Below are 576,716 nucleotides of genomic sequence, written 5' to 3'. Positions count from 1 at the left end.
ATACATCAACACCAACACCTAGGTCAGTACTGTAATACATCAACACCTAGGTCAGTACTGTAATACATCAACACCTAGGTCAGTACTGAAATACATCAACACCAACACCTAGGTCAGTACTGTAATACACCAACACCTAGGTCAGTACCGTAATATATCAACACCAACACCTAGGTCCGTACCGTAATATATCAACACCAACACCTAGGTCAGTACTGTAATACATCAACACCTAGGTCAGTACTGTAATACACCAACACCTAGGTCAGTACTGTAATACATCAACACCTAGGTCAGTACTGTAATACACCAACACCTAGGTGAGTACTGTAATAAATCAACACCAACACCTAGGTGAGTACTGTAATACATCAACACCAACACCTAGGTGAGTACTGTAATACAGCAACACCAACACCTAGGTGAGTACTGTCATGCATCAGCACCTAGGTGAGTACTGTAATACATCAACACCAACACCTAGGTCAGGACCATAATACCTCAACACCAACACCTTGGTGAGTACTGTAATACATCAGCACCTAGGTGAGTACTGTAATACATCAACACCAGCACCAAGGTGAGTACTGTAATACACCAACACCTAGGTGAGTACTGTAATACATCAACACCAGCACCTAGGTGAGTACTGTAATACATCAACACCTAGGTGAGTACTGTAATACATCAACACCAACACCTAGGTCAGGACCATAATACCTCAACACCAACACCTTGGTGAGTACTGTAATACATCAGCACCTAGGTGAGTACTGTAATACATCAACACCAGCACCAAGGTGAGTACTGTAATACACCAACACCTAGGTGAGTACTGTAATACATCAACACCAGCACCTAGGTGAGTACTGTAATACACCAGCACCTAGGTGAGTACTGTAATACATCAACACCAACACCTAGGTGAGTACTGTAATACATCAACACCAACACCTAGGTGAGTACCGTAATACATCAACACCTAGGTCAGTACCGTAATACACCAACATCTAGGTGAGTACTGAAATACATCAACACCTAGGTCAGTACTGAAATACATCAACACCTAGGTCAGTACTGTAATACATCAACACCTAGGTGAGTACTGTAATACATCAACACCAACACCTAGGTCAGTACTGTAATACATCAACACCAACACCTAGGTCAGTACTGTAATACATCAACACCTAGGTCAGTACTGTAATACATCAACACCTAGGTCAGTACTGAAATACATCAACACCAACACCTAGGTCAGTACTGTAATACACCAACACCTAGGTGAGTACCATAATACACCAACACCTAGGTGAGTACTGTAATACACTAACACTTAGGTCAGTACTGTAATACATCAACACCAACACCTAGGTCAGTACTGTAATACACCAACACCTAGGTCCGTACCGTAATACATCAACACCTAGGTCAGTACCGTAATACACCAACACCTAGGTGAGTACTGTAATACACTAACACTTAGGTGAGTACTGTAATACATCAACACCAACACCTAGGTCAGTACTGTAATACATCAACACCAACACCTAGGTCAGTACTGTAATACATCAACACCAACACCTAGGTGAGTACTGTAATACATCAACACCTAGGTCAGTACTGTAATACATCAACACCAACACCTAGGTGAGTACTGTAATACATCAACACCAACACCTAGGTGAGTACTGTAATACATCAGCACCTAGGTGAGTACTATAATACATCAACACCAACACCTAGGTCAGTACCGTAATACCTCAACACCAACACCTAGGTGAGTACTGTAATACATCAGCACCTAGGTGAGTACTGTAATACATCAACACCAGCACCTAGGTGAGTACTGTAATACACCAACACCTAGGTGACTACTGTAATACATCAACACCAGCACCTAGGTGAGGACTGTAATACATCAACACCTAGGTGAGTACCGTAATACATCAACAGCAACACTTTGGTGAGTCCTGTAATACACCAACACCTAGGTGAGTACTGTAATACATCAACACCTAGGTGAGTACTGTAATACATCAACACCAACACCAAGGTGAGTACCGTAATACATCAATACCAACACCTAGGTCAGTACCGTAATACACCAACATCTAGGTGAGTACTGAAATACATCAACACCTAGGTCAGTACTGAAATACATCAACACCTAGGTCAGTACTGTAATACATCAACACCTAGGTGAGTACTGTAATACATCAACACCAACACCTAGGTCAGTAATGTAATACATCAACACCAACACCTAGGTCAGTACTGTAATACATCAACACCAACACCTAGGTCAGTACTGTAATACATCAACACCTAGGTCAGTACTGAAATACATCAACACCAACACCTAGGTCAGTACTGTAATACACCAACACCTAGGTCAGTACCGTAATATATCAACACCAACACCTAGGTCCGTACCGTAATATATCAACACCAACACCTAGGTCAGTACTGTAATACACCAACACCTAGGTCAGTACCGTAATACACCAACACCTAGGTGAGTACTGTAATACACTAACACTTAGGTCAGTACTGTAATACATCAACACCAACACCTAGGTCAGTACTGTAATACACCAACACCTAGGTCCGTACCGTAATACATCAACACCTAGGTCAGTACCGTAATACACCAACACCTAGGTGAGTACTGTAATACACTAACACTTAGGTCAGTACTGTAATACATCAACACCAACACCTAGGTCAGTACTGTAATACATCAACACCAACACCTAGGTGAGTACTGTAATACATCAACACCAACACCTAGGTCAGCACTGTAATACATCAACACCAACACCTAGGTGAGTACTGTAATACATCAACACCAACACCTAGGTGAGTACTGTAATACATCAGCACCTAGGTGAGTACTATAATACATCAACACCAACACCAAGGTCAGTACTGTAATACCTCAACACCAACACCTAGGTGAGTACTGTAATACATCAGCACCTAGGTGAGTACTGTAATACATCAACACCAGCACCTAGGTGAGTACTGTAATACACCAACACCTAGGTGAGTACTGTAATACATCAACACCAGCACCTAGGTCAGTACTGTAATACATCAAGACCTAGGTGAGTACAGTAATACATCAACAGCAACACCTAGGTGAGTACTGTAATACACCAACACCTAGGTGAGTACTGTAATACATCAACACCTAGGTGACTACTGTAATACATCAACACCAACACCTAGGTGAGTACCGTAATACATCAACACCAACACCTAGGTCAGTACTGTAATACACCAACATCTATGTGAGTACTGAAATACATCAACACCTAGGTCAGTACTGAAACACATCAACACCTAGGTCAGTACTGTAATACATCATCACCTAGGTGAGTACTGTAATACATCAACACCAACACCTAGGTCAGTACTGTAATACATCAACACCAACACCTAGGTCAGTACTGTAATACATCAACACCAACACCTAGGTCAGTACTGTAATACATCAACACCTAGGTCAGTACTGAAATACATCAACACCTAGGTCAGTACTGTAATACACCAACACCTAGGTGAGTACTGTAATACATCAACACCAACACCTAGGTCAGTACTGTAATACATCAACACCAACACCTAGGTCAGTACTGTAATACATCAACACCAACACCTAGGTCAGTACTGTAATACATCAACACCTAGGTCAGTACTGAAATACATCAACACCAACACCTAGGTCAGTACTGTAATACACCAACACCTAGGTCAGTACCGTAATATATCAACACCAACACCTAGGTCCGTACCGTAATATATCAACACCAACACCTAGGTCCGTACCGTAATATATCAACACCAACACCTAGGTCAGTACTGTAATACATCAACACCTAGGTCAGTACCATAATACACCAACACCTAGGTGAGTACTGTAATACACTAACACTTAGGTCAGTACTGTAATACATCAACACCAACACCTAGGTCAGTACTGTAATACACCAACACCTAGGTCCGTACCGTAATACATCAACACCTAGGTGAGTACTGTAATACACTAACACTTAGGTCAGTACTGTAATACATCAACACCAACACCTAGGTCAGTACTGTAATACACTAACACTTAGGTCAGTACTGTAATACATCAACACCAACACCTAGGTCAGTACCGTAATACACCAACACCTAGGTGAGTACTGTAATACACTAACACTTAGGTGAGTACTGTAATACATCAACACCAACACCTAGGTCAGTACTGTAATACATCAACACCAACACCTAGGTCAGTACTGAAATACATCAACACCAACACCTAGGTCAGTATTGTAATACACCAACACCTAGGTCAGTACCGTAATATATCAACACCAACACCTAGGTCCGTACCGTAATATATCAACACCAACACCTAGGTCAGTACTGTAATACATCAACACCTAGGTCAGTACTGTAATACACCAACACCTAGGTGAGTACTGTAATACATCAACACCAATGTCAGTACTGTAATACATCAAGACCTAGGTCAGTACCATAATACACCAACACCTAGGTGAGTACTGTAATACACTAACACTTAGGTCAGTACTGTAATACATCAACACCAACACCTAGGTCAGTACTGTAATACACCAACACCTAGGTCCGTACCGTAATACATCAACACCTAGGTCAGTACCGTAATACACCAACATCTAGGTGAGTACTGTAATACACTAACACTTAGGTGAGTACTGTAATACATCAACACCAACACCTAGGTCAGTACTGTAACACATCAACACCAACACCTAGGTCAGTACTGTAATACATCAACACCAACACCTAGGTGAGTACTGTAATACATCAACACCAACACCTAGGTCAGTACTGTAATACATCAACACCAACACCTAGGTGAGTACTGTAATACATCAACACCAACACCTAGGTGAGTACTGTAATACATCAGCACCTAGGTGAGTACTATAATACATCAACACCAACACCTAGGTCAGTACCGTAATACCTCAACACCAACACCTAGGTGAGTACTGTAATACATCAGCATCTAGGTGAGTACTGTAATACATCAACACCAGCACCTAGGTGAGTACTGTAATACACCAACACCTAGGTGAGTACTGTAATACATCAACACCAGCACCTAGGTGAGTACTGTAATACATCAACACCTAGGTGAGTACCGTAATACATCAACAGCAACACCTAGGTGAGTACTGTAATACACCAACACCTAGGTGAGTACTGTAATACATCAACACCAACACCTAGGTGAGTACCGTAATACATCAACACCAACACCTAGGTGAGTACTGTAATACATCAACACCTAGGTGAGTACCGTAATACATCAACAGCAACACCTAGGTGAGTACTGTAATACACCAACACCTAGGTGAGTACTGAAATACATCAACACCTAGGTCAGTACTGAAATACATCAACACCTAGGTCAGTACTGTAATACATCAACACCTAGGTGAGTACTGTAATACATCAACACCAACACCTAGGTCAGTACTGTAATACATCAACACCAACACCTAGGTCAGTACTGTAATACATCAACACCAACACCTAGGTCAGTACTGTAATACATCAACACCTAGGTCAGTACTGAAATACATCAACACCAACACCTAGGTCAGTACTGTAATACACCAACACCTAGGTCAGTACCGTAATATATCAACACCAACACCTAGGTCCGTACCGTAATATATCAACACCAACACCTAGGTCAGTACTGTAATACACCAACACCTAGGTCAGTACTGTAATACACCAACACCTAGGTCCGTAACGTAATACATCAACACCTAGATCAGTACTGTAAGACATCAACACCTAGGTCAGTACCGTAATACACCAACACCTAGGTGAGTACTGTAATACACTAACACTTAGGTCAGTACTGTAATACATCAACACCAACACCTAGGTCAGTACTGTAATACACCAACACCTAGGTCCGTACCGTAATACATCAACACCCAGGTCAGTACCGTAATACACCAACACCTAGGTGAGTACTGTAATACACTAACACTTAGGTCAGTACTGTAATACATCAACACCAACACCTAGGTCAGTACTGTAATACATCAACACCAACACCTAGGTGAGTACTGTAATACATCAACACCAACACCTAGGTCAGTACTGTAATACATCAACACCAACACCTAGGTGAGTACTGTAATACATCAACACCAACACCTAGGTGAGTACTGTAATACATCAGCACCTAGCTGAGTACTGTAATACATCAACACCAGCACCTAGGTGAGTACTGTAATACACCAACACCTAGGTGAGTACTGTAATACATCAACACCAGCACCTAGGTCAGTACTGTAATACATCAACACCTAGGTGAGTACCGTAATACATCAACAGCAACACCTAGGTGAGTACTGTAATACACCAACAACTAGGTGAGTACTGTAATACATCAACACCTAGGTGACTACTGTAATACATCAACACCAACACCTAGGTCAGTACTGTAATACATCAACACCAACACCTAGGTCAGTACTGTAATACATCAACACCTAGGTCAGTACTGAAATACATCAACACCTAGGTCAGTACTGTAATACACCAACTCCTAGGTGAGTACTGTAATACATCAACACCAACACCTAGGTCAGTACTGTAATACATCAACACCAACACCTAGGTCAGTACAGTAATACATCAACACCAACACCTAGGTCAGTACTGTAATACATCAACACCTAGGTCAGTACTGAAATACATCAACACCAACACCTAGGTCAGTACTGTAATACACCAACACCTAGGTCAGTACCATAATATATCAACACCAACACCTAGGTCCGTACCGTAATATATCAACACCAACACCTAGGTCCGTACCGTAATATATCAACACCAACACCTAGGTCAGTACTGTAATACATCAACACCTAGGTCAGTACCATAATACACCAACACCTAGGTGAGTACTGTAATACACTAACACTTAGGTCAGTACTGTAATACATCAACACCAACACCTAGGTCAGTACTGTAATACACCAACACCTAGGTCCGTACCGTAATACATCAACACCTAGGTGAATACTGTAATACACTAACACTTAGGTCAGTACTGTAATACATCAACACCAACACCTAGGTCAGTACTGTAATACACTAACACTTAGGTCAGTACTGTAATACATCAACACCAACACCTAGGTCAGTACTGTAATACACCAACACCTAGGTGAGTACTGTAATACACTAACACTTAGGTGAGTACTGTAATACATCAACACCAACACCTAGGTCAGTACTGTAATACATCAACACCAGCACCTAGGTGAGTACTGTAATACATCAACACCTAGGTGAGTACCGTAATACATCAACAGCAACACCTAGGTGAGTACTGTAATACACCAACACCTAGGTGAGTACTGTAATACATCAACACCTAGGTGACTACTGTAATACATCAACACCAACACCTAGGTGAGTACCGTAATACATCAACACCAACACCTAGGTCAGTACTGTAATACACCAACACCTAGGTCCGTACCGTAATACATCAACACTTAGGTCAGTACTGTAATACATCAACACCAACACCTAGGTCAGTATTGTAATACACCAACACCTAGGTCCGTACCGTAATACATCAACACCTAGGTCAGCACCGTAATACACCAACACCTAGGTGAGTACTATAATACACGAACACTTAGGTCAGTACTGTAATACATCAACACCAACACCTAGGTCAGTACTGTAATACATCAACACCAACACCTAGGTGAGTACTGTAATACATCAACACCAACACCTAGGTCAGTACTGTAATACATCAACACCAACACCTAGGTGAGTACTGTAATACATCAACACCAACACCTAGGTGAGTACTGTAATACATCAGCACCTAGGTGAGTACTATAATACATCAACACCAACACCTAGGTCAGTACCGTAATACCTCAACACCAACACCTAGGCGAGTACTGTAATACATCAGCACCTAGGTGAGTACTGTAATACATCAACACCAGCACCTAGGTGAGTACTGTAATACACCAACACCTAGGTGAGTACTGTAATACATCAACACCAGCACCTAGGTGAGTACTGTAATACATCAACACCTAGGTGAGTACCGTAATACATCAACAGCAACACCTAGGTGAGTACTGTAATACACCAACACCTAGGTGAGTACTGTAATACATCAACACCTAGGTGAGTACTGTAATACATCAACATCAACACCTAGGTGAGTACCGTAATACATCAACACCAACACCTAGGTCAGTACCGTAATACACCAACACCAACATCTAGGTGAGTACTGAAATACATCAACACCTAGGTCAGTACTGAAACACATCAACACCTAGGTCAGTACTGTAATACATCAACACCTAGGTGAGTACTGTAATACATCAACACCAACACCTAGGTCAGTACTGTAATACATCAACACCAACACCTAGGTCAGTACTGTAATACATCAACACCAACACCTAGGTCAGTACTGTAATACATCAACACCTAGGTCAGTACTGAAATACATCAACACCAACACCTAGGTCAGTACTGTAATACACCAACACCTAGGTGAGTACTGTAATACATCAACACCAACACCTAGGTCAGTACTGTAATACATCAACACCAACACCTAGGTCAGTACTGTAATACATCAACAGCAACACCTAGGTCAGTACTGTAATACATCAACACCTAGGTCAGTACTGAAATACATCAACACCAACACCTAGGTCAGTACTGTAATACACCAACACCTAGGTCAGTACCGTAATATATCAACACCAACACCTAGGTCAGTACTGTAATACATCAACACCTAGGTCAGTACTGTAATACACCAACACCTAGGTGAGTACTGTAATACATCAACTCCTAGGTCAGTACTGTAATACATCAACACCTAAGTCAGTACCATAATACACCAACACTTAGGTCAGTACTGTAATACATCAACACCAACACCTAGGTCAGTACTGTAATACACCAACACCTAGGTCCGTACCGTAATACATCAAAACCTAGGTGAGTACTGTAATACACTAACACTTAGGTCAGTACTGTAATACATCAACACCAACACCTAGGTCAGTACTGTAATACACTAACACTTAGGTCAGTACTGTAATACATCAACACCAACACCTAGGTCAGTACCGTAATACACCAACACCTAGATGAGTACTGTAATACACTAACACTTAGGTGAGTACTGTAATACATCAACACCAACACCTAGGTCAGTACTGTAATACATCAACACCAACACCTAGGTCAGTACTGTAATACATCAACACCAACACCTAGGTCAGTACTGTAATACATCAACACCTAGGTCAGTACTGAAATACATCAACACCAACACCTAGGTCAGTACTGTAATACACCAACACCTAGGTCAGTACCGTAATATATCAACACCAACACCTAGGTCCGTACCGTAATATATCAACACCAACACCTAGGTCAGTACTGTAATACATCAACACCTAGGTCAGTACTGTAATACACCAACACCTAGGTGGGTACTGTAATACATCAACACCTAGGTCAGTACTGTAATACATCAACACCTAGGTCAGTACTGTAATACACCAACACCTAGGTGAGTACTGTAATACACTAACACTTAGGTCAGTACTGTAATACATCAACACCAACACCTAGGTCAGTACTGTAATACACCAACACCTAGGTCCATACCATAATACATCAACACCTAGGTCAGTACCGTAATACACCAACACCTAGGTGAGTACTGTAATACACTATCACTTAGGTGAGTACTGTAATACATCAACACCAACACCTAGGTCAGTACTGTAATACATCAACACCAACACCTAGGTCAGTACTGTAATACATCAACACCTAGGTCAGTACTGAAATACATCAACACCTAGGTCAGTACTGTAATACACCAACTCCTAGGTGAGTACTGTAATACATCAACACCAACACCTAGGTCAGTACTGTAATACATCAACACCAACACCTAGGTCAGTACAGTAATACATCAACACCAACACCTAGGTCAGTACTGTAATACATCAACACCTAGGTCAGTACTGAAATACATCAACACCAACACCTAGGTCAGTACTGTAATACACCAACACCTAGGTCAGTACCATAATATATCAACACCAACACCTAGGTCCGTACCGTAATATATCAACACCAACACCTAGGTCCGTACCGTAATATATCAACACCAACACCTAGGTCAGTACTGTAATACATCAACACCTAGGTCAGTACCATAATACACCAACACCTAGGTGAGTACTGTAATACACTAACACTTAGGTCAGTACTGTAATACATCAACACCAACACCTAGGTCAGTACTGTAATACACCAACACCTAGGTCCGTACCGTAATACATCAACACCTAGGTGAATACTGTAATACACTAACACTTAGGTCAGTACTGTAATACATCAACACCAACACCTAGGTCAGTACTGTAATACACTAACACTTAGGTCAGTACTGTAATACATCAACACCAACACCTAGGTCAGTACTGTAATACATCAACACCAACACCTAGGCCAGTACTGTAATACATCAACACCAACACCTAAGTCAGTACTGTAATACATCAACACCAACACCTAGGTGAGTACTGTAATACATCAACACCAACACCTAGGTCAGTACTGTAATACATCAACACCAACACCTAGGTGAGTACTGTAATACATCAACACCAACACCTAGGTGAGTACTGTAATACATCAGCACCTAGGTGAGTACTATAATACATCAACACCAACACCTAGGTCAGTACCGTAATATCTCAACACCAACACCTAGGTGAGTACTGTAATACATCAGCACCTAGGTGAGTACTGTAATACATCAACACCAGCACCTAGGTGAGTACTGTATTACACCAACACCTAGGTGAGTACTGTAATACATCAACACCAGCACCTAGGTGAGTACTGTAATACATCAACACCTAGGTGAGTACCGTAATACATAAACAGCAACACCTAGGTGAGTACTGTAATACACCAACACCTAGGTGAGTACTGTAATACATCAACACCTAGGTGAGTACTGTAATACATCAACACCAACACCTAGGTGAGTACCGTAATACATCAACACCAACACCTAGGTCAATACCGTAATACACCAACATCTAGGTGAGTACTGAAATACATCAACACCTAGGTCAGTACTGAAATACATCAACACCTAGGTCAGTACTGTAATACATCAACACCTAGGTGAGTACTGTAATACATCAACACCAACACCTAGGTCAGTACTGTAATACTTCAAAACCAACACCTAGGTCAGTACTGTAATACATCAACACCAACACCTAGGTCAGTACTGTAATACATCAACACCTATGTCAGTACTGAAATACATCAACACCAACACCTAGGTCAGTACTGTAATAAACAACACCTAGGTCAGTACCGTAATATATCAACACCAACACCTAGGTCCGTACCGTAATATATCAACACCAACACCTAGGTCAGTACTGTAATACACCAACACCTAGGTCAGTACTGTAATACACCAACACCTAGGTCGTACCGTAATACATCAACACCTAGGTCAGTACTGTAATACATCAACACCTAGGTCAGTACCGTAATACACCAACACCTAGGTGAGTACTGTAATACACTAACACTTAGGTCAGTACTGTAATACATCAACACCAACACCTAGGTCAGTACTGTAATACACCAACACCTAGGTCCATACCGTAATACATCAACACCTAGGTCAGTACCGTAATACACCAACACCTAGGTGAGTACTGTAATACACTAACACTTAGGTCAGTACTGTAATACATCAACACCAACACCTAGGTCAGTACTGTAATACATCAACACCAACACCTAGGTGAGTACTGTAATACATCAACACCAACACCTAGGTCAGTACTGTAATACATCAACACCAACACCTAGGTGAGTACTGTAATACATCAACACCAACACCTAGGTGAGTACTGTAATACATCAGCACCTAGCTGAGTACTGTAATACATCAACACCAGCACCTAGGTGAGTACTGTAATACACCAACACCTAGGTGAGTACTGTAATACATCAACACCAGCACCTAGGTCAGTACTGTAATACATCAACACCTAGGTGAGTACCGTAATACATCAACAGCAACACCTAGGTCAGTACTGTAATACACCAACACCTAGGTCCGTAACGTAATACATCAACACCTAGATCAGTACTGTAAGACATCAACACCTAGGTCAGTACCGTAATACACCAACACCTAGGTGAGTACTGTAATACACTAACACTTAGGTCAGTACTGTAATACATCAACACCAACACCTAGGTCAGTACTGTAATACACCAACACCTAGGTCCGTACCGTAATACATCAACACCCAGGTCAGTACCGTAATACACCAACACCTAGGTGAGTACTGTAATACACTAACACTTAGGTCAGTACTGTAATACATCAACACCAACACCTAGGTCAGTACTGTAATACATCAACACCAACACCTAGGTGAGTACTGTAATACATCAACACCAACACCTAGGTCAGTACTGTAATACATCAACACCAACACCTAGGTGAGTACTGTAATACATCAACACCAACACCTAGGTGAGTACTGTAATACATCAGCACCTAGCTGAGTACTGTAATACATCAACACCAGCACCTAGGTGAGTACTGTAATACACCAACACCTAGGTGAGTACTGTAATACATCAACACCAGCACCTAGGTCAGTACTGTAATACATCAACACCTAGGTGAGTACCGTAATACATCAACAGCAACACCTAGGTGAGTACTGTAATACACCAACAACTAGGTGAGTACTGTAATACATCAACACCTAGGTGACTACTGTAATACATCAACACCAACACCTAGGTCAGTACTGTAATACATCAACACCAACACCTAGGTCAGTACTGTAATACATCAACACCTAGGTCAGTACTGAAATACATCAACACCTAGGTCAGTACTGTAATACACCAACTCCTAGGTGAGTACTGTAATACATCAACACCAACACCTAGGTCAGTACTGTAATACATCAACACCAACACCTAGGTCAGTACAGTAATACATCAACACCAACACCTAGGTCAGTACTGTAATACATCAACACCTAGGTCAGTACTGAAATACATCAACACCAACACCTAGGTCAGTACTGTAATACACCAACACCTAGGTCAGTACCATAATATATCAACACCAACACCTAGGTCCGTACCGTAATATATCAACACCAACACCTAGGTCCGTACCGTAATATATCAACACCAACACCTAGGTCAGTACTGTAATACATCAACACCTAGGTCAGTACCATAATACACCAACACCTAGGTGAGTACTGTAATACACTAACACTTAGGTCAGTACTGTAATACATCAACACCAACACCTAGGTCAGTACTGTAATACACCAACACCTAGGTCCGTACCGTAATACATCAACACCTAGGTGAATACTGTAATACACTAACACTTAGGTCAGTACTGTAATACATCAACACCAACACCTAGGTCAGTACTGTAATACACTAACACTTAGGTCAGTACTGTAATACATCAACACCAACACCTAGGTCAGTACTGTAATACACCAACACCTAGGTGAGTACTGTAATACACTAACACTTAGGTGAGTACTGTAATACATCAACACCAACACCTAGGTCAGTACTGTAATACATCAACACCAGCACCTAGGTGAGTACTGTAATACATCAACACCTAGGTGAGTACCGTAATACATCAACAGCAACACCTAGGTGAGTACTGTAATACACCAACACCTAGGTGAGTACTGTAATACATCAACACCTAGGTGACTACTGTAATACATCAACACCAACACCTAGGTGAGTACCGTAATACATCAACACCAACACCTAGGTCAGTACTGTAATACACCAACACCTAGGTCCGTACCGTAATACATCAACACTTAGGTCAGTACTGTAATACATCAACACCAACACCTAGGTCAGTATTGTAATACACCAACACCTAGGTCCGTACCGTAATACATCAACACCTAGGTCAGCACCGTAATACACCAACACCTAGGTGAGTACTATAATACACGAACACTTAGGTCAGTACTGTAATACATCAACACCAACACCTAGGTCAGTACTGTAATACATCAACACCAACACCTAGGTGAGTACTGTAATACATCAACACCAACACCTAGGTCAGTACTGTAATACATCAACACCAACACCTAGGTGAGTACTGTAATACATCAACACCAACACCTAGGTGAGTACTGTAATACATCAGCACCTAGGTGAGTACTATAATACATCAACACCAACACCTAGGTCAGTACCGTAATACCTCAACACCAACACCTAGGCGAGTACTGTAATACATCAGCACCTAGGTGAGTACTGTAATACATCAACACCAGCACCTAGGTGAGTACTGTAATACACCAACACCTAGGTGAGTACTGTAATACATCAACACCAGCACCTAGGTGAGTACTGTAATACATCAACACCTAGGTGAGTACCGTAATACATCAACAGCAACACCTAGGTGAGTACTGTAATACACCAACACCTAGGTGAGTACTGTAATACATCAACACCTAGGTGAGTACTGTAATACATCAACATCAACACCTAGGTGAGTACCGTAATACATCAACACCAACACCTAGGTCAGTACCGTAATACACCAACACCAACATCTAGGTGAGTACTGAAATACATCAACACCTAGGTCAGTACTGAAACACATCAACACCTAGGTCAGTACTGTAATACATCAACACCTAGGTGAGTACTGTAATACATCAACACCAACACCTAGGTCAGTACTGTAATACATCAACACCAACACCTAGGTCAGTACTGTAATACATCAACACCAACACCTAGGTCAGTACTGTAATACATCAACACCTAGGTCAGTACTGAAATACATCAACACCAACACCTAGGTCAGTACTGTAATACACCAACACCTAGGTGAGTACTGTAATACATCAACACCAACACCTAGGTCAGTACTGTAATACATCAACACCAACACCTAGGTCAGTACTGTAATACATCAACAGCAACACCTAGGTCAGTACTGTAATACATCAACACCTAGGTCAGTACTGAAATACATCAACACCAACACCTAGGTCAGTACTGTAATACACCAACACCTAGGTCAGTACCGTAATATATCAACACCAACACCTAGGTCAGTACTGTAATACATCAACACCTAGGTCAGTACTGTAATACACCAACACCTAGGTGAGTACTGTAATACATCAACTCCTAGGTCAGTACTGTAATACATCAACACCTAAGTCAGTACCATAATACACCAACACTTAGGTCAGTACTGTAATACATCAACACCAACACCTAGGTCAGTACTGTAATACACCAACACCTAGGTCCGTACCGTAATACATCAAAACCTAGGTGAGTACTGTAATACACTAACACTTAGGTCAGTACTGTAATACATCAACACCAACACCTAGGTCAGTACTGTAATACACTAACACTTAGGTCAGTACTGTAATACATCAACACCAACACCTAGGTCAGTACCGTAATACACCAACACCTAGGTGAGTACTGTAATACACTAACACTTAGGTGAGTACTGTAATACATCAACACCAACACCTAGGTCAGTACTGTAATACATCAACACCAACACCTAGGTCAGTACTGTAATACATCAACACCAACACCTAGGTCAGTACTGTAATACATCAACACCTAGGTCAGTACTGAAATACATCAACACCAACACCTAGGTCAGTACTGTAATACACCAACACCTAGGTCAGTACCGTAATATATCAACACCAACACCTAGGTCCGTACCGTAATATATCAACACCAACACCTAGGTCAGTACTGTAATACATCAACACCTAGGTCAGTACTGTAATACACCAACACCTAGGTGGGTACTGTAATACATCAACACCTAGGTCAGTACTGTAATACATCAACACCTAGGTCAGTACTGTAATACACCAACACCTAGGTGAGTACTGTAATACACTAACACTTAGGTCAGTACTGTAATACATCAACACCAACACCTAGGTCAGTACTGTAATACACCAACACCTAGGTCCATACCATAATACATCAACACCTAGGTCAGTACCGTAATACACCAACACCTAGGTGAGTACTGTAATACACTATCACTTAGGTGAGTACTGTAATACATCAACACCAACACCTAGGTCAGTACTGTAATACATCAACACCAACACCTAGGTCAGTACTGTAATACATCAACACCTAGGTCAGTACTGAAATACATCAACACCTAGGTCAGTACTGTAATACACCAACTCCTAGGTGAGTACTGTAATACATCAACACCAACACCTAGGTCAGTACTGTAATACATCAACACCAACACCTAGGTCAGTACAGTAATACATCAACACCAACACCTAGGTCAGTACTGTAATACATCAACACCTAGGTCAGTACTGAAATACATCAACACCAACACCTAGGTCAGTACTGTAATACACCAACACCTAGGTCAGTACCATAATATATCAACACCAACACCTAGGTCCGTACCGTAATATATCAACACCAACACCTAGGTCCGTACCGTAATATATCAACACCAACACCTAGGTCAGTACTGTAATACATCAACACCTAGGTCAGTACCATAATACACCAACACCTAGGTGAGTACTGTAATACACTAACACTTAGGTCAGTACTGTAATACATCAACACCAACACCTAGGTCAGTACTGTAATACACCAACACCTAGGTCCGTACCGTAATACATCAACACCTAGGTGAATACTGTAATACACTAACACTTAGGTCAGTACTGTAATACATCAACACCAACACCTAGGTCAGTACTGTAATACACTAACACTTAGGTCAGTACTGTAATACATCAACACCAACACCTAGGTCAGTACTGTAATACATCAACACCAACACCTAGGCCAGTACTGTAATACATCAACACCAACACCTAAGTCAGTACTGTAATACATCAACACCAACACCTAGGTGAGTACTGTAATACATCAACACCAACACCTAGGTCAGTACTGTAATACATCAACACCAACACCTAGGTGAGTACTGTAATACATCAACACCAACACCTAGGTGAGTACTGTAATACATCAGCACCTAGGTGAGTACTATAATACATCAACACCAACACCTAGGTCAGTACCGTAATATCTCAACACCAACACCTAGGTGAGTACTGTAATACATCAGCACCTAGGTGAGTACTGTAATACATCAACACCAGCACCTAGGTGAGTACTGTATTACACCAACACCTAGGTGAGTACTGTAATACATCAACACCAGCACCTAGGTGAGTACTGTAATACATCAACACCTAGGTGAGTACCGTAATACATAAACAGCAACACCTAGGTGAGTACTGTAATACACCAACACCTAGGTGAGTACTGTAATACATCAACACCTAGGTGAGTACTGTAATACATCAACACCAACACCTAGGTGAGTACCGTAATACATCAACACCAACACCTAGGTCAATACCGTAATACACCAACATCTAGGTGAGTACTGAAATACATCAACACCTAGGTCAGTACTGAAATACATCAACACCTAGGTCAGTACTGTAATACATCAACACCTAGGTGAGTACTGTAATACATCAACACCAACACCTAGGTCAGTACTGTAATACTTCAAAACCAACACCTAGGTCAGTACTGTAATACATCAACACCAACACCTAGGTCAGTACTGTAATACATCAACACCTATGTCAGTACTGAAATACATCAACACCAACACCTAGGTCAGTACTGTAATAAACAACACCTAGGTCAGTACCGTAATATATCAACACCAACACCTAGGTCCGTACCGTAATATATCAACACCAACACCTAGGTCAGTACTGTAATACACCAACACCTAGGTCAGTACTGTAATACACCAACACCTAGGTCGTACCGTAATACATCAACACCTAGGTCAGTACTGTAATACATCAACACCTAGGTCAGTACCGTAATACACCAACACCTAGGTGAGTACTGTAATACACTAACACTTAGGTCAGTACTGTAATACATCAACACCAACACCTAGGTCAGTACTGTAATACACCAACACCTAGGTCCATACCGTAATACATCAACACCTAGGTCAGTACCGTAATACACCAACACCTAGGTGAGTACTGTAATACACTAACACTTAGGTCAGTACTGTAATACATCAACACCAACACCTAGGTCAGTACTGTAATACATCAACACCAACACCTAGGTGAGTACTGTAATACATCAACACCAACACCTAGGTCAGTACTGTAATACATCAACACCAACACCTAGGTGAGTACTGTAATACATCAACACCAACACCTAGGTGAGTACTGTAATACATCAGCACCTAGGTGAGTACTATAATACATCAACACCAACACCTAGGTCAGTACCGTAATACCTCAACACCAACACCTAGGCGAGTACTGTAATACATCAGCACCTAGGTGAGTACTGTAATACATCAACACCAGCACCTAGGTGAGTACTGTAATACACCAACACCTAGGTGAGTACTGTAATACATCAACACCAGCACCTAGGTGAGTACTGTAATACATCAACACCTAGGTGAGTACCGTAATACATCAACAGCAACACCTAGGTGAGTACTGTAATACACCAACACCTAGGTGAGTACTGTAATACATCAACACCTAGGTGAGTACTGTAATACATCAACACCAACACCTAGGTGAGTACCGTAATACATCAACACCAACACCTAGGTCAGTACCATTATACACCAAAGCCAACATCTAGGTGAGTACTGAAATACATCAACACCTAGGTCAGTACTGAAACACATCAACACCTAGGTCAGTACTGTAATACATCAACACCTAGGTGAGTACTGTAATACATCAACACCAACACCTAGGTCAGTACTGTAATACATCAACACCAACACCTAGGTCAGTACTGTAATACATCAACACCAACACCTAGGTCAGTACTGTAATACATCAACACCTAGGTCAGTACTGAAATACATCAACACCAACACCTAGGTCAGTACTGTAATACACCAACACCTAGGTGAGTACTGTAATACATCAACACCAACACCTAGGTCATTACTGTAATACATCAACACCAACACCTAGGTCAGTACTGTAATACATCAACACCAACACCTAGGTCAGTACTGTAATACATCAACACCTAGGTCAGTACTGAAATACATCAACACCAACACCTAGGTCAGTACTGTAATACACCAACACCTAGGTCAGTACGTAATATATCAACACCAACACCTAGGTCAGTACTGTAATACACCAACACCTAGGTGAGTACTGTAATACATCAACTCCTAGGTCAGTACTGTAATACATCAACACCTAAGTCAGTACCATAATACACCAACACTTAGGTCAGTACTGTAATACATCAACACTAACACCTAGGTCAGTACTGTAATACACCAACACCTAGGTCCGTACCGTAATACATCAAAACCTAGGTGAGTACTGTAATACACTAACACTTAGGTCAGTACTGTAATACATCAACACCAACACCTAGGTCAGTACTGTAATACACTAACACTTAGGTCAGTACTGTAATACATCAACACCAACACCTAGGTCAGTACCGTAATACACCAACACCTAGGTGAGTACTGTAATACACTAACACTTAGGTGAGTACTGTAATACATCAACACCAACACCTAGGTCAGTACTGTAATACATCAACACCAGCACCTAGGTGAGTACTGTAATACATCAACACCTAGGTGAGTACCGTAATACATCAACAGCAACACCTAGGTGAGTACTGTAATACACCAACACCTAGGTGAGTACTGTAATACATCAACACCTAGGTGACTACTGTAATACATCAACACCAACACCTAGGTGAGTACCGTAATACATCAACACCAACACCTAGGTCAGTACTGTAATACACCAACACCTAGGTCCGTACCGTAATACATCAACACTTAGGTCAGTACTGTAATACATCAACACCAACACCTAGGTCAGTATTGTAATACACCAACACCTAGGTCCGTACCGTAATACATCAACACCTAGGTCAGTACCGTAATACACCAACACCTAGGTGAGTACTGTAATACACGAACACTTAGGTCAGTACTGTAATACATCAACACCAACACCTAGGTCAGTACTGTAATACATCAACACCAATACCTAGGTGAGTACTGTAATACATCAACACCAACACCTAGGTCAGTACTGTAATACATCAACACCAACACCTAGGTGAGTACTGTAATACATCAACACCAACACCTAGGTGAGTACTGTAATACATCAGCACCTAGGTGAGTACTATAATACATCAACACCAACACCTAGGTCAGTACCGTAATACCTCAACACCAACACCTAGGCGAGTACTGTAATACGTCAGCACCTAGGTGAGTACTGTAATACATCAACACCAGCACCTAGGTGAGTACTGTAATACACCAACACCTAGGTGAGTACTGTAATACATCAACACCAGCACCTAGGTGAGTACTGTAATACATCAACACCTAGGTGAGTACCGTAATACATCAACAGCAACACCTAGGTGAGTACTGTAATACACCAACACCTAGGTGAGTACTGTAATACATCAACACCTAGGTGAGTACTGTAATACATCAACATCAACACCTAGGTGAGTACCGTAATACATCAACACCAACACCTAGGTCAGTACCGTAATACACCAACACCAACATCTAGGTGAGTACTGAAATACATCAACACCTAGGTCAGTACTGAAACACATCAACACCTAGGTCAGTACTGTAATACATCAACACCTAGGTGAGTACTGTAATACATCAACACCAACACCTAGGTCAGTACTGTAATACATCAACACCAACACCTAGGTCAGTACTGTAATACATCAACACCAACACCTAGGTCAGTACTGTAATACATCAACACCTAGGTCAGTACTGAAATACATCAACACCAACACCTAGGTCAGTACTGTAATACACCAACACCTAGGTGAGTACTGTAATACATCAACACCAACACCTAGGTCAGTACTGTAATACATCAACACCAACACCTAGGTCAGTACTGTAATACATCAACACCAACACCTAGGTCAGTACTGTAATGCATCAACACCTAGGTCAGTACTGAAATACATCAACACCAACACCTAGGTCAGTACTGTAATACACCAACACCTAGGTCAGTACCGTAATATATCAACACCAACACCTAGGTCAGTACTGTAATACATCAACACCTAGGTCAGTACTGTAATACACAAACACCTAGGTGAGTACTGTAATACATCAACTCCTAGGTCAGTACTGTAATACATCAACACCTAAGTCAGTACCATAATACACCAACACTTAGGTCAGTACTGTAATACATCAACACCAACACCTAGGTCAGTACTGTAATACACCAACACCTAGGTCCGTACCGTAATACATCAAAACCTAGGTGAGTACTGTAATACACTAACACTTAGGTCAGTACTGTAATACATCAACACCAACACCTAGGTCAGTACTGTAATACACTAACACTTAGGTCAGTACTGTAATACATCAACACCAACACCTAGGTCAGTACCGTAATACACCAACACCTAGGTGAGTACTGTAATACACTAACACTTAGGTGAGTACTGTAATACATCAACACCAACACCTAGGTCAGTACTGTAATACATCAACACCAACACCTAGGTCAGTACTGTAATACATCAACACCAACACCTAGGTCAGTACTGTAATACATCAACACCTAGGTCAGTACTGAAATACATCAACACCAACACCTAGGTCAGTACTGTAATACACCAACACCTAGGTCAGTACCGTAATATATCAACACCAACACCTAGGTCCGTACCGTAATATATCAACACCAACACCTAGGTCAGTACTGTAATACATCAACACCTAGGTCAGTACTGTAATACACCAACACCTAGGTGGGTACTGTAATACATCAACACCTAGGTCAGTACTGTAATACATCAACACCTAGGTCAGTACTGTAATACACCAACACCTAGGTGAGTACTGTAATACACTAACACTTAGGTCAGTACTGTAATACATCAACACCAACACCTAGGTCAGTACTGTAATACACAAACACCTAGGTCCATACCATAATACATCAACACCTAGGTCAGTACCGTAATACACCAACACCTAGGTGAGTACTGTAATACACTATCACTTAGGTGAGTACTGTAATACATCAACACCAACACCTAGGTCAGTACTGTAATACATCAACACCAACACCTAGGTCAGTACTGTAATACATCAACACCTAGGTCAGTACTGAAATACATCAACACCTAGGTCAGTACTGTAATACACCAACTCCTAGGTGAGTACTGTAATACATCAACACCAACACCTAGGTCAGTACTGTAATACATCAACACCAACACCTAGGTCAGTACAGTAATACATCAACACCAACACCTAGGTCAGTACTGTAATACATCAACACCTAGGTCAGTACTGAAATACATCAACACCAACACCTAGGTCAGTACTGTAATACACCAACACCTAGGTCAGTACCATAATATATCAACACCAACACCTTGGTCCGTACCGTAATATATCAACACCAACACCTAGGTCCGTACCGTAATATATCAACACCAACACCTAGGTCAGTACTGTAATACATCAACACCTAGGTCAGTACCATAATACACCAACACCTAGGTGAGTACTGTAATACACTAACACTTAGGTCAGTACTGTAATACATCAACACCAACACCTAGGTCAGTACTGTAATACACCAACACCTAGGTCCGTACCGTAATACATCAACACCTAGGTGAATACTGTAATACACTAACACTTAGGTCAGTACTGTAATACATCAACACCAACACCTAGGTCAGTACTGTAATACACTAACACTTAGGTCAGTACTGTAATACATCAACACCAACACCTAGGTCAGTACTGTAATACATCAACACCAACACCTAGGCCAGTACTGTAATACATCAACACCAACACCTAAGTCAGTACTGTAATACATCAACACCAACACCTAGGTGAGTACTGTAATACATCAACACCAACACCTAGGTCAGTACTGTAATACATCAACACCAACACCTAGGTGAGTACTGTAATACATCAACACCAACACCTAGGTGAGTACTGTAATACATCAGCACCTAGGTGAGTACTATAATACATCAACACCAACACCTAGGTCAGTACCGTAATATCTCAACACCAACACCTAGGTGAGTACTGTAATACATCAGCACCTAGGTGAGTACTGTAATACATCAACACCAGCACCTAGGTGAGTACTGTATTACACCAACACCTAGGTGAGTACTGTAATACATCAACACCAGCACCTAGGTGAGTACTGTAATACATCAACACCTAGGTGAGTACCGTAATACATAAACAGCAACACCTAGGTGAGTACTGTAATACACCAACACCTAGGTGAGTACTGTAATACATCAACACCTAGGTGAGTACTGTAATACATCAACACCAACACCTAGGTGAGTACCGTAATACATCAACACCAACACCTAGGTCAATACCGTAATACACCAACATCTAGGTGAGTACTGAAATACATCAACACCTAGGTCAGTACTGAAATACATCAACACCTAGGTCAGTACTGTAATACATCAACACCTAGGTGAGTACTGTAATACATCAACACCAACACCTAGGTCAGTACTGTAATACTTCAAAACCAACACCTAGGTCAGTACTGTAATACATCAACACCAACACCTAGGTCAGTACTGTAATACATCAACACCTATGTCAGTACTGAAATACATCAACACCAACACCTAGGTCAGTACTGTAATAAACAACACCTAGGTCAGTACCGTAATATATCAACACCAACACCTAGGTCCGTACCGTAATATATCAACACCAACACCTAGGTCAGTACTGTAATACACCAACACCTAGGTCAGTACTGTAATACACCAACACCTAGGTCGTACCGTAATACATCAACACCTAGGTCAGTACTGTAATACATCAACACCTAGGTCAGTACCGTAATACACCAACACCTAGGTGAGTACTGTAATACACTAACACTTAGGTCAGTACTGTAATACATCAACACCAACACCTAGGTCAGTACTGTAATACACCAACACCTAGGTCCATACCGTAATACATCAACACCTAGGTCAGTACCGTAATACACCAACACCTAGGTGAGTACTGTAATACACTAACACTTAGGTCAGTACTGTAATACATCAACACCAACACCTAGGTCAGTACTGTAATACATCAACACCAACACCTAGGTGAGTACTGTAATACATCAACACCAACACCTAGGTCAGTACTGTAATACATCAACACCAACACCTAGGTGAGTACTGTAATACATCAACACCAACACCTAGGTGAGTACTGTAATACATCAGCACCTAGGTGAGTACTATAATACATCAACACCAACACCTAGGTCAGTACCGTAATACCTCAACACCAACACCTAGGCGAGTACTGTAATACATCAGCACCTAGGTGAGTACTGTAATACATCAACACCAGCACCTAGGTGAGTACTGTAATACACCAACACCTAGGTGAGTACTGTAATACATCAACACCAGCACCTAGGTGAGTACTGTAATACATCAACACCTAGGTGAGTACCGTAATACATCAACAGCAACACCTAGGTGAGTACTGTAATACACCAACACCTAGGTGAGTACTGTAATACATCAACACCTAGGTGAGTACTGTAATACATCAACACCAACACCTAGGTGAGTACCGTAATACATCAACACCAACACCTAGGTCAGTACCATTATACACCAAAGCCAACATCTAGGTGAGTACTGAAATACATCAACACCTAGGTCAGTACTGAAACACATCAACACCTAGGTCAGTACTGTAATACATCAACACCTAGGTGAGTACTGTAATACATCAACACCAACACCTAGGTCAGTACTGTAATACATCAACACCAACACCTAGGTCAGTACTGTAATACATCAACACCTAGGTCAGTACTGTAATACATCAACACCTAGGTCAGTACTGAAATACATCAACACCAACACCTAGGTCAGTACTGTAATACACCAACACCTAGGTGAGTACTGTAATACATCAACACCAACACCTAGGTCATTACTGTAATACATCAACACCAACACCTAGGTCAGTACTGTAATACATCAACACCAACACCTAGGTCAGTACTGTAATACATCAACACCTAGGTCAGTACTGAAATACATCAACACCAACACCTAGGTCAGTACTGTAATACACCAACACCTAGGTCAGTACGTAATATATCAACACCAACACCTAGGTCAGTACTGTAATACACCAACACCTAGGTGAGTACTGTAATACATCAACTCCTAGGTCAGTACTGTAATACATCAACACCTAAGTCAGTACCATAATACACCAACACTTAGGTCAGTACTGTAATACATCAACACTAACACCTAGGTCAGTACTGTAATACACCAACACCTAGGTCCGTACCGTAATACATCAAAACCTAGGTGAGTACTGTAATACACTAACACTTAGGTCAGTACTGTAATACATCAACACCAACACCTAGGTCAGTACTGTAATACACTAACACTTAGGTCAGTACTGTAATACATCAACACCAACACCTAGGTCAGTACCGTAATACACCAACACCTAGGTGAGTACTGTAATACACTAACACTTAGGTGAGTACTGTAATACATCAACACCAACACCTAGGTCAGTACTGTAATACATCAACACCAGCACCTAGGTGAGTACTGTAATACATCAACACCTAGGTGAGTACCGTAATACATCAACAGCAACACCTAGGTGAGTACTGTAATACACCAACACCTAGGTGAGTACTGTAATACATCAACACCTAGGTGACTACTGTAATACATCAACACCAACACCTAGGTGAGTACCGTAATACATCAACACCAACACCTAGGTCAGTACTGTAATACACCAACACCTAGGTCCGTACCGTAATACATCAACACTTAGGTCAGTACTGTAATACATCAACACCAACACCTAGGTCAGTATTGTAATACACCAACACCTAGGTCCGTACCGTAATACATCAACACCTAGGTCAGTACCGTAATACACCAACACCTAGGTGAGTACTGTAATACACGAACACTTAGGTCAGTACTGTAATACATCAACACCAACACCTAGGTCAGTACTGTAATACATCAACACCAATACCTAGGTGAGTACTGTAATACATCAACACCAACACCTAGGTCAGTACTGTAATACATCAACACCAACACCTAGGTGAGTACTGTAATACATCAACACCAACACCTAGGTGAGTACTGTAATACATCAGCACCTAGGTGAGTACTATAATACATCAACACCAACACCTAGGTCAGTACCGTAATACCTCAACACCAACACCTAGGCGAGTACTGTAATACGTCAGCACCTAGGTGAGTACTGTAATACATCAACACCAGCAACTAGGTGAGTACTGTAATACACCAACACCTAGGTGAGTACTGTAATACATCAACACCAGCACCTAGGTGAGTACTGTAATACATCAACACCTAGGTGAGTACCGTAATACATCAACAGCAACACCTAGGTGAGTACTGTAATACACCAACACCTAGGTGAGTACTGTAATACATCAACACCTAGGTGAGTACTGTAATACATCAACATCAACACCTAGGTGAGTACCGTAATACATCAACACCAACACCTAGGTCAGTACCGTAATACACCAACACCAACATCTAGGTGAGTACTGAAATACATCAACACCTAGGTCAGTACTGAAACACATCAACACCTAGGTCAGTACTGTAATACATCAACACCTAGGTGAGTACTGTAATACATCAACACCAACACCTAGGTCAGTACTGTAATACATCAACACCAACACCTAGGTCAGTACTGTAATACATCAACACCAACACCTAGGTCAGTAATGTAATACATCAACACCTAGGTCAGTACTGAAATACATCAACACCAACACCTAGGTCAGTACTGTAATACACCAACACCTAGGTGAGTACTGTAATACATCAACACCAACACCTAGGTCAGTACTGTAATACATCAACACCAACACCTAGGTCAGTACTGTAATACATCAACACCAACACCTAGGTCAGTACTGTAATGCATCAACACCTAGGTCAGTACTGAAATACATCAACACCAACACCTAGGTCAGTACTGTAATACACCAACACCTAGGTCAGTACCGTAATATATCAACACCAACACCTAGGTCAGTACTGTAATACATCAACACCTAGGTCAGTACTGTAATACACAAACACCTAGGTGAGTACTGTAATACATCAACTCCTAGGTCAGTACTGTAATACATCAACACCTAAGTCAGTACCATAATACACCAACACTTAGGTCAGTACTGTAATACATCAACACCAACACCTAGGTCAGTACTGTAATACACCAACACCTAGGTCCGTACCGTAATACATCAAAACCTAGGTGAGTACTGTAATACACTAACACTTAGGTCAGTACTGTAATACATCAACACCAACACCTAGGTCAGTACTGTAATACACTAACACTTAGGTCAGTACTGTAATACATCAACACCAACACCTAGGTCAGTACCGTAATACACCAACACCTAGGTGAGTACTGTAATACACTAACACTTAGGTGAGTACTGTAATACATCAACACCAACACCTAGGTCAGTACTGTAATACATCAACACCAACACCTAGGTCAGTACTGTAATACATCAACACCAACACCTAGGTCAGTACTGTAATACATCAACACCTAGGTCAGTACTGAAATACATCAACACCAACACCTAGGTCAGTACTGTAATACACCAACACCTAGGTCAGTACCGTAATATATCAACACCAACACCTAGGTCCGTACCGTAATATATCAACACCAACACCTAGGTCAGTACTGTAATACATCAACACCTAGGTCAGTACTGTAATACACCAACACCTAGGTGGGTACTGTAATACATCAACACCTAGGTCAGTACTGTAATACATCAACACCTAGGTCAGTACTGTAATACACCAACACCTAGGTGAGTACTGTAATACACTAACACTTAGGTCAGTACTGTAATACATCAACACCAACACCTAGGTCAGTACTGTAATACACAAACACCTAGGTCCATACCATAATACATCAACACCTAGGTCAGTACCGTAATACACCAACACCTAGGTGAGTACTGTAATACACTATCACTTAGGTGAGTACTGTAATACATCAACACCAACACCTAGGTCAGTACTGTAATACATCAACACCAACACCTAGGTCAGTACTGTAATACATCAACACCTAGGTCAGTACTGAAATACATCAACACCTAGGTCAGTACTGTAATACACCAACTCCTAGGTGAGTACTGTAATACATCAACACCAACACCTAGGTCAGTACTGTAATACATCAACACCAACACCTAGGTCAGTACAGTAATACATCAACACCAACACCTAGGTCAGTACTGTAATACATCAACACCTAGGTCAGTACTGAAATACATCAACACCAACACCTAGGTCAGTACTGTAATACACCAACACCTAGGTCAGTACCATAATATATCAACACCAACACCTTGGTCCGTACCGTAATATATCAACACCAACACCTAGGTCCGTACCGTAATATATCAACACCAACACCTAGGTCAGTACTGTAATACATCAACACCTAGGTCAGTACCATAATACACCAACACCTAGGTGAGTACTGTAATACACTAACACTTAGGTCAGTACTGTAATACATCAACACCAACACCTAGGTCAGTACTGTAATACACCAACACCTAGGTCCGTACCGTAATACATCAACACCTAGGTGAATACTGTAATACACTAACACTTAGGTCAGTACTGTAATACATCAACACCAACACCTAGGTCAGTACTGTAATACACTAACACTTAGGTCAGTACTGTAATACATCAACACCAACACCTAGGTCAGTACTGTAATACATCAACACCAACACCTAGGCCAGTACTGTAATACATCAACACCAACACCTAAGTCAGTACTGTAATACATCAACACCAACACCTAGGTGAGTACTGTAATACATCAACACCAACACCTAGGTCAGTACTGTAATACATCAACACCAACACCTAGGTGAGTACTGTAATACATCAACACCAACACCTAGGTGAGTACTGTAATACATCAGCACCTAGGTGAGTACTATAATACATCAACACCAACACCTAGGTCAGTACCGTAATATCTCAACACCAACACCTAGGTGAGTACTGTAATACATCAGCACCTAGGTGAGTACTGTAATACATCAACACCAGCACCTAGGTGAGTACTGTATTACACCAACACCTAGGTGAGTACTGTAATACATCAACACCAGCACCTAGGTGAGTACTGTAATACATCAACACCTAGGTGAGTACCGTAATACATAAACAGCAACACCTAGGTGAGTACTGTAATACACCAACACCTAGGTGAGTACTGTAATACATCAACACCTAGGTGAGTACTGTAATACATCAACACCAACACCTAGGTGAGTACCGTAATACATCAACACCAACACCTAGGTCAATACCGTAATACACCAACATCTAGGTGAGTACTGAAATACATCAACACCTAGGTCAGTACTGAAATACATCAACACCTAGGTCAGTACTGTAATACATCAACACCTAGGTGAGTACTGTAATACATCAACACCAACACCTAGGTCAGTACTGTAATACTTCAAAACCAACACCTAGGTCAGTACTGTAATACATCAACACCAACACCTAGGTCAGTACTGTAATACATCAACACCTATGTCAGTACTGAAATACATCAACACCAACACCTAGGTCAGTACTGTAATAAACAACACCTAGGTCAGTACCGTAATATATCAACACCAACACCTAGGTCCGTACCGTAATATATCAACACCAACACCTAGGTCAGTACTGTAATACACCAACACCTAGGTCAGTACTGTAATACACCAACACCTAGGTCGTACCGTAATACATCAACACCTAGGTCAGTACTGTAATACATCAACACCTAGGTCAGTACCGTAATACACCAACACCTAGGTGAGTACTGTAATACACTAACACTTAGGTCAGTACTGTAATACATCAACACCAACACCTAGGTCAGTACTGTAATACACCAACACCTAGGTCCATACCGTAATACATCAACACCTAGGTCAGTACCGTAATACACCAACACCTAGGTGAGTACTGTAATACACTAACACTTAGGTCAGTACTGTAATACATCAACACCAACACCTAGGTCAGTACTGTAATACATCAACACCAACACCTAGGTGAGTACTGTAATACATCAACACCAACACCTAGGTCAGTACTGTAATACATCAACACCAACACCTAGGTGAGTACTGTAATACATCAACACCAACACCTAGGTGAGTACTGTAATACATCAGCACCTAGGTGAGTACTATAATACATCAACACCAACACCTAGGTCAGTACCGTAATACCTCAACACCAACACCTAGGCGAGTACTGTAATACATCAGCACCTAGGTGAGTACTGTAATACATCAACACCAGCACCTAGGTGAGTACTGTAATACACCAACACCTAGGTGAGTACTGTAATACATCAACACCAGCACCTAGGTGAGTACTGTAATACATCAACACCTAGGTGAGTACCGTAATACATCAACAGCAACACCTAGGTGAGTACTGTAATACACCAACACCTAGGTGAGTACTGTAATACATCAACACCTAGGTGAGTACTGTAATACATCAACACCAACACCTAGGTGAGTACCGTAATACATCAACACCAACACCTAGGTCAGTACCATTATACACCAAAGCCAACATCTAGGTGAGTACTGAAATACATCAACACCTAGGTCAGTACTGAAACACATCAACACCTAGGTCAGTACTGTAATACATCAACACCTAGGTGAGTACTGTAATACATCAACACCAACACCTAGGTCAGTACTGTAATACATCAACACCAACACCTAGGTCAGTACTGTAATACATCAACACCTAGGTCAGTACTGTAATACATCAACACCTAGGTCAGTACTGAAATACATCAACACCAACACCTAGGTCAGTACTGTAATACACCAACACCTAGGTGAGTACTGTAATACATCAACACCAACACCTAGGTCATTACTGTAATACATCAACACCAACACCTAGGTCAGTACTGTAATACATCAACACCAACACCTAGGTCAGTACTGTAATACATCAACACCTAGGTCAGTACTGAAATACATCAACACCAACACCTAGGTCAGTACTGTAATACACCAACACCTAGGTCAGTACCGTAATACATCAAAACCTAGGTGAGTACTGTAATACACTAACACCTAGGTGAGTACTGTAATACATCAACACCTAGGTGAGTACTGTAATACATCAACACCAACACCTAGGTGAGTACCGTAATACATCAACACCAACACCTAGGTCAATACCGTAATACACCAACATCTAGGTGAGTACTGAAATACATCAACACCTAGGTCAGTACTGAAATACATCAACACCTAGGTCAGTACTGTAATACATCAACACCTAGGTGAGTACTGTAATACATCAACACCAACACCTAGGTCAGTACTGTAATACTTCAAAACCAACACCTAGGTCAGTACTGTAATACATCAACACCAACACCTAGGTCAGTACTGTAATACATCAACACCTATGTCAGTACTGAAATACATCAACACCAACACCTAGGTCAGTACTGTAATAAACAACACCTAGATCAGTACCGTAATATATCAACACCAACACCTAGGTCCGTACCGTAATATATCAACACCAACACCTAGGTCAGTACTGTAATACACCAACACCTAGGTCAGTACTGTAATACACCAACACCTAGGTCGTACCGTAATACATCAACACCTAGGTCAGTACTGTAATACATCAACACCTAGGTCAGTACCGTAATACACCAACACCTAGGTGAGTACTGTAATACACTAACACTTAGGTCAGTACTGTAATACATCAACACCAACACCTAGGTCAGTACTGTAATACACCAACACCTAGGTCCATACCGTAATACATCAACACCTAGGTCAGTACCGTAATACACCAACACCTAGGTGAGTACTGTAATACACTAACACTTAGGTCAGTACTGTAATACATCAACACCAACACCTAGGTCAGTACTGTAATACATCAACACCAACACCTAGGTGAGTACTGTAATACATCAACACCAACACCTAGGTCAGTACTGTAATACATCAACACCAACACCTAGGTGAGTACTGTAATACATCAACACCAACACCTAGGTGAGTACTGTAATACATCAGCACCTAGGTGAGTACTATAATACATCAACACCAACACCTAGGTCAGTACCGTAATACCTCAACACCAACACCTAGGCGAGTACTGTAATACATCAGCACCTAGGTGAGTACTGTAATACATCAACACCAGCACCTAGGTGAGTACTGTAATACACCAACACCTAGGTGAGTACTGTAATACATCAACACCAGCACCTAGGTGAGTACTGTAATACATCAACACCTAGGTGAGTACCGTAATACATCAACAGCAACACCTAGGTGAGTACTGTAATACACCAACACCTAGGTGAGTACTGTAATACATCAACACCTAGGTGAGTACTGTAATACATCAACACCAACACCTAGGTGAGTACCGTAATACATCAACACCAACACCTAGGTCAGTACCATTATACACCAAAGCCAACATCTAGGTGAGTACTGAAATACATCAACACCTAGGTCAGTACTGAAACACATCAACACCTAGGTCAGTACTGTAATACATCAACACCTAGGTGAGTACTGTAATACATCAACACCAACACCTAGGTCAGTACTGTAATACATCAACACCAACACCTAGGTCAGTACTGTAATACATCAACACCTAGGTCAGTACTGTAATACATCAACACCTAGGTCAGTACTGAAATACATCAACACCAACACCTAGGTCAGTACTGTAATACACCAACACCTAGGTGAGTACTGTAATACATCAACACCAACACCTAGGTCATTACTGTAATACATCAACACCAACACCTAGGTCAGTACTGTAATACATCAACACCAACACCTAGGTCAGTACTGTAATACATCAACACCTAGGTCAGTACTGAAATACATCAACACCAACACCTAGGTCAGTACTGTAATACACCAACACCTAGGTCAGTACGTAATATATCAACACCAACACCTAGGTCAGTACTGTAATACACCAACACCTAGGTGAGTACTGTAATACATCAACTCCTAGGTCAGTACTGTAATACATCAACACCTAAGTCAGTACCATAATACACCAACACTTAGGTCAGTACTGTAATACATCAACACTAACACCTAGGTCAGTACTGTAATACACCAACACCTAGGTCCGTACCGTAATACATCAAAACCTAGGTGAGTACTGTAATACACTAACACTTAGGTCAGTACTGTAATACATCAACACCAACACCTAGGTCAGTACTGTAATACACTAACACTTAGGTCAGTACTGTAATACATCAACACCAACACCTAGGTCAGTACCGTAATACACCAACACCTAGGTGAGTACTGTAATACACTAACACTTAGGTGAGTACTGTAATACATCAACACCAACACCTAGGTCAGTACTGTAATACATCAACACCAGCACCTAGGTGAGTACTGTAATACATCAACACCTAGGTGAGTACCGTAATACATCAACAGCAACACCTAGGTGAGTACTGTAATACACCAACACCTAGGTGAGTACTGTAATACATCAACACCTAGGTGACTACTGTAATACATCAACACCAACACCTAGGTGAGTACCGTAATACATCAACACCAACACCTAGGTCAGTACTGTAATACACCAACACCTAGGTCCGTACCGTAATACATCAACACTTAGGTCAGTACTGTAATACATCAACACCAACACCTAGGTCAGTATTGTAATACACCAACACCTAGGTCCGTACCGTAATACATCAACACCTAGGTCAGTACCGTAATACACCAACACCTAGGTGAGTACTGTAATACACGAACACTTAGGTCAGTACTGTAATACATCAACACCAACACCTAGGTCAGTACTGTAATACATCAACACCAATACCTAGGTGAGTACTGTAATACATCAACACCAACACCTAGGTCAGTACTGTAATACATCAACACCAACACCTAGGTGAGTACTGTAATACATCAACACCAACACCTAGGTGAGTACTGTAATACATCAGCACCTAGGTGAGTACTATAATACATCAACACCAACACCTAGGTCAGTACCGTAATACCTCAACACCAACACCTAGGCGAGTACTGTAATACGTCAGCACCTAGGTGAGTACTGTAATACATCAACACCAGCACCTAGGTGAGTACTGTAATACACCAACACCTAGGTGAGTACTGTAATACATCAACACCAGCACCTAGGTGAGTACTGTAATACATCAACACCTAGGTGAGTACCGTAATACATCAACAGCAACACCTAGGTGAGTACTGTAATACACCAACACCTAGGTGAGTACTGTAATACATCAACACCTAGGTGAGTACTGTAATACATCAACATCAACACCTAGGTGAGTACCGTAATACATCAACACCAACACCTAGGTCAGTACCGTAATACACCAACACCAACATCTAGGTGAGTACTGAAATACATCAACACCTAGGTCAGTACTGAAACACATCAACACCTAGGTCAGTACTGTAATACATCAACACCTAGGTGAGTACTGTAATACATCAACACCAACACCTAGGTCAGTACTGTAATACATCAACACCAACACCTAGGTCAGTACTGTAATACATCAACACCAACACCTAGGTCAGTACTGTAATACATCAACACCTAGGTCAGTACTGAAATACATCAACACCAACACCTAGGTCAGTACTGTAATACACCAACACCTAGGTGAGTACTGTAATACATCAACACCAACACCTAGGTCAGTACTGTAATACATCAACACCAACACCTAGGTCAGTACTGTAATACATCAACACCAACACCTAGGTCAGTACTGTAATGCATCAACACCTAGGTCAGTACTGAAATACATCAACACCAACACCTAGGTCAGTACTGTAATACACCAACACCTAGGTCAGTACCGTAATATATCAACACCAACACCTAGGTCAGTACTGTAATACATCAACACCTAGGTCAGTACTGTAATACACAAACACCTAGGTGAGTACTGTAATACATCAACTCCTAGGTCAGTACTGTAATACATCAACACCTAAGTCAGTACCATAATACACCAACACTTAGGTCAGTACTGTAATACATCAACACCAACACCTAGGTCAGTACTGTAATACACCAACACCTAGGTCCGTACCGTAATACATCAAAACCTAGGTGAGTACTGTAATACACTAACACTTAGGTCAGTACTGTAATACATCAACACCAACACCTAGGTCAGTACTGTAATACACTAACACTTAGGTCAGTACTGTAATACATCAACACCAACACCTAGGTCAGTACCGTAATACACCAACACCTAGGTGAGTACTGTAATACACTAACACTTAGGTGAGTACTGTAATACATCAACACCAACACCTAGGTCAGTACTGTAATACATCAACACCAACACCTAGGTCAGTACTGTAATACATCAACACCAACACCTAGGTCAGTACTGTAATACATCAACACCTAGGTCAGTACTGAAATACATCAACACCAACACCTAGGTCAGTACTGTAATACACCAACACCTAGGTCAGTACCGTAATATATCAACACCAACACCTAGGTCCGTACCGTAATATATCAACACCAACACCTAGGTCAGTACTGTAATACATCAACACCTAGGTCAGTACTGTAATACACCAACACCTAGGTGGGTACTGTAATACATCAACACCTAGGTCAGTACTGTAATACATCAACACCTAGGTCAGTACTGTAATACACCAACACCTAGGTGAGTACTGTAATACACTAACACTTAGGTCAGTACTGTAATACATCAACACCAACACCTAGGTCAGTACTGTAATACACCAACACCTAGGTCCATACCATAATACATCAACACCTAGGTCAGTACCGTAATACACCAACACCTAGGTGAGTACTGTAATACACTATCACTTAGGTGAGTACTGTAATACATCAACACCAACACCTAGGTCAGTACTGTAATACATCAACACCAACACCTAGGTCAGTACTGTAATACATCAACACCAACACCTAGGTGAGTACTGTAATACATCAATACCAACACCTAGGTCAGTACTGTAATACATCAACACCAACACCTAGGTGAGTACTGTAATACATCAACACCAACACCTAGGTGAGTACTGTAATACATCAGCACCTAGGTGAGTACTATAATACATCAACACATACACCTAGGTCAGTACCGTAATACCTCAACACCAACACCTAGGTGAGTACTGTAATACATCAGCACCTAGGTGAGTACTGTAATACATCAACACCAGCACCTAGGTGAGTACTGTAATACACCAACACCTAGGTGAGTACTGTAATACATCAACACCAGCACCTAGGTGAGTACTGTAATACATCAACACCTAGGTGAGTACCGTAATACATCAACAGCAACACCTAGGTGAGTACTGTAATACACCAACACCTAGGTCCGTACCGTAATACATCAACACTTAGGTCAGTACTGTAATACATCAACACCAACACCTAGGTCAGTATTGTAATACACCAACACCTAGGTCCGTACCGTAATACATCAACACCTAGGTCAGTACCGTAATACACGAACACCTAGGTGAGTACTGTAATACACTAACACTTAGGTCAGTACTGTAATACATCAACACCTAGGTCAGTACTGTAATACATCAACACCAACACCTAGGTGAGTACTGTAATACATCAACACCAACACCTAGGTCAGTACTGTAATACATCAACACCAACACCTAGGTGAGTACTGTAATACATCAACACCAACACCTAGGTGAGTACTGTAATACATCAGCACCTAAGTGAGTACTATAATACATCAACACCAACACCTAGGTCAGTACCGTAATACCTCAACACCAACACCTAGGCGAGTACTGTAATACATCAGCACCTAGGTGAGTACTGTAATACATCAACACCAGCACCTAGGTGAGTACTGTAATACACCAACACCTAGGTGAGTACTGTAATACATCAACACCAGCACCTAGGTGAGTACTGTAATACATCAACACCTAGGTGAGTACCGTAATACATCAACAGCAACACCTAGGTGAGTACTGTAATACACCAACACCTAGGTGAGTACTGTAATACATCAACACCAACACCTAGGTGAGTACCATAATACATCAACACCAACACCTAGGTCAGTACCGTAATACACCAACACCAACATCTAGGTGAGTACTGAAATACATCAACACCTAGGTCAGTACTGAAACACATCAACACCTAGGTCATTACTGTAATACATCAACACCTAGGTGAGTACTGTAATACATCAACACCAACACCTAGGTCAGTACTGTAATACATCAACACCAACACCTAGGTCAGTACTGTAATACATCAACACCAACACCTAGGTCAGTACTGTAATACATCAACACCTAGGTCAGTACTGAAATACATCAACACCAACACCTAGGTCAGTACTGTAATACACCAACACCTAGGTGAGTGCTGTAATACATCAACACCAACACCTAGGTCAGTACTGTAATACATCAACACCAACACCTAGGTCAGTACTGTAATACATCAACACCTAGGTCAGTACTGAAATACATCAACACCAACACCTAGGTCAGTACTGTAATACACCAACACCTAGGTCAGTACCGTAATATATCAACACCAACACCTAGGTCAGTACTGTAATACATCAACACCTAGGTCAGTACTGTAATACACCAACACCTAGGTGAGTACTGTAATACATCAACACCTAGGTCAGTACTGTAATACATCAACACCTAAGTCAGTACCATAATACACCAACACCTAGGTGAGTACTGTAATACACTAACACTTAGGTCAGTACTGTAATACATCAACACCAACACCTAGGTCAGTACTGTAATACACCAACACCTAGGTCCGTACCGTAATACATCAAAACCTAGGTGAGTACTGTAATACACTAACACTTAGGTCAGTACTGTAATACATCAACACCAACACCTAGGTCAGTACTGTAATACACCAACACTTAGGTCAGTACTGTAATACATCAACACCAACACCTAGGTCAGTACCGTAATACACCAACACCTAGGTGAGTACTGTAATACACTAACACTTAGGTGAGTACTGTAATACATCAACACCAACACCTAGGTCAGTACTGTAATACATCAACACCAACACCTAGGTCAGTACTGTAATACATCAACACCAACACCTAGGTCAGTACTGTAATACATCAACACCTAGGTCAGGACTGAAATACATCAACACCAACACCTAGGTCAGTACTGTAATACACCAACACCTAGGTCAGTACCGTAATATATCAACACCAACACCTAGGTCAGTACAGTAATACATCAACACCTAGGTCAGTACTGTAATACACCAACACCTAGGTGGGTACTGTAATACATCAACACCTAGGTCAGTACTGTAATACATCAACACCTAGGTCAGTACTGTAATACACCAACACCTAGGTGAGTACTGTAATACACTAACACTTAGGTCAGTACTGTAATACATCAACACCAACACCTAGGTCAGTACTGTAATACACCAACACCTAGGTCCATACCATAATACATCAACACCTAGGTCAGTACCGTAATACACCAACACCTAGGTGAGTACTGTAATACACTATCACTTAGGTGAGTACTGTAATACATCAACACCAACACCTAGGTCAGTATTGTAATACATCAACAACAACACCTAGGTCAGTACTGTAATACATCAACACCAACACCTAGGTGAGTACTGTAATACATAAACACCAACACCTAGGTCAGTACTGTAATACATCAACACCAACACCTAGGTGAGTACTGTAATACATCAACACCAACACCTAGGTGAGTACTGTAATACATCAGCACCTAGGTGAGTACTATAATACATCAACACCAACACCTAGGTCAGTACCGTAATACCTCAACACCAACACCTAGGTGAGTACTGTAATACATCAGCACCTAGGTGAGTACTGTAATACATCAACACCAGCACCTAGGTGAGTACTGTAATACACCAACACCTAGGTGAGTACTGTAATACATCAACACCAGCACCTAGGTGAGTACTGTAATACATCAACACCTAGGTGAGTACCGTAATACATCAACAGCAACACCTAGGTGAGTACTGTAATACACCAACACCTAGGTGAGTACTGTAATACATCAACACCTAGATGACTACTGTAATACATCAACACCTAGGTGAGTACCGTAATACATCAACACCAACACCTAGGTCAGTACCGTAATACACCAACACCAACATCTAGGTGAGTACTGAAATACATCAAAACCTAGGTCAGTACTGAAACACATCAACACCTAGGTCAGTACTGTAATACATCAACACCTAGGTGAGTACTGTAATACATCAACACCAACACCTAGGTCAGTACTGTAATACATCAACACCAACACCTAGGTCAGTACTGTAATACATCAACACCAACACCTAGGTCAGTACTGTAATACATCAACACCTAGGTCAGTACTGAAATACATCAACACCAACACCTAGGTCAGTACTGTAATACACCAACACCTAGGTCAGTACCATAATACACCAACACCTAGGTGAGTACTGTAATACACTAACACTTAGGTCAGTACTGTAATACATCAACACCAACACCTAGGTCAGTAGTGTAATACATCAACACCTAGGTCAGTACCATAATACACCAACACCTAGGTGAGTACTGTAATACACTAACACTTAGGTCAGTACTGTAATACATCAACACCAACACCTAGGTCAGTACTGTAATACACCAACACCTAGGTCCGTACCGTAATACATCAACACCTAGGTGAGTACTGTAATACACTAACACTTAGGTCAGTACTGTAATACATCAACACCAACACCTAGGTCAGTACTGTAATACACTAACACTTAGGTCAGTACTGTAATACATCAACACCAACACCTAGGTCAGTACCGTAATACACCAACACCTAGGTGAGTACTGTAATACACTAACACTTAGGTGAGTACTGTAATACATCAACACCAACACCTAGGTCAGTACTGTAATACATCAACACCAACACCTAGGTCAGTACTGTAATACATCAACACCTAGGTGAGTACTGTAATACATCAACACCAACACCTAGGTAAGTACTGTAATACATCAACACCAACACCTAGGTCAGTACTGTAATACATCAACACCAACACCTAGGTCAGTACTGTAATACATCAACACCTAGGTCAGTACTGAAATACATCAACACCAACACCTAGGTCAGTACTGTAATACACCAACACCTAGGTCAGTACCGTAATATATCAACACCAACACCAAGGTCCGTACCGTAATATATCAACACCAACACCTAGGTCAGTACTGTAATACATCAACACCTAGGTCAGTAATGTAATACACCAACACCTAGGTGAGTACTGTAATACATCAACACCTAGGTCAGTACTGTAATACATCAACACCTAGGTCAGTACCATAATACACCAACACCTAGGTGAGTACTGTAATACACTAACACTTAGGTCAGTACTGTAATACATCAACACCAACACCTAGGTCAGTACTGTAATACACCAACACCTAGGTCCGTACCGTAATACATCAACACCTAGGTGAGTACTGTAATACACTAACACTTAGGTCAGTACTGTAATACATCAACACCAACACCTAGGACAGTACTATAATACACTAACACTTAGGTCAGTACTGTAATACATCAACACCAACACCTAGGTCAGTACCGTAATACACCAACACCTAGGTGAGTACTGTAATACACTAACACTTAGGTGAGTACTGTAATACATCAACACCAACACCTAGGTCAGTACTGTAATACATCAACACCAACACCTAGGTCAGTACTGTAATACATCAACACCTAGGTGAGTACTGTAAAACACCAACACCTAGGTGAGTACTGTAATACATCAACACCTAGGTGACTACTGTAATACATCAACACCAACACCTAGGTGAGTACCGTAATACATCAACACCAACACCTAGGTCAGTACCGTAATACACCAACACCAACATCTAGGTGAGTACTGAAATACATCAAAACCTAGGTCAGTACTGAAACACATCAACACCTAGGTCAGTACTGTAATACATCAACACCTAGGTGAGTACTGTAATACATCAACACCAACACCTAGGTCAGTACTGTAATACATCAACACCAACACCTAGGTCAGTACTGTAATACATCAACACCAACACCTAGGTCAGTACTGTAATACATCAACACCTAGGTCAGTACTGAAATACATCAACACCAACACCTAGGTCAGTACTGTAATACACCAACACCTAGGTCAGTACCATAATACACCAACACCTAGGTGAGTACTGTAATACACTAACACTTAGGTCAGTACTGTAATACATCAACACCAACACCTAGGTCAGTACTGTAATACATCAACACCTAGGTCAGTACCATAATACACCAACACCTAGGTGAGTACTGTAATACACTAACACTTAGGTCAGTACTGTAATACATCAACACCAACACCTAGGTCAGTACTGTAATACACCAACACCTAGGTCCGTACCGTAATACATCAACACCTAGGTGAGTACTGTAATACACTAACACTTAGGTCAGTACTGTAATACATCAACACCAACACCTAGGTCAGTACTGTAATACACTAACACTTAGGTCAGTACTGTAATACATCAACACCAACACCTAGGTCAGTACCGTAATACACCAACACCTAGGTGAGTACTGTAATACACTAACACTTAGGTGAGTACTGTAATACATCAACACCAACACCTAGGTCAGTACTGTAATACATCAACACCAACACCTAGGTCAGTACTGTAATACATCAACACCTAGGTGAGTACTGTAACACATCAACACCAACACCTAGGTAAGTACTGTAATACATCAACACCAACACCTAGGTCAGTACTGTAATACATCAACACCTAGGTCAGTACTGTAATACATCAACACCTAGGTCAGTACTGAAATACATCAACACCAACACCTAGGTCAGTACTGTAATACACCAACACCTAGGTCAGTACCGTAATATATCAACACCAACACCAAGGTCCGTACCGTAATATATCAACACCAACACCTAGGTCAGTACTGTAATACATCAACACCTAGGTCAGTACTGTAATACACCAACACCTAGGTGAGTACTGTAATACATCAACACCTAGGTCAGTACTGTAATACTTCAACACCTAGGTCAGTACCATAATACACCAACACCTAGGTGAGTACTGTAATACACTAACACTTAGGTCAGTACTGTAATACATCAACACCAACACCTAGGTCAGTACTGTAATACACCAACACCTAGGTCCGTACCGTAATACATCAACACCTAGGTGAGTACTGTAATACACTAACACTTAGGTCAGTACTGTAATACATCAACACCAACACCTAGGTCAGTACTATAATACACTAACACTTAGGTCAGTACTGTAATACATCAACACCAACACCTAGGTCAGTACCGTAATACACCAACACCTAGGTGAGTACTGTAATACACTAACACTTAGGTGAGTACTGTAATACATCAACACCAACACCTAGGTCAGTACTGTAATACATCAACACCAACACCTAGGTCAGTACTGTAATACATCAACACCTAGGTGAGTACTGTAACACATCAACACCAACACCTAGGTAAGTACTGTAATACATCAACACCAACACCTAGGTCAGTACTGTAATACATCAACACCAACACCTAGGTCAGTACTGTAATACATCAACACCTAGGTCAGTACTGAAATACATCAACACCAACACCTAGGTCAGTACTGTAATACACCAACACCTAGGTCAGTACCGTAATATATCAACACCAACACCAAGGTCCGTACCGTAATATATCAACACCAACACCTAGGTCAGTACTGTAATACATCAACACCTAGGTCAGTACTGTAATACACCAACACCTAGGTGAGTACTGTAATACATCAACACCTAGGTCAGTACTGTAATACATCAACACCTAGGTCAGTACCATAATACACCAACACCTAGGTGAGTACTGTAATACACTAACACTTAGGTCAGTACTGTAATACATCAACACCAACACCTAGGTCAGTACTGTAATACACCAACACCTAGGTCCGTACCATAATACATCAACACCTAGGTGAGTACTGTAATACACTAACACTTAGGTCAGTACTGTAATACATCAACACCAACACCTAGGTCAGTACTATAATACACTAACACTTAGGTCAGTACTGTAATACATCAACACCAACACCTAGGTCAGTACCGTAATACACCAACACCTAGGTGAGTACTGTAATACACTAACACTTAGGTGAGTACTGTAATACATCAACACCAACACCTAGGTCAGTACTGTAATACATCAACACCAACACCTAGGTCAGTACTGTAATACATCAACACCTAGGTGAGTACTGTAATACATCAACACCAACACCTAGGTCAGTACTGTAATACATCAACACCAACACCTAGGTGAGTACTGTAATACATCAACACCAACACCTAGGTGAGTACTGTAATACATCAGCACCTAGGTGAGTACTATAATACATCAACACCAACACCTAGGTCAGTACCGTAATACGTCAACACCAACACCTAGGTGAGTACTGTAATACATCAACACCAGCACCTAGGTGAGTACTGTAATACATCAACACCTAGGTGAGTACTGTAATACATCAACACCAACACCTAGGTGAGTACTGTAATACATCAACACCTAGGTGAGTACTGTAATACATCAACACCTAGGTCAGTACTGTAATACACCAACACCTAGGTGAGTACTGTAATACATCAACACCAACACCTAGGTGAGTACTGTAATACATCAACACCTAGGTGAGTACTGTAATACGTCAACACCTAGGTGAGTACTGTAATACATCAACACCAACACCTAGGTGAGTACTGTAATACATCAACACTTAGGTGAGTACTGTAATACATCAACACCAACACCTAGGTGAGTACTGTAATACATCAACACCTAGGTGAGTACTGTAATACATCAACACCAATACCTAGGTCAGTACTGTAATACATCAACACCAACACCTAGGTGAGTACTGTAATACACCAACACCAACACTTAGGTGAATACTGTAATACATCAACACCTAGGTGAGTACTGTATTACATCAACACCTAAGTGAGTACTGTAATACATCACCAACATCTGGTTTGTGTTCAGTAGGGAGAAAATGTTTTGAAACTGTGAGGTGCTGCTGTAGCTGAACTTGTCCCGTAAGAAAACAAATGTTCAATTCTCCATTGCAAAACATTTTCCTATGATGTGAGTCACACATCACATCACCTAACTCAATGCCACAGTCTAAACCATAGCTACCACATTCTGTAACACCTGTGAGACCTGCTTAAAATGTATGTAATGTCTGTCTTCAACTGAAGCAGTTTAATATGTGTTTTAACTGTCATCAAATTAATCATCACTATGCACCTATCCTCGCTACCCTCACTTTTCGCTTCTTCCCTCTCTCCCCCTCTCTTGATTCCTGACTCTCCTTTAACAGACCTGTGACAGGATCAAGCAGTCAGCAGCAGGCACCAAGCGTCGTGTGTTCATCATTGAGACCATGGGAGGGTACTGTGGTTACCTGGCTACCATGGCTGGTCTGGCTGCAGGGGCTGATGCTGCATACATCTATGAGGACAAGTTTGGAATCAGGGACCTCGAGGTGAGATGATGAATACTCTCTCTCTATCGCTCTTGCTGTCTCTCTCTTTCTACTTCTCTCTCTCTCTCTCTCCCTCTCTCGCTCTCTCTCTCTTTCTACTTCTCTCTCTCTCTCTCTCTCTCTCTCTCTCTCTCTTGCTCTCCCTCTCCCATGACATTGAGAGCTTTAGACACAGTGTACATATACAACACTACAGTCTGCCAGCTTGTGAAAATCTTTCGGACAGTTTCCCGGACACAGATTAAGTTAAGTCCTGGACTATCCCACATAAACAAACTATGTGGGATAGACAGTGTACTATTCACTGTAGTGCTTTTGCAGACTTGACTGTAGTTTTCAGTGCAGTATACTGTAGTATGTACAGTTAAATATAGTAGAGGGGGGGGGGGGGGGGGAATATGCAGGGTATATACAAATTAAATACTGTAGTATTTACTATAGTTTTTAAAAAGTGTTGTGTTTTTGCGGACATTACTGTAGTATTTACTACAGTGTTTTTTGCATATAATACTTTAGTGTTTACTATAATATTCTACAGTATACTACAACATGATATAGTAAGTACTACAAATGATCGTGGGATACTACAGTGTGTAACACAGGTTGTTGGTGGCACCTTTAAAAAAATGTATAAATATTATTTTCAAATATTTTTTTTAGGAGGTAAATTAGCTTTAATATTGCAGATAGATTGTGTCTTCCATCAAAGTAATTGTCTGCATCATTTCCAATCCCCATATATATTTTTTGTAAATATACAGCACCAGCCAAAAGTTTAGACAAAAGACTCATTCAAGACATCAAAACCATGAAATAACGCATATGAAATCATGTAGTAACCAAAAAAGTGTTAAACAAATCAAAATATATTTTAGATTCTTCAAAGTAGTCACCCTTTGCCTTGATGACAGCTTTGCACACCTGTTTTTGCCATAAATCTTTAAACTGTGCTGTGATACTTCACAAAAGTTCGGAACTTTTCTATTCTCATGGTTTCTACAGATTGTACATTAAATATTTGAAAAATGTGCCAAAATTAGTGTTATTATATTATTGATCGATTGACTATGACTTTTCAGATCACCCAGTATTGCTATCTGCAGAGTTAGCTCCAGGTAAATGTTGCAATTCTTCAGCAATTCCTGGACCTGTGACCAAAAACAAGCTACATATGGACATTGCCTAAATAAATTATCTAATGACTCTGTCTCTTTGCAGCAGAATCTGCAGAGCTGGGAAGGTTGTATCCCCCATATATATAACATTCTATTGGTTGCAAGAATTTTGTATAATAATTTAAATTGAACAATACTAGGTTTTGAATCCGGCGTCGTTTTGCATATCAGCTCATAAACCATGTGCCATGGAATCAGTACATCGAAAATCTCTTCCCAACTATTTTGCAATCTATATGGCACAGCTGCCAATTTTTTGGTCCTTAAATGAAACTGGTATATTTTTTTATTTATCACCATTTTCTTTAACCAATTTTGGTCTTTAAATGTGGAAGACACATTTCAGTTGAAGGCATTCAGTTGTACAACTGACTAGGTATCCCCCCTTCCCTTTCCCTAATTGCATCTAGAAGTTCCTCTTCTGTAATTCTTCCTTCACATGAGTCTTTCTGTACAGCTTTTAATTTTACATTATTAATACAAAAAAATCCATACAATTATCTTCGGTTAGTGGAGATGGAGGATACTGAAAGAAAAACATATGCTTAAAGTACTTTACTTCCTCTTTAAAATTATTGTTTTTTGAAACATGGGTGACTGTGACAAGTTTCAGTCAATTATATTTGGTAGCATTTCTATTTTGAAGATTAAAAAATTATTTGGTGCATTTTTCCCCATATTCCATCCAGTTCACTTTATTTTTATAATATATTACGCTGGATCTTTCTTGAATAAGTTCCTCCATTTCTTTTTGTTTTTCCTATTAACTTATTCTGAGCCTCTATGGTACAGTTCTTATTAAATCTTATTATTATATTATTATATATCTTATTATTATTAGTGTTCCGGAACTCCAATTTGAGCAGCAGCAGCTGAAAAATGAGCTCCTACAAATATTGAAATTTACATGGTTTTTAGAGTGAAGTACATCGGAAAAAAGCAAAAGAAAACTGCAAGACTGAATAGGAGAAAAAACAAGCAACAAACAAAGAAGATAGGCTTTTGAAAAATAACTATTTTTCATAAAATTGTAGTTATCTTAGCTAGCTGAATTGTTTACCAGTTGCTAAGCAGTTGCTAGGGACTCTTTTGGAAGAAGCTAGCTAGCTAACGAAGAACAACAAAGAATATCTAGTTAACAGAAGAAAAGAAAGAGAAAATCAGGACAGAAGAAAAAGGATATCAAAGTGAAACAGTTCTCTAAAGACACAAGAGACAATAATACAAGAAACAACACTTCTGTAGCTTGTCAACTATGTGTCTGTCTATCCCTGTACTCTCCCCTCTGCACAGGCCATATAAACGCTTCACACCGCGTGGCTGCTGCCACTCTAACCTGGTGGTCCCAGCGCGCACGACCCACGTGGAGTTCCAGGTCTCCGGCAGCCTCTGGAACTGCCGGTCTGCAGCCAACAAGGCTGAGTTCATCTCAGCCTATGCTACCCTCCAGTCCCTAGACTTCCTGGCGCTGACGGAAACATGGATTACCACAGATAACACTGCTACTCCTACTGCTCTCTCTTCGTCTGCCCACGTGTTCTCGCATACCCCTAGAGCATCGAGCCAGCGGGGTGGTGGCACTGGAATCCTCATCTCTCCCAAGTGGACATTCTCTCTTTCTCCCCTGACCCATCTGTCTATCTCCTCATTTGAATTCCATGCTGTCACAGTTACCAGCCCTTTCAAGCTTAACATCCTTATCATTTATCGCCCTCCAGGTTCCCTTGGAGAGTTCATCAATGAGCTTGACGCCTTGATAAGTTCCTTTCCTGAGGATGGCTCACCTCTCACAGTTCTGGGTGACTTTAACCTCCCCACGTCTACCTTTGACTCGTTCCTCTCTGCCTCCTTCTTTCCACTCCTCTCCTCTTTTGACCTCACCCTCTCACCTTCCCCCCCTACTCACAAGGCAGGCAATACGCTTGACCTCATCTTTACTAGATGCTGTTCTTCCACTAATCTCATTGCAACTCCCCTCCAAATCTCCGACCACTACCTTGTATCCTTTTCCCTCTTGCTCTCATCCAACACTTCTCACTCTGCCCCTACTCGGATGGTATTGCGCCGTCCCAACCTTCGCTCTCTCTCTCCCGCTACTCTCTCCTCTTCCATCCTATCATCTCTTCCCTCTGCTCAAACCTTCTCCAACCTATCTCCTGATTCTGCCTCCTCAACCCTCCTCTCCTCCCTTTCTGCATCCTTTGATTTTCTCTGTCCCCTATCCTCCAGGCCGGCTCGGTCCTCCCCTCCTGCTCCGTGGCTCGACGACTCACTACGAGCTCACAGAACAGGGCTCCGGGCAGCCGAGCGGAAATGGAGGAAAACTCGCCTCCCTGCGGACCTGGCATCCTTTCACTCCCTCCTCTCTACATTCTCCTCTTCTGTCTCTGCTGCTAAAGCCACTTTCTACCACTCTAAATTCCAAGCATCTGCCTCTAACCCTAGGAAGCTCTTTGCTACCTTCTCCTCCCTCCTGAATCCTCCTCCCCCTCCCCCCCCCTCCTCCCTCTCTGCGGATGACTTCGTCAACCATTTTGAAAAGAAGGTTGACGATATCCGATCCTCGTTTGCTAAGTCAAACGACACCGCTGGTCCTGCTCACACTGCCCTACCCTGTGCTTTGACCTCTTTCTCCCCTCTCTCTCCAGATGAAATCTCGCGTCTTGTGACGGCCGGCCGCCCAACAACCTGCCCACTTGACCCTATCCCCTCCTCACTTCTCCAGACCATTTCCGGAGACCTTCTCCCCTTCCTCACCTCGCTCATCAACTCATCCTTGACCGCTGGCTACGTCCCTTCCGTCTTCAAGAGAGCGAGAGTTGCACCCCTTCTGAAAAAACCTACACTCGATCCCTCCGATGTCAACAACTACAGACCAGTATCCCTTCTTTCTTTTCTCTCCAAAACTCTTGAACGTGCCGATCTTGGCCTGCTCTCCTGCTATCTCTCTCAGAATGACCTTCTTGATCCTAATCAGTCAGGTTTCAAGACTGGGCATTCAACTGAGACTGCTCTTCTCTGTGTCACGGAGGCTCTCCGCACTGCTAAAGCTAACTCTCTCTCCTCTGCTCTCATCCTTCTAGACCTATCTGCTGCCTTTGATACTGTGAACCATCAGACCCTCCTCTCCACCCTCTCCGAGTTGGGCATCTCCGGCGCGGCCCACGCTTGTATTGCGTCCTACCTGACAGGTCGCTCCTACCAGGTGGCGTGGCGAGAATTTGTCTCCGCACTATGCGCTCTCACCACTGGTGTCCCCCAGGGCTCTGTTCTAGGCCCTCTCCTATTCTCGCTATACACCAAGTCACTTGGCTCTGTCATATCCTCACATGGTCTCTCCTATCATTGCTATGCAGACGACACACAATTAATCTTCTCCTTTCCCCCTTCTGATAACCAGGCGGCGAATCGCATCTCTGCATGTCTGTCAGACATATCAGTGTGGATGACGGATCACCAGCTCAAGCTGAACCTCGGCAAGACGGAGCTGCTCTTCCTCCCGGGGAAGGACTGCCCGTTCCATGATCTCGCCATCACGGTTGACAACTCCCTTGTGTCCTCCTCCCAGAGTGCTAAGAACCTTGGCGTGATCCTGGACAACACCCTGTCGTTCTCCACTGACATCAAGGCGGTGACCCGATCCTGTAGGTTCATGCTCTACAACATTCGCAGAGTACGACCCTGCCTCACACAGGAAGCGGCGCAGGTCCTAATCCAGGCACTTGTCATCTCCCGTCTGGATTACTGCAACTCGCTGTTGGCTGGGCTCCCTGCCTGTGCCATTAAACCCCTACAACTCATCCAGAACGCCGCAGCCCGTCTGGTGTTCAACCTTCCCAAGTTCTCTCACGTCACCCCGCTCCTCCGCTCTCTCCACTGGCTTCCAGTTGAAGCTCGCATCCGCTACAAGACCATGGTGATTGCCTACGGAGCTGTGAAGGGAACGGCACCTCCATACCTTCAGGCTCTGATCAGGCCCTACACCCAAACAAGGGCACTGCGTTCATCCACCTCTGGCCTGCTGGCCCCCCTACCTCTGAGGAAGCACAGTTCCCGCTCAGCCCAGTCAAAACTGTTCGCTGCTCTGACACCCCAATGGTGGAACAAGCTCCCTCACGACACCATGACAGCGGAGTCAATCACCACCTTCCGGAGACACCTGAAACCCCACCTCTTTAAGGAATACCTAGGGTAGGATAAAGTAATCCTTCTGACCCCCCCCCCCCCCCCCCTAAAAGATTTAGATGCACTATTGTAAAGTGGTTGTTCCACTGGATATCATAAGGTGAATGCACCAATTTGTAAGTCGCTCTGGATAAGAGCGTCTGCTAAATGACTTAAATGTAATGTAATGTAATGTAAAAAAATCGTTCTTGACATTGTTATGAACTGTCCTCCCCTCCAGCAGCCTCCACTGGCATGTAGTATAGTTTCTACAGTATACTACAGTTTACTATATCATTCTATAGTAAGTTCTGTAGTATTCTATAGTAAAATGTAGTATTTTTTCATGTGAGCACTATCAATAAATGTTAATTGAACATGATTTCTAAGGCTTAATCTGTGTCTGGGTTTTATGGTTTTCCTATATATAATTATTGACGATAGAAACAGGCCTCTATATAAAAGTAAACATTATATAAATATTTGTAGGTTTCCTCTAAATCAAAATAAAATAAAATTGTATCTGTCACATGCGCCGAATACACCCCCCCCCCCACCATGAAATGCTTACTTACAAGCCCTTAACCAACAATGCAGTTTAAAAAAAAAAATGAGTTAATAAAATATGAACTAAATAAACTAAAGTAAAAAAATGACATTAAATTAAAAGTAACACAATAAAATAACTATAATGAGGCTATATACAGGGGGTACCGGCACTGAGTCAATGTGCGGGGGTACAGGTTAGTCAAGGTTATTTATACATGTAGGTAGGAGTAAAGTGACTATGCATAGATAATAAACAGAGAGTAGCAGCAGTGTAAAAACAAAGGGGGGTTGGGTGTCAATACAAATAGTCCGGGTGGCCATTTGATGAATTGTTCAGCAGTCTAATGGCTTGGGGCTAGAAGCTGTTAAGGAGCCTTTGAGACCTAGACTTGGCACTCCGGTACCGCTTGCCGTGCGGTAGCAGAGAGAACAGTCTATGACTTGGGTGACTGGGATCTTTGACAATTTTTTTGGGCCTTCCTCTGACACCGTCTAGTATATAGGTCCTGGATGGCAGGAAGCTTGGCCCCAGTGATGTACTGGGCTGTACGCACTACCCTCTGTAGCGCCTTATGGTCGGATGCCGAGCAGTTGCCATACCAGGCGGTGATGCAACCGGTCAGGATGCTCTCAATGATGCAGGTGTATAACTTTTTGAGCATCTGAGGACCCATGCCAAATCTTTTCAGTCTCCTGAGGGGCAAAAGGCGTTGTCATTCGCTCTTCACAACTGTCTTGGACCATGTTAGTTTGTTGGTGATGTGGACACCAAGGAACTTGAAACTCTCAACCTGCTCCACTACAGCCCCGTCAATGTGAATGGGGGCGTTCGACCCTCCTTTTCCTGTAGTCCACGATCATCTCCTTTGTTTTGCTCACGTTGAGGGAGAGGTTGTTGTCCTCCCACCACACTGCCAGGTCCTGACCTCCTCCCAATAGGCTGTCTTATCGTTGTCGGTGATCAGGCCAACAGTACCACCGTAGTGTCGTCAGCAAACTTAATGATGGTGTTGGAGTCGTTCTTGGCCACACAGTCATGGGTGAACAGGGAGTATAGGAGGGGACTAAGTATACATTATAGAAATGTTTATAGGATTCCCCTATATAAAAGTATACATGATATGAATGTTTAGAGGATTCCTCTATATAAAAGTATACATGATAGAAATGTTTATAGGATTCCTCTATATAAAAGTATACATGATATGAATGTTTAGAGGATTCCTCTATATAAAAGTATACATTATATAAATGTTTATAGGATTCCTCTATATAAAAGTATACATGATATGAATGTTTAGAGGATTCCTCTATATAAAAGTATATATTATAGAAATGTTTAGAGGATTCCTCTATATAAAAGTATACATGATATGAATGTTTAGAGGATTCCTCTATATAAAAGTATACATGATATGAATGTTTAGAGGATTCCTCTATATAAAAGTATACATGATATGAATGTTTAGAGGATTCCTCTATTTAAAAGTATACATTATATAAATGTGTCCTGACTGACTGGCTCCGGTTTGCAGATGAACGTAGAGCATCTTGTGCAGAAGATGAAGACAGATGTGAAGAGAGGTTTAATTCTCAGGTGGGTTTCATTCATTCATTCCTTTATTTATTTATTCAGTCATCCATTTATTCATTCATTCATTCATTTATTTATTCATGTATTTATTTATTCATTCATTCATTCATCTAGATCTCAATCTGCCATACTTGTACTTTTCCAAAACTCTCCCTCTCCCTGTTTCTGTCCCTCTCATTTACATGTTACATTTTTGTCATTTAGCAGATGCTCTTATCCAGAGTCATTTCCTTAGTGGGCCCATAAAAAGTTAAATGGGATTCCATTGCATTTTCAACTCTAAAAATTCTTGTCACAAAAACTGTTGTGTTATATAGCAAATGTGTCCACTCTGGTTGTAAATGCGCTCTAGCCACAGCCCGCAAATACAGGCTATCCTACTGTACATGGTGAGATTATTAGGGATAAGAGCTAGATTCATTTTATTTGTCAAACGGCAGCCAAGCATCGATCATCATGTCACCAGAATATTATATATTTATTGGAAAGGACCATCAAGTTCATCACGTGCACTTTCACCACCCTGTGAAGTTCATCACGTGCACTTTCACCACCCTGTGAAATTTTCCATGGGATTGAGGTCAGGGCTTTGTGATGGCCACTCCAATACCTTGACATTGTTGTCCTTAAGCCATTTTGCCACAACTTTGGAAGTATGCTTGGGGTCATTGTCCATTTGGATGACCCATTTGCGACCAAGCTTTAACTTCCTGACTGATGTCTTGAGATGTTGCTTCAATATATCCACATAATTTTCCTCCGTCATGATGCCATCTATTCTGTGAAGTGCACCAGTCCCTCTTGCAGCAAAGCACCCCCACAACATGATGCTGCCACGCCCGTGCTTCACGGTTGGGATGATGTTCTTCGGCTTGCAAGCCTCCCCGTTTTTCCTCCAAACATAACGATAGTCATTATGGCCAAACAGTTCTATTTTTGTTTCATCAGACCAGAGGACATTTCTCCAAAAAGTACGATCTTTGTCCCCATGTGCAGTTGCAAACCGTAGTCTGGCTTTTTTTTATGGCAGTTTTGGAGCAGTGGCTTCTTCCTTGCTGAGTGGCCTTTCAGGTTATGTCGATATAGGACTCGTTTTACTGTGGATATAGATGCTTTTGTAGCTGTTTCCTCCAACATCTTCACAAGGTCCTTTGCTGTTGTTCTGGGATTGATTTGCACTTTTCACACCAAAGTACGTTCATCTCCAGGAAACAGAATGCGTCTCCTTCCTGAGCGGTATGATGGCTGCGTGGTCCCATGGTGTTTATACTTGTGTACTATTGTTTGTACAGATGAATGTGGTACCTTCAGGCATTTGGAAATTACTTCCAAGGATGAACCAGATTTGTGGAGGTCTACAATTTTTTTTCTGAGGTCTTGGCTGATTTCTTTTGATTTTTCCATGATGTCAAGCAAAGAGGCACTGAGTTTGAAGGTAGACCTTGAAATACAGCCAGAGGTACACCTCAAATTGACTCAAATGATGTCAATTAGCCTATCAGAAGCTTCTAAAGCCATGACATCATTTTCTGGAATTTTCCAAGATGTTTAAAGGCACAGTCATCTTAGTGTATGTAAACTTCTGACCCACTGCATTGTGATGCAGTGAATTATAAGTGAAATAATCTGTCTGTAAACAATTGTTGGAAAAATTACTTGTGTCATGCACAATGTAGATGTCCTAACCAACTTGCCAAAACTATAGTTTGTTAACAAGAAATTTGTGGAGTGGTTGAAAAACGAGTTTTAATGACTCCAACCTAAGTGTATGTAAACTTACGACTTTAACTGTATATCAGTGACCCCAAGTTTACTTCAGTATAATGGTTATTATATGAAAATTTGCGCATAAAGGTGTTTCCACCTCAATTTCACACATAATACATTTTACCGACACAAAAAGATCCCACCGTCTCTTTGCCCAAACGAGAAAACCCTGGAGTGTCAGGCCCACCTCCATAGCCATCTTTCATCGAGGATACATTTACATTTTAGTCATTTAGCAGACGCTCTTATCCAGAGCGACTTACAGTAGAGCGCATACGTTTTATTACATTTTAAATACTGGTCCCCCGTGGGAATCGAACCCACAACCCTGGCGTTGCAAGCGTCATGCTCTACCAACTGAGCTACAGTGGGATAGTCATGTGTATCCTACCAGAGTCCTTAGCAGAATAGTTTTAACGCCCTTTAATGCTTAGATGGAAACCTGGTTATAGTAAGCAAATAATTCCTCAATAAAGCAGCTATCAGCAAAGTCAGTGCTCGTGCTCTGTATCCTCTTTGTGGTCAGGAATGAGAACTGCAATGCCATGCCAATTCAACTGTAAATAAACAGTATATTCATGTTTTGATCTCATCTATACTCCTTTCCTCTGTGTCTCAGGAATGAGAACTGCAATGCCATGCCAATTCAACTGTAAATATACAGTATATTCATGTTTTCCTCTGTCTCAGGAATGAGAAATGCAATGCCAACTACACTACAGACTTCATCTTCGCCCTCTACTCTGAGGAGGGCAAGGGTGTCTTCGACTGCCGCAAGAACATCCTGGGACACATGCAACAGGTCTGTTAACAGTCTGCTCACAAATGGCACCCTATTCCCTTTATAGTGCACTACTTTTGACCAGGGCCGTGTTCAAAAAAGTGCTCTATGTGCCATTTAGGATGTAACCACAGTTTCAATTAATTACAAGAGTACTCCTAATTGGGGTTAATTCCATTTCAAGTAATTCAATTGAGAAAGTAATCTGAAATTCCAATTCCAATTTTCCCTTTCCCAATTACTTATAAAGCTTAACCAGAACATGAAGTACGTAGACTTTAGTTGAGTAATCCAACCTCAACTCTCCATCTCTCCCCTCTAACTCTCCACTCCCCTGTACTCCCCTCTCCCCCTCCATCTCTCCCCTCCCCTGTCCTCCACTCTCCCCATCTAACTCCCCTCTCCCCCACTAACTCTCCCTTCTTTCCTCCCCTCTCTTCTCCCCCCCACCTTTGTCCTATTCCCTCTCCCCAGGGCGGAACCCCGACACCTTTCGACAGGAACTTTGGTACAAAGATGGGCTCCAAGGCTGTTCTGTGGCTCACAGAGAAACTCAAGGAGGTGTACAGACATGGTAAGACAGGCTGTGGGGTGTCACCATGAACAGATACTAAGATAAAGGAATGAGCGGCATATTGCTGCACCCAAATACACATCGTTTTGAATTCACTCTTAGGAAAAACGGTTCCAAAAGGGTTCTTCGGCTGTCCTCATAGGAGAACCCTTTTTGGTTCCAGGTAGAACTATTTGGGGTTCCATGTAGAACCCTCTGTGAAAAGGGTTTTACATGGAACCCAAAAGGGTTCTACCTGGAACCTAAAAGGGTTACTCAAAGGGTTCTACAATGGGGACTGCCGAATAACTGTTTTAGGTTCTAGATAGAACCCTTTTTGGTTCCATGTAAAACCCTTTTCACAGAAGGTTCTACGTGGAACCCAAAATATTTCTACCTGGAACCAAAAAGGGTTCTTCAAAGGGTTCTACTATGGGGACAGCCAAATAACTGTTTTAGGTTCTAGATAGAACCTTTTCTTCTAAGAGTCTAGTTTTTACCTGCTGATACCAGTTGTTTGTTTGTCTCATTGAGTATAACGCTATATGACTCCATCTGTCACACTGCCTTCTCTCTCCTCCAGGTCGTATCTTCGCTAACACCCCAGACTCTGCTTGTGTGCTGGGCATGAGGAAGAGAGCACTGACCTTCCAGCCGTTGGCTGAGCTTAATGAACAGACAGACTTCGAGTAAGATCCTTTCATCCTCAGAGATTTCTTCTTAGAAACTCCAGGCACTATGACGCTAAAACACGAGAGTGGCAGTTGCTGACTGTTGCTCACTCTCCTCAACATTAATTGAGTCATACTTTAACACACTGTTCATACTGATCCACAGTTCAAGTGGATATTGTGAGTGCATATCCCTCAACTAATATCCGTTTTGAAAAGGAACATTCCCTCTTCTCTTTCTGACTACATCGCTGTTTTCACATTATGTATGTAGACATAATGGTATGTAATGAATAAAAGGTCAAAAAGTGGTGAAGTGTCCCTTTAACATCCCTCTACCCCCCTCTGCTGTCCTGTCCAGGCACCGCATCCCCAAAACATCGTGGTGGCTGAAGCTGAGGCCAATCATGAAGATCTTGGCTAAATACAACATCAGCCTGGACACATCTGAGCATGCCCACATGGAACATGTGATCAAGAAGAGGGTGTCGATGCCCGCACCACTGATGAAGAAGCACAAGGAGGAGGTAGAGGAGGAAGAAGAATAGGGGGAAGAGGAGGAGCAGGAAGAAGAGGAGGAGGAGGAAGAAAAGTCATTTATTTTTGTTACATGTATGTGTGTTTTACATGTATGTTTCTAGATTAATTAATCATCTGAACCAGTTACATTATTTTGTGCCCGTTGTTTCCTTTCTGATCTTGGTCTTCTCAATAATTTTTCCTCACGCACTCTTTCTTCGCATCTCAATCAGTTAACTCGGTGGGCTGCCCTGCTCTGGGAGCCAGTTTTGCCTTTCTTCAAGAATTAAACACTTGTTACTATTTTGACTCTTGTGATTTATTTTTCCATGGTTTACAGTATTTTAATGCTTTTCCTCTCCAATAAAACAATAGTGCAATATAATGACATTAGAATCATAACATAATCTTAAAAAAGAGGTTCAATGTTTTATGTGGAGTACTGGCTGGTGGCCGCCTTGCAAAATAGAGAACTCACTCAGCATTCAGATGCTAAACGTGATCATATGCAAAGGAGGGACCCACCCAAAGTTTCATGTGTTCTCACATCTCACCCAAACTTGTCAAAGAGGGACCTTTCCATCAGACAGACAACCTAAACTCAGGATTCCTTCTCCATGCCCTCCTACTTCTACTGTCACCTTGGTAATGTATCTTTACATTCATTACCTTTAGAAAAACTGATATTTGAACTGATATTTGAAAATAAAATAAACCTTAACCTGACACAACAAATAAGATTTTGGCAAAACAAACTAACAGTTAAAAATAAGTAAATAAATTAACATATTGTTAGGACCTTGCCTCAATGTTCACTTCACCTGGGACGTCCCTGATATCCCCAGCCTGTCTTGCAGAAGGAGATTCCAGAACTGAGAGACAGAGAAGTGGATGTGTTGGTGCCATCCAGGTTTGTCAGTAATTTTTACGACTTAAAGTGCAACTCAAGTCCGAATCCAGCCGACTAAAAGTCACAAGGACACTACTGTAACCCGACTCTTTATCATCGAACTCATGAAAGCTCGCATATTCGTATTCATTCCTTTACACTTGTGTATATATGGTAGTTGTTGTGAAATTGTTAGGTTGTATTACTTGTTAGATATTACTGCATGGTCGGAACTAGAAGCACAAGCATTTCGCTACACTTCCATTAACACCTGCTAACCATGTGTATATGACAAAAATTTGATTTGATTTCTAACATGTCTGTCAAACTTTTCAATTGTTCTTAGCTGAAGAAAACTTGGGCTCACTGGTCAAATCGTGTTGGTTAGGAGTAGGAAACAATATAACTGGCTGCTTTGTAAATATATTGCTAACACTAAAGAGTGTCTTTGGGACTGTTTTCATATATTTTTGAAAAGTGTAAATTTTATGAAAAAGTACGTAAAACAAACTCATGCTGAGTAGCATTGATCACTCATCTGAAACAGTGTGTTGACCCTATCTCTGTGAAGAAGAACTGAAACTACAATAACAAGAGTGTAAAAGGCAGCACCTCTCTCTGTCTCTCTCTCTCTACCTCTCTCTCGCTCTATCTCTACCTCTCTCTCTGTCAGTCTCTCTCTCTCAATTCAATTCAAGGGGCTTTATTTTACATGGGAAACATATGTTTACATTGCCAAAGCAAGTCAAATATATAATAAATACAAAATGAACAGTAAACATTACACACACAAGATCCAAAAGAATAAAGACATTTCAAATGTCATATTATGGATATATACAGTGTTGTAACGATGTGCAAATAGTTAACGTACAAAGGGGAAAATAAATAAACATATATATGGGTTGTATTTACAATAGGGTTTGTTATTCACTGGTTGCCCTTTTCTTGTGGTAACAGGTTACAAATCTTGCTGCTGTGATTGCACACTGTGGTATTTCACCCAGTAGATATGGGAGTTTATCAAATTTGGATTTGTTTTCTAATTCTTTGTGGCTCTGTGTAATCTGAGGGAAATACAGTGCATTCGGAAAGTATTCAGACTCTTTCCATTTTCCCACATTTAAAAAAAATTGATTATATATTTTTTCCCTCATTAACCTACACACGACACCCCATCATGAGGATGTGAAAACAGGTTTTCAGACCAGAGCCCAGACCTCACAACCATCAAGGGCAATGGGTTCTAGAACTGATACAAGGATTTTTTGGTCAGATCCTAATTGGTATGTCGAATTTTATGTTCCTTTTGACGGCGTAGAATGCCCTTCCTGCCTTGTCTCTCAGATCGTTCACAGCCTTGTGGAAGTTACCTGTGGCGCTGATGTTTAGCCCAAGGTATGTATAGTTTTTTGTGTGCTCTAGGGCAACGGTGTCTAGATGGGATTTGTATTTGTGGTTCTGACAACCTGACCTTTTTTGGAACACCATTATTTATGTCATACTGAGATTTACTGTCAGGGCCCAGGTCTGACAGAATCTGTGCAGAAGATCTAGGTGCTGCTGCAGGCCCTCCTAGGTTGGGGACAGAAGAACCAGATCATCAGCAAACAGCAGACATTTGACTTCAGATTCTAGTAGGGTGAGGCCGGGTGCTGCAGACAGATGCCAAATTGAGTCAAAAGCTTTTTTGACATCAACAAAGGATGAGAAGACTTTGCCGTTGTTTTGGTTTGTTTGTCAATTAGGGTGTGCAGGGTCAATATGTGGTCTGTTGTATGGTAATTTGGTAAAAAGCCAATTTGACATCAATCAATCAAATTAATTTCTAAAGCCCTTTTTACATCGGCCGATGTCACGGAGTGCAATACCAAAACCCAGCCTAAAACCCCGAACAGCAAGCAATGCAGATGTATAAGCATTTTCACTGAGGAAATGTACGAGTCTGCAGAGGATTTTCCCAAGATTGCTGTTGACGCATATCCCACAGTAGTTATTGGGGCCAAATTTGTCTCCACTTTTGTGGATTGGGGTGATCAGTCCTTGGTTCCAAATATTGGGAAAGATGCCAGAGTTGAGGATGATGTTAAACAGTTTAAGTATATCCAATTGAATTTGTGGTATGTATATTTTATTATTTCATTTAGGATACCATCAACACCACAGGCCTTTTTGGGTTGGAGGGTTTGTAGTTTGTCCTGTAGTTCATTCAATGTAATTGGAGAATCCAGTGGGTTCTGATAGTCTTTAATAGTTGATTCTAATATTTGTATTTGATCATGTATATGTATATGTTTTTGTTCTTTGTTATAGAGCCAAAAAGATTTTAGAAAAGAACTTTAACTCTTCACGTTATAGTTTAGTGTTGCCATTTTCTCTCGCTCCCTCGCTCTGTCTCTACCTCTCTCTGTCTCTTTTTCAATTCAATTTCAATTTAATGGGCTTTGATGGCTTAGGAAACATATTTTTACATTGCCAAAGCAAGTGAAATAGATAATAAAATGCCTCTCTCTCTCTGTGGGCAGACAATGAGAAAGTTGTGGCTGACTGTGGTGGTTCTTCTGATACACTTCACTTCACTGAGAGGATCTATGGGTAAGTGGCGATGCACATAGCTAACGAAGAACCCATCCTCTGAAAGGGTGTGTTTTTCACAGACAGACTGCATGCCTCTGTGTCCATGTGTGTATGCTCTCTAGTCCTGGATGGAAGATGCCTGTCTAAGCCCACCTGTACTGAGTGTCTGAGAAGCCTTGGCTGTGCCTGGTGTAAACAGAAGGTATCTCAATCTGTTATTGTTTTTTACATTTGTTGAGAACATTCTACCAGGCTTTGAATTACTTTGGTGTAGGTTACACTCAAAACAAACCTCCATAGCAATAACATACTTATATACAGTATGTATCAACAATATTCATATTAGTCCACAGATCCTTTACACGCCTCTCTATTCAAGCAGAAACTTTCAAGCCGTCTGTCAAAGTTGTGTTCTGTTGACCTCTGACCTGCAGGGTTTCCTGGCGCAAGGGGAGCCAGACGAGCGTCGCTGTGACAGGGAGGAGGCTCTGAGAAACAGACACTGCTCTGACGGACAGATCCTGAACCCCCAGCCTGCAATACGGAGCAGGGCAGAGGAGCCAATGGGGACCGTGGTCCAGCTAGAGCCACAGAACCTCCACCTTAAGCTAAGAGTCGGTGAGGCCTTAGGACTTACACGTATGGACGCACGGAAGCCGGGAAGGCACACTCTTAGAGTCGGTACACACATTCCAAAATGGTTATGCGGCTGTCCCCATAGGAGAACCCTCTTTGGTTCCAGGTAGAACTATTTTAGGTTCCATGTAGAACCCTCCATGGAAAGGTTTATACAAGGAACCCAAATAGGTTCTACCTGGAACCAAAAGGGGTTCTTCAAAGGGTTCTGCTATGGGGACAGCTGAAGAACTCTTTTTGGTTCTAGATAGCAATTTTTTTTCTAAGAGTGTAGGGACTGAGGACTCACACACATGCAGGCACACACACACACACACACACACACACACACACACACACACACACACACACACACACACACACACACACACACACACACACACACACACACACACACACACACACACACACACACACACACACACACACACACACCCTGAGTCGATGAAGACTGTAGACAGCGGACAAAACAGGTTGAAAAGAGGTCATTACAACAAGAGAACAACCAGTTCTGGTGAGGATTTAAACTTCTACACATTATCCCCACTGATTGGTCCACTGATTATTATAGGGAAATCAGAGGACATTTTAGTATATCTTATCTTAGGCTAATATTACTATCTCATACAATATGATATTGATTGTTGATAGCCCAAAGCCTAAGTAAGTATAAAATATGTATAATCACATGCACATTTGATGGTTGATGAATAAATCAATTATTCTCATCACTTTTCCTCTTATCACCCCTTATCACCCTCTTCTGTTTAAATCCCAGGCATGCCCCAGTCATTCGAGGTGAGGTTCAGGCGTTCAGAGGGTTATCCCATAGACCTGTACTACCTGATGGACCTGTCTTACTCCATGAAAGATGACCTGGAGAACATTAGGAACCTAGGACTGGAGGTGGTCACTGCCATGAAGAACATCACCAGTGCTGTCAGGATAGGTGAGTGTCACTGTTATGGGGCTATGGAAGGTGTTGCTCTCAAACTTCTTGTGTCTGTGCATCTCAGCTCCATCACTCCATCACATCAACCGGTAAGATTATATGACCCTTGAACAGAGCATACAATTCGCCCATCAGCCCAACTCAACCAATTCATGCAGAGGAAAGTTTGCCCACTTTACCGTTTTGATTTGGACTGAAAGTTCATGCCTGATCCGATCGGAACCTGTTGACAATCCCTGTCAGGTTCAGGCTAATCTCATCCATCAGCCAGCTGCAGCAGTTGAGCCTGGGGATGAGGTTCACACTTGGGGTCAAAACTCTAGCGCTCATAGTGTTCCTCTATCCCCCTCAGGCTTTGGTTCCTTTGTGGATAAGGTGGTGGACCCCTACGTCAGTACAGTGGAGGCCAAACTGGCCAACCCATGCATCGAGGGGGGCAAAGGCCCCTGCCAGCCTGCCTTCAGCTTCAAACATGTACTGAAGCTCACTGAGGACGTTGAAGAGTTTGAGAGGAAGGTGAGCCAGCAGAGTTACTTACGACTTTGAATTCCTCGTAGAACATCACTTCCAACTCCAGTCTTCTTCTTCTTCTTTTTGTCTTGTTTTCCTTCTTCTTCTTCTTCTGTCCTGCACCATTGGTTCAAGGTATTGCCATGTCAGTCCTTTATTAATTTCCTGTTCTGTGTCACGCCTTTAGGTGAGCAAGCAGAGCATCTCCAGTAACCTAGATGGCCCAGAGTCAGGCTTTGACGCCATCATGCAGGTGGCTGTCTGTCAGGTAAGAACAAATGGCTGACTGGTGTTTCAATAGAACTCAGAACTGTATTTTGAAAATAGAGTGAGAGAGAAAACCGTGGAAAAGAACAGCAAATAAGAAGCTCATTGAGCCTTTATGCACTGGCCTGGCCTAAGTATATCTAATCACATAGAACAGCATACTGTACATATCAAATCATCTCATTTTATTTGTCACATGCGCCGAATACAACAGGTGTAGACCTTACAGTGAAATGCTTACTTACAAGCCCTTAACCAACAATGCAGTTTTAAGAAAAACTTTTTAAAAAGTAAGAGATAAGAAAAACAAGTAATTAAAGAGCATCCGTAAATAACAATAGCGGGGCTGTATACACGGGGTACCGGTACAGAGTCAATGTGTCAATGTGCGGGGGCACCGGTTAGTTGAGGTAATTGTGGTAATTATGTACATGCAGGTAGGGTTATTAAAGTGGCTATGCATAGATAATAACAGACAGTAGCAGCAGCGTATGGGGGGGGGGGGGGGGGGGGTGCAAATAGTCTGGGTAGCCATTTGATTAGCTGTTCAGGAGTCTTATGGCTTGGGGGTAGAAGCTGTTTAGAAGCCTCTTGGACCTAGTCTTAGCGCTCCGGTACCGCTCGCCGTGTGGTAGCAGAGAGAACAATCTGACTAGGGTGGCTGGAGTCTTTTACAATTTTTAGGGTCTTCCTCTGACACCACCTGGTATAGAGGTCCTGGATGGCAGGAAGCTTGGCCCCGGTGATGTACTGGGCCATATGCACTACCCTCTGTAAAGCCTTGCGGTCGGAGGCCGAGCAGTTGCGATACCAGGCAGTGATGCAACCCGTCAGGATGCTCTCGATGGTGCAGCTGTAAAACCTTTTGAGGATCTGAGGACCCATGCCAAATCTTTTCAGTCTCCTGAGGGGGAATAGGTTTTGTCGTGCCCTCTTCACAACTGTCTTGGTGTGCTTGGACCATTTTAGTTTGTTGGTGATGTGGACGCCAAGGAACTTGAAGCTCTCAACCTGCTCCACTTCAGCCCCGTCAATGAGAATGGGGGCATGCTCGGTCCTCCTTTTCCTGTAGTCCACGATCATCTCCTTAGTCTTGATTACGTTGAAGGAGAGGTTGTTGTTGTCCTTGCACCACACGGTCCCTACCACACGGTCCTCCCTATAAGCTGTCTCATCATTGTCGGTGATCAGGCCTACCACTGTTGTGTCATCAGCAAACTTAATAATGGTGTTGGAGTTGTGCCTGGCCGTTCAGTCATGAGTGAACAGGGAGTACAGGAGGGGACTGAACACGCACCCCTGAGGGGCCCCCTTGTTGAGGATCAGCGTGGGGGATGTGTTTCCTACCCTTACCTCCTGGGGGGCGGCCCGTCAATCCTAGTCAGCACAATATCTAAGTCATTGTTTCTATATACTGTAATATTGTATGTACTGTATATGTAGTTTAAAACCCTCGACCCAACCCGTCTGTAGGATGACATTGGCTGGGGTAATGTAACTCGGATCCTGGTCTACACTTCAGATGATACCTTCCACCTGGCAGGTGATGGGAAGCTTGCTGGGATCTACCAACCAAACGACGGGAAATGCCACCTGAATAGCAATGGGCTCTATAATAAGGACACCGTTTATGTGAGTGAACCCTATGTCCGTCCCTAGGAAGCTATCTCTTCTCACAAACTAACCTCCACACAAATGTATTTTAGGACTATCCCTCAGTTGGACACCTATCTCAGGTCCTATCAGCCAATAACATCAGGCTGATCTTTGCAGTGACAGACCAGAACATTGAAAACTATGAGGTAAGGAATTCAGTTACTGAAGACTTGAGTTCGCTCCCTTAGCCAATGTCTAAAACTTTTGGTTACGGTGTGCCCTAATGAACATGACCCTGAAACTCCTTTTCTGAACCCCCATCCCAGGCACTCAGTGAGATGATCCCCCAGTCGGTGGTGGGCCTCCTGGAGGATGACTCCAACAATGTTGTTCAGCTCATCTCTGAGGCCTGCAACGTGAGTCTATTTATACCTACTGCACAAACCCAACTATGGCATTTCAGTTGTACTGAAAGGTTAATGATTACCTCCTCCACTGATGTCCTCCTCAGAACCTATCGTCTTCCATCCTCCTGGAGCACCGTGACGTCCCACCAGGCCTGGGGGTCTCCTACAGCTCCCACTGTGGTGATGACAGGCTAGCTCAGGGGCAGGACAGAGGGGAGTGCAGTGATGTCAGAATCAATCAACAGGTAAAGCAACTGGCAGGTTAAATACTGTGGCAGTAGCAACGTCCTCTAATAATGCCCGGTGAACTGTATACTCAAAAAGCACCGTCATCACACTGACTCAGAAAAGCCAAGGTATAATTCTAGGTTTGCACTTAGTCATCCACTACAGTTAACAAAAATGTGTTTACAGCATGTGGTGACCCAGGGGACCCATAACCAGACAAATAAAAAACTGCTTTTATGACCCCTATTTATCATTCTACTGTATAGGTCAATTTCACAGTTACTGTGACCAGCTCGAGCTGTCTGTCCAAGACAGAGTCTTTCATCATCAAAGTGCAGGGTATCAATGAAGAGCTGAGGGTTACCGTTGAGACGCTGTGTGATTGTGACTGTCAGGACTCCGAGGAACAGTCATCCCAGTGTCATGGCAATGGAACATTCCACTGTGGTATCTGTAGGTAGGTAGTGGCACCCAACTTACAGCCGTGTTGATTTTCACTATCTTCAGCATCAAGTTGTGTACTGAAGAGTGACATTTCATCATCTTGCTGCTGTATGTTGGTTGAAATTTATGTGATGCAGACATCAGTGCTTTGTTGAAACCAATAACCTTGCTCTTTGGGTCTAGGCCGGGTTACCGCATAGGTCTTTGTGACAACTGCTGATGTAAAAAGGGCTTTGAGAATACATTTGACTTATAGAATCACTGTGTGAAGGCCAAAAGCTGAAATGCGTTGGATCTATTTTTAACAGTAAAGAAGCTTTTTTTATTTAATTCCATTGTCCTCCAAGAGTTGCTGAATCTCCTCTCTACTTGACCTTGGTTGTTTTACAGCTGTGATTCAGGACACACAGGCCAGCGTTGTGAGTGTGAAACACAGCCGGACAAAGACACCAGTCTGGCCGTAGAGGCCCTGTGTTCACCTGCACAGACAAACAGCACAGGCACACCACTGTGCAGCGGCCGTGGGAGCTGTGTGTGTGGCCAATGTATCTGCTGGGGCCAACACAGGGGCCAACACTGCCAGTGTGACGACATTAGCTGCAACCGTCACAACAACATGATCTGTGGCGGTAAGGGGAAGTTAGGTTTAGAATGGGGGTGTTTAAAATGTCCTTTAGAATGTGTTTTTCACCTGGTTTCACTGCTTTTTCTTCTCAACCACTTTAGTTTAATATGCTGAAAATGATTATCCTATCCGGCTCGAAAGAGCTGAAGAGGGATTTTAGTACAGTCTGTATTGAGATTATTAATGCCCCTGTATGTGTTCTGTCTGTGTATATGTGTGTTCTGCAGGTAATGGGAAGTGTGACTGTGGTAACTGTGAGTGTTTCCATAACTACACAGGCCCTGCATGTGAATGCTCTACCCTCACAGATCAGTGCCAGACCAGTAACGATGGAATCTGCTCTCACCGAGGACAATGTGAATGTAATGAATGCCATTGTCACCCTGGTTTCTTTGGCAGGCACTGCACCAAGCCCCTGGCACCATGTGACACATACCGGTGAGATAAACCTGATGTACTATATATGCCACATAGCAGATGCTTTTATCCAAAGCAACTTGTATGTAATCCCAGAGGGAATTGACCCCACAACCTTTGCACTCTTACCAATAGAGCCATACAGGACATTGTATCTTCCAAATATTAGTCCATGATCATTTCAACAAGAGCAACGTATTACTTCAACTACAGTTTTGTTTCCACGCAATTACTATTAGTTGGTTGCTATATACTGTATATTTGAGTACGATGGACTAAATAAAACATTTTCCTTGGTGCGTGTTTTAGGGCCTGTGTTGATTGCATGTTACATGAGTCAGCCATAAACATGTGTCACCGTCGCTGTGGCTCTGCCAAGCCTATCCGCATCAATGGGACTCAATCATTCACCTGTCAGGATGATACTGTACGCTTTAATGTGGAACTCATAAATACTGGTGACATTTTTGTCTACTACACAGATACTTCAAGTAAGTTTTATATTGTCAAACTGTAAATAATAGAATAACTTTCTTTTCCCCATAGAGAACTTCCGTACATTATCTGAAGCCAATCCTAAGCAACACCCATTGGTAATAAATCGTGTCTATTTTGTCTCTTGTCTTGTGGTGTCTTCCTCAATTCCTGAAAGGAGGGATTGACCCATGGATTATAAACATGGGGAAGGCAGTGGTAGGAATCGTTTTACCGGGTGTCATCATGATAATAATCTACCGGCTGATGTTAGAAGTGTCCTACCAGCGGGAGCGTAGAAGGTTCCTGAAGGATAAGGAGAATATCTGTTGGGAAGACGTGAGTACAAGAAAAGAGAGAAAGGGACAATTATAATATGCACCATCCAAAAACACAGTCAAAAGTAGAAAAAGGCAACACGAGTGTGATTCAAAGTTTTGGGAGACATTTGCTGACCCTTTGAAGGACAAAAACTATGTTGACAGGTTGCTAGGTTGAAAAGTGGTTTTTCCTACATTTTTTTATTTATTTATTACAGACTCAAAATCCACTGTTCCAAGAGGCCTTGACAACATTCACCAACCCCATGCATGTGTTGGAGCCAGATGCAGATTGTGCTACATCAACCTTTGGGAAAATAAAACAAATGTGATGTGGTCTATTATGGCTCAGCTGAATTGCTGTAGGAGATATGATACTTGGTGGGATTTTTATGTGGCTGAAGATTTTTTGTTGTTAAATGTACATGTGAAAGAACCCAAGGAAAGTGGTGTTCTACTTTGTGTTTGAATAGTAGCTTTCATAATCCTGCCAAAATGTAGAACATCACATCACACTCTATCCAGTGATCCTCTGAGATGAAATAAATGGTTTAGAAACGTTATAGCTACTCCCCTAAAAATGTGTTGCCATTCTTTGATAAAACGTACAAATGTATCGTAGCCTACAATAAAAGTACAGTATTTCAAGAAAGAAAAGACGCTACTTGTTTGTTTATCCGTTTGTCAACCGGAAACAGAAAATACGAGCGATCCAAAGGTCATTTCCAGCTCGCAGTGTGAGTCGGGACGGTGGCGCCCTTTACCAATGTCTGCCTGCTCTTAGGAAAGGTGCGTGTCCGCTTCGGTCGCCCGGCTAGGAATGCGCCTTTCGGCTTTTACGATTGTTACATTTTTGGGGGAAGTAACATTAGTGACAAAGGTGGTTGGTAAAAGTGGAGGCACGCTCTGGCATAGTTTTCGTCTGTAGTATTTGGTCGTGCGAACTTGATTCACCAACGTTGATTAATATCTAGCTGACTAGCTAGCTAAGTAGGATAGCTTACTTGCTAGCCCTGGCTGTTTAGCTAGCTATCTTTTGGTGTTGGCTAAACAAGTCTAGCAGGAGATAACCCGATTGATTGTAGACAGCAACCTGTACTTTGAGAGACGAGGGGGTGGAACACGGGCCGGGGGGTTGGGAGGAAAACGACGGGGGAGACGTGAGCCAAGAGCGGCCGATGAGTTCGGACCAGGGCGGAGAGCCGCGGCTGCTGCAGGAGGAGGCTGATCCGGGGCCGAAGACCTGTGGGGAGGGAGAGACACCACTTGGGATCGGGGTAGGATCAGGCGGCATGGTGAGTTGCGGCCTCTACGCCTACTAGCTAAGCTAACGTTAGCTAGTCTACACACAACACACCATCCCCCTGCCATTGCCAACTCGTCCCACCAACTTGATTTGTCGCCTGCCGTCATTGCCCTTCTCTAAATAGGGTCATGCTCCAGTCATAGGCTGAGGCCAAGGATATTACCTAATGTTATTGCCATATTTTCTGCTAACTACCAATCTGATTCACATCGAGAAATTGACTGAGATGACTTATGGCTAACGTTACCATATGTTTTGCTGAATGATTGCTTTGCTGTCGTTGGATACACTATGTAACGACTAACTAGCTAAATTGGCTAGCTAAAAGCATGAATATATTGTTTGACGCGTTCTTAACTATGTCATTTGAAATTAGAGTAATGAGTAGTCCCCCAATAACTTAAATTGCCAGCTAAGCTAAATAGCCAAACTGTAACGTTTTTCTGCCAGTTTAGTTTAGTCAGCTAACGTTAGCTACTTTGGCAGCGATTGAATTTGCTAGCTTAGCAGCCAAGCTAGGAAATGTAGAAATTTGTTGAGTAATCATTATGCAGTGACATAAGTGTCAATATTTATTATACTATCGATTGGAGATGGCGGGCACGGATATCGCCCAGCTAGCTATGCAACCTAACCAGTAAGCACATTTACCAAATTAAAACTAGCCTAATCTCGCCAGACTCTAACTAACATGCATTGGAAATACCCGGCCTATGCAGCACAGCAAATATCAGCCGACTTTAAAAACTGGGGCTAACGAGATACAACCAGCAGTAAGCTAGCTATCTAGTTAGCACTGCACATTTGTCCAGATTAATCCGAGTTGTTTCGCTAGACAGAGACTGCTTTCACGGAATTCATGTGTGTAATGTTTGTTCCATATCACATGATTTTGAAACCACTCGATCATGAACAGGATATATTGAGATGTGACAGCGGCTCTTGCTAGTAGACTACGAGAAGGGTAGATCGATTTTGTAGCAGGTGGTCACTAGGAACGACTCCCAGTGTAAGGTTGCCTTATTATTATTTATTTCTTTACACGTGCCACTACCTACCTACAGTGAAACAAGATCAAATTAAACGTTGACACCCCCTGGCTACGACCTATTGTCTCACACCCACTCAACATAATTGACAGCTCAACAAGAGATTTCTACGCCTTGTTGGGATTTTATAAAAATCCACCCAATCCTTTAAAAGTGTGTCGTCTGGGGATCCGCCCGTGCTCTCGGATAGAATACTAATTCCCGAATTTTCTATCGATTCTAGAACACTGGGAGGAAGTGGCACGTGCCTCAAGTATCATCAGAAATGTTGAGGTGCTCACCAGCAGGGGTAGCAGGAGCAACAGACTCCTTCTATTTGGTCGGGTTTGAGATTGACAAAGCTGTCTGCCAACAGCCGTTGTGCATTTTGAGTTGGCGGTAAGCGTGCGGAAGAGAGCGCGCTCTCTGTAGAGACATGTGGAGAAGAGCCGCATGTTCAACTTTAAACTACAAAGTAAAGCATCTCAAGTTCTGCTTTTCTCTGTTGCTCGCATTATATTATATGCGTCTTACATATTAGTTATCAAGGAAGTCAAATAAAATGATTTTATTTCTTGAGGTAAGCATCTTTTATTGTGTTAAATGTAGGCCGAACAACACTCGCGAGTCGCCAGTGACTGATAGTGGTTTAGTGATAATATTTATCACTCTGTGGTTGGAATGAAAAACATGTATGGGAATCGACCACGATTTCAATTGGTTTCCAATGCCTTACGTTATTTATGCGTCTTTCGGGGTCTGTGTGTTGTGCCAATGCTTACATCACGGAAACAAATGTAGCAGTTTTTTTAGGCGTTTGATACATATCCAATTCGGTTGACATTTGTTTTATTGATGTATTGTATTTCAGTAAATGCTGAGACTGTAATCCCGAATAAATGTGATTAGTTACATGATGGTTATTTTTTTTATTTTACCTCTATAACTAGGCAAGTCAGTTAAGAACAAATTCTTATTTTCAATGACAGCCTAGGAACCCTTGTTCAGGGTCAGAACGACAGATTTTTACCTTTTCAGATCGGGGATTCGATCTAGCAACCTTTCGGTTACCAGTCCAAAGCTCTAACCACTAGGCTACCTGCCGGCTACATTCCGCTGCCAATGTTACAGTGATACATAATTGCATAGTACAACTGTTAAACCAATTTGCAGCATGCACAATTTCAATGCTTTTCTAATAAACTCTGTTGACTCGGTTCTCAGTAAATCTAAAACATAAATTCAATCGGATTTGGGTTGTTTTGTTTTCTGTATGTGTAAATGCTAATGGGGTCATGTGTATTTCCCTTGTTGGGATGGGACCAATCAGAGGACACCCCGTAAAGAGAACATCCTGCTTGTATCAGTATGTGTATGTATCACTGTGTATGGTGTAATGAACAGTAACATCATGTAAATCTATTTCATGTTGACTTGGATCGGAGCAGCTTTATATATGCATTTTTCTATCCATATGTTATCATTCTCTGTTATCATTGTCCCTGTTCCAAGGTCACCTCCAAGGGCGCAGGTCTGAACCCCAATGCCAAGGTGTGGCAGGCCCCTGCCGACGGCCCCGATGGAGCACAGTGGTCCCCAGCTGACATCACTGAAGGTGAGAAATAACATAGAATTCTATATACCGTTTAATAACATATAATATTACTGTTTATACCATTTAGCAGGCTCTTTTAGCCAAACTAACTTATAGTTGTGTGTAAAGCACGTATAAAATAAAAACTATATATTTTGCTCCAGTAGGAATTGAACCCACAACCCTGTCGTTGCTGGCACCCTACCTAAGAATCATAAGCATAATTGATTGGATTTATGTAATGCTTTTCCAAATGTTCAAAGTGCTTTTACATTGTAAGGAAATGTCATCTTATCCACCAAATCAATTCAATAAACTTTATTAGTCCACGATAAGCTATTATTGCTGACAACAGGAAGCACCTACCAATACATATACTGTACCATACATGATATCAATGCCACATGTACTGAAATCTCTAGGCCTGTTTTTATTGAGAACATCATCTCTCTTTATTGAAAAGGGCCGAGAGGGTGCAGCAGGAGACATATAGGAAGTCAATCATGGGGAACCCTGTTGCACCCCCTTTCCGTCCCAGTGCAGGCCTACAGACCCCTTTCCGTCCCAGTGCAGGCCTACAGACCCCTTTCCGTCCCAGTGCAGGCCTACAGATCCCTTTCCGTCCCAGTGCAGGCCTACAGACCCCTTTCCGTCCCAGTGCAGGCCTACAGACCCCTTTCCGTCCCAGTGCAGGCCTACAGACCCCTTTCCGTCCCAGTGCAGGCCTACAGACCCCTTTCCGTCCCAGTGCAGGCCTACAGACCCCTTTCCGTCCCAGTGCAGGCCTACAGACCCCTTTCCGTCCCAGTGCAGGCCTACAGATCCCTTTCCGTCCCAGTGCAGGCCTACAGACCCCTTTCCGTCCCAGTGCAGGCCTACAGACCCCTTTCCGTCCCAGTGCAGGCCTACAGACCCCTTTCCGTCCCAGTGCAGGCCTACAGACCCCTTTCCGTCCCAGTGCAGGCCTACAGACCCCTTTCCGTCCCAGTGCAGGCCTACAGATCCCTTTCCGTCCCAGTGCAGGCCTACAGACCCCTTTCCGTCCCAGTGCAGGCCTACAGACCCCTTTCCGTCCCAGTGCAGGCCTACAGACCCCTTTCCGTCCCAGTGCAGGCCTACAGACCCCTTTCCGTCCCAGTGCAGGCCTACAGACCCCTTTCCGCCCCAGTGCAGGCCTACAGACCCCTTTCCGTCCCAGTGCAGGCAGTTAGGATCTCAAATGGGCGACTAAATATTCTTAACATTTTTACACAATTATTCTCTTAACTACTAAATGTAATAATAATGGCACCCCTGTTGCTCCCACTCTCTCCCATCCAGGTTATTCAGAGTCTGTGCCCTCCACCGGTTGTAAACCGTACAGCGTAGGCTTCACCACCCTGGAGGACAGCGGCTCCGCAGCAGCAGCCACAGCTGAGATCACTGTGAACGGCATGGATCCTCCAGACCTGGCCTACACCCCTGCTGAGACCACAACTGGGACCTTGGGTTAGTTATAAAGCATGGTGGACTAAACTACAGCATCCATAATCCACCATAAGATTAAGACTCTTATAATTAGTCGATCATAGCCTTGACACAAGGTTTCTCACTGACAAATTACAAGACGGTTACAAATGCATTATCTGGGCAGACCTCTTACAGATGTCTTTTCGGACCTCATGTAATTATCTGACAATATTACATACTCACTGAACACATGTTGGTTTGAAGGGGAGACCAAGCTGACAGAGGAACAACCCCTCTCATCAGAGAACCTGACAGAGTCCCTCAAGAAAGAGCTGGAGTTCTACTTCTCTCGGTGAGGACACGTGTTTTAGGTTAGGTGTTCTACATCTAGGTTCCTATGTTTGAAACAGGAGATATTACCTGAAGTTATCCAATAAAAACTGCTTGTATTTTTTTTAGTTGCAAAACATTTTACTACATTATGCCCTACTGAATGACCCAGTGTCTTGTGGTTTTTGGATAAGTAATTGTAATAAGTGTATTCCTTCGAATACGTGTGCGTGGTTGATGGCATGCGTCTTTTATGATTTGACGTTTGTCCCTCGTTTGTTGTGTAGGGAGAACCTGTCCAAGGACCTATACCTGATGTCCCAGATGGACAGTGACCAGTTTGTCCCCATATGGACCATAGCCAGCATGGAGAGCATCAAGGCCCTCACTACTGACATGGAGCTCATCCTGGACGTGCTCCGATGTAAGGGGACTAAACCTTTTTGTTTTATTTGTATTTTTTCCTACATTTTTGGAACCATGTAACTTGGTCCCAAATCAGTTTTTGTCCTTTCTTGCCAACTCCTATGGTAATACCGTGACCATAGGAGTTGTCAAGACTGCACAAACAGTTCTGGGACCACGTGGGCTTGTGACGCACCTAGGGCACTACGTTTAGGGCAGTGTAGAAGAGGGATGGACCCCCCCACTACGATGCTAGTTACTGTATGTGGATCGATAATGGTGTCATTTGAGTCCCTGAGCCTGATATGCTTGTGGTTCTCAGCCTCTCCAATGGTTCAGGTGGATGAGCAAGGAGAGAAGGTGCGTCCTGATCACAAACGCTGCATTATCATACTGAGGGAGGTTCCTGAGACAACACCTGTAGAGGTAAGACAACCATGTTAGTCATGTTATAATCAATATACAACCATGTTACAGACAATGTCTTATTATTGAAAAAGGTGAATTGGTGTAAGTACGCCTCCGTCTGTCACAACGCTGGCACATTTGCTGTATTTAATCTTATTTGCTGTATTTAATTACATTTTTCTTCTTTGTTCCCTAAGGAAGTGGAGGCTCTCTTTAAAAGTGACGACTGTCCGAAAGTGATTAGTGTAGAGTTTGCGCACAACAACAACTGGTACATCACATTCCAATCTGACACTGATGCTCAACAGGTAAGCTGGATCTGATTGGTTTATAAAGCAGTGTTAAGGCTTCTGATTGGTGTAATGGGCATTAAGCTGTTATCAGTCCCAATTTTGTTGAAAAGAGTTATGGAATTACTGCCTGTCTGAGTCTTTCTGACCTTTTCAGGCACACAGATATCTAAGAGAAGAGGTGAAAACATTTCAGGGAAAACCTATCATGGTGAGTTGCATTATGACACTATCAATCACTTGCGAGTTAAGTCTGCAATTTCCCTCAACTAGCACGTCCCTTTATTGATCTCTCTTCCCTTCCCAATCATGTTGTGAAGCCAAAGACGCATTTCACAATGTTCTTTTTTCTTCATTTTACTTCTTCCTTCCAGGCGAGGATAAAAGCCATCAACACGTTCTTTGCTAAGAATGGCTACCGTAGCATGGACAGCAGCCTGTACACAGCCCAGCAGTCTGCCCCGACCCAGACCCAGTACAACCCTAACCTGTACATGCAGCACGTCTACAGCCCTCAGCAGCAGTACCCTCTCTACGGCATTGTACCACAGACCTGGACAACCTCTCCTACACCCTACTTCGAGACTCCGCTGGTGAGCATCGTAGACTTTATCCTTTTAAATGGTGTTATAAATAATATTGAAAATATTTGATGAGATGCAGAACGCTATAAACTAATCCTAGTAAATTGTGTTAACAATAACTTCATTCATTTATATAGGTTAGTCTTATTGATGTCATCTCATGTACAAGAGAAGTCATTTACAATGAAAAAATATTTTATTAAGTTATTGCTTGTTCAACATTGATCTGTATAAAGGGGATTGCTGACCCTGTGCTTCCAACCCCTCTGTGTGTGTCATGAGGTTAGGCTGATCAGACAAAAAGGAGAATCTGTGTAAGAAGAAGAAGAAGAAGAAATATATATATTCTTCCTTTTCCCATCTCTCCAGGCACCATTTCCCAATAGTGGCTTTGTGAATGGATTCACTTCTCCTGGACACTACAAGACTGGCAACAACTCCCTCCACGTAACTCGCCCCTTCAACAGAAACCGGTACGTTGAATGTTGGTCTAGTATGTCTGCCGTTAACGTATGCTGCTCGTCCAAAAAGGGTTGACTTGGGTTAAACTTTTGACAGACCGTTGATGAATGCGTATATAAATTAATTCATGTTCATGGGTCTGTGGCCGTAAGATATATACAGTGCCTTCGGAAAGTGTTCAGGCCCCTTGACTTTTTCCACATTTTGTTACATTTACAACCTTATTCTAAACTGTATTAAATAAACATTTCTCATCAATCTACACACAGTACCCCATAATGACAAAGAAAAAACAGGTTTGTAGAAGCTTTTGCTAAATGATTAAACATATAAAAAAAACAGGGCCTCCCGAGTGGTGCAGTGCTAGCTGTGTCACTACAGATCCTGGTTCGATTCCAAGCTGTGTCGCAGCCGGGCGTGACCTGGAGACCCATGAGGCGGTGCACAACAGTCCCATTGTGCTCTATCGACTCCTGTGGCGGGCCGGGCACATGCACGCTGACACGGTCACTAGCTGTATGGTGTTTTATTCTGACACGTTGGTGTGGCTGGCTGCCGGGTTAAGCGGGCATTGTGTCAAGAAGCAGTGCAGCTTGGCGCGGTAGTGTTTCTGAGGACACGCGGCTCTCGACCTTTGCGTCTCCCGAGTCCGTACGGGAGTTCCAGCGATGGGACAAGACTGTAACTACCAATTGGAGATCAAGGGCAAAAAATGTAAAACAGGTAACGTATTTACATATGTATTTAGACCCTTTGCTATGAGACTCAATTGAGCTCAGGTGCATCATGTTTCCATTGATCATCCTTGATATGTTTCTACAACTTGATTGGAGTCCACCTGTGGTAAATTCAATTGATTGGACATGATTTGGAAAGGCACACACCTGTCTATATACTGTAAGGTCCCACAGTTGACCGGGCACGTCAGAGCAAAAACAAAGCCATGAGGTCGAAGGAAATGTCCGTAGAGCTCCGAGACAGGATTGTGTCGAGTCACAGGTCTGAGGAAGGGTACTAAAACAATTATGCAGCATTGAAGGTCCCCAAGAACACAGTGGCCTCTGGCATTCTTAAATGGAAGAAGTTTGGAACCATCGAGACTCTTCCTTGAGCTGGCCGCCCGGCCAAACTGAGCAATCAGGGGAGAGGGGCCTTGTTCAGGGAGGCGACCAAGAACATGGTCACTCTGACAGAGTTCTTAGACTCTCAAAACATGAGAAACATGATTCTCTGGTCAGATGAAACCAATATTGAACTCATTGGCCTGAATGCCAAGCGTCATGTCTGGAGGAAACCTGGCACCACCACTGCAGTGAAGCATGGTGGTGGCAGCATCATGCTGTGGGGATGTTTTTCAGTGGCAGGTACTGGGAGACTAGTCAGGTTCGAGGGAAATATGAACAGAGAGATCCTTGATGAAAACCTGCTCCAGAGCGCTCAGGACCTCAGTGGGGTGACGGTTCACCTTCCAACAGGACAACGACCCAAAGCACACAGACAAGACAATGCAGGAGTGGCTTCGAGACAAGTCTCTGAAATGTCATTGAGTGGCCCAGCCAGAGCCCAGACTTGAACCCGATCGAACATCTCTGGAGAGACCTGAAAATGGCTGTGCAGCAACGCTCCCCATCCAAGCTGACAGAGCTTGAAAGTATTTGCAGATAATAGGAGAAACGCCCCAAATGCACGTGTGCCAAGCTTGTAGCGTTATACCCAAGAAGAATCGTGACTAATCGCTGCCAAAGGTGCTAAAACAAAGTACTGAGTAAAGGGTCTGAATATTTATTTAAATGTGATATTTTATATAAAACAATATCTAAACCTGTTTTTGCTTTGCCATTATGGGGTATTGTGTGTAGATTGATGAGGGGGGGGAAAAATGATTGAATACATTTTAGAATAAGGCTGTAACATAACAATGTGGACTAAGTCAAGGGGTCTGAATACTTTATGAATGCAGTGTATACGCCATTTAGGCTTCCATAAAACCAGAGAGGATGCATTTCCATATGAATAGTTTATGGGTATTACTGACTGAACCACTCCCTGTTCTCTTACGGTCTGTCCCCACAGTGTCCCCCTCTATTCAAGAAAGAAAGTAATAAATACCTTCAGGTACAGCCATTATACTGTCTAGAATCAGCTTCATCGCTTTGTCAGTTCATAACAGTTCAGTTTTAATCCATCTCTTACCATACCAGTCTACAACCTAATGGCTAAATCTAGAACTGGGCCCAAGCCTTGGCTCTATGTAAGTTCATAACATCTCATTACCTTTAGCATTATCAATGTTAAGATACAGTATGTTCTTGCATAATGGACAGCTAGGATTTGTTAATTCATTTGACGTAACTTGTGTTTAGATGCTGTTTATATGGGCCAGATCATAGTTAGGTTAAGTGACCTAGCTAGCCCTCCATTTAGTCAACTGTTTCTCTCATCATCCTGACCATCCATCCGTCGGGTTTCTTTTCATTTATCTCTTAAGTTTAATTTAGACGTTTCATTATTACAGCTGTACTTTGGTAATGTAGTCATGTTACCAAATACATACAGTGAGGGGGGAAAAGTATTTGATCCCCTGCTGATTTTGTACGTTTGCCCACTGACGAAGAAATGATCAGTCTATAATTTTAATGGTAGGTTTATTTGAACAATGAGACAGAATAACAACCAAAAAATCCAGAAAAACCCATGTCAAAAATGTTATAAATTGATTTGCATTTTAATGAGGGAAATAAGTATTTGACCCCTCTGCAAAACATGACTTAGTACTTGGTGGCAAAACCCTTGTTGGCAATCACAGACGTTTCTTGTAGTTGGCCACCAGGTTTGCGCACATCTCAGGAGGGATTTTGTCCCACTCCTCTTTGCAGATCTTCTCCAAGTCATTAAGGTTTCGAGGCTGACGTTTGGCAACTCGAACCTTCAGCTCCCTCCACAGATTTTCTATGGGATTAAGGTCTGGAGACTGGCTAGGCCACTCCAGGACCTTAATGTGCTTCTTCTTGAGCCACTCCTTTGTTGCCTTGGCCGTGTGTTTTGGGTCATGCTGGAATACCCATCCACGACCCATTTTCAATGCCCTGGCTGAGGAAGGAGGTTCTCACCCAAGATTTGACGGTACATGGCCCAGTCCATCGTCCCTTTGATGCGGTGAAGTTGTCCTGTCCCCTTAGCAGAAAAACACCCCCAAAGCATAATGTTTCCACCTCCATGTTTGACGGTGGGGATGGTGTTCTTGGGGTCATAGGCAGCATTCCTCCTCCTCCAAACACTGCGACTTGAGTTGATGCCAAAGAGCTCCATTTTGGTCTCATCTGACCACAACACTTTCACCCAGTTGTCCTCTGAATCATTCAGATGTTCAATGGCAAACTTCAGACGGGCATGTATATGTATTCTTGAGCAGGGTGACCTTGCGGGCGCTGCAGGATTTCAGTCCTTCACGGCGTCGTGTGTTACCAATAGTTTTCTTGGTGACTATGGTCCCAGCTGTCTTGAGATCATTGACAAGATCCTCCCGTGTAGTTCTGGGCTGATTCCTCACCGTTCTCATGATCAATGCAACTCCACGAGGGGAGATCTTGCATGGAGCCCCAGGCCAAGGGAGATTGGCAGTTATTTTGTGTTTCTTCCATTTGCGAATAATCGCACCAACTGTTGTCACCTTCTCACCAAGCTGCTTGGCGATGGTCTTGTAGCCCATTCCAGCCTTGTGTAGGTCTACAATCTTGTCCCTGACATCCTTGGAGAGCTCTTTGGTCTTGGCCATGGTGGAGAGTTTGGAATCTGATTGATTGCTTCTGTGGACAGGTGTCTTTTATACAGGTAACAAACTGAGATTAGGAATACTATCTTTAAGAGGGTGCTCCTAATCTCAGCTCGTTACCTTTATAAAAGACACCTGGGAGCCAGAAATCTTTCTGCTTGAGAGGGGGTCAAATACTTATTTCCCTCATTTAAAATGCAAATCAATTTATAACATTTTTGACATGCGTTTTTCTGGATTTTGTTGTTATTCTGTCTCTCACTGTTCAAATAAACCTACCATTAAAATTATAGACTGATACTTTCTTTATCAGTGGGCAAATGTACAAAATCAGCAGGGGATCAAATGCTTTTTTCTCACTGTATGTCCTTTACTAAGAAGTGAGTGAGATCCTATGACATCTGATTCATATGATGACTGTATAAATAAGACCACTAGCTGCTGTAGCCAGGGGAATTGAGATTTGGTCAGTCCAAAATATTTGTCTGGTACATTTTCATTTGTCAACTGCCATTTCAACCTGAATTTAAAAGTAATCTAATTTGAGCTGGAGAACTGGTACAGGAAACCACTTTTTAATATTGTTTGGTGGTTTACATTGAGAAATGCATCCACTGCTTTTTAACAAATAAACTCAGCAAAAAAAGAAATGTCCTCTCACTGTGAACTGCTTTTATTTTCAGCAAACTTAACATATGTAAATATTTGTATGAACATAAGAATCAACAACTGAGACATAAGCTGAACAAGTTCCACAGATGTGAATAACAGAAATGGAATAATGTATCTCTGAACAAAGGGGGGGGTCAAAATCAAAAGTAACAGTCAGTATCTGATGTGGCCACCAGCTGCATTAAGTACGGCAGTGCATCTCCTCCTCATGGACTGCACCAGATTTGCCAGTTCTTGCTGTGAGATGTTACCCCACTTTTCCACCAAGGCATCTGCAAGTTCCCGGACATTTCTGGGGGGAATGGCCCTAGCCCTCACCCTCCGATCCAACAGGTCCCAGACGTGCTCAATGGGATTGAGATCCGGGCTCTTCGCTGGCCATGGCAGAACACTGACTGCCGTCTTGCCAGAAATCACGCACAGAACGAGCAGTATGACTGGTGGCATTGTCATGCTGGAGGGTCATGTCAGGATGAGCCTGCAGGAAGGGTACCACATGAAGGAGGAGGATGTCTTCCCTGTAAAGCACAGCGTTTGAGATTGCCTGCCTGCAATGTCAACAGGCTCAGTTTGTTGATGCTGTGACACCGCCCCAGACCATGACGGACCCTCCACCTCCAAATTGATCCCGCTCCAGAGTACAGGCCTCGATGTAACGCTCATTCCTTCAACGATAAACGCGAATCCGACCATCACCCCAGGTGAGACAAAACCGCGACTCGTCAGTGAAGAGCACTTTTTGCCAGTCCTGTCTGGTCCAGCGACGGTGGGTTTGTGCCCATAGGCGACGTTGTTGCCGGTGATGTCTGGTGAGGACCTGCCTTACAACAGGCCTACAAGACCTCAGTCCAGCCCCTGTCCGCAATAGGCTGAGAATCTGAGCACTGATGGAGGGATTGTGAGTTCATGGTGTAACTCAGGCAGTTGTCATCCTGTACCTGTCCTACAGGTGTGATATTCGGATGGACCGATCATGTGCAGGTGTTGCTACACGTGGTCTGCCACTGCGAGGACGATCAGCTCTCCGTCCTGTCTCCCTGTAGCGCTGTCTTAGGCGTCTCACAGGACGGACATTGCAATTTATTTCCCTGGCCACATCTGCAGTCCTCATGCCTCCTTGCAGCATGCCTAAGACACGTTCACGCAGATGAGCAGGGACCCTGGGTATCTTTTGTGTTTTTCAGAGTCAGTAGAAAGTCCTCTTTAGTGTCCTAAGTTTTCATAACTGTGACCTTAATTGCCTACCGTCTGTAAGCTGTTAGTGTCTTAACGACTGTTCTACAGGTGCATGTTTATTAATTGTTTATGGTTGTTTGAACAAGCATGGGAAACGGTGTTTAAACCCTTTACAATGAAAAGCTTGGAAGTTATTTGGATTTTTATGAATTATCTTTGAAAGACAGGGTCCTGAAAAAGGGCCATTTCTTTTTTTTGCTGAGTTTACATTTGTAAGAATCCGACCATAGCAGGAACACACAATGAAAGTGTCACGTTCTATTGTACTTTTATGCAAACACTGGTTGGACCTTAAGATGAAATAATTGATGTTCATAGAGGAAGTGCAGGCTGTAGAGATTAGGTCTGGTGCGCTCCTCTCCCTCTCATTGAATTTATTTATCTATATCTGTCCCAATGAGTGCTAAGATTGAAATCTGAAGGTCTTCAAGTATGGATTGGAAAAAACGAACCAATGGAAGGAAGGGGAAAAGAGGAAGTATTGTAATACTCTCTTACCAAGTTCATCTTTTTGTGGTTTTCTTTGCTTGCCTCTGTATTTGTCATCAGGAGTTGGCCAACATATTGCATGCTATTTATTTTATTGCCCACCACATATTCCCGTCCCAGTTGTGCCAAGATTAGCCTCTAACTCTGGGTCGTATTCATTAGGGCACACCGTAGTAAAACATTTTGCAACAATTACATTTTTCTTTTTGGTTTAGTACTGGAAGTCCCTCCCTGTTTGTCAGTTTTCTGTTTGGGGCCTATTGAATACGACCCAGATGTATCTAAACCTGGTCGGATCTGTTATCACATCTCCTTCGTCCTCCAGGAACCATGTGAAACCCCAGGTGGGGAGACCAGGTGAAGTGACCCCTACATCTGTGGCCCCTGTCCCCCTGGAGAGCTTGACTGGCCTGAGGAGCCCTCAGCCCCCCACCACCAACCCTGGGCCCCTGCAGACCCAGACACCTCCGGACCCGATCTCAACCTTCCCCCACCTCTCCTCCACCTCCTCGGACCCCAACGATGACGGAAGCATGTCTGTACGCGGAAGGTGAGGCTGACACTATTATTAACCTTGGTGTTTTAACTGGTAAACATTCTCTGGACCAGATGTTATGACGTAACACACAGTGAGGTGTTGTCCCCCCATTGGAACAATGAAGTTGGGTTTTTGAAGTGGTGAATTCCTTTGAGTCATCTCAGACCTAGTGATGACAACTTGATGCACAGGAGGGAAATCAGGCTGTGGAGTGAGAAGGGCTTTGGGATTCTTTCTCTACCTCTGCTCCCCCTCTCTACCTCTGCTCCCCCTCTCTACCTCTGCTCCTCCTCTCTACCTCTGCTCCTCCTCTCTACCTCTGCTCCTCCTCTCCCTGAAGCTATTATCTTCTGCACCTGTCCCGATGAGCGCTAAGATTATGAGATCTGAAGGTCTGAGATGGAGAATGTAAATAAAACCAACCAGTTTACAGAGAACCAAGTGTACAAATTTCAGCACCATCTCTAAAAGAGAAGCATGTCTTCTGTCCTCCATTACAGAAGGACGACATACAGAGGCACGCGAAGGAGGAGAGAGGACGAGCGGATCACGGTAACGTTACAAAATGAACTACAGTAATAATGTAGAGTTAGCTTTTGAATAACGTATTTAATTAGGACCAAACCGGTTATCTACTTCCTGGTGCATGTCTGTTGTTTTTAAGCTTATGGTTTAATGTCTGTTACATTGTGTGGCTGTACATTGAGTTTTATGGTGCGTAATGAATTTCCTCATTGAGGGCATTAACATGTTTATAATGTTCTCTCTTGGTCCTTCCAGAGACCCATCCCTCTGGCTGAGGTAAAGGTGGCGCCCCCTAAGTTTGACCTGGCTACTACTAGTTTCCCCCCGCTGCCGGGCTGTGTGGCCAGTACCCAGGGAGAGCCCCTACTGGAGAACAGGATGTCTGATGTGGTGCGAGGACTGAACAGGGACAAGGTAAACACTGGATCCATGTGGTTGTTCATCCCTTAATACTGAGATGGATACACATTGACACATGAATGAAAAATGGGAGTTACACATGCAGATCAAGTCATATGCTCACGTCAGTGTGCCCTCCTCTCTGTAGACAACGGAACTAGCCAACAAGGAAGTGAGTGCCGGCCCAGCCCCAGGACATGAGGAGGCAGTGTCTGTGTCTAGTCTTGTTCAGCCTACAGCCAAACTTGCTGTACACCCTCACGCACCCCCCACCCCTGTCCCAGCCCCCAGGTAAGGAAACAGGCTGAAGTCAGCTCATTTTTTTGAGGGTCACAGTTGTCCTGTCATTTCACGTACTCCTTTGTTTAGAAACTAATTGAAGTCCTACGAGTGGAAGGTATTCTACTTAGGCCTATCAGCTGGTCATTCTGCTCCTTAGCATTTTCATGTAAAGGTTGAATTGACTACAATCATAATATGTAGAGGTCAAATAGGGAGGTACAGGTCTGCCTCAGTCCTAATGGAGTTTTTAATTTTCTTCTGTAGTGTACCACATCAGGAGAAGAAGTGGGATAGGGTGGCAGAGCCCTCAGCCCCCAAAGTCACCCCACATAGACCTGCTACCTCTGGGGCCAACCCAACCGGACCCCCCTCCACACAGCCAGCTGTGCCTGGCCCCAAGCCCCAACCCAGCACAGTGTCCTCTACACCAGCTACCCCGAGCACCCTGGCCTCCACCACTACTACCCCTGCACCACTGGTAAGACGCCATGGATCATACTGGACCTCTACTCTAGCCATTTACACATGATGGATCTGTGTTACATAAGGATTGCTTCTTTGTCTTATGAAATGTAATTGATTTCCCTTCTCTAACCTTAGCCCAAACATCTACATCTGTTAACTCATTTGTATTTTTTCTGTCTCGTTCAGGAGCCCCGCAAGCTCAGCTATGCCGAGGTGTGCCAGCGAGCCCCCCCTCCAGGCCCCCCAGCCTCCTCCACACCAGCCCAGCCGCTGCGTGAGCAGCGCGTCAACAAGGCAGAGGAGCCAGGATCCAGCTCCACCGCCAGCCCAGAAGACCACACCAGGGGAGACCGGCAGGACAAGGCCCAGGAGAGAGAGAGGGATGGGGGCTGGGAGTGCAAGGAGAGCCGACCACGTGATCGTGACCATCGAGACCGTGACTCTCGGGATGGACGGTACTACCGCAACAATGGACCCCCCAGACAGGGGGGCTCTGGGGGCCTCAAGTTCCATGAACAGAGACGGGGTCCCCAACTGGCCCGACGCAGCTCCCCCCAAGGAGGCCCCCGACACACTGGCAAAGAGCAGAACATCCCCCCGGTATCGCCAAAGTAAAACTTCTGATATGACTGACAAAAACAAACAAACAAGTGTGACATACATATATATATATATATATAAAGAAAATCAGTGCATATAAAAGCAACAACCTTAGTGGTAACCCACCCCACCGCCCACCTCCTGGAACATTGTCCCAGAGAAAGAAAGAAATGTAATTAGTTAATGAAGTTAAAATGGAAGACTGGGGACATCCAGGAGAAAGAACCAACATCTAAACAAGTATCATCTATCTTTCGGAGTGATTTGGAAAAAGGAAAAATATATAATTTAGGCCTCGTAAACAAATCTATTAGCAGAATTTTTCAAATCAGTGATTTATTTGGAGTTAGTTTCCTTTGCTACTCTGCCTGGGGAGAGGTTGCACACTGGGCCCTGTATTAAGGCCCTTTAGATTTTAAACAATAGATGTTGGTCTACAAGGAACATATGCACTAAAGAACTTAACATACATGCATATGTTGTGTACATAACAAAGATATCACTAACAACGACAATATCTTATTTTTTTCTTTTGTGTACGTTCGGCAAAGATGAATGACTGACTGAAATAAGATGTGATTGATTGAGATATCTGTTTTATGCGTCGATTGTTGCTAAGCAAACCGATTGGGACAGTGCTACGGTTCAGTTCACTGGTTTTCATGGAACAAATGAACAGCTCATTGGGATTCAAGAATCAACTACCTGAAATTGGCCAGTTAGACATGATCCTCTTAATGTTTATTCATGAAAAATGTTAAAGATGATTTGAGCGTTGTTTAATGATTGGCTCACCTATGTTATCAGTAAAGAATTCAACCAAAATAATTGGTAATAATCAAGTTACAGTTTTATGCTTGTTTTCCTCCCCCCCTTGAGCTGTCTGTGGCATATACAGGTAACTGCCAAAATAAAGGAAATCCCCAACATAAAGTATCTCTTAATGGGACATTAGGCCACCATGATCTGCCAGGAAAGACTGAGTGCACATTGGCATTGATTCTACAAGTGTCTGGAACTGTATTGGAAGGATGTGACACCATTATTCCACAATAAATTCCTAATTTGGTGTTTGGTTGGTGGTGGAAAACACTGTCTCAGGCACCACTCCAGAATCTACCATAAGTGTTTAATTTGGTTGAGATCTGGTGACTGACAGCCATGGCATATGGTTTACATTGACAGTGCTCTATGGATGGGGGCATTGTCATCCTATATTGGCATAGCCATGGTAGCCAAAATAATGGCCTGGCCAGCATTTATTTACTCAACCTTAAGCGTGATGGGAGGTTAATTGCTTAATTAACTCAGGAACCACACTGGTGTTGATCTCATTTACTCAAATGTTTCCATTATTTTGTCAGTTAACTGTATGTGACTCTGCTTTGTTGTTGCAAACTGAGGTCCACTTGGGGTAAGAGCACTCCTCAGCCTGTTTAGATAGCAGTTTCCTGGTCCAAACCTGTTCATTTTCAAGTTCTTTCATCTCTTTTATCTTCATTTCCTGATATGTTTGTATTTGGAAACTTAGGAAATATATGTTGATGGATGCCAGTCTGTTTCTGCCTTTACTTATGGAATTGTCATGTTTGGCTTGACATTGACAACAGTGGGGTTGGTAAGAGCACAAATAGATCTGGGACCAGGCTGAAAGGTTGATGTGGTCAAACCTGACTACTTGGGTTGGCCTGAATGGTCTTGGTGAGATCTGTTTGGTTTCTCCCTACATCAATGCAGAATATTCAGGTTTAGCAACACATTTTTGTGTATTGTAAAAAATAAATTTAAAAAAGATGGTTTAGAAGTATGATTGAAGTAGGGGTAGTGCAGTGTTTCCCAAACTCAGTCCTGCCCCCCCCCCCCCCCCCGGTGCACGTTTTGGTTTTTATCCTAACACCACACATCTGATTTCAAATCATCAAAGCTTGATGATGAGTCATTTAAATTGGCTGTGTAGTGCTAGGGCAAAAAACTGGATGTGCACCCGGGACCACGTTTGGGAACCCTGGGCTAAAGAGTGCTGTTAACAGAGATGGATTTAGCTAGCCTATATAGTAGATTTGGCAGCCAAGTAAAGGGTTAAACAATCAGACCATTTTCATGTGCTATGTGCCAGCTGCCTATAGTTCTAGTTGACGTGGTAGGGTAAGCTTCTATGTCCCAAATGGCATCCTAGTCCCTATATAGTGCCATAACTTTTGACCAGGGCCCTCGTCAATAGTATTGCACTATATAGGGACCAGGATGCCATTTGGGATGAACACTGAGTTGAAAGGTCGGCTTAGTAATGTAGTCCTTCAGGGGGGAAACTCTTTGTCCCAGTTGAACTGAAGAGATGTAGTATCCTATGCTGTATGGTATTATTATTATTATTATTATTAACCCTTTGCTAGAGCCCTGTGTGGAAGAATGTATTGGTTCTAATGCTGAACATCCAGAGGAAGGGAGGCTGGCTTTTGTCAAAGATGGGTATCTACCACCATATTGTTTAGTTTTTTTTTGTGTTTTTAGGGTGAGTTTGCAGTTCTAAAATTGGATAAAAACAGACAGAAATTTGACATGAGGATTTTCAGTTTGGACTGTACAACATTATTTACTTCTTAAATTTTATTTATTTTAATCCTACTGTTGGTTGGCTGGTTTCCCCAAGGTGTGTGTGTGTGTGTGTGTGTGTGGAGAGAGAGGTAGAGCGAATTGACAAAGAAGCACGCAGATGATGACATTTTGTATATTGTTTGAGATTTCAGCTGAGAGAAATACTTGATGCATTGACTTTGGGTTTAGTAATGCCATTTATAATTGAGTTAATCGCTCAGAGGCTGTTTATTCATGAATGAGTTGTGAGCAGCTAGTAATGTAGTGTGGTGATGCACTAACTTGTTTTTAAAAAGAATCTTACTGTTCAAGTAATGTGAAAGAATTTTAGAAGCATATGGTAATGATATTAATGTTGACAAGCTTGAAAATCTACAGGAATAGTTTTTTTTTTTTTTTTTTGACTCCATAATGTTTTCAGTAGAATTCTTCTGTAAATTTTGGGTTTGGGGTGGCAACAAGCAAATATAGCAACGGATCGATTTTTAAGTGTTTGAGACACTAAATTCTAGAATTCTGTATGAAATGTCACCCAAAAAAATAAATTATTTTGATTTGGCCTTTGAGTTTTTTTTTTTTGTGTGATTTATCAAAGTATGTTGTGTTCCTAGTCCAGGCACTATACGTCTGGAATAACCCAGATTTATCGCACGTCTAGATTACAGTAACTCTGCTGGCTGGGCTCCTAGCTCCAGTGTCATCATACCCCTGAAACTCAACCAGAACGCCACAGCGTGCCTGGTGTCAAGTCGTCCCCCCCCGCATTCACCGCTGGCTCCCAGTAGAAGCTTGCATCCAGTTTCAGACCCTGATGCTTGCCTACTGTGCAGCAAGGGTTATAGCCCCTACCTACCTTCAGTTTATGGTCAAAACCTACACCCCAATGAGAGCGCTCCATTTTGAGTCTCTCTGGGTAAGTGTGCTAAATGTTAATCATATGTTGTGCACTCACACGATTACAACATCGCTGATCAATTCTGACCACCTAAACTGAAAAAACACTGACAGTCTGCGAACTGTCCTAAATCATACATATTGTTTTAACTTGTGAATTTCTCATTGATAACATGGGTAGGTGTATTTGGCATGTGAGGGGAACATGTCCCACCCAATATTCCAGATGCCTATTCTGCTATAAACCGTTGTGACGGAGCAGTTTGTTTTCCTATTTGTCTTTAACTTTTGAATGGAGGAGCTTTCAGGACGTTCACAAACCGCACAGAATCAAATTCAATCAAATGTATTTATATAGCCCTTCTTACATCAGCTGATATCTCAAAGTGCTGTACAGAAACCCAGCCTAAAACCCCAAACAGCAAGCAATGCATGTGTAGAAGCACTGTGGCTAGGAAAAACTCCCTAGAAAGGCCAAAACCTAGGAAGAAACCTAGAGCGGAACCAGGCTATGAGGGGTGGCCAGTCCTCTTCTGGCTGTGCCGGGTGGAGATTATAACAGCACATGGCCTAGATGTTTAAATGTTCATAAATGACCAGCATTGTCAAATAATAATAATCATAGTAGTTGTCGAGGGTGCAACAAGTCAGCAACACAAGGGTAAGTGTCAGTTGGCTTTTTCATAGCCGATCTTTGAGAGTATCTCTACCGCTCCTGCTGTCTCTAGAGAGTTGAAAACAGCAGGTCTGGGACAGGTAGCACGTCCGGTGAACAGGTCAGGGTTCCATAGCTGCAGGCAGAACAGTTGGAACTGGAGCAGCAGCACGGCCAGGTGAACTGGGGACAGCAAGGAGTCATCAAGCCAGATAGTCCTGAGGCATGGTCCTAGGGCTCAGGTCCTCCGAGAGAGAGAAATAAAGAAGGAGAAAGAGAGAATTAGAGAGAGCACAGGACACGTTAGAAGGGAGCGTGACAAAATCGCATTTGCAAGCAATGTAGCTTTTCTATTCACACTTATTACCAGATATCAAAACCTTAGCTGCGTTTCAGTCAATACAAACCATTAATCCTTCAGATTTAAATGTGGGCTACCTGATTTGACATCTTTGTTATTTAAATCCTAAATCTGTAAACATGGGCACCCTCATAGATATTATTCTGACCAAATTTCCCTCCAAATACAACCCCCCTGCTGTTTTCAATCAGGATCTCAGCGATCATTGCCTGCATCCGCTATGGGTCCGAGGTCAAACGACCACCCCTCATCACTGTCATACGCTCCCTAAAACACTAATGCGAGCAGACCTTTCTAATCGACCTGGCCCGGGTATCCTGGAAGGATATTGACCTCATCCCGTCAGTCGAGGATGCCTGGTCGTTCTTTCAAAGTAATTTCCTCACCATCTTAAATAAGCATGCCCCTTTCAAAAAATGTAGAACTAAGAACAGATATAGCCCTTGGTTCACTCCAGACCTGACTGCCCTTGACCAGCACAAAAACATCCTGTGGCGGACTGCACTAGCATCAAATAGTCCCTGCGATATGCAACTTTTCAGGGAAGTCAGGAACCAATACAGTCAGGAAAGCAAAGGCTAGCTTTTCAAACAGAAATTTGCATCCTGTAGCTCTTAACTCCAAAAAGTTTTAGGACACTGTAAAGTCCATGGAGAATAAGAGCACCTCCTCCCAGCTGCCCACTGCACTGAGGCCAGGTAACACTGTCACCACCGATAAATCCACGATAATCGAGAATTTCAATAAGCTTTCTCTACAGCTGGCCATGCTTTCCTCCTGGCTACCCCAACCCCGGCCAACAGCTCCGCACCCCCCGCAGCTACTTGCCCAAACCTCCCCAGCTTCTCCTTCACCCACATCCAGATAGCAGATGTTCTGAAAGAGCTGCAGAACCTGTACCTGTACAAATTAGCTGGGCTAGACAATCTGGACCCTCGCTTTCTAAAATTATCCGCCGCCATTGTTGCAACCCCTATTACCAGTCTGTTCAACCTCTCTTTTGTATCGTCCGAGATCCCTAAAGATTGGAAAGCTGCCGCGGTCATCCCCCTCTTCAAAGGGGGTGACACTCTAGACCCAAACTGTTATAGACCTATATCCATCCTACCCTGCCTTTCTAAAGTCTTCGAAAGCCAAGTTAATAAACAGATCACTGACCATTTCGAATCCCACCGTACCTTCTCCACTGTGCAATCCGGTTTCCGAACTGGTCACGGGTGCACCTCAGCCACGCTCAAGGTACTAAACGATATAACTGCCATCGATTTAAAGATTGTACTGTGCAGCCGTCTTCATCGACTTTCGACTGTCATTCACCGTATTCTTATCGGCAGACTCAACAGCCTTGGTTTCTCAAATGACTGCCTCGCCTGGTTCACCAACTACTTCTCCGATAGAGTTCAGTGTGTCAAATCGGAGGGCCTGTTGTCCGGACCTCTGGCAGTCTCTATGGAGGTACCACAGGGTTCAATTCTCAGGCCAACTCTTTTCTCTGTATATATCAACGATGTTGCTCTTGCTGCGGGTGATTCCCTGATCCACCTCTACGCAGACGACACCATTCTGTATATATCTGGCCCTTGTTTAGACACTGTTAACTAACCTCCAAACAAGCTTCAATGCCATACAACACTCCTTCCCTGGCCTCCAACTGCTCTTAAACGCTAGTAAAACCAAATACATGCTTTTCAACCGTTCGCTGCCCGCACCCGCCTTCCCGACTAGCATCACTACTCTGGTTGGTTCTGACTTAGAATATGTGGACAACTACAAATACCTAGGTGTCTGGTTAGACTGTGAACTCTCCTTACAGACTCATATTAAACATCTCCAATCCAAAATTAAATCTAGAATCGGCTTCCTATTTCGCAATTAAGCCTCCTTCACTCACACTGCCAAACATACCCTCGTAAAACTGACTATCCTACCAATCCTCGACTTTAGCGATGTCATTTACAAAATAGCTTCCAACACTACTCAGACTGCATCCGGTTTGCTCTCACAGTGCCATCCGTTTTGTCACCAAATCCCCTTATACCACCCACCACTGCGACCTGTATGCTCTAGTTGGCTGGCCCTCGCTACATATTCGTCGCCAGACCCACTGGCTCCAGGTCAGCTATAAGTCTATGCTAGGTAAAGCTCTGCCTTATCTCAGCTCACTGGTCACGATAACAATACCCACCCGTAGCACGCGCTCCAGCAGGTATATCTCACTGGTCATCCCCAAAGCAAACACCTCCTTTGGTTGCATTTCGTTCCAGTTCTCTGCTGCCAATGACTGGAATGAATTGCAAAAATCGCTGAAGTTGGAGACCCATATCTCCCTCACTAACTTTAAGCATCAGCTATCTGAGCAGCTAATCGATCGCTGCAGCTGTACATAGCCCATCTGTAAATAGCCCACCCAATCTACCTACCTCATCCCCATCTTGTTTTTATTTACTTTTCTGCTCTTTTGCACACCAGTATTTCTACTTGCACATCATCATCTGCTCATCTATCACTCCAGTGTTAATTTGCTAAATTGTAATTACTTCACTACTATGGCCTATTTATTGCCTTACCTCCTCACGCCATTTGCACACACTGTATATAGACTTTATTTTTTCTATTGTGTTATTGACTGTTCGCTTGTTAATTCCATGTGTTGTTGTTTATGTCGCACTGCTTTGCTTTATCTTGGCCAGGTCGCAGTTGTAAATGAGAACTTGTTCTCAAACTAGCTTACCTGGTTAAATAAAATAAAAACACCAACATTTAGGGCATTTAACCTGTTATGGCTAGGGGGCAGTATTTTCACGGCCGGATAAAAAAATGTACCCGATTTAATCTGATTATTACTCCTGCCCAGAAACTAGAATATGCATATAATTATTAGCTTTGGATAGAAAACACTCCAAAGTTTCTAAAACTTTGAATGGTGTCTGTGAGTATAACAGAACTCATTTGGCAGGCAAAAACCTGAGAAGATTCCATGCAGGAAGTGCCCTGTCTGACAATTTCTTGGCCTTCTTGATTATCTCTATCCATTACAGGGGATCTCTGCTGTTACGTGACACTTCCTACGGCTCCCATGGGCTCTCAGAAGGCGGCAAAAAGCTGAATCGTGGCTTTGCAGGCTCTGGCTGAAAAAAAGTAGCGCGTTTGGATAGTGGCTGGTCACAGTACTGTGAGACTCAGGCGCGTGCACGAGTGGACTCCATGTTTTATCTTTGAACGAAAACCACCGCTCCCGGTTGGAATATTATCGCTTTTTTACGAGAAAAATGGCATAAAAATTGATTTTAAACAGCGGTTGACATGCTTCGAAGTACGGTAATGGAATATTTAGAAATCTTTTGTCACGAAATGCGCCATGCTCGTGACCCTTATTTACACTTCGGATAGTGTCTTGAACGCACGAACAAAACGCCGCTATTTGGATATAACAATGGATTATTTTGAACCAAACCAACATTTGTTATTGAAGTAGCAGTCCTGGGAGTGCATTCTGACGAAGAACACCAAAGGTAATCAAACTTTTCTAATAGTAAATCGGAGTTTGGTCAGGGCTAAACTTGGTGGGTGTCTAAATAGCTAGCCGTGATGGCTGGGCTATCTACTCAGAATATTGCAAAATGTGCTTTCACCGAAAAGCTATTTTAAAATGGGACACCTCGATTGCACAAAGGAGTTCTGTATCTATAATTCTTAAAATAATTGTTAGGTTTTTTGTGAACGTTTATCGTGAGTAATTTAGTAAATTCACCGGAGGTATGCTAGTTCTGAACGTCACATGCTAATGTAAAAAAGCTGGTTTTTGATATAAATATGAACTTGATTGAACAAAACATGCATGTATTGTATAACATAATGTCCTAGGTGTGTCATCTGATGAAGATCATCAAAGGTTAGTGCTGCATTTAGCTGTGGTTTTGTTTTTTGTGACATTATATGCTAGCTTGAAAAATGGGTGTCTGATTATTTCTGTCTGGGTACTCTGCTGTGTAATAAAGATAATCTAACGTTTTACCTAATGATATATAAGGAGGGCATTTGCACAACATGTTTCACAACAGCACACAACAAAATTCCAGAGACATATTGAGCAACCAACTGATACCAATCAAGACCACACCCAGAGACTGATGGCTGACTTAAGCACTCACACGAACATATCAAGACATGAAAGCGCCCTAGCCACACGAACTGACCACTGGTGTAAAAAACAACATTCCATGAATATCGCAACCACCCAGACACGAATTACCAGAAATACACACACACACACACACACTTAGGGGTGTTGGACTCCGAGGACAAAGGACACTGCCAAGGGCCAATGGGAAGTCGACACCACCTGGAGAGTGGACCGTCCCTCCACTCATCGACCAGTCAGGAGAGCGGACCTACTAGACTCAACCTACGTCAACACACTGTTATTTCATTGTATAAATTGGATGCACACTATGTTTCGGGGCTCTCTTCTGCTAGTTCCCTATGAGCTAAACGAAGGAGTCCGTGCACGCTTTGCCAAATATCTTTGTCTCATAATAAACTGCCTTACTATAAACTGAATCCACCCGGTCCAGCGTCTTGACTTGGTCTCCTTCTCAAGTAACTGATCATCAACAGCTGACATAATCTAATGTTTTGCTTTCACTGTAAAGCCTTTTTGAAATCGGACAGTGTGGTTACATAAAGGAGAGTCTTGTCTTTAAAATGCTGTCAAATAGTCATATGTTTGAAAAATTTAAGTTTTTGTATTTTTGAGGAATTTGTAATTCGCGCCACGCCTATCATTGGATATTGGAGCAGGTGTTCCGCTAGCGGAACGTCTAGATGTAAGAGGTTAATGATGTAATGGCAGTAAGGTCAAATCCATGTTTAATCAAATAATTTATACACTTGTTTCTGATAGTAATAACATGGACAATCAAGCTATTTTAAAACTTTGTTAGGGTAGTAGATCTAAAGAAAATATTTTTTTTCTTTTGAATAAAAAACATTTTTAGACTAGCAGTACCCAGAGGAAGGAGGTTATATCTCGCCGGTCCCTGGCACAAAAACGTTGAAAGGTTTCCTTACCTTAAAAGCAGTCAGCAGACAGAGGCCAGTTATGGACCTAAACTCAAACACTCATGAAAACATGAAGGTATTGTACAGTATACAGTGCATTTGGAAAGTATTAACACAAACTGAGCAATCTGGGGAAAAGGTCCTTGGTCAGGGAGGTGACCAAAAACCCAATGGTCACTGACAGAGCTCCAGAGTTTCTCTGGGGAGGTGGGAGGAACCTTTCAGAAGGACAACCATCTCTGCAGCACTCTACCAATCAGGCCTTTATGGTAGAGTGGCCAGACGGAAGCCACTCCTCAGTAAAAGGCACCTTGGAGTTTTCCAAAAGGCACCTAAAGACTGTCAGACTATGAGAAACAAGACTCTCTGGTCTGATGAACCCAAGATTGAACTCTTTGGCCTGAATGCCAAGCGTCAAGTCTGGAGGAAACCTGGCACCATCCCTACAGTGAAGCATGGTGGTGGCAGCATCATGCTGTGGGGATGTTTTTCAGCGGCAGGGACTGGGAGACTAGTCAGGATTGAGGGAAAGATAAACAGAGCAAAGTACAGAGAGATCCTTGATGAAAACCTGCTCCAGAACACTCAGGACCTCAGACTGGCGCGAAGGTTCACCTTCCAACAGGACAACGGCAATAAGCACACAGCCAAGACAACGCAGGAGTGGCTACAGGAAAAGAGTGGAGTGGCTTCGGGCAAGTTTATGTATATTTGTAAACAACAGCTTGTGCACGATATCTAAGTCTCGAGGTTTTGCTTGCCTGATGTAGAGTTTCTCATGAAAAGCTGTAGACCACACTATCTAACAAGAGAGTTTTCATCTATATTCTTTGTAGTGGTCTATTTACCACCACAAACCAATGCTGGCACTAAGACCGCACTCAATGAGCTGTATACGGCCATAAGCAAACAGGAAAACGCTCATCCAGAGGTGGTGCTCCTAGTGGCCGGGGACTTTAATGCAGGGAAACTTAAATATGTTTTACCTCTTCTCTACCAGCATGTTAAATGTGCAACCAGAGGGAAAACTCTAGACCACCAGTAGTCCACACACAGACGCGGACAAAGCTCTCCCTCACCCTCCATTTGGCAAATCTAACCATAATTCTATCCTCCTGACTCCTGCTTACAAGCGAAAATTAAAGCAGGAAGCAGCATTGACTCGGTCAATTAAAAAGTGGTCAGATGAAGCAGATGCTACGCTACAGGACTGTTTTTCTAGCACAGACTGGAATGTGTTCCGGGATTCTTCTGATGGCATTAATGAGTACACCACATCAGTCACTGGCTTCATCAATAACGTTATCCCCACAGTGACTGTACGTACATATCCCAACCAGAGCCATGGATTATAGGCAACATCCGCACTGAGCTAAAGGGTAGAGCTGCCGCTTTCAAGGAGCGGGACTCTAACCCGGAAGCTTATAAGAAATGCCGCTATGCCTTCCGACGAACCATCAAACAGGCAAATGGACAATACAGGACTAAGATCAAATTGTACTACATCGGCTCCGATGCTTGTCGGATGTGGCAGGGCTTGCAAACTATTACAGACTACAAAGGGAAACACAGACACGAGCTGCCCAGTGACACAAGCCTACCACACGAGCAAAATTACTTCTATGCTCGCTTCGAGGCAAGTAACACTGAAACATGCATGAGATCATTAGCTGTTCCAGACGACTGTGTGATCACGCTCTCCGCAGACGATGTGAGTAAGACCTTTAAACAGGTCAACATTCACAAGGCCGCAGGGCCAGAAGGATCATCAGGACCTGTACTCCACGCATACGCTGACCAACTGGCAAGTGTCTTCATTGACATTTTCAACCTCTCCCTGTCTGAGTCTGTAATACCAACATGTTTCAAGCAGACCACCATAGTCTCTGTGACCAGGAACACTAAGGCAACCTGCCTAAATGACTACAGACCCGCAGCACTCATCTGTATCCATGAAGTGCTTTGAAAGGCTGGTCATGGCTCATATCAACACCATTATCCCAGAAACCCTAGACCCACTCCATTTACATACCGCCCCAACAAATCCACAGATGATGCAATCTCTATTGCACTCCACACTGCCCTTTCCCACCTGGACAAAAGGAACACCTACAATTGAAGTCGGAAGTTCAATTCCACCTCAGCCAAATACATTTAAACTCAGTTTATTACAATTCCTGACATTTAATCGTTGTAAAAATTCCCTGTTTTAGGTCAGTTAGGATCACCACTTTCTTTTAAGAATGTGAAATGTTAGAAAAATAGTAGAGTGATTTTTTTTCAGCTTTTATTTCTTTCATCACATTCCCAGTGGGTCAGAAGTTTACATACACTCAATTAGTATTTGGTAGCATTGTCTTTATATTATTTAACTTGGGTCAAACGTTTCGGGGAGCCTTCCACAAGCTTCCCACAATAAGTTGGGGGAATTTTGGCCCATTCCTCCTGACAGAACTGGTGTAACTGAGTCAGGTTTGTAGGCCTCCTTGCTCGCACACGCTTCTTCAGTTCTGCCCACACATTTTCTATGGGATTGCGGTCAGGGCTTTTTGATGGCCACTCCAACACCTTGACTTTGTTGTCCTTAAGCTGTTTTGCCACAACTTTGGAAGTATGAGTGGGGTCATTGTCCATTTGGAAGACCCATTTGCGACCAAGCTTTAACTTCCTGACTGATGTCTTGAGATGTTGCTTCAATATATCCACATTATTGTCCTCCTCATGATGCCATCTATTCTGTGAAGTGCACCAGTCCCTCCTGCAGCAAAGCACCCCCACAACATGATGCTGCCACCCCCATGCTTCACGGTTGGGATGGTGTTTTTCGGCTTGCAAGCCTCCCCTTTTTCCTCCAAACATAACGATGGTCATTATGACCAAACAGTTCTATTTTTGTTTCATCAGACCAGAGGACATTTCTCCATAATGTACGATCTTTGTCCCCATGTGCAGTTGCAAACCGTGGTCTGTCTTTTTATGGCGTGTTTGGAGCAGTTGCTTCTTCCTTGCTGAGTGGCCATTCAGGTTATGTCGATATAGGACTGGTTTTAGTGTGGCTATAAATACTTTTGTACCTGTTTCCTCTAGCATCTTCACAAGGTCATTTGCTGTTGTTCTGGGATTGATTTGCACTTTTCGCACCAAAGTACGTTAATCTCTAGGAGACAGAACGCGTCTCTTTCCTGAGCGGTATGACAGCTGCGTGGTCCGACTAACCGGTGCCCCCCACACATTGACTCTGTACCGGTACCCCCTGTATATAGCCGCCACATTGACTCTGTACCGGTACCCCCTGTATATAGCCGCCACATTGACTCTGTACCGGTACCCCCTGTATATAGCCTCACCATTGACTCTGTACCGGTACCCCCTGTATATAGCCTCCACATGGACTCTGTACCGGTACCCCCTGTATATAGCCTCCACATGGACTCTGTACCGGTACCCCCTGTATATAGCCTCCACATTGACTCTGTACCGGTACCCCCTGTATGTAGCCTCCACATTGACTCTGTACCGGTACCCCCTGTATGTAGCCTCCACATTGACTCTGTACCGGTACCCCCTGTATATAGCCTCCACATTGACTCTGTACCGGTACCCCCTGTATATAGCCTCCACATTGACTCTGTACCGGTACCCTCTGTATATAGCCTCCACATTGACTTTGTACCGGTACCCCCTGTATATAGCCTCCACATTGACTCTGTACCCGTATCCTCTGTATATAGCCTCCACATTGACTCTGTACCGGTACCCCTAGGATAGGATAAAGTAATCCTTCTAACCCCCCCCCTAAAAGATTTAGATGCACTATTGTAAAGTGGTTGTTCCACTGGATATCATAAGGTGAATGCACCAATTTGTAAGTCGCTCTGGATAAGAGCGTCTGCTAAATGACTTAAATGTAAATGTACCCCCTGTATATAGCCTCCACATTGACTCTGTACCAGTACCCACTGTATATAGCCTCCACATTGACTCTGTACCGGTACCCCCTGTATATAGCCTCCACATTGACTCTGTACCGGTACCCCCTGTATATAGCCTCCACATTGACTCTGTACCGTAACACCCTGTATATAGCCTCCACATTGACTCTGTACCATAACACCCTGTATATAGCCTCCACATTGACTCTGTACCCGTACCCCCTGTATATAACCTCCACATTGACTGTACCGTAACACCCTGTATATAGCCTCCACATTGACTCTGTACCCATATCCCCTGTATATAGCCTCTACATTGACTCTGTACCGGTAGCCCCTGTATATAGCCTCCACATTGACTCTGTACCGGTACCCCCTGTATATAGCCTCCACATTGACTCTGTACCCGTACCCCCTGTATATAGTCTCCACATTGACTCTGTATCGTAACACCCTGTATATAGCCTCCACATTGACTCTGTACCGGTACCCCCTGTATATAACCTCCACATTGACTCTGTACCGTAACACCCTGTATATAGGCTCCACATTTTTATTTTACTGCTGCTCTTTCATTATTATTATAATTTTGGGTGGTATTTTTCTTAAAACTGCATTGTTGGTTAAGGACTTGTAAGTAACATTTCACTGTAAGGTCTACACCTGTTGTATTCGGCGCATGTGACAAATACAATTTGATTTGAATGTCCATGAGTTGCCCAGCCAGAGCCCGGACTTGAACCCGATCGAACATCTCTGGAGAGACCTGAAAATAGCTGTGCAGCGATGTTCCCATCCAACCTGACAGAGCTTGAGAGGATCTGCAGAGAAGATTGGGAGAAACTCCCCAAATACACATGTGCCAAGCTTGTAGAGTCATATCCAAGAAGACAAGAGGCTGTAATCGCTGCCAAAGGTGCTTCAATAAAGTGCTGAGTAAAGGGTCTGAATACTTATGTAAATGTGATGTTTCAGTTTAAACATTTTAAAGAATTGCAAAAAAATCTAAAAACCTGTTTTTGCTTTGTCCTTGTGGGGTATTGTGTGTAGATTGATAAGGGGAAAAAACGAATTAATCCATTTTAGAACAAGGCTGTAATGTAACAAAATGTGGAAAAAGTCAAGGGGTCTGAATACTTCCCGAATGCACTGTATATAAAAGAATGTCCTTTTGGCTATGTCAATGCTTTCATGTAAGTTATTGAAATGGATAGAAATATTTTACACCATTTGACATTTTGGAGAGATTTATTACACAAAGAACTCCTGGACCAACTCAGTGGCCTTGTGGGTGAAGTGTCTGCCAAGAGATTGGAAGGTTGGAGGTTATTCATGGTTGAGTTATATCAAAAACTAAAAACGGGACCTGATGCCTCTGCTTGGCACTCAGAATTAAAGCGATGTATTGTGCGTAAGGCCCGGTGACAGACTAGTGTCCTGTCCAGATAGGCTCCTGCCACTGTGGGCTGTTCTGGTTTGGACAAGGCTTATTTACGTAGTAGAGGACACCTGGGCCTTGTTATGGATAAAAACCTATACAGACAGATTGGTATAAGATATCTGCTCCATTTCTTTTGCACATGTTGACAAGACGATAAGGGGTCACCGAAGTGGAATATTGCCCAATAAAGCTTCTTTGAATAATCCTCTTCATGTACACCTGATAAAACAAACAAGAGGTTTTTATCTTCTGTGTTGTATATTAAAGTGTCTCAAACTTAAAAACATTTCAAGTCAATATCTGACATGGTACAGGTGTCTTCAATTTGAGCCAATAACCATGTGTGTGAGGTGTATACTTTTGATACCACAAAGATTTGTATAAGACTACCAAAAAACACCCTGTGTGACCCTGTTTTAGCACATTGTCACTCAGGAGGTGGACACTATTTGGCATGACATGAACCTGCCACATTTTCCAAAACTGTGGGTGGCAAGCCAACCTGAATAAAGACTCTTTCATTTTGAACGAATAGCTTGGTTATTGTTTATGGCTTGGAGTCTGAAATTAAATAGGTAAACATTTTCATACCCAGTCTTTCCTATATTTTCCTTAAAACACCTCTTCAACTTATCTTTCATTTCATACCATGTTTTCTACAAACCTTCCAGAAAGGCCAGGAGTAAATGAATAATGGCAAACCTTGTTAAAGGCCTTAAAGGTCCAGTGCAATATGACTAAGGTCATTTGAAATAAAACAGCCACACCAATGCATGGACCTGGTTTAGAAATGTTCCTTTTTTCATGCTGATTTCAGGCAGTGATACTTATTGATGTTATTTTAAGGAGGGTACCAAGACTGTTAAGTATTCTTCATTGTGTAAAGGTATAGGGTTAGGACAGCGGTCACCTGATATGAAAATGGGGTCGCAGGAGAATTTCCAAAATCCTGATAAAAATAAAATATTATAATATCGTCTTTGTCTCTCAAAATTATTGTAACTTTAAAAATCTAAATGAAAATAATTCAAATCTAAAAGTTTAAATAAAGGTTAAATAAAACAATAATAATAATTCAACCAAAGAGCACCCTTAGATCGTGGGAAAATGCCGCACTTGACAGTTGCACTGGAATCATTCCCATGGTGAATGGCTGAGCCTGCCTGCCTGCTGAGCCTGCCTGCCTGCTGAGCCTGCCTGCCTGCTGAGCCTGCCTGCCTGCTGAGCCTGCCTGCCTGCTGAGCCTGCCTGCCTGCCTGCTGAGCCTGCCTGCCTGCCTGCTGAGCCTGCCTGCCTGCTGAGCCTGCAACGCTATTGCAGAGATGTTGATATTACCGGTCGCATTTGATATGGTGAAAACAATGTGTGTGGAGGCAGAGACACAGAAACTCACAATAACTTTGTCAGATAACACTGTGAAACAAATAATTGATGCTATAGCTAGCAGTCAAGGGGAAACTGAACAACTCAAAAACTCCCCACCATATGCTCTCCAAATGGAAGTTAGCTGTGAGGGCCGACATGCCCATGCATTGACTTTTGTTCACTATATGTCGGCCCGGGGATGTTAGGACGAGGACAAAATGCTATTCACGAGGACAAATTGTTCTGTCTCAGTGATGTTCAGTGTGCTGCGTGGCTATATTGACGAAAAACAGATTCCATATGATCGAATGGTGGTCTTTTGCACAGATGGGGCTCCATCTAGCACGGGGCGGTGGGCAGGCCTCTGCACTCTAGTTATGAATGTGTCTCCCAATGCCATATGGACGCATTGTATGATACACCCGCTGAGCTATAATGAATACACCGAGCGCAACTGGCGGCAAAAGAGTTGAGCGCAGAACTCAGAGATACTCAGAAGGTAGATTTGTAAATTACATCGCGCACGCCTGTTCGCAAAACGATGTGGATATATGAGATCATAGCATGACAGTGTTCTATTTCACACCGAGGCTAGGTGGTTATCGAGGGAATATTTTTTCGAATTGAGAGAGGAACAGTTGTCATTCGCAATGGATGTAAAAAAAACAGAGTTTGTTGACTTTCTGTGAAATGGAAATAAAATGTGTATCCTTGCCTATGTAACTGACATATTTGGGAAACTGAACGAACTGAACGCAAGGATGCATGGGAAATACAAAAACATTATACAGATTAGTGACCGAATCAGCGAAACCCATTTGACTGTGATCCTTGCTCAGTTGACATGCAGGTAAGTGAAATCGAATGCTGCAGACAACGCATTCACGGATCACTATGAGGGAGTTTTGGATCCGGACTAAAACGGAATACTGTGCCGTTTCCCTCTGAACTTTACAACTCATGGTACTCTGATTCAGTGCTCTCGTCTGCATTAAAAAACTAATATCGATCCAGGTTGGATGTGACAGCAGAGATGAGGTGCGCACTGTCGATCACACCCCCTGACTTTGAGACATACATCCCAGTGTTGCCAACTCATTTTCAGGGTAAATTGCTATAGGCAGGTTGATTTGTTGTTAAAAGTTGCTAAATGACGTTGTGATGTCATTGCTTGATAACGTAAAACTGCGTCATTACGTAGAATACGCAATAACGTTACTCAAATTGACTGGCCATCTCGGCAAAAATAGGATTAGACATTTGTTCAGGTACAGACTCCCACCTTTTTCTGTACTTCTGGCTGTACAATTTTGATTGAGACATGTTGATTGATGTTGTAAGTTCTGTTCAAGATCAAACATTCGTGACCAACTATATTCATTGAGTTTGGCTCGTCGAACCCGTACTACTGCTGCTGCAGTCAGCTAACAATGATTTGCAATTTCTGAAATTGTTGCTGGCTGTGCACGAGCTGTGCGCCTGCTGGTGACGTCACTCACAATGTACTTTTGCAGCCAGGCACGTGTGTTGTAACATGAGTGTGTGACAGAGAAAATCGTTTTTGTGTCATTTAGAGGGAAAATGCATTTTAGCGTTTGAGTCACTTTTCAAAGTTGCTAAAAGTTCCAAATACATTTTTAAAAATAGCTAATTTTGTTGCTTGGTGCTGTTTGAAAAAAAAGTTGCCAGGGTAGTCTGAAGAGTTGCTAAATCAAGCAACAAAATTGCTAAATTGGCATCACTGCAAGACACACCCATCTCATTAGTGGTGGTGAGATAAGATACATTACGTCAGACTAATTTGTAATTGACTGTTATAGCCCCACATTAGAAGTATGTGATGGTGAGTTGAGAAAACATGTTTTTCAACTGACTGCCATAGCCCATAATAAAGAAGTAAACATTGCCTGTTAATTACAGAATTGTTTTTCACATGGTTGGGGTCGTGAGAATGTTAATATATCAAAATGGGGTCCACCTGTTTTTTCATACCAACACTCAGCATAGAATAGAAGAGGTTAACACACCATTTACTTTTAGCAGATGCTCTGATCCAGAGCGACTTACAGGAGCAATAAGGGTTAAGTGCCTTGCTCAAGGGCACATTGACAAATGTTTCACCTAGACAGCTCGGGGATTCAAACCAGCAACCTTTACTGTTACTGGCCCAACGCTCTTAACCACTAGGCTACCTGTCACCATGCAAATAATTTGCAACCATACAAACATCATTTTTCTGTCTTAAGTCTTTTTATTTTAATTTTCTGATGCAGTGCTTATTTATGCAATAAAACATGAATACAGTGTTTCAATAAAATAAAATATTAGCGAAATGCTCCATAACAAGCAGTAAACATTTAAATCAGTACAAAATTCAGAAGGTACGCAAAATCTACAATTAGCAAAGTCTTATGATAACTGACATGAACATAGGCTACAAATATAATCTAAGATTGTTGATAATAAACTAATTATCCAAAATGTGCCACTAGAACTTCTAGCTGCTTGACATTAGTCCCACGTTTAGTGCCATTGTATGTGTTTGGAAAAAAATTACTTTATAGTTTCCAAACGCTTTTATAAAGGCAAGTCTTTTACATGTCTTCGCATAAATCAATACATACAAATGTATGAAGTACTCCTTGATTGATTGTCATAGCAACACATAAGAGGTCACAATAACAAAGGCATAACAAAATAGAAGATTCCAAATAAAATATTTTTAAAATCCTGTTTAAAATGGCAAACACCCTTACTAGTTAATTGACCTTGACCAACTGCAAGAAGTGCAGAAGCTGTCTGAATTGAGGCCATTGACACAATTCACCTCATTGTTAAGTCACAGGTCCACACTGAGAAACTAAAGGAAAACTGGTATCACCAGATGTGGTGCTGGTGGTTAGGAACACCCCTGACTTTGTATTGTAACGGTTCGGCCTGTTGTAGAGAACCTGGCTAAAAACGATGGCGTTGTTGGGTGTGAGGAAGTTGTCGGTCAGCTAGACAGAGAAGGCGGAGAGCTGCTGGATGGCGTATGTTGCTGCTGGGCCCGGGGGGGTCCGGGGGAGGGGCTCACATCAGATCTAGAGAGGAATAGAGAAAAATAGGATGATGTCTGGAGAGAGGGTTGGATGGAGAGAGGGGCAGATGGAGAGAGGGGCAGAAGGGAAGAGGCGAGAGAGGGTGGAGGGGTGGATGGATTAAAAGACACCTTAACTGATATTGTAGTTCAATCTACTACCTCGTTGTCCTGGTCCGAATACTCCTGCTGCTTCTGATCGGTCGTAGAAACGCTCTCCTTCCAGGCACTAAGGTTTAATTGCTGGATGTTGTTGCACTTGATGGGTGTGTTCCCTCCCTCAGGGATGCGGAAGGGGTCACGTGACATGGCTGTAATGCCAGTGTTGTCACAGATGATCTGAGCCAGAGAGACATTTTTCAGGACCTTCCTCTGTGCCGAGGTGAAGACGCCTGGGTTTTCATACCAAAGCCTGGGGATCAACAAGCGATATGAGACACATACTATGACAGACAAACACACGCTGGACCTTTAAAAACAGCAAAAACTGCACTCTGGCAGTGCTATGTCAAATACCTTACATGATGCAGGTCAGTCAATGCCCACCAAGATGTGGGCATCTCTCTCTCTCTCTCTCACACACACACACACCTGTCTCCCTGGCGGATCCTCTGGAACTGGGTGGCGATGAGGCAGGCGAAGAGAGGCCCGACGCGGCCCCTGTGTACGAAGGGTTCAGCCACGCCCCCCATCCACACGTCAATGTTATCTGGGGTGCCGTAGAGCTGCAGCAGTCTGAAGGCCAGGTCTGTGTTGTTCAGAACAACGGCCAGCTCGCCCAGGTTACTAGGTGTTGAGAGCCCACAGAATTTACGCCAAGCGTTGTAGTCTAGGTTTGGGAAGAGAAAGGAAATAATAAGTGAATGGAGCTGACCAATACAGTACATGGGAGACGAGAGGAATGATTTTGGAACTGACCAATAGAGATACAGTATATGGAAGACGAGAGGAATTAGAAAGATGATTGATTTTGGATATGAGTTTAATGGTATAGATGTGTTTATCTGTGGTATCAGTGTAACTGAATAGATGTGTTATCTGTGGTATCAGTATAACAGTATAGATGTGTTTATCTGTGGTATCGGTCTAACAGTATAGATGTGTTTATCTGTGGTATCAGTCTAACAGTATAGATGTGTTTATCTGTGGTATCAGTCTAACAGTATAGATGTGTTTATCTGTGGTATCAGTGTAACTGAATAGATGTGTTATCTGTGGTATCAGTATAACAGTATAGATGTGTTTATCTGTGGTATCGGTCTAACAGTATAGATGTGTTTATCTGTGGTATCAGTCTAACAGTATAGATGTGTTTATCTGTGGTATCAGTGTAACTGAATAGATGTGGTATCAGTATAACAGTATAGAGGGAAAATGGAAGGTGTGTACCAGGCAGGCCATGGTCACGTCCACGCTGCATGTTGAGGGAGCCCAGGTCCAGAGCCAGATGGTTTATGAACTGGAAGAGTTTCTCCCTCAGAGCATCCACCATCATGTGGTTCTGGGTGTTCAGCTTAGCAGGGCGACCTACCAGACCACGGATAAGAGGGTCGATACCACCTAAAGAAGGACAGACAGAGAATAGGATGTTTTTTTTTACCTTTCATAGACTGTTATAAACTGGGTGGTTCAAGCCCTGAATGCTGATTGGCTGACAGCCATGGTATATCAGACCGTATACCACTGAAATGACAGAACATTTATTTTTACTGCTCTAATGACGTTGGTAACCAGTTTATAATAGCAATAAGGCACTTCGGGGGTTTGTGGTATATGGACAATATACCACGGCTAAGGGCTATATCCAGGCACTCCGCGTTGCATCGTGCATAAGAACATCCCTTAGCCGTGGTATATTGGCCATATACCACACCCCATCATCCCTTATTGCTTAGTTAATAATCCAGAGAGTGAATTAGTTTACAACTGGCAAAGGGGTCTGCAAAGCATTCCTATGTGACCCAACACCACTCACCCTCAAACACCAGCCTCCAGGGGGTGAAGAAGGCCTTGAAAAGGGGCACGCTGGGGAACATGGGATTCTCCTTGTTGTTGCTGTCCAGGCGGGACAGCGTGGGCTGGATGGCCAGGTGGGCAAAGCGGTACGCTGCTGTCGCAAACACGTTAGCAATGCTGGGATCAATCATCTCGTTGTAGCCAGGGTAACGGCCGAGCTGCCGGGCCATGGTGTCTGGGCCCACGATGTGCGGCAGGTAGTCCCTGAACACAAACACCTGGGAGGGAGTCTGTTACTGGTACCTGGGTGGTGATATCAGTCTGTTACTGATACCTGGGTGGTGATATCAGTCTGTTACTGGTACCTGGGTGGTGATATCAGTCTGTTACTGATACCTGGGTGGTGATATCAGTCTGTTACTGATACCTGGGTGGTGATATCAGTCTGTTACTGGTACCTGGGTGGTGATATCAGTCTGTTACTGGTACCTGGGTGGTGACATCAGTCTGTTACTGGTACCTGGGTGGTGATATCAGTCTGTTACTGGTACCTGGGTGGTGATATCAGTCTGTTACTGATACCTGGGTGGTGACATCAGTCTGTTACTGGTACCTGGGTGGTGATATCAGTCTGTTACTGGTACCTGGGTGGTGATATCAGTCTGTTACTGGTACCTGGGTGGTGATATCAGTCTGTTGCTGGTACCTGGGTGGCGATATCAGTCTGTTACTGATACCTGGGTGGTGTTATCAGTCTGTTACTGGTACCTGGGTGTTGATATCAGTCTGTTACTGATACCTGGGTGGTGATATCAGTCTGTTACTGGTACCTGGGTGGTGATATCAGTCTGTTACTGATACCTGGGTGGTGATATGAGTCTGTTACTGATACCTGGGTGGTGATATCAGTCTGTTACTGGTACCTGGGTGGTGATATCAGTCTGTTACTGGTACCTGGGTGGTGATATCAGTCTGTTACTGATACCTGGGTGGTGATATCAGTCTGTTACTGGTACCTGGGTGGTGATATCAGTCTGTTACTGATACCTGGGTGGTGATATCAGTCTGTTACTGGTACCTGGGTGGTGACATCAGTCTGTTACTGGTACCTGGGTGGTGATATCAGTCTGTTACTGATACCTGGGTGGTGATATGAGTCTGTTACTGATACCTGGGTGGTGATATGAGTCTGTTACTGATACCTGGGTGGTGATATGAGTCTGTTACTGATACCTGGGTGGTGATATCAGTCTGTTACTGATACCTGGGTGGTGATATCAGTCTGTTACTGATACCTGGGTGGTGATATCAGTCTGTTACTGGTACCTGGGTGGTGATATCAGTCTGTTACTGGTACCTGGGTGGTGACATCAGTCTGTTACTGGTACCTGGGTGGTGATATCAGTCTGTTACTGATACCTGGGTGGTGATATGAGTCTGTTACTGATACCTGGGTGGTGATATGAGTCTGTTACTGATACCTGGGTGGTGATATGAGTCTGTTACTGATACCTGGGTGGTGATATGAGTCTGTTACTGATACCTGGGTGGTGATATGAGTCTGTTACTGATACCTGGGTGGTGATATGAGTCTGTTACTGATACCTGGGTGGTGATATGAGTCTGTTACTGGTACCTGGGTGTAGGCACCCATGATCTTGCGAGCCTCCTGATAGAGTGTCTCACCGTCCCAATGTGGGTTGAGACGAAGCAGGGCACCGGCCAGACGGTTGTGCTCACGCAAGAACATTGTGTGAATGGATGTCAAAGCTATGTTCTCATCCACACGAACATCACCTGGCAGACAGAGACTTACAGGTGAGGCCAGAGACTTACAGGTGAGGGCAAATAGTGATTGAGATGAACATCATATACATTGTCTTTCTGTATCCGGACAACTATTGTACATGGAAAGTCAAAGAATTCCTCTAGTCAAAGTTCTATCGCTTTTTGTCATCATTCTGTCTTAGACTTTAACTTAAATATGCATTGGTCTACTCTTCGGACAAACAGAGTTGAAAGGCTAACCTGCAATGAAGCAGGGCACCTCCTTGGCGTTGGTGTCGTTGGTGATTCTCCTGCGGGTGGCACACATGTTCCCCTTCACGTCAGTGAAGGGAAGAAACTCACGTCCGTTGTCTGTGAACTCGTTGTTGATACGCAGCAGGCCTCCATCGTTGGTGAGATTACGTAGGTCACGCGCCAACCCCTCCTCAGAGCCGTACACCTGCCCCAAGTCCAGGAAGGCATTCAGGGCATTGATCTGCTCCCTCCTGTTGGCCATGTCACCGAAATTGAAAGCAGACTTTCCTGTGCCGCACACAGGCGCTGATCGGAAGACCGGGATGCAGCTGTCTGGGCCAGTGGGCAAGCGTGGGTCATTGAGAGGAATCTGGTCATGGAGGAAAAGACAAGACATAGGTAGAAGAACTAATAATCCATGGACCATGGATAGAAAAGGGCCAGATATCCAGGGGTGCCTGCTGTAAGTGTTAGGCTGTGGGATGTAATGTGAGAGCTGTGACTGACCTGGATGGGGAAACAGGGTTCGGAGCGTTCACAGCTCTCATCACAGTCCAGGCCGTTGCTGAAGGCGCGGATGCTGGGGGAGGAGGGAGTGAATGTCAGGTCATGGTCGTTCCACTGGCCAAAAGTAGTGACCATGTGTGTGAACTCGCGATCACTCTCTACACTGGCGTCATTGGTTGCCAGGATACGGTTAGAGACCTCCCTTACCTGCACACAGGGAGGGAAGCAGGGCAGAGGGAGAACAATGAAATGCAGTTATGTTACTTTATATCTAACTTGTGGTGAAATAGTAGCAGTTATTGCAACTATGTCTATTTATTGTCATCATACCAGAGGGAGCACAAAGTTGTTGAAGCTCCTGTTTGGGTCCCAGCTTTTGGGTCTAGAGACCCCATCGTCATACTGAGCAGGTAGCCAACGAGTGAAGGGGGTGTTTGAGGCTCCCAGACGAGGATACTTCCTAATAAGAAGGAAGAAAATACAAATAAGAATCGAGAAACCTCGCTTGAGAAACTCAAGGTACAGGTAACTGCCAAAATAACGGAAACACTTGAGTAAATGAGGGATACAAAGTATATTGAAAGCCGGTGCTTCCACACAGGTGTGGTTCCTGAGTTAATTAAGCAATTAAAATCCCATCATGCTTAGGGTCATGTATAAAAATGCTGGCCATGCCATTATTTTGGCAATTATTTTGGCACCCATGGCTATGCCAATATAGGATGACAATGCCCCCATCCATAGAGCACTGACTGGTTTGATAAGCATGAAAACGATGTAAACCAAAGCCATGGCTGTCAGTCACCAGATCTCAACCCAATTGAACCCTTATGGTAGATTCTGAAGTGGCGCCTGAGACAGAATTTTCAACCACCATCAACAAAACACCAAATGATGGGATTTCCCGTGGAAGAATGGTGTCACATCCCTCTAATAGAGTTCCAGACAATTGTAAAATATATGCCAAGGTGCATTGAAGCTGTTCTGGAAGATCATGGTGGCCCAACACCCTATTAAGACACTTTATGTTGGTGTTTCCTTTATTTTGGCAGTTACCTGTATAAAGCCACATCTCCTGCAGCCTATGACTGCATAGCCAGACCTCAGACCTACACTGATTGCACTTCCCTTTATATTCCACCCTATACAACTACTGTGCACAAGGCTTTCAAATTGTTGTGTCAAAGTATTATACCGCCATGCCCTGGTGCTCTTACAGATTGTTGCAGACGCTGGTGGCTGTGCGGTACTTGTTAACGTTGGGTGTGGTGCGGCAGGAGGGTGTGCTGACACGAGCTGCACAGCCGGTTACCCGGGCAATGGTGTTTAACTCCTGTGGTGTGAGGAGGTCTGAGAAACAAAAGATAAGGAATCATGTGAAATATGTGTTTGTGTGTGGATGGGTGTATGTGTGTGTGTCTGAGTGTATGTGTCTGAGTGTATGTGTGTTGGTGCGTATGTGCATATGTATATTTGTGTGCAACTGACCTGTTGCGTTGAGCGAGCGTTTGTGCAGCCTGTGGTTGCGGTGGACTTTCTCATGGATCAGTCTCAAGGTGTTCTCCAGGTAGTCTGCAGACCGGACAGCAGAGCGCGTGTCCCTGGCAGGCTGTTTCAGGAGACGCAGGATATCTGAGGGCCTGGTGGACTGTCCACGCACTCTCTCCAGACTCCTAAGATATGGACAAGCACAGTGGTGTAAAGTACTTAAGTAAAAATACTTTAAAGTACTCCATAAGTTGTTTTTTGGTAAATCTGTACATATCTTTACTATTTATATTTTTGATAACTTTTACTTTTACTTAAATTCAATCCAATAGAAAATATGTACTTTTTACTCCATACATTTTCCCTGACACCCAAAAGTACTTGTTACATTTTGAATGCTTAGCAGTACAGGAAAATGGTCCAATTCACACAGTTATCAAAAGAACATCCCTGGTCATCCCTACTGCCTCTGATCTGGCAGTCTCACTAAACAGAGAACATCCCTGGTCATTCCCTGGTCATCCCTACTGTCTCTGATCTGGCAGTCTCACTAAACAGAGAACATCCCTGGTCATCCCTACTGCCTCTGATCTGGCAGTCTCACTAAACAGAGAACATCCCTGGTCATTCCCTGGTCATCCCTACTGTCTCTGATCTGGCAGTCTCACTAAACAGAGAACATCCCTGGTCATCCCTACTGCCTCTGATCTGGCAGTCTCACTAAACAGAGAACATCCCTGGTCATTCCCTGGTCATCCCTACTGCCCTGATCTGGCAGTCTCACTAAACAGAGAACATCCCTGGTCATTCCCTGGTCATCCCTACTGTCTCTGATCTGGCAGTCTCACTAAACAGAGAACATCCCTGGTCATCCCTACTGCCTCTGATCTGGCAGTCTCACTAAACAGAGAACATCCCTGTTCATTCCCTGGTCATCCCTACTGCCCTGATCTGGCAGTCTCACTAAACAGAGAACATCCCTGGTCATCCCTACTGCCTCTGATCTGGCAGTCTCACTAAACAGAGAACATCCCTGGTCATTCCCTGGTCATCCCTACTGTCTCTGATCTGGCAGTCTCACTAAACAGAGAACATCCCTGGTCATCCCTACTGCCTCTGATCTGGCAGTCTCACTAAACAGAGAACATCCCTGGTCATTCCCTGGTCATCCCTACTGTCTCTGATCTGGCAGTCTCACTAAACAGAGAACATCCCTGGTCATCCCTACTGCCTCTGATCTGGCAGTCTCACTAAACAGAGAACATCCCTGGTCATTCCCTGGTCATCCCTACTGTCTCTGATCTGGCAGTCTCACTAAACAGAGAACATCCCTGGTCATCCCTACTGTCTCTGATCTGGCAGTCTCACTAAACAGAGAACATCCCTGGTCATTCCCTGGTCATCCCTACTGTCTCTGATCTGGCAGTCTCACTAAACAGAGAACATCCCTGGTCATCCCTACTGCCCTGATCTGGCTCACTAAACACAAATGCTTCGTTTCTAAATGATGTCTGAGTGTTGGAGTGTGCCCCTGGCTATCTGTAAATAAAAAAGAAAAGAAAATGGTGCTATCTGATTTGCTTAATGTAAGGAATCTACAATTATTTATCATTTTAATACTTAACTATATTTTAGAATTTACATTTACTTTTGATACTTAAGTATATATAAAACCAAATACTTTTCGACTTTTATTCAAGTAGTATTTTACTTGGTGACATAATTTTCTGTCAAGGTATCTTTATTTTTTACTCAAGTATGACAATTGGGTAGTTTTTCCACCACTGGACAAGCATATGACAGAGTTTTGAACAGAAACAAGCTCCTGCAGTTGAATTAAAATCTTTGTACAGAGGCAGATTTATTGTACTAATCATAAGAACTTATGAGAATTAGAAATGGTGAACCTATTCTTTTCTAAAGGAAATACAAAAGGTACAATTAAAGCAAATTTAAAAATTAGAAAGACTAAGCTAGTGCAAATGTGTTTCTTTGACTGAGTGAGACAATTGTGCTAGTTGCATACGGAGTAAGACACTAGTGCTGGTCATTCCATTTTACCCAATTTACAAAGACAGAGATGATCGACTACATCTGAAGAGATCAACTGTCAGGTTTACTCACTTTTCTCTGGAGTACTTGTAAGCTTCATCTACGAGTCTCTTTGCCTCCTCTATTGAACTGTGAATGAAAGGGCCACCTAAACTTTCCTGTGTAGACAGTGCTGGCTGGATGAACATCAGGCACAGCCCCAATTCTAGGAGGGAGGGAAACAGCTTCATCTCTAGAAAACAGAAAGGGAGGTTTATCAGTTTACCATCATTAAAAAAACACGCTGCTCTCTTCAATGTAATGAGCAAATATTTTGCTTCTAGCTGTTTTTCAAATTGTGAGAGAGAACTACAGAGACTTCTCAAAAAAATTCATGAAATCATTTTGCACACAATAATCATATTAAAAACTAGGGCTGTCAGAGTAAATCAGCTAACCCGAGTTAACTTTATATAATTTTATTGCACTTTTTTTATTGTGATTAACCGCATTGTCTGAAAGAGTTGAAAATGCACTGAAAACATCCGCAATACATAGTCTATACAGCTAAAAACAACAATACAATGTAAAAATAAGTTGACATTGAGGTTAACGAAAGTGTGCTTTCTAAATGTATCTCATTTTGCTAACTGTTACTTACAAAATCAAGACGTCAATATTCTTGTAATATTTTTTTGTATGAAAAAATACAGCTTAATTTGAGCAAATTCTGAATTTACAATTAATTGCGATTAATCACAGCAAATGCAGCGATTAAATCAATTCAATGTTTGAATCATTTGACATCCCTATTAATAACACATTCATGCATGGATCAGAATTACCATGGTTATCAGAAAAACGAACATATAACCTGATGATCAGACCAGACAACAGAAACATACAGCAAATGTATTTTATTCAATCTTACCTTTGTTTTACCAACTCTTGTTGTGAAGTCTTGTTGAGAAGTAAACTCGTCTGAAGATAGAGCCCTCTCTAACAGTTCTATTTATAGTCAATGTTGCAATGCCCCACCCCTATTATCTGCTATTTTATTTTTTATTGAACTAGGCAAGTTGTTATTTACAATACGGCCTACCAATGATAATAGTATGCAACTTCCTTCTTCCTTCTTGCCTTGACCAAATAGATCATGAACTGATAATATTACTTAATGTGCTTACTCTATATTCTAGCCAGCTTTTGTTTCCTGCTAGAACCCTTTTGCAGTATCATGAGCTAAATGATTGTGATGATTATGCCTGCATGGTCTATGGTCTGGGCTTACAAGAATGAATGAATTACTTTATTTTGAGCTGCTGTGTACTCAGAGCTTCTCGGTAATGGCGCACCTACAACCAGTACAATTTATACAAGTTCACCGCTCTTTTTTGCTTTGCATTTCTTCTGTGTAATGTGTTCACGAACACACTCTTGGAATATTTTTTAAAATATCTAGAACCTTAATTAAAGGGTTCTTTGCCTTTCCCCATGGGAGAACCCTTTAAATAAACCTTTTAGGTTCCATGTAAAACCCTTTCCACAGAGGGTTTTACATGGAACCCAGAAGCGTTCTACCTGAAACCCAAAATAGTTATTCAAAGGGTTCTGCTGTGGGGACAGCCAAGTAATCCTTTTGGAACCCTTTTTTCAAAGATTGCAGCTTCACAATATTTGACTTAGGGAAATTGACATCATGCAACAGACTTGTGCATTGTAATTTAAATATGTGCTTTAGGATTGTACCGTAAAGCACTGATTTCAAGTCACAAACTTTACTTTTGTCAAGTCAAATTGGTCCATTGGGTAGACCCCCAGAGCTAGCTATAGTCTGTTGAAATTACCTCCACAGGGAAGTTTCTGAGTAAAAAATTAAGGTCCTTAACTCCAAACATGACTAAGGTAATTTGAAATAAAGCAGATATTCACCATCATTCTTCCTTGTTGCAGGGAATGACACTTGACTAACTTCATTTGAGGGATGGTGCCAGATCATTTCCTTGTATGCACCACCGCATTTTTGTTCTTTGTGTAATGGTTCTTTGTGTAATGGTTAAAGGAACTCCCCGGGGAATATTTTACCTGTGATTATGGTGTGATCCGTGATTACCTATCTGATTATCAGGGTTTGTGCCTGGTAAGGGGATGACCATTCACTCATCTCAAACAATGATACTGCAATATGTTTCAGAACACAAGATATAGTTTTGTTTTACCTGGCTGATTACTACAGTTATTTTTTTCAGTCCCTTTGGTGCAATTGCATGTATGTGGTACATTTTCAGAACTCTATGCACAAACATCAAAATAGATGATCAAAATAGCCAATTTTAGCCTCAACACCTTAGGCAGTATTGCTTCCATGGCCTATCCTGCCATTTGGGGGACAAAACATATTTGGTTTCTTGCACCTATGCAAGCCAACACAGTGATATCAAGACTCAATGTACAGTTGAAGTCGAAAGTTTACATACACTTATGTTGGAGTCATTAAAACTCGTTTTTCAACCACTCCACAAATTACTTGTTAACAAACTATCGTTTTGGCAAGTCGTTTAGGACATCTACTTTGTGCATGACACAAGTAATTTTTCCAACAATTGTTTACAGACAGATTATTTCACTTATAATTCACTGTATCACAATTCCAGTAGGTCAGAAGTTTACATACACTAAGTTGACTGTGCCTTTAAACAGCTTGGAATATTCCAGAAAATGATGTCATGGCTTTAGAAGCTTCTGATAGGCTAATTGACATCATATGAGTCAATTGGAGGTGTACCTGTGGATGTATTTCAAGGCCTACCTTCAAACTCAGTGCCTCTTTGCTTGACATCATGGGAAAATTAAAAGAAATCAGCAAAGACCTCAGAAAAAAAATTGTAGACCTCCACAAGTCTGGTTCATTCTTGGGAGCAATTTCCAAACGCCTAAAGGTAGCACGTTCATCTGTACAAACAACAGTGTGCAACTATAAACACCATGGGACCACGCAGCCGTCATACTGCTCAGGAAGGAGACGTGTTCTGTCTCCTAGAGATGAACGTACTTTGGTGCGAAAAGTGCAAATCAATCGCAGAACAACAGCAAAGGACCCTGTGAAGATGCTGGAGTAAACAGGTACAAAAGTATCTATATCCACAGTAAAAACGAGTCCTATATCGACATAACCTGAAAGGCCACTCAGCAAGAAAGAAGCAACTGCTCCATAACCCGCCATAAAAAAGCCAGACTATGGTTTGCAACTGCACATGGGGACAAAGATTGTACTTTTTGGAGAAATGTCTTCTGGTCTGATTAAACAAAAATAGAACTGTTTGGCCATAATGACCATCGTTATGTTTTTTAGGGAAAAGAGGGACGCTTGCAAGCTGAAGAACACCATCCCAATCGTGAAGCACAGGGGTGGCAGCATCATGTTGTGGGGGTGCTTTGCTGCAGGAGGGACTGGTGCACTTCACAGAATAAATGGCATCATGAGGAAGGACAAATATGTGGATATATTGAAGCAACATCTCAAGACATCAGTCAGGAAGTTAAAGCTTGGTCGCAAATGGGTCTTCCAAATGGACAATGACCCCAAGCATACTTCCAAAGTTGTGGCAAAATGGCTTAAGGACAACAAAGTCAAGGTATTGGAGTGGCCATCACAAAGCCCTGACCTCAATCCCATAGAAAATCTGTCGACAGAACTGAAAAAGCTTGTGCGAGCAAAGGAGGCCTACAAACCTGACTCAGTTACACCAGCTCTGTCAGGAGGAATGGGCCAGAATTCACCCAACCTATTGTGGGAAGCTTGTGGAAGGCTACCCAAAATGTTTGACCCATGTTAAACAATTTAAAGGCAATGCTACCAAATACTCATTGAGAGTATGTAAACTTCTGACCCACTGGGAATGTGATGAAAGAAATAAAAGCTGAAATAAAGAATTCTCTCTACTATTATTCTGACATTTCACATTCTTAAAATAAAGTGGTGATCCTAACTGACCTAAAACAGGGATTTTATTTTATTTTTTCAATGTATTTGGCTGAGGTGAATGTAAACATCCGACTTCAACTGTATATACCGTGAACCCTATACTTAAGGTAGTATATGGCCCAAGAAGTGGGTCATTAGTGAGATAACAGTCATATTTCTTGGCTGCTTCTCTTTCATTATTTAATAATTTTATTTAGATAAGAGTGATTATAGCCCTCTCGCTTCGCCACTTCCTCTCTGCTGAAACTATGTCATCGAAACAGCGCCCCTCTGTATGTAACCCATGTTTCTGATGCTGTCTGGACAGAAATAGTATGACATTACATAGTCTTTTGGTCCAGACAGCATCAGATACATGGTCTACACCTACTGAGACAGAGAGGTGCTGTTTCACTGTCCAGACTGCATCAGAGACATGGTCTACACCTACTGAGACAGAGGGGTGCTGTTTCACTGTCCAGACTGCATCAGATACATGGTCTACACCTACTGAGACAGAGGGGGCGCTGTTTCGCTGTCCAGACTGCATCAGATACATGGTCTACACCTACTGAGACAGAGAGGTGCTGTTTCACTGTCCAGACTGCATCAGATACATGGTCTACACCTACTGAGACAGAGAGGCGCTGTGTCACTGTCCAGACTGCATCAGATACATGGTCTACACCTACTGAGACAGAGGGGGCGCTGTTTCACTGTCCAGACTGCATCAGATACATGGTCTACACCTACTGAGACAGAGAGGTGCTGTTTCACTGTCCAGACTGCATCAGATACATGGTCTACACCTACTGAGACAGAGAGTTGCTGTTTCACTGTCCAGACAGCATCAGATACATGGTCTACACCTGAGACAGAGAGGTGCTGTTTCACTGTCCAGACTGCATCAGATACATGGTCTACACCTACTGAGACAGAGAGGTGCTGTTTCACTGTCCAGACTGCATCAGATACATGGTCTACACCTACTGAGACAGAGAGGCGCTGTTTCACTGTCCAGACTGCATCAGATACATGGTCTACACCTACTGAGACAGAGAGGTGCTGTTTCACTGTCCAGACTGCATCAGATACATGGTCTACACCTACTGAGACAGAGAGGTGCTGTTTCACTGTCCAGACTGCATCAGATACATGGTCTACACATACTGAGACAGAGAGGCGCTGTTTCACTGTCCAGACTGCATCAGATACATGGTCTACACCTACTGAGACAGAGAGGTGCTGTTTCACTGTCCAGACTGCATCAGATACATGGTCTACACCTGAGACAGAGAGGTGCTGTTTCACTGTCCAGACTGCATCAGATACATGGTCTACACCTACTGAGACAGAGAGGTGCTGTTTCACTGTCCAGACTGCATCAGATACATGGTCTACACCTGAGACAGAGAGGTGCTGTTTCACTGTCCAGACAGCATCAGAGACATGGTCTACACCTACTGAGACAGAGAGGTGCTGTTTCACTGTCCAGACAGCATCAGATACATGGTCTACACCTACTGAGACAGAGGGGGCGCTGTTTCACTGTCCAGACTGCATCAGATACATGGTCTACACCTACTGAGACAGAGAGGTGCTGTTTCACTGTCCAGACTGCATCAGATACATGGTCTACACCTACTGAGACAGAGAGGTGCTGTTTCACTGTCCAGACTGCATCAGATACATGGTCTACACCTACTGAGACAGAGAGGTGCTGTTTCACTGTCCAGACAGAATCAGATACATGCTCTACACCTACTGAGACAGAGAGGTGCTGTTTCACTGTCCAGACTGCATCAGATACATGGTCTACACCTACTGAGACAGAGAGGTGCTGTTTCACTGTCCAGACAGCATCAGATACATGGTCTACACCTACTGAGACAGAGAGGTGCTGTTTCACTGTCCAGACAGCATCAGATACATGGTCTACACCTACTGAGACAGAGGGGCGCTGTTTCGCTTGCTTGGATGCTTTATCTGAGATTGATGCGTCTTTCTGTCGGCGCACGTCTCGGTCAAATAAATGATCATTATTTCAATATTATATTTGAACAGGCAAGGAGGTGCGGTAGCACGGGCCAGGCCCCCAAATCTGGCTACATCTGGCTACATCATGGCCTGGTAGAGAAACTGCTCTGTTCACGACCACAAGGCCCTTCAGTGGGCAGCCTGGAGCGGTGCTCCCACCCATACAGGACATCTCCTCAAAGCGGTGCTTGAGGAAGAACATCATCAAGGTCCCCACACAGCCCAGCCATGGATTGTTCACTCTCTTACCGTCGGGTAGATATATCGGAGCATCGGGTCTAAGACCACCTGGCTCATGGACAATTTCTATCTGCGCTGCCCAGCCAGCCACAAGCCATCAGACTGCTGAACACTTAAACTGGACTGATCATCTGCACAGACTCCACACCATAACATATATATACACACACACACACACACACACACACACACACACACACACACACACACACACACACACACACACACACACACACACACACACACACACACACACACACACACAATATTGAACTGTACATTTGTAATTCTAGGTTTTTATTCTATTCCATTGAGCTTTATTTGGATGTTTTATTATTATTATCAGTCCATAATGGAGGGAACCTTCATGTCAGCATTTCATTGTACCGTCTACAGTACACCATGTGTATCCTGTGGATATAACAAATAAACTTGATTTGCCAATGTGCACACATAGTCAATATCTGACTTTCAAAATGCAATATTCACATTTCTTGTCATTTGTTAAAAGTACATTTAACTATCACGTCTAATATTAAAGAAGTCTCGAGGTATTGCTTGCCTGAGGTAGAGTACCTTATGATAAGCTGTAGACCACACTATCTTCCAAGAGAGTTCTCATCTATATTATTCGTAGCCGTCTATTTACCACCACATAAAGAAGCCGGCACAAAGACCGCTCTCAACCAACTCTATAAGGTCATAAGCAAACAAAAAAATGCTCATCCAGAAGTGGCCAGGGACTTTAATGCAGGCAATCTTAAATCTGTTTTACCACATTTTTACCAGCATGTCACATGTGCAACCAGGAGAAAAAAAATCCTAGACCACGTTTACTCCACACACAGAGATGCATACAAAGCTCTCCCCCGCCCTCCATTTGGCAAATCTGACCATAATTCTATCCTCCTGACTCCTGCTTACCAGCAAAAACTAAAGCAGGAAGTACCAGTGACTCGCTCAATATGGAAGTGATCAAATGACGCGGATGCTACACTACAGGACTGTTTTGCTAGCACAGATTGGAATATGTTCCGGGATTCATTCAATGGCATTGAGGAATACACCACCTCAGTCATCGGCTTCATCAATAAGTGCTTCGATGACGTCATCCCCACAGTGACTGTACGTACATATCCCAACCAGAAGCCATGGATTACAGGCAACATCCACATCGAGCTAAAGGCTAGAGCTGCCACTTTCAAGGAACGGGAGACTAATCCGGACACTTATAAGAAATCCTGCTATGCCCTCAGATGAACCATCAAACAAGCAAAGTGTCAATACAGGTTAAGATTGAATCGTACTACACCGGCTCTGACGCTCGTCGGATGTAGCAGGGCTTGAAAACTATTACAGACTACAAAGGGAAACCCAGACACGAGCTGCCCAGTGACGCGAGCCTACCAGACGAGCTAAATGCCTTTTATGCTCGCTTGGAAGCAAGCAACACTGAAGCATGCACGAGAGCACCATCTGTTCTGGATGACTGTGTGATAATGCTCTCGGTAAATGATGTGAACAAAACCTTTAAACAGGTCAACATTCACAAAGCCGCTGGGCCAGACGGATTACCAGGATGTGTACTCAAAGCATGCGCGGACCAACTGGCAAGTGTCTTCACTGACATTTTCAACCTTGCCCTGACTGAGTCGGAGGAGGGGCGGTATGCAAACGGAGGAGGGAGGAGGTCAGAGAACTGGCAGTGTGGTGCAAGGATAACAACCTCTCCCTCAATGTGAGTAAGACAAAGGAGCTGATTGTGGACTACAGGAAAAGGCGGGCCAAACAGGCCCCCATTAACATCGATGCGGCTGTAGTGGAGCGGGCCGAGAGCTTCAAGTTCCTTGGCGTCCACATCACCAATGAACTATCATGGTCCAAACATACCAAGACAGTCGCGAAGAGGGCACGACAAAACCTTTTCCCCCTCAGGAGACTGAAAAGATTTGTCATGGGTCCTCAAAAGGTTCTACAGCTGCACCATCGAGAGCATCCTGACCGGTTGTATCACCACCTGGTATGGCAACTGCTCGGCATCTGACCGTAAGGCGCTACAGAGGGTAGTACGAACGGCCCAGTACATCACTGGGGCCAATCTTCCTGCCATCCAGGACCTATGTAATAGGCGGTGTCAGAGGAAAGCCCATAAAATTGTCAGAGACTCCAGTCACTCAAGTTATAGACTGTTTTCTCTGCTACCACACAGCAAGCGGTACCGGAGCGCCAAGTCTAGGACCAAAAGGATCCTCAACAGCTTCTAACCCCAAGCCATAAAACTTCTGAACAGTTCATAAACTCGCCACCGGACAATTTACATTGACCCCCCTCCTTCCCTTTTGTACACTGCTGCTACTCGCTGTTTGTTTGTTACCTATGCATAGTCATTTCGCCCCCACCTACATATTACCTCAACTAGCCTGTACCTCTGCACACTGTCTCGGTACCGGTGCCCCTGTATATAGCCTCGTTATGTTATTCTTATTGTGTTACTTTGTATTATTACTTTTTATTTGAGTCTACTAGGTAAATATTTTCTTCTTCTTGAACTGCACTGTTGGTTAAGGGCTTGTAAGTAAGCATTTCATAGTAAAGTCTACACTTGTTGTATTCGGCGCAAGTGACAAATAAAGTTTGATTTGATTTAACCAAACTGCTCAAAACTGATAACTACTTTGCACTATACAGATATAGTTATTTACATAGGTTGATAACTGCTGAACACTAAAATTCGATATTTTTAAAACACGAATGAATCATCTGACATCAATTTACATTGGAAGGTAAAACCAAATCATGTATGGATGTGGCTGTAAATACTACATCATCGTCCATCAGCCAGTGTGCTTCAACAGGACAAAGTAGAAAAACTGCCATATGCTACCATTATAGTGTAGTGTACAATGTACTGCTCAAATACAGGTTGTATATAACAATTTATAAACTGCGTGGTTCAAGCCCTGAATGCTGATTGGCTGACATACTGTGGTATATCAGACCCAGTTTATAATAGCAATAAGGCACCTCCGGGGTTTGTGGTGTATGGCCAATATACCACAGCTAAGGGCTGTGTCCAGGCACTCCACGTTGCACCTATGTCACGCCCTGACCTGAGAGAGCCTTTTTTATGTCTCTATTTAGGTTGGTCAGGGTGTGATTTGGGTGGGTATTCTATGTCCTTTTTTCTATGCTTTGTATTTCTTTGTTTTGGCCTGGTATGGCTCTCAATCAGGGACAGCTGTACATCGTTGTCGCTGATTGGGAGTCATACTTAGGCAGCCTGTTTTCCTTTGGGGTTGGTGGGTAGTTAATTTCTGTTTAGTGTTTTGTTATACCTGACAGAACTGTTTGGCTGTCATTTTCTTGTTTTGTTCAAAGTGTCTCGATTACTATTAAATATGAGCACTCAACACGCTGCGCCTTGGTCTACTTCTTCAGACAGCCGTTACAGCCTAAGAACATCCCTTAGCTGTGGTATATTGGCCATATACCACAACCCCTTGTGCCTTATTAATTAATATTCCAGTCATCTGAATTTAATTTATACACAGTAAGCCAATGAATTTTGGCAAGCAGAGAGACGTGATACTGTATCAGTTGACAAGTCACATAGAAAATGTGATAATTTACAATGTTGCATGGGGCAGAAATGGAATACACACATTGTGCTAGCTAGACCAATATGTTTGTACAGTATACTGTCTTTAAAATACTCCCATTTCTGATTATTTGTTATGAAATTAATACGGGGGCCTTACAAGTGCTATCTGTTTTGAGTTTTGTACTAAGAGCTTTGAAAATACACCACTTGCATGTGAAAAATGTGCCAGTGATTGAAAAAAAATCTAATTTCACCTTTGTTCTTGCACAACAAGGAAATGTACTAAGGTTATACAATGGGGAAGTTTATAGCCTTGAATGGAAATGAATGGAGAAGGCATGTAATGATTAACCAGCCAGCAAATACTACAGAGATACACTACATGACCAAAAGTATGTGGACACCTGTTCGTCAAACATCTCATTCCAAAATCATGGGCATTCATATTGAGTTGTTCCACCCTTTGCTGCCATAACAGCCTCCACTCTTCTGGGAAAACTTTACACTAGATGTCGGAACATTGTTGTGGGGACTTGCTTCCATTCAGCCACAAGAGCATTAGTGAGGTTGTGCACTGATGTTTGGCGATTGAGCCTGGCTCGCAGTCAACGTTCCAAATCATCCCAAAGGTGTTTGATGGGAATGAGGTCAGGGCTCTGTGCAGGCCAGTCAAGTTCTTCTACACCGATCTTGACAAACCATTTCTGTATGGACCTCGCTTTGTGCATGGGGCATTGTCATGCTGAAACAGGAAAGGCCTTCCCCAAACTGTTGCCACAAAGTTGGAAGCACAGAATCGTCAGTCCAACGGCGACAAGCTTTACGCCACTCCAGCCGACGCATTGCGCATGGTGATCTTAGGCTTGTGTGTTGCTGCTCGGCCATGGAAACCTATTTCATAAAGCTCCTGACGAACAGGTATTGCACTGACGTTGCTTCCAGAGGCAGTTTGGAACTCGGTATTGAGTGTTGCAACTGTGGACTGACAATTTTTACACGCTTCAGCACTCGGCGGTCCTATTTTGTATAACAGGGTGAAGTTGAATCTGGTAAAGAAAAGAGCCCGCCTTGCTTGGCTCGGGTTCAGTCGCCTCGCTGTCCGTATGAACTCCAGGTTCCGATGGTCGGTTCTGAAGAGAAACGGGTCCATGGAGCCCTCCAGCCAGTGTCTCCACTCCTCTAATGCTAACTTCACCACCAGGAGCTCCCGGTCGCCGACATCATAGTTCCTTTCTATAGGATGCTGCTTTTTAGAGCAATAATAAAATCAAGGCACGGCATTGGACAGGGAGAGCTCTGCAGTACTGATTTATGACATCTGAATGTGCAGCAATTTCATCAGGTAACATGAATACAAAGCCAGCGAGAGGTGGTTAGAATAGGATTTGAGGCCAAAAGTCTGTGTAACCAAAAGAGAGTCAGAATCCTGAGTGTGGGAACAAATATAGTCTGTCCCATGGTTGGGGAAAGAACGTTTGTAGTCAACAAAGTATGCAGGAGTCATGAGGCAAAACAGCAAAATAGTAAGTCATATTAAACCTGTCGCTTTGAGCTACACCGTCTGCAATCCCTGTTCTGTTCGCCACACGTAACCCACGCAGTATTTTAAAATACATTCTAAAAAACACTTAACAAGTCTAGGCCAACGAAAGAGGACATAGACATAACATTGAACATTTATACGTAACATTTAAAAACACTTAGCTTTTCCAGCTGAGGGGACCCCCCTCGCATGGGGTCTGTGCGTGTGCACCACCATTGGGCTGGTGGCATGGCTAGTGGCAGACCAGCAGTGGATATGTATCCACGGTGCACTGACTAGGCTACAAACTGGACAGGAACAACAACTAGGCAATGCTCGGATTCAGGTTGATCACTGTAGGTTTTAGCCTGATTCATTATGTAGAATAGAAAAGCATACTACACTCGATTTGTGCTCTGTTTACAAACACTGATAAAGCCAGTGGTGTGCTTCTACACCTGCATTGCTTGCTGTTTGGGGTTTTAGGCTGGGTTTCTGTACAGCACTTTGTGACATCAGCTGATGTAAGAAGGGCTTTATAAATACATTTGAATGATTGATTCATTAATTGATTGGTGTAAAGTACTTAAGTAAAAATACTTTAAAGTTCTACTAAAGTCGTTTTTTGTGGTATCTTTACTTGACTATTTATATGTTTGACTACTTTTACTTCACTACATTCCTTAAGAAAATATTGTACATTTTACTCCATTCATTGTTCTTGACACACAAAAGTACTCGTTACATTTTGAATGCTTCCCTGCTGGGAAGGAAAATAGTCAAATTCACGCACTTATCACTTCCCCCTATCTGAGATATCTACTGCAGCCCTCATTCTCCACATACAACACCCGTTCTGCCAGTCACATTCTGTTAAAGGTCACCAAAGCACACATCCCTGGGTCGCTCCTCTTTTCAGTTCGCTGCAGCTAGTGACTGGAAAGAGCTGCAACAAACACTCAAACTGGACAGTTTTATCTCAATCTCTTCATTCAAAGATTCAATCATGGACACTCTTACTGACAGTTGTGGCTGCTTTGTATGATGTATTGTTGTCTCTACCTTCTTGACCTTTGTGCTGTTGACTTTGCCCAATAATGTTTGTACCATGTTTTTGTGCTGCTACCATGTTGTTGTCATGTGTTGCTGCCTTGTTATGTTGTTGTCTTAGGTCTCTATTTATGTAGTGTTGTGTCTCTCTTGTTGTGATGTGTGTTTTGTCCTATATTTATATTGAATTTAAAAATAAAAATAAATGAGTCCCATGCCCGCGTCCCCGCAGGAGGCCTTTTGCCTTTTGGTAGGCCGTCATTGTAAATGAGAATTTGTTCTTAACTGACTTGCCTAGTTAAATAAAGGTTTAATGATCTGGAGGATTCACCAAATGCACATGCTTTGTTTGTAAATGATGTCTGAATGTTGGAGTTTGCCCGTGGCTTTCCAAAATAAAAAATGTTGCCATCTGGTTTGCTTAATTTAAGGAATTTTAAATGATTTATACTTTTACTTTTGATACTTAAGTACATTTAAAACCCAAATACTTTTAGAGTTTTACTCAAGTAGTATTTTACTGGGTGACTTTCACTTTTACTTGAGTCATTTTCTTTTAAGGTATCTTTATTATGTATGAAAATGTGGTCAGAGTAGATTTCTGTGTAGATGTTGTGGGCGTTGCCCAGTCACATGCTTTAGCAGCAAATGAAATGACTTTACCGTCTGTGTTTTTCAAGCTTGCATTGCACAGTGTTACTGCATTCCTTTAAACTGTGGACCCCAAAATATCGACATAACAATGCAACTTGAATTTTATATCGATCTATGGGAATCGTTTATACATTCGTCACAATCATTAAAATGTATGATAATTGTTATCTTATCTGCTATAGCGGTCAGCTAGAGTGGAAAACAGCTAACCAATTACGTTAGCTATCGGTTAGCTAGCTGCTGCCGAGGCCGTGACATTTAGTTTACCAAGCTTGTGTTTGGGTTAACTACTGAAAATATGTTTTAAGAATTTAGCTAGATAGCTATAGCTTAGCTATGTTATTTATTTATTGCTGGCTTAGCTAATGCAAGTAAGTTAGCTAACTAGTTTGCCACTAAGTATTAGTCAGCATTAATGTTAGCTTCTACTACTACTACTACTACTAGTCGACGAGTTCCAAAAGATGATAAACGGGCTAGCAAGTTGTTTTCTTGCAAGGTTTACCTAACAAGGTAGCTATCTAGTTAAGTTTCTACTTTTTGCCTAATGATGCACAGGTAAAGCTTGAAAAACGTTTGACAGGTTGGGAAATTATGCTTAGCTGTCTTGTACAGTAGTAGCCATTCAGTTGGTGGGGCGGGGTATCAAAACAGAAAGGTTACAAGGATAGTATGTCAATGTCAGTCAACATTACATTTACATATTGACCAGAGGGGGGATTGCACTACCCTTTTATGCATAGTTTGCATTCCCCTTTGATGCATAAAAGCCCACAAATTATTTTGCTAGAACATAATGTAGTTCTAGTTAAGTCTCAGAAATCCCAGACCGATAATGAGGATGGGCTCATTGTAATGGCTGGAATGGAATACATAGAATGGAGTCAAACATGCCATATGTTTGATTTGTTTAATACCTTTCAATTTATTCCATTCCAGCTATTACAATGAGCCCGTCCTCCGATATATCATCCCACCAGCCTCCTCCGGCTGGAACATTGGTACATTCTGGAAGGAAACCCGTCTGTCTAGACTAGAGAGACTAGTCCTAGCTCAAACCAAAAATGTCTCTTCTAAGTGAACACCTGTAATTCTTTACAATTATCAATACCAACACAGTTTTTTTTATTATTCAGATCTGAAACTCCAACTTTGCCAGCCAGGTGTTGTAGACTGTGGTGTGGTGCCAGTGCACCCCAGCCTGGGTACAATGTTCCTCAGCTCCGCATGAGTTCTACTATGTGGTCCATCATGCAATCTATTCAGAGTAAATATTCCCTGTCTGACCGGCTCATCCGCACCATCGCTGCAATTCGCTCTTTCCCACACGACGTAGTGTAGGTTGGCGTATCTTTGAACTGTAGAGATGAAAGGTTAATACTCACACCACTGTACTAATTTCATTGGTGGTGCCCTAGAGCTTACCTTATTGTAGAAAATATAACTCCCTCAACCCCACACATTATCTCTGCGCGTTGGTCATTTTGTCAACGCTTCTTAGTTCTATAGCTATCTTTCAACTCTGCCACAATTCTGATTGTCTGATGTTATTGAATATGACTTGTTGTTTATGGTGTCTGTTATCTGTTGACAATTACATAAATGCCTCTACTATCAGGGAGCTGACGTGAACCGTATGCATGGCACCCTAAAGCTCTTGCACTGTGCCTGTATGGTGGCTGATGCGGACTGTGTCGAGCTGTTGTTGGAGAAAGGAGCAGAGGTGTGTGTTTTTAACTCTCTCATCCATCTGAAATGAGCTAGCTACCAATTGAGCTCGTTTCTGTACTTTGTAATGTTTTGTTTTTGTTAATAAGTTAGATCCTGAAGTAATATCCTGGTATTTTTGTACATGCTGCAGGCCTCTGAAAATCTAACCTGCTCCTCCCACTTGGATCCCTCCTCGGAATTACAGCACATAATAGTGAATCTATTATCTGTGAACATAGCTCTTTAATAGCTGCTGTTTGTTACTATGTAATGCCTCCAATTGTAAAATAAACCATTCTCTCTGCCATTCTCTAAAGGACTAATAACGTTGTTTTATTCTACCTGTCTTCTTAGGTGAATGGCCTAGATGGCTACAAGTGCACGGCGTTGCACTACGCAGCAGAAAAGGACCAGGTTTGCTTGGAATTCCTCCTTGAGTACGGGGCCCAGCCCAACGTCTTGGACGGCATCAAGGACAACCCCGAGTGTGTCAGGGCTCTGCTGGAGAGCAGTGCTGGCCCCAACGCATGCGATTACAACAATGACACTCCGTTAAGCTGGGCTGCCATGATGGGCAATCTAGAGACTGTAAGGGTTCTGTTAGAATATGAAGCCCAGATCCATGTTACTGACCTAAAGGGCCAGACGCCCATCTCTCGCCTCGTGACCCTACTGGCCCGGGGCCTGGGGGTGGAGCAAGAGGAGGAGTGTCTGGAGGTTGGGGGCGGCAGGGAGGTTTGAGAGCCGCCAGGCCGACGGTACCTTGCCCAGGCAGCTCAGTAAGGATCCCCAGCTCACTTTTTGTTATACCACTCCACATTTTGTTGTGTTGCAGCCTGACTTGTTTTTTTTCTTATCATCCATTTACACACTACCCCGTAATGGGCTCCCTAGTGGCACAGCGGTCTAAGGCACTGCATCTCAATGCTTGAGGCGTCACTACAGACACCCTGGTTCGAATCCAGGCTGAAATATCGAATTTACTTAAGTATTCACACCCCTGAGTCAATACTTTGAAGAAGCACGTTTGGCAGCGATTACAGCTGTGAGTCTTTCTGAGTCTCTAAGAGCATTCCACACTTGAAAATTATTCAAGCTCTTTCAAGTTGGTTGCTGATCATTGCTAGACAACCATTTTCAGATCTTGCCATAGATTTTGAAGTCGATTTAAATCAAAACTGTAACTCAGCCACTCAGGAACATTCACTGTCTTCTTGGTAAGCAACTCCAGTGTCGATTTGGTCTTTTGATTTTGGTTATTGTCCTGCTGAAAGGTGAATTCATCTCCCAGTGTTTGGTGGAGAGCAGACTGTAGCAGGTTTTCCTCTAGGATTTTGCCTGTGCTTAGCTCTATTCCGTACATTTTTTATCCTGAAAAACTCACTTGTCCTTAAAACGATTACAAGCATACCCATGACATGATGCAGCTACCACTATGCTAGAAAATATGGAGAGTGGTACTCACTATTGTGTTGTATTTGCCCCAAACATAACACTTTCTATTCAGGACAAAAAGTGAATTGCTTGGCCACATTTGTTGCTGTATTACTTTAGTGCCTTATTGCATACAGGATGCATGTTTTGGAATATGTTTTATTCTATACAGGCTTCCTCCTTTTTACTATGTCAATTAGGTTAGTATTGTGGAGTAACTACAATGTTGTTGAACCATCCTCCGTTTTCTCCTATCCCAGCCATTCAACTCTGTAACTGTTTTAAAGTCTCAAGGTGGCCTCAAGGTGAAATCCCTGAGCAGTTTCCTTCCTCTCCAGCAACTGAGTTAGGAAGGACGCCTGTATCTTTGTAGTGACTGGGTGTATTGATACACCATTGTCAGGGCTTTCGGAAGGATCGGACCAATACACAGCGTGATCGTAGTTCCACATCTTTATTTCAGTCGTGAAACTAATGCAATAAACCATAAACTTGAAATACAAAAAACAAGAAAGCCGTGACGCAGAGCAGGCATACACTACTCACAAAAATAATCACCCACAAAACACCAGTGGGACAAACATCAACTTAAATATGGCCTCCAATTAGAGACAATGACAACCGGCTTCCTCTAATTGGAGGTCATGCCAAACAAAAACTAACCTAGAAATACAAAACTAGAAACTAAACATAGAAATACAAAAACGGACAAACACCCCCTGTCACGCCCTGACCTACTCTACCATAGAAAATAACAACTTACTATGGTCAGGACGTGACAACCATCCAAAGCGTAATTAATAACTTCACCATGCTCAAAGGGATATTCAATGTCTGCTTTTAACATTTTTACCCATCTACCAATAGTTTCCCTCCTTTGCGAGGCATTGGAAAACCTCCCTGGCCTTTGTGGTTGATTCTGTGTTTGAAATTCTTTGCTCGACTGAGGGAACTTACAATTATCTGTATGTGTGGGGTACAGAGATGAGGTAGTCATTAAACACTATTATTATCACACAGAGTCCATTCAACTTCTGTGATTATGTGATTGTTTTATTCCTGAACATATTTAGGCTTGCCATAACAAAGGGGTTGAATACTTATTGACGCAACACAAAAATGTAGAAAAACATAATTCCACTTTGACATTATGGGGTATTGTTTGTAGACCAGTGACAATAAATCTCAATTTAATCCATTTTAAAATCAGGCTGTAACACAACAAAATGTGGAAAAAGTCAAGGGGTGTGAATACTTTCTGAAGACATGGTATGTGTCTGTTATACAAAATCATCTGTATATACCACATCCTGTCAAGTTTCATAAGTGTGAAAATGTTGATTTGGTATTTGTGTGAGCTATACATGTTATTGAATGAAAATGGTACAGTTTACTCTCATATTTTAGTTGAAGTATGCTGATCTACAGCTAGCTAATTAAGAATAAATAGATATTTTGGTTTCCATAAAGACTAGGTCAACTTTCATTGTTTAAATTTTTACAAAAGAAATTTGCAAAGAAAAAGCCATCTCAGACTGGCCAATAAAAAGAAAAGATTAAGATACACTGGAAAGAGATATGCAATCTGTTACTCAAACTAGACACTCTAATGTACTTGTCCTCTTGCTCAGTTGTGCACCGGGGCCTCCCATTCCTCTTTCTATTCTGGTAAGAGCCAGTTTGCGCTGTTCTGTGAAGGGAGTAGTACATAGAGTTGTACGAGATCTTCAGTTTCTTGGCAATTTCTCGCATGGAATAGCCTTAATTTCTCAGAACAAGAATAGACTGACGAGTTTCAGAAGAAAGGTCTTTGTTTCTGGCCATTTTGAGCCTGTAATCGAACCCACAAATGCTGATGCTCCAGATACTCAACTAGTCCTAAAGTAGGCCAGTTATTTTGCTTTAATCAGGACAACAGTTTTCAGCTGTGCTAACATAATTGCAAAAGGGTTTTCTAATGATTAATTAGCCTTTTAAAATGATAAACTTGGATCAGCTTACACAACGTGCCATTGGAACACAGGAGTGATGGTTGCTGATAATGAGCCTCTGTACGCCTATGTAGATATTCCATAAAAAAATCTGCCGTTTCCAGCTACTGTAGTCATTTACAACATTAACAATGTCTACGCTGTATTTCTGATCAGTTTAATGTTATTTTAATGGACCAAAAATGTTCTTTTTTTCAAAAACTAGGACATTTCTAAGTGACCCCTAACTTTTGAACTGTAGTGTATATAACATTGATAGTTAATTTGTTTGTATCTTAACAATGTAAACCTACAAAGGCTGTGTTCATACAGGCTGCCCAACTGATCTTTTTACCCAATTATTGGTAAAAGAGCTATTGGTGAAAAAAAGTGTAAATGCAAAGTGCATTTTTCTGTCTAAATAATTTTAAAAAGAAAATGCCTTTCCTTATATTATACACTGGATATTTTTTTTTTTTTTGTTCGGTTGCGACAGTCTACGCCCCTTCGTCGGTCATTTGTCAACAGTACTACTCCTAGTAGGTGTGGGAACTAAGGATGGCATACTTGAATTAAGTGTTTGTCCTTCAACGAGAGACGACTTGTTTTCAGTTGAGAAATACTGCACCAAACATCTTAGTGAGATGCAAATTGCGTGACTAAGGCCTCTCAAAATTGCAAAGGTGCAATATGCAGAAAATGCTCCGCCATTTCTTGGTTGCTGATTCTAATAGTTCACCTAATTTCAGGTTATTTGACAAAACAAGCAATGTATAGTGTAGGGAATCATTGCTTCTTAGACTTGCTTTCAATGAGAATGACAGATCTATAACTCACATTTCAGCTAGCCCAAAAAAGTTACATACAGCAGCTTTAATTACAGATTTCTGGATTTATCTTAGATTCATTCAGACTATTTTGAGAAAGTGCATTGCTATGTTGTTGCTACGGTGTCTCGTGTGATAAACAATAATATTGCCGTTTTTTTAAGTGAAGTTCTTTTAAGGGAGTATGTGAGGCAAAAACATTTGCTTCGCTTTGCTGAGTTCTCCTAGGAGCAAACCGAAGCTAGTATGCGGGCACCTTGAGCCGCCATGTAGTTTCATCTCATGCAATTTTGTAATTGTCCAGAAGGGGTCTCTAGCCTTCAACACACAAATCAGTCTTTCCTTCAATAGCAGGAGAGACTGTTCCGGATAGATCTATGTATAGTCAATCAAGAGGTGAAAAATAGGTTAATAATCCTCAGTAATGTTTTGTTATTGAAAAAATATCAAGACAAGAAAGAAAGATTTGGTTTAACAAAGTCTTAAGAAGTACATACTGTACTCACAAAATTATTTTATACATTTTCTGTCCAAATAACACCCTATTTACAGAAGAATACAGTGTACTCTTGTTTATTTATTGACCCTTAATTTACCTGCTAAGATGACTGATAACATATTATCTTATACAGCAACGACGCAAGGCAATGCAATGTCCCCTTCACTGGCACGGGACATTGGATCTCCTTAGACCAGAGGGAAGAGGGCCCCCTACTGGACCTCCAACACCACTTCCAGCAGCATCTGGTCTCCCATTCATGGACTGACCTGTACTGACCCTACTTAGCTTCAGCAGTGGGATGCAGGGTAGTATGCATCTGGCTGTGAATAATGTACAGATGGGTCTTGTATGCCATTGTTGGTGTAGCACTACTGAAGACTGACGGTTCATATATTTGACTGTTTATCTTAGTGTTTACAGTGGCTGCCACTCTAATATTTAACTTTATTGTCACCGTGTGAAAACACAGCTATTTGGCCAATTTTAAAATCCCCTTTGTCTTAATTGGCTGCTTCCCCTTTGATTACATGTCAGCAGGTTCAAACGTACCACTCAATAATAATCCCTTGTTGAGTTACAAGTAGGTATTGTTTTTAGACATTTCCTATGCTTTATTTTAGCCCCATGTCTCGACACAGACAGGACGTTAGTTTCCCAGCGAGAGAAAACAAGGGGGAGAATTTCAGGAAGGAAAGTAAAGCAACACAGAAAAAAGGCCCCCTGTCAGCTCTCTCTCACACTACTTCCTTTTCTGGATCATACAGTAGTTTATACACTCCATCTGTTCAATGTCTGGATTTTCTTGACTTAAAATGAGTTATATTGTACATTTTCATTCCTACTGTACATTACTATTACTGTAGCCTACTCTAGTGTACATTTTTCAATCGTTCAATATATCAGGATTTTTACTCTTATCAGGCTTGAAAATGTTAAATGGATAAAAACAATGTATTGAAAAGTGTTAGAAGAAAATTATGTGATTTATTTTTTTACGAGAGCATTGTTGTAACAGCTCTCATCAGAGATGGTCTATAATGTTGTAACAAGTTTTAAATGTGACATTTATAACTATGACAGAAGATTGTGATAAGTTAACCACCCTCATCAAACCTCACAACAGTGCTCATCCATACATAGAAATAGAATAAGCATTCTAGTTCTGGATTCATTTTAGTTCTAGAATCATTCTAGTTCTGTGGCTCCACATGCCCAGGGTTGAAGGCAGGCCAGGACAGCAGTGCTTATGCAAGACATAATCTTAGGGACTGAATACATAATTAAAAAGACAGTCTGTTTTCCAAATGGCACCTTTTTCCCTTTAAAGTGCACTTTTGTGTACTTTTTTTGACCATGGCCCATAGTTTTATTTGTTCACAGGCTCCTAGCTTAGTCAGGATGCCGAATATGGGAACAACAGTTGGCTAACAAAGCAAATGGGTAGAGAATTTGACCTAGGCAATAATGATGAGCAACACACACTGCTGGTGGTTTCTAAAAAAGAGGGAAGCGTACAGTGTACTGACTAACCAGTCTGTTATTTTGCATCTTGAATTTTATATACCTGCTTCATGTGAAAGGTTCTGAATTAAGAATTTAAAACCCAGCCATTTTTTACAGCAACCAGCTTCTATTAATAATAATAAATAATAATAATAATAATAATAACAGTATTATATTTTTAAAGTGCATAAGGTAGGTAGAAAACAAAACACATTAAACTAATACATTATATAGACTTTAACCATATTCTTTTCTAGCTTTAACTTTAGATTTATTACAAACAACGTTTTACACTTTGCATTCTCTTCTCCAGAAACAGACAGCGTATATTTTTATTTATTTAACTAGGCAAGTCAGTTAAGAACAAACTCTTATTTACAATGATGGCCTACACCGGCCAAACCCGGACGACGCTGGGCCAATTGTGCACCGTCGTTTGGGACTCCCAATCACGGACAGTTGTGATACAGTCTGGAATTGAACCAGGGTGTTTGTAGTGACGCCTCTAGCACTGAGTTGCAGTGCCTTGCGCCGCTGCGCCACTCGGGAGCCCCATGTATATCTAGTTAATATTAGAAGGAGAAAGACAAAACTCATGTATTTCATCACCACATCCCAGAGACTGGTTAGTAAGGTAACCAAAACAGCTGCAAATGCAAAGGTGCCTTTTTGTTTGATTTGAAAGCTGTCAGAGGTTATGAGTATGAGCAATGTATGAACTCAGTATTGTGTGACACTCAAGGTACAGTACGAGTCAACATGGGAAAAATGTTTATACCATTTGTATGCACATCCTACTAAATGTCAAAATAACGAAGGTAGGCGTATGTAAAAAAAAAGGTTTTTTTATAATAACATGCCTACTGTATTTCTAATGTAAATTCCAGCGCCTTTTTAAATGAGATGGCACAGAGTTTCTAAACTCAGAGGCGCGATATCGCGAAACCTCCGGGAACGCTTGCGAAACAGACCAAGCAGACCAGGTCGTGGTTTAGGGTTTGAGAAGTGAAAAATGATTCCTTAGTTGTTCGTTTTCTCGAACTCTAAAGGCACAACCTAGATTCAAGCGAATGTCTTAAGTAGTTGAACATAGTATTATCCCAACCTCGTAAAAGTGGCAAACTGCACATTTTATTTTCGTCAAAAACAACTTTATATTGAAGGAGTACATTTGAGTTGACGGGTTGCACATGCGCAGTTTGGCGCAAGAGATTTTGCGCATGCGCTTAGCTGGCCAACGCCACCGTGAGTTATCGGGGATTTCTATTGGAGAAGCAGTTTCTGCCTATCTTCATACTGTACTGTCTTTGATATGAGTTTATGAAGACTGACGTAGGTAGAACCTCGCGATGATTCAGGGAGGAGGGGAGTGTCAAATTCCAGAAGAGAGGGAGAGGAGCGCAAAGGTGAGTTTATAAACAGTATATTATTGTGAAAATGTACAATCCATATGTAATTCCGTTGAAAATGTGACATAATTATTGAACGTCGTTAAGAGTTAGTGTGTTCGTTTTTCTAATGTTGTCGGCCATGAAATCTGAGTGGCCAATAAGTTGACAAAACTGTTGTGGTCTGTCTTTCTCGCTCGCACTCGAGTGCCAGCCTACCTACTTTAGCTTGCTCTAAGCTAACAAGTTGGTTAGCAGTTAGCAAAATAAAGTGTCAACTAATGATTTATTAGCACTGCACGGTTGTATGACGTGCTCCTGTTGTCATGCATGAAGTTCGTTGTTGTTGAGGTTTTATTACTGCACATTGCTTTTCCCTGACGGTGGTAGCGGCCTGTTCAAAGTTGGCACTGGGAAAGATGTAGTTTATGAAATCTCCCATATTATGAGGGGAATCATCATGAACCAATCACATTGTTCTATCAGAAGTGATTGACAGTTCACTGAGCGATAGGGTAACGAGTGGGTGCTGATTAACATGTCTCTACCCAATAATTGAAAAGAAAAGGCGGTTTCGTGCGGGAAAAGGCATGGCTTGTGCGCAAAAAGGGTTCTCCGGTCTCAGCTACCAGTCTGAAGGTTTCAACTTTTAGCAAAAGTAATCGGGATTCTGCTTCTTAAAAATACAAGTTCATACTTTTTTAACCAACTAGACGTTTTCTTAATCACAATCATAAGAAATCCATACAACATGTGTTTCTAGCTGAAATAATCACTTACAGTAAGTTTCAGTACACCAATGCAACACAATAGCTACCTGATTATAAATATATTTTCGAGGTGATTCAAATTCCTCAACATCTCCTTCATCCTATTGCCAGTTGGGACTTTAACGTCAGCTATATATTTATAATACGGTTCTTAAATGTAGTAAGTCACATTGATGGCTTGATTACAAGATAAAACTGTTGAAGGTAATATATTAAACGCTGTTGAATATGCCGTAAATAACATTGACAAATATAAATATGATTATAATGTACAACTATTACTTTGACATCTCATCCTCTAAGATAATGAGAATATTTATATATTAATACATATCGATTAATATTTACACATTAATAATATATATCTATTTTTCTGCCATCATTGAAGCTATTTCACAGTTGACTACTATAATTTGTTGTCATTACCTTGTGGGGTTCTGTGATGCCTACATTCACAAGTATTTGTTTGGTCGTCTACTAAGTTAGTAAAGAAATCAAATCTTATTTGTCAAATGCGCCAAATACAACAGGTGTAGACCTTACAGTGAAAAGTGTTAAGAAAGTATTTACTAAAAATAAACTGAAGAAAAAAAACAAAAAAGCTGTCAATAAAAGCAGATATCTGTAGTGTTGTAATGTGAGCTGGTGAATGTCCTTCTATGCATCTCCAAGCCTAGCTTTCATCACCAACATTATGTTTGGCTGGGGGGAAATCTCATCTTTACATGGGAATTTAGGTCATTAGCTTCTGATTTAAGATCCATTCCCGTTCGGGCAGCCACAAAGCGCATTCCACCAAATATGTGATCTCTGGTTAAAGATTGAGCTTGGACATTCGTTTGAATAACTCATGCCCGTCCCTAAGCGTTTAGGAATTAAACTACTAACACAATATGTAACATTTCATACATTATATACTTTTCTCTATTGGATTTATACTTATGTATTGATCCATGAAAGTGTGAAGAGGAATAAGAGACAGCAGTACATGGCAGGTGGGTTTCATGCTCTAGGGTTTGTACACCACTTTTAATGCTTCGTTTCACCATTGCTCCGATTCACCATTGTTTTCAATTGCTCCATTTGGATCCCACGCTAAGATTTCATGTTCTTTCCGTCCAGTCTACTCTATACTAGATACAGGGTGTTAAATCAACCTTAAAGTTCATAGGCCAAATGCAGCCTACCAGTTGTTCATAACACTGATATCAAATGTCTCGGTTATTGGCCTAGTCTGTATTGTTTAAACGTTGTAGTTATAGCATCAAAACAACTTGGGCCAGCCAACACATTGCCATCCTTGTAAAAGCCGATGATCCATCTTATAAATAGACATCAAGTGGTTCCAGTTTAATTGCAGAAAAACAGCACTGGATCCCTGTTGTCTATCTGCTCTGCCATGGATTTAGCTTAAAGACCTGGGCAGTTATGCAGACGCGCATACAGAATTTCATTTGATCCATTTTCCATTGACCAATACTCAGTTTCACTTGGGTTACAGACATGCATATTGGCACGTCATTGAAGCTTGTAAGTTTAACCCTCACAGGGTTTCACCTCAGGCAGCACCTCGCCTGTCCTGTGAGCTAAAGATGGCCTAAAGATGGCACTGTAGTGGATAGCTGCCTGACCAATTCTGCTATTTTGTGTTTTTTTACGCTGATCTTGATGGGTTTTTTTTTTTACATAATCTTTCTGCCATAATTTCCTATGATTGAAAACTGCTTCTGGACATCAGAACAGAGATCACTAACCTTGATTTGGATGAAGATTTCTACTTCATACTACTAAGTCTGAGCATCTAGACCGCCTTTGCCCTCTTTGTTGGCGAACGTACAATCTGTATAGAACAAACTGGTGATTTTTAATGCAGGAAAACTGAAATCTGTTTTAACTCATTTTTACAAGCATGTCACCTGTGAAACTGGAGGCAACACAACTCTAGATCACCTTTAGGCCTACTCAACACACAGAAACGCATACCAGGCTCTCCCTCGCCCTCCCTGTGGCAAATCTGATCATAACTCTATCCTCCTGATTCCTGCTTACAAGCAAAAACTCAAACAGGATCTACCCTTGACGCATTCAATACGGAAGTGGTCAGATGAAGCGGATGCTAAGTTACAGGATTGCTTCGCTAGCACAGACTGGAAATGTTCCGGGAATCATCCGATAGCTTTGAGGAGTTAATCACGTCAGTCACCGGCTTTATTAATAAGTGCATTGACGACACCGTCCACACAGTGACCGTACTTCCATATCCCAACCAAAAAACATAGATTACAGGCAACATCCACACTGAACTAAAGGCTTCCTCTTTCAAGAAGCAGGACACTAATGCAGACGTTTATAAGAAATCCTTTTACGACCCTCCGACGAGCCATCAAACAGGCATAGCATCAATACAGGACTAAGATCGAGTCGGATCTGGCAAGGCTTGCAAACTATCACAGATTACAAAGAAAAACTCAGCCGCGAGCTGTCCAGTGACGCAAGCCTACAAGACGAGCTAAATCCTTTCTATGCTCGCTTCGAGGCAAGTAACACTGAACCCTGCATGAGAGCATCAGCAGTTCTGCACGACTGTGTAATCTCGCTCTCCGTAGCCGATGTGAGTAGGACCTTTTAAACAGGTTAATATTCACAATCCCGCGGGGCCAGATGGATTACCTGGAGGTGTATTCAGAGCATGCGTTGACCAGCTGGCAGGTGTCTTCACTTACATTTTAAACTTCTCCCTGACCCAGTCTGTAATGCACTATAATGACCAAAAGTATGTGGACACCTACTCGTCGAACATCTCATTCCAAAATCATAGGCTTTAATATGGAGTTGGTCCCCACTTTGCTGCTATAACAGTCTCCACTCTTCTGGGAAGGCGTTCCACTAGATGGTGGAACATTGCTGAGGAAGACTTGCTTCCATTCAGCCACAAGAGCATTAGTGAGGTCGGGCACTGATGTTGGGCGATTAGGCCTGGCTCTCAGTCAGCGTTCCAATTCATCACAAAGGTGTTCGTTGGGGTCCGGGCTCTGTGCAGGCCAGTCAAGTTTTTCCACACCGATCTCGGAAAACCATTTCTGTATGGACCTCGCTTTGTGCAGGAGGGCATTGCCATGCTGAAACAGGAAAGGGCCTTCCCCAAACCTGCCACAAAGTTGGAAGCACAGAATTGTCTAGAATGTCATTGTATGCTGTAGCATTACAATTTCCATTCACTGGAACTAAGGGACCTAGCCCGAACCATGAAAAACCACCCCAGACCATTATTCTTCGTCCACCAAACTTACAGTTGGCACTATGCATTGGGGCAGGTAGCGTTCTCCTGGCATCCGCCAAACCCAGATTTGTCTGTCGGACTGCCAGATGGTGAAGTGTGATTCATCACTCCAGAGCACGCGTTTCCACTGCTCCAGTCCAATGGCAGCGAGCTTTACACCACTCCAGCCAACGCTTGGCATTTTGCATGGTGATTTTAGGCTTGTGTGCGACCGCTCGGCCATGGAAATCCATTTCATGAAGCTCCCGACGAACAGTTCTTGTGCTGACGTTGCTTCCAGAGGCAGTTTGGAACTCGGTAGTTATAGATCACATAGAACAGATCTACCGCTTCTTAGTGTTGCTTTCAATGAGAATGATCTCTGTGATCTATAAATCACATTTCCATGTGGATATGGTCAGGTTGCCCAAAAAGTTACGTATTGCAGCTTTAACCGGTTCCCATGCTTTTAAGACAATGGCTGTGTTCCGGAACAATATACATCATTTTCGTTCCCGGTTCTGATTATGTTCCTCTAAAGATTTTATTTTCCCATTTTCGTTTTTGTTCCTTGAACCGGTTCCAACCCCTGGTGCTTAGTCTCCTCCTGTGCTCCCTATTCACCAATGACTGCATGGATGCGCACGACTCCAAAACCATTAAGTTTGCTGACAAAAACATAGAAATAATACGTTTGCTGACGACACGATGGGGGTAGGCCTGATCACCGACGATGATGGGACCGCCTATAAAGAAGAGGCCAGTGACCTGGCGGTGTGGTCCCAGGACAACAACCTCTCCCTCAACGTCAGCTAGAAAGGAGCTGATCGTGCACTACAGGAAACAGAGGGCCAGGCATGCCACTATCCGCATCGAAGGGGCTGTAGTGGAGTGGGTCGAGAGCTACAAGTTCCTCCGTGTCCACATCACTAAGAAATTAACATGGTCCACACACAGACCAACACGACTACGCCTCTTCCTCCTCAGGAGGCTGAAAAGATTTGGCATGGGCCTTCAGATCCTCAAAGTTCTACAACTGCACCATTGAGAGCATCTTGACTGGCTGCATCACCACTTGGTCGGGCAACTGCTTGGCATCCAACCTCAAGGCGCTACAGAGGGTAGTGCGTACGGCCCAGTACATCACTGGGGCCGAGCTCCCTGCCATCCTCTGACACCACCTGGTATAGAGGTCTTGCAAGGCCTTCAAAATTGTCAGACTCGAGCCACCCAAGTCAGAGTGCTCTCTCTGCTACCACACGGCAAGTGGTACCGATGCACCAAGTGAGGTACCAACAGCACCCTGAACAGCTTCTACCCCCAAGCCATAAGACTACTAAATAGATCACTAAATAGCTACCCGGACTATCTGCATTGACCCTCTTTGCAATAACTCTTTTGACTCTTCACATGAAATACAGAAGTATCACACCCCCAAGTCAGTGCTTTGTAGTATCACCTTTGTTGGCCATTAGAAGTTTGAGTCGTCTTTGGTAGAGGTCGACCGATTTAATCGGCATGGCTGATTTTTAATTAGGGCCGATTTCAAGTTTTCATAACAATCGGTAATTTGCCTTTTTGGATGCCGATTACATTGCAATCCACGAGGAGACTGCGTGGCAGGCTGACCACCTGTTACGCAAGTGCAGCATCAAAAGGACCTTGTGGCAACAATGAGCCAAGGTAAGTTGCTGGCTAGCATTAAATTTATCTTTTATTAAAAAAAAAAAAATCAATCTTCACATAATCACTATTTAACTACACATGGTTGATGATATTACTAGGTTAACTAGCTTGTCCTCCGTTGCATATAATCAATGCGGTGCCTGTTAATTTATCATCGAATTACAGCCTACTTCAACAAACGGGTGATGATTTAACAAAAGCGCATTCGCGAAAAAAGCACAATCGATCGTTGCACAAATGTACCTAACCATAAACATCAATGCCTTTCTTAAAATCAATACACAAGTATATATTTTTTTAAACCTGCATATGTAGTTAAAAGAAATTCAGGCAATATTAACTAGGGACATTTGTCATTTCTCTTGCTGAACGCAAGAGTGCAAGCAGAGTTAGGGTATATGCAGCAGTTTGGGCCGCCTGGCTCGTTGCGAACTGTGTGAAGTCCATTTATTCCTAACAGAGACCGTAATTAATTTGCCAGAATTTTACATAATTATGACATAACATTGAAGGTTGTGCAATGTAACAGCAATATTTAGACTTATTTTTGCCACCCATTCCATAAAATACGGAACGGTTCCGTATTTCACTGAAAGAATAAACGTTTTGTTTTCGAAATGATAGTTTCTGGATTTGACCATATTAATGACCTAAGGCTTCTATTTCTCTGTGTTTATTATATTATAATTAAGTCTATGATTTGATAGAGCAGTCTGACTGAGCGGTGGTAGGCAGCAGCAGGCTCGTAAGCATTCATTCAAACAGCACTTTACTGCGTTTTCCAGCAGCTCTCATCAAAGTTTGATGCACAGCTCTGTTTGACTTCAAGCCTATCAACTCCCGAGATTAGGCTGGCAATACTGAAGTGCCTATAAGAACATCCAATAGTCAAAGGTATATGAAATACAAATGGTAGAGAGAGAAATAGTCGACGCGTCATAATAACTACAACCCAAAACGTCTTAACTGGGAATATTGAACCACAAGCTTTCATATGTTCTCATGTTCTGAGCAAGGAACTTAAACGTTAGCTTTTTTACATGGCACATATTGCACTTTTACTTTCTTCTCCAACACTGTTTTTGCATTATTTAAACCAAATTCAACATGTTTCATTATTTATTTATTATAGTTGATCATTTATTTATTTTAGACTACATTTATTTTATTTATGTATTATATTAAGTTAAAATAAGTGTTAATTCAGTATTGTTGTAATTGTAATTATTACATATTTTTTAATCGGTATCGGCTTTTTTGGTCCTCCAATAATCGGTATCGGCGTTGAAAAATCATAATCGGTCGACCTCTAGTCTTGGGTATGTCAGTATCAGCTTTGCACATCTGGATTTTGGGGATTTTCTCTCATTCTTCCTAACAGATTTTCTCAATCTGTGTTAAATTGGATAGGGAGCGAAGGTGAACAACATTCTTAAAACCTGTCCACAGATTGTCAATGGAATTCAAGTCGGCTTTGGCAGGGCCATTCAAGGACTTTCACATTCTTATTCCAGCATTGATTTGGCTGTATGCTTGGGGTCATTGTCCTTTTGGAATGTAAATCTTCGCCCTAGTCTAAGGTCGTTTGCACTCTGAAGCAGGTTTTCATCAAGGATTTGCCTGTATTTGGTTGCATTCCCTCCATCCTTACCAGTCTCCCAGTCCCTGCTGCTGAAAAGCATCCCCATAGCACGTTGCTGCCACCACCATGCTTCACGGTAGGGATGGTGTTAGATGGGTGACGAGCTGTGCCTGGTTTTCTCCAGACATAGCGCTTTGCATTCAGGCCAAAGAGTCTCTATCTACAGGCAGGGCCTTGTATTTCATGGTACTATTTCTGCTCTGACATGCACTGTTAACTGTGGGACCTAATATAGACCGGTATTTTTCATTCTTAATCATGTCCAAACAGTTGAATTCACCTCAGGTGGACTACAATCAAGTTGTAGTGACATCTCAAGGATGATCAAAGGAAATTGGATGCACCTGAGCTCAATTTGGAGTGTCATAGCAAAGAGGTGTGAATACTTATGTACATGTAATTATTTCATGTTCAATAAATTTGTTACAATTTCCAAAAACATATTTTCACTTTGTCATTATGGGGTATTGTGTGTAGATGGGTGAGAAAAACATATATTTAATCAATTTTAAATACAGGCTATGACGCAACGATGTGGAATAAGTAAACTGGTATGAATACTTTCTGAAGGTGCTGTTTTCTTACTCATTGTGTATTTATCCCTTTATACATTGTTTCCATATTTTTCTCACTGCATTGTTTTTGAAAGGCCTGTATGTCAGCATTTCACTGTTAGTCTAGACATGTTGTCGTCGAAGCATGTGACAAATACATTTTGATTTGAGCTACCAAATACACTTGATCTCACAGTAGGTCAGTGAGTCAACCAATACATGACCACCACACACACACACACACAACACCACCCCCAAGCTATCTCCATCGGACTCCACTCTGCCACTGTCAACTCCTAGCCCAGTAGATTCCTGAGTCCTCTGGCTCCCTGGCTGCAGGCAGAGAGAGGCTATTAATACAGTTTGTTTAGCTAGTTTCCTAGCAGGCCGCATCAAACACCGCGGCCCTCGGGCTGATTATAGCCCTCGACCTGCTCGCTCCCCTAGCTACACCTGCTGAGTCAGAGAAACCCAAGGTTCCATCCCAAATGGCACCCTCTTCCCTTATGTAGTACACTACTTCTGACCAGAAACCCTATGGGTTTCCTACAGGCCATGGTCAAAAGCAGTGCACTACCTAGGGAATAGGGTGCCATTTGGGACGCACACCAAGTTAACAGCGGCGGGGACATTGCCGGCAGGCTCAGAGAGAGTGACTGGAATAAGACCTACTGGCAGGCTGAGAGAGTGACTGGAATAGGGCCCACTGGCCCGGCAGGCTCAGAGAGAGTGACTGGAATAAGACCTACTGGCAGGCTGAGAGAGTGACTAGAATAGGGCCCACTGGCCCGGCAGGCTCAGAGAGAGTGACTGGAATAAGGCCTACTGGCCCGGCAGGCTCAGAGAGAGTGACTGGAATAAGGCCTACTGGCCCGGCAGGCTCAGAGAAAGTGACTGGAATAAGGCCCACTGGCCCGGCAGGCTCAGAGAGAGTGACTGGATTAGGGCCCACTGGCCCGGCAGGCTCAGAGAGAGTGACTAGAATAGGGCCCACTGGCCCGGCAGGCTCAGAGAGAGTGACTAGAATAGGGCCCACTGGCCCGGCAGGCTCAGAGAGAGTGACTGGATTAGGGCCCACTGGCCCGGCAGGCTCAGAGAGAGTGACTGGATTAGGGCCCACTGGCCCGGCAGGCTCAGAGAGAGTGACTGGATTAGGGCCCACTGGCCCGGCAGGCTCAGAGAGAGTGACTGGATTAGGGCCCACTGGCCCGGCAGGCTCAGAGAGAGTGACTGGATTAGGGCCCACTGGCCCGGCAGGCTCAGAGAGAGTGACTGGAATAAGGCCCACTGGCCCGGCAGGCTCAGAGAGAGTGACTGGAATAAGGCCCACTGGCCCGGCAGGCTCAGAGAGAGTGACTAGAATAGGGCCCACTGGCCCGGCAGGCTCAGAGAGAGTGACTGGATTAGGGCCCACTGGCCCGGCAGGCTCAGAGAGAGTGACTGGAATAAGGCCCACTGGCCCGGCAGGCTCAGAGAGAGTGACTGGAATAAGGCCCACTGGCCCGGCAGGCTCAGAGAGAGTGACTAGAATAGGGCCCACTGGCCCGGCAGGCTCAGAGAGAGTGACTGGAATAAGGCCCACTGGCCCGGCAGGCTCAGAGAGCGTGACTGGAATAAGGCCCACTGGCCCGGCAGGCTCAGAGAGCGTGACTGGAATAAGGCCCACTGGCCCGGCAGGCTCAGAGAGCGTGACTGGAATAAGGCCCACTGGCCCGGCAGGCTCAGAGAGCGTGACTGGAATAAGGCCCACTGGCCCGGCAGGCTCAGAGAGCGTGACTGGATTAGGGCCCACTGGCCCGGCAGGCTCAGAGAGAGTGACTGGAATAAGGCCCACTGGCCCGGCAGGCTCAGAGAGCGTGACTGGAATAAGGCCTACTTGCCTGGCAGATATTTCCATGTCACCTTGGATGAATGGAGGTTTAAAAAAATGGGTGGACTGACTGAGGTTCTCACATGGATGGATCCCCTGTCTGAAATGGATAGAATGAAATTGATCGATGTGTGTGTTAGGTTTTTGAATCCGACCATAATGTCAAATACATAGGCAAATGTGTCAAATACTTTTTCAAGTATTTGGGGTGTGCTTGATTTAGCTTGGGAGTTTGTCACTGTAACTGTTCCATTTGCTTCCATTGTACCAGGGCAAACTTGGCCTAAATCAAGTTAACCAGCTTCCTTTCTCTTGCTCCTTCCAGATGTTGCCTCCCCGCAGAGGATTTGCTCACACACACACACACACACACACACACACACACACACACACACACACACACACACACACACACACACACACACACACACACACACACACACACACACACACACACACACACACACACAGCCAGTTAGTCCACACCCTGACTATAACGAGTTGCTGGTGTATGTTGTGTGTCGATGGACTGAACTCGCACATCTCTGCCCAAATAGACCCAGAGGATTGTGTTTTAGTGTGAGCAGTGAGAGAGACCTGACACGGGCCTGTTGTATTGGCTCGTTGCTCTCTGCTCCACAGACAGGCTTCTGCAACACAAATGGCACCCTGTTCCCTACATAGTGTGCTACTTTTGATCAGAGCTGGCTGCGCAAAAGTAGTGCACTATATATGGAATAGGGTGCCATTTGGGACACAATCACAGCCTGTGGGGTCTGTTCAGAATGATTTTTGTATGTGTTCTGTTTCCTCCTTTGATCTCACTGAGAAGGGATGTGCCAGTCAACATGAAGCCATTCCTTTTTTTTCATTAGTAAATTAAGCAGAGAGCGTGAGAGGGAGAGAGAGACGGAAAGGAAGAGAGACACATAGTGGTTAATATTACACCCAGCCCTGACCGCATGATAGTCTGAGTCTGCCTTGAGCTTCTCTTGTGAGTGGACGGCAGGGCAGGGCAGGCTGCTGAAATCATGTTGGCTGCTTGGCTCAGGATGAGTAACTGGTGTCAGAGTTGGGAGAGAACATCGGACTAGGGGGAGAGGGAGAGATGAAACATGGACTGACTTCAATACTGGAAAGTGGCCCACCCATTGTAGGTTATTATCTGTCCCACTTGATCATAAGTGCTAATAAAACTAGTGGTCTATAAAAGGTTTTAAGACAGGTACTAGGCAATGTAGCAATGTGTACAGTTGGCTACACTGTGGTTACACTGCACTGTGGCATATACTGGTGTGTGTGTGTGTGTGTGTGTGTGTGTGTGTGTGTGTGTGTGTGTGTGTGTGTGTGTGTGTGTGTGTGTGTGTGTGTGTGTGTGTGTGTATATATATGTATATATATTTATTTATTTATATATTTATATATATATATATATATATATATATATATAATAACTGCTCATAAAGAATAAAGGGAACAATTAAACAACACATCCTAGATCTGAATGAAAAATAATCTTATTAAATACTTTTTTCTTTACATAGTTGAATGTGCTGACAACAAAATCACACAAAAATAATCAATCGAAATCCAATTTATCAACCCATGGAGGTCTGGATTTGGAGTCACACTCAAAATTAAAGTGGAAAACCACACTACAGGCTGATCCAACTTTGATGTAATGTCCTTAAAACAAGTCAAAATGAGGCTCAGTAGTGTGTGTGGCCTCCACGTGCCTGTATGACCTCCCTACAACGCCTGGGCATGCTCCTGATGAGGTGGGGGATGGTCTCCTGAGGGATCTCCTCCCTGACAGACACAGCAAACCTTCTTGCCACAGCTCGCATTGATGTGCCATCCTGGATGAGCTGCACTACCTGAGCCACTTGTGTGGGTTGTAGACTCCGTCTCATGCTACCACTAGAGTGAAAGCACCGCCAGCATTCAAAAGTGACCAAAACATCAGCCAGGAAGCATAGGAACTGAGAAGTGGTCTGTGGTCCCCACCTGCAGAACCACTCCTTTATTGGGGGTGTCTTGCTAATTGCCTATAATTTCCACCTATTGTCTATTCCATTTGCACAACAGCATGTGAAATGTATTGTCAATCAGTGTTGCTTCCTAAGTGGACAGTTTGATTTCACAGAAGTGTGATTGACTTGGAGTTACATTGTGTTGTTTAAGTGTTCCCTTTATTTTTTTAGCAATATATAGATAGATAGATAGATAGATAGATATAAAAATAGCTAGCAAGCATATACTGATATAGATTGATAGCTAGCATATACATGTATGTGTGATTATTTATATATTTATTTATATATATATATATATATGGAATATGCCATTATATGCTAGCTATCATATATATTTATGCATACATGTATATGCTAGCTATTTATGTAATGTAATGGTATGTATGTGTAGCTAGATAGCTGGGGGTGCTTTGCTGCAGGAGGGACTGGTGCACTTCACAAAATAGATGGCATCATGAGGAAGGACAATTATGTGGATATATTGAAGCAACATCTCAAGACATCAGTCAGGAAGTTAAAGCTTGGTCGCAAATGGGTCTTCCAAATGGACAATGACCCCAAGCATACTTCCAAAGTTGTGGCAAAATGGCTTAAGGACAACAAAGTCAAGGTATTGGAGTGGCCATCACAAAGTCCTGACCTCAATCCTATAGAACATTTGTGGTCAGAACTGAAAAAGTGTGTGCGAGCAAGGAGGCCTACAAACTTGACTCAGTTACACCAGCTCTGTCAGGAGGAATGGGCCAGAATTCAACCAACTTATTGTGGGAAGCTTGTGGAAAGCTACCTGAAATGTTTGACCCAAGTTAAACAATTTAAAGGCAATGCTACCAAATACTAATTGAGTGTATGTAAACTTCTGACCCACTGGGAATGTGATGAAAGAAATAAAAGCTGAAATAAAGAATTCTCTCTACTATTATTCTGACATTTCACATTCTTAAAATAAAGTGGTGATCCTATCTGACCTAAGACAGGTAATTTATACTAGGATTAAATGTCAGGAATTGTGAAAAACTGAGTTTAAATGTATTTGGCTAAGGTGTATGTAAACTTCTGACTTCAACTGTATATACTACATCTAGCCTACCAGCAGAACATCCTGGCTGCTCTGACTACATCTAGCCTACCAGCAGACCATCCTGGCTGCTCTGACTACAGCTAGCCTACCAGCAGAACATCCTGGCTGCTCTGACTACAGCTAGCCTACCAGCAGAACATCCTGGCTGCTCTGACTACAGCTAGCCTACCAGCAGAACATCCTGGCTGCTCTGACTACAGCTAGCCTACCAGCAGAACATCCTGGCTGCTCTGACTACAGCTAGCCTTCCAGCAGAACATCCTGGCTGCTCTGACTACAGCTAGCCTACCAGCAGAACATCCTGGCTGCTCTGACTACAGCTAGCCTACCAGCAGAACAGCAGTATCTCTGCTTTGTTGTTTTCTGGACTAGCCTACTGGAGGACCAACAGAACCGATTTGAGGGGAAAAAAATAAATGACAACAATGTTCTCTTCTCCTCTCCCACAGTTACATTGCAAGCTCTTTGCAAAGATGGGGGACGACCGGCCTTTTGTGTGCAACGCTCCCGGCTGTGGACAGGTAAGCCATCTACCTCTACCTTGTCTTGAGTTTCAGGTGTGTTCAGTGTCTGTTTCTGAGTTCGGTTTTACCTGTGTGCTAGTGTTTGTATGTTTTACTGTTTGTGGCAGTTAATCAGTGGAATTTCTATAGACTAGTGATTATCCTAATTTAGGTTGGATTTCAGTTGATTTCAGTCTGTGTGTGTTTTGCGGTTGTACTGTACTTGTTTGTGTATTTTGCTGTCTGGCAGTTGACTGGAATAACTCTCTATTTTGAGTCCGAGTCCTCCGTTGACTGGAATAACTCTCTATTTTGAGTCCGAGTCCTGCGTTGACTGGAATAACTCTCTATTTTGAGTCCGAGTCCTCCGTTGACTGGAAAGTTGAAACAGATGGTGTTGGTGGTACTGAACTCCAGTGTTTCCCCTATATTCATGAATAATAATTTGGGATGGTAAAACATTTTCAGTGTAAACTTAAATGACTAAAACCAGATATAAAGTATGTAGAAAAGATTATGGATTTGTTTATATTTTTCGACAACTAACAACCACCAGAAAAAAAAATAGACAGTCTGGGAGAATCTAAAATTCCCAAAATGTCATGACATGGGGCCCCTGTTGATTTTGTCATAATGTTTGAGTCACTCAGATAGCGTAAGAACACGGCATAAGCCATGGCAAAATGTGTAGAATTGCAGGAAATTAGCTTTAAAGTAACTGTCCAGTGTTTCCAGATTCCTATGAAATATGAGCTATAATTACTTAGAATATGAGGGAAATAGTTTTCCTTTCAAAAAATTATTAAGAAGCTTAATTCAGCTTGTCTGGTGTCGGCATAACCCAACAATAGAATGTGTGGGCGTATACCGGTAATTTAAAATATTAACACAAGTAGACCGTTGATTGGCCAGATCATCCTCAGGAGTATGACATCATACTTAATGAGGAAATAGCAAGCATTTTTGAAGATGCAAGTTTGAGCCCCCCCCCCCCAATTTATGCTTTGGCCACAAATAAGAGCATATGACGAGTCGTCAACATTATATAGGAATGAGTTAACGGAATATCAACTTTTTTTAAAGTCCGATTTTCACTGGACAGTTACTTTAAAACTGCATATTTTCTCTCAGCCCCATGGCAAAATTGATAGAATTGCAGGAAATTAGCTTTAGAACAGTAAAATTGTCTCTGCAGCTGAGAGGAGGGCCCCCCTCCCCTGCGCTAGTTTTGCCACCGCTGCTGAAAGAAATCCTAGGAGAAACACTGTACTCATACTGAAATGAAGGACATTTCCCATTACAGTGGAGTGGAACATCGGTAGAGAGTAGACACTCATTTAGCTCTGCTGCCACTGACAGTGTCCACATGGACAACATGTTTCTTTTGTCGGTCTGTTTGTTCTTTTGCCGACTCCTTGTGAAACTATCATGTTTGCAGTGACACTGAGTTGGCAAGAGAGTACAAACACATCTGTGATCACACTAGGTCTGTTCCACTTCTGTTATTGAGCGCACACATGGACAATAACACTGCAAACACTGATCACACTGTCTGATAGTGCAGCTAGCGCTGTTGTGAAACAATGCGGATGTATCTAATGCAATTCGTTTTCTTTGTAAGAGACCACATGGACAACGCAGCACACTGCCATCCAGGCCACCCACACACACACACACACTGATATATAGTGATGGCTAGCTAGTCAACATGGGTCTCTCTGAAGCTTCTGTTTCTCTATGAGAGCCCAGATGGCCAATACACTGATCACTGAGAAATACCTCTAGCCGAGCGGTGTTGTGATACAATGCTGGCAAGGTGTTGTCTCCCAGCCAGCCAGCCAGCCAGTGAGTCATAGGCAGCAGGCAGCACAGATGACACATTTTTCAACCTGTTTCTGTCTCACTTCTGCAGCCTGCAGAGGTTAGAGATCCATAGTGACTCAGCTTGGCACTAAATGTCTATTGCTGTACTCTGTCCAAAGGTGTTAGGATGGATTAGATGTTTTAAAGCCTGGTACAATGTTACATTACAGTACATTTACATTATAGTACAATCCCAGTGAAGACAATGAGTTAAATATGTATTTTCAACGTCCTTTTCAATATCTTTTGCTCATAGGGATATCTCTGCTTCTTCCCTGTTTGGCTACTGATGACATGACTTATAAGCCTCATTAGGAAACATTAAAAAGGTTTTAACATGCTTATAACAGCATCATAATTGTACCGGCAGGCTTTACCACGTGTTTTACTGCGGACAGCTTGAAGACGACAGATGAGTGTTGAGGAAATGTAATTCCAAATCAGTAAGGTTATTACCTCCTACCTTATTAAATAAAAGATCATTAGTGTTGTCCTCAGGCGTGGTTAGACAATTCAAGCGATTACCGCAGACACACGCAGACAACAACATGTGTCTGGAATGAAACATTTATCTCTTGTTGTTTGCCCATTAATCCTCTTAGAAACCTTCAGGGACTCGACTGTCAGTTACCATCACAGAGTTTAGATTAGACTGTCAGTTACCATAACAGAGTTTAGATTAGACTGTCAGTTACCATCACAGAGTTTAGATTAGACTGTCAGTTACCATCACAGAGTTTAGATTCTACTTGACTTGCTTACGTAAGGACAATGATGATATTACATATTTCATTTATTGACATTATTAATTTATTACTTAAGAGACAAGAAAGGAAAAAGGACAGTAAAATGGATGTTTAGATAAAAGTTACAGGATGTGTTTTGAGATTTGGTTGAATGAACACGATCTACTCTAGCCTCTCTAGCAGACTTGCCATTTTTAATAGTATTTTTTAATTGTGTGTATCATCAAAGCAACACAACAGACAGTTGTGTCTGCTTTGCGTGATGTATTGTTGTCTCTACCTTCTTGCCCTTTGTGCTGTTGTCTGTGCCCAGTAATGTTTGTGCTTCTACCATGTTGTGTTGCTGCCATGTTGTTGCTGCCATGTTGTTGCTGCCATGTTGTGCTGCTGCCATGTTGTGCTGCTGCCATGTTGTGCTGCTGCCATGTTGTGCTGCTGCCATGTTGTGCTGCTACCATGTTGTTGTTGTTGTCATGTGGTGTTGCCATGCTATGCTGTTGTTATAAGTCTCTCTCTTTATGTAGTGTTGTGGTCTCTCTCTTTATGTAGTGTTGTGGTGTCTCTCTTTATGTAGTATTGTGGTCTCTCTCTTTATGTAGTATTGTGGTGTCTCTCTTTATGTAGTGTTGTGGTGTCTCTCTTTATGTAGTGTTGTGGTGTCTCTCTTTATGTAGTGTTGTGATGTCTCTCTTTATGTAGTGTTGTGGTCTCTCTCTTTATGTAGTGTTGTGATGTCTCTCTTTATGTAGTGTTGTGATGTCTCTCTTTATGTAGTGTTGTGGAGTCTCTCTTTATGTAGTGTTGTGTTGTCTCTCTTTATGTAGTGTTGTGGTGTCTCTCTTTATGTAGTATTGTGATGTCTCTCTCTTTATGTAGTGTTGTGGTCTCTCTCTTTATGTAGTGTTGTGGTCTCTCTCTTTATGTAGTGTTGTGATGTCTCTCTTTATGTAGTGTTGTGGTGTCTCTCTTTATGTAGTGTTGTGGTGTCTCTCTTTATGTAGTATTGTGATGTCTCTCTCTTTATGTAGTGTTGTGGTCTCTCTCTTTATGTAGTGTTGTGGTCTCTCTCTTTATGTAGTGTTGTAGTCTCTCTCTTTATGTAGTATTGTGATGTCTCTCTCTTTATGTAGTGTTGTGGTCTCTCTCTTTATGTAGTGTTGTGATGTCTCTCTTTATGTAGTGTTGTGGTCTCTCTCTTTATGTAGTGTTGTGGTGTCTCTCTTTATGTAGTGTTGTGGTGTCTCTCTTTATGTAGTATTGTGCTCTCTCTCTTTATGTAGTGTTGTGATGTCTCTCTCTTTATGTAGTGTTGATGTCTCTCTCTTTATGTAGTATTGTGGTCTCTCTCTTTATGTAGTATTGTGGTGTCTCTCTTTATGTAGTGTTGTGGTGTCTCTCTTTATGTAGTGTTGTGGTGTCTCTCTTTATGTAGTGTTGTGGTGTCTCTTTATGTAGTGTTGTGGAGTCTCTCTTTATGTAGTGTTGTGGAGTCTCTCTTTATGTAGTGTTGTGGAGTCTCTCTTTATGTAGTGTTGTGGAGTCTCTCTTTATGTAGTGTTGTGGAGTCTCTCTTTATGTAGTGTTGTGGAGTCTCTCTTTATGTAGTGTTGTGGAGTCTCTCTTTATGTAGTGTTGTGATGTCTCTCTTTATGTAGTATTGTGGTCTCTCTCTTTATGTAGTGTTGTGGAGTCTCTCTTTATGTAGTGTTGTGATGTCTCTCTTTATGTAGTATTGTGGTCTCTCTCTTTATGTAGTGTTGTGGAGTCTCTTTATGTAGTGTTGTGGAGTCTCTTTATGTAGTGTTGTGGAGTCTCTTTATGTAGTGTTGTGGAGTCTCTTTATGTAGTGTTGTGGAGTCTCTCTTTATGTAGTGTTGTGGAGTCTCTATGTAGTGTTGTGGAGTCTCTCTTTATGTAGTGTTGTGGAGTCTCTCTTTATGTAGTGTTGTGGTCTCTCTCTTTATGTAGTGTTGTGGTGTCTCTCTTTATGTAGTGTTGTGGTGTCTCTCTTTATGTAGTATTGTGGTCTCTCTCTTTATGTAGTGTTGTGGTGTCTCTCTTTATGTAGTGTTGTGGTGTCTCTCTTTATGTAGTATTGTGGTGTCTCTCTCTTTATGTAGTGTTGTGGTGTCTCTCTTTATGTAGTGTTGTGGTGTCTCTCTTTATGTAGTGTTGTGGTCTCTCTCTTTATGTAGTGTTGTGATGTCTCTCTTTATGTAGTATTGTGGTTTCTCTCTTTATGTAGTGTTGTGATGTCTCTCTTTATGTAGTGTTGTGATGTCTCTCTTTATGTAGTGTTGTGGTCTCTCTCTTTATGTAGTGTTGTGGTGTCTCTCTTTATGTAGTATTGTGGTGTCTCTCTTTATGTAGTGTTGTGGTGTCTCTCTTCATGTAGTGTTGTGGTCTCTTTATGTAGTGTTGTGATGTCTCTCTTTATGTAGTGTTGTGATGTCTCTCTTTATGTAGTGTTGTGGTGTCTCTCTTCATGTAGTGTTGTGGTCTCTTTATGTAGTGTTGTGATGTCTCTCTTTATGTAGTGTTGTGATGTCTCTCTTTATGTAGTGTTGTGATGTCTCTCTTTATGTAGTGTTGTGGTCTCTTTATGTAGTGTTGTGATGTCTCTCTTTATGTAGTGTTGTGATGTCTCTCTTTATGTAGTGTTGTGATGTCTCTCTTTATGTAGTGTTGTGATGTCTCTCTTTATGTAGTGTTGTGATGTCTCTCTTTATGTAGTGTTGTGATGTCTCTCTTTATGTAGTGTTGTGGTGTCTCTCTTTATGTAGTATTGTGGTGTCTCTCTTTATGTAGTGTTGTGGTGTCTCTCTTTATGTAGTGTTGTGGTCTCTCTCTTTATGTAGTGTTGTGATGTCTCTCTTCATGTAGTGTCTCTCTTTATGTAGTGTTGTGGTCTCTCTTTATGTAGTGTTGTGATGTCTCTCTTTATGTAGTGTTGTGGTCTCTCTCTTTATGTAGTGTTGTGATGTCTCTCTTTATGTAGTGTTGTGGTCTCTCTCTTTATGTAGTGTTGTGATGTCTCTCTTTATGTAGTGTTGTGATGTCTCTCTTTATGTAGTGTTGTGATGTCTCTCTTTATGTAGTGTTGTGATGTCTCTCTTTATGTAGTGTTGTGATGTCTCTCTTTATGTAGTGTTGTGATGTCTCTCTTTATGTAGTGTTGTGATGTCTCTCTTTATGTAGTGTTGTGATGTCTCTCTCTTTATGTAGTGTTGTGATGTCTCTCTCTTTATGTAGTATTGTGGTCTCTCTCTTTATGTAGTATTGTGGTCTCTCTCTTTATGTAGTGTTGTGATGTCTCTCTTTATGTAGTGTTGTGATGTCTCTCTTTATGTAGTGTTGTAGTCTCTCTCTTTATGTAGTATTGTGGTGTCTCTCTTTATGTAGTGTTGTAGTCTCTCTTTATGTAGTCTCTCTTTATGTAGTGTTGTGGTCTCTCTCTTTATGTAGTATTGTGGTGTCTCTCTTTATGTAGTGTTGTGGTGTCTCTCTTTATGTAGTGTTGTAGTCTCTCTTTATGTAGTCTCTCTTTATGTAGTGTTGTGGTCTCTCTCTTTATGTAGTATTGTGGTGTCTCTCTTTATGTAGTGTTGTGGTGTCTCTCTTTATGTAGTGTTGTGGTCTCTCTCTTTATGTAGTATTGTGATGTCTCTCTCTTTATGTAGTGTTGTGATGTCTCTCTTTATGTAGTGTTGTGGTCTCTCTCTTTATGTAGTGTTGTGATGTCTCTCTTTATGTAGTGTTGTGATGTCTCTCTCTTTATGTAGTGTTGTGGTGTCTCTCTTTATGTAGTATTGTAGTCTCTCTCTTTATGTAGTGTTGTGGTGTCTCTCTTTATGTAGTGTTGTGGTGTCTTTCTTGTCGTGATGTGTGTTTTTGTCCTATATTTTTAATCCCCCGTCCCGCAGGAGGCCTTTTGCCTTTTGGTAGGACATCATTGTAAATAATAATTTGTTCTTAACTGGCTTGCCTAGTTAAATAAAGGGTTAAAAAAAACGCAGTGTGTGTTGGTGCTCTTTGGGTGTGTTGTGGTACCCTCACACTCCAACAGTTGTCCATTTCTAATGTGTGTGTAGACCATGTTGTTGTTCAGACAGAACAGAAGTGTGATTTTATTCAGGTCATGGCTCTCTGATGTCCAGACCTGGTCTTGTCTAGGCCTGTCTGTCATGCTATGGCATGTAGGCTATGCAATTGTGGGAAACCTGATGTGAGGCTGGCCTTTTCCCTTCATGTTTACAGTTAGCTATTTATTGTTAGATATGATAATCCTTGCTTCCAGTATCTCCTACATACGCATGTACTAGAGGTATTCACGGGTCCAAAAAGTTGGACCCATTCTGAAAAGGACCTGGGTCTTTCCCACCCGGATCCGATATGCATAAATGATTTGATTTAATATAGAGTCCCATTCCGAACAGACCCAAGGACAGCTAGACCCAAGGACAGCTAGACCCAAGGACAGCTAGACCCGTTCCTTAGAGAGCATTCAGAACATTAAGTAGCAGCCTACCTGTTGGTTCTTGGTCGTTGTAGCCTACCCTTCTCCTTTATCGTTTTTATTTCTTATTTTACCCTTTTTCACCCCAATTTCGTGGTATCCAATTGGTAGTAGTTACTGTCTTGTCTCATCGCACCGTAGGGTCTCAGGAGAGGCGAAGGTCGAGACCCATGCGTCCTCTGAAACACAACCCAACCAAGCTGCACTGCTTCTTGACACAACGCACATCCAACCCGGAAGCCAGCCACACCAATGTGTCGGGGGAAACACCGTACACCTAGCGACCTGGTCAGCGTGCACTGCGTCCGGCCCGCCACAGGAGTCGCTAGTGCAAGATGAGACAAGGATATCCCTGCCGGCCAAACCTCCTCTAACCCGGACGACGCTGGGCCAATTGTGTGCCGCCCCATGGGCTTCCCGGTCGCGGCCGGCTGCGACAGAGCCTGGGCTTGAATCCAGAATCTCTGGTGGCACAGCTAGCACTGCGATGCAGTGCCTTAGACCACTGCGCCACCGGGGAGGCCCCCTCTCCTTTATCTTATAATTCCATCTACCACTGATTAGATATCTCCTAACTTTGGCCACATGTGGAGGCTCTATGACTGACTGTAGACTATTGCTGCTTTGATAACTTATGATTGGCCAACAACAACTACAAGCTACAGACTCCACTCTGGTGAAAAGGAAGAGGAGCAGCATATATTATACAATTTCTCTCTCTACTGCAGGAGTCACGTTGGGATCTGTACGGGCCCTTCCTGACAGGTCCGTTAAAGTAACATATTCTCCAGACCCGTGACGTCATATCAGATCCGTGACAGTATTTAGAATTATGGTTCCGGACTTACTCGGGTCCCGGATCGGGACTGGGATAGTCGGGTACAGGTTGATTCGTGAAGACCTCTAGTAGATATGTACAATAAGGGAGATTGATTTGAGATTGTTTCCCCTAGCCCGACCCAGTCATCTTGGTCATAGGAAAGATACTATCAGCCCATGAGACTTGTATTGGTGATACTGCCGCTAGCTGGTACTGGCTACAAATATGCTCCTGACAGTGTTTTCACTTGGTGCTCTTCTCTCTCTCTCCCCCTCTGCTCTGCTCTCTCTCTTCCGCTCTAACTCTTTCTCTTTCTCTCTCTCCTCCCTCTCTTCTCCCTCTCTCTCTCGCGACTGAACGTATAACTGTGACACTGACACAGCCAGAAATAGACTTCATGCAGAAGAAGATGGAGGATCCTAAATCGCACCCTATATAGTGCAACGGCACTACTTTTGACCAGAAAAAAAGTAGTGCACTAAATATAGAATAGGGCACCATTTGGGTTGTATTCATCAGGATACAATGAAAGTTTTGCAATGGTTTGAGTTTTTTAAAATTTTTTATCTACTTCCGTAAACTAAAACTAAATTAAAGCAACTCCAAAAGGGAAGAGAACAAACAGAGGAAGACTATTGTAACAGCTTGGTGTGCTTGGCTGAAAGACTGACAGAGGAAGACTATTGTAACAGCTTGGTGTGCTTGGCTGAAAGACTGACAGAGGAAGACTATTGTAACAGCTTGGTGTGCTTGGCTGAAAGACTGACAGAGGAAGACTATTGTAACAGCTTGGTGTGCTTGGCTGAAAGACTGACAGAGGAAGACTATTGTAACAGCTTGGTGTGCTTGGCTGAAAGACTGACAGAGGAAGACTATTGTAACAGCTTGGTGTGCTTGGCTGAAAGACTGACAGAGGAAGACTATTGTAACAGCTTGGTGTGCTTGGCTGAAAGACTGACAGAGGAAGACTATTGTAACAGCTTGGTGTGCTTGGCTGAAAGACTGACAGAGGAAGACTATTGTAACAGCTTGGTGTGCTTGGCTGAAAGACTGACAGAGGAAGACTATTGTAACAGCTTGGTGTGCTTGGCTGAAAGACTGACAGAGGAAGACTATTGTAACAGCTTGGTGTGCTTGGCTGAAAGACTGGCAGAGGAAGACTATTGTAACAGCTTGGTGTGCTTGGCTGAAAGACTGAGAGAGGAAGACTATTGTAACAGCTTGGTGTGCTTGGCTGAAAGACTGACAGAGGAAGACTATTGTAACAGCTTGGTGTGCTTGGCTGAAAGACTGACAGAGGAAGACTATTGTAACAGCTTGGTGTGCTTGGCTGAAAGACTGACAGAGGAAGACTATTGTAACAGCTTGGTGTGCTTGGCTGAAAGACTGACAGAGGAAGACTATTGTAACAGCTTGGTGTGCTTGGCTGAAAGACTGACAGAGGAAGACTATTGTAACAGCTTGGTGTGCTTGGCTGAAAGACTGACAGAGGAAGACTATTGTAACAGCTTGGTGTGCTTGGCTGAAAGACTGACAGAGGAAGACTATTGTAACAGCTTGGTGTGCTTGGCTGAAAGACTGACAGAGGAAGACTATTGTAACAGCTTGGTGTGCTTGGCTGAAAGACTGACAGAGGAAGACTATTGTAACAGCTTGGTGTGCTTGGCTGAAAGACTGACAGAGGAAGACTATTGTAGCACCTTGGTGTGCTTGGCTGAAAGACTGACAGAGGAAGACTATTGTAACAGCTTGGTGTGCTTGGCTGAAAGACTGACAGAGGAAGACTATTGTAACAGCTTGGTGTGCTTGGCTGAAAGACTGACAGAGGAAGACTATTGTAACAGCTTGGTGTGAGTGGTTGGTTGGCATACTTCTGCAGATGTGTTGCAAGCAGAGAAGGACGAATCCCTTCGATAAACACATACTGGTGCACTAGGCTACTTGTTCAGTTGGCCATACGTCTTACAAATGATAGCCCTGACCTGCCATATCCCTAGCCTGCCACCTCCCTAGCCCTAGCCTGCCACCTCCCTAGCCCTAGATGAGGCCTCCCTAGCCTGCCACCTCCCTAGCCCTAGATGAGGCCTCCCTAGCCTGCCACCTCCCTAGCCCTAGATGAGGCCTCCCTAGCCTGCCACCTCCCTAGCCCTAGATGAGGCCTCCCTAGCCTGCCACCTCCCTAGCCCTAGATGAGGCCTCCCTAGCCTGCCACCTCCCTAGCCCTAGATGAGGCCTCCCTAACCTGCCACCTCCCTAGCCCTAGCCTGCCACCTCCCTAGCCCTAGATGAGGCCTCCCTAGCCTGCCACCTCCCTAGCCCTAGATGAGGCCTCCCTAGCCTGCCACCTCCCTAGCCCTAGATGAGGCCTCCCTAGCCTGCCACCTCCCTAGCCCTAGATGAGGCCTCCCTAGCCTGCCACCTCCCTAGCCCTAGATGAGGCCTCCCTAGCCTGCCACCTCCCTAGCCCTAGATGAGGCCTCCCTAGCCTGCCACCTCCCTAGCCCTAGATGAGGCCTCCCTAGCCCTAGCCTGCCACCTCCCTAGCCCTAGATGAGGCCTCCCTAACCTGCCACCTCCCTAGCCATAACCTGCCACCTCCCTAATCCTAGCCTGACACTTCCCTAGCCTGCCACTTCCTTAATCCTAGCCTGCCACTTCCCTAACCCTAATCCTAGCCTGCCACTTCCCTAACCCTAATCCTAGCCTGCCACTTCCCTAACCTTAATCCTAGCCTGCCACTTCCCTAACCCTAATCCTAGCCTGCCACTTCCCTAACCCTAATCCTAGCCTGCCACTTCCCTAACCCTAATCCTAGCCTGCCACTTCCCTAACCCTAACCCTAGCCTGCCACTTCCCTAACCCTAGCCTGCCACTTCCCTAACCCTAGCCTGCCACTTCCCTAACCCTAGCCTGCCACTTCCCTAACCCTAACCCTAGCCTGCCACTTCCCTAATCCTAATCTGCCTTCCCTAATCCTAGCCTGCCACTTTCCTAACCCTAACCTGCCACTTTCCTAACCCTAACCTGCCACCTCCCTAACTATGAGCATGGCAAGCTGTTGGCTCAATGTGTTTTCACACACTGTCACCATCCAGCATTTTGTGCCACTGTGTGTGTAGCGTCGGGTCGATAATGCCATTTCCTAGACATTTAGGCCTGTGTCGCTTACGGCTAAAAGAGTCTAAAAAGGGCTGCATTACACAAATCCTAGTGTATTGTATACATGGATATTCTTTGTCGTGCAACCCAAAATTATACAGTATGTGTTATCCATAAAATAGCCAGTCAAATGTATTGGATTCTGTGACATCTTCTATTGAGGTTAAGATGCTTTCTGGCCCTAATTGGTGTGTGTGTGACATTAACTCTCCTCTCTCCCCACCCCTCCCTCTCCTCCTTTCCCTCTTTTCTCCCTTTCTTTCTCTCCCTCCCACCCTCTCTCCAGAGGTTTACCAACGAGGACCACCTGGCTGTACACAAACACAAGCATGAGATGAGTCTAAAGTTTGGCCCTGCCAGGACAGACTCTGTCATTATCCAAGGTACTGGTTCTCCTAGTGAGTCTAAAATATTTCACTTTATTACTCTACTGTTCTGGCACCTCTTTAATTTGGTACTTTTGTCAGTTGTTGAGTACCCACATGTCAGTCGTAATTACCAGAACATTTTAGACAGATATAGGATCACTGATGTCCCCACCTGTTAAGTTTGACTTCTCTGAAGACCTTTAGTGGTTGACCTATTAGTAAACTCAGCAAAAAAAGAAACGTCCCTTTTTCAGGACCCTGTCTTTCAAAGATAATTCGTAAAAATCCGCAAAACTTGACAGATCTTCATTGTAAAGTGTTTGAACATTGTTTCCCATGCTTGTTCAAACAACCATAAACAATTAATGAACATGCACCTTTGGAACGGTCGTGAAGACACTAACAGCTTACAGACGGTAGGCAATTAAGGTCACAGTTATGAAAACTAAGGACACTAAAGAGGCCTTTCTACTGACGCTGAAAAACACCAAAAGAAAGATGCCCAGGGTCCCTGCTCATCTGTGTGAACGTGCCTTAGGCATGCTGCAAGGAGGCATGAGGACTGCAGATGTGGCCAGGGCAATAAATTGCAATGTCCGTCTAAGACAGCGCTACAGGGAGACAGGACGGACAGCTGATCGTCCTTGCAGTGGCAGACCACGTGTAACAACACCTGCACAGGATCGGTACATCCGAACATCACACCTACGGGACAGGTACAAGATGGCAACAACAACTGCCCGAGTTACACCATGAACGCACAATCCCTCCATCAGTGCTCAGAGTGTCCGCAATAGGCTGAGAGAGGCTGGACTGAGGGCTTGTAGGCCTGTTGTAAGACATCACCCGCAACAATGTCGCCAATGGGCACAATGCCACCGTCGCTGGACCAGACGGGACTGGCAAAAAGTGCTCTTCACTGACGAGTCGCAGTTTTGTCTCACCAGGGGTGATGGTTGGATTCGCGTTTATAGTTGAAGGAATGAGCGTTACAGTTGTAATTAGTTGTAATGGATACGTCCTATGGCATGTTACTGTGTTTTCCCTTACAAATGCAATCCCTACAACAAGTGTTCCCATTCAGTTCAGTAGGAGTATTTTCCCATGCATATATTATCAGACACTGAAACTCCTGTTGTAGCCGTCCGCTAAATAGAGATTGTTCTCTCAAACAACCACAGACTTGTTTGACTGTACTCTGGAGCGGGATCGATTTGGAGGTGGAGGGTCCGTCATGGTCTGGGGCGGTGTGTCACAGCATCATCGGACTGAGCTTGTTGTCATTGCAGGCAATCTCAATGCTGTGCGTTACAGGGAAGACATCCTCCTCCCTCATGTGGTACCCTTCCTGCAGGCTCATCCTGACATGACCCTCCAGCATGGCAATGCCACCAGTCATACTGCTCATTCTGTGTGTGATTTCCTGCAAGACAGGAATGTCAGTGTTCTGCCATGGCCAGCGAAGAGCCCGGATCTCCATCCCATTGAGTATGACTGGAACCTGTTGGATCGGAGGGTGAGGGCTAGGGCCATTCCCCCCAGAAATGTCCGGGAACATTATACTGACTGTTACTTTTGATTTTGACCCGCCCTTTGTTCAGGGACACATTATTCAATTTCTGTTAGTCATATGTCTGTGGAACTTGTTCAGTTTATGTCTGTTGTTGAATCTTGTTATGTTCATACAAATATTTACACATGTTAAGTTTGCTAAAAAATAAACGCAGTTGACAGTGAGAGGACGTTTCTTTTTTTGCTGAGATTAGTTGAATATTGGATTAATTTGATGTTTAAATCTCTATGCCAAAGTGTTGGAATAAAACATTAACCCAAGGACTTTGAAAAAAGGTGATATTTTCTAAAATAGACATTTCTCTCTGTGTTTCTCTTCCTCCTGTTCCAGACCAGACCCCAACTCCCACTCGCTTCCTGAAGAACTGTGAGGAGGTGGGGCTGTTCAACGAGCTGGCTAGCTCCTTCGCTGAGGAGTTCAGGAAGGCCCAGGAGGACGACGACAAGCGGGCCAAGAACCCTGTGAGTAGAAATCACTTGGTCCTCTTAGTTGGTAGAGCATGGGGTTTGCAACGTCAGGATAGTGGGTTTGATTCCCGGGACCACACATATGTAAAATGTATGCACACAAGACTGCTTTGGATAAAGCTTCTGCTAAATGGCATAATATTATCATATTGTAGAACTGAGGTGGTTCCACAGACCATGTTTGCCTGACTTAGGTTCTGTATCTGAGACCTGAAGACTGGCAGTAGGTCTAGGCTTTTGTTCAGAACGCAGTGGTGTTGCACGCAGAAGACCAGGATCGAAATCCAGTCGGTCACATGGCCCCTTCCTATCTCTGCTGTGCTTTATAGTGTCTGTCTCCTTTCCCTCCCTACCTCCCTCCCTCCCCTCCAGCTGCCTGCCCCCCACAGAGAGGTGGCCCTACACATGAGCCTGCAGACACCATCAGCAGAAGCCATGAAGGTGAAGGAGGAGGAGCCTGTGGAGGTTGACTCTTCCCCACCAGGAAGTCCTGATTCCTTCTCCAGCATGTCAGATAGCAGCAGGGATGCCATGGTGAGACGAGGAAAGGTAGGGGTCAAAACTTAGGGGACATGACTGACCAGCAAACCCATGTTGAATTACCAAGTTGGTTCTGGTTAGTTTAGGATTAGAGTTATGGGTTGACATGCCAGTCATGTCCCTACAGTCACACCGAAAGGTAGGGGACCGAGGAGGGCCAGAGGAACGGTAGGTGTGCGAGACCAGGATGGATGGGCACTGTGGTTTGTTGATGGGGAGCGTCTGACAGGATCGGCAAACAACTTGCTGTACTCCACCTTTACTATGTCTACGAGCTATCAAGAAACAATCCACAATGCATTGGGGCTGTATTAAACCTAGAATTGACCTTCTACTGTTGGATTCTAAACTTTGAACATTGGGATATTAAACACATGATAGATCAGAGCATAGTATATTAAGGAGTGAGATCTGTAGAAAGACAGAATGGCTGTGGAATGTGCTGGGTGGACGGAGGAGATCACAGGATTGCTATGGGGAAGCAGATGGACATCTGTGGACTAGGTGAAGGAGGGGTTGAGGTCAGGAGGTCAGGTCAGATCCCCTGAAGGGAGTTATAAGGGTTTAGTATCCTGTTACCCTCTTCCTGTTAACCTCTATGGGCTAGGTGGGACGCTAGCGTGCCACCCGTGGTGCACTCCATCAACAGCAGGTGCATTTCAAGAGCGGCAAATTTGAATCCAAATAAATGTCAAAATTCAAATTTTTCAAACATACAACTATTTTACACCCTTTGAAAGATAAACATCTCCTTAATCTAACCACGTTTTACGATTTCAAAAAGGTTTTACGGCGAAAGCATAAATTTAGAGTATGTTAGGACAGTACATTTACAAGAGTTGTGTGTAATGTTTTGTCAAGTCAAAGACAGGGTCACCAAAACCATAAAACCAGCTAAAATGATGCACTAACCTTTTACAATCTCCATCAGATGACACTCCTAGGACATTATGTTAGACAATGCATGCATTTTTAGTTCTATCAAGTTCATATTTATATCCAAAAACAGCGTTTTACTATGGCATTGATGTTGAGGAAATCGTTTCCCTCCAATAACCGGCAGTCAAGTCAGCGTCACAAATTAAATAATTAAAATTAGAAAACATTGGTAAAATATTATATTGTCATTTAAAGAATTATAGATTTACATCTCTTGAACGCAATCAACTTGCCAGATTTAAAAATAACCTTACTGGGAAATCACACTTTGCAATAATCTGAGCACTGCGCCCAGAAAAATACGCGTTGCGATACAGACTAGACGTCATGTTGGGGAGATCTAAAATCGAAAATACTATGTAAATAATCCATTACCTTTGATTCTCTTCATCAGATGTCACTTCCAGGTATCACAGGTCCATAACGAATGTAGTTTTGTTCAAAAAAGCTCATCATTTATGTCCAAAAATCTCCGTCTTGTTAGCACATGATCTAAGCCAGCCGGACTTCTCGTCATGAACGAGGGGAAAAAATATATTTACGTTCGTTCAAACATGTCAAACGTTGTATAGCATAAATCATTAGGGCCTTTTTTAACCAGAACATGAATAATATTCAAGGTGGACGAATGCATACTCTTTTATAACGTATTGGAACGAGGGTACCCAACATGAACTCGCGCGCCAGGTGTCTAATGGGCCATCATCGTTCCATGGCTCTTGTTCGGTCAGATCTCCCTCCAGAAGACTCAAAACACTTTGTAAAGGCTGGTGACATCTAGTGGAAGCAATAGGAAGTGCCAAAATATTCCTCAGCCCCTGTGTTTTTCAATGGGATAGGTTTAAAGGTAATACAACACATCAGGTATCCACTTCCTGTCAGAAAATGTCTCAGGGTTTTGCCTGCCAAATGAGTTCTGTTATACTCACAGACACCATTCAAACAGTTTTAGAAAATTTTGGGTGTTTTCTATCCATATGTAATAAGTATATGCATATTCTAGTTACTGGGTAGGAGTGGTAACCAGATTAAATCGGGTATGTTTTTTTATCCAGCCGTGTCAATACTGCCCCCTAGCCCTAACAGGTTAAACCATAAGATGTAAGGATTGGAGAGAAGGAAGAGTGTCTAAAGTGGGATATATATACACCTGTGATGTTGAGAAATGTTTTTTTTTGTCTGAATACAGCTGTAACAACCCTTTGGGAAGAATTAAACTTGGTTAAGCTTCTGTAGTGTCCGTGAGTTATTTACTCTGAAAAATAAGAATCTATCACTACTAAACATCTGTTGTTGAACTAAGAATCTCTCCTGTCTTCTCTCAGGACACTCCCCCGAGGTCAGTGCTGAGTTCGGCCCCCACCCCCACCATCGTGAGGCACGGTGCCCTCCCTATGCGTCCCAGACCAGGCTCTCTGCCCCTCCACTTGGGCTTTGATGCCCTGCAGCCCACCATGCCTTCACCCACCTCTGTCATCACACCCACCCCACCCTCCAACCGCACCCTGCTGGGGTGAGTGACTGGTCCTGCACAAGCCTGGTTCTAGATTTGAAGACTGCTCAGATCTGGACCCAGGCTAGTCCTCCATGGGGCCTGGAGCTCCAGTTAAAGATGGCTTTTATATGCTGAATCCTACATCAATCCTTTTTACAACCGTTTAGGCTAGAGACAAGCCATTTTCTTTGCTGTAAAGCTGCAAGCATGCCTGTCGTGGTTCTGAAGCACGTAAGTGCGCTTTTGAATTGGTGCCTTTTTCTAGACCATGTTGCTATGTGCATAATAGCAAAGTTAACCAGCATATTGGTGTTGAGAACAATGCGGTGAAGGCAGCAGCAGAGTTAGGAGACGAGAAAACAGCCCTTATCTTAATTAGGTCTATAATCAATAACCTAACTGTTAAATGTGCCTGGCTTTATAAATCAACCATATAAACTCAGCAAAAAAAGAAACGTCCTCTCACTGTCAACTGCGTTTTATTTTCAGCAAACTTAACATGTGTAAATATTTGTATTAAAGTAAGATTCAACAACTGAGACATAAACTGAACAAGTTTCCACAGACATGTAACTAGCAGAAATTGAATAATGTAATAGTCAGTATCTGGTGTGGCCACCAGCTGCATTAAGTACTGCAGTGCGTCCGTAGAGCTCTCTTAGGCGTCTCACAGTATGGACATTGCAATTTATTGCCATGGCCACATTTGCAGTCCTCATGCCTCCTTGCAGCATGCCTAAGGCACGTTCACACAGATGAGCAGGGACCCTGGGCATCTTTTGGTGTTTTTCAGAGTCAGTAGAAAGGCCTCTAGTGTCCTAAGTTTTCATAACTGTGACCTTAATTGCCTACCATCTGTAAGCTGTTAGTGTCTTAACAACCCTTCCACAGGTGCATGTTCATTAATTGTTCATGGTTCATTGAACAAGCATGGGAAACAGTGTTTAAACCCTTTACAATGAAGATCTGTGAAGTTATTTGGATTTTTACGAATTATCTTTGAAAGACAGGGTCCTGAAAAGGGAATTTTCTATTTTTGCTGTGTTTATATCTACTGAAATATGACAGTTCCTGCTTCTCTAACCTGTTTAAGTGTTTGTTTACTAGCCTACTGATACCGTGAGCATCAACCCTCACGCAACCACATGTTGGATAAACAATTTCACCAATTTGGGCTGTTTTTAATCTTTGCTTTGCTGTAATAAAGGCTTTACACTTTTTTTTGTTGTTAGACCAGCCTCTCTGGTATTATTTATTTATTGTTTACTCTGTTTTAAATTGTCAGGAAATATTATATTTATAATAACAATAACCCTCCTTTTTCCTTGATCTCCTTCTTATTATTATGATTACTATTATGATCATCATTATTATAATAATAAGTCATGTCATTATCTTTAGTAGGCAGGGTATAGCAGCCTTATATAACCACCATCGAGCTGCAGGCCTAAGAGCGCATCCTGTTTAGTCTTAATACCGTAACTTACTGAGGACTATATTTCAATACTTCTACAGGCTACTGTATCAATCTATCATTAATTCATTAATCTCATCACACAGCATACGAGTCATTCATGATCTGAAATGCAATCAAACATTTGTTTTAAAATAAAATAAAGTGGCTGTTGAAAAATTAGCATAAACAATAAATAGGCCTAAACCCTTCCGTTTCGGAAAATGTATTCACGAATGAATGTGACTTAGTCTTCGTTGTAATAAAGGCTTTACAAAAAAAATACATTACAACAGACTCTCTAGTACGCTTAAAATGTATTTAATGTTTACATTGTTCCAAACGGTCAGAAAAATGACATTAATCTAACAGCACCTGTTTGGCACACATAATATGCACACAGCGCTTGCTCCTTACCTTTTATTTTTCTTGATCTGCAGTATTTTCCACAACTAACTTCCCCTTTACCTCCTGAGCAACCAGTAAACATTCTCCCATTTCGAGTTTGTCACGTCCTCTGCATCCATTTTGTTGTCACATGATACATTGTTCAGAGTTTATGACCAATTTATTGATGTGATTTAAGGTCAGTGCATGCGATGCATACATGTCGCGTAAAGAGAGCAAGGGTTGAGGGAATAGGGAATGTTTTTCTCCTAAACAAATGAGGGATTTCAGTCAGAAATGGCTGTAATTATGTTCCATCTTCATTAACACGGACAGTGCTTTGCACATTGATGTTCTGTGGTGGTTGCTGCAGCAGGGAGGAGAGAGAGACAATGGGTGCTAGTCACACACACTCACTGTCTTTTTTTTTTTCAACACAGCAAGTCTGAGCCAGGCCTGGCACAATCAAATCTATTGCGGTCGGACTCCCTCTCCTCATTTGTGTGTCTTAATTATTTCATCAAACAGTGTGCTTAAAGCATCAGACAAGCTCGGTGCATATAGTTGATGTGATTAAAACACATAGGATGTGTCTATATATGGAAAAACATTTATTTAGATTAGTTGAAAGAACAGACGACTCTGTCCCCGACCTGTTGTTTTTTTTGTTCGTTTTTTGTCGGGGACAGCCCTAAACTGAGTTAGGAAGGACGTCTGTATCTTTGTAGTGACTGGGTGTATTGATACACCATCCAAAGTGTAATTAATCACTTCACCATGCTAAAAGGGATATTCAATGTCTGCTTTATTTATTTATTTTTACCCATCTACCAATAGGTGCCCTTCTTTGCGAGGCATTGGAAAACCTCACTGCTCGACTGAGGGACCTTGCAATTATCTGTATGTGTTGGTACAGAGATGAGGTAGTCATTCAAAAATCATGTTAAACAGTATTATTGCACACACAGTGAGTCCATGCAACATATTTTGTGATTTGTAAAGCACATTTTTACACCTGAACTTATTTCGGCTTGCCATATCAAAGGGGACATTTCATCTTTTCATTTTTAATCAATTTGTAAAAACATAATTCCACTTTGACATTATGGGGCATTGTGTGTGTGTGTGTGTGTGTAGGCCCATGACAAAGAAATCTACATTTGAATCAATTTTAAATTCAGGCTGTAACACAACAAAATGTGGAAAAAGTCAAGGGATGTGAATCATTTCTGAAGGCAATGTAGTTATGAGAGATCTAGTTGGATGTAACCCGTTTTTGCATTGAGGGCTTCCACCATATTAAAGTAGTCAGCTTTTGTGGGCATTCCTATGGGTTGGGAGGGATTCTAGTATTGGCTTCTCCTTCAAATTGGGTTACCTGGTTTGTAAATGGCTTTAAGCAGTATCACCGCCATGGCCACAATAAATGAATGACACACAGGATTTGGTTCAGGACTCCAGCACTGCAGGTGTCTGTAAATCACCATTATAAGCTTCCTGCTTTTTTCAAACACAAAATAAAATGGACTACCTCATAATGGAGATGGCTTCAATGGATCCACCAGTCCTGTCATAGTCGCCATTATGGGACAGATACAAAGAATAGATCTCTAACTAACTCTATACCTACCCCCTAGGCCACTTCTGTACATCTGAAAGGATTGGATAGGTGTGTCCAATATGGTGTCAATTCCACCTACCCTATCAGAGGGCAAGATGAAGCTTTTTAAATAGATGTTTTTCTTCCACCAGTAACCCTCTACCTCTTTTTTTCTGCAGCTCTCCCACTGGCCACTACCCTGTGATGATGCACCTTACCAACGGGCTCCTGCCTGGTCCTATGCAGATTCCCTCTGTCATTTCTGTAAGTGTCCTGCCTTCACCCATCTGTCTGTCCTGGTCTGGTTTGGGAATGGTGGTTGTTGCCAATTCTGATTGACGTGGAAGCTGACCTTCGCTAAGGGAGTAGTAACATCTGTCAAAGTCTAGGTTGATCCAGTTTTTTTTTAAATAATGAAATTGTATGCTTGCACTAGTTGTCTATAATGTGTATTGATTCACATAGAAGCATATATGGAGCACTTTGAAAATACTGACATTGAGGTAGTATCTCACTTTGCCAGACTGAGCTCCGACCTAGCTAGGTCGTTAAAGTGCGTGTGTGTTGTCTCCAGCTGGCCCGGCCCATGCACATGGTGCCCAACATTCCCGGCATCCCTGGTCCTCCTCTGGGAGGCGGCAGCAGCGGCTCCCACTCCGCGTACACCACACACTCTGAGGCCAAGATGGTGAGATCTCTCTCTCTATTTCTGTCTCTCTCTATTTCTGTCGCTCTGGCTTTCTTGCTCTTTCTCACTCGACATCTCTCTCTCTCGCTTTCTTGCTTTTCTCTGTCTCTGTCTTGCTCTGCCTTTCTCTGGGTTCACCTTTCCTTCTCTCTTTTTTCTTTCTTTCTTTTCTTCCCTATAGTGTTTGTTCCCTCCCACTCTCTGTTTGTTCATCACATGACAGAGACTGCAGTCCAATAATAGTTTTGATGAACATTCTGAGTGCTTGTATAGGAAAAGATCAGATACATAATCAGGTGTGTTTAAGCAGGTACATTGGGAGTGATAACATGAATGGACAGGTGTGTGTCTCTGTGTGTGGGGTTAATGTTAACATGGCCCTCCCTGGTTGTCTTGTCTCCTGTAGAGGCTGAAGGCAGCACTAGCACAGCAGAGTTTAGGGGGTCAGATGGGGGGTGTGGCCGGCAGCCCCATGCACCCCCAGAGGATGGAGCAAAGCCAACTATTGGTGCAGCACCCAGACGCACCCTCCCCCGCACAGCCACAGGTAGGACAACATAGAGACATGGACCCTCCCCTGCACAGCCATTTTAGTAATTTAGCAGACGCTCTTATCCAGAGCAACTTAGAGTGCATTCATCTTAAGATGGCTAGGTGGGACAACAACATTTCTTAAGTAATTATCAGCAAAGTCAGTGGATGGGGGGGGGGGTGGTTTCAGATGTTTTCAGAAGATGGACAGGGACTCTGTGTGAAGCCAGGACCGAGAGAAACTTTGACTGGACTGAGCGGGAGATTCCCTTCTGTAGGGGTTGGAGGGCCAAGAGACGAGATGCAGAACTTGGTAGTATTCAGGTTGGGATATCGGGTTTGAGCATAGTCTGAAGGTAGGGAGAGAATGGCAGTTCCTTTTGCTGCTCCGTAGGCATGGTCTTGTAATGGAAGCGCGCTTCGACTGGAAGCCAGTGGAGTGTGCGGAAGAGCAGGGTGACATGGGAGATCTTGGGAAGGTTGAACACCAGGTGGCCTGCGGCGTTCTGGATAAGTTGCAGGGATTTGATGGCACAAGCGGGGAGCCCAACCAACAGTGAGTTGCAGTAGTCCAGACGGGAGATGACAAGTGCCTGGATTAGGACCTGCGTCAGGTAGGGTTGTACTCTACGTATGTTGTAGCACATGAACCTGCAGGAGCAAGTCCCTGCTTTTTGTTTTTGCAGAGAATGACAGGTTTTTGTCCAGGGTCACGCCAAGTTTCTTTGCAGTCTGAGAGGGTGTAGAGGAGAATCTGATGGTTCATGGTGTCGATGGCAGCGTATAGATCTAGGAGGAGAGTGAGTCAGCTTTGGCAGTGCGTAGGGCCTCCGTGACACAGAAGAGAGCAGTCTCAGTTGAGTGACCCATCTTGAAGCCTGACTGGTTAGGGTCAAGAAGTTAGTTCTGAGAGAGATAGTGAAAGACTGCATGGTCAAGTGTTTTGGAAAGAAAAGAAAGAAGGGATACCGGTCATAGTTTTTGACATCAGAGAGTTCGAGTGTTGGTTTCTTGAGGAGGGGAGCCACTCTGGCCATTTTAAAGTCAAAGGGGAAACAGCCAGTGGTCAGGGATGTGTTGATGGTCTGGAGAAGGCATGAGGTCGAGCGGGCAGATTGTCAGGCGGCCGGACCTCACTAGTCTCAGGATTTCATCTGGAGAAAGAGGTCAAAGCTTAGGGTAGTTCTGTGTAAGTGGGATCAATGGACTCAATAGGTTGAGTGAATGAGAGGATGTCGTCAACCTTCTTTTCAAAGTGGTTGACAAAGTCATCTGCAAAGAGGGAGGGGGGAGCAGGTGGAGGATTAAGGTGGAAAACATGTTCCTAGCCCTGTCCTGTAAGCTCACAATGAGCCACTCAGCCACGGCGCCAGAGGGGAGGGCCGAGCCGACCGGGAGGAAAGGGGACAGTGCGAGGCGTAGGATGTGGAAAGGGAGGACAGTAGGTTCAAAGAGGCAGAATCAGGAGGGAGAAGAATTTAGCAGAAGGAAGAGATGATGGGATAGTGGGGGAGAGAGAGCGAAGATTGCAACGACACGTGACCATCTTTGTAGGGGCTAAGTGGGTAGGGTTGGAGGGAAGGGAGACCAAAAAGGAAGCAAAATAGTGATCAGAGACCTGGAGGGGGAAGATGAGCGTAATGCCTGCCGTGTGAGTGGGACTGGTGAGGTCAAATGAGGCAAGGAGGGGAAAGAAAGAGGTGGAAAGAAATTAATCGAAGGCAGACGTCGGGAGATTGAAGTTGCCCAGAATGATGAGTGGTGAGCCATCGTCAGGAAATTAGCTTACCAAGGTGTCAAGCTCATTGAGGAACTCTCTAAGGGAACCTGGTGGGTCATAGATGACAACAATGTTTGAGTGGACAAGTGACAGTGACATAATGGAATTCAAATGAGCACAGGTGAGGTAGAAAATATCTCCACTTAGGCGAAATGAGTATACGCGCACACACACACACACACACACACACACACACACACACCACACACACACACACACACACACACACACACACACACACGTATGTTAATTGTAAAGAGTACACATGGACACTTACTTTTGTGGCCACAAGACAATTATCAAAACCTTCTTGACTCGGATCTTCATGACTCGTGGTTCATTGACATCAGTAGAGGGGCTTTAAAATGTAAAATTATAATTTAGGCACTAAAAGCCTTTTTTTTTATCAGTCTTGTTCTGAGACTTCTAGTGTTGTGCTCAATCTGTCTAGCCCACTCCCCTCAGTCTCATCCCCTGTCTGCCTGCTGCTATGACTCAAACCCTCACTCTATGGCTCTATTCCCTCCAGGTGTCTCCGGCTCAGCCTACCGGTGGTCGGCGGCGCCGTGCAGCGGGGGACGACCCGGACAATAGACGACAGCGTTTCCTGGAGCGGAACCGGGCAGCCGCCTCGCGCTGCCGACAGAAACGCAAAGTCTGGGTCAACTCCCTGGAGAAGAAGGCCGAGGAGCTCTCCTCCATGAACGTCTCCCTGGCGGTGAGTGTGTGTGAGTGAATGTAAGGTCACACTACTCTGCTCTCATCTCTCCTTTCTTCAGCCACCCACTCATTGAGATATTTCTATTGACCAGTTTGACAAGTCTGTCTCAGCATTATCCTTGCCTTTCTCTATGATGTAAACAGTCATGTCAGAGGAAAAAAAGAAAAGCTCACACACAGTTTAATGCTGCTATTCAGTCCCCAATGCTTTATTACACACAGTTTAATGCTGCTATTCAGTCCCCAATGCTTTATTACACACAGTTTAATGCTGCTATTCAGTCCCCAATGCTTTATTACACACAGTTTAATGCTGCTATTCAGTCCCCAATGCTTTATTACACACAGTTTAATGCTGCTATTCAGTCCCCAATGCTTTATTACACACAGTTTAATGCTGCTATTCAGTCCCCAATGCTTTATTACACACAGTTTAATGCTGCTATTCAGTCCCCAATGCTTTATTACACACAGTTTAATGCTGCTATTCAGTCCCCAATGCTTTATTACACACAGTTTAATGCTGCTATTCAGTCCCCAATGCTTTATTACACACAGTTTAATGCTGCTATTCAGTCCCCAATGCTTTATTACACACAGTTTAATGCTGCTATTCAGTCCCCAATGCTTTATTACACACAGTTTAATGCTGCTATTCAGTCCCCAATGCTTTATTACACACAGTTTAATGCTGCTATTCAGTCCCCAATGCTTTATTACACACAGTTTAATGCTGCTATTCAGTCCCCAATGCTTTATTACACACAGTTTAATGCTGCTATTCAGTCCCCAATGCTTTATTACACACAGTTTAATGCTGCTATTCAGTCCCCAATGCTTTATTACACACAGTTTAATGCTGCTATTCAGTCCCCAATGCTTATTACACACAGTTTAATGCTGCTATTCAGTCCCCAATGCTTTATTACACACAGTTTAATGCTGCTATTCAGTCCCCAATGCTTTATTACACACAGTTTAATGCTGCTATTCAGTCCCCAATGCTTTATTCCTGCCCCATACGTTGGAGATGAGCATACCATGCCTCTTTCTTAAATGTTTTTATCCATCTGCCCAGGGACTACAGATGAAAACTAGCCAGCTTGCTAAATCTGGCACGTTTACAGCAATGTTAATTGATGTGCATTGTCCCAGTCCCCAAAAGAAAACATCAAATATATATCACTCTCGTTTGCTTCATCAACAGTGACTTCAGACCATTGTTACCCCCTCTCTGTTTGTGTATTGGTGTGAAAAAACATTATTATAATTATTAATAATAATAGTATTGACTCATTGTGTTACTGTGTCTCTTCAGAATGAGGTGTCTCTACTGAGGAACGAGGTGGCTCATCTCAAACAGCTGCTGCTGGCTCATAAGGACTGCCCTGTCACCACTCTACAGAAGAGCATGGGTGAGCCTGCTAGCTGCTGGCATCTAGAAAACACACTGAAACCGCTCATGCTGTTGGATGCAAGGCATTGTATAACGTTATATAGTCAGTGTGTTTTGGTTAGTTCAGATCACTACCGTGGCTTAGCCAGTGTCTAGTTCAGATCACTACCGTGGCTTAGCCAGTGGCTAGTTCCGATCACTACCGTGGCTTAGCCAGTGGCTAGTTCCGATCACTACCGTGGCTTAGCCAGTGGCTAGTTCCGATCACTACCGTGGCTTAGCCAGTGGCTAGTTCCGATCACTACCGTGGCTTAGCCAGTGGCTAGTTCCGATCACTACCGTGGCTTAGCCAGTGGCTAGTTCCGATCACTACCGTGGCTTAGCCAGTGGCTAGTTCCGATCACTACCGTGGCTTAGCCAGTGGCTAGTTCCGATCACTACCGTGGCTTAGCCAGTGGCTAGTTCCGATCACTACCGTGGCTTAGCCAGTGGCTAGTTCCGATCACTACCGTGGCTTAGCCAGTGGCTAGTTCCGATCACTACCGTGGCTTAGCCAGTGGCTAGTTCCGATCACTACCGTGGCTTAGCCAGTGGCTAGTTCAGATCTCTATATGACTTAGTCAGTGGCTCGGTCAGATCACTAGATCACCATGGTAGGAATAAGAAAAAGGCTTTGTTAGAACCAATGAGCCAGTAAGTACATATGCTAAATGTCTTCATTAATGGGGGTTAAGTGATTGAAATGGCTTGTTGTGGTTTCTGGTGCCTCTGTTCTTTCTACCATGTAAACTGGTAAAGTTATCCGTGGAACTCTTGTCTCTGTGCTGTAGGAGAAGACAGCATAATGAAAGATCTGTCGGAGCCCACCGGCTCCCCAGCACCTGTCATCCAGCACAGCACCCTGCCCAGTCCCTCTCCTTCCTCGGGCCCCAACGGCATAAGTACCCGGGCGGCTGCCGAGGCCATGTCTGTGCTGGCTAGGATGGGTCAACACCAGCAGCACCAGCAGAGGAGAGAAGAGAGGGATGGAGGGAGGGATGGACCCTCCTCCCACGTCATCATGGCCACACATTCGCACCACTCTGCCAGATGAGCGTATCACACACCAAGGCCCGGGACTCTACGGCTCACACAGCACCAGGCACCACCCTACACGGGCAGGAGGAGAGCACAGGAGAGGGTAGAGGAGGAAGAGAGCAACTCAAAAAAAAGTCACGCCTTCCTAGTCAAAGAAACCTTCTCAGGTGAGCAGAGGAGTAGTTGTTACATGATACAATCCTCCCTCCTCTACTCTCTGCCCGTGCTGTGGCGGCCATTTTGTGTCAGCCACTTTTGTGTCAGGCCTGGAGCCTTGCTGGAGCTCAGCAACAACAGCTTTCTGGGAATGGACTGGGACAATAGAAGAGGAAGAGCTTCTTGTTCTGTTCAATATGCCATATATAGACTACATACAGGGGCTGGACTCAACACCCTCGTATCCCCCTACAACCCTCTCGCCTTGCCTCACCCTCAAGCCACCCTCAAGCCCTTATGAACTTCACTGGACTGTAGGACTGCATAGCATCGTCCCGAGTGTCGTAACTGTCATTGTGATAAACTCGGACACTCAGACTCTAATACACGGTAACAGACACATACCAGACACATATACTCAGCTTAACATTGAATTGATTCATGTTTGTTGTTTATCAAGTGATATACCAAAGCCCTGATCACTGCAGGGGTCCATACTATTGTAACAGGGGGTTGTGGCCTTGCTCTCCTGCACATGTTGACACGTTTTATTCACACACAAAAATGGGTTATAGTTATTGAAGCTCCAACTCCATAGATGCAATAGTTTTGTATACTCTAAAATATTTTCAATTTGGTCTGTTGAATCCCTAGCAGTTTTGTAAGCGATTTCATTTCGAGGATCTGTCGCAGTTGTTCACGAAAAAGCTTGACCTCATTTTTAGCCCTTTATGATACATTTTATAAAGTGGGTGTGTGTGTATATGTATGTACATCAAGCAGTTTGTTGATTCAAGGTCTGATAAAACAAGATCTGGTTTGGTAGCATTTGACTTCTTTTTATATTAGCGTCTTTGTTGTATTCCTGTGCAGCTTTTTTTTACAACTTTATCGGCACATTACTATTTGTAGCTTGGGCCATAGAGAACCAAATGATCTTCTGTGTGACAGAAACGGAAAGCTAAAAAATAATATATTTAGTGTACACTCATTTACAAATGATTTATACACTTAAGTGTTTTTCAAAGAAAGGCTTTTCATCGGGACTGCATCTGACTAAACAAATCCAACCCCCTCCCCTCTGTCAAACCATTTCCTCTTTCCCAAGCAATTTTTGTATTTATTTGTTTCTAAATGTATGTCATTACCATCTTTTATGAAATCTTATCTGATAGAAAGCTTTTTCTAACTGGCCTTTGTCACCCTGGTCTGTTTTCTGAACCTTCTCGGGGTGGTACTGTTAGTGCTTCATCCTTGCTGCTTTCTGGAGCGTGATGGGCTGCTCTTAAGTCTCCCGGGTCGTGTTCATTAGGTACCAAACAGGACAAAACGGACTGAAACAACAAGGCACGTGCTCATTTTCATTTGCTGTTGCAAAACATTATGAAACGTTTTCCATTGAGTGCACTAATGAACACAAACCTGGCTGTTCTTTATTAATGACTCTATCCAAAACAAAGCCATGTTGCTCTTTAGCCGAGCGTGCATGTGTGTGTTTTTACAAACAGCACTGACACATCTGGACTCAGACTCAGACACACACACACAGACACACACTGTGTTTGAAAACGATTTTGCCTTAAAAAATCACTTCCATGTCTCCGACATCCTCCTCAGATTGGGTTGCATGAAAAAACCTTCTGGTTCTGCCTTAGGAAGAAAAGAAAACCTTCTGGTTCTGCCTTAGGAAGAAAAAAACCTTCTGGTTCTGCCTTAGGAAGAAAAAAAACCTTCTGGTTCTGCCTTAGGAAGAAAAAACCCTTCTGGTTCTGCCTTAGGAAGAAAAAACCCTTCTGGTTCTGCCTTAGGAAGAAAAAACCCTTCTGGTTCTGCCTTAGGAAGAAAAGAAAACCTTCTGGTTCTGCCTTAGGAAGAAAAGAAAACCTTCTGGTTCTGCCTTAGGAAGAAAAGAAAACCTTCTGGTTCTGCCTTAGGAAGAAAAGAAAACCTTCTGGTTCTGCCTTAGGAAGAAAAAAAACCTTCTGGTTCTGCCTTAGGAAGAAAAAAAAACCTTCTGGTTCTGCCTTAGGAAGAAAAGAAAACCTTCTGGTTCTGCCTTAGGAAGAAAAGAAAACCTTCTGGTTCTGCCTTAGGAAGAAAAAAAATGTTTCCGAAATGAAAAGCCATTAGCAATGGGTAACAACTGATTAGCTTTTTTACATGGTGAGAATGTTTCGTATTGTAGATGCCTTAAAAAATCAGGAGTAAAATGTCACCATGGCATCTCACCACATTACCATTGTTGTGCACTGCCATCTAGTGGAGTAATTTCACCTTCACCTTCTCTCATAAGGATGGGAAATGGAACATGGAACTTTGAGGAAAATTCTTTCAGAACTCCTATGGCAGTCTCAGAACAGTTTACATTTTTCAGGGATCTCCCCCCTATTTTAGTTTTAGACATTTTGTTTTTAGGAAAACAAACCACCTAAACAAGTGATTAATCTTGTTGTTTTGTATTTGTATAGAACTTCCCCCACCATCTATCTAATGTATGTGTAACCATTTGCAGTGTTTAATCCTGCAGAAATAACTAGGGTATCAGTTCCCAAAAACATAAACGCATGTCTAAATGCACTAAAATATGCAGGTTTATCATTCATTATTTGTTTTCTTTTTTAGTTTTTGTGTCAACTTTGGTTTGTCCTGAATACAGGTTCTCTTTCAGTAACATCAAAAGTTTGCTACTTCTTTTGTCTTGATAATGTATGTTATACATAATGGGATTGTTTCTGGATCCAGATTAAGCCTAGTTCTACACTAAAACACATGTTCAATGGAGATTCTCAATTGAAGGTACTTCTTAGTCCAGAGCTAGATTCAATCTGTGTTCAGCAAACCAGCCCAACAAGGATTGCTACTCAGTAACTACTGACATATCTCACATGACTGAACCGCTTTGTCATTCTACTACAGTCCCAATGGTAAACCCTATTCCCCATTTTATTACACTACTTTTGACCAGGGCTCTGTACTATATAGGGAATAGGGTGCGATTTGGTATGCTACCCTACAGTGACCGTACCAATGGTGACCCTGTCAGGCGTTGTGTAGTACTCTGAGCTGGCACTAGCTAGCTGTCCCTTTATAAATAGACGATTGTTCATATGAAATGGAAAAAACAAAACTTTATTTAGATTTCATGTCAGTTAATTGTCATTGGCACTTTGTTCTTCTCAACAACAAAAACATTTCCTCCAGTATTTTCTTAATTGCGTGCTATTGTCACGAGGACGATATACAAATACTCTGGCATGATAAACGCTTCTTCTGTTATATATTTTTGTGTTGTAATGATAAGATATAGAAATGTATTTGTTTTAGTACATCAATGTCGTCTTGTTATTTCCTATCAAAAAGACTTGCTGTTTGTATCAGTCGGACTATGCCGGAACCATAGAATTGGAATCCTGATTCTAATCCTATGGCTGGAAACTGCTCTGTCTGGACTGCCTGTTACTCACAAATCAACTTAACTTATTGTTACATTGTTTTCATGGAAATCATTTTTTTTTTTTTTACCCCTCTCAAAATATTAACAGTTGTTGTGAACAAATAACAGAATTGTATAAGAAATAACAATTTTACCTATGAGAAGACAATTGTAAAAGTTGCAATTTGCTTAGTATTTACATTTTTCTTCATTCACACTCCCATGAAAGAATTGTTGGACTGATCATTTTTGAAATTGTCCTTATTGTACTGTACATATCTGTACTAGGCTATATGAATATATTTTACTTTTCCATGCATGTCTAAGTGAAACTACGATGAACACTTACCGTGCTGCAGCTTTAATTAAACAAAATAACTTAATGGATATCAAACGTTTCTGTAATATTTGATTCAGACAATTTAACACAATAGATTCTCTCTCTCTCAATTCATTTCAATCTCAATTTAAGGGGCTTTATTGGCATGGGAAACATATGTTTACATTGCCAAAGCAAGTGAAATGGATAATAAACAAAAGTGAAATAAACAAAAATGACCAGTAAACATTACACTCAAGTTCAAAAGGTTTACAGATATTTTGAATGTCATTGTGTATATAGTGTTGTAATGATTTGCTAATAGTTGAAGTACAAAAGGGGAAAATAAATATGGGTTGTATTTACAATGGTGTCTGTTCTTCACTGGTTGACCTTTTCTTGTGGTAACAGGTCATACATCTTGCTGCTGTGATGGATCACTGGTATTTCACCCAATGGATGTGGGAGTTTATCAAGATTGGATTTGTTTGTGGGTCTGTAATCTAAGGGGAGTATGTGTCTAATATGGTCAAACATTTGGCTGGAGGTTAGGATGTGCAGCTCAGTGTGTGTGTGTGTGTTACATGGTCACTTAAATGATTTCTCAATTCTGCAGTAGCCTATCCCTCCCTGTACTGAAGATCTTTGGCCAACTAATCTGTGCAGTCCTTACCTTGTAATCACTAAATGCATGCTTGCCATGCGGTGCCATCTGTAACTGCATCAGCGATTTACTGAGGACAATAATGAGAGCGCCAATAGTCAACATGAAGGATAAGAGTTTTCCTGACTCAGAAACAGACTGTGGTTACTTGGCGTGGTCCGTCGTCGCGTCATTTAGCCTTCACCGCCACCTGAATGATCCTTCCAAATGTACCCCGACTAGCTAACTTCTGGAACACAATTGATTACGTTCCTAACAGAATAAGGGAGTCATTTTTTGGACAACTGTTTTCATATTTTCTCTAAGGTGACCCATGGAATCAGCAGGGTGGCCACCTTAAAATAGTCTAACGGAAACCCCCTGGTGTTGGAGGCATGCCCATTTTATACCACCCCATACTGACCCAATTCGATAGACCGTACATCTACACTACGATATCAAATCAAATGTATTTATGTACTTACATCAGCTGATATCTCAAAGTGCTGTACAGAAACCCAGCCTAAAACCCCAAACAGCAAGCAACGCAGGTGTAGAAGAACGTATCCTCTACTACTCTATCCTCTACTGTTCTATTCTCTACTCTACTGTTCTATTCTCTACTCTACTGTTCTATCCTCTAGTCTACTACTCTATCCTCTACTGTTCTATCCACTATTCTACTGTTCTATCCTCTACTCTACTACTCTATCCTCTAATCTACTGTTCTATCCTCTACTGTTCTATCCTCTACTACTCTATCCTCTACTCTACTGTTCTATCCTTTACTCTATCCTCTACTCTACTGTTCTATCCTCTACTGTTCTATCCTCTACTGTTCTATCCTCTACTACTCTATCCTCTACTCTACTGTTCTATCCTCTACTGTTCTATCCTCTACTCTACTGTTCTATCCTCTACTCTACTGTTCTATCCTCTACTGTTCTATTCTCTACTGCTCTACCCTCTAGTCTCCTGCTCTATCCTCTACTCTACTGCTCTATCCTCTACTCTACTACTCTATCCACTATTCTACTGTTCTATCCTCTACTCTACTGCTCTATCCTCTACTCTACTACTCTATCCACTATTCTACTGTTCTATCCTCTACTCTACTACTCTATCCTCTACTGTTCTATCCTATACTCTACTGCTCTATCCTCTACTCTACTGTTCTATCCTCTACTCTACTGCTCTATCCTCTACTCTACTGTTCTATCCTCTAGTCTACTACTCTATCCTCTACTCTACTGCTCTATCCTCTACTCTACTGTTCTATCCTCTACTCTACTGCTCTATCCTCTACTCTACTGCTCTACCCTCTACTGTTCTATCCTCTACTCTACTGTTCTATTCTCTACTCTACTGCTCTATCCTCTTCTCTACTGTTCTATCCTCTACTCTACTACTCTATCCTCTACTCTACTGTTCTATCCTCTACTGTTCTATCCTCTACTACTCTATCCTCTAGTCTACTGTTCTATCCTCTACTCTACTGTTCTATCCTCTACTCTACTGTTCTATTCTCTACTCTACTGTTCTATTCTCTACTGCTCTATCCTCTACTATACTGTTCTATCCTCTAATCTACTGCTCTACCCTCTAGTCTCCTGCTCTATCCTCTACTCTACTGCTCTATCCTCTATTCTACTGTTCTATCCTCTACTCTACTACTCTATCCTCTACTGTTCTATCCTCTACTGCTCTATCCTCTACTCTACTGCTCTATCCTCTACTCTACTACTCTGTCCTCTACTCTACTGTTCTATCCTCTACTCTACTGTTCTGTCCTCTACTCTACTGCTCTATCCTCTACTCTACTGCTCTATCCTCTACTGTTCTATCCTCTACTGTTCTATACTCTACTGTTCTATCCTCTACTCTACTGCTCTATCCTCTACTGCTCTATCCTCTACTGCTCTATCCTCTACTCTACTGCTCTATCCTTTACTCTACTGCTCTTTCCTCTACTCTACTGCTCTATCCTCTACTCTACTGCTCTATCCTCTACTCTACTGCTCTATCCTCTACTGCTCTATCCTCTACTGCTCTATCCTCTACTGCTCTATCCTCTACTGTTATATCCTCTACTCTACTGCTCTATCCTCTACTCTACTGCTCTATCCTCTACTCTACTGCTCTATCCTCTACTCTACTGCTCTATCCTCTACTGCTCTATCCTCTACTGCTCTATCCTCTACTGCTCTATCCTCTACTGCTCTATCCTCTACTGCTCTCTACTCTACTGTTCTATCCTCTACTCTACTGTTCTATCCTCTACTCTACTGTTCTATCCTCTACTCTACTGCTCTATCCTCTACTGTTCTATCCTCTACTGTTCTATGCTCTATCCTCTACTCTACTGTTCTATCCTCTACTGCTCTATACTCTACTGTTCTATCCTCTACTCTACTGTTCTATCCTCTACTCTACTGCTCTATCCTCTACTCTACTGCTCTATCCTCTACTCTACTGCTCTATCCTCTACTCTACTGCTCTATCCTCTACTCTACTGTTATATCCTCTACTCTACTGTTCTATCCTCTACTCTACTGTTATATCCTCTACTCTACTGTTCTATCCTCTACTCTACTGTTATATCCTCTACTCTACTGTTCTATCCTCTACTCTACTGTTCTATCCTCTACTCTACTGTTCTATCTTCTACTCTACTGTTCTATCCTCTACTCTACTGTTCTATCCTCTACTATACTGTTCTATCCTCTACTCTACTGTTCTATCCTCTACTCTACTAATCTATCCTCTACTCTACTGTTCTATCCTCTACTGCTCTATACTCTACTGTTCTATCCTCTACTGCTCTATACTCTACTGCTCTATCCTCTACTCTACTGTTCTATCCTCTACTGCTCTATCCTCTACTCTACTGTTCTATTCTCTACTGCTCTATCCTCTACTCTACTGTTCTATTCTCTACTGCTCTATCCTCTACTCTACTGTTCTATCCTCTACTGTTCTATCCTCTACTCTACTTCTCTATCCTCTACTTTACTGTTCTATCCTCTACTGCTCTATACTCTACTGCTCTATCCTCTACTCTACTGTTCTATCCTCTACTGCTCTATCCTCTACTCTACTGTTCTATCCTCTACTGCTCTATCCTCTACTCTACTGTTCTATCCTCTACTCTACTACTCTATCCTCTACTGTTCTATCCTCTACTGTTCTATCCTCTACTGCTCTATCCTCTACTGCTCTATCCTCTACTCTACTTTTCTATCCTGTACTCTACTTTTCTATCCTCTACTCTACTGTTATATCCTCTACTCTACTGCTCTATCCTCTACTCTACTGTTCTATCCTCTATTCTACTACTCTATCCTCTACTGCTCTATCCTTTACTCTACTGCTCTATCCTCTACTCTACTGCTCTATCCTCTACTCTACTGTTATAGCCTCTACTCTACTGTTATATCCTCTACTCTACTGCTCTATCCTTTACTCTACTGCTCTATCCTTTACTCTACTGCTCTATCCTTTACTCTACTGCTCTATCCTCTACTCTACTGTTATATCCTCTACTCTACTGCTCTATCCTCTACTCTACTGCTCTATCCTCTACTCTACTGCTCTATCCTCTACTCTACTGCTCTATCCTCTACTCTACTGATCTATCCTCTACTCTACTGCTCTATCCTCTACTCTACTGTTATATCCTCTACTCTGTTATATCCTTTACTCTACTGCTCTATCCTCTACTCTACTGCTCTATCCTCTACTGTTCTATCCTCTACTCTACTGTTCTATCCTCTACTCTACTGTTCTATTCTCTACTGCTCTATCCTCTACTCTACTGTTCTATCCTCTACTCTACTGCTCTATCCTCTACTCTACTGTTCTATCCTCTACTCTACTGCTCTATCCTCTACTCTACTGTTCTATCCTCTAATCTACTGCTCTACCCTCTAGTCTCCTGCTCTATCCTCTACTCTACTGCTCTATCCTCTACTACTCTATCCTCTATTCTACTGTTCTATCCTCTACTCTACTACTCTATCCTCTACTGTTCTATCCTCTACTGCTCTATCCTCTACTCTACTGTTCTATCCTCTACTCTACTGTTCTATCCTCTACTCTACTGCTCTATCCTCTACTCTACTGCTCTATCCTCTACTCTACTGCTCTATCCTCTACTCTACTGCTCTATCCTTTATTCTACTGCTCTATCCTCTAGTCTACTGCTCTATCCTCTACTCTACTGCTCTATCCTCTACTCTACTGCTCTATCCTCTACTCTACTGCTCTATCCTCTACTCGACTGCTCTATCCTCTACTGCTCTATCCTTTACTGCTCTATCCTTTACTGCTCTATCCTCTACTCTACTGTTCTATCCTCTACTCTACTGCTCTATCCTCTACTCTACTGCTCTATCCTCTACTCTACTGCTCTATCCTCTACTCTACTGCTCTATCCTCTACTCTACTGCTCTATCCTCTACTCTACTGCTCTATCCTCTACTCTACTGTTCTATCCTCTAGTCTACTGTTCTATCTTCTACTCTACTGTTCTATCCTCTACTCTACTGTTCTATCTTCTACTCTACTGTTCTATCTTCTACTCTACTGTTCTATCCTCTACTACTCTATCCTCTACTGTTCTATCCTCTACTGTTCTATCCTCTACTGCTCTATCCTCTACTCTACTTTTCTATCCTCTACTCTACTGTTATATCCTCTACTCTACTGTTCTATCCTCTATTCTACTACTCTATCCTCTACTGCTCTATCCTCTACTCTACTGCTCTATCCTCTACTCTACTGCTCTATCCTCTACTCTACTGCTCTACCCTCTACTCTACTGTTCTATCCTCTACTCTACTGTTCTATCCTCTACTGTTCTATCCTCTACTGTTCTATCCTCTACTCTACTGTTCTATCCTCTACCGTTCTATCCTCTACTCTACTTCTCTATCCTCTACTCTACTGTTCTATCCTCTACTGCTCTATCCTCTACTCTACTGTTCTATCCTCTACTGCTCTATCCTCTACTCTACTGTTCTATCCTCTACTCTACTACTCTATCCTCTACTGTTCTATCCTCTACTGTTCTATCCTCTACTGTTCTATCCTCTACTGCTCTATCCTGTACTCTACTTTTCTATCCTGTACTCTACTTTTCTATCCTGTACTCTACTTTTCTATCCTCTACTCTACTGTTATATCCTCTAATCTACTGCTCTATCCTCTACTCTACTGCTCTATCCTCTACTCTACTGCTCTATCCTCTACTCTACTACTCTATCCTCTACTGTTCTATCCTCTACTCTACTGTTCTATCCTCTACTCTACTGCTCTATCCTCTACTCTACTGCTCTATCCTCTACTGTTCTATCCTCTACTGTTCTATCCTCTACTGTTCTATCCTCTACTGTTCTATCCTCTACTCTACTGTTCTATCCTCTACTCTACTGCTCTATCCTCTACTCTACTGCTCTATCCTCTACTCTACTGCTCTATCCTCTACTCTACTGTTCTATCCTCTACTCTACTGCTCTATCCTCTACTCTACTGCTCTATCCTCTAGTCTACTGCTCTATCCTCTACTCTACTGCTCTATCCTCTACTCTACTGCTCTATCCTCTACTCTACTGCTCTATCCTCTACTCTACTGCTCTATCCTCTACTCTACTGCTCTATCCTCTACTCTACTGCTCTATCCTCTACTCTACTGCTCTATCCTCTACTCTACTGCTCTATCCTCTACTCTACTGCTCTATCCTCTACTCTACTCCTCTATCCTCTACTGCTCTATCCTCTACTCTACTGCTCTATCCTCTACTCTACTGCTCTATTCTCTACTCTACTGTTATATCCTCTACTCTACTGTTCTAACCTCTACTCTACTACTCTATCTTCTACTCTACTGTTCTATCCTCTACTCTACTGTTCTATCCTCTACTCTACTGTTCTATCCTCTACTCTACTGTTCTATCCTCTACTCTACTGCTCTATCCTCTACTCTACTGTTCTATCCTCTACTGTTCTATCCTCTACTCTACTTCTCTATCCTCTACTCTACTGTTCTATCCTCTACTGCTCTATACTCTACTGCTCTATCCTCTACTCTACTGTTCTATCCTCTACTGCTCTATCCTCTACTCTACTGTTCTATTCTCTACTGCTCTATCCTCTACTCTACTGTTCTATCCTCTACTGCTCTATCCTCTACTCTACTACTCTATCCTCTACTGTTCTATCCTCTACTGTTCTATCCTCTACTGCTCTATCCTCTACTGCTCTATCCTCTACTCTACTTTTCTATCCTGTACTCTACTTTTCTATCCTCTACTCTACTGTTATATCCTCTACTCTACTGCTCTATCCTCTACTCTACTGTTCTATCCTCTATTCTACTACTCTATCCTCTACTGCTCTATCCTTTACTCTACTGCTCTATCCTTTACTCTACTGCTCTATCCTCTTCTCTACTGCTCTATCCTCTTCTCTACTGTTCTATCCTCTAGTCTACTACTCTATCCTCTACTGTTCTATCCACTGTTCTATCCTCTACTCTACTGTTCTATCCTCTACTCTACTGTTCTATCCTCTACTACTCTATCCTCTACTCTACTGTTCTATCCTCTACTCTACTGTTCTATCCTCTACTCTACTGTTCTATTCTCTACTGCTCTATCCTCTACTCTACTGTTCTATCCTCTAATCTACTGCTCTACCCTTTAGTCTCCTGCTCTATCCTCTACTCTACTGCTCTATCCTCTACTACTCTATCCTCTATTCTACTGTTCTATCCTCTACTCTACTACTCTATCCTCTACTGTTCTATCCTCTACTGCTCTATCCTCTACTCTACTGCACTATCCTCTACTCTATTACTCTATCCTCTACTCTACTGTTCTATCCTCTAGTCTACTACTCTATCCTCTACTCTACTGCTCTATCCTCTACTCTACTGTTCTATCCTCTACTCTACTGTTCTATCCTCTACTCTACTGCTCTATCCTCTACTGTTCTATCCTCTACTGTTCTATCCTCTACTGTTCTATCCTCTACTGTTCTATCCTCTACTGTTCTATCCTCTACTCTACTGTTCTATCCTCTTCTCTACTGCTCTATCCTTTACTCTACTGCTCTATCCTCTAGTCTACTGCTCTATCCTCTACTCTACTGTTATATCCTCTACTCTGTTATATCCTTTACTCTACTGCTCTATCCTCTACTCTACTGTTCTATCCTCTTCTCTACTGCTCTATCCTTTACTCTACTGCTCTATCCTCTAGTCTACTGCTCTATCCTCTACTCTGTTATATCCTTTACTCTACTGCTCTATCCTCTACTACTCTATCCTCTATTCTACTGTTCTATCCTCTACTCTACTACTCTATCCTCTACTGTTCTATCCTCTACTGCTCTATCCTCTACTCTACTGCACTATCCTCTACTCTATTACTCTATCCTCTACTCTACTGTTCTATCCTCTAGTCTACTACTCTATCCTCTACTCTACTGCTCTATCCTCTACTCTACTGTTCTATCCTCTACTCTACTGTTCTATCCTCTACTCTACTGCTCTATCCTCTACTGTTCTATCCTCTACTGTTCTATCCTCTACTGTTCTATCCTCTACTGTTCTATCCTCTACTCTACTGTTCTATCCTCTTCTCTACTGCTCTATCCTTTACTCTACTGCTCTATCCTCTAGTCTACTGCTCTATCCTCTACTCTACTGTTATATCCTCTACTCTGTTATATCCTTTACTCTAGTGCTCTATCCTCTACTCTACTGCTCTATCCTCTACTGTTCTATCCTCTACTCTACTGTTCTATCCTCTACTCTACTGCTCTATCCTCTACTCTACTGCTCTATCCTCTACTGCTCTATCCTCTACTGTTCTATCCTCTACTCTACTGCTCTATCCTCTACTCTACTGCTCTATCCTCTACTCTACTACTCTATCCTCTACTGTTCTATCCTCTACTGCTCTATCCTTTACTCTACTGCTCTATCCTTTACTCTACTGCTCTATCCTCTACTCTACTGCTCTATCCTCTACTCTACTGCTCTATCCCTTACTCTACTGCTCTATCCTCTACTCTACTGCTCTATCCTCTACTCTACTGTTATATCCTTTACTCTACTGCTCTATCCTCTACTGTTCTATCCTCTACTCTACTGTTCTATCCTCTACTCTACTGTTCTATCCTCTACTGTTCTATCCTCTACTCTACTGCTCTATCCTCTACTCTACTGTTCTATCCTCTACTCTACTGCTCTATCCTCTACTCTACTGTTCTATCCTCTACTCTACTGTTCTATCCTCTACTGTTCTATCCTCTACTCTACTGTTCTATCCTCTACTGCTCTATCCTCTACTCTACTGCACTATCCTCTGCTCTATCCTCTACTCTACTGCTCTATCCTCTACTCTATTGTTCTATCAAATCAAATCAAATCAAATGTATTTATATAGCCCTTCTTACATCAGCTGATATCTCAAACTGCTGTACAGAAACCCAGCCTAAAACCCCAAACAGCAAGCAATGCAGGTGTAGAAGCACGTTGATTTGAACATTTTGACCAACTACTGGGTCAGGCGGCGCCCCACTGTCTGATTCATACCGCTTGATTTATGATGATATCGACTGATTGCAATGATATCGGGTGCTTATACAGTCTACTCTATGATGCACACCGAGAAGCATATGAGATGGTAGGCCAGCGAGGCCACACGTTGGTATAAGTATATGACTACTCACCCATGTTATCTTTAGTGTGTCATACCAATTACGTTTATAAATGAAACTGTACTGGTGCAAATGTAGGATTTACAACTGTACGATATAATCCGTTTTATTGTACACAGTTGTAACATCTCCAGATCAACACGAGAGGGAGGACAAGCTGTATGTGTCGACATAGAGCATGTTTCGGGTGCAGTAATTTGCCATGCCGCTAGTGAGATTAGAGTAAAGACGGTAGATCGCCTGACCGTTCATTATTTGTCATTGGTGAATTCTCCCTGTTACGGCGGAGGGAGCAGTCGTCGCGATGGATCGGCACTTCAATTCAAATACATATTTCGTGTTTTGAAGACAGCATTTTGAAATAGAAGAGATTTCGTTTTTACTTAAAGCACACTTTGTTGTATTGTTTTTACGTCATGGCGGACCGTGGCGTGGATTTCTCCGGTATACCAAAAGAGGTTCGAGACCATTTGGCGGAGTTGGAATTGGAGCTATCGGAAGGTAAGGAGGGTGATGAATCTAACGTAGGGGACTGAATTCAAATTCACACCATGTAGCTTGCTAGCTAACCCACACCGGTATCGATCAAATTAGCACTATGCATTATGTTTATCTTAGTGTACAAGGTGAATAGCAACATTTGAAGCTAATATAGACACACAATCATATTCAGCCAGTAATGTCTGGATGGCTAGCCAGCTAGCAACCCTTTTCTGTTAGCATTGCATTGACAGAAAGAGAATGGTTCGGCCGTGGGTTCTCTTGTCTGACGGTCTCCTACTAGTCTGTTTAATCATTCAAATCAATCAGTTCATAGCTGTTCTATATGTAAAGTCATTGATTAGTCTGTATTCTCTTACATATCCATGATTGAATATCAAAACCACACTTGTCAGAATCATCTGCTAAATTTGGTAATCATGTATCTTCTCATCTGCTAAATTTGGTAATCCATGTATCTTCCCATCTGCTAAATTTGGTAATCCATGCATCTTCTCATCTGCTAAATTTGGTAATCCATGTATCTTCTCATCTGCTAAATTTGGTAATCCATGCATCTTCTCATCTGCTAAATTTGGTAATCCATGCATCTTCTCATCTGCTAAATTTGGTAATCCATGCATCTTCTCATCTGCTAAATTTGGTAATCCATGCATCTTCTCATCTGCTAAATTTGGTAATCCATGCATCTTCTCATCTGCTAAATTTGGTAATCCATGCATCTTCTCATCTGCTAAATTTGGTAATCCATGCATCTTCTCATCTGCTAAATTTGGTAATCCATGCATCTTCTCATCTGCTAAATTTGGTAATCCATGCATCTTCTCATCTGCTAAATTTGGTAATCCATGCATCTTCTCATCTGCTAAATTTGGTAATCCATGCATCTTCTCATCTGCTAAATTTGGTAATCCATGCATCTTCTCATCTGCTAAATTTGGTAATCCATGCATCTTCTCATCTGCTAAATTTGGTAATCCATGCATCTTCTCATCTGCTAAATTTGGTAATCCATGCATCTTCTCATCTGCTAAATTTGGTAATCCATGCATCTTCTCATCTGCTAAATTTGGTAATCCATGCATCTTCTCATCTGCTAAATTTGGTAATCCATGCATCTTCTCATCTGCTAAATTTGGTAATCCATGCATCTTCTCATCTGCTAAATTTGGTAATCCATGCATCTTCTCATCTGCTAAATTTGGTAATCCATGCATCTTCTCATCTGCTAAATTTGGTAATCCATGCATCTTCTCATCTGCTAAATTTGGTAATCCATGCATCTTCTCATCTGCTAAATTTGGTAATCCATGCATCTTCTCATCTGCTAAATTTGGTAATCCATGCATCTTCTCATCTGCTAAATTTGGTAATCCATGCATCTTCTCATCTGCTAAATTTGGTAATCCATGCATCTTCTCATCTGCTAAATTTGGTAATCCATGCATCTTCTCATCTGCTAAATTTGGTAATCCATGCATCTTCTCATCTGCTAAATTTGGTAATCCATGCATCTTCTCATCTGCTAAATTTGGTAATCCATGCATCTTCTCATCTGCTAAATTTGGTAATCCATGCATCTTCTCATCTGCTAAATTTGGTAATCCATGCATCTTCTCATCTGCTAAATTTGGTAATCCATGCATCTTCTCATCTGCTAAATTTGGTAATCCATGCATCTTCTCATCTGCTAAATTTGGTAATCCATGCATCTTCTCATCTGCTAAATTTGGTAATCCATGCATCTTCTCATCTGCAAAATTTGGTAATCCATGCATCTTCTCATCTGCAAAATTTGGTAATCCATGCATCTTCTCATCTGCAAAATTTGGTAATCCATGCATCTTCTCATCTGCAAAATTTGGATAATCCATGCATCTTCTCATCTGCTAAATTTGGTAATCCATGCATCTTCTCATCTGCTAAATTTGGTAATCCATGCATCTTCTCATCTGCTAAATTTGGTAATCCATGCATCTTCTTGACCATCAACTCACGGTTGGTGTCTAGAACCAGTATGTTCCTGTGTCAACCTGAGACTGGCGGTAACATTACCAGTCAGTGGCTGTATTAACGGAATGTGGGGGTTTCAGTCGAGTAATTCTGCATTGCACAACCTGCTTCTTCTCACTGTGTGGGTTTGTGACTGCAGAATGGTAGATGACAGCCACATATGTATATATTCTTATTCCATTCCTTTACTTAGATTTGTGTGTATTAGGTAGTTGTTGTGGAATTGTTAAGATTACTTGTTAGATATTGCTGCACTGTCAGAACTAGGAGCACAAATCTTTCCTTTCCCTCGCAGTAACATCTGATAAACATGTGTATGTAACCAATATGACTTGATTTTGATTTGACAGTCATTGTGATGAAACGTCAGTACTGATACAAGTCACCATCATACAGTACATTCACCTGTTGTCTCTAGGATTTAAAATGTTGCTATGAGTCAATTTACCGTAGGACAGGATGTGATATCATTCGGCCCTCTGCACGGCTTGACCTGAGAGAGTAACCTTTTAACACCCCAATGATGTAGGCTTCTTCATTTGCTTAGGCACACTCAATATGAGCTTGAGCTGTGTGTGTTAGTTGTGGCGGGGAAGTGTTTGTTGTGTGTGGGGCCACATGTGGCACAGGCCCCCATCCCTCCCTCACTCTCCAACAGCTGCACTATAACATCATTGTTTGGCCCTGGGATGCGTTAAGTAGGATGGAGCGGTGTTAAGCGTTTAATGAAACAGTAACAGTACTGTCCTGAACGGCCAGTTGAAGAACGGTGTGATTATGCCTGCCTGTTGATTGATTGTTGTATGGTGTGCTGCAAATTATTTTTACAAATGTTATTTTTTTAAATGGCCACACTCACCAAATCAGAGGAAACGTACCTCAAAAGGCTTTTAAAGAATGGTGCGCACTGGGAAACGTGCCATTCAGAACAAACTGCCACACACAACATAACAAACGCACCCCTGGTGCCTATGTACCTGGACATGGAGCAGTGGTCACCTCAATATTGTTTACATACTGTTTTACCCACTTCATATGTATATACAGTATTCTAGTCAAGACCTATGTTCCATGTACCGAAAGGTCAATGTGTTTCCAGTGCATTTAACTCTACTGATTGTTCTGTTACAAAAACTGTTCTGTTAAATAGCAAATGTTTCTACTCTGGTCTTGTCATGTGATCTCTAGCCAACGTCTGGCAGATGTGGTGCAGAAAGACCGTGCGGATAGGCTAGTCTACATAATGGGATTATTATGGATAATAGTGAGAATAGGTTTATTTATCAAACAGCAGTCAAGCATTGATCATCATGTCACCAGAATAAGACCCTGGATATTTATTGGAAAGGACCATCAACTTTTACCACCCTGTGAGGTTCATCAGAACTTATTTCATCTGTAGCATAATAAACTGCATGCTTTCCCGAGTCGTGTGGGAGGACCACACACCATCACGTGACTTCAAGTTTACTTCGATATGATGGTTATTAAATCAATATTTGCTCATTAAAAGCATTTCCACTGCCATTTCTCACATAATTCATTTTACCAACACAAAAAGATCCTACCATGTTGAATGATTAAATGACCCGTCTGCATTTTATAAAATTGTACCCTAACTTCCTGTTTCTGTCACAGCTGGTGTGATTTTTAAAATACTGTATGACTTTGGATTGAAATGTGGTTACACAGAACCGTATTTTGTCCCCCAACCTGCCTGCCCTCGGTCATAACAAACACCTCCACCACCACCACAGAGCCGCACCAGAGCGGAAATGGCTGTTGGGTTGTTTAGAGGAGAACCGAGCCAAGCGTCCTCTTAAATAACAAGCCAGTTGTGTGTGTGTGTGTGTGTGTGTGTGAAGCCCCCAGTGACCAGTGAGGACAATGAGCCTCATTCAGCTGGTCACAGCCATGGTGGCAGTTAGTAGGCCATCAACTAGACTCTTTGGTTGTGTCCCAAAATGGCACCATATTCCCCTTTAGCCTATAGTGCTCTGCTTTTGACCAGGGTAATGCGCTATATAGGGTGCCATTTGTAACCTAGCCATGGTGTGCTGCAGTGGCATGAGCGGATCTTATAGGAAGGAAGGAAGGAAGGGAGGGAGGGAGGGGTCAGACATAGTTGGGAAGATTGTGTGTGTCTGTGTGTTCAAAGCCCCTGTGTTGTGTTTGTTAGTGTTTAACCAGGAATGACTAGGCGTGACTGACCTGGCCTAGCTAAGAGTTGTATCTCCTACTTGATGGTGGAGACATGTCCCAACTTTATTTCTCATGGTTTACAGAAGCATTAGGCTTATTTTCTGCTTGTTGAGGTATTTGCCTTCGTCAGCAAGGGTTCATTGAGTTGCCTCAGGAATGCTACTTTATTGTTGGTGTTTTGGGATGCTAAGGCAGGCCATGACAGAGGTCGGTTGATATTTGAATCTGGTGTTTGTCAGTTGCTGCTTTCATATTGTTCCATAGGAAACAGTTTTCTGCATTTTCTCTTTTTAACATCTTCTGAAACTAGAAGCACAGGAGCTCTGCTGCCATGTGTGTGGTGTCTGTGTCTGTGTGGTGTCTCTGTGGTGTCTCTGTGGTGTCTGTGTCTCTGTGTGGTGTCTGTGGTGTCTGTGTCTGTGTGGTGTCTGTGTGGTGTCTCTGTGGTGTCTGTGTCTCTGTGTGGTGTCTGTGTCTCTGTGTGGTGGCTGTGTCTCTGTGTGGTGTCTGTGTCTCTGTGTGTCTGTGTGGTGTCTGTGTCTCTGTGGTGTCTGTGTCTCTGTGTGGTGTCTGTGTGGTGTCTGTGTCTCTGTGTGGTGTCTGTGTCTGTGTGGTGTCTGTGTCTCTGTGTGGTGTCTGTGTGGTGTCTGTGTGGTGTCTGTGTCTCTGTGTGGTGTCTCTGTGGTGTCTGTGTCTCTGTATGGTGTCTGTGTCTCTGTGTGGTGTCTCTGTGTGGTGTCTCTGTGTGGTGTCTGTGTCTCTGTGTGGTGTCTGTGTCTCTGTGGTGTCTGTGTCTCTGTGTGGTGTCTGTGTGGTGTCTGTGTCTCTGTGTGGTGTCTGTGTCTCTGTGTGGTGTCTCTGTGGTGTCTGTGTCTCTGTGTGGTGTCTGTGTCTCTGTGTGGTGTCTGTGTCTCTGTGTGTCTGTGTGGTGTCTGTGTGGTGTCTGTGTCTCTGTGTGGTGTCTGTGTCTCTGTGTGGTGTCTGTGTGGTGTCTGTGTGTCTGTGTGGTGTCTGTGTCTCTGTGTGGTGTCTGTGTGGTCTCTGTGTGGTGTCTGTCTCTGTGTGGTGTCTGTGTGGTGTCTGTGTCTCTGTGTGGTGTCTGTGTGTCTGTGTGGTCTCTGTGTGGTGTCTGTGTGGTGTCTGTGTCTCTGTGTGGTGTCTGTGTGGTGGCTGTGTCTCTGTGTGGTGTCTGTGTGTCTGTGTGGTGTCTGTGTCTATGTGTGGTGTCTGTGTCTCTGTGTGGTGTCTGTGTCTCTGTGTGGTGTCTGTGTCTCTGTGTGGTGTCTGTGTCTCTGTGGTGTCTGTGTCTCTGTGTGGTGTCTGTGTGTCTGTGTCTCTGTGTGGTGTCTGTGTGGTGTCTGTGTCTCTGTGTGGTGTCTGTGTGGTGTCTGTGTCTCTGTGTGGTCTCTGTGTGGTGTCTGTGTCTCTGTGTGGTCTCTGTGTCTCTGTGTGGTGTCTGTGTGGTGTCTGTGTCTCTGTGTGGTGTCTGTGTGTCTGTGTGGTGTCTGTGTCTCTGTGTGGTGTCTGTGTCTCTGTGGTGTCTGTGTGGTGTCTGTGTCTCTGTGTGGTCTGTCTCTGTGTGGTGTCTGTGTGGTGTCTGTATGGTGTCTGTGTGGTGTCTGCGTGTCTGTGTCTCTATGTGGTGTCCGTGTGGTGTCCGTGTGGTGTCCGTGTGGTGTCTTTGTGTGTGTGTGTTTGTGAACAATACGATGAGGTCCTGCCTTACCTACTTACTGACTTCTTCAACTACTGCTGCGGTGGCCAGTCCAGATTATTGCCAGTTGCTTCCAATCTAGGCTGGCCAGCCAGGCAGTCAGGCAGTCAGGCAGCCAGGCAGGCAGGCAGGGGAGCTAGTGGATCTAGAGAAACACAGACAGAAACAGCCTCAGCCTCAGAGGCATTGAAATGGGGACAGTCTGAAAAATAAGGACATCAGCACATTGCTGTGCTACGCTATCATCCAGTTTTTAGTAGCAGTCTAGACCTACTTGTTTTTTTTTCTAATGCTTGGAGCTTTTGACCGAGCTCTCTTGCACAATGTAGCCTAACCAATGGAATAGTCTCCAAAGTGCAAATTCAAACCTCACCCCAATACCTCAAAGTATAATTTGAAAGAATTAAAATGCTATTTGAACCCAGGTGACGTCCAACTACAACCATTAGTGACAGCACTGTAGATAAGACATGATGGAGAACAAGAATAAAATGCTATTTGAACCCAGGTGACGTCCAACTACAACCATTAGTGACAGCACTGTAGATAAGACATGATGGAGAACAAGAATAAAATGCTATTTGAACCCAGGTGACGTCCAACTACAACCATTAGTGACAGCACTGTAGATAAGACATGATGGAGAACAAGAATAAAATGCTATTTGAACCCAGGTGACGTCCAACTACAACCATTAGTGACAGCACTGTAGATAAGACATGATGGAGAACAAGAATAAAATGCTATTTGAACCCAGGTGACGTCCAACTACAACCATTAGTGACAGCACTGTAGATAAGACATGATGGAGAACAAGAATAAAATGCTATTTGAACCCAGGTGACGTCCAACTACAACCATTAGTGACAGCACTGTAGATAAGACATGATGGAGAACAAGAATAAAATGCTATTTGAACCCAGGTGACGTCCAACTACAACCATTAGTGACAGCACTGTAGATAAGACATGATGGAGAACAAGAATAAAATGCTATTTGAACCCAGGTGACGTCCAACTACAACCATTAGTGACAGCACTGTAGATAAGACATGATGGAGAACAAGAATAAAATGCTATTTGAACCCAGGTGACGTCCAACTACAACCATTAGTGACAGCACTGTAGATAAGACATGATGGAGAACAAGAATAAGGAAGGTCCTTAACTTCCACTTCCTTCCCTTGGTCAAGTTGTCTGAACTGAACTGTGGACAACGTGGATGGGATTGAGCTTGCAGTACAGTAGCATGTTGTGTTTTCCTGCCAGCCAGAGCCTAGAGGGCTTTACTTGAGACAGATGACAGGCTTGTGACTGACAGACCGTTCCTTCCTCTAGTTTTCTAACAGCTGATGAGCCTTGTGCTTTGTTGCTGTATCAGACATGGGTTTAAATAAAAGTTGACGTCATGGCTTGCCTGGTTAAATGGACCCAAAATCTAGTCCCAAATCTGTAAACACAGCCCATTTGGGACTCCAGGCAAGCTAGCGCAAACACTTGAAGTATTTGAAAGGTTTGAAATAGTATTTGAACCCAGGTCTATGTGGTGTATATAGAGGTACGGTTAAAGTCTCTGGCCATAACTAGTAACAAGGACTTAAAAGCTGAGAGAGATGTATTATGTCCAGCTTGAAGCTAGGCCAAGCATCCCCCTACTCTCTCTAGGGGCTTTAGACTCAACTGGACATGATACTGTGGGCCTTGTTAACTCTTGTACCAGATGTTGGTTGGAACAAGCACTTTTTGTCAGTGTATTTTTACAGTAGAGCTTTTTGGAACAAGCACTTTTTGTGAGTGTATTTTTACAGTAGAGCTTTTTGGAACAAGCACTTGTTGTGAGTTCATAGGCTATACAGTAAAGCTTGCACCAATTCAGACCATATTGAAATGGGCTAGCTAGCCTATATCAAATTGACAAGCAGTTGTTGTATTCAGGCAAGAGTGCATCTTATGTGACTTGTTTTGTGCCAAGACTCAGGGTTTGATACGGCGACCATCATGATTTATTCAAACAGTAATGTAAATAAACCACCTTTCTTAAGAGGCAACAACGGCACAGGAATGCCTCCCTGTGTGTGTGTGTGTGTGTGTGTGTGTGTGTGTGTGTGTGTGTGTGTGTGTGTGTGTGTGTGTGTGTGTGTGTGTGTGTGTCAGGGTTCCACATACAGGGAGGTTTGGAAACCCTCCAGACCAGTCAATCATCCCCGTCAGTGGCCCGCTTCGGCCAATGAAAATAATATTTTAACAATGCCTTTTTAAACTTGGTTATATAATTGATGAAAAAAAGATTCCTGAAACTGAAGCCAATTTCTGAAGCCAATTTCACAAAAAGGAACTCAGTCGGGGTCTCAACTTACTGTTGACAGTAATAGAATACAGTAATAAAATACAGTAATAAAATACACAAGGTGCAATGTGGTTGTGCATCAGCAGTCACTCAATTAGCCCATGTCAGCAATTTATTTGGATTGGTAAGTTAGTCTAGCGGCCAGCTAGCTACATTGATAGTAAGCATGGTCAAATGACCCACCTGGGTTAGGCCCATTTCATCATCTGTTATGATATTAAAAACATTTTCCTCCACCCTCTGGTAAAATTGCAGGAAATGTGCTGTAAAACTGCATTTTCTTCATGCTGCCCCATGGCAAAATGTGTAGAATTGCAGCAAACTTGCTTGAAATGGCAACGTTATCACTACGCCACATGGCAAAATGTGCAGAATTGCAGGAAATGAACTTTAAAAGGTCATATTTGTCTCTTCGCTGTCACGAGTGGGGCCTCTAACAGATGGTTGTTGGGTGGAGGTAAGACCGACAGTGGTAAGAAACATGTTCCAAGTTATATCTACCAGTAAATGCTAAGAAAATAATGGCTATGCAAAACAGATATTTAAAAAGTTCAAAGTCTAGGTTGAATATTTACGATGCGCAATTCCGTCATCATGGAATAGCCTGCCTTGAAAATCAGACATTTCCTCTAGGCTATGGTCCTTGAAAATCAGACATTTCCTCTAGGCTATGGTCCTTGAAAATCAGACATTTCCTCTAGGCTATAGTCCTTGAAAATCAGACATTTCCTCTAGGCTATGGTCCTTGAAAATCAGACATTTCCTCTAGGCTATGGTCCTTGAAAATCAGACATTTCCTCTAGGCTATGGTCCTTGAAAATCAGACATTTCCTCTAGGCTATGGTCCTTGAAAATCAGACATTTCCTCTAGGCTATGGTCCTTGAAAATCAGACATTTCCTCTAGGCTATGGTCCTTGAAAATCAGACATTTCCTCTAGGCTATGGTCCTTGAAAATCAGACATTTCCTCTAGGCTATGGTCCTTGAAAAGTCTTGAAGTTCTACTGCTCCAATATAATTATTCTGTGATTTTCATTTCTGACCAGTTTTTTGAGAGATGTAGGTGCTTTCGTTTGTTTACTGCCATTTCCATTGAAGGGTATTGAAGGGTATTGCGTTAGTCGCGGTAAAACCATGTGTTGTCATCAACTTGGTTTCTCGTTTATAAACATGATACAGTAACCCTTCAATAACTCTTCAACATCTCAAATGGCGAGACTTACCAATGTCTGTATAAACCCTGTATAGGCTACTTGCTCGGCCTGCAAATGAAAGATGAAAATCACCTGCTATTGTAATGATGCACATATCAGTCGCTTTCCTGTCAGATCTTGACCCGGGCCAGTATTTTTTTCATTCGGGCCAGTAGCTTTCAGTTGGCACTGGCCCGGTGTGCCACTGGCAAATGTACCTGAATGTCAATCCCTTCTGTGTGCAGTACGCATAGGGCCAATGTGTCTACCACTTCATGTAGCCATTACAGCCTGTTTTTGGGTAGATGGAAAGGCCTGGTAGAATCATGATTATTTGTCTCAAGCCAGAAACTACTCTTCCCAAACACAAGATTTTAGATTTTTCCCAGACCATTGAAAATGGTCCCTGATGTGGTCTAAGCATTGTTGTAGACTTAGAGCATCCAATTTAGTTGTTTTTCTATACATTTTGAGAGGAAAACCTCAATCACAGTCCTATTTGGTATCAAGTATATCTTTTTAATTCTGCCTTCTAGAGGATTTTGCAGAAAATAGCACATGGCACTTTGAAATCTGCGATAAATACAATATATATGTTTTTGCTTTTACATAGTGCTGAGCGATTAGTGTTTTTTGTGGTTGTTTCGGTTTGATAAAAAATTAAAAATTGGTTTGGATAATAAGAAAAAAAACCATTAAATGCATTATGAAATGACATTAAAATGATTTTAGAGCTTTTTAATGGAAATTCCAAAGCCAAAAATAGTGAATATTAAATGGCCAAAACATTGAAGATATTCCATTGTCTCTGTCATGTCCCCATACTGTACTGTGTGTAGTCATCCTGTTTAGCTAGCCTGCCAACATATACTGCAGAGCTGTCTGACAATCATTTTACTAGTTCTTCAAAGTAGATGAGCCATACTTTCAGTAACTGTCTGTCCCTCTGGTCGTTGTATACATTCCGCTCTCATGCGATCTGTATGTATTTAACCTAACATAGCAGGCGTAAAAGTGTATCTGTCCAGAGATCTGTATATAATGACGATGTTCCTGTCCCTCCCTAAAGGTGGGAACGCAGGCGACAAGCTTAGACCCTCTTCCTCTCTGATGTCTGTCCCAGCCGGAAAAAACAGGTGCAATGGAGTTTAGATTTTCTTTTATACGTTATGACTTTACTTGCATAAACTGTGGATGGAAACACGGTCAATGTATACTGAACAAAAATATAAACACAACATATAAAGTGTTGGTTTCATGAGCTGAAATAAAAGATCCCAGATATTTTCCATACGAACAAGAAGCTTATTTCTCAAAAATGTTGGGCACAAATGTGTTCACCTCCGTGTTAGTGAACATTTTGTCCTTTTCTCTACTGTGAACAGTCAATGATGTTTCCCATGTTTCTCTTTAGGGTGGACAAAGGCCTGAATAAGTACTTAACCTTTATTTAACTACGCAAGTTGGTTAAGAACAAATTCTTATTTACAATGACGGCCTAGGAACTGCCTTGTTCAGGGGCAGATTTCTTACCTTGTCAGCTCGGGGGCACGGCTGTCACCACTCGTCTCTGTCCCAGGGGGCACGGCTGTCACCACTCGTCTCTGTCCCAGGAGGCAAGGCTGTCACCACTCGTCTCTGTCCCAGGGGGCACGGCTGTCACCACTCGTCTCTGTCCCAGGAGGCAAGGCTGTCACCACTCGACTCTGTCCCAGGAGGCACGGCTGTCACCACTCGACTCTGTCCCAGGGGGCAAGGCTGTCACCACTCGACTCTGTCCCAGGGGGCAAGGCTGTCACCACTCGTCTCTGTCCCAGGAGGCAAGGCTGTCACCACTCGTCTCTGTCCCAGGGGGCACGGCTGTCACCACTCGTCTCTGTCCCAGGGGGCAAGGCTGTCACCACTCGTCTCTGTCCCAGGAGGCAAGGCTGTCACCACTCGTCTCTGTCCCAGGGGGCACGGCTGTCACCACTCGACTCTGTCCCAGGAGGCACGGCTGTCACCACTCGACTCTGTCCCAGGGGGCACGGCTGTCACCACTCGTCTCTGTCCCAGGGGGCACGGCTGTCACCACTCGTCTCTGTCCCAGGGGGCAAGGCTGTCACCACTCGTCTCTGTCCCAGGGGGCAAGGCTGTCACCACTCGTCTCTGTCCCAGGGGGCAAGGCTGTCACCACTCGTCTCTGTCCCAGGGGGCACGGCTGTCACCACTCGTCTCTGTCCCAGGGGGCAAGGCTGTCACCACTCGTCTCTGTCCCAGGGGGCAAGGCTGTCACCACTCGTCTCTGTCCCAGGGGGCACGGCTGTCACCACTCGTCTCTGTCCCAGGGGGCACGGCTGTCACCACTCGTCTCTGTCCCAGGGGGCAAGGCTGTCACCACTCGTCTCTGTCCCAGGAGGCAAGGCTGTCACCACTCGTCTCTGTCCCAGGGGGCACGGCTGTCACCACTCGACTCTGTCCCAGGAGGCACGGCTGTCACCACTCGTCTCTGTCCCAGGAGGCACGGCTGTCACCACTCGTCTCTGTCCCAGGAGGCACGGCTGTCACCACTCGTCTCTGTCCCAGGAGGCACGGCTGTCACCACTTGATTCTGTCCCAGGAGGTGTGTGTGTGTGTGTGTGTGTGTCATCCTACCACACAGGTAGTTGTTGAGGTGTATGTGGCAACAACTTGGGTCATGTTGAGTCGACAGGGAATGGGTTCCTCCTGGAAGAGGCACTTGGGTCATGTTGAGTCGACAGGGAATGGGTTCCTCCTGGAAGAGGCACTTGGGTCATGTTGAGTCGACAGGGAATGGGTTCCTCCTGGAAGAAGCACTTGGGTCATGTTGAGTCGACAGGGAATGGGTTCCTCCTGGAAGAAGCACTTGGGTCATGTTGAGTTGACAGGGAATGGGTTCCTCCTGGAAGAAGCACTTGGGTCATGTTGAGTCGACAGGGAATGGGTTCCTCCTGGAAGAAGCACTTGGGTCATGTTGAGTCGACAGGGAATGGGTTCCTCCTGGAAGAAGCACTTGGGTCATGTTGAGTCGACAGGGAATGGGTTCCTCCTGGAAGAAGCACTTGGGTCATGTTGAGTCGACAGGGAATGGGTTCCTCCTGGAAGAAGCACTTGGGTCATGTTGAGTTGACAGGGAATGGGTTCCTCCTGGAAGAAGCACTTGGGTCATGTTGAGTCGACAGGGAATGGGTTCCTCCTGGAAGAAGCACTTGGGTCATGTTGAGTTGACAGGGAATGGGTTCCTCCTGGAAGAAGCACTTGGGTCATGTTGAGTTGACAGGGAATGGGTTCCTCCTGGAAGAAGCACTTGGGTCATGTTGAGTCGACAGGGAATGGGTAGGAGGAGGAGTTAACTCAGGTTGGATAAGTTCAGGTTGTCTTCAGTTGGCATGAAACAGTAGGCAGCGCACATTTTTTCCTTTCAAATTGATAACGACCAGCTTTTCTTGGATCCAAACCTTGATCGGTAGCTTGCAGATTCACACGCTTCAAAACGTCACTACAGAATATTGCTCTAGCCTCGTTGTTGTAACATGAGACAGAAGATATTCTCTCTTGGACTAGGTTAGATGAGATTGACAAAACATGACTTTCCACATGTTTAGAGACAGGGTAAATATTCTCACTGTTAAACCATGCATGAAGTTAGCATTAGGCCTAATCACTGCATTTAGGCTCAGCGCCTCCCCTTCAGGACAAAGCTAGGTCAGTCCCAGCAGAGTGACAAAACCTGTTCTCTGGCACTGTCACTGTGGAGCTGTTCACCTAAGTGAGTGAGTGAGTGGGATGCACCTGATTCACATGAATGTTTCATAGAGCTATGTCAGGTGATGAATTATGGGGAGGCATGAAGTTGGATTCACTCTGTCTTAAAGGGATACTGCGAGATTCTGTTCTATGTACCTGGAGTCAGATGAATTTGTGGATACCATGTTTGTATGAAGGAAGTTAGTGGTACTTTCGCGAGCCAGTGCTAACTAGCGTTAGCGCAATGACTGGAAGTCTACAGGTACGGTATCTCGGCTTGTTGTGTTGACTTGAGAGTAAACTAAACCGGGAGTGGGCAAAATACATCAGCCCATTCAATATTTTTGTTGTGGGCAAACAAAAAAACATTCCAGGCCTCTCTTGAACATCCAAAACTAGTAGTATGTTGTAATGAACCTATATCGAGTGGTGCGTGGTAATGGACCCATATCGAGTGGTGCGTGGTAATGGACCTATATCGAGTGGTGCGTGGTAATGGACCTATATCGAGTGGTGCGTGGTAATGGACCTATATCGAGTGGTGCGTGGTAATGGACCTATATCGAGTGGTGCGTGGTAATAGACCTATATCGACTGGTGCGTGGTAATGGACCTATATCGAGTGGTGTGTGGTAATCGACCTATATCGAGTGGTGCGTGGTAATGGACCTATATCGAGTGGTGCGTGGTAATTGACCTATATCGAGTGGTGCGTGGTAATGGACCTATATCGAGTGGTGCGTGGTAATGGACCTATATCGAGTGGTGCGTGGTAATGGACCTATATCGAGTGGTGCGTGGTAATGGACCCATATTGAGTGGTGCGTGGTAATGGACCCATATCGAGTGGTGCGTGGTAATGGACCTATATCGAGTGGTGCGTGGTAATGGACCTATATCGAGTGGTGCGTGGTAATGGACCCATATCGAGTGGTGCGTGGTAATGGACCCATATCGAGTGGTGCGTGGTAATGGACCCATATCGAGTGGTGCGTGGTAATGGACCCATATCGAGTGGTGCGTGGTAATGGACCTATATCGAGTGGTGCGTGGTAATGGACCTATATCGAGTGGTGCGTGGTAATGGACCCATATCGAGTGGTGCGTGGTAATGGACCTATATCGAGTGGTATGTTGTAATGGACCCATATCGAGTGGTGCGTGGTAATGGACCCATATCGAGTGGTGCGTGGTAATGGACCTATATCGAGTGGTATGTTGTAATGGACCCATAGCGAGTGGTGCGTGGTAATGGACCTATATCGAGTGGTGCGTGGTAATGGACCCATATCGAGTGGTGCGTGGTAATGGACCTATATCGATTGGTGCGTGGTAATGGACCTATATCGAGTAGTATGTTGTAATGGACCCATATCGATTGGTGCGTGGTAATGGACCTATATCGAGTAGTATGTTGTAATGGACCCATATCGAGTGGTGCGTGGTAATTGACCCATATCGAGTGGTGCGTGGTAATGGACCCATATCGAGTGGTGCGTGGTAATGGACCCATATCGAGTGGTGCGTGGTAATGGACCTATATCGAGTGGTATGTTGTAATGGACCCATATCGAGTGGTGCATGGTAATGGACCCATATCGAGTGGTATGTTGTAATGGACCCATATCGAGTGGTGCGTGGTAATGGACCTATATCGAGTGGTGCGTGGTAATGGACCCATATCGAGTGGTGCGTGGTAATGGACCTATATCGAGTGGTACGTGGTAATGGACCTATATCGAGTGGTGCGTGGTAATGGACCTATATCGAGTGGTGCGTGGTAATGGACCTATATCGAGTGGTGCGTGGTAATGGACCTATATCGAGTGGTGCGTGGTAATGGACCTATATTGAGTGGTGCGTGGTAATGGACCCATATCGAGTGGTGCGTGGTAATGGACCTATAGCGAGTGGTGCGTGGTAATGGACCTATATCGAGTGGTGCGTGGTAATGGACCTATATCGAGTGGTGCGTGGTAATGGACCTATATCGAGTGGTGCGTGGTAATGGACCTATATCGAGTGGTGCGTGGTAATGGAACTATATCGAGTGGTGCGTGGTTATGGACCTATATCGAGTGGTGCGTTGTAATTGATTTTGACAAACTAGTCGGTCCCAAAAAATTCAGTGACCTTCTGTTGAATTTCGAAATACTGATGTGGCCCTCGAGCCAAATCCTTTTCCCACCCCTGTGTTAAACTAAACTGCCTTGGAGTCAGTCAGAGGCCCAGCGGATTCCTATAGGCATGTGCTGACACCTACCACCACTATAACCACCACATGCCAGTCAGTCACTCACACCCAGATTTTACAAGTTACAAATCTATCATCACTGCAGAAAGGAGAGGCATTGTGTTACTAAAATGCAACTGCCACGTTCTCTGATTTACATGTATCAGACAGTAGGGAGGGTCAGTGTGACATTGAGTCCCATCAGGTAGTCTGAGTTCAGATGTGTCCATGTAAGCAGCATTATTATGGAAATCGTTCGTTTTGCAAAGCATGTAAACGTTTAAATCCAACTATAATATTAATCTGACTATTCCCAATCGGGGCAGGTAAAATTAGCAGCTGCCAAATGCGGGTAGATTTTGGCATTTATGGGTAAGATGTCTATTTCATCAGCCACGTTGGTGGGTGGTCAGGGCTCCACAGTGCGAGCATTTCACTCACATTTCTGAATACGAATAGTCAAGTATGATCACATTTATAGTCAAATAAATGCTGCAGTAGCTGTTTGCCGTTTTGTTTCATAGCTGATAAACTATAGCCAATTCCACCTTGCACTGCATCACTGCCTGGCTAGGGGCTAATTGGTCTAATTTACTTTAAACGAAAGTCTACTGAAGTGAGACTTGGTCCTTGTGTTTCTTGGCTATTTAAATAGTTTTGTTCCCAAGCTAGGTTGTTTTTCTGTGTTTGAGTTACAACTTTAAACATTACAAAGCATGCTCATCTGTTTTGGGGGGTTTTGTTGGTGTAATTTTTACAGCAATTTTTTTATATTTTGGCTGGTAAAATAATAATGCTTTTAAAATCTACCTGTCACTGTGGCTGGTGGACCAAAAAGTACATTTTATGCCACGTTCTCAAAAATCATATTATTGTGTGCATGTAGCCTTACTCAATGACTATCCCAAATACGACCTATTCCCTATAGTGCACTATTTTTGACCAGGGCCCTATGGCGCCATTTGGGGGTCACCCAATGGCTCTATAAACTACAGCCTTGTTGTCTTTGCCTGGGTTGTGTTCGTTAGGGCACGTACCGTAAACAAAACCTTTAAATCGGTGTGCATCAGAATGCAAAAACTAGACATAGTTGGTAGTCCATCCCTGTTTCAGTCCGTTTTGTTCTATTTGGTGCCTAATGAACACGACCCTGTTGTCAGAATGTGCCAACCGATAATGTTCTGGAATCTGGTTTAAACACGGGTTCCCATGCTTGTTCAATGAACCATAAACATTTTACATTTTAGTCATTTAGCAGATGCTCTTATCCAGAGCGACTTACAGTAGTGAATGCATAAATTTCATTAAAAAAAATGTTTCTCCATTCTGGTCCCCCGTGGGAATCGAACTCACAACCCTGGCGTTGCAAACACCATGCTCTACCAACTGAGCCACACGGGACCATAAACAATTAATGAACATGCACCTGTGGCACGGTCGTTAATTAAGACACTAACAGCTTACAGACGGTAGGCAATTAAGGTCACAGTTATGAAAACTTAGGACACTAAAGAGGCCTTTCTACTGGACTCTGAAAAACACCAAAAGAAAGATGGCCAGGGTCCCTGCTCATCTGTGTGAACATGCTGCAAGGAGGCATGAGGACTGTAGATGTGGCCAGGGCTATAAATTGCAATGTCTGTCCTGTGAGACGCCTAAGACAGCGCTACAGGGAGACAGGACGGACAGCTGATCGTCCTTGCAGTGGCAGACCATGTGTAACAACACCTGCACAGGATCGGTATATCCGAACATCACACCTGCGAGACAGGTACAGGATGGTAACAACAACTGCCCCAGGAACGCACAATCCCTTCATCGGTGCTCAGACTGTCCGCAATAAGCTGAGAGATGCTGGACTGAGGTCTTGTAGGCCTGTTGTAAGGAATGAACGTTACACCGAGGCCTGTACTCTGGAGCAGGATCGATTTGGAGGTGGAGGGTCCGTCATGGTCTGGGCGGTGTGTCACAGCATCATCGGACTGAGCTTGTTGTCATTGCAGGCAATCTCAATGCTGTGCGTTACAGGGAAGACATCCTCCTCCCTCATGTGGTACTCTTCCTGCAGGCTCATCTTGACATGACCCTCCAGCATGACAATGCCACCAGTCATACTGCTCGTTCTGTGCATGATTTCCTGCAAGACAGGAATGTCAGTGTTCTGCCATGGCCAGCGAAGAGCCCGGATCTCAATCCCATTGACTATGTCTGGGACCTGTTGGATCGGAGGGTGAGGGCTAGGGCCATTCCCCCCAGAAATGTCCGGGAACTTGCAGGTGCCTTGGTGGAAGAGTGAGGTAAACATCTCACAGCAAGAACTGGCAAATCTGGTGCAGTCCATGAGGAGGAGATGCACTGCAGTACTTAATGCAGCTGGTGGTCACACCAGATACCCCCCCCCCCCCTTTGTTCAGGGACACATTATTCAATTTCTGTTAATCATATGTCTGTGGAACTTGTTCATTTTATGTCTCAGTTGTTGAATCTTGTTATGTTCATACAAATATTTACACATGTTAACCTCTCTGGGGTATGTGGGACGCTGTCTCCCACACACACACAATAGCGGGACACGCAATTCAACAGCCAGTGAAATAGCAGGGCGGCAAATTCAAAACAACAAAAATCTCATAATTCAAATTTCTCAAACATACAACTATTATATCCCATTTTAAAGATACACTTCTCGTTAATCCAACCACATTGTCCGATTTCAAAAAGGCTTTACGGCGAAAGCATAACATTAGATTATTTTAGGACGGCGCTGAGACAAGAAAAACCACAGCCATTTTCCAAGCAAGGAGAGGCGTCACAAAAAACAGAAATACAGCTAATGAATCACTAACCTTTGACGATCTTCATCAGATGACACTTCCAGGACTCAATGTTACACAATACATGTATGTTTTGTTCGATAAAGTTCATATTTATATCCAAAAACCCCATTTTACATTGACGTGTGATGTTTAGAAAATGTTTTGCCTCCAAAACCTCCGGTGAATGAGCACATCAATTTACAAAAATACTCGTCATAAACGTTGAGAAAATTTACAACAGATATTGAAAGAATTATAGATACACTTCTCCTTAATGCAACCGCTGTGTCAGATTTCAAAATAGCTTTACGGCGAAAGCACATTGTTCAATATTCTGAGTACAGAGCTCAGCCATCAAAGCAAGCTATACAGTTACCCGCCAAGTTCTGGAGTCAACAAAACTCAGAAATAGTATTATAAATCTTCACTTACCTTTGCTGATCTTCGTCGGAATGCACTCCCAGGACTCCCACTTCCACAAGAAATGTTCGATAAACTCCATATTTATGTCCAAATACCTCCGTTTTGTTTGCGCGTTCAGATCACTATTCCAAATGCACAATGCGCGAGCGCAAATCCCTAGACGAAAAGTCAAAAAGTTCCACTACCGTTCGTAGAAACATATCAAATGATGTTTACAATCAATCCTTAGGGTCTTTTTATCATAAATATTCAATAATATTCCAACCGGACAATAGCGTGTTCATTACAGAGGAAAAAGAAGGAACGGCGCGCCTGTGTTACCGCGCAGTAAACAACTCATTTGCCTCAGGCAGTCCACTTGTTGAGTCGGCTCTTATTCTCTCCCCAGTAACAGTAGAAGCATGAAACAAGGTTCTAAAGACTGTTGACATCTAGTAGAAAGAAGCCTTAGGAAGTGCAAAGTGAACCCTAAGTGACTGTATACTGTATAGGCAATCACTTGAAAAACTACAAACCTCAGATTTCCACACTTCCTGGTTGGATTTTTCTCAGGTTTTTGCCTGCCATATGAGTTCTGTTATACTTACAGACATAATTCAAACAGTTTTAGAAACTTCAGAGTGTTTTCTATCCAAATCGACTAATAATATGCATATCCTACCTTCTGAGCCTGAGTAGCAGGCAGTTTACTACGGGCACGCCTTTCATCCGGACGTCAAAATACTGCCCCCTACCCTAGAGAAGTTAAGTTTGCTGAAAATAAACGCAGTTGACGTTGAGAGGACGTTTCTTTTTTTGCTGAGTTTAGTTGTGTGGAGTCCCTGTAACCCTAGATTCAGATCATTCAGGTGAGAAAAAACATCACCCAGGTAGGCCAGTCGTGTGAGAAACTTGTCATCATACAAGCTTTCAGACAATTGGAAATTATGGTCCGTAAAGAGAGCTTTAAGCTAGTCTCTCAATACATTTTGTCTTTTGTCAATACTTTTCCTCTTGATAACCAGTGCACTTCTGTATGTTGTAAAAGTGTTACATGGTTGCTACCCATATCATTGCGTAATGCAGAAAATATCCTGGACTTCAGGGGCCTTGCTTTAACAAAGTGAACCATTTTCACTGTAGTGTCCAAAACGTCTTTCAAGCTGTCAGGCATTCTCTTGGCAGCAAGAGCCTCTCGGTGGATGCTGCAGTGTAACCCAAGTGGTGTCGGGAGCAACTGCTTGCACGCGCGTTACCACTCTACTATGTCTCCCTGTCATGGCTTTTGCGCCATCAGTACAGATACACATCTTGACCACCAAAGTCCATTTATCACAGAGCTGTCCAGTACTTTAAAAATATCCTCTCATGTTGTCCTGGTTTCCAGTGGTTTGCAGAAGAGGATGTCTTCCTTAATTGACCCCCCCCATAAACGTAACAGACATATACCAGGAGCTGTGCCAGGCCCGCCACGTCTGTTGATGATGTGCAAGTAGAGATACTGGGGTGCAAGAGGGGAAGTAATAATATGGGGATGAGGTAGTTGGGTGTGCTATTTACAGACTGGCTGTGTACAAGTACAGTGATCGGTAAGCTGCTCTGACAGCTGATGCTTAAAGTTAGAGAGGGAGATATAAGACTCCAGCTTCAGAGATTTTTGCAATTCGATCCAGTCATTGGCAGCAGAGAACTGGAAGGAAAGGCGGCCAAATGAGGAGTTGGCTTTGGGGATGACCAATGAGATATACCTGCTTGAGCGCGTGCTACGGGTGGGTGTTGCTATGGTGACCAGTGAGCTGAGATAAGGCGGGGCTTTACCTAGCAAAGACTTATAGATGACCTGGAGCCAGTGGTTTTGGCGACGGATATATAGTGAGGGCCAGCCAACGAGATCATTCAGGTCGCAGTGCTGGGTAGTATATGGGGCTTTGGTGACAAAACAGATGGCACTGTGCTAGACTGCATCCAGTTTGCTGAGTAGGGTGTTGGGGGCTATTTTGTAAATGACATCGCTGAAGTCGAGGATTAGTAGGATGGTCAGTTTTACGAGGGTATGTTTGGTGGCATGAGTGAAGGAGACTTTGTTGCGAAATAATTAATTTTGGATTGGAGATGCTTAATGTGAGTCTGGAAGGAGCGTTTACAGTCTAACCAGACACCTAGGTATTTGTAGTTGTCCACATATTTTAGGTCAGAACTATCCAGAGTAGTGGTGCTAGTCGGGCTGGAGGGTGCGGCAGCAATCGGTTGAAAATCAGTTGGAGGCCACGGAAGGAATATTGCGTTGAAGCTTGTTTGGAGGTTTGTTAACACAGTGTCCAAAGAAGGGCCAGAAGTATACAGAATGGTGTCGTCTGCGTGGAGGTGGATCAGAGAATCACCAGCAGCATGTCTTATACATGTCTTACTGCTCGAAAGTCATCTTTATTCTCGCTCTAAAATCTCCTGTGGCTTATTTTTCAAATTGTCGTGTTTCGTTTCTAAATGTCTTCAAGTGTGAAGGTTTCCCGCGAGAGAGTAACGGTTAATGTGATTGGATGTTAATTATTTGACTAGGCTAGCTGTATTTGACATTGTGTTGTTATTTCACTGAACACTAGATTATTTAATTTATTTTTGGCAGTGAAACGAGGCTTCTAAGGCGAGGAAAAGCCCCGTTGGAATATATAAATGTTCTGTTTGAAAATAATGTTCTATTTTTTTTATTTGGCGTACCCTCGACGGCATGGCGGGTACCCCTGGGGTTTGGGAATACCTGCTCCAGGGCAACGGTGTCTAGATGGAATTTGTATTTGTGGTCCTGGCAACTAGACCTTTTTTGAACACCATTGTTTGTCTTACTGAGATTTACTGTCAGTGCTCAGGTCTGACAGAATCTGTGCAGAAGATCTAGGTGCTGCTGTAGGCTCTCCTTGGTTGGGGACAGAAGAACCAGATCATCAGCAAACAGTAGACATTTGACTTCTGATTCTAGTAGGGTGAGGCCGGGTGCTGCGGACTGTTCTTGTGCCCTCGCCAATTCGTTGATATACATGTTAAAGAGGGTGGGGCTTATGCTGCATCCCTGTCTCACCCCCCCTGGAAAGAAATGTGTTTGCCAATTTTAACCACACACTTGTTATTTGTGTACATGGATTTTATAATGTCTGATGTTTTTTCCCCGCAACACCACTTTTCAATAAATTTGTATAGCAGACCCTCAACAAAGCTCTTTCTGTGTGTGTCTGTCTCTCGCTCTCTCTCTCTCCCTCTGTCTCTCTCTCTCTTTCATTTCTCTCTGTGTGCGTGTGTGTGTGTGTGTGTGTCGCTCTCTCTCTCTCTCCTTTCTCTCTGTGTGTGTGTGTCTCGCTCTCTCTCGCGAGCTGTGTCTCTCGCACTCGCTGTCTTGCACGCTCGCTCTCTCTCCCTTTCTCATCCTCTTTCTTGCCCCTCCCTCTCTTGGTCTCGGTCTCTCAATCATCGGGCTAGGCTCCCTGGATGTGGTCATCAGTGTGAATTGTTTGAGAGGGTGTGGAGAGAGCACTGAGCATTTTCCCAGCAGTTGGTCACTTTCTAAATATGAAACCAGTGCGTATGTCGTGGGTTTTAGCCAGGTCTGAATGGGTGCTGGACAACACACTGGACTGTGTGCTTGTTAATATGTGTAAAGGAATCCTGTGGCTGATTTCAACAATGTTTTATCTCTCTCAATCCCTATTGACGTATGGTTCGTTACTGGTTTGTGAAATTTCATGTGTACTTCATGGGTTGTAGGGCTGATTTTGCTAGGTGGTGTTGTGCAGTGTCTCTACTTTCTCTGCTATGTGTAGCTTATGTCCCTAGGGAAAATCTTTAGGAATCTGTTGGTTGTGATTTCAACAATGTTGTTATCTTTCCACTGTAAGCCCCTTCCTTCCCTGGGGATACATTTTAGGAATTCACTTGTTGATTTCACCAACGTTATATCTGTGTAAATCTTTATGGACTGATGTTCCCTTACAGGGTTTGTGAAAATTCAGTCCTCGGCTCTGATCCTTATCCTTTATGTCGGCCTCAGAGGTGTGTGTGTGTGGTGTGTGTGTGTGTGCCCCCATAATTCACCTCTCCAGAGAACGAGGGAGAACAAAGGGAATGAAACCACTGAATGGATGTGGTTTAAAAAGTCAGGAAAAGTTCAGTAGGCTGTAGCATTGTACTGTACAACATATATGATTTGTTTTAGCCTTACATTAGTTTGAATAGGAGGGCTAATATTGTTTAGTAACATGTATAGCCTAAATTGTGTAACATTTTTAGTATGCCTAGAGGAAGTGTCTGATTACCATTAGAATCAGTAGTGACAATTAGTCCAGTCTTAGTTGCTTCCTGAATATCAGCTGAACTGGTCATGTTATTGTCAGCCAGTGGTAGTCTTAGTGCTGTTGTAGTGGGTTATGTTATGTAGTAGCCAGTGGTAGTCTTAGTGCTGTTGTAGTGGGTTATGTTATGAAGTAGCCAGTGGTAGTCTTAGTGCTGTTGCAGTGGGTTATGTTATGTAGTAGCCAGTGGTAGTCTTAGTGCTGTTGTAGTGGGTTATGTTATGTAGTAGCCAGTGGTAGTCTTAGTGCTGTTGTAGTGGGTTATGTTATGTTATGTAGTAGCCAGTGGTAGTCTTAGTGCTGTTGTAGTGGGTTATGTTATGTAGTAGCCAGTGGTAGTCTTAGTGCTGTTGTAGTGGGTTATGTTATGTAGTAGCCAGTGGTAGTCTTAGTGCTGTTGTAGTGGGTTATGTTATGTAGTAGCCAGTGGTAGTCTTAGTGCTGTTGTAGTGGGTTATGTTATGTAGTAGCCAGTGGTAGTCTTAGTGCTGTTGTAGTGGGTTATGTTATGTAGTAGCCAGTGGTAGTCTTAGTGCTGTTGTAGTGGGTTATGTTATGTAGTAGCCAGTGGTAGTCTTAGTGCTGTTGTAGTGGGTTATGTTATGTAGTAGCCAGTGGTAGTCTTAGTGCTGTTGTAGTGGGTTATGTTATGTAGTAGCCAGTGGTAGTCTTAGTGCTGTTGTAGTGGGTTATGTTATGTAGTAGCCAGTGGTAGTCTTAGTGCTGTTGTAGTGGGTTATGTTATGTAGTAGCCAGTGGTAGTCTTAGTGCTGTTGTAGTGGGTTATGTTATGTCGTAGCCAGTGGTAGTCTTAGTGCTGTTGTAGTGGGTTATGTTATGAAGTAGCCAGTGGTAGTCTTAGTGCTGTTGTAGTGGGTTATGTTATGTAGTAGCCAGTGGTAGTCTTAGTGCTGTTGCAGTGGGTTATGTTATGTAGTAGCCAGTGGTAGTCTTAGTGCTGTTGTAGTGGGTTGTTATGTAGTAGCCAGTGGTAGTCTTAGTGCTGTTGTAGTGGGTTATGTTATGTAGTAGCCAGTGGTAGTCTTAGTGCTGTTGTAGTGGGTTATGTTATGTAGTAGCCAGTGGTAGTCTTAGTGCTGTTGTAGTGGGTTATGTTATGTAGTAGCCAGTGGTAGTCTTAGTGCTGTTGTAGTGGGTTGTTATGTCGTAGCCAGTGGTAGTCTTAGTGCTGTTGTAGTGGGTTGTTATGTAGTAGCCAGTGGTAGTCTTAGTGCTGTTGTAGTGGGTTATGTTATGTAGTAGCCAGTGGTAGTCTTAGTGCTGTTGTAGTGGGTTATGTTATGTAGTAGCCAGTGGTAGTCTTAGTGCTGTTGTAGTGGGTTATGTTATGTCGTAGCCAGTGGTAGTCTTAGTGCTGTTGTAGTGGGTTATGTTATGTAGTAGCCAGTGGTAGTCTTAGTGCTGTTGTAGTGGGTTATGTTATGTAGTAGCCAGTGGTAGTCTTAGTGCTGTTGTAGTGGGTTATGTTATGTAGTAGCCAGTGGTAGTCTTAGTGCTGTTGTAGTGGGTTATGTTATGTAGTAGCCAGTGGTAGTCTTAGTGCTGTTGTAGTGGGTTATGTTATGTAGTAGCCAGTGGTAGTCTTAGTGCTGTTGTAGTGGGTTATGTTATGTAGTAGCCAGTGGTAGTCTTAGTGCTGTTGTAGTGGGTTATGTTATGTCGTAGCCAGTGGTAGTCTTAGTGCTGTTGTAGTGGGTTATGTTATGTAGTAGCCAGTGGTAGTCTTAGTGCTGTTGTAGTGGGTTATGTTATGTAGTAGCCAGTGGTAGTCTTAGTGCTGTTGTAGTGGGTTATGTTATGTAGTAGCCAGTGGTAGTCTTAGTGCTGTTGTAGTGGGTTATGTTATGTAGTAGCCAGTGGTAGTCTTAGTGCTGTTGTAGTGGGTTATGTTATGTTATGTAGTAGCCAGTGGTAGTCTTAGTGCTGTTGTAGTGGGTTATGTTATGTAGTAGCCAGTGGTAGTCTTAGTGCTGTTGTAGTGGGTTATGTTATGTAGTAGCCAGTGGTAGTCTTAGTGCTGTTGTAGTGGGTTATGTTATGTAGTAGCCAGTGGTAGTCTTAGTGCTGTTGTAGTGGGTTATGTTATGTAGTAGCCAGTGGTAGTCTTAGTGCTGTTGTAGTGGGTTATGTTATGTAGTAGCCAGTGGTAGTCTTAGTGCTGTTGTAGTGGGTTATGTTATGTAGTAGCCAGTGGTAGTCTTAGTGCTGTTGTAGTGGGTTATGTTATGTCGTAGCCAGTGGTAGTCTTAGTGCTGTTGTAGTGGGTTATGTTATGTAGTAGCCAGTGGTAGTCTTAGTGCTGTTGTAGTGGGTTATGTTATGTAGTAGCCAGTGGTAGTCTTAGTGCTGTTGTAGTGGGTTATGTTATGTAGTAGCCAGTGGTAGTCTTAGTGCTGTTGTAGTGGGTTATGTTATGTAGTAGCCAGTGGTAGTCTTAGTGCTGTTGTAGTGGGTTATGTTATGTAGTAGCCAGTGGTAGTCTTAGTGCTGTTGTAGTGGGTTATGTTATGTTATGTAGTAGCCAGTGGTAGTCTTAGTGCTGTTGTAGTGGGTTATGTTATGTAGTAGCCAGTGGTAGTCTTAGTGCTGTTGTAGTGGGTTATGTTATGTAGTAGCCAGTGGTAGTCTTAGTGCTGTTGCAGTGGGTTATGTTATGTAGTAGCCAGTGTGGTCCTTGATGACTGCAGGGGTAATGGTTGGCCTAATGGGGTGAACCTTGTCACAATGGGAGTAATGAGAGGAAGTCCAGAAGCAGGACTAGTAGTCAGTCTCTAACACTCGTATCTCTGTGAGTGTTGCTATCTGTATCTTCTAACACTCGTATCTCTGTGAGTGTTGCTATCTGTATCTTCTAACACTCGTATCTCTGTGAGTGTTGCTATCTGTATCTTCTAACACTCGTATCTCTGTGTGTGTTGCTATCTGTATCTTCTAACACTCGTATCTCTGTGTGTGTTGCTATCTGTATCTTCTAACACTCGTATCTCTGTGTGTGTTGCTATCTGTATCTTCTAACACTCGTATCTCTGTGTGTGTTGCTATCTGTATCTTCTAACACTCGTATCTCTGTGTGTGTTGCTATCTGTATCTTCTAACACTCGTATCTCTGTGTGTGTTGCTATCTGTATCTTCTAACACTCGTATCTCTGTGTGTGTTGCTATCTGTATCTTCTAACACTCGTATCTCTGTGTGTGTTGCTATCTGTATCTTCTAACACTCGTATCTCTGTGTGTGTTGCTATCTGTATCTTCTAACACTCGTATCTCTGTGTGTGTTGCTATCTGTATCTTCTAACACTCGTATCTCTGTGTGTGTTGCTATCTGTATCTTCTAACACTCGTATCTCTGTGTGTGTTGCTATCTGTATCTTCTAACACTCGTATCTCTGTGTGTGTTGCTATCTGTATCTTCTAACACTCGTATCTCTGTGTGTGTTGCTATCTGTATCTTCTAACACTCGTATCTCTGTGTGTGTTGCTATCTGTATCTTCTAACACTCGTATCTCTGTGTGTGTTGCTATCTGTATCTTCTAACACTCGTATCTCTGTGTGTGTTGCTATCTGTATCTTCTAACACTCGTATCTCTGTGTGTGTTGCTATCTGTATCTTCTAACACTCGTATCTCTGTGTGTGTTGCTATCTGTATCTTCTAACACTCGTATCTCTGTGTGTGTTGCTATCTGTATCTTCTAACACTCGTATCTCTGTGAGTGTTGCTATCTGTATCTTCTAACACGCTGATGACACACTGACACGCTGATGACACACTGTCTCCCACACACACTGACTCGCTGACGCACTGTCGAGGAGCTGTCTCCCTGACGCGCGGTCGAGGCGCTGTCTCCCTGACGCGTTATCCTATGTTCACCTCTAACTGCTCCTGCTCTCTCCCTCCTCAGAGACCTGGCATGCTCCTGCTCTCTCCCTCCTCAGAGACCTGGCATGCTCCTGCTCTCTCCCTCCTCAGAGACCTGGCATGCTCCTGCTCTCTCCCTCCTCAGAGACCTGGCATGCTCCTGCTCTCTCCCTCCTCAGAGACCTGGCATGCTCCTGCTCTCTCCCTCCTCATAGACCTGGCATGCTCCTGCTCTCTCCCTCCTCAGAGACCTGGCATGCTCCTGCTCTCTCCCTCCTCAGAGACCTGGCATGCTCCTGCTCTCTCCCTCCTCAGAGACCTGGCATGCTCCTGCTCTCTCCCTCCTCAGAGACCTGGCATGCTCCTGCTCTCTCCCTCCTCAGAGAGCTGGCATGCTCCTGCTCTCTCCCTCCTCAGAGACCTGGCATGCTCCTGCTCTCTCCCTCCTCAGAGACCTGGCATGCTCCTGCTCTCTCCCTCCTCAGAGACCTGGCATGCTCCTGCTCTCTCCCTCCTCAGAGACCTGGCATGCTCCTGCTCTCTCCCTCCTCAGAGACCTGGCATGCTCCTGCTCTCTCCCTCCTCAGAGACCTGGCATGCTCCTGCTCTCTCCCTCCTCAGAGACCTGGCATGCTCCTGCTCTCTCCCTCCTCAGAGACCTGGCATGCTCCTGCTCTCTCCCTCCTCAGAGACCTGGCATGCTCCTACTCTCTCCTGACCCGCTGTAACCAGCTCCAGAGCCCTAAAGAATGCAAGCTGTTTAAGAACCTGCTGCTGCCTGAATCAGGACAATCCTTTCATCAAATCATTAAATATGTCATACGTTCATGCCTGGATAAGAGCAAATTAAACAAGGCTTGTAGATATGTCATACGTTCATGCCTGGATAAGAGCCAATTAAACAAGGCTTGTAGATATGTCATACGTTCATGCCTGGATAAGAGCCAATTAAACAAGGCTTGTAGATATGTCATACGTTCATGCCTGGATAAGACCCAATTAAACAAGGCTTGTAGATATGTCGTAGTGGTCTGGCTGCCAGTTGCTCTGAAACCATGAATTCATGTTTACTGAGCCCACTCCAGATTAGGCCTGGTTTATGAGCAGTAGACCCCAGCTATGATGGGGCGTGAGAGAGAGGAGAGGCCTGCTTTGTTCTGCACCTGACTCTAGGCTGCAGTGACCTAGCCAGGCTATAGGAAGGGAGAAATTCCCTCCAATTCTCCTCCTCCCACTCCATCCTCAACCCCTGCAGTGCAGCACAGCAGATTCCCCGGCTCTCACTTCAGCAAATTCCACTCATCTATAGCTCAAGATGACTCCTCCACTCCGCCCTGCAACTTTCTACCAATCCTCCATAACTCCATTTGAATAGGAGTTTCCATCCCTCCACACTTTACTGTTCATCCTCCAGTCCCACTTTCCCACACTGTCAACACATTTCCTCAACACAAAAACCATTGATCATTGTTTTCTCAGATTCTTACAACATGACTACCCTGAGCCTTTTTCTGGATAATAATCCACTTCATTATTACTTCAGAAAGAGTTCTGAACTTGCAGCTCTTGTAAATTGCTGAGTCAGTCAGTGAAGGTTTAGAATGTAACTAAATGCGCCTTCTCACTTGCTGCAATACCGTTGGCTGACTGTTCGCCTACTAGCAGCTGGGTGAATAATGGTGATTTACTCTCATGATTAGAGGTCGACCAATTATGATTTTTCAACGCCGATACCGATTATTGGAGGACCAGAAAAAGCCGATACCGATTAATCGGACGATTTTATTAATATATATATATATATTTTTTATTTTTTGCAATTGTTTTATTTTGTACATAATTTTTTTTTTTTTTTTTAAATTTAATTTTTTTTTACATTTTATCTAATTTATTAATTATTATTAATGTTATTTTTTTATTATTATAATTATTTTTTATATATATATAAATAATATATATTTTTTAATTCAGTGGGTGTGGCTTATATTCAGGTGTCCTTAATAGTCCGGAAATTACGGTATATATATATATATATATATATATATATATATATATATATATATATATATATATATATATATATATATATTCCGGACTATTAAGCGCACCTGAATATAAGCCGCACCCACTGAATTAAAAAATATATATTATTTTGAACATAAATAAGCCGCACATGTCTATAAGCCGCAGGTGCCTACCGGTACATTGAAACAAATGAACTTTACACAGGCTTTAATGAAACACGGCTTGTAACAAAAATAAATAGGCTTTAACGAAACACGGCTTGTAACAAAAATAAATAGGCTTTAACGAAACACGGATTGTAACAAAAAATAAAAAAATTTGCAGTAAACAGTAGCCTACCAAGAAAGTCATTGGTCACTATCTTCCTCCTCCTGTGCACTGAAACCATCTCCTTCGGTGTCGGAGTTGAATAGCCTCAGAATTGCTTCATCCGATATTGGATCGTTTTCATTGTCGCTCTCATCACTTTCATCCGGAGGCAAATCCCCCGCTGAGCCCTCTTCAACACGCAGCAGTCCAGCCTTTCGAAACCCGTTGATGATAGTGGATTTTTTGACAATGCTCCACGCTGTCAGGTCCCACTGGCAGACTTGACCATAAGTTGCTCTTCGCATGCGGCCCGTTTTAGTGAAGGATTTCTCCCCACTTGTCATCCAAGCCTCCCACTGAACACGGAGCGTGTAGTGCAGGATAAAGAGACCTGTGTAACAGATGTGGAACTATGTAGCTGATCTGTGTATGGACCATAAAACGTTTGGTATAAATATTAGTTCAGAACAGTGGTTTTAATTGTTTTAGCTACAATGCTTCCACTGGAAAGGACTGAGTGACAGAAATGTGGCTGTTACATGTCAAACTGCTATGGAATGAAAGTCCTGCTTCAGTATTACTCCACAGAGGATGGCTACCCCCAGGTAGTGAAGGTAGGAAACAACACCTCCACTTCGCTGATCCTCAACACAGGGGCCCCACAAGGATGCTGTACTCCCTGTTCACCTATGACTGCGTGGCCACACACGCCTCCAACTCAATCATCACGTTTGCAGACGACACAACAGTAGTAGGCCTGATTACAAACAATGATGAGACGGTCTACAGGGAGGAGGTGAGGGCCCTGGTGGAGTGGTGCCAGGAAAATAACCTCTCCCTCAACGTCAACAAAATGAAGGAGCTGATGGTGGACTTCAGGAAATAGCAGAGGGAGCACGCCCCTATCCACATCGACAGGACCGCAGTGGAGAAGGTGGAAAGCTTAAAGTTCCTCTGCATACATATCACTGACAATCTGAAATGGTCCACCCATATAGTGTGGTGAAGAAGGGGCAACAGCGCCTCTTCAACCTCAGGGGCCAAGTCTAATTTCTTCAGCCTCCTAAGACAATTGAGAGCATCCTGTCGGGCTGTATCACCGCCTGGTACGGAAACTGCACCGCCCACAACCGCAGGGCTCTCCAGAGGGTGGTAGGATCTGCCCAACACATCACCGGGGACACACTGCCTGTTCTCCAGGACACCTACAGCACCCGATGTCACAGGAAGGCCAAAAAGATCATCAAGGTCATCAACCACATGAGCCACGGCCTGTTCACCCCGCTACCATCCAGAAGGCGAGGTCAGTACAGGTGCATCAAAGCTGGGACCGAGAGACTGAAAAACAGCTTCTATCTCAAGGCCATCAGACTGTTAAACAGCCATCACTAGCCGTCTACCACCCGGCTACTCAACCCTGCACCTTAGAAGCTGCTGCCCAATAGACATAGACATGGAATCACTGGCCACTTTAATAATGGAACACTAGTCACTTTAATAATGTTGACATACTGCTTTACTCATCCCATCTGTATATACTGTATTATATTCTATTGGATTTTATTCGTTTTTTTTAATCAAACCTTTATTTCACTAGGCACGTCAGTTAGGAACACATTTTTATTTTACTTTGACGGCCTACTCCGGCCAAACCCTCCCCTAACTCAGACGACGTTGGGCCAATTGAACGCCGCCCTATTGGTCTCCTGATCACGGCCGGTTGTGACATAGCCCGGGATTGAACCAGGGTCTGTAGTGACGCCTCTAGCACTGGGATGCGGTGCCTTAGACTGCTGCGCCACTCCGACATTCCTCGCCCTAATATTTATATAACTATAAATCTTTATAAAAAAAGAAACGTCCTCTCACTGTCAAATGCGTTTATTTTCAGCAAACTTAACATGTGTAAATATTTGTATGAACATATCAAGATTCAACAACTGACACATAAACTTAACAAGTTCCACAGACATGTGACTAACAGAAATTGAATAATGTGTCCCTGAACAAAGGGGGGGGGGGGGGGGGTTAAAATCACAAGTAACAGTCACTATCTGGTGTGGCCACCAGCTGCATTAAGTACTGCAGTGCATCTCCTCCTCATGGACTGCACCAGATTTGCCAGTTCTTGCTGTGAGATGTTTACCTCACTCTTCCACCAAGGCACCTGCAAGTTCCTGGACATTTCTGTGAGGAATGGCCCTAGTCCTCACCCTCCGATCCAACAGGTCCCAGACGTGCTCAGATCCAGGCTATTTGCTGGCCATGGCAGAACACTGACATTCCTGTCTTGCAGGAAATCACACACAGAACAAGCAGTTTGGCTGGTGGCATTGTCATGCTGGAGGGTCATGTCAGGATGAGCCTGCAGGAAGGGTACCACATGAGGGAGGAGGATGTCTCCCCTGTAACATACAGCGTTGAGATTTCCTGCAATGACAACAAGCTCAGTCTGATGATGCTGTGACACAACGCCCCAGACCATGACGGACCCTCCACCTCCAAATCAATCCCGCTCCAGAGTACAGGCCTCGATGTAACGCTCATTCCTTCCTCCGACCATCACCCTTGGTGAGACAAAACCGTGACTCATCAGTTAAGAGCACTTTTTGCCAGTCTTTTTAAGCTGCCAGTCCACATCTGCCAGTCCTGTCTGATCCAGCGACGGTGGGTTTGTGCTCATAGGCGACGTTGTTGCCGGTGATGTCTTGAGGACCTGCCTTACAACAGGCCTACAAACCCTCAGTCCAGCCTCTCTCAGCCTATTGCGGACAGTCTGAGCACTGATGGAGGGAATGTGCGTTCCTGGTGTAACTCGGGCAGTTGTTGTTGCCATCCTGTACCTACATTTACATTTTACATTTTTGTCATTTAGCAGACGCTCTTATCCAGAGCGACTTACAGTAGTGAATGCATACATTTCTTTCTTTTTTGTGCTGGCCCCCCGTGCTGGCCCCCCTGTCCCGCAGGTGTGATGGTCAGATGTACCGATCCTGTGCAGGTGCTGTTACACGTGGTCTGCCACAGCGAGGACGATCAGCTGTCCGTCCTGTCTCCCTGTAGCGCTGTCTTAGGCGTCTCACAGTACGGACATTGCAATTTATTGCCCTGGCCACATCTGCAGTCCTCATGCCTCCTTGCAGCATTCCTAAGGCAAGTTCACGCAGATGAGCAGGGACCCTGGGCATCTTGCTTTTGGTGTTTTTCAGAGTCAGTAGAAAGGTTTATTTAGTGTCCTAAGTTTTCATAACTGTGACCTTAATTGCCTACCGTCTGTAAGCTGTTAGTGTCTTAACGACCGTTCCACAGGTGCATGTTCATTAATTGTTTATGGTTCATTGAACAAGCATGGGAAACAGTGTTTAAACCATTTACAGTGAAGATCTGTGAAGTTAATTCATAAAAATCAAAATCAAATTATCTTTGAAAGACAGGCTCCTGAAAAATGGACGTTTCTTTTTTTGCTGAGTTTAGTATATTTGTTGGTTGGGAAATATAAGGAAAGATATTATTGCCGTCAGTACAGGCGTTGTGAAAAACACAAGGCTTGTCGTAAATGAATTACCGTTGTCCGTTTTCTGATGTGCGCGAGTGATGTAGTGATGTTCCATTTCATTGGCCTAATTTAGCTCTCCCTACCACCTAGTTGATCAGTTTGTGCCACTCCCCCACCGAGGGACAGTGGAAAACGAGGAGGAGGGCTGGGGATTGGGCCTGTTTCACTGTAGTCATGTTGTATTATTAATATAAAGTGATACAGGCCAGAGCTGAAGGCTATTTAAATCAGAACAACGAATTATCCTTTCTGTTAAGTTGAGCTCAACGTAACTACAAATAGGACAAATCTTCACACCACCACCCACTACCATCCAGGGAATGTGCCAAATGTACCATCCAGGGAATGTGCCAAATGTACCATCCAGGGAATGTGCCAAATGCCTGATTTGGTTTGGCAAAGATCTAGTCCTAGGCTCCCTCTTGATCTGTAAACATGTTGAAGATCTAGTCCTAGGCTCCCTCTTGATCTGTAAACATGTTGAAGATAATCTGTTTAAAGCCTGTTAAAGGTGAGGTGATACAAGTTCATCTACCATGTGGGTCTGTATGCCCCAGCCAGAGCTTCTATTAATGACCATCCAGGGACTGCTAGTGCTTCAAATGCCTAGTTGGCTTGGCAATAACGAACAATGATCTCTTGAGCTGAGAAAACAACATGTTGGCTTAGTCTGAATCTAATGATGATGGAAGTTCAACTGTCATTTCTCTATGCTGTAGCCAGAGATGAGCTAAAAATACCAATCTATGTGTGGCTAGTTCCTCTCGTCACCCCCTGTGTGTGTGTGTGTCTGTGTCATCTGTGTCATCTGTGTGTGTGTGTGTGTGTGTGTGTGTGTGTGTGTGTGTGTGTGTGTGTGTGTGTGTGTGTGTGTGTGTGTGTGTGTGTCAGGGTTTCCGTTAGCCGGCAATTGACAGCTTTTGGCCAAATAATATAAAAAATGAAAAGCTGATTTTATTAAAGCTGTTGCCGGTCAAAATGACAGGGAGAAAACAATCTAATTGGAAAAATCATGCTTTTTATTCATTGATGGAAATACCAGTCGATGTAAATACATTTGACCGTCATGCTTATCGGTCTACAGGTTAATTTGCATAATTGTGTGGAATTAAATTGTCCTGTGTTTATTTTCTTTAGTCATCACGTATCTCATTTATCCAACACAACTATCACATATGCGCAGCACACAGAGCCTCTTTTCAGAGGGATTTCTCCTGCTGCTCCTCAGCTGGTTGCTGCTGGAGTAAAACATGCTTTTAGAAGCCCATTCATTGCACAACAATTCTAAATACAATCGCGTCTTAAAACTGTTTTGGTGCACGATTTAAAAAGTAGCTAGTATTTTTATTTCTCAAATGGTAATTGAAGCGCACCTCCCATTCACAATTCAAATGCAGCCAACAGGCTATCAGTGCATCACCCACCACTTTACAGTGTGAGCTGGAGACTATATGCATTTTGAAAACATATGTATAACCTGAATGTTTTATTTCATATTATGAGGCATTTCTTACCTTGCTTCAAAGTAGCCTATAGGCAAAATCCGACCAATTCTTTTATAAAGACTTAGGCGGTGCAAAGCTTGCAATTTATCCTACCATTTCTACTGTTCTGCTTGCCTGTTAGGATTTTCATATGAGCATTTTCATGGAACAGTTTCATTTAAATAATATTTTTGTTTCTCAATCATTGTCACGTGGTTAAAATCTAAGTCATGCAAATCACTCTGCCACAAAGAACACATTGGTACACCGTCATCCATCGCTCTTTCACACCAAGGATTGGTGATTATCGAGAGGGAGATGTTGAAAAGATTTTAACTTGCTTACTGTGAGGAACTATAGTTTTACTATATTATCTGCAATAGATGTTAAAAAACACTTTCCTACATTTCTGCGCAGCAGGCCAGGTACTTCTAAGCATGCTCAGGCACACGCGTGCTCCTCAACATTATCAGGACAAAGAAACGAGACATGGAGCCATTCTGGAGAGAGACTCGCCTATATCTTTGCCACACACCCCTCCCCTTTTTGTCTCAACATTTGAAATTCTACTTGAGACACATCTTCACACACATTTTAGATGCTTTTCACTGACAGCCGCAACTCAATAATCAGCTAGGCCTATTGCCACGCTCGCTGGCCAAATTGCGGCTGTCCCAAACAGGTTTACGAGCTTGTGATCTGAAATAATCCATAGCCTTTTTTTTATATATATTTTTTTTTTTGAAAGAAGCTAATAATCCTTGATTCCTCATCCGGCTAAGTCATGCATTCTGATTAAGTTTTTTCTTTTTTAATTTTTTTTTTCTGTATAGACAGGAGTAATTTATCTAATTTTAGCAAATGTATTTCCATTTACAGTGCGTTCGGAAAGTATTCAAACCCCTTTTTCCAAATTTTGTTACGTTACAGCCTTACTCTAAATTGATGAGGAAACCAATTAATTTAATCAAACCTCACACAATACCCCATAATGACAAAGCAAAAACAGGTTTTTATAATATTTTTTTTTAATTAAAAATTAACCGGTACCTTATTTACATATGAGACTCAAATTGATCGTCCTTGATGTTTCTACAACTTGATTGGAGTCCACCTGTGGTAAATTCAATTGATTGGACATGATTTGGAAAGGTACACACCTGTCTATATATGTCTCACAGTTGACAGTGCATGTCAGAGCAAAAACCAAGCCATGAGGTTGAAGGAATTGTCCGTAGAGCTTCTAGATAGGATTGTGTCGAGGCACAGACCTGGGGAAGGGTACCAAAAAATATCTGCAGCATTGAAGGTCCCCAAGACATCCATTCTTCAACGGAAGAAGTTTGGAACCACCAAGACCGTTCCTAGAGCTGGCCACCCGGCCAAACTGAGCAATCAGGGAAGAAGGGCCTTGGTCAGGGAGGTGACCAAGAACCCAATGGTCACTCTGACAGAGCTCCAGAGTTCCTCTGTGGAGATGGGAGAACCTTCCAGAAGGACAACCGTCTGCAGCCCTCCACCAATCAGGCCTAGTCAGGATCGAGGGAAAGATGAATGGAGAAAAGTACAGCGAAATCCATAATGAAAACCTGCTCCAGAGCTCTCAGGACCTCAGACTGTGGCGAAGTTTCACCTTCCAACAGGACCATGACCCTAAGCACACAGACAAGACAACGCAGGAGTGGCTTTGGGACATGTCTCTGAAATGTGCTTGAGTGACTTGAACCCGACCGAACATCTCTGGAGAGACCTGAAAATAGCTGTGCAGCGACGCTCCCCATCCAACCTGACAGGTTTTGAGAGGAATCTGCAGAGAAGAATGGGAGAAACTCCCCAAATACAGTTGTCAAGCTTGTAGTGTCATACTCAAGGCTGTAATCGCTGCCAAAGGTGCTTTAACAAAGTACTGAGTAAAGAGTCTGAATACTTATGTAAATGTGATATTTCAGTTTATTTTTTAATACATTTGCAAAAATGTCTAAACCTGTTTTTGCTTTGTCATTATGGGGTATTGTGTTTAGATTGCTGAGGAAATTGTTTTATTTAATCCATTTTAGAATAAGGCTGTAACGTTACAAAATGTGGAGAAAGTCATGGGGTCTAAATACTTTATGAATGCACTGTACTTCCGTATTGGACCCACCGCAATGCCATTTATCTCCTGTTCTATTGGTTTTCCTACCAACTTTCTTTCGTTGTCCAGGAGCCAAAGGTACAATCCTAGTCGTCAAAGCAGCCCATCCCCATTTGTTGCATCTTTAGATTCTCCCTCTTTCTAAGTTTCTAACAGAGACGTTTATCTCTGTCACTTATGGAACTGCTATCAGGTGTGCTGTTTAGAATGGTGTTTTCCCAGGTGTGCTGTTTAGAATGGTGTTTTCACAGGTGTGCTGTTTAGAATGGTGTTTTCCCAGGTGTGCTGTTTAGAATGGTGTTTTCACAGGTGTGCTGTTTAGAATGGTGTTTTCACAGGTGTGCTGTTTAGAATGGTGTTTTCACAGGTGTGCTGTTTAGAATGGTGTTTTCACAGGTGTGCTGTTTAGAATGGTGTTTTCACAGGTGTGCTGTTTAGAATGGTGTTTTCCCAGGTGTGCTGTTTAGAATGGTGTTTTCACAGGTGTGCTGTTTAGAATGGTGTTTTCACAGGTGTGCTGTTTAGAATGGTGTTTTCACAGGTGTGCTGTTTAGAATGGTGTTTCCCAGGTGCATGACCGGGAAATCTTCCTGGTCACGTTGTCCAGCGCAACTTGTGTGTGTGTGTGTGTCACCCTGTTTGTTTATTGGTTTGTATTTCTGTCTGTGGGTGTTTTTGGCCTCTGTCCTCACACAACTAGCTGCAGTGTGGTCAGGGAGCACAGTGGGTGGGAGGACTGGCTGCTTTACATGATTGACATGGTGCTGAAGCAGGGTTCTGAACCAGGAAGTACAGTCAAATTACACTACTTGGCTACTAGCATATGAATACTGGCTGTATCTGAATACCCATACTTGCGTTTAGAGATGGTAGGCATTTTTGGTATACTAAAAGAAAAGACACGGACCAGTTTTAAAAAAGCAGATGACATCAGTTGTCACTTTCAACCACAACCTCACGAACAACACAGAGGATGCATTGTTAGATGCATTCCTGCTCTAAAATGAATAAAGATGCATTGTTACTAAACATGTATTGTTTACTCACATTTATACTGAACAAAAATATAAGCGCAACATGCAAATGAGTTACAGTTGTTCATATAAGGAAATCAGTCAATTGAAACAAATGAATGAGGCCCTAATCTATAGATTTCACATGACTGGGAATACTGATATACATCTGTTGGTCACAGTTACCTTTTAAAAAAACCCAGAAAAAGTAGGGCTGTGGATCAGAAAACTCCTAACCCTGTTCTGAACACCTCCAAAACAAAGGTCATGTGGTTTGGTAAGAAGAAGTCACCTTTCCCCACCAGTGAGATTACTACCTCTGATGGTTTAGAGATGGTTATGTTATGAGGGGTATGATAATCTTAGTTATGTTATGAGGGGTATGATAATCTTAGTTATGTTATGAGGGGTAGGATAATCTTGGTTATGTTATAAGGGGTATGATAATCTTAGTTATGTTATGAGGGGTATGATAATCTTAGTTATGTTATGAGGGGTATGATAATCTTAGTAATGTTATGAGGGGTAGGATAATCTTAGTTATGTTATGAGGGGTAGGATAATCTTAGTAATGTTATGAGGGGTAGGATAATCTTAGTTATGTTATGAGGGGTATGATAATCTTAGTTATGTTATGAGGGGTATGATAATGTTAGTTATGTTATGAGGGGTAGGATAATGTTAGTTATGTTATGAGGGGTATGATAATGTTAGTTATGTTATGAGGGGTATGATAATGTTAGTTATGTTATGAGGGGTAGGATAATCTTAGTTATGTTAGAGGGGTATGATCATCTTAGTTATGTTATGAGGGGTATGATAATCTTAGTTATGTTATGAGGGGTATGATCACAGTGTTAGGGGGTGGTATCGTTATGAGGGGGTAGGTCGATGGGGGGGCATCTTAGTTATGTTATGAGGGGTATGATCATCTTAGTTATGTTATGAGGGGTATGATAATCTTAGTTATGTTATGAGGGGTATGATAATCTTAGTTATGTTATGAGGGGTAGGATAATCTTAGTAATGTTATGAGGGGTAGGATATTCTTAGTTATGTTATGAGGGGTAGGATAATCTTAGTTATGTTATGAGGGGTAGGATATTCTTAGTTATGTTATTAGGGGTAGGATATTCTTAGTTATGTTATGAGGGGTAGGATAATCTTAGTTATGTTATGAGGGGTATGATAATCTTAGTTATGTTATGAGGGGTAGGATAATCTTAGTTATGTTATGAGGGGTAGGATATTCTTAGTTATGTTATGAGGGGTAGGATATTCTTAGTTATGTTATGAGGGGTAGGATATTCTTAGTTATGTTATGAGGGGTAGGATATTCTTAGTTATGTTATGAGGGGTAGGATAATCTTAGTAATGTTATGAGGGGTATGATATGATGGTGTTTTAATTGTGTAATTTACTCATTTTTAAGTAGTTTACCCATTGAGCCAGTTGGCCCAGTCAGTTAGGAGACTATTCTCCCATCAACACATTCCTCTAGTTTGTGTCTAAATTGCACCCTATTCCCTATATAGTGCACTACTTTTGACCTGAGCGTTATGGGCCCTGGTGAAAGTAGTGCACTATATGAGGCTGTGAATGAAGTTCCATTTGGAATGCATTCCTATAGTCTCAATACACTGGAAGCTGCTTGTGGCAGGGGAGACGCTCGTATCCTGCCTTTTGTACTCTAATACATACAAACTGCAGCAAGTGTTGTTCACAAACAGTTGGTCATTTCCCGCTCTGTCTTCCCAGGTCCAGGCCTGGATGTCGAGTGTGGTGCAGGCGGTGCTGTCTTCCCAGCTCCAGGCCTGGGTGTCTGGGGTGTGGTGCAGGCGGTGCTGTCTTCCCAGCTCCAGGCCTGGGTGTCTGGGGTGTGGTGCAGGCGGTGCTGTCTTCCCAGCTCCAGGCCTGGGTGTCTGGGGTGTGGTGCAGGCGGCGCTGTCTTTCCAGCTCCAGGCCTGGGTGTCGGGTGTGGTGCAGGCGGTGCTGTCTTCCCAGCTCCAGGCCTGGGTGTCTGTGGATGTGGTGCTGTGTGGCAGTGCCAGTCTTTACTTGTTGTTGTTTCACCCCAGTACCACAGTACAGACTCTCTCTCTGTCTCAGTTAATGACCCAACAGCACTGAGCTCCAGGCCTGGGTGTCTTATTTTACAATGACGGCCAAACACAGATGATGCTGGGCCAATTGTGCACCGCCCTATGGGACTCCAAATCACAGCCGGATGTGATACAGCCTGGATCCCACTGTCTGCCACAGTAGCTAGGTCCAAGAGGCTCCTCTAGGCCCAAGAGGCTCCTCTAGGCCCAAGAGGCTCCTCTAGGTCCAAGAGGCTCCTCTAGGTCCAAGAGGCTCCTCTAGGTCCAAGAGGCTCCTCTAGGTCCAAGAGGCTCCTCTAGGTCCAAGAGGCTCCTCTAGGTCCAAGAGGCTCCTCTAGGTCCAAGAGGCTTCTAAACAGCTTCTAACTAATAAACAAAAGTGAAATGAACAATAAAAATGTAACAGTAAACATTACACAAAGGAGAAAGACATTTCATATGTGCAAATGGTGAAAGTACAAAAGGGAGAATTAACATAAATATGGGTTGTATTTAAAATGGTTTGTTCTTCACTGGCTGACCTTTTCTTGTGGCAACAGGTCACAAATCTTGCTGCTGTGATGGCACACTGGTATTTCACCCAGTAGATATGGGAGTTGATCTGTGTAATCTGAGGGAAATGTGTGTCTCTAATATGGTCATACATTTGGCAGGAGGTTAGGAAGTGCAGCTCAGTTTCCACCTCACACTCACACACAGTCACTAATGTATTTCATTCTACTTCCTGCCCTTCCTCTCTTTTTTTATCTTTTAAAAGTTCACATCTCACAAAATGAATGTGTCACCTAAAATAACCCATTGCAGTAGTTCTGTGATAGTAGTTGTTGTTCCACTAAGGAATGTCAAACGGACCGAGGGAAAGAGCTGCTAGTGCCTTCAAGACAAAACACACAACACCCGTTGTTGAACTTTGGGTCTCCTCTTACTCTCTCCTTCTCTCTCTACTCTCTCTACTCTCTCTTCTCTCTCTACTCTCTCTACTCTCTCTCTACTCTCTCTACTCTCTCTACTCTCTCTTCTCTCTCTTCTCTCTCTACTCTCTCTCCTTCTCTCTCTACTCTCTCTACTCTCTCTCTCTCTCTCTACTCTCTCTCCTTCTCTCTCTACTCTCTCTTCTCTCTCTACTCTCTCTACTCTCTCTCTCTCTCTCTCTACTCTCTCACTCTCTCTCTCTCTCTCTCTCTCTCTCTCTCTCTCTCTCTCTCTCTCTCTACTCTCTCTACTCTCTCTTCTCTCTCTACTCTCTCTCTCTCTCTCCTCTCTCTCTCTCTCTCTCTCTCTCTCTCTCTCTTCTCTCTCTACTCTCTCTACTCTCTCTCTCTCTCTACTCTCTCTCTCTCTCTTCTCTCTCTACTCTCTCTCCTTCTCTCTCTACTCTCTCTACTCTCTCTACTCTCTCTTCTCTCTCTACTCTCTCTCCTTCTCTCTCTACTCTCTCTACTCTCTCTACTCTCTCTCCTTCTCTCTCTACTCTCTCTACTCTCTCTACTCTCTCTACTCTCTCTACTCTCTCTTCTCTCTCTTCTCTCTCTACTCTCTCTCCTTCTCTCTCTACTCTCTCTACTCTCTCTACTCTCTCTCTCTCTACTCTCTCTTCTCTCTCTACTCTCTCTACTCTCTCTTCTCTCTCTACTCCTCTCCTCTCTCTCTCTACTCTCCTACTCTCTCTCTCTCTCTTCTCTCTCTACTCTCTCTCTCTCTCTCTCTCTCTACCTCTCTCTACTCTCTCTACTCTCTCTACTCTCTCTACTCTCTCTACTCTCTCTACTCTCTCTCTCTCTCTCTCTCTCTCTACTCTCCTCTCTCTCACTCTCTCTCTACTCTCTCTACTCTCTCTACTCTCTCTACTCTCTCTACTCTCTCTACTCTCTCTCTACTCTCTCTTCTCTCTCTACTCTCTCTCCTTCTCTCTCTACTCTCTCTCTCTCTCTACTCTCTCTCCTCTCTCTCTACTCTCTCTACTCTCTCTACTCTCTCTTCTCTCTCTCTCTCCTACTCTCTCTACTCTCTCTCACTCTCTCTACTCTCTCTACTCTCTACTCTCTCTCTACTCTCTCTCTACTCTCTCTCTACTCTCTCACTCTCTCTACTCTCTCTACTCTCTCTCTACTCTCTCTCCTTCTCTCTCTACTCTCTCTACTCTCTCTACTCTCTCTTCTCTCTCTTCTCTCTCTACTCTCTCTCTACTCTCTCTCTACTCTCTCTACTCTCTCTACTCTCTCTACTCTCTCTCTACTCTCTCTCCTTCTCTCTCTACTCTCTCTACTCTCTCTACTCTCTCTTCTCTCTCTTCTCTCTCTACTCTCTCTACTCTCTCTCTACTCTCTCTACTCTCTCTACTCTCTCTACTCTCTCTCTACTCTCTCTCCTTCTCTCTCTACTCTCTCTACTCTCTCTCTCTCTCTTCTCTCTCTTCTCTCTCTACTCTCTCTACTCTCTCTACTCTCTCTACTCTCTCTACTCTCTCTCTACTCTCTCTACTCTCTCTACTCTCTCTCTACTCTCTCTTCTCTCTCTACTCTCTCTACTCTCTCCTCTCTCTCCTCTCTCTCGCTCTATTCAAGGGGATTTATTGGCATGGGAAACATACGTTTATGTGAAATAAACAATAAACAAAAGTGAGAAGAAACAAAAAAACAGCATCAGTAAAACCGATGTTCAGAACAGTAAACATTGCACTCAAAGGTTAAAAAAAATAGGCATTTCAAGTGTTATATTATGAGCTATGTACACTGTTTTAGTAATGTGCAAATAGTTGTAGTACGAATAGTAGGGGAAAATAAATAAGAAATATTGTTGGTTGTGCTCCACTGGTTTCCCTTTTCTTGTGGCAACAGGTCACAGATCTTGCTGCTGTGATGCACACTGTGGTATTTCATCTAACAGATATAAGAGTTTATCAATGTTGGATTTGTTTTCTAATTCTTTGTGGATCTGTGTAATCTGTGGGAATATGTGTCTCTAATATGGTCATACATTGGGCAGGAGGTTAGGAAGTGCAGCTCAGTTTCCACCTCATTTTGTGGGCAGTGTGCCCATAGCGTATCTTCTCTCAATAGCAAGGCTATGCTCACTGAGTCTGTACATAGTCAAAGCTTTCCTTGAGTTTGGGTCAGTCACAGTGGTCAGGTATTCTGCGACTGTACTCTCTGTTTAGGGCCAGACATTGTTCCAATTTGCTCCGTTTTTGGTTGATTCTTTCTAGGGCTGGGTGGTGTACCATATTTGACGATATACCGGTATTGATGCACAGTCCTTTTGGGATTTTTACTTTACCTTCTATAACGGTATTTGAACATTTGGTTTGTAGAATGTGATATGCCGTGGGTAATGTCCATTTTTATAGTTTACAACACTACTTGCGTCATCTCTTTCTGCTCTCTCTCCATGCTGCTTTCCACACAGACCTAGCCCCATCCCCTGTCACTCAAGGAGCGCGTTAGTTGTTCCTCAACCACCAGACCGGTGCGTTCTGTCTGCATGGTCATGCAGCACATGCAACAATGTTGATGACAACGATGTTTCCACTTTGCTTCTTAATATAAAACCTCAAGCGCTTTATAATTGCACTATTAGGTTGTGTTTCTTACATCAGCAAACAGCTGGTTTGTATTTTCATAACAAGTTTTAGCTAAATTGTGTTAGCTGCTAATCACTAGTTAGCTGGCTAGCTAGTGAATAAATGTACTGAGTCAAGGCAAACGTAGCTAGCTAATACAGCCTGATACCAGTGCTGGTGTAGGCCTACAGTAACAGTAAATTCTAAATCAAAGCGGAATAGGCGAAGCATGTATATGTTGGCTACATGAAGAAACAGATTATAGGGTCCCCTAGGAAACGCTGACCATCACTTTGGTTCCTACCCTGTCACAATAACTCCTCCCTGGCATTTCATTTGTTGTCATGTCAAACAACACTGTATTCAAAGTGCCCACTATTATTAATATTCTAACTATAGAATTAGAATAAACTTTCGCGTTCCATAATTCCAACAGTTCACCCAAGTGTTTTGATCTAAATCGCAAGTCTGACATTTGGTAAAAAATAAGGCCTTGTTTTCTTGTCCATATCGTGCAACCCTACGTGGCAGTGTGGAAATGATCTCAAATGAGTGCAGGAAACTATTTTTGGTTGAATTGATCAGCATTAAACTACCGGACGGGAGAAACCCACTTTGAAATCCCTTAGAATGTATGTGTTGCCTCTACTTTTATTATTCAACGATCATAAACTACCATTATACTGTCATACATCAACAGAAGAACAAATACAGTGATATGATATTTGGCCATATCGCCCAGCCCTAATTATTTCTAGTGTGTCCAATAGTTTTTTTTCTTTCTCAATTTCGTTGATCTAATTGTGTTGCTGTCCTGGGGCTCTGTGCTGGCTGAGGGGACTTTTTCTCTAGGTTCCTCTCTCTGTAGTCGAGGGCTTTGTGATGGAATTTGTAGGCATCGCTTCCTTTTTAGGTGGTTGTAGAATTTAACAGCTCTTTTCTGGATTTTGATAACTAGCACTCCCTTCCTTTCTCTCTCTCGCTCTCTCGCTCTCGCGCTCTCGCTCTCTCGCTCTCTCGCTCTCTCGCTCTCTCTCTTCAAGGGGCTTTATAGGCATGGGAAACATGTTAACATTGCCAAAGCAAGTGAAGTAGATACAAAAGTGAAATGAACAGTAAAAATTACACTCACAAAGTTCCAAAAGAATAAAGACAATACAAATGTCATTATGTGTGTTGTAACGATGTGCAAATGGTTAAAGTACAAAAGGGAAAATAAATAAACATAAATATGGGTTGTATTTACAATGGTGTCTGTTCTTCACTGGCTGACCTTTTCTTGTGGTAACAGGTCACAAATCTTGCTGCTGTGATGGCACACTGGTATTTCACCCAGTAGATATGGGAGTTTATCTTCTTTGTGGATCTGTGTAATCTGAGGGGAATATGTGTCTCTAATATGGTCATACATTTGGCAGGAGTTTAGGATGTGCAGCTCAGTTTCCACCTCATTTTGTGGGCAGTGTGCACATAGCCTGTCTTCTCCTGAGAGCCAGGTCTGCCTACAGCGGCCTTTCTCAAAAGCAAGGCTATGCTCACTGAGTCTGTACATAGTCAAAGCTTTCCTTAAGTTTGGGTCAGTCACGGTGGTCAGTGTTCTGCCACAGTGTACTCTCTGTTTAGGGCCAAATAGCATTCTAGTTTGCTCTGTTTTTTTTGTTGTTAATTCTTACCAATATGTCAAGTAATCTTTTTGTTTTCTTGTGATTTGGTTGGGTCTAATTGTGTTGCTGTCCTGGGGCTCTGTGGGGTGTGTTTGTGAACAGAGCCCCAGGACCAGCTTGCTTAGGGGACTCTTCTCCAGGTTCATCTCTCTGTAGGTGATGGCTTTGTTATGGAAGGTTTGGGAATTGCTTCCTTTTAGGTGGTTGTAGAATTTAACGGCTCTTTTCTGGATTTTGATAATTAGCGGGTATCAGTCTAATTTTGCTCTGCATCCATTATTTGGTGTTCTACGTTGTACAGTGAGGATATTTTTGCAGAATTCTGCATGCAGAGTCTCAATTTGGTGTTTGTCCCATTTTGTGAATTCTTGGTTGGTGAGCGGACCCCAGACCTCACAACCATAAAGGGCAATGGGTACTATAACTGATTCCAGTATTTTTTGCCAGATCACAATTTGTATGTCGAATTTTTTTGTTCCTTTTGATGGCATAGAATTCCATTCTTTCCTCGTCTCTCAGATCGTTCACAGCTTTGTGGAAGTTACCTGTGGTGCTGATGTTTTGGCCAAGGTATGTATAGTGTCTAGATGGAATTTGTATTTGTGGTCCTGGTGACTGGACCATTTTTGGAACACTAGTATTTTGGTCTTACTGAGATTTACTGTCAGGGCCCAGGTCTGGCAGAATCTGGGCAGAAGATCTAGGTGCTGCTAAGTACATTTTTTTCACTCAGGAAATGTATGAGTCTGCTGTTAATGATAATGTAGAGGATTTTCCCAAGGTTTCTGTTGACGTATATCTCACAGTAGTTATTGGGGTCAAATTTGTCTCCATTTTTGTGGATTGGGGTGATCAGTCCTTGGTTCCAAATATTGGGGAAGATGCCAGAGCGAAGGATGATGTTAAAGAGTTTTAGTATAGCCAAATGGAATTTATTGTTTGTATATTTTATAATTTCATTGAGGATACCATCAACACCACATGCCTTTTTGGGGGGGGAGGGTTTTTATTTGGAGAAGTCAGATTGGAGAAGTGGTTTACCCATACAACTCTGTTTTGGTTACATCATTCTTTGTTGTTTGTTTAGTGTTTTCCAATTTTCCCAGAAGTGGTTAGAGTCTGTGGATTCTTCAGTTACATTGAGCTGATATCTGACATTCTGTTCCTTCTTTTACAGTAGTATTCTTCTGTATTGTTTTAGTGATTCACCACAGTGAAGCCGTTGACTCAGGTTTTCTGGGTCTCTCTGTTTTTGGTTGGACAGGTTTCTCAATTTCTTTCTTAGGTTTTTACATTCTTCATCAAACCATTTGTCATTGTTGTTCATTTTCTTCTGTTTTCTGTTTGAAATGTTTAGATTTGATAGGGAAGCTGAGGGCAAATATACTGTTAAGATTTTCTACTACCAAGTTTATACCTTCACTATTACAGTGGAACGTTTTGTCCAGGAAGATGTCTAAAAGGGATTGAATTTGTTGTTGCCTAATTGTTCTTTGGTAGTTTTCTACACTACTTTCCTTCCATCTACAGCATTTCTTCATATTATTCAGTTCCTTTGGCTTTGATGCCTCATGATTGAGTATTGCTCTGTTCAAGTAGACTGTGATTTTGCTGTGATCTGATAGGGGTGTCAGTGGGCTGACTGTGAACGATCTGAGAGACTCTGGGTTGAGATCAGTGATAAAGTAGTCTACAGGACTACTGCCAAGAGATGAGCTATAGGTGTTCCTACCGTAGGAGTCCCCTCGAAGCCTACCATAGACTATGTACATATCCAGCGTGCGACAGAGCTGCAGGAGTTGTGACCCGTTTTTGTTTGTTATGTCGTAGTTGTGCCAAGGTGGGCATATGGGGGAGGGAATGCTGTCACCTCCAGGTAGGTGTTTGTCCCACTGTGTGCTGAGGGTGTCAGGTTCTAGTCCAGTTCTGGCATTTAGGTCGCCACAGACTAGTACATGTCCCTGGGCCTGGAAATGATTAATTTCCCCCTCCAGGATGGAGAAGCTGCCTTCATTAAAGTATGGGGATTCTAGTGGGGGGGATATAGGTAGCACACAGGAGGACATTTATCTCTGTTAAGATCATTTCCTTTTGAATATCTAGCCAAATGTAAAATGTTCCTGTTTTGATGAATTTAATGGAGTGAGTTTTATGTCTGCTCTACACCAAATTAGCATACCCCCTGAGTCCCTTCCTGTTTTACACCTGGTAGTTTAGTGGATGGCACTTCTAGCCCTCGTAACCTAGAGGGCAACCAGTGGGTCCATCTCCTCTATACCATGTAGTATGACAATGTCTTTATTTCCAATTTCTTTGATGAAGTCCAGGTTCCCGCTCTTTAGGCCAAAGGCAGATGACCTCAGGCCTTGGATATTCCAGGATGAGATAGTGAAGGCTTTGTGTTCCATAAAGTGTCCAATGTTGTTAGCCGTGTGGTTTGGCCTCAGGCCAGTAAGTGTGAGCAGAGCCTGCTGATCATCTGGTACATTCCATTGGCTTGGGCTAGTGTAAGAGTGGGGCTTGGGCCTGTTTGCCCGCTCACGGCCTGGCAGTATGTGTGACTTCCATGTTGAGGCCCTCTTTGCGGGGGTGGGATGCATGGGGTGGGCAGGAGGGGCGTAGGTCTGATCTGAGGGGGCCTAAATGGGGTGTGGTCATGGTTAACTTGGGGGTTGGGGGTGGGAATGTGGCTGTTGGTATTGTGGTCTGGATGTAGGTCCTCTTGGCGTGCGTCCTCTATGGGTAGGTCCTCTTGGCGTAGATCCTCTATGTGTAGGTCCTCTTGGCGTGGGTCCTCTATGTGTAGGTCCTCTTGGCGTGTGTCCTCTATGTGTAGGTCCTCTTGGCGTGGGTCCTCTATGTGTAGGTCCTCTTGGCGTGTGTCCTCTATGTGTAGGTCCTCTTGGCGTGGGTCCTCTATGTGTAGGTCCTCTTGGCGTGGGTCCTCTATGTGTAGGTCCTCTTGGCGTGGGTCCTCTATGTGTAGGTCCTCTTGGCGTGGGTCTTCTATGTGTAGGTCCTCTTGGCGTGGGTCCTCTATGTGTAGGCCCTCTTGGCGTGGGTCCTCTATGTGTAGGCCCTCTTGGTGTGGGTCCTCTATGTGTAGGCCCTCTTGGCGTGGGTCCTCTATGTGTAGGTCCTCTTGGCGTGGGTCCTCTATGTGTAGGTCCTCTTGGCGTGGGTCCTCTATGTGTAGGTCCTCTTGGCGTGGGTCCTCTATGTGTTGGTCCTCTTGGCGTGGGTCCTCTATGTGTAGGTCCTCTTGGCGTGGGTCCTCTATGTGTAGGTCCTCTTGGCGTGGGTCCTCTATGTGTAGGTCCTCTTGGCGTAGGTCCTCTATGTGTAGGTCCTCTTGGCGTGGATCCTCTATGTGTAGGTCCTCTTGGCGTGGGTCCTATGTGTTGGTCCTCTTGGCGTCGATCCTCTATGTGTAGGTCCTCTTGGCGTGGGTCCTCTATGTGTAGGTCCTCTTGGCGTGGGTCTTCTATGTGTAGGTCCTCTTGGCGTGTGTCCTCTATGTGTAGGTCCTCTTGGCGTGGGTCTTCTATGTGTAGGTCCTCTTGGCGTGGGTCCTCTATGTGTAGGTCCTCTTGGCGTGGGTCCTCTATGTGTAGGTCCTCTTGGCGTAAGTCCTCTATGTGTAGGTCCTCTTGGCGTGGATCCTCTATGTGTAGGTCCTCTTGGCGTGGGTCCTCTATGTGTTGGTCCTCTTGGCGTCGATCCTCTATGTGTAGGTCCTCTTGGCGTGGGTCCTCTATGTGTAGGTCCTCTTGGCGTGGGTCTTCTATGTGTAGGTCCTCTTGGCGTGGGTCCTCTATGTGTAGGTCCTCTTGGCGTGGGTCCTCTATGTGTAGGTCCTCTTGGCGTGGGTCCTCTATGTGTAGGTCCGTGGGGGGGAGAGGGTCTCGCTGGTCTGGGTGTCTATTGATCTGTTGCTCCTGCGTTTGAGAGCGATGTCCTTTAGAGTCCAGGCGAAGGTGGGCAGTGCTGCCTTGCATGGGTGGACCTAGGGCTGGGCGATAGGACGATATATATCGTGTGACGACAGAAAAACGTCTATCATTTATTTCGTTGTCGCAAATCACACTCTTTACGGCAATATTTTTAGTCAATTGGACAACGCTTTGCGTTCTTCCACACGTCTCGTGTGGAAGGAAATTTGCAACACAAACGAACATGGAGGAGAGTGAACGTGACACAGAGCACGGAGACACAGACCTCGTACCTAAAAGAGGGGCTGCTTCGGTCGCGTGGACGTGGTTTGGGTATGAAAAGTCTGACACGGACCAGAAAACCGTCCTCTGCAAAACATGTCGCAGGCCGGTCCCGACAACAGGCTCAAACATCACTAACCTCTTTTACCACCTACGCAAGAATCATGTGAAACAGTACGGAGAGAATCAATGGATGTGACCCAAAAAAGTACAGTCGAGTGCTCAAAACAAACCCCCGACTCAGACGTTGCAAGAGGCTTTTGCCTGCGGCACAGCATATGGCAAAGAATCACGAAGATGGAAGGAGATAACAGCTGCAGTTACAACTTACATCTGCAAAGACATGGCCCCGATTTACACGGTGGAGAAACGGGGGTTTCGTGACTTGGTGCTGACACTCGACCCAAGGTACCAAATGCAAATTACACGTATTAATGTCAAAATAACATGCGAAACAGGCAAGCCCAAAAAATATCTATATTTTAGGCCGATATTTATTTTGTTTGCAGCTATAGTTGAAGTGTTTTCCATTTACCATTTTAGATTTTGTTACATGCTTAATTGAACATTTGCACAGGTTCTAAATAAATAATAAAATATGAGTAAGTACCTTTTTTTATTTGTTGAGTATAATTCAAAATGTAATAAGAAATAGGCCTTTACATGTGGTCATTTTATAGCAACTATTTATTCATTGAATTTACAGAAAATGTGCTATATCGTGATATGTATCGTTATCGGGATATGACATTACCTATATTGGGATATGAGATTTTGGCCATATCGCCCAGTCCTAGGTGGACCTGGTCATAAAGGCTGTTCAAGTCCAGGGTGGAGTGGTGGGCCAGGTAAACATTTGGTTTTGAGGCACAGTCATGGGAAATACGTTTACCCACTGTATGGTAGCAGTCTTTGCGTGGTAGCAGGGTGGAGATAACCACTTGTGCATTGGGGAAAGGAGGAGAAGCTTTTTCAATCACTCCCTTGAGTGCTGTTGCCACCCTTTCCTGCTGTGTTCTCAGGTGGTTTGTGCCTGTGTGTATTATTATGTGGCTGGGTGACCCTAGTAGGTCCTCAGACAGAAGGTCTATAGCCAGCAGCATACCACCCTGCATCCCACTGCTGGCTTGCTTCTGAAGCTAAGCAGGGTTGGTCCTGGTCCATCCCTGGATGGGAGACCAGATGCTGCTGGAAGTTGTGTTGGAGGGCCAGTAGGAGGCACTCTTTTCTCTGGTCTAAATAATATCCCACTGCCCTGTGTAGGGTTCTGTCTTTCGGATGGGATGTTAAATGGGTCTCCTGACTCTCTGAGGTCATTAAAGATCCCGTGGCACTTATTGTAAGACTAGGGGTGTTAACCCCGGTGTCCTGGCTAAATTCCCAATCTGGCCACCTAATCATCTCCAGTTTACAATTGGCTCATTCATCCCCCTGCTCTCCCCTTGAAACTATTCCCCAGGTTGTTGCTGTAAATGAGAACGCGTTCTCAGTCAACTTACCTGGTAAAATAAAGGTCTAGGGCATGCTGGGTATTTGGACACCAGAGTTTAGACACACTGTGTTTGGGAAAATGTTTTTTCTTTTCTTTTTGTATACATTTCCCATTTTATTCCCGTTTTATGCCAGTACAATCTGTGTCTTGTGCATGTCCTCGGGGGGGGTGGGGGTGCTCAGAGGGGGTGAGATCCCTTGGGCTTGGGGTTCTTCATTTGTCTGTTCTGCTGTGATGTACGAGCAGTGGTCAGGGTCTGGGTGTGGACTGTTCTGCTGTGGTGTAGACGTGGTCAGGGTCTGGGGTGGACTGTTCTGCTGTGATGTAGACGTGGTCAGGGTCTGGGGACTATTCTGCTGTGATGTAGATGTGGTCAGGGTCTGGTGTGGACTGTTCTGCTGTGATGTAGACGTGGTCAGGGTCTGGGGACTGTTCTGCTGTGATGTAGATGTGGTCAGGGTCTGGGTGTGGACTGTTCTGCTGTGATGTAGACGTGGTCAGGGTCTGAGGACTGTTCTGCTGTGATGTAGATGTGGTCAGGGTCTGGGGTGGACTGTTCTGCTGTGATGTAGATGTGGTCAGGGTCTGAGGACTGTTCTGCTGTGATGTAGACGTGGTCAGGGTCTGAGGACTGTTCTGCTGTGATGTAGACATGGTCAGGGTCTGGGGGACTGTTCTGCTGTGATGTAGACGTGGTCAGGGTCTGAGGACTGTTCTGCTGTGATGTAGACGTGGTCAGGGTCTGAGGTGGACTGTTCTGCTGTGATGTAGACGTGGTCAGGGTCTGAGGACTGTTCTGCTGTGATGTAGACGTGGTCAGGGTCTGGGGTGGACTGTTCTGCTGTGATGTAGACGTGGTCAGGGTCTGAGGACTGTTCTGCTGTGGTGTAGACATGGTCAGGGTCTGAGGACTGTTCTGCTGTGGTGTAGACGTGGTCAGGGTCTGGGGACTGTTCTGCTGTGGTGTAGACGTGGTCAGGGTCTGGGGACTGTTCTGCTGTGATGTAGACGTGGTCAGGGTCTGGGGACTGTTCTGCTGTGATGTAGACGTGGTCAGGGTCTGGGGACTGTTCTGCTGTGATGTAGACGTGGTCAGGGTCTGGGGACTATTCTGCTGTGATGTAGACGTGGTCAGGGTCTGGGGACTGTTCTGCTGTGGTGTAGACGTGGTCAGGGTCTGAGGACTATTCTGCTGTGATGTAGACGTGGTCAGGGTCTGGGGACTGTTCTGCTGTGATGTAGACATGGTCAGGGTCTGAGGACTGTTCTGCTGTGATGTAGACGTGGTCAGGGTCTGGGGACTGTTCTGCTGTGATGTAGACGTGGTCAGGGTCTGAGGACTGTTCTGCTGTGATGTAGACATGGTCAGGGTCTGGGGTGGACTGTTCTGCTGTGATGTAGACGTGGTCAGGGTCTGAGGACTGTTCTGCTGTGATGTAGACGTGGTCAGGGTCTGGGGACTGTTCTGCTGTGATGTAGACGTGGTCAGGGTCTGGGGACTGTTCTGCTGTGGTGTAGACGTGGTCAGGGTCTGGGGACTGTTCTGCTGTGATGTAGACGTGGTCAGGGTCTGAGGACTGTTCTGCTGTGATGTAGACGTGGTCAGGGTCTGGGGTGGACTGTTCTGCTGTGATGTAGACGTGGTCAGGGTCTGAGGACTGTTCTGCTGTGGTGTAGACGTGGTCAGGGTCTGAGGACTGTTCTGCTGTGATGTAGACGTGGTCAGGGTCTGAGGACTGTTCTGCTGTGATGTAGACGTGGTCAGGGTCTGGGGACTGTTCTGCTGTGATGTAGACGTGGTCAGGGTCTGAGGACTGTTCTGCTGTGGTGTAGACATGGTCAGGGTCTGAGGACTGTTCTGCTGTGATGTAGACATGGTCAGGGTCTGAGGACTGTTCTGCTGTGATGTAGACGTGGTCAGGGTCTGGGGACTGTTCTGCTGTGGTGTAGACGTGGTCAGGGTCTGAGGACTGTTCTGCTGTGGTGTAGACGTGGTCAGGGTCTGAGGACTGTTCTGCTGTGATGTAGACGTGGTCAGGGTCTGAGGACTGTTCTGCTGTGATGTAGACATGGTCAGGGTCTGAGGACTGTTCTGCTGTGATGTAGACGTGGTCAGGGTCTGGGGACTGTTCTGCTGTGATGTAGACGTGGTCAGGGTCTGAGGACTGTTCTGCTGTGATGTAGACGTGGTCAGGGTCTGAGGACTGTTCTGCTGTGATGTAGACGTGGTCAGGGTCTGGGGACTGTTCTGCTGTGATGTAGACGTGGTCAGGGTCTGGGGACTGTTCTGCTGTGGTGTAGACGTGGTCAGGGTCTGAGGACTGTTCTGCTGTGATGTAGACGTGGTCAGGGTCTGAGCACTGTTCTGCTGTGATGTAGACGTGGTCAGGGTCTGAGGACTGTTCTGCTGTGATGTAGACGTGGTCAGGGTCTGAGGACTGTTCTGCTGTGGTGTAGACGTGGTCAGGGTCTGAGGACTGTTCTGCTGTGATGTAGACGTGGTCAGGGTCTGGGTTGGACTGTTCTGCTGTGATGTAGACGTGGTCCGGGTCTGGGGTGGACTGTTCTGCTGTGATGTAGACGTGGTCAGGGTCTGGGTTGGACTGTTCTGCTGTGATGTAGACGTGGTCCGGGTCTGGGGACTGTTCTGCTGTGATGTAGACGTGGTCCGGGTCTGAGGACTGTTCTGCTGTGATGTAGACGTGGTCAGGGTCTGAGGACTGTTCTGCTGTGATGTAGACGTGGTCAGGGTCTGGGGTGGACTGTTCTGCTGTGATGTAGACGTGGTCAGGGTCTGAGGACTGTTCTGCTGTGGTGTAGACGTGGTCCGGGTCTGGGGACTGTTCTGCTGTGATGTAGACGTGGTCCGGGTCTGAGGACTGTTCTGCTGTGATGTAGACGTGGTCAGGGTCTGAGGACTGTTCTGCTGTGATGTAGACGTGGTCAGGGTCTGGGGACTGTTCTACTGTGATGTAGGCGTGGTCAGGGTCTGAGAACTGTTCTGCTGTGATGTAGACGTGGTCAGGGTCTGAGGACTGTTCTGCTGTGGTGTAGACATGGTCAGGGTCTGAGGACTGTTCTGCTGTGATGTAGACGTGGTCAGAATATGGGGTGGACTGTTCTGCTGTGATGTAGACGTGGTCAGGGTCTGAGGACTGTTCTGCTGTGATGTAGACATGGTCAGGGTCTGAGGACTGTTCTGCTGTGATGTAGACGTGGTCAGGGTCTGGGGACTGTTCTGCTGTGATGTAGACATGGTCAGGGTCTGAGGACTGTTCTGCTGTGATGTAGACGTGGTCAGGGTCTGAGGACTGTTCTGCTGTGATGTAGATGTGGTCAGGGTCTGGGGACTGTTCTGCTGTGATGTAGACATGGTCAGGGTCTGAGGACTGTTCTGCTGTGATGTAGACATGGTCAGGGTCTGAGGACTGTTCTGCTGTGATGTAGACATGGTCAGGGTCTGAGGACTGTTCTGCTGTGATGTAGACATGGTCAGGGTCTGAGGACTGTTCTGCTGTGGTGTAGACGTGGTCAGGGTCTGAGGACTGTTCTGCTGTGATGTAGACGTGGTCAGGGTCTGGGGACTGTTCTGCTGTGATGTAGATGTGGTCAGGGTCTGGGGTGGACTGTTCTGCTGTGGTGTAGACGTGGTCAGGGTCTGAGGACTGTTCTGCTGTGATGTAGACGTGGTCAGGGTCTGAGGACTGTTCTGCTGTGGTGTAGACGTGGTCAGGGTCTGAGGACTGTTCTGCTGTGATGTAGACGTGGTCAGGGTCTGGGGGACTGTTCTGCTGTGATGTAGACGTGGTCAGGGTCTGGGGACTGTTCTGCTGTGATGTAGGCGTGGTCAGGGTCTGAGGACTGTTCTGCTGTGATGTAGACGTGGTCAGGGTCTGAGGACTGTTCTGCTGTGATGTAGACGTGGTCAGGGTCTGGGGACTGTTCTGCTGTGATGTAGACGTGGTCAGGGTCTGAGGACTGTTCTGCTGTGATGTAGACGTGGTCAGGGTCTGAGGACTGTTCTGCTGTGATGTAGACGTGGTCAGGGTCTGGGGGGACTGTTCTGCTGTGATGTAGACGTGGTCAGGGTCTGAGGACTGTTCTGCTGTGATGTAGACGTGGTCAGGGTCTGGGGACTGTTCTGCTGTGATGTAGACGTGGTCCGGGTCTGGGGACTGTTCTGCTGTGATGTAGACGTGGTCAGGGTCTGAGGACTGTTCTGCTGTGATGTAGACGTGGTCAGGGTCTGAGGACTGTTCTGCTGTGATGTAGACGTGGTCAGGGTCTGGGGACTGTTCTGCTGTGATGTAGACGTGGTCAGGGTCTGAGGACTGTTCTGCTGTGATGTAGACGTGGTCAGGGTCTGGGGACTGTTCTGCTGTGATGTAGACGTGGTCAGGGTCTGAGGACTGTTCTGCTGTGATGTAGACGTGGTCAGGGTCTGAGGACTGTTCTGCTGTGATGTAGACGTGGTCAGGGTCTGAGGACTGTTCTGCTGTGATGTAGACGTGGTCAGGGTCTGGGGACTGTTCTGCTGTGATGTAGACGTGGTCAGGGTCTGAGGACTGTTCTGCTGTGATGTAGACGTGGTCAGGGTCTGGGGACTGTTCTGCTGTGATGTAGACGTGGTCAGGGTCTGGGGACTGTTCTGCTGTGATGTAGACATGGTCAGGGTCTGAGGACTGTTCTGCTGTGATGTAGACATGGTCAGGGTCTGAGGACTGTTCTGCTGTGATGTAGACGTGGTCAGGGTCTGAGGACTGTTCTGCTGTGATGTAGACGTGGTCAGGGTCTGAGGACTGTTCTGCTGTGATGTAGACGTGGTCAGGGTCTGAGGACTGTTCTGCTGTGATGTAGACGTGGTCAGGGTCTGAGGACTGTTCTGCTGTGATGTAGACGTGGTCAGGGTCTGAGGACTGTTCTGCTGTGATGTAGACGTGGTCAGGGTCTGAGGACTGTTCTGCTGTGGTGTAGACGTGGTCAGGGTCTGGGGACTGTTCTGCTGTGATGTAGGCGTGGTCAGGGTCTGAGGACTGTTCTGCTGTGATGTAGACGTGGTCAGGCTCTGAGGACTGTTCTGCTGTGATGTAGACGTGGTCAGGGTCTGGGGACTATTCTGCTGTGGTGTAGACGTGGTCAGGGTCTGGTGTGGACTGTTCTGCTGTGATGTAGACATGGTCAGGGTCTGAGGACTGTTCTGCTGTGATGTAGACGTGGTCAGGGTCTGGGGACTATTCTGCTGTGGTGTAGACGTGGTCAGGGTCTGGTGTGGACTGTTCTGCTGTGATGTAGACGTGGTCAGGGTCTGAGGACTGTTCTGCTGTGATGTAGACGTGGTCAGGGTCTGAGGACTGTTCTGCTGTGATGTAGACATGGTCAGGGTCTGGGGACTGTTCTGCTGTGATGTAGGCGTGGTCAGGGTCTGGGGACTGTTCTGCTGTGATGTAGACGTGGTCAGGGTCTGGGGACTGTTCTGCTGTGATGTAGACGTGGTCAGGGTCTGGGGACTGTTCTGCTGTGATGTAGACGTGGTCAGGGTCTGGGGTGGACTGTTCTGCTGTGATGTAGACGTGGTCAGGGTCTGGGGTGGACTGTTCTGCTGTGATGTAGACATGGTCAGGGTCTGAGGACTGTTCTGCTGTGATGTAGACATGGTCAGGGTCTGGGGACTGTTCTGCTGTGATGTAGATGTGGTCAGGGTCTGGGGACTATTCTGCTGTGATGTAGATGTGGTCAGGGTCTGGGGACTGTTCTGCTGTGATGTAGATGTGGTCAGGGTCTGGGGTGGACTGTTCTGCTGTGATGTAGACGTGGTCAGGGTCTGAGGACTGTTCTGCTGTGGTGTAGACATGGTCAGGGTCTGGGGTGGACTGTTCTGCTGTGATGTAGACGTGGTCAGGGTCTGGGTTTGACTGTTCTGCTGTGATGTAGACGTGGTCAGGGTCTGAGGACTGTTCTGCTGTGATGTAGACATGGTCATGGTCTGGGGACTGTTCTGCTGTGATGTACACATGGTCAGGGTCTGGGGACTGTTCTGCTGTGATGTAGACATGGTCAGGGTCTGGGGACTGTTCTGCTGTGATGTAGACATGGTCAGGGTCTGAGGACTGTTCTGCTGTGATGTAGACGTGGTCAGGGTCTGGGGACTGTTCTGCTGTGATGTAGACGTGGTCAGGGTCTGGGGACTGTTCTGCTGTGGTGTAGACGTGGTCAGGATCTGGGGACTGTTCTGCTGTGATGTAGACATGGTCAGGGTCTGAGGACTGTTCTGCTGTGATGTAGACGTGGTCAGGGTCTGGGGACTGTTCTGCTGTGGTGTAGACGTGGTCAGGGTCTGAGGACTGTTCTGCTGTGATGTAGACGTGGTCAGGGTCTGGTGTGGACTGTTCTGCTGTGATGTAGACGTGGTCAGGGTCTGGGGACTGTTCTGCTGTGGTGTAGACATGGTCAGGGTCTGGGGACTGTTCTGCTGTGGTGTAGACATGGTCAGGGTCTGGGGACTGTTCTGCTGTGATGTAGACATGGTCAGGGTCTGGGGACTGTTCTGCTGTGATGTAGACGTGGTCAGGGTCTGAGGACTGTTCTGCTGTGATGTAGACATGGTCAGGGTCTGGGGACTGTTCTGCTGTGGTGTAGACGTGGTCAGGGTCTGGGGACTGTTCTGCTGTGGTGTAGACGTGGTCAGGGTCTGGGGACTGTTCTGCTGTGGTGTAGACATGGTCAGGGTCTGGGGACTGTTCTGCTGTGATGTAGACGTGGTCAGGGTCTGAGGACTGTTCTGCTGTGATGTAGACGTGGTCAGGGTCTGGTGTGGACTGTTCTGCTGTGGTGTGGACATGGTCAGGGTCTGAGGACTGTTCTGCTGTGATGTAGACGTGGTCAGGGTCTGAGGACTGTTCTGCTGTGATGTAGACGTGGTCAGGGTCTGAGGACTGTTCTGCTGTGATGTAGACGTGGTCAGGGTCTGAGGACTGTTCTGCTGTGATGTAGACGTGGTCAGGGTCTGAGGACTGTTCTGCTGTGGTGTAGACGTGGTCAGGGTCTGAGGACTGTTCTGCTGTGGTGTAGACGTGGTCAGGGTCTGAGGACTGTTCTGCTGTGGTGTAGACGTGGTCAGGGTCTGAGGACTGTTCTGCTGTGGTGTAGACGTGGTCAGGGTCTGGTGTGGACTGTTCTGCTGTGGTGTGGAGACTTTTGTCGGGAGCTGAGGTGGGCTGTTCTGCTGGCTTCTCTGTGGGGGTGGCCTCCTCTCTAGTGGGTCATTCTCTGTCACACGCCATCCCCCTCATCCTCTCCTCCAGCAGTCTGATCCTCTCCTCCATCCCCCTCACCCTCTCCTCCAGCAGTCTGATCCTCTCCTCCATCCCCCTCATCCTCTCCTCCAGCAGTCTGATCCTCTCCTCCATCCCCCTCACCCTCTCCTCCAGCAGTCTGATTCTCTCCTTCCATCCCCCTCACCCTCTCCTCCAGCAGTCTGATCCTCTCCTCCATCCCCCTCATCCTCTCCTCCAGCAGTCTGATCCTCTCCTCCATCCCCCTCACCCTCTCCTCCAGCAGTCTGATCCTCTCCTCCATCCCCCTCACCCTCTCCTCCAGCAGTCTGATCCTCTCCTCCATCCCCCTCACCCTCTCCTCCAGCAGTCTGATCCTCTCCTCCATCCCCCTCACCCTCTCCTCCAGCAGTCTGATCCTCTCCTTCCATCCCCCTCACCCTCTCCTCCAGCAGTCTGATCCTCTCCTCCATCCCCCTCACCCTCTCCTCCAGCAGTCTGATCCTCTCCTCCATCCCCCTCACCCTCTCCTCCAGCAGTCTGATCCTCTCCTCCATCCCCCTCACCCTCTCCTCCAGCAGTCTGATCCTCTCCTCCATCCCCCTCTCCTCCAGCAGTCTGATCCTCTCCTCCATCCCCCTCACTCTCTCCTCCAGCAGTCTGATCCTCTCCTCCATCCCCCTCACCCTCTCCTCCAGCAGTCTGATCCTCTCCTCCATCCCCCTCACCCTCTCCTCCAGCAGTCTGATCCTCTCCTCCATCCCCCTCACCCTCTCCTCCAGCAGTCTGATTCTCTCCTTCCATCCCCCTCACCCTCTCCTCCAGCAGTCTGATCCTCTCCTCCATCCCCCTCACCCTCTCCTCCAGCAGTCTGATCCTCTCCTCCATCCCCCTCACCCTCTCCTCCAGCAGTCTGATCCTCTCCTCCATCCCCCTCACCCTCTCCTCCAGCAGTCTGATCCTCTCCTCCATCCCCCTCACCCTCTCCTCCAGCAGTCTGATCCTCTCCTCCATCCCCCTCACCCTCTCCTCCAGCAGTCTGATTCTCTCCTTCCATCCCCCTCACCCTCTCCTCCAGCAGTCTGATCCTCTCCTCTAGTGCTCTGTTCTTCTCCACCTCCAGCTCTTTCTCCTGTTGAAGTTTTACATTTTACATTTTAGTCATTTAGCAGACGCTCTTATCCAGAGCGACTTACAGTAGTGAATGCATACATTTCTTTTTTTTTTTTTTGTGCTGGCCCCCCGTGGGAATCGAACCCACAACCCTGGCGTTGCACACACCATGCTCTACCAACTGAGCTACAAGTTGTCTCACTACAGTCCAGAGTACAGATATGTCTCTCTACCTCCAACTCTTTCTCCTGTTGAAGTTGTCTCACCACAGTCCAGAGTACAGATATGTCTCTCTCTACCTCCAGCTCTCCAGGTCTGGTTAAGGGGGTGTTGTTGTGTAATCACCTACTGTTTCAGCTCCACCTGCCTTACCTCCAGCTGGGTAAATGTATCTTTAATTTCAATGAGGGAGTAGTACTCTGTGCAGGGAGGTTGACTTTCTGCTTGGGGTTGCTGGTCTGTGGGGTTATATAATGAAGAGGTCTTGAGGTTGCTGGTCTGTGGGGTTATATGATGAAGAGCTCTGGGGGTTGCTGGTCTGTGGGGTTATATGATGAAGAGCTCTGGGGGTTGCTGGTCTGTGGGGTTATATAATGAAGAGGTCTGGGGGTTGCTGGTCTGTGGGGTTATATAATGAAGAGGTCTGGGGGTTGCTGGTCTGTGGGGTTATATAATGAAGAAGTCTGGGGGTTGCTGGTCTGTGGGGTTATACAATGAAGAGGTCTGGGGGTTGCTGGTCTGTGGGGTTATATAATGAAGAGGTCTGGGGGTTGCTGGTCTGTGGGGTTATATAATGAAGAGGTCTGGGGGTTGCTGGTCTGTGGGGTTATATAATGAAGAGGTCTGGGGGTTGCTGGTCTGTGGGGTTATATAATGAAGAGCTCTGGGGGTTGCTGGTCTGTGGGGTTATATAATGAAGAGGTCTGGGGGTTGCTGGTCTGTGGGGTTATATAATGAAGAGGTCTGGGGGTTGCTGGTCTGTGGGGTTATATAATGAAGAGGTCTGGGGGTTGCTGGTCTGTGGGGTTATATAATGAAGAGGTCTGGGGGTTGCTGGTCTGTGGGGTTATATAATGAAGAGGTCTGGGGGTTGCTGGTCTGTGGGGTTATATAATGAAGAGGTCTGGGGGTTGCTGGTCTGTGGGGTTATATAATGAAGAGGTCTGGGGGTTGCTGGTCTGTGGGGTTATATAATGAAGAGGTCTGGGGGTTGCTGGTCTGTGGGGTTATATAATGAAGAGGTCTGGGGGTTGCTGGTCTGTGGGGTTATATAATGAAGAGGTCTGGGGGTTGCTGGTCTGTGGGGTTATATAATGAAGAGGTCTTGAGGTTGCTGGTCTGTGGGGTTATATAATGAAGAGGTCTGGGGGTTGCTGGTCTGTGGGGTTATATAATGAAGAGGTCTGGGGGTTGCTGGTCTGTGGGGTTATATAATGAAGAGGTCTGGGGGTTGCTGGTCTGTGGGGTTATATAATGAAGAGGTCTGGAGGTTGCTGGTCTGTGGGGTTATATAATGAAGAGGTCTGGGGGTTGCTGGTCTGTGGGGTTATATAATGAAGAGGTCTGGGGGTTGCTGGTCTGTGGGGTTATATAATGAAGAGGTCTGGGGGTTGCTGGTCTGTGGGGTTATATAATGAAGAGGTCTGGGGGTTGCTGGTCTGTGGGGTTATATAATGAAGAGGTCTGACCCAGTGCTGTGTCATGCCAGGGGATGGTCTGGTTAATATAGCACTGTGCCAGGGGATGGTCTGCTTAATATAGCACTGTGCCAGGGGATGGTCTGGTTAATATAGCACTGTGCCATGCCAGGGGATGGTCTGGTTAATATTGCACTGTACCAGGGGATGGTCTGGTTAATATAGCACTGTGCCATGCCAGGGGATGGTCTGGTTAATATAGCACTGTGCCAGGGGATGGTCTGGTTAATATAGCACTGTGCCATGCCAGGGGATGGTCTGGTTAATATAGCACTGTACCAGGGGATGGTCTGGTTAATATAGCACTGTGCCATGCCAGGGGATGGTCTGGTTAATATAGCACTGTGCCAGGGGATGGTCTGGTTAATATAGCACTGTGCCATGCCAGGGGATGGTCTGGTTAATATAGCACTGTGCCATGCCAGGGGATGGTCTGGTTAATATAGCACTGTGCCATGCCAGGGGATGGTCTGGTTAATATAGCACTGTGCCATGCCAGGGGATGGTCTGGTTAATATAGCACTGTGCCAGGGGATGGTCTGGTTAATATAGCACTGTGCCAGGGGATGGTCTGGTTAATATAGCACTGTGCCATGCCAGGGGATGGTCTGGTTAATATAGCACTGTGCCATGCCAGGGGATGGTCTGGTTAATATAGCACTGTGCCAGGGGATGGTCTGGTTAATATAGCACTGTGCCAGGGGATGGTCTGGTTAATATAGCACTGTGCCATACCAGGGGATGGTCTGGTTAATATAGCACTGTGCCAGGGGATGGTCTGGTTAATATAGCACTGTGCCAGGGGATGGTCTGGTTAATATAGCACTGTGCCATGCCAGGGGATGGTCTGGTTAATATAGCACTGTGTCATGCCAGGGGATGGTCTGGTTAATATAGCACTGTGCCAGGGGATGGTCTGGTTAATATAACACTGTGCCATGCCAGGGGATGGTCTGGTTAATATTGCACTGTGCCATGCCAGGGGATGGTCTGGTTAATATAGCACTGTGCCAGGGGATGGTCTGGTTAATATAGCACTGTGCCATGCCAGGGGATGGTCTGGTTAATATAGCACTGTGCCAGGGGATGGTCTGGTTAATATAGCACTGTGCCAGGGGATGGTCTGGTTAATATAGCACTGTGCCATGCCAGGGGATGGTCTGGTTAATATAGCACTGTGCCATGCCAGGGGATGGTCTGGTTAATATAGCACTGTGCCAGGGGATGGTCTGGTTAATATAGCACTGTGCCATGCCAGGGGATGGTCTGGTTAATATAGCACTGTGCCATGCCAGGGATGGTCTGGTTAATATAGCACTGTGCCATGCCAGGGGATGGTCTGGTTAATATTGCACTGTGCCATGCCAGGGGATGGTCTGGTTAATATAGCACTGTGCCAGGGGATGGTCTGGTTAATATAGCACTGTGCCAGGGGATGGTCTGGTTAATATAGCACTGTGCCAGGGGATGGTCTGGTTAATATAGCACTGTGCCATACCAGGGGATGGTCTGGTTAATATAGCACTGTGCCATGCCAGGGGATGGTCTGGTTAATATAGCACTGTGCCATGCCAGGGGATGGTCTGGTTAATATAGCACTGTGCCATACCAGGGGATGGTCTGGTTAATATAGCACTGTGCCAGGGGATGGTCTGGTTAATATAGCACTGTGCCATGCCAGGGGATGGTCTGGTTAATATAGCACTGTGCCATGCCAGGGGATGGTCTGGTTAATATAGCACTGTGCCATGCCAGGGGATGGTCTGGTTAATATAGCACTGTACCATGCCAGGGGATGGTCTGGTTAATATAGCACTGTGCCATGCCAGGGGATGGTCTGGTTAATATAGCACTGTGCCATGCCAGGGGATGGTCTGGTTAATATAGCACTGTGCCATGCCAGGGGATGGTCTGGTTAATATAGCACTGTGCCATACCAGGGGATGGTCTGGTTAATATAGCACTGTGCCATGCCAGGGGATGGTCTGGTTAATATAGCACTGTGCCATGCCAGGGGATGGTCTGGTTAATATAGCACTGTGCCATGCCAGGGGATGGTCTGGTTAATATAGCACTGTGCCATGCCAGGGGATGGTCTGGTTAATATAGCACTGTGCCATGCCAGGGGATGGTCTGTGTTAATATAGCACTGTGCCAGGGGATGGTCTGGTTAATATAGCACTGTGCCAGGGGATGGTCTGGTTAATATAGCACTGTGCCATACCAGGGGATGGTCTGGTTAATATAGCACTGTGCCAGGGGATGGTCTGGTTAATATAGCACTGTGCCAGGGGATGGTCTGGTTAATATAGCACTGTGCCATGCCAGGGGATGGTCTGGTTAATATAGCACTGTGCCATACCAGGGGATGGTCTGGTTAATATAGCACTGTGCCAGGGGATGGTCTGGTTAATATAGCACTGTGCCAGGGGATGGTCTGGTTAATATAGCACTGTGCCAGGGGATGGTCTGGTTAATATAGCACTGTGCCATGCCAGGGGATGGTCTGGTTAATATAGCACTGTGCCAGGGGATGGTCTGGTTAATATAGCACTGTGCCAGGGGATGGTCTGGTTAATATAGCACTGTGCCAGGGGATGGTCTGGTTAATATAGCACTGTGCCAGGGGATGGTCTGGTTAATATAGCACTGTGCCAGGGGATGGTCTGGTTAATATAGCACTGTGCCAGGGGATGGTCTGGTTAATATAGCACTGTGTCATGCCAGGGGATGGTCTGGTTAATATAGCACTGTGCCAGGGGATGGTCTGGTTAATATAGCACTGTGCCAGGGGATGGTCTGGTTAATATAGCACTGTGCCAGGGGATGGTCTGGTTAATATTGCACTGTGCCAGGGGATGGTCTGGTTAATATAGCACTGTGCCAGGGGATGGTCTGGTTAATATAGCACTGTGCCAGGGGATGGTCTGGTTAATATTGCACTGTGCCAGGGGATGGTCTGGTTAATATAGCACTGTGCCATGCCAGGGGATGGTCTGGTTAATATAGCACTGTGCCAGGGGATGGTCTGGTTAATATAGCACTGTGCCAGGGGATGGTCTGTGTGGAAGATGAGGTTGCTGTTCTTCCCATTTTTATAATAGTCAACAAAAAGTCTCTTGATTTTCCATAAGAAGCTTCGTTTTGTGATCTTTCGTGTTTTATCATTCTTTACATACGCAGGCTACAGTATTTAATTACCTCTGAACAGCTGGAGGCAGTTTCTAAGGCCTCTTCATTTGGTTGGCGTAGACTGTTCCACTCTGACTCTCCCCCTCTCCTCCTCCCCCCTCTATCCTGTCCCTGTACTTCTCCCCCCCTCTCTCTCTCTCTCTCGCTCTCTCTCTCTCTCTCTCTCTCTCTCTCTCTCTCTCTCTCTCTCTCTCTCTCTCTCTCTCTCTCTCTCTCTCTCTCTCTCTCTCTCTCTCTCTCTCTCTCTCTCTCTCCATTGTTATTTGAAACACTGTGTTATGTTCTCTCTCACTTCCCTGACCAACAGGTCTCTCTCATCACATGTTTATCTTCCTCTATTCTGAGCTGCTTGACACAGGGGGGGGGGGGGGGGGGGGGGCACTTGTTCTCATGTGGGGGGGTGTTCGGTGCAATGTGTGCAAGCCTTTCGACTCACCCCACTCCTATCGCTCCCTGTGATGCTATCGCTGGTCACACAAGTGGATGTGTGTGTGCTTTTGGGGGGAGTTTAGGGAATGTGTGGATTTACTCTGCAGTAGTGGGAGTGTTGTTCAGGGCCAAACCCCCAAAGTTGACAGCACATCCCCTGTAAGGTTTCAGAAGTGTGTTATGATGCCTGAGTTTGGTTGAGTGGTTAAAGTCACTGCTCTAGGCACCTATGCAGTCCCCTGCCTACGTGGGATGGATTCCCAGTCCCTACGCGCGACGGATTCCCAGTCCCTACGCGGGACGGATTCCCAGTCCCTACGCGCGACGGATTCCCAGTCCCTACGCGGGACGGATTCCCAGTCCCTACGCGGGACGGATTCCCAGTCCCTACGCGCGACGGATTCCCAGTCCCTACGCGCGACGGATTCCCAGTCCCTACGCGGGACGGATTCCCAGTCCCTACGCGGGACGGATTCCCAGTCCCTACGCGGGACGGATTCCCAGTCCCTACGCGGGACGGATTCCCAGTCCCTACGCGCGACGGATTCCCAGTCCCTACGCGCGACGGATTCCCAGTCCCTACGCGGGACGGATTCCCAGTCCCTACGCGGGACGGATTCCCAGTCCCTACGCGGGACGGATTCCCAGTCCCTACGCGCGACGGATTCCCAGTCCCTACGCGCGACGGATTCCCAGTCCCTACGCGCGACGGATTCCCAGTCCCTACGCGCGACGGATTCCCAGCCCTTACGCGCGACGGATTCCCAGCCCTTACGCGGGACGGATTCCCAGCCCTTACGCGGGACGGATTCCCAGCCCTTACGCGGGACGGATTCCCAGCCCTTACGCGGGACGGATTCCCAGCCCTTACGCGGGACGGATTCCCAGCCCTTACGCGGGACGGATTCCCAGCCCTTACCCGGGACGGATTCCCAGCCCTTACGCGGGACGGATTCCCAGCCCTTACGCGGGACGGATTCCCAGCCCTTACGCGGGACGGATTCCCAGCCCCTACGCGGGACGGATTCCCAGCCCCAACACTTCTATACACGATGTCCTCTGTCTCCCTCCTCATTTCATGTCTATCCCTGTCAATGAACCAGGAACAATACAGGGGGGAAGTGTGATGACTGTAGACAGAGACTTTAGAGTTGGTGTTCTGTCTGGGTTGTCTCGAGGTCTTATGTCTTGATTGTTGGTAGTGTTGGTGTGGTGACTGACTGGTGACTGTGTGTCTTGTTGATTGATGGTAGTGTTGGTGTGGTGACTGACTGGTGACTGTGTGTCTTGTTGATTGATGGTAGTGTTGGTGTGGTGACTGACTGGTGACTGTGTGTCTTGTTGATTGATGGTAGTGCTGGTGTGGTGACTGACTGGTGACTGTGTGTCTTGTTGATTGTTGGTAGTGTTGGTGTGGTGACTGACTGGTGACTGTGTGTCTTGTTGATTGATGGTAGTGTTGGTGTGGTGACTGACTGGTGACTGTGTGTCGTTGTTGATTGATTGGTAGTGTCTGGTGTGGGTGACTGACTGGTGACTGTGTGTCTTGTTGATTGATGGTAGTGTTGGTGTGGTGACTGACTGGTGACTGTGTGTCTTGTTGATTGATGGTAGTGCTGGTGTGGTGACTGACTGGTGACTGTGTGTCTTGTTGATTGATGGTAGTGCTGGTGTGGTGACTGACTGGTGACTGTGTGTCTTGTTGATTGATGGTAGTGTTGGTGTGGTGACTGACTGGTGACTGTGTATCTTGTTGATTGTTGGTAGTGTTGGTGTGGTGACTGACTGGTGACTGTGTGTCTTGTTGATTGATGGTAGTGTTGGTGTGGTGACTGACTGGTGACTGTGTGTCTTGTTGATTGATGGTAGTGCTGGTGTGGTGACTGACTGGTGACTGTGTGTCTTGTTGATTGATGGTAGTGCTGGTGTGGTGACTGACTGGTGACTGTGTATCTTGTTGATTGATGGTAGTGTTGGTGTGGTGACTGACTGGTGACTGTGTGTCTTGTTGATTGTTGGTAGTGTTGGTGTGGTGACTGACTGGTGACTGTGTATCTTGTTGATTGATGGTAGTGTTGGTGTGGTGACTGACTGGTGACTGTGTGTCTTGTTGATTGATGGTAGTGTTGGTGTGGTGACTGACTGGTGACTGTGTGTCTTGTTGATTGATGGTAGTGCTGGTGTGGTGACTGACTGGTGACTGTGTGTCTTGTTGATTGATGGTAGTGTTGGTGTGGTGACTGACTGGTGACTGTGTGTCTTGTTGATTGATGGTAGTGCTGGTGTGGTGACTGACTGGTGACTGTGTGTCTTGTTGATTGATGGTAGTGCTGGTGTGGTGACTGACTGGTGACTGTGTGTCTTGTTGATTGATGGTAGTGCTGGTGTGGTGACTGACTGGTGACTGTGTATCTTGTTGATTGATGGTAGTGCTGGTGTGGTGACTGACTGGTGACTGTGTATCTTGTTGATTGATGGTAGTGCTGGTGTGGTGACTGACTGGTGACTGTGTGTCTTGTTGATTGATGGTAGTGCTGGTGTGGTGACTGACTGGTGACTGTGTATCTTGTTGATTGTTGGTAGTGTTGGTGTGATGACTGACTAATGTGTGTATCGTGTTCTCTTCTCTTCTTCTCTGCTAGGTGACATCACACAGAAGGGCTATGAGAAGAAACGAGCCAAGCTGCTGGGCCCCTTCCTCCCTCAGATCACCAGTAAGACACATTTCTTCCTCCTCTTCTTTCCCCTTTCATCTTCCTCCCTCAGATCACCAGTAAGACACATTTCTTCCTCCTCTTCTTTCTCCTTTCATCTTCCTCTTCCTCCCTCAGATCACCAGTAAGACACATTTCTTCCTCCTCTTCTTTCCCCTTTCATCTTCCTCTTCCTCCCTCAGATCACCAGTAAGACACATTTCTTCCTCCTCTTCTTTCTCCTTTCATCTTCATCTTCCTCCCTCAGATCACCAGTAAGACACATTTCTTCCTCCTCTTCTTTCTCCTTTCATCTTCCTCTTCCTCCCTCAGATCACCAGTAAGACACATTTCTTCCTCCTCTTCTTTCTCCTTTCATCTTCCTCTTCCTCCCTCAGATCACCAGTAAGACACATTTCTTCTTTCTCCTTTCATCTTCCTCTTCCTCCGTCAGATCACCAGTAAGACACATTTCTTCCTCCTCTTCTTTCTCCTTTCATCTTCCTCTTCCTCCCTCAGATCATCAGTTCGTAGTTTATCTATCTCTTATACTTTCTCTCTTATTCCTTCCCCTTCCCCTTCTCATCTTTCATTTCCTTTTTCTCCTCTTCTTTCTCCTCTTCCTTCTTCTCTCTACTTCTTTCTACTCTCTCTTCCTTCTATTCCTCTTCCTTCTCATATTCCCTCTTCCTTTTCATATTCCCTCTTCCTTCTCCTATTCCCTCTTCCTTCTCCTATTCCCTCTTCCTTCTCCTCTGTCATCCTCATAAACCTCTTCTACTCTGACTCATCTTGACATAACCCCAGACTCCAACACCCCTAACCCCAGACTCCAACACCCCTAACCCCAGACTCCAACACCCCTAACCCCAGACTCCAACACCCCTAACCCCAGACTCCAACACCCCTAACCCCAGACTCCAACCCCCCTAACCCCAGACTCCAACACCCCTAACCCCAGACTCCAACCCCCCTAACCCCAGACTCCAACACCCCTAACCCCAGACTCCAACCCCCCTAACCCCAGACTCCAACCCCCCTAACCCCAGACTCCAACACCCCTAACCCCAGACTCCAACACCCCTAACCCCAGACTCCAACACCCCTAACCCCAGACTCCAACCCCCCTAACCCCAGACTCCAACCCCCCTAACCCCAGACTCCAACACCCCTAACCCCAGACTCCAACCCCCCTAACCCCAGACTCCAACACCCCTAATCCCAGACTCCAACCCCCCTAACCCCAGACTCCAACCCCCCTAACCCCAGACTCCAACCCCCCTAACCCAGACTCCAACCCCCCTAACCCCAGACTCCAACCCCCCTAACCCAGACTCCAACCCCCCTAACCCAGACTCCAACACCCCTAACCCCAGACTCCAACCCCCCTAACCCAGACTCCAACCCCCCTAACCCAGACTCCAACACCCCTAACCCCAGACTCCAACACCCCTAACCCCAGACTCCAACCCCCCTAACCCCAGACTCCAACACCCCTAACCCCAGACTCCAACCCCCCTAACCCCAGACTCCAACACCCCTAACCCCAGACTCCAACACCCCTAACCCCAGACTCCAACACCCCTAACCCCAGACTCCAACACCCCTAACCCCAGACTCCAACACCCCTAACCCCAGACTCCAACACCCCTAACCCCAGACTCCAACACCCCAGACTCCAACACCCCTAACCCCAGACTCCAACCCCCCTAACCCCAGACTCCAACACCCCTAACCCCAGACTCCAACACCCCTAACCCCAGACTCCAACACCCCTAACCCCAGACTCCAACACCCCTTACCCCAGACTCCAACACCCCTAACCCCAGACTCCAACACCCCAGACTCCAACACCCCTAACCCCAGACTCCAACACCCCTTACCCCAGACTCCAACACCCCTAACCCCAGACTCCAATACCCCAGACTCCAACACCCCTAACCCCAGACTCCAACACCCCAGACTCCAACACCCCTAACCCCAGACTCCAACACCCCAGACTCCAACACCCCTAACCCCAGACTCCAACACCCCTTACCCCAGACTCCAACACCCCTAACCCCAGACTCCAACACCCCTAACCCCAGACTCCAACACCCCTAACCCCAGACTCCAACACCCCAGACTCCAACACCCCTAACCCCAGACTCCAACACCCCTTACCCCAGACTCCAACACCCCTAACCCCAGACTCCAACACCCCTAACCCCAGACTCCAACACCCCTAACCCCAGACTCCAACACCCCAGACTCCAACACCCCTAACCCCAGACTCCAACACCCCAGACTCCAACACCCCTAACCCCAGACTCCAACACCCCAGACTCCAACACCCCAGACTCCAACACCCAGACTCCAACACCCCAGACTCCAACACCCCTAACCCCAGACTCCAACACCCCTAACCCCAGACTCCAAACCACCCCAGACTCCAACACCCCTAACCCCAGACTCCAACACCCCAGACTCCAACACCCAGACTCCAACACCCCTAACCCCAGACTCCAACACCCTAACCCCAGACTCCAACACCCCTAACCCCAGACTCCAACACCCCAGACTCCAACACCCCAGACTCCAACACCCCTAACCCAGACTCCAACACCCCTAACCCCAGACTCCAACACCCCTAACCCCAGACTCCAACACCCCTAACCCCAGACTCCAACACCCCTAACCCCAGACTCCAACACCCCTAACCCCAGACTCCAACCCCCCTAACCCCAGACTCCAACACCCCTAACCCCAGACTCCAACACCCTAACCCAGACTCCAACACCCCTAACCCCAGACTCCAACACCCCAGACTCCAACACCCCAGACTCCAACACCCCAGACTCCAACACCCCAGACTCCAACACCCCAGACTCCAACACCCCAGACTCCAACACATGCCTTTTCAATTCAACTGACGGCAATGACCAAGCTCATCAACTATGTCAGTTTTGCACCAACAAGTCAAATCAAATCAAATGTATTTATATAGCCCTTCTTAGATCAGCTGATATCTCAAAGTGCTGTACAGATGCCCAGCCTAAAACCCCAAACACCAAGCAATGTAGGTGTTGAAGCACGGTGGCTAGGAAAAACTCCCTAGAAAGGCAGGAACCTAGGAAGAAACCTAGAGAGGAACCAGGCTATGAGGGGTGGCCAGTCCTCTTCTGGCTGTGCCGGGTGGAGATTATAACAGAACATGGTCAAGATGTTCAAATGTTCATAGATGACCAGCAGGGTCATATAATAATAATCACAGTGGTTGTCGAGGGTGCAAAAGGTCAGCACCTCCGGAGTAAATGTCAGTTGGCTTTTCATAGCCGATCATTGAGAGTATCTCTACCGCTCCTGCTGTTTCTAGAGAGTTGAAAACAGCAGGTCTGGGACAGGTAGCACATCCAGTGAACAGGTCAGGGTTCCATAGCCGCAGGCAGAATAGTTGAAACTGTAGCAGCAGCACAACCAGGAGGACTGGGGACAGCAAGGAGTCATCAGGCCAGGTTGTCCTGAGGCATGGTCCTAGGGCTCAGGTCCTCCGAGAAAGAAAGAATTAGAGAGAGCATACTTAAATTCACACAGGACACCGGATAAGACAGGAGAAATACTCCAGACATAACAGACTGACCCTAGCCCCCCGACACATAAACTATTGCAGCATAAATACTGGAGGCTGAGACAGGAGGGGTCAGGAGACACTGTGGCCCCATCCGATGATACCCCCGGACAGGGCCAAACAGGCAGGATATAACCCCACCCACTTTGCCAAAGCACAGCCCCCACACCACTAGAGGGATATCTTCAACCACCAACTTACCATCCTGAGACAAGGCCGAGTATAGCCCATAAAGATCTCCGCCATGGCACAACCCAGGGGGGGCACCAACCCAGACAGGAAGACCACGTCAGTGACTCAACCCACTCAAGTGACGCACCCCTCTTAGGGACGGCATGGAAGAGCACCAGTAAGTAATAGGGTTAGAGGCAGAGAATCCCAGTGGAGAAAGGGGAACCGGCCAGGCAGAGACAGCAAGGGTGGTTCGTTGCTCCAGTGCCTTTCCGTTCACCTTCACACTCCTGGGCCAGACTACACTCAATCATAGGACCTCCTGAAGAGATGAGTCTTCAGTAAAGACTTAAAAGTCATTTTTATGGGGAAAGAATGCACAGAGAAACCAAAACTGTTCCACAAATAGTAGGTAGGCCTAACTGTATTGACCCCCCCCAATCCATTAAGGTGACAGTGGACATGATTGTTTTCCCAAATCTTTTTGACCTCCCTGTCTGTTCCAGTGGTGATGAGAGTTCATGGCTCTCTGCTGCACTCTAGTGGTGGATGAAGGAACAGCGTCATCATTGCTCTAACTTTTTTAAATTGTATTTTAACTGTTATTTAACTAGGCAAGTCCTTTAAGAACAAATTCTTATTTACAATGACTAACTCTAACATGTATGAAATGCAGCTAGCCTGGTGTTCCTTGAACACCATTCACGTCAAACTTTCTTCTCCTTGTCCAATTTCTAGGTATGTCAGTTACATTTACATTTACATTTTAGTCCTTTAGCAGACTCTCTTATCCAGAGCGACTTACAGTAGTGAATGCATACATTTCTTTTTTTTGTTCTCCGTACTGGTCCCCCGTGGATTAGTCACTAGCTGGGGTGTAGTCTACCATTGTTACCCCTCTTGCTCTAATCGGGTCAGTTCCAGTCAGTGTCCATGGAAAGCCCTGAGTCAGCCAACAGACTGCCACTGGACGATGTCCATGGAAAGCCCTGAGTCGGCCAACAGACTGCCACCGGACGATGTCCATGGAAAGCCCTGAGTCGGCCAACAGACTGCCACCGGACGATGTCTATGGAAAGCCCTGAGTCGGCCAACAGACTGCCACCGTACGATGTCCATGGAAAGCCCTGAGTCGGCCAACAGACTGCCACCGGACGATGTCCATGGAAAGCCCTGAGTCGGCCAACAGACTGCCACCGGACGATGTCCATGGAAAGCCCTGAGTCGGCCAACAGACTGCCACCGGACGATGTCCATGGAAAGCCCTGAGTCGGCCAACAGACTACCACCGGACGATGTCCATGGAAAGCCCTGAGTCGGCCAACAGACTGCCACCGGACGATGTCCATGGAAAGCCCTGAGTCGGCCAACAGACTGCCACCGGACGATGTCCATGGAAAGCCCTGAGTCGGCCAACAGACTGCCACCGGACGATGTCCATGGAAAGCCCTGAGTCGGCCAACAGACTGCCACCGGACGATGTCCATGGAAAGCCCTGAGTCGGCCAACAGACTGCCACCGGACGATGTCCATGGAAAGCCCTGAGTCGGCCAACAGACTGCCACCGGACGATGTCCATGGAAAGCCCTGAGTCGGCCAACAGACTGCCACCGGACGATGTCCATGGAAAGCCCCGAGTCGGCCAACAGACTGCCACCGGACGATGTCCATGGAAAGCCCCGAGTCGGCCAACAGACTGCCACCGGACGATGTCCATGGAAAGCCCCGAGTCGGCCAACAGACTGCCACCGGACGATGTCCATGGAAAGCCCTGAGTCGGCCAACAGACTGCCACCGGACGATGTCCATGGAAAGCCCTGAGTCGGCCAACAGACTGCCACCGGACGATGTCCATGGAAAGCCCTGAGTCGGCCAACAGACTGCCACCGGACGATGTCCATGGAAAGCCCTGAGTCGGCCAACAGACTGCCACCGGACGATGTCCATGGAAAGCCCTGAGTCGGCCAACAGACTGCCACCGGACGATGTCCATGGAAAGCCCTGAGTCGGCCAACAGACTGCCACCGGACGATGTCCATGGAAAGCCCTGAGTCGGCCAACAGACTGCCACCGGACGATGTCCATGGAAAGCCCTGAGTCGGCCAACAGACTGCCACCGGACGATGTCCATGGAAAGCCCTGAGTCGGCCAACAGACTGCCACCGGACGATGTCCATGGAAAGCCCTGAGTCGGCCAACAGACTGCCACCGGACGATGTCCATGGAAAGCCCCGAGTCGGCCAACAGACTGCCACCGGACGATGTCCATGGAAAGCCCCGAGTCGGCCAACAGACTGCCACCGGACGATGTCCATGGAAAGCCCTGAGTCGGCCAACAGACTGCCACCGGACGATGTCCATGGAAAGCCCTTAGTCGGCCAACAGACTGCCACCGGACGATGTCCATGGAAAGCCCTTAGTCGGCCAACAGACTGCCACCGGACGATGTCCATGGAAAGCCCTGAGTCGGCCAACAGACTGCCACCGGACGATGTCCATGGAAAGCCCTGAGTCGGCCAACAGACTGCCACCGGACGATGTCCATGGAAAGCCCTGAGTCGGCCAACAGACTGCCACCGGACGATGTCCATGGAAAGCCCTGAGTCGGCCAACAGACTGCCACTGGATGATGTCCATATCCACTGTGTGTCAGTTTGTGGTGTGGCCAAATAAAATCCCGTCTACTGGGGAACCCTGCTCCAGTGCATTACATATCAAACGATTGTTTAATTACCTGGAAAATGACTCCAGGAAAATCCCAGGTTTCTCAAGGTGTGGCACCATCTGATGTTGCTTCCGTATGGAACGTTGGTGATGTGGAACGTTGGTGATGTGGAACGTTGGTGATGTGGAACGTTGGTGATGTGGAACGTTGGTGATGTGGAACGTTGGTGATGTGGAAAGTTGGTCGTCAGAGCTGGCATTTGAATGCTTTGAACCTGAAAGGTCACCTGCTGCTTGTTCTGTCTGTGCCTCGGAGCTTTCATCTCCTTGGTGTGTGTGTGTGTGTGTGTGTGTGTGTGTGTGTGTGTGTGTGTGTGTGTGTGTGTGTTAGAGCCAGGTGCTGACCATCCTCTCTCTCTGTCCAGGTGTGGTGCTGGCTCTCTCAGACATCCAGCAGCAGGCGTCCTCTGGCCCAACCAGTGGTGAACCCAGCCGTGACTGTAGTCCTGAAGCCCCTGGCCCCTCATCTTCCTCTGGGGGGCGCAGAAACCGCAGCGGTGGGGCCAGGGACGACCGCTACAGATCAGGTACAGAGAGAGACACACACACAATGTAGATTCATACGATCCTTTTGGAGCTCACTGTATCTACCTCTATCACTCCAGTATCCCTGTCCCCTATACATATCTACCTCCATCACTCCAGTATCCCTGTCCCCTATACATATCTACCTCCATCACTCCAGTATCCCTGTCCCCTATACATATCTACCTCCATCACTCCAGTATCCCTGTCCCCTATACATATCTACCTCCATCACTCCAGTATCCCTGTCCCCTATACATATCTACCTCCATCACTCCAGTATCCCTGTCCCCTATACATATCTACCTCCATCACTCCAGTATCCCTGTCCCCTATACATATCTACCTCTATCACTCCAGTATTCCTGTCCCCTATACATATCTACCTCTATCACTCCAGTATCCCTGTCCCCTATACATATCTACCTCTATCACTCCAGTATCCCTGTCCCCAATACATATCTACCTCCATCACTCCAGTATCCCTGTCCCCTATACATATCTACCTCTATCACTCCAGTATCCCTGTCCCCTATACATATCTACCTCTATCACTCCAGTATCCCTGTCCCCTATACATATCTACCTCTATCACTCCAGTATCCCTGAACATCATTATGCTACTGGAACTGACCCTGTTTATTTACTTCTGTTCTTATTTCTTAGTGTCTTTGTTCTACTTTGTTATTTTTAGTTCTACATTGATTACTGCCTTGTTGGGTTTAGAGTTTGCAAGAAAGGCACTTTACTGTACTTGTGCACGTGACATTAACCTGAAACATTTTCCGATTCAGAAAACTGGCCATTCATTAAGCAGGAAACAATCCACAGTATACAGAGGAAATGACATCCAACAACAGCAACAAGGATGTTTACAAGCCACGGAGACTGAATAATATACACACACACACACACACACACACACACACACACACACACACACACACACACACACACACACACACACACACACACACACACACACACACACACACACACACCACACACGTGCTGAACACACACACACACACACGTGCTGAACACACACACACACACACACACACACACACTGGACACACATACACATGCTGGACACACACACGCTGGACACACTCTCTCTCTCTCACACACACACACACACACCACACTGAATACACACACACACACGCTGAATACACACACACTGAACACACACACACACACACACACTGGACACACATACACATGCTGGACACACACACACGCTGGACACACTCTCTCTCTCTCACACACACACACACACACACACACACACACACACTGAATACACACACACACACACGCTGAATACACACACACTAAACACACACACACACATAATCTGAACACACACACACACACACACTGAACACACACATACGCGCTGAACACACACACACACACACTGGACACACATACACACGCTGGACACACACACACACACGCTGGACACACACACACGCTGGACACACTCTCTCTCTCTCACACACACACACTGGACACGCACACTGAACACGCACACTGGACACACACACTGAGCGCACACACACTGACACACACACACACACACACACGCTGAACACACACAAACTGAGCGCACACACGCACTGAACACACACTGGACACACACCCTGAACACACACGCACTGAACACACACTGGACACGCACTGAACACACACTGGACACACACTGGACACACACACACGCACGCTGAACACACACACACACACACGCTGAACACGCACACACGCGCTGAACACACACACACACTGAACACACACACACACACACGCTGAACACACACACGCTGAATACACACACACACACACACACACACACACACGCTGAATACACACACACACGCTGAATACACACACACACACACACACACACACACACACGCACTGAACACACACACACACACACACGCTGAACACACACACACACACACGCTGAATACACACACACACACACACACACACACACACACACACACACACACACGCTGAACACACACTGAACACACACACACACACACACTGAACACACACACGCTGAACACACACACAAACACGCTGAACACACACACACACACACTGAACACACACACACACTGAACACACACACACGCTGAACACACACACACACACGCTGAATACACACACACACACGCTGAATACACACACACACACGCTGAACACACACACACACGCTGAACACACACACACACGCTGAACACACACACACACACATACTGAACACACACACACACACACACACTGAACACACACACACACACACACGCTGAACACACACACACACACACACTGAACACACACACACGCTGAATACACACACACATGCTGATCACACTGAACACACACACACTGAACACACACACACACACACACACATGCTGGACACACTGAACAGACACACTGAACACACTGGACACACACACGCACACTGGACACACACACTAAACACGCTGAACACACACACACACGCGCTGAACACATGCTGAACACACACACACACACACGCGCACACACACACACACACACACACACACACACATGCTGGACACACTGAACAGACACACTGAACACACTGGACACACACACTGAACACGCTGAACACACACACGCACTGAACACACGCTGAAAACACACACACACACATACTGGACACACACAATGAACACGCACACTGGACACGTGCCAACACACACACGTGCACTGAACACACACTGACACACACTGAACACACACACACACACTGAACACACGCTGAACACACACACACACACGCTAATCACACTAAACACACACACACACACACTGGACACACACACGTGCACACTGAACACACTGAACACACACACACACACGCTGAACACACACACACACACACACACTGAACACACACACACACACACACACACATGCTGGACACACTGAACACACACTGAACACACTGGACACACACTGAACACACTGGACACACACACTGGACACACACACACACACACACGCTGAACCCACACACACATGCTGAACCCACACATGCTGAACACACACACACACACTGAACACACACGCACACGCGCTGAACACGAACACACGCTGAACACACATACACACACGCTGGACACTCTCTCTCACACACATACACACACACACGCACACACACACTGAACACACACACATACACACACACACACATGCACACATACGCGCACTGAACACACACACACACACACACACGCTAATCACACTAAACACACACACACACGCTGATCACACTGGACACACACGCTGGACACTCTCTCACACACACACACACACACACACACACACACACACACACACACACACACATGCACATGCACGCGCACTGAACACACACACATACACTGCACACACACACACACGCTAATCACACTAAACACACACACACACACACGCTGATCACACTGGACACACACGCTGATCACACACGCTGATCACACTGGACACACACACACTGGACACACACACACTGGACACACACACACTGGACACACACACACACACACACACGCTGATCACACTGGACACACACACACACACACACACACACGCTGATCACACTGGACACACACACACACGCTGATCACACTGGACACACACGCTGATCACACTGAACACACACACACTGAGCGTACACACGCACTGAACACACTGGACACACACACACGTGCACACAGATCTCTACCATCATGCATGGCATCGCAGTGGGAGTGGGGTCTGTGGGGGCTGGTGCCTGGCTTAGAGATTGTGCTTGGTTCTGATTGTGACCAAGGAGTCTAGTGGATAATAGTTGGTGCAGTGACTGTCCTGCAGTTCCATCCCTCCATCCTTGTTTTTCTGTCTGTCCTCTCTTTCTAATGTCTTGTTCCTGTTCTCATTTGGTCTCTCTCTCTCTGTCAGATATCCACACGGAGGCAGTACAGGCAGCGTTGGCCAAACACAAGGAGGAGAAGATTGCACTGCCCATGCCCACCAAGCGCCGCTCAGCCTTCGTCCAGTCACCTGTAGAAAACTGCACCCCTCCAGGTCACTATCATAGAGTTAAAACTATGTTCTATGTAGGATTGCAAAATTCCACAAACTTTCCCAAAATGTTCCAGATATCCTGGTATGGAAGATTCCTGGAATTTCAAGGTAATAAGCAGGACATCTGGGAATCCTCCAACCATGTCGTTTTGGGCAAGTTACCGGAGTTGTTCAACCCTAGTTACATGTTTGAGTAGTACTCTGTGGTGGTCGATAACTAGGTATATGTTTGAGTAGTACTCTGTGGTGGTCGATAACTAGGTATATGTTTGAGTAGTACTCTGTGGTGGTCGATAACTAGGTAGTAGTACTCTGTGGTGGTCGATAACTAGGTATATGTTTGAGTAGTACTCTGTGGTTGTCGATAACTAGGTATATGTTTGAGTAGTACTCTGTGGTGGTCGATAACTAGGTACATGTTTGAGTAGTACTCTGTGGTGGTCGATAACTAGGTATATGTTTGAGTAGTACTCTGTGGTGGTCGATAACTAGGTACATGTTTGAGTAGTACTCTGTGGTGGTCGATAACTAGGTATATGTTTGAGTAGTACTCTGTGGTGGTCGATAACTAGGTACATGTTTGAGTAGTACTCTGTGGTGGTGGATAACTAGGTACATGTTTGAGTAGTACTCTGTGGTGGTGGATAACTAGGTACATGTTTGAGTAGTACTCTGTGGTGGTCGATAACTAGGTATATGTTTGAGTAGTACTCTGTGGTGGTCGATAACTAGGTACATGTTTGAGTAGTACTCTGTGGTGGTCGATAACTAGGTACATGTTTGAGTAGTACTCTGTGGTGGTGGATAACTAGGTACATGTTTGAGTAGTACTCTGTGGTGGTCGATAACTAGGTACATGTTTGAGTAGTACTCTGTGGTGGTGGATAACTAGGTACATGTTTGAGTAGTACTCTGTGGTGGTCGATAACTAGGTATATGTTTGAGTAGTACTCTGTGGTGGTGGATAACTAGGTACATGTTTGAGTAGTACTCTGTGGTGGTGGATAACTAGGTACATGTTTGAGTAGTACTCTGTGGTGGTCGATAACTAGGTATATGTTTGAGTAGTATGTTTGAGTAGTACTCTGTGGTGGTCGATAACTAGGTATATGTTTGAGTAGTACTCTGTGGTGGTCGATAACTAGGTACATGTTTGAGTAGTACTCTGTGGTGGTCGATAACTAGGTACATGTTTGAGTAGTACTCTGTGGTGGTCGATAACTAGGTACATGTTTGAGTAGTACTCTGTGGTGGTCGATAACTAGGTATATGTTTGAGTAGTACTCTGTGGTGGTCGATAACTAGGTACATGTTTGAGTAGTACTCTGTGGTGGTCGATAACTAGGTATATGTTTGAGTAGTACTCTGTGGTGGTCGATAACTAGGTACATGTTTGTATGTTTGAGTAGTACTCTGTGGTGGTCGATAACTAGTTACATGTTTGAGTAGTACTCTGTGGTGGTCGATCCCTTGTTACATGTTTGAGTAGTACTCTGTGGTGGTGGATAACTAGGTACATGTTTGAGTAGTACTCTGTGGTGGTCGATAACTAGGTATATGTTTGAGTAGTACTCTGTGGTGGTCGATCCCTTGTTACATGTTTGAGTAGTACTCTGTGGTGGTGGATAACTAGGTATATGTTTGAGTAGTACTCTGTGGTGGTCGATAACTAGGTACATGTTTGAGTAGTACTCTGTGGTGGTCGATAACTAGGTATATGTTTGAGTAGTACTCTGTGGTGGTCGATAACTAGGTATATGTTTGAGTAGTACTCTGTGGTGGTCGATAACTAGGTACATGTTTGAGTAGTACTCTGTGGTGGTCGATAACTAGGTATATGTTTGAGTAGTACTCTGTGGTGGTCGATAACTAGGTACATGTTTGAGTAGTACTCTGTGGTGGTCGATAACTAGGTATATGTTTGAGTAGTACTCTGTGGTGGTCGATAACTAGGTACATGTTTGAGTAGTACTCTGTGGTGGTCGATAACTAGGTATATGTTTGAGTAGTACTCTGTGGTGGTCGATAACTAGGTATATGTTTGAGTAGTACTCTGTGGTGGTCGATAACTAGTTACATGTTTGAGTAGTACTCTGTGGTGGTCGATCCCTTGTTACATGTTTGAGTAGTACTCTGTGGTGGTGGATAACTAGGTACATGTTTGAGTAGTACTCTGTGGTGGTCGATAACTAGGTATATGTTTGAGTAGTACTCTGTGGTGGTCGATAACTAGGTATATGTTTGAGTAGTACTCTGTGGTGGTCGATAACTAGGTATATGTTTGAGTAGTACTCTGTGGTGGTGGATAACTAAGTATATGTTTGAGTAGTACTCTGTGGTGGTCGATAACTAGGTATATGTTTGAGTAGTACTCTGTGATGGGCGATAACTAGGTATATGTTTGAGTAGTACTCTGTGGTGGTCGATAACTAGGTACATGTTTGAGTAGTACTCTGTGGTGGTGGATAACTAGGTACATGTTTGAGTAGTACTCTGTGGTGGTCGATAACTAGGTACATGTTTGAGTAGTACTCTGTGGTGGTCGATAACTAGGTATATGTTTGAGTAGTACTCTGTGGTGGTGGATAACTAGGTATATGTTTGAGTAGTACTCTGTGGTGGTGGATAACTAGGTATATGTTTGAGTAGTACTCTGTGGTGGTCGATAACTAGGTATATGTTTGAGTAGTACTCTGTGGTGGTGGATAACTAGGTATATGTTTGAGTAGTACTCTGTGGTGGTCGATAACTAGGTATATGTTTGAGTAGTACTCTGTGGTGGTCGATAACTAGTTACATGTTTGAGTAGTACTCTGTGGTGGTCGATAACTAGGTATGTGTTTGAGTAGTACTCTGGTGGTCGATAACTAGTTATATGTTTGAGTAGTACTCTGTGGTGGTCGATAACTAGTTATATGTTTGAGTAGTACTCTGTGGTGGTCGATAACTAGGTATATGTTTGAGTAGTACTCTGTGGTGGTCAATAACTAGTTACATGTTTGAGTAGTACTCTGTGGTGGTCGATCCCTTGTTACATGTTTGAGTAGTACTCTGTGGTGGTGGATAACTAGGTATATGTTTGAGTAGTACTCTGTGGTGGTCGATAACTAGGTATATGTTTGAGTAGTACTCTGTGGTGGTCGATAACTAGGTATATGTTTGAGTAGTACTCTGTGGTGGTCGATAACTAGGTACATGTTTGAGTAGTACTCTGTGGTGGTCGATAACTAGGTACATGTTTGAGTAGTACTCTGTGGTGGTCGATAACTAGGTACGTGTTTGAGTAGTACTCTGTGGTGGTCGATAACTAGTTATATGTTTGAGAAGTACTCTGTGGTGGTCGATAACTAGTTATATGTTTGAGTAGTACTCTGAGTAGTACTCTGTGGTGGTCGATAACTAGGTATATGTTTTAGTAGTACTCTGTGGTGGTCGATAACTAACCCCGGTCTTGAAGAGCTACAGTTCAGGGTGTGCACTGTGCAGGCTTTAGTTCCAGACCAGCATTAACACACCTGCGCCCTCAGTCTTGATGATCCGTAACAACTTTTGATGAGTTGGTTTAGGTGTGAGTCGGGACAAAGTCTGCACGTCCTGTCAGGACCAGGGATGGTTGGGCTATCACAGCTTTAACCCTAGAACAGGAGGATCCACTGTTCTCCGTTCACTAACAATGTAACCCACCTGGGGGTTCCACTGTTTCCCGTTCACTAACAATGTAACCCACCTGGGGGATCTACTGTTCACTAACAATGTAACCCACCTGGGGGTTCCACTGTTCTCCGTTCACTAACAATGTAACCCACCTGGGGGTTCCACTGTTCACTAACAATGTAACCCACCTGGGGGTTCCACTGTTCACTAACAATGTAACCCACCTGGGGGATCCACTGTTCACTAACAATGTAACCCACCTGGGGGATCCACTGTTCACTAACAATGTAACCCACCTGGGGGTTCCACTGTTCTCCATTCACTAACAATGTAACCCACCTGGGGGATCTACTGTTCACTAACAATGTAACCCACCTGGGGGATCCACTGTTCACTAACAATGTAACCCACCTGGGGGATCCACTGTTCACGAACAATGTAACCCACCTGGGGGATCCACTGTTCACTAACAATGTAACCCACCTGGGGGATCCACTGTTCACTAACAATGTAACCCACCTGGGGGATCCACAGCAGCTATTTTGCGCAACTAATCTCACCACACATCACAAATGTGTTTCTGTCTCCCTGTCAGACACATCGTCAGCGTCTGAGGACGAGGGTTCCCTGCGTCGCCAGGCAGCTCTGAGTGCAGTGCTGGCCCAGAGTCTCCAGAGCCCAGACTACTGGATCAACCGATCAGTGCAGAGCTCCTCCACTTCCTCCTCCACCACCTCCTCCACCTCCTCCACCCTGTCCCACGGAGAGAATAAGACCCCCACTTCCGCGCTGGCCGACATACTGGCGAGCACACGCATCGGTGCGACACACACACTCTGCAAACACACACACACAACCCACACGTGCATGGGTAAGACACACACCCTACAAACGCACACACACATAGGTAGGACAAACACAGCCAAGCATGCATCGGTCAACCCACACAGAAACCCATTTAAGTCTAACATCCTGCAAATATACAGGTTTGGATGACCAACAACCCTGGTTTAGGTGTCCTATAGAATAGAGCTTAAGTCAACCATCTGAGTGTCTCACGGTCCCCTCCTCTCCACCTCTTTCCTCCAGAGAACAGTGTCCCCCCAGACGTGACATCCTCAACCCCTGAGAGGCGTTCAAGGGTGGACTCCAGAGTGGACCTGCCCCCCAATGCTATGCCCAGGGGGATGCCCCGAGGACAGAGCCGCACCAGCATGCTGGATACCACCGCTGACGGTAAGCGTGCACACACACTGTATAACACACGGCAGAACAGCGACACGCTGTATAACACACGGCAGAACAGCGACACGCTGTATAACACACGGCAGAACAGCGACGCGCTGGTAGAACACACTGCAGAACAGCGACACGCTGGTAGAACACACCGCAGAACAGCGACGGGCTGGTAGAACACACCGCAGAACAGCGACACGCTGGTAGAACACACGGCAGAACAGCGACGCGCTGGTAGAACACACCGCAGAACAGCGACACGCTGGTAGAACACACCGCAGAACAGCGACACGCTGTAGAACACACCACAGAACAGCGACACGCTGTAGAACACACTGCAGAACAGCGACACGCTGTAGAACACACCGCAGAACAGCGACACGCTGGTAGAACACACCGCAGAACAGCGACACGCTGGTAGAACACACCACAGAACAGCGACACGCTGTAGAACACACCGCAGAACAGCGACACGCTGTAGAACACACGGCAGAACAGCGACACGCTGGTAGAACACACCGCAGAACAGCGACACGCTGGTAGAACACACGGCAGAACAGCGACACGCTGGTAGAACACACCGCAGAACAGCGACACGCTGGTAGAACACACCGCAGAACAGCGACACGCTGGTAGAACACACCGCAGAACAGCGACGCGCTGGTAGAACACACTGCAGAACAGCGACACGCTGGTAGAACACACCGCAGAACAGCGACGCGCTGGTAGAACACACCACAGAACAGCGACACGCTGGTAGAACACACGGCAGAACAGCGACACGCTGGTAGAACACACTGCAGAACAGCGACACGCTGGTAGAACACACGGCAGAACAGCGACACGCTGTAGAACACACGGCAGAACAGCGACACGCTGTAGAACACACCACAGAACAGCGACACGCTGGTAGAACACACCGCAGAACAGCGACACGCTGTAGAACACACGGCAGAACAGCGACACGCTGGTAGAACACACCACAGAACAGCGACGCGCTGGTAGAACACACCGCAGAACAGCAACACGCTGGTAGAACACACGGCAGAACAGCGACACGCTGGTAGAACACACCACAGAACAGCGACGCGCTGGTAGAACACACCGCAGAACAGCAACACGCTGGTAGAACACACCGCAGAACAGCGACACGCTGGTAGAACACACCGCAGAACAGCGACACGCTGATAGAACACACCGCAGAACAGCGACGCGCTGGTAGAACACACCGCAGAACAGCGACACGCTGTAGAACACACCGCAGAACAGCGACGCGCTGGTAGAACACACCGCAGAACAGCGACGCGCTGGTAGAACACACCACAGAACAGCGACGCGCTGGTAGAACACACCGCAGAACAGCAACACGCTGGTAGAACACACCGCAGAACAGCGACGCGCTGGTAGAACACACCACAGAACAGCGACACGCTGGTAGAACACACGGCAGAACAGCAACACGCTGGTAGAACACACGGCAGAACAGCAACACGCTGGTAGAACACACTGCAGAACCTTTTTTTTTATATAATCTGTTTTTTTCTCAGAGATAATGGTACATTGACAAAACAACATTAAATGAATCTCATCCTCATTTCAGTTGTGCTGAGAATGCTGCTAACATGCTATATTTTGTTCTTTTTTGGGGGGGATCTGTTTTTCTGTCGTGTGTCATGTCTTTCATTCCAAAAGGAAACAGAAAAGGTCATTTGAATCCAAATGGGAGGGGTCTGGGGAGGGGCGATGGAGGGATTCCAATCAGCTGGCTTTGCCACCTCGTCAGTCGTCTGTCCTGTCTGTTTGTCTACTCTTCACAGAGAGAAATACCCTTCTGTTTTTGACCCCAAGTTTAGTTCTACAGTATCTACCTGTGCTGCTTTCAAAGCACATGCCATGTTGACCCTTTACTCAGTCTGTGTGTGTGTGCAGTTATGCGCATGCTTGTGTTGTGTCTGTGTCTCTGTATGATCATGACTGAGTGTGTGTCTATGCTCGCTTGTGTCTATGATCATGTGTGTAATTCCCTACCTCCTGCCTCTACCTCCGTGTCCAGGTGTACCAGTAAACAGCCGTGTGTCCACTAAGATCCAGCAGCTACTCAACACTCTGAAACGGCCCAAGAGACCTCCGCTCAGTGACTTCTTCCTGGACGACTCAGAGGAGATCGTAGAGGGTAAGATACATAGGACCCACTCCAGTACTTCAAAAAATATTCCAACATTCCCAGTGGTGTAAAAGTACTTTCATACTACTTAAGTCGTTTTTTGTGGTATCTGTACTTTACTATTTATAATTTTGGCAACTTTTATTTTTACTTCACTACATTCCTAAAGAAAAGAATGTACTTTTTACTCCATACATTTTCTCTGACACCCAAAAGTACTCGTTACATCTTGACAGGAAAATGGTCCAATTCAGACTTATCAAGAGAACATCCCTGGTTGTCCCTACTGCCTCTGATCTGGCAGACTCACTAAACACAAATGATTTGTTTGTAAATTATGTCTGAGTGTTGGAGTTTGCCCCTGGCTATCCGTCAATAAAACAATTATATTGAGCCCTCTCGTTTGCTTATTATAAGGAAGTTGAAATGATTTATACTTTTACTTTTGATACTTAAGTACATTTTAGCAATTCCATGTACTTTTGATATATATTTAAAACCAAATACTTTTAGACTTTTACTCAAGTAGTATTTTACTGGGTGACTTTTACTTGAGTCGTTTTCAATGAAGGTATCTTGAGTACTTTTTCCATCACTGGACATTCCTCCCCGCTTCCTGAAAATGATGTAATAAGTGGAAAGCAGATATCTGTCTGTTTTGTTAGTCTTCATTAAATTAGTAGAAAACTCAACTTTACTCTATTTTTTTTATACTCTTATTTTCTTCACCTCATTTTCCTCTCCCATTCCCTATTCTTTTCCTCCTCCTTCCATTCCTCTTTCCTCGCCTATCCATCCCGTCCATGTAATCTTCTCCTACTCTCTCCTCCCCTCTCCGTAGTGCCCCAGCCGGACCCCAACACCCCCAGGCCAGAGGGCCGTCAGATCATCCCAGTGAAGGGGGAACCCCTGGGGGTGGTCAGTAACTGGCCCCCGGCCCTGCAGGCTGCCCTGGCACGTTGGGGGGCTTCACAGGCCAAGAGCCCCGCTCTCACCACCCTGGACGTTACCGGGAAACCCCTCTACACGCTGACGTACGGTAGGTCTCACCGTCTGAAATGGCACTCTGCTCCCTATATGGCAGGGGATAAGGAGCCATTTCAGGCTAACCCACAGTCTCAGATTGGACTTCTTTAGTTTAGAACTAATGTTATGTAGTTCAGAAGATCACCATCATCTCAGTCAATCTATGGAGAGCTGAGGTCATATAGTCTCCTCTGAGAAATTGCTCTTCTCTGTCTCTCTGTCTCAGGTAAACTGTGGAGCCGCAGTCTGAAGCTGGCCTACACTCTGTTAAACAAACTGGGCACAAAGAACGAACCTGTCCTGAGACCTGGAGATAGGGTACATGGTCAAAACACAGCCATTCAGACGGGATGACACAGATTTCTTCCTCTCCTCCACTCTTCTCTCCTTCACACTTTACCACATTGATTGATTGATGTTTATTTAACAACATAATCTGTGTTTTCTCCATGCAATGCACAGACAACACAATTAACAATGTAAGATATTCCCCATTGTGATGCAGGTTGACGTTTATTGTCATGAATCTTGCCCTGGAGGCAGAACTGAGCGATTTCCGCTAGATGGGCCAGCTGCAAAGTCAAAATGGGCTATATCGTAAAATTTCATGAAAACAAATATTTGCTTTTTTAAGGTTAGGCATTAGGGTTTAGTGTGGTTAAGGTTAGGTTAGACATCAGATTTTCTGACTTTGTGGCTGTGCCAGCTAGTGACCACTCTGCAGAGCTGCCTCCAGTGCATGAGTCATCCCAGTAAATGCCAACCTGCCATTGTGAGGTGCTGTACTGTGTCTGAAACTGTGTCTGTCCCCTAGGTGGCGTTGGTGTACCCTAACACTGACCCTGCGATGTTCTGGGTGGCCTTCTATGGCTGTCTCCTAGCAGAGGTCATCCCTGTACCCATAGAGGTGCCACTGTCTCGACAGGTAAGGACTTCAATACCCACTCAGGCAGATCTGGGTTAAAATTATATTTCATTAACAATTATAAAATCCCTTGATATTACACAGCAAAATACAGTGGCATTTAAAAAGTAATGATGTAGATTTTCTTTGTCCTTTTCTAATGCTTATATTTGTGTTTCACAACCCAGGACGCAGGCAGTCTTCAGATTGGCTTCCTATTGGGCAGCTGTGGGGTGGGCCTAGCCCTGACCAGTGAGATCTGTCTTAAAGGACTGCCCAAGACTCCCCAGGGAGAGATCATGCAGTTCAAAGGTCAGCACACACAGCTGGCATTGCTGGTAGACGTCCGTTATAATGTGGACGGGTAGACGTCCGTTGTAATGTGGACGGGTAGACGTCCGTTGTAATGTGGACGGGTAGACGTCCGTTATAATGTGGACGGGTAGACGTCCGTTTATGTGGACGGGTAGACGTCCGTTTATGTGGACGGGTAGACGTCCGTTGTCATGTGGACGGGTAGACGTCCGTTGTCATGTGGACGGGTAGACGTCCGTTGTAATGTGGACGGGTAGACGTCCGTTGTAATGTGGACGGGTAGACGTCCGTTGTCATGTGGACGGGTAGACGTCCGTTGTAATGTGGACGGGTAGACGTCCGTTGTAATGTGGACGGGTAGACGTCCGTTGTATGTGGACGGGTAGACGTCCGTTGTCATGTGGACGGGTAGACGTCCGTTGTCATGTGGACGGGTAGACGTCCGTTGTCATGCGGACGGGTAGACGTCCGTTGTCATGCGGACGGGTAGACGTCCGTTGTCATGCGGACGGGTAGACGTCCGTTGTCATGCGGACGGGTAGACGTCCGTTGTCATGCGGACGGGTAGACGTCCGTTGTCATGCGGACGGGTAGACGCCCGTTGTCATGCGGACGGGTAGACGCCCGTTGTCATGCGGACGGGTAGACGCCCGTTGTCATGCGGACGGGTAGACGCCCGTTGTCATGCGGACGGGTAGACGCCCGTTGTCATGCGGACGGGTAGACGCCCGTTGTCATGCGGACGGGTAGACGCCCGTTGTCATGCGGACGGGTAGACGCCCGTTGTCATGCGGACGGGTAGACGCCCGTTGTCATGCGGACGGGTAGACGCCCGTTGTCATGCGGACGGGTAGACGCCCGTTGTCATGCGGACGGGTAGACGTATGCCCACTAATGTTCCTAACACCACCTTTTAATCGCTACAACTTTTCCATCCTACGTGGATCTTTGTCCGGTCGTCAAACTGACTAGTATTGGCCTGTGTATACATTATGCTGTTGTTGTTCTGCCTCCCAGGTTGGCCCCGTATGAAGTGGGTTGTGACAGACACCAAATACCTGACCAAGCCATCTAAAGACTGGCAGCCCCACATCCCCACCGCCAACACAGACACAGCTTATATCGAGGTGAGACATGTCCTGAACATTGTGTGGGTATTTTATGGAGAAAAAAAATGCTAGTTTGTCGTTTTGTGTCTGTTTTTTTATCTTGTGTATCGCTTAGCGCTGTCCCCATTTAGTCGACTGGCTGTTGGTCCACCGAGATTCCTTTAGTCGAGCAACAACAACAACAACAACAAAAGACATGTACAGTGGTTCCTCCTTTAAAAGATGTGAGTTTACACCGCGGGACTTAGAGGTAACCAGCGTCACGACTTCATTGCTCCAGACCACCACAAGGGGGAGTTAGAGCACTCATTATGCATTTGGGTCCCAAGGTTTTTATATGACCAATCATATCGAGTGCTTCCAATGACACATTTTTCCCTGGTGACTTCAGCAAAGATGGCTGACAAAACATTACGGGGATGCAAATGTATGTAGTTATAACAAGTCAAGCAAAAAATGTACAATTGAGAGGAATATGTTAGTTAATGTAGAGACAAACGATTGTGCACATTTTTTGGTCATAAAGTAAATTTACAAAAATCACTATTTAGCAAGTTTTTTCCCTGCCATATCCAATACCAGGTGTATCAAACTCAATCATTATACACTTCAACAGTGTTTACCACTCCTGCTCCTGGGACATCAATGATTACACATTGTAACTATGCAACAGACTAGAAACATGACAGGCTTTTTGCTCTGAGACGGGCATAATAATGTAATGAAACAAGCAGGGAGCAGGTTTCGAACCCTCAACATTCTAGCCCGAAGTCCAGCACGCTGTCGACTGTGCCCAAATGTATTAATTGGGGTTTTGGCCGATTTGTGGCTAAAAACACTTTATCAATTGGCATCTTTAACGTGGAAAGGGGAACACGAGATGAACTGCTACAAAAAAAAACTGCTAAAGAACACTCTGTAATGTTCACAACTACATATACTTTGAACTCGCGAAAAGTGGGAGATGCGGTCAAGAAACACTGGCATGTTTTATCATCGGACCCAGCTTTGCCTGCTGAATTTCAGAATCCACCACTTATTGTATATAGGAGAGGTCGCAATTTACGCAATAAATTGGGCCATGCCAACTGCCAGCCACAAAAGTAAATCAGCCAGGCTCTTTTACGTCCTCTTCCAAATGGTAGCTATAAATGCAGAGGTTGCGCACAGTGCAACAATATGATGAAGTGTGAATATTTCTGCCACCCACATACAGGAAAACGGTTCCAAATGAATGACATTATTACGTGCTCCACCACCCATGTTATCTACATTATTAAATGTCCATGTGGGCTGTGCTATGTAGGTAAAACCTCTCGTTCTCTCAAACAGAATCAGTGAACATAAAAGTTCAGTTAGGAGAAACGACAGGGATTATCCAGTCTCAGTACATTTTAATGACCTAAAACATGACATTTCTACCTTTTTTTTTTTTTTGATTTTGTGACATAGAAAAAGTTAAGATATCAGACAGGGGAAGTGATATAAATAAGACTTTCAATCCTCCAATCCTGTAGTCTACTCCCAACCTTCCCTGTAGCTCGTTGGTAGAGCATGGTGTTTGCAACACCAGGGTTGTGGGTTCGATTCCCACGGGGGGCCAGCACAGAAAAAAAAATCTATGAAATGTATGCATTCACTGCTGTAAGTCGCTCTGGATAAGAGCGTCTGCTAAATGACTAAAATGTAAATGTAAAAAAATGTACAGCGCCATATTTTCCATTCCATCCTAACAGAAACCCTGAGGGTTTTGTTTTTCGTTTTTCTCTGAATAGAATCGCCATAATATTTAAGCCAAATTTCTTAAAATTAATCCCATATACTATGTTATTACAAAAAAGGTTTTAAATTCTTTGGTAATGGCAATACTGAAGACTATCAAATGATTCTCAAAGATGCCCTCTGGTGGTCAAACTAGCAATAACTTGCAGTAAGAATTAAATGACCTGCCACAGAATGCTGCGGCAGCTCGCTAGTAGTGCCGCAGTACGACGCAACTTTTAAAGGAGGAACCACTGTACTCATGGTGTACAAGACACCTGTCTGAGTGGACTGATGCATTGTGTAGGCCGTTGGGATGGCACAGTCCATCAGTCTGACGTGCTACTGAAATTGCGTATGGTTTTATTATTAAAAAACAATGGTGAAAACACAAATAAAAATATTATTTTATAACAAATGCTCTTTCTCCTGTGTTGGATAGTGGTCGCTGTCAGGTGTCCCCGGTTTCGAAACACATCAGTGCGCTGTTGAATTGGCGCCTTTTCCTAGACAATGTTGCTATGTGCATAATAGCAAAGTGAATCAGCATATTGGTGTTGAGAACAATGCGGCGAGGGCAGCAGCGGAGTTAGGAGACGAGGAAACAGCCCTTAACTTTATTGTCTAAGAAAAGTCAGGAGAGAGGAAATCCCAACTTAATTAGGTCTATAATCAATAGCCTAACTGTTAAATGTGCCTGGCTTTAAAAATCATCCATATGTATCTACAGAAATAAGACCTGATTCTCTTGCCTGTTTGAGTGTTTGTTTAATAGTCTACTGATTCCGTGACCACCAAGCCTCACGCAACCCACATGTTCGATAAACAATCGTTTTTAATCTTTGCAATGCTGTAATAAAGGCTTTACACTTTTTCTCATCTAAGTCTTTGCTAGTCTTTGCTCTGCCCTATCTCAGCTCACTGGTCACCATAACAACACCCACCCGTAGCACGCGCTCCAGCAGGTATATCTCACTGGTCATCCCCAAAGCCAACACCTCGTTTGGCCGCCTCTCTGTAGCAGGAGTCTTATATCTCCCTCTCTAACTTTAAGCATCAGCTATCTGACCAGCTAACCGATCGCTGCAGCTGTACATAGCCCATCTGTAAATAGCCCATACAACTACCTACCTCATCCCCATGTATATAGATTTTTCTATTGTGTTATTGACTGTACTTTTGTTTATTCCATGTGTAACTCTGTGTTGTATTTTGTGTCGCACTGCTTTGCTTTATCTTGGCCAGGTTGCAGTTGTAAATTAGAACTTGCTCTCAACTGGCCTACCTGGTTAAATAAAGGTGAAATATAAAATAAATGTAAAAAATATATAAATAATTCTCTGGTTTTATTTAGTGTTTACACTGTTCCAAATTGTCAAGAGAATTATTTTTATAATAATAACCCTCCTTTTTCCTTGATCTCCTTCCTATTATTATTATGATTATTATTATTATTATTATGATCATCATTATTATAATAATAAGTCATGTCATTATCCTTAGTAGGCAGGGTATAGCAGCCTTATATAACCACCATCGAGCTGCAGGCGTAAGAGCATCCTGTTTAGTCTTAATACCGTAACTTACTGAGGACTATATTTCAATACTTCTACAGGCTACTGTATCAATCTATCATGTATTTGTTCATGTCATCACACAGCATATGAGTCATTCATGATTTGAAACGCAATCAAGAACTTATTTAAAATAAAATAAAGCCACTGTTGAATAATTAGCATAAACAATAAATAGACCTAAACCGTTCCATTTCGGAAAATGTATTCACGGTATGTTAATTTATTTTGTGTTGTTTACATTGTTCCAAACGGTCAGAAAAATGACATTAATCTAACAGCACCTGTTTGGCACACATAATATGCACACAGCGCTTGCTCCTTACCTTTATTTTTCTTGATCTGCAGTATTTTCCACAACTAACTTCCCCTTTACCTCCTGAGCAACCAGTAAACATTCTCCCATTTTGAGTTTGTCACGTCCTCTGCATCCATTTTGCTGTCACATGTTACGGTGTTCAGAGTTTATGACCAATTTATTGATTTGATTTAGATATGCTATAAGTCAGGCCCATTGGTCACCATAGCACCCACCCGTAGTACGCGCTCCAGCAGGTATATTTCACTGGTCACCCCCAAAGCCAATTCCTGGTGCCATCGACTGGAACGAACTGCAAAAATCACTGAAGCTGGAGACTCATATCTCCCTCACTAAATTCAGGCACCAGCTGTCAGAGCAGCTCACAGATCACTGCACCTCTACATAGCCCATCCGTAAATAGCCCATCCAACTACCTCATCCCCATACTGTATTTATTTGTCTTGCTCCTTTGCACCCCAGTATATCTACTTGCACATTCATCTTCTGCACATCTATCACTACAGTGTTTAATTGCTATATTGTAATTATTTCGCCACTATGGCCTATTTATTGCCTTACCTTCCTTATCCTACCTCATTTGCACACACTGTATATACACTTTTTCTATTGTATTATTGACTGTATGTTTGTTTATCCCATGTGTAACTCTGTGTTGTTGTTTGTGTCGCACTGCTTTGCTTTATCTTGGCCAGGTCGCAGTTTTAAATGAGAACTTGTTCTCAACTAGCCTGCCTGGTTAAATAAATAAAATTGTCCACATGCGATGCATACATGTGTCACGTAAAGAGAGCAAGAGTTGGGCGATGTTTTACCTAAACAAATGAGGGATTTCAGTCAGAAATGGCTGTAATTATGTTGCATCTTCATTAACACGGACAGTGCGATGCACATTGATGTTCTGTGGTGGTTGCTGCAGCAGGGAGGAGAGAGAGACAATGGGTGCTAGTCACACACACTCACTGTCTTTTTTTTTCAACACAGCAAGTCTGAGCCAGGCCCGGCACAATCAAATCTATTGCGGTTGGACTCCCTCGTCATTTGTGTGTCTTAATTATTTCATCAAACAGTGTGCTTAAAGCATCAGACAAGCTCAGTGCATATAGTTGATATGATTAAAACACATAGGATGTGTCTATATAAGGAAAAATACGTATACAAATTTCAACCAATCGATTGGTCGAAAGAGCAGACGACTCTTGGTCGACCAAGATTTGTTTTTAGTCGGGGACAAGCCCTAGTATCGCTGATTATTTTGTGATTGTATTTACTTCTTTAACTTTGTGTTGTTCTGCTCTCTCAGTACAAGGCTAGTAAAGAGGGGACGGTGATGGGAGTAGCCGTGTCTAAGATAGCCTTGTTGACACACTGTCAAGCCCTGACACAGGCCTGCAACTACTGTGAAGGTAAGTGCATGATTAACACACACCATTGAGCCCGTCCTCCTATAGCCTCTCTCTCGCGCGCTCTCTCATATATATTTAAATATATACATATACTCACTCAGATCAGCTTTTAGACAAAGGGCACTTTAGCCTCTCTCTGTCTCAGAGAACATTAGATCCCATGAGGGGAATCCACAGAGGCAGGCAGGCAGCAAGACTGTTCCTGGAACACAGTGTTTCCCTGTCCACAGTTCAATCAGCTGTATTGTAGACTTATCATGTGATATAAAGCTGTTGTTACGTGTCCTGTGGTAACCTCGCTATATGGAGAAGGTACTGTTGGTATCCTTAAAGTGTCTATGTATCTGTAACCTTTGAAATGTTTGAATCCTTTCTGACGGTGATGTGCATTGAAATAAAGTATTTCAAATGTTTGTGTACTCTCTCAGGAGAAACGTTGGTCAATGTCCTTGACTGTAAGAAGGACATGGGCTTGTGGCACGGGGTGCTAACCAGTGTCATGAACAGGATCCACACCATCACTGTACCCTACGCTGTCATGAAGGCCTGTCCCATGTCCTGGGTGCAAAGAGTCCACATACACAAAGGTAAGGCTACAGTTAGCTATAGCTTTTATATTGTAAACTGCATAGACACTAGCACGCATTAGCATCCTAAACTGCATGCTATGGATTAAGGTAGCCTGGGTCGGGTTCATTAGGAAACATTGTAGCAAAACGTTTTAAGACGTTGTCCGAAGGAACATGATATTACCTCCCTGTTTCAGACTTTTCTTCTCAGTTTCGTGCCTAATGAACATGACCCATATTATTAGCGATTACAATTAGCACTATGTGTTGAGGCGATGAGATGTGAGCCTGAGCTGTCCCTCTTGTTTCTCCCCTGCAGCACGTGTAGCCGTGGTGAAGTGTCGTGACCTCCACTGGGCTATGATGGCTCACAGGGACCAGAGAGACACCAACCTGTCCTCCATACGCATGCTCATAGTAGCTGATGGCGCCAACCCCTGTGAGTCGTTCACACACACACACACACACACACACACACACACACACACACACACACACACACACACGGACCAGAGACACATCAACCTGTCCTGTGAGTCATTCATTCACACACACACACACACACACACACACACACACACACACACACACACACACACACACACACACACACACACACACAGACCAGAGACACATCAACCTGTCCTGTGAGTCATGTAGACGTGACTCATGATTGCTTTATCTATTCCCCAAACTATTATTTGTCCTTACATTGACCTTCCATAGTCTTCATCAGTGCCTCTATTGGTACACTGTGATATGTATTTCTAGATGCAGTGCACACAACTTCCAAGAGAAACATCTGATCCGGTCAATTGGATTCATAAAATCGGTTTGATTCTTAACAGGGAAGCACATTGCTGACACATTGTTATGCATTTCTGCTGTCTTTCAGGGTCTGTGTCGTCATGCGACGCCTTCCTCAATGTGTTCCAGTCTCACGGGTTAAAGCCAGAGGTCATCTGCCCATGTGCCTCCTCTCCTGAAGCTCTCACTGTAGCTATACGCAGGTAAACAACGTACATATACAGTGGGGAGAACAAGTATTTGATACACTGCCGATTTTGCAGGTTTTCCTACTTACTAAGCATGTAGAGGTCTGTAATTTTTCTCATAGGTACACTTCAACTGTGAATCCAGAAAATCACATTGTATGATTTTTAAGTAATTAATTTGCATTTTATTGCATGACATATGTATTTGATACATCAGAAAAGCAGAACTTAATATTTGGTACAGAAACCTTTGTTTGCAATTACAGAGATCATACGTTTCCTGTAGTTCTTGACCAGGTTTGCACACACTGCAGCAGGGATTTTGGCCCACTCCTCCATACAGACCTTCTCCAGATCCTTCAGGTTTCGGGGCTGTCGCTGGGCAATACGGACTTTCAGCTCACTCCAAAGATTTTCTATTGGGTTCAGGTCTGGAGACTGGCTAGGCCACTCCAGGACCTTGAGATGCTTCTTACGGAGCCACTCCTTAGTTGCCCTGGCTGTGTGTTTTGGGTCGTTGTCATGCTGGAAGACCCAGCCACGACCCATCTTCAATGCTCTTACTGATGGAAGGAGGTTGTTGGCCAAGATCTCGCGATACATGGCCCCATCCATCCTCCCCTCAATACGGTGCAGTCGTCCTGTCCCCTTTGCATAAAAGCATGCCCAAAGAATGATGTTTCCACCTCCATGCTTCATGGTTGGGATGGTGTTCTTGGGGTTGTACTCATCCTTCTTCTTCCTCCAAACAAGGCGAGTGTAGTTTAGACCAAAAAGCTATATTTTTGTCTCATCAGACCACATGACCTTCTCCCATTCCTCCTCTGGATCATCCAGATGGTCATTGGCAAACTTCAGACGGGCCTGGACATGCACTGGCTTGAGCAGGGGGACCTTGCGTGCGCTGCAGGATTTTAATCCATGACGGCGTAGTGTGTTACTAATGGTTTTCTTTGAGACTGTGGTCCCAGCTCTCTTCAGGTCATTGACCAGGTCCTGCCGTGTAGTTCTGGGCTGATCCCTCACCTTCCTCATGATCATTGATGCCCCACGAGGTGAGATCTTGCATGGAGCCCCAGACCGAGGTTGATTGACCGTCATCTTGAACTTCTTCCATTTTCTAATAATTGCCCCAACAGTTGTTGCCTTCTCACCAAGCTGCTTGCCTATTGTCCTGTAGCCCATCCCAGCCTTGTGCAGGTCTACATTTTTATCCCTGATGTCCTTACACAGCTCTCTGGTCTTGGCCATTGTGGAGAGGTTGGAGTCTGTTTGATTGAGTGTGTGGACAGGTGTCTTTTATACAGGTAACGAGTTCAAACAGGTGCAGTTAATACAGGTAATGAGTGGAGAAGAGGAGGGCTTCTTAAAGAAAAACGAACATGTCTGTGAGAGCCGGAATTCTTACTGGTTGGTAGGTGATCAAATACTTATGTCATGCGATAAAATGCTAATGAATTACTTAAAAATCATACAATGTGATTTTCTGGATTTTTGTTTTAGATTCCGTCTCTCACAGTTGAAGTGTACCTATGATAAATATTACAGACCTCTACATGCTTTGTACGTAGGAAAACCTGCAAAATCAGCAGTGTATCAAATACTTGTTCTCCCCACTGTATGTCTACCTCTTTCTCTTTCTTTCTCTAATTTTCTCTCTTACACAATACACTGAGATCTTTCTGATACTCCCCCTCCAGGCCTGGTGCTCGTGGTACAGCCCTCCCTGCCAGGGCCATTCTCTCCATGGGCGGGCTGAGTCATGGGGTCATCAGGGTCAACACAGAGGACAAGAACTCTGCCCTCACTGTGCAGGACGTAGGCCATGTGATGCCTGGAGGTACGCCACTCACTAAACTACAATATAACACACCACCCCTCACTGACACACCTAACTATGACACACCACCCCTCACTATAACACACCCCATCCCACTATACCACACCACCCCTCACTATGACAAACCTCACTATGACACACCCCACCTCACTATAACACACCTCACTATAACACACCCCATTCCACTATAACACACCACTCTATACCACACCACTCTATGACACACCCCATTCCACTATAACACACCACTATACCCCATCCCACTATACCACACCTCTATACCACACCACTCTATACCACACCACTCTAACACACCACTATACCACACCACTCTATAACACACCACTATACCACACCACTCTATACCACACCACTCTAACACACCACTATACCACACCACTCTATAACACACCACTCTATAACACACCACTCTATACCACACCACTCATACCACACCACTCTATACCACACCACTCTATACCACACCACTCTATACCACACCACTCTATACCACACCACTCTATAACACACCACTCTATAACACACCACTCTATAACACACCACACTATACCACACCACTCTATAACACACCACTCTATACCACACCACTCTATACCACACCACTCTATACCACACCACTCTATACCACACCACTCTATACCACACCACTCTATAACACACCACTCTATAACACACCACTCTATAACACACCACTCTATAACACACCACACTATACCACACCACTCTATACCACACCACTCTATACCACACCACTCTATACCACACCACTCTATACCACACCACTCTATACCACACCACTCTATACCACACCACTCTATACCACACCACTCTATAACACACCTCACTATGACACACCACTCTATAACACACCTCTCTATAACACACCACCCCTCACTATGACACACCTCACTATGACACACCCCACCTCACTATAACACACCACACTATACCACACCACTCTATACCACACCACTCTATAACACACCCCACCTCACTATGACACCCCTCACTAGGACACCCCTCACTATGACACCCCTCACTATACCACACCCCATCCCACTATACCACACCTCATCCCATTATACCACACCTCTATACCACACCACTCTATAACACACCACTCTATAACACACCACTATACCACACTACTATACCACACCACTCTATACCACACCACTCTATAACACACCACTCTATACCACACCACTCTATAACACACCACTCTATACCACACCACTCTATACCACACCACTCTATACCACACCACTCTATAACACAACACTCTACCACAACACTCTACCACACACCACTCTATACCACACCTCTAAACCACACCACTCTATACCACACCACTCTATACCACACCACTCTATACCACACTTCTCTATACCACACCACTCTATACCACACCACTCTATAACACACCACTCTATACCACACCACTCTATACCACACCACTCTATACCACACCACTATAACACACCTCTATACCACACCACTCTATACCACACCACTCTATACCACACCACTCTATACCACACCTCTATACCACACCACTCTATAACACACCACACTATACCACACCACTCTATACCACATCACTCTATACCACACCACTCTATAACACACCACTCTATAACACACCACTCTATACCACACCACTCTATAACACACCACTCTATACCACACCACTCTATACCACACCTCTATACCACACCACTCTATAACACACCACACTATACCACACCACTCTATACCACACCACTCTATACCACACCACTCTATACCACACCACTCTATACCACACCACTATACCACACCACTCTATACCACACCACTCTATACCACACTACTCTATACCACACCACTCTATAACACACCACTCTATAACACACCACTATACCACACCACTCTATACCACACTACTCTATACCACACTACTCTATACCACACCACTCTATACCACACCACTCTATACCACACCCCTCTATACCACACCACTCTATACCACACCACTCTATACCACACCACTCTATAACACACCACTCTATAACACACCACTCTATACCACACCACTCTATACCACACCACTCTACCACACTACTCTATACCACACCACTCTATACCACACCACTCTATACCACACCACTCTATACTACACCACTCTATACCACACCACTCTATACCACACCACTCTATAACACACCACTCTATACCACACCACTCTATACCACACCACACTATACCACACCACTATACCACACCTCTATACCACACCACTCTATACCACACCACTCTATACCACACCACTATACCACACCACTCTATACCACACCACTATACCACACCACTCTATACCACACCACTCTATACCACACCACTATACCACACCACTCTATACCACACCACTCTATAACACACCACTCTATACCACACCACTCTATACCACACCTCTATACCACACCACTCTATACCACACCACTCTATACCACACCACTATACCACACCACTCTATACCACACCACTCTATACCACACCACTATACCACACCACTCTATACCACACCACTCTATAACACACCAATCTATAACACACCACAGCACTATACCACACTTCACTATAACACACCTCACTCTTTGTGTTTTCTGTTCCTTACTGACTGACTTTAACCGTGCTGGTTTAACTGTGTCTTGTCAATGTCACTTCCCTGGTGTTAATTCTACTTTGCTCAGCGTTTTAGCCAGGTCGATGTCCACTCCCCCTACAGAAATCTAATTAGCATAATAACAAAATCCCCATAAAAAATCCATCCGTTTAATCTTGAGATGTCATTCCACCGCATCCGCCTATGTGACACTTCCGCATCTGCGGTGGAAGGTGACCAAGCTAGAGCGGTGTTTGTCAGACCAAGAGACATCTCGTAAATTGGTCGTCTCACAAAATCGTCTGTAGCGTCCGAATGGTTTGTCCTACAAATGGACAGATCAGACTCCTACAAACACGAAGGTCTTCTCCATTTTGCTCTACGACCCGACAGGCGTCTTGGGACTGGTCTGAAGTCGGTACAGCCGATCTGCCAACTTCTGTCTATAGCGTCCTAACTGTTTGGGCTACACACTAATATGACTCATCTGTGCAAAGGTGAGACTCTCAAAACACATTAATGTGAGTTATTTGGCTGTAGGACGTCCACAGGCCTCACAAGACTCGTCTGAAGGTCCCCCGGTATACAGTATATGGAGACTGTTTAGTTACAAAAATAAGGGGTTAAATACATATTTAAAAAAATAACAAATGTTTCCTGATCTTATATCACTCAGATATAGGATTGACATTTCAGAACAAACTTCTTTTAGAATTTTTTGGGGGTGCTATCTGATGTTCTGTGTCGTGAATCTGTTATTCATTGTGTTTTGTATGGGAAAATAGCATTAAGGCCAAATAAAAATGTTCATCAAATAATATATATATTTTTTTAATACTTCTAGCGGTCTTCAAAATGAAATAGCAAAAATTATCCTTGGGTTGACCTTAAAACAATTCTATATAACTTAGTAGTGCCCCCCCACTGCTGATTTTATTCATGGACCCAAAGATGCTTTTGGGAGTTGGTTTCTAATGTACAGTATGTGTGTTTTTAGCCCTAATGTCATAATGTCTTGTGTTTCAGCTCTGATGTGTATCGTGAAGCCAGACGGGCCTCCACAGCTCTGTAAGACCGACGAGATCGGAGAGATAGTGCTGAACTCCAGGGCTGGAGGAACTATGTACTACGGTCTACCTGGAGTCACCAAGAACACCTTCGAGGTGAGGAGAGGACTGTTTACTGAACCCTCATCAAGTTTCTGCATTTCTATATATATAGAAAACCAGTCGGTATCTGGTGTGACCACCATTTGCCTCATGCAGCTTGACACGTCTCCTTCTCACAGAGTTGATCAGGCTGTTGATTGTGGCCTGCTGTGGAATGTTGTCCCACTCCTCTTCAATGGCTGGATATTGGCAGGAACTGGAACACGCTGTCGTACATGTCAATCCAGAGCATCCCAAACATGCTCAATGGGTGACATGTCTGAGTATGCAGGCCATGGAAGAGCTGGGACATTTTCAGTTTTCAGGAATTGGGTACAGATCCTTTGACATGGGGCCGTGCATTATCATGCTGAAACATGAGGTGATGGCGGTGGATGAATGGCACGACAATGGGCCTCAGGATCTCGTCACAGTATCTCTGTGCATTCAATTTGCTATCAATAAAATGCAATTGTGTTAATTGTCCGTAGCTTATGCCTGCCCATACCATAACCCCACCGCCACCACGGGGCCCTCTGTTCAAAACGTTGATATCAGCAAACCGCTCGCCCACACAACGCCATACACGTAGTCTGCGATTGTGAGGACGGTTGGACGTACTGCCAAATTCTCTAAAACAATGTTGGAAGTGGCTTATGGTAGAGAAATGAGCATTCAATAATCTGGCAACAGTTCTGGTGGACATTCCTGCAGTCAGCACGCACATTGCACGCTCCCTCAACTTGAAACATCTGTGGCATTGTGTGACAAAACTGCACCTTTTTTTCCGCACAATATGCACCTGTGTAATGATCATGCTGTTTATTCAGCATCTTGATATTATCTTGGCAAAGGAGAAATGTTCACTAACAGGGATGTAAACAAATTTGTGCACAAAATTTGAGAGAAATAAACTTTGTGCGTATGGAACATTTCTGGGATCTTTTATTTCAGCTAAAGAAACATAGGACCAGCACTTTACATGTGGCGTTTATATTTTTGTTCAGTATCTTATTTAATTATTTCATGTATTTTACAAGAGAGGGGACCAGAGATAATTAGACACCTGTGATAATCTGAAGTACCCATAAGGGCCAGTTAATTCTGGTATATTACTGGTAAACTTAAAGTTTCCAGTAATATACCCTCCCTTTGCAACGCTGGTCTCTCTAACCTGAGTTGAGGAGTTGTTGACAGTTAAACGTGTTGTTGTGATTGGTTGAAAGGATGATCATTATGTAATATATTATGCCGTAACCTCCATAACTGAAAGTGTGTCTCTGTGCAGGTGATTCCTGTGAACCAGGCTGGAGCTCCGATAGGAGACATCCCCTTCACTAGGACTGGCCTGCTGGGCTTCGTAGGGCCGGTAAGATAGAAAGACAGTCATTTTAGGCCCTACCTAACCTATTCAGTCTATAGCTATGCACAACTACTTTATATCAACAAAACATGTCAATGTAGAATAGAATTTTGGTGTCTCTGTGTCTGTTGATGTCTAGAAAATGAAAATAAATAGTGACATTGCTTTGTGACCTGCTATTCCCCTCCCTAACTCCACAGGGAAGTCTGGTGTTTGTAGTGGGGAAGAACGAAGGGCTCCTGACGGTCAGTGGTAGACGACACAATGCTGATGACTTGGTGGCCACAGCCCTGGCCGTGGAGCCTGTCAAAACAGTCTACAGGGGGAGGTGAGTGTCAGGAGTGCAGTCCTTATGGTGTGTTTTGCCTAGTTGGTAAGGTGTGAGTGCTTTGGCTGTGGAGCCTGTCAAAACAGGTGAGTGCCACAGTCATTCTGCTGAGGTGTTAAAGCGTGAGAGTGTGCCGTGCTGTCTTGTCACTCCCTCTCCCTGGTGTAGGATCACTGTGTGCTCTGTGACGGTGTTCTCTGGTGTGAGAGTAGGTTGTTATTGTGGGCTGTGTGTGTTATTGCTGACTGACTCTCTCCCTGGTGTAGGATCACTGTGTGCTCTGTGACGGTGTTCTCTGGTGTGAGAGTAGGTTGTTATTGTGGGCTGTGTGTGTTATTGCTGACTGACTCTCTCCCTGGTGTAGGATCACTGTGTGCTCTGTGACGGTGTTCTCTGGTGTGAGAGTGGGTTGTTATTGTGGGCTGTGTGTGTTATTGCTGACTGACTCTCTCCCTGGTGTAGGATCACTGTGTGCTCTGTGACGGTGTTCTCTGGTGTGAGAGTAGGTTGTTATTGTGGGCTGTGTGTGTTATTGCTGACTGACTCTCTCCCTGGTGTAGGATCACTGTGTGCTCTGTGACGGTGTTCTCTGGTGTGAGAGTGGGTTGTTATTGTGGGCTGTGTGTGTTATTGCTGACTGACTCTCTCCCTGGTGTAGGATCGCCGTGTTCTCTGTAACCGTGTTCTATGATGAGAGGATAGTGATTGTAGCAGAACAAAGACCAGACGCCAGTGAAGAGGACAGCTTCCAGTGGATGAGCAGAGTACTACAGGTACATGTTTTTATGTGTGCGCGTGTGTGTTCTCTCCTCTATAAATATATCTATCTCACTACTGAAGATGCATATTGTCTCATATCTACTATAGGTACCTGGTATTATCTATCCTTCCATCTATTTATCATTTATCTTCACTTGTCCAACTCACCCCACACCTTTATAATCAATCTCCATATGTTTCTTTCTAGTTATCTATCAGTGTGCACTTTTTAGGTTAAAGGTGCAATATGCAGAAATCGCTTCGCCATTTCCTGGTTGCGGAAACTAATAGTTTGCCTAATTTCAGTTTATGTGGCGAAACAAGCTAGTATAGTGTAGATAATCATTGTACCATATAAACAGATGTGAAATATCTTTTCTATTACCAAAAATATTGTATTTTCAGCTTTTTGAAGTAAAAAAAAAACAACTCCAAAATGAAACTTTAAAACAGAAGCATAGAAATAGCGCACATAACAGATCTACTGCTTCTTAGACTGGCTTTCAATGAGAATGTCAGATCTATGACTCACATTTCTATGTGAATTTGGTTGAGTCGCCCAAAAAGTTACATATTGAGCTTTAAGTTAGTAGTAGAAGTACATTAACAGCAGTGGTGGGAAAAGTACTCAATTGTCATACTTGAGTAAAAGTAAAGATACCATAATAGAAAATGACTCAAGTGAAAGTCACCCAGTAAAATACTACTTCAGTAAAAGTATTTGATTTTAAATGTACTAAAGTATCTAAAGTAAATGGAATGCTAAAATATACTTAAGTATCAAAAGTACAAGTATAAACCATTTAAAATTCTTTATATTAATCAAACCAGACAGATAGCCGGGGGCAAACTCCAACACTCAAACACCATTTACAAACAAAGCATTTGTGTTTAGTGAGTCTGCCAGATCAGAGGCAGTAGGGATGACCAGGGATGTTCTCTTGATAAGTGTGTGAATTGGACCATTTTCCTGTCAAAATGTAACAAGTACTTTTGGGTGTCAGGGAAAATGTATGGAGTAAAAAGTACATTATTTTCTTTAGGAATGTAGTAAAGTAAAAGTTGTCAAAGTAGAGAGGCCCCCAAAAACTACTTAAGTAGTACTTTAAAGTATTTTTACTTAAGTACTTTACACCGCCGATTTAACAGTAAGCCGTGTGTTCTGTCTACTATAGGCTATAGATGGTATCCACCAGGTGGGTCTGTACTGCCTAGCCCTGGTCCCAGCCAACACGTTACCCTGTTATAGGTAGCACACCTAACAACAGTGCAAACAGTACTGGAATCACATAAACAGTATATCATGTGTTTTCCTCTATAGGCTATAGACAGTATCCACCAGGTGGGTCTGTACTGCCTAGCCCTGGTCCCAGCCAACACGTTACCCTGTTATAGGTAGCACACCTAACAACAGTGCAAACAGTACTGGAATCACATAAACAGTATATCATGTGTTTTCCTCTATAGGCTATAGACAGTATCCACCAGGTGGGTCTGTACTGCCTAGCCCTGGTCCCAGCCAACACGTTACCCTGTTATAGGTAGCACACCTAACAACAGTGCAAACAGTACTGGAATCACATAAACAGTATATCATGTGTTTTCCTCTATAGGCTATAGACAGTATCCACCAGGTGGGTCTGTACTGCCTAGCCCTGGTCCCAGCCAACACGTTACCCAAGACCCCCCTGGGTGGGATCCACATCTCTGAGACCAAACAGAACTTCCTAGAGGGGAACCTGCACCCCTGTAACATCCTCCTCTGTCCGCACACCTGTGTTACCAACCTGCCCAAACCACGGCAGAAACAACCAGGTATTGGTGTGTGTGTGGCTGTAATGATTGTCTATATCTCTGACACAGTGACACTTGACACTGTAGTAGGTGTGTACCTCTAACCCTCCTCTCCTCTCCTCTCCGTACTATAGTTGGAGTGGGCCCGGCCTCCATCATGGTTGGTAACCTGGTAGCAGGAAACAGGATGGCCCAGGCTGCAGGCAGAGAGCTGGGCGTGGTGGAGGAAGAGGGTCTGGTCAGGAAGGTAAGACCCCACTGAGCCAGCAAGGTGTCGGCCCTAAAGTGTGAAAACAAACACTACGGTCTGTCTTCAATACTCACCAACACCAGGAATGGAGCACAGCTGCTTTTACCAACAATCACCATCTTATTTACCGTAGTCCTAATGACAAACGTATAACAGAAGCTTTGTTCTGTCTCTACTTCTTATTTACCGTAGTCCTAATGACAAACGTATAACAGAAGCTTTGTTCTGTCTCTACTTCTTATTTACCGTAGTCCTAATGACAAACGTATAACAGAAGCTTTGTTCTGTCTCTACTTCTTATTTACCGTAGTCCTAATGACAAACGTATAACAGAAGCTTTGTTCTGTCTCTACTTCTTATTTACCGTAGTCCTAATGACAAACGTATAACAGAAGCTTTGTTCTGTCTCTACTTCTTATTTACCGTAGTCCTAATGACAAACGTATAACAGAAGCTTTGTTCTGTCTCTACTTCTTATTTACCGTAGTCCTAATGACAAACGTATAACAGAAGCTTTGTTCTGTCTCTACTTCTTATTTACCGTAGTCCTAATGACAAACGTATAACAGAAGCTTTGTTCTGTCTCTACTTCTTATTTACCGTAGTCCTAATGACAAACGTATAACAGAAGCTTTGTTCTGTCTCTACTTCTTATTTACCGTAGTCCTAATGACAAACGTATAACAGAAGCTTTGTTCTGTCTCTACTTCTTATTTACCGTAGTCCTAATGACAAACGTATAACAGAAGCTTTGTTCTGTCTCTACTTCTTATTTACCGTAGTCCTAATGACAAACGTATAACAGAAGCTTTGTTCTGTCTCTACTTCTTATTTACCGTAGTCCTAATGACAAACGTATAACAGAAGCTTTGTTCTGTCTCTACTTCTTATTTACCGTAGTCCTAATGACAAACGTATAACAGAAGCTTTGTTCTGTCTCTACTTCTTATTTACCGTAGTCCTAATGACAAACGTATAACAGAAGCTTTGTTCTGTCTCTACTTCTTATTTACCGTAGTCCTAATGACAAACGTATAACAGAAGCTTTGTTCTGTCTCTACTTCTTATTTACCGTAGTCCTAATGACAAACGTATAACAGAAGCTTTGTTCTGTCTCTACTTCTTATTTACCGTAGTCCTAATGACAAACGTATAACAGAAGCTTTGTTCTGTCTCTACTTCTTATTTACCGTAGTCCTAATGACAAACGTATAACAGAAGCTTTGTTCTGTCTCTACTTCTTATTTACCGTAGTCCTAATGACAAACGTATAACAGAAGCTTTGTTCTGTCTCTACTTCTTATTTACCGTAGTCCTAATGACAAACGTATAACAGAAGCTTTGTTCTGTCTCTACTTCTTATTTACCGTAGTCCTAATGACAAACGTATAACAGAAGCTTTGTTCTGTCTCTACTTCTTATTTACCGTAGTCCTAATGACAAACGTATAACAGAAGCTTTGTTCTGTCTCTACTTCTTATTTACCGTAGTCCTAATGACAAACGTATAACAGAAGCTTTGTTCTGTCTCTACTTCTTATTTACCGTAGTCCTAATGACAAACGTATAACAGAAGCTTTGTTCTGTCTCTACTTCTTATTTACCGTAGTCCTAATGACAAACGTATAACAGAAGCTTTGTTCTGTCTCTACTTCTTATTTACCGTAGTCCTAATGACAAACGTATAACAGAAGCTTTGTTCTGTCTCTACTTCTTATTTACCGTAGTCCTAATGACAAACGTATAACAGAAGCTTTGTTCTGTCTCTACTTCTTATTTACCGTAGTCCTAATGACAAACGTATAACAGAAGCTTTGTTCTGTCTCTACTTCTTATTTACCGTAGTCCTAATGACAAACGTATAACAGAAGCTTTGTTCTGTCTCTACTTCTTATTTACCGTAGTCCTAATGACAAACGTATAACAGAAGCTTTGTTCTGTCTCTACTTCTTATTTACCGTAGTCCTAATGACAAACGTATAACAGAAGCTTTGTTCTGTCTCTACTTCTTATTTACCGTAGTCCTAATGACAAACGTATAACAGAAGCTTTGTTCTGTCTCTACTTCTTATTTACCGTAGTCCTAATGACAAACGTATAACAGAAGCTTTGTTCTGTCTCTACTTCTTATTTACCGTAGTCCTAATGACAAACGTATAACAGAAGCTTTGTTCTGTCTCTACTTCTTATTTACCGTAGTCCTAATGACAAACGTATAACAGAAGCTTTGTTCTGTCTCTACTTCTTATTTACCGTAGTCCTAATGACAAACGTATAACAGAAGCTTTGTTCTGTCTCTACTTCTTATTTACCGTAGTCCTAATGACAAACGTATAACAGAAGCTTTGTTCTGTCTCTACTTCTTATTTACCGTAGTCCTAATGACAAACGTATAACAGAAGCTTTGTTCTGTCTCTACTTCTTATTTACCGTAGTCCTAATGACAAACGTATAACAGAAGCTTTGTTCTGTCTCTACTTCTTATTTACCGTAGTCCTAATGACAAACGTATAACAGAAGCTTTGTTCTGTCTCTACTTCTTATTTACCGTAGTCCTAATGACAAACGTATAACAGAAGCTTTGTTCTGTCTCTACTTCTTATTTACCGTAGTCCTAATGACAAACGTATAACAGAAGCTTTGTTCTGTCTCTACTTCTTATTTACCGTAGTCCTAATGACAAACGTATAACAGAAGCTTTGTTCTGTCTCTACTTCTTATTTACCGTAGTCCTAATGACAAACGTATAACAGAAGCTTTGTTCTGTCTCTACTTCTTATTTACCGTAGTCCTAATGACAAACGTATAACAGAAGCTTTGTTCTGTCTCTACTTCTTATTTACCGTAGTCCTAATGACAAACGTATAACAGAAGCTTTGTTCTGTCTCTACTTCTTATTTACCGTAGTCCTAATGACAAACGTATAACAGAAGCTTTGTTCTGTCTCTACTTCTTATTTACCGTAGTCCTAATGACAAACGTATAACAGAAGCTTTGTTCTGTCTCTACTTCTTATTTACCGTAGTCCTAATGACAAACGTATAACAGAAGCTTTGTTCTGTCTCTACTTCTTATTTACCGTAGTCCTAATGACAAACGTATAACAGAAGCTTTGTTCTGTCTCTACTTCTTATTTACCGTAGTCCTAATGACAAACGTATAACAGAAGCTTTGTTCTGTCTCTACTTCTTATTTACCGTAGTCCTAATGACAAACGTATAACAGAAGCTTTGTTCTGTCTCTACTTCTTATTTACCGTAGTCCTAATGACAAACGTATAACAGAAGCTTTGTTCTGTCTCTACTTCTTATTTACCGTAGTCCTAATGACAAACGTATAACAGAAGCTTTGTTCTGTCTCTACTTCTTATTTACCGTAGTCCTAATGACAAACGTATAACAGAAGCTTTGTTCTGTCTCTACTTCTTATTTACCGTAGTCCTAATGACAAACGTATAACAGAAGCTTTGTTCTGTCTCTACTTCTTATTTACCGTAGTCCTAATGACAAACGTATAACAGAAGCTTTGTTCTGTCTCTACTTCTTATTTACCGTAGTCCTAATGACAAACGTATAACAGAAGCTTTGTTCTGTCTCTACTTCTTATTTACCGTAGTCCTAATGACAAACGTATAACAGAAGCTTTGTTCTGTCTCTACTTCTTATTTACCGTAGTCCTAATGACAAACGTATAACAGAAGCTTTGTTCTGTCTCTACTTCTTATTTACCGTAGTCCTAATGACAAACGTATAACAGAAGCTTTGTTCTGTCTCTACTTCTTATTTACCGTAGTCCTAATGACAAACGTATAACAGAAGCTTTGTTCTGTCTCTACTTCTTATTTACCGTAGTCCTAATGACAAACGTATAACAGAAGCTTTGTTCTGTCTCTACTTCTTATTTACCGTAGTCCTAATGACAAACGTATAACAGAAGCTTTGTTCTGTCTCTACTTCTTATTTACCGTAGTCCTAATGACAAACGTATAACAGAAGCTTTGTTCTGTCTCTACTTTCTCTCTGGTGATGTAGCTCTGTATGTGGCCCACCATGATGGTAAGAGTTTAGCAGACATACCTGCCCCAGTAAGGCTGCTTCTGTCAGATGTGCTGCTTGACAGTGACTGTGTATTATGTCTGCATCACTGTAACTGTGAGCAGATCAATGGTGTGTACCCCTGTAACCGTGAGCAGATCAATGGTGTGTACCCCTGTAACCGTGAGCAGATCAATGGTGTGTACCCCTGTAACCGTGAGCAGATCAATGGTGTGTACCTGTTGAATGAGGGAACTGGCTGTGCAGTCACACAGCGAAGCACACAGAACCTCACTATACGTGTGTGTGTGTGTGTGTGTGTGTGTGTGTGTGTGTGTGTGTGTGTGTGTGTGTGTGTGTGTGTGTGTGTGTGTGTGTGTGTGTGTGTGTGTGTGTGTGTGTGTGTGTGTTTACTGTGCTTAAAGCCTGCTATTGTACTCCTTCCACAACCGTCCTGTTTCTGTCCATTAGTCTCTGGTTCTCTTCTCCCCTTATTGGTGGCTCCCTCATTCAGCACCAGTTCAGAGTCCTGACCCACACTCTCCCCTCTTTCAGCACCAGTTCAGAGTCCTGACCCACACTCTCTCCTCATTCAGCACTAGTTCAGAGTCCTGACCCACACTCTCTCCTCATTCAGCACCAGTTCAGAATCCTGACCCACACTCTCCCCTCTTTCAGCACCAGTTCAGAGTCCTGACCCACACTTTCCCCTCTTTCAGCACCAGTTCAGAGTCCTGACCCACACTCTCCCCTCTTTCAGCACCAGTTCAGTCCTGACCCACACTCTCCCCTCTTTCAGCACCAGTTCAGAGTCCTGACCCACACTCTCTCCACTTTCAGCACCAGTTCAGTCCTGACCCTCACTCTCCCCTCTTTCAGCACCAGTTCAGTCCTGACCCACACTCTCCCCTCTTTCAGCACCAGTTCAGTCCTGACCCACACTCTCCCCTCTTTCAGCACCAGTTCAGAGTCCTGACCCACACTCTCTCCTCTTTCAGCACCAGTTCAGTCCTGACCCACACTCTCCCCTCATTCAGCACCAGTTCAGAGTCCTGACCCACACTCTCCCCTCTTTCAGCACCAGTTCAGTCCTGACCCACACTCTCCCCTCTTTCAGCACCAGTTCAGATTCCTGACCCTCACTCTCCCCTCTTTCAGCACCAGTTCAGAGTCCTGACCCACACTCTCCCCTCTTTCAGCACCAGTTCAGAGTCCTGACCCACACTCTCCCCTCTTTCAGCACCAGTTCAGAGTCCTGACCCTCACTCTCCCCTCTTTCAGCACCAGTTCAGAGTCCTGACCCTCACTCTCCCCTCTTTCAGCACCAGTTCAGAGTCCTGACCCACACTCTCCCCTCTTTCAGCACCAGTTCAGAGTCCTGACCCACACTCTCCCCTCTTTCAGCACCAGTTCCTGTCTGAAGCGCTACAGTGGAGAGCCCAGAGTGACCCTGACCACGTCCTGTATGTGCTGCTCAACGCTAAGGTAGGATGGTCACACCTCTCTTTAGATGTTCCCATTTTTACTCCCATTTCTTATGCTCTTATACGTTTTAAAATATGAGTGTGGAGGTTGTGTTAGCTCCCCTCTGGCCTAGGCTTTAGCTGAGTGGGCTAATACAGTCTTGTGGTGTGCAGAGGACCCAGGTTCGAACCCTGGTTGGTCACACTTGCTAGGCTTTCCTGTATATTGCAGTGTCTCTTACCACCTCCGTCCTCCAGGGGGCAGCAGTGTGCACAGCCACTTGTCTTCAGCTGCACAAGAGAGCAGAGAAGATAACCTCAGCCCTGATGGAGAGAGGAGGCCTCAACACTGGGGACAACGTAGTGCTGCTATACCCCCCTGGTGGGTTGAATGACCTACACACACACTTCACACGAGGCTGCTAATACTGTCCATCCTCACCTATACAATCTCTGCCTTAGAATAGTCAGTTAAATGCTATTGTTAACACTCCCTCCCTCTCTCCCTCTCTCCCTCCCTCCCTCCCTCCCTCCCTCCCTCCCTCCCTCCCTCCCTCCCTCCCTCCCTCCCTCCCTCCCTCCCTCCCTCCCTCCCTCCCTCCCTCCCCAGGCATTGATCTGATAGCTGCGTTCTATGGCTGTCTGTATGCGGGGTTGATCCCTGTAACAGTGCGGCCCCCTCACCCCCAGAACCTGGCTGCTACCCTGCCCACCGTCCGCATGATCATCGACGTGAGTCAACTACAGCCACCAACATGTTTTCACATAACCGCTTTATGAAAGATGTTATGCCTCAATATATACAAACTTATATTTGTAGTATGAAAACTTTAGTAACTGCTGAAATGATCTTGGGGGGAGAAAAAATCTAATTTCTGTCTGTCTGTGTGTGTTGCAGGTGAGTAAAGCTGCCTGTATCCTAACCACCCAGCCCCTTATGAGGATCCTCCGGTCCAGAGAGGCTGCTGCCAGCGTCAACATCAAGACCTGGCCCACTATCATAGACACAGGTACTGCGGCAAATCCCAAATGACTCCCAAGACACACGATTTTCACATGATAGTGGACTACTTAGGACCAGAACCACGTAGGGTAGTGTACACTATACAGGGACCAGAGCCACTTAGGGTAGTGTACACTATACAGGGACCAGAGCCATGTAGGGTAGTGTACACTATACAGGGACCAGAGCCATGTAGGGTAGTGTACACTATACAGGGACCAGAGCCACATAGGGTAGTGTACACTATACAGGGACCAGAGCCATGTAGGGTAGTGTACACTATACAGGGACCAGAGCCATGTAGGGTAGTGTACACTATACAGGGACCAGAGCCATGTAGGGTAGTGTACACTATACAGGGACCAGAGCCACATAGGGTAGTGTACACTATGCAGGGACCAGAGCCACGTAGGGTAGTGTACACTATACAGGGACCAGAGCCACATAGGGTAGTGTACACTATACAGGGACCAGAGCGATGTAGGGTAGTGTACACTATACAGGGACCAGAGCCATGTAGGGTAGTGTACACTATACAGGGACCAGAGCCACATAGGGTAGTGTACACTATACAGGGACCAGAGCCACGTAGGGTAGTGTACACTATACAGGGACCAGAGCCACATAGGGTAGTGTACACTATACAGGGACCAGAGCCACATAGGGTAGTGTACACTATACAGGGACCAGAGCCATGTAGGGTAGTGTACACTATACAGGGACCAGAACCACATAGGGTAGTGTACACTACAGGGACCAGAGCCATGTAGGGTAGTGTACACTATACAGGGACCAGAGCCATGTAGGGTAGTGTACACTATACAGGGACCAGAGCCACGTAGGGTAGTGTACACTATACAGGGACCAGAGCCATGTAGGGTAGTGTACACTATACAGGGACCAGAGCCATGTAGGGTAGTGTACACTACAGGGACCAGAGCCACGTAGGGTAGTGTACACTACAGGGACCAGAACCACATAGGGTAGTGTACACTACAGGGACCAGAACCACATAGGGTAGTGTACACTACAGGGACCAGAACCACATAGGGTAGTGTACACTACAGGGACCAGAACCACATAGGGTAGTGTACACTACAGGGACCAGAACCACATAGGGTAGTGTACACTACAGGGACCAGAGCCATGTAGGGTAGTGTACACTACAGGGACCAGAGCCATGTAGGGTAGTGTACACTACAGGGACCAGAGCCATGTAGGGTAGTGTACACTACAGGGACCAGAGCCATGTAGGGTAGTGTACACTATACAGGGACCAGAGCCACATAGGGTAGTGTACACTACAGGGACCAGAGCCATGTAGGGTAGTGTACACTACAGGGACCAGAACCATGTAGGGTAGTGTACACTACAGGGACCAGAACCACATAGGGTAGTGTACACTACAGGGACCAGAACCACATAGGGTAGTGTACACTACAGGGACCAGAGCCATGTAGGGTAGTGTACACTACAGGGACCAGAGCCATGTAGGGTAGTGTACACTATACAGGGACCAGAGCCACATAGGGTAGTGTACACTACAGGGACCAGAACCACATAGGGTAGTGTACACTACAGGGACCAGAGCCATGTAGGGTAGTGTACACTACAGGGACCAGAACCACATAGGGTGTCACTTTCATGTGTAATGAATACATTGGAGATGTGCCTTCTGATGGACTGTTTGCCTTCTCTGTGTGTCCTTTCTAGACGACCTCCCCAGGAGGCGGCCCCCCCAGCTCTACAAGCCCCCCACAGCAGAGATGCTGGCCTACCTGGACTTCAGTGTGTCCACCACAGGAATGCTGACCGGGGTCAAGGTAAGGGCACTACTGTAGTATGTACACACCTAGATACTAAGTCCATCTCAGGAGAAATGATCACACAGCCATTTTTTTGCATATTAAAAGGCATCTTTTTTTCTCTCTCCTTTCTCTCTCTCTCTGGTTTCTCTCTCTCTCGTCTTGTTTCTGTCTCTTTCTCTCTCTCTCTGGTTTCTCTCTCTCTCGTCTTGTTTCTGTCTCTTTCTCTCTCTCTCTGGTTTCTCTCTCTCTCGTCTTGTTTCTGTCTCTTTCTCTCTCTCTCTGGTTTCTCTCTCTCTCGTCTTGTTTCTGTCTCTTTCTCTCTCTCTCTGGTTTCTCTCTCTCTTGTCTTGTTTCTGTCTCTTTCTCTCTCTCTCTGGTTTCTCTCTCTCTCGTCTTGTTTCTGTCTCTTTCTCTCTCTCTCTGGTTTCTCTCTCTCTCGTCTTGTTTCTCTCTCTTTCTCTCTCTCTCTGGTTTCTCTCTCTCTCGTCTTGTTTCTGTCTCTTTCTCTCTCTCTCTGGTTTCTCTCTCTCTCGTCTTGTTTCTGTCTCTTTCTCTCTCTCTCTGGTTTCTCTCTCTCTCGTCTTGTTTCTGTCTCTTTCTCTCTCTCTCTGGTTTCTCTCTCTCTCGTCTTGTTTATCTCTCTCTTTCTCTCTCTCTCTGGTTTCTCTCTCTCGTCTTGTTTCTGTCTCTTTCTCTCTCTCTCTGGTTTCTCTCTCTCTCGTCTTGTTTCTGTCTCTTTCTCTCTCTCTCTGGTTTCTCTCTCTCTCGTCTTGTTTATCTCGTCTCTTTCTCTCTCTCTCTGGTTTCTCTCTCTCTCGTCTTGTTTCTGTCTCTTTCTCTCTCTCTCTGGTTTCTCTCTCTCTCGTCTTGTTTCTGTCTCTTTCTCTCTCTCTCTGGTTTCTCTCTCTCTCGTCTTGTTTCTGTCTCTTTCTCTCTCTCTCTGGTTTCTCTCTCTCTCGTCTTGTTTCTGTCTCTTTCTCTCTCTCTCTGGTTTCTCTCTCTCTCGTCTTGTTTATCTCTCTCTTTCTCTCTCTCTCTGGTTTCTCTCTCTCTCGTCTTGTTTCTGTCTCTTTCTCTCTCTCTCTGGTTTCTCTCTCTCTCGTCTTGTTTCTGTCTCTTTCTCTCTCTCTCTGGTTTCTCTCTCTCTCGTCTTGTTTCTGTCTCTTTCTCTCTCTCTCTGGTTTCTCTCTCTCTCGTCTTGTTTATCTCTCTCTTTCTCTCTCTCTCTGGTTTCTCTCTCTCTCGTCTTGTTTCTGTCTCTTTCTCTCTCTCTCTGGTTTCTCTCTCTCTCGTCTTGTTTCTGTCTCTTTCTCTCTCTCTCTGGTTTCTCTCTCTCTCGTCTTGTTTCTGTCTCTGTCTCTCTCTCTCTCTGGTTTCTCTCTCTCTCGTCTTGTTTCTGTCTCTTTCTCTCTCTCTCTGGTTTCTCTCTCTCTCGTCTTGTTTATCTCTGTCTCTTTCTCTCTCTCTCTGGTTTCTCTCTCTCTCTCGTCTTGTTTATCTCTGTCTCTTTCTCTCTGGTTTCTCTCTCTCTCTGGTTTCTCTCTCTCTCGTCTTGTTTCTGTCTCTTTCTCTCTCTCTCTGGTTTCTCTCTCTCTCGTCTTGTTTCTCTCTCTTTCTCTCTCTCTCTGGTTTCTCTCTCTCTCTCGTCTTGTTTCTGTCTCTTTCTCTCTCTCTCTGGTTTCTCTCTCTCTCGTCTTGTTTCTGTCTCTTTCTCTCTCTCTCTGGTTTCTCTCTCTCTCGTCTTGTTTCTGTCTCTTTCTCTCTCTCTCTGGTTTCTCTCTCTCTCGTCTTGTTTCTGTCTCTTTCTCTCTCTCTCTGGTTTCTCTCTCTCTCGTCTTGTTTATCTCTCTCTTTCTCTCTCTCTCTGGTTTCTCTCTCTCTCGTCTTGTTTCTGTCTCTTTCTCTCTCTCTCTGGTTTCTCTCTCTCTCGTCTTGTTTCTGTCTCTGTCTCTTTCTCTCTGGTTTCTCTCTCTCTCGTCTTGTTTCTGTCTCTTTCTCTCTCTCTCTGGTTTCTCTCTCTCTCGTCTTGTTTATCTCTGTCTCTTTCTCTCTCTCTCTGGTTTCTCTCTCTCTCTCGTCTTGTTTATCTCTGTCTCTTTCTCTCTGTCTCTGGTTTCTCTCTCTCTCGTCTTGTTTCTGTCTCTTTCTCTCTCTCTCTGGTTTCTCTCTCTCTCGTCTTGTTTCTGTCTCTTTCTCTCTCTCTCTGGTTTCTCTCTCTCTCGTCTTGTTTCTGTCTCTTTCTCTCTCTCTGGTTTCTCTCTCTCTCGTCTTGTTTCTGTCTCTTTCTCTCTCTCTCTGGTTTCTCTCTCTCTCGTCTTGTTTCTGTCTCTTTCTCTCTCTCTCTGGTTTCTCTCTCTCTCGTCTTGTTTCTGTCTCTTTCTCTCTCTCTCTCTCTGGTTTCTCTCTCTCTCGTCTTGTTTATCTCTGTCTCTTTCTCTCTCTCTCTCTCTGGTTTCTCTCTCTCTCGTCTTGTTTATCTCTGTCTCTTTCTCTCTCTCTCTGGTTTCTCTCTCTCTCGTCTTGTTTATCTCTCTCTTTCTCTCTCTCTCTGGTTTCTCTCTCTCTCGTCTTGTTTCTGTCTCTTTCTCTCTCTCTCTGGTTTCTCTCTCTCTCTCGTCTTGTTTATCTCTCTCTTTCTCTCTCTCTCTGGTTTCTCTCTCTCTCGTCTTGTTTCTGTCTCTTTCTCTCTCTCTCTGGTTTCTCTCTCTCTCGTCTTGTTTCTGTCTCTTTCTCTCTCTCTCTGGTTTCTCTCTCTCTCGTCTTGTTTCTGTCTCTTTCTCTCTCTCTCTGGTTTCTCTCTCTCTCGTCTTGTTTCTGTCTCTTTCTCTCTCTCTCTGGTTTCTCTCTCTCTCGTCTTGTTTCTGTCTCTTTCTCTCTCTCTCTGGTTTCTCTCTCTCTCGTCTTGTTTCTGTCTCTTTCTCTCTCTCTCTCTGGTTTCTCTCTCTCTCGTCTTGTTTATCTCTGTCTCTTTCTCTCTGGTTTCTCTCTCTCTCTCGTCTTGTTTCTGTCTCTTTCTCTCTCTCTCTGGTTTCTCTCTCTCTCGTCTTGTTTCTGTCTCTTTCTCTCTCTCTCTGGTTTCTCTCTCTCTCGTCTTGTTTCTGTCTCTTTCTCTCTCTCTCTGGTTTCTCTCTCTCGTCTTGTTTCTGTCTCTTTCTCTCTCTCTCTGGTTTCTCTCTCTCTCGTCTTGTTTCTGTCTCTTTCTCTCTCTCTCTGGTTTCTCTCTCTCTCGTCTTGTTTCTGTCTCTTTCTCTCTCTCTCTGGTTTCTCTCTCTCGTCTGTATCTCTCTCTTTCTCTCTCTCTCTGGTTTCTCTCTCTCTCGTCTTGTTTCTGTCTCTTTCTCTCTCTCTCTGGTTTCTCTCTCTCTCGTCTTGTTTCTGTCTCTTTCTCTCTCTCTCTGGTCTCTCTCTCTCGTCTTGTTTCTGTCTCTTTCTCTCTCTCTCTGGTTTCTCTCTCTCTCGTCTTGTTTCTGTCTCTTTCTCTCTCTCTCTGGTTTCTCTCTCTCTCGTCTTGTTTCTGTCTCTTTCTCTCTCTCTCTGGTTTCTCTCTCTCTCGTCTTGTTTCTGTCTCTTTCTCTCTCTCTCTCTGGTTTCTCTCTCTCTCGTCTTGTTTATCTCTGTCTCTTTCTCTCTCTCTCTGGTTTCTCTCTCTCTCGTCTTGTTTCTGTCTCTTTCTCTCTCTCTGGTTTCTCTCTCTCTCGTCTTGTTTCTGTCTCTTTCTCTCTCTCTCTGGTTTCTCTCTCTCTCGTCTTGTTTCTGTCTCTTTCTCTCTCTCTGGTTTCTCTCTCTCTGGTTTCTCTCTTGTCTCTGGTTTCTCTCTCGTCTGTCTGTCTGTCTGTCTGTCTGTCTGTCTGTCTGTCTGTCTGTCTGTCTGTCTGTCTGTCTGTCTGTGGGTGTGTGTGTCAGATGTCCCACTCGGCGGTCAGTACACTGTGTCGCTCCATCAAGCTGCAGTGTGAGCTCTACTCCTCACGCCAAATAGCCATCTGTCTGGACCCCTACTGCGGCCTGGGCTTCGTACAGTGGTGCCTCTCCAGGTAAGAGACATGGCTGGGCTGCCATGATTTCACCTACATTTTGTATAATCCTTATGCCGCTTCTATGTCGCTCTATGATCTAGTGTTGTTGACACTGCGGCTGATCTCTATTGAGCAGAAAAGTGACAGCAGCTTTTTACGTTGTGTATTGACTAGAGAAAGTTCCAATATTGTGTGTAGTGTGTACTCGGGTCACCAGTCCATCCTGATCCCTCCTATGGAGTTGGAGCTGTCCTTACCTCTGTGGCTGAGCACCCTGAGCCAGTACAAGATCAGAGACACCTTCTGTTCCTACTCTGTCATGGAGCTCTGCACCAAGGGCCTGGGCACACAGACTGACTCTCTCAAGGTGAGGAACACACACACACACACACACACACACACACACACACACACACACACACACACACACACACACACACACACACACAGTCTAACCAATGGCTAGATATGTGTTGGTTCCAGAATCTAAAATCTGTCAACTGTATCCTGTACACACACCAGAAGAGGCTGGTGGGAAGTGTCTAGGAGTCTCCACCCTGTGTGTATTATTAACCTGTGTGTATTATTAACCTGTGTGTATTATTAACCTGTGTGTATTATTAACCTGTGTGTCTGCAGGCGCGGGGTATGAACCTGTCCTGTGTGTATTATTAACCTGTGTGTATTATTAACCTGTGTGTATTATTAACCTGTTTGTCTGCAGGCGCGGGGTATGAACCTGTCCTGTGTGTATTATTAACCTGTGTGTATTATTAACCTGTGTGTATTATTAACCTGTGTGTATTATTAACCTGTGTGTATTATTAACCTGTTTGTCTGCAGGCGCGGGGTATGAACCTGTCCTGTGTGTATTATTAACCTGTGTGTATTATTAACCTGTGTGTATTATTAACCTGTGTGTATTATTAACCTGTGTGTCTGCAGGCGCGGGGTATGAACCTGTCCTGTGTGTATTATTAACCTGTGTGTATTATTAACCTGTGTGTATTATTAACCTGTGTGTATTATTAACCTGTGTGTATTATTAACCTGTGTGTATTATTAACCTGTGTGTCTGCAGGCGCGGGGTATGAACCTGTCCTGTGTGTTTATTAACCTGTGTGTATTATTAACCTGTGTGTATTATTAACCTGTGTGTCTGCAGGCGCGGGGTATGAACCTGTCCTGTGTGTATTATTAACCTGTGTGTATTATTAACCTGTGTGTATTATTAACCTGTGTGTATTATTAACCTGTGTGTCTGCAGGCGCGGGGTATGAACCTGTCCTGTGTGTATTATTAACCTGTGTGTATTATTAACCTGTGTGTATTATTAACCTGTGTGTCTGCAGGCGCGGGGTATGAACCTGTCCTGTGTGTATTATTAACCTGTGTGTATTATTAACCTGTGTGTATTATTAACCTGTGTGTCTGCAGGCGCGGGGTATGAACCTGTCCTGTGTGTATTATTAACCTGTGTGTATTATTAACCTGTGTGTATTATTAACCTGTGTGTCTGCAGGCGCGGGGTATGAACCTGTCCTGTGTGTATTATTAACCTGTGTGTATTATTAACCTGTGTGTATTATTAACCTGTGTGTCTGCAGGCGCGGGGTATGAACCTGTCCTGTGTGTATTATTAACCTGTGTGTATTATTAACCTGTGTGTATTATTAACCTGTGTGTCTGCAGGCGCGGGGTATGAACCTGTCCTGTGTGTATTATTAACCTGTGTGTATTATTAACCTGTGTGTATTATTAACCTGTGTGTCTGCAGGCGCGGGGTATGAACCTGTCCTGTGTGTATTATTAACCTGTGTGTATTATTAACCTGTGTGTATTATTAACCTGTGTGTCTGCAGGCGCGGGGTATGAACCTGTCCTGTGTGAGGAGCTGTGTGGTGATAGCAGAAGAGCGTCCCCGGCTGGCCCTGACCCAGTCCTTCTCCAAGCTGTTTAAAGACCTGGGCCTCTCCCCCCGCGCTGTCAGCACAGCGTTTGGATCCAGGGTCAACCTAGCCATCTGCTTGCAGGTGGGCCCCAGCGCACACACAGGCACGCACATACAAACGCAGGGAGCCGCAAAAAATATGCATGCATGCATACGCACACACAGCTGGATCTAAACAACGACGATGGTGACTCATTTGGACTTTTTAGATCACAAAGTTCCCTTTCTGTTTCTCTGCCAGGGTACAGCTGGACCAGATCCCTCCACCGTCTATGTAGACATGAAGTCCCTCCGCCATGACAGGTGAGGATAGCTAGCGGACATCACTAAGGTTTTACCCAGGGTTTCCCTGGTCAGGTCACATGGTCATGTATAACTGCACTGCAGAGAATGGAGTCCGTCTGTCTGTGTCTTCCAGGGTGAGGTTGGTGGAGCGAGGAGCCCCACAGAGTCTTCCCCTCATGGAGTCAGGCACTGTAAGTATATGGCACTGAGATGACTGAAGCTTTACCGTATGCTTCCCAGTCTAAACCGTTTGCGCATATATTATGATTACATTTTGGTGTTCAACAGGTTTTTAACTTCTTGGCTGTTCGTGCACACACATTTATTTTCTTGAGGCAAGGTGAAGTTCGGTATCTGAAGTCAAACATCTCAGTTAGATGTACAATTGCGTGACTAGGACCTCGTCTGCAAAAATGTCAAAATGACAGATTTCATGATTTATCTTTAGATTAATTCTGACTATTTTGAGGAAGTGTTTCAGGCTATGTTGTTGCCGTGGTGACTGAAAAGGGATAAACAACAGTGATATTGGTTTTTTTTTCTCGTGTTTGAAACAAAGGTGTTTAGGGAGTATGAAAGCAGACGGTCGTGCAGGGAGCAAACCAAACCTGTGTATGTGGACGCCTTTAGACTGTGTTTTGACCTCTTGCCTCTCCAATGAAACTTCCTCTTGTGTCCGTGGGGTTGTCTACTAAACCTGATCTCCCTGTCTGCAGATTCTTCCAGGGGTGAGGGTGATCATCGTGAACCCAGAGACCAGGGGTCCGTTGGGGGACTCACATCTAGGAGAGGTGAGTATGCAGATAACACAGAGGAACAGGTGGTGGGGATGTATGGTCAAGCTGAAAGGGGTTTGCTGTGAGAGTATTGTAGCGAAGACTTCTACACAGAGTTTCTTCTCCTTCTCCTACAATAATTTAACCCCATTACCTTGCTCTACTACGACCTAGTCAATATATTTATCTTTCTTTCTCTTTCACTATCACTTATCTCCCTGGTTAATGACCGTCTCTTCTTTTCTTCAGATCTGGGCTCAGGGCCCCTGGTTACTATATACACTGAGTATACTAAACATTAGGAACACCTTCCTAACCATGAGTTGCACCCCCACACACACATTTTCCCTCAGAACAGCCTCAATTTGTCAGCGCATGGACTCTGCAAGGTGTTGAAAGCGTTCCACAGGGATGCTGGCCCATGTTGACTCCAATGCTTCCCATAGTTGTGTCAAGTTGGCTGGATGTCCTTTGGGTGGTGGACCATTCTTGATTCACACAGGAAACTGTTGAGTGTGAAAAACCCAGCAGCGTTGCAGTTCTTCACACAAACCAGTGCTTCTGGCACTTACTACCATACCCTGTTCAAAGGCACTTAAATCTTTTCTTGCCCATTTACCCTCTGAATGGCACACACACACAATCCATGTCTCAATTGTCTCAAGGCTTAAAAATCCTTCTTTAAACTGTCTCCTCCCCTTCATCTACACTGATTGAAATGGATTTAATTGATTGAAGTGGACCCCCCCCCCCCCCAGATTGCCAGCAAAACATTTTAGTGTGCCACCTGTTATTTTTGGGGGATTTTATTAGGATCCCCATTAGCTGTTGCAAAGCAGCAGCTACTCTTCCTGGGGTCCACACAAAACATGAAACAATACAGAACATCATTAGACAAGAACAGCTAAAGGACAGAACTACATAAATTTAAAAAAAGGCACACACAATCTACATATCAATACATACACAAACTATCTAGGTCAAATAGGGGAGAGGCATTGTGCTGTGAGGTGTTGCTTTATCTGTTTTTTGAAACCAGGTTTGCTGTTTATTTGAGCAATATGAGATGGAAGGGAGTTCCATGCAATAATGGCTCTATATAATACTGCACGCTTTCTTGAATTTGTTCTGGACTTGGGGACTGTGAAAAGACCCCTGGTGGCATGTCTGGTGGGATAAGTGTGTTTGGGATTTTCAACACATTCATGTTTCTTATAAAAAGAAGTGACGCAGTCAGTCTTTCCTCAACTCTTAGCCAAGAGAGACTAGCATGCATTGTATTAATATTAGCCCTCTGATTACAATGAAGAGCAAAACGTGCCACTCTGTTCTGGGCCAGCTGCAGCTTAACTAGGTATTTCCTTGCAGCACTAGACCACACGACTGGACAATAATCAAGATTAGACAAAACTAGAGCCTGCAGGACTTGCTTTTTGGAGTGTGGTGTCAAAAATGCAGAGCATCTCTTTATTACGGCTGGACATCTCCCCATCTTTGCAACCACTGAATCTACATGTTTTGACCATGACAGTTTACAATCTAAGGTAACGCCAAGTAATTTAGTCTCCTCAACTTGTTCAACAGCCACACCATTCATTACCAGATTCAGCTGAGGTTTAGCACTTAAGGAATGATTTGTACCAAATACAATGCTCTTAGTTTTAGAGATGTTCAGGACCACTTTATTACTGACCACCCATTCCAAAACAGACTGCAACTCTTTGTTAAGGGTTTCAGTGACTTCATTAGCTGTGGTTGCTGATGCGTATATGGTTGAATCATCAGCATACATGGACACACATGCTTTGTTTAATGCCAGTGGCAGATCATTGGTAAAAATAGAAAAGAGTAGAGGGCCTAGAGTGTCGCCCTGTGGTACACCACACTTTACATATTTGACATTAGAAACGCTTCCATTAAAGAAAACCGTTTGAGTTATATTAGATGGATAGCTCTGAATCCACGATATGGCAGAGGTTGAAAAGCCATAACACATGTTTTTTCAACAACCAGTTATGGTCAATAATATCAAAGGCTGCACTGAAATCTAACAGTACAGCTCCCACAATCTTATTATCAATTTATTTAAACTAATCATCATTTGTCTCATGCAGTACATGTTGAGTGCTCTTCTCTATAAGCATGCTGAAAGTCTGTTAATTTGTTTACAGAGAAATAGCATTGTATTTGGTCAAACACAATTTTTTTCCAAAGGTTTGCTAAGAGCTGTTAGAACCAGTAAAGGCTGCTTTACCACTCTTGGGTAGCGGAATTACTTTGGCTTCCCTCCAGGCCTGAGGACAAGGACTTTCCTCTAGGCCCAGATTAAAGATCTGACAGATAGGGGTGTCTTTCTGCCCATAATTTCATTTAAAGTACTCCAAATATTTTTTTTCTTATTTTTTTTATATCATTGATCTTGGCTTCATAATAAAGTTTATTCTTCTTTTTGTTGAGTTTAGTCACATAATTTCTCAATTTGCAGTAAGTAAGCCAGTCAGATGTACAGCCAGACTTATTAGCCACTCCTTTATCCCCATCTCTTTCAACCATACAGTTTTTCAATTCCTCATCAATCCATGGAGCCTTAACAGTTCTAACAGTCAGTTTCTTAACAGGTGTATGTTTATCAATAATTGGAAGAAGCAATTTCATAAATGCATCAAGTGCAGTGTCTGGATGTTCCTCATTAATCACATCAGACCAACAAATATTTTTAACATTTACATAAGAGTCACAGCAAAATCTTTTGTATGATCTCTTATACACTATTTTAAGTTGGCTGTTGGAACTTTGGCTTTCCTGGATATAGCCACTATATTGTGATCACCTTATCCAATGGGTACATATACAGCTTTAGAACAAAGTTCTACAGTATTAGTAAAAATGTGATCGATACATAAGGATAATCTTGTTCCTGTAGTGTTTGTAAACACCCTGGTAGGTTGATTAATAACCTAAACCAGATTACAGGCACTGGTTACAGTGCCTGTAATCAGCTTGATGAAAACCAGTCAATATTCAGGTCCCCAAGAAAGTAGACACCTCTATTTACATCACATACACTATCAAGCATTTCTAACATATTATTTAGATACTGACTGTTAGCACTTGGTGGCCTATAGCAACACCCCATAAGAAAAGGCTTTAGATGTGCCAGGTGAACCTGCAACCACAACACTTCAATAACACTTGACATAAGATCTTCTCTAAGCATTACAAGGATATGGCTCTGAATATATACAGCAACTCCTCCCCCATAAGCATTTCTGTCTCTTCTATAAATGTTATATCCATGTATTACTCCTGCTGTATCATCAAATGAATGATCTAAGTGAGTGTCAGAAATGTCTAATATATGAATGTTATCTGATGTTAGCAAGTTATTGATTTCATGAACCTTATTTCTAAGGCTACATATATTAATATGGGCTATTTTCAGCCCTTTCCTGGGTAGCTTATCAGAGATACACATAATATGGAAAAGAGCAGACCTCTTGACAGGGGAGAGAAATGTTACATTTATTTTGTTAATTTTGTGCAATTCTACACATTTTGCCATGGGGTGTAGATAAAATGTTGCAGTTTTAAAGCAAGTTTCCTGTAATTCTGCAAATATTTCCATGTGGCAGAGAGAAGATTTCGCAATTTTATAACTCATTTCATGCAATTTTACTTATTTTGCCTTGGGGCTGAGAGGAATGTTTGCGGTTTTTAATATGAGACTACCTAAGTCAAAGGGTGCCCCCCGGCCAGTAATTCGATCATGATTACTAAGTTTAGATAGTTTTTTTTTTTAGTGGACTTGGGCTAATTGACAGTCACTGACATAAGAGAAAACTGCTGATGCACAACCAAATTTTGAAATTGCACCTGGGGTATTCTACTATTCTACCTCTCAACAGTAAATTGAGACCATGACAAAGTTCTGATTTTATTATTTTTATAAATTAATATATATACAGTTGAAGTCGGAAGTTTACATACACTTAGGTTGGACTCATTAAAACTTGTTTTTCAACCACTCCACAAATGTATTGTTAACAAACTATAGTTTTGGCAAGTCGGTTAGGACATCTACTTTGTGCATGACAGAAATCATTTTTCCAACAATTGTTTACAGACAGATTATTTCACTTATAATTCAATGTATCACAATTCCAGTGGGTCAGAAGTTTACATACGCTAAGTTGACTGTGCCTTTAAACTGCTTGGAAAATTCCAGAAAATGATGTCATGGCGTTAGAAGCTTCTAATAGGCTAATTTACATAATTTGAGTCAATTGGAGGTGTACCTGTGGATGTATTTCAAGGCCTACCTTCAAACTCAGTGCCTCTTTGCTTGACATCATGGGAAAATCTAAAGAAATCAGCCAAGACCTCAGAAAAATTGTAGACCTCCACAAGTATGGTTCATCTTTTGGAGCAATTTCCAAACGCCTGAAGGTACCACGTTCATCTGTACAAACAATATTACGCAAGTATAAACAGCCGTCATACCGCTCAGGAAGGAGTCGCATTCTGTCTCCTAGAGATGAACGTACTTTGGTGCGAAAAGTGCAACTCAATCCCAGAACAACAGCAGAGGACCTTGTGAAGATGCTGGAGGAAACCGGTACAAATGTATCTATATCCACAGTAAAACAAGTCCTATATCGATATAACCTGAAAGGCCACAAGGAAGAAGCCACTGCTCCAAAAACGCCATAAAAACGCCAGACTACGGTTTGCAACTGCACATGGGGACAAATATCGTACTTTTTGGAGAAATGTCCTCTGGTCTGATGAAACAAAAATAGAAATGTTTGGCCATAATGACCATCGTTATGTTTGGAGGAAAAAGGGGGAGGCTTTCGAGCCGAAGAAAACCATCCCAACCGTGAAGCACGGGTGTGGCAGCATCATGTTGTGGGGGTGCTTTGCTGCAGGAGGGACTGGTGCACTTGACAAAATAGATGGCATCATGAAGCAGGAAAATTATGTGGATATATTGAAGCAACATCTCAAGACATCAGTCAGGAAGTTAAAGTTTGGTTGCAAATGGGTTTTACAAATGGACAAAGACATTTTACATTTACATTTAAGTCATTTAGCAGACGCTCTTATCCAGAGCGACTTACAAATTGGAAAGACCCCAAGCATACTTCCAAAGTTGTGGCAAAATGGCTTAAGGACAACAAAGTCAAGGTATTGGAGTGGCCATCACAAAGCCCTGACCTCAATCCTATAGAAAATGTGTGGGCAGAACTGAAAAAGCATGTGCGAGCAAGGAGGCCTACAAACCTGACTCAGTTACACCAGGTCTGTCAGGAGGAATGGGCCAAAATTCACCCAACTTATTGTGGGAAGCTTGTGGAAGGTTACCAAAAATGTTTGACCCAAGTTAAACAATTCTATAAGAGGTTTTAAAGGCAATGCTACCAAATACTAATTTTGATTTATTTTTATTTAACCTTTATTTAACCAGGTAGGCAAGTTGAGAACAAGTTCTCATTTACAATTGCGACCTGGCCAAGATAAAGCAAGCAGTTTGACACATACAACAACACAGAGTTACACATGGAGTAAAACAAACATACAGTCAAAAATATAGTAGAAAAATAAGCAAATGAGGTGAGATAAGGGAGGTAAAGGCAAAAAAGGCCATGGTGGCGAAGTAAATACAATATAGCAAGTAAAACACTGGAATGGTAGATTTGCGGTGGAAGAAAGTGCAAAGTAGAAATAGAAATAATGGGGTGCAAAGGAGCAAAATAAATAAATAAATACAGTAGGGGAAGAGGTAGTTGTTTGTGCTAAATTATAGATGGGCTATGTACAGGTGCAGTGATCTGTGAGCTGCTCTGACAGCTGGTGCTTAAAGCTAGTGAGGGAGATAAGTGTTTCCAGTTTTAGAGATTTTTGTAGTTCGTTCCAGTCATTTAGCAGCAGAGAACTGGAAGGAGAGGCGGCCGAAGGAGGAATTGGCTTTGGGGGTGACCAGAGAGATATACAGTGAGGGGAAAAAAGTATTTGATCCCCTGCTGATTTTGTACGTTTGCCCACTGACAAAGAAATTATCAGCCTATAATTTTAATGGTAGATTTATTTGAACAATGCGAGACAGAATAACAACAAAAAAATCCAGAAAAACGCATGTCAAAAACGTTATAAATTGATTTGCATTTTAATGAGGGAAATAAGTATTTGACCCCCTCTCAATCAGAAATATTTCTGGCTCCCAGGTGTCTTTTATACAGGTAACGAGCTGAGATTAGGAGCACCCTCTTCTTACCTGTAAAAAGACACCTGTCCACAGAAGCAATCAATCAATCAGATTCCAAACTCTCCACCATGGCCAAGAAACCAGGGAGCTCTCCAAGGATGTCAGGGACAAGATTGTAGACCTACACAAGGCTGGAATGGGCTACAAGACCATCGCCAAGCAGCTTGGTGAGAAGGTGACAACAGTTGGTGCGATTATTCACAAATGGAAGAAACACAAAATAACTGTCAATCTCCCTCGGCCTGGGGCTCCATGCAAGATCTCATCTCGTGGAGTTGCAATGATCATGAGAACGATGAGGAATCAGCTCAGAACTACACGGGAGGATCTTGTCAATGATCTCAAGGCAGCTTGGACCATAGTCACCAAGAAAACAATTGGTAACACACTACGCCGTGAATGACTGAAATCCTGCAGCGCCCGCAAGGTCCCCCTTCTCAAGAAAGCACATATACATGCCCGTCTGAAGTTTGCCAATGAACATCTAAATGATTCAGAGGACAACTGGTGAAAGTGTTGTGGTCAGATGAGACCAAAATGGAGCTCTTTGGCATCAACTCAACTCGCCGTGTTTGGAGGAGGAGGAATGCTGCCTATGACCCCAAGAACACCATCCCCACCGTCAAACATGGAGGTGGAAACATTATGTTTTGGGGGTGTTTTTCTGCTAAGGGGACAGGACAACTTCACCGCATCAAAGGGACGATTGCCAACAAGAGCGTACAGGTCGCAGTGGTGGGTAGTATATGGGGCTTTGGTGACAAAACGGATGGCACTGTGATAGACTGCATCCAATTTATTGAGTAGGGTATCGGAGGCTATTTTGTAAATGACATCGCCGAAGTCGAGGATCGGTAGGATGGTCAGTTTTACGAGGGAATGTTTGGCAGCATAAGTGAAAGATGCTTTGATGCAAAATAGGAAGCCAATTCTAGATTTAACTTTGGATTGGAGATGTGAGTGTATGTAAACTTCTGACCCACTGGGAATGTGATGAAAGAAATAAAAGCTGAAATAAATAATTCTCTCTACTATTATTCTGACATTTCACATTCTTAAAATAAAGTGGTGATCCTAACTGACCTAAGACAGGGAATCTTTACTAGGATTAAATGTCAGGAAACTGGAAACTGAGTTTAAATGTTTTTTTTTTTTTTTACCTTTATTAACTAGGCAAGTCAGTTAAGAACAAATTTTTATTTTCAATCACGGCCTAGGAGCTGCCTTGTTCAGAGGCAGAACGACAGATTTTTACGTTGTCAGCTCGGGGATTCAATCTTGCAACCTTCCGGTTACTAGTCCAACGCTCTAACCACTAGGCTACCCTGCGGTGTATGTAAAGTAACGACTTCAACTGTGTATGTGTGTGTGTATGTATGTATGTATGTATGTATGTATGTATGTATGTATGTATGTATGTATGTATGTGTATATATATATATATATATGTTGTCGTGTCTTTGGCATCATCAAAACTGAAGACATATTTATCAAATAACTCTCTGTAATTATTATTACGCGATTAACCTGATTAATCATGTAACTGTAATTAACTAGGAAGTCGGGGCACCAAGGAAAATATTCAGATTACATTACTTTCAGATATTTTAATATCTGATCAATTAGTCTTCGAATTAATGACTTATTTACCTCACGTCAGTCTCATTCCAAATGTCGTAAATTGTTGGTTATCTGCACAAACCCAGTGTTCACTATGAGTCATCCATACATCAATTGTCTTATAATCATTTATTTACTAACTAAGTAATTCACGGAAATGCATAACAAACAGTAGATCTCGTTACAAAGAAATGATAGGAGAATGTGCCCTAGTGGGCTAAACCGGCATGGCGGCTTGTTAGACAAAAGGGGGGGTCAACTGAGAAGGCACTACAGAGTTGATAATTATAACAATTGAAATGCTAAACCTTTGCACATGAACACTCACTCATTCGGAAACAACTGCAATCAATATATATATTTATGCTCCGTGTGTCGTCGGGATCTCTGTTGAAAAGTTTGTTTCTGTTGGAGAGTCTGTCCGCCCTCTCTCTCTCTGTCGTGGTTAGAATGGATAGTTCAGAGTGACATTCATTCATGTCGTTATAGAATAGCTGTTTTCGGCGGTTGTCAGTCTTCCCGTTCAATGATACCGAATTCCTAGCTGCGGACTAGTAATTAATATCAAAGACTTGTTCTTATTCTGTCGGTATCGATAGTCTAAGAGTTTAACCACGTGGTATGGTTAAAGTGTAGAAAGAGGAATGCTGGTCTCCAACCTTTAGCCATCTCGTAATTGAGGTAAGCTCGGTCTGGTGATAGAAATCCTAAGTGGGGGTTTTATTTGGAAGAGCAGAAAAGGGCCTGTCCCATGACACCAGACCATAACTGTGCTCATGGGCGGTCCTCGAATTTAGTTAACCTCTTGGGGCTATGTGGGACGCTAGCGTGCCACCCGTGGTGCACCCTATCAACAGCAGGTGCATTTCAAGAACGGCAAATTTGAAACCAAATAAATGTCAAAATTCAAATTTTTCAAACATACAACTATCTTACACCCTTTGAAAGATAAACATCTCCTTAATCTAACCACGTTGTCCGATTTCAAAAAGGTTTTACGGCGAAAGCATAAAGTTAGATTATGTTAGGAGAGTACATTGACAATAGCTGTGTGTAATGTTTTGTCAATTCAAAGACAGGCGTCACCAAAACCATAAAACCAGCTAAAATGATGCACTAACCTTTGACAATCTCCATCAGATGACACTCCTAGGACATTATGTTAGACAATGCATGCATTTTTAGTTCTATCAAGTTCATATTTATATCCAAAAATAGCGTTTTACTATGGCGTTGATGTTCAGGAAATCGTTTCCCTTCAATAACCGGCAGTCAAGTCAGCACCACAAATTAAATAATTAAAATTAGAAAACATTGGTAAAATATTATATTGTCATTTAAAGAATTATAGATTTACATCTCTTGAACGCAATCGACTTGCCAGATTTAAAAATAACCTTACTGGGAAATCACACTTTGCAATAATCTGAGCACTGCGCCCAGAAAAATACGCTTTGCGATACAGACAAACGGCCATGTTGGAGAGATCTAAAATCGAAAATACTATGTAAATAATCCATTACCTTTGATTCTCTTCATCAGATGTCACTTCCAGGAATCCCAGGTCCATAACGAATGTAGTTTTGTTCAAAAAAGCTCATCATTTATGTCCAAAAAGCTCAGTGTTGTTAGCACATGATCTAAGCCCGCCGGACTTCACTTCATGAACGAGGGGAAAAAATATATTTACGTTCGTTCAAACATGTCAAACGTTGTATAGCATAAATCATTAGTGCCTTTTTTAACCAGAACATGAATAATATTCAAGGTGGACGAATGCATTCTCTTTTAAAACGTATTGGAACGAGGGTACCCAACATGACCTCGCGCGCCAGAGTCTAATCGGCCATCACCGTTCCAAGGCTCTTGTTCGGTCAGATCTCACAGTAGAAGACTCAAAACACTTTGTAAAGGCTGGTGACATCTAGTGGAAGCAATAGGAAGTGCCAAAACATTAATCAGCCCCTGTGTGTTTCAATGGTATAGGCTTAAAGGTAATTCAACACATCAGGTATCCACTTCCTGTCAGAATCTGTCTCAGGGTTTTGCCTGCCAAATGAGTTCTGTTATACTCACAGACACCATTCAAACAGTTTTAGAAACTTTAGGGTGTTTTCTATCCATATATAATAAGTATATGCATATTCTAGTTACTGGGTAGGATTAGTAACCAGATTAAATCGGGTAAGTTTTTTTTATCCAGCCGTGAAAATACTGCCCCCTAACCCCAACAGGTTAAGACTCCAAAGGGAATTGGAGTTTCCTTCATTAAACAGTCCAAAATCACATTACACAATTTCACAAACAGTTCCATCCTTATTCATTCATTTTATACAACCATTTAGATGTAAGTCTCATACCTGAGACTCTTCTATAAACATGATTATGGTAATGTGGCCGTATTGTCTCTCATGAGTTTCACAAAATTGTACTAAACGGACCAGTTTGTAGCTGGATTCTTCACCGATCTCTTATACCTTCTCCAGAACCTGAATATTGTTCAGTTGTCAAGTTCTGTGAGGTAGAAGAATTCCTTTGTTTGGTCTATGAAAACTCACTCTCTCTCTATACTGGGGCCATGAGGCAGGATCTTCTCATAGGAATTTACGACCTCTTCTGACCACAGCAGCCTGGGTGTGGGAGACAGGGGTAGGGGGATGGTGCATAGAAAACCCAAAGAGGGCAACGTCATGACAATGTATATGTATGTATGTGTGTATATATATATATATATATATAAGTATGTATGTATGTATGTGTGTGTGTAAGAAAATATGTTTTTGTGTGGAATTGATCAGAGGGCCTTCAAAAGGGGGGCCACCTGTTTCCCATCCCTGATGTAGAGTATGATAAAACCCTCTCTCTCTGTTTAGATCTGGGTTCAGAGTCCCCACAGTTCCAGTGGCTACTACACCATCTATGGAGAGGAGAGCTTGCAGGCGGACCACTTCAACACGCGGCTGAGCTTCGGGGAGCCCCACACCCTGTGGGCTAGGACGGGATACCTGGGCTTTGTCAAGAGGACCGAGCTACTGGGGTCCACCGGAGGTTAGAGACCCTTCTAATGTAACCATCCTAGCATTTAGCATGTTATGGACTCTCCCAAGTCATATCTTTCTTGGGATTGTGGTCATTCTAACCCCCACTGGTTGCTACACCAAACCAATCTGAAGACTTGTTCTTAGTCGTACAAGGCATGTTCATTCTGTTTTAGGATCATCTCACCAAATGTCATTTATGCAGGTGAAAGGGGGTAGATTGGTCTATGCTAAACTACAGGACTGGTTTGCTAGCACAGACTGGAATATGTTCCGGGATGCTTTCCGATGGCATTGAGGAGTACACCACATCAGTCACTGGCTTCATCAATAAGTGCATCGATGACGTCGTCCCCACTGACTGTACGTACATACCCCAACCAGAAGTCATTGATTACAGGCAACAGTCGCACTGAGCTAAAGTGTAGTGCTGCCGCTTTCAACGAGCGGGATTCTAACCCGGAAGCTTATAAGAAATCCTGCTATGCCCTCTGACGAACCATCAAACAGGCAAAGCATCAATACAGGATGAAGATCGAATCGTACTACACCGGCTCTGACGCTCTTCGGATGAGGCAGGGCTTGCAAACTATTACAGACTACAAAGGCAAGCACAGCCACGAGCTGCCCAGTGACAAAAACCTACCAGATGAGCTAAATAACTTCTATGCTCCCTTCCAGGCAAGTAACACTGAAACATGCATGAGAGCATCAGCTGTTCCGGACGACTGTGTGATCACGCTCTCCACCGCCGTTGTGAGTAAGACCTTTAAAGAGGTCAACATTCACAAGGCAATACTGCCAGACGGATTACCAGGACGTGTACTCCGAGCATGCACTGACCAACTGGCAAAAGTGTCTTCACTGACATTTCCAACCTCTCCCTGTCTGTCTGTAATACCAAAATGTTTCAAGCAGACCACCATAGTCCCAGTGCCCAAGAACACTAAGGTAACCTGCCTAAATTACTACCGACCTGTAGCACTCACGTCTGTAGCCATGAAATGCTTTGAAAGGCTGGTCATGGCTCACATCAACACCATCATCCCAGAAACCCTAGACGCACTCCAATTTGCATACCGCCCCAACAGATCCACAGATGATGCAATCTCAGTTGCACTCCACACTGCCCTTTCACACCGGGACTAAAGGAACACCGATGTGAGAATGCTATTCATTGACTACAGCTCAGCATTCAACACCATTGTGCCCTCAAAGCTCATCACTAAGCTAAGGACCCTGGGACTAAACACCTCCCTCTGCAACTGGATCCTGGACTTCCCGACGGGCCGCTCCCAGATGGTAAGGGTAGGTAACAACACATCCGCCACGCTGATCCTCAACACTGGGGCCCCTCGGGTGCGTGCTCATCCCCTCCTGTGCTCCCTGTTCACTCATGACTGCACGGCAAGGCACGACTCCAGCACCATCATTAAGTTTGCCGATGACAACAGTGATGAGACAGCCTATCAGGAGGAGGTCGGAGACCTGACCGTGTGGTGCAAGGTCAACAACTTCTCCCTCAACGTGATCAAGACAAAGGAGATGATTGTGGACTACAAGAAAAGGAGGACCGAGCATGCCCCCATTCTCATCAACGGGGCTGTATTGGAGCAGCTTGAGAGCTTCAAGTTCCTTGGCGTCCACATCACCAACAAACTAACATGGTCCAAGCACACCAAGACAGTCGTGAAGAGGGCACAACAAAACCTATTCCCCTTCAGGAGACTGAAAAGATTTGGCATGGGTCCTCAGATCCTCAAAAGGTTTTACAGCTGCACCATCGAGAGCATCCTGACGGATTGCGTCACTGCCTGGTATGGCAACTGCTCAGCCTCTGACCGCAAGGCACTACAGAGGGGCCAAGCTTCCTGCCACCCAGGACCTCTATATCAGGCAGTGTCAGAGGAAGGCCCTAAATATTGTCAAGACTCCAGCCACCCTAGTCGTAGACTGTTCTCTCTGCTACCGCACGGCAAGCAGTACCGGAGCGCCAGGTCTAGGTCCAAGATGCATCTACCCCCAAGCCATAAGACTGCTGAACATCTAATCAAATGGCTACCCAGACTATTTGCATTGCTCCCTTCTACGCTGTTGGTACTCCTGTTATTATCTATGCATAGTCATTTTAATTACTCTACCTACATGTACATATTACCTTGACACCGGTGCCCCCGCACATTGACTCTGTACCGGTACCCCCTGTATATAGCCTCGCTATAGTTATTTTACTGCTGCTCTTTAATTATTTGTTATTTTTATCTATTTTTTGTGGTATTTTCTTTAAACTGCATTGTTGGTTAAGGGCTTGTAAGTAAGCATTTCACTGTAAGGTCTACTACACCTGTTGTATTTGGCGCGCTTGACAAATACATTTTGATTTGATTGTGCACTAAAACCAACCTGATTTTTAAAGGTCAAGTGCAGTCAAAAATGTTATTTTTCTGTGTTTTTTGTAAATGTATTTTATTTTATTATCACATACACCAGATAGGTGCAGTGGACGAGGTTGAAATAATACTGTGATAATTATGATAATACCCTTTTAGTGTAGGAGCTGTTTGAAAATATTTCCTGAAATTTCAGCCTGGTTTGGTGGGATGGAGCTTTGGCCTACCTGGTGACATCACTAGGCGCTAAATAGGGTTGAAACTCTTTCTTATTGGTCTATTAACCAATCTGCCAATAACAGCTAGTTTTCAGTTTTCCCCTCCCCACTCAGACCACTCCCAGACAGTCCTAGCAAAATTGCTCTTTGCTATGAAGCTATTTTTGTTTAACCATTTTAATTGAAAGCAATCACATGAAGGTACTTAATTGTTACCCGGAAATGATTTGATATTGAGATAAAAGCAGCACAATTGGATGTTGGGTTTCTAAGCGGTCTGTGTTGATGACAAATCTATTTTCACTCCTGATCCATCTGCCTGCCTTCCCTTCAGATCGTCATGACGCTCTGTTTGTGGTGGGCCAGCTGGATGAGACGTTGGAGCTCAGGGGGCTTCGCTACCACCCCATCGACATCGAGACCTCTGTGTCCCGGGCACACCGCAGCATCGCTGAGAGGTGAGATACTGTTGTCTGCTCAGACACACACAGTACATACATGCTTCACTAGGTGTATTGTAACCTGATGTGACTGTTTTGTGGTCTGTACCAGAACTGTGTTTGATATATACTGTATCTAGTATAAACCCACATGTTTGGTTTCCTTGGTGTTGAGAAAGAACTGGAAGGATACACCAGCACTGTGCTCTAACCCACTGAACCTTTGGAACCAGTTGAATGTTGAACTTGATGAATGACTGACTGAATTGGTGCCGGTCATTCTCTCTGTCTCCACAGTGCTGTGTTCATGTGGACCACTGAATGTTAACATGATGGATGACTGTCTCTCTCTCTCCACAGTGCTGTGTTCACGTGGACCACTGAATGTTAACTTGATGGATGACTGTCTCCTCTCTCTCTCTCTCTCCACAGTGCTGTGTTCACGTGGACCACTAAATGTTAACATGATGGATGACTGTCTCTCTCTCTCTCTCTCCACAGTGCTGTGTTCACGTGGACCACTGAATGTTAACATGATGGATGACTGTCTCTCTCTCTCCACAGTGCTGTGTTCACGTGGACCACTGAATGTTAACATGATGGATGACTGTCTCTCTCTCTCTCTCTCTCTCCACAGTGCTGTGTTCACGTGGACCACTGAATGTTAACATGATGGATGACTGTCTCTCTCTCTCTCTCTCTCTCTCTCTCTCTCTCCACAGTGCTGTGTTCACATGGACCACTGAATGTTAACTTGATGGATGACTGTCTCTCTCTCTCCACAGTGCTGTGTTCACGTGGACCACTGAATGTTAACATGATGGATGACTGTCTCTCTCTCTCTCTCCACAGTGCTGTGTTCACGTGGACCACTGAATGTTAACATGATGGATGACTGTCTCTCTCTCTCTCTCTCTCTCTCTCTCTCCACAGTGCTGTGTTCACATGGACCACTGAATGTTAACTTGATGGATGACTGTCTCTCTCTCTCCACAGTGCTGTGTTCACATGGACCACTGAATGTTAACATGATGGATGACTGTCTCTCTCTCTCTCTCTCTCTCTCTCTCTCCACAGTGCTGTGTTCACATGGACCACTGAATGTTAACTTGATGGATGACTGTCTCTCTCTCTCTCTCTCTCTCTCTCTCTCCACAGTGCTGTGTTCACATGGACCACTGAATGTTAACTTGATGGATGACTGTCTCTCTCTCTCCACAGTGCTGTGTTCACATGGACCACTGAATGTTAACTTGATGGATGACTGTCTCTCTCTCTCCACAGTGCTGTGTTCACGTGGACCACTGAATGTTAACATGATGGATGACTGTCTCTCTCTCTCTCTCTCTCTCTCTCTCTCTCTCTCCACAGTGCTGTGTTCACATGGACCACTGAATGTTAACTTGATGGATGACTGTCTCTCTCTCTCCACAGTGCTGTGTTCACATGGACCACTGAATGTTAACATGATGGATGACTGTCTCTCTCTCTCTCTCTCTCTCTCTCTCTCTCTCCACAGTGCTGTGTTCACATGGACCACTGAATGTTAACTTGATGGATGACTGTCTCTCTCTCTCCACAGTGCTGTGTTCACGTGGACCACTGAATGTTAACATGATGGATGACTGTCTCTCTCTCTCTCTCTCTCTCTCTCTCTCTCCACAGTGCTGTGTTCACGTGGACCACTGAATGTTAACATGATGGATGACTGTCTCTCTCTCTCCACAGTGCTGTGTTCACGTGGACCACTGAATGTTAACATGATGGATGACTGTCTCTCTCTCTCTCTCTCTCTCCACAGTGCTGTGTTCACGTGGACCACTGAATGTTAACATGATGGATGACTGTCTCTCTCTCTCTCTCTCTCTCTCTCTCTCCACAGTGCTGTGTTCACATGGACCACTGAATGTTAACATGATGGATGACTGTCTCTCTCTCTCTCTCTCTCTCTCTCTCTCCACAGTGCTGTGTTCACATGGACCACTGAATGTTAACATGATGGATGACTGTCTCTCTCTCTCTCTCTCTCTCTCTCTCTCTCCACAGTGCTGTGTTCACATGGACCACTGAATGTTAACTTGATGGATGACTGTCTCTCTCTCTCCACAGTGCTGTGTTCACATGGACCACTGAATGTTAACTTGATGGATGACTGTCTCTCTCTCTCCACAGTGCTGTGTTCACGTGGACCAACCTCCTGGTGGTAGTGGCAGAGCTGGCCGGGTCTGAGCAGGAGGCCCTGGACTTGGTGCCTCTGGTGACCAACGTGGTTCTGGAGGAGCACCACCTGATTGTGGGCGTGGTGGTCGTTGTTGACCCGGGGGTCATCCCCATCAACTCCCGGGGAGAGAAGCAGAGGATGCACCTCCGGGACTCGTTCCTGGCCGACCAGCTGGACCCCATCTACGTGGCCTATAACATGTGAGATGTGAGGAGGGCCCAGGCCCCATTCACACTGGGGTGGAGGCTGGCTATGGGGGTCCACTGGGGTGGAGGCTGGCTATGGGGTTCCACTGGGATGGAGGCTGGCTATGGGGGTCCACTGGGGTGGAGGCTGGCTATGGGGTTCCACTGGGATGGAGGCTGGCTATGGGGTTCCACTGGGATGGAGGCTGGCTATGGGGGTCCACTGGGATGGAGGCTGGCTATGGGGGTCCACTGGGGTGGAGGCTGGCTATGGGGGTCCACTGGGATGGAGGCTGGCTATGGGGGTCCACTGGGATGGAGGCTGGCTATGGGGGTCCACTGGGATGGAGGCTGGCTATGTGGGTCCACTGGGATGGAGGCTGGCTATGGGGGTCCACTGGGATGGAGGCTGGCTATGGGGGTCCACTGGGATGGAGGCTGGCTATGGGGTTCCACTGGGATGGAGGCTGGCTATGGGGGTCCACTGGGATGGAGGCTGGCTATGTGGGTCCACTGGGGTGGAGGCTGGCTATGGGGGTCCACTGGGATGGAGGCTAGGGTATAGAGGCTCTGAGAGGGAGACGCTAGACACAGAGAGGGGGCTGGGGGGTGGACCGCTCCTCCCAAGAACGGACCACTCACTCACTCACTCACTCATCTGGCAGTGGGACAGGGTGGCAAGACAGGGCAGGAGTAGCATTGGTGGATGGGCTTGGGCTTGGTTTAGCCATCCTGTTCCAGTAATTCCTGCCCCAGTGTTCTTTCTCTCTCGGCCAGAGTCTACTCTCTATGAAACAGAGACTGTTTATTAAGGCTGTGGGTGGGAGTGAAGTTAGAGCACGTCTGTCTGCATGGGGTTTTGCTGCTTCTTACTGGTGCTTATCCAACCACTCCCTGCCTCCCACTGACAGAGTAGGAAGATGATTGGTTTCTCCTCTTTGATTGACACTTGGGTCCACCTATCAAGTAGATGTTTGCCAATACCCTCATCCACTGTCTCTCCCCTTTTTCTCCCCGACTGCTCCTAACAATGATTTTATCCCCAGACATTATTATTGTGGATCTTGTTTTCTAGAAGAAAATAGAGTAGAGGTGTGTTTCTCATAGCAATCCATTCCCTGGTTCAGCCTGTACCCTCCTCTCTCAGCCTGTACCCTCCTCTCTCAGCCTGTACCCTCCTCTCTCAGCCTGTACCCTCCTCTCTCAGCCTGTACCCTCCTCTCTCCTGAGTGGTCCACAGTCCGTCATGTTGGTCAGGATAGGACTGTGGAGTCAACGTGACGAGCTGGAAGCTTCCCCCCATGCACTTTAACCTTTCCTTGTCCTCCCAAATCTGTTTATGCCGTCTGGCCAACTCCTCATGAGACAATGACCAAAGGATTTGGAAAGACCTGGGACCATGTGTATTGTACGTCCCAAATGGCAACCTATTCCCTATATAGTGGGCCTTGGCCTTGGCCAAAAGTAGTCCACTAAATAGGGTGCTATTTGAGACGCAACCTATATGTCCCCTGGATTGTCGATGGGAGACTCTGACCTCGACTCACTTCCATTTTTCTTCAAGAAACGCAGAACTAAACAATATCACAAACAATACAATAGCAGCAGTAAGTACAGCCGACTGAGACAGACAAACGCCTGCACCTCAGTAGCTGTACTAACTGCTGAGCTGGGATTCATCGGCCATCTTACGTGTCTGTCCCATAGATCTAGGTTTGTTTTTTTACACTTTACTGCTATGTTAAAAGCTTTTAGATGTGCTAGAAGAATTCACTTTTAAAACACACTTGTCATTGGTATGGAATGAAAAAGATGTGCAACATAAACATACCAGCAGCAAACTCGCACAACAGAACAGACAATGGGGACAATATTTGAAGGTCTTGATGTATGAGCAGGAATCGTTCTCTCATCGGTCATGTAAATAAAATGGACTCCTGTTTAACTGTAATGCTGTTTTATGGGGTCAGGGTTATATGTATGTACGGACATACGACTAAACTGCTGTAGATATTTATCTTTACACAACTGTATTTATCGTCATTATTTAAATATCTAGCAAGCACAAAATACTGGTAATATGGAACAATAAACTTGACTTCTGATTAACTTGCTGGCTGACTTGATATCATGGAGGCTCCTCTGCTGAATCACTATCTTAGCTTGAATAAGTATCAAGTCAGTCAGCTACTGGCCTCTGTCACAGGCTTTCAGATGGCAAAGCCTTGGTGTCCGTGGCTAGTCAATTGCTAGGCTTGTTTGTTGATTGTGGAGTGCCCACTGAGTCACCATGGGGAATCTATAACTCACTAGCTTCACATGAGGGTACATCTGGGATGTCGGAAGACTGCTGTGCCTTTAAATGCGGAAGACACATTTCAGTTGAATTCATTCAGTTGTACAACTGACTAGGTATCCCCTTTCCCTTTGTTTTGTGCCATCATGAAACGTGACATCTTCATAAATCAAGGACTTGGTGAATTACCAAACCCAGTTGGCAGTGGGTATAAGATGAGGACAAATTCTTGCCTTATAAAACCTGTGGAACTTGTAATACTTTTACTGTTTTTATTTGTGAAAGGTTTGAATGGAATTATTCTGATTGTATTATGACTAGATAAGGGATTGTGAAGGGTAAGATGTTGAACGTATAGGGTATATTTTAGAGGTCAAAAATTGTATAACTGGTGTTACTGTGTACATTGAAATTATGAACTTATTCTTTGTTCATAAAACTTGACTGATCGTTCATACTTGACAGCAAATTTCTGCATCACAGACTTAATCGTAGGCTAAGTAACACATTGCAAAATTAAAGGAAGCGTATCATATGGTTTGGCAGGTGGTAACAATTTGCACTTTTCCATATCATTACTGGTGTGTGTGATCGTATGGTTTAAATGGTGACATCGTTTGCCTTTCCTTGTAGAAAAAAAGTTTAATTTCCCTTTTTAATTAAATGAACATCAAAATATTGAACAATATTTTTGTTCCAAAATGCCAGCTTCTTTTTTGTTGATTGGCCTATTTTATGTCATTCACTGTAATGTAATTTTTTGGGGACATCACAAGGATCCAGCCTAGCATCAAACAATTTTTATTCCATCCATCCAAATGAGAAATTCATTATTTAAATGATTGTAATGTTTTTCATGCAAGATTAACTATCCTACATTTAACAGCACAACTCGGTGCCAAAACAAAAGCCTTGTTTGATTTAGGAAGTTGTTAAAACTACTTGAATGACAAACATTGTAACTTAAGTCCATCTTTAGAGTAAAGTTAAATTTAATGATTTAATGTTGAACATATTTTTGGGACTATTCTGTGGTATTTGGCTTTCTTGCCAAGCTGCTACTGTATCATTCCACCTTTGCATGTTTAAATCATCATCTTAAAGTGGTGTGACCATAGAAGTAGGAGGAATTTACCACTGTGTGAGCGGTTCCAAGCCCGTTCTACCCAATCTAATTCTATGGGTGTGACAACATGTTGTCCTGCCATACAGTCATTAGACACATTGGTGCTATCCAAAACTGGAAATAAGGGAAAAGTTTTTTCAAGAATCTATCCATGGACAAACCTAGCTTGAGTTCCAGCCTATTTGTACTATTGTGCCAGCTCCAATTGGCAAAATCACAAACAGGTATGGGACCAGGCTAGGACAAACGATCAGGATTGCCAATATTTCCATATATTTTGTAATAAACACTGTGCCAATTCCAGTAAACTGAAAACAATAAAGGATGTTAAGGTTTTGGTCTATTGTAAGCACAATGTACTGTACTTGTGTAGTGATAAAACAATATATTTCAGATGATTAATGTTATTTGTAAACCTCAAGGGCCCAAAATATATATACCTCAAGGCTGTTCACTATGCATAAATGCTGTACAAGATCTTTTCAATATAGTCAGTGATGCAATGAGTTACAACTCAGAGGCAAACATGTCCTATTTGACCAGCGTTCTGTCATGTTGTCAATGGGGATCATTTGTTTTCTATTTGGTTTAGCAAAATGAAACAATAAAAATCTGCTTTTGTCAGCATGTGTCTGCTCTGTGATCTGTAAAGCAACTAGTCTCTTTTCACAGCCGCTGGTCTCTGCTACAGTCTCTCCCACTTGATGTCCGATTGGTGTTACGACCTGACAGTCACTTCATTTTGAGCATCAACAGCCTGTGACAGAGGCCAACATCGCTGAATGACTAGAAGTGTTGAAAAGAGATGCTGTGGAGGAGACTAATGAAAAGAGATGCTGTGGCGGAGACTAATGAAAAGAGATGCTGTGGCGGAGACTAATGAAAAGAGATGCTGTGGCGGAGACTAATGAAAAGAGATGCTGTGGCGGAGACTAATGAAAAGAGATGCTGTGGCGGAGACTAATGAAAAGAGATGCTGTGGCGGAGACTAATGAAAAGATGAGGAAAATGACATTTTTCTCAGCTGAATGTCCTAGTGTTTTCTAGATCTCTTGGCTTCAGCTTTTCACAACATTTTCAGGCAAGTTACATTTTGGTATGAGTATATGTGGGGGGGTAAAGTCTACTTAATTTGTGTCATCTGAGATATCAAAGACAAGGCAACCCAATGTTCTACAATCTGCATCAACAACAAAAGTCATTACGTACAGTAGCATCTACCCTGATGTTGCATGGCAAACATTTGACTGTCTACTATTCACCCCACCCCTCCAAGCCTGGTGTCTATGGCGCTGCTCCCTGCCACCAGGGGTGTCCTACCCATGGGGGGCTGAGTCAGTCAGTCATGCCTTCAGGTACATCGCCTTACTCTGCCTGACTTTTGGTAAGTGTGTGGGGGGGTGTCACCTTCATTTGTGTCATCTGAGATAAAGCTTAACAGCGCTCAAAATCCTTGGCTCCATACTTTTATTTATAGTATCATGTTTAGTTAAAAATATTTAGACTGCTCTCAAATTAAATTAATAAATAAAATGTCACCAATGTAACTGGTGTGGAAACTGTCAAATCACCATCTTCGCTAAGCTGGAAAGCAAAAAGCACACAAATGGCCAAAGAGCGACCGTGAATTGGTGCACGGATGGGGGGGCGCTGTCCCCAACTTCTCTTTGAATCCAGTAGAAATGATTGCTCACTTTGAGGTAAATGTTGGGTCGCCGAGGCACGCCACAGTCCTTGGTATACACCCGCACCCCATAGACGTAGTAGCGGTTGTTTGCAGGCATGAAGCAGCTCACAGGGCCCCCAAGATTCATCTGAGGAAAAACAAGCGATAAGCAAACATTTAAACTTAACAACTACTTTGTGACTTGAGATTCATGTTCTTTCAGGAGGTGATTTTCTTAGAATATTCATTATAACATGGATTTTTACAACATAAATTAACCAAAAATATAAACACAACAATTTCAAAGATTTTACTGAGTTACAGTTCATATAAGGAAATCAGTCAATTGAAATAAATGAGGCCCTAATCTATAGATTTCACATGACTGGGAATACTGATATGCATCTGTTGGTCACAGATACCGTACCTTTAAAAAATAAGGTAGGGGCGTAGATAAAAAATCCAGTCAGTATCTGGTGTGACCACCATTTGCCTCATGCAGTGTGACATCCCCTTTGCATAGAGTTGATCAGGCTGTGGAATGTTGTCCCACTCCTCTTCAATGGTTATGCAAAGTTGCTGAATATTGGCAGGAACTGTCGTACACATCGATCCAGAGCATCCCAAACATGCTCAATGGGTGACATGTCTGGTGATTTTTGCAGACTATGGAAGAACTAGGACACTTTCAGCTTCCAGGAATTGTGTACAGATTCTTGTGACATGGGGCTGTGCATTATCATGCTGAAAACATGAGGATGAATGGCACGACAATGGACCTCAGGATCTCGTCACAGTATCTCTGTGCATTCAATTTGCCATCAATAAAATGCAATTTTGTTTGTTGTCCATAGCTTATGCCTGCCCATACCATAACCCCACTTCCTCCATGGGGCACTTTGTTCACAACGTTGACATCAGCAAACCGCCATACATGTGGTCTGCGGTTGTGAGGCCGTACTGTCAAATTCTTTAAAACGACGGAGGCGGCTTATGGTAGAGAAATAAAAATGCAATTATCTGGCAACAGCTCTGGTGGACATTCCTGCCATCAGCATGCCAATAGCACAGTCCCTCAACTTGAGACATCTGTAGCATTACGTTGTGTGACAACAACTGGACAGTTTAGAGTTGCCTTTTGTTGTCCCCAGCACAATGTGCACCTGTATAATGATCATGTTGTGTTATCAGCTTCTTGATATACCACACCTGTCAGGTGGATCGATTTATCTTGGCTAAAGAAATGCTCACTAACAGGGATGTAAACAAATGTGTGCACAACATTTGAGATCTTTTTGTGCATATGGGACATTTCTGAGATGTTTCAAGAGCTGAAATAAAAGAACACTTTATATTTTGCTTTTATATTTTTGTCTAACTGACATGTTATCTAAAATGTCAGAGATTAAACAAAATGTAGGATATGTCTGTGTCCCTAATGACACCCCAGGGCTCTGGTCAAAAGGGGTGCCATTTGGGACACATCTCTTGTCTGAATGTAATGGGTTGTATCGGCCTCTGTTTACCTCACAACCATCAGGACCACCCATGCCACTGGGATGAGACATACAAAACATGTCCCTAGCCACTTTGTAGTTCCACCAGGTAGGCATGTTACACCTGGGATTGCCAATTTTCTTCACTTCTGCTTCTTGTAAAATGCTGGTGTTTGCTGTCAAAGAGCAAATAGGTTAACCGTAATTTGTGTTAAAGGCTTACACACTATAATATTTTAGTTTTTAATGCACTGAGTATACAAAACATTAAGGACACCTGCTCTTCCCATGACCATCATTTCAAGCCCCCTACAGTAGGCTATATGGCCAGCTCTACTTTGACGACGTAAAGCGTGTCATTTTGTTGTAAGACTTACCATTGGGCCCTGCATAGCCTGTGATGTGGCAGATACCATACTGATGTTCTTCAACATTGGAATTATCTGGGATGCAAATTCCATCCACAAAGGTGTTGAATACAAGGGGGGGTTTCAACTTCAGAAGTGCAATGTTGTATCGCAGTGTGATAGGATTAAAACGTTTGTGCGGGACTATCCTCTCAATTTGTAATTCCTGTGTGTTCGCGTCATTGTGGTTTGCATCCGTGGTCCCAGCTTTGACTATCAGGTTGCTTGAAAGGCTGCAACAAAAAGGGCAAAGAAAAGTTTTGGGAAAAAGACAACTGCTAAAGTAGCTAAACGGCAGATTTAATATATGCTGTGGTATATACCGATGCTGTGGTGCATGAACACATACGGCAGCTGTCAGTATCCAGTCCTGGCTGATGATGGCTCCTCCACAGTGATGCTGAAAAGGATCTGCTGCGGTCGGACGGTGCATGATGGAGACTTGCCATGGCCAAATACTAGGGTCAATTGGAGTGCCACCAACGAACCGACCACCACCATAATCATCATAGTCAAATGGCATCATCGTTGATGGTCTCTCTGGTCTGTTTCCACAATTCACTAAAGAAGACAAGAACCACAATCCTGAGTTTGTGCTTCAGCCTAATGGCCAGCCACACCATTTGAAGTAGAGGTCGATCGATTATGATTTTTCAACGCCGATACCAATTATTGGAGGCCCAAAAAAAGCCGATACCGATTCATCGGCCAATTTTTATTTATTTTTTAATTTGTAATATTGACAATTACAACAATACTGAATGAACACTTATTTTAACTTAATATAATACATCAATAAAATCCATTTAGCCTCAAATAAATAATGAAACATGTTCAATTTGGTTTAAATAATGCAAAAACAAAGTGTTGGAGAAGAAAGTAAAAGTCAATATGTGCCATGTAAAAATGCTAACGTTTAAGTTCCTTGCTCAGAACATGAGAACATGTGAAAGCTGGTGGTTCCTTTTAACATGAGTCTTCAATATTCTCAGGTAAGAAGTTTTAGGTTGTAGTTATTATAGGAATTATAGGACTATTTCTCTCTATACCATTTGTATTTCATATACCTTTGACTATTGGATGTTCTTATAGGCACTTTAGTATTGCCAGTGTAACAGTATAGCTTCCGTCCCTCTCCTCGCCCCTACCTGGGCTCAAACCAGGATCACATCGACAACAGCCACCCTCGAAGCATTGTTACCCATCACTCCACCAAAGTCGCGGCCCTTGCAGAGCAAGGGGAACAACTACTCCAAGTCTCAGAGCGAGTGACGTCACCGATTGAAACGCTATTAGCGCGCACCCCGCTAACTAGCTAGCCATTTCACATCGGTTACACCAGCCTAACCTCGGGAGTTGATAGGCTTGAAGTCATAAACAGCTCAATGCTTGAAGCACAGCGAAGAGCTGTTGGCAAACGCACGAAAGTGCTGTTTGAATGAATGCTTACGAGCCTGCTGCTGCCTACCACCGCTCAGTCAGACTGCTCTATCAATTATCAAATCATAGACTTAATTATAACATAATAACACACAGAAATACGAGCCTTTGGTCATTAATATGGTCGAATCCGGAAACTATCATTTCGAAAACAAAACGTTTATTCTTTCAGTGAAATACGGAACCGTTCCGTATTTTATCTAACGGGTGGCATCCCTAAGTCTAAATATTTCTGTTACATTGTGCAACCTTCAGTGTTATGTCATAATTATGTACAATTCTGGCAAATTAATTACGGTCTCTGTTAGGAATAAATGGACTTCACACAGTTCGCAACGAGCCAGGCGGCCCAAACTGCTGCATATACCCTGACTCTGCTTGCACGGAACGCAAGAGAAGTGACACAATTTCCCTTATTATAAGAAATTCATGTTAGCAGGCAATATTAACTAAATATGCAGGTTTAAAAATATATACTTGTGTATTGATTTTAAAGAAAGGCATTGATGTTTATGGTTAGGTACACATTGGTGCAGCGACAGTGCTAAATCATCACCAGTTTGGCGAAGTAGGCTGTGATTCGATGACAAATTAACAGGCACCTCATCGATTATATGCAACCCTGCTAGATAAACTAGTAATATCATCAACCATGTGTAGTTAACTAGTGATAATGTTAATTGATTGTTTTTATAAGATAAGTTTAATGCTAGCTAGCAACTTACTTTGGCTTCTTGCTGCCCTCGCATAACAGGTAGTCAGCCTGCCACACAGGCTCCTCGTGGAGTGCAATGTAAGGCAGGTGGTTAGAGCGTTGGACTATTAACCGGAAGGTTGCAAAAACGAATTCCCGAGCTGACACGGTACAAATCTGTCGTTCTGCCCCTGAACAAGGCAGTTAACCCACAATCGATGTTGAAAAAATACCGATTTCCGATTGTTATGAAAACTTGAAATCAGCCCTAATTAATCGGCCATTCCGATTAATCGGTCGACCTCTAATTTGAAGACATGAATACTTGGTACATAAAGCTGATGGGGCTGGGGAAATGTTACCACAGAAGTAGGCCTAGCTTGACTGACAATCCATGATCAAGTTATTTCTTGATTAAGACTCCTGTTTATGGCAACAAAAACATAAATACCAGCATTAGGATTAGGCTAGCTATGACAGATAGCTACGTCAGTTTCGCTGAGTCACTTATAGATTTAGAAAATGTCCACGCAATGTGGAAATTTGTCTTTGGCTTCACCACACAAAAACCAGGATTAATACACCCACCATGATGAGCACATCATTCTCCAGATCAAAGTACAAAAGTGATATTGTACTTCTGCAGTTCTAAGTTCCTATGTGCATTATTGGTCTAAAACCATGATCATCATGAAGAGATCCTCATTTAAAATACATCAATGGTCAAAGACATTCATCATCAACATTAACAAGACTGAAGGGCACCTTGTCATCTACGTGATTTTAGTCATTAATATGTGCATCGTGGTTCGAGACCATCAACGTCTCCCCCTCAAGCTGAAGGCCAACTTGAGCCATATCATCAGCATATTTTGAATAGGCTAAAACACTGTATTGAATCATGATTTCGTTTGTATACGCATTAAATAATACAGGTGCATAAGAGTGTATACAGTTGAAGTCGGAAGTTTACATACACCTTAGCCAAATACATTTAAACTCAGTTTTTCACAATTCCTGACATTTAATCCTAGTAAAGATTCCCTGTCTTAGGTCAGTTAGGATCACCACTTCATTTTAAGAATGTGAAATGTCAGAATAATAGTAGAGAGATTTATTTATTTCAGCTTGTATTTCTTTCATCACATTCCCAGTGGGTCAGAAGTTTACATACACTCAATTAGTATTTGGTAGCATTGCCTTTAAATTTTTTAACTTGGGTCAAACGTTTCAGGTAGCCTTCCACAAGCATCCCACAATAAGTTTGGTGAATTTTGGCCCATTCCTCCTGACAGAGCTGGTGTAACTGAGTCAGGTTTGTAGGCCTCCTTGCTCGCACACACTTTTTCAGTTCTGCCCACAAATTTTCTATGGGATTGAGGTCAGGGCTTTGTGATGGCCACTCCAATACCTTGACTTTGTTGTCCTTAAGCCATTTTGCCACAACTTTGGAAGTATGCTTGGGGTCTTTGTCCATTTGGAAGACCCATTTGCGACCAAGCTTTAACTTCCTGACTGATGTCTTGAGATGTTGCTTCAATATATTCACATAATTTTCCTGCCTCATGATGCCATCTATTTTGTGAAGTGCACCAGTCCCTCCTGCAGTAAAGCACCCCCACAACATGATGCTGCCACCCCCGTGCTTCACGGTTGGGATGGTGTTCTTCGACTTGCAAGCCTCCCCCTTTTTCCTCCAAACATAACAATGGTCATTATGGCCAAACAGTTCTATTTTTGTTTCATCAGACCAGAGGACATTTCTCCAAAAAGTATGTTCTTTGTCCCCATGTACAGTTGCAAACCGTAGTCTGGCTATTTTATGGCAGTTTTGGAGCAGTGTCTTCTTCCTTGCTGAGCGGCCTTTCAGGTTATGTCAATATAGGACTCGTTTTACTGTGGATATAGATACTTTTGTACCTGTTTCCTCCAGCATCTTCACAAAGTCCTTTGTTCTGGGATTTATTAGCACTTTTCACACAAAAGTACGTTCATCTCTAGGGGACAAAACGCGTCTCCTTCCTGAGCGGTATGACGGCTGCGTGGTCCCATGGTGTTTATACTTGCGTAATATTGTTTGTACAGATGAATGTGCTACCTTCAGGCGTTTGGAAATTGCTCCCAAGAATGAACCAGACTTGTGGAGGTCTACAATTTTTTTTCTGAGGTCTTGGCTGATTTCTTTTGATTTTCCCATGATGTCAAGCAAAGAGGCACTGAGTTTGAAGGTAGGCCTTGAAATACATCCACAGGTACACCTCCAATTGACTCAAATTATGTAAATTAGCCTATCAGAAGCTTCTAACGCCATGACATCATTTTCTGAAATTTTCCAAGCTGTTTAAAGGCACAGTCAACTTAGTGTATGTAAACTTCTGACCCACTGGAATTGTGACAAAGTGAATTATAAGTGAAATAATCTGTCTGTAAACAATTGTTGGAAAAAGTATTTGTGTCATTTACAAAGTAGATGTCCTAACCGACTTGCCAAAACTATAGTTTGTTAACAAGAAATGCGTGGAGTGGTTGAAAAACAGGTTTTAATGACTCCAACCTAAGTGTATGTAAAGTTCCGACAGTTCCGACTTCAACTGTATATAATACACCGAGTATAATACAGGTATATCAGCCAAGAAATGTTTGTTTACTAAACGCTGTGCTAGCTACTCACGGTCCGCTGTAACATGTTCCTCCAAAGTGGCCAAATACAAGATAACACAAACTCCTGCGATGCCTATCAAAATGAACAATTTGGCACAGGAGTTCATCTTAGCAAAGTAGGTTAGCCAGATTGTGCTAGCTATCTGGCTCAACCAGGCGTTCGCTAACTAGCTAGCTAGCTACATTGACAAACTGCTACGAGAAGTCTTTATTCAAACGGTCAAAAACTGTTACATTTGATGACGCACTACCAACATTGGTCGTTGACTGAGCGCCACACAGAGCACCATGATTGGTGAACTCAACTCGTTATACACCATGGGCGCGTTCGTAAATTCACTCCGTTTTCAGAGCACTCTCGTCTGAGTGGTCCAGAGCGCAGAATAACAGCGCACTCTGAGCGCTCTCTGGAACTCCAGAGTGAATTTACGCATGCACCCATCGTAACGTCCAGTCGACTTTGCAGTGGAGACTGTTTTATGTATATGCAGGCCAACCAAACGGTGTCATTGCAACATATATATATATTTTGTTAAACAGCTTTTATGCACATGTAGCTAAATCCCAGAAAATATGAACCATGAATATTTATTGTTGGCCTCAGTGGCAGCGGCGGCCGTTAATTGACTGAATACCCGGGGCGCGAGATGGTTGCAGTTTAGCGATGGGCATTGCCGGCTCGGTCAGCTCAGCTCACCAAGCGGCTCTTTAAAACTATTCTGATGAAATCATACTCTACCTTAACCACAATGTATTTAAAAATGCATTGGTTTGTTATGAAAAAATGCTATTAAACATTGCATTTTAAAGTATAACTTTTTAATGTATATTAACAAAGTGCATATAAATGTAACAATTCAAAACGAATACAATCTGAACAACATAATAATAGAATATTGCACCATATCAAAGAAAAATAAATAACAAAGTGCAAAACTGCAGTGTCCCACTTAAAACATTTAATTGGTCCCTCTTTTTTCTCTCTTTAATGCCATGTTATAACCAGCAGCACACAGCAATGCTGACCACATTTTGGTTTTATGAGAGCTTTGCATTCAGAAATGCAAGCTGCCTCACTTTCGAGGGGCTGATGCGGTTTCTTCTCTCAGTAATTATTTGTCCCGTTTTCGAGAAGACCCTCTCAGAGGGAACGGATGTGGCCACTATGCAGAGTCTCCCTGTCATGACTTTAGTAAGCCGTGGGTAGACAGAGGCCTTGTTCTTCCACAAGCTCAGAGGATCTGCAGATTCGCTGCAGACCCTTACACATGAGTATCATTTTTGAGGCTGTCACATAGCTGAGAACAGTAACTTATTAGTTCAGGTTCATGTTGTGTCTACTGATACTACGTTCTCATCTACTGCTCATATACATATATAACACTGGATTAAATAATGATCTAGTAATAACTGCTTACTGTACCTCTCTCCACTGATCTCCATAGTGACCTGCTCAAAGGGTTCCAGGTGCATTGACAATGGCTAGGGGAGAGATGATGGCATCCTTTTAATCAAGAAACCTCTTCAACATATAAAATGTTGAATTCCACATCTCCAGCATTGAGATGTAGTGTCTTAGACCCCGAGGCTGTAGTGTCGCAATTCATTCATAATACTGTGAATATATAGTTTCACAGACATATTGTTGCATTTTTTTCTGGTTTGTGCGAAATCGTTAAGAATAATATAAAACCTGTCTGCACACCACCAAGGTGAATTGGTTTAGTCTTGACTCTTGGTTAACAGTGTTGGGTAATGTATTGATGCTCGAGTGCCAAATCACCACAAATTTGTTTCTATTTGTCTTTGTTACTTCTTTTTGATATTTATGAGTCTTATTTTTGTATATATTTTTATATTTATACCGTTTTAAATGTTATGATTATTTATTTGTGTTGTTCCAAATGTATGAATAAAAATGACATTTAGTGCAGAACGGTGATTTTTTTCTTTGTTAGCGGGGGCAAATCTCTTCTTCTCTGCAACTGCGCACGTGTGTGAGTTTGAGTGAGCGACAGGGAGAACGAGTAAGAGAGAAAGGGGAGGTGTCTGAATCAGGACACATGGGTTTTGCACTTGAAAAACAAGGCGAGTTAAAATATATTATTATATTATTATAAGCGGTGCTATTTCAATTGGATCTACTTACACTAAGATCAGGCAAGCATGGTCAGCTGAATAGGATGTCTCATGGGGAATCCAGTCTCAGTGAGACCTGATGCAGAGAAAAAAAACATTAATGATCATCAACATAGCTAGTACAAACCTAGCTCTTACCAAGCCGGTTAGTAGGAATCAATACATTGAAGATCAGTGTATCAAAGAGAAAAAAGTAACATTTTGCACACAGAACTTACTGTCAATGACTATGGATTTGAGGAGGGCTGGTTCTGCTCTCTCCATTCCCTGGGATGTAGCAGAATAGATCACTGGTTACTGAGTGGGTGTAGAGGCCATGCATCAGGTCATTGACGCTTCAGGAACTGTAAAGACAGAGACGAATCATGATTAACCATTACCTAAGGTCTTCACTAAGTTAGACTTAGCCTAGCAAGTACATTGACTATGGTTCCCCTCAGCAATATGTCAGTCAGGCAGACAGACTGTGAGATATAGAGAGAGAGATGGACAGCAAAACATCGGCTATTTACATTTCTTAGTCAGCAGGTGGGATAACTACTGTACTACTTCCCTTTGTTCTCTCCTCCATCCAAGCTAGAAGATTCCTGCAAAAAAAAGAAAATCAATAATTGAAAAAGGCTGTTGAGAAGTGTAACTTCAGAATGAGTGTTGAGGGGGAGCAGTGATATACAAAATGTATCATATTGTCAAATATAAAACACACAAATATTCAAGAATCCTTGATGAATCAAGAAGAACTTCACATTCATATTGGGGCGTACACATTTCAAGAATTAGGCTAGCTAACAATGTCTCACACACACACACAATCAATGTTTCCTATTTGTATTAATCAACCACACACACACTCACAAAGCTAGCATGACACAATGTTGACATGATGAGAATCTTTTCTATAAGTTATTGTGATCATTATCTCTCTCCGTCACACACGCACAACACACACAAACACATAGCTAGCATGACAACGGACATGACAATGTTATCTAAAGCTATTTGCACTGGATAAGAGTGTCTGCTAAATGACTTGGAGTCAATACATTGAAGATCAGAGTATCAAAGAGAAACTCCATTGTGTCCTCCTCCCAGAGTGCTAAGAACCTTGGCGTGACCCTGGACAACACCCTGTCGTTCTCAACTAACATCAAGGCGGTGACCCAATCCTGTAGGTTCATGCTCTACAACATTTGCAGAGTACGACCCTGCCTCACACAGGAAGCGGCGCAGGTCCTAATCCAGGCACTTGTCATCTCCCGTCTGGATTACTGCAACTCGCTGTTGGCTGGGCTCCCTGCCTGTGCCATTAAACCCCTACAACTCATCCAGAACGCCGCAGCCCATCTGGTGTTCAACCTTCCCAAGTTCTCTCACGTAACCCCGCTCCTCCGCTCTCTCCACTGGCTTCCAGTTGAAGCTCGCATCCGCTACAAGACCATGGTGCTTGCCTACTGAGCTGTAAGGGGAACGGCACCTCCGTACCTTCAGGCTCTGATCAGGCCCTACACCCAAACAAGGGCACTGCGTTCATCCACCTCTGACCTGCTCGCCTCCCTACCTCTGAGGAAGCACAGTTCCCGCTCAGCCCAGTCAAAACTGTTCGCTGCTCTGGCACCCCAATGGTGGAACAAGCTCCCTCACGACGCCAGGACAGCAGAGTCAATCACCACCTTCCGGAGACACCTGAAACCCCACCTCTTTAAGGAATACCTGGGATAGGATAAAGTAATCCTTCTAACCCCCCCCCCCCCCCCCCCCTTAAAAGATTTAGATGCACTATTGTAAAGTGGTTGTTCCACTGGATATCATAAGGTGAATGCACCAATTTGTAAGTCGCTCTGGATAAGAGCGTCTGCTAAATGACTTAAATGTAAATGTAAATGACTTAAATGTAAATTTTAAATGTCTATTGTGATCATCATCTCTCCCTGGCTGTGAGAGAGAGCGAGAGAGCGAGAGAGAGAGAGAGAGAGAGAACACACACACACATTTCTGTCATTAACTAAACAGATACAGTAACAGAATGTCAAAACGTTAGCTAGCTAGCTATAACAGGTAAACTTACCATGTCCATGGAGGATTAGCCAGAGAGCTAATGTTAGCTAACTAAAATGAGCTAGCTAGCAAAACTTTCCTTGACGTTTTTCTCCCCAACAAATCGCTGCTTTACACTCTAAAAATAAAAAGGTTCCTAGACTATCCTTTAGGGTTTCTTCAAAGTTAAACTGTGGGGGAACCCCTACAAGTTCTTCAAAGTTAAACTGTGGGGGAACCCCTACGAGTTCTTCAAAGTTAAATTGTGGGGGAACCCCTACAAGTTCTTCAAAGTTAAACTGTGGGGGAACCCTTATAATTTCTTCAAAGAACCCTTTAATGGATCCTCAAAGAACCTTTTGAAGAACCTTTCGGGGTTAATTTTTTAACTAACCCCCCTGTCCCTCATGCCCTATTATTAATAATAATAATAACAATACACATAACAATAACACCACAATATTTTAGTCCTCAGTGTTTATGATTTTAGTAGCAAAGAAGAATAATAAAATCTAAATGAGGTAAACTCCCAGCAGAGCCCCAAGTCCGATGGGAATATCCTCTGGCGTGTTGATGTTAATGTGTTGATGTTCTCCGTATCCATAGCCAGAATGATTTTACAGTGCATTGTGATCAAACAGGTTTCCTGTTATATTCATCAGAAGTGTAGGTAGGGTGAAGTCTGTGAATCCAAAAAAATTGTAATTATGCAGATGATTAACAAAACATGCACACAACAGAATTCATAGCTTGGTTTTTGTGTTGAATGTGAATGAAAAAAACCTGTTTTGATAATGACCTATGGGATATTCATTGAAATGGTAAGGGAGGACGATGGTAAATGCGAACTGCATGACGTACCAATTGACATACCTTTGTCAAAAGCGAGCTGCTCAGTCATCTGCACGCAATACAGCCAGCCTTCAACATATTCTTATAGCCTACATATTCTTACCTCTTGATATCCATTGAATTGTGTCCATTTTCTGTTTTAGAAAGACTGGCACACATATGAAAAGACAGATGGTATTATCATAAAACAATATAAAATTTAGATCATACAAGGGACAAACCTTACCTTAAATTGAGATCTTTACATTTTTCAGTTAAGTGCCTGCACCTGTTGTCCTTTCAAATCGAAATGTTTCAGTTGGGCAGTTAGGTTCCTGCAAGAACCCCCACCAACTAAGAAGGTTCCTTGATGAACCCCACCTCCTATGGGGTTCTTGGAAGAACCTTTTGGGAGCCATTTTCAGTGCCAAGAACCCTAAGGTTCTTCAATGAACTTTGAGGATCTTAGAAGAACCCATAATTTTTAGAGTGTAATAAAAACCTAAATGGCCTTACTCCTGAAAAAATGTATTGAGCTGTATAAGCTGAAGTGGATTCGGCCCGATTACCATTAACCCAGAGTAATATGATTCTGCCGGACTCTGTAAATTCTCAGCCCGCATGAAACCACCCAAGTCCGAGTCCATTCCGACTCCCCTGTATCTCAAACGGAATACGCCAGAGCCCAGCGTGTTGACTGGGTACAGTATGCCATGACACCCTGACCCGGTTTGGTGCGCTCTGCCAGCTGTTGTTTACCAAATGTGCTAAGCTGAATCATGCAAACCCTGTTGAAAAAGAACATTACTGAAATTGTTTTGAAACAGGAAAATTTAAACATTTACATCGCATTTAAAACATAATCCATGAATTATATAACCAATCACAAGCAGGGTGCCGCCCCTAACACTAATTGGCGAGCTGCCACTGCTCAGTGGTTGAACTTGACATTTTTGGCAACCTGTGAGATCAAAAGGCTGCAATATAAGTAGGCTAGTAGGCATAAGGAATATAATAGTATAGAATTCTCTCAAGAAATTAGTAGTATGCTACAACATTTAATTTCATGTTCCTTAAGGCCTAGCTAATGTTTTTATGAGCTACTATGATAAAGTAAGACAGTGGAAACAATGGCCTTATGGCATTTCACAGGTTTATCCGTCAAAAGTCATAAAATTGTTGAAATGACCCATCAAATATAGCCTACAGAGCCTTTGAATAATATGGTTTATTTAGGCTACTCCTGAGAAGTGACAGAACTATTGACCACGTAAAGTCATCAAAACCAAAATGTAATGACCATCCATGAGAGAGTAGTTTATGTCAAACACTGGACTAGATTCAGCAGTTCACCTCATTCAGATAAGTCTAGAAACTACACTGGACAGGACTAAGATGAAACTGTTATCTAGCTGACAGACGGCTGACAGGGATTTTGACTGAGTTGTCTTCAGCCAGGCTGAGTACTTGCTGGCCCTAGTATACACTCCGGGTCTTTTAGGCAATCCGCAGGCATCCCCAAAACTTGTCACGCCAACAATGTAGAATTTTTCCTGATCCTCACTGAAGCACTGGAGTGGACCTCCACTGTCTCCCTTCATAATGCAGTGAAAACAGAGTGTGTTTATGGTATTATCATGGCGAACACAACTTTATTCTAATGGACTATGTCCCAAATGGAACCCTATTTTCCATGAGCTCTGGTCAAAAGTAGTGCAGTATAAAGGGAATTGGGTGCCATTTTGGACACAGACATAATGGCCACCTCACCTGACATGTGTCGACCACCCCGGTCTCAGAGCCAGCACAGATCATTCCATTCTTGATGTAACCGTTGTACCAGTCGATCTGGTTACAAGTATTTTGCTCAAACAACTCCACCTCAGCTTCTTGCAGCGTGTCCATTGGCTTTCCTAAAGAGATACCAGACACACATTGTTCCAAGATGGTGTAAGACGTGTGTGTTTGTCTTTGTCTTATCCCGTGGCTTATCCCATGTAAATAGCCAGTCTTTTTCGTATATATCTTAATCTCACTTTCTATCTACGAACTAAATATACTTTCCTGCAACCCGCCTCACCCAATGTGGTACGGATCTGCAATTTTTATTCCTTATAACTGGAACTTCCATCAGGAGCTAGCCAGCTAATTAGCTACTAGTCTTTGTTAGCCACGGCTAGCGGTTTTCACTTTTTTCTCGGTCATCAGCCAGCCAGCCAGCCAGCCAGCCAGCCAGCCTTAGCTCAGACAACACTTGCCTGTCTGCACAGCGCGATATCAACCCAGAGCATATCGGACTGCTTCTCTCTACCACATCACCGGATTCCTGCCACTCTGGATCATTACACCGGATCATCGCAGCTAGCTATCTGCAAACAAGTGGCTACTGTTAGCTAACGCCTCTGTCCCGAAGCAAGCACCAGCTAGCCTCGAGCTAGGCCCATATACCAGCTAATTCTAGGGCTACAATACCTCCTTTGCCAATTGGCCTGGACTCTTTATTGTCGACACGGAGCCCCGCCGATCCATCACAACTGGACTGCCGACGTGATCGCCCGATGTGGTCAACAGGCTATTATGTTACGATGTCACCGAAGAACCATCTACTAGCCCCGGCCCGCTAGCTTTTCTGAACGCTGTGTCCCCTGCTCACCAAGCATAGTAGTGACTACCGAACGGCACCCTGACTCACCTATTGTTGCTCTTTTGACCCTATGATCACTCGGCTACACAGCTGATGCCCCCTGGACTGTTTCAATAACACGGTACCTCATTTTTTTTACCTGTCGGCCCCAGCCTCGAACTCAGGTCCTGTATGTACCTAACTGACCTTTCATCGCCATTTACCCGTTGTCTTAGCTCTCCTGATCAACACCTTTGTTTGCTTTATGACTCTCTAATGTCAATATGTCTTGCCTACTACTGTCCTGGCTAGTTCTTACTGTTTTATTTCACTGTAGAGCCCTCAGCCCCACTCAAAATGCCTTAGATAGCTCTTTTGTCCCAGAGACGAGACCTCTCTCATCGTCACTCAACGCCTAGGTTTACCTCCACTGTACTCGCATCCTACCATACCATTGTCTGTACATTTTGCCCTGAATCTACTCTACCACGCCCATAAATCTGCTCCTTTTATTCTCTGTCCCCAACGCACTAGACGACCAGTTCTTCTAGCCTTTAGCCGTACCCTTATCGTACTCCTTCGCTGTTCCTCTGGTGAAGTAGAGGTTAACCCAGGCCCTGTAGCCACCAGTTCCGCTCCTATTCCCCAGGCACTATCATTTGTTGACTTCTGTAACCGTAAAAGTGTTGGTTTCATGCATGTTAACATCAGAAGCCTCATCCCTAAGTTTGTTTTATTCACTGCTTTAGCACACTCCACTTACCCTGATGTCCTAGCCGTGTCTGAATCCTGGCTTAGGAAGGCCACCAAAGATTCAATCCCCAACTACAACATTTTCTGCCAAGATAGAACTGCCAAAGGGGGTGGAGTTGCAATCTACCTCAGCGATAGCCTGCAGAGTTCTGTCATGCTATCCAGGTCTCTGCCCAAACAGTTCGAGCTTCTACTTTTAAAAATCCACCTTTCCAGAAATAAGTCTCTCACTGTTGCCGCTTGTTATAGACTCCCCTCAGCCCCCAGCTGTGCCCTGAACACCACATGTGAATTAACTGCCCCCCATTTAGCTTCAGAGTTTTTACTGTTAGGTTACCTAAACTGGGATATGCTTAACACCCCGGCCGTCCTACAATCTAAGCTAGATGCCCTCAATCTTACAGAAATTATCAAGGAACCTACCAGGTACAACCCTAAATCCGTAAACACGGGCACCCTCATAGATATCATCCTGACCAACCTGCCCTCTAAATACACCTCTGCTGTCTTCAACCAGGATCTCAGTGATCACTGCCTCATTGCCTGCGTCCGTAATGGGTCCGCGGTCAAACGACCACCCCTCATCACTGTCAAAAGCTCCATAAAACACTTCAGGCCAGGCCTTTCTAGTCGACCTGGCCCTGGTATCCTGGAAAGATATTGACCTCATTCCAACAGTAGAGGATGCCTGGTTATTCTTAAAAAGTGCTTTCCTCACCATCTTAAATAAGCATGCCCCATTCAAAAAATGTAGAACTAAGAACAGATATAGCCCTTAGTTCACTCCAGACTTGACTGTCCTTGACCAGCACAAAAACATCCTGTGGCGTTCTGCATTAGCATCGAATAGCCCCCGCGATATGCAACTTTTCAGGGAAGTTTGGAACAAATAGACACAGGCAGTTAGCAAAGCAAAGACTAGCTTTTTCAAACAGAAATTTGAATCCTGTAGCTCTAACTCCAAAAAATTCTGGGACACTAAAGTTCATCAAGAATAATACCACCTCCCAGCTGCCCACTGCACTGAGGCTTGGAAACACTGTCACCACCAATAAATCTACGATAATCGATCATTTCAATAAGCATTCTTCTACGGCTGGCCATGCTTTCCACCTGGCTATCCCTACCCTGGTCAACAGCTCTGCATCCCCCACAGCAACTTGCCCAAGCCTCCCCCATTTCTCCTTCACCCAAATCCAGATAGCTGATGTTCTGAAAGAGCTGCAAAACCTGGACCCCTACAAATCAGCTGGGCTAGACAATCTGGACCCTTTCTTTCTAAAATTATCTGCCACAATTGTTGCAACCCCTATTACTAGCCTGTTCAACCTCTCTTTCGTATTGTCTGAGATCTCTAAAGATTGGAAAGCTGCCGCGGTCATCCCCCTCTTCAAAGGAGGAGACACTTTAGACCCAAACTGTTACAGACCTAAATCTATCCTACCCTGCCTTTCTAAAGTCTTCGAAAGCCAAGTTAACAAACAGATCACCAACCATTTCGAATCCCACCGTACCTTCTCCGCTATGCAATCTGGTTTCCGAGCGGGTCATGGGTGCACCTCAGCCACACTCAAGGTCCTAAAAGATATCATAACCGCCATCGATAAAAGACAATACTGTGCAGCCGTCTTCATCGACCTGGCCATCACCACATTCTTATCAGCAGACTCAACAGCCTTGGTTTCTCAAATGACTGCCTCGCCTGGTTCACCAACTACTTCTCAGATAGAGTTCAGAGTCAAATCGGAGAGCCTGTTGTCCGGACCTCTGGCAGTCTCTATGGGGGTGCCACAGGGTTCAATTTCTTGGGCCGACTCTTTTGTTCTGTATACATCAATGATGTCGCTCTTGCTGCTGGAGATTCTCGGATCCACCTCTACGCAGACGACACCATTCTGTATACTTCTGGCCCTTCTTTGGACACTGTGCTAACAAACCTCCAGACCAGCTTCAATGCCATACAACACTCCTTCCGTGGCCTCCAACTGCTCTTAAATGCAAGTAAAATTAAATGCATGCTCTTCAACCGCTCGCTGCCCGCACCCGCTCGCCCGTCGAGCATCACTACTCTGGACAGTTCTGACTTAGAATATGTGGACAACTACAAATACCTAGGTGTCTGGTTAGACTGTAAACTCTCCTTCCAGACTCACATTAAGCATCTCCAATCCGAAATTAAATCTAGAATTGGTTTCCTATTTCGCAACAAAGCATTCTTCACTCATGCTGCCAAACATTCCCTCGTAAAACTGACTATCCTACCGATCCTCGACTTCAGCGATGTCATTTACAAAATAGCTTCCAACACTCTACTCAGCAAATTGGATGTAGTCTATCACAGTGCCATCCGTTTTGTCATCAAAGCCCCATACACTACCAATCACTGCGACCTGTATGCTCTCGTTGGCTGCCCTCTCTTCATATTCGTCGCCAATCCCACTGGCTCCAGGTCATCTATACGTTTTTGCTAGGTAAAGCCCTGCCTTATCTCAGATCACTGGTCATCATAGCAGCACCCACCCGTAGCACGCGCTCCAGCAGGTATATTTCACTGGTCATCCCCAAAGCCAACTCCTCATTTAGCTGCCTTTCCTTCCAGTTCTCTGCTGCCAATGACTGGAACAAATTGCAAAAATTACTGAAGCTGGAGTCTTATATCTCCCTCACTAACTTTAAGCATCAGCTGTCAGAGCAGCTTAATGATCACTGCACCTGTACACAGCCCATCGGTAAATAGTCCACCCAACTACCTCATCCCCATATTGTTACTTATTTTTTTGCTCCTTTGCACCCCAGTATCTCTACTCTGCTCTCAACCCCCCCATATAACACAAACACATCCATTTGAGAAGACCACAGGGTCAGCCACAGTACAGGGTCATCTTCTGCACATCTATCACTCCAGTGTTTAATTGCTAAATTGTAATTATTTTGCCACTATGGCCAATTTATTGCATTACCTCCCTAATCTTACTACATTTGCACACACTGTATATAGATTTTTCTATTGTGTTATTGACTGTACGTTTGTTTATCCCATGTGTAACTCTGTGTTGTTTGTGTCGCACTGCTTTGCTTTATCTTGGCCAGGTCGCAGTTGTAATGTAATTGAGAACTTGTTCTCAACTGGCCTAAATGTTTAAATAAAGGTGAAATAAAAATAAATAAAAAACATGCTGTGTTCATCTACTGCTAAATTCAACATTCAGCACTGTTATACCCTCATAGCCTGGTCCCAGAAATGTTTGTGCAATCATGTCAACTCCTTGTCATGCATGACAAGGAGTGGCATGATGGCACAAACAAACTGGTACCCAGGCTAAGGCTCTTAACGCCTAAACTTCTCTTCATCCAGGGGTGCTGCACTGTGGCTGACCCTGTGGTCCTCTCAAATCAATGTGTTTGTGTTATACGAGGGGGTTGAGAGCAGAGCAGGAGGCCATTTTCCGATGTTACAGTTTGATTGATAACGGTTGTATTGTATCATATTGTATTGTAATTTCCTAATAGATCCCACACAAACCTTTGAAAGAAGTGCTGCCCCAACCACTGACGAAACACTGGTTGAGGTTTAAGTTGAACTCCTCCATCTCGTCTTCCACTGTACAGACAGGCTGGACAAAGTCTGTGTACTCCAGGGGAGAGCTGAGATGCAGAAGAGCTATGTCGTTGGAGTAGCTGGGGTGGTGGAACTTCTCATGAGCTCTGACCTCCACAACATAGCGGCGCTGGGAGTACCGCCCTGGTTCTGTTAGTACGTTGAGTCCTGCCACCACGCGCAGACTGGACATCCTATGGGGTCTGGGTGCAGCAAAAGCAGTTGGGGGGGGTTAAACAGAAATTATTATTTTGAGCATTAGAGTATCAGCAGCTTTTTCCATCGTTTACTGACTAGAAGGAAAAAGGCAATATTGAAGGATGAGAGAGTATGTATCTGTCAATGCAATGTAATTTCTAAGTTAAATCCTTTTGTCTTATTAAGCCTATAAGCAATTGAAAATATTTTTTATCAGTGACACTTTCAATGATGTATCTCAAGTGATTGTAGCCTACCTGTTCATCTGTTTGGCTTTATCTTTTTGCATGTATGATTAGGCATGGTGATGGCTGGGTAGCCTATGTAGATTTAATATAAGCTATCCATGTAATGTATTTCATGTTGGTTATATAGATGACTCACGGAACGATAGTGAAGCAGTGTGCAGCGGTGAGCACCCAGAGGCTGTTGAGGACGGTCCCGCCACAGAGGTGCCAGGACCTCACCTGCACGCTGACCTGCCAAGGCCATGCACCCAAAGGTGCATTGCGCCCTCCAACAACACGTGACCCTCCTGGATCGTCCACCAACGGCCGCTGTCCGCATGCTGTCATCACCAACGCAGAATAATGTAAATGTAGAATGTAAATGTAAGTTTCTGTTGAAAGTTATGCAGGTCAAGCATGCGCACTAATGATTACATATGAAACTGATTATCACAGTAGGCCGAGTATGGCAAAAGTAAACACCCTTTACTCTGCTTATCATAATCGGTGTAAGGTCTTAATCAAAGTAAACATACACTGATTAAAACACCTGGTTTTCTGATTAAAACACCTGGTTTCGAATTATTAGGACAAGTGAACGATTTAATCGGCGTTCCAGCGGTATATTTAATCTGCGCATGTGCCAGCACCGGTAGCACAAGCCTCCCTCAGTAGGCTGGAATCAGCTTTCGCGTCATCGCTTATTGGCAACATTTTGCGCGCTCGTTGCGCACAAGTCTTTTCATGATACATCTGGTATTGATCTATGACTTACTTTCTTGTGCTGAAACTTCAGATAGCAATACACTTATGGACAGGGCACATTGTAAAAAGATTCCAAATGTCCTAAAGTCCATCTTTATGTGAGGAAAATGTAGGTGGACTAAACTGGCAGGTGGATTGGTGGATCTCCAATCATTGCTTGATTCATTCATGTATTGTTCCAAAGCAAAGAGGTGTCGGCTTTGTGACGTAAAAGTTTGGTCACAATTGTTTTACTGTAGGCTATGTGTGAGGTCACTTATCAATAACTAGGGACTGGGATAATGTCGATACCGGCTATCATAGGCTACAATATCATTTCATATTTTCCATATAATTATTTGCAACGAATATTAGGCCCAATTTACGCAGTGTCTCGTGTCATCACTGTAGCCCACATCAATAGCCTAATGATCACTTACAGACAGTAAAACATTATTGTATGCCAACAACTCATTAGGCTACATTGGCCACGATGTAGGTCTGCAGTAGCCTAAACGGCATATCATCCATCATAAATCTTACAAGACTGAAAAAAGTGGTCCACAATTGTCAGCTGATATGGCCCATTCAGTTGCTGTGCCTGTGCTGAACGCCCTACAGGCTAGTATTTTTAACTATTTCACCTCTTGTCGAGGTATTTGAACAAAAGTTAGATAACAATTCACCTCTTTAGTTTGTTCATATGTACAGTATGTCTGTTTTTGACGCACAAATGAATGGTGGTGGTGGTCACTGATTTCTTCAGTAAAATGCAATTGCCGACACTCCCTTACATTTCTGCTGAGAGTCATCAATTATGCAGCCAGGGTAGCTGCAAGCACTGAGAGGTAGCAGCTACAATATGGCGGCAACCCCCGTTTCTCCTGAATCGTTTCGACATCTGCAGTCGAGCAACGCCTTTCTGGGTTCCTTGTAATGCTTATAAAGTAGGTCAATTCTTAGCTTTTTCTAAAATGGTTGCATGTTTTGATGAATTGGTTGGTTCTATAGTCTCAATAACCTGATAAAAATGTCGCAGAGCCGCTCTCTGACCAGCATCTTCTTATTTTTTGCTTGAATTGGCTGCCTGCCTTAGCCTCAAACTGATTCCCGTTATATTTAAGCTTAATCGATATATTGCTAATATCCTTCACTGAGCTAGCCATAATATTGTTCAGACAAATAGGAAAAACTATAAGGCGACGATGGCCACAATTCTGACAGCTTCAAAAACTCAACGATTTAAATATTTTTAAAAAATTATGATTATCAAACAACTAGTTATGATTTTGTGCTTAAATTGTATTTCATTTCGTGGTAGTTATGAAACGCTGCCAATATTGGCGTCAGTAGCCTGACGAGATCATTCTCTCCCCATCTTCCTCCAAAATGCTCATCCATCTAATCGAGCCTATTCTAACATGTAGGGGTGTTTTCTGTGGTGCCAGAGCCTTTGAAACTATGCTGCTATCCTCCACCACTCTTTTTCATCAACCTTTCATCTCAAAATTGATAATCAAAGCAAGAACCTTACAACCAGTGTAATTTCGTTGCATACATATACCCTGGTATCGATCAGGTGGTCGACATGGCTTTACGGGTGTGGTAGCCTACATCTCGTCTTCCTTCAGTTGGAGCCGACTTTAGGACTAGGCAGCGCGTAAAACGCTCAGAATATCCTAGAAACATTGAATTATCGGAGAAAATGATTTTTCCTGAGTCTACTATGTTGATTGCGATAAGGTAGGACTATGTGTTCAACATGGGACATTTTGCACGGTGGGAAAATATAACCGCTTAAAAACCTAACATAGAAACCACCCACTGCAGCATTTCGTTGTGTTTCCTAGGCTGTGATGTGCCGCACTTTTGGGTAGGCTGGTGCTGAACGCGTACATTGCAATATCTGTGCACGATGGTTAATTTGTCGTATTATGTACAGTAAGTCTACAAACTGACTTTGTGATAAGATTGGCAACGGTAGAATGATCGATATTAAAACACACGTTTTGTTATACATCAAAACATTCAGTGCTACTCGATTGACGGTGTTTAGCCTATTACTCCTCAGATTAGATAACAACGACACACTAAACTAGTGTGCATGTCTTTGGCAGGGAGATTGCTGTCATTGAGTTTGTAGTAAACAATAGTAGTCTGAAATGGATAGGGCCATCGACTGCCAGGAACATGGCAGGTTCTGGTGCAACACACTGAGATCTGCCTCCTTCGTTACATAATATACATTGCCATTTGACATCATACCATGTCGCTGAATGTGTATCCTAGGCTATGTTTGGAAAATGTTTGTCATTAAGTGAAGTAAGGACATTTGAAGTAGCCACGGGTTTCCCTGTGAGACACCGTCGTTAACAGTAAGAGCTGCATGGCGCTTTCTGTATACTCTGTCTACGATGGTTACATAAAACTAGCCCGGTGAACCGGCACCGGATGAAAGAAAATGACAGAAAATGGTTCATTTCGTATTATGTCCCACTGGGTCCAAGCAAGAATAGAATATGAGGGATGGTTGCTATCGAAGTTATGGTGATGCATAGGCTAGCCTAATCTTACATTAGCCAGTGTGATAACATTTACGTAGGTAAGTAAACGCTGTAGCCTGAAAAAACATTTGATATTGCTTGTGTTTGTTTAATCAACGGAACATATTCCATTATCGGATTATACGACACCTGCAGCACCATATCCTTGTTAGTATTAATGTAGCCTATGACTTTAGACTCATGGCCTGCATCCTAAGATCCATTTCTGCCCAAATATCTTGTCCTGTTATCATTAACGCCCCAATGCAATACTTTTTCGGAGTAAATCAATCAAAGAAAAAGAGTGTGCATGTTGATATTGCATTGAAAATGATTTTTGTTACAAGATATTTGAGCCACAACTCTCTCGCTTGCCTCTCTCGATCTTGTGGTGCTGAAATGGACAGCGCCCGTGACAGGCGCGGGACGAGGGACAGATAACTGCATTCCAATCCCTTTTCCCTTCTTTCTCTTATCTCTGATTTTAGGCTGCAATATTGTTGCTATTCTAACCTGTTAATAAAAGTGTTTCGGGCTGCCTGTAAGGTTGGTTACGTTGTCAATCCCTGTATTTAGTTATATTGTGTCAATGCAAACAACACAGTTATACAACAAGCTCTACAGTGAACGAGCATTCAGTGTGTGAGGACAAACACGGACATTTACGTTTTTATCGTTGGTTGAATTTAATATTTAATTTGAAATCGTGAGATTTATACAACGTTATTCATTGCAATATGTTAGCAGGACGTTTCGATATTTGCAGGTTTGTACATGATAAATGATAGGCCATTTTGGATGTAGGGCTCATCCTCCCTTACCTTGGTTCAGAGGTTAGATGAACCCTCTACAGAATATGTAGGCTGTAGAATGTATCATTTGTAGTTTGTGTGAATTGTCCTTATACGAGTATACCAGACCTGGACTCTGGACAGCTTGATGACATGAGCTTGAGAGGGACAAAAACGTTAAGAATATTGACTTCAAATATTGATGAGGGCAGTTTGTGTGTGTGTGTGTGTGTGTGTGTGTGTGTGTGTGTGTGTGTGTGTGTGTGTGTGTGTGTGTGTGTGTGTGTGTGTGTGTGTGTGTGTGTGTGTGTGTGTGTGTGTGTGTGCGTGCGTGCGTGTGAGAGAGAGAAAGAAATTGCACTTTGACTGAAGTCATATCATAGAGAAACATTGTATGTTGTTGAGTAGTGATTGTGGCCGTGTTTAGAAATGGTCTTGTGACAGATGCCCCAACATGATTATGTACTAGTGTCATGTGCAGAACCCTATTATGTGAGGGTGTGTCACGTCCTGACCATAGAAGCTTTTATTTTCTATGGTAGAGTAAGTCAGGGCGTGACGGGTTGTGTCTAGTTTAGATTTTCTATGTTGTCATGTTCTTGTTTCTGTATTTCTATGTTTTTTTGGGGGGGGATGATCTCCAATTAGAGGCAGCTGGTCATCATTGTCTCTAATTGGAGATCATACTAGAGTAGTTGTTTTTCCCACCTGGGTTTGTGGGAGATTGTGTGTTTTGAGTAAGTGTTGAGTAAGTGTATGTTGCACCTCTTCGTCACGGTTTGTTGTTTTGTTTATTAGTTTATTTATATGCCTTGCATAGTTTCACTGTTATAATAAAATGTGGAACGATATACATGCTGTGCTTTGGTCCCATTCTTCAGACAGACGTGACAGGGTGATATGGGAACAGGATCTACCAGCAACTGAATTTGTGCTGTAATATTGATATTGTTTCCTTAGTTACACATCCCATAGTCTGTTGTGGTCTGTTGCCAGGTAGGTCTCTTTTTTCCTCTGCTGGCACAGAGAATCATGACACGACACGTTTCTATACTACCACTTTACTACTGTACTATTACCATAATACTATTGTATTTTATACATTTTGCCAAGCATGGTTAGCATGGAGTGTGATAGTGAAAAACTTGCCATTATAGAAGAAGATGGCAAGCAAAAACAACAAAAACAAAAAAAAGAATTAGATGGCAAGCATTCTAATTCTATGCTTGCCATACCTAAACAATATTAGTGTTTTATACTGCACTCTTAGAAAAAAAGGTGCTATCTAGAACCTAAAAGGGTTTTTGGTTGTCTCCTTTCCACAGAGGGTTCTATATGGAACCCAATAGGGTTCTACCCGGAACTAAAAAGGTTCTACCTGGAACCAAAAAGGGGTTTTCTAAGAGTGTGATGATAATGATAATATCCTTTCAACATTCATTATTGTTACAGTACGAGCAGTGCCTCGCCTCTTTCTAAAGATCTAACTTAACTGAATATACAGTACCAGTCAAAAGTTTGGACACACCTACTCATTCAAGGCTTTTTCTTCATTGTTTCTATTCTCTACATTGTAGAATAATAGTGAAGACATCAAAACTATTAAATAACACATATGGAATCATGTAATAACCAAAATAGTGTTTAACAAATCAAAATATATTTTAGATTCTTCAAAGTAGCCACCCAATGCCTTGATGATAGCTTTGCACACTCTTGGCATTCTCTCAAACAGCTTTACTGGAGGGCTTTTCCAACAGTCTTGAAGGAGTTCCCACATATGCTAAGTACTTGTTGGCCGCTTTTCCTTCACTCTGCGGTCCAACTCGTACCAAACCATCTCAATTGGGTTGAGGTTGTGGAAGCCAGCTCATCTGATGCAGCACTCCATCACTCTCCTTCTTAGTCAAATAGCCCTTACACAGCCTGGAGGTGTGTTGGGTCATTGTCCTGTTGAAAAACAAATTATAGTCCCACTAAGCGCAAACCAGATGGGACGGCATATCGCTGCAGAATGCTGTGATAGCTATGCTGGTTAAGTGTGCCTTGAATTCTAAATAAATCACTGTCAGTGTCAACAGCAAAGCACCCCCACACCATCACACCTCCTCCTCCATGCTTCACGGTGGAAACCACACATGCGAAGATCATCCGTTCACCTACTCTGCGTCTCACAAAGACACGGCGGTTGGAACCAGATTGCCACCGGTCTAATGTCCATTGCTCGTGTTTCTTGTCCCAAACAAGTCTCTTCTTATTATTGGTGTTCTTTAGTAGTGGCTTCTTTGCAGCAATACCACCATGAAGGCCTGATTCACACAGTCTCCTCTGAACAGTTGATGTTGAGATGTGTCTGTTACTTGAATTCTGTGCAGCATTTATTTGGGCTGCCATTTCTGAGGCTGGTAACTCCAATGAATGTATCCTCTACAGCAGAGGTAACTCTGGGCCTTCCTTTCCTGTGGTGGTCCTCATGAGAGCCAGTTTCATCATAGCGCTTGACGGTTTTTGCGACTGCACTTGAAGAAACTTACAAAATTCTTGAAATTTTACGGATTGACTGACCTTCATGCCTTAAACCTCTTAAGGATCCACCCCTTTTTTATTTTTTTTAGCCTAAAATGACATACCAAAATCTAACTTCCCGTAGCTCAGGACCGGAAGCAAGGATATGCATTTTCTTGATACCATTTGAAAGGAAACACTTTGAAGTTTGTGGAAATGTTAAATTAATGTAGGAGAATATATCACATTTGATCTGGTAAAAGATAATACAAATAATAAACCAACTGTTTTTTTTTTTGTACCATCTTTGAAATGCGAGAGTAAGGCCATAATGCATTATTCCAGCCCAGGTGCAATTTAGATTTTAGCCACTAGATAGCAGCAGTGTATGTGCAATTTTTTTAGACGGATCCAATGAACCATTGTATTTCTGTTCAAAATGTTGTATCAAGACTACCCAAATGTGCCTAATTGGTTTATTAATAACTTTTCAAGTTAATAACTGTGCACTCTCCTCAGACAATAGCATAGTATTCTTTCATTGTAATAGCTACTGTAAATTGGACAGTGCAGTTAGATTAACAAGAATTTAAGCTTTCTGCCAATATTAGATATGTCTATGTCCTGGGAAATGTTCTTGTTACTTACAACCGCATGCTAATCGCATTAGCCTACCTTAGCTCAACCGTCCTGTGGGTGGGACACCGATCTGTAGAGATCCTTAAGAGTAGTGATGGACTGTTGTTTCTCTTTGCTTATATGAGATGGTCGTGCCATAATATGGACTTGGTCTTTCACCAAATATGGCTATCTTCTGTATACCACCCCTACTTTGTCAGAACACAAGGTATATTGTCCATAGGGTGTGTTTATTGTCCATAGTTTATTCCTGCCCATACCATAACCCCATCGCCACCATGGGGCACTCTGTTCCCAATATTGACCTCATCAAACCGCTCACCCACACAACACCATACACGCTGTCTGCCATCTGCCTGGTGCAGTTGAAACCAGGATTCATCCATGAAGAGCACCCTTCTCCAGCATGCCAGTGGCCATTGAAGATGAGCATTTGCCCACTGAAGTCGGTTACGACGCCGAACTGCAGTCAGATCAAGACCCTGGTGAGGACAACGAGCACGCAGATGAGCTTCCCAAAGACGGTTTCTGACAGTTTGTGCAGAAATTCTTCTTTGTGCAAACCCACAGTTTCATCAGCTGTCCGGGTGGCTGGTCTCAGACCATCCCACAGGTGAAGAAGCTGGATGTGGAGGTCTTGGGCTGGTGTGGTAACACGTGGTCTGCGGTTGTGAGGCCAGCTGGACATTCTGACAAATTTTCTGAAATATTTTAATTTAATTCATTTATCAGATACTCCTATTCTGAGCGACTTACAGTAGAGAGTGCATACATTTTCATATTTTTCTGTACTGGTCCCCCGTGGGAATCGAACCCCCTGGTGTTGCAAGCGTAATGCTCTACCAACTGAGCAACATGGAACTAAAACGACGTTGGAGGCAGCTTATGGTAGAGAAATTAACATTAAATTATCTTTCAACAGTCTCAAAACTTGAGACATCTGTGGCATTGTGTTGTGTGACAAACTGCCTTTTATTGTCCCCGGCACAAGGTGCACCTGTGCAAAGATCTAACTCTTTAATGAACTTCTTGATATGTCATACCTGTAAGGTGAATGGATTATCTTGGCGAAGGATACATGCTCACTAACAGGGATGTAAAAAAATTTGAGCACCAAATTTAAGAGAAATAAGCTTTTTGTGCCTATGGAACATTTCTGGGATCTTTTATTTCAGCTCATGAAACATGGGACCAACACTTTACATGTTGCGTTTATATTTTTTGTTCAGTGTATATATTTAATTTAATGTCCTTTTCTATAACTGTTCTGTACTTCGTCTGTTCTGTACTAAGTTTTATGTGGACCCCAGGAAGAGTAGCTGCTGCATGTGCAGTAGCTAATGAGGATCCTAATAAACTAACCTAAACAAACAAACATCCCAGCCTGAATCAACCACACATTTTATACAAGTTACGTCATCAGTATCTTCAATTGATAGAGAGCACAAATAATCTACAGTTGAAGTCGGAAGTTCACATACACCTTATCCAAATACATTTAAATTCAGTTTTTCAAAATACCTGACATTTAATCCAAGTAAAAATTCCCTGTCTTAGGTCAGTTAAGATCACCACTTTATTTTAAGAATGTGAAATGTCAGAATAATAGTAGAGAGAGATTTATTTCAGCTTTTATTTCTTTCATCACATTCCCAGTGGGTCAGAAGTTTACATACACTCAATTAGTATTTGGTAGCATTTCCTTTAAATTGTTTAACTTGGGTCAAACGTTTCGGGTAGCCTTCCACAAGCTTCCCACAATAAGTTGGGTAAATCTTGGTCCATTCCTCCTGACAGAGCTGGTGTAACTGAGTCAGGTTTGTAGGCCTCCTTGCTCGCACAAGGTTTTTCAGTTCTGCCCACAAATTGTCTATAGGATTGAGGTCAGGGCTTTGTGATGGCCACTCCAATACCTTGACATTGTTATCCTTAAGCCATTTTGCCACAACTTTGGAAGTATGCTTGGGGTCTTTGTCCATTTGGAAGACCCATTTGCGACCAAGCTTTAACTTCCTGACTGATGTCTTGAGATGTTGCTTCAATATATCCACATAATTTTCCTGCCTCGTGATGCCATCTATTTTGTGAAGTGCACCAGTCTCTCCTGCAGCAAAGCACCCCCACAACATCTTGCCACGCCCGTGCTTCATGGTTGGGATGGTGTTCTTCGGCTTGCAAGCCTCCCCCTTTTTCCTACAAACATAATGATGGTCTTAATGGCCTATTTTTGTTTCATCAGACCAGAAGACATTTCTCCAAAAAGTACGAGCTTTGTCCCCATGTGCAGTTGCAAACCGTAGTCTGGCTTTTTTATGGCGGTTTTGGAGAAGTGGCTTCTTCCTTGCTGAGTGGCCTTTCAGGTTATGTCGATATAGGCCATGTTTTACTGTGGATATAGATACTTTTGTACCTGTTTCCTCCAGCATGTTCACAAGGTCCTTGTGTTGTTCTGAGATTGATTTGCACTTTTCGCACCAAAGTACGTTCATCTCTAGGAGACAGAACTCGTCTCTTTCCTGAGCGGTATGACGGCTGCGTATCCCATGGTATTTATACTTGCGTACTATTGTTTGTACAGATGAATGTGGTACCTTCAGGAATTTGGAAATTGATCAAAAGGATGAACCAGACTTGTGAAGTTCTTAAATTTTTTTCTGAGGTCTTGGCTGATTTCTTTTGATTTTCCCATGATGTCAAACAAAGAGGCACTGAGTTTGAAGGTAGGCCTTGAAATACATCCACATGCATACCTCCAATTGACTCAAATGATGTCAATTAGCTTTTTAGAAGCTTCTAAAGCCATGACATCATTTTCTAGAATTTTCCAAGCTGTTTAAAGACAGAGTCAACTTAGTATATTTAAACTTCTGACCCACTGGAATTGTGATACAGTTAATTATAAGTGAAATAATCTATCTGTAAACAATTGTTGGAAAAATGACTTGTTTCATGCACAAAGTAGATGTCCTAACCGACTTGCCAAAATTATAGTTTGTTAACAAGAAATTTGTGGAGTGGTTGAAAAACGAGTTTTAATGACTCCAACCTAAGTGTATGTTAACTTCCGACTTCAACTGTATGTGAGCAATACACTAATTAGTATTTTCTTCCAATACAATAAATATGGAGCTAAGTTTATATATTTTAATAAAATACTGGGTGTCCCCTACAGCATTTAAAGCCTTTGTCCCCAAAGCACCCTGTTTCCTATAGTCCACTTCTTTTGACCAAGACCCATGGGACTGTGTAAACTATTGTATGTAGGGAATAGGTTGCCATTTGGATTGTGACTCGTGATCAAACCTACTTGTTATATCTATCATACATGAAAGTCATTGACTCATATTTGTTCTGTCATTTTACATCTGTAGTGTGTTCTCAAAATAGCAGCATCATTATTTGATGTTTTAGTTGGTGTTTTTAGTTTGATGATCTCACCTTTTTAACCGTTATCACTTGTTCAGTGTTAGTGTATCTGGTCCCGCCCCAAATGGCACCATATTCCCTATATAGTGCACTACCTTTGACCATGGCCCATAGAGCTCTGTACAGAAGTAGTGCCCTATATAGGAAATAGAGTGTTATTTGGGACATATCCTGTGTTTTTTCTTCTTCTGTCAAGTCCGGACTGTACTGGTCCATTTCTGCGACGGCTCTGCTGTGGGAGAACTTGAAATATCTTCTCTTGCTCTGAAGCTTTTCTTTACCGTAGAAAAAACAGGGAGAGAGTACTTGCGTCCAAAATGGCACCCTATATAGTATTTGGGTCAAGACTAACGGGGGTGTCATCTTGGATTCACATAAAGTGCAAGGCTAAATATTACTTCTCCAAATCCAGTTCCTACACATACATCTTGCTGTTATGATATTCATGTATGATATTTACAAACATTTCAAAATAATTCAAACTATTGAATATTTAATGCCTTGTATTTTCAAGAGAAGACCATGAAAGTCACAAGGGCCTCAACAATAGGACAGCCCACCTCTACACAGTCTCATCTGCTCTGATGACTATTGGGCTCTGCTTCCTCAACTCTCTTGCTCTTTTGAAGAAAACAGGCACCACTCACTCTTGTGCATATTCCATTCAAATGTTCTTGTGATTTTTGATTTCACCTTGATTCATCTTTTGTTGAGCACCTTCTATTACCCTTCTAACTCTGCTCTGTTGGCTCATTTGTTCTTCTTTACTCTCTCTCATTCCCCCAGAGCTGGTTTCAGTGGATGGTACAATACTTAAAGACCAAGTAGCTACAGGATGACAACATGGCTGCACCCCTTATGGCACCACCAGGACCTGACAGCTTTAAATATTTTACCGTGGAAACATTGGCTAACATCGAGCTCCGGATCAATGAGGAGAAGAACAAACCGCCGCCCAAACAGGACAGCAGTCACCGTGACGACGACGATGACAACAAACCCAAGCCCAATGGCGACCTGGAGGCTGGGCGGAATCTGCCCTTCATCTATGGCGACATCCCTCCTGGAATGGTGGCGACACCACTGGAGGATCTGGACCCTTTCTACCAGGCTCAGAAAGTAAGTGACAAAACACAAGCCTCCTCCTTATCTCTATCCTCCATCACAGACAGACAGACAGACACACACACACACACATCCTTGGCCTTGCTTTGTCTCAACACCTTACATCACAGATATAGTAAGAGGAATACGTGCTGTCATGTGACTAAGATTGTATTACATTTTTTTTTAACAATCACTTTCAGAACCTTGTGGTAATTTTTCAAAACTCTAGACACAAAACTCAAAACGGTCACCACTTTTAACACAGGCCATCCAATGTTCAAAACATTGCATTGTGCATTCATATCTTTAAAAGAAACCTTGTACTTGCAGAATCGTTGGTTCAAATAACAAATTTATCATGAAATACTATAGGAAAATTAATTTAGATCACCCACACACAAGATACCGATAGTTTCACTGTGTAGTTGTTTATACAATCATTAAATATTGTAGTGCAAATTATGTGATACGTTTCATTATGGTACTACATGTAAATACATCACTGTAAAAGGACTAGTAGAGAGTACTACAGACACAGTGGAATCATTGACAAAATCTGAAATGTATTGATGAAATACATTAAAATCACAACATAGGTTTCTTTGAATCAAAGTAAAGAAATAAAAAAATGTATTACAGTAAACCGTCAACTGCAGTGTTCCTCACCTTGCTTACTGTAAAAAGCAAAGCAAAGGATTGATTACTGTACTTCTATATTTCCATCAACCCTGTCTTGTGGATTTGGCCACAGGTTCTCATCCACATCACAATGGATGTTTTCATTAGCCAAACATCTTGGGAAGAATCTTCGGGCGAATCCAGGCCTGACACTGGTCTGCCGTGATGTCATTGCATGCGTCATCCATGGCCTGGAGAAGGGTGGCTTGTTTGTGAGTGTGCCTATCATATACCTTCCACCTCCATGTGGAGAAAAATTCCTCAATCAGGTTAAGGAAAGGAGAGTATGAGGGTAAGTACCGGGTGGTAAATTGTGGATGGGCCTGAAACCATGCTTACACCATTTGAGCATGGTGGAACCTGACATTATCCCACACAATGACATAGGTCACGTCATCAGCTCTACAGACCTGATTTAGCTCATCAAGGAAGGTTACAAGGAGAGCTGCATTATATGATCCAATACGAGGTCTGCTTCCCACCACACCATCTTCTGATATAGCCACACACATGGTAATGTAGGCCCCACGTTGTCCAGGTACTTGGATGGTTATCCGCTGGCCAATGAAATTCCGACCTCTCCTCCTTGTCTTGGCCAAGTTGAGGCCTGCCTCATCCAAGAAGAGGAATTTGTGATGGTTTTTATCAGCATCCAGCTCCATCACCCTCTAAAAATACATTTTGGAAAGAGAATTACTGATTACAATGATGTAGAATTTTGGGTGAATTTTTCATAATAGGCATCTTGCTTCACTCTGTCTGCATTTCTTTCAAAAGGCACACGGTATAGCTGTTTTAGAGACACCTGGTGCCCTTTCAGCATGCGTGCAATAGTCTGCAAACGTATGGCTTCCACATTGTTGAACATGTTATCATTGTCCATGATGGGCTTATGTTGTGATATGTTGTGATTTTAAGAACACATTTAGTCACATCACCTACTCTGTGGTACACATTGGCATGCAGTATACAGTCATTTGACAATTGAGAGTAGCCTAATGTTTAGTGCATTCTGAAGACTTACCGGTTCTCACTGAGGAAAGTTGATCTTCTGAGGTTTGGTTGAATCATTGTAGCTGCCTCAGTCATTGTAATGCCATGATTTACCACATGGTCTACAACTATTGCTCAGATTTCATTGGACACTCTTTGCTGTTGCTGCCGCGGTCTTGGTCCGTGACCTTGTCCTCTACCACGTTCCCCCACACCTCTCAAACGAGGCCCACGACCACCTCTCAGAAGGGGTGCTTGTCCCCTGCCTTTCCTTTCACCACCATGTCTTCCTCCTCCCACTGCTTGACCTCTATTGTGACCTGGATCACCTGCCCGCTCCATGTTATCGCCATGTTGTTGTAGGGGGATACCTCTCATTTCACTATATACTCGTACCACAATGTGAAATCAATCATCAGTAACGAGTTGGCAGTATTGGACAAGCAATTACAAGGGCCTGCATACACTCACTGGCCATTTTATTAGGTACACCTGAGTGTTAACGCAAATAGCCTGCTCCTTCGAACAGCGAATCATGTGGCTGCCTGCAACTCAATATATAGAGTATATAGAGTAGAGAGCATTAGTTGTTGTTCGACCAAACATTAGAACGGGCAAGATGCGTAATCTAAGCAACTTTGACCGTGGTATGATTGTTGGTGCCACACATGGTGGTTCCAGCAGTCTCAGAAACAGCTGCCCTCCTGGGATTTTTCATGCACTACAGTCTCCAGAGTTTACAGAGAATGGTGCGATAAACAAAACACATTCAGTGAGCGGCAGTTCTGTGGGCAAAAACACCTTGTTAATGAGAGAGGAGGAGGAGAATATTCAGACTCATTCAAGCTAACAGAAAGGCCACAAATGCTCAAATAACAGCTGTTTAAAACAGTGGTGTGCAGAATGGCATCTCTTAACGTACAACACCATGAATAATTAAGGCTGTTGAGGAGGTAAAAGAGGGTCCTACCCAGTACTAGATAGGTGTACCTAATAAAGTGGCAAATGAGAGTACAGTAATGTCAAATCTGAAAACATGGTCTGGAAAAGTGGTACATGGGACCATAGAAACAGTGTCTGATAAAGAATGATGATGAAATATTACATCCATAGATAATGTAGTCCAATTGGTTCATTTTCCACGTTAATTGGTGTCAATGGATCTCGTTATCGTGAAACTTTCATGATCTAAACATGGAATATTGTTTGTCAGTTTCCATAAAACTATGCATTAAGAGTAATGCAACAGTTACTTATCATTTTGAGCAGTTGTATCAATTGATAGTTAGATCATTGTAATGAAATGAATAGACAGTCATCTCAGATGTAATGTGTGAATTGCATTTTGAAATGGTAATACTTTGATGGTAAGTCCTTTTGAACAGGTGATTTTACTTCAATGAACAAATGATCTTAGCTTTATGTGTATTGTATCCAAGCAATTGGAAAAAGTGTTAGAGTTTGAAAGAATGTGCACTTTGATCATTGGTTGTGAGTTTTGTGTCTAGAGTTTTGAAAATGACATCAAGGTTCTGAAATTAGTGCCAAAGTGATTGTAAAAAAACAACTAAGGAACAGGAAAAACAGTGATGCTAATGATTGACCTAACCGTCTTCTGAAGGCCAAGATGGAAAGGCTTTCCCAAAAAACTTCCCAATTCATTTACTGCAGTGGGCGAAATCAGTTTCTTGGTAGTCTTAAACAAAAGTATACACCTCACCCACATGGTTATGGGCTTAAACAAAATAAAGAATACACTTGTCAGATATAGAGTTATAATGTAATACATTCTGAGTTTGCATCCCAATATTACACTATACATCACAGAAGACTGAAATATAACTAAACCGTTTGACATAAAAATACCAGATTTTTGGAGGCTTATTAAAAATAATGTTAATTAATTATGAAATTATGAAAAATATTAATGACATCCCACCTACGAGGCCAATAGGTCTTTTGACTGCAGGAAAGGGTTGTGGGCCTCCCAAGTGGCGCAGCGGTCTAAGTCACTACAGATCCAGGTTCGATCCCGGGCTGTGTCACAGCCGGCTGAGACGCACAATTGGCCCAGCGTCGTCCAGGTTAGGGGAGGGTTTGGCCGGCCTGGATGTCCTTGTCCCATCGCGCTCTAGCTTCTCCTGTGGCGGACCGGGCTCATGCACGCTGACACGGTCGCCAATTGTACGGTGTTTCCTTCGACACATTGGTGTGGCTGGCTTAACGGGTTAAGCGAGCAGTGTGTCAAGAAGCGGTGCGGCTCGGCAGGGTCGTGTTTTGGAGGAAAATAACTTAACTAGCGTATGTCTACCTGTCAGAATTATTATTTACATCAATCCAGTGGTCATTTGTTTTGAAAATCTCATGTGTCCTACAGAAACAGCACTAACCAAACAGTGCTAGGTGCCTGCACAGTTGAATTAAAAGTGGTCTCCTGATGTTGTTTAAGCATTGTTGTGGACTTAGATCATACTTTGTTGTTTTTCTATTAAAAGTGTGACTTTGAGAGCAGAACTCCCTCCAAAAAATGAAAAAAAAATCTGAATTTTTGACAAAGTTGACGGCCTCATTTATGCATTTCACTAGTAGGCTGATACCAAAATGAAGACACTCATTCAGAGGCTGTGGTGTAGTTAGTATGTGTTAATAATTCCATATCTGGCCATATCTGGCCATGTCTTATGACTTTAAATTCTTATTTCTTCTTATTTCATGTTTTCATTCCATTATTAGCCTGTTTGCAATAGTACAGCTTCAGTTGGCCTGACTGAAAGACCAATGTGGGATTGATCATTTTAGGTCATTCATAGTGTATGTCACTGTTTGTCATAGAATTTTTCACACAGTGCGCCGTTCTGTCGCCGTGGGGGACTTTTAGACATTTTGGGGCAATATTATAGTATACCCACTTCTCCAGGTACCACTACACCACTGTTCATAACCAGGGGTGAAAGTAAGGCAGTATGGTCCGGTACGGCGTCCCGGCAAAATAAATAGTGATGGCCATACCGGTAAAACATGAGCCTATCACAATAATGAAACCAAAATGTCAAGAAAAGTGTGGGCTACTAGACCATTATTTATCATTACTGCATGTCAGAGGCATGACAAAGACTCCAAAATGCGATATGGTTCACTGAGAACACTGACATTTTGCCAAGGCAGAGATGATTGGCCGAAACCGAGACAGTGGAGGCATTAATTCTGACCTAATGACAATCTCCAAATGTCATTCCACTTTGTGGTGTTTTGTGTAACAGAGGTCTCTTTCCATTCACCACTTTGTTTGGAGGCTGGTAATATGATGAGAGTGGATGAACGTGTGCAGGTAACCTAGTAAAAGGAGCCCTTTGAAGTGATTGACAATCACATGAAAACATCATGTCTGGTTGCGTTTATGCCACAAGAAAAGGTAATGCATTTTAAAAGTGATATTTTTGTTGTTGTTTATGACTAGGCCCACAGAGATGCTATTGAATTAATAGCGATTTGAAATATAATTATATGATTAGGCCCCACGGCCGGCCCGCCCATTAGGCAGGATTAGGCAGCCGCCTATAGCAGCAGTTTGACAAGGGCGGCATTTTCCGAGCTAAACTGACCAAGACGCACCTCCAACAATACATACCTCACATTATTCTGCCCCAAAACAATGACTCTCACTCAGTGGCATTAGGGCTAGACAGATGAGCGCTGATGCCGCCCCATGATAAGCAGTGCCTACTTTGCAAAAGGCAGGGGTGCAAAATATTTAGCTTGTCCATGCCCAGCACCTCACCAACACTCCACCAACACTAGAGTACAGGCTGTGTAGAGTACAGGCTGAGTAGTACAGTCTGTGTAGAGTACAGGCTGAGTAGTACAGTCTGTGTAGAGTACAGGCTGAGTAGTACAGTCTGTGTAGAGTACGGGCTGAGTAGTACAGTCTGTGTAGAGTACAGGCTGAGTAGTGCAGTCTGTGTAGAGTACAGGCTGAGTAGTGCAGTCTGTGTAGAGTACAGGCTGAGTAGTACAGGCTGTGTAGAGTACAGGCTGAGTAGTACAGTCTGTGTAGAGTACGGGCTGAGTAGTACAGTCTGTGTAGAGTACGGGCTGAGTAGTACAGTCTGTGTAGAGTACAGGCTGAGTAGTGCAGTCTGTGTAGAGTACAGGCTGAGTAGTGCAGTCTGTGTAGAGTACAGGCTGAGTAGTGCAGTCTGTGTAGAGTACAGGCTGAGTAGTACAGTCTGTGTAGAGTACAGGCTGAGTAGTACAGTCTGTGTAGAGTACGGGCTGAGTAGTACAGTCTGTGTAGAGTACGGGCTGAGTAGTACAGTCTGTGTAGAGTACAGGCTGAGTAGTACAGTCTGTGTAGAGTACAGGCTGAGTAGTGCAGTCTGTGTAGAGTACAGGCTGAGTAGTACAGGCTGTGTAGAGTACAGGCTGAGTAGTACAGTCTGTGTAGAGTACAGGCTGAGTAGTACAGTCTGTGTAGAGTACAGGCTGAGTAGTACAGTCTGTGTAGAGTACGGGCTGAGTAGTACAGGCTGTGTAGAGTACAGGCTGAGTAGTACAGTCTGTGTAGAGTACAGGCTGAGTAGTACAGTCTGTGTAGAGTACGGGCTGAGTAGTACAGTCTGTGTAGAGTACAGGCTGAGTAGTGCAGTCTGTGTAGAGTACAGGCTGAGTAGTGCAGTCTGTGTAGAGTACAGGCTGAGTAGTGCAGTCTGTGTAGAGTACAGGCTGAGTAGTACAGTCTGTGTAGAGTACAGGCTGAGTAGTACAGTCTGTGTAGAGTACAGGCTGAGTAGTACACTCTTTGTAGAGTACAGGCTGAGTAGTACAGTCTGTGTAGAGTACAGGCTGAGTAGTACAGTCTGTGTAGAGTACAGGCTGAGTAGTAGTCTGTGTAGAGTACAGGCTGAGTAGTACAGTCTGTGTAGAGTACAGGCTGAGTAGTAGTCTGTGTAGAGTACAGGCTGAGTAGTGCAGTCTGTGTAGAGTACAGGCTGAGTAGTGCAGTCTGTGTAGAGTACAGGCTGAGTAGTACAGGCTGTGTAGAGTACAGGCTGAGTAGTACAGTCTGTGTAGAGTACAGGCTGAGTAGTACAGTCTGTGTAGAGTACAGGCTGAGTAGTACAGTCTGTGTAGAGTACGGGCTGAGTAGTACAGTCTGTGTAGAGTACAGGCTGAGTAGTGCAGTCTGTGTAGAGTACAGGCTGAGTAGTACAGTCTGTGTAGAGTACAGGCTGAGTATTACAGTCTGTGTAGAGTACAGGCTGAGTAGTACAGTCTGTGTAGAGTACGGGCCGAGTAGTACAGTCTGTGTAGAGTACAGGCCGAGTAGTACAGTCTGTGTAGAGTACAGGCCGAGTAGTAGAGTCTGTGTAGAGTACAGGCTGAGTAGTACAGTCTATGTAGAGTACAGGCTGAGTAGTAGTCTGTGTAGAGTACAGGCTGAGTAGTACAGTCTGTGTAGAGTACAGGCTGAGTAGTACAGTCTATGTAGAGTACAGGCTGAGTAGTACAGTCTGTGTAGAGTACAGGCTGAGTATTAGTCTGTGTGGAGTACAGGCTGAGTAGTACAGTCTGTGTAGAGTACGGGCCGAGTAGTACAGTCTGTGTAGAGTACGGGCCGAGTAGTACAGTCTGTGTAGAGTACAGGCCGAGTAGTACAGTCTGTGTAGAGTACAGGCCGAGTAGTAGTCTGTGTAGAGTACAGGCCGAGTAGTACAGTCTGTGTAGAGTACAGGCTCAGTAGTAGTCTGTGTGGAGTACAGGCTGAGTAGTAGTCTGTGTAGAGTACAGGCTGAGTAGTACAGTCTGTGTAGAGTACAGGCTGAGTAGTAGTCTGTGTAGAGTACAGGCTGAGTAGTACAGTCTGTGTAGAGTACGGGCTGAGTAGTACAGTCTGTGTAGAGTACGGGCTGAGTAGTACAGTCTGTGTAGAGTACAGGCTGAGTAGTACATTCTGTGTAGAGTACAGGCTGAGTAGTAGTCTGTGTAGAGTACAGGCTGAGTAGTACAGTCTGTGTAGAGTACAGGCTGAGTAGTAGTCTGTGTAGAGTACAGGCTGAGTAGTACAGTCTGTGTAGAGTACGGGCTGAGTAGTACAGTCTGTGTAGAGTACGGGCTGAGTAGTACAGTCTGTGTAGAGTACAGGCTGAGTAGTACATTCTGTGTAGAGTACAGGCTGAGTAGTACAGTCTGTGTAGAGTACAGGCTGAGTAGTACAGTCTATGTAGAGTACAGGCTGAGTAGTAGTCTGTGTAGAGTACAGGCTGAGTACTACAGTCTGTGTAGAGTACAGTGTGAGTAGTACAGTCTGTGTAGAGTACAGGCTGAGTAGTACAGTCTGTGTAGAGTACAGGCTGAGTAGTAGTCTGTGTAGAGTACAGGCTGAGTAGTACAGTCTGTGTAGAGTACAGGCTGAGTAGTAGTCTGTGTAGAGTACAGGCTGAGTAGTGCAGTCTGTGTAGAGTACAGGCTGAGTAGTACAGTCTGTGTAGAGTACAGGCTGAGTAGTACAGTCTGTGTAGAGTACAGGCTGAGTAGTACAGTCTGTGTAGAGTACAGGCTGAGTATTAGTCTGTGTGGAGTACAGGCTGAGTAGTACAGTCTGTGTAGAGTACAGGCTGAGTAGTACACTCTTTGTAGAGTACAGGCTGAGTAGTACAGTCTGTGTAGATTACGGGCCGAGTAGTACAGTCTGTGTAGAGTACAGACCGAGTAGTACAGTCTGTGTAGAGTACAGGCCGAGTAGTAGTCTGTGTGGAGTACAGGCTGAGTAGTACAGTCTGTGTAGAGTACAGGCTGAGTAGTAGTCTGTGTAGAGTACAGGCTGAGTAGTACAGTCTGTGTAGAGTACAGGCTGAGTAGTACAGTCTGTGTAGAGTACAGGCTGAGTAGTAGTCTGTGTAGAGTACAGGCTGAGTAGTACAGTCTGTGTAGAGCACAGGCTGAGTAGTAGTCTGTGTAGAGTACAGGCTGAGTAGTACAGTCTGTGTAGAGTACGGGCTGAGTAGTACAGTCTGTGTAGAGTACGGGCTGAGTAGGACAGTCTGTGTAGAGTACAGGCTGAGTAGTACAGTCTGTGTAGAGTACAAGCTGAGTAGTAGTCTGTGTAGAGTACAGGCTGAGTTGTGCAGTCTGTGTAGAGTACAGGCTGGGTAGTAGTCTGTGTAGAGTACAGGCTGAGTAGTACAGTCTGTGTAGAGTACGGGGTGAGTAGTACAGTCTGTGTAGAGTACGGGCCGAGTAGTACAGTCTGTGTAGAGTACAGGCCGAGTAGTACAGTCTGTGTAGAGTACAGGCCGAGTAGTAGTCTGTGTAGAGTACAGGCTGAGTAGTACAGTCTGTGTAGAGTACAGGCTGAGTAGTAGTCTGTGTGGAGTACAGACTGAGTAGTACAGTCTGTGTAGAGTACTGGCTGAGTAGTAGTCTGTGTAGAGTACAGGCTGAGTAGTACAGTCTGTGTAGAGTACAGGCTGAGTAGTAGTCTGTGTAGAGTACGGGCTGAGTAGTACAGTCTGTGTAGAGTATGGGCTGAGTAGTACAGTCTGTGTAGAGTACATGCTGAGTAGTACATTCTGTGTAGAGTACAGGCTGAGTAGTACAGTCTGTGTAGAGTACAGGCTGAGTAGTACAGTCTGTGTAGAGTACAGGCTGAGTAGTAGTCTGTGTAGAGTACAGGCTGAGTAGTACAGTCTGTGTAGAGTACAGGCTGAGTAGTACAGTCTGTTTAGAGTACAGGCTGAGTAGTACAGTCTGTGTAGAGTACAGGCTGAGTATTAGTCTGTGTGGAGTACAGGCTGAGTAGTACAGTCTGTGTAGAGTACGGGCCGAGTAGAACAGTCTGTGTAGAGTACAGGCCGAGTAGTACAGTCTGTGTAGAGTACAGGCTGAGTAGTAGTCTGTGTAGAGTACAGGCCGAGTAGTACAGTCTGTGTAGAGTACAGGCTGACGAGTAGTCTGTGTGGAGTACAGGCTGAGTAGTACAGTCTGTGTAGAGTACAGGCTGAGTAGTAGTCTGTGTAGAGTACAGGCTGAGTAGTACAGTCTGTGTAGAGTACAGGCTGAGTAGTAGTCTGTGTAGAGTACAGGCTGAGTAGTACAGTCTGTGTAGAGTACAGGCTGAGTAGTACAGTCTGTGTAGAGTACAGGCTGAGTAGTACAGTCTGTGTAGAGTACGGGCTGAGTAGTACAGTCTGTGTAGAGTACGGGCTGAGTAGTACAGTCTGTGTAGAGTACAGGCTGAGTAGTACAGTCTGTGTAGAGTACAGGCTGAGTAGTGCAGTCTGTGTAGAGTACAGGCTGAGTAGTACAGTCTGTGTAGAGTACAGGCTGAGTAGTAGTCTGTGTAGAGTACAGGCTGATTAGTACAGTCTGTGTAGATTACAGGCTGAGTAGTAGTCTGTGTAGAGTACAGGCTGAGTAGTACAGTCTGTGTAGAGTACGGGCTGAGTAGTACAGTCTGTGTAGAGTACGGGCTGAGTAGTACAGTCTGTGTAGAGTACAGGCTGAGTAGTACATTCTGTGTAGAGTACAGGCTGAGTAGTACAGTCTGTGTAGAGTACAGGCTGAGTAGTGCAGTCTGTGTAGAGTACAGGCTGAGTAGTGCAGTCTGTGTAGAGTACAGGCTGAGTAGTACAGTCTGTGTAGAGTACAGGCTGAGTAGTACAGTCTGTGTAGAGTACAGGCTGAGTAGTACACTCTTTGTAGAGTACAGGCTGAGTAGTACAGTCTGTGTAGAGTACAGGCTGAGTAGTACAGTCTGTGTAGAGTACAGGCTGAGTAGTAGTCTGTGTAGAGTACAGGCTGAGTAGTACAGTCTGTGTAGAGTACAGGCTGAGTAGTAGTCTGTGTAGAGTACAGGCTGAGTAGTGCAGTCTGTGTAGAGTACAGGCTGAGTAGTGCAGTCTGTGTAGAGTACAGGCTGAGTAGTACAGGCTGTGTAGAGTACAGGCTGAGTAGTACAGTCTGTGTAGAGTACAGGCTGAGTAGTACAGTCTGTGTAGAGTACAGGCTGAGTAGTACAGTCTGTGTAGAGTACGGGCTGAGTAGTACAGTCTGTGTAGAGTACAGGCTGAGTAGTGCAGTCTGTGTAGAGTACAGGCTGAGTAGTACAGTCTGTGTAGAGTACAGGCTGAGTATTACAGTCTGTGTAGAGTACAGGCTGAGTAGTACAGTCTGTGTAGAGTACGGGCCGAGTAGTACAGTCTGTGTAGAGTACAGGCCGAGTAGTACAGTCTGTGTAGAGTACAGGCCGAGTAGTAGAGTCTGTGTAGAGTACAGGCTGAGTAGTACAGTCTATGTAGAGTACAGGCTGAGTAGTAGTCTGTGTAGAGTACAGGCTGAGTAGTACAGTCTGTGTAGAGTACAGGCTGAGTAGTACAGTCTATGTAGAGTACAGGCTGAGTAGTACAGTCTGTGTAGAGTACAGGCTGAGTATTAGTCTGTGTGGAGTACAGGCTGAGTAGTACAGTCTGTGTAGAGTACGGGCCGAGTAGTACAGTCTGTGTAGAGTACGGGCCGAGTAGTACAGTCTGTGTAGAGTACAGGCCGAGTAGTACAGTCTGTGTAGAGTACAGGCCGAGTAGTAGTCTGTGTAGAGTACAGGCCGAGTAGTACAGTCTGTGTAGAGTACAGGCTCAGTAGTAGTCTGTGTGGAGTACAGGCTGAGTAGTAGTCTGTGTAGAGTACAGGCTGAGTAGTACAGTCTGTGTAGAGTACAGGCTGAGTAGTAGTCTGTGTAGAGTACAGGCTGAGTAGTACAGTCTGTGTAGAGTACGGGCTGAGTAGTACAGTCTGTGTAGAGTACGGGCTGAGTAGTACAGTCTGTGTAGAGTACAGGCTGAGTAGTACATTCTGTGTAGAGTACAGGCTGAGTAGTAGTCTGTGTAGAGTACAGGCTGAGTAGTACAGTCTGTGTAGAGTACAGGCTGAGTAGTAGTCTGTGTAGAGTACAGGCTGAGTAGTACAGTCTGTGTAGAGTACGGGCTGAGTAGTACAGTCTGTGTAGAGTACGGGCTGAGTAGTACAGTCTGTGTAGAGTACAGGCTGAGTAGTACATTCTGTGTAGAGTACAGGCTGAGTAGTACAGTCTGTGTAGAGTACAGGCTGAGTAGTACAGTCTATGTAGAGTACAGGCTGAGTAGTAGTCTGTGTAGAGTACAGGCTGAGTACTACAGTCTGTGTAGAGTACAGTGTGAGTAGTACAGTCTGTGTAGAGTACAGGCTGAGTAGTACAGTCTGTGTAGAGTACAGGCTGAGTAGTAGTCTGTGTAGAGTACAGGCTGAGTAGTACAGTCTGTGTAGAGTACAGGCTGAGTAGTAGTCTGTGTAGAGTACAGGCTGAGTAGTGCAGTCTGTGTAGAGTACAGGCTGAGTAGTACAGTCTGTGTAGAGTACAGGCTGAGTAGTACAGTCTGTGTAGAGTACAGGCTGAGTAGTACAGTCTGTGTAGAGTACAGGCTGAGTATTAGTCTGTGTGGAGTACAGGCTGAGTAGTACAGTCTGTGTAGAGTACAGGCTGAGTAGTACACTCTTTGTAGAGTACAGGCTGAGTAGTACAGTCTGTGTAGATTACGGGCCGAGTAGTACAGTCTGTGTAGAGTACAGACCGAGTAGTACAGTCTGTGTAGAGTACAGGCCGAGTAGTAGTCTGTGTGGAGTACAGGCTGAGTAGTACAGTCTGTGTAGAGTACAGGCTGAGTAGTAGTCTGTGTAGAGTACAGGCTGAGTAGTACAGTCTGTGTAGAGTACAGGCTGAGTAGTACAGTCTGTGTAGAGTACAGGCTGAGTAGTAGTCCGTGTAGAGTACAGGCTGAGTAGTACAGTCTGTGTAGAGCACAGGCTGAGTAGTAGTCTGTGTAGAGTACAGGCTGAGTAGTACAGTCTGTGTAGAGTACGGGCTGAGTAGTACAGTCTGTGTAGAGTACGGGCTGAGTAGGACAGTCTGTGTAGAGTACAGGCTGAGTAGTACAGTCTGTGTAGAGTACAAGCTGAGTAGTAGTCTGTGTAGAGTACAGGCTGAGTTGTGCAGTCTGTGTAGAGTACAGGCTGGGTAGTAGTCTGTGTAGAGTACAGGCTGAGTAGTACAGTCTGTGTAGAGTACGGGGTGAGTAGTACAGTCTGTGTAGAGTACGGGCCGAGTAGTACAGTCTGTGTAGAGTACAGGCCGAGTAGTACAGTCTGTGTAGAGTACAGGCCGAGTAGTAGTCTGTGTAGAGTACAGGCTGAGTAGTACAGTCTGTGTAGAGTACAGGCTGAGTAGTAGTCTGTGTGGAGTACAGACTGAGTAGTACAGTCTGTGTAGAGTACTGGCTGAGTAGTAGTCTGTGTAGAGTACAGGCTGAGTAGTACAGTCTGTGTAGAGTACAGGCTGAGTAGTAGTCTGTGTAGAGTACGGGCTGAGTAGTACAGTCTGTGTAGAGTATGGGCTGAGTAGTACAGTCTGTGTAGAGTACATGCTGAGTAGTACATTCTGTGTAGAGTACAGGCTGAGTAGTACAGTCTGTGTAGAGTACAGGCTGAGTAGTACAGTCTGTGTAGAGTACAGGCTGAGTAGTAGTCTGTGTAGAGTACAGGCTGAGTAGTACAGTCTGTGTAGAGTACAGGCTGAGTAGTACAGTCTGTTTAGAGTACAGGCTGAGTAGTACAGTCTGTGTAGAGTACAGGCTGAGTATTAGTCTGTGTGGAGTACAGGCTGAGTAGTACAGTCTGTGTAGAGTACGGGCCGAGTAGAACAGTCTGTGTAGAGTACAGGCCGAGTAGTACAGTCTGTGTAGAGTACAGGCTGAGTAGTAGTCTGTGTAGAGTACAGGCCGAGTAGTACAGTCTGTGTAGAGTACAGGCTGACGAGTAGTCTGTGTGGAGTACAGGCTGAGTAGTACAGTCTGTGTAGAGTACAGGCTGAGTAGTAGTCTGTGTAGAGTACAGGCTGAGTAGTACAGTCTGTGTAGAGTACAGGCTGAGTAGTAGTCTGTGTAGAGTACAGGCTGAGTAGTACAGTCTGTGTAGAGTACAGGCTGAGTAGTACAGTCTGTGTAGAGTACAGGCTGAGTAGTACAGTCTGTGTAGAGTACGGGCTGAGTAGTACAGTCTGTGTAGAGTACGGGCTGAGTAGTACAGTCTGTGTAGAGTACAGGCTGAGTAGTACAGTCTGTGTAGAGTACAGGCTGAGTAGTGCAGTCTGTGTAGAGTACAGGCTGAGTAGTACAGTCTGTGTAGAGTACAGGCTGAGTAGTAGTCTGTGTAGAGTACAGGCTGATTAGTACAGTCTGTGTAGATTACAGGCTGAGTAGTAGTCTGTGTAGAGTACAGGCTGAGTAGTACAGTCTGTGTAGAGTACGGGCTGAGTAGTACAGTCTGTGTAGAGTACGGGCTGAGTAGTACAGTCTGTGTAGAGTACAGGCTGAGTAGTACATTCTGTGTAGAGTACAGGCTGAGTAGTACAGTCTGTGTAGAGTACAGGCTGAGTAGTAGTCTGTGTAGAGTACAGGCTGAGTAGTACAGTCTGTGTAGAGTACAGGCTGAGTAGTACAGTCTGTGTAGAGTACAGGCTGAGTAGTACAGTCTGTGTAGAGTACAGGCTGAGTATTAGTCTGTGTAGAGTACAGGCTGAGTATTAGTCTGTGTGGAGTACAGGCTGAGTAGTACAGTCTGTGTAGAGTACGGGCCGAGTAGTACAGTCTGTGTAGAGTACATGCCGAGTAGCACAGTCTGTGTAGAGTACGGGCCGAGTAGTACAGTCTGTGTAGAGTACAGGCCAAGTAGTACAGTCTGTGTAGAGTACAGGCCGAGTAGTAGTCTGTGTAGAGTACAGGCCGAGTAGTACAGTCTGTGTAGAGTACAGGCTGAGTAGTAGTCTGTGTTGAGTACAGGCTGAGTAGTACAGTCTGTGTAGAGTACAGGCTGAGTAGTAGTCTGTGTAGAGTACAGGCTGAGTAGTACAGTCTGTGTAGAGTACAGGCTGAGTAGTAGTCTGTGTAGAGTACAGGCTGAGTAGTACAGTCTGTGTAGAGTACGGGCTGAGTAGTACAGTCTGTGTAGAGTACGGGCTGAGTAGTACAGTCTGTGTAGAGTACAGGCTGAGTAGTACATTCTGTGTAGAGTACAGGCTGAGTAGTACAGTCTGTGTAGAGTACAGGCTGAGTAGTACAGTCTGTGTAGAGTACAGGCTGAGTAGTACAGTCTGTGTAGAGTACAGGCCGAGTAGTACAGTCTGTGTAGAGTACAGGCTGAGTAGTAGTCTGTGTAGAGTACAGGCTGAGTAGTACAGTCTGTGTAGAGTACGGGCTGAGTAGTACAGTCTGTGTAGAGTACAGGCTGAGTAGTACAGTCTGTGTAGAGTACAGGCCGAGTAGTACAGTCTGTGTAGAGTACAGGCTGAGTAGTACAGTCTGTGTAGAGTACAGGCTGAGTAGTACAGTCTGTGTAGAGTACAGGCTGAGTAGTACAGTCTGTGTAGAGTACGGGCTGAGTAGTCCGTGTCAATACAATAGAATCCTACTCTGATGTGTTCTGCCTACAACAAAATCTCTTGTATTGTTGGTTTTGTTTCGGTATGTTGCATTGAAAGTGGCTAATATTACGTGTCACAATTGCCTCAGTAAAGGGAAACGTTGATGGTGTTAAGAGGGAAAACTCTAGAACAGTGGTCACCAACCTTTTCTGAGGCAAGATCACTTTGAGTCAAAATGCAAGCCGAGATCTACTGCTCAGATTTTATTTGACTTGGCTTATAAAACGTAAGTCTATGCAACATTAACCAATTAAAAACAGTACTGTAACAATTAGGTTTGTGCAGTAAACTACAGTTAAAGTCAGAAGTTTACATACACTTAGGTTGGAATCATTAAAACTCGTTTTTCAACCACTCCACAAATTTCTTGTTAACAAACTATAGTTTGGCCAGTCGGTTAGGACATCTACTTTGTGCAATTTTTCCAACAATTGTTTACAGACAGATTATTTCACTTAGAATCCACTGTATCACAATTCCAGTGGGTCAGACGTTTACATACACTAAGTTGACTGTACCTTTAAACAGCTTGGAAAATTCCAGAAAATGATGTCATGGCTTTAGAAGCTTCTGATAGACTAAATGACATCATTTGTGTCAGTTGGAGGTGTACCTGTGGATTTATTTCAAGGCCTACATACTAATACATACTAATACATTCTGACATTTCACATTCTTATAATAAAGTGGTGATCCTAACTGACCTAAGACAGGGAATCTTTACTAGGATTAAATGTCAGGAGTTGTGAAAAACTGAGTTTAAATGTATTTGGCTAAGGTGTATGTAAACTTCCGACTTCAACTGTATAGGCTCAATACATTATCACCATAAAAGAAGATGAGCACTTTACCCGCTGCGCTTTGGTCCCCTTTCATCGACGCTTGTGACACACATATTGGCTTTGATTGAATTGCCCTGCCAATGCATTGTTCGGGCCATTTATATACAATTACATTTCAAAGGTAATAGATCTGTTGCTGTATTACTTGTGAGGCATAGCTGAGTGAGTATACATTTAAATAATTAGCTTTTTATTTTACTGGGCTGATGGTGCCTGTATCTGATGTTCAGTCTCAGTGGAGGGAGAGAGCAGCAGACTGAGGGTCCACCTGTCAATATCCCTCCAGTCTCCCTTTCCTCCACTGACACTGACCAAAAAGGGACGGTCTTCCAGCTGATGGCCAAACTCGAGTCGCACCACATTATTTCTGCCTCATGCACAAATTCATGTTGTTACATCGATGAACAGAGAAAGTTAATTATTCTTAGATATTAAAAAGACCCAAGCCGCTAATAATAACAACAGGCCTATAGATACACTTTCCTTCTCATTCATTACTGCTGCAGTGCTTGTTGTAGCACTGAGTGGAAGTAGGGAGAACACACATTTTATGTCTTATAAAATTGTTGAATACAAAGTGTTGAATACAAAGTGTTGAATACAAAGTGTTGACAGTGCTGAGTAAGAACTTAAACATGAACTCAGTCATAAAAACAGCAGCTCTTCACTGTATTCGTTGACAGTCTCTCTCTAGTCTGGTTTTAAACATTTAGAAACAGTAGATCTTTACTGTATTCGTTGACAGTCTCTCTCTAGTCTGGTTTTAAACATTTAGAAACAGTAGATCTTTACTGTATTCGTTGACAGTCTCTCTCTAGTCTGGTTTTAAACATTTAGAAACAGTAGATCTTTACTGTATTCGTTGACAGTCTCTCTCTAGTCTGGTTTTAAACGTTTAGAAACAGTAGATCTTTACTGTATTCGTTGACAGTCTCTCTCTAGTCTGGTTTTAAACATTTAGAAACAGTAGATCTTTACTGTATTCGTTGACAGTCTCTCTAGTCTGGTTTTAAACATTTAGAAACAGTAGATCTTTACTGTATTCGTTGACAGTCTCTCTAGTCTGGTTTTAAACATTTAGAAACAGTAGATCTTTACTGTATTCGTTGACAGTCTCTCTCTAGTCTGGTTTTAAACATTTAGAAACAGTAGATCTTTACTGTATTCGTTGACAGTCTCTCTAGTCTGGTTTTAAACATTTAGAAACAGTAGATCTTTACTGTATTCGTTGACAGTCTCTCTCTAGTCTGGTTTTAAACATTTAGAAACAGTAGATCTTTACTGTATTCGTTGACAGTCTCTCTCTAGTCTGGTTTTAAACATTTAGAAACAGTAGATCTTTACTGTATTCGTTGACAGTCTCTCTAGTCTGGTTTTAAACATTTAGAAACAGTAGATCTTTACTGTATTCGTTGACAGTCTCTCTCTAGTCTGGTTTTAAACATTTAGAAACAGTAGATCTTTACTGTATTAGTTGACAGTCTCTCTCTAGTCTGGTTTTAAACATTTAGAAACAGTAGATCTTTACTGTATTCGTTGACAGTCTCTCTCTAGTCTGGTTTTAAACATTTAGAAACAGTAGATCTTTACTGTATTCGTTGACAGTCTCTCTCTAGTCTGGTTTTAAACGTTTAGAAACAGTAGATCTTTACTGTATTCGTTGACAGTCTCTCTCTAGTCTGGTTTTAAACGTTTAGAAACAGTAGATCTTTACTGTATTCGTTGACAGTCTCTCTCTAGTCTGGTTTTAAACATTTAGAAACAGTAGATCTTTACTGTATTCGTTGACAGTCTCTCTAGTCTGGTTTTAAACATTTAGAAACAGTAGATCTTTACTGTATTCGTTGACAGTCTCTCTCTCTAGTCTGTTTTTAAACATTTAGAAACAGTAGATCTTTACTGTATTCGTTGACAGTCTCTCTCTAGTCTGGTTTTAAACATTTAGAAACAGTAGATCTTTACTGTATTCGTTGACAGTCTCTCTAGTCTGGTTTTAAACATTTAGAAACAGTAGATCTTTACTGTATTCGTTGACAGTCTCTCTAGTCTGGTTTTAAACATTTGGAAACAGTAGATCTTTACTGTATTCGTTGACAGTCTCTCTCTAGTCTGGTTTTAAACATTTAGAAACAGTAGATCTTTACTGTATTCGTTGACATTCTCTCTCTAGTCTGGTTTTAAACATTTAGAAACAGTAGATCTTTACTGTATTCGTTGACAGTCTCTCTAGTCTGGTTTTAAACATTTAGAAACAGTAGATCTTTACTGTATTCGTTGACAGTCTCTCTAGTCTGGTTTTAAACATTTAGAAACAGTAGATCTTTACTGTATTCGTTGACAGTCTCTCTAGTCTGGTTTTAAACATTTAGAAACAGTAGATCTTTACTGTATTCGTTGACAGTCTCTCTCTCTAGTCTGGTTTTAAACATTTAGAAACAGTAGATCTTTACTGTATTCGTTGACAGTCTCTCTAGTCTGGTTTTAAACATTTAGAAACAGTAGATCTTTACTGTATTAGTTGACAGTCTCTCTAGTCTGGTTTTAAACATTTAGAAACAGTAGATCTTTACTGTATTCGTTGACAGTCTCTCTAGTCTGGTTTTAAACGTTTAGAAACAGTAGATCTTTACTGTATTCGTTGACAGTCTCTCTCTAGTCTGGTTTTAAACATTTAGAAACAGTAGATCTTTACTGTATTCGTTGACAGTCTCTCTCTAGTCTGGTTTTAAACATTTAGAAACAGTAGATCTTTACTGTATTCGTTGACAGTCTCTCTCTAGTCTGGTTTTAAACGTCTAGAAACAGTAGATCTTTACTGTATTCGTTGACAGTCTCTCTAGTCTGGTTTTAAACATTTAGAAACAGTAGATCTTTACTGTATTCGTTGACAGTCTCTCTAGTCTGGTTTTAAACATTTAGAAACAGTAGATCTTTACTGTATTCGTTGACAGTCTCTCTAGTCTGGTTTTAAATGTTTAGAAACAGTAGATCTTTACTGTATTCGTTGACAGTCTCTCTCTAGTCTGGTTTTAAACGTTTAGAAACAGTAGATCTTTACTGTATTCGTTGACAGTCTCTCTAGTCTGGTTTTAAACATTTAGAAACAGTAGATCTTTACTGTAATCGTTGACAGTCTCTCTCTAGTCTGGTTTTAAACATTTAGAAACAGTAGATCTTTACTGTATTCGTTGACAGTCTCTCTCTAGTCTGGTTTTAAACATTTAGAAACAGTAGATCTTTACTGTATTCGTTGACAGTCTCTCTAGTCTGGTTTTAAACGTTTAGAAACAGTAGATCTTTACTGTATTAGTTGACAGTCTCTCTCTAGTCTGGTTTTAAACATTTAGAAACAGTAGATCTTTACTGTATTCGTTGACAGTCTCTCTAGTCTGGTTTTAAACATTTAGAAACAGTAGATCTTTACTGTATTCGTTGACAGTCTCTCTCTAGTCTGGTTTTAAACATTTAGAAACAGTAGATCTTTACTGTATTCGTTGACAGTCTCTCTAGTCTGGTTTTAAACGTTTAGAAACAGTAGATCTTTACTGTATTCGTTGACAGTCTCTCTCTAGTCTGGTTTTAAACATTTAGAAACAGTAGATCTTTACTGTATTCGTTGACAGTCTCTCTAGTCTGGTTTTAAACATTTAGAAACAGTAGATCTTTACTGTATTCGTTGACAGTCTCTCTAGTCTGGTTTTAAACGTTTAGAAACAGTAGATCTTTACTGTATTCGTTGACAGTCTCTCTCTAGTCTGGTTTTAAACATTTAGAAACAGTAGATCTTTACTGTATTCGTTGACAGTCTCTCTAGTCTGGTTTTAAACGTTTAGAAACAGTAGATCTTTACTGTATTCGTTGACAGTCTCTCTCTAGTCTGGTTTTAAACATTTAGAAACAGTAGATCTTTACTGTATTCGTTGACAGTCTCTCTCTAGTCTGGTTTTAAACGTTTAGAAACAGTAGATCTTTACTGTATTCGTTGACAGTCTCTCTCTCTAGTCTGGTTTTAAATATTTAGAAACAGTAGATCTTTACTGTATTCGTTGACAGTCTCTAGTCTGGTTTTAAACATTTAGAAACAGTAGATCTTTACTGTATTCGTTGACAGTCTCTCTCTCTAGTCTGGTTTTAAACATTTAGAAACAGTAGATCTTTACTGTATTCGTTGACAGTCTCTCTCTAGTCTGGTTTTAAACATTTAGAAACAGTAGATCTTTACTGTATTCGTTGACAGTCTCTCTCTAGTCTGGTTTTAAACATTTAGAAACAGTAGATCTTTACTGTATTCGTTGACAGTCTCTCTAGTCTGGTTTTAAACATTTAGAAACAGTAGATCTTTACTGTATTAGTTGACAGTCTCTCTCTAGTCTGGTTTTAAACATTTAGAAACAGTAGATCTTTACTGTATTAGTTGACAGTCTCTAGTCTGGTTTTAAACATTTAGAAACAGTAGATCTTTACTGTATTCGTTGACAGTCTCTCTAGTCTGGTTTTAAACATTTAGAAACAGTAGATCTTTACTGTATTCGTTGACAGTCTCTCTAGTCTGGTTTTAAACATTTAGAAACAGTAGATCTTTACTGTATTCGTTGACAGTCTCTCTAGTCTGGTTTTAAAGTTTAGAAACAGTAGATCTTTACTGTATTCGTTGACAGTCTCTCTCTAGTCTGGTTTTAAACATTTAGAAACAGTAGATCTTTACTGTATTCGTTGACAGTCTCTCTAGTCTGGTTTTAAACATTTAGAAACAGTAGATCTTTACTGTATTCGTTGACAGTCTCTCTAGTCTGGTTTTAAACGTTTAGAAACAGTAGATCTTTACTGTATTCGTTGACAGTCTCTCTAGTCTGGTTTTAAACATTTAGAAACAGTAGATCTTTACTGTATTCGTTGACAGTCTCTCTCTAGTCTGGTTTTAAACATTTAGAAACAGTAGATCTTTACTGTATTCGTTGACAGTCTCTCTAGTCTGGTTTTAAACATTTAGAAACAGTAGATCTTTACTGTATTCGTTGACAGTCTCTCAAGTCTGGTTTTAAACATTTAGAAACAGTAGATCTTTACTGTATTCGTTGACAGTCTCTCTAGTCTGGTTTTAAACGTTTAGAAACAGTAGATCTTTACTGTATTCGTTGACAGTCTCTCTAGTCTGGTTTTAAACGTTTAGAAACTGTAGATCTTTACTGTATTCGTTGACAGTCTCTCTCTAGTCTGGTTTTAAACATTTAGAAACAGTAGATCTTTACTGTATTAGTTGACAGTCTCTCTAGTCTGGTTTTAAACGTTTAGAAACAGTAGATCTTTACTGTATTCGTTGACAGTCTCTCTAGTCTGGTTTTAAACATTTAGAAACAGTAGATCTTTACTGTATTCGTTGACAGTCTCTCTCTAGTCTGGTTTTAAACATTTAGAAACAGTAGATCTTTACTGTATTCGTTGACAGTCTCTCTCTAGTCTGGTTTTAAACATTTAGAAACAGTAGATCTTTACTGTATTCGTTGACAGTCTCTCTAGTCTGGTTTTAAACATTTAGAAACAGTAGATCTTTACTGTATTCGTTGACAGTCTCTCTAGTCTGGTTTTAAACGTTTAGAAACAGTAGATCTTTACTGTATTCGTTGACAGTCTCTCTAGTCTGGTTTTAAACATTTAGAAACAGTAGATCTTTACTGTATTCGTTGACAGTCTCTCTCTAGTCTGGTTTTAAACATTTAGAAACAGTAGATCTTTACTGTATTCGTTGACAGTCTCTCTAGTCTGGTTTTAAACATTTAGAAACAGTAGATCTTTACTGTATTCGTTGACAGTCTCTCTAGTCTGGTTTTAAACATTTAGAAACAGTAGATCTTTACTGTATTCGTTGACAGTCTCTCTCTAGTCTGGTTTTAAACATTTAGAAACAGTAGATCTTTACTGTATTCGTTGACAGTCTCTCTAGTCTGGTTTTAAACGTTTAGAAACAGTAGATCTTTACTGTATTCGTTGACAGTCTCTCTCTAGTCTGGTTTTAAACATTTAGAAACAGTAGATCTTTACTGTATTAGTTGACAGTCTCTCTCTAGTCTGGTTTTAAACATTTAGAAACAGTAGATCTTTACTGTATTCGTTGACAGTCTCTCTAGTCTGGTTTTAAACATTTAGAAACAGTAGATCTTTACTGTATTCGTTGACAGTCTCTCTCTAGTCTGGTTTTAAACATTTAGAAACAGTAGATCTTTACTGTATTCGTTGACAGTCTCTCTCTAGTCTGGTTGTAAACATTTAGAAACAGTAGATCTTTACTGTATTCGTTGACAGTCTCTCTCTAGTTATGGTTTTAAAGTTTAGAAACAGTAGATCTTTACTGTATTCGTTGACAGTCTCTCTCTAGTCTGGTTGTAAACATTTAGAAACAGTAGATCTTTACTGTATTCGTTGACAGTCTCTCTCTAGTCTGGTTTTAAAGTTTAGAAACAGTATCAACTTTGTTGTAGTTTTCTTGTACGTCTTTACTGCAGATACGGTAATCTGAGCCATCCGATTGACCAGCGGTAGGCCTATAGTGCACTTGATTTGCTCTCTGGGCCCTCCGCGAAGGCAGAGTTTGTACCTTCAGACACATGAAATGGTTCAAAATGGCAACAGTTGGCCTACCCGGCACGCAGGGCATCTGAAATCAGGTGCACCTACTGCCAACAGCCCAAGACGAATAAAAAAATATAAGAACACAAGGTTTGATTTATTTTTTATTTTACAGAAATGTTTGGCGATCAACTAGGAATGCCTTGGAGATTGATCAGTCCATCACAATTGACTGGTTGGTGACCACTGCTCTAGAAAGTTGAGTGAAGTTTAATCTCGTGCTTCTCTCTGTGGGCTGATATTGCTGCAGTCTCGGGACGCACGCAGCTTAGAGGGAAGATTGGCCGGAAGTAGATTGTACAGTCAACTTTCCTGACAGTTCTTGACTATGTTGACACCATTTACCAGAATGCAGCAGCCACTGCTCTTAAACCATTTGATGCCGTCTACCATAGCTTTATTACAGGAGACAAATATTTATATTTAATTTCTTTGGTACCTTCTACCCCTTTTTCTCCCCAATTTCCTGATGTCCAATTGGTAGTTACAGTCTTGTCCCATCGCTGCAACTCCTGTATGGAGTCGGGAGAGGGGAAGGTCAAGAGCCATGCGTCCTCTGGAACACGACTTTGCCAAGCCGCACTGCATCTTGACACACTGCTCGCTTAACCCGGAAGCCAGCCGCACCAATGTTTCAGTAGTTACACTGTACAACTGGCGACCGAAGTCAGCGTGCAGGCGCCCGGCCCGCCACAAGGAGTCGCTAGAACCCGATGGGACAAGGACATCCCCGCCAGCCAAACCCTCCCCTAACCCGGACAATGCTGGGCCAATTGTGCACCGCCTCATGGGTCTCCCAGTCACAGCCAGGTGTGACACAGCCTGGGATCAAACCCAGGTCTGTAGTGACGCCTCAAGCACTGCGATGCAGTGCCTTAGACTGCTGTGCCATTCGGGAGGCCCACAGGTGACAGTTTTAACACTGATCACTATCAGAAGGTCAGCTGGACCTCACTAAAGTCCCGTAGATCACTTCATTACTCCCTTCTTGTTTACAAACTTTGCTCCACAAGTTTCCAACATACACTACAAGGCCAAAATAATGTGGACACCCTTTCAACTTAGTGGATTCGGCTATTTCAGCCACACCTGTTGCTGAAAGGTGTATACAATTGAGCACACAGCCATGCAATCTCCATAATATAACATTGACAGTAGAATGGCCCGTACTGAAGAGTTCAATGACTTTCAACGTGGCACCGTCATAGGATGCCACCTTTCCAACAAGTCAGTTTGCCCTGCTAGAGCTGCCCCAGGCAACTGTAAGTGCTGTTATTGTGAAGTTGAAACTTATAGGAGGAAAACACTCACTACCAAATTCCAAACTGCCTCTGGGTGCAATGTCAGCACAAGAACTGTTCATCGGAAGCATCATGAAATGGGTTTCCATGGCCGAACATCCGCACACAAGCCTAAAATCACCACTCGCAATGCCAAGCCTCGGCTGGAGTGGTGTAAAACTCGCTGCCATTGGACTCTGGAGCAGTGGAAACGTGCAGTCCGACTTTACAATGCATAGTGCCACCTGTAAAGTTTGGTGGAGGAAGAATAGTGGGGAAGAATAGTGGTCTGGGGCTGTTGTCATGGTTCGGGTTAGGCTCCTTAGTTTCACTGAAGGGACATCTTAATGCTACAGCATACAATGACATTCTAGACAATTCTGTGCTTCCAACTTTGTGGCAACAGTTTGGAGAAGACCCTTTCCTGTTTCAGCATGACAATGCCCCCGTGCACAAAGCGAGGTCCATACAGAAATGGTTTGTCTGAGATCGGTGTGGAAGAACATGACTGGCCTGCACAGATCCCTGACCTCAACCCCATCGAACACCTTTGGAATGAATTGGAACGCCGACTGTGAGCCAGGCCTAATCACCCAACATCAGTGCCCGATCTCACTAATGTTCTTGTGGCTGAAGAGAAGCAAGTCCCCGCAGCAATGTTCCAACATCAATTGGAAAGTCTTTCCAGAAGAGTGGAGGCTGTTATAGCAGCAAAGGGGGTACAAACTCCCTATTAATGCCCATGATTTTGGAATTAGATGTTCGACGAGCAGGTGTCCACATACTTTTGGCAATGTAGTGTACCTCACTTCCCTGTTGAAATATAAAAATAAATACCAAACCCGTACGCAGGGTTGGTTAACTTTTGAGGTCCCACATGGTAAATCCGCCTTTAGTTTTAATGCACCACAGTTATGGAATACTTTACAAAACAAATGACACCTGGATTCCCTAGTGCCAATAGGGCAGATGAGAAATGAGCTCTTTGAAGAGCGACAGTAACCAGCTTTGATTGAGGAGGGTATCAGTGCTATTGTGCTGTATGTATAGACAGACAGACAGAACAACATTCTTTGGCTATCCTCCAGAGTAGTCTTTACCTGCCCTTAACTATCAAATGTATGCCCGCTGTTACAGAAACAAGGGCGCCCCATCCTCCTCTTTCAACATCGTGACTATCTTCTACCTAAATGATCATGGATAAGTACTGTATAAGTCAGTATAGTTAAGAGTCACACCTTATTGATGTTGATGTGATATTTGGTGATATTTCCCTCCTTAATCAATCTGTTCTCCCGAGTGGCTAAAGGCATCACTCTCCCTTCCAGCCTTTATCAACAACCACTCTCCCTTCCAGCCTTTATCAACAACCACTCTCCCTTCCAGCCTTTATCAACAACCACTCTCCCTTCCAGCCTTTATTATGACACCCTATTCCCTAGTTTAGCATATATGGAAAAGTAGTGCACTGGTCAGCATATGTGGGGCCTTGTCAAAAGTAGTGCACTATATAGGGAATAGGGTGCCATTTGGGACACGTACTCAGCCTCTTTATGGAGGACGGATGGACGAATGTGAGGAGAATGTAATGTGGAGGAGGCTAGGAGAATTGGAGGTTCTCTATTGGTCTGTCTCCCCTCCCCTGACAGGCTAGCCCTGGGTGATACATTAGTACTGGCTCTGTTAAAGTGGGTCATGACTGAGACTGAGAGGGAGCGGATGGGAGGGCCAGCCAACCGTCTGGCTGGCTGATGGTTGATGATGCAGCACTCTGTCTGTCTGTTGTGTGGGGGCTGGTCTGGGGCTGGGGTGTGGGATGGGGCAGGGCTGGGCTGTGGGATAGGGCAGGGCTGGGGCATGAGATGGAGCATGGGATGGAGCAGGGCTGGGGCGTGGGATGTGGCAGGGCTGGGGCATGAGATGGAGCATGGGATGGAGCAGGGCTGGGGCGTGGGATGGGGCAGGGCTGGGGCATGAGATGGAGCATGGGATGGAGCAGGGCTGGGGCGTGGGATGGGGCAGGGCTGCGGCGTGGGATGGAGCAGGGCTGGGGTGTGGGATGGGGCAGGGCTGGGGCTAGGGAAGGGGCTGGGCTGGGGCGTGGGATGGGGCAGGGCTGGGGCGAGGGATGGGGCAGGGCTGGGGCGAGGGATGGGGCAGGGCTGGGGCGTGGGATGGGGCAGGGCTGGGGCGTGGGATGGAGCAGGGCTGGGGCGTGGGATGGGGCAGGGCTGGGGCGAGGGAAGGGGCTGGGCTGGGGCGTGGATTTACAGTAGCCAACAACACACCAACATTTCTCGTCTGGAGGCACTTGAGGCAACTATTCTGAGACTGTCTACTGCTTCCTTTTGCTCCTTTGAGAAAATATCCCTTGAGTCCCTCCTTGATACTTTAGCCCACATGAAGAACTCCTCCTGCCCCTTGGACATGATCCTTACTAGAATACTAAAAGAGGTTATGCCTACTGTTGGCCCCAACATTCTGTCTATTGTAAATAAATCAGTCATTGAAATAAATTCATTAGCCCCTAATCTATGGATTTCACATGACTGGGAATACAGATATGCATCTGTTGGTCACAGATACCTTTAATAAAAGTAGGGGCGTGGAACAGAAAACCAGTCAGTATCTGGTGTGATCACAATTTGTCTCATGCAGCATGACACATCTTCTTTGCATAGAGATGATCAGGCTGTTGATTGTGGCCTGTGGAATGTTGTCCCACTCCTCTTCAATGGCTGTATGAAGTTTCTGGATATTTGCAGGAACTGAAACAACCTGTCGTACACGTCGATCCAGAGCATCCCAAACATGCTCAATGGGGGTTTGACATGGAAGAACTAGGACATTTTCAGCTTCCAGGAATTGTGTACAGATCCTTGCGACATGGGCCCGTGCATTGTCATGCTGAAACATGAAGTGATGGCAGCGGAGGACTGGCACGACAGTGGGCCTCAGGATCTCGTCACGATGTCTCTGTGCATTCAAATTGCCATTGATAAAATGCAATTGCGTTAATTGTCCGTAGCTTATGCCTGCCCATACCATAACCCCATCGCCACCATGGGGCACTCTGTTCACAACGTTGATATCAGCAAACTGCTGGCCCACACGACACCAGACACGTGGTCTGCGGTTGGGAGGCCGGTTGGAAGTACTGCCAAATTCTCTAAAACGACGTTGGAGGCGGCTTATGGTAGAGAAATGAACATTCAATTATCTGGCAAAAGCTCTGGTGGATATTCCTGCAGTCAGAATGCCAATTGCATGCTCCCTCAACTTGAGATGTCTGTGGCATTGTGTTGTGTTACAAAACTACACATTTTAGAGTTGCTTTTTATTGTCCCCAGCACAAGGTGCACCTGTGTAATGATCATGCTGTTTAATTAGCTTCTTGATGTGCCACACTTGTCAGGTGGATGGACTATCCCGGCAAAGGAGAAATGCTCACAAACAAATTTGTGCACACAATTTGAGTGAAACTAGCTTTTTGTGCATATGGAAGATTTCTGAGATCTTTTATTTCAGCTCATGAACCATGGGACCAACACTTTACATGTTGCGTTTATATTTTTGTACACTCTTCCTCAGTGTATCTCCCTATGTTCCTCCACTTTCTCTCTCTCTGTCTCTCTGTCTCTCGCTCTCTGTCTCTCTGTCTGTCTCTCTCTTTGTCTCTCTCTCTCTCTGTCTCTATCTTTCTGAGGTCTCCCCATGGGGCTGGGGCACTGTCTTCCTCTCCTCTCTTCCTCTCCTCTCTTCCTCTCCTCACCTCTCCTCTCCTCTCCTCTCCTCTCCTCTCCTCTCCTCTCCTCTCCTCTCCTCTCCTCTCCTCTCCTCTCCTCTCCTCTCCTCTCCTCTCCTCTCCTCTCCTCTCCTCTCCTCTCCTCTCCTCTCCTCTCCTCTCCTCTCCTGTCTTTGGGCTAAAACACAGGTCCGGTCTATGCTCTGCTAGACTTACTGCAGGGTCATTAAAGTTTCATGCAAATTGTCATGTTTTATTTAAACAATTATGAGGTTATCTGCTGAAAGAAGTTTGCCACCCCCTTCCAACTCAGTCAGTCTCTCTGCACGCTTCCACTCCTTTCAAATCTAACGATCGACAGCAGGCAGGGCAGGACACAATGTAGAGGCAGCAGCTGAAACATTAGCACAGGACATTTCTCTATACACTGCACATTTCCTGTTAGAGAAAGAAACATCACGATGTTTATGGGAAACACCCCAACATTAGAGGCTGCCTGCCCTGCATTGAGATTGTTTGGCGACCATTTTCAGGGTGTTGATTAGTAGTAACACTATTTTAAACATGTAGTTTACATATACAGTGTATGTCGGCGTTGTCTGTCCAATATAGCAAGGTTTCCCAGAGTCGGTCCTGGGGCCCCCTCTGAGTGAACCTTTTGGTTTTTGTCCTAGTACTACATAGCTGATTGAAATAATCAAAGCTTGATGATGAGTTGGTTGTTTGAATCAGCTGTGTAGTGCCAGGGCAAAAACCAAACATGCACTCAGTGGGGCCCCAGGACCGAGGTTGGGAAGCCCTGCATATAGGACAAGATGGAGAGTAAAAACAAAGACAGATTATTCCTTTAAATGGCTAACATTGTTACAGCTGTGAAATGTTGTTTATGAAATATGTTTATTTTGAATTTTATTCAAACATACAGTATTTATTTCTGTAGATTAGAATACTAGTATTGTGACTTCTCTGTGCATGTAATTGACCAATATCTATGGCATATAATGTAATTGACAATGTTTTACCTGACATTTTATTTTCTGAGCACATAGCTGATACATGAGGATGAAGTACTGTACCTATAGCTATTGTGGGTGTGCATGCCTTGAATTATTACATTTAACTTGTTTATCTTTCTCTCTCTCTCTCTCTCTCTCTCTCTCTCTCTCTCTCTCTCTCCCCCGTTTCTTTCTCTCCACAGACATTCATAGTGCTAAATAGAGGGAAGACTATCTTCCGCTTTAGTGCCAACCCTGCCTTGTACATCATAAGTCCTTTAAATATTTTCAGGCGAATAGCTATTAAAATTTTGATACATTCATATCCTTTCAAATGGTGTCCTACCAGGAGAGACATAAGTATTTCCTGTTCGTTTTGATTATTTATGAAGATTCTGCTGCTTCTGTTAGTGCTGCATGCTAATGTTCATTTGACTGCTGCTTCAGTTTAGGTAGTATAGACTGTATATGGCACCTTATTGCCTTTATACACTCTTAGAAAAAAAGGTGCTATCTAGAACCTAAAAAGGTCCTTCGGCTTTCCCCATAGTAGAACCCTTTTAAGAACCCTTTTTTGGTCCCGGCAGATTGCCAAAGTGGATGACCCTTAATCATGGAAAGAGAGGTTTGATCATCCTCAGAAAACATTCTCCAAACTTAACCTGCCATCCTTAAAGTATCTTACTGAGCCCCCTGTAGAGGGCCTTCTAAAGTCTTCTGAAAACAAGGATGACTTTTAGTTCTTCCATCCACCCTCAGCTATTGATTAAAGTAGATGACACCGAAAATGACACTAACTGCATATCTCAATAATCTCAATACTCTAAAGAGGTGTCCTAGTCTCCTTTTTCTCTTTGTCATTAAACCACTAGATAGGTGATAGCGAATTCATTGCAGACTCCATTTTGGTTTTCACAGAGCATGTATTCAGACCAGTGCAGATGAAAGAAAGGAGTCATAGAGGAGAGGAAGGAGACATAGAGGAGAAAAAAGGGGGCGTAGAGGAGAGGAAGGAGGCATAGAGAGGAAGGAGACATAGAAGAGAGGAAGGAGGCATAGAGGAGAGGAAGGAGACAGAGGAGAGGAAGGAGACAGAGGAGAGGAAGGAGACATAGAGGAGAGGAAGGAGATATAGAGGAGAGGAAGGAGACAGAGGAGAGGAAGGAGACACAGAGGAGAGGAAGGAGACATAGAGGAGAGGAAGGAGACACAGAGGAGAGGAAGGAGATATAGAGGAGAGGAAGGAGACATAGAGGAGAGGAAGGAGACACAGAGGAGAGGAAGGAGATACAGAGGAGAGGAAGGAGACACAGAGGAGAGGAAGGAGACACAGAGGAGAGGAAGGAGACATAGAGGAGAGGAAGGAGACACAGAGGAGAGGAAGGAGACAGAGGAGAGGAAGGAGACACAGAGGAGAGGAAGGAGACATAGAGGAGAGGAAGGAGACATAGAGGAGAGGAAGGAGATATAGAGGAGAGGAAGGAGACACAGAGGAGAGGAAGGAGATACAGAGGAGAGGAAGGAGACACAGAGGAGAGGAAGGAGACACAGAGGAGAGGAAGGAGATACAGAGGAGAGGAAGGAGGCATAGTGGAGAGGAAGGAGACACAGAGGAGAGGAAGGAGATATAGAGGAGAGGAAGGAGGCATAGTGGAGAGGAAGGAGGCATAGAGGAGAGGAAGGAGGCATAGAGGAGAGGAAGACACTATAGACTATTGAGATGCAGCCCTGGTTGCTCAAATGCTGACATTGGGGTTTTCTTCACGCAACCACATCGGTTGGTTAGTCTTGAAAGGTATAGTGCAGTATTGTTCATGGTTAAGTCCCAAATGGCACTCTATTACCATTGTAGTGAACTATGTTTGTCCAGATACCCATAGACTTCCAGTCATTGCGGTAACGCTACTTAGCATTGGCTTGCGAAACTACCTCTAACTTTCTTCATACTGGACACAGAGATATACAAATGGTATCCACTAGTTCATCTGACTCTGGGGAAGTAGATAAGGGGCCTCATTGCCAAAATCCCAAAGTATCCCTTTAACTGTTTTGGATGATGACATTTACTTTGTTTTCCACTGTGAATCTCTGGACTTTTCCTTAATTAATTTCCTCACTCTTTTCAGCATGATCATTATGTGTACTATTTTGACCAACTGTATATTTATGACCTTTAGTGATCCTCCTGAGTGGTCCAAGCAAGTAGAGTAAGTTCACGTTTATTATATTTCTTTTATAATATAAAGTAGAAAACGTTTATTATGCATGTTTTAACCAACACAGGTTTGGTTAGTGGTGTATTGCTAGCCTCGATAAGAGCCTGAACGTATTACCACTACGTCATTTCAACAGATAAAAACCATATACTTCTTGGATTTGAAATAGTAAATTGCTCATTCTGACCATATTTCCATGCTTCTGTCATCCAGGTACACATTCACAGGGATTTATACATTTGAATGTCTTGTAAAAGTCGTCGCTCGAGGATTCTGTATAGATGGGTTTACATTCCTAAGGGATCCCTGGAACTGGCTGGATTTCATGGTCATTTCTATGGCGTAAGTATGAAAATCCTAGAGATACAGGTACCTACCTGTTCATTCTTATAAGACATATTAAGTATTATTATTATGGTGTGGGATAATTGATAAATAGAGCGTTAATAAGTCTAAAGGTATTATTACTGTCCAGAATTGTCCAGGCTTTCTTTCTTTCTTTCTTTGAAGGAGGGTTCAATCAGGTGTTTTCAGAGGGTTCCTAACTGTTCCTGCTTATCTCTCTTTCTCGTTTCCTCCCTCTGTCTTTATCTGTCTCTCTTTCTCTTTTCCTCCCTCTATCTGTCTCTCCCTCTCTCCTTTCCTCCCTCTCTATCTGTCTCTCTTTCTCTTTTCCTCCTTCTATCTGTCTCTCCCTCTCTCCTTTCCTCCCTCTCTCTTTATCTGTCTCTCTTTCTCTTTTCCTCCCTCTATCTGTCTTTCCCTCTCTCCTTTCCTCCCTCTCTCTTTATCTGTCTCTCTTTCTCTTTTCCTCCCTCTATCTGTCTCTCCCTCTCTCCTTTCCTCCCTCTCTCTCTATCTGTCTCTCCCTCTCTCCTTTCCCCCTCTCTCTTTATCTGTCTCTCTTTCTCTTTTCCTCCCTCTATCTGTCTTTCCCTCTCTCCTTTCCTCCCTCTCTCTTTATCTGTCTCTCTTTCTCTTTTCCTCCCTCTATCTGTCTCTCCCTCTCTCCTTTCCTCCCTCTCTTTATCTATCTCTCTTTCTCTTTTCCTCCCTCTCTCTTTATCTGTCTCTCTTTCTCTTTTCCTCCCTCTATCTGTCTCTCCCTCTCTCTTTTCCTCCCTCTATCTGTCTCTCCCTCTCTCTTTTCCTCCCTCTATCTGTCTCTCCCTCTCTCTTTTCCTCCCTCTATCTGTCTCTCCCTCTCTCTTTTCCTCCCTCTATCTGTCTCTCCCTCTCTCTTTTCCTCCCTCTATCTGTCTCTCCCTCTCTCTTTTCCTCCCTCTATCTGTCTCTCCCTCTCTCTTTTCCTCCCTCTATCTGTCTCTCCCTCTCTCCTTTCCTCCCTCTCTCTTTATCTGTCTCTCTCGCTCACTCTCCATTTTTCTCTTTCAGTTTGCTGGAGACCTTAGGATTCTGATCAAGGCTTCATCTTACCATGTTGGATTTGACATGATATAGATGTATAGTTATTAACACATTACATTACATGTTGGAAAACTAACTCTAACTCTAACTATAGGCTACCATGTTTTTGATGATGCATAGAACTAGTTCAGCATTTTACGAAGTGGACCTTAAATATCTTTAACTTCAAGAAGTGTTTCTGTTCAACCACTACATTCGTCTTATATCGTGTGTGTCAATAACAGTTTGTAACTTTTATTTGATTCTGCAGGTGTATAACAGAGTTTGTAAACCTAGGGAATGTCTTAGCTCTGCGTACATTCAGAGTGTTGAGGGCATTGAAAACTATTTCTGTAATTCCAGGTAAGACAGGATGGGGCTCGATGTGTCGGGGTCCTGTTTTTGATTTTCTTTATCCTTTACTCCCCCTCCGTGGACAGGCTCTGTCAGTGGCGTTGTGGTTACTTTCTGGTTGAGTGCGTGCGTGGTGGTGGTGGTGTGGTGCTCTTGTGCGTGTGGTTTTGTCATTGGTGTTTGTTTGTGTGTGGTCCTTCCCCTGTTTACAGATATATAACAGAGTTTGTGGACCTGGGCAATGTCTCTGCGTTGAGAACATTCAGAGTTCTCCGAGCATTGAAAACTATCTCTGTCATACCAGGTGAGATTCAGTTTAAACACTAAGGCTGATGTTTATATCACACCCTTTTACTTTTCTTATACTCACTAATATTATTATTATCATTTTTAGTATCATTTTTAAGCACCCCCAAAAAAAGAATTGGAAATAATATTTGAATTTATTTTTTCCTCCAAATGTATCAAAAATGCTACTGCTACATTTTTGATAGGCTTTGCAGTCTACTCCAGGTTCTTCCAAAGTGCCTCTCTTCTGCCCCAGTAGAAGTCTCATCCTAAAGGTAGCTGTGATTTCTCCTCGGAAATAGCTGTAAGCCACTGCCTATGTTTATTCATTAGAATGGGCAAAAACAGAAGCCCCACTAAAGAAAAGGACACTGACAGTAGCAGTATGATAGCACATCAATACATTATCACCAGAGACAAAGTCAAATATATGTTGATTAAATATGGGATTCATTTTTCTTTAGCTGACCGTAAGGAATAGCTTATAATGAATCAACCTTTCCTGATTCACTGTATTGTCCACTTTGACAAAGACTGTTGAGACATCTACAGTATAGCTCATCCATAGTACTTTTATCATTGGAAAAAGCCTCCAGGCTCTTGCAAGGTTTTCGAAAGATGAAGATAATTATTAATATCCAAAAATAACTAGGTAATTGGATTGGAAGAGAGGGTACAATTAACTAAATCCATGAACATTATTTATTACGAACAAAAGGATGCAAATGAATGAATTTGACTCTATACGTCTGAGTTAAAGAAGAAACATAGAGTATGTTGACGCTCAGCTGGGAACTGACATAGCTCTTAGTGACACCCCATAAAATATACTTATTCATTATTGATGAAGACTGCCAAGCCTAGTTTGTGGACATATTTTATGCTGCATGATGCTTTTGAGTGACTTGCTTTACAGTATTAGCCTGCTAAAAAGCTTGGGTGATGAAAAATGGCATTGAAAACGTTTGTTTTGCCCGTCTTCGTTTGTTCTTTTGTTCATTTTGATGGTTAACTTTTCATTATAATGACCGACTTGAACAGAAAGTAGAACACATATTTTCTGCTGGCATTCTAGAGCGTTCTAGAAGGCTGATGGGGTGACTGAATGAGCCACTAACCTTTACTTGAGTCAACACATACAGTTCCTACAGTACATACAGTATATGATATGGTATATGAAGGATGGTAGTGCTTAAGTTGTAAATCGGGAGGTGCCAGAACAAAAAGTGAGCGCGAGAGAGGGGTGACCTAGGGGGCTCTGAGGTACCAGAGTGAATCAACAATAAATCACCTTGCTAATAAAGCAGTGCATACATATCATTGCTTTTGTGTAGTGCGTAGAGCAATAGAGGAGAGGTGCTTACAGAAGTTGCACACATGAGATTTTTTTTTTTACTTGGGTCTGGGAAGAATTTGACCTTTCACAAACACATTTCATTCAGTTCTGTCATTTTATATGACTTGGAGAGTTTAGCAGAATCTTTTTTAATACCACACAAATGATCGAAATGGCAGTTTACTTTGATACTGACAAACTGAGAATTTGAGATCAACAAAAACGGCCTTGTCTTGAGTCCTAGAAAAGCTTTCCAGTTTCACTGACTCACCCAATGATGAGCAGCTGACTCACCCAATGATGAGAGATGGCCGATGCGCTTGTGCCAAAAGCCTATCTCTTGTTTTACTTTGCAAAACAATGTTCGCTCAATCGGCCTATTTGGAAGTTGATTGAATATTTTGGTAGCCTACAGTAGGATTCAAGTCTTCTCTTTTAAGCTTTCCAACCTGTGTTTTCCAACCGCGATTGTGTTTGAAATATTGCATAAGGCTTGTTCCGGCTGCATGCTGTTCACTGACAGATTTGCAGCTCGTTCCCAGGCTATATGCTTTGGGATTGAGCTACGTGAACACAGTCCAAAACGAGGCAATTTTTGTAAATAGCTATTGGTCCTCTGTGGCTAAATGATGGACCTACTCCTGGTGTAGTATTATAAATGATGTCATTCCTTTCTGAACAGACAGCAGTTATTCTATAACTCTGGCAAATGCATTTCAATTAATCAGCTTCTGCAGAACCCTTCCCGCGGCCTTGATTCTATAAGGAAATAAATGATGAAGTGCAACGCTGGAGAGATGAGAGTTGCAGGCTCATGTCTAGCAGAGAGAGGGAGAGCGAAAGTAAATGTCATTCTAGTTCTGAGAGAGATACAGGCGCGCTTCTCTCTTTCACCACAGCAACGGCCACGCATTGGTCTCAAGCATAGGCTATAATGTTGCACAAACCATTAACCCGGGCTGGCCCAACACAAATTCATTCTTAGAATATCAAGTGTGGGCTGAAAATCTACGTTTTCACATTACGTTGTTTTCGAGGGCAGGAGAATGAATGAGGACGCAACTCGAATGAACTCTGATCGCTTTTGTTAGAATTTTTACTTTGCAAACAGTGATTTTTTTTCCTTTTGCGTAGAGGTGCCGGTGTTGTGCCGAAAAACTCCCCCCTGCCAGAATCCCTCCCCCTTCTAATTTCCCCCCTGCCAGAATTTGGGGTAAGGTGGGGTAAGAGTCTGGCTGTAGTAGGGTTGGGGTAAGGTTGGGTAAGAGTCTGGCTGTAGTAGGGTTGGGGTAAGAGTCTGGCTGTAGTAGGGTTGGGGTAAGAGTCTGCTGTAGTAGGGGTGGGGTAAGAGTCTGGCTGTAGTAGCGTTGGGGTAAGAGTCTGGCTGTAGTAGGTTTGTGGTAAGATGGGGTAAGAGTCTGGCTGTAGTAGGGTTGGGGTAAGATGGGGTAAGAGTCTACTGTATTAGGGTTGAGGTAAGAGTCTGGCTGTAGTAGGGTTGGGGTAAGATGGGGTAAGAGTCTACTGTATTAGGGTTGAGGTAAGAGTCTGGCCATAGTAGGGTTGGGGTAAGAGTCTGGCTGTAGTAGGGTTGGGGTAAGAGTCTGGCTGTAGTAGGGTTGTGATAAGATGGGGTAAGATTCTGGCTGTAGTAGGGTTGGGGTAAGATTCTGGCTGTAGTAGGGTTGTGGTAAGATGCGGTAAGATTCTGGCTGTAGTAGGGTTGGGGTAAGAGTCTGGCTGTAGTAGAGTTGTGGTAAGATGGGGTAAGAGTCTGCTGTAGTAGGGTTGGGGTAAGATGGGGTAAGATTCTGGCTGTAGTAGGGTTGTGGTAAGAGTCTGGCTGTAGTAGGGTTGTGGTAAGAGTCTGGCTGTAGTAGGGTTGTGGTAAGATGGAGTAAGAGTCTGGCTGTAGTAGGGTTGGGGTAAGAGTCTGGCTGTAGTAGGGTTGTGGTAAGATGAGGTAAGAGTCGCTGTAGTAGGGTTGGGGTAAGATGAGGTAAGAGTCTGGCTGTAGTAGAGTTGTGGTAAGATGGGGTAAGAGTCTGCTGTAGTAGGGTTGGGGTAAGATGAGGTAAGAGTCTGGCTGTAGTAGGGTTGGGGTAAGATGGGGTAAAAGTCTGGCTGTAGTAGGGTTGTGGTAAGATGAGGTAAGAGTCTGGCTGTAGTAGGGTTGGGGTAAGATGAGGTAAGAGTCTGGCAGTAGTAGGGTTTTGTAGGATGAGGTAAGAGTCTGGCCGTAGTAGGGTTGGGGTAAGAGTCTGGCTGTAGTAGGGTTGGGGTAAGATGAGGTAAGAGTCTGGCTGTAGTAGGGTTGGGGTAAGAGTCTGGCTGTAGTAGGGTTGGGGTAAGAGTCTGGCTGTTGTAGGGTTGGGGTAAGAGTCTGGCTGTAGTAGGGTTTGGGTAAGATGTGGTAAGAGTCTGGCCGTAGTAGGGTTGGGGTAAGAGTCTGGCTGTAGTAGGGTTGGGGTAAGATGAGGTAGGAGTCTGGCTGTTGTAGGGTTGGGGTAAGAGTCTGGCTGTAGTAGGGTTGGGGTAAGAGTCTGCTGTAGTAGGGTTTGGGTAAGAGTCTGCTGTAGTAGGGTTGGGGTAAGATGGGGTAAGAGTCTGGCTGTAGTAGGGTTGGGGTAAGATGGGGTAAGAGTCTGGCTGTAGTAGGGTTGGGGTAAGATGAGGTAAGAGTCTGGCCGTAGTAGGGTTGGGGTAAGAGTCTGGCTGTAGTAGGGTTGGGGTAAGATGAGGTAGGAGTCTGGCTGTTGTAGGGTTGGGGTAAGAGTCTGGCTGTAGTAGGGTTGGGGTAAGAGTCTGCTGTAGTAGGGTTTGGGTAAGAGTCTGCTGTAGTAGGGTTGGGGTAAGATGGGGTAAGAGTCTGGCTGTAGTAGGGTTGGAGTAAGATGGGGTAAGAGTCTGGCTGTAGTAGGGTTGGGGTAAGATGAGGTAAGAGTCTGGCCGTAGTAGGGTTGGGGTAAGAGTCTGGCTGTAGTAGGGTTGGGGTAAGATGAGGTAAGAGTCTGGCTGTTGTAGGGTTGGGGTAAGAGTCTGGCTGTAGTAGGGTTGGGGTAAGAGTCTGCTGTAGTAGGGTTTGGGTAAGAGTCTGCTGTAGTAGGGTTGGGGTAAGATGGGGTAAGAGTCTGGCCGTAGTAGGGTTGGGGTAAGAGTCTGGCTGTAGTAGGGTTGGGGTAAGATGAGGTAAGAGTCTGCTGTAGTAGGGTTGGGGTAAGAGTCTGGCTGTAGTAGGGTTTTGGTAAGGTGAGGTAAGAGTCTGGCTGTTGTAGCGTTGGGGTAAGGTGAGGTAAGAGTCTGGCTGTAGTAGGGTTGGGGTAAGGTGAGGTGAGGTAAGAGTCTGGCTGTAGTAGGGTTGGGGTAAGGTGAGGTAGGAGTCTGGCTGTAGTAGGGTTGGGGTAAGGTGAGGTAAGAGTCTGGCTGTAGTAGGGTTGGGGTAAGGTGAGGTAAGAGTCTGGCTGTAGTAGGGTTGGGGTAAGGTGAGGTAAGAGTCTGGCTGTAGTAGGGTTGGGGTAAGGTGAGGTGAGAGTCTGGCTATAGTAGGGTTGGGGTAAGATGAGGTAAGAGTCTGTGCTTTAACCTAATGACAGGTATGAGAGGAGGCCCCAGAGTGGCGGTGGCATTGAATGGTTTCTGTTCAGCCTGCATGCCATTGGTTTCTACCCCCTTCCTGCCTGAACCTCAGACCTCTTATCATATCCCCTCGTTGTACCGCTGTGGTTACTTCCTTTCTTTCCTACGGATTGCCCTCTCACTGTTCAGTTTCCTGGAGTCCTCCCCTTCTGGTTTAGCTGTAATCAGTCACTGGCCATACTGGCAACATATTTACATGTTTTTCTTTGATGAACTGTATACAGTCAGTGATACTAATAGATCTCTTCCTGGTTCAGTAGTGGCATATCAACTAACTGTATACAGTCAGTGATACTAATAGATCTCTTCCTGGTTCAGTAGTGGCATATCAACTAACTGTATACAGTCAGTGATACTAATAGATCTCTTCCTGGTTCAGTAGTGGCATATCAACTAACTGTATACAGTCAGTGATACTAATAGATCTCTTCCTCTACAAGGTGTCGAAAGCGTTCCACAGGGATGCTGGCCCATGTTGACTCCAATGCTTCCCACAGTTGTGTCAAGTTGGCTGGATGTCCTTTGGGTCGTGGAGCGTTCTTGATACACATGGAAATCTGTTGAGTGTGAAAAACCCAGCAGCGTTGCAGTTCTTGAGGCAAACCAGTGCACCTGGCACTTACTACCAATGTTCCCTTGATTTTTTTTCTACACTGAGCAAAATTCAGGTCTGCTGAGCGCAAACTTGAATGTTGTGATTGTTTTAAAAGTGGTCATGTTGGCTACTGTGGCTATTTGATCATAATGTATTCCTACCAGAATGGCCTACCATCAACAACATGGAGAAAATGCATCCCATAACATTTTAACATGGAAATAGGTGTTCTATCATTCAGCCTACTGTAGCAGCCAATGTGTGGTGTTCAATGTAGACCTACATTCCATGAGACTGTAAAAAAAAAACATGCAGGGCTGGACATGAACCTGTTTATCCACTTGTCCTTCAGACAAGGAGGTGAGTGAAAATGTTGTGTTTGATAGAATAGAATAAAACTTTATTGTCCATCCAGGATGGACATTTTTCTTTGGCATCGCCTCCCATTAAAAGGATCACATACACGTAGTTTCTCACATCATACACATTTAAACCAGTCCGTCCATCATGTTGCATACACTAACATGGATAAGTACCTTAAGGCGGCAGGTAGCCTAGTGGTTAGAGCGTTGGGCCAGTAACCGAAAGGTTGCAAGATCGAATCCCCAAGCTGACAAGGTAAAAATCTGTCGTTCTGCCCCTGAACAAGGCAGTTAACCCACTGTTCCTAGGCTGTCATTGAAAATAAGAATTTGTTCTTAACTGACTTAGCTAGTTAAATATAAATAAACTGATACAATGGTTCAAGAAACCACTTTTCAAATTCATTATTATTCCCATTATTACAGAGAATCAGACAAATTATGCTGTCCTCTGCCTGTTGGCTACTGAGCTTATTCAAGACCATCTCAAAATACAACACATCTCTTTGGCTCACAACTGGCTTTTGAAAGATGGATAGAAATGTACATGTTTTGTGCTCTTGTAGGAAGCAATCACTCCCCCATTGTTGACTTCAAATGATCTATAACTGGGCTAATAACTAGCAAATAATATGAACAAATGTGCACACATGGCTACATGCAGCTCTCACTTTGATCTCAACACAAACACATCTACTCAAGACCACTGTAGCCTAAACATAATCCAGTTCAAAGTGAATGGCACAGATCCATATATGGCAATGGCTATTTGCATATAGGCCTACTGCAGCTCTGATTGGTTATGGCGCACCGTATAGAGTACAGCATGAGTTGTGCTGTCAATGCAATAGAATCATACACCAATGCGCTCTGCCTACAAGAAAATCTCTTACACAATTAGTTTTGCATACTAGATCTTGCATAGTTTGTTTTGTTTCGGTATATTACATTGAGCGTGGCTAATATTGCATTGATTCCCACAGTGAGGTGAAACTTTGATAGTGTTAACTAAAGGGGAAAACTGTAGAAAATTGAGTGAAGTTTAATCTTATATTTCTTCTGCGTCGGAAGTCTGAGGGGAGCTGCTCGCTAAAGCACGCACTCAGTTTAGAGGGAACATTGCCTACTACCATACCCCGTTCAAAGGCACTTAAATATTTTGTCTTGCCCATTCACCCTCAGCACACATACACAATCCATGTCTCAATTGTCTTATGTCATGGAAAGAACAGGTGTTCTTAATGTTTTGTATACTCCGTGTACAGGTACATACTATATTATACTGATAACACATCAATTTGTATTGTGTATTGTATGATTAAATACCCAACTCAGGCATAAGGGTTTAATGTGCGTGTTATAATGGATACTCAGGACAATCCATCCCATCGCACAATATACTGTAAGTTGAATACTGGTTGATGAAGGAATGGACATAAAGCAGACAGTATAGTACAGTACTTTGATAATGGACTTATTAGACAGTATAGTACAGTACTTTGGTAATGGACTTATTAAACAGGCAATACAGTACAGCAAAGTCACCTTGTCTGGGAACTCCAAGATCGTCTCCCATATACAAACCTTCTGCATCATCTCTTTGGTTTGTGTGTGTGCACGTCCGTCTGTGTTTGTACCCCTGTGCGTTTGTGGGTGTGTGCAAACGTTCATCTGTGTGTGTGTGTTTCTCCCTCCCCAGGCCTGAAGACCATTGTCGGTGCTCTAATCCAATCGGTCAAGAAATTGTCAGATGTTATGATCCTCACTGTATTCTGTCTCGGTGTCTTCGCTCTGATTGGACTACAGCTCTTCATGGGCAACCTACGACAAAAATGCGTGATTTGGCCAATCAACTCCACCGAGAACTTCTTGGCCAACGGCAGCATAGGCTTTGACTGGAATGAATACATCAATAACGACAGTACGTAGCCTGGCCGCAGTCAAACACACCAGGGTTGTGTTCTTAAGAGCACAACGTAGCAAAATGTTTCCATTTGCTGAGAAAGTTTGTCCTATATCCCTCTACATCACAGGAGGTTGGTGGGACCTTAATTGGGGAGGATGGGCTCGTGGTAATGACTGGAGCGGAGTCAGTGGAATGGTATCAAATACATCCAACGCATGGTTTGATGCCATTCCATTTTCTCAGTTCCAGACATTATTATGAGCCGTCCTCCCCTCAGCAGTCTCCACTGATCTACATAGCTGCAGAGGTTTAGCCTTCTACTCCTAATTGGCCATTAGAAAAGACAGATAGGGAATGTTATTCTGATGCTATTCTGTATGTGTGTGTTGTGTTTCTTTCACCAGAAAATTTCTACTTCCTGCCTGGACAATTGGATGCCCTTTTATGTGGCAACAGTTCAGATTCTGGGTGAGTAGCTTACAGGCCCCCGGTGTCCGTTCTGGAGCTGAAGTCATGAGCTCTGCCCTAGCTGTGCCAAAAACCCTGGTCTGCCCAAGAAAGTCTATGTAAATTATGATTGCCAGAACGGTCCAAAAATGTTTTCTAGACGGCTGTTTTGGACTCTAAAATTAGTATATTATGATCAATTTCGATCCCCACAGTGAATTATTTTCAAGTTGGCTACAAGTCTAGATATTTAATTAAACAGTGATTCATTCTGACTACTACATCACACAGGACCACGTGCTGACACAGACCAATCACGAGCCGGCCCGTGATCTTTGCGCGCATCTCTCAGGCAGGATGAAAACAACTACATCGACCATGATCCTTTGCTATTTACCAGAGGAGGCTGGTGGGAGGATCTATAGGAGGACAGGCTCATTGTAATGGCTCCTCCCACCAGTGTCCTCTGCTATTTCCCGCTGCTTTCACCATGATAATTAGTGTGTTTTTGGTGTCATTCACCCCATACGGCGCGCTTCAAATTGAAATAATTCCGTCTTTATGCTCCATCGGGAGTTTTCCGTAGGAATACATGGATGACTTCAGCGCTATCACTCTCTACTGGTTCAAATGTATATGGTAGTTTGTCTGTCTGTCTGTTTCCTTGTCTTTCTGTCTGTCTCTGTCGGACTGTCTTTCCTTTTGTCTGTCTCTGTCTCTCTGTCTCTGTCTCTGTCGTTCTCCTTCTGTCTGTCTCTGTCTATCTGCCTGTCCTTCTCCTCTTCAGACCCACTGTTCTCTTATTCTTTCATTAAACCAGACAACTGTACTATCCTGCAGCCATGTTGTTTTTGTATGTAAATATTGCTCAGTCATTGTATGGCTGTGTGGCCCTCTCCTCTCCCCCCAGCCGCTGCCCTGAAGGCTTCAAATGCATGAAAGCTGGCAGGAATCCAAATTATGGTTACACCAGCTTTGACAGCTTTGGATGGGCTTTCCTGGCTCTCTTCAGACTCATGACACAGGACTTCTGGGAGAACCTCTACATGCTGGTGAGCACAGAATGAAATAGAACATAAAGTATTATATACATGGCTTCTATCTATGATATTGTATATCTATGCTGGTGAGACAGGCTTGTTGTTTTACCAAAGGATATGTTGGTTTGGTTTTGAGTTACACTACTGTTCAAAAGTTTGGGGTCACTTAGAAATGTCCTAGTTTTTGAAAGAGGACTGTCACAGTGTGTTGGATATTCTTCCCAGCGCTGAGCTTCTGCCAGAACCCTGGAAGTCCTCTCTCTCTCTCTGTCTCAACTTTGCTCTCTACAGACCATACACCCTCTTTTGAAGGGCCCTAGTTCAGACCATGCACCTTCTTTTGAAGGGCCCTAGTTCAGACCATACACCCTATTTTAAAGGGTCCTAGTGCAGACCATAGTATAAGTGTACATCTGAAATAGCACCTTTTCTCCCCAAAATATTGACACTTTATTTTGACAGGGAGTCAATCAAATCAAATCACATTTTATTTGTCACATGTGCCGAATACAACAGGTATTCAGTGAAATGCTTACTTACAAGCCCTTAACCAACAGTGCAGTTCAAGAAGAAGAAAATATTTACCAAGTAGGCTAAAATAAAAAGTAATAGTTAAAAGTAACACAATAAGAACAACAATAACGAGGCTATATACAGGGGCACCGGTACCGAGTCAGTGTGCAGGGGTACAGGCTAGTTGAGGTAATATGTAGGTGGGGGCGAAATGACTATGCATAGGTAACAAACAAACAGCGAGTAGCAGCAGTGTACGGGGGGGGGGGGGGGGTCGTCAATGTAAATTGTCCGGTGGCGATTTTTATGAATTGTTCAGCAGTCTAATGGCTTGGGGGTAGAGGCTGTTGAGGAGCCTTTTGGTCCTGGACTTGGCGCTCCGGTACCGCTTGCCGTGCGGTAGCAGAGAAAACAGTCTATAACTTGGGTGACTGGAGTCTCTGACAATTTTATGGGCTTTCCTCTGACACCGTCTATTGTATAGGTCCTGGATGGCAGGAAGCTTGGCCCCAGTGATGTACTGGGCCGTTCGCACTACCCTCTGTAGCGCATTACAGTCAGATGCCGAGCAGTTGCCATATCAGGCGGTGATGCAACCGGTCAGGATGCTCTCGATGGTGCAGCTGTATAACCTTTTGAGGACCTAGGGGCCCATACCAAATCTTTTCAGTCTCCTGAGGGGGGAAAGGTTTTGTCGTGCCCTCTTCACGACTGTCTTGGTATGTTTGGACCATGACCGTTTGTTGGTGAGGTGGACACCAAGGAACTTGAAACTCTCGACCCGCTCCACTACAGCCCCGTCGATGTTAATGGGGGCCTATTCGGCCCGCCTTTTCCTGTAGTCCACGATCAGCTCCTTTGTCTTGCTCCCATTGAGGGAGAGGTTGTTGTCCTGGCACCACACTGCCAGTTCTCTGACCTCCTCCCTATAGGCCATCTCATCGTTGTCGGTGATCAGGCCTACCACTGTTGTGTCGTCAGCAAACTTAATGATGGTGTTGGAGTCGTGTTTGGTTATGCAGTTGTGGGTGAACTGGGAATACAGGAGGGGACTAAGTACACACCCCTGAGGGGCCCCAGTGTTCAGGATCAGCGTGGTAGACGTATTGTTGCCTACTCTTACCACCAGGGGGCGGCCCGTCAGGAAGTCCAGGATCCAGTTGCAGAGGGAGGTGTTTAGTCCCAGAGTCCTTTGCTTAGTGATGAGCTTCGTGGGCACTATGGTGTTGAAAGCTGAGCTGTAGTCGATGAACAGCATTCTCATATAGGTGTTTTGTCCTGGTGAGAAAGGGCGGTGTGGAGTGCGATTGAGATTGCGTCATCTGTGGATCTGCTGGGGCGGTATGCGAATTGGAGTGGGTCTAGGGTGTCCGGGAGGATAATGACAAAGCAAAAACTGTTTTTTAGACATTAAAAAAAACCCGTTAAATATCACATTTACATAAGTATTCAGACCCTTTACTCAGTACTTTGTTGAAGCACCTTTTGCAGCGATTACAGCCTCGATGTCACAGTCGTCGAAAGGAGTAGAGGACCAAAGTGCAGCGTGTGTGTAGTTCCATATTATATTTAATCTGTGAAACTTTGCAATACATAAATAAACTGAATCGACAAAACAACAAACCGTGACGCAGAGGAGGCCGCCACTGGAGGTTCCAGGCTGCAGGCCGCTGTTGGAGGTTCCGGACTGTAGGCCGTCTCAGGAGGTTCCGGACTAGGGACCGTCTCAAAAGGTTCCGAACTAGGGACCGTCGCTACAGGCTCCATGCCATGGATCATCACTGCAGGCTCCGCGCCATGAATCATCCCTACAGGCTTTTTGCCATGGATTATCCCTACAGGCTCCGGGCCATGGATCATCCCTACAGGCTTCTTGGCATGGAATATCCCTACAGGCTCCGGGCCATGGATCATCCCTACAGGCTTTGTGCCATGGATCACCCCTACAGGCTTCAGACCATGGATCATCACTGGAGGCTTCTTACGTGGAGCTGGAACAGGTCTCACCGGACTGGGGAATGTCGCTGGAGGCTCTGGACTGGGGGACGTCACCGGAAGCTGTCACCGGAAGCTCTGGACTGGGAAGACACACTGGAGGCCTGATGCGTGGGGCTGTCATAGGTGGCGCCAGACTGGTAACACACACCTCAGGGCGAGTGCGAGGAACAGGAACAGGACACACCGGACTGGGCAGGCGCACTAGAGACCTGATGCGTGGGGCTGGTACAGGTGGCGCCAGACTGGTGACACGCACCTCACGGTAAGCACGAGGAGTTGGCTCAGGTCTCCAACCTGACTCTGCCAATCTCCCCGTGTGCCCCCCCCCCCAATTTGTTATGGGGGGCTGCCTCTCGTGCTTCCCTTGTTGCCGCGCTCTTGCTGCCTCCACCTGTTCCCATGGGAGGCGCTCTTCTCCTGCCCCTAAATCCTCCAAAGCCCTGGATATACTCCTCCTTATCTCCTCAAATGTCCACAGGTCCATATCACGCTGCTTGGTCCCTTGGTGGTGGGTGATTCTGTCACGACTGCCGTAGCAAGGGGAACAAAGTGCAGCGTGTGTGTAGTTCCACATTATATTTAATCTGTCAAACTTTGCAATACATAAATAAACTGAATTGACAAAACAATAAACCGTGATGCGGAGGAGAAACAAACACTACTCAAAAAGAATCACCCACAAAACCCAGGAAGAAAAAGCCCTACTTAAGTATGATCTCCAATTAGAGACAATGAGATCCAGCTGCCTCCAATTGGAGATCATCCCAAACAAACCAACATAGAAATACAAAAACTAGAACCTAAAAACATAGAAATAGAAAACACAGAAAAAGACAACAACCCCTATCACGCCCTGACCTACTCTACCATAGAAAATAACATCTTACTATGGTCAGGACGTGACACTCGAGTCTTCTTGGGTATGACGCTACAAGCTTGGCACACCGGTATTTGGGGAGTTTCTCTCATTCTTCTCTGCAGATCCTCTCAAGCTTTGTCAGGTTGGATGGGGAGCATTGCTGCACAGCTATTTTCAGGTCTCTCCAGAGATGTTTGATCAGGTACAAGTCTGGGCTCAAGGACATTCAGAGACTTGTCCTGAAGCCACTCATGCGTTGCCTTGGCTATTTGCTTAGGGTTGTTGTCCTGTTGGAAGGTGAATCTTCACCCCACTCTGAGGTTCTGAGCGCTCTGGAGCCGGTTTTCATCAAGGATCTCTGTACTTTGCTCCATTTATCTTTGCCTCGATCCTGACTAGTATCCCAGTCCCTGCCGCTGAAAAACATCCCCACAGCATGATGCTGCCACCACCATGCTTCACCGTAGCGATGGTGCCCGGTTTCCTCCAGACGTGATGCCTGGCATTCAGGCCAAGAGTTCAATCTTGGTTTCATCAGACCAGATAATTTTGTTTCTCGTGGTCTGAGAGTCTTTAGATGCCTTTTGGCAAACTCCAAGCTGGCTGTCGTGTGCCTTTTTACTGAGAAGTGAGTTCTGTCTGGCCACTCTAACATAAAGGCCTAATTGGTTTAGTGCTACAGAGATGATTGTCCTTCTGGAAGGTTCTCCCATCTCCAGAGAGGAACTCTAGAGTTCTGTCAGAGTGATCATCGGGTTCTTGGTCACCTCCTTGACCAACGCCCTTCTCCCCAGATTGCTCAGTGTGGCCGGGCGGCCAGCTCTAGGAAGAGTCTTGGTGGTTCCAAACTTCTTCCATTTAATAATGATGGAGGCCACTGTGTTCTTGGGAACCTTCAATGCTGCATAAATATTTTCGTACCCTTCCCCAGATCTCTGCCTCGACACAATCTAGTCTTGGAGTTTTTTTTATTTATTTGACATGCATTGTCAACTGTGGGACATTTCTACAAACCTGTTTTCGCTTTGTCATTATGGGGTACTGTGTGTAGATTGCTGAGGAAATTGTTTTATTTAATACATTTTAGAATAAGGCTGTAACATAACAAAATATGGAAAAAAGTCAAGGGTTCTGAATACTTTCCCGAAGGCACTGTACATGGAAGGATGGAATTCCAAACAGCATTCAGAATCAGAGTGGTTGTTTTCCTTCCTCTCTGCTTGAGTCTCATGGTTTCTCCTCTGGGGATAGCAACTCACTGAAAGGACTGGTCTTATGTTAGCTAGCTGTCTGGCGGGGTGTACTTCCACTGCACTATTCATGGAAAACTAGGTCAAAATGCAGATATGGGGGAGTCCAGGCTTCATTTGATAAATAACGCCAAGTTGTGCCCATGCTGAGAACCTACAACACACACACACACACACACACACACACACACACACACACACACACACACACACACACACACACACACACACACACACACACACACACACACACACACACACACACACTGGGAACAGTCAGTGCATGGAAGTGCTTCTGGTGTTGAGGCACACCCAATAACAATTCCTAGCGTAAAATCAGTTCTTCACCTCACTGTTTATCGGCCTACATAATGTCTATGACAGGGAATTAGAATAATCATCACACTCTAGTAAGCAGAAGGGAATGTAAATTTAATTTATTGTGTTTGAAGTGGGGAGGTGTTACAGTACTGCCACTAGCGTTTAGATTCTACACTTCTACACAGTCTGGATAGGTTCAACAGTACTCAGTAACTGATACATAACCTCTGACCTCTAACATTTGACCTTTACCCTCTAACCCCACCTCAATATGAACCTCACATCCCTGTCATATGACCCAGTTATCATCATAATGACAGCCTGGATAAAGGAGGGGGAACAAATTGACGACCTCTTCTGGAGAACTGGATGGGAGACAAGTGTCTGACTCTCTGCTGTACTCTCTGTTCTCTTCCAGACCCTAAGGTCGACCGGGAAGGGTTGTTCTTCGGGTTACAGGTCTGAGGGTATAGGTCAAATACAGTGTTTTGGTTTCAGGTAGAACCTTTTTGGATTCCATGTAAAACCCTTTCCACAGAAGGTTCGACGTGGAACCCAAAGGAGTTATACCAGGAATCAAAAGGGTTCTACCTGGAACCAAAACGCGTTCTTCAAAGGGTTCTCTTATGGGGACAGCCAAAGAACCCTTTTGGAACCCTTTTTTCTATGAGTGTATCTGACCCTCTGCTGTCTTCTCTCCCCTCCCAGACCCTGCGGGCAGCAGGGAAGACCTACATGCTCTTCTTTGTGTTGGTGATCTTCGTGGGGTCCTTCTACCTGGTCAATCTGATCCTGGCTGTGGTGGCCATGGCCTATGAGGAGCAGAACCAGGCCACCATGGAGGAGGCTGAGCAGAAAGAGGCAGAGTTCAAAGCCATGCTGGAGCAGATCAAGAACCAGCAGGAGGCTGCACAGGTCAGTATCTCAGTGTCTCTGTGTCTCAGCATGTCTATGGGACCTTTTCCCCGATATACTTTATAGTGGACTTTTGACCTTTTGACTATGTCTAGGGAAAGGGGTGCCATTACAGATGCATTCTTTGTGACCATACACTGTATATGTCATATGTGTTTGTTTCTTTGTCTTTGTTGTCACTGTCTCTGCAGGAGGCCGCACAGGTCAGTGTCTGTCTGTCTGTCTGTCTGTCTGTCCTGTCTGTCTGTCTGTCTGTCTGTCTGTCTGTCTGGTCTGTCTGTCTGTCTGTGTATACTTTATGTGCTTGTCTCTTTACTGTCTGTGCTTACTATACTCCACTCCTATCCTTGACTCTCTGTTTGGTTTAAATCTGTTGTGTCTAATATAAACAGTGGAGCCGTGTTCGTTACCGTGCTCCTATACCTCACTGTGTTTGTGACGGAGGTGAGTAACCTTGCCTGAGACCTGAAGATCTGCATGGGCTTCCTGAGTCAATGCCTAGGCTTTGGCTTAGCGGGCTAATGCACTCTTTTGGCTCACAGCAAACTGGGGTTGGAACCCTGTCTGTCACATATGGCTAGTTTAAGTCTGTTTAGCCTGATCTAACCTGTACAGCCATGTCTCTGAAGACAAGCTATGCAAAATGGCTGTTCTGCGTACTTGCTTAGCAAAAATATGCAAACTTGCACAGCCCCAAGTAAGTCAAGTGCAGATGCAGCCCCGCAATTTGTATCTCGATACAACTACGCAGGATTGCTATTTTTGCGTAGCTAGCTAAATGCATTGTGTATTTGCATAAGGTATAAATGAGACTTCAGTGGGAATGGACACGCAGGTGTTTTTCTCACTCTCTCTAACCGGTGTGGCGGTTTGCGATAGGCCAACGCCATGGCGACGTCGGCAGGCACGGTGTCGGAGGACGTAGGGGATGACGACGGCGGGGGGACCCTGTCCTGTAGCTCGTCAGAGATGTCCAAGCTCAGCTCCAAGAGCGCCAAGGAGCGGCGCAACCGCAAGAAGAAGTGGCGCCAGAAAGAGCAGTCGCAGCGGGAGGAGAAGGGGGACTGTGAGAAGTTCGTCAAGTCTGAGTCGGACGATGGCAGTAAGAAGAGCCGCTTCCGTTTCCCTGACAACCGTCTAGGCCGCAAGTCTTCCATCATGAACCAGGTGAGAGGACCAGTGTCAAAGGTCACTGTTTGTCATTGTGTAATGCATTCCTGGAGGAAGATGGAATAGGACTAAATAACAGGCAGTTATTAATGTTTCCATTTGAGGTCACATATTGACACTCCAATGTTCAAAATGATTTCAGTTCCCTTCTAAGTAAATTTAAACATCAGGGTTTGGTTTCAGATAAAGACTATTTGTAGCTTTGTAGCAGGGCTTCAACCACAGAGTAACAGGGCTTCAACCACAGAGTAACAGGGCTTCAACCACAGATACAGTTGTAGCTAAAGATACAGCAGCATTCATCCTTGGCTTGAATTATTAACAGTGAATACATTAATGTTTCATTATGGAAGAGTGTTATTTTGTTCTGGGGGCTTTCATATTGTACTGTTACTTAGGGGCAGGACGTTATCAGTATTGCAATACTCATTAGCATCATGGGAAGAAAATAAAACACAAAGCGGGTTTAACTTCTTTCTGAATACAGCCCTGATGTTAGAAACAAACATCATTATGTTGTCATGCAGTCACATGTATTTATTTTCCAAGCTATAACACAATATTTTACATACAGCAGGTTCTTAAAGGACCAAAGAGCTGTTTCTGCTTCATCTTGTCATTGCGATACTGCGATACTGGTACACTCTAAAAAGGTTCCTGGAGTGTCCTTTAGGGCTTCTTCAAATTGAAACTGTGAGGGAACCCCTATAAGTTCTTCAAAGAACCCCTTTTAATGGATCCTCAAAGAACCTTTAGAAGAACCTACTGGGGTTGATTATTTAACTACCCCCGCCCCCCCCCCCCCCCCCGTCCCCCCCCCCGTCCCCTATTATTAATAATAACAATACACATAACAATAACAACAACAACACAAGATTTTAGTTTTCAGTGTTTATTATGATTTTAGTGGCAAAGCAGAATAAAACATCTAAATAAGTCCAATGGGTATATTCTCTGTCCTGTTGATGTTCTCCGTATCCATAACCAGAATTCATTTTCAGTGCATTGTGATCGAACAGATTTCGTGTTATATTCATCAGAGGTGAAGGAAGGGTGAAGTCTGTGAATCCAAATTGTTTAAGTTTGCCCAACTCTCTAAATAAATGGCTCTGGCTATATCCACTGTCCAGATGCATGAAATGTTCCATTTGGTTTTTGCCGCTAGCGCTAAAGTGAGTCATTTAGGGAATCATTTCTAGTCTATTTTTCTGTTCAGTCATAAGTTAGGTTTAATAAGAACCTAATCTTATTCATTTAGGCTAACCCCTGACTTAGTCAGCCAGATGCAGAGATAGACAGCTGTCATTCTCAGCTGTTTGCACGCTGGCTACTTAGCACTAGGTTATCTTTGACCTCTTGAGTGTAGTGGACCTTTTGATGATTATGGATCCCTTCAACACTTTGGAGCCTGTGATATCTGTTCCTGTTGGCCGAAAGAGGAAACTTTTTAAACAAGCTCATGAAAAGAAGAGAGCCAGGATCCAGCAACGGGAAAACATAATAGGCTACTGTCTGTAAACCTACAGAGGGCTATGTCAGCGGGCTGAGTCACTCCAACAATAATTATTCTTTAAATCCTTCCTTAATTAAAGTGTATATAATCAAACTCAAAAAACTGTCCTTGATTTATCCTTCAGAAAAAAACTGTAAAACCCCCATAAAGTTTTTACAAAAGCTGTCAGAAAATTAAACACATTGTATATAGCTTGTTTTACCTCTGGATACAATACATTGGCTATGTGATAGGCTATTTGCACAATATAGTTGAAACAATTGGATTCTTTTAAAATGTATTTATTTATGTATCGATACCTTATTACATGTAACTGTTTAAAACCCAGTCGGGATACTTTTTCTATTGCAGTTTGATTGTTTGGGGTGGATATATAGCGTTTTGCCACAAAACATGATTATTTGTCAATCTAAAATAAAATGACCTTCTAATATATATTTTTTTTAATCATTGGTGTCTTTTCACTAGCCCATCTGATGGTAAGATGAACAAATTATAGCTCCGTCTCTTTCACAAGATGTGTTTTCATTAGTGTAAATTTACAAACATTTCTGAAAATGGCTATATTGCATTTTGAAATGAAACTTAATTTAGAAATGAAAGAAATAGAGGTGGAGAGAAAGGCAGGAGGAGAAAGTAGCGTAGGTGGTTGTGGGGATTGAACTCATGACCTTCAGCACTATGACGTGATTTGTGTTACAACTATATCAATTTCAATCACTCACTTGTCTCCTTTCCTTATTTCCTCTCCTTATTTCCCTGTCCCCTGCAGTCCCTTCTCAGTATCCCCGGCTCACCGTTTCTGTCGAGGCACAACAGCAAGAGCAGCATCTTCAGCTTCAAGGGCGTGGGCTCGGAGAACGAGTTCGCCGACGACGAGCACAGCATGGTGGAGGAGTGCGAGGAGAGGCGGGGCCCCCGGTTCAGTCCGTACCGGCGGTGCAGCTACACGGGCTACCACCACGGTGGTGGGAAGAGGAACTCCACGGTGGACTGCAACGGCGTGGTGTCTCTGATCAGTCCGGGGACCGGGGGACGCCTTCTGCCTGAGGTGAAAATAGATAAGGCATCTGGTGACGACAGTGTAAGGAAGTCAATGAGTAACTCAGACCCGTCTAGGCATGGCCCCCTCTTTCTCTATCTATCTTTCATCTATCTCTCTCTCTTACTCTCTTTCTCTCTCGCTTTCTCTATTTTACTCTCTCTTTCTCTCTCTTTCTCGCTTTCTCTCTCTTACTCTCTTTCTCTATCTTTCTCTCTCTCTCTCTATCTTATTCTCTCTTTCTCTTTCTCCTTATCTTACTCTCTCTCTCTGTCTTTATCTTATTATCTCTCTCTTTTTCTATCTTATTCTCTCTCGCTCTCTTTCTCTATCTTTCTCTCTATCTTATTCTTTCTTTCTTTCTCTATCTTATTCTCTTTCTCTCTCTCTATCTTATTCTCTTTCTCTCTCTCTTTCTCTATCTTACTCTCTCTCTATCCTATTCTCTCTCTCTCTTCTCAACTTTCTTCTTTGCAAGTCCGTATGTCTGCGCTATCTGCGCTCGCCCTCCTCCCCTGCTACCTAGTATGTCGTGTACGCTATGCTGCACCCCAACACTAGCCAAAGAAGCAAAATAGAGAAACTTTAGTTCATCAGAAAAAAATATTCTTATTGTTACTTTATAACTGGGTTTTTCAGTGACTTACAACATACTGTTGTTTTATATCTCAACGTTTTAATATCCTCACCCCAAACAGTGTGACGTTACATTGACATTAAAGGGATAGTTTGAGATTTTGGCAATCAAGCCCTTGCTCCTGTAGACTTCCAGCCATTGCGCTAACGTTAGTATTGGCTCTAGAAACTGCCTTCAACTTCCTTCAAACTGCACACAGGGACATACAAATGGTATCCATGAGTTCATCTGACTCTGGGTAAATAGAAAAGGGCTTAATTGCCAAAATCTTGAACTAGTCCTTTAACATTGTACTAATTTAGCAAACTATCTTATCTTAGGGCGACATTCAACTAAAATACAGTAGGTAAAAACAACCACATATCACAGTCATTGTAAGTAAAAAAGTAAGTAAAAACCCCTTCAAAATAGCCAAAAATAGTCCCTTCCTTTTCAAACAATCCGCTGTGAACAAACCAAACCAAACAAAAAAGTCAAACCAATGTTTCTCTCTTGCTAGTAAGCAGCATGGTAGTTTGACCTGGCCCTTCTTCAGGTCTTGTACAGTGTTTTAACTTAACCAGCATGATAACAATGAATCTAGTGACTACTAGATGATCTACTAGTGATCTACTAGTGATCTACTAGTGATCTAGTGATCTATCTAGTGATCTACTAACCTATCCTCTCCTTCTCTTTGACTTGGTGCATGCTCAATGCATGCCGACTGGAACGGACCTCAATCCAAATAATGTTGCCCCTAATGTTCTCTACGGCAACCAGACTACTCTTCCCTCTACGTTCTCTTCAAATGCTACAGGATTTGTTACAGGACTTGAAGGTGATATTCTAGAGTCAAAAAATACGTTAAGGATAGGAGAATGGTTAGAGGGGTGAAATATAGTGACAGGATTGGCACATTTAGGCAGGGTACAGGAGTAATGGTTGGTTCAGAGAATAGGTAAGTCACACTGTGAATACTGTACATACATACACACACATACAAAACACATCCCTGTTCAATTTCTGAGTATTCAAATATTCAAGTTTTATGTAATCACTGTAAGGTCAAATTTCCCTAAACTGCTGCTCTCACTCTGGCTGTGAATGACCTGCATGTTTCTAGACACAATATACTCTCCCTACCATCAGCATCCATCGACAACAAGAGAAATACATTACTACCATGTGTGCCAAACAAATATGTACGAACTTACAATTTATCCCACCCTTCTGTCCAATCTAATCCAATCTTGTTACAAGTGCACTTCCCTCCCTGGCCAGCGATGGCGATGTGTGGTGGTGTTCATGGTTTGACTACCATTAGTGCTTGATTCTTCTTCTTCCTCCTGGCAGCCCACTACTGAGGTTGAGGTGAAGAAGAAGCTGTCTGGTTCCCTGATGGTGTCTATGGACCAGCTCAATACCTCCTTCGGAAGGAAAGAGCGGGCCAACAGTGTCATGAGCGTCATCACCAACACACTAGCAGAGGGTACTGCCTCTATACTTTATATCACCCTACACATCTCCCTACACTAACTATACATCTCCCTACACTAACTATACATCTCCCTACACATCTCCCTACACTAACTATACATCTCCCTACACTAACTATACATCTCCCTACACATCTCCCTACACTAACTATACATCACCCTACACTAACTATACATCTCACTACACTAACTATACATCTCCCTACACATCTCCCTACACTAACTATACATCTCCCTACACTAACTATACATCTCCCTACACATCTCCCTACACTAACTATACATCTCCCTACACTAACTATACATCACCCTACACTAACTATACATCTCACTACACTAACTATACATCACCCTACACTAACTATACATCACCCTACACTAACTATACATCTCCCTACACTAACTATACATCACCCTACACTAACTATACATCTCCCTACACTAACTATACATCTCCCTACACTAACTATACATCTCCCTACACTAACTAAACATGACCCTACACATCACCCTACACTAACTATACATCTCCCTACACATCTCCCTACACTAACTATACATCTCCCTACACTAACTATACATCTCCCTACACTAACTATACATCTCCCTACACTAACTACACATCACCCTACACTAACTATACATCTCCCTACACATCTCCCTACACTAACTATACATCTCCCTACACATCTCCCTACACTAACTATATATCTCCCTACACATCTCCCTACACTAACTATACATCTCCCTACACTAACTATACATCTCCCTACACTAACTATACATCTCCCTACACATCTCCCTACACTAACTATACATCACCCTACACATCTCCCTACACTAACTATACATCTCCCTATACATCACCCTACACTAACTATACATCTCCCTACACTAACTATACATCTCCCTACACATCTCCCTACACTAACTATACATCTCCCTACACTAACTATACATCTCCCTACACATCACCCTACACTAACTATACATCTCCCTACACATCTCCCTACACTAACTATACATCTCCCTACACTAACTATACATCTCCCAACACTAACTAAACATCACCCTACACATCTCCCTACACTAACTATACATCTCCCTACACTAACTATACATCTCCCTACACTAACTACACATCACCCTACACTAACTATACATCTCCCTACACATCTCCCTACACTAACTATACATCTCCCTACACTAACTATACATCTCCCTACACTAACTACACATCACCCTACACTAACTATACATCTCCCTACACATCTCCCTACACTAACTATACATCTCCCTACACTAACTATACATCTCCCTACACATCTCCCTACACTAACTATACATCTCCCTACACTAACTATACATCACCCTACACTAACTATACATCTCACTACACTAACTATACATCACCCTACACTAACTATACATCACCCTACACTAACTATACATCTCCCTACACTAACTATACATCACCCTACACTAACTATACATCTCCCTACACTAACTATACATCTCCCTACACTAACTATACATCTCCCTACACTAACTAAACATGACCCTACACATCACCCTACACTAACTATACATCTCCCTACACATCTCCCTACACTAACTATACATCTCCCTACACTAACTATACATCTCCCTACACTAACTATACATCTCCCTACACTAACTACACATCACCCTACACTAACTATACATCTCCCTACACATCTCCCTACACTAACTATACATCTCCCTACACATCTCCCTACACTAACTATATATCTCCCTACACATCTCCCTACACTAACTATACATCTCCCGACACTAACTATACATCTCCCTACACTAACTATACATCTCCCTACACATCTCCCTACACTAACTATACAATCTCCCTACACTAACTATACATCTCCCTATACATCACCCTACACTAACTATACATCTCCCTACACTAACTATACATCTCCCTACACTAACTATACATCTCCCTACACTAACTATACATCTCCCTACACATCTCCCTACACTAACTATACATCTCCCTACACTAACTATACATCTCCCTACACATCACCCTACACTAACTATACATCTCCCTACACATCTCCCTACACTAACTATACATCTCCCTACACTAACTATACATCTCCCAACACTAACTAAACATCACCCTACACATCTCCCTACACTAACTATACATCTCCCTACACTAACTATACATCTCCCTACACTAACTACACATCACCCTACACTAACTATACATCTCCCTACACATCTCCCTACACTAACTATACATCTCCCTACACATCTCCCTACACTAACTATATATCTCCCTACACTAACTATACATCTCCCTACACTAACTATACATCTCCCTACACTAACTATACATCACCCTACACATCTCCCTACACTAACTATACATCTCCCTATACATCATTCTACACTAACTATACATCTCCCTACACTAACTATACATCTCCCTACACTAACTATACATCTCCCTACACTAACTATACATCTCCCTACACATCTCCCTACACTAACTATACATCTCCCTACACTAACTATACATCTCCCTACACATCACCCTACACTAACTATACATCTCCCTACACATCTCCCTACACTAACTATACATCTCCCTACACTAACTATACATCTCCCAACACTAACTAAACATCACCCTACACATCTCCCTACACTAACTATACATCTCCCTACACTAACTATACATCTCCCTACACTAACTACACATCACCCTACACTAACTATACATCTCCCTACACATCTCCCTACACTAACTATACATCTCCCTACACTAACTATACATCTCCCTACACTAACTACACATCACCCTACACTAACTATACATCTCCCTACACATCTCCCTACACTAACTATACATCTCCCTACACTAACTATACATCTCCCTACACTAACTATACATCTCCCTACACTAACTACACATCACCCTACACTAACTATACATCTCCCTACACATCTCCCTACACTAACTATACATCTCCCTACACATCTCCCTACACTAACTAATATCTCCCTACACATCTCCCTACACTAACTATACATCTCCCTACACGAACTATACATCTCCCTACACTAACTATACATCTCCCTACACATCTCCCTACACTAACTATACATCACCCTACACATCTCCCTACACTAACTATACATCTCCCTATACATCACCCTACACTAACTATACATCTCCCTACACTAACTATACATCTCCCTACACTAACTATACATCTCCCTACACTAACTATACATCTCCCTACACATCTCCCTACACTAACTATACATCTCCCTACACTAACTATACATCTCCCTACACATCACCCTACACTAACTATACATCTCCCTACACATCTCCCTACACTAACTATACATCTCCCTACACTAACTATACATCTCCCAACACTAACTAAACATCACCCTACACATCTCCCTACACTAACTATACATCTCCCTACACTAACTATACATCTCCCTACACTAACTACACATCACCCTACACTAACTATACATCTCCCTACACATCTCCCTACACTAACTATACATCTCCCTACACTAACTATACATCTCCCTACACTAACTACACATCACCCTACACTAACTATACATCTCCCTACACATCTCCCTACACTAACTATACATCTCCCTACACTAACTATACATCTCCCTACACATCTCCCTACACTAACTATACATCTCCCTACACTAACTATACATCACCCTACACTAACTATACATCTCACTACACTAACTATACATCACCCTACACTAACTATACATCACCCTACACTAACTATACATCTCCCTACACTAACTATACATCACCCTACACTAACTATACATCTCCCTACACTAACTATACATCTCCCTACACTAACTATACATCTCCCTACACTAACTAAACATGACCCTACACATCACCCTACACTAACTATACATCTCCCTACACATCTCCCTACACTAACTATACATCTCCCTACACTAACTATACATCTCCCTACACTAACTATACATCTCCCTACACTAACTACACATCACCCTACACTAACTATACATCTCCCTACACATCTCCCTACACTAACTATACATCTCCCTACACATCTCCCTACACTAACTATATCTCCCTACACATCTCCCTACACTAACTATACATCTCCCGACACTAACTATACATCTCCCTACACTAACTATACATCTCCCTACACATCTCCCTACACTAACTATACATCACCCTACACATCTCCCTACACTAACTATACATCTCCCTATACATCACCCTACACTAACTATACATCTCCCTACACTAACTATACATCTCCCTACACTAACTATACATCTCCCTACACTAACTATACATCTCCCTACACATCTCCCTACACTAACTATACATCTCCCTACACTAACTATACATCTCCCTACACATCACCCTACACTAACTATACATCTCCCTACACATCTCCCTACACTAACTATACATCTCCCTACACTAACTATACATCTCCCAACACTAACTAAACATCACCCTACACATCTCCCTACACTAACTATACATCTCCCTACACTAACTATACATCTCCCTACACTAACTACACATCACCCTACACTAACTATACATCTCCCTACACATCTCCCTACACTAACTATACATCTCCCTACACTAACTATACATCTCCCTACACTAACTACACATCACCCTACACTAACTATACATCTCCCTACACATCTCCCTACACTAACTATACATCTCCCTATACATCATCTACACTAACTATACATCTCCCTACACTAACTATACATCTCCCTACACTAACTATACATCTCCCTACACTAACTATACATCTCCCTACACATCTCCCTACACTAACTATACATCTCCCTACACTAACTATACATCTCCCTACACATCACCCTACACTAACTATACATCTCCCTACACATCTCCCTACACTAACTATACATCTCCCTACACTAACTATACATCTCCCAACACTAACTAAACATCACCCTACACATCTCCCTACACTAACTATACATCTCCCTACACTAACTATACATCTCCCTACACTAACTACACATCACCCTACACTAACTATACATCTCCCTACACATCTCCCTACACTAACTATACATCTCCCTACACTAACTAACATCTCCCTACACTAACTATACATCTCCCTACACTAACTATACATCTCCCTACACTAACTATACATCTCCCTACACATCTCCCTACACTAACTATACATCTCCCTAACATCTCTACACTAACTATACATCTCCCTACACTAACTATACATCTCCCTACACTAACTATACATCTCCCTACACTAACTATACATCTCCCTACACATCTCCCTACACTAACTATACATCTCCCTACACTAACTATACATCTCCCTACACATCACCCTACACTAACTATACATCTCCCTACACATCTCCCTACACTAACTATACATCTCCCTACACTAACTATACATCTCCCTACACTAACTAACATCACCCTACACATCTCCCTACACTAACTATACATCTCCCTACACTAACTATACATCTCCCTACACTAACTATACATCACCCTACACTAACTATACATCTCCCTACACATCTCCCTACACTAACTATACATCTCCCTACACTAACTATACATCTCCCTACACTAACTACACATCACCCTACACTAACTATACATCTCCCTACACATCTCCCTACACTAACTATACATCTCCCTACACTAACTATACATCTCCCTACACATCTCCCTACACTAACTATACATCTCCCTACACTAACTATACATCCCCTACACTAACTATACATCTCCCTACACTAACTATACATCACCCTACACTAACTATACATCACCCTACACTAACTATACATCTCCCTACACTAACTATACATCACCCTACACTAACTATACATCTCCCTACACTAACTATACATCTCCCTACACTAACTATACATCTCCCTACACTAACTAAACATGACCCTACACATCACCCTACACTAACTATACATCTCCCTACACATCTCCCTACACTAACTATACATCTCCCTACACTAACTATACATCTCCCTACACTAACTATACATCTCCCTACACTAACTACACATCACCCTACACTAACTATACATCTCCCTACACATCTCCCTACACTAACTATACATCTCCCTACACATCTCCCTACACTAACTATATATCTCCCTACACTAACTATACATCTCCCGACACTAACTATACATCTCCCTACACTAACTATACATCTCCCTACACATCTCCCTACACTAACTATACATCACCCTACACTAACTATACATCTCCCTATACATCACCCTACACTAACTATACATCTCCCTACACTAACTATACATCTCCCTACACTAACTATACATCTCCCTACACTAACTATACATCTCCCTACACATCTCCCTACACTAACTATACATCTCCCTACACATCATCCCTACACTAACTATACATCTCCCTACACATCTCCCTACACTAACTATACATCTCCCTACACTAACTATACATCTCCCAACACTAACTAAACATCACCCTACACATCTCCCTACACTAACTATACATCTCCCTACACTAACTATACATCTCCCTACACTAACTACACATCACCCTACACTAACTATACATCTCCCTACACATCTCCCTACACTAACTATACATCTCCCTACACTAACTATACATCTCCCTACACTAACTACACATCACCCTACACTAACTATACATCTCCCTACACATCTCCCTACACTAACTATACATCTCCCTACACATCTCCCTACACTAACTATACATCTCCCTACACTAACTATACATCTCCCTACACTAACTATACATCTCCCTACACTAACTATACATCTCCCTACACATCTCCCTACACTAACTATACATCACCCTACACATCTCCCTACACTAACTATACATCTCCCTACACATCACCCTACACTAACTATACATCTCCCTACACTAACTATACATCTCCCTACACTAACTATACATCTCCCTACACATCTCCCTACACTAACTATACATCTCCCTACACATCTCCCTACACTAACTATACATCTCCCTACACTAACTATACATCTCCCTACACATCTCCCTACACTAACTATACATCTCCCTACACTAACTATACATCACCCTACACTAACTATACATCACCCTACACTAACTATACATCTCCCTACACATCTCCCTACACTAACTATACATCTCCCTACACTAACTATACATCTCCCTACACTAACTATACATCACCCTACACTAACTATACATCTCCCTACACTAACTATACATATCCCTACACATCTACCTACACTAACTATACATCTCCCTACACTAACTATACATCTCCCTATACATCTCCCTACACTAACTATACATCTCCCTACACTAACTATACATCTCCCTACACTAACTATACATCTCCCTACACTAACTATACATCTCCCTACACATCTCCCTACACTAACTATACATCTCCCTACACATCTCCCTACACTAACTATACATCTCCCTACACTAACTATACATCTCCCTACACTAACTATACATCTCCCTACACATCTCCCTACACTAACTATACATCTCCCTACACTAACTATACATCTCCTACACTAACTATACATCTCCCTACACTAACTATACATCTCCCTACACATCTCCCTACACTAACTATACATCTCCCTACACTAACTATACATCTCCCTACACTAACTATACATCTCCCTACACTAACTATACATCTCCCTACACATCTCCCTACACTAACTATATATCTCCCTACACATCTCCCTACACTAACTATACATCACCCTACACTAACTATACATCACCCTACAGTAACTATACATCTCCCTACACATCTCCCTACACTAACTATACATCTCCCTACACTAACTATACATCTCCCTACACTAACTATACATCACCCTACACTAACTATACATCACCCTACACTAACTATACATCTCCCTACACATCTCCCTACACTAACTATACATCTCCCTACCTAACTATACATCTCCCTATACATCACCCTACACTAACTATACATCACCCTACACAAACTATACATCTCCTACACATCTCCCTACACTAACTATACATCTCCCTACACTAACTATACATCTCCCTACACTCTCCCTACACTAACTATACATCTCCAAACATCCCACACTAACTATACATCTCCCTACACTAACTATACACTCCCTACACATCTCCCTACACTAACTATACATCTCCCTACACTAACTATACATCTCCCTACACTAACTACACATCACCCTACACTAACTATACATCTCCCTCACATCTCCCACACTAACTATACATCCCTACACTAACTATACATCCCCTACACTAACTACACATCACCCTACACTAACTATACATCTCCCTACACACTCCCTACACTAACATACATCTCCCTACACATCTCCCTACACTAACTATATATCTCCCTACACTAACTATACATCTCCCTACACTAACTATACATCTCCCTACACTAACTATACATCTCCCTACACATCTCCCTACACTAACTATACATCACCCTACACATCTCCCTACACTAACTATACATCTCCCTACACATCTCCCTACACTAACTATACATCTCCCTACACTAACTATACATCTCCCTACACTAACTATACATCTCCCTACACATCTCCCTACACTAACTATACATCTCCCTACACATCTCCCTACACTAACTATACATCTCCCTACACTAACTATACATCTCCCTACACATCTCCCTACACTAACTATACATCTCCCTACACTAACTATACATCACCCTACACTAACTATACATCACCCTACACTAACTATACATCTCCCTACACATCTCCCTACACTAACTATACATCTCCCTACACTAACTATACATCTCCCTACACTAACTATACATCACCCTACACTAACTATACATCTCCCTACACTAACTATACATATCCCTACACATCTACCTACACTAACTATACATCTCCCTACACTAACTATACATCTCCCTATACATCACCCTACACTAATTATACATCTCCCTACACTAACTATACATCTCCCTACACTAACTATACATCTCCCTACACTAACTATACATCTCCCTACACTTCTCCCTACACTAACTATACATCTCCCTACACTAACTATACATCACCCTACACTAACTATACATCTCCCTACACATCTCCCTACACTAACTATACATCTCCCTACACTAACTATACATCTCCCTACACTAACTATACATCTCCCTACACTAACTATACATCTCCCTACACATCTCCCTACACTAACTATACATCTCCCTACACTAACTATACATCTCCCTACACTAACTATACATCTCCCTACACTAACTATACATCTCCCTACACATCTCCCTACACTAACTATATATCTCCCTACACATCTCCCTACACTAACTATACATCACCCTACACTAACTATACATCACCCTACAGTAACTATACATCTCCCTACACATCTCCCTACACTAACTATACATCTCCCTACACTAACTATACATCTCCCTACACTAACTATACATCACCCTACACTAACTATACATCACCCTACACTAACTATACATATCCCTACACATCTCCCTACACTAACTATACATCTCCTACTCTAACTATACATCTCCCTATACATCACCCTACACTAACTATACATCACCCTACACAAACTATACATCTCCCACACATCTCCCTACACTAACTATACATCTCCCTACACTAACTATACATCTCCCTACACTTCTCCCTACACTAACTATACATCTCCCTAAACATCTCCCTACACTAACTATACATCTCCCTACACTAACTATACATCTCCCTACACATCTCCCTACACTAACTATACATCTCCCTACACTAACTATACATCTCCCTACACTAACTACACATCACCCTACACTAACTATACATCTCCCTACACATCTCCCTACACTAACTATACATCTCCCTACACTAACTATACATCTCCCTACACTAACTATACATCTCCCTACACATCTCCCTACACTAACTATACATCTCCCTACACTAACTATACATCTCCCTACACATCTCCCTACACTAACTATACATCTCCCTACACTAACTATACATCTCCCTACACATCTCCCTACACTAACTATACATCTCCCTACACATCTCCCTACACTAACTATACATCTCCCTACACATCCCCTACACTAACTATACATCTCCCTACACATCTCCCTACACTAACTATACATCTCCCTACACTAACTATACATCTCCCTACACTAACTATACATCTCCCTACACTAACTATACATCTCCCTACACATCTCCCTACACTAACTATACATCTCCCTACACTAACTATACATCTCCCTACACTAACTATACATCTCCCTACACTAACTATACATCTCCCTACACATCTCCCTACACTAACTATATCTCCCTACACATCTCCCTACACTAACTATACATCACCCTACACTAACTATACATCACCCTACACTAACTATACATCTCCCTACACATCTCCCTACACTAACTATACATCTCCCTACACTAACTATACATCTCCCTACACTAACTATACATCCCCTACACATCCCCTACACTAACTATACATCTCCCTACACTAACTATACATCTCCCTAACATCACCCTACACTAACTATACATCTCCCTACACTAACTATACATCTCCCTACACATCTCCCTACACTAACTATACATCTCCCTACACTAACTATACCCACACTCTCCCAACACTAACTAAACATCTCCCTACAAACTAACTCTCCCTACACTAACCCTATACATCTCCCTACACTAACTATACATCTCCCTACACTAACTAAACATCACCCTACACTAACTATACATCTCCCTACACATCTCCCTACACTAACTATACATCTCCCTACACTAACTATACATCTCCCTACACTAACTATACATCTCCCTACACATCTCCCTACACTAACTATACATCTCCCTACACTAACTATACATCTCCCTACACATCTCCCTACACTAACTATACATCTCCCTACACTAACTATACATCTCCCTACACATCTCCCTACACTAACTATACATCTCCCTACACATCTCCCTACACTAACTATACATCTCCCTACACATCTCCCTACACTAACTATACATCTCCCTACACATCTCCCTACACTAACTATACATCTCCCTACACTAACTATACATCTCCCTACACATCTCCCTACACTAACTATACATCTCCCTACACTAACTATACATCACCCTACACTAACTATACATCTCCCTACACATCTCCCTACACTAACTATACATCTCCCTACACTAACTATACATCTCCCTACACTAACTATACATCACCCTACACTAACTATACATCTCCCTACACTAACTATACATATCCCTACACATCTACCTACACTAACTATACATCTCCCTACACTAACTATACATCTCCCTATACATCTCCCTACACTAACTATACATCTCCCTACACTAACTATACATCTCCCTACACTAACTATACATCTCCCTACACTAACTATACATCTCCCTACACTAACTATACATCTCCCTACACTTCTCCCTACACTAACTATACATCTCCCTACACTAACTATACATCTCCCTACACATCTCCCTACACTAACTATACATCTCCCTACACTAACTATACATCTCCCTACACTAACTAAACATCACCCTACACTAACTATACATCTCCCTACACATCTCCCTACACTAACTATACATCTCCCTACACTAACTATACATCTCCCTACACTAACTATACATCTCCCTACACATCTCCCTACACTAACTATACATCTCCCTACACTAACTATACATCTCCCTACACATCTCCCTACACTAACTATACATCTCCCTACACTAACTATACATCTCCCTACACATCTCCCTACAGTAACTATACATCTCCCTACACATCTCCCTACACTAACTATACATCTCCCTACACATCTCCCTACACTAACTATACATCTCCCTACACATCTCCCTACACTAACTATACATCTCCCTACACTAACTATACATCTCCCTACACATCTCCCTACACTAACTATACATCTCCCTACACTAACTATACATCTCCCTACACTAACTATACATCTCCCTACACTAACTATACATCTCCCTACACTAACTATACATCTCCCTACACTAACTATACATCTCCCTACACATCTCCCTACACTAACTATATATCTCCCTACACATCTCCCTACACTAACTATACATCACCCTACACTAACTATACATCACCCTACAGTAACTATACATCTCCCTACACATCTCCCTACACTAACTATACATCTCCCTGCACTAACTATACATCTCCCTACACTAACTATACATCACCCTACACTAACTATACATCACCCTACACTAACTATACATATCCCTACACATCTCCCTACACTAACTATACATCTCCCTACACTAACTATACATCTCCCTATACATCACCCTACACTAACTATACATCACCCTACACAAACTATACATCTCCCTACACATCTCCCTACACTAACTATACATCTCCCTACACTAACTATACATCTCCCTACACTTCTCCCTACACTAACTATACATCTCCCTACACATCTCCCTACACTAACTATACATCTCCCTACACTAACTATACATCTCCCTACACATCTCCCTACACTAACTATACATCTCCCTACACTAACTATACATCTCCCTACACTAACTATACATCTCCCTACACATCACCCTACACTAACTATACATCTCCCTACACTAACTATACATCTCCCTATACATCACCCTACACTAACTATACATCACCCTACACAAACTATACATCTCCCTACACTTCTCCCTACACTAACTATACATCTCCCTACACATCTCCCTACACTAACTATACATCTCCCTACACTAACTATACATCTCCCTACACATCTCCTTACACTAACTATACATCTCCCTACACTAACTTTACATCTCCCTACACTAAATATACATCTCCCTACACATCTCCCTACACTAACTATACATCTCCCTACACATCTCCCTACACTAACTATACATCTCCATACACTAACTATACATCTCCCTACACTAACTATACATCTCCCTACACTAACTATACATCTCCCTACACTTCTCCCTACACTAACTATACATCTCCCTACACTAACTATACATCACCCTACACTAACTATACATCTCCCTACACATCTCCCTACACTAACTATACATCTCCCTACACTAACTATACATCTCCCTACACTAACTATACATCTCCCTACACTAACTATACATCTCCCTACACATCTCCCTACACTAACTATACATCTCCCTACACTAACTATACATCTCCCTACACTAACTATACATCTCCCTACACTAACTATACATCTCCCTACACATCTCCCTACACTAACTATATATCTCCCTACACATCTCCCTACACTAACTATACATCACCCTACACTAACTATACATCACCCTACAGTAACTATACATCTCCCTACACATCTCCCTACACTAACTATACATCTCCCTACACTAACTATACATCTCCCTACACTAACTATACATCACCCTACACTAACTATACATCACCCTACACTAACTATACATATCCCTACACATCTCCCTACACTAACTATACATCTCCCTACACTAACTATACATCTCCCTATACATCACCCTACACTAACTATACATCACCCTACACAAACTATACATCTCCCTACACATCTCCCTACACTAACTATACATCTCCCTACACTAACTATACATCTCCCTACACTTCTCCCTACACTAACTATACATCTCCCTAAACATCTCCCTACACTAACTATACATCACCCTACACTAACTACACATCTCCCTACACTAACTATACATCTCCCTACACATCTCCCTACACTAACTATACATCTCCCTACACTAACTATACATCTCCCTACACTAACTATACATCTCCCTAACATCTCCCTACACTAACTATACATCTCCCTACACTAACTATACATCTCCCTACACTAACTATACATCTCCCTACACTAACTATACATCTCCCTACACTAACTATACATCTCCCTACACATCTCCCTACACTAACTATACATCTCCCTACACTAACTATACATCACCCTACACTAACTATACATCTCCCTACACATTTCCCTACACTAACTATACATCTCCCTACACTAACTACACATCTCCCTACACTAACTATACATCTCCCTACACATCTCCCTACACTAACTATACATCTCCCTACACTAACTATACATCTCCCTACACTAACTATACATCTCCCTACACTAACTATACATCTCCCTACACTAACTATACATCTCCCTACACATCTCCCTACACTAACTATATATCTCCCTACACATCTCCCTACACTAACTATACATCACCCTACACTAACTATACATCACCCTACAGTAACTATACATCTCCCTACACATCTCCCTACACTAACTATACATCTCCCTACACTAACTATACATCTCCCTACACTAACTATACATCACCCTACACTAACTATACATCACCCTACACTAACTATACATATCCCTACACATCTCCCTACACTAACTATACATCTCCCTACACTAACTATACATCTCCCTATACATCACCCTACACTAACTATACATCACCCTACACAAACTATACATCTCCCTACACATCTCCCTACACTAACTATACATCTCCCTACACTAACTATACATCTCCCTACACTTCTCCCTACACTAACTATACATCTCCCTAAACATCTCCCTACACTAACTATACATCTCCCTACACTAACTATACATCTCCCTACACATCTCCCTACACTAACTATACATCTCCCTACACATCTCCCTACACTAACTATACATCTCCCTACACTAACTATACATCTCCTTACACTAACTATACTAACTATACATCTCCCTACACATCTCCCTACACTAACTATACATATCCCTACACATCTACCTACACTAACTATACATCTCCCTACACTAACTATACATCTCCCTATACATCACCCTACACTAACTATACATCTCCCTACACTAACTATACATCTCCCTACACTAACTATACATCTCCCTACACTAACTATACATCTCCCTACACTAACTATACATCTCCCTACACTTCTCCCTACACTAACTATACATCTCCCGACACTAACTATACATCACCCTACACTAACTATACATCTCCCTACACATCTCCCTACACTAACTATACATCTCCCTACACTAACTATACATCTCCCTACACTAACTATACATCTCCCTACACATCTCCCTACACTAACTATACATCTCCCTACACTAACTATACATCTCCCTACACTAACTATACATCTCCCTACACATCTCCCTACAGTAACTATATATCTCCCTACACATCTCCCTACACTAACTATACATCACCCTACACTAACTATACATCACCCTACAGTAACTATACATCTCCCTACACATCTCCCTACACTAACTATACATCTCCCTACACTAACTATACATCTCCCTACACTAACTATACATCACCCTACACTAACTATACATCACCCTACACTAACTATACATATCCCTACACATCTCCCTACACTAACTATACATCTCCCTACACTAACTATACATCTCCCTATACATCACCCTACACTAACTATACATCACCCTACACAAACTATACATCTCCCTACACATCTCCCTACACTAACTATACATCTCCCTACACTAACTATACATCTCCCTACACTTCTCCCTACACTAACTATACATCTCCCTAAACATCTCCCTACACTAACTATACATCTCCCTACACTAACTATACATCTCCCTACACATCTCCCTACACTAACTATACATCTCCCTACACTAACTATACATCTCCCTACACATCTCCCTACACTAACTATACATCTCCCTACACATCACCCTACACTAACTATACATCTCCCTACACTAACTATACATCTCCCTATACATCACCCTACACTAACTATACATCACCCTACACAAACTATACATCTCCCTACACATCTCCTTACACTAACTATACATCTCCCTACACTTCTCCCTACACTAACTATACATCTCCCTACACATCTCCCTACACTAACTATACATCTCCCTACACTAACTATACATCTCCCTACACATCTCCTTACACTAACTATACATCTCCCTACACTAACTATACATCTCCCTACACTAAATATACATCTCCCTACACTAACTATCATCTCCCTACACTAACTATACATCTCCCTACACATCTCCCTACACTAACTATACATCTCCCTACACATCACCCTACACTAACTACACATCACCCTACACTAACTATACATCTCCCTACACATCTCCCTACACTAACTATACATCTCCCTACACTAACTATACATCTCCCTACACTAACTATACATCACCCTACACTAACTATACATCACCATACACTAACTATACATCTCCCTAAACTAACTATACATATGCCTAAACATCTCCCTACACTAACTATACATCTCCCTACACTAACTATACATCTCCCTATACATCACCCTACACTAACTATACATCACCCTACACAAACTATACATCTCCCTACACATCTCCCTACACTAACTATACATCTCCCTACACTAACTATACATCTCCCTACACATCTCCCTACACTAACTATATATCTCCCTACACATCACCCTACACTAACTATACATCACCCTACACTAACTATACATCTCCCTACACTAACTATACATCTCCCTACACTAACTATACATCACCCTACACTAACTATACATCTCCCTACACTAACTTACATCACCCTACACATCTCCCTACACTAACTATACATCTCCCTATACATCACCCTACACTAACTATACATCTCCCTACACATCTCCCTACACTAACTATACATCTCCCTACACATCTCCCTACACTAACTATACATCTCCCTACACATCACCCTACACTAACTATACATCACCCTACACTAACTATACATCTCCCTACACATCTCCCTACACTAACTATACATCTCCCTACACTAACTATACATCTCCCTACACTAACTATACATCTCCCTATACATCACCCTACACTAACTATACATCACCCTACACAAACTATACATCTCCCTACACATCTCCCTACACTAACTATACATCTCCCTACACTAACTATACATCTCCCTACACATCTCCCTACACTAACTATACATCTCCCTACACTAACTATACATCTCCCTACACTAACTATACATCTCCCTACACTAACTATACATCTCCCTACACTAACTATACATCACCCTACACAAACTATACATCTCCCTACACATCTCCCTACACTAACTATACATCTCCCTACACTTCTCCCTACACTAACTATACATCTCCCTACACATCTCCCTACACTAACTATACATCTCCCTACACTAACTATACATCTCCCTACACATCTCCCTACACTAACTATACATCTCCCTACACTAACTATACATCTCCCTACACTAACTATACATCTCCCTACACAAACTATACATCTCCCTACACTAACTATACATCTCCCTACACTAAATATACATCTCCCTACACATCTCCCTACACTAACAATACATCTCCCTACACATCTCCCTACACTAACTATACATCTCCCTACACATCACCCTACACTAACTATACATCACCCTACACTAACTATACATCTCCCTACACATCTCCCTACACTAACTATACATCTCCCTACACTAACTATACATCTCCCTACACTAACTATACATCACCCTACACATCTCCCTACACTAACTATACATCTCCCTACACTAACTATACATCACCCTACATCTCCCTACACTAACTATACATCTCCCTACACATCACCCTACACATCTCCCTACACTAACTATACATCTCCCTACACTAACTATACATCTCCCTACACATCTCCCTACACTAACTATACATCTCCCTACACTAACTATCATCTCCCTACACTAACTATACATCTCCCTACACTAACTATACATCACCCTACACTAACTATACATCTCCCTACACTAACTATACATCACCCTACACTAACTATACATCTCCCTACACATCTCCCTACAGTAACTATACATCACCCTACACATCTCCCTACACTAACTATACATCACCCTACACTAACTATACATCTCCCTACACATCTCCCTACACATCTCCCTACACTAACTATACATCTCCCTACACTAACTATACATCTCCCTACACTAACTATACATCTCCCTACACTAACTATACATCACCCTACACATCCTATAACTGCATTGTTCAGGGGCAGAATGACATATTTTTACCTTGTCAGCTCGTGTATTTGATCTAGCAACCTTTCGGTTACTGGCCCAATGCTCTAACCACTAGGCTACCTGCCGCCCCAGCACTAACTATACTTTACATCTCCCTACACTAACTAGCTATTCCCATGCTCTATTGTTTTCAGCTGACAGTATAAACGAAAAAGTTCCAAACCTGAGGCTTATTTTTCTTAGTCTAAACCGTCTCTTACCTTAGAGGTCCTCATTTTGGAGGAACAGTTATTTGTAGATCAGATCAGATTTTTATTGATAGACTTTCTTGTTCCCCAAACGGGACTCAACTGAGGTGCCCTGCTCGCTCATTGGACGAACAGTTCTAATTCTCCTATATCTCTAACTACACTGAATGTACAAACATTAGGAACACCTTACTAATATTGAATTGAACTCCCTTTTGCCCTCAGAACAGCTTCAGTTCGTTGAGGCATGGACTCTACAAGGTGTCAAGCGTTCCACAGGGATGCTGGCCCATGTTGACTCTGATGCTGCCCACATTTGTGTGAAGTTGGCTGGATGTTCTTTGGGTGGTGGACCATTCTTGATACACATGCAAAACTGTTGAGTGTGAAACACCCAGCAGCGTTGCAATTCTTGACACACTGAAACTGGTGCGCCTGGCACCTACTACCATACCCCATTCAAAGGCACTTACATCTTTTATCTTGCCCATTCACCCTCAGAATGGCACACATACACAATCCGTGTCTCAATTGTCTCAATGCTTAAAAATCCTTTAACAGGTGACATCAATAAGGGATCATAGATTTCACCTGGAATTGCCTGGTCAGTCTATGTCATGGAAAGAGCAGGTGTTCCTAATGTTTTGTACACTCTGTGTATATATTGTCATTCTTGTACTGACAGATACTTCATGACAGACATATTATTATATATCACATATACAGAATGTATTATTATTTCGTAACATTTATCAGTAGCAGACCTTAATTCAAATACTATTTGCTTTCTTTCAAATACTTGAAGCATTTCCTTTAGCCTGCCTGGAGTAACATTTTGGCGGGGACACGTTGGTGGGGACACGTTGGCGGGGACACGTTGGTGGGGACATGTTGGCGGGCACATGTTGGTGGGGACACGTTGGTGGGGACACGTTGGCGGGGACATGTTGGCGGGGACAGTGTTTGCACTGTTGTGGACTTTTCTATTGTTTTGATTTTTGATATATTCTTATAACACTTTTCTCAGAACTGGAGGAGTCTCAGCGTAGTTGTCCACCGTGGTGGTATAAGTTCTCCAACATGGTCCTCATCTGGGAGTGTTGTCCCATCTGGTTGAAGATCAAGGAGATTGTCAACCTGATCGTCATGGACCCCTTCGTGGACCTGGCCATCACCGTCTGCATCGTCCTCAACACCCTGTTCATGGCCATGGAGCACTATCCCATGACCCCGCACTTTGAGGAGGTGCTGTTTGTGGGAAACTTGGTGAGGATTTTACTATCTCTTTTTTGTGTGGTATTACTGCAGTTGCTTTATTTTATAGCCATTTTAAGCTGGTACTTATTAAAGGGCACTTCACCACTTTTTAACCTTAAAAGGTGGTGTAGTGCCCCTTTAGAAGGTACTTTGAGCTAGTACTTTGAGCTGGTACTAACCTGGTATTTGTATAGTATTAAAACCCTTTCCTGCAGTCAAATTACAAGGGGCCTCATGGGCAGACATTTATTAATAGCATTATTAATCAACATTTCTTTTTTTTTTAAAGGCCGAAAATCTGGTGTTTCTATGTCAAACAGTTTTGTTATATTTTAGTCTTCTTTGATGTATATAAAGTGTAATATTGGGTTGCAAACTGAAACATTTTATACATTTCAACTCTATATCTGACATGGTACAGGTGTCTTCTTTTTTTAAAGCCATAACCATGTGTGTGAGGTGCATACCTTTGTTGCAAAGTAGATTTGTTTAAGACTACCCAGAAACACTCTGTGTGACCCTGATTTAGCGCACTGCAGTAAAAGGTTAACTAAGAAAGTATATGGAAGCGTTAGACACTTTCTATTATTGACCTCAAATAATTCAACACAATGAATTGGACAGTAAGTAGAGGCCAGGGGACAGGAAAGACTTTAGTAGAGTATGTGCCAAATTGGTAGTGGGACAGATACACTACATGGTCAAAAGTATGTGGACACCTGCTTGTCGAACATCATTCTAAAATCGTGGGCATTAATATGGAGTTGTTCCCCTCTTTGCTGCTATGACAGCCTCCACTCTTCTGGGAAGGCTTTCCATTAGATGTTGGAACATTGCTGCGGGGACTTGTTTCCATTCAGACACAAGAGCATTAGTGAGGGCACAGATGTTGGGCGTTAGAACTGGCTCGCAGTCGGCATTCCAATTCATCCCAAAGGTGTTCGATGGAGTTGAGGTCAGGGCTCTGTGCAGGCCAGTCAAGTTCTTCCACACCGATCTCGACAAACCATTTCAGTATGCGCCTTGCTTTGTGCACGGGGCAATTGTCATGCTGAAACAGGGAAGGGCAAAGTTGGAAGCACAGAATTGTCTAGAATCTCATTGTATGCTGTAGTGTTAAGGTTTCCGTTCACTGGAACTAAGAAAAACAACCCCGGACCATTATTCCTCCGCCACCAAACTTTACAGTTGGCCCTATGCATTCGGACAGGTAGCGTTCTCCTGGCATCCGCCAAACCCAGATTTGTCCGTAGGACTGCCAGATGGTGCAGATTCATCACTCCAGAGAACGCGTTTCCAATGCTCAAGAGTCCAATGGCGTCGAGCTTTACACCACTCCAGCCGACACTTGGCAATGCACATGGTGATCTTAGGCTTGTGTGTGTCTGCTTTGCCATGGAAACCCATTTCCTGAAGCTCCTAATGAACAGTTCTTATGCTGACGTTGCTTCCAGAGGCAGTTTGGAACTCAGTAGTGAATGATGCAACCGAGGACAGGCGATTTAGCGCGAGGCGGTCCCGTTCTGTGAGCTTGTGCGGCCTACCACTTCGCTGCTGAGCTGTTGTTGCTCCTAGACATTTCCACTTCACAATAACAGCACTTACAGTTTACTGGGGCAGCTCTAGCAGGGCAGAAATTTGACGAACTGACTTATTGGATAGGTGGCATCCTATGACGGTGCCACGTTGAAAGTCAACAAGCTCTTCGGTATGGGCCATTCTATTGCTTATGTTTGTCTATGGAGATGGCATGGCTGTGTGCTCAATGTTATACACCTGTCAGGGGTGTCCACATGTGTGTGTGGACTAACCGCTAGCTAGAACAGCCCAGGACAATCTCTCTTCTCTCTCTCTCGCTCTCTCTCGCTCTCTCTCTCTCTCTCTTCAGTAGTTGTACCCTCATTCCATATGTTCACTCCTCTCCCCTCTGTCTGTCCACTCTCTTCCCTCCTCTCCTCTCCTCTCCTCTCCTCTCCTCTCCTCTCCTCTCCTCTCCTCTCCTCTCCTCTCCTCTCCTCTCCTCTCCTCTCCTCTCCTCTCCTCTCCTCTCCTCTCCTCTCTCCTTACATTTGTCATTTTAGTCATTTAGCAGGCGCTCTTATCCAGAGTGACGTTTTTGTACTGGTCCCATGTGGGAATCGAACCCACAACCCTGGAGTTGCAAGCGCCATGCTCTACCCCCCATTTCTTACATGGGACTGGTCTGGTCTGTAGAGAGGCGTCTCTCTCAATCCCTCTCTCCTCCTCTTTCTCCCTCTCTCTCCCTCTCCCCTAGCAGTGTCCAGACAGCACTCTGTTTCACTCGCCCTGCTGTCTCTGTGCTGGTGGGAGGCCTACATTAATATTGTATGCTGCCTGATCGATTAGCTCCTCTAAAATGGGGCCTGAATCACTGCTCTCTTCCTTTGAAAACCCAAACTAGGCTTTTTACCATTAGCATTTCTACAGAAACGGTGTCCAATTCTTGAGCAGCACATTTCATCATATTCCACTAGCATGTTAGCATGGATAGCTTGCTTATTTGCTTAGGCCTACCAGCTAAAGCTAATAGCTAATACTGTTAGCATGGATAGCACAGCAGTATAAGACAGTCACTCTGTTTGTGGTAAGGGTATTATATTTATAACAGCGGTTTGATCAATAATAGCAGCCGAAAAATGTATCACTTTCATTAAATTGTGAGAAACCGATATGCTCTTCACAGCCTGATGAAGATAACATGCAATATGTCACTTACTATCTGAGTTGATTAGAGCAGTGTGTGTATGTGTGAAATAGTTGTACACAGCAGTTAAAAACGGTGTATTATAGGGTTGGGAATTGCCAGGGACTTCACGATACTGTATTATCATGATACTTAGATGCTGATACGATATGTATTACGATTCTCACGATTCATATGTATTGTGATTTGATGTTCCAAACTTATTGCTCACTATATGTCTGCTGCAAAGGGGCAAGAGAGAGCCTTGAGAAAACAAGTTTTGATCAGTCATGGAAATAAAAGTGCTGAAAACAAATTGGCTCCCTATTTAAAAAGAAGATGGAGAACAAGCTATGAAGGAGAACTACTGGAGTTTTGGTGCAGGGACAGCCACCTAGCACAGATAGAGCCCTCTGCCCGGCCACGCCTTGATCTATGGACACCTTATCTGGCTCCATGATTAACTACGACCTTCAGTCATTCATTAGACTCAGATTAACTACGACCTTCAGTCATTCATTAGAATCAGATTAACTGTGACCTTCAGTCATTCATTAGAATCAGATTAACTACGAACTTCAGTCATTCATTAGAATCAGATTAACCACGACCTTCAGTCATTCATTAGAATCAGATTAACCACGACCTTCAGTCATTCATTAGAATCAGATTAACCACGACCTTCAGTCATTCATTAGACTCAGATTAACTACGAACTTCAGTCATTCATTAGACTCAGATTAACCACGACCTTCAGTCATTCATTAGACTCAGATTAACTACGAACTTCAGTCATTCATTAGACTCAGATTAACCACGACCTTCAGTCATTCATTCGACTCAGATTAACCACGACCTTCAGTCATTCATTAGACTCAGATTAACTACGAACTTCAGCCATTTATTAGAATCAGATTAACCACGACCTTCAGTCATTCATTAGACTCAGATTAACTACGACCTTCAGCCATTTATTAGAATCAGATTAACCACGACCTTCAATCATTCATTAGACTCAGATTAACTATGATCTTCAGCCATTTATTAGAATCAGATTAGCAGAACACAGAGGTGTCACAATATCCTTCCTGACTTCAGAGCAGCTGTGAGATTTGGAAAAACAAAATGTCACTAGTTTTGCACATTTTCCCGGTCTGAAAAGTACTAGCCTCTGGATAGCGGTCCACCTTAATTTCAATGTAAAATAGTGCTCACTGCACCCTTTTTGAATTATTACAGTACGAGTTCGTACAGTACATCTGACCTCTGTTGGTCCCTTTGACAAGGTAAAGGTTCTAGTAGCAGTTACTCTACCTGACCTCTGACATCTATCCGTCCCTGCCAGGTCTTCACAGGGATCTTTGCTGTGGAGATGTTTGCCAAGTTGGTTGCCATGGATCCCTACTACTACTTCCAGGAGGGGTGGAACTGCTTTGACGGCTTTATTGTGACCCTGTCCTTAGTGGAGCTGGCATTGGCTGACGTGGAGGGGTTGTCCGTGCTCAGATCATTCCGATTGGTAAACTCTTTTTAAGCCCTGTCCTCCCCTCAAAATATACATGTTTGTTGTGTATTCAAATGATGTTAAATACACAGTGTGCATTGATTCAATTACTGAATGATTACATGGCTGTTGCTCAGCTACAGTACTGTCTCTATTATAGTGATACATTTACTATGTGAAATATAACTTATATACTGCCTTACTAGTCTATGTAAAGCTACTTTTCAACACATATGTATGGTCTTAATTGGAGCCAGTTTTCTCCCGAAGGAAAATAATCCTGCAGTAACAGGAAATGTGGATTATAATTAATGGATATTTTTGTATGGGTTGATACATTTTTAGTCAGTGCAAATAAAGTCTGACATTTCAAAGTGGATTTTTTTTTTACTAACTTTAGTAGCTTTTTAAAAACTCAAATACATAGGCTTCCTGAGTGGCGCAGTGGTGCATTGCAGTGGCAGCTGTGCCTCTAGAGATTCTCGGTTCAAGCTCTGTCACAGTTGTCTGTGATTGGGAGACCCATGGGCTGGTGCACAATTGGCCCATTGTCGTCCAGGTTAGGGGAAGGTTTGTGCACTAGCGCCTCCTGTGGCTGGGCGCAGTGCACGCTGACACGGTCGCCAGATGCACAGTGTTTCCTCCAACACATTGGTGCGGCTGGCTTCTGGGTTAAGTGGTTATTGTGTCAAGAAGAAGTGTGGGTTTGTGTTTCGGAGGACACACGGCTCTCGACCTTCCCTTCTCCCAAGTCTGTATGGCAGTTGCAGCAATGAGACAAGACTGTAACTACCAATTGGGGAGAAAACAGGGTAAAAGTAACAAAAAACACAATTAAAAAAAAAATGATAATAACTCAAATACAGTTTGCATTTCCTGCTGTGCAGGAAAATTGTGATTGAATTAAGATCCTACATCTGTGTAACTGCTACTTCTACCTCTATAGCAATTACCATACCTCTATAGCAAGTACCCAACCCTCTGCTGATAATATGTATTTTCCGCTCTCCCTTCTTCTGTCATTCTCACATCTTCTCTTTGTCCCTCTCTTCCTCCCCCTCTCTCTCCCCACTCAGCTGAGAGTGTTTAAACTGGCCAAGTCATGGCCCACACTCAACATGCTGATTAAGATTATCGGTAACTCTGTGGGCGCCCTGGGAAACCTGACCCTTGTCTTAGCTCTCATCGTCTTCATCTTTGCCGTGGTCGGCATGCAGCTGTTCGGCAAGAACTACAAGGACTGTGTGTGTAAGATCGCTCTAGACTGTGAGCTGCCCCGCTGGCACATGCATGACTTCTTCCACTCGTTCCTGATGGTGTTCCGGGTGCTGTGTGGGGAGTGGATCGAGACCATGTGGGACTGTATGGAGGTGGCTGGCCAGGGCATGTGTCTCATCGTCTTCATGATGGTCATGGTCATCGGGAACTTGGTGGTAAGTGTCCCCAGATTTTATGGTTGGGGTGGGGAATGTTAGCCTTCCAGACGGACGGTTCTCAAACCCCCGTCGCCATGGCGAGGGCAGTGACTGTAACTGCTGGCCCAAGAAACTTAAGTCTCTGGTGAGAGCAATTTGCTGTCTTATGAACGCCATATTCGTTACACTACCCCCACCGAACAAGAGAGCGTGTCTGTCACGAGAATTTTCAATCCCAATGATAATAACTAACAATTATTAAAGCTTTGACTAATTCCCAAGGTTTGTAAGACCCTGAGTTTAATAATAATTATGCAAAAGGTTCATACAGTTTATTCACGAGAACGTTCTGAAGTCCACAATACAAAGACATGCCATTTTATAACTCACTCCCTACTTACGCACATACGTCTACACAAACAGTAGATAGCCTATGCACATACATACACACGAACAGTAGGTAGAATGTATCCTTCCCCATGGTTCTCACCACTGTTTATCTCTACCAAACTGGCAGTTCCATCCCCCCGAGATTAGAGGAACCTTGAAAGGACTCCCTGTCCTATCGTAAGTTTCTCAGAGTTCTAGCAAGGTCAGGTCATACACAGTTTAATTGTTCTCGGTATTTTCTTAGTCACACACACACACATTTCTCTCCCTCACATGTCTCTACCGAACCTTATTGGACTTACATTTAGTACTTTAATTATTCATTATACATGCTACATAAACTAATAATCACTAATAGTTACGTTTCAGGGTGGAATTCTTTAATCATTACCTTTAAGCATATAAATTGCCTTATCAGTGTCCCAAGCTACACATACCAGGTCCCATTTGTACACACATCTCTGTTGGCCATACCAGATCCACCCTCACGTCTGACCCAGTGTGTCTCCTCTCCTCCCTATAGGTGTTGAACCTTTTCCTTGCCTTGCTGCTGTCCTCGTTCAGCGCAGACAATTTAGCCGCAACAGATGACGACGGAGAAATGAACAACCTTCAGATCTCCGTCATCCGTATCAAGAAGGGCATCGCCTGGTTCAAGATCAAGCTGGCAGAGTTGGTGCTCAGCTTGACCAAGAAGCCGCCGGTGGAGGATGAACAGAAAACTTTAGACGACATGTACGACAAGAAACTGAACTGTATCGCCAACCACAGTGGTGTGGATATCAACCGTGACCTGGACTACACCAAGAATGGTAACGGCACCACTAGTGGTATAGGGAGCAGCTTCGGGAGGTACTTGATCGACGAGGACCACATGTCATTCATCCATAACCCTAACCTGACTGTGTGCGTTCCTATCGCGGTCGGAGAGTCCGACTTCGAGAATCTCAACACCGAGGACTTCAGTAGTGAGTCGGAGAACGAGAACAGCAAAGAGGTGTGTGAACAGATTTAGTTAGCCACATTTTGAATGAATATGTAGTGTATATGTTGTCATGACAACATGACATATCAACAGGGCTCTGATGTAAAGTAGTACACTGTAAGGAATAGTGTACTACTTTATAGTTTATCTCTTGTTAATTATGATATGGTAATATTTTGGTAATGTTGCAGGAGGTAATGTTAGGGTTATGTTGTAGTAATGTTGTGGTAATGTCGTTGGAGGTAATGTCGGGGTTATGTTGTAGTAATGTTTTGGTAATGTTGCAGGAGGTAATGTTAGGGTTATGTTGTAGTAATGATGTGGTAATGTTGTGAGAGGCAATGTTGTGGTTATGTTGTAGTAATGTTGTGGTAATGTCACAGGAGGTAATGATGGGGTTATGTTGTAGTAACGTTATGGTAATGTTGTAGGATGTAATGTTGGGGTTATGGTGCAGTGATGTTTTGGTTAATGTTGCAGGAGTTAATGTTAGGGTTATGTTGTAATAATGTTTTGGTAATGATGTTGTATGTTTGCAGAGGAAAGTAGTGCTGTGTTTATTTTGTAGTTATGTTGTGGTAATGTTGTAATAATGTTGCAGTAATGTGGTAGTAGACAATTGTTGTAGTTATGTTGTAGTAATGTTTCAGTTTTCTTTGGTAGTTTTCTGGTTATGTTTTAGTAATGTTGCAGTAATGATATGGTACTGTTGTGGTAATGTTGTGGTAATGGTGTAGTAATGTTGTGGAAGTGTTGTGGTAATGCTTTACTCCATGGTTGTTATTGTTGTCGTGGCCTCCTGGCCGTAAAGTATGGGTATTGTCACCAGTGTAACAATAGTTTCATGTCCAAGGCTCTGATGTATTTCCATTACTCAATAGTATACACACTCATATACAGTTGAAGTCGGAAGTTTATGTACACTTAGGTTGGAGTCATTAAAACTCGTTTTTCAACCGCTCCACAAATTTCTTGTTAACAAACTATAAGTCGGTTAGGACATCTACTTTGTGCATGACACAAGTAATTTTTCTAACAATTGTTTACAGACAGATTATTTCACTTATAATTCACTGTATCACAATTCCAGTGGGTCAGAAGTTTACATACACTAAGTTGACTGTGCCTTTAAACAGCTTGGAAAATTCCAGAAAATGATGTCATGGCTTTAGAAGCTTCTGACAGGCTAATTGACATAATTTGAGTCAATTGGAGGTGTACCTGTGGATGTATTTCAAGGCCTACCTTCAAACTCAGTGCCTCTTTGCTTGACGTCATGGGAAAATCAAAAGAAATCAGCCAAGACCTCAGAAAAATATTGTAGACCTCCACTAGTCTGGGTCATCCTTGGGAGCAATTTCCAAACGCCTGAAGGTAGCACATTCATCTGTACAAACAATAGTACGCAAGTATAAACACCATGGGACCACACAGCCGTCATACCGCTCAGGAGGGAGACGCGTTCTGTCTCCTAGAGATGAACGTACTTTGGTGCGAAAAGTGCAAATCAATCCCAGAACAACAGCAAAGCACCTTGTGAAGATGCTGGAGGAAATGGGTACAAAAGTATCTATATCCTCAGTAAAACGAGTCCTATATCGACATAACCTGAAAGGCCGCCCAGCAAGGAAGAAGCCACTGCTCCAAAACCGCCATAAAATAGCCAGACTACGGTTTGCAACTGCACATGGGGACAAAGATCGTACTTTTTGGAGAAATGTCCTCTGGTCTGATGAAACAAAAATAGAACTGTTTGGCCATAATGACCATCGTTATGTTTGGAGGAAAAAGGGGGAGGCTTGCAAGCTGAAGACACCATCCCAACCGTGAAGCACGAGGGTGGCAGCATCATGTTGTGGGGGTGCTTTGCTGCAGGAGGGACTGGTGCACTTCACAAAATAGATGGCATGATGAGGCAGGAAAATTATGTGGATATTTTGAAGAAACATCTCAAGACATCAGTCAGGAAGTTAAAGCTTGGTTGCAAATGGGTCTTCCAAATGGACAATGACCCCAAGCATACTTCCAAAGTTGTGGCAAAATGGCTGAAAGACAACAAAGTTAAGGTATTGGAGTGGCCATCACAAAGCCCTGACCTCAATCCTATGGAAGATTTGTGGGCAGAACTGAAAAAGTGTGTGCGAGCAAGGAGGCCTACAAACCTGACTCAGTTACACCAGCTCTGTCAGGAGGAATGGACCAAAATTCACCCAACTTATTGTGGGTAGCTTGTGGAAGGCTAACCCGAAATGTTTGACCCAAATTAAGCAATTTAAAGGCAATGCTATCAAATACTAATTGAGTGTATGTAAACTTCTGACCCACTGGGAATGTGATGAAAGAAATAAAAGCTGAAATAAATCATTCTCTCTACTATTATTCTGAGATTTCACATTCTTAAAATAAAGTGGTGATCCTAACTGACCTAAGAAAGGGAATCTTTACTAGGAGCAATTGTCAGGAATTGTGAAAAACTGAGTTTAAATGTATTTGGCTAAGGTGTATGTAAACTTCCTACTTCAACTGTACTAATGGCTACAGCAGTGGATGAAATGGATATCTGTTGATTGCTGTGCTTGTTTTCTTTTCTTTTTTAAAGCTGTAAAAACATTTAGGAGTATAGAATGGATGGTTTGTCATTTTATATTCCATCCTTGAACATCTTTAATCATATTCTTTTTTTTAAAGACTAAATTATGTTAGTTTAGCATTTAAATCAATGTCCATCATCTGTTACTTAATGGAGGCTCTCTAAGTGAATGTCAAGTCAAGGTGAAGTACATCCAAGTCAATGGTTCTCTGTTAATCAGGTGTTTTCTCAAGGTCATATGCATAGACTGCATTTATAACTGATGACAGATCACACTCTTAGCGTGTATGGGGGGGCATGACCAGATGTATGTTAGTCCCAGGGTTATGTCTTCTTCTTCTATTGTGTCCTCTAATCTCTGTGTCATCGTCTGTCTGTCTACCTATATGAAGCCTCAGGGAGGTATCTAATTATACTAAGACATCTAGCCTCAGTGAGACCCGGTGGAATGCACGCAGCAGTATGGATGAAGGGCTGTGAGAGAGTCTGAGCCATCGGTCATTCTTTGTCCCAATACCCCAAGCGCCATTGCTGCCGCCACGGCTATTAATCACTTAACCTGCTGCAGCTTGGCTATTGATCACTTAACCTGCTGCAGCTTGGCTATTGATCACGTACGTAACCTGCTGCAGCTTGGCTATTGATCACGTAACCTGCTGCAGCTTGGCTATTGATCACTTAACCTGCTGCAGCTTGGCTATTGATCACGTAACCTGCTGCAGCTTGGCTATTGATCACTTAACCTGCTGCAGCTTCGCTATTGATCACTTAACCTGCTGCAGCTTGGCTATTGATCACTTAACCTGCTGCAGCTTGGCTATTGATCACTTAACCTGCTGCAGCTTGGCTATTAGTCACGCAACCTGCTGCAGCTTGGCTATTGATCAGTCAACCGTGGCTATTGATCTGTCAACCTGCTGCTGATTATGCATATTTTCCTCTGTCCATTGTCCTGTCATTCTCACATCCTCTCTCCCTCTCTCTCTGCATCTGTCTATATCTGTCTCTCACACTCTCTCTGCGTCTGTCTGTATCTGTGTGTCTCTCTGTCTCTCCCTCCCTCTCTCTGCATCTGTCTGTATCTGTGTGTCTCCCGCCCTCTCTGCGTCTGTCTGTATCTGTCTCCCTCTCTCTCTGCGTCTGTCTGTATCTGTGTCTCCCTCTCTCTCTGCGTCTGTCTGTATCTGTGTGTCTCCCTCTCTCTGCGTCTGTCTGTATCTGTGTGTGTCCCTCTCTCTGCGTCTGTCTGTATCTGTGTGTCTCCCTCTCTCTGCGTCTGTCTGTATCTGTGTGTCTCCCTCTCTCTGCGTCTGTCTGTATCTGTGTGTCTCCCTCTCTCTGCGTCTGTCTGTATCTGTGTGTCTCCCTCTCTCTGCGTCTGTCTGTATCTGTGTGTCTCCCTCTCTCTGCGTCTGTCTGTATCTGTGTGTCTCCCTCTCTCTGCGTCTGGTTGTATCTGTGTGTCTCCCTCTCTCTGCGTCTGTCTGTATCTGTGTGTCTCTCTCTCTCTGCGTCTGTCTGTATCTGTGTGTCTCCCTCTCTCTGCGTCTGTCTGTATCTGTGTGTCTCCCTCTCTCTCTGTGTCTGTCTGTATCTGTGTCTCTGTCTCTCTCTCTGTGTCTGTCTGTATCTGTGTGTGTAGCTGGACGACACCAGCTCATCAGAGGGCAGCACCATAGACATCAAGCCTGATGTGGAGGTGGAGGCGGTGGTGGTGGAGGCTGTGGAAGAGTACTTAGACCCAGAAAACTGTTGGACACCTGGTAGGACTGCACCCTGCCTCTCTCTTCCCTGCCCGCGCCCTGAACCCCCACGCCCTGACGCTCCTGCCCTCTACTGCCCTCCCCCACCCTTCCCTTGCATGTCAGTTTGCCCAATTTGTAATCCTTACAATGTATTTAAATCACAAGCAAATGACTGAGGTATCGTATTATGTGTGCCTGTCCCCTTCTATACAGAGTGTATTATCAAGTATCCTTGCTGCGATGTGCCCATCACTCACGGGTGGGGAAAATATTGGTGGTTCCTGAGAAAGACATGCTATCTTATTGTGGAGCATAACTGGTTCGAAACCGTCATTATCTTTATGATCCTACTCAGTAGTGGGGCCCTGGTAAGTCACAGTGTGGAACGTTCACACACACACACACACACACACACACACACACACACACACACACACACACACACACACACACACACACACACACACACACACACACACACACACACACACACACACACACACACACACACACACACACACACACACACACACACACAGCTATGACCAGTGTGTGAGTGGAGAAGGTTGTCTTTTTAAGGGCTGTCTCTCTCTACCTAGAACAAGACATGGAGTGATGCAGTCACCAGGCCCAGTCTCTGAAGAGGGTGGGGGGAGGGGCCAGGCAGGAGCATCACAGCCAGTCACTGTACTAAAGAGGGTTGGGGGAGGGGCCAGGCAGGAGCATCACAGCCAGTCACTGTACTAAAGAGGGTTGGGGGAGGAGCCAGGCAGGAGCATCACAGCCAGTCACTGTACTAAAGAGGGTTGGGGGAGGGGCCAGGCAGGAGCATCACAGCCAGTCTATTGCCTTTTTGGTTAAAAGTAGTGCACTTCATACGGAATGTGGTGCCATTTGAGACACTTGAGCTTGACTCTCTCTGTGATTAATCGGCTGTACCATTCATCAGAGAGGGGATCTAATAGACTGTACCATTTACCTGATAAGATAGGGGGAATCTATTTCTGTTGCCAAGGGGGATATATCCTCAGACATGAAGTCAAATGAGCAGGGAGGGAACAGTGCAATCAATGTGCCATGCTTTTAATTAACAATGTTTGTTTTCAGTAATGATTTAGCAACAGTACCGTTGTTGTATACATTTCCAATACTTTTAATGTAAATCGTCTGACTTTATTGTGCTTCTTACCCTCAACGTTTGTTAATGTATTCATTGTTGTACTTACATGGCTGACTCAAATCTAGGCTATGTATTTTAGATTTGTCAAATAAAATAAATCAATCAATCAGTTATTCACTGAGCATGTTAATCCCCCCCCCCCCCCCCCCCCCAAGCCAAATTCAGCTAGAGCTAACCATGTGTGTGCTTCCCCACGCCAGGCTTTTGAGGATGTGTACATCCAGCAGAGGAAGTCTATCAGGACCATCTTGGAATACGCCGACAGTGTGTTCACCTACATCTTCATCCTGGAGATGCTGCTCAAGTGGGTCGCCTACGGATTCCACAAGTACTTCACCAACGCCTGGTGCTGGCTTGACTTCTTCATCGTCGATGTGAGTAGCGTTTCCTGGCTCTACGGTAGATTTGGTAGCCATTTTTGGAAGCCAGGATAGGAAGCTAGGACCATAGGAATAGAATTCCTAGAATGGGTATTTATCCTCATTCTAGTCAATTATATTTCTATGGCCCTTGAACCACACCCTGTTGAAGCAACATATTGCACTGTGTACAGTCTGTATAAAGCACTTAAACACTGCCTGCCGTGTAGAGATAAGGTGAACAACACATTTTGATGTAAAACAGGCCATGTATAGTCCATGTAACACATTATAGGGCCTAAAGTGGGCTTTCAGTCACAAAGTGTCACGTTATCGTTTCTAGAGGTATTCTGTACAGTGATCCCTAACGTACTCTATAGTCTGACAGGGTGTGGTAGGGTTGGGAGGAGAGGATAGATAGAATAGGATATGAACAATAACTTCATGTTATGCAATGGGTGAGAGGACATATGATATTCACATTAACACAAAGTGTAGGATACATCAATCCTACAATATCCAATATCCATATCTCAAGAGAACATTGAAATGTACACTAGAACCATGTTGTAGTCCATCCATATGTAGGGGACCTATATCTCTCACCTCTTGCATCTCCATGAAGCAATGTCAGAGCTTGTCATCATGTTGTGTTTTGGTCTTCACAGTCCCAGTATGTTTGACTGTTCAATAGGCTGTATTGATTGATCAGACATAGTCAGAATTAGTATGTTATGTTACACCCATCGCTCGTTAAAACAGTAACTTCCTTTTTATGCATCTATAATGACATTGTTACCCTACAGAAAAATCTACTTTAATTCATTACAATCTTTTTTCTCTACATTAAATGTAAAACTTGTTCCAGTTATTGTGCTTTATCATGTACAGCAGTACCTTTAGTGTTGATTCTGGTAGAACAAATTCTACCTCAGTCTAATCTAAGTCCTATATGTACTGTATACTGTATATTTAAAGTATCCCACATAGTTAGTGTCCCCTCTACAGGTTGATAGACAATGTACCCCATACCCTAGAGCCATTGATGCTAGTCGTGCCGTACAGGGGCCTACATTTCCCAAGATGCACTCAGGATGGTCATACGGTATGGGAACAGACAATTCCCTCCCAAGCTGTCAATGTGTGACAACACAGTGTGACATACTCCCCACTCCCCATCCTTCTTAAAGTCTTACGCCTCCTCTTACTCCAGAAATGTTGTGAGTGACCTTTGACCTTGTGCTGAGATGATGATGTAATGATGGTGAGGCCAGGCTGGCCTGGCAGCCAGTGGTAAGTTTGGTCCTCCAGACTGGCAGACAAGCAGTCAGTCCCTCTTATAATGCTGCTGTGCCTCACTGAGTCTGGGTCGTCCTGGGTAGTCTGTCTGTCTGTCTGTCTGTCTGTCTGTCTGTCTGTCTGTCTGTCTGTCTGTCTGTCTGTCTGTCTGTCTGTCTGTCTGTCTGTCTGTCTGTCTGTCTGTCTGTCTGTCTGTCTGTCTGTCTGTCTGTCTGTCTGTCTGTCTGTCTGTCTGTCTGTCTGTGACTCTCCTTTCTGTCATCACACTGTTATGTCTGTGGTTTGGTTTCAACCATGTTGTCTCTCTATGGGCACCATCAGAAGGGGGACACCATCATTGCTTTAGACCAGCATGCATTACTCAGAATGTGTGTGTGCATGTGCGTGTTTGTGTGTGTGTGTGTTTGTCTGTTCCACGTAACTCTTGTATTTTGATATCTTTCTGTTGAATTATCTTTTCATTGGTCTCTCTTCTTGATTTTTATTGTAGAAATGTGAATAGAAATGTGGATAGCAAATGTGATACAGGAGAACTACTATGAGAAGACAGAATAACTTACTGGACCCATGCTTTCTATTTGGTCCAAAAGTTTAAGAATAGATTTTTATCAAATCATGTGCTTTACATTGTTGAGAAAACATTTAGTTACAGTATACCACTCTCTTAATAATGGAGATATGAATACAATGCAGGACAGCAAACTCGATTAGGTAACCATAGTGATGTAAGGTAAAATCTAAATCAAAAGTAATCTTTCTAGTAAAACTACAGATGTAGGGTTTTAATTTGAGCCTGTTTGCTATAGCAGGAAAATAATCCTGCAGCAACAGAAAATCTGAATTATTATGCAAATTATAATTAATGGATATTTTTGAAGGGGTTGATTCATTTTTCATAAGGGAAAATAAAGTCTGAAATTTCATAGTGGAAATTACAAACTTCCGAAACCTTTTTAAACCTCAAATACACTACAAGTTTTAAATTTCCTGTATCAACAGGGTGATCAAATTAAGATCCTACATCTTTAGTAGCCAGTCAGGTTTCGGGATGGAGTCGTTATATAAGAATGGAATGAGGCTGGATCCATCCATCCATACTTTTAGTTTACAGACATTTAGATATTTTCTTTATTGTTGTTTTTGTTCTGTTTGATTTTAGTTTCCGTTGTCTTTTTGTTTTTCTTTCTGTTTCTGTTCCACTGTTCCTCATTGGATCACAGCCCAGAGGTGTGATTGGCCTTGCCTTGCAGAGCTCGACGCTGATTCGCTGAGGGCTGCCACACCCACACAACAGGCCAAACCCTTGACCTATAAGGGGGTGGGGCATTCCAAGGGGTCAGGCTGTGGCTGAAGGTGACAAATACCCCAAATACTGTGACAGTAAAATAAAGGCTAAATCTTTATTTTATTTTACATCTGCTTTAATGTGACTTCATTGTGTTATCCTTGATAGTCTTCGCTGATTAATAAATTCCATCAATCAATTCATCATCGCCCTGATGAAACAGCCTGCCGAGAGCAGACAGTTATTATAAAGCTAAACTGATTATTAACAAATGGGACATCCTCAACTAAAAGAACTGAGCTAGCTAGAGTCTGAAAGAATCATAGGTGTAATATGCAGTTCATACAGAGACCTGGAGATTCAGGAGCCCTTGACCGACATAATAACCCAGAGATGACTCATTAGTCCAGTCATCAGTTCCATTCTGATAGCTTCACCTTAGCTATGACCAAATCATTTGGAATGACTAGTTTTCTATTGCAAAAGGTATATACATTATCATAGACTATAGTACCGCTAATGGCCTTCAATCAAAATAAAGATTTAGCCTTTGTTAGAATCCCTCCTGTATCTATGACTATGGTCTGGTCAGCTTTTGATGTTGTGTTCTTTGTGGTGAGTTTGACCAGAATGGTCTGGTTTGCTGGTTGGAGGTGTTTTCACATGTTTTTACTGTGTTATACGGTTTTCCCTTTGTTAAGGAACTGGTGCTCTCACTCTCCCAGTCTCACCACCTGAACAATGGCAGTGAGAGTGATAGGGACAACCTTTTAGTGTTTCCAGGTCTAAGAACTATTAGATGGACTTCATCTGTAATGTTGAGTCAATGAGATACTGTAGTGCCATTTAGTCACATCAGGGTTGGGGTCAATTCTACTTCAATTCAGGAAGTAAACTGAAATTATTCATGAGGAAAATTGGCATTGGAATTTCAGTTTACTTCCTGAATTAAGTGAAAACCTATTGCCACAACTAGCCTTGCTCTCCTCTCATCACTGTAGGGCCTGCTTGACAGACTCATGGTGCTTCACCCCCAATTGTGCCTGAGGCTACTGTATAGGCCCCTCTCTCTTTCTCTCTCTCTCTCTCTCTCTCTCTCTCTCTCTCTCTCTCTCTCTCTCTCTCTCTCTCTCTCTCTCTCTCTCTCAGGTTGTGTGTTTTAGCTTACATCAGCTAGAAGGGCCTGTAGTGTAGCTTTGCGTCCCAAATAGGGTGCCATTTGGGATGCTGGCTAGTAGTGTACAGTGCCTTCGGAAAGTATTCAGACCCCATGACTTTTCCCACATTTTGTTACGTTACAGCCTTATTCTAAAATTGATGAAATTGTTTCCCCCCCTCATCAATCTACACACAATACCTCATACGACACTTCAAATTTCACACACCTGTATTTGGGGAGTTTCTCCCATTCTTCTCTGCAGATCCCCTCAAGCTCTGTCAGGTTGGATGGGGAGCGTTGCTGCACAGATAGTCTCTCCATAAATATTAGATCAGGCTCAAGTCCAGACTTTGACTGAGCCACTCAAGGACATTCAGAGACACTTCTGCGTTGTCTTGGCCGTGTGCTTAGGGTCATTGTCCTGTTGGTGTCACGTCTGCTCCCGCTCTTCGCTCCCCTGGCACTTGAGGGCGCTAGGCTGCCCTGCATCACGCACACCTGCCTTCCCTCGTCACGCTCATCAGTGATATTGGACTCACCTGGACTCAGTCATCACCTGTTTATTTCCTCCCATATATTTGTCAGTTCCCAGCTCTGTTCCCTGCTGCTGCATTCATAGTTTTTTGTCTGTATTACTCGTTTGCTGACGCTGTTCCTGTCTCGTTCCATGTCCGTTCTATATTAAATGTTTGACTCCCCGTACCTCCTTCGTGTCTCCAGCATCATCCCATGTGACAGTTGGAAGGTGAACCTTCACCCCAGTCTGAGGTCCTGAGTGCTCTGGAGCAGGCTTTCATCAAGGATCTCTCTGTACTTTGCTCTGTTCATCTTTCCCTTGATCCTGACTAGTCTTCCAGTCCCTGCCACTGAAAAACATCCCCACAGCATGATGCAGCCACCACCATGCTTCACCGTAGGGATGGTGCCAGGTTTCCTACAGATGTGACGCTTGGCATTCAGGCCAAAGAGTTCAATCTTGGTTTCATCAGACCAGATAATCTTGTTTCTCATGGTCTGAGAGTCTTTAGGTGCCTTTTGGTCTTTTGGCATTGCTCTGACATGCACTGTCAACTGTGGGACCATATATAGACAGTAAAATGGCCAAATCGCCCCTAGTGGCCTCATGGGTGAAATGTTGTTAATAGTTTTCAGATTTTCATAATTACTAAACTTTTTTGTGTTTTTTTTGCAGAAAATCTGATGTTTCTATGTCAAACAGTTGTGTTATATTTCAGTCTTCTGTGATGTATATAAAGTCTACTATTGGAACGCAAATTGAAAATGTAATACATTTCAACTCTATATCTGACATGATACAGGTGTTTTCAATTTTTTAAGCCCATAACCATGTGTGTGAGCTGTATACTTTTGTTTCAAAGTAGATTTGTTTAAGACTACCAAGAAACACTCTGTGTGACCCTGATTTAGCCCACTGCAGTAAAAGGTTAAAGACCATTGAAATCCTTGCTGCTTGGTTGATTGAAGTCGCCAATACTTTCCCACTCTGCAATGGCCTCCTTACCACATGCCCCTAGCCCCTTAACCTGATGCTTAAACTCAGTTCCAGGGTTCCTATTCCATTTCCATGGATAAAACAGGGATTATCCAAGAGCTATGGTCCAATGAGTATGTAATATTGTTAGGATGTACATGTTAGTCATTTAGCAGAAGCTCTTATCCAGAGTGACTTACAGGAGCAATTAAGGTTAAGTGCCTTGCTCAAAGGCACATTGACAGATTTTTCACCTAGTCAGCTCAGGGATTGAAACCTTTTGAGTTACTGGCCCAACGCTCTTAGCCGCTAGGTTACCCTCCGCCGCTATGTAGACGGTGATGCCTAGTTGGCGGCAGCTGCTGTACTGTGCGTGAGAGTGGGGAGCAAGGCGGAGCAATAAACAGTATTACTTACCCCTGTCAAGTCCTCTCAGTTCTTCACAAGTGCATAGGGCATAGTTTAGGGGTTGATTTGGGATGGGCCATTGTGTGTGAGAGTGGGGGGAGAAGCACCCGTTTCTTTGAGGTTGTGTGCTGTTAACTGTTCCTGTGTGTAATTCTACTGTACTCAGTGTCTCTCCAGTGGTCCTTCCAGTACCATTCAGTACCAAATAACTACTGAGTCCGATCTCCCTCTAACCCTCTTTCTCAACCCTTTACTACTGTCAGTGTGTGGTTAGCTGTATATGACTGTATGTGACTCTCCTATTTTATTGTAATGCTGTGTGAATATGATAACATGATTTTTGTCAAAACAAAATGACCAACATGTACATATTTACCTGTATTCTTTCTCTTACGTTCCATTAGTTTGTCTGTCTTAGATTATATTGGAAATTATGCCTCAGCCAAGAGTGACAGACATGGAGAGACAATGTTAGAGGGGCCAGGGTAAGGTTCTACAAGTCTGTTGGGTTTTAATATGAACTTTTACAGGTTGTAACCTCTCTCCTTCCCTCCTCCTCTTGCTCCTCCTGCTCCCTGGTCCCCTTCGCCCATCTGTCTGTATTTGTATTGAATCAGTCGTGTGCTGTGGCAACACTTTTCTGCCGATTTCCCCCTTTGTCTTATGCCTCTCTCTCTCTCTCTCTCTCTCTCTCTCTCTCTCTCCTCTTTTTTTTTCTCTCTCTCTCTCTCAACCACAAGTTTCTTTGCAGGTACAAAGGAGTTTGTCACATTTCTCCCATCTGCCCTAAAATAACAGAAACAATCCCTCCTCCCGCAGTCTATCTTTTACTGCTACTAAAACACTACGCACATAAAACCTATACTAAACATTGACCTTCTCTCTCAATGTGTATACATATATAAATGCAATATTATACATGTATATACATGCATATAGATTTATGTGTGTATGTCAAGCAACTCTCTCCACCCAATGCCAGTCCTATTGCTCCAAGGGCACTCGTCTGAGTCTCTTCTACCTTTAGAGAATATTCTCACTACTTCTAACAGTTTGGAACCTCTTTTGCTTCTCTGTTTGTGTGTAGGTGTCTATAATCAGTCTGGTAGCTAATGCACTGGGCTACTCGGATCTAGGTCCTATTAAATCACTAAGGACACTAAGGGCCTTGAGACCCCTCAGAGCCTTGTCACGTTTTGAAGGGATGAGGGTAAGATCCAAAGCTAAGTAGCTGATCCTTACGCATGCCCATTCAACAGTATTAAAGCATGCTAGAAAGTGAAATATTATAAAAAAGTAACCAAACAATTTTTTTGATGACAAAAACATTCCAAAATTAATTTATTGGGGGATTTTTTAAATATAAACTTTAGGAAACTAGCCAAGACAAGAAGTCACATTTCCATGCACACAAATCTTTTACCATACTTCACATACTATTTATAAACACGTCATGATGCAGCTGGGAGTGTGAAGTAATGTTAAGTATTAATGCTACAAAGTGATACAGTAATACCATTAGAAACTATTTCCCTGGTTTTGAATGAATCTTTAAAAAAAAAAATCTAAATACTAATTGATATTTTCTGAATTTCTACTATCTACAGGAATAAAAATAAAATAGAGAGTGGAACTAGAGGAATATGTCACAAAGCAGCCTCATCACATTAAAAACCAAGCTGCCTCCTCACATTAAAAAAAACCAAGCTGCCTCATCACATTAAAAACAAAGCAGCCTCATCACATTAAAAACCAAGCTGCCTCCTCACATTAAAAACCAAGCTGCCTCCTCACATTAAAAACCAAGCTGCCTCATCACATTAAAAACAAAGCTGCCTCATCACATTAAAAACAAAGCTGCCTCATCACATTAAAAACCAAGCTGCCGCATCATATTAAAAACCAAGCTGCCTCATCACATTAAAAACAAAGCTGCCTCATCACATTAAAAACCAAGCTGCCTCATCACATTAAAAACCAAGCTGCCTCATCACATAAAAACAAAGCTGCCTCATCACATTAAAAACAAAGCTGCCTCATCACATAAAAACCAAGCTGCCTCATCACATAAAAACCAAGCTGCCTCATCACATAAAAACAAAGCTGCCTCATCACATAAAAACAAAGCTGCCTCATCACATAAAAACAAAGCTGCCTCATCACATTAAAAACAAAGCTGCCTCATCACATAAAAACAAAGCTGCCTCATCACATAAAAACAAAGCTGCCTCATCACATTAAAAACAAAGCTGCCTCATCACATAAAAACAAAGCTGCCTCATCACATAAAAACAAAGCTGCCTCATCACATTAAAAACAAAGCTGCCTCATCACATAAAAACAAAGCTGCCTCATCACATTAAAAACCAAGCTGCCTCATCACATTAAAAACCAAGCTGCCTCATCACATTAAAAACCAAGCTGCCTCATCACATAAAAACAAAGCTGCCTCATCACATTAAAAACAAAGCTGCCTCATCACATTAAAAACCAAGCTGCCTCATCACATTCTAAACAAAGCTTCCTCATCACATTAAAAACCAAGCTGCCTCATCACATTCAAAACAAAGCTGCCTCATCACATAAAAACAAAGCTGCCACATCACATTAAAAACCAAGCTGCCTCATCACATTAAAAACCAAGCTGCCTCATCACATTAAAAACCAAGCTGCCTCATCATATTAAAAACAAAGCTGCCTCATCACATTAAAAACCAAGCTGCCTCATCACATTAAAAACAAAGCTGCCTCATCACATAAAAACAAAGCTGCCTCATCACATAAAAACAAAGCTGCCTCATCACATTAAAAACAAAGCTGCCTCATCACATTAAAAACCAAGCTGCCTCATCACATAAAAACAAAGCTGCCTCATCACATTAAAAACCAAGCTGCCTCATCACATTAAAAACAAAGCTGCCTCATCACATTAAAAACCAAGCTGCCTCATCACATTAAAAACAAAGCTGCCTCATCACATTAAAAACCAAGCTGCCTCATCACATTAAAAACAAAGCTGCCTCATCACATTAAAAACCAAGCTGCCTCATCACATTAAAAACCAAGCTGCCTCATCACATTAAAAACCAAGCTGCCTCCTCACATTAAAAACCAAGCTGCCTCATCACATTAAAAACAAAGCTGCCTCATCACATTAAAAACAAAGCTGCCTCATCACATTAAAAACCAAGCTGCCTCATCACATTAAAAACCAAGCTGCCTCATCACATTAAAAACAAAGCTGCCTCATCACATTAAAAACCAAGCTGCCTCATCACATTAAAAACCAAGCTGCCTCATCACATAAAAACAAAGCTGCCTCATCACATTAAAAACAAAGCTGCCTCATCACATAAAAACCAAGCTGCCTCATCACATAAAAACCAAGCTGCCTCATCACATAAAAACAAAGCTGCCTCATCACATAAAAACAAAGCTGCCTCATCACATAAAAACAAAGCTGCCTCATCACATTAAAAACAAAGCTGCCTCATCACATAAAAACAAAGCTGCCTCATCACATAAAAACAAAGCTGCCTCATCACATTAAAAACAAAGCTGCCTCATCACATAAAAACAAAGCTGCCTCATCACATAAAAACAAAGCTGCCTCATCACATTAAAAACAAAGCTGCCTCATCACATAAAAACAAAGCTGCCTCATCACATTAAAAACCAAGCTGCCTCATCACATTAAAAACCAAGCTGCCTCATCACATTAAAAACCAAGCTGCCTCATCACATAAAAACAAAGCTGCCTCATCACATTAAAAACAAAGCTGCCTCATCACATTAAAAACCAAGCTGCCTCATCACATTCTAAACAAAGCTTCCTCATCACATTAAAAACCAAGCTGCCTCATCACATTCAAAAACAAAGCTGCCTCATCATATTAAAAACCAAGCTGCCTCGTCACATTAAAAACAAAGCTGCCTCATCACATTAAAAACAAAGCTGCCTCATCACATAAAAACAAAGCTGCCACATCACATTAAAAACCAAGCTGCCTCATCACATTAAAAACCAAGCTGCCTCATCACATTAAAAACCAAGCTGCCTCATCATATTAAAAACAAAGCTGCCTCATCACATTAAAAACCAAGCTGCCTCATCACATTAAAAACAAAGCTGCCTCATCACATAAAAACAAAGCTGCCTCATCACATAAAAACAAAGCTGCCTCATCACATTAAAAACAAAGCTGCCTCATCACATTAAAAACCAAGCTGCCTCATCACATAAAAACAAAGCTGCCTCATCACATTAAAAACCAAGCTGCCTCATCACATTAAAAACAAAGCTGCCTCATCACATTAAAAACCAAGCTGCCTCATCACATTAAAAACCAAGCTGCCTCATCACATTAAAAACCAAGCTGCCTCATCACATTAAAAACCAAGCTGCCTCATCACATTAAAAACAAAGCTGCCTCATCACATAAAAACAAAGCTGCCTCATCATATTAAAAACAAAGCTGCCCCATCACATAAAAACAAAGCTGCCTCATCACATTAAAAACCAAGCTGCCTCATCACATAAAAACAAAGCTGCCTCATCACATAAAAACAAAGCTGCCTCATCACATAAAAACAAAGCTGCCTCATCATATTAAAAACCAAGCTGCCTCATCACATTAAAAACAAAGCTGCCTCATCACATAAAAACCAAGCTGCCTCATCACATAAAAACTAAAATAATAATAAAAAAAAAAGGTTTTAATGATTGGCTCGAGAGATAAGGTGAAAATATTATTAGTTAAAGCTCCATGTAAACAAAGCCAAACTACATACCATTTCATAAAGCATTTGAATCAACAATTCGCTGTTCATTTGGCCTGATTCTCAATCTCTGCTGCTTTGATTCTCAATTCCCCTACCACTACCTGCACCCCACCTGGTTGTTGTCATCCTCCTCTATCTCTTTATCACATTCAGTCCTTTTCCATCTCCCTATACTTAGACTGGTTTGAACTTACTACCCTCTCCACCTCAGTTGAGTCCTCCACCACCAACCTCCACCCCACCCTGCCTCTCCTCCTACCCTTCCACTGCTCACTCCATCCTGACTCAGTCTGTCTGCTCCTCTTTGTGTCCTGCTTGTCTGGGACTGAGAAAGAAACCACACATACACTCCACACTCACATTGTTGTGGGTGTGGAATATTTGCTAAGCTTCTGCCTGTGTCTTTGTGATCATCACTTTAAGGGCTGAATCGCAGAGATGGGTTAAGTCATGTCAGTTAGTTCAATGTAGACCAGACACCTGAAACTGCCGGCACACGTGCCAGATACGTCTTAAGTAAATGCGGACCAGATTCAGTATCTTAGCTTGTTTGTCTTCTTCTTAACCCTAAGTCAGAAGCTTAGGAAATATGCTGATAGGCTGCCATCTCACAAGGCATTACTGTCCCCATGTCATAACACGACACGTTGCATAGCAACCATACTGCAGGTCTTATAGAGTTTCCTGCTTCCCATTGCCTTCCACTCCCGCTAGGTTGAAAATATACAGGTTAAGACAACTTCATCACAGATTTGGGACCATAGTTGCAAAGAGTTATTGGATACGGTGATATTTGAATCCCGTTGTCTTAACCTTTGTCATCTTCAATCTAGCTTTTCATTCCTACTTCCTGCTTCCTGTTGCCTTCCATTCCCACAGGAAGTGAATCTGGGAGGCAACATTGTTTAGCACACTGGAGCGCTCTCTTATATTGTATCTTAAATCTTATATTTTCTTATAATAGAGGAGTGAGTTGGGTTGGGTGGGCAGCAGGGCCGATATTATATTAACTTATTAGGACAACACTAGTCTTTCTTAACCCCTAGACAGTCGCAGAGCATGTCCCCTCTTCCTCTTCATAATGTCCCAAAAATGACAGACCATGTGTGGTAGACTAGATGTGTGCCATGCACCACTGTTAATACGGTACAGGAGAGGTTAGCTAGCTAATCATCAATTTGACTGACATTTCCATTCATACTGAAGTGCCCATCCATACAAAATATCCACTGGCTAAAATATGACAGTGACGTTGCAAATACGAGCTGATGACATCACAAAACCTTTAGGCCCTGGATAGGCTTTATGGTTGTTTACTACTATACTTATGAATGAGTCTACATCACAAAACGTTTACATGGCAGTCTGGTTTGTCCACTTTGCTCAGAGATGAGACTAGCGTAGAATTAGAAGGATTTTGTTTCTATGGCGGCTAGACTGGTCAAAATTCCAATATAATATTTTGGTGAAAAAAATCATGGTACATTCTTAAAGGAACGTTGTAGTCAAACATTGCATTACCCCTATTAATGATCTCAGTCAATGATGGTGGAGGTGATGGTGGCCCAGTAGGCTAATACTTGTAGCAGTGAAAAAGCAAACACAATATAATTAGATCCTGTCTGTACTTACTCACCAATTCAATACAGTGTTGTCTACTGTATGTTCATCAATTGATTTGCCTATTTTCTTTTCTTTACCTAAAAGGAAAATTGACAAATCAAAGTGGTAAATAAATGGATAGGGAATGACGAAAATGGAGAGATGACACCAACAACCATACTAATGAAAGAGATTCTGGAGAGTTAGAATGTTGAGAACTCCTGCTGACTTGATCTTCCTGGCTGTGGTCATGGAAGGTTGTGTGGTGGAGGAGGCCGATGCAAGTCAACAGCTCTGGGAGCGAGCAGCATAACACAGCTTTCATTTGAATATATTGCTATGCTTAACATGCAATGATGCAATGGGCTGTACCTACCTACCTGAGTGCCTATAGTCACTTGTTAAATGCTTTATCTGTTACTATGCTGCTTTGTAGCCTCATTGTTACTTTTGAGCAATGCAATGTACAAGAATGACACAGTCGCCAAGTCATCCTCACACTTGTCTTACTACATATTTTCTAATGAGCTTGCACTCTAGTCTTTGGTTGCATTTTAATGTTTAGTCACAAAAAATATTTGTTGTATTATTAACTTAAAATGTATTTAAAAAATACCTTCTAGCTGCATCATGTCAGACTTGCAGCAGACACATTAGCAGGAAACAGATCCTGAATTACAGACCAATCACACAGAGACCTTAGAACCATAGAACCATATAACAGATGTCTGAGTTCTTAGAACAGAGGTCTGAGTTCTTAGAACAGTGGTCTGAGATCTTAGAACATAGGTCTGAGTTCTTAGAACCTTAGAACATAGGTCTGAGTTCTTAGAACAGAGATCTGAGTTCTTAGAACCTTAGAACAGAGGTCTGAGTTCTTAGAACAGATGTCAGTTCTTAGAACCTTAGAACAGATGTCTGAGTTCTTAGAACAGTGGCCTGAGACCTTAGAACCTTAGAACATAGGTCTGAGTTCTTAGAACCTTAGAACATAGGTCTGAATTCTTAGAACAGAGGTCTGAGTTCTTAGAACCTTAGAACAGAGGTCTGAGTTCTTAGAACAGATGTCTGAGTTCTTAGAACCTTAGAACAGATGTCTGAGTTCTTAGAACAGTGGTCTGAGATTTTAGAACCTTAGAACATAGGTCTGAGTTCTTAGAACAGAGGTCTGAGTTCTAAGAACAGATGTCTGAGTTCTTAGAACAGATGTCTGAGTTCTTAGAACCTTAGAACAGATGTCTGAGTTCTAACTCTACACAATCCATCCTTGACTGTTCTTAAATGTTGTGTCTGAAGATACCCAAGTGTCAAATCCACTTGTCTGATAGATATATAATATATAGACAAGAAACCTTTTGGCCGGTTATCTCTCTATCCAAAACATTTCTCTATCTGTTTGTTTATCGATTTGAACGGTTCTTGAAATTGCACCACAATGCCATGTAACAACATGCATGTACTCAAATTGCCGATGCACATTATGAACTTTTGAAAGCCATTTTCCCTCATTGTTTTGATAAGGTTTTCGATTTTTGATAAGGCATGAACCATTTTATTATATAATGCATGGCTAATATTACCTTGAACACTTTGAATCTTTGAAACAAGTCAAATTCTACCGCCTCAGCAAGTAGTTCATTCTCTCAGCATGTGTGCAGGGATGTGTTCTCCAACAGATGTAGGAACTTAATTCAAGCCCGTTTGCTACAGAAGGAAAATAATCCTGCAGTAGCAAGAAATGTGGATTATAATTAATATAATTTTTTTGTAAGGGTTGATACATTTTTAATTAAGCCAAATCAAGTCTGGCATTTTATTTTGGAAATTACTAACTTTAGATGCCTTTTAAAACATTCACTACAAGTTTGCATTTCCTGCTGTGCAGAACAATTCTCAGCAACAAAAAATAGTTTGAATTAAGATCCTACATCTGTATGTGAGAGGTGGGAGGTGTGATATTACTGTCATGATGCGGTATACTGCCAACTCTACGCATTGTGATCATTCCTCTCAAACGGTAGCTTTCTCTTTACAGCTTCTGCATTTTTCATGACAGATTCTTACATGTATTATTAGAGGTCCTATGTGCTTTATTTGTATTCTAATTCAGTTCATTTCAGTCAGATATTTTTTATAATCTGTTTTTGGGTTACTCACACAGAAAGAAATTGGCACCCAACAACCTGAAGGTTCCCTTTGTGGCCGTATGGTGTTTATCCAACTCCAGTGCCATAGCAGCCAGTTAGCAGCCAGTAACTCCATATTCCATAATCATTCAAGAGGAACAGTCAAAGGCCTGTACTTAACGCTTCCAATAATACACATACTGTAGAGAGGAGAGTACCGATGATGTCATCACTAACATGTTGAACTGGAAGAGAAGAGTGTACCTACATTTTAGGTTGTGCAAGTCATATTTTTCCAAGAACCAATGGGTAAATATGAAGAATTAAAATGACCATTGAACAGTTCCCCCTGACTGTAGCTTTAAGTAATCAATGCAGGGTCCTGCACATTGCTGAGAGAACACTGCTCCTGAAGCTCGGTCTGCTCTCTGTCTGCCTGTCTGTATACAAGGAGGGAATATGGCTCTACAAACCAAGTCTGCCAGCTAAAAACAGACGACAGCTGCTGGTCTAGTCTGGTTAGCCTGCCTGACACTGTCAGTGAGCCTGCGTTCAACCCCACTATGCACTACGACACTGAGCTTAATGCACATCAGTGTATGGAAGGGCCGGTCGGTCCGGAGATAGAAGCTGTAAAGGGGGCTAGCCGTGGGTGTTATGGATGTGGGAAGCAGTCTATTTGTTGCGTCTCAAACAAATGGCACCCTATTCCCTATATAGTTAACTACTTTCTAGCTGAAAGTGCACTGCTTTTTACCAGAGCCCACAGGGCTCTACCAGGGTCCATAGGGCTCTGGTCAAAGTAATGCACTATACATTATAGAGAATGGGGTGCCATTTAGGATGACTCCAATGGATCAAACTGCTTTCCATTGCATCACGTCTGGGTGCGTCTGGGTGGGAGGTGTTTTAGGAAAAGGGACAACGGGAGGGAGGGAGGGACAAGGGGAGGGAGGGAGGGAGGGAAAAGGGACAGGGGGAGGGAGGGAGGGTGGTGAATGTTTGGGAGAAGATGAGGCTGCATACTGGCATGGCAAAACATTTGTGGTTCAATTAGTTTAAGACAGTTCTATGATCTCTAAAGGAAAGTGGGGTGCATGCATGTCTGTCTGTCTGTCTGTCTGTCTGTCTGTCTGTCTGTCTGTCTGTCTGTCTGTATGCGCAGACCCCTTGGGCAGTCCTAGTCGTGTTCTCAATCAGATCAAATACAATTAATTCTAATTATAACAAAACTGATAATACTCTTTCACTGTTATACTATATGTTACTATACTATATTATACTTCAACAATAATAATGATGTACTATACTGTACTGTACTACAATATACACGAACATACTCAAAATTCTATTCTAATTATAAACAGTAAACTATACTTTATACAATGTTATGTATCATAATAACATTAAAACACAATTTGTAATATGACTCGATAATGGAACATAGTACATGTCAACTTAGTTTTTGCTGCCACTTTCTCCTTTATGATGCCATGACAGTATGCAGCTGCTCTGAGGGGGGTTGATAGATATCATCATGGAGTATGTTTTGAATCTCTCACACTGTCCTGTCCTCCTGTCTCCCCTGTCTAGGTGGTAGTCAACGCCCTGGTGGGAGCCATCCCCTCCATTATGAATGTGTTGCTGGTTTGCCTCATCTTTTGGCTAATTTTCAGTATCATGGGAGTCAACTTGTTTGCGGGCAAGTATTACTACTGTTTCAACCAGACAGCAGAGATGTACTTTGATGCCAGCGTGGTCAACAACAAGACACAGTGCCTGGCCCTCATTGAACAGAACTTCACTGAGGTCAGGTGGAAGAATGTCAAGATCAATTTTGACAATGTTGGCGCCGGATACCTGGCTCTGCTTCAAGTGGTGAGCCTCTCTCTCTCTCTCTCTCTCTCTCTCTCTCTCTCTCCCACTCTCTCTATAAGTCTCTCTCTCCCTCTCTCTCTATAATTCTCTCTCTATAACTCTCTCTCTCTCTATAACTCTCTCTCTCTCTCTCTCTCTATAACTCTAACTCTCTCTCTATAACTCTAACTCTCTCTCTCTCTCTATAACTCTCTCTCTCTCTCTAACTCTCTCTCTCTCTCGCCCCACACCTGTTTGTTCACTGTTTCCTCCCATTTTGTCATGTTGTCTCTTCTTCTACTATGCATGTTTTATTCTCTTCTTTCCATCGTCTTGCACAGTGCTCTTCCTCGCTGCTTCCTCTCTCCCCCTCTTCCTCTCTCCCCCTCTCTGTGCACATTTCTGTTTTTCCACATGTGCACATTCTGTTTTCCCACATGTGCGCATTTCTATTTTTCCACGTGCACATTTCTTTCCATGAACAAGCTCTTCTCCAGGACACATCAGATTTAGGTTTGAAATATGCATTTTTGGTATTTTGAATATTCTAAGTTAATCGGATCTCTTTGTCTCCAAAGGCGACATTCAAAGGCTGGATGGACATCATGTACGCAGCCATAGACTCCAGAAGTGTGGAGGACCAGCCCATCTATGAAGACAACCTCTACATGTACATCTACTTCGTCATCTTCATCATCTTCGGATCCTTCTTCACCCTCAACCTCTTCATCGGTGTCATCATCGACAACTTCAACCAACAGAAGAAAAAGATAAGACCTATTTTCTTACCTCCTCCTCCCCTGTCTCTTTTTGATAAATCCTATAGCATATTATACGCCTTGTTGTAAAACATCAAGGCTCGTACAGGCCAATAACACGTTTTAAAGCATTATTCCTGTATATAAAGTGTTACGCTCAATGACATTTGAAAGCAAGGCTGTGGTCTATTCCATTTCAATTCCAGTCAGTTCAGGAATTACACTGAAATTCCAATTCACTTCAATGCTTGTCAACTAGGAAAATGTGGACTTTTCTTATGTGGAAATACTTTCTTATTGACTGAAATTGAAATGGAATTGACCTCAACCCTGTTTGAAAGTAAAACAGTTAAATGTAGTTATTTACACTGTTTGAATACTGCTCTGAACATGTAGAAGTGCAGCATACAATAATGGTCTATTGTATTATGGGTTGGGGTTGGGGTTAGGATTAGGGTTGGGCTCATTTGTTAGGGATGGGGTTGGGGTTGGGGTTGGTTGTAACCAAATGTGTGTGTGTCCCTATTCTTTAGGGTTATGGAAGCGTTTCCCAAACTCGTTCCTCAGGACCCCAAGTGGTGCACGTTTTGGTTTTTGCTCCAGCACTACACAGCTGATTCAAATGATCAAAGCTTGACATTGAGTTGATTTTTTGAATCAGCTGTGTAGTGCTAGGGCAAAAACCACTCAACATACAGTGGGGGGAAAAAGTATTTGATCCCCTGCTGATTTTGTACGTTTGCCCACTGATAAAGAAAGGATCAGTCTATAATTTTAATGGTAGGTTTATTTGAACAGTGAGAGACAGAATAACAACAAAAATATCCAGAAAAACGCATGTCAAAAATGTTATAAATTGATTTGCATTTTAATGAGGGAAATAAGTATTTGACCCCCTCTCAATCAGAAAGATTTCAGGCTCCCAGGTGTCTTTTATACAGGTAACGAGCTGAGATTAGGAGCACACTCTTAAAGGGAGTGCTCCTGATCTCAGCTTGTTACCTGTAAAAAAGACACCTGTCCACAGAAGCAATCAATCAATCAGATTCCAAACTCTCCACCATGGCCAAGACCAAAGAGCTCTCCACAAGGCTGGAATGGGCTACAAGACCATCGCCAAGCAGCTTGGTGAGAAGGTGACAACATTTGGTGCGATTATTCGCAAATGGAAGAAACACAAATGAACAGTCAATATCCCTCGGCCTGGGGCTCCATGCAAGATCTCACTTCGTGGGGTTGCAATGATCATGAGAACGGTGAGGAATCTGCCCAGAACTACACGGGAGGATCTTGTCAATGATCTCAAGGCAGCTGGGACCATAGTCACCAAGAAAAAAATTGGTAATACACTACGCCGTGAAGGACTGAAATCCTGCAGCGCCCGCAAGGTCCCCCTGCTCAAGAATACATATACATGCCCGTCTGAAGTTTGCCAATGAACATCTGAATGATTCAGAGGACAACTGGGTGAAAGTGTTGTGGTCAGATGAGACCAAAATGGAGCTCTTTGGCATCAACTCAACTCGCCGTGTTTGGAGGAGGAGGAATGCTGCCTATGACCCCAAGAACACCATCCCCACCGTCAAACATGGAGGTGGAAACATTATGCTTTGGGGGTGTTTTTCTGCTAAGGGGACAGGACAACTTCACCGCATCAAAGGGACGATGAACGGGGCCATGTACCGTCAAATCTTGGGTGAGAACATCCTTCCCTCAGCCAGGGCATTGAAAATGGGTTGTGGATGGGTATTCCAGCATGACAATGACCCAAAACACACGGCCAAGGCAACAAAGGAGTGGCTCAAGAAGAAGCACATTAAGGTCCTGGAGTGGCCTAGCCAGTCTCTAGACCTTAATCCCATAGAAAATCTGTGGAGGGAGCTGAAGGTTCGAGTTGCCAAACGTCAGCCTCGAAACCTTAATGACTTGGGGGATAAAATCCCTCCTGAGATGTGTGCAAACCTGGTGGCCAACTACAAGAAACGTCTGACCTCTGTGATTGCCAACAAGGGTTTTACCACCAAGTACTAAGTCATGTTTTGCAGAGGGGTCAAATACTTATTTCCCTCATTAAAATGCAAATCATTTTATAACATTTTTGACATGCATTTTTCTGGATTTTTTTGTTGTTATTCTGTCTCTCACTGTTCAAATAAACCTACCATTAAAATTAAAGAGTGATCATTTCTTTGTAAGTGGGCAAACGTACAAAATCAGCAGGGGATCAAATACTTTTCCACCCACTGTACACCACTTAGGGTCCCCAGGACTGAGCTTGGGAACCATGGGTTAGTTAGGGTTAGGGTTGGTTGTAACCAAATGTTTGTGTGTCCCTTTACTTTGGAGGTCAGGACATCTTCATGACAGAGGAACAGAAGAAGTACTACAACGCCATGAAGAAACTGGGTTCAAAGAAGCCCCAGAAACCCATTCCCAGACCACAGGTCTGTTGCTCCCGGCATTTTTTAGCCTGGCTTTTTCATGCACTTCATTGGCAGTAAAAATCACTCCATATTTGTTTATCCAGCTCCACACTTAGAGTGTGGGACCAGGCTAGGTCTGTATGGTGTTGAACACTGCCACACACAGGAGGCTGCTGAGGGGAGAATGGCTCATCATAATGGCCGAAATGGAGTATATGGAATGTAACCAAAAACATGGAAACCAAGGAAACCATGGGTTTGAGGTACTTGATACCATTCCATATCTCCGCTCCAGCTATTTCCACGAGCCCATCCTCCCCAGTTAAGGTACCACCAACCTCCTGTGTTGCCACATCATATTGAAATCAGTATTTCATTGTTGACATAGCACTGTGTATTATGTTAACACTGAAATGCTGAAATATGAATTTCAATCCATTGTGGCAGTTTTTCCCTTCGATTAATTAAATGTGTGTTGTTGCTATTGTTCTTGTGTCTGTGTGTGTGTGTCTGCATGCGTACGTGTGTGTGTCTGCATGCGTACGTGTGTGTGTGTCTGTATGGGTACGTGTGTGTGTCTGCATGTGTACGTGTGTGTCTGCATGCGTACGTGTGTGTGTGTCTGCATGCGTACGTGTGTGTGTGTCTGCATGCGTACGTGTGTGTGTGTCTGCATGCGTACGTGTGTGTGTCTGCATGGGTACGTGTGTGTGTCTGCATGCGTATGTGTGTGTCTGCATGCGTACGTGTGTGTGTGTCTGCATGCGTACGTGTGTGTGTCTGCATGCGTACGTGTGTGTCTGCATGCGTACGTGTGTTTGTGTCTTCATGCGTACGTGTGTGTGTGTCTGCATGCGTACGTGTGTGTGTCTGCATGCGTACGTGTGTGTGTGTGTCTGCATGCGTACGTGTGTGTGTGTCTGCATGCGTACGTGTGTGTGTCTGCATGCGTACGTGTGTGTGTGTGTCTGTATGCGTACGTGTGTGTGTGTCTGCATGCGTACGTGTGTGTGTGTGTGTCTGCATGCGTACGTGTGTGTGTGTCTGTATGGGTACGTGTGTGTGTCTGCATGCGTACGTGTGTGTGTGTGTCTGCATGCGTACGTGTGTGTGTGTCTGTATGGGTACGTGTGTGTGTCTGCATGCGTACGTGTGTGTGTGTGTCTGTATGGGTACGTGTGTGTGTCTGCATGCGTACGTGTGTGTGTGTGTGTGTGTGTCTGCATGCGTACGTGTGTGTGTGTCTGTATGGGTACGTGTGTGTGTCTGCATGCGTACGTGTGTGTGTGTCTGCATGCGTACGTGTGTGTGTGTGTCTGCATGCGTACGTGTGTGTGTGTCTGCATGCGTACGTGTGTGTGTGTCTGTATGGGTACGTGTGTGTGTCTGCATGCGTACGTGTGTGTGTGTGTGTCTGTATGGGTACGTGTGTGTGTCTGCATGCGTACGTGTGTGTGTGTGTGTCTGCATGCGTACGTGTGTGTGTGTCTGTATGGGTACGTGTGTGTGTCTGTATGGGTACGTGTGTGTGTCTGCATGCGTACGTGTGTGTGTGTCTGTATGGGTACGTGTGTGTGTCTGCATGCGTGTGTGTGTGTGTGTCTGTATGGGTACGTGTGTGTGTCTGTATGGGTACGTGTGTGTGTCTGTATGGGTACGTGTGTGTGTGTCTGTATGGGTACGTGTGTGTGTGTGTCTGTATGGGTACGTGTGTGTCTGCATGCGTACGTGTGTGTGTCTGCATGCGTACGTGTGTGTGTGTGTCTGTATGGGTACGTGTGTGTGTGTCTGTATGGGTACGTGTGTGTGTGTGTCTGTATGGGTACGTGTGTGTGTCTGCATGCGTACGTGTGTGTGTCTGCATGCGTACGTGTGTGTGTGTGTCTGTATGGGTACGTGTGTGCATGGTGCCTTGTTGTTGTCTCCTTGTCTCCACAGAACAAGATCCAAGGTTTGGTGTTTGACTTTGTGACCCAGCAAGTGTTCGACATCTCCATTATGATGTTGATCTGCCTAAACATGGTCACCATGATGGTGGAGACAGACGACCAGTCGGACGAGACGGAGAACATCCTCTATTGGGTCAACTTCATCTTCATCGTGGCTTTCACCACCGAGTTCGTCCTGAAACTCTTCGCCCTGCGCCACTACTACTTCACCAATGGCTGGAACGTGTTCGACACGGTCGTAGTCGTCCTGTCCATCGCGGGTGAGTGGAGTGGGGCTGTGTCTAAAATGGCACCCTCTTCCTTATTTAGTGCACTACATTTTTACCAGGACTCATAGGACTCTGGTCAAAAGTAGGTCACTGTATTGGGAATAGGGTGCCATTTTGGGCGCATACTGTAGACTCAGCCAGACTTTGGTTTGGCCAAGTCAATTAAGAACAGATTCTCATTTACAATAATGGTCTACACCAGCCAAACCCGGATGACGCTGGGCCAATTGTGCGCCGCCTTATGGGACTCCCAATCACGGCCGGTTGTGATACAGTCTGGATTCGAACCAGGGTGTCTGTAGTGATGCCTCTAGCACTAAGATGCTGTGCCTTAGACTGCTATGTCACTCGGGAGCATAGACAGTATACAGTGGGGCAAAAAAGTATTTAGTCAGCCACCAATTGTGCAAGTTCTCCCACTTAAAAAGATGAGAGAGGCCTGTAATTTTCATCATAGGTACACGTCAACTATGACAGACAAACTGAGAAAATAAATTCCAGAAAATCACATTGTAGGATTTTTTATGGATTTATTTGCATATTATGGTGGAAAACAAGTATTTGGTCACCTACAAACAAGCAAGATTTCTGGCTCTCACAGACCTGTATCTTCTTTAAGAGGCTCCTCTGTCCTCCACTCGTTACCTGTATTAATGGCACCTGTTTGAACTTGTTATCAGTATAAAAGACACCTGTCCACAACCTCAAACAGTCACACTCCAAACTCCACTATGGCCAAGACCAAAGAGCTGTCAAAGGACACCAGAAACAAAATTGTAGACCTGCACCAGGCTGGGAAGACTGAATCTGCAATAGGTAAGCAGCTTGGTTTGAAGAAATCAACTGTGGGAGCAATTATTGGGAAATGGAAGACATACAAGACCACTGATAATCTCCCTCGATCTGGGGCTCCACGCAAGATCTCACCCCGTGGGGTCAAAATGATAACAAGAACGGTGAGCAAAAATCCCAGAACCACACGGGGGGACCTAGTGAATGACCTGCAGAGAGCTGGGACCAAAGTAACAAAGCCTACCATCAGTAACACACTACGCCGCCAGGGACTCAAATCCTGCAGTGCCAGACGTGTCCCCCTGCTTAAGCCAGTACATGTCCAGGCCCGTCTGAAGTTTGCTAGAAAGCATTTGGATGATCCAGAAGAGGATTGGGAGAATGTCATATGGTCAGATGAAACCAAAATATAACTTTTTGATAAAAACTCAACTTGTCGTGTTTGGAGGACAAAGAATGCTGAGTTGTATCCAAAGAACACCATACCTACTGTGAAGCATGGGGGTGGAAACATCATGCTTTGGGGCTGTTTTTCTGCAAAGGGACCAGGACGACTGATCCGTGTAAAGGAAAGAATGAATGGGGCCATGTATCGTGAGATTTTGAGTGAAAACCTCCTTCCATCAGCAAGGGCATTGAAGATGAAACGTGGCTGGGTCTTTCAGCATGACAATGATCCCAAACACACTGCCCGGGCAACGAAGGAGTGGTTTCGTAAGAAGCATTTCAAGGTCCTGGAGTGGCCTAGCCAGTCTCCAGATCTCAACCCCATAGAAAATCTTTGGAGGGAGTTGAAAGTCCGTGTTGCCCAGCGACAGCCCCAAAACATCACTGCTCTAGAGGAGATCTGCATGGAGGAATGGGCCAAAATACCAGCAACAGTCTGTGAAAACCTTGTGAAGACTTACAGAAAACGTTTGACCTGTGTCATTGCCAACAAAGGGTATATAACAAAGTATTGAGAAACTTTTGTTATTGACCAAATACTTATTTTCCACCATAATTTGCAAATCAATTCATTAAAAATCCTACAATGTGATTTTCTGGAATTTTTTTCTCATTTTATCTGTCATAGTTGAAGTGTACCTATGATGAAAATTACAGGCCTCTCATCTTTTTAAGTGGGAGAACTTGCACAATTGGTGGCTGACTAAATACTTTTTTGCCCCACTGTATCTTTCATACACAATATATTTGGGATTTCAGAAAGCAGCTTTTCTATCAAACAGATCAATAAATTACAGGTATTGGATCTTAATTCGATCACTCTTTTGTTGCTTAGAATTTTCCTGCACCACAGGAAATGCAGATGAGTTTTGCGATTAACATAAATTCACTGAAAACCCACACTAACACACAGTTATATTAACAGTGGTGCACTTTTCAGGTAGCATACTTTTGGCCAGCTAATAGCCTAACCACCGATTAAATCAAATTTTATTGGTCACATGGTTAGCAGATGTTAATGCGAGTGTGGCGGAATGCTTGTGCTTCTAGTTCCGACCATGCAATAATATCTAACAAGTAATCTAACAATTTCACAACAACTACCTTATACACATAAGTGTAAAGGAATGAATAAGAATATGTACATATAAATATATGGATGAGCGATGGCCGAACGGCATAGGCAAGATACAGTAGATGGTATAGAGTACAGTATATACATATGAGATGAGTAATGTAGGGTATGTAAACATGAAATAAAGTGGCATTGTTTAACGTGACTAGTGATACATTTATTACATCCAATTTTTAATTATTGAAGTGGTTAGAGATTTGAGTCAGTATGTTGGCAGCAGCCACTCAATGTTAGTGATGGCTGTTTAACAGTCTGATGGCCTTGAGATAGAAGCTGTTTTTCAGTCTCTGTCCCAGCTTTGATGCACCTGTACTGACCTCGCTTTCTGGATGGTAGCGGGGTGAACAGGCAGTGGCTCGGGTGGTTGTTGTCCTTGATGATCTTTTTGGCCTTCCTGTGACATCGGGTGCTGTAGGTGTCCTGGAAGGCAGGTAGTTTGCCCCCCAGTGTTGTGTAGACCGCACCACCCTCTGGAGAGCCTTGCGGTTGTGGGCGGAGAAGTTGCCGTACCAGGCGGTGATACAGCCCGACAGGATGCTCACGATTGTGCATCTGTAAAAGTTTGGGAGTGTTTTTGGTGACAAGCCAAATTTCTTCAGCCTCCTGAGGTTGAAGAGGCGCTGTTGCGCCTTCTTCACCACGCTGTCTGTGTGGGTGGACCATTTCAGTTTGTCCATGATGTGTACGCCAAGGAACTTAACTTTCCACCTCCACTACTGTCCCGTCGATGTGGATAGGGGGGTGCTCCCTCTGCTGTTTCCTGAAGTCCACGATCATCTCCTTTGTTTTGTTGACATTGAGTGTGAGGTTGTTTTCCTGACACCACACTCCGAGGGCCCTCACCTCCTCCCTGTAGGCCGTCTCGTCGTTGTTGGTAACCAAGCCTGCCACTGTAGTGTCGTATGCAAACTTGCATGGCCACGCAGTGCATGGCCACGCAGTCATGGGTGAACAGGGAGTACAGGAGAGGGCTGAGAACGCACCCATGTGGGGCCCCAGTGTTGAGGATCAGCAGGGTGGAGATGTTGTTTCCTACCCTCACCACCTGGGGGCGAGTTTGGAGGGTACTATGGTGTTAAATGCTGAGCTGTAGTCGATTAACAGAATTCTTACATAGGTATTCCTCTTGTCCAGATGGGTTATGGCAGTGTGCAGTGTGATTGTGATTGTGTCGTTTGTGGACCTATTGGGGCGGTAAGCAAATTGGAGTGGGTCTAGGGTGTCAGGTAGGGTGGAGGTGATATGATCCTTGACTAGTCTCTCAAAGCATTTCATGATCACGGAAGTGAGTACTACGGGGCGATAGTCATTTAGCTCAGTTACCTTCGCTTTCTTGGGAACAGGAACAATGGTGGCCCTCTTGAAGCATGTGGGAACAGCAGACTGGGATAGGGATTGATTGAATATGTCCGTAAACACACCAGCCAGCTGGTCTGCGCATGCTCTGAGGACGCGGCTAGGGATGCCGTCTGTGCCGGCAGCCTTGCGAGGGTTAACGTGTTTAAATGTTTTACTCACGTTGGCTGCGGTGAAGGAGAGTCCGCAGGTTTTGGTAGCAGGCTGTGTCACTGGCACTGTATTGTACTCAACGCGAGCAAAGAAGTTGTTTAGTTTGTCTGGGAGCAAGACATCGGTGTCCACGACGGGGCTTGTTTTCTTTTTGTCGTGATAGACTGTAGACCCTGCCACATTCCTCTCGTGTCTGAGCCGTTGAATTGCGACTCTACTTTGTCTCTATACTGACGCATAGCTTGTTTGATTGCCTTGCGGAGGGAATAGCTACACTGTTTGTATTTGGTCATGTTTCCGGTCACCTTGCCCTGATTAAAAGCAGTGGTTCGCGCTTTCAGTTTTGCGTGGATGCTGCCATCAATCCACGGTTTCTGGTTGGGGATGGTTTTAATAGTCGCTGTTGGTACAACATCACCGATGCACTTGCTAATAAACTCACTTACCGAATCAGCGTATACATCAATGTTGTTGTTCGACGCTATCCGGAACATATCCCAGTCCACGTGATCGAAGCAATCTTGAAGCGTGGAATCAGATTGGTCGGACCAGCGTTGAACAGACCTGAGCACAGGCGTTTCCTGTTTTAGTTTCTGTCTATAGGCTGGGAGCAACAAAATGGAGTCGTGGTCAGATTTGCCAAAAGGAGGGCAAGGGATGGCTTTGTATGCGACGCGGAAGTTAGAGTAACAATAATCCAGAATTTTCCCAGCCCGGGCCAAAAGTACTTGAGTTCCTGTATGTTGTTATGATCACACCACGACTCGTTAATCATAAAGCATACACCCCCGCCCTTCTTACCAGAGAGATGTTTGTTTCTGTTGGCACGATGCGTGAAGAAACCAGGTGGCTGTACCGACTCTGATAACATATCCCGAGTGAGCCATGTTTCCGTGAAACAGAGAATGTTACAATCGCTGATGTCTCTCTGGAAGGCAACCCTTGCCCAGATTTCGTTTACCTTGTTGTCAAGAGACTGGACATTGCCTAGTAGTATACTCAGGAGCGGTGAGCGATGTGCCCGTCTACAGAGCCTGACCAGGAGACCGCCCCGTCTGCCCCTTCTGCGGCGCCGTTGTTTTGGGTCGCCTGCTGAGATCCGATCCATTGTCCTGGGTGGTGGACCAAACAGAGGATCCGCTTCGGGAAAGTCGTATTCCTGGTCGTAATGTTGGTAAGTTGACGTTGCTCTTATATCCAATAGATCCTCCCGGCTGTATGTAATGAGACTTAAGATTTCCTGGGGTAACAGTCTAAGAAATAATACATAAAAAACAAAATACTGCAGTTTCCTAAGAACGCGAAGCGAGGCGGCCATCTCTGTCGGCACCGAAAGTTTACATTAAGCAACATTATGGACTAAACGTTCAAATCCTTTTGTCTCAGGGATATTTTGCTGTGACAATATTGGTCAAATTAAGATCCTACATCTGTACTATCACTATTCCAAAAATTGTAGAAGGGGAGAGACATCTTTAAGATAGACATTGGTTTGAGTCTAGGCTGTTGCGGGGACCATATTAACACCACACCAGCAGTCATGACTGCAGTAAAATTCCATGTGACCTTTGAGACACAGTAATCTCCTTTTATGCACTCTGGACATGCTTTGGTAGTACCCAACTTCCTACCTACCATCAGGTCCTAAAGGCCAGGTACTCATGGCTCTATTGTCGCTCTAACCACTCTGGCATCAATGCAAATGCAGAGAGAAAATCACATCAAACACTTATCATCAAAACAGTAGACCTATAGTACTTTTAAAACTCACCTCACTGTGATGATCAATTTGAAGCAGGAAGTTCAACAGCAGGTTGAAACCGTGGAAAACATGGTTGTTGTGGATGTTGTTTCAAAGCCTAACACAACGAAATGGACAACGCTTTCTAAGGTGATGATTCATTCAAAACACCCACAACCATATTAGAGCTGATGCATATGCATAGGCTTATGAGCCCAAGCCTGAAAGAAAAACCTGAATTAAAATTATGATTGTGCCATTATACAATACACAGCCTACCGCATACAAATGGCAGAAACACATACAACAAAACTGATTTAAGATGTCTTTGGTACATAATTGGTCTAGCCTATACTGCAAAATGTAACTCATTTGAGTAATGGCCTTTGAGTGTGGACTGTATTATTATGCATACTGGATGGACTGGTTACCTTATGCTATGCTCCAAAATGAGTCAGGGAGAGGACGTATAGCCCTATTGATTGTGCAGGGCAGCACAGTTAGCCTACAATTAGTACATTTGTATTTTATTTTGAATAGTCTAGTAATTAATTGGGTGACACATTACCTTTAGCTATACAGAATATCTCAGCACTCTCGGTCCTTTATTCCTTTCTCCAGCGCGCAGACGGCCTGTCAACAATTTTGTGAAATATGTTTAGTTGCAAAAACATATTACTATCGATGTTCCCGAACAGGTTTCACTTGGTTTCCCAAATGAAGCACTGGGCAGCTGCAGGAACAATGTTGTAGAGCCCATGGCATACAGAGTTTTGGCGGAATATCACCTGTTGGACAGTGAGAGCATGCTCCTCAAACAGGAATATCACCTGTCGGGCAGCGAGAGCATGCTCCTCAAACAGGAATATCACCTGTCACGCAACGAGAGCATGCTCCTCAAACAGGAATATCACCTGTCGGGCAGCGAGAGCATGCTCCTCAAACAGGAATATCACCTGTCACGCAGCGAGAGCATGCTCCTCAAACAGGAATATCACCTCTCAGGCAGCGAGAGCATGCTCCTCAAACAGGAATATCACCTCTCAGGCAGTGAGAGCATGCTCCTCAAACAGGAATATCACCTGTCGGTCAGTGAGAGCATGCTCCTCAAACAGGAATATCACCTCTCAGGCAGCGAGAGCATGCTCCTCAAACAGGAATATCACCTGTCGGGCAGCGAGAGCATGCTCCTCAAGCAGTTGTTGCTTGGAGTGAAATAAGTGTTCTTTATATTTATTTCTCAAAGCACATGACCCACTATATAACTGAAGTAGCCTACAAAACGGGCCAGTAGGAAAGCGGGCGGCCTCCATTTGCTATTTGACTGTGTACAAAGGACATTTATTTCCCCCCCTGCTCTGTTCCTTCCCATTTGGGCCATTCTAAATCTAAACTAATGTTGCATATAAATAAAGACTAGATTAAATTGAGAATAGTCTGATGGGTGAAAATATGATCACTTGATGAGAGAACGGCTGTGCAGCCTGAGGCAAGGAACAGAGCACCACTTTTTTGCTACTTTCTCAAATCATCGATAGTCTATAGTCACATTATGCAGCCCATATATGTTTTGATTCTAAGGTTTGTATCATTCACAACTAAAGTTGCCAAATAACTCAAAATCTAGCATACATATAGGACCTGTTTCAAATGATCACTTTTATGCTCAACATAGCTACTTAATATTCACACTCGCATGGAGCATAGATAACAAAGCACTACAGTAGGCCAATTCATATTCTGTTCTTCTGAAAAAAAATATTCATATCATAATGTTTCTTTAGACCTGACTAAAATATATAATGGATGTATTGTGATGGTGTATATTACATTTATTTATTATACTTTTTAAAATGTAGATGTTACAAAGGTGCCCATCAGCGGCTTGTATGCGTGGAGGTCTACAGTTGCTAAACATGTTTCATGTTGTTAATTAACAATCAATTACAGTGAGACCGGCAGTCTTTTGCATGACGATAACCGGCTGACAAAATGTCATGACTGCCACAGCCCTGGTTGAGTCATGTCTGCTAACTTTGTTGTTTCTGGGTGTCTTGTCTCCTCCACCCTCTTCCTCCACAGGCATGTTCCTGGCTGACATCATTGAGAAGTACTTCGTATCGCCGACCCTCTTCAGGGTCATCCGATTGGCTCGAATTGGCCGCATCCTGCGTCTGATCAAAGGGGCCAAGGGCATACGGACTTTACTCTTCGCCTTGATGATGTCACTTCCTGCCCTGTTCAACATCGGCCTCTTGCTCTTCCTGGTGATGTTCATCTTCAGCATCTTCGGAATGTCCAACTTCGGCTACGTCAAACACGGGGCCGGGATAGACGACATGTATAACTTTGAGACCTTCGGGAACAGCATGATCTGCTTATTCATGATCACCACGTCTGCAGGCTGGGATGGTCTCTTGCTCCCCATCCTCAACTACCCTCCTGACTGCGACCCAACTCTGGAGAACCCAGGTGCACCAGCGCCAGGCAACTGCGGCAACCCCTCAGTTGGCATATTTTTCTTTGTGATGTATATCATTATTTCCTTCCTTGTCGTAGTCAATATGTACATCGCCATCATCTTAGAGAATTTCAGTGTAGCGACAGAAGAGAGCGCCGACCCGCTCAGTGAAGACGACTTTGAGACCTTCTATGAAATCTGGGAGAAATTTGACCCCGCCGCTTCCCAGTTCATCACCTTCGCAAAACTGGGTGACTTCGCAGACACCCTGGAGCACCCTCTCCGCGTTCCCAAACCCAACACCATCGAGCTGATCGCCATGGACATGCCCATGGTCAGCGGCGACCGCATCCACTGCCTGGACATCCTGTTTGCCTTCACCAAACGCGTGCTGGGCGACAGCGGCGAGCTGGACATGCTACGCACGCAGATGGAGGAGCGCTTTGTGCAGGCCAACCCCTCCAAGGTGTCGTACGAGCCCATCACCACGACACTGCGCCGGCGCCAGGAGGACGTATCCGCACGCTGCATCCAAAAAGCCTACCGCGCTCACCTCCTCAAACGGGGCTTTATCTGCAAGTGCAGGCCCAAGACCAAGCTGGAGAATGGAGGGACCAACAACCAGGAGAAGAAAGAGAGCACAGCCTCCACCGCATCTCTCCCCTCCTACGACAGCGTGACCAAACCTGACAAGGAGAAACAGGAGGAGAACGAGGGAGAGAAGAAAGAGAAGGAGAGAAATCAAAAAGAAGAGCGGGAATCAAAATTTTAGTCAGGGTTCTGTGACTGTCATTTTTCCAATACTACACAGAGCCAGAAGGGACTCTGAGCCCAACAAACAGACAAATGTATAAAAAATATAATTTGCAAGTTTTTAAAAATGTACGAAAACTACAAAAAAAAATGTTTACAGACTTCAATTTAACACAAAATGAAGGATCGAGATTCGGCGTTGGATAGTTAGGGTCAGTTGAAGCAAAACACAGATGGCGGTGTACATGTTGCCCACGATAAGAATTTAGTTAGGACACCATCATTATCACTAAAGGATTTTACTGCCTGATGATACATTTCTTCTTTATTTCTTGGAAATAATGTAAGGAAGAACCACGATAATATAAATAATTATCCATAATAACTCAATAATAGTGTGCCCGCCATTGGCATTCTATATATTAATATATATGTTCAGGATCATCGAAAAGAAGGGAGAAACCTCTGCAAACAAGATGGAGGGAGATTTATTGGAACAAAGAGTCTCTGACTGCCAGCACCCTGTGTGGACGAGCCCCTGCAGCGAAATGTCCACCACTATGGGAGCACCTCAGGAGAGGAACGGGACGGAACCTATGTTACAGAACCTTCTAGAACTGTTCTACTACGCAGTCTGACATGGTCTCTGTAACATCCACTTCCTGCACTGCCGTTCTTATCAAGTTTTAAATATGAAGAATGAACGTTTAGAGAAAGAAAGAAAACAGAACAGCAGACAAAGTTTTTACTTTGTCAGTTTGTGCTGAAAATACTTATATCTTTACATTATTTGAGCAGCAAAAAAAAGGAGAAAAAATAACATTTAGCCCATGTCACACTAGTCTCTTTTCATCTTCTCTCGCTTTGTTATACTAACATTATGAAAAATACATTTTCTACATGGGCTTTCATACTGTCACACTGGGTAGGGGGCACAAGTCAGTGTTTAGACTTGGGCTGAAGAAGGGCGGGGACTCGCTCTGACCGACTGAGTCTCAGATAAATTATTGTGCTCGTTCAATGCATAGATATGACTTGCATGAAGGCATGTTTTGATCAGGAATCATGCATGATGTAATCATAGTCCACAAGACACTAATAATCATACTACTCTAATGGCTTGACCATACGTTGGAGGCAGTCCACTGGAAAAATGTTTAGGAGAAATATAACTGGAAAATGATTGACATATATGACAGATATATGTCTATATATACGATATTGACGGAATAAAGTGGTGTGACCCACCGTTCACTATAATGTTGCTTTTCAACTGCCAGACCGAACTTTTTATGACACCCATTGGGATTTTAATTGAGGATGTAGTTACACCCTCAGAGGCAAACCGATATTCTGGAACATTTAAGAAAAACACAAACTAGAATGTTTTTTTAATTTTCTGAGAGGGACAAGCATAGTTGCTGCTGAGTTCTATCAGGAATATATCTTCAGAATAAGAATGAGGGTGCACAGATTTAGAAGACACTTCAGAACATTCTAAAGAAACCTAATCTGGGGCTTATTAAGAGACCCTAGTTTTTACATAAAATGTTTACTACCCTTACCTTTGTTGCTACAGTTACCACCCTTACCTGTGGTCTCCAACCAACTCCCTCTTGTTGTTGTGGCAGTACGAACAGGCAATGTTTGATGCCATATCCTGTATATTTATATCCTCTATATCCATATCCTGTATATCCATATCCTGTATATCCATATCTTGTATATCCATATCCTGTATATCCATATCCTTCACAGATCAATGTCAGTTAAAATTCTAAAATTCTCCTCCAATGCTTTGTCTGTCTGCGGACAGGGAAGAGCGAGACATGTATCAGTAATACTGTAGGGGGAGGATGATGGGAGATGTTGAAACAGCTGATATACTGATGCTTCCATAGATCTTTTCTGGTTTTTATTTGGTTCACTTCTGTCCTCTGTCACTCAGTCAGTTCCCTGTTAGACTATCGTTCACTGTGACCCAGTGGCACATCGATAGCCTTTTCTAGACACTTTGAGTTTCCAGCTCTGAAGTATGTAGATGTCCTCTGATGCAATGCAATGCTTCTCAGAAGAAAGTTTGAATTTCAAGCAGTGAGAATGTATGTGGCATAGTAGTTCGTATCCCAGAGAAAAATCTGCCGATTTTGCTCCTGTAAGTCGCTCTGGATAAAACCGTCTGCTAAATGACTAAAATGTAAATGTAAAATGTAGTTAATCTATAAAACAGCATAGAGACATAAAAGTGACATAAAAGTATGAGTGTACATAGAGGGGACCATGGAGGGTACATAGAGGGGACTGTGGAGGGTACATAGAGGGGACCATGGAGGGTACATAGAGGGGACTGTGGAGGGTACATAGAGGGGACTGTGGAGGGTACATAGAGGGGACCATGGAGGGTACATAGAGGGGACTGTGGAGGGTACATAGAGGGGACCATGGAGGCTACATAGAGGGGACCATGGAGGGTACATAGAGGGGACTGTGGAGGGTACATAGAGGGGACCATGGAGGGTACATAGAGGGGACCATGGAGGGTACATAGAGGGGACCATGGAGGGTACATAGAGGGGACCGTGGAGGGTACATAGAGGGGACCATGGAGGGTACATAGAGGGGACCGTGGAGGGTACATAGAGGGGACCATGGAGGGTACATAGAGGGGACCGTGGAGGGTACATAGAGCAGCAGGACATGCTCAGCCACTCCTGGCATGATGTACTAAAGGACTGAAAGACGGTCGGCCATAGAAGGCTTAAGGGTTGTACTGTGGAGAATAAAAATATATCTGATTGGATAGACTTATTCAGGGAGGTGGGGGATGGTATAACAAAGGACCAAAGGAGAGACTTAACAGAACCTCTCCTGGACCCTCCACAGTTTCTAGCCTGACTGCCATGAATGAAAATGATCATAGAAAGTCAAGATGGCAAGCCGGAGCAGCAGGGAAAATAGTGCTTATGTCTTCAGCAGGAGTGAGTGCTTGAAAGTCCCATTTTTGTCAGTATGTCATTGCGCTTTGTGGGACCTCTTCAACACTGTGTATAGTGTGTGGATGTTGGACCCAGGCTTGCATCATCATGTCATGTGCTAGCAGGCTATTATTTGATTGGTCACCTAGCTGTCTGTTTGATAAATGAAGAATCTGCCTGGGGATGTAAGAAGGTCAAAGTGACGTGACCCGTCCAACCGTCGTTTCTCACAGATCTTCTCTGTCTCTGCAGAATAAAATTCAATTAGACTTTTATCAGATAGGCCTCGTATGATCAACTCGTATCAAGTCATGATTCATGATTCACAGTAGAATCGTGCCTTTAAGAAAACGTGAGGCAGCTTTGAAGCTACTCAAATGAAACGAGAGCGAGCGCTAGTCTAGGCCGGCCCAAAGAGATGATTTAGATCCCTGTGAGTGACAGGCAGGTGAGACAAGTCGAGACATAACAATAACAGTTCCTCGTAAAGGTATTTGCAGTTTTTTTTCTACACAGGAGTGATGTAATGGTTGTTCATCTATACAAACAAACAAACAAACGGATGCCTGGTCAGACAACAACCTAGTATCCAGGGACGCACCATACCAGCCATTAGGGTGTGTTGAACACTGCCTGTACCCGTACCTGATATCCCCATGTTTGTCTATTATTACTATCTCGAGGTCTGTTTACAATATAAAGACATGTCTACAGATAACGTCCGTCTGTTTGACTGCTGCACACTTTAAACCAAATACATTCCTGATTTGATCGATCAATGACGTTACAACCATAAGAGTAAACAATGCCATCCAGTTTCAGCCCGTGCTCATTTTGGATGTCATGTTTTAGATGAATGATGTATTGATCAGTGAACTTACTTGGAGAAATAAAATGAACAGAAATAAGAAATATACTTGTATGTGCAGTGCGGGCTATGATGGCACAATCACTGGAAAAGAATGAACTTTTTAAAAGAAACTAGAAATAATGTACTATATTATTTTATTTTATCGGCATACTTTGTTGTGTTTTTTTGTAAATACTGAATTTTAAAGAGCTACCACTAATAATCTAAAATGAAACAATAACAGTATAGAATGGCTTCCAGATATGCCCTTTGCTACATTTGTTCCTTTTGGGATTTTTTGTTGTTGACACTTTTCACTTTGTTGACGGAAATTGAATGAAATATAGATATTATATAATACACAAAGATATATACATCTACAGAAATATATGTCTATATGTACAGTGCCTTCTGAAATTATTCAGACCCTTTGACTTTTTCCACATATTGTTACGTTACAGCCTTATTCTAAAATGGATTGAATCGTTTTTTCCCCTCATCAATCTACACAGAGTACCCCATAACAAAGCAAAAACAGGTTTTTAGAAAATGTTGCTAATTTATTTAAAATAAAAACTTAAATATCACATTTACACAAGTTTTCAGACACTTTACTCAGTATTTTGTTGAAGCACCTTTGGCAGTGATTACAGCCTTGATTATTTTGGGGTGTGACGCTACAAGCTTGGCACACCTGTATTTGGGGAATTTCTCCCATTCTTCTCTGCAGATTCTCTCAAGCTCTGTCAGGTTGGATGGGGAGCGTCGCTGCACAGCTATTTTCAGGTCTCTCCAGAGATGTTCAATCGGTTTCAAGTCCGGGCTCTGGCTGGGCCACTCAAGGACATTCAGAGACTTGTCCCGAAGCCACTCCTGCATTGTCTTGACTGTGTGCTTAGAGTCGTTGTCCTATTGGAAGGTGAACCTTCACCCCACTCTGAGGTCCTGAGCACTCTGGAGCAGGTTTTCATCAAGGATCTCGCTGTACTTTGCTCCACTCATCTTTCCCTCAATCCTGACTAGTCTCCCAGTCCCTGTCGCTGAAAAACATTCCCCCAGCATGATGCTGCCACCACCATGCTACACCTTAGGGATGGTGCCAGGTTTCCTCCAGACGTGATGCTTCACATTCAGGCCAAAGAGTTCAATCTTGGTTTCATCAGACCAGATAATCTTGTTTCTCATGGTCTGAGTGCCTTTTGGCAAACTCCAAGCGGGCTGTTATGTGCCTTTTACTGAAGAGTGGTTTCCGTCTGGCCACTCTACCATAAAGGCCTGATTGGTGGAGTGCTGCTGATTGTTTGTCCTTCTCCACAGAGGAACTCTTAAGTTCTTGGTCTCCTCCCTGACCTCCTCCCTGATCTCCGATTGCTCAGTTTGGCCGGGCGGCCAGCTCTAGGAAAAGTCTTGGTGGTTCCAAACTTCTTCCATTTAAGAATGATGGAGGGCACTGTGTTCTTGGGGACCTTCAATGCTGCAGAATTTTTTGGTACCCTTCCCCAGATCTGTGCCTTGACACAATCCTGTCTCTGAGCTCTACGGACAATTTATTTGACCTTGTAGCTTGGTTTTTGCTCTGACATGCACTGCCAACTGCGGGACCTTATGTAGACAGCTGTGTGCCTTTCCAAATCATGTCCAATCAATTGAATTGACCACAGGTGGACTCCAATCAAGTTGTAGAAACATCTCAAGGATGATCAATGGAAACAGGATGCACCTGAGCTCAACTTCGAGTCTCATAGCAAAGGGTCTGAATACTTTTTATTTTATATTTTTTATAAATGTGCAAAAACAACCTGTTTTCACTTTGACATTTTGGGGTATTATGTGTAGATTGCTGATGAGATTTTGTATTATTATCCATTTTAGAATAAGGCTGTAACGTAACAAAATGTGGAAAAAGTCAAGGGATCTGAATACTTTCCGAAGGCGCTGTATACACATATTACAAAAGAACACTGTTTGTTTGTCACATTTGATTGATGTGTAACACGTTCAGTGTAAAACTGGTTGGTATTCAGCACCCTACTGTATGTGTTGGGAAATAGCTGATACAATGTCACTGGAGCTGCTGCCATGGATTGTAGCCTGATATTACCACGATGATGAGAGGTTTATGCTACCAGCACATTTCTCACTGTTTTCTGCAAACTTGTCAAACTTTTTTCAACTGCAATATATAAACAAACACACGCATACACATCCCACAGACACACAGCAATTCAACCTGACTAATCAGTTATTTGTCCCAATTAGATAGGCCATTGGGTGTGACTGCCTCTTCCAGTGAAGATGGCGTCTATGCCAACCAAGGCCTAGCATCTATAGATACATCCAAGGCCTAAAAGACCTAGTATCTACCCATACATCCACAAGGCATAGTAGGCTTATCTATATACTGTAACTACCCTACACACACAAGGATCTATCCACATACACAAGATCTGGTCCAATCAATCTATCTCTCAATCTACCCATAAATACAGCCACACGGTCTGGTTCAATCAATCTATCTACCCATAAATACAGCCACACGGTCTGGTTCAATCAATCTACCCATAAATACAGCCACACGGTCTGGTTCAATCAATCTACCCATAAATACAGCCACAAGGTCTGGTTCAATCAATCTATCTACCCATAAATACAGCCACACGGTCTGGTTCAATCAATCTATCTATCTACCCATAAATACAGCCACACGGTCTGGTTCAATCAATCTACCCATAAATACAGCCACACGGTCTGGTTCAATCAATCTATCTACCCATAAATACAGCCACACGGTCTGGTTCAATCAATCAATCTACCCACAAATACAGCCACACGGTCTGGTTCAATCTATCTACCCATAAATACAGCCACACAGTCTGGTTCAATCAATCTATCTACCCATAAATACAGCCACACGGTCTGGTTCAATCAATCTACCCATAAATACAGCCACACGGTCTGGTTCAATCTATCTATCTACCCATAAATACAGCCACACGGTCTGGTTCAATCTATCTATCAACCCATAAATACAGCCACACGGTCTGGTTCAATCAATCTACCCATAAATACAGCCACACGGTCTGGTTCAATCTATCTACCCATAAATACAGCCACACGGTCTGGTTCAATCAATCTATCTACCCATAAATACAGCCACACGGTCTGGTAGGCCTAACTACCCATCTCCATCCATACAGCCACACGGTCTGGTAGGCCTAACTACCCATCTCCATCCATACAGCCACACGGTCTGGTAGGCCTAACTACCCATCTCCATCCATACAGCCACACGGTCTGGTAGGCCTAACTACCCATCTCCATCCATACAGCCACACGGTCTGGTAGACCTAACTACCCATCTCCATCCATACAGCCACACGGTCTGGTAGGCCTAACTACCCATCTCCATCCATACAGCCATACAGTCACACGGTCTGGTAGGCCTAACTACCCATCTCCATCCATACAGCCACACGGTCTGGTAGGCCTAACTACCCATCTCCATCCATACAGCCATACAGACACACGGTCTGGTAGGCCTAACTACCCATCTCCATCCATACAGACACACGGTCTGGTAGGTCTACCTACCCATCTCCATCCATACAGCCACACGGTCTGGTAGGCCTAACTACCCATCTCCATCCATACAGCCATACGGTCTGGTAGGCCTAACTACCCATCTCCATCCATACAGCCATACAGTCACACGGTCTGGTAGGCCTAACTACCCATCTCCATCTCCATCCTTACAGCCACACGGTTTGGTAGGCCTAACTACCCATCTCCATCCATACAGCCACACGGTCTGGTAGACCTAACTACCCATCTCCATCCATACAGCCACACGGTCTGGTAGGCCTAACTACCCATCTCCATCCATACAGCCACACGGTCTGGTAGGCCTAACTACGCATCTCCATCCATACAGCCACACGGTCTGGTAGGCCTAACTACCCATCTCCATCCATACAGCCACACGGTCTGGTAGGCCTAACTACCCATCTCCATCCATACAGCCATACGGTCTGGTAGGCCTAACTACCCATCTCCATCCATACAGCCACACGGTCTGGTAGGCCTAACTACCCATCTACATCCATACAGCCATACAGCCACACGGTCTGGTAGGCCTAACTACCCATCTCCATCCATACAGCCATACAGCCACACGGTCTGGTAGGCCTAACTACCCATCTCCATCCATACAGCCATACAGCCACACCATATCAATGCAATTACAGTTCAACACTTCAATGTCTGATACTTTGAGCTTCAAGCATCTTTCACTTTACTTTGAATGGTTTGTTTGTAATCTAGTGTTATAACTCCACTCATTGGCATGTGCCTTTTTCAGCTTTTTCAGTGTTTTCTTTTTTGGAAGATGATGATACCCCACTTAAATGTTCAAAACTGTGGAAGGAGGGAATGGGGAGGGGTGTGTGTGGGGGGGGGGGGGGGGGGGTGTGTCGTTAATTTGAAAAGAATGAAGGACAACGTATATCAGGGACTCGAGGCTACCAAACAGCATCGTTTGTCCATACGATACGATGCGATGGGGTCAGAACTAATACTGCCGAGGATCAGATCATCTTAACAACTATTAACAAATACCTGCCTTCTTCTCTTCATCCTCTAGATAGACTTTTGATGTTACCTTACAAAACAGCAATCCAACTCAAAACAGCAATTCAACTCAAAACAGCAGTTTCTTATGGCCATGTGTGTCACCTTGTTAAAAAGCAGCTTGCCTTCTATATCTCTGTTCTTTCCATCTGAAATTTATTTTTGTATCAATATTAAATTAATGAAATAATGGGGACTCTTCTTTTTTTAGCATGGATTTATTATCTACTTTTTTATTTTCTTTTGCTGAATTTTTTTTTTTTTAAGTGCTTTTCAAACTGTGGTTTATCATTTGAACGCTGTGATATTAAAGATACATACAGTATGGTGTTAGTGATACACAACCATTTGGACTCTTCGTAAGAACTCATGAAAGATTGTCTTCATTTCAACACAAACATTTGTATGACCAATAAAGCAGCCTTCCAGTTACAAACTGTATTGTCTCTGGGTTCTTTTAACTGGAGATCAGGATTCACAATATCCCTTCTATGGGAAGACTTCTACAATATTGTGATGTATTTAATCAATGGGTTGATATTCTGAATATTTCAGGATATCTACAGTATAGAAGACTATAATATTGTGATTCTTCACTCATTTTATTTACAGTAGGCAACATTTAAACACTTTTGGTGCAAATTTGAATATGAACGTATTTGTATATACAGTGGGGGGGAAAGTATTTGATCCCCTGCTGATTTTGTACGTTTGCCCACTGATAAAGAAAGGATCAGTCTATAATTTTAATGGTAGGTTTATTTGAACAGTGAGAGACAGAATAACAACAAAAATATCCAGAAAAACGCATGTCAAAAATGTTATAAATTGATTTGCATTTTAATGAGGGAAATAAGTATTTGACCCCCTCTCAATCAGAAAGATTTCTGGCTCCCTGGTGTCTTTTATACAGGTTTGGAGCTTGAGATTAGGAGCACACTCTTAAAGGGAGTGCTCCTAACCGCAGCTTGTTACCTGTAAAAAAGACACCTGTCCACAGAAGCAATCAATCAATCAGATTCCAAACTCTCCACCATGGCCAAGACCAAAGAGCTCTCCAAGGATGTCAGGGACAAGATTGTAGACCTACCCAAGGCTGGAATGGGCTACAAGACCATCGCCAAGCAGCTTGGTGAGAAGGTGACAACATTTGGTGCGATTATTCGCAAATGGAAGAAACACAAAAGAACTGTCAATCTCCCTCGGCCTGTGGCTCCATCTCACCTCGTGGGGTTGCAATGATCATGAGAACGGTGAGGAATCAGCCCAGAACTACACGGGAGGATCTTGTCAATGATCTCAAGGCAGCAGGGACCATAGTCACCAAGAAAACAATTGGTAACACACTACGCCGTGAAGGACTGAAATCCTGCAGCGCCCGCAAGGTCCCCCTGCTCAAGAATACATATACATGCCCGTCTGAAGTTTGCCAATGAACATCTGAATGATTCAGAGGACAACTGGTGAAAGTGTTGTGGTTAGATGAGACCAAAATGGAGCTCTTTGGCATCAACTCAACTCGCCGTGTTTGGAGGAGGAGGAATGCTGCCTATGACCCCAAGAACACCATCTCCACCGTCAAACATGGAGGTGGAAACATTATGCTTTGGGGGTGTTTTTCTGCTAAGGGGACAGGACAACTTCACCGCATCAAAGGGACGATGGACGGGGCCATGTACCGTCAAATCTTGGGTGAGAACATCCTTCCCTCAGCCAGGGCATTGAAAATGGGTCGTGGATGGGTATTCCAGCATGACAATGACCCAAAACACACGGCCTAGGCAACAAAGGAGTGGCTCAAGAAGAAGCACATTAAGGTCCTGGAGTGGCCTAGCCAGTCTCCAGACCTTAATCCCATAGAAAATCTGTGGAGGGAGCTGAAGGTTCGAGTTGCTAAACGTCAGCCTCGAAACCTTAATGACTTGGAGAAGATCTGCAAAGAGGAGTGGGACAAAATCCCTCCTGAGATGTGTGCAAACCTGGTGGCCAACTACAAGAAACGTCTGACCTCTGTGATTGCCAACAAGGGTTTTGCCACCAAGTACTAAGTCATGTTTTGCAGAGGGGTCAAATACTTATTTCCCTCATTAAAATGCAAATCATTTTATAACATTTTTGACTTGCGTTTTTCTGGATTTTTTTGTTGTTATTCTGTCTCTCACTGTTCAAATAAACCTACCATTAAAATTATAGACTGATTATTTCTTTGTCAGTGGGCAAACGTACAAAATCAGCAGGGGATCAAATACTTTTTCCCCCCCACTGTATATATATATATTTTTTTTTTTTGACTTTACAATATCATGTTAACAGAAACGATAGCCTAGCACTTAGAATTAGTAAATGTAATTTAATTCCAATTTAATGCCCTGCACTCTATCACCCTTCTGTGTGTATTAGCCCATACACTCCTGTGGATGGTATTCGCGTAGGACAACAACACAGGACATGGAGCTAGGTGTGGTATACAGTAGCATAGCAGCTAACAGTCCTTTGACTTTCAGCCAGCCCTTTGAAATGTAATGGCTGTATTGAATTTGTTAACAACATCCCCCCACAGCCATAAGACCAAAGACCATTATGTTGGTGAGTCCATCTGTACAGACATGATGCTGCTTCTCTCTGTGGTTCACTGTAAAGAAGCAGTGAGTAGATACTGTAGCCCAAGGGTCCGGGATTGCTATCACCCCCCCAAATGGCTTCCTAGCTATTCCCTTTATAGTGCACTACTTTAGACCAGGGTTCAGCACCCTATTCCCTATATAGTGCACTACAGTACTTTTGACCAGGGCTCAGCACCCTATTCCCTATATAGTGCACTACAGTACTTTAGACCAGGGTTCAGCACCCTATTCCCTATATAGTGCACTACAGTACTTTTGACCAGGGCTCAGCACCCTATTCCCTATATAGTGCACTATTTTTGGCCAGAGTTTGCATCCCAAATAGCACCCTATTCTCTATATAGCGCACTACTTTTAACCAGAGGTTGTATCCCAAATAGCACCCTATTCCCTATATAAAAGTAGTGCACTATAAAGGGAGTAGTGTGCCATTTGGGACGTAGGTGTGTGAACAGGTCTGAGAAACTGAATGCTGGGATATGTTGACCAGGAAGTTTTTCTCATCGCCTGAAGGAAGCGGGGAAATACATTTAGGAGGAGATGAAGGATGATGATGATGGGGTTGTATGTGTCTGATGTAGAAGAGTTAACATCCATACAGACAGTACAGGGCTATTAGGCAGGTAGCCTAGCAGGCAGCCCAGCGGTTGGGCCAGTAACCGAAAGGAAGCTGGTTCGATTACCCGAGCCAACAAGGTAAAAATCTGTTGATGTTCCCTGAGCAAGGCACTTAACCCTAATTTGCTCCAGGAGTGCTGTACTATTATGGCTGACCCTGTAAAACAACACATTATACTGCACCTATCCAGTGTATGTGACAATACAACATATTTTATTCAATTGTTTTATTGACTCTGTTTGTGTAGGTTGTACTGTACACAGTACTGTACCCCTCCCATTCTCTCTTTCTCCCTGTCCCCTCCCTCTCTCTCTCTCCTCATCTCTCCTTCTTCCCTGTCCCCTCCCTCCCTTTCTCCCCCTCCTCACCTCCTTCCCTGTCCCCTCCCTCTCTCTCCCTCCTCCTCTCTCCTTCCTTGTCCCATCCCTCCCTCTCTCTCTCTCCTCATCTCTCCTTCTTCCCTGTCCCCTCCCTCTCTCTCCCTCCTCCTCTCTCCTTCCTTGTCCCATCCCTCCCTCTTTCTCCCTCCTCATCTCTCCTTCTTCCCTGTCCCCTCCCTCCCTTTCTCCCCCTCCTCACCTCCTTCCCTGTCCCCTCCCTCTCTCTCTCCTTTCTCTCTCATTCTCCCTTTACCCTGCCTCCTACTCTCTCTCCTTGTTATCTCTCTGTCTCCTTGTCCTCTCCCACTCTCTCTCCTTCTCATCTCTCTGTCTCCCTGTCCTCTCCCTCCATCTCCATTTTTTTCACCATCACAAAATGTTCTCGCCCTGCCTGGATCTCTGTTGAAGTCACATGGTCTCCCCCTGCTCAGCTCAGCTCAGCTCTGTTCAGCTTTTCTTCTCCTCTCTTGTTCTTCTCCTCTCTTGTTCTTCTCCTCTCTTGTTCTTCTCCTCTCTTGTTCTTCTCCTCTATCTCTTTCTCTCTGTCTCACAGGGTTTTTTCTATATGGAATTTTCTAAATTTTCTCCATTCCTCCAGACAATTATGCATGTGGAATCCGGTCTTTCTCTTCCTTCACCTCTCTCCCACTCTGCCAGAGAGAGACCGACAGTGAGAGAGGGAAAGGGAGCGGAAGGCAGTGGTGGAGCGGAGTACTGTCGCCAAATTAATGCAGCAGAGCAGGCTGACTCTGCAGCCCACTCCCCCCCCCCCCCCCCCCCACACACACACACACACTGCATCTGCACAGCACAGGGAGACAACCAGAGCACTGGGATATTACCACAGCACTGGGACATTACCACAGCACTGGGACATTACCACAACACTGGGACATTACCACAACACTGGGATATTACCACAGCACTGGGATATTACCACAGCACTGGGACATTACCACAGCACTGGGACATTACCACAACACTGGGACATTACCACAACACTGGGACATTACCACAGCACTGGGACATTACCACTGCACTGGAACATTACCACAGCACTGGGACATTACCACAACACTGGGACATTACCACAACACTGGGATATTACCACAGCACTGGGATATTACCACAGCACTGGGACATTACCACAGCACTGGGACATTACCACAACACTGGGACATTACCACAACACTGGGACATTACCACAGCACTGGGACATTACCACAGCACTGGAACATTACCACAGCACTGGGACATTACCACAACACTGGGACATTACCACAACACTGGGACATTACCACAGCACTGGGACATTACCACAACACTGGGACATTACCACAACACTGGGACATTACCACAACACTGGGACATTACCACAACACTGGGACATTACCACAGCACTGGGACATTACCACAGCACTGGAACATTACCACAGCACTGGGACATTACCACAACACTGGGACATTACCACAACACTGGGACATTACCACAGCACTGGGACATTACCACAACACTGGGACATTACCACAACACTGGGATATTACCACAGCACTGGGATATTACCACAGCACTGGGACATTACCACAGCACTGGGACATTACCACAACACTGGGACATCACTACAGAACTGGGACATTACCACAGAACTGGAACATTAGAATAGCATTGGGACATTAGAATAGCATTGGGACATTAGAATAGCATTGGGACATTAGAATAGCATTGGGACATTAGAATATCACTGGGACATTACTATAGCACTGGGACATTAGAATATCACTGGGACATTACTGTAGCACTGGGACATTAGAATAGCACTGGGACATTAGAATAGCACTGGGACATTACTATAGCACTGGGACATTAGAATATCACTGGGACATTACTATAGCACTGGGACATTAGAATATCACTGGGACATTACTATAGCACTGGGACATTAGAATATCACTGGGACATTACTATAGCACTGGGACATTAGAATATCACTGGGACATTAGAATATCACTAGGACATTAGAATATCACTAGCCCATTAGAATATCACTAGCACATTAGAATAGCACCAATTTCTATGGCCTTCCTCGGACACCGCCTGGCATAGAGGTCCTGGAAGTCAGGAAGCTTGGCCCCGGTGATGAACTGAGCCGTACGCACTACCCTCTGTATTGCCTTGCGGTCGGAGGAAGAGCAGTTTCCATACCAGGCAGTGATGCAACCAGTCAGGATGCTCTCGATGGTGCAGCTGTAGAACCTTTTGAGGATCTGAGGACCCATGCCAAATCTTTTCAGTCTCCTGAGGGGGAATAGGTTTTGTCGTGCCCTCTTCACGACTGTCTTAGTGTGTTTGGACCATGATAGTTTGTTGGTGATGTGGACACCAAGGAACTTGAAGCTCTCAACCTGCTCCACTACAGCCCTGTCGATGAGAATGGGGGCGTGCTCGGTCCTCCTTTTCCTGTAGTCCACAATCATCTCCTTTGTCTTGATCACGTTGAGGGAGAGGTTGTGGTCCTGGCACCACACGGCCATGTCTCTGACCTCCTCCCTATAGTCTCATCCTTGTCTGTGATCAGGCCTACCACTGTTGTGTCATCGGCAAACTTAATGATGGTGTTGGAGTCATGCCTGGCCATGCAGTCATCAGTGAACAGGGAGTACAGGAGGGGACTGAGCACCCCTGAGTGGCCCCAGTGTTGAGGATCAGCGTGGCGGATGTGTTGTTACCTACCCTTACCACCTGGTTGTAAATTACTATTGTAGCTGGAAACGGCAGATTTTTCATGGCATATCTACATAGGCGTACAGAGGCCCAATATCAGCAACCATCACTCCTGTGTTTCAATGGCACGTTGTGTTAGCTAATACAAGTTTATCATTTTAAAAGGCTAATTGATCATTAGAAAACCCTTTTGCAATTATGTTAGCACAGCTGAAAACTGTTGCGCTATCTAAAGAAGCAATTAAACTGGCCTTCTTTAGACTAGTTGTGTATCTGGAGCATCAGCATTTGTGGGTTCGATTACAGGCTCAAAATGGCCAGAAACAAAGACCTTTCTTCTGAAACTCGTCAGTCTATTCTTGTTCTGAGAAATTAAGGCTATTCTATGTGAGAAATTGCCAAGAAACTGAAGATCTCGTACAACACTGTGTACTACTCCCTTCACAGAACAGAGCAAACTGGCTCTAACCAGAATAGAAAGAGGAGTGGGAGGCCCCAGTGCACAACTGAGCAAGAGGACAAGTACATTTGAGTGTCTAGTTTGAGAAACAGACGCTTCACAAGTTCTCAACTGGCAGCTTCATTAAATAATACATTCAAAACACCAGTCTCAACGTCAACAGTGAAGAGGCGACTCCGGGTTCCTCTGTCCAGTGTCTGTTTTCTTTTGCCCGTCTTAATCTTTTCTTTTTATTGGCTAGTCTGAGATTTGGCTTTTTCTTTGCAACTCTGTCTAGAAGGCCAGCATCCTTTCAAAAACAAGTATATTTCTAAGTGACCCCAAACTTTTGAACGGTAGTGTACATAGACCACCACCCCTTGTCTTACCAGAGGCTGCTGTTCTATCCTGCCGATACAGTGTATAACCCACCAGCTGTATGTTATTCATGTCGTCATTCAGCCACGACTCAGTGAAACATGATATTGCAGTTTTTAAAGTCCCGTTGGTAGTTCCCTCTTTCTCTCTTGCTCTGTCTCATGGTCCTCCCTGCGTCCACCTGTGTCTCTCCCCAGGGAGCTGTGTAGGGGAACCCGGGTAGAAGAGCTGGTAGCCGGGAGGGGAGGGGGGTAGACCTCGCTTCCCCCTCCCCCCTACATCTTCACCCCCTCCCTTCTTCTACCCCTCCCTCCCTCCCTCCCTCCCACCTGCTCCCTCCCTCCATCTCCCTCCCTCCTTCCGTCAGTGGATAATGCAATTGAATCACCACTAGTCATTCCTTTCTTTAGATATCACTATTCAGCCCTTCTTAGAACAGAATATAGAGTAACATGGATGCTAGCCTACAATAATTCCTGTAGCGGGAAGACATGGTTGATGTTTACACTGTATTTACTGTGAATGCTTAACATATGTTGTTACTCACTCCCCCACACAGCGTTTCTAGGCTTGATTTCCAAGCCAACACCTATGTGATGGTGAGGAGCTGTGGTTCTGTATTCGGTGTCTGGTGTGTCATGTGAAGAGCAAGGCTGCCCCCTACTGGTTAGGTGATGTAAGTGTACTGAATACTGAATCTAGTGGGCTGTTCTCATATGCTAATTTACCAACAGCCCTTTCTTCTCTAGTGGATCCCATTTTAGATTACCTAATCGGCTGTATCTCAATTCGTATTCCGTGTGTCCTAGCATCCTATTTCATCTCCTTCTCAGTCATATCGGAGGAGATATGAGAGAGTCTAATGTCCCTCCCCTCAAACCTCCATCCTCTCCAATGCTTTTTGAGAAGGAGGACTTGAGTACAAGCTCATGTCTCGGTCCCAGCTCGTTTCAATGTGTATCACGTAAGTTCCTCACTACAGAGCGATTGAAATGGAAAAGTAATTTCTGATTGAGAGGATATATCTAGCGTTAACTGTGAATGCAGTCTCTGCGAACACAGAAACATTGTGATTGAATAGAACCCTAGATATAGAACACGATGTAAAACTTCCAATAATGTGCATCAGACTCTATCAGACTTTGTTGAAATTATTCAGCTTTATTCCATAAATACATATTCAGTTCCTAATTTCATGCTCCAAATTAAATACCTCACAGTAAATATTTAAATATTCAATTTTCATAATGCAGTATCATCCAATATAAACCCTTATTTTAATTTATACAGATGTATACAAACATTTTAGATTGTGCTATCTCTGACCAAACTGTCCTTCCAATTTGATTGATGTGGATTCTGCGGTCCTATTTGAAAACCAAAATGGTAACATGGCTTTTAATGAAGAGTTACCTTAAGTTGTTAGACCTGGAGGTTTACATTCTGTGGCATTCCAAACTCCATTTCTGTTATTATTTTCATGTTCATATTTCAGGTGATCAACTCCTTGCTGGAGAAAATCAGAGCAGCCTGTTTGCAGAGTGCACAGTCTACAATACAATTCAGAAATAATGTCCAGGATTCTGTGAAATTTACCACAGGACACCGTGTTATTTTTTGTTGGTAGAAGGTCCTGTTTTATGATACTGTCCATCACAGAAGGTTGGTGGCACCTTAATTGGGGAGGAGAGGCTTGTGGTAATGACTGGAGCAGAATTAGTGGAATGGTATCAAATACGTCAAACTCATGGTTTCCAGGTGTTTGATTCCATTCCATTTGCTCTGTTCCGGCCATTATTATGAGCCGTTCGCCCCTCAACAGCCTCCACTGCTGTATATGATGTTAAGTAGCTGGGAAACGTCCTTGTGGCACTTCTGGTGGTGTCTGGGTCTTCTCACACCCCTTCTAGGTTGAGGGGAAGCTCCTTGCATCTACAGGTCAACATGGAAACACCTCTTTCAATTACAACGTAATAACCAAAAACTCAACAAAAAAAACGACAGAAAACTAATGTAGACTAATGTCGATTTTGCAACAATTTTGACAAACAAAAGTCAGATATACAATGATTATACACAATTCGAGAATTATAAGGTCATATCTGCAACAGAGTTGACTTTGTTCTGTATCATGTTCTCTACCTATAAAGTACTCTAAAAAAATGTGCTTGCATCATTCTAACCAATCAGGGATTGGAACTTTATTATCATCTTTTTGCAGATAGAACCTTCTAATTCTAAGATCACGAATTGTTATATACAGTTGAAGTCGGAAGTTTACATACACTTATGTTGGAATCATTAAAACTGGTTTTTCAACCACTCCACAAATTTCTTGTTAACAAACTATCGTTTTGGCATGTTGGTTAGGACATCTACTTTATGCACGACACAAGTCATTTTTCCAACAATTGTTTACAGACAGATTATTTCACTTATTCACTCTATCACAATTCCAGTGAGTCAGAAGTTTACATACACTAAGTTGACTGTACCTTTAAACAGCTTGGAAAATTCCAGAAAATGATGTCATGGCTTTAGAAGCTTCTGATAGGCTAATTGACATAATTCGAGTCAATTGGAGGTGTGCATGTGGATGTATTTCAAGGCCTACCTTCAAACTCAGTGCCTCTTTGCTTGACATCATGGGAAAATCAAAAGAAATCAGCCAAGACCTCAGAAAAAAAATGTAGACCTCCACAAGTCTGGTTCATCCTTGGGAGCAATTTCCAAATGCCTGAAGGTACCGCGTTCATCTGTACAAACAATAGTACGCAAGTATAAACACCATGTGACCACGCAGCCGTCATACCGCTCAGGAAGGAGACGCATTCGGTCTCCTAGAGATGAACGTACTTTGGCACGAAAAGTGCAAATCAATCCCAGAACAACAGCAAAGGACCTTGTGAAGATGCTGGAGGAAACAGGTACAAAAGTATCTATATCCACAGTAAAACGAGTCCTATATCGACATAACCTGAAGGCCGCTCAGCAAGGAAGAAGCCACTGCTCCAAAACTGCCATAAAAAATCCAGACTACGGTTTGCAACTGCACATGGGGACAAAGATCGTACTTTTTGGAGAAATGTCCTCTGATCTGATGAAACAAAAATAGAACTGTTTGGCCATAATGACCATCATTATGTTTGGAGGAAAAAGGGAGAGGCTTGCAAGCTGAAGAACACCATCCCAACCGTGAAGCACGGGGGTGGCAGCAGCATGTTGTGGGGGTGCTTGCTGCTGCGCAGGAGGGACTGGTGCACTTCACGAAATAGATGGCATCATGAGAAGGAAAGTTATGTGGATATATTGAAGCAACATATCAAGACATCAGTCAGGAAGTTAAAGCTTGGTCGCAAATGGGTCTTCCAAATGGACAAAGACCCCAAGCATACTTCCAAAGTTGTGGCAAAACGGCTTAAGGACAACAAAGTCAAGGTATTGGAGTGGCCATCACAAATCCCTGACCTCAATCCTTTAGAAAATGTGTGTGCAGAACTGAAAAAGCCTCTGTGAGCAAGGAGGCCTACAAACTTGACTCAGTTACACCAGCTCTGTCAGGAGGAATGGGCCAAAATTCACCCAACTTATTGTGGGAAGCTTGTGGAAGGCTACCTGAAACGTTTGACCCAAGTTAAACAATTTAAAGGCAATGCTACCAAATACTAATTGAGTGTATGTAAACTTCTGACCCACTGGGAATGTGATGAACGAAATACAAGCTGAAATAAATCATTCTCTACTATTATTCTGACATTTCATTTTTAAAATAAAGTGGTGATCCTAACTGACCTAAGACAGGTACATTTTACGAGAATTAAATGTCAGGAATTGTGAAAAACTGAGTTGAAATATATTTTGTTAAGGTGCATGTAAACTTCCAACTTCAACTGTATGTATATATATATATATATATATATATATATATATATATATATTCTAACAACATTTATCTTAACCCTGGAGTGAACATTGTTCTGTTCACACTGGTTTTTTCAAATCGGAGCAAGACTTTTAATCTAACTCAAACCAGGGTAAAAATGTGAATATTGGTGTTGAGCTTGTGCAGAGATGACAGGGTTTAATATGACTAAATTACTTTGGTACCTTCTGTGTTGGGGAAACCCAGGTTGTTCAAGCTGAATCTGTCACCTCTGCACACTGGTAGACACCGACCGATACAACACACATTTAACAGTTACCTCCCCTCTTTTTAATATCCTGTCCATACTATTGCACGGACTACCTACCTGAAACGTCCTGTGATGGCTCAGATATAAATGATCTTCATTTTCCTACCTAGAACACATCCATAATGTTCCAACAACTATGGTGGATGTGTAAACAGATCAGTGCAGTTTGGCGTGGTTCTGCTTGGCAGAGTGGTTTGAAAAGTGTACAAGGTCAGTCGCATCATCAACAGCTAGCCTGCTTTACGATACTCTGATTCTGACTGGAATGTCTATCTGTGGTAGCAAAATGTCAGTGCCCTTACTTCTCTCGTTTGGTGCTGGCCAGCCACTGTACGAAGTCTTTAGCCTTGATCTTATCCAGGTAGTGGGTGTAGTCATTGGTGAAAGTTCCGTCTGAATGCCTTTTGAAGCTGTTGATGCCATTCTGTCCTTTCTGCAGCTCATATGTACGCCACCTGGGAGAAACAAAGCGTGATGAGGGGCCACAGTGTTTAGTCTCCTTATGATGTGCATGTTAATAATTACTTGAATTGAGTCCATTTTGGAGATTTTAAAACAGAATATTTTTCAATCAGGATTTTTCAATTATTAAATTGGAATTTCAATTTACACCCTGGACTGACTGGATTGAAATGACCCAAACACTGATGTTGCAAAGAATCTGCCAGTTAGAATGTTACAGGAAAATAAATGTTGATTATTATTCAGTAATTTCAATTTAGCAAGGTAACTAACTAGATAAGATAATCATTGAGAAAAGACAATATAAGATAAATAAGCATTGAGATAAGATAGGTAAGCATTGAGAGTCGCCTAAGTTGTTACCCTGACTGGCTGGCTAAGGCTTTGTCCTCTAGCACCATCTCATCAGTACCAGGACAGAGCAACAGAAGCAGCAGACACCACACGGAACCACACATCCCTGGGTCTGGGTCTGGTCAAGTTCCCTCACTGGAGAAACAGGGAGAAGAGCATGAGCAAATCACATTAACCTAGCCTGAGTCTTGAAGACTTGTGTTGGCTCCACAAGCGAATGCGTAGGCTTTATCTCAGTGGGGTAACACAGTCTTGTGGTTCGCAGGAGACCCAAATTCAAACCCAGTTGATCAAACAAACATGCAGTCAATGGATGAGTTTTAAACCTGACCTTTTAGAATGTACAGCAGCAGAAGTGGTCCTTGGAAGTCTTCCTCTAGCCTATGTTGCTTGGGTGCATGCAAGAGGAACCGCTGGGAGCTGAAGTCTATTGTAGTCAACACACGGTCCAAAACCCTATCTGTGAGAGAGAGGTACTCCACACTACTGTAGCTTCAAGACGCTTTGAGAGAGAGGGGCTTCTTCTCACAAACCACTGCAGATCTGTCATCCTCCCTGTCACTTTATAAGGAGACCAGGTGTCTTCCTGTGACAGCTAGGTCATCTCCCACACTGTTGGGTCCACAAGGGGCTCTTAACACTATCCTCAGACCATCGCTCTCTTTTTCTCTCCCTCTCTTTCTCATTATAGTAGTCCACATGATGCTCTAGAGAGCCCCCCCTCTCTCTATCTCTCTCGTTTCTCCGTACCCCTCTCTCATTATGGTGGAAGTTATTGAGTCTTTGGAACCTGTTTGAGGTGACCTCTCCATACAGGTCAATGAGTCAGAGTTTTCTGTCAGTGACAACTGTCACTCATACAGCAGGTGTGAACATGGCACATAGAGATGGATAGAGGACGCACTTGCCGCAAAGCCTTTTTTAGCATGGGCAGCACCGTTTGGGCTTCCTCAATGTTAAAGTAGTCAACTTGGTGGGACTTGCAATGGGTTAAGGAGGGATCACAGAATTCCATCCAGGTCACCAGGACGGATCAGACAATTAATTATACAGAATTATAGCAGTAAATCACCAACCTGGCTTTATTCCTGTTGAGACGACACACTCCAGGTGATGGTATGCACAATTTCAGTTTGTTTATGAACTGTCAATAGACTCAAAGAAATATAAGAAGTGAAGACACTTAAAATGGAGATGGCGTTCATTATGCTGTCATAGAAGCCATCATAGCAAAGATACAGTAGGTGTGTCCTCTTTCCTATCTCTATGTTGACCTTGTCACGCCTACTCCTGCTCCCCTCTCTGGCGCTCGTTGTCGCCAGTTTACTCATTATTACGCACACCTGCCACCATCGTTACGCGCACCAGCCCCTCATGAGACTCACCTGGACTCCATCACCTTCCTGATTACCTCCCCTATATCTGTCACTCCCCTTGGTTCTTTCCTCAGCCGTTATTGTCGCTTTCTGTTTCAGTTTCATGTCTGTATGCTTTTCGGGTTTATTGTTTTGTACGATGTTCTATTTATTATAAAATTTGCACTCCCTGTACTTGCTTCCCGACTCCCAGCATACACATTACAGTACATGACACCACCAGCATCAGAGTGTAGGTTTAGAGAAGATTATAGTTGAAACCTTTAAATCTTATAATAGTTTCTTCTGACATACGTTCAAATGTAATACATGTCAAACTAAGTACCTGGCCAGTGCGGACAGGCTAGATTTTTTCGCAAAGGGGCGCTGTGAGAGCATAGCCGGAAGGTAAGGAGGCACAGTTTCCCCTTGCTGCTCCATAGACAAGCACCAGGGTCTTGAAGATGATGATGCATGCTTCGACTGGGAGCCAGTGGAGTGTGCGGAGGAGCGGGGTGACATGAGAAAACTTAGGAAGGTTGAACACCAGGCGGGCTGCAGCGTTCTGGAAAAGTTTCAGGGGTTTGATGGCCCAAGTGGGGAGCCCAGCTAATAGAGAGTCGGAGTAGTCGAGACGGGAGATGACAAGTGCCTCAATTAGGACCTGCGCCACTTCCTGTGTGAGGAAAGGTTGTACTCTACAGATGTTGTAGAGCATGAATTTGCAGGAGAGAGTCACTGCGTTGATGTTTGCAGAGAATGACAGGGTGTGGTCCAGGATCACACCAAGGTTCTTTGAACTATGGGAGGGGTACACTGTGGAGTTGTTAACCATGATGGAGAGGGCTTTGAATGGGCAGGCCTTTCCCACGAGCAAGAGCAGCTCCGTTTTGTCAAGGTTGAGCGTGTGGTGGTGGGCCGACATCCAAGCTGAGATGTCTGCCAGACACGCAGACATGTTTGTCGCCACCTGGGTGTCAAAAGGGGGGTAGGAGAAGAGTGGTTGAGTGTCATCCTCATAGCAATGATAGGAGAGGCCATGTGAGGATATGACAGAGCCAAATTACTTTGTGTAAAGAGAAAAGAGGAGAGGGCCTAGAACCGAGCCCTGGGGGACACCAGTAGTGACAGTACATGGTGCAGACACAGATCTTGCGACGCCACCTGGTAGGAGTGACCTGCCAGGTAGGATGCAATCCAGTAGTCTGCAGAGATGGCAAACCCTGAGAGGGTGGAGAGGAGATTCTGATGATTCACAATAATTCCTTACAATCTGGAGGGTGGCCTTTTGCATTCCCCCAATGGTCCAAATGTGGAATTTGTACCCTTACCGATGTCATGGACAGTAATGGATTGAGAACATTCCAAGATTTGAAAGGCACACACACATTACTTGGCCTTTTTCTATATTTACAACTTAGGTCAGCTACGCTGGCCTATGGAGTCCCTTGGGAAACCCAACTACCGAATGATAAGATTTATAAATAAATTATCTGGGCTTCCGAAAGGACTGATCTCTATAATATGTTCTGAACAAAAATATAAACACAACATGCAACAATTTCAAAGATTTTACTGTGTTACAGTTCATATAAGGAAATCAGTCAATTGAAATAAATGCATTAGGCCCTAATCTATGGATTTCACATGACTGGGAATACTGATATGCATCTGTTGTTGACCGATACCTTTAAAAAAAAACATAGGGGCGTGGATCAGAAGACCAGTCAGTATCTGGTGTGATCACCATTTGCCTCATGCAGCGCAACACATCTCCTTCTCATAGAGTTGATCAGGCTGTTGATTGTGGCCCGAGGAGTGTTGTCCCACTCCTCTTCAATGGCTGTGCGAAGTTTCTGGATATTGGCGAGAACTGGAACACGCTGTCGTACACGTTGATCCAGAGCATCCTTAACGTGTATAATGAGTGACATGTCTGGTGAGTATGCAGGCCATGGAAGAAATGGGACATTTTCAGCTTCCAGGAATTGTCTACAGATCCTTGCGACATGGGGCTGAAACACAAGTTGATGGTGGCGGATTATTGGCACAACAATGGGCCTCAGGATCTCGCCACGGTATCTCAAATGCAATTGTGTTCGTTGTCCATAGCTTATGCCTGCCCATACCATAACCCCACCACCACCATGGGGCACTCTGTTCACAACGTTGACATCAGCAAACCGCTCACCCACACAATGCCATACAGGGGGTTTGCGGTTGTGAGGCTGGTTGGACGTACTGCCAAATTCTCTAAAACGGCTTATGGTGGAGAAATTATTTAAATTCTCTGGCAACAGCTTTGGTGGACATTTCTCCAGTCAGCATGCCAATTGCACGCTCCCTCAAAACTTGAGACATCTGTGGCATTGTGTTTTGTGACAAAACCGCACATTTTAGAGTGGCCTTTTATATTAGGTGCACCTGTGTAATGATCATGCTGTTTTATCAGCTTCTTGATATGCCACCTGTCAGGTGGATGGATTATCTTGGCAAAGGAGAAATGCTCACTAACAAGGATGTAAACAACTTTGTGCACAAAATTTGAAAGAAATAAGCTTTTTGTGCATATGGAACATTTCTAGGATCTTTTATTTCAGCTCATGAAACATGGGACCAACACTTTACATGTTGCGTTTATATTTTGTTCAGTGTTCAGTATAAACAACTATTGGAAAGCTCATATTCTAAGCTAGCCATTAAAAACCTGTGGTCCACAGATCTAAGTGAATCTGAACAACCCTTTAACTGGAACAAAATATGGAAAAATAATACTTTTCATCCTGTAATCCGAACCATCAATGTATACATTTTAAGTTTGTTCACAGTCTGTATTTAACACTAGTTAGAAAATTATTTTTGAAGTGCATGTAAATATTCAATGCTTTACATCTACTATGTTACTTAACAATAATTGCGCCTTGAATCTGTCAATCAATAAGAGACTATTACTGCTGGCAGGCAGTAAGGGTGGTGGGTGGTTGTGGTTGGATGGAGATGTGGGGTTGAGGGTGGAGGCAGATTTATTCAGTTGATCAATACTTTGTACCTACAGTGCATTCGGAAAGTATTCAGACCCATTGACTTTTCTGCACATTTTGTTAAGTTACAGCCTTATTCTGAAATTGATTAAATTGTTTTTTTTTCTCATAAATCTACACACAATACCCCATAATGACAAAGCAAAAACAGGTTTTTAGAAATGTTAGCAAATTTACAAAAAAAACGACAACTAAAATGTAACATTTACATAAGTATTCAGACCCTTTCCTCAGTACTTTGTTGAAGCACCTTTGGCAGCGATTACAGCCTCGAGTCTTCTTTGGTATGACGCAACACGCTTGGCACACCTGTATTTGGGGAATTTCTCCCATTCTTCTCTGCAGATGCTCTCAAGCTCTGTCAGGTTGGATGGGGAGCGTCGCTGCACAGCTATTTTCAGGTCTCTCCAGAGATGTTCGATCGGGTTCAAGTCCAGGCTCTGGCTGGGCCACTCAAGGACATTCAGAGACTTGTCCCTAAGCCACTCCGGCGGTATGCTCGTTGTCCTGTTGGAATGTGAACCTTCACCCCAGTCTGAGGTCCTGAGTGCTCTGGAGCAGATTTTCATCAAGGATCTCTCGGTACTTTGCTTCGTTCATCTTTCCCTCGATCCTGACTAGTCTCCCAGTCCCTGCCACTGAAGAATATCCCCACAGCATGATGCTGCCACCACCATGCTTCACCGTAGGGATGGTGCCAGGTTTCCTCCAGACGTGACGCTTAGCATTCAGGCCAAAGAGTTGAATCTTGGTTTCATCAGACCAGAGAATTGTCACGACTTCCGCCGAGGTCGGTCCCTCTCCTTGTTCAGGCGGCATTCGGCGGTCGACGTCACCGGTCTTCTAGCCATCGCCGCTCCACCTTTCATTTTCCATTTGTTTTGTCTTGTTTTCCCGCACACCTGGTTCACATTCCCTCATCAGACTGACTGTATATTACCCTCTGTTCCCCCCCATGTCTGTGTGTGGAATTGTTTGTTGTTACGTGTATGTGCACGTCAGACTGGTTTGCGCCGGGTTATGTCAACCCGTATTTGTTTAGTTTTCTTTGTGCCGTGTGTTTGTTCACCGTAAAGGGCTCCGTTTGCTATCCAATTCTGCTCTCCTGTGCCTGACTTCCCTGCAGCCAGTTACGCGCTACAAGAATCTTGTTTCTCATGGTCTGAAAGTCTTTAGGTGCCTTTTGGCAAACTCCAAGTTGTCTGTCATGTGCCTTTTACAGAGGAGTGGCTTCCGTCTGGCCACTCTACCATAAAGGGCTGATTAGTGGAGTGCTGCAGAGATGGAAGGTTCTCCCATCTCCACAGATAAACTCTGTCATAGTGACCATTGTGTTCTTGGTCACCTCCCTGAACAAGGCCCTTCTCGACCCCAATTGCTCAGTTTGGCCGGGCAGCCAGCTCTAGGAAGAGTCTTGGTGGTTCCAAACTTCTTCCATTTAAGAATGATGGAGGCCACTGTGTTCTTGGGGACCTTCAATGCTACAGACATTTTTTGGTACCCTTCCCCAGATCTGTGCCTTGACACAATCCTGTCTCGGAGCTCTATGGACAATTCCTTGGCTTGGTTTTTGCTCTGACATGCACTGTCAACTGTGGGACCTTAAGTAGACAGATGTGTGCCTTTCCAAATCATGTCCAATCAATTGAATTGACCACAGGTGGACTCCAATCAAGTTGTAGAAACATCTCAAGGATGATCAATGGAAACAGGATGCACCTGATCTCAATTTCTAGTCTCATAGCAAAGGGTCTGAATACTTAAGTAAGGTATTTCTGTAATTTTTTAAACATTTTTTATACATTTGCAAAAATGTCTACAAACCTGTTTTCACTCTGTCATTATTGGGTATTGTGTGTAGATTGATGAGGAAAATGTTTTATTTAATCCATTTTAGAATAAGGCTGTAACGTAACAAAATGTGGAAAAAGTCAAGGGGTCTGAACACTTTCCAAATACACTGTTTTTACCTAGTCGGCTCGGGGATTCAAACCATCAACCTTTCGGTTACTGGTCCTATGCTCCTAACTGCTAGGCTACCTGCAGTCTTTTAAAAATATTTTTCTTTTTGAGTGGCAGCCCACAGAATGTCTGTATTGTACCTGTAACCCCCCTCCCATCAAAGTTAAAATATTTCTGGGTGTCTGAATCAGAATCCATATTTGGACACCACTGGTGTACATGGCCAGAGAGCTCTGCTTTCACATCATCCAACAAATGTAAACGCCTGGAATTTGATTAACGGCATTGGCACTTTGATTGGAACCAGTGCTATGGTCAAATGACATGAATATAGAGGTCTTTGGCTACACACAGGTGGGTTTGGTGTCAAAAGAAGGATGCATATGCAGAAAAGTACCTCATACCTACTGTAAAATATGGTTGTGGATCTTTGATGTTATGGGGCTATTTTGCTTCCACTGGTCCTGGGGCCCTTGTTAAGGTCAACAGCATCATAAACTTGACCCAGTACATGGATATGTGCCTCTGCAAGGAGGCTGAAGCTTGGTAGGTGGATCTTCTAGCAACACAATAACCTCAAGCACACATCAAAATCCATAAACAAATATTTAATTGACCACAACATTTACATTTTGCAATGGCCATCTCAGTCTCGAACTTGAACTCCATTGAAAACCTGTGGTTTGATTTGGACAAGGCAGTCCATAAGGGCAGATGAAGGATATCAAGGATCTGGAAAGATTCTGTATGGAGGAATGGTCTGAAATCCCTCCCATAAACTTTTCAGAAAAAATGGTTCTGAAACCAATTGACAGAATTTACACACCGAATATAGACCAAAGGATTTACTCATATTCTACATATAGGATAGATACAGTAAAAACATAACAATTACACATAATTAGGGAGTATTGTTATTGAGTATTTGAGATGTAGTGGCATTTGAACATTTGACAAACACAGGCGCTTTTGAGGATTTGCCCTGGTATTCTTAAAACATTATTTGGCACTGTTGGTCATTAATTTTCATAATTGTTCAGTATTTAGTTCATTAGAAAGGTCAAGACCTAGTTTCAATCAGATCAAGCGTTAACTAGCACTAGCCGACACCCACATAGCTGTAGTTTTGGTGGTGTCCAAAACAACGTTTGAGACGTCAAGTTGGGGAGCACCTGCTCTTGTGGTCAATGTCACGAAGCCACACCCGTTCCACCCTCGTTTGATGTTCAGAATGATAAAGTGTTGGCTATATAGAATATATATAGAAAATCATTACATTAGTCTTATTGAGGTGTAGATTACATCACACATGCCAGTGTTTGAACTTGTAACACGGCTGCGCAGGATTTCTACTAACGCAACTCAGTGCAGCCAATGGCAGTGTCCGCAATAGGTATAACACTGGGAGCCGCTTGAGGATTTGACAGCTCTAACGCAGTTCCACCTCCGACACCGCCAAAACAACAGCTATGCGGGTGTTGGCTAGCGCGGAAATGATTGAATCTGATCTAGTCCCAGGTCTCCTAGTGGTCTCTCAGTTGTGTCGCAGGCTGCAACTCTTCATCTGTCACTCATTAGTCTCCTCTCTGCGACCCCAGGGTTGGGCCTGTGATGATGTCAGTGGTCAGAGGTTAAGGGTTGTATGAGGTTAGGCCTGGTTTCTGTCACATGACGCAGGACTGCAACAGGCCACACAGTCCTCAGCAGTAATTGGGATAAGAGTCAACCCAGATGGCTGTGGTTTACCCACCTCTGTCTCTGTGTATGTGAGCCGTATAGCCTACAGCGTGAGAAGTACCACAAACAGACAAAAACTCCAGGGTCATATTTATTAGGCACCAAATGGAAGAAAACGTAAAGGACTAATTGGACTTGATCAATAAGAAACCCACATTTCTGTTTCATACCCTAAGGAATAGGACTTTTCTGTCAATGCTAAGGTAACGCTTCCCCTCATCCTCCTCCTAGTGCTCCTCCTCCCATTCCTCATCCTCTTCCTCCTCCCTTCCTCTCATTCTCCCCTTGTTTGGAGATCCTTGCCCCTGGGCCTCATCCACTGTAGCACCAGCAGCTGAGTCTGTACTGAGTTTCTTTGTGTGCTTGTGTGTCAGTTATACATCATTAAAGTGCAACCATGCTTCCTTCCCTCCTGTCTGCTTGGTGCTCCCAGTACGTGTTTTTGCTCCCTCCGGTCTGCTTGGTGCTCTCAGTACATGTCTTACTTTACTCCTGTCTGCTTGGTGCTCCCAGGGGGCTGTCGGGGTTGTGTGGGGGCTGTAAGGGTTGTGTGGGGGCTGTAGGGGTAGTGTGGGGGCTGTAGGGGTTGTGTGGGGGCTGTAGGGGTTGTGTGGGGGCTGTAGGGGTTGTGTGGGGGCTGTAGGGGTTGTGTGGGAACTGTAGGGGTTGTGTGGGGGCTGTAGGGGTTGTGTGGGGGCTGTAGGGGTAGTGTGGGGGATGTAGGGATTGTGTGGGGGCTGTAGGTGTTGTGTGGGGGCTGTAGGGGTTGTGTGGGGGCTGTAGGGGTTGTGTGGGAACTGTAGGGGTTGTGTGGGGGCTGTAGGGGTAGTGTGGGGGCTGTAGGGGTAGTGTGGGGGCTGTAGGGGTTGTGTGGGGGCTGTAGGTGTTGTGTGGGGGCTGTAGGGGTTGTGTGGGAGCTGTAGGGGTTGTGTGGGAACTGTAGGGGTTGTGTGGGGGCTGTAGGGGTTGTGTGGGGGCTGTAGGGGTTGTGTGGGAACTGTAGGGGTTGTGTGGGGGCTGTAGGGGTTGTGTGGGGGCTGTAGGGGTTGTGTGGGGACTGTAGGGGTTGTGTGGTGACTGTAGGGGGAGTGTGGGCGCTGTAGGGGTAGTGTGCGAACTGTAGGGGTTGTGTGGGGGCTGTAGGGGTAGTGTGGGGACTGTAGGGGTAGTGTGGGGGCTGTAGAGGTTGTGTTGTGGCTGTAGGGGTTGTGTTGTGGCTGTAGGGGTTGTGTGGGGGCTGTTGGGGTTGTGTGGTGACTGTAGGGGTAGTGTGGGGGCTGTAGGGGTTTGGGTAGTGTGGGGGCTGTAGGGGTAGTGTGGGGGCTGTAGGGTTAGTGTGGGGGCTGTAGGGGTAGTGTGGGGGCTGTAGGGGTTGTGTGGGGACTGTAGGGGTAGTGTGGGGGCTGTAGGTGTTGTGTGGGGACTGTAGAGGTAGTGTGGGGGCTGTAGGGGTAGTGTGGGGGCTGTAGGGGTAGTGTGGTGACTGTAGGGGTAGTGTGGGGGCTGTAGGGGTAGTGTGGGGGCTGTAGGGGTAGTGTGGGGACTGTGGGGGTAGTGTGGGGCTGTAGGGGACTGTAGGGGTTGTGTGAGGGCTGTAGGGGTAGTGTGGTGACTGTAGGGGTAGTGTGGGGGCTGTAGGGGAAGTGTGGTGACTGTAGGGGTAGTGTGGGGGCTATAGGGGTAGTGTGGGGGCTGTAGGGGTAGTGTGGGGACTGTGGGGGTAGTGTGGGGCTGTAGGGGACTGTAGGGGTTGTGTGAGGGCTGTAGGGGTAGTGTGGTGACTGTAAGGGTTGTGTAGGGGCTGTAGGGGTGGGGACGTGGGGTGGGGGGGCTGTAGGGGTAGTATGGGTGACTGTAGGGGTAGTGTGGGGGCTGTAGGGGTAGTGTGGGGACTGTAGGGGTGGTGTGGGGGCTGTAGGGGTAGTGTGGGGGCTGTAGGGGTGGTGTGGGGGCTGTAGGTGTTGTGTGGGGGCTGTAGGGGTTGGGGTAGTGTGAGGGCTGTAGGGGTAGTGTGGGGACTGTAAGGGTAGTGTGGGTGTTGTAGGGGTAGTGTGGTGACTGTAGGGGTAGTGTGGGGACTGTAGGGGTAGTGTGGGGGTAGTGTGGGGGCTGTAGGGGTTGTGTGGGGACTGTAAGGGTAGTGTGGGTGTTGTAGGGGTCGTATGGGTGTTGTAGGGGTAGTATGGGGGCTGTAGGGGTTGGGGTAGTGTGGGGGCTGTAGGGGTAGTGTGGGGGCTGTAGGGGTCGTATGGGTGTTGTAGGGGTAGTGTGGGGGCTGTAGGGGTTGGGGTAGTGTGGGGGCTGTAGGGGTAGTGTTGGGGCTGTAGGGGTAGTGTGGGGGCTTTAGGGGTTGTGTGGGGGCTGTAGGGGTAGTGTGGGGGCTATAGGGTTTGTGTGGGGGCTATAGGGGTTGTGTGGGGGCTGTAGGGGTAGTGTGGGGGCTATAGGGGTTGTGTGGGGGCTGTTGGGGTTGTGTGGGGGCTGTAGGGGTAGTATGGGGGCTGTAGGGGTTGGTGTAGTGTGGGGGCTGTAGGGATTGTGTGGTGACTGTAGGGGTAGTGTGGGGGCTGTAGGGGTTGTGTGGGGGCTGTAGGGGTAGTGTGGGGACTGTAGGGGTAGTGTGGGGGCTGTAGGGGTTGTATGGGGGCTGTAGGGGTAGTGTGGTGACTGTAGGGGTAGTGTGTGGGCTGTAGGGGTAGTATGGGTGTTGTAGGGGTAGTGTTGGGGCTGTAGGGGTAGTGTGGGGGCTGTAGGGGTTGTGTGGGGACTGTAGGGGTTTTGTGGGGGCTGTAGGGGTAGTGTGGGGGCTGTAGGGGTTGTGTGGTGACTGTAGGGTTTGTGTGGTGACAGTAGGGGTAGTGTGGGGGCTGTAGGGGTAGTGTGGGGGCTGTAGGGGTTGGGGTAGTGTGGGGGCTGTAGGGGTAGTGTGGGGGCTGTAGGGGTAGTGTGGGGGCTGTAAGGGTAGTGTGGGGGCTGCAGGGGTTGTGTGGGGGCTGTAGGGGTAGTGTGGGGGCTGTAGGGGTTGTGTGGGCGCTGTAGGGGTTGTGTGGGGGCTGTAGGGGTTGTGTAGGGGCTGTAGGGGTAGTGTGGGGGCTGTAGGGGTTGTGTGGGGGCTGTAGGGGTGGTGTGGGGACTGTAGGGGTAGTGTGGGGGCTGTAGGGGTTGTATGGGGGCTGTAGGGGTAGTGTGGTGACTGTAGGGGTAGTGTGTGGGCTGTAGGGGTAGTATGGGTGTTGTAGGGGTAGTGTTGGGGCTGTAGGGGTAGTGTGGGGGCTGTAGGGGTTGTGTGGGGACTGTAGGGGTTTTGTGGGGGCTGTAGGGGTTGTGTGGTGACTGTAGGGTTTGTGTGGTGTCTGTAGGGGTAGTGTGGGGGCTGTAAGGGTAGTGTGGGGGCTGTGGGGGTTGTGTGGGGGCTGTGGGGGTTGTGTGGGGGCTGTAGGGGTAGTGTGGTGGCTGTAGGGGTTGGGGTAGTGTGGGGGCTGTAGGGGTTGTGTGGGCGCTGTAGGGGTTGTGTGGGGGCTGTAGGGGTTGTGTAGGGGCTGTAGGGCTAGTGTGGGGGCTGTAGGGGTAGTGTGGGGGCTGTAGGGGTGGTGTGGGGGCTGTAGGTGTTGTGTGGGGGCTGTAGGGGTTGGGGTAGTGTGGGGGCTGTAGGGGTAGTGTGGGGGCTGTAGGGGTTGTGTGGGGGCTGTAGGGGTAGTGTGGGGGCTGTAGGGGTTGTGTGGGGGCTGTAGGGGTAGTGTGGGGGCTGTAGGGGTAGTGTGGGGGCTGTAGGGGTTGTGTGGGGGCTGTAGGGGTAGTGTGGGGGCTGTAGGGGTAGTGTGAGGGCTGTAGGGGTAGTGTGGGGGCTGTAGGGGTTGTGTGGGGGCTGTAGGGGTAGTGTGGTGACTGTAGGGGTAGTGTGTGGGCTGTAGGGGTAGTATGGGTGTTGTAGGGGTAGTGTTGGGGCTGTAGGGGTAGTGTGGGGGCTGTAGGGGTTGTGTGGGGACTGTAGGGGTTTTGTGGGGGCTGTAGGGGTAGTGTGGGGGCTGTAGGAGTTGTGTGGTGACTGTATGGTTTGTGTGGTGACTGTAGGGGTAGTGTGGGGGCTGTAGGGGTAGTGTGGGGGCTGTAGGGGTGGTGTGGGGGATGTATGTGTTGTGTGGGGGCTGTAGGGGTTGGGGTAGTGTGAGGGCTGTAGGGGTAGTGTGGGGGCTGTAGGGGTAGTGTGGGGGCTGTAAGGGTAGTGTGGGGGCTGTAGGGGTTGTGTGGGGGCTGTAGGGGTAGTGTGGGGGCTGTAGGGGTTGGGGTAGTGTGGGGGCTGTAGGGGTTGTGTGGGGGCTGTAGGGGTTGTGTAGGGGCTGTAGGGGTAGTGTGGGGACTGTAGGGGTAGTATGGGTGTTGTAGGGGTAGTGTGGTGGCTGTAGGGGTAGTGTGGGAACTGTAGGGGTTGTGTGGGGGCTGTAGGGGTTGTGTGGGAACTGTAGGGGTTGTGTGGGGGCTGTAGGGGTGGTGTGGGGGCTGTAGGTGTTGTGTGGGGGCTGTAGGGGTGGTGTGGGGGCTGTAGGTGTAGTGTGGGAACTGTAGGGGTTGTGTGGGGGCTGTAGGGGTGGTGTGGGGGCTGTAGGTGTAGTGTGGGAACTGTAGGGGTTGTGTGGGGGCTGTAGGGGTGGTGTGGGGGCTGTAGGGGTTGTGTGGGCGCTGTAGGGGTTGTGTGAGGGCTGTAGGGGTAGTGTGGTGACTGTAAGGGTTGTGTAGGGGCTGTAGGGGTAGTGTGGTGACTGTAGGGGTAGTGTGGGGGCTGTAGGGGTAGTATGGGTGACTGTAGGGGTAGTGTGGGGGCTGTAGGGGTAGTGTGGGGACTGTAGGGGTGGTGTGGGGGCTGTAGGGGTAGTGTGGGGGCTGTAGGGGTGGTGTGGGGGCTGTAGGTGTTGTGTGGGGGCTGTAGGGGTTGGGGTAGTGTGAGGGCTGTAGGGGTAGTGTGGGGACTGTAAGGGTAGTGTGGGTGTTGTAGGGGTAGTGTGGTGACTGTAGGGGTAGTGTGGGGACTGTAGGGGTAGTGTGGGGGTAGTGTGGGGGCTGTAGGGGTTGTGTGGGGACTGTAAGGGTAGTGTGGGTGTTGTAGGGGTCGTATGGGTGTTGTAGGGGTAGTATGGGGGCTGTAGGGGTTGGGGTAGTGTGGGGGCTGTAGGGGTAGTGTGGGGGCTGTAGGGGTCGTATGGGTGTTGTAGGGGTAGTGTGGGGGCTGTAGGGGTTGGGGTAGTGTGGGGGCTGTAGGGGTAGTGTTGGGGCTGTAGGGGTAGTGTGGGGGCTTTAGGGGTTGTGTGGGGGCTGTAGGGGTAGTGTGGGGGCTATAGGGTTTGTGTGGGGGCTGTTGGGGTTGTGTGGGGGCTGTAGGGGTAGTATGGGGGCTGTAGGGGTTGGTGTAGTGTGGGGGCTGTAGGGATTGTGTGGTGACTGTAGGGGTAGTGTGGGGGCTGTAGGGGTTGTGTGGGGGCTGTAGGGGTAGTGTGGGGACTGTAGGGGTAGTGTGGGGGCTGTAGGGGTTGTATGGGGGCTGTAGGGGTAGTGTGGTGACTGTAGGGGTAGTGTGTGGGCTGTAGGGGTAGTATGGGTGTTGTAGGGGTAGTGTTGGGGCTGTAGGGGTAGTGTGGGGGCTGTAGGGGTTGTGTGGGGACTGTAGGGGTTTTGTGGGGGCTGTAGGGGTAGTGTGGGGGCTGTAGGGGTTGTGTGGTGACTGTAGGGTTTGTGTGGTGACAGTAGGGGTAGTGTGGGGGCTGTAGGGGTAGTGTGGGGGCTGTAGGGGTTGGGGTAGTGTGGGGGCTGTAGGGGTAGTGTGGGGGCTGTAGGGGTAGTGTGGGGGCTGTAAGGGTAGTGTGGGGGCTGTAAGGGTTGTGTGGGGGCTGTAGGGGTAGTGTGGGGGCTGTAGGGGTTGTGTGGGCGCTGTAGGGGTTGTGTGGGGGCTGTAGGGGTTGTGTAGGGGCTGTAGGGGTAGTGTGGGGGCTGTAGGGGTTGTGTGGGGGCTGTAGGGGTGGTGTGGGGACTGTAGGGGTAGTGTGGGGGCTGTAGGGGTTGTATGGGGGCTGTAGGGGTAGTGTGGTGACTGTAGGGGTAGTGTGTGGGCTGTAGGGGTAGTATGGGTGTTGTAGGGGTAGTGTTGGGGCTGTAGGGGTAGTGTGGGGGCTGTAGGGGTTGTGTGGGGACTGTAGGGGTTTTGTGGGGGCTGTAGGGGTTGTGTGGTGACTGTAGGGTTTGTGTGGTGACTGTAGGGGTAGTGTGGGGGCTGTAAGGGTAGTGTGGGGGCTGTGGGGGTTGTGTGGGGGCTGTAGGGGTAGTGTGGTGGCTGTAGGGGTTGGGGTAGTGTGGGGGCTGTAGGGGTTGTGTGGGCGCTGTAGGGGTTGTGTGGGGGCTGTAGGGGTTGTGTAGGGGCTGTAGGGCTAGTGTGGGGGCTGTAGGGGTAGTGTGGGGGCTGTAGGGGTGGTGTGGGGGCTGTAGGTGTTGTGTGGGGGCTGTAGGGGTTGGGGTAGTGTGGGGGCTGTAGGGGTAGTGTGGGGGCTGTAGGGGTTGTGTGGGGGCTGTAGGGGTAGTGTGGGGGCTGTAGGGGTTGTGTGGGGGCTGTAGGGGTTGCGGTAGTGTGAGGGCTGTAGGGGTTGGGGTAGTGTGAGGGCTGTAGGGGTAGTGTGGGGGCTGTAGGGGTTGTGTGGGGGCTGTAGGGGTAGTGTGGTGACTGTAGGGGTAGTGTGTGGGCTGAAGGGGTAGTATTTGTGTTGTAGGGGTAGTGTTGGGGCTGTAGGGGTAGTGTGGGGGCTGTAGGGGTTGTGTGGGGACTGTAGGGGTTTTGTGGGGGCTGTAGGGGTAGTGTGGGGGCTGTAGGAGTTGTGTGGTGACTGTATGGTTTGTGTGGTGACTGTAGGGGTAGTGTGGGGGCTGTAGGGGTAGTGTGGGGGCTGTAGGGGTGGTGTGGGGGATGTAGGTGTTGTGTGGGGGCTGTAGGGGTTGGGGTAGTGTGAGGGCTGTAGGGGTAGTGTGGGGGCTGTAGGGGTAGTGTGGGGGCTGTAAGGGTAGTGTGGGGGCTGTAGGGGTTGTGTGGGGGCTGTAGGGGTAGTGTGGGGGCTGTAGGGGTTGGGGTAGTGTGGGGGCTGTAGGGGTTGTGTGGGGGCTGTAGGGGTTGTGTAGGGGCTGTAGGGGTAGTGTGGGGACTGTAGGGGTAGTATGGGTGTTGTAGGGGTAGTGTGGTGGCTGTAGGGGTAGTGTGGGAACTGTAGGGGTTGTGTGGGGGCTGTAGGGGTTGTGTGGGAACTGTAGGGGTTGTGTGGGGGCTGTAGGGGTGGTGTGGGGGCTGTAGGTGTTGTGTGGGGGCTGTAGGGGTGGTGTGGGGGCTGTAGGTGTAGTGTGGGAACTGTAGGGGTTGTGTGGGGGCTGTAGGGGTGGTGTGGGGGCTGTAGGTGTAGTGTGGGAACTGTAGGGGTTGTGTGGGGGCTGTAGGGGTGGTGTGGGGGCTGTAGGGGTTGTGTGGGCGCTGTAGGGGTTGTGTGGGGGCTGTAGGGGTTGTGTAGGGGCTGTAGGGGTAGTGTGGGGGCTGTAGGGGTTGTGTGGGGGCTGTAGGGGTGGTGTGGGGACTGTAGGGGTAGTGTGGGGGCTGTAGGGGTTGTATGGGGGCTGTAGGGGTAGTGTGGTGACTGTAGGGGTAGTGTGTGGGCTGTAGGGGTAGTATGGGTGTTGTAGGGGTAGTGTTGGGGCTGTAGGGGTAGTGTGGGGGCTGTAGGGGTTGTGTGGGGACTGTAGGGGTTTTGTGGGGGCTGTAGGGGTAGTGTGGGGGCTGTAGGAGTTGTGTGGTGACTGTAGGGTTTGTGTGGTGACTGTAGGGGTAGTGTGGGGGCTGTAGGGGTAGTGTGGGGGCTGTAGGGGTGGTGTGGGGGCTGTAGGTGTTGTTTGGGGGCTGTAGGGGTTGGGGTAGTGTAAGGGCTGTAGGGGTAGTGTGGGGGCTGTAGGGGTAGTGTGGGGGCTGTAAGGGTAGTGTGGGGGCTGTAGGGGTTGTGTGGGGGCTGTAGGGGTAGTGTGGGGGCTGTAGGGGTTGGGGTAGTGTGGGGGCTGTAGGGGTTGTGTGGGGGCTGTAGGGGTTGTGTGGGGGCTGTAGGGGTTGTGTAGGGGCTGTAGGGGTAGTGTGGGGACTGTAGGGGTAGTATGGGTGTTGTAGGGGTTGTGTGGGAACTGTAGGGGTTGTGTGGGGGCTGTAGGGGTGGTGTGGGGGCTGTAGGTTTTGTGTGGGGGCTGTAGGGGTGGTGTGGGGGCTGTAGGTGTAGTGTGGGAACTGTAGGGGTTGTGTGGGGGCTGTAGGGGTGGTGTGGGGGCTGTAGGTGTAGTGTGGGAACTGTAGGGGTTGTGTGGGGGCTGTAGGGGTGGTGTGGGGGCTGTAGGTGTTGTGTGGGGGCTGTAGGGGTTGGGGTAGTGTGGGGGCTGTAGGGGTAGTGTGGGGGCTGTAGGGGTTGTTTGGGGGCTGTAGGGGTTGGGGTAGTGTGAGGGCTGTAGGGGTGGTGTGGGGGCTGTAGGGGTGGTGTGGGGGCTGTAGGTGTTGTGTGGGGGCTGTAGGGGTGGTGTGGGGGCTGTAGGTGTAGTGTGGGAACTGTAGGGGTTGTGTGGGGGCTGTAGGGGTGGTGTGGGGGCTATAGGTGTAGTGTGGGAACTGTAGGGGTTGTGTGGGGGCTGTAGGGGTGGTGTGGGGGCTGTAGGTGTTGTGTGGGGGCTGTAGGGGTTGGGGTAGTGTGGGGGCTGTAGGGGTAGTGTGGGGGCTGTAGGGGTTGTTTGGGGGCAGTAGGGGTTGGGGTAGTGTGAGGGCTGTAGGGGTTGGGGTAGTGTGAGGGCTGTAGGGGTAGTGTGGGGGCTGTAGGGGTTGTGTGGGGGCTGTAGGGGTAGTGTGGGGGCTATAGAGGTTGTGTAGGGGCTGTAGGGGTTGTGTGGTGACTGTAGGGGTAGTGTGGGGACTGTAGGGGTTGTGTGGGGGCTGTTGGGGTTGTGTGGTGACTGTAGGGGTAGTGTGGGGGCTGTAGGGGAAGTGTGGGGGCTGTAGGGGTTTGGGTAGTGTGGGGGCTGTAGGGGTATGTGGGGGCTGTAGGGGTTGTGTGGGGGCTGTAGTTGTAGTGTGGGGGCTGTAGGGGTTGTGTGGGGACTGTAGGGGTAGTGTGGGGGCTGTAGGGGTTGGGGTAGTGTGAGGGCTGTAGGGGTAGTGTGGGGGCTGTAGGGGTAGTGTGGGGGCTGTAAGGGTAGTGTGGGGGCTGTAGGGGTTGTGTGGGGGCTGTAGGGGTAGTGTGGGGGCTGTAGGGGTTGGGGTAGTGTGGGGGCTGTAGGGGTTGTGTGGGGGCTGTAGGGGTTGTGTGGGGGCTGTAGGGGTTGTGTAGGGGCTGTAGGGGTAGTGTGGGGACTGTAGGGGTAGTATGGGTGTTGTAGGGGTAGTGTGGTGGCTGTAGGGGTAGTGTGGGAACTGTAGGGGTTGTGTGGGGGCTGTAGGGGTTGTGTGGGAACTGTAGGGGTTGTGTGGGGGCTGTAGGGGTGGTGTGGGGGCTGTAGGTGTTGTGTGGGGGCTGTAGGGGTGGTGTGGGGGCTGTAGGTGTAGTGTGGGAACTGTAGGGGTTGTGTGGGGGCTGTAGGGGTGGTGTGGGGGCTGTAGGTGTAGTGTGGGAACTGTAGGGGTTGTGTGGGGGCTGTAGGGGTGGTGTGGGGGCTGTAGGTGTTGTGTGGGGGCTGTAGGGGTTGGGGTAGTGTGGGGGCTGTAGGGGTAGTGTGGGGGCTGTAGGGGTTGTGTGGGGGCTGTAGGGGTTGGGGTAGTGTGAGGGCTGTAGGGGTTGGGGTAGTGTGGGGGCTGTAGGGATTGTGTGGTGACTGTAGGGGTAGTGTGGGGGCTGTAGGGGTTGTGTGGGGGCTGTAGGGGTAGTGTGGGGACTGTAGGGGTAGTGTGGGGGCTGTAGGGGTTGTATGGGGGCTGTAGGGGTAGTGTGGTGACTGTAGGGGTAGTGTGTGGGCTGTAGGGGTAGTATGGGTGTGTTAGGGGTAGTGTTGGGGCTGTAGGGGTAGTGTGGGGGCTGTAGGGGTTGTGTGGGGACTGTAGGGGTTTTGTGGGGGCTGTAGGGGTAGTGTGGGGGCTGTAGGGGTTGTGTGGTGACTGTAGGGTTTGTGTGGTGACAGTAGGGGTAGTGTGGGGGCTGTAGGGGTAGTGTGGGGGCTGTAGGGGTTGGGGTAGTGTGGGGGCTGTAGGGGTAGTGTGGGGGCTGTAGGGGTAGTGTGGGGGCTGTAAGGGTAGTGTGGGGGCTGTAGGGGTTGTGTGGGGGCTGTAGGGGTAGTGTGGGGGCTGTAGGGGTTGTGTGGGCGCTGTAGGGGTTGTGTAGGGGCTGTAGGGGTAGTGTGGGGGCTGTAGGGGTTGTGTGGGGGCTGTAGGGGTGGTGTGGGGACTGTAGGGGTAGTGTGGGGGCTGTAGGGGTTGTATGGGGGCTGTAGGGGTAGTGTGGTGACTGTAGGGGTAGTGTGTGGGCTGTAGGGGTAGTATGGGTGTTGTAGGGGTAGTGTTGGGGCTGTAGGGGTAGTGTGGGGGCTGTAGGGGTTGTGTGGGGACTGTAGGGGTAGTGTGTGGGCTGTAGGGGTAGTATGGGTGTTGTAGGGGTAGTGTGGGGGCTGTAGGGGTAGTGTGGGGGCTGTAGGGGTTGTGTGGGGACTGTAGGGGTTTTGTGGGGGCTGTAGGGGTTGTGTGGTGACTGTAGGGTTTGTGTGGTGACTGTAGGGGTAGTGTGGGGGCTGTAAGGGTAGTGTGGGGGCTGTGGGGGTTGTGTGGGGGCTGTAGGGGTAGTGTTGTGGCTGTAGGGGTTGGGGTAGTGTGGGGGCTGTAGGGGTTGTGTGGGCGCTGTAGGGGTTGTGTGGGGGCTGTAGGGGTTGTGTAGGGGCTGTAGGGCTAGTGCGGGGGCTGTAGGGGTAGTGTGGGGGCTGTAGGGGTAGTGTGGGGGCTGTAGGGGTTGGGTGTGGGGGCTGTAGGGGTTGCGGTAGTGTGAGGGCTGTAGGGGTTGGGGTAGTGTGAGGGCTGTAGGGGTTGTGTGGGGGCTGTAGGGGTTGTGTGGGGGCTGTAGGGGTTGTGTAGGGGCTGTAGGGGTAGTGTGGGGGCTGTAGGGGTAGTGTGGGGGCTGTAGGGGTAGTGTGGGGGCTGTAGGGGTTGTGTGGGGACTGTAGGGGTTTTGTGGGGGCTGTAGGGGTAGTGTTGGGGCTGTAGGAGTTGTGTGGTGACTGTATGGTTTGTGTGGTGACTGTAGGGGTAGTGTGGGGGCTGTAGGGGTAGTGTGGGGGCTGTAGGGGTGGTGTGGGGGATGTAGGTGTTGTGTGGGGGCTGTAGGGGTTGGGGTAGTGTGAGGGCTGTAGGGGTAGTGTGGGGGCTGTAGGGGTAGTGTGGGGGCTGTAAGGGTAGTGTGGGGGCTGTAGGGGTTGTGTGGGGGCTGTAGGGGTAGTGTGGGGGCTGTAGGGGTTGGGGTAGTGTGGGGGCTGTAGGGGTTGGGTGGGGGCTGTAGGGGTTGTGTAGGGGCTGTAGGGGTAGTGTGGGGACTGTAGGGGTAGTATGGGTGTTGTAGGGGTAGTGTGGTGGCTGTAGGGGTAGTGTGGGAACTGTAGGGGTTGTGTGGGGGCTGTAGGGGTTGTGTGGGAACTGTAGGGGTTGTGTGGGGGCTGTAGGGGTGGTGTGGGGGCTGCAGGTGTTGTGTGGGGGCTGTAGGGGTGGTGTGGGGGCTGTAGGTGTAGTGTGGGAACTGTAGGGGTTGTGTGGGGGCTGTAGGGGTGGTGTGGGGGCTGTAGGTGTAGTGTGGGAACTGTAGGGGTTGTGTGGGGGCTGTAGGGGTGGTGTGGGGGCTGTAGGGGTTGTGTGGGCGCTGTAGGGGTTGTGTGGGGGCTGTAGGGGTTGTGTAGGGGCTGTAGGGGTAGTGTGGGGGCTGTAGGGGTTGTGTGGGGGCTGTAGGGGTTGGGGTAGTGTGAGGGCTGTAGGGGTAGTGTGGGGGCTGTAGGGGTAGTGTGGGGGCTGTAAGGGTAGTGTGGGGGCTGTAGGGGTTGTGTGGGGGCTGTAGGGGTAGTGTGGGGGCTGTAGGGGTTGGGGTAGTGTGGGGGCTGTAGGGGTTGTGTGGGGCCTGTAGGGGTTGTGTAGGGGCTGTAGGGGTAGTGTGGGGACTGTAGGGGTAGTATGGGTGTTGTAGGGGTAGTGTGGTGGCTGTAGGGGTAGTGTGGGAACTGTAGGGGTTGTGTGGGGGCTGTAGGGGTTGTGTGGGAACTGTAGGGGTTGTGTGGGGGCTGTAGGGGTGGTGTGGGGGCTGTAGGTGTTGTGTGGGGGCTGTAGGGGTGGTGTGGGGGCTGTAGGTGTAGTGTGGGAACTGTAGGGGTTGTGTGGGGGCTGTAGGGGTGGTGTGGGGGCTGTAGGTGTAGTGTGGGAACTGTAGGGGTTGTGTGGGGGCTGTAGGGGTGGTGTGGGGGCTATAGGGGTTGTGTGGGCGCTGTAGGGGTTGTGTGGGGGCTGTAGGGGTTGTGTAGGGGCTGTAGGGGTAGTGTGGGGGCTGTAGGGGTTGTGTGGGGGCTGTAGGGGTGGTGTGGGGACTGTAGGGGTAGTGTGGGGGCTGTAGGGGTTGTATGGGGGCTGTAGGGGTAGTGTGGTGACTGTAGGGGTAGTGTGTGGGCTGTAGGGGTAGTATGGGTGTTGTAGGGGTAGTGTTGGGGCTGTAGGGGTAGTGTGGGGGCTGTAGGGGTTGTGTGGGGACTGTAGGGGTTTTGTGGGGGCTGTAGGGGTAGTGTGGGGGCTGTAGGAGTTGTGTGGTGACTGTAGGGTTTGTGTGGTGACTGTAGGGGTAGTGTGGGGGCTGTAGGGGTAGTGTGGGGGCTGTAGGGGTGGTGTGGGGGCTGTAGGTGTTGTGTGGGGGCTGTAGGGGTTGGGGTAGTGTGAGGGCTGTAGGGGTAGTGTGGGGGCTGTAGGGGTAGTGTGGGGGCTGTAAGGGTAGTGTGGGGGCTGTAGGGGTTGTGTGGGGGCTGTAGGGGTAGTGTGGGGGCTGTAGGGGTTGGGGTAGTGTGGGGGCTGTAGGGGTTGTGTGGGGGCTGTAGGGGTTGTGTGGGGGCTGTAGGGGTTGTGTAGGGGCTGTAGGGGTAGTGTGGGGACTGTAGGGGTAGTATGGGTGTTGTAGGGGTTGTGTGGGAACTGTAGGGGTTGTGTGGGGGCTGTAGGGGTGGTGTGGGGGCTGTAGGTGTTGTGTGGGGGCTGTAGGGGTGGTGTGGGGGCTGTAGGTGTAGTGTGGGAACTGTAGGGGTTGTGTGGGGGCTGTAGGGGTGGTGTGGGGGCTGTAGGTGTAGTGTGGGAACTGTAGGGGTTGTGTGGGGGCTGTAGGGGTGGTGTGGGGGCTGTAGGTGTTGTGTGGGGGCTGTAGGGGTTGGGGTAGTGTGGGGGCTGTAGGGGTAGTGTGGGGGCTGTAGGGGTTGTTTGGGGGCTGTAGGGGTTGGGGTAGTGTGAGGGCTGTAGGGGTGGTGTGGGGGCTGTAGGTGTAGTGTGGGAACTGTAGGGGTTGTGTGGGGGCTGTAGGGGTGGTGTGGGGGCTGTAGGTGTAGTGTGGGAACTGTAGGGGTTGTGTGGGGGCTGTAGGGGTGGTGTGGGGGCTGTAGGTGTTGTGTGGGGGCTGTAGGGGTTGGGGTAGTGTGGGGGCTGTAGTGGTAGTGTGGGGGCTGTAGGGGTTGTTTGGGGGCTGTAGGGGTTGGGGTAGTGTGAGGGCTGTAGGGGTTGGGGTAGTGTGAGGGCTGTAGGGGTAGTGTGGGGGCTGTAGGGGTTGTGTGGGGGCTGTAGGGGTAGTGTGGGGGCTATAGAGGTTGTGTAGGGGCTGTAGGGGTTGTGTGGTGACTGTAGGGGTTGTGTGGGGGCTGTAGGGGTAGTGTGGGGACTGTAGGGGTTGTGTGGGGGCTGTTGGGGTTGTGTGGTGACTGTAGGGGTAGTGTGGGGGCTGTAGGGGAAGTGTGGGGGCTGTAGGGGTTTGGGTAGTGTGGGGGCTGTAGGGGTATGTGGGGGCTGTAGGGGTTGTGTGGGGGCTGTAGTTGTAGTGTGGGGGCTGTAGGGGTTGTGTGGGGGCTGTAGGGGTAGTGTGGGGGCTGTAGGGGTTGGGGTAGTGTGAGGGCTGTAGGGGTAGTGTGGGGGCTGTAGGGGTAGTGTGGGGGCTGTAAGGGTAGTGTGGGGGCTGTAGGGGTTGTGTGGGGGCTGTAGGGGTAGTGTGGGGGCTGTAGGGGTTGGGGTAGTGTGGGGTCTGTAGGGGTTGTGTGGGGGCTGTAGGGGTTGTGTGGGGGCTGTAGGGGTTGTGTAGGGGCTGTAGGGGTAGTGTGGGGACTGTAGGGGTAGTATGGGTGTTGTAGGGGTAGTGTGGTGGCTGTAGGGGTAGTGTGGGAACTGTAGGGGTTGTGTGGGGGCTGTAGGGGTTGTGTGGGAACTGTAGGGGTTGTGTGGGGGCTGTAGGGGTGGTGTGGGGGCTGTAGGTGTTGTGTGGGGGCTGTAGGGGTGGTGTGGGGGCTGTAGGTGTAGTGTGGGAACTGTAGGGGTTGTGTGGGGGCTGTAGGGGTGGTGTGGGGGCTGTAGGTGTAGTGTGGGAACTGTAGGGGTTGTGTGGGGGCTGTAGGGGTGGTGTGGTGGCTGTAGGTGTTGTTTTTGTGGGCTGTAGGGGTTGGGGTAGTGTGGGGGCTGTAGGGGTAGTGTGGGGGCTGTAGGGGTTGTGTGGGGGCTGTAGTGGTTGGGGTAGTGTGAGGGCTGTAGGGGTTGGGGTAGTGTGAGGGCTGTAGGGGTTGGGGTAGTGTGAGGGCTGTAGGGGTAGTGTGGGGGCTGTAGGTGTTGTGTGGGGGCTGTAGGGGTAGTGTGGGGGCTATAGGGGTTGTGTAGGGGCTGTAGGGGTTGTGTGGTGACTGTAGGGGTAGTGTGTTGACTGTAGGGGTTGTGTGGGGGCTGTTGGGGTTGTGTGGTGACTGTAGGGGTAGTGTGGGGGCTGTAGGGGAAGTGTGCGGGCTGTAGGGGTAGTGTGGGGGCTGTAGGGTTTGTGTGGGGGCTGTAGGGGTTTGGGTAGTGTGGCGGCTGTAGGGGTATGTGGGGGCTGTAGGGGTTGTGTGGGGGCTGTAGGGGTAGTGTGGGGGCTGTAGGTGTAGTGTGGGGGCTGTAGGTGGTAGTGTGGGGGCTGTAGGGGTTGTGTGGGGGCTGTAGGGGCAGAACTGGTTGCTGCTTTGGCCCTGGGAGTCGCTGTATCCCTTGCTTCAAAATAGACTTGATTGCTTGCAGCTGGCAGCTCTATCTTACCATGTGTCAAGTCTCTCCTCTGATGTCAACCTCTGATGTCAACCTTGTTCAGGCCATGAAAATGGAGGTGCAAGAAGCAGTACTGAGCTGGAGAAAGGTGGAGAGAGAGGGGGAAAAGGTTAGGGGTAGAGGTGGACAGGGAGAGGGAGAGGGAAGGGAGGAGAGGTGAAGCGAAAGAATGACAGAGAGAGAGGGAGGGCAGGCTACACCTTATTTTCATGTACAATGTGATTTAAGAAATTACCCTTTGTTGATGAAATCATGGCGAGGTCTGTACATTCGTTCATACGTTAGTCACACTCGATATCAGCACTGGGCCGATTTGGACAAGACTTGGGTGAACGATGTGTCCTGCCATAGAGATCCAGCATTTAAAGAATTACACTGATTGGCCCCAGGCGGGAGCTATAGTAATTAACAGACATTTGTTAGCCACATGCTATATCTCATTTGGCAAAATGGGGGGCGCTGCATCATTCTTGGGGGACGTCATGTTTACTGTTATCTTGTTTTAGTGTGGTGGTTGTTGATGTCACATTAATATGTTTCATGTTTTTGTGACCTTGTTGCGAGGCCTCATTGTACCTCTCCTCTCCTCTCCTCTCCTCTCCTCTCCTCTCCTCTCCTCTCTTCTCTTCTCTTCTCCTCACTTCACCTCTCCTCTCCTCTGTCAGTATTATGAGTTAATATGATGGTGGATCATTAGCATATTTTATTATCTCATTATAAACTCTATTCACCTAATTACCTCCAATTAACAACAATTATTGACTTCCTGCTTCCTGTTGGTGGAGAACCACTCAGAAGACAACAACAACACTCCATGGGAAGATAGATATTAAGGTCATAGTTCTCACCGTGGCCAGGGACGACAGGCCGTGTTTCTGTACGTTGTCTGCTGTACACATTAGAGATCCATTAACACAACAGATCTCCCCTGATCTTCAAACACATCTCGTTATCCATTACCAGACATAGGCCTATAGTCTGGTTAGTGAAAGCAGTTAGTCTGGTTAACCTGAGACCAATAGCCTTCATGGATTTATAGTAATAAGTGTAGAAAGGGTGGATTAGTAAATGCTGTCTTACAAATTCTTGGTGTTCTTTGGTATTCTTTGATCGGATGAAGTTAACCACATTGTCATACAAGCTGTAACCAGGCCTATAGCCTTCATGGACTAATACAATTATTTTTTAATGTCTTAGACATTCTTGGTATTCCTAGATACTCCTGTGTGGTGTTCACTGCACTCAAGGAACACTGTCTGTCGCTTCCAAACAAGGTGCAGTCGCTGCCTCGCTCTCCTTCCATGGTGCCGTTGCTGCCTCGATCTCCTTCCATGGTGCAGTCGCTGCCTCGATCTCCAACCAAGGTACAGTCGCTGCCTCGCTCTCCTTCCATGGTGCAGTCGCTGCCTCGCTCTCCTTCCATGGTGCAGTCGCTGCCTCGCTCTCCTTCCATGGTGCCGTTGCTGCCTCGCTCTCCTTCCATGGTGCAGTCGCTGCCTCGCTCTCCTTCCATGGTGCAGTCGCTGCCTCGCTCTCCTTCCATGGTGCCGTTGCTGCCTCGATCTCCTTCCATGGTGCAGTCGCTGCCTCGATCTCCTTCCATGGTGCAGTCGCTGCCTCGCTCTCCTTCCATGGTGCAGTTGCTGCCTCGATCTCCAACCAAGGTGCAGTCGCTGCCTCGCTCTCCTTCCATGGTGCAGTTGCTGCCTCGCTCTCCTTCCATGGTGCAGTCGCTGCCTCGCTCTCCTTCCATGGTGCAATGGTGCAGTCGCTGCCTCGCTCTCCTTCCATGGTGCAGTTGCTGCCTCGCTCTCCTTCCATGGTGCAGTTGCTGCCTCGCTCTCCTTCCATGGTGCAGTTGCTGCCTCGATCTCCAACCAAAGGTGCCGTTGCATAGAAGGGACAATAGAGAGAACTGAAGAGAAGAGAATATTCATCCACTCTTGAAGAACAACGGGAAGTATAATACAAAAACGAATATAAATGATTATTATTTAAACTAACAAATGTTTGCATTTAACCTTCAGCACTCTTTCTCCACTCAACAACCTCTACAAGGTTACAATTAGGTCTGTTCTGTGTAAGTGTGTTTATGTTTCTAACAGCTGGGGAAACAATTATCCTTGATGGCGGGCTGAAGGACGGCCACTAACCACAGAACTGTGGGCAGAACACAGCTATACATCATTATTAGACTATTATTAATCATACAGTCAACCACACACACACACACACACACACACACACACACACACACACACACACACACACACACACACACACACACACACACACACACACACACACACACACACACACACACATTGACATTACTGCTATCCCTAACCCTATCTTTAACCACAACCTTAACCCTAACTAATAAGTGACTGACCCATTTCAGAGTTAGCTGTTATCGTTACCGATTGCCTTTCAGTTTGGATTGCAGGTTCTTGAAAGATGGTTTCCAGAAACTTTAATTCACAATTTTTTGTCACTGACAGACTATATAGAATTTGTCAGATTCCCTTGTATATCAGTCAGTTTTTTTTGTTGATTCAGTCAGTGAATAAATAGGAGAGTTGAGGCAGTATGGGAGGCGTTGTTGTTTACATGGTGTGACAGGGATGGATGAGTTCAGTGCTCTGGTTTCTCTGGGGGTATACTCTGTGATCCTGCAGCTGTCTCTGGGTCTGCTACTGCTGCTGCTGATGCTGCAGCTGTCTCTGGGTCTGCTAATGCTGCTGCTGATGCTGCAACTGTCTCTGGGTCTGCTACTGCTGCTGCTAATGCTGCAGCTGTCTCTGGGTCTGCTACTGCTGCTGCTGATGCTGCAGCTGTCTCTGGGTCTGCTAATGCTGCTGCTGATGCTGCAACTGTCTCTGGGTCTGCTACTGCTGCTGCTAATGCTGCAGCTGTCTCTGGGTCTGCTACTGCTGCTGCTGATGCTGCAGCTGTCTCTGGGTCTGCTACTGCTGCTGATGCTGCAGCTGCCTCTGGGTCTGCAACTGCTGATGCTGCAGCTGTCTCTGGGTCTGCTACTGCTGCTGCTGATGCTGCAGCTGTCTCTGGGTCTGCTACTGCTGCTGATGCTGCAGCTGCCTCTGGGTCTGCAACTGCTGATGCTGCAGCTGTCTCTGGATCTGCTACTGCTGCTGATGCCTCAGCTGGGTCTTTGAGCTAAGGATGTAAAAAATATCCAGCAACTCTTGGGAGAACAGTGGAAGAAATTGAGATTTATTTGAACAATAAATTATAATTTTTTAAACAACCTTCCATTGGCAGTTAGTTGCTGGATAGTTGTTCCATCTTCAGCTTGTGTCACTTTTCATGTAGCTTGGTTTGAAAGCAGTTTTTTTTCCCTTTACTGTCTTTCTGAACCCCAAGAGCACTGAGAGGATGAACATATTGTCAAAACACAAGAACCAATAAAAAAACTGACCAAGACAATATATCTGACCATAATTATATCCTCCTGATTCCTGCTTACAAGCAAAAACTAAAGCAGGAAGTACTAGTGACTCGCTCAAAACAGAAGTGGTCAAAACCATCAAACAAGCAAAGCGTCAATACAGGATTAAGAATGAATCCTACTACCCCGGCTCTGATGCTCGTTGAATGTGGCAGGGTCTGAAATCTATTACGGATTTCAAAGGGAAACCCAAACGCGAGCTGCCCAGTGACGCGAGCCTACCAGACGAGCTAAATGCCATTTATGCTTGCTTCGAGGCAAACAACACTGAAGCATGCACGAGAGCACAAGCTGTTCTGGATGACTGTGTGATAACGCTCTCGGTAGCTGATGTGAACAAAACCTTTAAACAGGTCAACATTCACAAAGCCGCTGGTCCAGATGGATTACCAGGACGTGTACTCAAAGCATGCGTGGACCAACTGTCAAGTGTCTTCACTGACATTTTCAACCTCTCCCTGACAGAGTCTGTAATACCAACATGTTTCAAGGAGACCACCATAGTCCCTGTGCCCAAGGAAGCGAAGGTAACCTGCCTAAATGATTACGGCACCGTGGCACTCATGTCGGTAGCCATGAAGTGCTTTGAAATGCTCGTCATGGCTCACATCAACAGCATCCTCCCGGACACCCTAGACCCACTCCAATTCACATACCGCCCCAACAGATCCACAGATCATGCAATCTCTATCGCACTCCACACTGCCCTTTCCCACCTGGACAAAAGGAACACCTATGTGAGAATGCTGTTCATTGACTACAGCTCAGCGTTCAACACCATAGTGCCCACGAAGCTCATCACTAAGCTAAGGACTCTGGGACTAAACACCTCCCTCTGCAACTGGATCCTGGACTTCCTGACGGGCCACCCCCAGATGGTAAGAGTAGGCAACAACACGTCTGCCATGCTGATTCTTAACACTGGGGCCTCTCAGGGGTGTGTACTTAGTCCCCTCCTGTATTCCCTGTTCACCCACGACTGCGTGGCCAAACACGACTCCAACACCATCATTAAGTTTGCTGACGACACAACAGTGGTAGGCCTGATCAGAGAACTGTCACTGTGGTGCTAGGACAACAACCTCTCCCTCAATGTGAGCAAGACAAATTGGCTGATCGTGGACTACAGGAAAAGGCGGGCCGAACAGGCCCCAATTAACATCGATGGGGCTGTAGTGGAGCGGGTTGAGAGTTTCAAGTTCCTTGGTGTCCACATCACCAACGAACTATCATGGTCCAAACATACCAAGACAGTCGCGAAGAGGGCACGACAAAACCTTTTCCCCTTCAGGAGACTGAAAAGATTTGGCATGGGTCCCCAGATCCTCAAAAGGTTTTACAGCTGCACCATTGAGAGCATCCTGACCGGTTGCATCACCACCTGGTATGGCAACTGCTCGGCATCTGACTGTAAGGCGCTACAGAGGGTAGTGCGAATGGCCCAGTACATCACTGGGGCCAAGCTTCCTGCCATCCAGGACCTGTACAATAGGCGATGTCAGAGGAAAGCCCATAAAACTGTCAGAGACTCCAGTCTCCCAAGTTATAGACTGTTTCTCTGCTACCGCACGCCAAGCGGTATCGGAGTGCCAAGTATTGGACCAAAAGGCTCCTCAACAGCTTAAGACTACTGAACAATTAATAAAATTGTCACCGGACAATTTACATTGACCCCCTCCCTTTTTGTACACTGCTGCTGCTCGAGGTGTATTATCTATGCATAGTCACTTCACCCCTACCTACATGTACAAATTACCTCAACTAACCTGTACCCCCACACATTGACTCAGTACCGGTACCCCCTGTATATTGCCTCGTTATTGTTATTGTTACTTTTTATTATAACTTTTTATTTTAGTCTACTTGGTAAATATTTTCTTAAATCTTCTTGAACTGCACTGTTGGTTAAGGGCTTGTAAACATTTCACAGTAAAGCCTACTCTTGTTGTATTCGGCGCATGTGACAAATAAAGTTTGATTTGATTTTGACATCTTGATCTATGCTTTTTTCTGCCAGGTTGGACATATAGCATGGCGACAGTAGGTCTACTGCCTAACTACAAATCCATGTTACTGATGTGCGAAAATGTAATTAGTGTTCTGAATCATTAAATTATATTTTCATCAATTGGAGTGATTTCTCTGACCTTAACATTGGGGTCAGCCCAGGATATGGATGTAGAGTGAGGTAAGAAGGAGCCATGCTGTCATTCCTGCATCTTCTGGAATTGGAACTCTAACAATCCAATTGAAATGCGAAATGAGAACACCTGATCCAAAACACTTATGTCATGCAGGCCATGGTTGAGTGATAAATCTTCCGGCACATGTATGAAGCTCCCGACCGGAGTTCAATCCCTGCATCCACCCTTCCCACTGTTTCTCCCACCTGCCTGTATCCTCTTCTCCTTTTATAACTGTCTAAATAAAGTGTCGTAATGTCCTGAAAAAATGTATTAAATGACTGACAATGCCACAGTTCAATATTGACACATTTCTGTTTAATAGTGTGTGATACTCTTCTTTTAACGTAGTCTTTTCTGAGGTAGACCATTATTACAGTTCAAGAACATTATCAGTTTGAAAACAGACATAAAAAAACAGACATGAAATCAATACTTCATGTACAATATGTTGCAAAATGAGGTAGAAATGGTTACAGAAAATGTACAAGAACCAAAAACAAAGTCACTGTAATAATAGATTAAAAACAGCTAACGAAAGGCTATTTTGTTGGACAAACTGTTCGTATTTTTTATTTCCTCATTGGCTTTATAAAGGCAAAACACTGATTACAAACAGGTGTATTGTAGACGTGATGGACTTCAGTGATATGAACACAAAATCCTAACATGCTGCTGCATTGGTGAAACAATTTCTCCATAAGTAGGAATCTCATTTGAAACTTTGGCATTATAGCATTATCCCAGATCAATTCAGGACAGGGCTTTCCCTCTCAGTATTTCTGTTCAATCTGAGACTATTTAGTGACTATCCTATGACTATTTAGTCATATTAGGTGACTATTCTGTGATAATCAGTATATCACCAAGTCTTTTTCCAAGAAATCAGTCAGACATTGTGAGGTCATTGTACTTTAAAAGGGCTACCTCACCCAATCATCAATACCTTCTAATGATCTGAGCCGTTCCTGCTAATTAACTCGGACTGATACCATCAAGCAGTAACATATATGTTTAGCGAGGTAATCCATTAACTAAAAACAACAAACCAACTAACAGAAAAATTAACAAAATAAGTATATTCAACCAAATTCTACATGTTTGACAAACATGGATGTTTTGGGGAATCTGAGCCTGGTGAAATGGCTGAAAGATGTTTAACGAATCACATTGACTAATTATAGTATAGATATAGGCTGCTAATCATGAACTAAACTCTCATTACCTCTGTTTTAAACTATGACAGTTGGCCTCAAGCCCTAGGCCCTGCCTGATATGCAACACCTCTATCTGAAAACGAATTATAACAGCCTGTAATGATTATTATCAATTATGTATCTTAATGTAGTTGCATATAAATGATTACATATTTAACCCGTCTCTCAGTACCTTCCTAAGGCTGAGTTCTCCTGCTTAGTTTAAGATGTATTTTTACTTTATTAGACCTACCATGTGGCCCATGGCACCCTATTCCCTATATAGTGCGCTACTTTTGACCAAGGCCCTAGTCAAAAGTTGTGCACTATAAAGGGAATAGGGTGCCATTTGAGACAAAGTGATCAATATGTGCCTGAACCCTGGGGTCAGTGTGTTTGACCCAGCTGTATGGCATGACTGAAGACACCAGCTGTACTGAGGACACTGGGAGGCCAGAGTGGTGATATATCCAATCAGAGCAATGCCACTCCAAAAGAAGGGGGGTGTGATACTACCATAATGAGATTGCATTGGGGGGAGAGGAAAAATAAGAACATTACATCATCCTCCAGCGCGCATCCAGTCTACATAACTATGGTAACAGACCAGTATTCATGACATGACGTCAGTACCGAACTGAACTGAATGACCTCATGTTTCCAGACTGTTAAACAGAGTGGTAGCGACAGCACAACCCTGTGAATATATTTTCCTCTGGCTTGTCTAAATGTTATATCTAGTATTGTATTTTACATAAGCATAATATTGATTAGTGAAAAGGGGATAGCTAGTCAGTTGTACAACTGAAAGCATTCAACTGATTTAACCCAACCCCTCTGAATCAGAGAGGTGCGAGGGGGCTGCCATAATCAACATCCACGTCTTCAGCGCCTGGGGAACAGTGGGTTAACTGCCTTGTTCAGGGGCAGAAAGACAGATTTTTGACCTTGATTTGTCAGCTCGGGGATTTGATCCAGCAACCTTTCGGTTACTGGCCCAACGGTCTAGCAACTAGGCTACCCACTTTTTATTGTTAGACATCATGTTCAGGTCCATTTTCTATTTTCTTCTGTTATATCTTGTCTGTGTCCAGGTTTGAAATATAAGTGTAATTTAAATGTGCACCTTTTCTTTATATCTTTCATTGAATAATTACATCTATTACAATAAAATATGTATATAACATTCATTTGTGAATAGTACATGTAAACACAATGCTTTGGGTTGATTTGTAAACAGTTTGTCCAACAAAAAATTAATACTTTCTGTGTTCAACATAACACTTCATAAACACAACCAGCCTTCCACCAAAAAAAATCGACATTCAAATTTAAAAACATGTATTTATATTCATATATAATAATAAAACCATTGATTTTATGGCGTCAAATATCCTGTGAAATACCTGAATTACATTCAATGTTACTCTTTGTAGCATTTTCAAGTTTCTCCCCAAAGGTATATGCACAGACAGCTGCAGTGTGTATGCAACAGGACTCTGTTAGGGCTCTTCTCCTTTTCCTCCCCCTCTTTCTCTCCTCTTCCTTCTCTCCTCCACTTTCTCTCCTCCTCTACTCTCCACCAAGACCTGAAGATTACATACATTCTTTATTTCAAATTTCTGAGGTAAAGACATTTTTCCTGAGCATTTCAAACAAGACTTCCGCCATCTTGCCTGGCTGTGCCTGTCTGTGTTATACGCTGTATTAAAGCAACATCCAAGGAGCCGCCATCTTGCCTTACTGTGCCTGTCTGTGTTATATTCTGTATTAAAGCAACATCCATCTTGCCTTGCTGTGCCTGTCTGTGTTATATTCTGTATTAAAGCAACATCCATCTTGCCTTGCTGTGCCTGTCTGTGTTATATTCTGTATTAAAGCAACCTCCAAGGAGCCGCCATCTTGCCTTACTGTGCCTGTGTGTGTTTTACGCTGTATTAAAGCAGTTCTCAGGAACTGGTGAACGAATGTGTGATAAATCAACATTCAAATAAATGTGTTGACATTATGTCTTTGAATTATAGTGTTGTATATTTAAGCAATAAGGCCCGAGGGGTGTGGTATATGGCCAATATACCACGGCTAAGGGCTGTTCTTAGGAACGATGCAACGCTGTGGTATATTGGCCCTACAGTATACCAGAAACCCCTGAGGTGCCTTATTACTATTATAAACTGGTTACAAACGTAATTAGAACAATAAAATGAAATGTTTGTCATACCCGTGGTATACAGTCTCACGGCTTTTAGCCAATCAATATTCAGGGCTCGAACCACCCAGTCTATAATCAAATACAGCCCAGTCTCATGACCAATACGTTCCATTTCAATGTTTTTTTTTAAGTTTGATTATAGTCATGGTCATGATGTCATGATTTTGGTGAGAAGCTATGTTTTAAGTCAATAACATATCATGATAAGAGACAATGAGCTACTATTGATATTTTAGGTAAAAAAAAATATATAGTTGTTCAAACAGATCCTAAGCTCTTTTCACACACCAAATGACCAATAATGATGCTAAATAAGGTCATGACATCTAAAACACCACAGGAGAGGACTGGTAATGAATAAGGTAATGAAATCTAAAACACCACAGGAGAGGACTGGTAATGAATAAGGTAATGAAATCTAAAACACCACAGGAGAGGACTGGTAATGAATAAGGTAATGAAATCTAAAACACCACAGGAGAGGACTGGTAATGAATAAGGTAATGAAATCTAAAACACCACAGGAGAGGACTGGTAATGAATAAGGTAATGAAATCTAAAACACCACAGGAGAGGACTGGTAATGAATAAGGTAATGAAATCTAAAAGACCACAGGAGTGGACTGATAATGAATAAGGTAATGAAATCTAAAACACCACAGGAGAGGACTGGTAATGAATAAGGTAATGAAATCTAAAACACCACAGGAGAGGACTGGTAATGAATAAGGTAATGAAATCTAAAACACCACAGGAGAGGACTGGTAATGAATAAGGTAATGAAATCTAAAACACCACAGGAGAGGACTGGTAATGAATAAGGTAATGAAATCTAAAACACCACAGGAGAGGACTGGTAATGAATAAGGTAATGAAATCTAAAACACCACAGGAGAGGACTGGTAATGAATAAGGTAATGAAATCTAAAACAGCACAGGAGAGGACTGGTAATGAATAAGGTAATGAAATCTAAAACACCACAGGAGAGGACTGGTAATGAATAAAGTCCTGAGAGTAGCAGTCAGTCGACAGGGGGTTCTCCCTAATCAACCCTGGGTCCTGTTCATTAGGGCAAACGTTTTAAAAAGTTTTGCAATGGAAAACAAAAATGCGTTCTATGTTGGACGAGTCCAGGTAGTCCTGCCCCTATTCAGTCTGTTTTGCAACGGAAATCGAAAATACATTTTTCTTATTGGACAAATCCAGGTCGTTCCTTCCCTGTTTCTGTATGTTTTATTTTGTTTGGTGCCTCATAAACAGGACCCTGATTATCCATTTCCTTGGACCACGTCACCTTGACAACACATTACTGATTTATGTCTTGGATCACGAATAATCAGGATCTTTGGATGGAATCCTAACTAACTCGAGATGCACGTTGTGCTCAACTCGGCTTTGTGTAAAAAGCGTCTGGCAGGCCCACGTGGTAGCGCTTGGCGAAGCTCCGATGCACAGCATCCTGGAGCAGGTCTGGCCTACCGGTGGCACACACCATGATCACCAGCCCAGGGGCTCCTCCCGCCGACCCTAACTCCATCTGGGCCTTCTCCAGGGCAGATAGCAACACCTGCCTCAGCCCCTCCTCCTTCTCCATAGCCTCCACCTCACTGAGCAGCACCACGGAGGGCTGCCTCGACCCCGCCACCTGCAGTGTGGCCCCCAGGATCCCCTCAGCCTCAGCCTTGCCTTTAGAGGCTAACATGGCCCCGCTGAGCCTATAGAAGGAGGCCCCAATCTGGGAGGCCATAGAGCGTGCCAGGGTGGTCTTCCCGCCTCCCCGGGGGCCGAATAACAGAACGGTGGCTGGGGGGCGGACAGTGGGGCTGGGCCTAAGACAGGGCCACAGCAGCTCCTCCTCCAGAGCAGCCTTGACGTGGGTCAGCCCAGCCAGCTCCCCCCATAGCAGGGCCGGGCTACAGTCCAGCACCTCCCCGTTGACTAGATCCAGAAGCCTGGGGTCTGGACTCTTCAGGCTGCTCGACTCCCCTGGTCCAGACCCAGAATGGCCCTGGCCATGCAGGGAGGGGAGTTTATTGTTGTGGGCCAGGGAGGAGTGGTGCTGCTGCTGGGTGAAGCCCTGGTTCTCTGACCCCCCTCCTCCTCCTACATTCTCCCCAGTCATCCCTGCTGGTGGGCTGTAGCCCCCTGCTAAAGCCACCCTGTACGGAGGGGACACGAGGGGCTGGGAGGAGAGCTTACTGGCCTTGAAGGCCTGGGGATCTGTGCTGCCCGTGGTGAAGCCACTGTTTTCTTTATCTCCCACTCTGTAGGGAGAGAGAGAGTCCCCTCCTCCGGGCTTCACTGGGTCGTAGCCTGTATACTTACTGTATCTAGAGCCATCCTCCTCCTCGTCCAATGACATCTCAAACGCCTTCCTCTTCAACCCACCTCCGGATTCCTGGTAGCCGTAGCTACCCCCGACCACAGTGGGCCGGGAGGGGAGGGGAGTGGGGGCGGCCAGCCCCGGGGGTAAGTACCCTGCAGAGGGGTGGCTGTAGGTGGGGCCCAGGCCGGGCTGGTGGGGGTAGCTGCTGGGGGGGTAGTTGTAGACCGAGGTGGAGAGGGAGTAGCTGGGCAACAGGGTGGGTGTGGGCTGGAGGGGGTGTTGGAGGGAGGCAGGGGGGAGTGCTGAGGGGGGCTGGGGGCAGTAGCCAGGCGAGACGTAGGTACCGTTGTAGCTGGGGCGGTTGTAGTCACCTGAGTGAGAGCCAGAGGAGGAGCTGCTACCACTATAACAAGACTCTGAGAGGTTACTGTTGACCCCCGACATATTGCTGGCCCCTGGGGGCCCTGCTGACGTTGCCCCGGCCTTAGGGCCCGACTGACCGTCCAGGGACCCGGGGTAGAGCCCCTCTGCACTGTGGCTCAGGGGCCAGGGTTCCAGCTCAGTCTTGAGGCCAATAAGGCCTCCGAAAGCCCCTGGCTCTGGGTAGGCCCCTGCAGCGGGCCCCGGTGGACGGTCGTATGGCAAGTCTAGAACATCACAGTACTTCTCTGCGTAGCTTTTCAGCAGGTTGGAGGCGGTGAGGGCTGAAATGTCATCATTGGCCCAGGCGTAGCCGTGGGCGGGGCCACCTCGGCCGTGGGCGCGGCCAGCAGCGTAAAGCTCAGACTTGTGGGCCGGTGAGGAGGTAGTGGAGGACACATCCAGGTGCTGCTCAGGCCACTGGCTGAGGGACTGGCTGAGGGACTGGCTGAGGGACTGGGCATGCTCCGGGTTCCAGTGCATCTTATACAGGCCTGGAGGAGAGGACACAGACAGAGAGACACCACGTTATATACTGTAAGGTGCTGCTTAAAAACTCAGACACACCGGTAGAATTGTCAAACGTTTGCCTGCTGGGCCAGACGGATTACCAGGACGTGTACTTCGAGCATGCGCTGACCAACTGGCAAGTGTCTTCACTGACATTTTAACCTTTAATACCAACATGTTTCAAGCAGACCACCATAGTCCCTGTGCCCAAGAACACCAAGGTAACCTGTCTAAAATGTACCCGTAGCACTCACATCTGTAGTCATGAATTGCTTTGAAAAGGCTGGTCACGCCTCACATCAACACCATTATCCAGGAAACACTAGAACCAACTCCAATTTGCATACATCCCCAACAGATCCACAGATGACGCAGTCTCTATTGCACTGGTGCAGGCTGTGTTAGTACTAGTGTGGGCTTTGTTAGTAGTAGTGTGGGCTGTGTTAGTACTAGTGTGGGCTGTGTTAGTAGTGGTGTGGGCTGTGTTAGTACTAGTGTGGGCTGTATTAGTACTAGTGTGGGCTGTGTTAGTAGTGGTGTGGGCTGTGTTAGTACTAGTGTGGGCTGTGTTAGTACTAGTGTGGGCTGTGTTAGTAGTGGTGTGGGCTGTGTTAGTACTAGTGTGGGCTGTGTTAGTAGTGGTGTGGGCTGTGTTAGTAGTGGTGTGGGCTGTGTTAGTAGTGGTCCAGGCTGTGTTAGTAGTGGTGTGGGCTGTGTTAGTACTAGTGTGGGCTGTGTTAGTAGTAGTGTGGGCTGTGTTAGTAGTAGTGTGGGCTGTGTTAGTACTAGTGTGGGCTGTGTTAGTAGTGGTGTGGGCTGTGTTAGTACTAGTGTGGGCTGTGTTAGTAGTAGTGTGGGCTGTGTTAGTAGTGGTGTGGGCTGTGTTAGTACTAGTGTGGGCTGTGTTAGTAGTAGTGTGGGCTGTGTTAGTAGTGGTGTGGGCTGTGTTAGTAGTGGTGTGGGCTGTGTTAGTAGTGGTATGGGCTGTGTTAGTAGTAGTGCGGGCTGTGTTAGTAGTGGTGCAGGCTGTGTTAGTAGTGGTGCAGGCTGTGTTAGTAGTGGTGTGGGCTGTGTTAGTAGTGGTGTGGGCTGTGTTAGTAGTGGTGCGGGCTGTGTTAGTAGTGGTGTGGGCTGTGTTAGTAGTGGTGTGGGCTGTGTTAGAAGTAGTGTGGGCTGTGGTAGTACTAGTGTGGGCTGTGTTAGTAGTGGTGTGGTCTGTGTTAGTAGTGGTGTGGTGATGATTGTGGTGATGATAGTAGTGTAGTGGTGATGATAGTAGTGTAGTGGTGATGATAGTGGTGGTGTGGTGACGATAGTAGTGTAGTGGTGGTGATAGTAGTGTAGTGGTGATGATAGTAGTGTAGTGGTGGTGATAGTAGTGTACTGGTGATGATAGTAGTGGTGTGGTGATGATAGTAGTATAGTGGTGATGATAGTAGTGGTGTGGTGATGATAGTAGTGGTGTGGTGATGATAGTAGTGGTGTGGTGATGATAGTAGTCTAGTGGTAATTATAGTAGTGGTGTGGTGATGATAGTAGTGTAGTGGTGATTGTAATGGTGTAGTGGTGTGGCGATGATAGTAGTGTAGTGGTGATGATAGCAGTGGTGTGGTGATGGCGATGATAAAAAAAAGAGAGAGAGAAAAAGAGAGAGAGAGAAGGAGAGAGAGAGAAAAAGAAACAGAGAGATTTTAATTTTGGATTTATTAGGATCCCCATTAGCCGACACCAATGCCAACAGCTAGTCTTACTGGGGGCCGACGTATAACGAAAAAGACATTACAGAGAAAAGACTTCAGAATTTACATACATTTAAAAACATTAAGATGTAGTGTGTGTGTGTGCATCTATCAGTTACACATACTGTACATGCCAATACAAACACACAAAAAGTAGGTCACATCGGGGGGAGGCGTTGTGCCGCGAAGTGTTGCTTTATTTGTTTATTTTAAACAAGGTTTGTTGTTCACTTGCGCTGTGTAAGATGGAAGGGAATTCCATGCACCCATGGCTCTGTATAATACTGTACATTTTCTTGAATTTGTTCTAAACCTGGGGACTGTGAAAAGACCCATGGCGGCAAGTCTGGTAATTGTTTGTGTCAGTGCTGTGTATCAGTTGACTATGCAAACAATTTGGAATTTCCAACACATTAATGTTGCCAAAAAAACAAGAAGTGGTGCAGTCAGTCTTTTCTCAACTAGTATTAATATTAGCTCTCTGATCACAATGAAGAGCAAGACGTGCCACTCTGTTCTGGACCAGCTGCAGCTTAATTAACTAAGTCTTTCTTTGCAGCACTTGGTCATATGACTGGACAATAATCAAGATAAGATAAAACTAGAGCCTGCAGGACTTCCTTTGTGGAGTGTTGTGTCAAAAAAGCAGAGCGTCTCTTTATTATGCACAGAGCTCTACCCATCTATACAACCATTGAATCAATATTTATTGACAGTTTACAATCTACGCTAACACCAAGTAATTTAGTCTCCTCAATTTGTTCAACAGCCACACCATTCATTACCAGAGTCAGCTGAGTTCTAGAACTTAGGGAATGATTTGTACCAAATACAATGCTCTTAGTTTTAGAGATATTCAGGACTAGTTAATTTCTGGCCACTCATTCCAAAACAGACTACAACTCTTTGTTATGGGTTTCAGTGACTTCATTATCTCTGGTTGCTGATGCGTATATGGTTGAATCATCAGCATACATGGGCACACATGCTTTGTTTAATGCCAGTGACAGGTCATTGGTAAAAATAGAAAAGAGTAGAGGGCCTAGAGAGCTGCCCTGCGGTACACCACACTTTACATGTTTGACATTAGAGAAGCTTCCATTAAAGTAAACCGTTTGAGTTCTATTAGATAGATAGATCTGACTCCACGATATAGCAGTTTGAAAAGCCATAACACATATGTTTTCTCAACAACAGGTTATAGTCAAACATATCAATGGCTGCACTGAAGTCTAACATCACAGCTCCCGCAATCTTATTGTACATTTATTTCAAGCAATCATCAGCAATTTGTGTCATTGCAGTACATGTTGAGTGTTCTTCACTATAAGCATGCTGAAATTTGTATTGTTTTTGGTCAAACACAATTTTTCCAACAGTTTGCTAAGAGCTGTTAGAACCAGTAAAGGCCGCTTTACCACTCTTGGGTAGCAGAATGACTTTGGCTTCCCTCCAGGCCTGAGGACAAGGACTTTCCTCTAGGCTCAGATTAAAGGTATGACAGATAGGTGTGGCTATAGAGTCTGCTACCATCCTCAGTAGCGTTCCATTTAAGTTGTCAATGCCAAGAGGTTTGTCATTATTGATCTATAACAATACTTTTCCCACCTCTCCCACACTAACTACAAAATTCAAACTTGCAATGCTTTTTCAGTATTCTTTTTTTATAGATGAGTACGATGGCTCACTGTTCGTTGTTGGCATTTCCTGCCTAAGTTTTCACACTTTGCCAATGAAGTAATCATTAAAATAATTGGCAACATCAAATGGTTTTGTGATGAATAAGCCATCTGATTCGATGAAATTCTGTTCATAATTTCATTTAAAGTACTCCAAGGTTTTTCCCCATCATTCTTTATATCATTGATCTTGGTTTCATAATACAGTTTATAATTTTTTGTTGTTGAGTTTAGTAACATCATTTCTCAATTTGCAGTAAGTCAAACAGTCAGATGTGCATCCAGACCTATTAACCACTCCTTTTGCCCCATCTCTTTCAGCCACACAGTTTTTCAGTTCCTCATCAATCCATGGAGCCTCAACAGTTCTAACAGTCAGTTTCTTACCAGGTGCATGTTTATCAATAATTGGAAGAAGCAATTACATAAATTCATCAATTGCAGCGCCTGGATGCTCCTTACTAATCACATCAGACCAGCAAATATTTTTAAAAATCATCCACACACATGATTTCTTATACACTATTTTAGGCCCGGCTGTTGGAACTTTGGCTTTCCTGGATATAGTCACTATATTGTGGTCACCTCATCCAATGGGTACATATACAGCTTTAGAACAATGTTCTACAGTATTAGTAAACATGTGATCAATACATGTGGATGATCTTGTTCCTGTAGTGTTTGTAAACACCCTGGTAGGTTGATTAATAACCTGAACCAGAGTACAGGCACTGGTTACAGTGAGAAACTTCCTCTTGAGAGGACCGCTTGATGAAAACCAGTCAATATTCAGGCCCCCAAGAAAGTAGACCTCTCTGTTTACATCACATACACTATCAAGCATTTCACACATATTATTTAGATACTGACTGTTAGCACTTGGTGGCCTATAGCAACACCCCATAAGAAAAGGCTTTAGATGTGCCAGGTGAACCTGCAACCACAACACTTCAATAACAATTGACATAAGATCTTCTCTAAGCATACACCTCTCTGAATAAATACCTCTCCCATAAGCATTCCTGTCTCTTCTGTAGATGTTATATCCTTGTATTGATAGTGCTGTATCATCAAATGAATTATCTAAGTGTGTCTCAGAAATGGCTAATATATTCATGTTATCTGATGCTAATATATGAAGTTATTGATTTCATGAACCTTATTTCTAAGACTACATATATTAATATGGGCTATTGTCAGCTTTTTCCTGGGTAGCTTATCAGCGATATACATAATATGGAAAAGAGCAAACAAAGCAAGAGAAAAGAATATACATTCAGCAGTCCATTAATCAGTTGGTGTGTGTAAGTGTGTGTGTGTGTGCTACAGGGTTGAAGCTACGAACCCATAGGCTTGGCTCTCTTATCCCTTCCAGGCTTTTGAGAAGGAGGGTGGACAATAAGCCTGTCATAGCGGATGTAAGGAATGTCCCCACAGCTACCTTGTCCTTGAACCTCAGGAAATTGACCACTATCGGACTGGGCCTGTCACCTGGGCCGGTGTTGGGTTTTCCAGTTCTGTGGGCGTGCTTCACCTCAATCTTTCTGTGGTCCATCTTCAGTTTCTCAGGGATCATTTCCCTCACTTTGTCCTCAGACTCCGTCCAGGTGTCATGTGGAGATTCTGCAATTCCATCCACAACCATGTTGTTCTGCCTTGATTGTCCATTGAGATAATCTTTGTCATTGTTATCATGGATTCACATACAGAACTGATGTCCTCTCTCAATGATTTCTGTCACCTTGCCGTTCTCCTGTTTAAACTCATCGAGCTGTTCTTGGGAGAACTACAAACTGTTCTTCAGGTCCTGGACCTCTCTGGTCAGGTCGTCCATTCTTTTATTAGTTGACTCCACCAGTATTTGGACAAAACACTTGAAGCTATTTTGTTTTTGTTGTAACAACTGCTTGTAGAACAATTTTTGTTCATTTAAAATATCCTTCACCTGTGATCGAGAGACACCACTGTCCTCAACGGTACTCCCACCGGCTTTGGTGTTTGTCATGGTAACAACAGTAGGTTACGCTGTTACTCCTCGCAGTTTCAGACAGGGCAGGTCGCAGGGAATATTGAAAACAACAACAACAACAACAAAATATCAGGGGTCTAGACAGCCACAAGCCCGAGACAATCCTCTGTCCCAGCTACAAAGGCTAACCTCCCGTGGGCTGCGTTCAAGCCCTCAGGAAAACCCTGGTAGCTTGATAGGCAGCTAGTTAACAGCTAGGCTAGCTGCTATGCCAAACAGCTCCTCAGACCCGGCCTTGGTCAGCAGGATCACTGGACAAATAGTAGCGTCCCATCAACTGATGTCAACCATGTCGCTGGATCCAAACTCAAAAGGGAGCTAGATATAACCAAACTTTTTCAAACGACTTTCAAAACTTTACAAAACAACAAACCGAGCTCTTCCTCGTCTCACGTTCAACAGGAAGTGACGACAGGAAGTGAGAGAAAAAGAAAGAAAGAGAAAGAGTAAGAGAGAGAGCGAGAGAGAAAGACAGAGCGACTAAGAGAGAGAGAGAGAAAGACTAAGAGAGAGAAAGAGAGAGCGAGAGAGAAAAAAATTACTCAGGTCATTCTCATCTGTAGCAGGCAGAAGGACTAAACCATGCAGCAGGACTAGAACAGGCAGCAAGACTAGACCAGGCAGCAGGACTAAACCAGGCAGCAGGACTAGAACAGGCAGCAGGACTAGACCAGGCAGCAGGACTAGACCAGACAGCAGGACTAAACCAGGCAGCAGGACTAGACCAGGCAGCAGGACTAGACCAGGCAGCAGGACTAAACCAGGCAGCAGGACTAGACCAGGCAGCAGGACTAGACCAGGCAGCAGGACTAAACCAGGCAGCAGGACTAGACCAGGCAGCAGGACTAGACCAGGCAGCAGGACTAAACCAGGCAGCAGGACTAGACCAGGCAGCAGACTAAACCAGGCAGCAGGACTAGAACAGGCAGCAGGACTAAACCAGGCAGCAGGACTAAACCAGGCAGCAGGACTAGACCAGGCAGCAGGACTAAACCAGGCAGCAGGACTAAACCAGGCAGCAGGACTAGAACAGGCAGCAGGACTAGACCAGGCAGCAGGACTTTTAGATGGTGAAAACGTCTAACATACATGTCAGATATCAATACTGGCCTATGTCATAACTCAGGAGGACGTTTTCTCTTGAATTAGCCAGAGTTCATATTTTTGCAAAATTTCTACCTTGAGAAATGTTTTATTTAACAGAGGGTCTAGGACATGTTTCTGCCTCTTTAGTCCAGGGTGCATTGCATGGTGCGTTGCCAGAGATATTATAGGAAGGAGATGAATGAAGGAACACGTAACGCCCCACCCAGCAGACTGTCGACTAATCGCGTTCACGTTGTCATGCTGCGTCACGTCGTTGCTAAGCTAATCATCACGCACTCCCTTCTCAAAGTCAGTGTATATGTCGAGAAACGTGCCTTTTTTTCCTCGTAAGTATGTACGGTGCCACGATTCCAAAGCAATACGATACTACAGATGGCAAGTTCATTAACTCTCATCTCGTAAAAGATTTGGAATGTTGTACTTCTTGTTGACAAAATGTATGTTTGTTGAGCTAGCACCCAATAGACTTCCATTAACTCCTTAAAGGAGAGCTCTCCTTGTCCCAGAATCAGCCAAGATGAAGGGGAGGAAACAGGTTAAAGAAGGATTTTTAGGCCTTGGGACAATTGAGACATGAATTATGTGCCAGTCAGAGGGTGAATGGGCAAGACAAAAGATTTAAGTGCCTTTGAATGGGGTATGATAGTAGGTGCCAGGCGCACTGGTTTGAGGGTGTAAAGAACTGCAACGCTGCTGGGGTTTTCTCGCTCAACAGTTTCCAATGTGTGTCAACAATGGTCCACCATCCAAAGGACATCCAGCCAACTTGACACAACTGTGGGAAGCATTGGGGTCAACATGGTCCAGCATCCAATGGACATCCAGCCAACTTGACTCAACCGTTTTAGTAATACTGTCTCTGAGTCTCTCGAGTCATTGTGAGAGCTGCTCGTCCACGAGACATCCTCTCTGGTCCCTCGGCCCTGCCTTGTGTGTGTGTGTGTGTCGTCCACCACTCGGACCATCCTGTTGGCTCTGAGACAAAGCCTAGAGGATCCCATTGTCAGCAAGCTGCCGAGGTCTAATTATGGAAATCTTACTAATCTATTCAGCAGCAGCTAGCCCTCTGACAGCCTTTGTTCCTGCAAGGGATTTATTGAAGGACCTGTGTGTGTGTGTGTGTGCGTGCGTGTGTGCGTGCGTGTGTGTGTGCTGCTGCCTCCTTTTGTATGGTAGAGGAGCCTCCTCAACTGATATTAGCTTTATTTGGGGAGGCAAAGACGAGAGGGTTTTAAGAGCTGAGGAGTGTCGTCTAGGTGGGTCAGGTAGGTGGGTCAGGTAGGTGGGCCAGGGTCATATTCACTAGACACCAAACGGAAGAAAACACACCAAAATGAGGAGGGACTACCTGGACTTTGTTGCAAAACATTTGCAGTTGCAAAATATTTTGCCATGGTTTGTTACATGTGCTCAAATCACAGGGCCATTCACTGATCTGGTATTCCTCATTTCCCCAGGGCACAATGGCTTTTCGGGTTGACTGAGTGAAACTGGGAGCTTTAGTCGTGATGGTGGACTGGAGCTGAACTCTCAGTCAGTGTGTTGTGGTTTTCTCTGAGGCAGAGATTGAAACTTGAGCTTGGCAGGGAACCTAGTGCTGGAGTGTCGCGGTGCTGTTACACTGCTCCCCTGGAGCTCTTCCTCCTCTCCTCTTCTCCCTCCTCTCCACTTCCACCTATCATCTCCGCTGGCCGCAGAGGAAAGGAGGGGAGAGGAGAGGACGGACAGGAGAGGAGAGAGGAGAAGAAGCAGCTTGTAAACAACAATAGCTCTCCCTGGATCAATCCAGTCAGCCTGTATTCAGGGAGAGAGAGACACAGTCTACCTCCACCTTACCTACCAAACCCTGTAAACTAGCTACTTCCTTTACCACCCCCACCCAACCCATTAAAACCCTGTAAACTAGCTATGTCCTTCACCAACCCCAGCTTATCTACCAAACCCTGTAAACTAGCTACGCCCTCCTCCACCCCCACCCCCACCTAACCTACCAAACCCTGTAAACTAGCTACGCCCTCCTCCACCCCACCTAACCTACCAAACCCTGTAAACTAGCTACGCCCTCGTCCACCCCACCTAACCTACCAAACTCTGTAAACTAGCTACGCCCTCCTCCACCCCACCTAACCTACCAAACCCTGTAAACTAGCTACACCCTCCTCCACCCCCACCTAACCTACCAAACCCTGTAAACTAGCTACGCCCTCCTCCACCCCCACCTAACCTACCAAACCCTGTACACTAGCTATGCCCTCCTCCACCCCCACCTAACCTACCAAACCCTGTAAACTAGCTACGCCCTCCTCCATCCCACCTAACCTACCAAACCCTGTAAACTAGCTACACCCTCCTCCACCCCCACCTAACCTACCAAACCCTGTAAACTAGCTACGCCCTCCTCCACCCCCCCTAACCTACCAAACCCTGTAAACTAGCTACATTCTCCTCCACCCCCACCTAACCTACCAAACCCTGTAAACTAGCTACACCCTCCTCCACCCCACCTAACCTACCAAACCCTGTAAACTAGCTACACCCTCCTCCACCCCCACCTAACCTACCAAACCCTGTAAACTAGCTACACCCTCCTCCACCCCCACCTAACCTACCAAACCCTGTAAACTAGCTACGCCCTCCTCCACCCCCACCTAACCTACCAAACCCTGTAAACTAACTACGTCCTCCTCCACCCCACCTAACCTACCAAACCCTGTAAACTAGCTACGCCCTCCTCCACCCCCACCTAACCTACCAAACCCTGTAAACTAACTACGCCCTCCTCCACCCCACCTAACCTACCAAACCCTGTAAACTAGCTACACCCTCCTCCACCCCCACCCCCACCTAACCTACCAAACCCTGTAAACTAGCTACGCCCTCCTCCACCCCCACCTAACCTACCAAACCCTGTACACTAGCTACGCCCTCCTCCACCCCCACCTAACCTACCAAACCCTGTAAACTAGCTACGCCCTCCTCCATCCCACCTAACCTACCAAACCCTGTAAACTAGCTACACCCTCCTCCACCCCCACCTAACCTACCAAACCCTGTAAACTAGCTACGCCCTCCTCCACCCCCCCTAACCTACCAAACCCTGTAAACTAGCTACATTCTCCTCCACCCCCACCTAACCTACCAAACCCTGTAAACTAGCTACACCCTCCTCCACCCCACCTAACCTACCAAACCCTGTAAACTAGCTACACCCTCCTCCACCCCCACCTAACCTACCAAACCCTGTAAACTAGCTACACCCTCCTCCACCCCCACCTAACCTACCAAACCCTGTAAACTAGCTACGCCCTCCTCCACCCCCACCTAACCTACCAAACCCTGTAAACTAACTACGCCCTCCTCCACCCCACCTAACCTACCAAACCCTGTAAACTAGCTACGCCCTCCTCCACCCCCACCTAACCTACCAAACCCTGTAAACTAACTACGCCCTCCTCCACCCCACCTAACCTACCAAACCCTGTAAACTAGCTACGCCCTCCTCCACCCCCACCTAACCTACCAAACCCTGTAAACTAGCTACGCCCTCCTCCACCCCCACCTAACCTACCAAACCCTGTAAACTATCTACACCTCCTCCACCCCACCTAACCTACCAAACCCTGTAAACTAGCTACGCCCTCCTCCACCCCACCTAACCTACCAAACCCTGTAAACTAGCTACGCCCTCCTCCACCCCACCTAACCTACCAAACCCTGTAAACTAGCTACGCCCTCCTCCACCCACCCCCACCTAACCTACCAAACCCTGTAAACTAGCTACACCCTCCTCCACCCCCACCTAACCTACCAAACCCTGTAAACTAGCTACGCCCTCCTCCACCCCACCTAACCTACCAAACCCTGTAAACTAGCTACGCCCTCCTCCACCCCCACCTAACCTACCAAACCCTGTAAACTAGCTACGCCCTCCTCCACCCCACCTAACCTACCAAACCCTGTAAACTAGCTACGCCCTCCTCCACCCCCACCCCCACCTAACCTACCAAACCCTGTAAACTAGCTACGCCCTCCTCCACCCCCACCTAACCTACCAAACCCTGTAAACTAGCTACACCCTCCACCACCCCCACCTAACCTACCAAACCCTATAAACTAGCTACGCCCTCCTCCACCCCCACCTAACCTACCAAACCCTGTAAACTAGCTACACCCTCCACCACCCCCACCTAACCTACCAAACCCTATAAACTAGCTACGCCCTCCTCCACCCCACCTAACCTACCAAACCCTGTAAACTAGCTACGCCCTCCTCCACCCCCACCTAACCTACCAAACCCTGTAAACTAGCTACACCCTCCTCCACCCCCACCTAACCTACCAAACCCTGTAAACTAGCTACGCCCTCCTCCACCCCCACCTAACCTACCAAACCCTGTAAACTAGCTACGCCCTCCTCCACCCCACCTAACCTACCAAACCCTGTAAACTAGCTACGCCCTCCTCCACCCCCACCCCCACCTAACCTACCAAACCCTGTAAACTAGCTACGCCCTCCTCCACCCCCACCTAACCTACCAAACCCTGTAAACTAGCTACACCCTCCTCCACCCCCACCTAACCTACCAAACCCTGTAAACTAGCTACGCCCTCCTCCACCCCCACCTAACCTACCAAACCCTGTAAACTAGCTACGCCCTCCTCCACCCCCCCCTAACCTACCAAACACTCGTAATGAAATGTTTGCAGAGTGCATGAAGCCTCTTTCCCTACAAACTCAGATGTGGGTTGAAGAGCTGTTTATTAAATCATGGGCGCAACTTTGGTTTATCCAGTGGCAGTATCACTCCAAACAGCTTACCCGACCGCTCGGAGATGTCCACATGGTCCTTAAGCACACCGTTGACTTGTTTTGTGTCACATTCCAATGATTAAACATTTCAATGATCACCTTCCAATGATAAAACTGATGGGGACAAAAATGCAATTTCAGACATGTCCCTCTGTCCCCAGTGGTAGTTGCGCCCCGGTATTAAATGGACAGAATCTTTCTTTGATGTACCAAATAACTTATTCCCCTCAATTCTGCCTGGGTGGCAGGTAGCCCAGTGGTTAGAGCGGCAGGTAGCCCAGTGGTTAGGGCGGCAGGTAGCCCAGTGGCTAGGGCGGCAGGTAGCCCAGTGGCTAGGGCGGCAGGTAGCCCAGTGGTTAGAGCGTTGGGCCAGTAACCAAAAGGTTGCTAGATTGAACACCAGGAGGGGATTTGAATCCCAAAAAATTTGCTTATGTATGTTTTCACAACTGAATACAATGCATTCATGTTTACCTGGCAACCTAGTAGCTGTTTGACCATGATTACTCTCCTTACCGCTCTGAGCCTTCATCACACGGACATGGTTGACAGATCACTTCTCAGACCTGAACTAAAACACACAGTGCAAGTGTGTAGTAATGAAGCACATTCTAGGTTAACTAAGTGCCTCCACCTACTATAATTGACCTCAAAATGTCACTCTGTCTGTGTGTCTGTCAAGCAGATGACAGACATTCCCTGTGAGAATTCACAGCTCAAACATGTTCTGAGATGGTCTGAATGATCCTAAAGGTTTGTTCCCAGCAGCCCCGAACAGAAAACTACAGAGGGAGAAGAGTCCAGTCCAGTTATTTATAGATTGTGGACTAGAGGTATTTCTGGAATTCAAATTGGACAATCTGTTTCTGAAACAGTCATTAAAACCTTCTGAAGCACAGTGCTCTGAGCTCAAACTGTGTTCTGGAAATGTAAATAACTTGCACAGAGAAACACAGATGAGAGAGAGAGAGAGAGAGAGAGAGAGAGAGAGAGAGAGAGAGAGAGAGAGAGAGAGAGAGAGAGAGAGAGAGAGAGAGAGAAAGGGTAAGAGATAGATATGGAGATAGAGAGAAAAAAGGGTAAGAGAAAGAGAGAGAGAGAGAGAGAGAGAGAGAGAAAGGGTAAGAGAGAGAGAGAGAGAGAGAGAGAGAGAGAGAGAGAGAGAGAGAGAGAGAGAGAGAGAGAAAGGGTAAGAGAGAGAGCGATAGTGAGAGAGTGTGTGACAGAGGCTGTATTTGCACTGACAAATCACAAATGTGTGGCTTAGATACAGCAGTTTGGCAACCCAGGGTGTTGGTCATTTAACTACTGTCATGTCTTCAGTCAACACCCAGGGTGTTGGTCATTTAACTACTGTCATGTCTTCAGTCAACACCCAGGGTGTTTGTCATTTAACTACTGTCATGTCTTCAATCAACACCCAGGGTGTTGGTCATTTAACTACTGTCATGTCTTCAGTCAACACCCAGGGTGTTGGTCATTTAACTACTGTCATGTCTTCAGTCAACACCCAGTGTGTTAAAGTGTACTTCAAAGCAGTGTGCCAATGCCTGTATCACTTTATCACAAGAACGTGACCAATGACGTCCAAAGATTTTTTTCATCAAAAAAATTGGTTCTCCACACCTTCTTATTGGATTGGTTCTCCACACCTTGTTATTGGTTTGGTTCTCCACACCTTGTTATTGGATTGGTTCTCCACACCTTGTTATTGGTTTGGTTCTCCACACCTTGTTATTGGATTGGTTCTCCACACCTTGTTATTGGATTGGTTCTCCACACCTTGTTATTGGATTGTCAACATTGCAGAACCTATTTTATTTTTGAAAACTTAAGTTGACCATTTTAATTTAGAAAATAAAGACAAATGGCAAGGTCAAAATGATTGACACCCTGGATCTAGTACTTGGTTGAAAAAAACAGCAATCTTCCAACCAAACCACAGCCATGTTTCACCATAGAAACGCCAATCTCCCAACCAAACCACAACCATGCTTCACCATAGAAACGCCAATCTCCCAACCAAACCACAACCATGCTTCACCATAGAAACGCCAATCTCCCAACCAAACCACAACCATGTTTCACCATAGAAACGCCAATCTCCCAACCAAACCACAACCATGCTTCACCATAGAAACGCCAATCTCCCAACCAAACCACAACCATGCTTCACCATAGAAACGCCAATCTCCCAACCAAACCACAACCATGCTTCACCATAGAAACGCCAATCTCCCAACCAAACCACAACCATGCTTCACCATAGAAACGCCTATCTCCCAACCAAACCACAGCCATGTTTCACCATAGAAACGCCAATCTCCCAACCAAACCACAGCCATGTTTCACCATAGAAACGCCAATCTCCCAACCAAACCACAACCATGCTTCACCATAGAAACGCCAATCTCCCAACCAAACCACAACCATGTTTCACCATAGAAACGCCAATCTCCCAACCAAACCACAACCATGCTTCACCATAGAAACGCCAATCTCCCAACCAAACCACAGCCATGTTTCACCATAGAAACGCCAATCTTCCAACCAAACCACAGCCATGCTTCACCATAGAAACGCCAATCTTCCAACCAAACCACAACCATGCTTCACCATAGAAAGGCCAATCTTCCAACCAAACCACAGCCATGCTTCACCATAGAAACGCCAATCTTCCAACCAAACCACAGCCATGCTTCACCATAGAAACGCCAATCTTCCAACCAAACCACAGCCATGCTTCACCATAGAAACGCCAATCTTCCAACCAAACCACAGCCATGCTTCACCATAGAAACGCCAATCTTCCAACCAAACCACAGCCATGCTTCACTGGACAGCAGTGTCACAGAGAGAAACAGACGGACAGCATATAATCTAAAAATCACCTAGCATCCCAATGAACTACTCTAACACAATGAACTACTCTAACACAATGAACTACTCTAACACAATGAACTACTCTAACACAATGAACTACTCTAACACAATGAACTACTCTAACACAATGAACTACTCTAACACAATGAACTACTCTAACACAATGAACTACTCTAACACAATGAACTACTCTAACATGATGAACTACTCTAACACAATGAACTACTCTAACACAATGAACTACTCTAACACAATGAACTACTCTAACACAATGAACTACTCTAACACAATGAACTACTCTAACACAATGAACTACTCTAACACAATGAACTACTCTAACACAATGAACTACTCAAACACAATGAACTACTCTAACACAATGAACTACTCTAACACAATGAACTACTCTAACACAATGAACTACTCTAACATGATGAACTACTCTAACACAATGAACTACTCTAACATGATGAACTACTCTAACACAATGAACTACTCTAACACAATGAACTACTCAAACACAATGAACTACTCTAACACAATGAACTACTCTAACACAATGAACTACTCTAACACAATGAACTACTCTAACATGATGAACTACTCTAACACAATGAACTACTCTAACACAATGAACTACTCTAACACAATGAACTACTCTAACATGATGAACTACTCTAACACAATGAACTACTCTAACATGATGAACTACTCTAACACAATGAACTACTCTAACACAATGAACTACTCAAACACAATGAACTACTCTAACACAATGAACTACTCTAACACAATGAACTACTCTAACACAATGAACTACTCTAACACAATGAACTACTCTAACACAATGAACTACTCTAACACAATGGACTACTCTAACACGATGAACTACTCTAACACAATGAACTACTCTAACACAATGAACTACTCAAACACAATGAACTACTCTAACACAATGAACTACTCTAACACAATGAACTACTCTAACACAATGAACTACTCTAACATGATGAACTACTCTAACACAATGAACTACTCTAACACAATGAACTACTCTAACACAATGAACTACTCTAACACAATGAACTACTCTAACACAATGAACTACTCTAACATGATGAACTACTCTAACACAATGAACTACTCTAACATGATGAACTACTCTAACACAATGAACTACTCAAACACAATGAACTACTCTAACATGATGAACTACTCTAACACAATGAACTACTCTAACACAATGAACTACTCTAACACAATGAACTACTCAAACACAATGAACTACTCTAACACAATGAACTACTCTAACATGATGAACTACTCTAACACAATGAACTACTCTAACACAATGAACTACTCTAACATGATGAACTACTCTAACACAATGAACTACTCTAACATGATGAACTACTCTAACACAATGAACTACTCTAACACAATGAACTACTCTAACACAATGAACTACTCTAACACAATGAACTATTCTAACACAATGAACTACTCGAACACAATGAACTACTCTAACACAATGAACTACTCTAACATGATGAACTACTCTAACATGATGAACTACTCTAACACAATGAACTACTCTAACACAATGAACTACTCTAACATGATGAACTACTCTAACACAATGAACTACTCTAACATGATGAACTACTCTAATACAATGAACTACTCTAACACAATTAACTACTCTAACACAATGAACTACTCTAACACAATGAACTACTCTAACACAATGAACTACTCTAACACGATGAACTACTCTAACATGATGAACTACTCTAACACGATGAACTACTCTAACATGATGAACTACTCTAACATGATGAACTACTCTAACACAATGAACTACTCTAACACGATGAACTACTCTAACATGATGAACTACTCTAACACAATGAACTACTCTAACACAATGAACTACTCTAACATGATGAACTACTCTAACATGATGAACTACTCTAACACAGTGGTAGGATTTTCAAGCAGTTCAACCCACAAATGTCGTTGAGTTACAGCAGCTCTATATGGAAGAGTGGGACAAAATTCCTCCACAGCGAGGTGAGAGACTGATCAAATGTCGCTGAGTTACAGCAGCTCTATATGGAAGAGTGGGACAAAATTCCTCCATAGCGACGTGAGAGACTGATCAAATGTCGCTGAGTTACAGCAGCTCTATATGGAAGAGTGGGACAAAATTCCTCCATAGCGACGTGAGAGACTGATCAAATGTCGCTGAGTTACAGCAGCTCTATATGGAAGAGTGGGACAAAATTCCTCCATAGCGACGTGAGAGATACTTTTTCACGGCACTGTATGTGACAGACAGTTTGTCAACTCATATGGTTTTCTTTCAGCTTCCCAGAGGGTTGCTGCTTATGCTGCTGCTGCTGCAGATTAACAGAAAAATCTAAACACTGGGATCTAAAAATACACACTGTGCAGAAGGGTTGGTCGATTCCATTTCCTGTCAATTCCTGAATTCCAATTCCAATTCCGATTCAAATTCTGCTCAATGCTTTTCAATTAGGAAAATCTGGATTTGGAATTTGGTTGCCTTTTTTTATTTACTGGAATTGAAATGGAATTGACCCCAACCCTGCTGTGCAGCTACTATTCAATATGAAATGGATAAACAAAATAAAATGAAAGTTGACATGATTAAAAATGACTGTATATGATCTTAATGAATGTTCCTACAGCAGTTTGTTTTTAAGGGAAAAGCACTTACAGTAACTACTTACTGGTTTTTTGTTTAAACGTTGATTAATTGACAAACACTGAGAAATACTGCTGATATTGTGTGTGCAGCAAAAGCGAATCCCATGTAAGCTCGTCAGTCTGTATTTTAGTCTCCTTTTCAACGCTCTCTAAAAAACTCAGACTCCTCTGAAGTAAATAGCTTAGATATGTCACTGTGCTTCGTGCTCGTAGTTTTGGAAACAACTGTTCCCATCCCCCGTGCCTGCTACCCTGCTACACTAACCTAACAGACGTCCACAAATGGTCAGCCACTTATCCCCCCTCCCCTTTAACAAAAACAGGGTTCCTATATATATATGTGTGTGTGTGTGTGTGTGTGTGTGTGTGTGTGTGTGTGTGTGTGTGTGTGTGTGTGTGTGTGTGTGTGTGTGTGTGTGTGTGTGTGTGTGTGTGTGTCCACTAATATATCAAAGAACAGCTGTCTGAAGGCTCTGTGATGACAACTCACCCCTTCCATCTGTCTCCCTCCTCCTTCTCCTCCTCCTCCCTTATTCTCAGCCATCTCTTCCCCCTGCAGTCTCTATCTCTCCCTCTCCTCTACAGCTCTGCTCTATCTTTTCCTTCCAATCTCCTCTTTCCCCCTCCTTACAAGCTATCTCTTTCTTTCTCCCCCCATATAATCTATCCCTCTCTCCCCCTCTTTATAATCTCTCTCTCTCTCTCTCTCTCTCTCTCTCTCTCTCTCTCTCTCTTTTTCTCTCCCCTCTTTATCTATATATGTCTTTCTTTCTCTCTCTTTCTCTCTCTCTGTCACGTCCTGACCATAGAAGCTTTTATTTTCTATGGTAGAGTAGGTCAGGGTGTGACGGGGTTGTGTCTAGTTTAGATTTTCTATGTTGTCATGTTCTTGTTTTTGTATTTCTATGTTTTTTGGGGGGATGATCTCCAATTAGAGGCAGTTGGTCATCGTTGTCTCTAATTGGAGACCATACTTAAGTAGTTGTTTTTCCCACCTGGGTTTGTGGGAGATTGTATTTTGAGTAAGTGTCTGTTGCACCTCTTCGTCACGGTTTGTTGTTTTGTTTATGAGTTTATTTGTATGTCTTGCATAGTTTCACAGTTTAAATAAAATGTGGAACGGAATACACGCTGCACTTTGGTCCCATTCTTCAGACAGCCGTGACACTCTCCCTCTCTTTATAATCTATCTCTCTGTTCTCCTTCTCTCTCTCCCCTTCTTTATAATCTCTCTCTCTCTCTCTTTCTCTCTCTCTCTCTCTCTCTCTCTCTCTCTCTCCCTCTTTATAGTCTATCTCTCTGTTCTCTATCTCTCTCTCTCCCCCCCTCTTTATAATCTATATATCTCTCTCTTTCTCTCTCTCCCACGCTTTATAATATATCTATCTCTCTCTTTCTCTCTTTCCCCCTCTTTATAATTTATGTATCGCTCTCTTTCTCGCTTTCTTTATAATCTCTCTCTTTCTTTCTCTCTCTCCCTCCTTATAATCTTTCTCTCTCTGTCCCTTCCCTTTGGTCTGACTACATGGACACCAGCTCTGAGATGTGTTGCTCCTCTGACCACATGGACACCAGCTCTGGGATGTGTTGTTGCTCTGACTACATGGACACCAGCTCTAGGATGTGTTGTTGCTCTGACTACATGGACACCAGCTCTGGGATGTGTTGTTGCTCTGACTACATGGACACCAGCTCTAGGATGTGTTGTTGCTCTGACTACATGGACACCAGCTCTGGGATGTGTTGTTGCTCTGACTACATGGACACCAGCTCTGGGATGTGTTGCTCCTCTGACCACATGGACACCAGCTCTGGGATGTGTTGTTGCTCTGACTACATGGACACCAGCTCTGGGATGTGTTGTTGCTCTGACTACATGGACACCAGCTCTGGGATGTGTTGCTCCTCTGACCACATGGACACCAGCTCTGGGATGTGTTGTTGCTCTGACTACATGGACACCAGCTCTGGGATGTGTTGTTGCTCTGACTACATGGACACCAGCTCTGGGATGTGTTGTTGCTCTGACTACATGGACACCAGCTCTGAGATGTGTTGTTGCTCTGACTACATGGACACCAGCTCTGAGATGTGTTGTTGCTCTGACTACATGGACACCAGCTCTGGGATGTGTTGTTGCTCTGACTACATGGACACCAGCTCTAGGATGTGTTGTTGCTCTGACTACATGGACACCAGCTCTGGGATGTGTTGTTGCTCTGACTACATGGACACCAGCTCTGGGATGTGTTGCTCCTCTGACCACATGGACACCAGCTCTGGGATGTGTTGTTGCTCTGACTACATGGACACCAGCTCTGGGATGTGTTGCTCCTCTGACCACATGGACACCAGCTCTGGGATGTGTTGTTGCTCTGACTACATGGACACCAGCTCTGGGATGTGTTGTTGCTCTGACTACATGGACACCAGCTCTGGGATGTGTTGTTGCTCTGACTACATGGACACCAGCTCTGGGATGTGTTGTTGCTCTGACTACATGGACACCAGCTCTGGGATGTGTTGCTCCTCTGACCACATGGACACCAGCTCTGGGATGTGTTGTTGCTCTGACTACATGGACACCAGCTCTGGGATGTGTTGTTGCTCTGACTACATGGACACCAGCTCTGAGATGTGTTGTTGCTCTGACTACATGGACACCAGCTCTGGGATGTGTTGTTTTGGGTTAGCACACAACACAAAAAAAGCAAAAAAGCTCACAATAAATGATTGTTGTGTAACAACAAAAATATAAATATAACGTTGTTACCAGTGTAGTTACAATGTTACTACACAGATATTGGAGGAACTCAATGATGTTGTGATGTGTTTTACGACACCGATGCTTTTACATTACAAATGGTCAGCTAACTGCATAACTGAAGAAGGTAGGTGTGTGGTAAATGACTAATTAGTCACCATAGCGTGAACTGTTCTGGCTGAATTCTGCTGCCTCAGCACCCTTGTGAACTCTGAGAATGTGTATCTTAATTGGGCCCTTAATGGTAGTGGAGATGTCCTTAATGAGCTGATGAACCCAGGGAGAGGGAAGTATGGCCGTGCTGCCTTAGACCTAGGTGCCCTAACCCCTACCTGATCTCTGGACATAAAGACACTCATACACATGCAAAACCACACAAAATGCAAGAACACACACATTAACATGTATGCACATAAGCACACACACACACACACACACACACACACACACACACACACACACACACACACACACACACACACACACACACACACACACACACACACACACACACACACACACACACACACACACACACACACACACACACACACAGCGGTGGGGGCTAATTAGAGCTCATTCACAGCCCTCACTAATGATCTCAGCTCTCATTCACACAGACACTTCAGCAGGCGCTGAGAAAATACAATACCATCTCTATCTCCATGCTGCTACCGCTGTACCCCTCACCATCTCTATCTCCATGCTGCTACCGCTGTACCCCTCACCATCTCTATCTCCATGCTGCTACCGCTGTACCCCTCACCATCTCTATCTCCATGCTGTCACCGCTCTGTACCCCTCACCATCTCTATCTCCATGCTGCTACCGCTGTACCCCTCACCATCTCTATCTCCATGCTGCTACCGCTGTACCCCTCACCATCTCTATCTCCATGCTGCTACGCGCTGTACCCCTCACCATCTCCATGCTGCTACCGCTGTACCCCCTCACCAGTCTCTATCTCCATGCTGCTACCGCTGTACCCCTCACCATCTCTATCTCCCATGCTGCTACCGCTGTACCCCTCACCATCTCCATGCTGCTACCGCTGTACCCCTCACCATCTCTATCTCCATGTTGCTACCACTGTACCCCTCACCATCTCTATCTCCATGCTGCTACCGCTGTACCCCTCACCATCTCTATCTCTATGCTGCTACCACTGTACCCCTCACCATCTCTATCTCCATGCTGCTACCGCTGTACCCCTCACCATCTCCATGCTGCTACCGCTGTACCCCTCACCATCTCTATCTCCATGCTGCTACCGCTGTACCCCTCACCATCTCCATGCTGCTACCGCTGTACCCCTCACCATCTCTATCTCCATGCTGCTACCGCTGTACCCCTCACCATCTCTATCTCCATGCTGCTACCACTGTACCCCTCACCATCTCTATCTCCATGCTGCTACCGCTGTACCCCTCACCATCTCTATCTCCATGCTGCTACCGCTGTACCCCTCACCATCTCTATCTCCATGTCTGCTACCAGCTGTACCCCTCACCATCTCTATCTCCATGCTGCTACCACTGTACCCCTCACCATCTCCATGCTGCTACCGCTGTACCCCTCACCATCTCTATCTCTATGCTGCTACCGCTGTACCCCTCACCATCTCTATCTCCATGCTGTCACCGCTGTACCCCTCATACCCCTCCTCTCCAACCTGGTCCTCTCACTATAGAAGAAAACACCTGCTCTGAAAATCCAGGGAAAAACTTGTGCACACACAGAACACACCAGTGCTTTTCTTTTTGAATATGCCTAAACTGTGGACCAGTTTGACGCTCACACTTTATAGAGTGACCAACCTCGAGCGCAATGAGAAACAGAGATTCTTGGCAGATATATGTAGGAGCCATGCTGTAACCTAGTCCTATGGGGGGCCTTGTAAAAGTCAGCCCGGCCCTCATGAGTCAAGTCAGCCCGGCCCTCATGAGTCAAGTCGGCTCGGCCCCCATGAGTCAAGTCAGCTCGGCCCCCATGAGTCAAGTCAGCTCGGCCCCCATGAGTCCAGTCAGCCCGGCCCTCATGAGTCAAGTCAGCCCGGCCCTCATGAGTCAAGTCAGCCCGGCCCCCATGAGTCAAGTCAGCCCGGCCCTCATGAGTCAAGTCAGCCCGGCCCTCATGAGTCAAGTCAGCCCGGCCCTCATGAGTCAAGTCAGCCCGGCCCTCATGAGTCAAGTCAGCCCGGCCCTCATGAGTCAAGTCAGCCCGGCCCTCATGAGTCAAGTCAGCCCGGCCCTCATGAGTCAAGTCAGCCCGGCCCCCATGAGTCAAGTCGGCTCGGCCCCCATGAGTCAAGTCAGCCCGGCCCCCATGAGTTAAGTCAGCCCGGCCCTCATGAGTCAAGTCAGCCCGGCCCCCATGAGTCAAGTCGGCTCGGCCCCCATGAGTCAAGTCAGCCCGGCCCCCATGAGTCAAGTCAGCTCGGCCCTCATGAGTCAAGTCAGCCCGGCCCCCATGAGTCAAGTCGGCTCGGCCCCCATGAGTCAAGTCAGCTCGGCCCTCATGAGTCAAGTCAGCCCGGCCCCCATGAGTCAAGTCAGCCCGGCCCCCATGAGTCAAGTCGGCTCGGCCCCCATGAGTCAAGTCAGCCCGGCCCCCATGAGTCAAGTCAGCTCGGCCCCCATGAGTCAAGTCAGCCCGGCCCTCATGAGTCAAGTCAGCTCGGCCCCCATGAGTCAAGTCAGCCCGGCCCTCATGAGTCAAGTCAGCCCGGTTCACAGAAAGGAGAGTTACAAAATGTGCTGGAGCTGAAGGCTTGGAGCTGAAGGCTTGGAGCTGAAGGCTTGGAGCTGAAGGCTTGGAGCTGCCCCACTCTACTCTAAGTCAGGCCAGGCAGGCATATGTGTGTCGGTGTGTTGAAAAGAAAAGGTATCCCTCCACCAGCAGTGGGGGCCCCCAGCAACAAGGGTTAGGGCACTCCTGGGCTACCGGCCTGGGACTGATTTAGGAGCCTGTTTGAAGTGTAGATTACAGATTCTTTGCACCAAATCCCTCCAGGAGTATCCATGGCCCCTGGAATCTCTCTCAAGTTTCATTCAGGTCCGGCCATAGCTGGCAGGCCTAACTTGGGGTCTTCTGGATGAGAGATAGAGCGCCAGGAGCCAGGGGGTAGGAACAACGGCCGGACGGAAACACAGAGGGGACATGACGAAACAGATGAGGTGAATAGAAGGTCTATGAAAGCTCTCAATGAGGAAAGAGTGTATCCCAGCTCTCTCTCTCTCTCTCTGTGTGTGTGTGTGTGTGTGTGTGTGTGTGTGTGTGTGTGTGTGTGTGTGTGTGTGTGTGTGTGTGTGTGTGTGTGTGTGTGTGTGTGTGTGTGTGTGTGTGTGTGTGTGTGTGTGTGTGTGTGTGTGTGTGTGTGAGACTAAGCTGAAATACTAGTGCTAGGAGTCAGAAGTAACATAAGAAAGTAGGAATATTTAGTCTTCCCCACAAAGAAAATTCAGACATGTGGGTGAGATTGTTCACATGTACACCACATACATTAACCCTCCTCTTCACATGATTTGTGTCCAGAAGAATCGTGAAGAAAGGGTTAAAACAAATAACAAACCAGGAGTGTCACAATGAACGCTGAGAGAGAGAGGGGGAGAGGTAGGGAGAGAGAGAGAGAGAGAGAGAGAGAGAGAGAGAGAGAGAGAGAGAGAGAGAGAGAGAGAAAGGTAAGGAGAGAGAGAGAGCGAAGGGGAGAGGTAAGGAGAGAGAGAGAGCGAAGGGGAGAGGTGAGAGGAGAGAGAGAGAGAGAGAGAGAGAGAGAGAGAGGGGGTAAGGAGAGAGAGAGAGAGCGAAGGGGAGAGGTAAGGAGAGAGAGCGAAGGGGAGAGGTAAGGAGAGATAGAGAGAGAGAGAGAGAGAGAGAGGAGAGAGAGAGAAGGGTAGACAGGAAAACCTGGCTCCCTGTAGAGGAAAGGCTGTGCAACCACTGCAGAACCTGAGAAGGAGCTGCATTTCCTGACAAAATGTAAAAAATATAAAACAATTAGAGTGTCATTTTCCCAAATTTGAAACCCTTATTCAAGGTTTCAAAGACCTCTCTGATGAGGATAGGCTACCCGTCCTGTTGGGGGAGGACGCAGAGAGCTGTGGGTTGGCAGCGCACTACATTGCTGCCTGCCATAAGTTGAGGGACAGTGTCTGAAAGACCAATCAACCTGCACATGTCCTCTACTGTATGCTTATTGTTATTGTTGAATGTATGGTTATTTTGACCCTTGGTTATTGTTGCTACTGTTGTCCCGTTGACAATTTTGATTCTCATTTTATTTATTTTTTATATTGTAAATATCCAAAATAAGCTTTGGCAATATGTACATTGTTATGTCATGCCAATAAAGCGAATTGAATTGAATTGAAATTAATTGAGAGAGAGAGAGAGAGAGAGGGGGGGGGGGGGGAGAGGGAGAGAGAGAGAGAGAGAGAGACTAAAATACCATAAAGAATGCAGTGTTTTAGTAAGAGGGGGAGAGGTAAGGAGAAAGAGAGAAAGAGAGGGAGAGAGGTAGAGAGAGGGGGAGAGAGGGGGAGAGGTAAGGAGAGAGAAAGAGAGGAGAGAGAGAGAGAGAGAGAGAGAGAGAGAGAGAGAGAGAAAGAGGGGGGAGAGGTAGGGAGAGAGAGAGACAAAGTAGAGAGTGGGGGAGAGAGAGAGAGGGGAGAGGTAAGGAGAGAGAGAGAGGGAAAGAGAGAGAGAGAGGTATGGAGAGAGAGAAAGAGGGGGGAGAGGTAGGGAGAGAGAGGGAGAGAGAGAGAGACGGGGGAGAGGTAGGGAGAGAGAGAGAAAGTAGAGAGAGAGGGGGGAGAGAGAGGGGGAGAGGTAAGGAGAGAGAGAGAAAGAGAGGGGGAGAGGTAGGGAGAGAGAGAAAGAGAGGGGGAGAGGTAGGGAGAGAGAGAAAGATAGGGGGACAGGTAGGGAGAGAGAGAAAGAGGGGGGAGAGGTAGGGAGAGAGAGAGAGAAAGTAGAGAGAGAGGGGGGAGAGAGGGGGAGAGGTAAGGAGAGAGAGAGAAAGAGAGGTAAGGAGAGAGAGAGAGAAAGAGAGGGGGAGAGGTAGGGAGAGAGAGAAAGTAGAGAGAGAGGGGGAGAGGCAAGGAGAGAGAGAGAGAGAGAGAGAGAAAGAGAGGGGGAGAGGTAGGGAGAGAGAGAAAGAGGGGGGGAGAGGTAGGGAGAGAGAGAAAGAGGGGGAGAGAGGTAGGGAGAGAGAGAGAGAAAGAGGGGGGAGAGAGGTAGGGAGAGAGAGAGAAAGAGGAGGGGAGTGGTAGGGAGAGAGAGAGGGAGAGGTAGAGAGAGGTAGAGAGAGAGAGGGGGGAGAGGTAGGGAGAGAGAGAGAAAGAGGGGGGAGAGGTAGGGAGAGAGGGAGGGAGAGGTAGAGAGAGGTAGAGAGAGAGAGGGGGGAGAGGTAGGGAGAGAGAGAGAAAGAGGGGGGGAGAGGTAGGGAGAGAGAGAGGGAGAGGTAGAGAGAGGTAGAGAGAGAGAGGGGGGAGAGGTAGGGAGAGAGAGAGGGAGAGGTAGAGAGAGAGAGGGGGGAGAGGTAGGGAGAGGTAGGGAGAGAGGGAGGGAGAGGTAGAGAGAGGTAGAGAGAGAGAGAGAGAGGGGGGGAGAGGTAGGGAGAGAGAGAGACACCTCTCGCTCTGTGCCAGTGGTCTCAGATACCATAAGCATGATGACTAACTCCACTGTGTGTGCTCTCCTACGATCTCTCTGTCCAGAAAGAGACATGCTAGCAACCTGTTACCAACCGTTCACACCACTCACCACCACAGCAGTACACAGCACAACACTTATTCTAATGAAACAACCTCAAGCTATAGCTACAGTACAAGAAAACCTGTAGTGTGTGTGTACAGGCAGAGCCAGCCGAGACCATTTCATACAAAATGTGGTGTGTTGAATGAGTCCAGAGGCATTCTAAAAGGTATTCTAAACATCCCACCCGTAGTTTGTGACATTCTTGGATATACGTGTTCTGAAGAGAGCAGAGGAGACTGTTGATTGGTCAGTCAGTATGTATGGTCTGCCTGATGGAAGTCAGTTCACAACAGTTCCATCAGTTCACAACAGTTCCATCAGGATCTACCGATTTAATTACCACATCATAAAATAAGATTATAAATAAAGTTTTTTCTTAAATCAGCTAGGGAGGGCCATTGCAAAAGTAAAATAAATAACGTTTCATATAATGATAAATAAGGTCAGACATTTCTTAGTGATCTGGCAACGTTTCTTCTGATAGCGTCATGATTGGTGTATTTTCAACATCAAGAAAACAAATCAACTAGGAGAAAAAACAAGAAATTCACAAATACGTCACTGGCTCGAATTGCAAGGTTTGTCCAGTTTAAATTCTCATTACCTCGCTCCCACCAACACCACATACATCCCACCATTCCACAACGTACTCCAGAGGAATACAAAAGGATTTATATTCCAAACCATTATGAAGTTATACTTGGTAAATTGCTCATTCTGTTAGATTCGTCCCTTTTGTCTTGTAACTATTAGGCCAATAAAGCTCCTTTCAGAGGAGATAAAGAGAAAAGGACTCTTGAGACGCAGACAGACAGAGCAGCCACATGCTGCCCGCTAGACATTGCTGTTGTGGAGAGGTAGAGAGATAGAGGTACAGAGGTAGAGAGGAGGAGAGGAGGAGAGGAGGAGAGGTAAAGAGATAGAGAGGTAAAGAGGTAAAGAGATAGAGAGGTAGAGAGGAGGAGAAGGAGAGAGGTAGAGAGGAGGAGAGGACGAGAGGACGAGAGGGAGAGAGGTAGAGAGGTAGATAGGTAGAGAGGAGGAGAAGGAGGAGAAGGAGAGAGGTAGAGAGATAGAGAGGTAGAGAGGAGGAGAGGAGGAGAGGGAGAGAGGTAGAGAGATAGAGGTACAGAGGTAGAGAGGAGGAGAGGTAGCGAGGTAGAGAGATAGAGAGGTAGAGAGGAGGAGAGGAGGAGAGGGAGAGAGGTAGAGAGGTAAAGAGATAGAGAGGTAAAGAGGTAAAGAGATAGAGAGGTAGAGAGGAGGAGAAGGAGAGAGGTGGAGAGGAGGAGAGGACGAGAGGACGAGAGGACGAGAGGGAGAGAGGTAGAGAGGTAGATAGGTAGAGAGGAGGAGAAGGAGGAGAAGGAGAGAGGTAGAGAGATAGAGAGGTAGAGAGGAGGAGAGGAGGAGAGGGAGAGAGGTAGAGAGATAGAGAGGGAGAGAGGTAGAGAGATAGAGAGGTAGAGAGGTAAAGAGGAGGAGAAGGAGAGAGGTAGAGAGGTAGAGAGATAGAGAGGTAAAGAAGAGGAGAAGGAGAGAGGTAGAGAGATAGAGAGGAGGAGAGGAGGAGAGGGAGAGAGGTAGAAAGATAGAGAGGTAGAGAAGTAAAGAGGAGGAGAAGGAGAGAGGTAGAGAGGTAGAGAGATAGAGAGGTAAAGAAGAGGAGAAGGAGAGAGGTAGAGAGGTTGAGAGGTAGAGAGGAGGAGAAGGAGAGAGGTAGAGAGGAGGAGAGGAGGAGATGGAGAGAGGTAGAGAGGATGAGAAGGAGGAGAAGGAGAGAGGTAGAGAGATAGAGAGGTAGAGAGGAGGAGAGGAGGAGAGGAGGAGAGGTAGATAGGAGGAGAGCCAGAGCAGTGGTAGCCTGAACTCTGAACCAGAGCAGTGGTAGCCTGAACTCTGAACCAAAGCATTGGTAGCCTGAACTCTGAACCAGAGCAGTGGTATCATGAACTCTGAACCAGAGTAGTGGTAGCCTGAACTCTGAACCAGAGTAGTGGTATCATGAACTCTGAACCAGAGCAGTGGTAGCCTGAACTCTGAACCAGAGCAGTGGTATCATGAACTCTGAACCAGAGTAGTGGTAGCCTGAACTCTGAACCAGAGCAGTGGTAGCCTGAACTCTGAACCAGAGCAGTGGTAGCCTGAACTCTGAACCAAAGCATTGGTAGCCTGAACTCTGAACCAGAGTAGTGGTATCATGAACTCTGAACCAGAGCAGTGGTATCATGAACTCTGAACCAGAGCAGTGGTAGCCTAAACTCTGAACCAGAGCAGTGGTATCATGAACTCTGAACCAGAGCAGTGGTAGCCTAAACTCTGAACCAGAACAGTGGTATCATGAACTCTGAACCAGAGCAGTGGTATCATGAACTCTGAACCAGAGCAGTGGTATCATGAACTCTGAACCAGAGTAGTGGTAGCCTGAACTCTGAACCAGAGCAGTGGTAGCCTGAACTCTGAACCAGAGCAGTGGTAGCCTGAACTCTGAACCAGAGTAGTGGTAGCCTGAACTCTGAACCAAAGCATTGGTAGCCTGAACTCTGAACCAGAGTAGTGGTATCATGAACTCTGAACCAGAGCAGTGGTAGCCTAAACTCTGAACCAGAGCAGTGGTATCATAAACTCTGAACCAGAGCAGTGGTATCATGAACTCTGAACCAGAACAGTGGTATCGTGAACTCTGAACCAGAGCAGTGGTATCATGAACTCTGAACCAGAGCAGTGGTATCATGAACTCTGAACCAGAGCAGTGGTATCATGAACTCTGAACCAGAACAGTGGTATCGTGAACTCTGAACCAGAGCAGTGGTATCATGAACTCTGAACCAGAGCAGTGGTATCATGAACTCTGAACCAGAGTAGTGGTATCATGAACTCTGAACCAGAGCAGTGGTAGCCTAAACTCTGAACCAGAGCAGTGGTATCATGAACTCTGAACCAGAGCAGTGGTATCGTGAACTCTGAACCAGAGCAGTGGTATCATGAACTCTGAACCAGAGCAGTGGTAGCCTGTGAAATGAGGGTTTGTGAAACAACAGTTAGTGAAATGAGGGTTTGTGAAACAACAGTTAGTGAAATGAGGGTTTGTGAAACGACAGTTATTGAAATGAGGGTTTGTGAAAACACAGTTTGTGAAATGAGGGTTTATGAAACGACAGTTAGTGAAATTAGGGTTTGTGAAACGACAGTTAGTGAAATGAGGGTTTGTGAAACGACAGTTAGTGAAAGGAGGGTTTGTGAAACGACAGTTAGTGAAATTAGGGTTTGTGAAAACACACTGCCAGAACCACAGGGTTTCTACCGCTAAAGTCATAAACCTTCCAACCTCTTTTCTCTCCGTCTCTCCCTCTTTCCATCTCTTCCTCTTCTAGTTCTGGAACATTTGGACTGGTCCGGCACCAGGAAAAGAACACTGAGGTCATCCAGAGCGCACTAGAAGACCACAGGCTGTCATTTCCTTTCACAACTACACTACTGTGGATTCCTATTCTGTTCAAAATGACTGGACAGAGTGTACGCCACACTACACTACACATAGATACAGAGTGTACACTACACCACACTACACCACACTACACTACACATAGATACAGAGTGCACTATACTACACTACACCACACTACACTACACATAGATACAGAGTGTACACTATACTACACTAGACCACACTACACGACATGTAGATACAGAGTGTACACTACACTAGACTACACCACACTACACTACACGTAGATACAGAGTGCACTATACTACACTACACCACACTACACTACACATAGATACAGAGTGTACACTATACTACACTACACCACACTACACGACATGTAGATACAGAGTGTACACTACACTAGACTACACTACACGACACTACACTACACATAGATACAGAGTGCACATTATACTACACTACACTACACTACACATAGATACAGAGTGTACACTATACTACACTACACCACACTACACGACATGTAGATACAGAGTGTACACTACACTAGACTACACTACACGACACTACACTACACATAGATACAGAGTGTACACTACACTAGACTACACTACACTACACATAGATACAGAGTGTACACTATACTACACTACACCACACTACACGACATATAGATACAGAGTGTACACTACACTAGACTACACTACACGACACTACACTACACATAGATACAGAGAGTACACTACACTACACATAGATACAGTGTACACTACACTACACTACACTACACTACACTACACTACACTACACTACACTACACATAGATACAGTGTACACTACCCTACCCTACCCAACCCTACCCTACACTACGCTACACGTAGATACATAGTGTACACTGCACTGCACTACACTACACTACACGTAGATACAAGACGCCCCACAAGATGGACTTGTGGGGCGTCTGTTTCTCAAACTAGACACTCTAATGTACTTGTCGTCCTGCTCAGTTGTGCACCGGGGCCTCCCACTCCTCTTTCTATTCTGGTTAGAGCCAGTTTGCGCTGTTCTGTGAAGGGAGTGGTAGACAGCGTTGTACCAGATCTTCAGTTTCTTGACAATTTCTCATATGGAATAGCCTTCATTTCTCAGAACAAGAATAGACTGACGAATTTCAGAAGAAAGGTATTTGTTTCTGGCCATTTTGGGCCTGTAATTGAACCCACAAATGTTGATGCTCCAGTCTAAAAAGGCCAGTTTTATTGCTTCTTCAGCTGTGCTAACATAATTGCAAACACAACATGCCATTGGAACACAGGAATGATGGTTGCTGATAATGGGCCTCTGTACGCCTATGTAGATAGTCCAATAGAAAATCAGCCGTTTCCAGCTACAATAGTCATTTACAACATTAACAATGTCTACACTATATTTCTGATCAATTTGATGTTCTTTTAATAGACAAAAAAATTTGCTTTTCCTTCAAAAACAAGGACATTTCTAAGTGACCACAAACTTTTGAACGGTAGTGTAGATACAGAGTGTACACTACACTACACGTAGATACAGAGTGTACACTACACTACACTGCACTGCACTACACCACACTACACTACACTACACTACACTACACTGCACTGCACTACACTACACCACCCCACACTACACTACACTACACTACACTACACTACACGTAGATACAGAGTGTACATATGTAGTGTACTTACTATCGACATGTATCACACATAGCACTGTACGTAACTACAATGTTGGGAAGGGGTGTCAAACTCCATGCACGGTCTAGTGTCTGTGAGTTTGAGTTTTTTCCTTTCAATTAAGACATAGACAACCCGTTGAGGGGAGTTCCTTACTAATTAGTGACCTTAATTCATCAATCAGGTACAAAGGAGGAGTGAAAACTCGCAGACACTAAGATCTCCGTGGACTGAGTTTGGCACCTGTGATATAGTGTATGGTACTTACTATATATTACTATAGGGGTCAATGGGGCTCAGCATTCTGTGATATAGGGGTGAGTGTATTGTACTTACTATATATTACTATAGGGGTCAATGGGGCTCAGCATTCTGTGATATAGGGGTGAGTGTATGGTACTTACTATAGGGGGCAATGGGGCTCAGCATTCTGTGATATAGGGGTGAGTGTATGGTACTTACTATATATTACTATAGGGGTCAATGGGGCTCAGCATTCTGTGATATAGGGGTGAGTGTATGGTACTTACTATAGGGGGCAATGGGGCTCAGCATTCTGTGATATAGGGGTGAGTGTATGGTACTTACTATAGGGGGCAATGGGGCTCAGCATTCTGTGATATAGGGGTGAGTGTATGGTACTTACTATAGGGGGCAATGGGGCTCAGCATTCTGTGATATAGGGGTGAGTGTATGGTACTTACTATAGGGGGCAATGGGGCTCAGCATTCTGTGATATAGGGGTGAGTGTATGGTACTTACTATAGGGGCAATGGGGCTCAGCATTCTGTGATATAGGGGTGAGTGTATGGTACTTACTATAGGGGGCAATGGGGCTCAGCATTCTGTGATATAGGGGTGAGTGTATGGTACTTACTATAGGGGCAATGGGGCTCAGCATTCTGTGATATAGGGGTGAGTGTATGGTACTTACTATAGGGGGCAATGGGGCTCAGCATTCTGTGATATAGGGGTGAGTGTATGGTACTTACTATAGGGGGCAATGGGGCTCAGCATTCTGTGATATAGGGGTGAGTGTATGGTACTTACTATAGGGGGCAATGGGGCTCAGCATTCTGTGATATAGGGGTGAGTGTATGGTACTTACTATAGGGGGCAATGGGGCTCAGCATTCTGTGATATAGGGGTGAGTGTATGGTACTTACTATAGGGGGCAATGGGGCTCAGCATTCTGTGGAGCTGGTCTCAGTTAGGAGGAGAGTAGTTCTGTCAGAGGAGAGCAGTAACCAGCCAGGTCCAGGTTAGTGTCTGTCTGCCTGTTGTCCATCACTGTTACGGGCTGCCAGTACTAATACGCTAAAACACTCTTACCCTGTAGAAGGAGATGAGAGACAGTTACAGATGCACAATGTTTTTGGACAAAATGTTTTTATTGAGGTGGGGACTGTGGATCTGTGCACGTCCGTCCATCTGTTAGTTCAAATGTTAGTCACACACGATATCTCAAACAGCACTGGGCTGAGAGGCGGATGGGGGTGGGGGGGACGGGGGGGGCCTTGTTTTATTTCAATCGATTTAAACAGGGAAATCCCATTGGGAGCCCGGCACACAATCATACAAATTCACAACATTTACAAATCCAACTCAATAAACACCTACAATATTTACAAGCAATTTAAGAAATATAACTTACAAAACACGATTCTGAAAAGTAAACCCATTCCTCAGTAAAAAGGTAATCAACCAGCCGTCCAAACTACTCTATCAGCCCAGGAACATTCAACTTTAGAGAGTTTTGATCACAGGTAAACACACGGGTAAAGACACGGGTAAACACACGGGTAAACACACGCACTCACACACGTTTACGAGCACGCAACCACTTACACACACACACACGCCAATACACATGTATACAAGCAAGCACAAGTGTAAGTACGCACAAGCATACAAGCACGCAACCACGTTCCGCACAGGCATCAACTAACCACACACACTCCAATACACAGGCATCAACTAACCATTTCACACACTCCAATACACAGGCATCAACTAACCATTTCACACACTCTAATACACAGGCATCAACTAACCATTTCACACACTCTAATACACAGGCATCAACTAACCACACACACTCTAATACACAGGCATCAACTAACCATTTCACACACTCTAATACACAGGCATCAACTAACCATTTCACACACTCTAATACACAGGCATCAACTAACCATTTCACACACTCCATTACACAGGCATCAACTAACCATTTCACACACTCTAATACACAGGCATCAACTAACCATTTCACACACTCCAATACACAGACATCAACTAACCATTTCACACACTCTAATACACAGACATAAACTAACCATTTCACACACTCCATTATACAGGCATCAACTAACCACACACACTCCAATACACAGACATCAACTAACCACACACACTCCAATACACAAACATCAACTAACCATTTCACACACTCTAATACACATGCATCAACGAACCACACACACTCCAATACACAGGCATCAACTAACCACACACACTCCAATACACAGGCATCAACTAACCATTTCACACACTCTAATACACAGGCATCAACTAACCACACACACTCCAATACACAGGCATCAACTAACCACACACACTCTAATACACAGGCATCAACTAACCACACACACTCCAATACACAGGCATCAACTAACCATTTCACACACTCCAATACACAGGCATCAACTAACCACACACACTCCAATACACAGGCATCAAGTAACCATTTCACACACTCTAATACACAGGCATCAACTAACCACACACACTCCAATACACAGGCATCAACTAACCACACACACTCCAATACACAGGCATCAACTAACCATTTCACACACTCTAATACACAGGCATCAACTAACCATTTCACACACTCTAATACACAGGCATCAACTAACCATTTCACATACTCCAATACACAGGCATCAACTAACCATTTCACACACAGGCATCAACTAACCATTTCACACACTCTAATAAACAGGCATCAACTAACCATTTCACACACTCTAATACACAGGCATCAACTAACCATTTCACACACTCCATTACACAGGCATCAACTAACCATTTCACACACTCTAATACACAGGCATCAACTAACCATTTCACACACTCCAATACACAGACATCAACTAACCATTTCACACACTCTAATATTTAGACATCAACTAACCATTTCACACACTCCATTACACAGGCATCAACTAACCACACACACTCAAATACACAGACATCAACTAACCACACACACTCCAATACACAGGCATCAACTAACCATTTCACACACTCTAATACACAGGCATCAACTAACCATTTCACACATTCTAATATTCAGACATCAACTAACCATTTCACACACTCTAATACACAGGCATCAACTAACCACACACTCCAATACACAGGCATCAACTAACCACACACACTCCAATACACAGGCATCAACTAACCATTTCACACACTCTAATACACAGGCATCAACTAACCATTTCACCCACTCTAATACACAGGCATCAACTAACCATTTCACACACTCCAATACACAGGCATCAACTAACCATTTCACACACACCAATACACAGGCATCAACTAACCACACACACTCCAATACACAGGCATCAACTAACCACACACACTCCAATACACAGGCGTCAACTAACCACACACACTCCAATACACAGACATCAACTAACCACACACACTCCAATACACAGGCATCAACTAACCATTTCACACACTACAATACACAGGCATCAACTAACCATTTCACACACTCCAATACACAGGCATCAACTAACCATTTCACACACAGGCATCAACTAACCATTTCACACACTCTAATACACAGGCATCAACTAACCATTTCACACACTCTAATACACAGGCATCAACTAACCATTTCACACACTCTAATACACAGGCATCAACTAACCATTTCACACACTCCAATACACAGGCATCAACTAACCACACACACTCTAATACACAGGCATCAACTAACCATTTCACACACTCCAATCCACAGGCATCAACTAACCATTTCACACACTCTAATACACAGACATCAACTAACCATTTCACACACTCTAATACACAGACATAAACTAACCATTTCACACACTCCATTATACAGGCATCAACTAACCACACACACTCCAATACACAGACATCAACTAACCACACACACTCCAATACACAGGCATCAACTAACCACACACACTCCAATACACAGGCATCAACTAACCATTTCACACACTCTAATACACAGGCATCAACTAACCACACACACTCCAATACACAGGCATCAACTAACCACACACACTCCAATACACAGGCATCAACTAACCATTTCACACACTCCAATACACAGGCATCAACTAACCACACACACTCCAATACACAGGCATCAAGTAACCATTTCACACACTCTAATACACAGGCATCAACTAACCACACACACTCCAATACACAGGCATCAACTAACCACACACACTCCAATACACAGGCATCAACTAACCATTTCACACACTCTAATACACAGGCATCAACTAACCATTTCACACACTCCAATACACAGACATCAACTAACCATTTCACACACTCTAATATTCAGACATCAACTAACCATTTCACACACTCCATTACACAGGCATCAACTAACCACACACACTCAAATACACAGACATCAACTAACCACACACACTTCAATACACAGGCATCAACTAACCATTTCACACACTCTAATACACAGGCATCAACTAACCATTTCACACATTCTAATATTCAGACATCAACTAACCATTTCACACACTCTAATACACAGGCATCAACTAACCACACACACTCCAATACACAGGCATCAACTAACCACACACACTCCAATACACAGGCATCAACTAACCATTTCACACACTCTAATACACAGGCATCAACTAACCATTTCACCCACTCTAATACACAGGCATCAACTAACCATTTCACACACTCCAATACACAGGCATCAACTAACCATTTCACACACTCCAATACACAGGCATCAACTAACCACACACACTCCAATACACAGGCATCAACTAACCACACACACTCCAATACACAGGCGTCAACTAACCACACACACTCCAATACACAGACATCAACTAACCACACACACTCCAATACACAGGCATCAACTAACCATTTCACACACTACAATACACAGGCATCAACTAACCATTTCACACACTCCAATACACAGGCATCAACTAACCACTTCACACACAGGCATCAACTAACCATTTCACACACTCTAATACACAGGCATCAACTAACCATTTCACACACTCTAATACACAGGCATCAACTAACCATTTCACACACTCTAATACACAGGCATCAACTAACCATTTCACACACTCCAATACACAGGCATCAACTAACCACACACACTCTAATACACAGGCATCAACTAACCATTTCACACACTCCAATCCACAGGCATCAACTAACCATTTCACACACTCTAATACACAGACATCAACTAACCATTTCACACACTCTAATAAACAGACATAAACTAACCATTTCACACACTCTAATACACAGGCATCAACTAACCATTTCACATACTCCAATACACAGGCATCAACTAACCATTTCACACACAGGCATCAACTAACCATTTCACACACTCTAATAAACACGCATCAACTAACCATTTCACACACTCTAATACACAGGCATCAACTAACCATTTCACACACTCCATTACACAGGCATCAACTAACCATTTCACACACTCTAATACACAGGCATCAACTAACCATTTCACACACTCCAATACACAGACATCAACTAACCATTTGACACACTCCATTACACAGGCATCAACTAACCACACACACTCAAATACACAGACATCAACTAACCACACACACTCCAATACACAGGCATCAACTAACCATTTCACACACTCTAATACACAGGCATCAACTAACCATTTCACACATTCTAATATTCAGACATCAACTAACCATTTCACACACTCTAATACACAGGCATCAACTAACCACACACACTCCAATACACAGGCATCAACTAACCACACACACTCCAATACACAGGCATCAACTAACCATTTCACACACTCTAATACACAGGCATCAACTAACCATTTCACCCACTCTAATACACAGGCATCAACTAACCATTTCACACACTCCAATACACAGGCATCAACTAACCATTTTACACACTCCAATACACAGGCATCAACTAACCACACACACTCCAATACACAGGCATCAACTAACCACACACACTCCAATACACAGGCGTCAACAAACCACACACACTCCAATACACAGACATCAACTAACCACACACACTCCAATACACAGGCATCAACTAACCATTTCACACACTACAATACACAGGCATCAACTAACCATTTCACACACTCCAATACACAGGCATCAACTAACCATTTCACACACAGGCATCAACTAACCATTTCACAGACTCTAATACACAGGCATCAACTAACCATTTCACACACTCTAATACACAGGCATCAACTAACCATTTCACACACTCTAATACACAGGCATCAACTAACCATTTCACACACTCCAATACACAGGCATCAACTAACCACACACACTCTAATACACAGGCATCAACTAACCATTTCACACACTCCAATCCACAGGCATCAACTAACCATTTCACACACTCTAATACACAGGCATCAACTAACCATTTCACACATTCCAATACACAGGCATCAACTAACCATTTCACACACTCTAATACACAGGCATCAACTAACCATTTCACACACTCCATTACACAGGCATCAACTAACCATTTCACACACTATAATACACAGGCATCAACTAACCATTTCACACACACTCCAATACACAGGCATCAACCAACCATTTCACACACTCTAATACACAGGCATCAACTAACCATTTCACACACTCCAATACACAGGCATCAACTAACCATTTCACACACTCCATTACACAGGCATCAACTAACCATTTCACACACTCCAATACACAGGCATCAACTAACCATTTCACACACTCTAATACACAGGCCTCAACTAACCATTTCACACACTCCAATACACAGGCATCAACTAACCACACACACTCTAATACACAGGCATCAACTAACCGCACACACTCCAATACACAGGCATCAACTAACCACACACACTCTAATACACAATAATCAACTAACCACACACACTCTAATACACAGGCATCAACTAACCACACACACTCCAATACACAGGCATCAACTAACCATTTCACACACTCCATTACACAGACATCAACTAACCACACACACTCCAATACACAGGCATCAACTAACCATTTCACACACTCCAATACACAGGCATCAACTAACCACACACACACATCCACATTAACACCCGCTGTCTCCCAGACTGAGTCACACACACATCCACATTAACACCCGCTGTCTCCCAGACTGAGTCACACACACACATCCACATTAACACCCGCTGTCTCCCAGACTGAGTCACACACACATCCACATTAACACCCGCTGTCTCCCAGACTGAGTCACACACACATCCACATTAACACCCGCTGTCTCCCAGACTGAGTCACACACACACATCCACATTAACACCCGCTGTCTCCCAGACTGAGTCACACACACATCCACATTAACACCCGCTGTCTCCCAGACTGAGTCACACACACACATCCACATTAACACCCGCTGTCTCCCAGACTGAGTCACACACACATCCACATTAACAACCGCTGTCTCCCAGACTGAGTCACACACACATCCACATTAACACCCGCTGTCTCCCAGACTGAGTCACACACACACATCCACATTAACACCCGCTGTCTCCCAGACTGAGTCACACACACATCCACATTAACACCCGCTGTCTCCCAGACTGAGTCACACACACACATCCACATTAACACCCGCTGTCTCCCAGACTGAGTCACACACAAAGGTACAGATGCTGTCAAATATATCAGCACCGTTGCATAAATTACAATTTTAAAATAAGTTGATATTGAAAATACTTTTGGCGTTTACGTGTGTATTTGTTAGATTTTACGTGTGTATTTGTTAGATTTTACATGTGTATTTGTTAGATTTTACATGTGTATTTGTTAGATTTTACATGTGTATTTGTTAGATTTTACATGTGTATTTGTTAGATTTTACATGTGTATTTGTTAGATTTTACATGTGTATTTGTTAGATTTTACATGTGTATTTGTTAGATTTTACGTGTGTATTTGTTAGATTTTACGTGTGTATTTGTTAGATTTTACATGTGTATTTGTTAGATTTTACATGTGTATTTGTTAGATTTTACATGTGTATTTGTTTGATTTTACATGTGTATTTGTTAGATTTTACATGTGTATTTGTTAGATTTTACATGTGTATTTGTTAGATTTTACATGTGTATTTGTTAGATTTTACATGTGTATTTGTTAGATTTTACATGTGTATTTGTTTGATTTGCAACTTCACAGGACAAAGAAGAAGAAAAAGAATCTAAAGCAAAATGTTGAGTTTTCACTTCCAAGTCACATGTGTCCTAGACTAAGTTATTCACAATTCAAATACATTTTTTAGGACACAATGATTCTCATTTACTGTGTCGTTTATATCACCTGTCAAAGTTGCTGGTGGCCACAGGGTAAAAATTGGCATTCACCCATTTTGTTTTTATCGGAAAAAGAGCATTCTGCTCCATTGCACTCAATTGTAAAGTGCAAGGGTGCCAATATATTTCACCACATCAATATTCATTAGCCTGAGGCAGACAGGAATGGACACAGAGAGGCTGTGTTCAGAGAGCAGGGCTTTAAAGAGAGCCTTCTAAATCTGACTCCCTCACAAAAACAACCAGAAGACCACTGCTTTCTGTGTGTTAGCTGAGACCAGTGCTCTGTGCATTGGCTGAGACCACTGCTTTCTGTGTGTTAGCTGAGACCAGTGCTATGTGCATTGGCTGAGACCACTGCTTTCTGTGTGTTAGCTGAGACCAGTGCTCTGTGCATTGGCTGAGACCAGGGCTCTGTGTATTGGCTAAGACCAGTGCTTTCTGTGTGTTAGCTGAGACCAGTGCTCTGTGCATTGGCTGAGACCAGTGCTCTGTGCGTTGGCTCAGACCAGTGCTTTCTGTGTGTTAGCTGAGACCAGTGCTTTCTGTGTGTTAGCTGAGACCAGGGCTTTCTGTGTGTTAGCTGAGACCAGGGCTTTCTGTGTGTTAGCTGAGACCAGTGCTTTCTGTGTGTTAGCTGAGACCAGGGCTTTCTGTGTGTTAGCTGAGACCAGGGCTTTCTGTGTGTTAGCTGAGACCAGTGCTTTCTGTGTGTTAGCTGAGACCATGGCTCTGTGTGTTAGCTGAGACCAGGGCTCTGTGTGTTAGCTGAGACCAGTGCTCTGTGCGTTAGCTAGGGCTGTAAAGACTGCTCTGTTGTTCTGTGCGTTAGCTAGGGCTGTAAAGACTGCTCTGTTGTTCTGTGCGTTAGCTAGGGCTGTAAAGACTGCTCTGTTGTTCTGTGCGTTAGCTAGGGCTGTAAAGACTGCTCTGTTGTTCTGTGCATTAGCTAGGGCTGTAAAGACTGCTCTGTTGTTCTGTGCGTTAGCTAGGGCTGTAAAGACTGCTCTGTTGTTCTGTGCGTTAGCTAGGGCTGTAAAGACTGCTCTGTTGTTCTGTGCGTTAGCTAGGGCTGTAAAGACTGCTCTGTTGTTCTGTGCGTTAGCTAGGGCTGTAAAGACTGCTCTGTTGCTCTGTGCGTTAGCTAGGTCTGTAAAGACTGCTCTGTTGTTCTGTGCGTTAGCTAGGGCTGTAAAGACTGCTCTGTTGTTCTGTGCGTTAGCTAGGGCTGTAAAGACTGCTCTGTTGCTCTGTGCGTTAGCTAGGTCTGTAAAGACTGCTCTGTTGCTCTGTGCGTTAGCTAGGGCTGTAAAGACTGCTCTGTTGTTCTATGCGTTAGCTAGGGCTGTAAAGACTGCTCTGTTGCTCTGTGCGTTAGCTAGGGCTGTAAAGACTGCTCTGTTGCTCTGTGCGTTAGCTAGGGCTGTAAAGACTGCTCTGTTGTTCTATGCGTTAGCTAGGGCTGTAAAGACTGCTCTGTTGTTCTATGCGTTAGCTAGGGCTGTAAAGACTGCTCTGTTGTTCTGTGCGTTAGCTAGGGCTGTAAAGACTGCTCTGTTGTTCTGTGCGTTAGCTAGGGCTGTAAAGACTGCTCTGTTGTTCTGTGCGTTAGCTAGGGCTGGAAAGACTGCTCTGTTGTTCTGTGCGTTAGCTAGGGCTGTAAAGACTGCTCTGTTGTTCTGTGCATTAGCTAGGGCTGTAAAGACTGCTCTGTTGTTCTGTGCATTAGCTAGGGCTGTAAAGACTGCTCTGTTGTTCTGTGCGTTAGCTAGGTCTGTAAAGACTGCTCTGTTGTTCTGTGTATTAGCTAGGGCTGTAAAGACTGCTCTGTTGTTCTGTGCGTTAGCTAGGGCTGTAAAGACTGCTCTGTTGTTCTGTGCGTTAGCTAGGGCTGTAAAGACTGCTCTGTTGTTCTGTGCGTTAGCTAGGGCTGTAAAGACTGCTCTGTTGCTCTGTGCGTTAGCTAGGGCTGTAAAGACTGCTCTGTTGTTCTGTGCGTTAGCTAGGGCTGTAAAGACTGCTCTGTTGTTCTGTGCGTTAGCTAGGTCTGTAAAGACTGCTCTGTTGTTCTGTGCGTTAGCTAGGGCTGTAAAGACTGCTCTGTTGCTCTGTGCGTTAGCTAGGTCTGTAAAGACTGCTCTGTTGTTCTGTGCGTTAGCTAGGGCTGTAAAGACTGCTCTGTTGCTCTATGCGTTAGCTAGGGCTGTAAAGACTGCTCTGTTGCTCTGTGTATTAGCTAGGGCTGTAAAGACTGCTCTGTTGCTCTGTGTATTAGCTAGGGCTGTAAAAACTGCATTCTCATGAGACTTACTGTAACACAATAAGGCACTAGAAGTAGTCAAAATAATGATAAACGATGTTTCCTACAACAACGTTTTACCCACAGCAGGCATTCTGACTGACTGATTTTCCCGTTTTCAGATATACTCTTGATACAAATGAAAGGAAATTTCAAAACAAGGACATTACATTTTAGTTTTGCTCTACTTTCCAGGGAAAATAAGCCAAGCATTTCTAGTGAAATCATGTACTCAGATGAAATGTATTATAATCTTGCTGCATTTTTTTTGTATTATTTTTTTAATTAGATTTGTTGATCTAATATGACTTTAGCCTCTCCAACAACCCCAGGACTATCAGATCACATCGAATTGAACAGATCTTACATAAAAATGGCAAACATTCATGTCTCAAAAGGTGCACATATTGAAAATACTTGGTCCTCAAAACATAATGGATAAATTCCACATCCTGTTTCAGACCAGCTAGAAGAGTATTAGGCTGAATATTGAAAAAGCTATGTTGAAAGTCAGAATGAACATGTGCAATTTTCCGTTACATACAGGACTTAACAACTTCATTCCATGAATATCCAAAATCTGTAATGTGGATTTTTAGCATGTTTCTTCAATGCGATAAAAAGCGTGAAACTCTTCGTAAAGCGGTCCAACCATTACCATCCAATCATATGGAAGTGAATATTATGCAGTAACCCCAGCGCACGGCTGTCCCTGAACAATGGACTGCACAAGGCTTCTGTCTGGAGTGGGCTGAACTGATTTACCTAAACCTGACACACACAGACATCTCTAAATTAACTTTTATAAGTAGACTCATTTCTAAATTGCTTTGAAATAAACAGAGCTATTTATACACTTCTAGAAATATGAAATAGTGCAGACGATGAGAAAGAATTATAGAAAGAGATATTGGCAGAGAGAGGTAAGTGAGAGGGCAGAGAAACCCACAGGGGCTAAACAGATGGACAGATAGACAGAAGAACAGGAGATGTTGAGCTTGGGAATGTACATAGTGGCCAGCGGCCAAAGACAAGTCCACGCTTCCTGTACTTCCTTCACACCCACAGAGATAGAGCCAAGTCAAACAGACACAGACAGACACCTCCTACCACGCTACAGTAGAAACACAGCACAGCGCTGCGGTCACAACACTCCAACACTGAAGACAGAGGAGAGAGAAGCTGTTCTTACCTATTCATGCCTGCAGATTCTCTTTCTATCGGAACGCAGCAGTTAGATAATCCTGTGGGGCAGAGAGCAGACCTTGTGTTCACCGCTGCCCTTTTTTTCTCCATGTATGGGACACAACTCAACTATCCCTCTCCCTCCCTCCCTCTCTCCCTCCTCTCTCTCTCTCTCTCTCTTTCTAGCTCTGCCTGCCAGTGACAACAGAGTGCACACACACAATTCCCCTCCCCCATCCCTCCCTCCTTCCCATCCCTCCCTCCCTCTTTATGTTAAAAGTATTTAAGCAGGGAGAGAGAATGAGAGGGGGGGAGTTGACCAATCATGCTTTGAGAGAGAGAGAGAAGGAGAGAAGAGGAGAGGAAAGAGGGTTGGAGGGAATTGAGTTTTGCCCAGGATAATTAGCTAGGGGCAGGGGGTCAGGGGGTACAGAGAAGGGTAATAAGGTAAGGGGAAGGAAGAGTGCTTACAGATTTGGGTGGGAACACTCTCATTTAACTCCCCTCAGTGTTGTGTCCGGAG

At 44.3% G+C, this 576,716-nt stretch overlaps 10 protein-coding genes and 1 pseudogene across 21 annotated transcripts in view; 7 read left to right on the top strand and 4 right to left on the bottom strand.

Annotated features, from left to right (window-relative positions):
• Positions 1–57,296, top strand: part of LOC106572792 (ATP-dependent 6-phosphofructokinase, muscle type) — a 75,893-nt gene extending 18,597 nt beyond the window's left edge. Inside the window, exons 16-21 of the mRNA XM_045696381.2 lie at positions 45,056–45,220; positions 52,644–52,705; positions 55,160–55,271; positions 55,725–55,824; positions 56,387–56,492; positions 56,836–57,296. Of these exons, the coding sequence (XP_045552337.1) occupies positions 45,056–45,220; positions 52,644–52,705; positions 55,160–55,271; positions 55,725–55,824; positions 56,387–56,492; positions 56,836–57,022 (732 nt within the window). The 3' untranslated portion in view covers positions 57,023–57,296. The remainder of the gene's footprint in view (positions 1–45,055; positions 45,221–52,643; positions 52,706–55,159; positions 55,272–55,724; positions 55,825–56,386; positions 56,493–56,835) is intronic.
• Positions 57,297–57,546: 250 nt separating this feature from the next.
• LOC106572729 (integrin beta-7) lies at positions 57,547–67,916 on the top strand. Of its 6 annotated transcripts, none has more exons than XM_014147165.3 (19): positions 57,547–57,638; positions 57,851–57,903; positions 59,230–59,280; positions 60,408–60,477; positions 60,582–60,661; positions 60,894–61,077; positions 61,874–62,044; positions 62,400–62,563; positions 62,745–62,825; positions 64,298–64,456; positions 64,531–64,626; positions 64,747–64,836; positions 64,932–65,072; positions 65,322–65,512; positions 65,890–66,128; positions 66,352–66,562; positions 66,851–67,032; positions 67,194–67,354; positions 67,554–67,916. In XM_014147165.3, the coding sequence occupies exons 4-19, from the start codon at positions 60,411–60,413 to the stop codon at positions 67,665–67,667; spliced, it is 2,331 nt and encodes a 776-aa protein (XP_014002640.1). In that variant the 5' UTR covers positions 57,547–57,638; positions 57,851–57,903; positions 59,230–59,280; positions 60,408–60,410; the 3' UTR covers positions 67,668–67,916. The 6 variants fall into 6 exon arrangements, with proteins under 6 accessions (XP_014002640.1, XP_045552343.1, XP_045552340.1 ...); XM_045696387.2 differs by having other exon boundaries at positions 59,204–59,280; XM_045696384.2 differs by having other exon boundaries at positions 57,555–57,638; positions 57,839–57,903.
• A 163-nt stretch (positions 67,917–68,079) lies between these two features.
• On the top strand, positions 68,080–87,323 carry LOC106572789 (la-related protein 4). 2 transcript variants are annotated; one of them, XM_014147265.3, is made up of 16 exons: positions 68,080–68,630; positions 71,182–71,284; positions 72,584–72,751; positions 72,977–73,064; positions 73,330–73,466; positions 73,770–73,873; positions 74,053–74,163; positions 74,303–74,356; positions 74,520–74,738; positions 75,099–75,202; positions 81,686–81,910; positions 82,399–82,450; positions 82,679–82,837; positions 82,971–83,113; positions 83,369–83,582; positions 83,756–87,323. In XM_014147265.3, exons 1-16 carry the CDS (start codon positions 68,514–68,516, stop codon positions 84,182–84,184), a joined length of 2,427 nt encoding a protein of 808 aa, XP_014002740.1. In that variant the 5' UTR covers positions 68,080–68,513; the 3' UTR covers positions 84,185–87,323. The 2 variants fall into 2 exon arrangements, with proteins under 2 accessions (XP_014002740.1, XP_014002741.1); XM_014147266.3 differs by lacking the exon at positions 68,080–68,630 and adding an exon at positions 70,082–70,249.
• A 15,378-nt stretch (positions 87,324–102,701) lies between these two features.
• On the bottom strand, positions 102,702–112,640 carry LOC106572795 (eosinophil peroxidase). Its single transcript, XM_014147274.3, has 13 exons — positions 112,488–112,640; positions 111,650–111,809; positions 109,526–109,710; positions 109,255–109,387; positions 108,368–108,497; positions 108,038–108,244; positions 107,537–107,900; positions 107,145–107,305; positions 105,528–105,786; positions 104,942–105,112; positions 104,144–104,381; positions 103,715–103,964; positions 102,702–103,556 (listed from the first exon to the last, which is right to left on the bottom strand). The coding sequence occupies exons 2-13, from the start codon at positions 111,805–111,807 to the stop codon at positions 103,551–103,553; spliced, it is 2,262 nt and encodes a 753-aa protein (XP_014002749.1). The 5' UTR covers positions 111,808–111,809; positions 112,488–112,640; the 3' UTR covers positions 102,702–103,550.
• Positions 112,641–125,851: 13,211 nt separating this feature from the next.
• On the top strand, positions 125,852–129,285 carry LOC106572793 (ankyrin repeat and SOCS box protein 8-like; annotated as a pseudogene).
• A 4,594-nt stretch (positions 129,286–133,879) lies between these two features.
• On the top strand, positions 133,880–177,753 carry LOC106572727 (cyclic AMP-dependent transcription factor ATF-7). Of its 3 annotated transcripts, none has more exons than XM_014147160.3 (12): positions 133,880–133,976; positions 147,306–147,377; positions 158,750–158,846; positions 160,735–160,865; positions 161,244–161,420; positions 163,676–163,863; positions 167,465–167,549; positions 167,860–167,973; positions 168,380–168,520; positions 170,814–171,002; positions 172,323–172,419; positions 173,231–177,753. In XM_014147160.3, the coding sequence occupies exons 1-12, from the start codon at positions 133,920–133,922 to the stop codon at positions 173,491–173,493; spliced, it is 1,611 nt and encodes a 536-aa protein (XP_014002635.1). In that variant the 5' UTR covers positions 133,880–133,919; the 3' UTR covers positions 173,494–177,753. The 3 variants fall into 3 exon arrangements, with proteins under 3 accessions (XP_014002635.1, XP_014002636.1, XP_014002634.1); XM_014147161.3 differs by having other exon boundaries at positions 158,750–158,861; positions 161,244–161,405; XM_014147159.3 differs by having other exon boundaries at positions 158,750–158,861.
• Positions 177,754–186,997: 9,244 nt separating this feature from the next.
• Positions 186,998–328,162, top strand: LOC106572725 (disco-interacting protein 2 homolog B-A). Its single transcript, XM_082962231.1, has 37 exons — positions 186,998–187,253; positions 254,032–254,103; positions 260,950–261,111; positions 265,100–265,225; positions 269,475–269,699; positions 269,969–270,115; positions 272,169–272,288; positions 273,121–273,318; positions 273,532–273,623; positions 274,120–274,230; positions 274,398–274,521; positions 275,542–275,651; positions 280,591–280,693; positions 281,122–281,280; positions 281,582–281,701; positions 282,158–282,272; positions 283,958–284,097; positions 287,789–287,925; positions 289,199–289,279; positions 289,474–289,601; positions 290,260–290,374; positions 291,974–292,175; positions 292,289–292,401; positions 297,842–297,922; positions 298,159–298,282; positions 298,511–298,632; positions 298,799–298,910; positions 300,617–300,726; positions 304,615–304,745; positions 304,926–305,094; positions 306,590–306,760; positions 306,920–306,981; positions 307,097–307,154; positions 307,680–307,754; positions 318,498–318,672; positions 321,605–321,728; positions 323,883–328,162. The coding sequence occupies exons 1-37, from the start codon at positions 187,169–187,171 to the stop codon at positions 324,133–324,135; spliced, it is 4,752 nt and encodes a 1,583-aa protein (XP_082818357.1). The 5' UTR covers positions 186,998–187,168; the 3' UTR covers positions 324,136–328,162.
• si:dkey-9p24.5 lies at positions 324,588–336,126 on the bottom strand. Its single transcript, XM_014147158.3, has 6 exons — positions 335,913–336,126; positions 331,431–331,668; positions 331,078–331,340; positions 330,731–330,876; positions 329,161–329,352; positions 324,588–324,686 (listed from the first exon to the last, which is right to left on the bottom strand). The coding sequence occupies exons 1-6, from the start codon at positions 336,007–336,009 to the stop codon at positions 324,588–324,590; spliced, it is 1,035 nt and encodes a 344-aa protein (XP_014002633.3). The 5' UTR covers positions 336,010–336,126.
• Positions 336,127–342,138: 6,012 nt separating this feature from the next.
• Positions 342,139–348,713, bottom strand: LOC106572794 (transmembrane protease serine 12). Its single transcript, XM_082962230.1, has 3 exons — positions 348,463–348,713; positions 347,806–348,083; positions 342,139–342,819 (listed from the first exon to the last, which is right to left on the bottom strand). Exons 1-3 carry the CDS (start codon positions 348,651–348,653, stop codon positions 342,611–342,613), a joined length of 678 nt encoding a protein of 225 aa, XP_082818356.1. The 5' UTR covers positions 348,654–348,713; the 3' UTR covers positions 342,139–342,610.
• Positions 348,714–349,849: 1,136 nt separating this feature from the next.
• LOC106572732 (sodium channel protein type 8 subunit alpha) lies at positions 349,850–478,278 on the top strand. Of its 3 annotated transcripts, XM_045696375.2 has the most exons (26): positions 349,850–349,996; positions 359,740–360,072; positions 388,925–389,043; positions 390,839–390,928; positions 391,151–391,279; positions 392,911–393,002; positions 400,615–400,836; positions 401,226–401,289; positions 402,179–402,320; positions 407,958–408,164; positions 409,044–409,331; positions 411,620–411,931; positions 413,862–413,997; positions 433,670–433,908; positions 437,949–438,122; positions 439,184–439,540; positions 440,436–440,909; positions 445,130–445,250; positions 445,446–445,600; positions 446,613–446,786; positions 453,502–453,624; positions 462,518–462,802; positions 463,360–463,551; positions 465,879–465,983; positions 467,901–468,171; positions 475,887–478,278. In XM_045696375.2, exons 2-26 carry the CDS (start codon positions 359,797–359,799, stop codon positions 477,035–477,037), a joined length of 5,898 nt encoding a protein of 1,965 aa, XP_045552331.2. In that variant the 5' UTR covers positions 349,850–349,996; positions 359,740–359,796; the 3' UTR covers positions 477,038–478,278. The 3 variants fall into 3 exon arrangements, with proteins under 3 accessions (XP_045552331.2, XP_045552333.2, XP_082818355.1); XM_045696377.2 differs by lacking the exons at positions 349,850–349,996; positions 359,740–360,072; positions 388,925–389,043 and having other exon boundaries at positions 390,844–390,928; positions 411,620–411,898; XM_082962229.1 differs by lacking the exons at positions 349,850–349,996; positions 359,740–360,072; positions 388,925–389,043 and having other exon boundaries at positions 390,844–390,928.
• A 48,706-nt stretch (positions 478,279–526,984) lies between these two features.
• On the bottom strand, positions 526,985–576,390 carry LOC106572722 (fidgetin-like protein 2). 2 transcript variants are annotated; one of them, XM_014147151.3, is made up of 3 exons: positions 576,201–576,390; positions 565,184–565,350; positions 526,985–533,337 (listed from the first exon to the last, which is right to left on the bottom strand). In XM_014147151.3, the coding sequence occupies exons 2-3, from the start codon at positions 565,206–565,208 to the stop codon at positions 531,482–531,484; spliced, it is 1,881 nt and encodes a 626-aa protein (XP_014002626.3). In that variant the 5' UTR covers positions 565,209–565,350; positions 576,201–576,390; the 3' UTR covers positions 526,985–531,481. The 2 variants fall into 2 exon arrangements, with proteins under 2 accessions (XP_014002626.3, XP_014002627.3); XM_014147152.3 differs by lacking the exons at positions 565,184–565,350; positions 576,201–576,390 and adding an exon at positions 564,422–565,177.
• Between the last annotated feature and the right edge of the window lie 326 nt (positions 576,391–576,716).

The sequence above is a fragment of the Salmo salar genome, chromosome 15 (assembly GCF_965601325.2).
Source record: "Salmo salar chromosome 15, fSalSal1, whole genome shotgun sequence".
Classification (NCBI taxonomy): Eukaryota; Metazoa; Chordata; class Actinopteri; order Salmoniformes; family Salmonidae; genus Salmo; species Salmo salar.
The sequence above is the reverse complement of the archived record's forward strand: the minus strand, read 5'-3'. Positions and strand labels throughout refer to the sequence as shown.

Bases quoted from the DNA above. Each gene is read 5' to 3' on its own strand.
- LOC106572795 (XM_014147274.3), bottom strand. From the start codon at position 111,807: ATGAAGCTGTTTCCCTCCCTCCTAGAATTGGGGCTGTGCCTGATGTTC. The intron at 109,711-111,649 runs GTGAGTAAACCT...TCCATATCTTAG, and splicing joins TACAAGTACTCCAGAGAAAA to GAGTCTGGAGAGAGTGCGTG. The intron at 108,498-109,254 runs GTAAGAGCACCA...CCTTCTTATTAG, and splicing joins ACCAGCGTCTGCAACAATCT to GAAGTATCCTCGTCTGGGAG.
- LOC106572727 (XM_014147159.3), top strand. From the start codon at position 133,920: ATGATTCAGGGAGGAGGGGAGTGTCAAATTCCAGAAGAGAGGGAGAGG. The intron at 133,977-147,305 runs GTGAGTTTATAA...CCTCTCCCACAG, and splicing joins AGAGGGAGAGGAGCGCAAAG to TTACATTGCAAGCTCTTTGC. The intron at 161,421-163,675 runs GTAGGGGTCAAA...GTCTTCTCTCAG, and splicing joins CCATGGTGAGACGAGGAAAG to GACACTCCCCCGAGGTCAGT.
- si:dkey-9p24.5 (XM_014147158.3), bottom strand. From the start codon at position 336,009: ATGAACTCCTGTGCCAAATTGTTCATTTTGATAGGCATCGCAGGAGTT. The intron at 331,341-331,430 runs GTATATACCACA...TTTTTGTTGCAG, and splicing joins GTTCATGCACCACAGCATCG to CCTTTCAAGCAACCTGATAG. The intron at 329,353-330,730 runs GTAAACAGAGGC...GTTTTTCCTCAG, and splicing joins GTGGTCCTGATGGTTGTGAG to ATGAATCTTGGGGGCCCTGT.
- LOC106572794 (XM_082962230.1), bottom strand. From the start codon at position 348,653: ATGACAGCATGCGGACAGCGGCCGTTGGTGGACGATCCAGGAGGGTCA. The intron at 348,084-348,462 runs GTGAGTCATCTA...TGCTGCACCCAG, and splicing joins CACTGCTTCACTATCGTTCC to ACCCCATAGGATGTCCAGTC. The intron at 342,820-347,805 runs GTTTGTGTGGGA...GTATCTCTTTAG, and splicing joins GGGCAGCACTTCTTTCAAAG to GAAAGCCAATGGACACGCTG.
- LOC106572732 (XM_045696375.2), top strand. From the start codon at position 359,797: ATGGCTGCACCCCTTATGGCACCACCAGGACCTGACAGCTTTAAATAT. The intron at 433,909-437,948 runs GTGAGGATTTTA...CGTCCCTGCCAG, and splicing joins TGCTGTTTGTGGGAAACTTG to GTCTTCACAGGGATCTTTGC. The intron at 445,251-445,445 runs GTAGGACTGCAC...CCTTCTATACAG, and splicing joins AGAAAACTGTTGGACACCTG to AGTGTATTATCAAGTATCCT.
- LOC106572722 (XM_014147151.3), bottom strand. From the start codon at position 565,208: ATGCTGAGCCCCATTGCCCCCTATA. The intron at 533,338-565,183 runs GTAAGTACCATA...CCTCTCCTCCAG, and splicing joins GAGCCCCATTGCCCCCTATA to GCCTGTATAAGATGCACTGG.
- LOC106572725 (XM_082962231.1), top strand. From the start codon at position 187,169: ATGGCGGACCGTGGCGTGGATTTCTCCGGTATACCAAAAGAGGTTCGA. The intron at 273,624-274,119 runs GTACATGGTCAA...TCTGTCCCCTAG, and splicing joins TCCTGAGACCTGGAGATAGG to GTGGCGTTGGTGTACCCTAA. The intron at 300,727-304,614 runs GTAAGGGCACTA...TGTGTGTGTCAG, and splicing joins GAATGCTGACCGGGGTCAAG to ATGTCCCACTCGGCGGTCAG.
- LOC106572789 (XM_014147265.3), top strand. From the start codon at position 68,514: ATGAGTTCGGACCAGGGCGGAGAGCCGCGGCTGCTGCAGGAGGAGGCT. The intron at 71,285-72,583 runs GTGAGAAATAAC...TCTCCCATCCAG, and splicing joins CCCAGCTGACATCACTGAAG to GTTATTCAGAGTCTGTGCCC. The intron at 82,451-82,678 runs GTAACGTTACAA...TGGTCCTTCCAG, and splicing joins GAGAGGACGAGCGGATCACG to AGACCCATCCCTCTGGCTGA.
- LOC106572729 (XM_014147165.3), top strand. From the start codon at position 60,411: ATGAGAAAGTTGTGGCTGACTGTGGTGGTTCTTCTGATACACTTCACT. The intron at 61,078-61,873 runs GTGAGGCCTTAG...TTTAAATCCCAG, and splicing joins CCACCTTAAGCTAAGAGTCG to GCATGCCCCAGTCATTCGAG. The intron at 66,563-66,850 runs GTGAGATAAACC...TGCGTGTTTTAG, and splicing joins GCACCATGTGACACATACCG to GGCCTGTGTTGATTGCATGT.